The sequence below is a fragment of the Bactrocera neohumeralis genome, chromosome 3 (genome assembly GCF_024586455.1).
Source record: "Bactrocera neohumeralis isolate Rockhampton chromosome 3, APGP_CSIRO_Bneo_wtdbg2-racon-allhic-juicebox.fasta_v2, whole genome shotgun sequence".
In the NCBI taxonomy this organism is placed as follows: domain Eukaryota; kingdom Metazoa; phylum Arthropoda; class Insecta; order Diptera; family Tephritidae; genus Bactrocera; species Bactrocera neohumeralis.
In genome coordinates, this window is record NC_065920.1 from 74636883 (window position 1) to 75213598 (window position 576716).

Consider the following 576716-nt stretch of genomic DNA (forward strand, 5'->3'; position numbering starts at 1 on the left):
TTGTTGAATTTCGAGACTTGGAAGTTCTTCGTATAAGTGTTGTTAAAAAGTATTTCTTTTGTTGTGTTGATTTTATATCCAGGCCTATTTTCGCTTGAGTTTCTTGTCCGATACATATATATTTTTTTTGCTATTAAATATATATCATCTGCATAGTCTTGGTCTTTGAACCATCTATTTAGACCCCAGCTTATTCCTATCGTTTCACGCGGAGCTCTTTCCGTTACTATATCCAATACGATGTGACAGAAGGCAGCCCTGACGGATGCCCACGTCTACTTTTACTCGAATACTGAGCTCCTTCTTTGTACAAAACAACCTGCATCAAAGTGAAGTTCTGTTAATATTCCATTAGTTTTCATGGGACCCTTCTACAAACAAAATCGTTCCAGATTGCATGATGATGAAGTGTATCGAATGCCTTCTAGAAGTTAGTAATATATATAGTAACTTCATAACAAGAACAATCAATACCCGATTTAATGAGTTGACGGAGATACTCAAAAAGGAAAGTAATTAAGGGAGAGGTCCATGAACATGTGTGAATTAAGTTCTTAATATAAACTGAAAGAAATAAAGCAACATTCATAAACTTTAATTTTGAAAAAACCAAACTAAGCCCCACGGTGCCCGACTGAGTCGGTTAAGGTCTGACCAAAGGCAGAGTATCAGCCGATTTGGTCAAAACGTAGTGTCATGAAATCCTACTGAGGAGCATAATTCTCCCACCTTAACTGTTTCTGAGAACTTTGACCTTAAAACTCTGCAGACTACTTTGGATAATACGCTGCTTCATTAATAAGTTTCCGATAGCAGCGCCCATCAAATTCCAGATCTTTGGACGCTAGCCTGACTTCGAACTAGTCATCACAAGTTCCAACAACTCTATTCCACGTTTATAGTCAAGCCATTGTTCATAGTTACCCTTATATATTTTTTAACTCGACACACATTTCCGCGTACAAAGCGCTTTAATTGTCAAAGCATTCAGGCTGTCAAATGCAGCAAGCGAAACTACGAAAGCTCAATTCTTTTGCTCCTCTACTCAGTATTTTTTATTCATACTCATATTTTTTCGTCGACCTCATTTGTTAGCGTCGATTTTTGTGTGTAATAATTGCAATTACTAACCCAATTAACAAATTATATTTATACAGCATACTTTTAGGGGCAAGTGCTCAGCTCATGCAGATGGCATAAATGCAATAATTCTATACAGCGCGCAAGAGCAAACAAAACAAAGCACAATAGAAGTATGAGAAATGGCAGCAAAAAAGTATTAATAAATAAAATGCTGAATTCAAAGTTAAAAAACAAAAAAAAAATGCAACAAAAATATGCGTCATTAATGCAAACAAACAGCTCAATACGGTGTGGAAAAAAATAAATTTTAAATACCGTTGCTGCATGGAAAAAATATTTATTTTAATGCGCTTATGAATAAGGTAAAAATTAAGCAGCAGTTTGAAGTGTGTAGCTTCTATTATATATGAGATCAAGCAAAAACATGAGTGGGCATTGAGGGCAGGCGTAGAGCGCACATATATACACATTAAACGGTTATATGCACATGTTAGTGTGCGGCGCGCTAAAGCGCATATGTACCGCGCCGCGCTCGATCACACAAGCAAACACTCGAGCCCATTGACAAAACACACTTATTGCCATGTAAGCGCACAGGATCCGGCAGCGCCTAGCGGCCATTGTTGGCACATTGCTGGACGTCGAACGGAGCGTCACAAGAACCGTGCCCGCTTCCAATTTGTCGAGCAAAAATGGACAAGCAAAAAATGAACGGTGCCCAATGCATTTAAGCGCGCACAGCAGCCAACAAGCGGTCACCGTATACAAATACCGTGCACTCGGCGCACACTTGTCAGCTGGCGCGGGGGCGCGGTCACTACGTCTGCCTGCCGGCCAGCGCCGCATATGCGTGGCTACCGCGCGCGCTATTGCCACACTACTTTTACCACGCGCTTTTACAATTCGGGCATCTCTTTTTCCTTTTGCTCACTTTTTACCGCGCGCACCCACCGCCCGCGCCACGCCTCACCAAAATTATATATAGGCGCTTGCACGCAGCGTGCTGCATTTTCACATTTTCCATTTTTCGCATCGTATTGGACGAATGTGATTTTTCGTTTCATTTTATTTTTTCACTCACTCACGCATGCAATAAAAATTACACGAAAAAACTGCAACAAAAAATACAGCAAAAAAACGCAAAATAAAATGAACACAACAAAAATTGCGCAATTACAATAAAAAGAAGCAGCGCAGTGCATAAAAAAACCAAAAGCACATAAGCCGAACGGTCGGCGCAGTGTGTGTGTGCGTGTGTGCGGTAATAAGATAAAAAAGAGAAGGGCAGGACACAAAAATACACATGTGCGAAACGCACGAAAATACGCGTGCAACGCCGCGGTCATTGCAGCGAAAAGGTATTGAACAGCCAGCGGAACGCGTGCACTTGGGTAACTATGTGTGCCGGTTTCGGAGCATTGGCAACAGCAGCGCGCGCCACTATACGGAGCCTAGTAAATAATATAAAAAGAATGAGATATACTTTTAGGCGCGCAACGTTGAGGCTGAGTAAATGAGCTGCTGATTTTCATTTGGATACAAGCGCAGGCAAATAAATAAATAAATAAATAGGCGCGCTGGTGTACATTGCCGCGCGCGGCTGATGTGTGGCAGATGCGCGGCGTCGTCACAGGCGGCATGGCTATGTGGAGCGCGCGAAGCAAATTAAGTGCGAGAAGATGAGAAATGAAAAAATACAATGTGATCTATAGGCAGCAGACATTAAGAGCACCGCTACGTAGACACCAATCCAGCGTGTTGTTGCTTGTGTTCACTGGCAAGGCGTTCGCGTGGAGGCGCTTCACGGTTGTATATATTTACTGTATTTTTTGTGTTGCACGTTTCAGCAAGTAAGGAGTGCTAGTTACAATAATAACAAAGCGTTGGGTATATACAAAATAAAATAAAATTTATAGCGGATTGGCTGACGCGGTCGCGAAATGCGTGCGCTTATGCCCGCATATGCGCGAGAGCAACAGACGTGAGTTAAGCGGCGGCAAGCAGTGAGGGATCCCAGCGTTCCCTATTGCCGCGAAGCATTAGCATTGTAAGAATACACACGCACAAATACGCGCACTGTAAAGCTCCAAATACAATCTATGTGTGCGCGCGTGTGGCTGCTTGGACCTCGTGTGCGTCGTGCGGTGTAATCACATGTGCGCGGTGTGAGCGCTTGTACATGTCCATGATGGATGATGATAATGTGACGCGTAACGGCCAAAACACACATAGAAACACTCGGGCACACTTGCTTACCCCGATCGGTGTTCGATAGTTAGGTAGCGCACACATTGCCGCAGCGGCAGCATGTATAAGACAGCAATCGGCACACGCACACACACACTCAAACCCTACACATTTTCATGCAACATTAACAATTATGTTCGTCTCACATTGTTTTAAATGTACACGCCTCAGCACTCTCGAGCTGCCACTCGAGCGTTACTTTGCCCCTTGCGCGCGCCTTCAGTGCCCCACCTGCCCCATCTACGCGCCGACTCAGCTCATTGCGAGCTCATTAAAATGTGCCCAGTAATGCATTTGTATTCCGTCGCCTTGTCCATCTCTTTGTTCGTTTGCCCGAGCATTTGTGCGCGTGTGTGTGAGTGTGTGCGCGTGCTTGTTGGTGTGTGGGTATGTCCGTTCAGCGGCGCTGGCACCCGCATCCGCTTGTCGCTTACGCTCCGCATTCGGCTTACACAACTTTTATACATCGGAAATCGGAACTGATTAAAGTTGAAATTTAATGGATATTATAAAATCTGGGGGAAAATTCGGAAGAAACAAAACAGATATACCATATACTGATATATTATAGGCATATATCCGTATGTGTGTACGTAATTGTAGTCAACAATTTTATTAATTAACAGAAAACTGGTAAAGTGGAAAGTTTAAGAATCCAAAACTTTTAATTACTTCAGGTTCAAAGAGAGGTTGATTTCACTTAACATAAAAAAAATGAAATTCCATTATTTATAGTTATAGGACCATTGATCTACCATAAGATCTTCCAGATGTACCCTAAGTTGTCAACCTTATAGATTTCCTCGACGCATAGTCTAAAGTCACCACACTCTAACGATGTCTTGTTAAAAACAAATAAATACTCTGAGTTCATGTCAATTTACGAGTCTGACTGCTTGCAGATTTTATAAGAACGATCTATTATCTTCCTAAATGTTACACATAGGTCCAGGCTTCCATCAGTATAGTCAGCTAAGCTCCACATCTACTCCGTTTCAACGCTCTTCTAAAAACTTATTCTGAAAAGCCGTTTGCATATGGTGAAGTGACCCTAATCTGACCTGTGTTAAGAGAAAAGCAAAAAGACAAAAAGCAATCTTTACATGTTCGAAGAATTTATGATCCTGGATTTACTACCGAAGTTCAAGAAAACGTTATTTCCACTGAAGGTGAAAAAATACTCAAAATAATGGCAGAGTTTGCTTATTAGAAGCTTTCGAGATATTTTTATTTTCGGCATAGTAGCAGCTGGTGGAGATGGTGGAGATATATCCGATCTTTTAACGACTTAGGCGACTTACCAATTTTTACTTCTGACCTGTTAGGTTAGGTTAAGAGGTCGATTTTAACAGGCATTTTCACGGTACAGCCTAGAACGCCGATACGTTATGATACCTAAAACTCCTATATAAAAGAACCTTATAAATCGATATGGCGCTTTGAGCCTGCCACAAAATTGTTGAGATATCTCATGACAGTTTCAGCTATGCCTTCTGATTCGACGAAAGTTTCATCACCAGATGTTTCATTCTCAGTCTTGCAAAGGCTTTAATTCTTCTCTCTTTCTACCCATTTCTATCGAAAAGACTTGCACCGGTTTTATGACATAGAAAAAGAAGATAAAAAAGAGATTTCGAGTATCCGAACCATAATACGTGCAAAGCGCACTTATTGTCCGGGTGATATCGGTTTACTCATTAGAGTCCTAACAACTTCGAAGCGGTTAAACGTCATCCTCTTTCAGTGTTCAGAACTTTTTTTGGGCACTCAGTTAACGCTTCACAAGGAAGGGACCTATTGAATAGATAAACCGAGATTCCATTTAAAACAGATTCTTTTCCAAAAAGAATATTGAATGTAACAAGGCTACGGAAATATGATAATATATTATCATAGATATACATGAACTCTAAAACTACTGAGCCAGCGTTGCTAGGCTTTCAATCTAAAAACTGAAGGAGTACTGCCAAACCAAACATTTTTCTTAAAGAACTTGATTTTGATCGTTGAGTTAGTATGGCAGCTATAGTTGTAGTGGTCCGCTATCGGCGGTTCCGGTTCTTAGCAAAAAAGAACATGTACAAAGTTTCAAATCGATATCTCAATAACTGACTGACTGGTTCGCGTATATTCCGATAGAAAGACGGTTAGACAGACAGACTAGTTTAACTAATTTACCGTTATATATTTGCACAGCGTACATAGTAAGGATTGTTTGTGAAACATTTTCTTACATTTTTTGAAATAGTTTTGGTTTGATGCAGTCCCTCAATATTCACGTCCTGCTATATGGAGCAGAGGCATGGGTGATGATAACATCTGATAAATCGGCATTACGCGTTTTCGAGAGAAAGAAATTTATGGTTCTTTGCGCATTGGAAACGACGAATACTGCACTCGATGGAAGGACGAGATATACAACGATATTGACAGGGTTCATCGAATTAAGAGACAGCGGCTACGTAGCTAGGTCATGTCAATAAAAAAGAAGAAAAATTTCGATCTTAAGAAGATACCATGGCCGGGGAGGACTCTTAAAGTCGTTGCTCGACACAAATCGCCAAATAACAACTCGAGAGACTACGAAAAGATTAAATTTGCCTAACTCGACCGTTTACAAGCACATGAAATGTCGAAGCTTGATATATGGGTTCTTCATGTTTTTACAGAATGAAATTCGCTTCGTTGGATTAACGACCGTGATTTGTTTATTAAATGTCAAAGAAGTGATCTACTTTCGAAGAGCTTTGGCGACGAAAAGTCCAAAGAGAATGAAACAGCTTATTTATTTTATTTTGAGCTTTTCCTTGACAATGCCTTGATTAATTCTGAAGCGTATTGTGATCAGTAGAAAAGGTGTAGTGTTCCTCCGAGATATTGCGAGTTTGATGATTCGATTGAAGCTCTTGCAGCTTGAAAAGGAAGTGCTATCACACGCTCCATATTCTGCAGACTTAGAACTTTTGGTCTTTTACTTGTTCTGGTCTCTCAAAAGTTTTTGAATGGGAGAAACTTTACCTCAAATCCGGATGTCAAAAAGTATCAAAAATTGTATGAGCGTGAAATCAATATCCTGCTCGAAGGATGGTAAAAGGTATTGAATTAAAATGGAGAATTAATAAAATATTTAACACAATAAATAGTGTTCAAGTTGCACTAAAAACCGAAATTACTTAGTATACGACCCAATACGTCATAGAGTATGCGACTTTCTGTCTAAAAAATTGCTGATTAAGATATAAAAACATTTTAGTTAAATAACTGTAACATGCACCTCATAGATTCCTAACGTAGACTGCCCTTAATCTCTCACTTACTTCCTACTGAAGAGACAGTCAGTCATTCCGCGTTCCCACCAATACCAATAGCACTCCAAACAGGTGGCAATCACTCAAATATCTTACCCATGCAATGCCATTGAGTAGCTTGAGGTTAGAATCAAAAAAAATCTGGCTTTCAAATAATACACTTTCTTATAAATGTATGTATATAAAAAATAAGATAATAAGAGAATTTAAATATTCCATATACAAAACTATTTTCTCATGCTCGCAGAATTTTTCCAGATAAACTACTAAATAAATAAAAATTAGCTTTCAAATCATTTTCCATCTCCAAACATGTGAAAAACAAGGTCACAGCTATTTTACTACCATTTATGTTATTATAATTCTCACCACAATAAAATAAATTTATTCAATAATAAAAATTCAACGGTGATCAAACTTTTCATTTAGATAATTCAATACAAAACTTTCGGTCATTTAATTTACTCAAACACATACTATATGCATACATATTTTGTTATTTGATTTGTTTTGAAACTTTTGCCTCGGTTTATCTGCCTTTCCTATTGCCTCGCCGTTTACCTAATTGCCAATCGATTGGCATAGAACTAAGTCCATCAAAATGTTGCTTTCCACCACGAGTTCGGTAACTGTTCCGTTTAAATTTTTAATTCATTGCTAATTTCCAGTTTGACCCTTTCGAAAGCTTGCGGAGAAGAGAGCAAGAAGAAAAGTTGACGTTTTGCAAAACCAAAATGTCTTTGCATGTCTGATGTGTGCGGCTGAGTAGTTAATAATGAAGTTGGACTTTAATTTGGACGGTTAGCTAAGCGAGTTTAAAATTGCTATTAAATAACTGTAATAATAGTAAGAGAATTTTGAAGAAATTTTAAAAGGTAAACATGTTGGTTTTGGAAGTAGATTTTGAAACAAAATATAAAATGGAAATTGTACAGATATAACTACATATATAGCTAGAACTGCGTTCGAGAGTTCTGTAAGTTCCAGGGTTTGTGGGGTAAATGTACTACTTTAAGAAAGCTAGAGAAAAACACTGTATTAACTCATAACGCAAAGTGCCCCTTTTAGAAAACAGCCACTGGGAAGTTCCACCCGGCATACAACCCAGACCTTGCCTCTTGTGACTACCATTTGTTCCAGAACGCCCTCACTGGCATAGGGTTTACATCAGCCCACGATATCATAAATTGGTTTGATACGTTCTGTGCCTAAGCTGAGGCCGGGTTGGAATTCACAAATGGTTAGAAGAATAAAAAAATGTTATAGCTTCTCAGATGCTTCTCTTCTTCTTCTTCTTCTTTATTGGTCCAGACACCGTTTACGCAGTTAAAGCTGAGTTTGCAACAGCGCGCCAGTCGTTCTACTGCGTCGAATATTCCTAGAGTTGGAGTGTTTTCATCCAATCGGCCGACATGACCTAGCCAACGTGGCCGCTCTCTCTTAATTCGCTGAACTATGTCAATGTCGTCGTATATCTCGTACAGCTCTTCGTTCCATCGACAGTGGTATTTGCCTTTGTCTATGCCCAAAGGACCATAAATCATCAGCAGAATCTCAGGAATTTCTCAGGAAAACTCGCAACGTCGACTCATCAGTTGTTGTCATCGCCCATGCCTCTGCACCATATAACAGGCCGGGAATAATTAGTGACTTATAGAGTTTGGTTTTTGTTCGCCGAGAGAAGACTTTACTTCTCAATTGCCTACTCAGTCCAAAGGAGCACCTGTTGACAAGAGTTATACTGCTTTGAATTTCGAAGCTGACATTGTTGTTGCTGTTAGTGCTGGTTCCAAGTTAAACGAAATTATCTACGATTTCGAAGTTATGACTGCCATCGCGGCATAAAGACAGCTCCTTTTCGTGCTAACAAAAGCATCTTTGAAATCGACGAAAAGGTGGTGTGTGTCGATCTTCTATTCAATGGTCCAATTAGTTTGTTGACGGTAGGCTTTAATCTTTCTTTTCAGTTCTTCGCCCCGTATTTGAATAGCTCGGCCGGCAATCCATCGGCCTCTGCCGCTTTGTTGTTCTTCAGACGAGTAATTGCTAATCGAACTTCTTCATGGTCGGGGATCGAAGCATTCATCTAACATATTAGAGATAATAGATGGACCTCGAGAACTGCTTTAAGAACATTTTTACTCCACATCATTTTCCAGAAAAATGTTAAAATTACCAAAAAAGTGGTCGCAGGGATCTTATTCGCGGAACTGTGTCCGAGGCAACTTTCAAGCTGTCGGAATGCTGCAGTATCTTCCAACCAGAAGTCTTTGTGGTCCAGAAAGCTGCTGAGATGGCTAACAAAAAGAAACAATATCGATTAACATGTCGATAGTGAAGCGACAATAAAGGCAATAATTCCACGTCGCTCACTAACGTGAGTATTCTTAGAAGCAAGTAGGCTATATGGGGAGGCTTGCATATCGGTTGTATATATCCTGAGTCAAATGCCATTAATAGCTAATGAGATTACCAAAGTACACAAGGTGCTGAAAACAACACACAATAAAATTTCCGAAAATGTTGACAGACAGATCAAGGTGAGATGGATTGCCTTGCCTTGCCTTGTCCCAACCCGGCGAAGCATCTGGTTTTCTGGACACACCGTTAGATGATTTCGATTGCAATCAACCTAAGGCTTCCCACCTAAGTGAAGAATAGATGACCGCTGTAAGAACTACAGCAGTAACGCATGCTTTTTGCTCACAATGTGTGGCAAAGCCTAATGATAAGTCTTCTTGTGAGCGCATACAAACCGGATGAGGATTAGTAACGATGACACTTGCAGAAGCAGTGCTGAATATGTGGAAGGGACTATGGAACCAACTACCCTGTTTCTATCCAGTGGTCCAGAACTCCTCTTAGATATCTAGGAAATCTGCAGTTCATGGGACTAAATGATGTATTACAATTAGATATCTAGTTTCTTTTAAACTTCACAAATACAAATGAACCTCCTTCTGACATTACCGAAGGCCAATAGTTCTATGTATGGCGTAACAGCTGGCCACTATAACCTAAGCTAACCTATGATGTACAAATACAAACTCAAGAAACCAAAACCGGCACTTAAATGGTAAACTAGGCATATAACAGGTCAATTGATAAGTCCACGGTTTGACACATAGATGGCGCCTTTGTTGCTTCTTGGAATATAATTGAAGCAAAAACTTGGCATCGAAAATTGGTATGCTAAGTTCAGACGTGGCGAAATGAGCATCGAAGATGGAGAAAAGTTTGTTTTCGACGACAACATCAAAAAGCCCACAAAATATGTTTGGATGACCGAAAGTGAAGTTGTTCGCAGGCCAGCAGGCACTCTATAAAAAAGCTCTGTGCAAAATGGGTGCCCGAGCTCTTTTTTGACCAAGCTACCATGGGTAAGCCTTTTAGATATTTCAAGTGATAAACCCGAGAACTAACAGAAGGTTTCAAGACGGAAGCATACTTTTGTAGAACCCTCAGAGGTGATCTATTAACCGATGCCCAGAGCATACTAGAATTATGGGAGGAACACTTCTCCACACAACAAGGTGGCGGGGGCCAATGGATTGCCAGCGGCGAATACGGCGGCAAAAAAAATAAAAAGGAGCACCATCAGCTTCTCTTTAGAATACGTTCAGACGAAAGCACACCCGACGATTAGAATTTAAGTGTGCCCAATCCACAAAAAGGGAGACCCCACAATTTGCGCCAACTACCGTGGGATAAGCCTTCGCAATATCGCATATAAGGTTCTATCGAGCTTATTGTGTGAAAGATTAAAGCCCACCGTCAACAAACTGACTGGATCTTATCAGTGTGGCATTAGGCCTGGAAAATCAACAACTGACCAGATATTCACCATGCGCCAAATTCTGGAAAAGACCCGTGAAAAGAGAATCGACATGCACCACATCTTCGTCGATTTTAGAATCCCCGCAAAACTAATATGGCTATGCTTACTCAGATTTTAAAGGAATGTTCGCTGGAAAGAAATTTTCGTTGAATATAGAGATGATCGTCGAAACTGAAGCCTATTTTGAACTTCGTACTACAAAAACGGTATTGAAATATTGGAGGGTCACTAAAATCAGTGTATGATCCTTGGAGAAAACCATGTTAAATAAAAAAAAAACGAATTTTGTGAAAAAATATGTTTTACTATGGTAAGCCAGAGACTTTTCAATTGACCCCTTAAGTTAATGAATATGGTTACATGGTTCATTGGGAAGGCCTTAACTTGTAGATGAAAATGGTTCTTACATTAATTTTTATGATCTGCAATCAGTGTATCGAAAGTAGAATATATGTTTACCAAGAAGTATTGCTGAACAATTGTGTTCTCCGTTCGTCTCTAAAGCGGATATGCGTGGCTAAACTGTGTGGGATGAAACAAATGTTGAAAAATCGAAAAAATTTTAAATTTAGTAAAATCAACACGGTTTTAATTATCGATGAGCAAACAAATAGCCAGCGCGCATAAAAGTATGTTAAACATTCCAAAAAAAAAATATGTAAAAGTTGAAAATGTCAACAATAAAATCTAATCTTCTGCCAAAGCGCGTCATTAAAATGGGTGCACAATGCACTACAATAACAAAAACAATGCACGTTAATGGCGCAAAATCAGAAAAATCTCATTTGAAAAATTAGTCAGTCCAAAAAGTTTAATGAATGAGCCAAACAACAACAAAAACCAACAGAAAAAAAATCGAAGCGAACAGATAACAACACCGGCTTTAAGGGCAAAAAGCAAATGCAGCACAACAACATATGCAACAATAAGCACAAAGCGGCAATTTTATGTTGCTGTCAGGGCATAAAATGAGGCAACAACAAATTTAACAACAACAACAGTTGTGCTGGAAGTAAACAAGTAGCATTAAATGCTTTAGTAACTGACAGCTCTCGCGTTATAAGAAGTGAAAAAATAAGCGCACAACAGCAACAATAACACAAACAGCGGCAAATGTCGCACACGCACCAGCAGCAGCAGCAACAACAAGCGAAATAATGAGCAACAACAACAGCAACCAGCTGGCGTGCAACGCAATGCCCAAAAAAAGCAAACAAAAATGGCCGCTGCAGCTAACGACCATCGATTGCCCCAGCAGCGGCCATAATAAAAGCATAAAAAAGCCGCAGTAAATGCAGCGGAGGGGCAGGGGGCGCGGCGAACAAAGCGAAAAAAGGCGTAGAAAAACAGCGTTGCATACTTACAGGCGTACAAGGGAGTTGCATGCGCGGCGGGGAAAAGTGCGTGCAATGCGAGCAATAAATAAAATTGCAGCGACAGCAGCAGCGCGAACAACAAAAAATGATAACAACAAGAAAAACAGCAACAACAATACAAGCGATAAGGCCACCAGTATATGGCGGCAGGAAAATAAATGAAATGAATTGAAATAAAATGAAATAAAGCAAAAAAATGCAAAAATGCAACCATGCGTGTGTGTGTGTGAGTGCGCATGTAAATGAGCAAAAAAACAAACTGCAGCCGCGTTGCGGCACCATGACAACAAAAAATATGGTGCACAAAATCAACGCAGCTCCTCTTACCGCACACTTCGCACCCTTTTCGCCCAGCCCACGCGCCATACAGGCTGCAGCGGCCCAAAGCGCCTGAAGATAGGCACCAACATTCACAACCATCACCCCCAACACCACCGACAACCGTCTGTAGAGGATGTGCGTGGCACGCATAATGCAACGCACTGCAACGCAAAGCGAGCTGTGAAAAGCGGTGTAGAGAGCAGAAGGGAGGCGCGCAGTGGCGGTCGGTGCTGGTGTGTGCCAGCTGTTTGACAACCGCAAAAATTTTTAATTTAAAAAAATCGACAACAAACCGGAAAATGTGCTGTGACAACAACAACAATAGCTATAGTAGAACGAAAAGCACATTTTTGTTGTAGTTGTTGGGGAGGGGAGTGCGGCGCAGGAGAAAACAAAAACTTAATGAGTAAAAAGAGTTGGACAGCAGCAAGCATAGGTGGCAACGTTTGTTTTTTGTATTTATTTTTGCAAGCCCCTTCTCGATGAACGTTTTGTTGTTTTATTTTTACTGTTTTTGTTTTTATGCCAGGTCGCTAGGATGCGGCAGAAAGGCAATAAGAGAAAAACGGTATGATTTTTTTGTTGTTTTATTTTTATTTAATTTTCAGTTCAATGAAGATTTTTGTTAAAAAAAAAACAATTTTCTTGCTGCTCTGTTGACTTCATTTAATTTATTTGTTATTTTTCGTTTTTTTTTTTTATACAAAAAGTCGATTAAAATGAATGTCACCTAAAAAAGGTAAAAAAGGTACGTTATAGTTAGATCTTAAGAAAAAACAACATTTGTAAACCATTCAGTTTCTATAAAAAACACTAAAACTTACGCAGAACCGATCCTTCTTTCTTTTTGTTGCAATATAAATAACCCTCTAGGAATTTCTTCATAAAAAATTCTTAAATATATTATATAATTTAAATATTTTTGTTGTAAGCTTCATCGAAAATTATGTTATTTCGGAATTGAAAAAATATTTTTTCGGAATCCCGAAACAAAAAAATCGGGATCCCGAAATTGAAATTTTGAATTAATTAAATAATTTAAAATTTTAGGCATAGTTTCGAATTTTAGGGTGTAGTTCATTCGAAGGTTTTCGCTTCATTATTGAAAGCATCCTCTAAGAGAATGTGGATAAATCAGATAACTTGGAATCAAAAAAGATTTATTTCCGAATCCCTTTCTCTTTGTTGCAATATATGTATAGTAAATACCGCGATTTTTTGTTTTAGTGAATATTCGCGAAAATAATGGTATTTCGAATTTAAAAATTTCAATTTCGGGATATCGAAACATTCCTTTTTGGATTCCGAATTTAAAATTTTTTTTCCAACGGAAAACGGTTCATTTTTGTGTCAACGTATGTAAAAGCCCGTTTAGGAACTTGTTCATCATATAATATTAATTATTTATTATTATTGTAAACATCTTAAAAAAAAATGGATAACTTAAATAATACGAGACTAAAAAATTGTAATTTTGGGATCCCGATTTTTTTAATTTTTAATAGTTTTTTTTTTTTTTGAAGAGAAAATGATAGATCTGAAATTTCTTTCTAAAAATTAATAGTATTGTTGTTTTAAACATCTTCGATAATGATATTTTCCAATTAAAAAATTTTAATTTCGCGATCCCGAATTTTTTGTGTCGTGATCGCGAATTTTAAATTATGCGGATGATTTTTTTCAACAAAAAATTTTACATAAACATTCTAAAAATAATTTTATACAAACAAAAAAAAAATGAAATCGAATTTCCAGTATCAGGCGTTTCCACAGGGGTGACGCTACTGCTTGAGTTCTTTTTCGTAGTTGTACTTGTTGTTGCTTTTAAAATTACAAAGCTACCAGGCTTTTATTGTTGTTGTACGCGTAAAAACAACTACTCATGTTTATGTTGTTGTTGCTTAATTTTGTAATATGCAACCCATACGTGTTGTTGCAGTAATTTTCGCAATTGTTGTTATTGCCATAGTGTTTGTTATTGTTATTGTTTTTGTTAGTGTTTTTGTTATTGTTTTTGTTACAGCGAGCTTTATTAGTGTAGGCGCGCTTTCGCACCTACCGTGAACCAACACGCGCACGCACACACGCGTAATTACACAAAAGCATTGCCTACTTTTGGGGGTTGCACTTTGCCGAAGTATATAATTATCGCTTATATACCAACGAAAATTATATACCTGACACAAACACACGCGCTGCACATAACCCGAAATATATTTACGTAATGAAATGCCAGCGTACAAATATTTGTGTATATGTATGTGGGAGTGTGTGTGTAAATAAGCGCGTTTAAAGCGTATATACTTATATACATATGTACAAACATGTATTACATAATTTGTCATGACAGTTGACACGCGAAACGCGGCCCGGCAGTGCTGCGCGCGGGGGGTTTAGCAAATTTCCATTTAAATATATATTTGCTTTGCGTGTATGTGTATGGGTGTGTATGAGTGCGCGATTGTCGTAAAGACGGACAGTTCGCGAGGTTTCTGTCAATTTCGCGTATTGTCCGGTGCGTAGTTGAGTAAATATGAGGCTATCGATGCTTAAAACCAACACTCACACATACACACATACATATGTATATGCATTTATTATAATGTACGTACAAAGCACATGGTTTGGGTAATGGTATGTTGCTTATGTTGCATAGTCGTACAGAGTATGAGTGCAATTGTTTGTACATGCGTGTGTATGTGTGTGTGCGCTGATCGCCGCGTTGAGTGTGTTGGTCTCCAATTTTATATGCAGAACTCTCCACTCCCACTGGCTAGCAGCGCCTGCTGACTGCTGACTGATAAATATCCACACATAACTACATATTTGCGTGAGTGTGTGTATGTGTGCGTGTTAAGGGTTTGGCAATTGAGGTAGGCTCCACCGTACCCACACAAATACAACATTTTCTTTACTGCCGCTCATGTGGCAATTTGCAGCCCTTCCCCGTTGAACTTCTAGACGGTATTTATATAATTATATACACATTTCGTTGTCTATCGCAGAGGCGCATCTGCAAAAGTATTCTTAATACTTAAGCAGAAAGTGGACAAGCCAACAATGTATGTATGTGTGTGTGAGTGTGTGTATGTATGTATTGGCGTTTTCTTTGCCACAAAGTGCGTAGGTTTCCCACACGCAAATACAACGCCAACAAACGGCCACTATATACGCAAATGTATACATACATATATACACAAGTTTATACGGCATATATGTGTATACGTGTGTGTCAGTTAAGTATATATGCTATGTATTTTCATAATTATATACCAAATGCTCACAATCAATAGATATATAGCGCAATACATGCAATAAGCTACCTACCGACACACAAGCACACAAACACACACATATTCATTAAGTTAATGCATACTACTAGTGTCTCTATATATCTATATATATGTATATGGAAAATTGCATCTGCACATTAAAATTGTGTTGCACATTTCTTCCACATTTTCTATTCCCTCAATACCACAACTTTTTTCAGGCAACAATCATATGCGCAAACATACTATATATATATGTATACATCTCAGTAAACGCACACACATGCATTTGCATGCGTATATGTATAGTATGTGTGTTTATAACGGTAAATTTCTAACCCTAGCTTCTTGCCTTAATCTTCGATTTTCTTAGCTTTTGAATGGCAAATGCTGTAGTTTGCTAATTTTGTCATATTTTCCAAGCACTTTTTGCCGCCACCTCCTCAATAAATATCTAAATGTACTTTCTCAGACGCACTTTATTGCATTTTCTTACTATTAAACACATAATTTTCATGTTTCCTAAGATTTCCCTTGATTGTTGTTTCGTTTTTGTAGCTACGCATCTCTTTTGGACTACTTTTGGACTAGTTCTTATATGATTAAAAAAATAGAAAAAATTGTTTTATTTGAATCTGTAAGGAATCTAGTTTTTGGTTTTGAAAAATATTATTCAAGAGTCAGTTCACGATATTTTGGATTACTTTCGGACTACATAGTTGCTTTATGTTCCAAAAATGGAAACATTTAGATATTTGAGTCTGTAATGAATTTATGTTTTTGTTTTTGTAATTTTTTGTTCAAGGGTCAGTTCATAATCAGTCTACAGTTGAAAAAATATATACATCTTTCTCAAAAAGTCATTTTCTTGCAATTTTTTTGGGCCAAAAATTTTAAGTTTCTTCATGAGTACGCCATTATACAAAAAAACTAAAACGGATATGTTCTACTAGAAAAAAATTGCAGATTAAGACACCGTTTATACAAGCAGCTTTCCAAAGTAAACAGGAAACAAGTTTATGGCAATAATTGCCTATCCCGTAGCAGAGTGCACGAGTGGTTTCAACGTTTTTAAAGTGGTCGTGAGGACATAAATGGCGATCAACATGTGATCCAATCAAAATCCGTGATCCCCGGAAATTCCATCGAAACTGTGCGTCAATTCATAAAAAATCAGCCGAAATCATCATTGAAATTCATGGAAATGGAATTGAACATCTCCAAACGCACCTTGTATTTGGTCCAAATCAAAATGAGCTGCATGAATCACTGCTGTTCGAAGAGGCCTTCTTAGATAAAGAAGATTTCGAGGATTGCCCAGTAACAGCCAAATGTACCAATCTGTTATTATTATTATAGTTTTCTCAAATAAGTAATGAAGCTAAAATAAATGAGTTAGATTCCTGTTTCCTAACCTCCAAAATAATTTATCAAATTCAGGGCTGTGTGCTGGCGTTACCACTTACGATAACAGATTTTATATTAAAAAATTCTTACTGGATGTGGCTACTTTTTAAAGTTAGGCTGGAATAAAGCTCTTTGTCTATCAGCAACCCAAGAAGTTTAGTATGAGTTAGGTTAGGTTAGATGGCTGAACTATTAGCATGGCCGGGTGATCACCCTTAAACTTTATATATACAGTCCTGGATCCAAACGAAAAACTCTTTTTGTTACATATCAGATAGTTGCAACTTACCTTGAACTCATCACAAATCTGCTTAAGTGTTATTATTAATATTTTTACCTTTTCACCTAGAAGTCTAAAAGTATGAGATCCGAGTTGTTTTTGCTTTGATCTAGCACTCATCAATACATTCGAGGAGAAAGTGTTAAAACGATACTATCTCACCTTCTACCAAACGCTGTTATAACTGGCATCCGGTATGATTTTCACTCTTAATCCCAGTGGGACAATGTTCAGTAAGAACTCATACAGTCATTGAATGACGAACCTTTCCGACAGCAAAGAGCTCTCTAGATCTTTTCCGCTTCACCTTGCTAGAATGATATTGCAACTGCACAGCCGCTGGTAGACGGCCAGTCCTTGTTAAGTAGGTCGAAAGATCCGTACCGTCAGTGGTAGCAAACCACAAGAAGTCATCGGAGCTCCAACCGTTCCTATTCTTTGGTTATTGAGACCTAGCGTGCTCATCAGTCTTACAGTTTCCTGCAATACCGCTGTGGATAGCCAGCCAAAACCAGTCGAATCATAAAGTAAAGGGGAATACTCTAGGCATCTCTTCACTAATCTTGAGCGCATAGTCAGCGAACTCAATGCCAATATCGATTCTCCGCTATCGAGGTGGTAGTCACCACTCTGATGGTGGCTGCGCTCTGGAGCAGTAGATCTAGTGCTACCTTGTGGTAGTTACCCCCGCTTGGAAGACGCTGCAGGCAGCATAAAACTAAAATCAAATCCAGGAAAGTTGCCAACAGTATGCTCCTCAACGAATGATTTTATCTTTTTCTGAAGCAATGTCAAAGAAAGGTAGATAATGTTAGAAATAATACTCGTACAATGATCTGTGTGGGAAATTCCGAGGCAATCAAGGCATTGTTTTATATAAATGAGATAGCCGATTTCAAGTATTAACAAGTAATGAGCTAATTATTCTCAAAAGAAAATTATTTAAAATTTTCGTATTTTAAAAGTGAAATACTCGCCGGAAAGATCAAAATGTGCCTTATACCTTTTTGTATTGCATTAATTTGGACCCTCTATAAATATTTCAGTGATCGGATTTAAAACGATCCATAATTTTATTATTTCACATTCGGGATTCCAAAACTTTTCGGTACTGTGTCCTTGGATTATATAACTACATAAAAAATATTTCAGAAATGAGTTTAATGATATATTTTGTATGTAAACATGTCTTCAAGCCGAAACAATATGCATCAATATTTTTGGCCTCGCTGAGAGCAGTGCGCTTTAAAGTTGTTTAGCTGAGAATCCCGTTAATTGCCGGTTATGATTAAAGTATTAATTGAAATAATTTTCAGTAATAATTAGATTAGTTACCAGAAATAATTACAGTTATTATCAGTAATGCTTAAAATAATTACCAGTAAGGATTACATTAATTATCAAAAATTATTGCAATAATTAACAGTAATTACTAATGATTACAAAAATTATCGGTAAAAATGAGCTTAATTATCTGCCTTGATTAAAATGATTGTCACTAATGGTTACATTAATTACCAGTAATGATTACACTAATTATCAGCAATGCTTAAAATAATTAGCATTAAAGATTAAATTAACTATCACATGTTATTACAATAATTAAAAGTAATGATTGCAGTAATTATTAGTAATGATTACATTAATTATCAGCAATGATTACAATAATTAACTTAAAGGTTAGATTAATTACCCGCCTTGATTATAATGAATGTCAGTAATAGTTATTACAGTTATTATCAGAAACGATAACAGTAAATATTAGTAATGATTACAGTAATTACCATTAATGACTACATTAATTACTAGCAACTATTGCAACTATATTCAGTAATAATTACATTAGTTATTAGTAATGATTACACTAATCAACAGTAAGTATAAGTAATGATTACAGTAATTATCAGTAATGATTATACTAATTACCAATATTTTTTACATAAATTACTAGTAATGATTAAACTAATTACCAGCAATGATTACAATACCTGCCAGTAATAATTACATAAATCACTTTTAACGACTTTATTTTTAAAATCAAAAAAGATCTGCTGGGAATTGTAGCTAAGTAACACATAACATATCTTACTCAAAATATACATACCTATGTATGACGGCATATATTTAATATATAATATATTAAAATATGTTTCATATGCATGTATATACATAAGCACTAGACATACTTTGAAATTTAATTATTTAAAATTTTAATACAAAACACAAATTTAAATTTATATTTTCAACTTATTTCTGTGGCAGGCGAGTTATTGCATAAGCATTACATACAATATACATACATACATGGCAAACATATACGCTTTACTGCTTTATTACGAACATTTGTTTTTGTTGCTGGCACATCTTGAGTGCAATCTTATAAGAAGCCTACGCACAAAAATCTATAGGCCGATCACCTCAAAAGCGCCTTTGCCTGGACATTTCTGCAATTTTCTAATGCCGGACTCGAACGATTTTGTTTGTATTTAATAACTGCGTTTAAATGTGTGCGTACGTATTTATGCACATGAGTGTGTGTGTGTAAGTGCTGTGCAACTACTTCAAAATTTTCTCAACATTTTCATTTAATTGCATTGGCCACAGACACAAACGCTCTTGCAAAGAGTCTCACATATATATTTATATATAATAGAAGCCATTGCGAACACACACACACATACATTCAAATGTATAATATATTATTTCATATGCATTATATGCTTATAAGATTTCCTCTGTAATTTTCAATCATTTCTAAGTTTCTAATAACCGACCATAAAAAGTATTTGTGCATATGTGAGTGTGCACCGTTATTTATGTATTAATGTTGCTTCATTATATGCGTGCGCATATGTATATATATGCTTATTTGTGTGTATATTTATGCATTGCCAAGCAAATGCCTCAAGTAGTTGCAACTGAAATTCTTTCCCTACTGCAATAACAACATACACATACAAATAAATATACATATACATATGCTACAATTTCTTTGAGTTGTTGTTATTGTAGTAATATCATTTCGGCAAGATTTTGTAATAATATTATTGAAGAAATATCGAAATTGTCATCGACTTCAACGAAACTCATTTAAAATTAAGACTACACAGATTTTTCAGTTTGATTTCTGTGTGTTGGTATTTGTGTATGTGGGTGTGTGTATTCAAGCAAACATAAACATGCTGTTAGGCGTATGCAGATACTTAGCTGTTGCATTATGTATAGACAATGCACTTCAACAAAGAGATTTTAAATGGGAATAATTTTTTTGTGCAAATTTACATAATTTATGTCAATAAGCAGAGCCTTTTCTTAACCGATCTTAAATGCGGATTACGAAGCTCAACATTTTCGAAGAAAGGTGTATGAAATCACAGTCTCAGTGAAGATTTTACTATCAGAGAAGTTTTTTCAAATGCTCGTAGCTTGCTTTTATCTACCTAAACTTGAAATTATTTTTACTTATTAGGCATATTAGCACTACATATGCCTTTAGAGGAGCCATTGTGTAATCACCGGTACTAAAATCTCTTCACTCCACTATGTCCCTTCTCAAATTTCCTGTGCTCCTGATGAAGTTTATCAATAATGATTACAGTAATTACGAGTAATGATTATGTCAATTAAAAGTTATTATTATCGCAATTATCAGTAATGATTACTATTACTAATAGTGATTAAATTAATTACCACCAATCGTAATTAAAAGTAATTATCACTGTAATTACCAGTAATGATTACCGTAATTACTAGTAATGACTTCCATAACTACTAGTAATGATTATTCATTCATTATCAATAATGAATGCAATAATTATCAGTGTAATTACAGCATTTACCAGTAATGATTACAAAAATTATCAGTAATAAATACAGATATTAGCACTGACAGTTTTATCTATGCATCTTTCAAGACACTGCTAAGAAACCCTCAACCGATAGTTGTAATTATTTTTATATACAAAACTTTACATTCGCGTAGAAGATGTTCTATAGTCTCTTCTGCTTCTCTTCATAGCATCTACATGTCATTGTCATATGTCATTCCTTTCGAAATCCTTCATTACTCGGAATTTGCGGTCCATGTTCCATTCATGCCGCGTGTGCCTCTTTTTAAGCAAGTTAGGGGTTAACTCCATTGAGACCCAGCTACATATATTTTTAATTTGTTTGACGATTAAATGTACAATAAGACAGAGGCATATACAAGTATGTATACTATATAGTATTTCCTCTTAACCGGAGTCTAATCGTAGGGTGGTGCCTCCTCTGGTTAATTGGTATGCTTGACAGTTACCAGGTCTATCACTATGTCCTGCAACCCATTGTGGGTTTATCGTGAAATAGGTTGCTAGGTCCACTAAGAGATCAAGGCATTGTTTCACTATATGTGATAAAACCTAGGGGAGACTTTAAAGATTTTAAACTTGCTGGACTAACAATATATATATGTATATCCTCTGGTAGACGGAAGGCAGTACTGATATCTATTTTCGCTAATTATCTCGTTTGATCCCATTAGTACAGATGTTTATCCCTGTGTCTCTATTCACCTCATCCCTTTTCCACTTTTCTATGGAAGGGAAGAATTTGAGTTGAATTCTATAAGAGTTCGAAAATTCGTGGTATTAGGTAGAAACGGGAACTTCCTAAGTATTTTATTATGTTTAAGAGCTGACTGCGCCTGCCGGAGAAGGCCGAAATCGCTGCAGCAATGGAGGACCATTGTTTAGCGACGTTATGAAAACTTTTAGTGTGAAAATCCATATGTTCTGTAAGCAGAGCGTCTTCACCTCATAATTAGTGAAACTTCGACCAGATGTGTGTTAGTTATAAGAAAAGTGAAGATTCCAGCATTTTCTTTAACAAGATGTATGAAGCTCATTTGGTTGCTTCACTTCTTACGATATGATTTCCCATAAATAATAACAACAAGATACTTGAAACTGATTCCTATAGCGGAAATTTGTAAGCAGCCTCTAGTCACTATTTGAGACAATTTGAGGCAAAGTCTCAATTTGTGACTAATTACTATTCACTAAACAGTCTCTAGTGTTAGTCTCAAAATATTGTCTCAAATTTGAGACCTGATAGTTAGCAGGTCACAAAACTACAAAGAACTCGTGTTTGCCATTTTGAATATACTGAGTAGAGATCATCATAGATATTAATCAATTGTCGTTTTTTTATATTTTGTAAGCAACTCAAACACGAAAAGGTTAAAAGTAAATCAATTTTACGTAAATTTCGTAAATATTATGAAACAAAGTCAACATATTTTTTTATTTTTATTGGTAATTATGTTTTTTGACTATGTAATAGAAAATTTAACATTTGTTATCGACGTATTTATTTTCATTGAAGTGTAAAAACATCTCTGAATAATGAAATGTAATAGATTTTGTGACCGTCACTTACAGTATAGCAAAATCGTCTCAAGTCACAAAAATTGTCTTTAACTTAAAATCTCATACTATTTAGAGACTGTATCAGAGTATAGAATGGGACGGTTAATATACTTATGTACTTAGTTGTTGTTTTCTGCCGTTAAATTCGAATTTGAGGAATTATACCAATAATAACAGTGTTGCCATGCACTAGCTGAACAACTGACATTTTCAGTGTTGTCATACTCTTACGAATTCCGATTATTCCTTTCGAAACTCCTAGCGACTTCTGCGTGAAATTTCTTATACTTCCTCCATGGGTGCGAAAACCTGCTGGTGGTAGTGACTGTAGATGTCGCCCAATCGGAAGTGTGCTGTGAAGGTATAGCAAGAGCTTTTAAGTTCGCGCGACATCTAGCGGTGTATAGCAAAAGAAGTATGGAATAGGTACATACAAGCTTTTATTGTAATTTTTTTGTTTTTGGGTTAATCGGGAAGACTTTCGTTACTTTTGGAAAAGTTGTATATGTACTGCTCAGACCTCTATTAGCGTAGAGCACCATTATATTTCCAAAAAGGAAGCCATTTTAGACTTATAGCTAATAATTAATAGGTAAATAAACATGTTTTAAACACATACCTACTCCGATGAAAGTAGAAATACATATCTCCATATCTCTTAAACTCTTCCAAATATGCTTATAGATAGAAAAAAATAATCAAGTTCCCAATAAGATAATTATTATTATTAGCCCTTACTAGTAACGAGTGCTACAATTTCGTCAACTTGCAATTTCCACTTTCATTTAAATACTCGTCCCGAATTCATTATCTGGCCCGGCTGCGTGGTATAGCCGTGATGTCCTTTTTGGCCACCGCTACCAGTTTAGCTCTGGCATATACATACCTCTTATACTTATACCTTGGCTACAACGGCTTTGTATAATATGGCCAATCTCCTGTTCTTGCAGGCAATCATTTTGATTTGGCACTGGTACCAGCCGGCATCTTTGCATGACGTTTTGCATAGTAGCATCTTAAGCGCTCCATTTTCATTGGGCTCTGGGAATTCTTCCTTTGGGATCTCCTCCATCCAGCACACCAATGATAATGCTGTTCCGGATCACATCAGCAAACGATTTTGCGGGCGTTACTCCCTTCGCCTTCGATCTTTTGACTGACGGCTTAGCCTCTTCCGCTCTGTCTCGTGGATTCCACAGTTGGCGGTTCGAGCTTAAAATTAGATAGGACTGCTTTCGCAAAATCAATAGATTCTTGGAATTGTGTTAAAAGCTTCTCATTGGTTGCCGGTTGCAGTTGCACTCTTCTCAAAAGGGAGGCAGCACGTCACTTCTCTACCTATCTTGCCTTTTTCGGGTCATCGACCTTAAAAACAGGCCACTCCCTGGCAGACGCACTACTAGCAGCGAGACCAATCTTTGATCAAACGAGGTTAGATCTCCGAAAAAATACTACTTGGCTCGATAAAATACTGGTCAATTCCGGTAATTGGGAATTGGCTATTTCGTTGCTGCCCTCTTTTGGAGTTACTTCTATCAAGGTTTTTTACGGAAAATCTGAACTCCTTCAATTCTCCTTTTTTATTATTAATTTGGTTTATGTTTTCGACCCACGAGCGTCTGTCTTATTACTGAGGGCGCCAAGTATCCGTAAGCTCCGTTCGAGACTGGGCTATTTAAGGGTTGCCAGCCAGGTTGATCCTCGACACGGGTCGCATGACTTCTTCTTTCAGCTATTTCTTGTAAAGAAAACCTTTTTATTTGAAAATGTATCTTCACGAAATTGAGTAAAGATTATTTTCTAAGACAGCGTTACAATCACCGACTAAATTTTTCATATCGGACCGCTATAGGATATAGCTGGCATAGAGACGGATCGATCAATATCAATATACAGATCCTTGTATGTCATTTTAAGCTATAAGTAATGTACCTATAAAAGTCTTATAGCTTCGGTAATGCCGGAAGCAACGCTTTTTCTTGTTTTAGTCACTATTTGTTTTGATGGCATGTCATGAATTCAATGCCTCGGCTTTCAAAGGATTACAAACAGAGTATTATAATAATACAGCCGAAATTTTCCCAATGAATGAGTGTTAATAAATGAATGCTAATTAATATTCATGCTGTTGAAAATTAGGCGCAGTATACATATTGGAAATCTGTGTCTAAAATCTCAAAACAACAAAAACAAATATCGAATAAAAACAATAAGCATTTGAATTCATTTGAAAATATGCACATAAATGAAATTATTTTAGCACAGGCATTCAAAAATACTTACACAAACACACGCACACGGGTAAACGCATGCAAAGTCACGAGTCCAAACCGCAGACCGCACACAAACACACGCGGCCATACGCATTAATCATTTGCCCAGCCACCCCCCATCAAGCTGAATCGCACATAGCAACCCCACAATGCATTCGTTAGATACACAAAAATATATTCGCAACCCAACACATACAAACGCCACCGCGCACATATGTATACACACAACCGGATTTCGAAAACCATTTTCACTTTCATTCCAGTTTCCCATAAAACTTACAACGAACTTTGCGGCCACCCACTACCGGTGCCCGCTTAAAGCCGGTCTCCAGCGCGTTGTTGAACCTCACTCAACCCAACTGCGGTTACCCCGTACACCGGCAGCGAAATCACGTGCTCGTCAAACCCCACTGCGTTCGCCGGCAATGTGCTCTGAGAGCCACCCCAATGTCTAACCCGGTGTCGTTTGCTTAATTTCCGCTCCACCACCTCCAACTGCACATGCCCCGCTACCGCTAATCGCTTACACCGGCTATAAGGGCATTTTACACAACAGCTGTTTCTGCCGACGAGGCGCTTGGCAACAATTTTCCAATGTCGTCAATGTCGTTTGCCGTCGGTGACTTCCAGCTGAAAATACCACCGTGCAACCGGTTGGGAGCGCAAGGTGTTTTGTAAAGTTACACAAATATGCCTGCGTTTAACTGTTGTTGTGAGCAACACCTGCTGGGGGATGCCCAAAATTTGTTACTCTCACCCTTCGCTTTCTTACTGCTATGATACTACTAATTCAAAGATTAACACTACGCTCTTTTACACACACACTCTCTCTCTCTCTCGTTTTTTATCATCAGAATGCTTCCAGGGTGGTAGTTTTTTCTCATCCGTTTAATTGCTGGTTCAAAAATAGCTTTTTCACAAACTGCCTATATTTAGCCACCCATCCTTGTGCTGGTCGCTCACACTCTGCTCTCAGTAACGCGCTCTTTCTCTATCTGTTTCGCTGGCTAACCAAACATTTGTGGTCCTATGTGACCCTAAATACAGTTAATAATCATATACAGTTTTAGCACCCACGTGACAGATGCATACAGTGTCTCGAAGGCGGAGAAAATTAATCTTTTGTATTAGTTTGGTTAGGTTAGGTGACGCTGGCTGGCTGTCAGACCACTTATAGACCTACAGGTCCTTAGTGATGCCAGAAGAAAGTTCATTATTAAAACAAGCTGAAGCTTACTTCATGCAGGACGTCCTTTGAACTGCGAGGCTCCTAAATATCGAAGCCGCGTTCTAGGCAAATCCGTACAGAAGCAGAGGATGTGTTCCAATTTTTTTCTCATGCCCACTTTTCTTATAATAGTTGATCTTCATTAGAATTCTCTCCACGTGTCATTGAAATATATTTCAATCTCTCAAATTAAGTATGAAATCTGTCAATCTTGAGCTTTTCTTGTCTGTCCTAGTTTTATGTAAGTGTGTTATACAGAATCAGACCTAACATTTCTAACGGTAATACCAGAATATATCCATATATTTTTAGCGAAAGTGTTGACAGTAAATATTTTTCTTCAAAAATTGTTTCGAACTTATCATACAATCCCACGTTTTCCCTCTCTTCCACACAAAAACCAACGAAAGGGTTCTTCTCCAAATTTGCAACCCTTAGCAAGTGACTACATCTAATTTTGTTGTTGAAGCAGATATGTAATTCAAACAAACAAACTTTGCTCTCATTAACACTTCAAAACTCTCCCACCAGCAACCACACTCACAAAAAGCTACAGTGCTCCATCACTACTACCCTACACTAGGCCACCTTCTAGGGGTCGATGTTCGTTGCCAAGCATAATAAAATAAAACAGTATCTTTCAATAGATAGCAGAAAATGTTTTGTCTTCTCGCCCTTTCCAAGCCCAGGTAGTTAGGCATAACGTGCTTTTTACGTCGACAGCACGAGTAGCACCAGGCAGCGCGGCGACTTACCAGCTGTTCCGACAAACTCACGTGCTTAACATGTGCCGTTTTGTGAGAGCGAGCTTTGCAGCTTCTGCAAAAATATCTCTCGCAAATATTTCATTTTGCTTTGGTTGTACTCACGAGTATTTGCTGCGTAACATGTTGGCATGTCGGGCCTCATTGGTTGAATCAAACGAGTTTAGAGGCTATAGAGTTTGATTGTCTGATCAATTTCTCATTAATTTAAACTTAAAAGTTGAAAGTTTGTGTAATAGATAAGGGAGCTCTTAGATATTTAAAAAAAAGTGAGTGAATGACCTTAAACTATGGATCCTCGATTAAGAAAGCTCTGTACAAACTTTTTTCGTGTTAGAGAAAATCTAGTTCTAAACTAGGATATTCTCTGTTTACGCTACTTTAACTGGATACCAGACCGTACTGAATTGATTTACATTCACGGTCCGTATACTACTGCCAAGATTTCTTCTCTAGTACAGATCTCAGAAAATGTTGGTACTATACTTTTCTTGTTTCAAGAGTATGCTATGCGGCAATTCCATCAGAAGGTTAGGCTGATTCAAACAGGAGTCTCGATTCCACATTGACCAAGAACCCGAACGAGTATGACGATGCAGTAGCCTGGTGCTATTCCTAGATACTGCTTGACTAGCGAGTTATGACCACAAAATATATAAAATATATAGGTATAGTAGACATTTTTGTTAAGATTGAGCTGGCTAAGCTTTTTGACCTTATCTACCAATGTTTAATCATCTGTTTAATTAATCTATCCACAAATCAAAAATCTATCTAATATCAATTTATCGTAAACTTACATAGAGATTGAAGAGCTGATTTCATCCGCGACTTCCACAAATATAAGGTGTGCATCAAAACAGTAGAGTCAACTTAAAAAGCTCATCTGACATTTTCTAAAGTAAATTTTATCAAAACTTCTATAAAATCTATATAAAAGTCTTAAAGAGAGCTTAAAAAGCTTACAGTTTTCGCCCGCAATTGATCGATTTTTCGATTAAATCACTACTAGCAAAACTTGCTACAAATCTAAAATTTTAATCAGAAGTTTAAAGTGAGCTTAAAAAGCTCATTCGTTGATATATAAACTTGCAGTCTTACCCGCTTCTAATCGATTTGTTTATTAGATCAATATTTGCGCACCTTTCCACAAACCTTAAATGATTATCGGAACCTTAAAGTGAGCTTCAAAAGCTCATCTGATGTTTTCTAAAGTAACCTTTATCAAAACTTTCAGTCTTATCCGCTTCTGACAAATATTTTTATTAGATCAATATTTGCGCAACTTTCTACAAACCTAAATTATCGTAACCTTAGAGTGAGCTTAAAAAGCTAATTTTTTGGAGCTTTTTAAAGCATACTTTAAGAGAAAGACAACTTCCAAGCTTTTTTTCATGTTATTAGTATTTTTTATTTTATTTTTTTTTTTTTGTAAAAAACAAGTACATTTTACGAATGTGGAAAACCGGTTTCCGTTATCTTTTTTAGAAATTTATAAATGTGCATAAATATACTGCAAAATGCAGTGAAAAAGTGAAAATTATTATTAGTACATAGCAATGTATAAATATATTTGATATTTTTAAGAAAATACTACAAATTTCTACTGAAGCTTCAGTGAAGTATGCTTAGAATACAAAAAAATATATATGCATAACGGTATTTTAACCAAATTTGGCAAAAACAAAACTTAAATGGGAATGCGCGCTTTCCCCAAACTATAATAAATTAAAGCTATTAAAAAGCACTACCATACTAGTATATGTATGTGTGGTAAGCTTTAAAGCTCACCAAGAATTGGAAAAAAAGAGAAAACAATAACTTTCACACGAGCGGAAAGTTGAAGCGTGAATAAATTACTAAGGTAATAAAGTTAAAATATATTTGTTACTTTAAGCATAATTATTTACAATAACTAAGTATGTGTGCGTGAAAGAAAGTGTTGAAAAAGCGCTACAAAACTACTGCGTTGCATTTAAAAAGCACTAAGCATAATATATACAAATAAATTAAGTACTTTCTTTCGAGAGAAAAATGTTGAATTTGAAATTTGTCTGCAAATAACTTTGCACTAGTCCATAAAGCTTGCGTAAGTAACTGTCTGGTCGACGACTGGATACGAATTCAACAGAATAAGCTCACCAGCGTCGTCATCAGGCAAAAGCTCGATACGTTCTTTCATGTTGTGAGGCGGCGGGATGGGACGCTTGAAAACGATCGCTGCGCCAACCATTATATATATGACAGAGAGCGCCACCAGCATGGGGAAGGAGAAGACGATGCGCGCCATAAGTATTTTCTGCTTCTTGCCAGCGCCTGCAATGGAGGGTATGAAGGAACCTGCAAGGAGAAATAAAAAATTGTGAAAACTCATCAATTTTGCTGAGGAGATTTCGGGAACTTCGTCTCTATGACATAAAATGTGCAACATTTGAGGGACTATCGATCATAAACTCTCATATTGAGCTTTTGTAATGAGCTCTTTTTGTACCATCAGTAAACCCTTAATTTTTCCGGTTAACTGAGTCCAAAACAGCGCTAACATAAGCTTTCGAAAAGCTCCGCTACTCACCGTTCATACTCTTCGATTCGCAACGTTCACCGATGTAGCCATCAGCGCAAATACACGAATGTATCGTATCATTGCCGATGGGATAACGAAAGCAGCGTCCACGGTTCAAGCAGAACTCGGTATTGAACTGACCGCTGCAGGGAAGTGACAAAAGATCGCGCACGGTCTTCAAGTCGTTCATAACATTCTCCATACCATCACCAACGCTACTGGCGATTGTCGTGGATGCAGGGATCGGTATTGTTGTGGAGCTCACCTCTACATTCTGTTGCTCATCCACGACGGCAGAAGTTCGCGCTCTTTGAGTTGTACTGATCGCACTCTCAGCGCGTGTGCTTTGCTGGGCGATCGTAGTCGCCGCCGTTGTAGTTGAGTGTGGGATGGCACTGCTTAAGCTTGTTGTACTCATTTCTGTTGTAGTTGTTGTTGTTGTGTCGAAAGCTGCTGCATCAAATATCCCAAGCAAACTTTCAAATGAATCACTATCGAAGTTCCCCAACTGCATTGCAGCACCGAATATATCCGCTCCGGTGCTATTCTCCTCATGTCCATCCTTGTTCTTCGAGCGCGTGTGCTCATCTGTGTAGTTTTTTATATAGTCAATATCGCTTTTGGCTAATTCCACATAGTGTGGTAACTTTTGTTGTTGCTGCTGTTGTTGATCATGTTGTTGCTGTTGCAACTGCTCGTAATCTTCGTGTTCGTAATCGTAATCATCGCTTTGCGAATGATGCAAACGCTGTTGTTGTACGATCTGCAGTGTGTGTTCCTTGAGCAGTAATAATCGGCTCGAACAACAATCTGTATGGAAGCGGACCAGGTGACAAAATTTCATTAGTCGAGGTTAGATTTTGATATTTATAGAGATTATTTGAAACGAATGATAGTATTAGAAGATATTTGAATGAAAGTGGTACGAAAAACTTAAGGTAGCTCTACAAGCAGACTGCTTTCAAGTCATGGTTAAAGTGATAGTTTGTATATAATGAAAGTAGTGAACCCTAAATCACTTCTATGTGTGTCTTCAAAGGACAATCAACTTTAGCATAGAAAAGTTATACTTTACTATAGCTTAAAGTTTTCTTGGTATAAATCTAATCCAATTACGAAAAGTTTAAACTTGTGGAACACTGTGGGAACCAAATTTTAACAGTAGTCATTTGATAATCGTATCATAGTTCTTGATTTGGCGAACATAATGATCTTGTTAGAGGTTCCTACTATTACTTTAAAGAACGCGGTTAGGTTCGCAGTTATGATGAACACCTAAGAGGTGTATTTCAATTCGCAGTCACCAATCGGTATATGTATATAAACTTTCGAGAGTATTCTGGCATGAAAAAGTTTTTCCAAAAATGGCGTCAGATCTTTCAAGGCTCTACATATATATCTTGTGTAAAGTCTAGACACACGACAATGCAATAACTACATAGCGAAAGGTAGTAAGAATATTGTTTTTCCATTAAAGTGGTGAACAGACAAAATATGCGATCACCATTAATTTATGAATAGAGTTCTTGGAGCATATTGAGTTAAAAGTAAATCCATAATTGAAATTTCAATAGACTACCAGCTCCCTTGTATAAGGTTGTTAACTTCGATCAGATGCTGCACCGAACTACAATAGTTATTATTAGTTAGTCATCTTGATTTTAATCGATCCGTTTGTATGGCAGCTATATGCTTTAGTAGTCCGATCTGAATAATTTATTCGGAAATTCTAACGATATTTTGGATAATAATCTGTGCCAAATTTCATGAATATATCTCATCAACTAAAAGTTTTCCAAACAAGGACTTGAGTGTGATCGGTCAGCTTGTATGGCAGTTATACAAGTATGCTATAGTTAACCAATATGGGCGATTCCTACAAAAAAGAAGCTTCTTGATAACAAAAGGACATCTGCAAAATTTGAGAGCAATAGCTCAAAAAGTGAGATACTGGTTCGCGTAAGAGCCTTCGCACGATGATACACATATGTATATACTCTATGGTGCCTCCGACGTTTGCTTTTGTGCATTACAAAGATCCTGGCAAACTTAATATACCATGTTCAGCATATAAAAAGTGAGCCTCCAGAAAATTTTAGCACGAAAATTTTTAGTGAAGATGCCGAAGGCAGCATAATTCTTTAAAATACGGAGACCATTCCTAAATATACAATATCAGCGCGATGGATAGTTATCGATATTAATGAAATCGATAATTGACTCTTCATATAAAGACAATGGGTCTTTGTAATCCCGTGGATGTTTTCAGGTTAAACAAATTGACAAAGTATGAGATACATACTACAAGTTCAAAACTGTACAGAGGTCTTAACTCTACATGATTATTGCTTGCTTCCACGTATGATATACGGACTTGGTGAAAAAAGTGTGAGGTTGCCGAAGTGAAAGAAGAAATTCTGTAGTCATTTTTAAGAAATTAGTGCATTTTTATTTCAACACCCAAATATGACCTCATAAAACTCTAATGAGTCAAATCTAACGGAAGACGTGCCCATCTATAATTTCAACAATTAGAATTTGCTATATTTCTGTGTATATCTTTTTCATAAGTAAACAGTTTTCATAAAAATTTCCGTTAAAATTTCATTCTATGAGTAATAACTCTGCAGTTGAAATTTATTCGCTGGCGTCTAGATCGCACACTTCCTTGGACAACAAAGAAAACGCTGCTTTCGTAGACATAAGCTATGAGCAGATGTGTTTTTGTTGTATATGTGTTTGCGTGTACGTACCCGTCACTGCGACGATTGTTGACAGCATGAAAATTACTCTCAGCAAATTTTCCGAAATTTGCATTATACAAATATTAAGCGGTCATAAACGATATTCACCACACTGAGAACGTGTGTGGCGAATAAGCGTGTTGTGCGAGAAGAAAAGAACGCGAAAAAGTCAAATAAAGTGGATTCTTCAATATCTAATTGAAAAACAAAAACAGAAATCCAAACAGTAATTCAGACAGCAGCAGGCGGCGACGACGAGCAGTGAAGCGCCAAAAATCCAACTGAAAATCGAGAGGTTAATTGAAGGTGATGCTACTGCAGCAACACGATCGCGCGCTACACGTGTAACCACGAAAATTCGTTGCAAATATTAACAAGAAAAATGCGTAAAACTTGCATGCTCATAGCGCGTACACTGTGAGAAATTCTTTGTAGAAATTTTTAGACAAAAAGTTCGATGTCAATGTTGGAACGCGATTACTGGAACGACACACTGCGCGGTTAAAGAGCGAGAGAGACACGCGTTGGCATTCAATATGAGTCACATAACCGCAAATATGTGGTGCTTTCCTTAATTACTCTTTTTCTTTTTTAAAACATATCTTAATTCACCACTTTAATGTACAAAACCACTTTATTTGAATTAGGTTTTTGGAAAATTATTTTGAAGATTTAAAGAACGCTGTATTAACACGAAGCGCAAAACTACTCGCTACGTAGTAATTGCTTGGACGCGTACGCGTACGTCGAATCCCGTTGCTCGTCAATGGGCGCACAAAATGAGACTGTGGTGAATGGGCGGCGCGAGCGTGGTGACAGGCCGCCGTGGATCTACAATTCGTTCATAGCAGATCGTCGCGCGCAGCGTCCACAGCGTCGAATGTCATTGCAGTACATTTCTTTTTCGTTACAATTTTAGAGAGACACCGCGTTGACGCGCCCACATTGTGGATGCTTGCGGGGCTGGGGGACGCCCGTTGATTTAAGGCGTGCGCGTGGGAGAATCGCGCTGGCTGCAAGGAATGCCAAAATAGCTTTTATTAGCGTAGACGCTTTTATTTCAGAACAATTTGTGCGTTTTTGTTGTGGGTGCGGGGGAGGTGTTTAAGTGTTTGCGGTGTGGTGGAGGCACGAAAGTGAATGAAAATTATTGCATTTTTCGTTTATTTGTTTTCTATGCGATTAAAGCATTACAAATGGGCAATCAGTAGGTGAGTGATAGACAAAATGTTTGAGGTGTTGTTGGTGGGTCGACGGTGTTGCTCTTCGTGTACGGCGCCAGGAATGTCACGTCAAAAGATTACAAAATAAACGCAATTAAAGTGAAACAATAAATTTGACAGTAAAGGAATGTATTTATATACATATATGCCTGCGCGTTTTTTGATAAGTATATACATATGCATGTATTTATTTATACATCAAAATCGAAGAAATTATAAAAAAATTAAAATTTCTCTAATGAAATTAGACGAGGGTAGATCTCTTCTGTGGTCGTGAAGAGGATTGGGAAGGTCGGGGTTGAAGTTTTAAGGCTCAAAAACGGGCCTGATAGAAAAAAGTTATATGGAAATGTTGTAGGAAAGGAAAAGAACTAAAACTTCTGTTATCACTCTTTTCCATACAACCTCAAAATTTATGTGAAAATATATAGCGGATGCCTCCCATAATAATTCCAACCAAATTTCGTTATGAGATAAAATAAAGTTCGTACAAGTACTCCATTTCGATCGTTCAGTTTGTACGGCAGCTATATGCTATAGTAATCCGATCTGAACAATTTTTTTGGATATTGTACCGATGCCTTAGAATATAATTTTGTTAAAATTTCGTGAGGATATCTCGTCAAATAAAAATGTTTTTTGTACGACGACTTGGTTTTGATCGTTCAATTTGTATGACAGCTATGTAAAGGGTGATCGGTTTTGAGGTTCCCTACTTTTTTAAAGAAAAAACATAGAAACTTCAAATTTAATAGGTAATGTTTGTTATCATACTAAAGAACATTTATTTTTTGAAAATTATCTCTTTCAAATGTTGGCCGCGGCTCCGTCTCGGATGGTCCACCGGTTGAGTCCAATTTTCAATGACTCGTTGGAGCATTTTGACTGGTAATTGGCGACTGACATGCGTGATTTTTTGATTCCAGGCCTGAATTGAAGAGGAATTGTCTACATAAACTTTAGATTTTACATATCCCCACAGAAAAAGTCTATCTTGGTCTCTAATGGACCGACCCAAAACGTGAAAGTATCTACTCACCGAAGTATTCTCTCAATAAATTCATTGTGGAAAGTGGCGCCGTCTTGTTGAAACCAAATGTCGCTGAGATCACGAGCTTCAATTTCAGGCATCAAATAGTCGGTTATCATGGTGCGATAACGGTCGCAATTGATGGTTACGTTCTCACATTTGAAGAAATATGGACCGATGATTCCACCGGCCCACAAACCGTTTTTTTTTTGGCTGAAATGGAAGCTCTTGAATTTCTTCAAGTAGCTCTTCGTGCCAAATGTGACAATTTTGCTTGTTTACATATCTATTGAGCCAGAAATGGGTCTTATCGCTGATTTTCTTGGAACTTTTCCGGAGCCCATAGAAGCGGTGTGGCTTGGGAAGGTCGACCGAGTTCTTGCACAAGCTGTATTTTGTATACTTTCAATTTAAGATCTCGACGTAAAATGCACCAGGTCGTTCCAAACGTCAATCCGAGTTGATGCGAACGTCGCCGAATCGACTCTTCACGGTACACTCTCAGCTACGCCTGCTTTATGTTCTTCACTGCGTGCTGGACGTACATAGTCTATTCGGTTGAATATTATCCAATAATGAATGTTGGGTCTCAAGTGTGTTCAAACAAGAAAAGCTCAAACTGGTAAGAAACCATTAAGTTTTAAGTTTTAAATTCTAACCAACCTGAAGCGTAACGGGCTCCAGTTTGTTGTTCTTCACTGTACATTAATATAAAGCTTTCCATCAGCAATATACATAAATAAAGAGTGCAATGTCTCTCGCTCTCTTTCCTTCTCTAATGAATCAACTCAACGCATTTTGGTTAATATTTTGGATGTGAAGTATGACATTGCTAGACTCATACTAAAATATCTGAATCTTTTGCAAAAAGGACGTCAAAGTCGCGAAGGAGATGCTTGTCAAAGTAAATGTGAGCCCACTTTAATCAAACTCATCATCGCTGGAGGCGATCGTAGATTCGTGAATATCCAAAACGAAAAAATCAAAATTAGCTGAAGGCACTGAAGCTCAGCCAAAGCAAAGCATATAAAAGTATCGAAAATTGGATTAAGCGTTGACATGTTTGTATTGGCTCAGAAGCTTATTTTGAAGGTCGCAATAAAGATTTGTGTCAAAATACCTGAAAATGTGTTTTTTCAAAAACAAATGCCTATTTATATTGTACTTTAATACTACTTGAAGGGTATACAATATGTCCATGCCGAACCTGTTCGAACTGTTGGTATGAATGCCAATTGGTTTGGTGGCAACAAATTCATTTTATTTTGCTTTCAAAGCCAGAGAGCACATCACTTGATACTCATACTCGTATGCATGTTTATGATATTTGGCGCTCACTGCACATTTTTCTGCAAATGTTTGAGAGAGAAACAAGTCCCCAAAGAAAAGTAGAAAATGTTAGACTTACAAAGTCCACTCCAATATATGTATGTAAATATGTATATGTTAGTTATTAGAAATGAGAGAAAGGTACATTTAAATTATTTAAGGAAGTTTATATATTATCTTCCTTCGTTCTCCTTGCACATTCATGCATTTGCCCTTATCATATACATATACCAAATGAAAACCTTTTTGACAGCCGGTTTGCGCTTTCATGTACTTTTATGTGTTTATATGTTTCTTCAGCGCGATGCTTGCGAATGTTTGTGCAGCGAAGCGGCAGCCGTAAATGTCAATTGGTTTTGCTGTTGTTGTTAGTTTGCTTAACTTAACGGTTGAAGAGAGCGCCAAATGTGCGGGATTTTGAATTGTCAAGGGTTAGGTGTGTGTATGTGGAACTGCCAACAAATGCATTGAGTGGATAGGTTGCTTCGCTGCGGACCATTGAGGAGAGCAAGCTAAAGAGAGAGTGAGTGCCTAAAATGTAAGGTAGTGTAATGAGGTGACCAGTTTAAACTTTTCAAGCATGTCCGCCAGTCAGCAGAAAAGCTTATGAGCGCTTATTTGATAAGTTATAAGTTTTTGGGATATCTAATGAAAAATATATAGAATATAACATAGCAATGCTTTTCTTTCATAGTGGTTTACCTTGAAGTCCTATCAATAAGTATTTTTCGTGATAGTCTATCTTATCATACCAATGGGAGCCTCGTCGGAACATTTAGGGCTGAGGTATTTGCGGTTAATTGCTCTTTATGACCACTTCGAAGTTGTGGTCGGATAACAGATAACAGGTCAGTCCCCGGCCTACCATAGTAAACCACATTTTTATAGAAAAGGTAAATTTCATTTTTGTATTACAATTTGTCATTTGCTTCAAAATAGGCTTCAGTTTCGGCGATCACTTCTTCATTCGACGAAAATGTCTTTCCATTCTTTCCACCGATTATTCTTTTGAGAATTGGATAAGAGGAAATAGTCACTGGGGGCCACATCTGGAGAATACGGTGGAGACAAAAGCAATTCGACCCAATTCATGACTTTTTGACTTCAGATACGGTGCATTTTCTTGGCGAAATCGCAGTTTCTTTTTCTTCAAATGCGACCGTTTTTCTGTGATTTCGTCCTCAAACGATCCAATAACGTTATGTTATAGTCGCAGTTGGTGGTCCTTAATTTTTCAATGTAGCCAATAAAAATAATTAAAGCACATCCCAAACTACAGGCGCCATAACCTTGGTACCGATTGTTGCGTTTTTCCATTCTTTCGAACGGGTTCTTAGTATCCAGTCCATTTGGATGACTGTCGATTAGACTTCAACATTTCTACACATTTCTCTAGTGTTTGGACTAATCTTTCATTTCCTAATTTACCTCACATCTTAGTTCTACAAGCTCAAAACATTTTATTGTTTTTTATTTCGCTTACTATGTCGGCAATCTTTTTCGTTGGGTGTGCGCTCTCAGCAACTACATTGAGAGCAAGCCATGACGCCTACAGTCACAAACAAAATGTGTGACGTCGACACAACAATTGCGGTGCGCTGCCGTGTCAGCAATGGAAGCAAGACTATGAGCAGCGAAGTTAGACCGCAAACGGAAGAAGCGTGGCACGGCGTGATGCATAGGGCAGACGTAAGCCAGTAGGCCAAAGCGACTGACAAACAGCGACAACGACTGACAGAGCACGAAGCTGAGCCCACATGCTGGTGTGTGTTTGTTGAGTATGCGACTGACTGCCTGCAAAAACTGATTGTGGCACAGAGAAACATAGTAAACTTTAACAAGTGTTTGTTGTAGTGCATAAAACGCGTGCCTCCACCAAGACAACGGCCGACAACACAACAGACCGAACAACCGAGTGAACGACAGAATGCCAAAGTTACTGTGTACTATTTGGCTGACGTTTGGGTTTGCTGACGCTTATGCGAAAGCTTGCAGCGCTGCGGCGCGCTCCTACGTGTGTGTGGCACATGAGTGTGCGCTGGCTTTAGTTGCGACAGCAAATAGTGTTTTTCTTAGTTGTTTGTAGCAAGCTGGTTTTGGACTGCTATTTCCACTTTTGCCGCTGTGCTGGCGCTCACCTGCCAGCAGCCAAGAGCCGAGGGCCAACATGCCCCAACCCCAGTAGACGCATCATTCGCCAGTTGTACGTGAACGGGTGAGGTGGCACGCCAATCGGTTCGGTCGCTTAGCAGACGCAAAAAGTGTTTGTTTGTTTGTTTGTTGCCTTGTTGTTGTTTTATTTGCCGCCACTGGGTTTGTGCGGCCATGCGTGCGAGTGTGCGCCGAAGTGTTTGCTGGTGTTAATCTTTAGTGATTTTTTAGATTCTTTTTCGACGTGAGAGCGCCGATTGTATGGCTATAGAGCACGAATAAACAAGCAAGATGTAAACAAAAGCAACAACAATGCGTTTTAGTAGCGTTTGTTTAGTGCAAAGGTGGTATGGCAAAATTATTGCGGCTACTAATTCGATCGTTGCACAAATATATTCACACACACACACAAACCCAAAAAAGCTGAGCAGTGCGAAATTCTTTGCGCTCGCGAAACTCTCTCAAGCGCTCTATTCGGTGTACTCTCTGTCGCTAGCGGTCAAGCGCTACATTGCATTCGTCTTGTTGCCAGCGTCACTTTTGCACTCTGCGCTGACGTTGACGCGCGCGTCCCCCTCCTTTGATGTGGCATTGTGGAAACTGAGTCGCTGGGTCGATATGTCGATCGGCGCTGGAAATGTGCAGTGAAGTCTGACAAAAGCATCTGCTCAATTAAATGCGATAAAAAAATAAAATACATAATATACGAGAGTGAGCCGGTAAGCGCAAACTAAAACAATAACAACAACCACCAAATCGAAATAGAAAAGCTTAACGCTCGAGCGTTGCAAAAGCACGAAAGCCTAAGCAGCTGCAGCGTTGTCGATACGAAACGAAATTTGTAAATACAACAACGACAACAATAACAGCAATAACAAACGCGACGCATGTAAAGCGCATCATTTGAATGCGCTGCCTCAGCTGCTCGCTGTTTAGCGAATTTTGCACAACGCTTTTGCTGGTGTTTGTGTGCGTGTGACTGCTGGAAGCTGCGCCGCTCAAGTGCCGTGTTCGCCGCGGCCGTCAGTGGGCCAGCGCTGAGTTGCGAGTTGCTTTAGTAACGCTAACATTCGTTGTAGTCTGGCGTTGTGCGCGAAATTGTGAGGTCGTCGTCGTAGTCGTTATCGTCATCGTCTTCGTTGATATTTTTGGTGTGCGTGCGAAATTATTTTGTAGTGAATTTTCGAAAAAACAACAAAAAAGCGATTAGAGTGAAATTAAATCGTGGCTTAGACCAAAAATAGTGTGTTGTTTGGAAAAGCGTATAAAATTTAGCGCTTACATTTAAGGCATTGGTTTTGGACAAGTTAACAGTGAAAAATTTGAAATACTAGAAAAAAATCCTTGAAAGTGAATTTTTCGAAAATCTCATACAACGCTTAAAAGTGTAGATTTTTAATGCAGTTTATCAATATTTTTTTTGTCTAAATTAACATCTCGATTCTTTAACGATTTTTATGTTAATGATTACCGCTGCTGTGTAAGCCTTAGTGATGATAATTATCTCATTTGTATGTAAAGAGTAGTGTCTCAATTAATTACGGTGAAATTTCAAAGTGAATTCTGATAAGCTTCCTTGCAACCACACATTGCAAACTGTAAAATGATTTCTATGTGAAGTGATCCAGTGAAGAGACAGTAAGTTGTAAATACATACCTACATTAAATATTTGTTTATTTTAATTTTAAAGTTATAGGTATATAGGTATAGAAATACATATATTAAGGTGGATCAAAAATTTGAAATTTGCATTTTGCTTGGTATTCTGAAAACTAGATTCTAAAACATCTCTAAGAAAAAATCATTATAAATCGGACCTATTTCTTAGAATACGAATCGAAAAAAATATTCGTTTTTCTGACACACCCTAATATAAACATCTATATTTTTAATCTTAGACCAAGTATTATATCTACCCTTTCTATATTACTGGAATTTCTGTCCATTTGGTTTAAGTTTGATAGGATAAAAATCAATATTTTAAAGCCAAGCTTACATTTTTATATTGATAAACCATTCCTCAAAAAATTAATATTCTGAATCATTTCGCGAGTCAGCTCATACATATGATACTAAAAATTATTGAGATAAACCTTTTAACTCTGATAAAATATACTAACATCCATTCTTTCTTATAGCATGCTTTTTCATAACTCAGTCTATTCACACAAAATTTCACAAAAAATTTTACTCTAAACATTATTTGAGTCGTTGTGAAATTACTGAGAACTTTGTCTGTACTGAAATCGATCGATTCATGAAAAGTGGTCATATATCATATATTCTATGGGACTCAATCTCCTCCTTCATTTTTATGAGTTCGATCAGAAACTGAAAGGTTATGGGAACTCAAAGGGGCATGTAGGAATTTTTTTTTATTTAATGTAGACATGTTTTTTTTTTTTTTTTTGTATTTAACTTTCTTTATTTGCAATCTATCTACATTAAGATATTCAGTAAATTAGATCTAGTAGGTAATGGCAGAGGTAGATTTGTCCTTGAGCAAATCTACATAAAGGATTACTTAATTTTTTACATATACATAAGTAAAATATAATTAACTTAGGTTATTAAATACATCCATCAAAAATTCATTTTTTTTTTTTTTTTTTTTTTTTTGCCAGACTTAAATCTAAGAAAGTTTTAGAGAAATGGTAAATCTAAGATATGAGAACGTTTTAGCCGTATAGTTTCATTTGATCTAACAGACAAACAGCAATTGGGTTTATATGGTTTGAGAGAATATCTAGCAATATTTGGGATCTCATTTTTTATAAAGGGAATACCTAGGTCGTTATGGATAGCTGCATTGGTAACAAACCATGGGGCGTTAATAAGTGACCGCAATGTTTTTGATTGATAACGTTGCAAAATCTCCACATTGGACTTACTGAAAAAGCTGAATGCCGTATGTCCATATATAGCTTTGTAGAGCCGTATATTTATTTTCTATGTAAGTTGAGACTTTCGACCGAGCAACCAGTACATGCGTTTAGTTTTGATTTTTAATTGCTGCTGTTTAGCCTGAATATGACTTTTCCATGTAAGACGTCGATCTAGATGCATCCCTAAATATTTAACTTTATCCCTAGTAGGAATCTGCTTATTATTTAAAAATACAGCAGGACACTGGGATGCAAATGTGACATGTGTAGACTTTTCAGAGTTAACCTTTATTTTCCATTTGTTGAGCCAAACTTCCAGCATATTCAGTTGGTTTTGAAGTAGAGACGAAGCTTCTATAGGGGTACCACTAGAAGCGATAAACGCTGTGTCATCAGCAAAAGTTAATGTGGGCATATCTGATGTAAATATTGTGTATAGGACTGGACCCAAAACACTGGTACACCAGCATTAATGCTGTAGATTTCTGATGAGGCATCTCGGTGCCTTACATAAAAGTGTCTGTCACTTAAATAAGATTTAAGCACTAAATAGTAATGTGCTGGCATTAGCCTTTTTATTTTGAAGAGGAGTCCTGGATGCCATACCCTGTCAAAAGCTTGTTGAACGTCTAAGAAGGCTGCAGAACAGTATTTTTTTTCTTCCAGCGCATTTGTAATTACATTTGCCACCCTATGGCATTGCTCTGGCGTACCGTGTCCTATTCTGAACCCAAACTGATGTTCAGGTATGATATTTTGATCCTCAATTACTGGTAACATTCTTTGCAAAAATATTCTTTCGAATATTTTCGAAAATGTTACCAGTAAGCTAATAGGACGATATGACGTAAGACAGCTTTCAGGCTTATTTGGTTTTGGGACCATGACCACAGTGGCACATTTATATTGTGTGGGGTAATGATTTATATTTAAAATAGCATTATATATTAATGTGAGAAACTCGATAGCTTTTTCCGGAAGAATTTTAACAACTTTGCTATCAATATAGTCGTAGCCGGGTGTTTTACTATTATTTAATCTACGTACTTCCATAGCAACTTCGCTATTTGATATCTTGCTAATGGGGAGGTCCATTTGACACGGAGATTCTAAAAAATTTAGAATCTCTGTTTCATCACTACTAGTACCTAAGGAATTAGGTTGAAAAATTTGGTAGAGGTGTTTAGCAAAGGCCTCTGTTTTGGCTTCATCACTCCTGCAAAATACCCCATTTGAGTCCCTAACTGTTGCGTTTCGTTTGGTTGGTCGTTTAAGATACTTGGTAGCTTTCCAGAGTCTGTGCTCATCGTTTTTAGTGGGTTCAAGGCTTTTAATAAACAAACTGAAGGATTCATTCTTCAGTTCAGATAGCTTTAATTTTAGTAGCTTGGTTGCTTTATTAAGTGCTCTCTTTTCAGCTGGGTATCTATTTAGCTGCCAGGCTTTTCTTAATCTTCTTTTTTCTTTAATTAGACCCAACACTTCAGCAGGAACCTGTAAATGATCAGTAAAAGTCGGCTGCTTTCTTATCGGGCTAGATAGATATGCGGCCTCATGAACCAGGTTTGTAAACGATTCTACCGCCGAATCCAATTCACCACCATTTTCTAAGGGCACGTTAAGGTCAATATGTTTATCGATCCAATATTGGAAGGATTTGAGATCGGTTTTCGGGGTAAGGATCTTATATTTTTTGGAAGTCTGGTAAACATTTTCATTATATGAAACAATTAAAGGCGAGTGATCTGAACTTAGTTCATTACTGTCCTGAATGTTTAATTTATATCTGGGTAAACCAGAGTATATCACAAAATCGAGAAGATCTGGATTTTTTCTTGGGTCGCTTGGCCAATATGTTGGAGTGCCTGTTGATGTAGACATGTACGATAATATTATTCAAAGTATTACCTATGAGAAACTATGACTTTTCGCTTCTTTCTGGCAATTTGTGAACTCCATCCCAAAAAACTGGGCCTGCTTGACGATCAAGAATGAATCAAATTAATTTTTGATACCCTCGTCTAGTGTAAACCGCATTGCAGTGACCGCGTTAAGCAACGACCAGAAAAAATGGCAATTAGATAGCGCAAGGTCTGATCTGAGCTATAAGGTGGGTGAGATAAAACTTCTCAGCCGCTAGTTTCTGACTAGCTTTTAATAGGTATTGCAAGATGAGTCTGAGAGTTGTCATGATGAACGATTATTGAGTCGTATCGAGTCGCAAATTTCGAGTGGTTTTCGGCAATTGCTCGCTTCGATTTGAGGGGTCGTTGCCGGTAGCATACCTATTAATGATTTTACCGAGATATAAGAGCTCATAACTCAGCATGCCCTTCTGATTCCACCAAATTCGTTTGCTTTATCGTTGATTTGGCTGTTTAGCCAGGTTTCACATATGATCTTGTGCATTTAGCATTGTGGTAATGAATCTATTTCTCATTATCGAAATAATAAAACTATGGACTTCACACTATATTTTGGTAAACTCACAGAGATAGTGGTAGACCCAGAAAAAAATATAAAAATTTTGGCAGTAGGTTTCGTAAATCAACGAATGGGTTAGGGCAAATCAAAACTTTTTTGGTCCAATCCAAAGATAAAACGCGCCATGCTGAATTTTTTATTGAGCGACAATTATCTAATTCGAAAAAACGCTGTTCAAAGTTTTAAAAAAGAAAAATAAAAGTCTTGAGAAAAGAAGAATACAAAAATATTTTCTTAGATGTGGTTTTGGGTGTGCAGTTTGACTAAGTAACATTAACATTCGAAAGCATTTTACACTTTAGAATCTCCATGAACTGCTAACACCTTAAAATTACTCCAAGCTATCATAATATTTTACTAGATTGAAGGCAAAGACGCGTCAAAGAGCAGCGCATACGATAGTAGATTCTACGTAATCGAAATGGGTTTATATTTTTTCTTGACCTAAGACTGCAAATTCGGCAGTATTCCTCGATATTATTTTGGGGAATACTTTCTGACGTTACAACAACAAAAAATGGCAAAAATGTATGACCCAAAGAATGTTTTGCCATCTACAGGAAACTCGAATAATAACTTTGCCAAACCGTGATTTACGAAATGGAACTTTGAGCTTAATACTGAGAAATCCATAAAAGTAAAGAGTACTTTCAGGTACAAAATATGTCCACAAATGGCCTTATATGGTGAGTTACGTGAAAATCAGGAGTTCAGGTTAATATTTGCACAGCTTTACTGGCTCCACAGATCAAGCTTTCTCCTCAGTCTAAAAAACAAGCTCCTCATGTGCAAGGCAATACTTAGAGCGATCTGGTCGTATAGAATTCAAATTACCCCAAATTCAGCTAATTCCAAAAATTTAAAGTTATTGAAGCCTTTCAAAATGCAGTTCTTCTCATTATAGTGGCTGTACCATAATATGTTAAAAATTACGCCCTTCACAGAGTTGTTTGTAAAGTTTTAAGTCAGATATGGAATATGATGACTATATTTTCATTATGTCACCACATTGTTTATATGCTTGAGATCAATCTTTAGAGAGATAATTAAAATTAAATTTATTAAAATATTGATTTTGATGCTGAAATTTGGCGGAACTTTGTGGAGAGTTATTGAAGATTTCCATTTGGTAATCTCTAGAAATGGTCTACTAATTGAAAATTTTGCGAGAATTGTACGATAGAAATGGCATGGACATACAGTTAATGTTAAAATTCCATACACCATTTACTGTCAAATCATACCTAAATCACGTGCAACTGCCTAACTAAGCTTTCAAGCCTTGTGAACTGAGACTTCATATCAAATAACTGATATTTCAGTTAATTAAGTGAAATTGTCATATAATATTTATAGCGCTCGATGGCAGTAAATATAAATTAGTGCAAGCACACACGCACACCCATACTTGCACACATACACACATTCATCGGTGTCACTGCAATGTGACAATTCAACTAATCTAAATTGGAAAAAAGCGCACATTTCAAATTTCAATTACTTTGCATAAATAATTCAATTTAAAATACGACTGACACTTGGCGCGCGCGCACACATTATTGATTTTTCTTCCCAATTTTGTTGTAATTGCCTTTTTCGCACATTTTGCACAGCTACAACGAGTGCAACCGCACACACACACACCCATACATGAAGCAATTCAATATTCGAATCTTAAATTAACTAAAGTCATGCAAAAGAACAAATAACCGTGTTATACTCTATACTTGTGTGTGTGTGTGTGTGTGTACGAAGGCGCTTTGGTGAACCTTTGGCTTCGGTGTGCGCAAACATTTATGGAACCAAATGAAATCATTTCAGGAAATGTCCTTCAATCAGCGCGTAACAAATAAACGCTTAGATCTGCTTACACCAAATATATGACTGGGTGCAAATTTAAATACACACACACACACATACCTAGCAAACACTTAAATGCTTTCTCTACGCGGTGTGTTTGTGTGTGTGTGGGACGTTAGATATTTTTGTATGCATTGGCATAGAGGTAAATGTACTCGATGCTAAATTACCTCGCACGTTCCAGTCGGTGGTACCGATAGTTGTCCCCCCCACCTGCGGGCCCGTTGACGAACATGGCGTTGGCAAGCCAAGAAAACGAGCATTAAAGCCACTTGCGAGTCGGCATAAAGTTCGTGTGCCAATCAAGAAAAACAATTGCTGCCACCGCCACTCCCATTACAAAGCATTCAACCAGCCGTGCCGGCAAAAGTTGAGGGTGTTTGTGTACTTATGGGCGCTGCGGAACAGTGGTGTTGTCCTGGCTAAAATGTGGATAGAGTTGTTATAATCGTTTATGCTACTATTTACATGCAGAACAGTTTTTGAGATATCGTTCCGAAATTTCGCATATGCCCTCTTCTCCCCAAGAAGCCGCTTATTTATCGAAATCATTGATATCGGTCTACTATTGCTTATAGCTACCATACAAACTGATCTATAAAAATGAAGTTGCTGTGTGGAAAACTTTTTTATTTTGTAAATTATTTTCGCGAAATGTGACAGAGATTACTGTCGAAGGCAACGCTTAATTCCCCAACGTATTGTTAAGATCGGGCCACGGTAGCATATAGCTGTCATACAAACTGACCCATATATTAGACAGTTGATAAAGTTATGCATTTTTTTGACAGCTGTCATACATTTACCAATTTTGATTTTGACATTTGATATTTTTCTTTATGAACTCAACATTTCGTGACTGAGAAGTGACAACCACATTTCCCTTAAACTTTAGCATAAACAATATTTCACATTTCTTTCGTTGATAAATATTCGAGCCAGCAATAAAATTATGGCACTTTGACATGACACTTTCGTTACTAATAGCCCACTGTACCACTTCAAATCAATTCTATGTATGAATGTTTGTGCGAATGGGCAGGGCATTGGCACCAAGAGAAATCACTTTGTCATAAATTAAGAAATCTTGCAAATTTGCGTTTATCGTTTATTATTTTTTCCCCTCTTTTTTTGCCTTCTGCTGTTCCATCAAATTTATGCTTGACATAAGCTTAGAAAATTACAATAAAAAGGCACAAAAAGGCAGCGAAAGCATTTTAATTTAGCAAAGCTGATATTGCAATTCCAAGTCTAACAGGCAGCGGCAGTTCTAGTAGAAAAGTAATAAAAAAGTTACTGTGCCGATTTGAATAGAACGTTGAAAGGCACAAAAAGTAGTACCAACACAAATCGAGTTCTCGCTTTAATGAGGAGCAATTGTTGTCTACCATACATATATACCGCACTACGCCTACTAACAAACACTTTTACACTTGGCTTTGGTAGCTGTGTTGTTGTACCCTTTAATAATTCTGCCGCTTCTCCACGTTTGCTGGCGGCTATAAGGATCCATCAAATGCCTGCAGTTGACAGCTGCCAACACCAACACCAATATATCTTAAGCCAATTTTCACACGCTTCTCTTTGATTCGCGCCAAGTTTTTTCCCCGGCTTCCATCCCTCGCACTCTTTTATATTCTTTGCATAGTGTTTTCTTAATTATCTTCTTCGTGTTGCTTTGGCGATTTCTGTAATGTTTTTTATTTGACCTTTCATGCCTATGGAGGTAAATAGTCGGTAATGTGAGATAAAGAGGTGCCAGGAATATGTTAAGCTGTGAACTTTATAAAAAGATTGACTGACTGAGACTGGCTGAGGTGTTTCGTAATCTAGGATCTCATATAATAATTTTGCAACATAGAGTTTTTTGTTTTATTTATTAAGCAAATAAATTATAGCTTATCGAAAGCTGTGTGTGTGTGTGTTATTATACAACAAAATTAATTGGAGGCACTTTTTCTCCAAATTACCTTTAGACCTTTCGTCGACCAAAATGTAAATTTGTCTGCCTTGAACCTGGAGTTTCTTATAAAAGGTTCCAAAACCCGAAAAAAAGACTTCTCCACGACGAAAAAGCCTTAACTTGTCTTGTATGAATATGAAGGATTTTAGAAAAGGCTTCCAAAATCCAAAAATAGTAGACCTCGACTAAAAAACCCAAGTTTGTCTTCCCTGAATATGAGGGATCTTAGAAAAATGTTTCCTATGCCTCTATCCAGCTCTATCTAAAAGCTTCGCATTTCAGGGGACTAGAAGAAGTATCAAATTAAGATATCAAGTCGCTCTTAGAGTTCGCAAGTAGGGTTGACGTCTTGTATGACGAATAGTTCAGCTCAAATTAAACTGAACCTCCAACCGGTTTTACTATGGGTGAGTTGGTCTATGTATGGCGTGTCAGTCGGCTAGTACAACCTAACCAAAACTGATAACCGAAAATAAATTCGACTTTGCCGTATTGTGTAGATGTTTTGAAATTCAGTAGGCAAAAATATTACCAATGCCATTGAAAAGTAATCTTGTGGAAAGTGTCGAGGTCCTCACAGGGTCACACTAAATTTTTCTGACCGATAGAAAACGAAAATTGAGTAATTTCTTATAAAAGTCTAAGGTTTTTGAAAGGTATTGCTCCTTACTTTCTGACTTGACCTTAGCTAACCTTGAAAAAGACAAAAAGGCACAACAAAGGATGCTATGGTAAATATAACGATCTCAAAAAGCAACACTGCCTTTTTGTGACTCTCGTAATATAATCGAATTTCAGCTTCATCTCCAGCACTGCGGTGCATAACTAGCCTATTTGTAATACTAGGCACAATTATATATATATGTATTCACCTTAGTGCAACTATATATCTTCATACATAGCACTGTATGTATATGTATATACAGTATCTATGTGACAATAGCATCAAGCAGGTTTTCAACTTGAACATAAAATGCCGTAACTACAAATTCTTACTTAATGCCGGAAAAAGTGTATGTATGTATGTATGCGTGTTCAAAACGATAAAAAGCAGTTGCTCATATTGGCAGAAAAACGTTTAAGAATAAAGCTAAAACAAACTCGCTTTAAATATTATATTATCAGAGTAAATATATATTACATGCACAAACACACAGACGCACTGGGCAAATGGAGAAGTTCGCCGTGAAGATTCTAGAGTCGCACAAAGTAGCAAAACAGCTGTCAAACTTGTTATTACGACGAGCACCAACATTCTGGTGGATACACATCGCTTTGCCAATATGCAGTTACAGCAGGCAACGCAAGAAAAGCTTAGGACACATGAATACTGCTCTCCCGGCACACTGCAAGCGCTTAGTATAGACATATATAAATGTGTACATATGTACAGCGGTGAGAGCGTGCAGAGTTTGTGTTTGGCCATAAAATGTTTATTAGCCACATAACTATGCTTGTAACTGTAAGTCAAGAAGCCGCAAGAGAGCTGAAATTGTAGAGCAGTTAGGTTTCCATGAAGAAACGGTGTGTTGTGAAGAAACGAGAGAGCGAGCAGGGTACTTAGTTGATTTTTTTTTATTACAGAATCATGTTTTATTACTAAAAATTCTATTTTTTTATTTAAAAGTTTCCGTCTCGCAATTTTGCTATCGATTTATTTACCCTTATGGCATGTTAATTTGCTAAATGTCTACAAACATGAGAGAGAGAGCAGTTTCTACGATTACATAGTGCATTACAAAACAGCTGAACCAAAGAGAGTTGGCAGCTAACACGCTGCTAGCTGAGATTACATATGTAGATGAGAGAGCGCATTTACATTGTAACAGTGAGAGTTGATTACATGAGAATTGGAAGCAAATGCATACAGCTTTCACTCTGTAATTGTATGTATGTATATATACTTACTAAATTTGCGTGGGTGGTTTACTAAATAAAAATTGTATTAGGGTTGTCGACTTTTGCACACGTTTTTTTTTTCTAAAGTAGCCAATCAGTTGTCAGAGTCGCCGATATCGGGCCACTGTACCATATAGCTGTCAAACAAACTGACCGATCAAAATCGAGTTCTTGTATGGACAATTTTTTTATTTGACAATATATCCTTATGACATTTTGCACGGACTATTGCCCAAGGTAAGGTCACAATCTCCGAATATATAGTGGAGATGGAACCAATGTAGTATAATGCAAACTAAACGATTAAAATATTAAAATGGAGTTCTTGGAGGGAAAACTTTTTTATTCAACGAGATATCTTCACGATACTTGCCATATATTATAGCTTAAGGCAACGCTACAATCTTGGAACAAATTGTTCAGTTCGGACCACTATAGCATAAAAGTGCATAGTCAATTAATGATCAAACTGAACTTGTGAAACATACGTAAACGATCGACAGAAGATAATGTAGTTCCACTAAGGGTCTAACCTTTCCATAAACAGATTAAATATCAACAAAACACACAAATTTAGTGAGCTTACCGACGACTAACATTAAAAAAAAAAAAACAAATTTTGAATTCAGGGTGGTGCTAAGAGCTGATTTTGAGCCTTAAGAGTATTCTTTGACTGGACATAAAACAGGAAACCGATATAACGGCTTTTGAACGTCTATGATAACTGGATATCATTAAAATCTTAAATTTCTTGAAATATTGTTTTCGAGAATTTTATCTCCTTTCCTTAAGTTTATACAAATTTCAAGCAGATCTTTCAAATACTATTTTTCAAAAGACTTCTAGCATTTTGTATGCACATAAAAATGGTATACTTATTTTCCCATACTTTCTATTGTATGCAACTCGCTCAGCTGTTTCGGCACAAACTCTATGCTCTGCTACTTGATTATCTCATCAAAAGTCCTCACGCGACTGTTACGCTATGTACATACCGACCGCCATATGTGATATTGAACAGCGCAACGCTCTCAGCTGATAGCACTTTCGCTTCCTTCGCTAACTGGCTGACTGCCATAAGCTAACAGCTGGCCGATTGCAGCTGTTGCAGTCCGCACGAACCCGTTGGCTGTTACTGCACGCTGTCACACTGTCACGCCGCTCTCCTAACATCCTGTTGCTGTTACTTTGCAGCCTTGCCATACCAAAGCTATCGCACTGTATTGTCCGTATGCGCGCTAGCACCAGCTCCAATATGAACTTCATCCATTTTGTCTGCACGCAACTTCGTCTACCACCGAACGTCACATGGCGCTGCGATTTCTGCAAAGTATATGAATGTATATCGTCCTGTCGTCTCAGCCTTTGCCGCGTTGCCTCTTTCGTGCGTCAGTTTGTTTGTTCGTTTGCTTATGCGCTTAATTTGCACCGCTGTGTTGTTTGTTTTTGTTTGTTCGCCGGCTGCGACCGAGCTTTCTTCATAACGCACGCGCTGCAACGGCTGTCATTGGTTTTGTAGATAGCAAGGCGTTTGGTCGAATTCGAACAACTTCAGACAGGACAGTGCCAGCGAGCCAGCGACCCAAGCCAGTCAGCCAGCCGAACAAAGGCAGAACGCGGCCTCAGACCGGTAAATAGTAGTTGAATTGTAGTCTGTAATAGTGGCGTATTTTTTGGTACCGTAATATACGCTGAGTGTGAATAGTTCGATTTTTATTGTGTTTTGCTTTTACAAATGATGAATTTAGAATTTTTATCGGCTGTTTGTTTAAATATCGGCATAAAATGTGAAATGGTAGGCGGATAATATATTTTGAGGTATATAAATTCTTAAGTGTGGAGGTCTAAAATGTGTTTTTGAGCTCGAAGCGAAGTTTTTGTGGATATGAATTTTTCTTCACTTAACAACTCTCTTCGTGGGTTTTTGATGAAAATATTGTGCTCAAATCTTCGTAAGATATTATCATCATTTTAAACTAATTGTTTGATCAAATTGATTTCCATTTCTTCGGAGAAACAAGTTTTTCTTGCATATTAAGAAAGTTTTAAATTTCCTTAGAGAAATTCCTACCTTTGAATATTTTAGTCGTACCCAGCTGCTTTGCTTTTCTGCAGATATTTATTGAAATACATGTACATGCTTGATTTGCTAAACACTTAACCCAGAAATTAAGTATATTCTTAAGGCAAGAATCAATCAATTGATGCCTCAGACAAAAATATAATGAAATATCTGCCGGAAAAAACAAAATAAAATTTTCGAAAATTTATCATCTCATATTTTGTAGTTTTGTGTTGACTTGATTTAGCTTTGCATATCTTACGGCTTATAGAACATTTACAAATTATAAAGGATCGTGTTTTATGTATTGAAAGTTTTTATCTAGAAGTAACCAAATAAAACTTTCAGACCAAATATCATGGTGTATTTATAGGATATGGTTACTTATACCTCATGGTTTTTATAAAATAATGAGTTGACTTAGCGTTGCACACATTAAGGCGTATAAGCGATGTATAATTTAGCTAAGGTCCTAAAATGATATTCTGCATTATTTGAGGTGAATAAAGTTCTTAAAACAAGAAAACAGTATAAAAATGAAATTTTTGGATTTAAAGTGATTTTTGGGAAATTTGGTGTGATTATTTATGAACATTTTTTCTCATAAATAGTTTGTTGCCTAATTTTTTTTAGAAATAAAATATATTTTGTTTAAAAAATGTCATATATTTTAAAATTTGTCATAAAATTTATTTTAAATAATTCTGAAGATAAGTGCGTCCTTTGAAAATTATTTAAAGATTACGTTTTTTGAAATTTTTTAATTATCCAAAATTTTACTTTTAAACTAATTTATTCTATTTTTAAACTAATTTTATTCCAGTATTAAGGTTTTTTTAAATAAGACAGTTTTTAAAAAATATTTGATTTTCAATAAGACAGCTTTTAAAAATTTATTTGAAGCATGATGAGTCTAAAATTTTATTCGACAAATAATAATGGTTACTAACCCTGAGTCTAACTAAAATTTTTGAAGACAAATATTAAAAACTACTAAATGTAGTAAATGTGTTAAGTAACTAAACTTTAAATATCTAGTCTAGTAGCTGCAATTTAACACTTCCATATATTTCTCTCCTAAAAAAGGAAAAAGTAAGTAAATCAACAAAATTTTTCAAAGGTTTTTCGAAAATAAAACCAGCTTTCGACTAAGAACAAAAAAATATTTTTTAAAGTTGGAAACCGCTTGCCAGATTTTAATTTGATGTTCCTGTCTTCATTGAGTTCTTATCTGGTATCACAGATTCTCTTATGGGGAAATTTAAAACTCTAAGACGGTCCACAAGCTGGTCTCCAATTTTACGGTGTTATATTCACTTTCAAGTCAGAAAAAAAGCGTATTTTCCTTTGTCTTGAAGAATATTTTCATAATTTAATATTATTCGATAATCAGCGATTTTTTGAAAAATTGGATTCGTTTTGTAGCTGATTTCCAGGGTAATCTGGGAAAGATGTTATCTGTTGGCGAGGAAGACCTTTCTGCTTAAAACGATCACAAATCCAAAAATCAAAAAACTTTATTATTACTATAAAGGAATACTAGTAATGATCTAAGGACTAGATAGAATTTAGATTTTTGACACAATGGTAGTTTTTTAAAAATAAGATTTCAAATTGGCTTAAAAAGTGTTTATCAAAATCGTACCCGTTCCTTTGAATATAAGTTGACTCATAAAACAGAGTTCGGAAAACACAGGTTTCGGAGCTTCTATCCCCTAAGTTTCTTCTTACAATATTTGTAATCTCATATCTCCGGAACTATTGAAAATATTAAAATAGTTTTCTTTTTTTAAATAAGATTTCAAAGTAGCTTCAAAAATCGAAGTTATTATCAAAAATCGTATCCTTCCCATCAAATATATCTATGAAGGTCGTGTGAAAACTTCAAGTTGAATCTTAAAATAGGGTTAGGATAAAAAACATTAAAGCTTTGCGAGCCATTTACCCCCTTTCTTAAAAAAAATAATACAATATTGATAACCTCATATCCCCTAGACTATTTGCCGGATCAATTTCGAATTTTTCGAATAATTATTTAAAAATAATTACTATCGATATACACAAGAAAAATCGACTCTTTGAAATGATTAAAATTCCTTAATTATTGATTTTACTAAGAACATTAGTGCTTCTTATAATCTCTCTACAGTTTTATTATACGCATATTTAAATCCGTTTAGAAGTGATCGTCTGGTGTCGTATTAAAAATACAAAATTGCGTGTGAAATCAACAACGGTTTTCCTTATGCGGAAACCTCATAACCTCGTATAACCTCTTTCTACCTATCAAGTCTGTTTATTACATTTATAACAGTTGCTTGTTTGATTTGCCACTTAGTATGGCATGTCGAAGGAAAATCATCTCTTGTAAATATATTTTTTTCTTCGCTCAAGAACAAAAAAGATCTGCTTTTATTGTTGTTGTAGCGGCCGTGAAGTAGTTGGGAAGAACGTTGCTTTACGTTACCTTGTTTAGGCTTTAGCCAGATAATAATCGCGGTACGTTTCGATTACCCGACTGTCGTAGGAACGGTAAAATAATTTATGCAAGTGTTTTATTTCTTTCTAAGTTTACTTTGTTGAATAACGTTAGCCATATAATCCAAAAGACTCTAGCCAAATTAGTCTTTACTACAAATCTCCAAAATTTAGTTATGATGGTTCTTGTGAATTTATTGATCGTGAAAGAATGTTCGAGCATGTCATATGCTATATAATTTAAAAGTAAGGTGAATTTGTTTGTATACTCAAACTCATATCGGTTCTTTATTTACACGTCCAAATCAGTTTCAGCTCCTTCATAGTAATCCCTGTTCGATAAAATTTTTTTTTTCAGTTAGTCTTCAGAACCTGCTTCGATTCGGTTCTTATCTTTGCAATCGTATTGAATGGCGAATTAGTTTTTCCAGTGTGCTAAATAGCCAGAAGTCGCGTTAAGCCAAATCAGGTGAATACGGTGGTTTTGGATCTAAGTATATCAGTTGAGTTTTTGGCAAATAAGTTGCACAGAACTAATGCAGTATAATATTGTGCATTTGAGTGATTTGGAAAGCAGTGGAGATTTCTTTCTCTATATCTGAGACACAGAACGTGCTTCAAAATGATTCGAAGCCAAATGATATTTTTCTATCAGCAGGGGCTCTACTTGTCAAACGACGATTTTCAAGACCGAAATCTTTGATTTTTTGGACATGACCCTCGTCGGTAAAAACTGATGGTCGTCCAGAGCGCGATTAGTCTGTAATGTTTTCTTGGCACCCTTTGAAACAAAAACGTTTTTTGTGACATAATTTAATCACCAAAGGCCTTCCGCAACATTTTCAACATGTCCACAAAATATTTGTTCCGAAAACAAAATTTGAAGAAAGTTCTTTGTGTAGCAAAATCAACTTATTTAAAAATCGTAAAAATCACTATTGGTTGTTTACAAAAATGCGTCTAAATCGAATAGACGCATGTCAAATGTAGTAGAGAGTTCTGCCACCCTAGACGAAAAAAAAAAATTACCTGCCTTACTGATGCTCTGGAGTTAATTTCATTTAATTTTTGTTATCACAGCAGTAGTGTAAGCTTCAGTATTAACTGTCCATAATTACTATAGTCTCCTCAATGCCAAAATATCCAAGCCCAGCCAATATTGATTTCTGCATTTGAAAATAATTACCTATTATACTACCTACATGGGCGCTGGGAGCAGATTTCAAAGGTTTTAGAACCAGATAAGATTTGAGTTGTCATATGCTTCAGGTATTATTTGTGCTAAGTTTTGTTTCGTTAGCTTTGTTGGTACTTCAACCTATTGGAAATGTAGAGAAGCTGACGTGAACCTTTCAAAACAAATTTCAGTTTAAACAGACCACTTAGTTTTTGAGATATGCAATATTTTCTAACTGAATCACTTTTCAGTAATCTTTGCGGTGAAATTCAACGTTTCTGTCTGTATGTTTCACATATTGGCTGTTGCTGATTTTAAATGTTTTCTCCGAGTTTGCTTAGCTTGCTCCAGATTCATCCACTTTATTTCCTCCATTCAACCCACAAAAGTTTAGCGTAAAGTTTTTGAAAAATTTAAATATACAAATCGCAAGTACCGTAACCCAGTTTCAGCTAATTGAAAACAATTTTATAAGAGCACACCTTCAGTGTCCTAACACTGTTTATTTACTTGCAGTGTTGTTGTTTTTCCGCAGTCGAACTATTACCAAATTCGTAGCACAACTTTTCACGGCTTCGAAAATTACTGGTAAATTTAAACGTAACTGGTTCGAACACGAATGATTTGTTTATTTATTTTACGCTTAAATTTTTGTAAACTTGCAGACACATTTATTTGATTTTGTTTTTATTTTTGTAATTCAACGTTTTTTTTGTAGTGATTTTCAACGAAAACCGGCTTTTTGCCGCAAACACGCTGAAAGAGTTAAGCCACAACTCTATGGGTGCCGCCAGCGCTCCAAGCTCCAGCAGTTGGCTGGCTGTCTGCGCGGCAGCGCGGCTTGGTTGTGCCGCTGGCCAGCATTTTGGCAGTTTTAGCAGTTTTCAAAACAGCCAGCTGCCGCTTTTGCATAATACCTATAAGTACATTTGCGGTTGCTTACCACACATACCAAGGCACACTCTATTAGATCTCGAGATATACTCCGTACACATGCAGGCGCATACCGCCGAGCAGACATGTTTAAGTATTTTTTAATGCGCCTGCCCCGCACCAGCATTACAAGGCATGGCTTACAAGCGCGCAATGAGTTCAGTGTCTGGTTGACGATTAGTTGCCACACCAGCCAACAGCCACCAGAAGCTGCACTTTTTGTTTATTTTTAACCGCTTTAGACACTTTAAAGTGTTTCTGTCTACCCGTCTGGTCATTTCATTTCAAACCGTCGGAGTCGGAGTCGTCGTCGTCGTCGTCGTCATCAACGTCATTATTTAAGTTTAACTCTTAGGCTCAAACGTTGATTGACATCTATGTTTTGACTTCAATTCGCTTTGGTCGTGAAATTCGTTAGCGCTTTAATGCAAGAAGTTAATATATAACTCAAGCGTATAAAGTCACTCTAGCAGATTGAAAAGAGTATAATACAAGTATTGTTAGTGAGGATCGTTCAAGCAGTGAATTTTGTATCGTTGGAGAACGCAGAACAAGCTCCGTAGTAAAAGTCGAAAAAAAATTTTGCATTCTAGGGACAACATAAGAAGAACTTAGGACTTAACAACACAGTAATTAGTACACAGCAACTGCAAGTGGATTATCTTACATTTGCTCTTTTATGGAATCAATATACGTATAATACATGGATATTTTAACCGAACTCTGAAGTGTATAAAATAAAACTCAAAGCTACTGTTCCGTGACTATGCATTATATAAATATTAAAGTCAATTTCACCGAAACCAAAAAAATCTCCGCAAGTAGAGTAACATAGAGTTGAAGACTACGACTATTTAAACAAGTAAGTAAGGACTAAGTTCGGGTTGGATTACTTATTGACCGGCTTGAAGTCTGATAAAATAAATCACTTGATGAAGCATATGTGATTTGGGGTAATTCCAGCATCAATTTCACACATTTTCAGAATTAAGTTGAGTTTTGAGTCCACTTTCCTGGAGAATTATATCTTGTCGCGATGAAGGGGCTCACTCAGTAAGTGTAATGATCCCGAATGCGTCGCCTGCGGTAGTTTAGCTACTAACAGGTCGACCCAATCCGACAAGGTTGAAGGTGCATACCATCGCTAAAACAATTAACATACCAAAATGCTTCTGCGAGAGAGGTCGTTTGGAATTGGTCTAGTATCTCCTGAGATTTAAAATTTCGCTTTAAGGTGAACGGTGCAACGAACATAGGTATTTCAATTTGGTACCTGCTCTGACTCTGAGGTATCTACCTCTCACAATCTCTTTCTTTTGTTACAAGGAGCATGAGAGTCGCCCACACTTTCAGAGATTTTAGTATCTGGTTTTTAAAATGTATATACTTATATACAGAGTTTAAATGCTCTTTATTTTCTATAATCCAACACTAGAGGGTATACAGATCTACAAATTCTCCCAATGCTTAGATACGCGGTTTACTTGCTGTCTGTGAACTTACTGTTTAAAACTTGAAGTGTACTGTTCCAATCAGAAGTCATCCATATGTATATACATACTCCCTTGCGATTTGCTTTGGGAGACAAAGCCGATCTGAGCAATGCCGTTTATAACAATCTCTCAAAAGCCCCATCGATCAACGATCTGTTTACATCAAAGCATAGTTTTTGGACCGCAGAAACGACGGTTCCTTTATAAATACCCTTAAATAGCGGGACCAATAAGTAGACTGAGTGACATGTTCCCAAATTCTGGTTAATTTTTTACACAGATGGCTCGGTATTAATTCACTAGTATAAAATAAGAAAAAAAGGTTTTATATACAAAGGCTTCATTGTTTAGTTTGTATGACAGCTATGTAGATGCTATAGTAGTCCAATTCGAACTATATACCATATTCGGAGATTATAACGCTATCTTAGGTAGTAATATATGCCGAATTTTAAGAAGATATCTTCTAAAATGAAAAATTTTCTAACAAGATCTTGATTTTTATCGACCAGTTTATATGACAGCTATATTTCATAGTGGTCCGATCTCAATAATTTCTACACAGATTACATTGTTGTCTTCAGCAAATATTCTAGCCAAATTTCATGATGATACCTCATCAAATAAAAGAGTTTTTTAAACAAGGACATGATTTTCATCATTCCGTCTGTATGACAGCTATATGTTATAGTAATCCGATTTGAACAATATGTTCGGAGATTGTACCTATGGCTTACAAAATAATTCTGTTATAATTTCGTGAGGATATTTTGTGAAAGAAAAAGTTTTCTGTACGAAAACATCATTCAATTACAGCAGTAGTCCGATAAATGAACGTGAACAGACGGCCGTGAGACTCTTAATATACACTGTTAAGGGTATAAAAATCCTATCGGAAATAGTCACTTTAAGATATACATAATCGCTAAGGGCGCTATCTATTCATTTGCAGAGTTCTCTTGACTTTATGCTTATCTATCACTTGGTCTCTAGACGATTTCTCCTTGATATACACAACAAAATTGAGCTTCACTTGCTTTCTGCTTGATCTACGCCATAAAATAAAGCTTTGTGCTAATTATTTTGAAATTTTAGAAATCGAGAGAATTTTTATAACCAAATGTTTTGCCGATTGATCTTTAAAAAGTTTAAAAAATGTTGTTTAAGCTTCTCTTTTATTTCACTTCAATCTTGCATTTCTTGCAACTTTTTGGCGAATTTCTCTTAGCCTTTGCATAACAAACTGCTTTAAATACGCTATTTAGTTGCGCCAATAAATGAACCAAGGGCAGCAAAACAGCAGAAAAAAGGAGCAATATGTAAGTGCAACAACAACAACAGGCAACAAAGAATAGAGCAAAGTCGCCAAACTTCTTTTTTCGTCAAATCGCGATTTTTTGTTATTTTTTTGCTTGCAGATTTCTTTCACCGCTTGCAGCAGTCCAACCGACAACCAGATATATTTATGTATGCATATATAGTTATGTGTATATCTATATACATAGTTTTTTGTCTGCGGCGAATAAAGTGAAAAATAAAGCAAGAATTATGTTTTGCTTTAAGCTCAAAAACTCAAAAACTTTGCTGCTTTGTTCGATTACAGCAAAGATTTTCTGCTGAGTGTTGCTCAAGCTGGCAGCTTCTATTCCTCGTTTTGCTGCTGTTGTTGTTGGCAAACTTTAGTTGATTTCTTTATGCTGAATTTCAGTATTTTCCGTTGCTTTTTTTATTTATGTACTTATTTAATTTTTTAATTAATTTTTTTCTCGTGCATTGTGCCTAAGTTTAGAAATATATGTATGTATGTCGTGTTGTTGTTGTTATTGCTGCGCCTCCACATTGGCCTCGGCCATTTGGACGGTTCGAACCCTCTGCGACTCGCCATCTATCAAATGGTACGGATACTTTGCTACTAGTAGCCAAACATATATAAGTATATATATATGTATATAATGTATATATAGTGATAAAGATATGTATAGACCTTAAGTATATGCTCACATGCTTCTATCACAGCTTGGCACGCTAACTTGTTTTTCATTGCGGCAGCAGCTTAAGTTGTTTCAACGTCCAATTCTACACAAACTCACACAAACATATATATTTGTACTTTTGTTCGTGTTGTTGTTGCTGTTATTTCATCTTTCAATTGTTGGCTTTGTTGGCTGCTTTTGCCACTTGTGCCTGTGTACCAAGCTCGGACTTGTTTCGAAGCCAACAACTCTCTTGTTCACTACTCTTGTTCTGTGTCTATTATGCTGCGTCGCTTATACCATTGTTGTTGTTGTTGTTGTTGTGGTTGTTGTTGCTATTATTATTAAAATACAAACGAACGCAGTTAAAGCACTTGAAACTAAAGAGTTATATAATTCATTTTAACAGTAATTGCGCCAGCATTAATACGCGTGGAGCGCGAAAAATAATTTAAAATTCTTGTTGAGAGTTGAAAAAAAAACAACAACAAAAAACATCAAAAATTATACTTAAAAGAATTCATATTAATGATGGTTGAAACCACTTGTGAGACACTTGAAAACTTATGCTGCTGTAAAACTATGCGAACAGGGTGCCACGCCGCGAATTGCTAAATAAATTGCAAATAAATAAAATTTTTCTGAATATTGTTATTTGGAAAAAATATTCTTAAAACAAGAAAACAGATTATGTTCGGTTGCACCGTAGCTTCAAGATGCTTCACAGGTGTCTTTCTTTCAGCCTAAAAGTGTACAAAATGATCTTTTTCTCGGTTTTGATCGGCCAGTTTGTATGACAGCTATAGGGTAATGTCATTCGATCGGACCAATTTCTTGGGAGATTGCACCACTACTTTAGATAGCAATCTATGCCAAATTTGATGAAGATATCTTGTCAAATGAAAAAGTTTTCTTAACAAGCACTTTACGCCGATCATTCAGTTTGTATGGCAGCTACAGGCTATTGTGGTCCCATGTCAGCGATTCCAACAAGTGAGCAGATTCTTGGAAAGAAAAGGACGTAGGTAGAACTACAGATCGATCTCTCGAAAACTTAGGGACTAGTTCGCATATATACAGACGGATGGACAAGCAAACGGACAGGCAAGCGGACATAGCTAAATCGAGTCAGTTCCATATGTAGATCATTTATGAAGATATTTTATAGGGACTCTGATATTTCCTTCGTGGTGTTACAAACTTTATAAAAACAAAATTATTCCAAAGTGAATCAAAATATATACTTAGTTCCAACCACGGGACCTAGATAGCTCATTAAATCCATGTTAAAAACTATTTCCTCAATATGTTAAGTTTGGTACGATTACATAATAGAAGAGTTTAGGTTTCATATCAGTACTATTATACCAGATCGTTTCTATTAAAAATGGAAGTATTTTCCAGACTGATTTTGAGCACTGCTTCTTATACTTGGTTACTCCACCAGAGACATGTTCTATATATTCGTCTTTTTTCATCGACTCTCTCCGCGAAATACTTTCTCCCTATATCGAGAGAGGATTTTACATCCTAATTGCCAAGTGAGACCGTAATAGCAGTGAATCTATCCTTCGCTGGACCTTCAGACTGACATCATCGTTGCTATCAATGTCTTTGCCAGAACATACATTTTTTGTCTTACTTTCATTAACTATCAGACGTATTTTGGTAGATTCCCTCTCGATTGCCGCAAAAGCTTCGGAGTCCTCCGGTTTACTAATGTCCTTAGAGTCCTTAGTGTCTTAGAGCTTCTTTGACTATTTTTCTCTTTGAAGGTGAGTCTTAATTGTCTTATAAATATTCTAACACTCTTTCAACTACTTTCTGTGAGTGTTTAAAACTTAATCAAACATTCATACTTGAGTTGGCAATACTAAACTTTTTACATGGTGGTTCAGATACTTCTGACTATCCTGGTTAGTTACTTTGACAATCGGAATTAGTTACTTTGACAAATTTGTCAGAGTCCCAAGGCGCTTTCGAGAGAGTATTGAGCGTGTTTTTTTAGGAAATTTTGGGTTCACACGGAATATATATATAACAGAAAGTCCTTGATTATTATTGGCTAGTTATATGATCCTGCAACCTCGCATATTCTGAATACCCTCAAATCTATCAAAACTGGCTAGAATGAAGTAGGTTAGGCTAGGTTAAACAGGTAGACTAATGAATCAAGCATAGACCACTTTTAGTTCTTAGCGATACCTAACAGGGTGCCACTACGTAATCAACAAGAAAAAGTCATCCTATTCAATTGTCTCATATCTTTCTCATTGTTCCATACCGTGGAACCCCAAAATGTTTGAAGCGTTGCTTTGCCAATCCGAGACCAATCGAGATGTCTCGATGTAAGCATCCTTAAATGTCGTATCGTGTCAATATGTCCACTTCAAAACCATTCGGAAATGGTATTAGCTTATTTTTGACCAATGTGCTTATCAGTAACGCGATTTAAATTTTCTTTGTGTGATATGTGCAAAATGGCATTTTTCGAAGTTTTTAGACTTTTCAGTAGCCGTTAGTTGAAATCTTGAGTCATCTAAAGGCAGAAAGAAACCTAATATGACTACCCTGGTGCAAAATCACTACTTGAAGCTCTCAGAAAACTAAAGAACATTACAAATTAACTGCTCAAAAGCTTTATTAAACTTAAAGCTTCAAGAATCGAAACAAAACAAGTCACAATAATATTAATCTTTTTTTCAGTTAACACATATCTTTTATGAGTTAACATATTTTTTTTTAATATTGAATTTTTCGTGAGCTAACACATGTCTCTATTTGAAACTCTCCGACAACTGAAAAGCTTTTTAAAACTCTAAAAGCTTTATTTTACTTAATCTTTCACATATCGGGGCAAGTATATAGCCAGAAAAATAAATTTTTTTTTCCAAATTTATTATTGATAGATAATGTTGATATAACATAAAGGTTGTTCTTTATTGGAGGTAGGTGGTAACTCTATTAAATGTATTTTATTTTACATTTTTAGGTATACTGAAGAGGAAAATGGAAAAGCAATTATTTTCACAAAGTATTTTTAAAATTTGAAGTAATTGCATGTACAAAATTTTTAGTGGATATGGCAACTCTTTTCTCAAAAAGTTCATTCAAAAAAATATTTTAAAAATATATTAGTGATAATATGAATTTTTAAAAGTGTTTCGGAATTATTGTAGTAAATGGAGTTAGGTGGCAACCCTATTGAATGTATTTTACATAGATAGCTAAACTAAAGTGAAGAATTGCTTTAAAGTAGTAGTAAGCTAATGAAGTAAGATTTCGCATTATTATATGGCATGCATTTTATCGCAGCCAGTTGGCAACCTTATGCGAAAATATTGGTGAATATTTTATTATAAACACTAAAAATGCATATTCAGTAGCAGTGAGTTACAAAAATAAATATTTAATGCTCGAAGTCATTACCGTTTTCTACAGCCAAAAAGGTAAAAAACAATTCTGTCAAGTTGCCACTCAAAAGCATTTTCATGTGCTAGAAGTTTTATTTTTTAGTTTTCGTTTTATTTTTATTAATTTTTTTTTTTCATTTACTCAGTAGTGTAGTTATTTGGTTATTTCTGCAAATTTTTCTACTCTATTATTTCATCACTTATTTTAGTTATTTTTTCTTTTTGTATTTTTGTTGTATTTTATGACCATGTGCAAGTATTTGCATTGTTGTAGTATTTCCTCTTTTGAGCAAACACTTCCATTTGGCGCATTCATTTGGGGTTTCGCTAATCGCTCTGCACATTTGTCAAACGTCGAACAAAATGTTGAAAATATTTTTTTTTCCTGCAAATTGCTGGCTGCGCACCGTTTTACCCCCCGCGACAAAGTATTTACCTATAAGTATGCTATAAATGCATGTGTGTAATTTTTTATGAGTGTGTGTCTAGCGTTATAAGTATGTATGTGCGTGTATGTGTGCAGCCGTGCTGGCGTTGAAGCTGAAATGACTTGTTGGCCAGTTGGCAATTTGAAAAGGTCAAATATGGTTTAATTGCTTAAATGCAACAATGCATGACCAATTCACAGTGTGAATGCAAAAAAACACATGAAATGAAAAATGTTTAAAAAATTATCGCATGTAATAAAAAAGTATAAAAAAACGCCAACAACTAATGACCAAGCGTCTGAAAAGCGTTGAACCACGACTCTAGTGAGCTATTTGCTAACAAATTATGCGTTATTACAAAATGCACATATTTGTGTGTGTGCCTACTTGTTTGCGTTTGTGTGTAACTCCCGTAAACACGGAAATCAAAAAGTTCGCAGCGAACGCAAAAGCTTTGCAACTTATGTTGTGGTCTTAAAAACTCATAAAAAATAATTAAATGAGTTTATTAAATTTTGCCGTTATTTATTTTCAATATTTTTCATATTTCTCAGCACACGCTTTGTTTATGTTACCACAAGTCGCCGCCTACAACTAGTTAAATAAACAAATGCGCCGAAATTAAATGAGCGAGCGCGTACTTTTCGCCGCGTACGTGCTTTAATATGAAATACTAACGGTGTTTTTTGTTTCTCGGTAATTTTTTGCTTGAAATCTATGCTTGACGGCGGCCAATACCTGCCTTTCGCACACCTCAAATAAAGCGTTTGTAAACAAGGAATGCGTGTTTAAGGTAAAAACTGAAGAGCGAAAAAAAAATTTAAGAAATATTTATTGAATTAATTGTGTATTTTCACTAAATTTCTGTGCGTATGGCGCTCACCTCGAAGGCCTCTTAGTTTTTGCTGATTTCTGTCGCAGCTGTAGCTTTTTTGGTCGCCTACTTGCGGTTATGGGTCATTAGTGCAACGGTTTTTTGGTCGTGTAGTCGCGCTCCATTTATTAAATTTTAAATTTTTCAATTAAAAAGCAATGAATAATTTTGCAAAAAGTGTCAAAATCTGATTCGTACGTAATTAGTGTTTTTCTATTAAAGTAAAAATTGTGTATTAAAAGTTGTAAGCTTTCAACCTTAATTACTTATAATTAAAAAAAAGTAATCAATGCCTTTGAAAAAAATTAAATATTAAAACTCAAAATAACAATTTACTGCTCTTCGACTTTTTATTTCATAATGATTTTAAATAAAAAGCAAGGGCTTTAAAGGATTATATCCCCTTGCAAAGCAGAAAAACCAAACGATTTTTCCTAGGAATTTTTTTTGAAGCGGCATTTAGTATAATAAATAATTAAAAATTATGCACTTTCGAGGAATTTAACGTAATTTAATAATCGTTGAATCATTTTGCAAAATTTTGAATTTATTCGAACTCGTAGTCGATCTCCAGGAGTACCTCCGAAAGAACGTAGCTCGCGGTGAGAAAGATTTTTCTGCTTAAAATCAACTGAAATCCAAAAATCAGAAAAAAAATTAATAATAGAAACTCAACGGAAACCAAAAATAAACTGATAAACATTAAAGCAAAAAAAATTTACGGGCATACTGAGATAGGGGAAAGGAAGGGGATGTGCGTGGTTGAATTTTTAAGGAGTAATTTCACTTTTCGCCAAAACTATGAGTCCTATAGAAAAGAGTTGTATTGCAATGTTGTTGGTTATGAAAAGAACTATAACTTTTATGTATACTTATACGCTTTTTTACACATAACCTCGAAATTTATGTGAAAATTTTAAAGAATTTTTTATTTTTATTGTACAAAGCTGTTTTTTTCTTTTACCAAATTTGGTGCGGACTTACATTCTTATGTACCAAACAATATTCATTCTTTACTCTTATATTGACATAATATCGAAAGAAACCCCCCTAAGAACCAAAAAATATATATAGGTCAGGTTAGGTTAAACTGTAGGCAATAAGCCACGCATAGATCAGTTTTGGTCCTTTGCGATACCAGATGGGGTTCAGTTCCTAGGTTCAAGAGAAGTAGTCATCCTTTAGGATGCCCGCGCTTGACGTGAATTTAAACAGACTATGCGCCCTCACTATCGATACCTCCTCCAGTGTATCATTCCTTAGTGACTCCAGACTTTACAGCGTAGTCTTGCCAATGCGGCAAAAATGCACAAAGATGCTCCACTATTTCCTGGTGCCATGCTCTTAACATTTTCTGCAGTCTTCCCGACCTGTCAGCCCTATACTGCGGGCGTGTGCCGACACCAGACAGTGACGCGTTGGTATTTAGATAATTTTCCTACAGTCACTTCTATCGAGTGCGAATAGGAATTTGTGGACTTCCAAACTACCGTTTTGCACATGACTTTTGCAGTATCGCACCCAGGTAGATCGTTTCATTTTGTTTTGATTTTCTTTACCATGCTTCTGTCGAGGTCGTCATATAGACAATGCATGGGTTTCCCAATGTGTTTCTCGTTTTCGGTTGTTGGAGGCACACCATTCTTGGCAATCTCGTCCACTATTTTGTTGTCCTCGATGTCTTTGTGACCCGGCACTCAGTAGAAGTGAAGTTGCTTACTTCTGGCAACACTTACCACTGCTGCCCTGCTTTCCAAGACACTTCTGGCCGATATGCGGAATGAAGTTATTGCTTTGATTGCTGCTTCTACGTAGATGTTGACTCTGGATTTAGTCAAAGTTTCTGCCAATTAAAGCCATTTGGCAAAGATATATTCAACCTCCGATGATTATTTAAATGCAAAATTTCATTGTTCTACCAAATTTATTATAAGTCTCAACTTCTCAAAATATTTTTAATAATATTATATTAAAATTTAATAATATCATATTTTAGTTGCCTTATATTATTTTCATAATAATAAAAATATCTTCACAGTTCGTTCTCTACTCTACTAACTATTTGCTGCTTTTCGAAAGGTTGCTGGAGCTTTTGGGTCATGACGAATATCTCAGCCGGCACGCGTTACCAAAAATATACATAAATATGGTATATTTAACCATTCCAATTCCAATAATGACATATAATTAAATGAAAAAGAAAGTTAACGCCTTCAAGGTGAAAGTAAAACATCCTCAGTCTACTCACCTTCCACATATTTGGCTGAATATTTACATAAATCTATATATAGTATATAAATCAAGCACACACCCTTTTCGTAAGCCAAAAAGACAAAAAGAGAAGAAAATTTATAACAAAGCAACTTGCGTTCATTTGCTTTTCGTTCAATGCGCATGTTTTGTGGGCCTACCTCAACTTTTCGGCTTTCAAAGATCGCCAAATCGACTATTTTCGGTTGAACTCATTTACTTAGCGCTGGAAATAAATATGTACATAAGTATGTAAGATGGTTGAGTAAAAATCTGTAACTAAAGCAATAAATCATGTGATGAGTTTGGGGAAATTTCAGTCAAGCCATTTGTGTAGCTAATCCCCATTTACGTTATGTGTTTATGTATGTATTTGTATACTTGTATTCAATATGTATATATTAACATATATTTAATGATTTTATAGTCATTTAGTTAGTATGTTGTATGTTTATTCTCAGTAGTATTAAAGAAATATAGATTGTATTTTAGGAGATATTGAAATCTTTTTTCTAAACTAAACTAAAAAGGAACGAAATGTTTTGTACATACTATTACATAGGTATATTGGACTTAGTATTCCGTATTTCGCATTTTCAAATAGTCAATCGTAGTTCGTAGTCGTAGCATAGACCACTGCCCTGACATAGATAAAAAAGAAGTTTAAGCAACACAAATCTATTATTCTAGTTCTAAGTTGCCACTCAAAGGCATTTTCATATTCTGAAAGTGTTTTTATGCTCTAATTGACAATTTGACCACACAATTTCATGATATAATTTGAACATCGAGTCGGTTTTCACATGCTGTTTTTTTTTTTTTGACTTAGGTGACCATTTGCCAAAACCATTTGGCATTTCGACGATTGACAACGATCAAAAATTGGAAAAATTTACTCATCCCGCACACTATTCATTGTGACATTAGTTCTATCCATAGTTTTAGAAAACAGTTAACAGTTTTGCTTCTATGCATGTCACATTGCAAAGTCTTCAAGCCTTTGCCCATCCCTGTACGACTCGCACATTTGAGACCCTAGGATGTGATCCGTTTTAGTATTCTTTGTTGTTTTTTTTGTTTGCAATCTTTCAGCTTGTGATCGGGTTTCCAAAATTATAAGGGCACATAGACCTAAGGTCGCGGTGCAATACTCGTATATTTACTTTATCCCACATCGTATGCATAGTCCTTCCCTTTCCTGTTAAGCCCTTTGCATTCCCATTGCGAATGGTCGAAGTTCAAACATCTGTAGCATTTTTTAACCTTCTTTAATGAGCCTCATTCTGCATCTCATCCTTCCTACTTTTATGTGGCCTGCCTTTAGTACTCTGTTTGCGCTTCGGGCTGTTAACGTCGCATATGCGAGTATGATCTTCAATGTTGTTTCCTTGCCTGTTTCGTTTAGCAACAGTCTTTCGGAGGTTGTTACTTCTGCTGTGGTAATTAAGGTGTCGAAATCTTGGATCTCTATAGCTTTCTGCTTTAGCTTTCTTATAGAAGCTTTATAACATAAATTGTTCCTAAGCACATTATGGTGCTATGGTTTTTGTTTTTCACCTTTCTTCAGTTCGAGTAGCTGGACGCCTGATTTTGGTGCCCGGGTTTCTGTTTTTCTCCTTTCTTTAGTTCGAGTAGCTGGGCACCTAATTTTGTTTTATGTATTGTACTGACTTTCATCTTTTCTTAGTCCGTCATGACGAATGTTTCAAATCACCTCGGCATACCTTGTCAGGATTTAAATCAACTGAACCTGTACCGCCAACCTAATAACGACGTGGCATCAAACGTAATTGAAGACCTGCCATAGTTATAACGGTACGGAGGGAACTGAGATATTACCCTGAAAACCATTTCTGCGAAATATACACTTGCATTCAAAGTTTCAAAATCGTTTGTTAAAATCGTGGTCCTATTTTGTTGCTGGATTCCAGAATTTGTGCTGTGCTCTTGGTCAGTTGGCTGCTCATTGGGATTTCGGTAACCCACGAACTTAGGTCCGCAACAGTTCGTAAAACTTTAGCATTTGGTAGCTTGCATTCATCTATGTATTTCAGTAATAATAGTATTTTTTGGTTTTTAGATTTGAGTTAATTTTAAGCTGAAAAGTTTTCCTCATAGGCTATACGGAGATACTCTTGGACATCGGGTCGATGGGAATTTAACCCCTATTAGTAATTTTAAACTTTATTGAGGTGTAAGTCCACATATGGTAATTCGTCAGAGTATATTGAACAGAAATGTCAAAAGCATGTGTTTATTTTGACAGCTAGTTTTTTGGTGAATTCTATACTCCCAAGATCACACCCTATATTAAAGGTATTAACTAAGCTATTATAAATTAATGAATAATAGGAATAATAATTGGTGAATTTAATTACAATTTTCATGGAAATTTTGGTAATAATTTAATTTAATTCCCGTTATTTTTATTAATTTTTTTTTTCAATTGAAAAACTACGCAAATATTGCTCAACAGTGCAATAACTTTATTTGACAACTATTGCGATCGACGGCCATCGACCGCCATCGATTTCTTTAATCTCCATTTCTGTCTAATAATTACAATGGCGCGGCACGTTTATCTACACGCTTCCATTTGCCATTTGATGTTCATGCTCATGTTTGCACATGTTTTTAAACATTTTTTGCTAACATGCAATTAATTTTGTTTGCTGTCAGCAGAAATAAGGCAACACAAAAAGCAACAACAATATAAAAATGTCCACAAAAAAAAATAAAAATATCCATCAAATACAAATATCAAATATCTAGGCAGTGTATTTATAACTACAGTCAATATACAACAACAGAAGCAATGTGTACTTTTGTTGCCAGCTACAAGCAAACGGCACTTTGTTGGCATGGAGGAGTAAAAGAGGCCTGTCCGCGTGCAGAATTAATATGTTCATGTCACGAAAAAAATTAGTGAACACATGACTACTTGACACTCGCATGGGTGGACAAGCACGCACATAAGCAGCCATACATACAGAAAGCTGCAAGAACACTGAAATATTTTGTTTTCTAAAGCAACCATAGTAAGCAATTGATGATTTTCCAAAGGTTTTTCTGATATTTGGCATAAATTATTTTTGGTGCAAATTTTTTTTTCAAAAATTGTTTAAATATGTATTAAAAAATGGGTTAAAATTTTTTAAAAATACATTTTGAAAGCAAAAATAAAAAATTGTAGAAAATAACTGGGAAAAATTAATTTTGACAGTGAAAAATTTTTAAATGCGAAATTAATGAGCTTGACAAAACAAAAAATTAGAAATATTTGAACATACTATAAATACTTAAAAACTTGAGTTCGAAAAATTTTAAACATTTGAAAACAAAAAAAATTCGGAAAAATTGAAATATTTTAAACTATTTAAATAAAAATATTTCATAAATTGTTAAAATATTTAAAAAAAAAATTATGCTTGATGCTGATGCTTTAAAGTTTTGGCTTATTATGGAAATGAGAAATTTCAAAAATTAATTTCCATAAAAAAATCTAAAAGTATTGTATTTCAAATGTTTAGTTTTTAGTTGAAAATGAATCAGGAATCAGCAATGCTTTTTTATTTAGTAAAACATTTAAAAACAAGTAAGAAAGAGCAAAGTTCGGGTATAATCCACCATTTAATAATCTGGCGACTTGTAACTAAAGCCAGGAAAGTACCTTCAGGTACATAAAACCGGTTAGTTATATTTAGCCTAAGGCGAGTCTTCACTCGATGTACACTGTTATAAATAAAATACGGTATAAAGTCACCCGGAAGTTCGAAAAAACAGTTCTTGATATTAAGTACATGGAGGCTAAGGGAAAGGTTTAACCCTTTGCGACCGTATTAACTTTATATATGAGTGTCATGCTGGTCGGAATTAATTTTGTTTCCAAGATTGTGAAGGAAAAATAAAATTGATTAATTCTTCTATTCAAACCATTTGTAGTACACAAATATATTAAATATTAAATGTTTAGGAAATAAAAAAAGTAGTAATTTTTTCAAACTTTTTTAAAATGTTTTATTTTAGTATTGAAACTAATATTTTTTCAAGTTTTCAACAACTTTTTAATTATTTTTTTGTAATATTGAAATTATAAAGTTTAATATTTCGATAACCAAATCTGCCCAGCTTTTTCTTGTCTCACCAAAAAGTTTCTCTCTGTGAAAATAAAATTTTTCAAAATTAACAAGAAAAGTTTTGGCAAAAGGGAAATAATAATTATGAAAAATATTTTAATTAAACAGTTTCTAAATGGTATGCAGCAATTTTTTTTTTTGAAATATTTTCTAATGTTTTTTAATAAAATTTTGAATTAGAGAATTACCGATATTTTATTTTGCAAAAGTTAAATGAAGTTTTAGCCAAAATTGTTAAATGTATAGGAAATTAAAATAAAAATAATTATTAAATTATTCAAACTTGTACAAAATATTTTTTAGTATTGAAATAAATTTTTTTGTTAAGTTTTGACTAAAACTTTTAAATTTTTGTAGTGTTGAAGTTAAAATTTTTGGCAAAATTTAACCATTTTTAGTATTAAAAATTATATAATCCTTCGTATTGAAATTAAATATTGTTCAAGTTTCAACCAAAGTTTTACTATTTTTGTAGTAATGAATTTCAAAAATTTTTTAATATTAAAGTTTTGTTTTTTTTACTGTTATACCAAAATATTTTAAGAAATTAAAAATTTGTCCATTTCGTAAATTTTTCAGATAATCGCTTTTGTCTGCAAAACAAGTTTCAAAAAAAGTTGGTTCCAAACTTAAATTCGTAAAATTTCTGCCCTAGAAATTCTAATTTCCTTTGCGAGAAAAAAAATTTCGGAAATAAAAATTGCTTTCCAAAAAATAGGGTCTTCGAAAACGCTGTTTAAAGTATCGACAGTCTTCTACAAGGAAAAATCCATCTTGCAAAGCAAATTCTTAACAAAAAGTAACTCTAAAGTCGAAGTTGAAAAATCCAGGCATATCATGCGTACATATTATATATTAGAATATAAATATACATAACTCCCTTCCAAATTAGAAATAACGGTTTTAATGGTCACCAACATTGGGTTCGGGACTTCCTTTAGAGTTATACTTGGAATTCTAAGCAGTAAATACTATATCTATAGTTGTTAGTGTCAAACAGAGGTAACGTTTCGTAGTCTCCTCCGGTATTTTAAATTAATGTTTTCTATAATAGAACCCACCAAGGTTCACCAAATTTATTACTAATATTAAAAGATGGTTTTAAGAAGTAGTACATAACCTCAAAAGTGGCGTTCTACCTGCTAGATCTCTCTTTATGCAGAATTTCCTTAGTTTTTTGTATTTAATTTCGATCGAGTTTCGAACTCAAGCTTACCGGAATAATACTCACTCACACGACACACACTATTTCACCAAAAGTGCTTTTGCTCTAATTTGACGTTAATGTCTCCTCAATTAGAAATAATAGGAGAAAATACTTTTATGCATACATTCATACATATATATCATGTACATGGTCGGTGTCAGTCAGTCTCGCATTGAGCACCATAAAAATGACAGACAGCCTTCGTTGAAAGTTGACCAGCGTAAAAATCGAGCCAACGCGCGTTTTCAGTAATTACTTTTGCGCTGGGTGTATATGCGGGTGTGTGCATATCCCTGAATGTGTGTGTAGATAGTATATACGTACAGTTATGTGCAGTACATTTGGTGCCTCTAATTTATTTATGTTCTGAATGTGCCAATTGTTTTGCGTATTTTTTTGCCTTTTTTGTAGTTTTTGTAATTTCAGTTTTTAGTTTGTAGTTTTTGTTTTTATTTTTGTAATATTTGCTTTTATTTTTGTAATTTTGTTTTATTTTTTTTTTGTTTTTTTTTTTTTGTAAATTTCGCTTTGTACTCGGCGAGTTGAAACAGTTCAGTGAACAGCTGTACGGCACTACGTGTACTTTGTGGTCAAATAACCGACCGACTGGCTGACTGACCGCTCGCGCGCTAGTCTACTTGTTGCTAAGGGGCAAAGCAGCGCAATGTTTCTCGTTCCACCAACACAACAAAATCGCGTGCAGTTATCCCCTTTTGTGTTTGAGTTTTTATTTTTACGCTTTTTTATTGTTATTGTTGCCTTACTTGCGATTGCTTTGTTCTCATTTTTATGGTTAACTAATTTCGTGTTGGCAATTTGGCTGTCCATTATTAATAGGTTTATAATTAATTTTAAAAATTTATGCAAAACTCAACGCAAAATTTCTAAATGTTTGTTGTTTTTATTCTCTTTGCAGAAAAAATGTGTGAACATCGTCTCTCTCTTGTGATAATTTGCAAGTCTGCTGTTGATATTCTGTGAGATCCCCACTAACTGTCGCTTTTCGGATGTGTGTGTGTATGCATTTTCCAACAGTTTAAAGTGGAAAAAACAACAAATTTTCAATAAAAATATTTGAATAATTGATATGAGCAATATTAGTAAAGAAAATTGAAACTAATTAATTGAGAAAACAATGAAATGAGCAGTTTGCACGCGGAAAAAAATCGAAAAAGTGTTTGTAAAAATGAAAATAAATGTTAGAGATTGTTCAAATGTATGAATATTACTAAAATTGTATCTGTAAATGCAACGGCTGAAACCTACTTTGAAAAAATAAAAAATAAAAATTGTGTACAGAACTTTACTGTGCCAAAAAAGGCATATAAAACATATAAAAAATAATTAGTGAAAAAAACTAAAACTAATTATTTTGAGTGGTGTTTTCAAAAAAAAAATTCTGCGACAAAAATAATAATGTTTAGAAGGCGTATTCGTGTATCAGCTGCATTTCTATTGCAGGAAAATTTATAAGGTGAGTACAATTTATTAAATTCTTTCTTTAAATATAAAAGGAGCCTCATTGGTCGGTGTCCGAGAGGACACTCTTGAAACTTACTGAGGGCGAGTAGTTCTCGTCCTCGTAATATTTACTCTGGGCTTCTTCTTCTTCCTGGTATCTAACCAGGGTTTGCCGATTAGGTATTTCAGCCTTAATTTGGCTACTGCCGAACAATTCAGAGGGAACTGTTGAGATTGTGCTATCTCGCACTTTTCCAGGCAGCCCGCTTGGCAGTGTTCAATTATAACTCCCATAACCATCGAAAGGTGAACCTTACTGAAGGCTTAGAGCTCTCTAGACCGCTTACGATTTACTTTCGGACAGAAGGACTTTCCTGGTATCTAACTAGGGTTTACCGAGCTTACTTGAGGTCCAGCCATTAAGTGTGAACCACAAAAGCCAGTGTAGATTTTATCCGTTCTCATTATGCAGCTAATGAATCTCAAGTAATTGCTCTAGCAAGCTCATCCATCTTGAAATTCCGGTGTTGCCAAGCACCTAAATCAATCTAATCATGAAAGAACTCAAAGCCAGAGATAAGGAGCAGATGAGTTTTTTCAATGCTCTCGAGAATACGGTCCTCGAGCAATTGAAGTTAGAAAGTTTTCTCCGAAGTCGAATTTAGAAAAAAGCTTAGTTTTCGTCAAAATTAAAGTAGCCAGGATTCTAAAAAATCTTTAGAAGAGTTATAAATTTATTTAAATAACAGTGATTACTCGCCGGATTTCTTGAGATGTGCTTTAGATGAGCAAGAAAGATTGTTTAGCATATAATAGTTGCACGAGCGAAAACTATTGTAGTTAAATTAGCTGTTTTCAATGAGTATAATGTTATTTTAATATGCCGGGATGTATAGTTGGGTAGTAGTATAGATAATTTGGTTAACCTAGACTCAAGATAAGAGTTTTTAGTTAGTTTTTGGTACATCAAATAACGAATCGATAATTTTATATCCAGAAATTTGATTAAACCCTATAATATAACCGAAAATAATCTATTTTTAATATACAAATTCACTGTTTTGTATCGAAACTCCCCACTTTATGTCGAAATTCACCATTTGTTATCGAATTTCACCACTTTAAAAAATAAAATAATACTTCAAAGAATCTCTTTCATATCAATCCTTCATTTCATATCGAAATTCACATCGATATGTACTACATTTTAAAAAATAAAATAATACCTCATATAATTTCTTTTATATTAAAATCCACCATTTCATCATGAAATTCACCACTTCATATCAAAATTCACCACTTTTAAAAAATACTACCTCAAATAATCTGTTTTATATCAAAATCCATCATTTCGTTTCGAAATTCACCACCTAATACCGAAATTGACCACTTCATAACGAAATTCACCACTTCACATCGAAGTTGATTACTTCATATTGAATTTCAACTCTTTGAAAAATAAAATAATTCCTCAAAAGCTGTTTTCCAAAATTGAAATCCACCAGTACGTATCGAGATTTACCACTTTATAGTGAAATTTATTACTTCCTATTGTATTTCACCACGTTATATTAAAATTCACCTCTAATAGGATTTCTCACTTTGATATATTACCCAACGCACATTCACACAGAAATGCAAACACATACTTTTCTCCTCGGTTAAGCGCTCCCTGGCGCCCTTTTGCCACGCGTTCGGCGTAAAATTTCTGAACTGTTCGTAATCTGCCAATTTTATGGTATTAGAAAATCAATTAAATTCTAATTTTCAAGCATACCACAATTTCAACTCGCTAATAATAACAAATAACAACAAAAACAAAAGCCAAGTCGAAACAACAATAAATGCAGCGAATACAATTCATTATAAATTAAGAGCTATCAAGTATATTAAAAACAAATAAATGCTCGCCATATTAGTATGTTTATGTCGACAAACGATGCTAATGCGAAAAATTTTAAGCAGCTGAAATTAGCGAGAATACATTGGCGATAACAATTTCAAAAACACAAAATTTATTATTAATCATTTGCATATTTCCGTTTATGGCCGCTTCTGTTGTACAAATACATACTTATATGTATACGTGTATACGCTGTGTTTGCTTGTAATATTGTTTGTCACTGCATTTTATACTTTTTCGTTCGCCAAAATATCTAGTAGTCTATTTAATGAAATTGGTAAAATAAATAAATAAATCGTTAAACTGATTTTAGTTGCATAATTGAATACCGTAAACAATATAGTAAGTAGCGATTTGAAATGAAATCAGCAAAGACAATAAACGATAAATAATATTTAATTTATTTATTCATAAGTTTAGTGAGATTTCCGCATAATATTCAATTTAATGATACAGTGAATGAGGAAAGTGATGGAATAGAAAATTGGAAAATATGTATATAATGTATATTATATACATTTATACTATGCTTATATAGAGTTTTCTTATGGAGCTATAGATGTGCCGAGAGCACATCAGTAAGATGCCTCTAAAGTTGAATCCATGTTTTTTTATGGCTAGACCTGACCCTCACAAGACACTTTTCACTGCTGTGAGACAACTTATTCATGAGATATAATTTTCTTTCGGTAAGTTTGTATGGCAGCTGTACGTTATAGTGTTTCGATCTGAACAATTTTTACAGGGATTAGGCCGTTGCCTTTAGCAGCTAACGGCGCTAAATATCAGGAAAATATCTTGTCAAGAAAAAAAGATTTCTTTATAATAACTAGATTTTGGCCATTCGGTTTGTATGGTAGGTCGATGGTATAGTGATCCGATCTAGCTGATCTGACGCTATATGCCATAGAGGGCCGACAAATGAGAAGTTTCTTAGGCAGAAAAGGATATAGGCAAAATTTCAAATCGATATCTCAAAACCTGAGGAACTAGTACGTGTATATAGAGACAGATCAGTTACGATCATGATCTTTTGTATGGTATCTACTTCATATATTCTTCGAAGAGTCTGACATTTCCTTCTGGGTATTATAAAATTCGTGGCTTACTCAATATTCACTCTTCAGAGTATAAAAAGGGATAAATTAAATAATAAAAAATAGTAAAAATCTCCTTATAAAAAAGTTACCTATAAAAAGGTTACCAAAAATCACTACTATTTTGATCGAAAATATATAGATAAAGTTATAATATTCTAAATTTAATAATCATACTTAACCCTATAAACTCGAACACCCACTGTATTTTATGGCTTTTTTAGGCGCCACTTTCCAGATTACAGTTCCTAAATTCTAATAAATTACTAAAATGCTGTTTATCAGTCTAAATGTTTTAACTTGCGTACAACGCGCCTGTCTTTAATTCTCGACCGGTTTATAAATATATATTTATACATAAGTATATACTGACGAACAGATTCATATACACTTGATATTATTGTTTTGTTTTAGTTGCCAAGGTGCAATTTAATTATACGAAAGATTGAATCGTTGTTGTAAAACAACAAAGAGATTCACTTATGTCAGCACTTCCGTAATTTGCGTTGGTGGCTGATATCTCATAAATGACTAACTATGTGAAAATCGCATGTAAAAGTAGCGATTAATTAATAAACTCAGTGAAATAAATACACACACTCATACTTCACTATACTTATGTATATTATGTATAACTGTAGCGCTCTTCTGTGAATTCATCACTTTGATATATTTCACCTTCTTGAAATGAAGAGGGTCTCAACGTAATTTATTACTGCATTGTTTGGCGGTTTTCCTAAAGCAGCAGGTGATAATCACTCGGTGAAATACATTTCATCTAATTTTAGCAAGTTGAATGTTAAGTGAGAGATACAAATGCATTATATAAACATCAAGTACAGTGATGGCAGAAAAAGGAGGTTAAAGCACCGATGAATGAATATTTTAAAGAAAATAATGCGCTTTTGGAACACTTCATTTCACTTGCAATTGAACCACTCCTTTCGAAGTTTTTTTCGCTGACATTTAGTTTAAGTGAATTTATATTGTGCCTAGTATATTTTCTGCACTGCAAGCCAACTATCGGTTAAATTAAAGGTTAGTTACCCGTTAGTGCCAATATTATTGGTTAAATTACCCGTTACCCGTTAGCGCTATCAGAAATTGCTGCTCAGGTTTCTATGCGTTCCTTACGGTCGAATTGACAAAACTAAGCGAAACTCTTGTGTACATGTTTTGCCTTTTATTCCTTTCTTAAGCATAAAGCTAATATGTTGCAGCGTGTATTTGAATTATTTTCCATTCTAATTCTTACAATGTAATCGAGTTTCAGGTAGCTGTGACTTGCAGGGTCACCTTTCTGAACTTTTCAGCTCTAAATAATCAGCAAGTAAATTTTGGAGGTTTTTATTAATGCTTACCGCAATTTGACATATATTTGTTTCCTTTCTAAATTTAATTCACTTTCAAAAGTTTTTTTGAATTCGGGTTTCCTTTCACTTAAACATTTTCTATTTTTATATATTATATACTCGTAAACTTTTTATTATTTTTGGTTACATTTTGCAAAATAAATACCAGAAATATTAATAGTTAGTAATATATGTTCATATACTATATATGTATATATATACAAGCCTATATGCACAGCTGTATAAACTATTAATATTCAGTCACCAAGATCATCAATCACGCCAATTTTAAACATCTCGTGGTCTGATTTTTTTCAAGTCTAAAATAGAAATTTAAAAAAATAATGCAAACGCTTAAGTAGTTGGAAGGCTTATTTTACTTTTACTAATACTTTTTAAATCTTTTAAACAGGAAGTGAAAGTTGTGATGTAATGAAAGTAATGTTAAATAAAATTTGTGAAAAAATTCACTATAGTGAGAAAAGTAATATTTTTTATTGCCTGTTTTTCAAAAGAGAGGGATCTCATCCGAGGCTGTTTCCTCTTTTCATTGGGGGTACATTTTATGTAGCGGATCCCAAACCCAGCACACAACCCTGGGGAGGAATGTTTCGCCTTTTCACTATACGATGAAACAAGATAAACTATAGCTTGCATTCAAACGCATGCTTTTTTGGCTAGCCAGAGTATACTTGATCTAAGACCGGAAGTCGTGGGCTGCTTGAGCCATATGTAAAATCGTCATTTTTGGTTCGTTGTATAGTTATACTTATTCTCATTCGGATTTAAAGAAAAATTGTTTATGAGCAAAGGGAAAACTACAATTATACTTATACTTATACTTATATATATATATGTATATACTAATACTAATACTAATACTAATACTTATACTTATACTTATACTTATACTTATACTTATACTTATACTTATACTTATACTTATACTTATACTTATACTTATACTTATACTTATACTTATACTTATACTTATACTTATACTTATACTTATACTTATACTTATACTTATACTTATACTTATACTTATACTTATACTTATACTTATACTTATTACTTATACTTATACTTATACTTATACTTATACTTATACTTATACTTATACTTATACTTATACTTATACTTATACTTATACTTATACTTATACTTATACTTATACTTATACTTATACTTATACTTATACTTATACTTATACTTATACTTATACTTATACTTATACTTATACTTATACTTATACTTATACTTATACTTATACTTATACTTATACTTATACTTATACTTATACTTATACTTATACTTATACTTATATACTTATACTTATACTTATACTTATACTTATACTTATACTTATACTTATACTTATACTTATACTTATACTTATACTTATACTTATACTTATACTTATACTTATACTTATACTTATACTTATACTTATACTTATACTTATACTTATACTTATACTTATACTTATACTTATACTTATACTTATACTTATACTTATACTTATACTTATACTTATACTTATACTTATACTTATACTTATAGTTAAACTTAAACTTAAAGAAATTCATTTTCGAAATTTTAAATCACTAGAGATAGTCGAACTCGCGGAAATGCGAAGAAATTAGAATTACATTTTTAAGTTTTCGAAGAATGTATGCCAATTTTGTGACACGCACAGTCGCTTATGCGTGTACTTATTATTGCCCTTTAGCTAATGTCGCCTTCGTTATTTTTTAAACTATATTTATATGTCCATATGTAGATATACTATTTACTATTTTATATATATGTACATACATACATATGTATAATTGCTTTCTGACTTCATGCTTCGCGCACTTGGCTCGGTTTTGCCTTCAACTTCGGCTGCGCTGTTTGCTATGCTGTCAACTGTCAACTGCCAAATGTCAGCTGTCAGTTATGCAAAAATTACGATGAAACAAGATACAAAGGCGGAAAAAACAAAACAAAAATCAAATAAAAAAGTTGAAAAAACAAATACACAAACAGAATAAAAATTGGGAAAATGCTTTCCAAAAAACATAGTGCCGTTACAGCACCAATATATGCAATAACAAGAACTAATAGTCAGCTTTACAAGCCCGAGTGCGGGTATGCGCTGATAGTTTTACCGCTAGTGTGGGGGAGTGTGCGCAGAAAACAATGTGTTACCAGACGTGTGTGTTGTTGTTGTTGTAAAAAGCTTGTACGTGTTAAGAAAGATGGCATTCTAGCATCGTAGAATCACCGAAAAGTATCACCTGTCGGCATAAATTATGTGCAACAACGGCAGACTGTAAAGCAAGAGGCGCAGCAACACTTCAAATAAACAACAATGTGTATATAGTGTGAGTGTTGAAACACAAAAAACAAACAACAACAGAAACTTAAAGCAGAATAGTATAAAAACAGCGAACCGACAAGCAGCACAACCTATTTAAACGCTCATCCATCTAGCAAACAATAGGTAGCAACACAAGTTATTTATTCCAGACAACGAACAGTGACTTGGAGAAAATGAACGCCGTCGTTGTGTCTTGCGAAAAAAGGCGGAAAAAAGTAGAAAACCCAAAATCGCTGACAAAGAAATTTTTTCTCTTTTCTCATTACGTCTATTTATGATTGCTTGTAGCATTATTCGGCTACAACTCGTCGAAACTACGTAATGTGAAGCACCAAAGCGGCTTGAGATTATATAATTTTTAACTTTTTGTATTGAAGAACGAAATTATATATTACTTTGCTTATGGAAAAGCGCACCAGTAGCACACACTAGGAGATCCGGGTTCAAGCTATTATCTGCTGTGTATATGAAGTGAGCGCAGAATTTTTGCGGATAATTAATTAATATTGGGTGGGCGTGAAGCCTACCAAGTCACTGAATCTGCTTGTAGTTGCTTGAAATTAGACCCAATCATAATTGATGGACCATAAACTGTCTAAAAGAAGCAGAATTAATGGATTTTATTAATTACCGTTTTGGTTTTAGACAGCAAAGCCAAAGAATTGTGATTTATAGGTTAGAAGTCAAATGACATCTGTAGGTTTTCGAACTGTCATATTTTACGTATAATACGTATACCGCGTAGATCACAATGTCGCAGAGATGGAGAAAACTAACTTTTTCGATTTTGGCCGTGTCCGTCTGTTTTTCGTTACATGCTAACTAACACTAAGTTTCTGAGAGATCGAACTGAAATTATGTACTCACCGTCCTCAAGAAACTGCTCATTTGTCCAAGCCACCAGTATCGGACCATTATAGCTTTAGCCATACAAACTGATTGTTAACACCAAGTTCTTTTATGGAAGAATTTTTTCATGCTACAGTGTTCTAACTTCAGTGAAAGTTAACGTTTTCTCTTGTTTAGTTAAAGGTTTGGCTGTAATATTTCCAAGTACCAACCATAAGGGAATGTGATATCTTGCAAAAAGTTTACCTGAAACTTTTTCTAGGATTATGTCTGATTCTGCCAACTATGAACTTATGACACACATGATATAAAAGGTGCATACACCTGAGAAACAGTACTTTGATCATTGTTTCAGCCAAAGAACTAAGAAGTATGTTTCTGAAGCCTTAAAAAGTGGAATCAAAACGTGATTGTAAAGAAGCTAAAACTGTTTATAGGTATAGTTATGATTCTGTCAACTATGAACTTATGAAATACTTGGCAAATAGTACATAAGCTAGAGAAAGGGTACTATGATCTTTGCTATAGTCAAGAAGACTATAAAATATGTTTCTGAAGCCTTTAAAAGTGAAATCAAAACGAATTTGGAGAAAAGCCAATGCTAGTTTCAATAATTAGTTCCAGTTCTACGAACTATGAACTTAGGAAACACTTGACTGAATTAGTACATAAAATCAAGATATGGTACTGTGAACTTTGTTATAGCCAATAGAACTACGCAGTATGTTTCTGAAGTCTTATAAAGTGGAATCAGAACGGAATTGAAAAGAACATTTCGGATTTTGCCAACTTTGAACGTATGAAACACTTGACAGAAATGCTACATAGGTGCGGGAAACATAAATGCAGTGCGCCGAATTTTGCTATAGCCAGAGGACTATGAAGTATGTTCCTGAAGCCTTGAAAAGTAGATTCAAAACAGCTTATGAAACACTTGATCAAAATAGTACATAAACCTGCAAAACGCTATCGACAAAACTATTATCAAGTATGTTTCTAAAGACTGTTTGAATTTTCATACCTTTAAATAATCGTACGGTCTGCGTCTTGATGTAATATTTATAATATTTATGAAGCAGAAGTCAGAAGCTTTTTGCCTAAGAAATATGGAAGAAGAATATGGAATCATCTGGGCACATTCTTATCTATTGGCCAGCTTTTACCAGATTGAGATGAAAATACTCGGTGAACTTCGTGATATGGCTGGTATTGATATTAATGGCCTTAATAAAAATTTGGTTAGCTCAAAACTCTTCATCGATTTATGAAAATCTGCTGATTTATTTCTAAGAATTTTTGGTTCCTTTGGGTACCATAAAGTAGTCATTTCAGAGCTGTGCAAATCAAATCCATCGCTTCCTAAGACGATAAGAACAACCCTTTGATCTAACTTATCCTATGTAAGAAGCCTTTGAGACCATGTAATTGAAAATATAACGATTGACCTCAAAACATTTCTTTTTGTAAATCTCAATTCCTTCCAGAAGAGACAAAGATATCAATTAAGCTGAGATTATATGAGTCACACCACCAAACTTAAGTACAATGTAAGTTTTGCTTGCCTTTCAGTCACAAACTTTCAACTCAAATAAAAGTTCAAATACACAAAAAAGAAGTCACATATTATATGAGATAAGCCTTTAGATATGTGAGTGCGTAAATAGGTGGATAGATAGCTTGATGGAGATAGGTTACAGTGTTCTATACAGACTAAAGAATATGTTGCTTTTACTTTACTTTACAAACACCCACACAAACACACTCGTACACACATATTTACCTACACATGTCTGCTGTTGCCGGCAAAGCCTGGTCCATAAGCCACTGGCACGTTGCAAGATTGCCAAGCAAACAGCGCACCACTGCGGCAGCAACTCCAAAGTGGCGTAGTTAAACTAAAGTGAAGTAGTCGCTGTAGTTGTTGTTGCCACTATATATTTTTTTCATAGCGCCATTGCAGCATCACGCCGGTGTTGCCACTTTAGCAGCAGTCTGCAGCAATTCCAACTGCAACACATTGTCAACTATGATAATAGCAGAATAGCTGCGCCATCACAGCGACGCCAACGCTGGGCTTTGTCTGTCCGCTTGTCTTTATATTCGCCATAAAGCTTATGAGTGGGGTAGAAGGCATGCAGATTTTTTATGATTTTCATTGGCTGTGCTCCTTAAGTGCGCGATACTTATGCAAACGCACGACGAGCGCTGCTTTTGTGTAGGTGAGTGTGTGCGTGTGCGTGTGTCTTTAGTGGCACTCACCCGCTCCAGCTTTGCTCGGCTAACAGACATTCTCTGGAGTTGCGTCCAGCTGCAGCAGCACTTGTTTGCCGTGCCACATAAACTTTAACACTTTTCTGTTTATATTTTTCATTAAGCATTTTTCAATTCTCCAGCCACGCTATGCTACTTTGGTAGCTTTATGCTCCTCATGCTTCCCGGTAATACTACTCAGGTGCACCCAAGGAAGAGAAATAATAATTGTAAGGCTAGGGAGTATGCTGGGACTGTGGCGGAAGTGGAAGCGGATGGTTGAATAAATGTGCGCACATTTAAGGGAAGATTTAAAACTAGGTATAACGGTAAAAAAATTAGATTGATTTAGATAATACATGAAGTCGGCTCGACTATTTTTAATATTTCACTTAAATCAGAGAGTTTTTTTGACGTTTCGTTGCTTTATTTATAATATATTTCTAGCTCTTAGAAATGAGGAAAAATTTTATTATTTAACAGATAGTTAAAATTTTCTTGGATACAGCTCTTAAAACTGACCATACATGTAAGTGTTCAATATTAATCAATGCTGAAAGCTTTCTCAATATCGTATAAAAATCGTAAATGTTCGTTCTTCTTCGTTCGTTGGAAACATTTCGGAAATCGTTTGTGTTCGGTGTGTCCAAAAAATCACTTAAATGTTTTGAAAAAAGAATTATTAAATTGTCTTCATTAATATTGCCGTCTTCGAAATAGTCCCCGTTTGACCAAAAAGCTCTTCTTCCAATCGTCGATGCACTTTTCAAACTAGATTTTTAGGGTAGCCTTTAGCTATTTATTTTCGATTTTCACCCACGGCCCTTTAAGGTTCTCGATATATAAATAGAAAAAGAAAAAGTCACCCGAATCATGTTGTTTTTGGCCAAGAAATCACTAGCAAGCAAAGAAATGTGAGCTTTTAAAGAACGAAAATTCCCAAGTTCACAGAAATACGTCTAACCTTAGCGGCTGCTACAGACAAAAGAAGCAGTGAATACAAGCTGCACAGCTTTTTGAACACACCTCATATACCGATATATATTGTGACCACAAGTGATCAGCAAAATATTTTTTTTTGGTTCCTAAACTACAACCCTTATATCAGAAATTCAATATAATAAAGCAGAAAATTGAAATGAGGTGTAGCAAGTTAGCTTAGGTTAGGTCATGGGGTTGAAGGTATAGATGAATTTCATATGAACAGCTGTGCTTACCACAAATTTGTTTAGATAGTCAATATCATTCCCAGCCAGTTCGCTATGTTGGTCAAAGGTGAGCATATCAAGTTATTTCAACCTCATCCTGCCAATAGCCGGTAATAGAAGGAAAAGTGACAAGATGATTTCAACTATTTTTCTTCATACAACTTTGGCAGGAAAACATTTCAACAAAATATTAAGCCGTACCGAGTTTGAACATGTTGGACAGTGCCCACTCAAAATACTTACAATCGCGGCGATGTTGACTTTGTTTCACTAGTTCAGCAGACCTCTTATGATTCATTCTAGTCCAAAAGGATCTCGCAGCCGCACAAGTTCCGCGCTTGGCGAGCTCACGGGAGGTCTATCGATCCAGCGGTATACCAAGGTCAACGGAATATTAAATCGGTTTTAAACCGATGAAATTGGGGTAAGGGTGCCCTCGCTGGCAAGCTTTCCATCTTTGTAGTTTCCGGTGATACAACTTTGAGCGGACATTCAAACAAGTTTAATACCGCAAAAACTTATTTACTCTGCCTCATTAAGTTATGAACTTTTTGACTAGTTTCGTGCACACAGTCAGCGACAGTCACTCTGTAGTTAACTTGAAAATTTTTTAGTGAAATTTACCAGGATTTTAGAACTAAAGCGTAAATTCAACAGCTGATGGACGGAAGCTTTTAAAATGAAACTTTCATCGAAATTGTGAGTGCTTTTCATTTTCGCATTATTTCAGAGTTCCCTAGAGTGTTAATGCATCAGCTATTGATTTTTCCAATATACTTATAAAGGGGTAAAAATATCTCGGAATATGAACATTATCATCAAACATAATTTAAAATAAAATACCGACTATGCCGATACTAGTTTCAAATTATAGTAAGCTTCATGAGAGGACTATAAGTTACGGTTAATACTAAGGTTGATCCTAATACAGTCTATATATTCTGCATATGATCAGAGATAATGAAAGTACTCATACATATACATACTTGAAAGCTCAAGCGCTTGCTTGTTACTTCTTCCACATTTTTATAGAAATAACTGGCTTACTTATTAGCTGACCAGTTTCTATCTTCTGCAGAGATACACATCCAGGAAAGTTTATACAAAAAATATGTCTGTGTGTGGCGAGGCATTTATATTCCGAGATCTGCTTGCACTTCTAGCATAGTTTCTTCGGAATATGCAGAGAGTGGAGAAAAGTGTTATGTCTACTATCAGCGATTGATTTCTTGTTACCTAGCAGTAACAGCAACAACAATAACAACAGCTATAATAACAATAAAAGCACCAAAGCGTCACACCTCATTTTGTTTGCTGTGCTGTTGCATAACTGTATATTGAAGGCCTTCATTTGCCATTTGCCGTTCTTCGTTGGTTGCACTCAAATCAAAGCCAAGCTGCATAACTGTTCCGTTTTTCTTTCTTTCGCTACTTTTCTTATCCATTTTGCGCTTCTATTTTCTTTTGTTGCGCCTTTGGTTTTGCTTAACTTCGACTTGAATGCATTATAACTTGACTAACGACAGCTTGCATTGCATAACCGACTGACAACACCGTTACTAAACACTATATTTTTTGCACCTAAAAAAAAACAGCAACAACAACGAGGTATGGATAAAATTGCGTTGACGCTGCTTACCGAACGATTTGATCAGCGCAAATAATGCAGTTTACTATTCATAAATAAATACTTATGTATGTATGTATTTGTAAGTGTTTAAAAAAAATATATATATAGTACATTGTATGTATATATGTAAAAATAATAATATAAAATAAATATAGAAGCAAATTTGTACAAAAAGCTGTGACATAAATAAATATACCTACACATATACATCCATTTATATACATATGTATATATTTTTTTTGTGAAATTATTTGATTGCGTATACATATATTACATATTTATTGATGCCAACACATTTCTACATATTTGCTTATCTATTTATTTGGTTTTTTGTTTTCCGAGTTTTCCGTAAATATTGTTTAGAGTTATTGCTAATAGTGCTAAATAAGCAACACATTTGCATGAAAGCTATGCTAAGCAGCTGCTAATCAATCATTTAAAGCAAATCATCATTCCTGCTGATAAAATGTTTGCAAAAATTAACTTAAATAAATATTTATTATTTCCTTGACGGCAAGTTTTATATTAATTATTATACCTATTAAGCTATTAAGCTTATTATAGTAATTTCCATATCTATTAGGGTAAGCCAAAAATAACCTATTGAATTTATGGGTTAAACTGAACCTATCGGCAGAGAAAAAGCAAATTCCCAGAAATAAAAAGTTTACACTTGGTTTTAAAAAGTGTCGACAAGCACAAAAAATTTTCCAATAAAAGCACGTAATTTTTTTTAAATTAAAAAATTGACAACTTTAGAATAAAAGTTTTTACATCGCGGATAAAAACTAACTTACCAAAACATCCACCCCGAGGATATATTCTTCGATTCAAAAATTTTGATATTTAATTATTGCAGGACATAAATTTCCTGAAGTAATTTTTTAAAGGGAAATTTTTTAAAATAAAAAAAATTTTATACTTATTTTTTGTTAGGCATAAAGTTTCTTAAAAAATCTACCTCAAGTATTTTTTTTTTTTTGCAATTTAAAAATTTATGTTTTTACAAAATTATTGTTCCTTTAAATTTTCAGGGTTATCCAATTCTTGTAGGGCATGAAATTTCCTATAAATTTAACCCATAAAAATTTTTTTATTAAATTTTTTGTTTTCCATTCAAAAATTTCTGTGTTTAATTATTGTAGAGTACAAAATTTCCTAAACATTGTTCTTTAGGGAATTTTTTTCAATAATATTTCTTAAGTATTCCTCCTCAGATAAATTTTTTCGAATCAAAAATTTCGATACTTATTTCTTGTAGAGCATAAAATTCCCTATAAAATCTGTTCAAGAGGATTTTTTCTATTCTTCTCTTGTATAGCATAAAATTTCCTAAGCAAGAGTACCTCAGTGATATTCAATACTTGTAGAGCATAAAATTTTCTCAACATTCATTCTCAGGGAAATTTTTCCAATTAAAAAATTTCTGTACTTAATTCTTGTAGGGCGTAAAATCTCACGCAAAGGAATATTTGAATTCTTCTTTTTTTTTCCTAAACAAGTTTACCTGAGGGCTATTCAGTACTTATAGACCTATCTCCATCAGGGATATTCTATGCTTGCACATCATAAATTTTTCCAAAAATTCTACCTCGGGGAAATTCCAAAATTTCTTTATTAAAGCTCATTATTGCAAAGTATAAAATTTCCTAAAAGGTCTAGCTCAGGGATATTTTGTTTAAACAAATAATTTATATTGAGTTTTTATTATTAGGTAGCTTTTAAAGAGATATTTTTTGTCTCGGGGATATTTAATTGTTATAGAAAGTGAAAAAATATTGGACTTTGGCTCACCTTAATATCCATGCAACAATGAATAAAAAAATAACATACGTTTGCACATTCGAACAAAGTTGTGTTTAATAATATCTGAGCGATGAAAGAATCTTGAATTTCTGGACATTGGCTTATACTTGTAGTACGGATATACTTGAAAAACAAATTTCAACTTAAAAGATTAATATTGCAGCCGGGACTCTTTAACATAATCTCGGCTAATCGCAACCCATTCAATGAAAGAAGACCAAGATCCATTGCTTTGAGAAAAATTAAAACTAAGATACCTCATTCCTGAATTTTTGCTAAAAAAAAAAGCTATGAGGCTTTTATAGCTTTTTTATAAGTAATTTTTGAGGGTTGATAGATTTTGCTCGCACACAAATTCAATAAATTTTGGTTATGTGTTTCCGAAAGTCATGGAAAGGGTCTTTTTCCTTAATAATAGTTTGTCAAAAAGTCTTGCGGTATTTTCGCTAGTTGGCGCTGAAAGCGCGTAGTTCTAGTTTTATTCGTCGCATCGGGTCATGCTATACCTTTTTGGAAAGCTCATTTCACGCGCTAACACGTATTTGATTGATTGTCGTTTCTTTTAAGTCGTTCGTGAGTTATAGCGTCGCAAACATGGAGCAAAATAAAGAGAAAATACGGCATATTTTACAGTACTACTACGATAAAGGCAAAAATGCATCTCAAGTCGCCAATAAAATTTGTGCAGTTTATGGACCCGATGCAGTTTCCATTTCCACCGCACAATGATCGTTTCAACGTTTTCGAAGATGCGCCACGCTCCGGAAGGCCTGTCGTCGAAAATTGCGATAAAATCGCTGAATTGGTCGAAAGAGACCGGCATAGTAGCAGCCGTAGCATCGGTCAAGAGCTGGGCATGAGTCATCAAAAATTCATTTCCATTTCAATAAAAAAAAAATAAATAAAAATACCGCAATACTTGTTTGACAACCCATTATAAATGGACATTGGACATATGGAGAGTTCTATAAGGTCGAAACCTCATTTCATGGCTGCATAAACGTATAAATTCTCATCAGTTTGGTTTCTTAAGATCTTTATTGTTTCGGAAATGGTAGCTTTCGTAGTATTATTCGAAAAATTTAAAGTTCTACTAGTTGAAAACCCTTACTAGACGGCTCACAAGCACGCAGTGAACACAAGTATCACATTACTGAATAAAAGTTATGTTTAAAACGCCGTGCAACTGACAATATAGTCTTGAATCATTATGCTTCGAAAAAATAGCTTTTCCAGGACTTGCAGGCTTCTACGAATGAAAAATGCAGAAGCTTCAAGAAAAGCTGTGATTTTGCATTCTTTTGCCTTTGAGTGTATTGTATGAAGCTTATGATTTAATATTGATTGGAAATAATGGTGTTTATCAACAAAAAAATATGTCTTAGCGATAAATTGGTAATCCACTCGAAGATAGTTTTCAGATAAGAAGCTTGCTTCATTTAATATGTTGATCTCATCAAATGCGGCAATGTTCGAAAGCTACTTCTTCATAACTGCAATTAACTTTCTGTTCCAGTTTAATACGATTAAGATCTAGATATTTATTACCTGGGAGACTCAATCAATCAGAGTACAAACAATTAGCTATCTATTAGCTCTAACATTGTATCCAAAGAATCAGGTATATATTTTATTTCCATAAACAACAAAGATAAGATAGATTAAACTAAAAATTCCATATTTCTCTTTCTCTGTTATTTTATGACTTTTGTGCTTTGTAGACCACTGATTGACTTTCAATAAAGCACTGATTTCGTTAATTTCGTCTGTTTCCCAAATAGAAAATGCATTTTGTCTCTACAAATTCCAGTGCGTTATTAAATCACAGAAAATAAATGAACAAGCAAACAAATATTTGCTGGCCTACCATAAAATGCCTTACAAAAAATACTCCAAAAGCATGCGGCCATTGCGTATACGCAATGTCGACTTCCGGTCATTTTCAAAACGAAATAAATTTCATTTGAAAGCATTTAAATTTCATAAATCTCTATGGTGCAATAAGTATTAAGTATTTGTTGTTGTTTTTTCGAAAAGTTCGTAAACAGTTGGGGACAGCAGAGTGGCTTGCAAAGCAACGCAATGGGTCATAAGCGCCGGATGTGTGTGTGCGTGTATATAGAAATATGAGAGGAAATAGTGAAATGCATTTTAGAAAAACAGGATCTATGCAATTTTCTGGCAAAAATAAATTAAGCAAAAGCGTAGTGAGGTAAAACGAATGTGTTATTGCATAAGAGTATAGAGAGCTTGCTGTATGTATATGTGATTGTGGATATAAAGCAAGAAATATATACAATAGGTAAGTCTGTATATGTATGTCTTGAAACTCAGCGGAAGCACGTATTGTAGTGCTGGCAAGATTAAAAGTGCATTTGTGCAAACGTTTTTAGAAATATGAAGATCACATACACATATATCTTCTCTATGAAAGGGGGTAAGTTGAAGTTAGTAAACGTTACGTAATTTTATAAAATATTTATAAGAATGAATTTTAAGCTTCTTCAACTCAGGAAAACAAGAAAAAAAGATTTTTTATCATCATCAAAATCTCTGTTGAAAAAATTGGTATGTTTAGTAAAAGCTTTGGTAAGCTTAAAAGCTTTAGGGAATTCTCATTGAGCTTCTATAAATTAAAAAAGTTACTTAAGCTGCTATTATTCTAGATAGCAAAGTCTTTCAAGTCAGGAAAATAAGAAAAAATCTTTTTTTTCATCATCATAATCTCTGTTGAGAAAACTGGTAGTTTAGTAAAAGCTTTCGTAAGCATAAAAACTTTGGGGAACTCTCATTGTGCTTCTTTAAATCAAAAAAGGGACACAACATGCTATTTTTCTAGAAAGGCGAGAAAAGGCATTTTTTTATTCCAAATATGGAGCTAAAAGCTTTTTTAATTTAATTACACTGAAGCTTAAAAGTTTAGTCAGCTTTTATTGAGCTTCTAAATATCAGAAAAGAGAGTCAAAAAAATATTCTGGTTAGCACAATCACCGAAGGCATCCTTTTCTCAAATTATTTCGCCAAAAGCTTCGTTTCGAGCTTTTGGGTCTAGAGATGTAAACGTAAAGCTCCAAAGCTTGCTGTGTCTACATATACAGAATAAAGTTATTTTCAGTCATTGAAAACATGGTTCATGTTCTTTGAAATTTGGAAACATAACCCTCATAAAAAATAACGGTGCCAAAAATAGTAGCGAAGAAATGTTATTACGAAAGCCATCAGGAATCATAACTCTTAACTTCTTAAAAATTTTAAAAATATAACTTCAAATTAGGCTAGGTCTGCTTTCAAACTTCTCGAAAGCTTCTGAAAGGCTTTAGAAACCGCAAAAGCCTCAGCTGACTTTCATAAAAATTCAGCTTTTATAAATTGATTAATAGCTATGATTTATTATGCCAACATATCGCACTGCCAGATTTTTTCTTATTCTCCATATCTAGTATATGGAAAATCTCTAAAAATTTTTATTTGTACAAGCCCGTTGACATTTTTATTCCATTTAAATGGCCTACAGCCTCACTCTGTCATTAAATATTTTATTGTGCGGCGACAATTTCCATTATTTCAAGCTCCATTTAGCGTAAGTATGTCCTACTTGCTAGACTTATCCTGAAAAATGGTAAAATAATAGCAGTAAATGTCTTAAAGAAGGCGACTAAAGCTAAAAAGGACAACTGGCCAACTGATTGGCCGTTTTTCTTGCGCGACTTCTGCAAAACAACAGTTTCCTTTTATGTTTATTTAAGTGAAAAAATGATAAAAGCAAATAAAAGGTTGATAATAAAAGTAAAATACTTCTAGTAATATCACTCATACTTATACGTATTATATGCCCGACGCTTTTTATAAATTTATTAATGCTATTGTGCTGTATATAAATCCAGCTTCAAAGGCACTCCCACACACGCTCGCATCACCGTCTGCCTTGTAAGCACTCACTCAGCCAGTCAGTTGCACTTGAAGGTGTTGTAGCTACACGCTCTTAGCAGCGCCAGGACTCGCCAACCTGAAACAGACTCTGTGTTTGTAGAGCTTCTTCATTCTTTTGTAGCGTTCTTGTTGCTGCTCAGCAGTCAGTTTTGCGAAATATTCATTTTATGATTGTCCAGCGCAAGCAAACATAAAATTGATTGCATCAAATGGTGCAAATGTGGGCTGTCGCTGGCATGATGATCTGTCTGGTCAGCAGAACTCTGTGAAGGAACATAGAGTCATATCTTGCCAGGCGAGCGTCTGCAAATGCTTGAGAAATGTACTGCATAAAATGGCTGCTTAAAAGTTATAGCTTTACAACTCATTACATGCTTCAGGAGAATTTTATTGTTCACATACAACAACTTGCTTTGTTGGTAGTATGTATAGCTAAGTATGCGTTATATATAAATATGTAAGTGCAAGTGAAGATATATTTTTGTATTTTTTACATAGGCTAGAGTTTCGTCGACTGCCTATTTATCCAGGTCTGTACATTAGGGAGAAACTTTTAGAGAAAACAAAATGTATCATATTTACTGGAGAATTATTCCACGTTTGTAGACAATTGGGTTAGAAACTTTAACTCTTTAACTCTCTGTACATCAACTATATATACTGGGAAGATACCTTAATACTCTAAAGAGCTACTGCTAACCATCACCGAATCCAGACCCAGTTTGTTACAATTACAATAAAAAAGTTAACGTTGGCTGCGGTAAAGCCAGAAAAGCCTTCATAGTGGCCCTATTTGAAGATTATGTTTAAAGACTTCAGCTTTTCCTTGGCCAATAATCTATACCAATTTTTGTGAAGCGGGAGTAGTTGCCTTCAACCTTTGAACCCGCTAAAAGTTCGCCTCGCCTTTAACGACTCAACACGATGTCAAGCTCGGTAAACCTATAGTTGTCGAGATGACGAGTTCAAGAAGAGCTCGTTGTTGATAAGGCCCAAGCTATGTATGAGTATAGAGAGTTATTTTGTTTTAAAGATCGTAGAGTTCCTGACCAAATCAAAATGAACGAACTTTAAGATCACGATACAGTGTTAAATATCATAGAGCTCATTTCGGAATGAGCAAAGCTCAGACTAAACAAAGGAAATCCATTCACACCAGATCAGAATAGAGTTTGAAAGACCGTAGAGCTCTTGCTCAGTTCAAAATGAGAGAAGTTCATATCAAACAAAGAGAATCCGTGCCAGCCTTAGAGGTTAAGAGATCGTAGAGCTCCTTTTCATTTCGGAATAAGCGAACGTTAGAGAAAACAAAGGAAATGTGTTGCAAACAGTAAAAGTTCGAAAGACTGTGGAGTTATTGCTCATTTCGGAATGAGCGAAGTTTATACCAAACCAAGGGAATCCAATTAGGATCTTCCAGATCACGCAAGAGTTTCCTGATCAGTTCGGAGTTAGCGAAGTTCTTACCAAACAAAAATAACCGATATTAGACATCCAGGAAATGAAGTTCGTAAAGTTTATTTAAAGGAGAAGTGAATGGTTCACAAGATTCTCTTAACTTTCTCAGCAAATCTGGTCAACAGTTATCAGCAAAAGGACTCTTTCTTCATGGAATAATCATGGATCATGATTTTCCATAAGAGTTGTCATGGTTTTGTCCTGAGACGTAGTCGTGGTTTTGCAGTAAGCAGATAATAATAATTTTTCAGCAATTCGGCGAAAAATTAAGGTTTCCCAAAAGGGCAGTCATCGTCTTAAAGAAATGTTTATACGAGTCAATACCTTTTCGAGAAAAGATTTTTACCGACAAATTTTCTCCATTTAGAGGAAGCCAGTTCATTTAACGTTGCTTTTTGACTGTATTCTTAACTTTAGGGACTATGTTGCAGTGGGTCTGTTTGTAATGTAATTACTTCTGCTGTTGCTATGAGTAGCCCAGAACTGAAACATCTGTTGTCTGGTATATGATCTGGTTTCTTGGTTTCCATCTTATATTTCTTAGCCTGCGGCTTCAAAACTTGGTAAATATTCAACAGAATAATAAGTTTATAACTTTCTATGCATCTCTCGTATACCACTGGGTTCTTAGTAGAGTGTAACCTTCACTTCCAAACATTCCGCATATCTACCGCTATGGCTCCCACTGCCATGTGAATGTTGTCTAGGTACCACCCGTCACTCAGCCTCATAGTCCGCCCGTCACTCAGTCAAGGGCTAGTGGACAATGCAGACTGCTGCGCCCTTCTATGCGCCATACCTCCACCACCACCAACACCGTCGCCAGAAACCGGTTGCAATGCAGATCGGCTGCCAGCGGCCAGCATTTGAATAACAACTGATGCATTCAATGCCAGGAAATGAAGGCTGAAGCGATTTTCATAGCAATTGGACACTGAGGCAGATGAAGAAAAAATTTGCAAAACCAACAACAACAACAACAAAAGCGAAATAGCAACAAAATATGAATACACCAAATGAAGCAAAACTGTAAACAAATAGGAGAAAACGAAAATTTTAACAACGCAAACTAGAAATTTACCAGCGAAAATTATACGAAGCGCTGAGCGTTGCGAAAAAGATTGAAGAATGCACGTAGCCACCTACTCGCTGCCCGACTCACCAGCCAGCCATACAAATGGACAAAATGTATGCATTCGAAATAAATACTCGGACAGACTCGAGTCGGGCTAATACCATGTCCGTTCGCTACCACTCCTTCTGCCTTCCTGCCTTACTGCCTTCTTAGAATAGAATGATAAACGTGTCTTTATTTCGTTCGTTTTTTGTGTTGCAAATTTACGCTGCGCAGTGTGCGGTGTGCGCGCTGGTGCCTAGTGCCTGGTGCCTGGTGGCTGCCATGTTTTGGCGTACGCTCGGCACATGTTGTTATTATGTTAATGTGATTTGTTATTGATATAGTTGCAGCTGTTCGCTATGCGCTATTTTTTCGATATTCCTGACTTTTCCATTTTCTATTTTTCAACGAAACGTGAGTGCATTCGAGCAATGCATTTATTTGTCTAATTTCGAGGAGAAGGGTGCTTGTGTACTCAGTTGATGTGAAAGCTTTGTCATTGTGTGTAGTTCTATTTCTGTTGTTGTTGTTGTTTTGTAGCTTTTGCAAAATTTGAAGTAGTCTCGCCAGAAATTCTGGGAAATATTTATTCCTATGCTAATAGTCTCCCCAATAATCGCAGCTGAAATAATTATTTATCAGCATGCGCGCATTTACAATAACATATATTTCTTTACATATTACAATAATAATATTTCTAACAACAATCAAACCTATTTTCGATGAACCCATCAAATAGTTGTTAGATACTCTAACACATTACCCGTAAGTTGGTGTTTGAGACCAAAAAATAATTTACCATTTTAAAAGCCCCTACAGTTCTCCTCTTCAGATTCATAAATGTACCGCAGAGATACTTGTGACTCTTTCATATTTGTAACCTTTTCTGATATCTAACGTACACTCGATCTATGTGTGAGTTCAGAGAGTTATCGCGGTTTAGAAACCGTGGAGTATCTGCTTAGTTTGAAATGAGTGAAGTTCAAGCCCAACAAACTGAAAATGCTCGACTGACAGCAGGTTATGCTTGAAGTATGTAATATTATTTTAACAAGAAGTTAATCTTGTGACACTTTTCCAAACTTCTGAAGCAGGTCTGGTAATATTCCCTAGAAAAAACAGCTTTTTCTTAAGCCAAAGATCATGATTTACTGTAGTCCATTTCTGGTTCATAGATGTATCACAGAATACTTATTTGAATATGCTAAGAGTCGTCTCTAAATCTATGTTCGTCGTCAATATTTCTTATAAAAATATTTAGAATGTGAAAGAAATAGAGAAAATTCAAATTTAATGGAGACTGTTTATTATCATTGAAGAAAAAACTTTGGTCTTTTTTTTTTGAAGATTATTTCTGTAAAATATTGATCCCGGCTACGTTTTAGATGGTCCATCCGTTGCGTCCGATTTTCGATGATTGGTCCGAGCATTTCGACTGGTAACTGGCAAATGACTCGTGTGATGTTTTGTTTCAAGACCTGAAATGAAACGATATTGCTCGCATAGACCTCAGACTTTATATATCCCCAAAGGTAAAAGTCTAACGGTGTAATATTACATGATCTTGGTGGCGAATCGACCTACCCAAAACGTGAAATTATCTGTTTACCGAAGTGTTCTCTCTATAAATCCATTGATTGATGCGATATGTGGGAAGTGCGACGTCTTGTTGAAACCATATGTCGCCGAGGCCACGAACTTCAGTTTCAGGCATCACATAGTCGGTAAAAGTCTAACGGTGTAATATTACATGATCTTGGTGGCGAATCGACCTACCCAAAACGTGAAATTATCTGTTCACCGAAGTGTTCTCTCTATAAATCCATTGATTGATGCGATATGTGGGAAGTGCGACGTCTTGTTGAAACCACATGTCGCCGAGGCCACGAACTTCAGTTTCAGGCATCACATAGTCGGTTAACATGGCGCGATAACGATTGCCATTGACGGTTGAGAACGTTCTCACCGGCATCATTTTTGAAGAAATATGGACCGATGATTCCACCGGCTAACAGACCCCACCAAACCGTTATCTTTTCTAAATGAAATGGCAGCTCTCTGATCGTTGAATAAAATTTGGCTCGAAAACATAATTAAATTATTCCCACAACCGGGATCAAGTCTGCAAGCAAGTCATAAGCGCACAAAGGCATCTCTTGGAGAGAAAATGGAGTGTTTTATTCCATTCGGATAAAATGTCCAAGTTAGCTCAGTCGCTTTAATTTTATGCACCGCACTATGTCCATATCTCTGTAGAGCTGATACATTAAACCTAATGTAGTGCTCTCCTTCATACACGCGTACTTTTCTCTTCAATAGTCCTTAAGAATGTTCACCGCTGTTCGCCATCGTACATGCTTCTACACAATAATGAAATATGAGCTGAGGAAAGGTTCATTTTTCTCCAGTTTAGCAGATTTTATTCCCAATTGTTAAGCTACGTCTAGTGCCGGGTGCTAGTTACCGAAGTTGTTTGGAAGGATGATTATCATAATTTCCTTCTGGACTGTTCAGCCTTTGTGAGATTACATTTTATTTTAGTTCGAGCTCCCAAGCTTTTAAGCCTTCAACTCGCAAAGACAGGAGAATAAAGAAGGAATTGTCAAGATGTTTCCACCTTATTTTCTTCCTTACATCTTCTGCAGTTGTTATCCGATTAAATTCGCAACCTTATAAAGTTAACGTCGATAGAATACTGTCATATTAATATCCTAAAAACTAGGGTGAGCCAATCTTACTGAGGGCGCTCACTGGATCTTTTACGACGGATCTTCGGCCAAACGAATCTTGCGAAAGTGTTCCTATCCAGAAGCATAAAACACAAGAGTGAAACACCGACCCTTCCTCAGTTTATTGATATATGGGCTTGGGAGTCTTTTCTTAGCAACTTAGCTACCTGCGTTGTCGATGTGGTTTCCCCCATACTAATCTTATCAAAAAGTACCCCGATACCATTGACAACGAGGTTGGTCATTCCCAAAGCAGCTTAAAACGCGCGGTTAGTGATCAGAGTGGATATTCACTTCTCTTAAGAAGCCCGCGTTCCGGGGCAGTAAATCTCAAATAAGTCTTATGTGCTCTACCCGGGCTGCGCGTAGGTAGTCTGTAGCTTGTTTCTCCGCCGCTGATAAAGTTTTACAAGACACCGAAATACGAAAATATTGAGGATGAAATGAAAAATGTTCGCAATGTTCGATTGGAGTTTTATGGCTTTTGCTGAAAATTAAAAGAAATAGCGCAGATATTTGCTGCAGGCAATATTTCTGTGCACTCGGCTCGTAAAAATATTTAAAGCTTTTAACGCGAAAAACGTAATTAAAATTTCTGTGCCGCTCTTTTTAATACCGCACGTAGTACTTATAACCCCACTCGACGTTTAGAAGCTGTTTTCGGTGCTATATTGTTCTTTGTTGTTATTGCTTTTGTTGGATTTTTTGTTTAAAATACTTTTATAACTTAGCGACGAACAACACACAGCTTAACGGAGTCCAACTGAAAGTCGCGAGGTCGTAAAATGCACCAAAACATATGCGATGACCAGAAATGAAAATAAATTTTACGAAGATACCCGAAGCAGACAGCAGAACAACAGAAAAAGGTGACTGCAATTGTTATTGTTGTTGTTAGTAAATTAAGCACTGAATAACAGGATAGCGATTCAAAGGAAATAATAGCACATAGAGTTCAGCGAAGCAGATAAGATGCAGCTCCAGAGCTAAAACACAAAACTAAAAACAACAACAGAACGCAGCCGACAGCTCAAAAATAGTTGGCATGGCAATAAACTTGTTGAAGACATCAGACAACGCTGGCGAAGCGCTGAAGAACTAACTGGCAATCAACTGGATGTAGAGCTCAACTCAACTGCAATGGACAACTGGACTCAGCTCAGATTGAGTGACTGGCTGGTCAACAGCAGCAGCAGCACCACCAACAACAGAATGTGCATTTGTAAGATAGGAAACAGGTAGTCGTCGGCCAGCCAGGTTGAATGAACAGATCTGCTCGTACGTTTGCGTTTAGAAGGCAAATTGATGGCTGTGCCGAGCAGAAGCAGAGCTGCCTGGTGGGACGAGGCGAGCGCTGATGACGAGGAACGGCGACGTCCGCTGTGGAATGGGCGGATATCAGCGTTTACGAGCGGACATATAAACCAAACAAGTTATGGTGCGTCGAAAAGTGAATAAAATAAATACTTTAGTTGTGGAAAGTGAGGTTAGAGTGAGTGAGTGGCGATGTGTCTCGAATGGGTATTTGCAGAAATTAGAACAAAAGGACTAAGCGTCTGCGAAGCGGTTGGCGACATGGCACGAAAAAGGCTCAGCTAAAAGAACCGGTTCCAAATGTTGGTAATAACAATAAAAGTGTCAATGTCGTAGGTAAAGGCCGTCAAGTTGAACGAATGTGGCAAGCAAGGGAACAGAACGTGCAAACAGCGAGGTAATAAAGAGACACGAGTGGCAGTTACTTGAAGAATGGGGGAAACTCCATTAAAATATTAGTAGAATGTTAAGGATTCTTAATTGTGTTTTGAGATATAGAATGCGAGATCAGAGCAAAGTTCTCAGTATAGAGGTCAACAATGATGGAAGAAAGCATTGATGGACAAATTTTTAGTTTAATCTTATGAAATATTTGAAATGTTTGGTCTTGCGGTAAACAAGGACAAGACGGAGTAATTGTAGGCCACATGTAAAGAATCGATATGAGAACTTTCGATAGAACTTTTCTCTACAAGGTTTTTGATCCCGTCCGCGTGAGCGATGGATATTGAAGAAGACGGAACTATTACTAACGAAGCGGATCCGTTCCCTCGACAGTCGGGTCTACTTGTATTATTCGGCCAAGGACTGTCAACTCAGCAAAACTCTGCCGCTACAACTTCACTACAAAAATTACGCTCTATAAGTCTTTTATTACTTCCGTTCTATTATACGGGGCAGAAGTATTGATGATGACGAACCGAGCTGAGAAAGCACTTGGAGCATTCGATAAAACAGTTTTCCGACAGGTTTTTGGAACCGTCCGCGTGCTCGATGAGTACCGAAGAAGATCTACGATCCACGAGCTCTATCAGATCTACGGTGACCTTGTTCATGTCAACTGCATTAATATTCTAATCTGGTCTGATCTCATGACAATGCTCCAGCAAAAATCTCTTTCAAATTAAGACTTTTGGGTTGGCAATGGAAGCAGGGGTACCTACACATCCATGAACTGAATCCGATACACGGAATAAGGCGTAACCTCATAGGCATTTGACGAAGTTTCGGGGTTTGGACCCAGACCGACCTACAGTTGTAGTTGTAAAGAAGTACAAGAAAAATTTAAAATAAAATGTTTCTATAAAGGAGTACGCTTATCTAAAGTGGCGACTAGTCAGTGCTGCCTCGAAAACAAGTCAGCACGGAAAAAAAATCTTAGAAACTTTCTTATTTGAATTGGGGAGATCAAACTTCATTTCTAAATATTTGTAATGCTATCTCCGTCAGAAGGGTTGTCAATTCTTTCTTTTAGCTACTCTATACAGGACTTATAAACCTTTCCCAACACACCCTTGGCCCCCGCGACTTAATCTTACCGTACATATATGCCTCCATATTTTGTGCTTATCTATAGTCTCCGTCTGGATCTGTAATTCAAGCAGAAGGTGACTGTATTTAAAGTAACATCGTATGTATTGACTGTGAGTCTCGCTATCCATGGCTCCTTGCTGAATCGGAATTACGGTGTCTTTTTAAGCTTATGAGCCTGAAATGAAAGGTGCTTTCTTCTCAATATTAGTGGAAGGAGAAAAAGTCGGAGATTTGACAAGGTTTACCTTTTTCCATTGCCAAATGAAGTCTAGTGCTGAATGGCTGAGATTCTGAGAACTTTCTTTTTGACTTTTCCGTCTTTGCAAGATAAGATTAAGGCTAAAATACCTTGGACTCCATACCGTATAAACGAATTTATGATGAGTCTCAAGAAAGTTTTTAATACGTGATGTCCAACATGAGGAGTCCAACTGAGAACCCAGTTTTGAATATACGAAAAAGAAATTAACCTAAATATAACGCGATCCAGAGCTATACACGAGTTAGATAGCTTTAACACAACTGAGGTTCGAAGGGATCTAGTGTTTTCAAGAAAAAAATTAGCAAATTTTATAAATCATTAAAAAAAAATTTGCTCTTCTGTTGAAGTTTATAGAAAACTTTAAAGCATATTAATCCCCGGTTAAATGAATTTTTTCCAATTGACCACTCTCATTAAATTGAATACATTTGAAATGTGTTGAAACTTAATCGTATTAACGGTTACTGAAACAATAGCGCAAATAGCTAAATTTGCTTTTCCACTAAAGTTACACAAAAAATTATATTTTTGCCGTAAGCAAATCGGTCAAAGTGCAGCTGGCAGCTGATTTTCTGTTTTTGTAAGCGAAAAACAGAATTTTAAAATTTTTTCGATGAAAATTAGCTCTGCTTTTGATGCTTGTGGGTTTAATGAAAAGTTTGGATGTAGCAAAAACCCAATAAAAAATGATGTAAACAAAATAGAAATAAATAGAAGAGAAGAACATTTTTATAATATTTTTAAGCAATTTTTTCACGTCACTCTATTCTGCTGACAAATTTTTCGCGACTGTGATTAATGACAGCCTTCCCGTCATTGCTGCATGGCGCTTTATAAAAATCTTGGTGTGTGTGTGTGTGTATATGCTATGTGTGTCATGTAACTGACATGCCATGCAACATGATAAATAATCGTTTTGTGCCCGAGCAGCAGGCAAAAAATAAATAAATATCCAGCAAAATAGTTGTTACGGAGTGAATTATAGAATTGTCCTTGAAATAATTCGCTAAAGATACAATAAATTATGCTGTTTATGAAGCTTCATTGGTTAAATACAAGATTAATTTATGGTTATGTGGTTGTGGTAGAATTTCTATTGTAGTTATTAGCAACAATTTTAACAAGAATTAAGTTTCTTTCCCAGAAACATTTTATTACATTTATTAGTAAAATTTCCTGTCAAAGTGACTCAGTTCCAGTTTTTAAACAGCCAAAATGTAGGCTACACATAACTACCTACCTTTGGGTTGACCCATATTTTTATCGTTTTCGTGAGATTTCGATTTTAAATTTTGAACGGTTTATTTTGTCCCTAAGAAACACTATATATGTAGCTACCATACAAACTGACCGTTCATCCTCAAGTCCTTGGGTGGAGAACTTTTTTTTTTTGACAATCAGAAACAAGACTTTTCCATTTGACAAGACCTCTTTAAAAAATTAGACACTGTTTATTCGCCAACCCAAGTTGTTGAGATCCGACTACGAGAGCATATAACTGCCATACAAACGGGCTGCTGAAAAAGAAGTTCTTGTATCCAAATATGTTTTATTGGTTAAGATATCTCTCCAAAATTTGGCATAGGTTATTGTCGAAGGCAGCCATAGCAAGTAGCTGTCATACAAACTGATCAGATACAAGACTTTGTATGGAAAACTTTTTATGTGACAAGACATCTTCCTGAAACCTTGCACAAAAATACAATCTCCAAATAAATTATTCGGATCGAACCATTAGAGCATATAGTTGCTATACAAACTGACAGATCAAAATCAAATTCTAGTATGGAAACTTTTTTATTTGTTAGCTGTGTTCTAGCTTCAGTGCAATTTAAGTTAACTTGTTTTCTTGTTAACAATTAGTAACACTAAAAATTTTAAAATACGAATTTGAAAACAGCCAAAATGTAGGCTGAACTTATGTTCAACATTAAAAAACGCTGCCTACATTTAGGCTTAGTATACATTTTAAGTAGCTCTTTACAAAACTCATATTATTTTAGTTAGCTAAACCAGTTATTGCTAATTCTGCGAACTATTTTCTATATTTCTTAATAAAAAAAATCTAAAATTAATTCATCTTCCCTCAAAAATCGCTTAAAATGTACCCTCACTTTGAACGTTATACAATTTAAGCCACATTGTAATCACAATTTATCGAAAAGAAATCACTTTTGCGAATTTCAAGCATCACTCAACAGCTTTTAAGGATACCGTGGCGGCTTGTTAGCCGTGCCAGCCACACAGCAGCTCCATCCGTATCAGTCACTTCACTCACTTGGCTGGCTCACTTCAATACGCCTGTGAGTTGCGCATGAATTGGCAAAAGCGCCTTAATTACTGCCGCTGCCGCTGCCACTGTTTTTGTTATTGTTTTTATGTTTTATTGTGGTATGTACTTTTTTCGGCATTCCTGGCAACTTCGCTGCCTTTGGCTATGTGGATTCGCCTGCATTTCGAGCTTAATTAAAAATTATTTTCTACATAAAAAACATACACTGGGCTTTATTGCCGGCAAAAGCGCGCAAAAACGTTAACGCAAAAAAAAATATATATATGTATATTTATACATAAAAAATATTATAAATATGCCTGCAGTGCAAAAAAGAACGCTCAAAAACTGAAAAGCATACACAATTACAGATACCAAATAGCTCAGGCCACTTCATGGCACGCTGAAATATTAATTAACAAATACGCCGAAGTAAGCAAGAAAAAACAATAAATAATAAACAAAAATTTAATGAGTGAAAAAGATTGTCAGAAATTGCTGCTTAAATGGATTTTGAAGCAAATTCGCTTAAATTCTGCAATTTCATTATATAATATACTTATGTATACATATATGCACGTCGCCTGTGCCAATATGCTTTTAGTGCAAATAAATGCACGTCGCGTTTAATGCGAGATTTATTTATTTAGACAGTTCAGCGCTTTGAAATGCAAATAATTCCTTTATTAATTTTTTGAACGTTAAAATGAACAGCAAAAGGTCTGAAGTGGCTTTGCTTACACAAGAATTTTTTTTATATTTTAAGGCTACAGGGTGCAACAACTTTTATTTCGTTATGTATAGGCAGGTAGAGCGGATGTCTTATGGCTTGTGGGAGACGTATTGTGAAACCACTGAAACTAAAATCCCTAACTCTATTATGTCCACTCTAAACCACCTTGGGCTCCTGATGAAGCTCATGAGGACCAAAAGTTTTGTTTGTGAAACTGTGAAAGTCTCGCTAAAAAAACTCTCGACCGAGAGTTGCGATTTTTTCTTATACAAAGCTTCGCATTGAAGATGTTCTACATTCCTTTCATCTTCTGTATCTTGTTAGCTTCTATAATATTCTATAATAATGATTTTATGCTATTTTCAGTCTGCTGAAATGTCACTAAGGCACTGACCTGTCAGGACTATTACTAGAGGTATTATGACATTAGGTCTTAGTTTTTATAGTCGGCATATGCGACACGTTTTCCATTCTTGGCACGTTTCTCTACTTGCTGAGCATGTTATGGATTGACTCCACCGAGATTCATGTTTATAATATGTTCTTCTATTATATATTTACTTTTTCGGAGTCTAATTAATTTTAAGTGGCTGGTGCCTGTTCTGACTAGTTCTTCTACTTCATAGTTACCAGGAATACCAATATGTTCTTGTACACAGTGAAGGCTTATAATGAAATGGGATGTAAGATCCACCAAGAGGTCAATGCATTATTTCACTATCTTCGATGGAACCCGAAGGAACTTTAGTGATTGCTAACTAACTAAGCTGATGTGGGTATATTCTTTGTCAGAGCAAGAATGTTTTCAATAATTGAGGTGACATGCGCTTGCAGCAACGTATTTCGTAAGTTTACATAGTATCCACCCAAAAGAAGTAATAATAAAAAACTCAGTAGACCTTCGATTGCTTTCTGGATACTTAGAAAATATAGTTGATACATCTTTGTTCAAAACGGTCTGCAATTCGTCAAAAAGATGACACCGATTCTAGGTAGTATCCGAAAAATAGAAATAATTAACCGAGTTTTGGGTTAAAGAACCTAAGAAAACAAATTTAGTTGGGCTTAATAAGACATAACTCTCGTTAGATATTTCCATGGTATGTAGATATAAACACGAAACGAGTTTTTGCTGTTTTTGTAGCGAGTATCTAAGTCCTATTTAAGGAAGTGCAAAATCAATTGTCGTCAAAATAACTTAGGGGTATTCCTAGAAAACGAGCTTTTAAAACGAGATCGGTCCAAGGGGAGAGTGGTGTATGGTGAGTGGATTTAGCGGGGCATGCAAGCAGGTGGTTAATGTCAAGCGGTAACTATTTCATTGCTGGACAGATGTTTAGCATGTCAGGGTCTATTCTGGATTGGTAGGTCCGACTACAGTATCCAGCTCGAACTTGTACTAGTATAACTCTCGTTTCACACTGCAACATGTGGTCACGGTCTGAGATGGGCGGTGTTTTCACTCCAAGGATACCATCAGTGAAAGTCTTAATAACATAGTAAGGGCTCCGCTGTGTATGACGTTCCATACACGTCTGAAGTTGGTAGCGTCCGACATAGCGTCGGTATATTGTTGAAGTACTTCGACGTATTGTAAGAATTGTTATCTTGATATTCTTAAGAGGTGGCTCCAGTTCAAGCAGATTTATGCAAAAACAGCCTAGTAAAAACTATTTTTAGAGGTGTTCGACTGGGGACTTGGGGACACATACTTTGATAGTCTGGAGTGCGGTGTTCGGATTTGTCTGTGTCTTCGGCAGCTGTGTCTTGCTGCATACAGGCAACGACTTTTGGGCTGCGTAGTTAACGACCGGTCGAACCATAGCCTTGTAAGGAGGCATTAGCGTTTATTTGCCCTATCCCCCGACGCTACTAGCTAACAACTTAAGAATCTTGTTGCAGATCTGTACTTTATTAAAAGTCACAGTCGTAAAGTGGAGTCAAGGAGTACAGACTATAAGACGTAACACCCAAAATTTTTAAGCGCATAGTGGCACAGAGAGCTGGCGTTGTTCAGTGCTGGCACCATATGATCAAACGAGACCAGGACTCATCCATTGGAACTGCATCGCTACAATTTTTTGCTGGGAAGTCATAGAAAATTTGCGCCATTCACCACAGTTAGTGATGATAACTTTGAAAAAGTTAAAAAAACAGTGCTTGAAAAATCATTGTGTTGGCAGCACAGTAATAACACGGGATCTCAACATCTCTTATCGATCGATTCAACCTTATTGGTTATTATTTTGGGTATAAAGGTGCCAAGACTCGCCTCGTTCGCCTGAATCGTTTTTAAAAACGACTTCAGTAGCGGTTGCAAAAGAGATGCTTGACAACGTGTCTGAGGGCCCAAACGCATGTCTACTGGTAGCGAAGCGTGGATTCATGCATTTAACTTCGAAACTCTCCAATAATCTAGCGATTGATATTCTAAAAATAAACCCGAAAAGAGGCAGGCCGTTCCAGCTTAGACTGAATTGAGTTGGATTAAACAATTCCAGGCTTGCATTTGCAAAATCCTATTCTGTATACGATCATAATGATTTGTATTAAAGTGCCTAAAAATATAGATTTTTTTTCCCAGTCCGGTTCAAATTGATCACTCGCTATTTACAGAATTTTCGTGAGCTCATGAAACCTAGCAAGCCAAGAAAACACTCCATTCCTGTCCAAAGCTCAAAAATATCATAATAAGGGGAAGCAGTTGGAGTACTTCATTTCACTGCGTACATAGCCTTAGGTTAAATTTGAGGTACACAGAATATGCGAAATTATTAATTTGCTAGGGAATTGAAAATTTTTGTGTCTATCTTTATGAGTATTCGTTTATTCGTTAGTGTATATATGCATTTGTTGTTTATTTATCTAGTTGGAGTGTGTGTGTGTGTGTGGGTACACTGCTGAGTGACTAAACGGAAAACATTCTAGGGTGAAACAATTTTTCCGCTAAAATTCACAGCGCAGCAAAATCCATATGCCAATCACACAACAATAACAACAAATAAGCACACATTACCCGCACATTACATGAAGGCTTTTTTGGGTCATTGGGGACTCTAGTCGTTTGATGTGAAATATTTTTGCACTGCTTGTTGTTGCATTTGTTGTCTTCGTGCTATACTTCGCCGACAACAATCTTTGCTTCATGTCGATTGGAAGAAGCGTTAAAAAGCAAATATATCGTAAACATGCATGTCAATATACTCTAAATGCACACACATACACACATACGTATATACTTAAGCGCTGGTAGAACTACAAGAACAAAAGACAACACGCTTGTTTGCGCGCTTGAAATGAAATTGATGTGTTTATTTTTTGCGCTTTGCAATTTTATCTAGCCAAACATTGATGAGGAACACACAACAACAGCAACAAAGGCGTCGCCAGCGCCGGTCTGCACCGCACACCGCGAGCTCGCTGCCGCTGCGCCAGCGACTGTCACCGTCGTCACTATCAAAATCATCATCACTGTCGCCATTAACATCGCTCATCGTGGAATATATTCCTCATTGGCGTTTTATCAGCACAATGCAGTGGTAGATAGCTGGCGAGTGGTTTGGGGGCTGCAGGGTATGCATTGCAAATTTTCGCCAGTCGTCGGTTTGGAAGCGACTCTACTTACCGTACTTGTTTATTTTTTTCGACTTCTTTCACCAGCAGCTAGACAAACAAACAAATAAAAATGTTGCATGTGTGTGTGTGTGTGTGTGCTGACGCTTCGATAGACAGTTAGGCGAGCGTTTTATTTGCGACAAATAAATATGTGCATGAATTTTTGCAAATATTCAGCTCTGTGTGTGCGAAACTATGCTTTCAAGCGAATCGATAGCTTTTTAATATTGACACATGTGCCCCTGTGTATGACTGTGTGTGCGCGCGCTTGCATGTGTGCTTAATATTTAAAAATATTAGATAACACGCAACAGCAAGGAAAATAAACAATTTCCACTCAACGTGTGTTAGTTTTATTGCACTTCCATTAAAATGCTCGCTGCAGTTGTTCTAAAGCCGCAGGGAAGGGGCGGGTGGCATGCAACTTATTGATAAACACATTTGCACTTAAGAAAGTCACAGTCTTAGTCTCATGACTCATGTGAGAGTTGAGTGAAAGGCGATCCGTGTTGGCGTCTCAAATGTTATTGATATGCGACTTGTTTCTATAGTGGCTACGTGGCTGCTCCCCTTTGAACTGCTGGCCCCCACTTGCTTTTGGCGTGCGGAATAAATGAATATATCAGTGGTTGGTGGATGGTTTTTAGGAAATTTATTTTTTAAGTACAGGACCCAATTCGTTCTTTTTGTTGCAATGAGTTAAATTTTATAACTAAAAACATCTACTATTTCGTGCCCGCTTTTGGTATCATATGAATAAGTACATAAAAAAGCTTCTTAATTTCATTTAATAGTTTTTTACAGCTTTTTGTCAAAGGATTTTCTTTTCCTTGTGCCATTTGTTACACCCTAAGAATTTTTCATGTCAGTTGGTAAGTTATATGAGAAAGTTTTCTTATTGTTATACACTGAATAGGATATATTAAGTTTGTCAAGAAACTTGTAACACCCAAACTCAAACGTCAGAGACCCGATAAAGTATATCTATAAATGATCAGCGTGACCGTGTCCGTCTCTCTGTACGTCAGACCGTCCTCTGTATGTATATACGCCAACTGGTTCCTCAGTTTTTGTGGTATCAATCTGAAATTTCCTTTTTTTCTCATGGAGCTACTCATTTGTTGGGTCCGCTGATATCGGAGAGCATATACATAGCTGACATACAAACTGCACGAACGAAACTAAGTTCTTGTACGGAATCTTTCGTATTTATCAAGGGTAACAGGTTCATATAGATTTTGCTACTAGTTAGTCCTTTTCTTCAATGGGCGTATGTATAAATTTGACAGCTGTCTGAGCAACAGTTTGTGAATTATATCATTTTGAATGAAGAAACTTTTGTTTTTAAAGAAAAAATTGATAAACAATATTTCGTGTGTTGATAAAATATTACTTCTTGAGGAGAAAAAAATGGTTAAAGCAAAAACTTAAGTTGCTGACGAGTTTCCGGACACTGCCGCAAGAAATCGACCATTAAGGATTGGTATGCTAAGTTTAGACGTGATGAAATGAACACCAAAAACGCTGAACGCTGTGATCGCCCAAAAAATGTTATTACCGACAAAAACATATGAGTTGAAGTCGAAAGACGATTTTGGATGTTAGAAATTCTGCTTCAACGCTACAGAAAGAAGCCCTTTTCTGATTGTGGCTGGAGAGGAAAAATTGATTAAAATGACAACCCAAAATGCAAAAAACGATATGTGAAACCTAGCCTGTTGTTTACAGCAAATGAACTGCAAAGCAAAGCAATATCCATGACGCCAAGGTTTTCCTCTGCATTTAAAGAGACCAGATGGGCGTGTGGTGCTATGAGCCAAATCCGACTAAAAGCAGTAATGTGGAACGCTACCGACAACAACATAAAAAATGGAAGCCAAAACCATTTACGACTAGACACGAGGCAATAATTTGTCATCACAACAACACTCGGCTTCATGTTGAAAGACCGGTGAAAAACTATTTTGTAATCAGCCTAGACCTTGCCCCCTTTGACTACCATTTGTTCCGATTGTTGCAAAATATCTCACTGGATTACCGTTAATGTTAAAGCAGGGTATCAAAAATTGAATCGATTACCAAGCCCTGGATGTTCTTTTGATATGGGATTCCACAATTTGACAGAAAGAAATAAAAGTGTTACAGCTTCAGATACTTTGATTTGTATTATTGAACATTACATAAAGTGTTACAAAAACAAATGCACAAACATAGCTATAGACCCAAATTGGAGACGAAGTATACAAATTTTAAGCAGTTTCTTAGCTGAGAGCTTAGTAAATCCTTTGATCAAGTAAGATCTCTCACTGTCACGCTGCCAACTATCCAAACCGTCTTTTATATTAAAATACTTAATTAGACTACGGGAGAATACATATCATTCGATTATTTCTTAGAACTCTATGTACCATTGCTTTACCTGTAGTCCCTACTCCGAGTTCCTGATATTTGATCATTAATGATTGTACTGAAGAGTCTTGAACTAACAAAATTCTGACGAATTCCCAGATATACCCACAATATTTCCATAGTTTAAAATGTTTTTTAGGTTACGGTAAACGAAGTTTAGTAAGTGACTGTTAGTTTTCTTTTTTTAGTGATATACTTTTTTTTTTTACTTCATGCAATTTGTACAGCTTAAAGTTAGAGGACTGTTCTTGAGTAATTTTCTAGCCTCATATGTTGCGCTTCGGTAACTCATAAAGCCGTTGAAGGTGCTCTTGGCTTACATTAGTTTCTTTACTCGATATTGGGTTTTAAGTTGTTAAGATAAATTCAAGGAAAATAAATTTTGACATTCAATGCTCTTTGGTCACTTAAGGGGTTACGTGGGTTTTGACAGCCGCAAAAATGCCTATTTTCACCAACTTTTGTTCATACAATATATTAAGGGAGCGTGCTCTAGAAGCTACAAAAAATCGATTTTTTTTTGGCTTACATCTCTTTAAAAATTATCTGAAAATATGTCCCTAATGTTATAGATTGGAATTCGAAATATTGTCGAAGTTAGAAGGCAAATAGTGACCGAGCGTCGACCAAGCGAAAACTTTGAAGCTCGATTTCTCGGTTTTTAATTTTTACGATTTTGCTTAATTGGCGGGCAGGATAGAAAAAAAAAACGTCGTATGGAATTGGGGCAAAGTTTATTATCTTTGGCATCAAATTATCTTCTTTTTAAACTAAATAAAACTAAGAAAAGTCAAGTTTGAACACATTTTTAAACAAGATAAAGTAAAATTTTTTTGGTCAAAAACCAATTTCTTTCAATTTTTAAAAAAATTTTAAAATTTTACACTTTCTTTTTGGAATTTTCTTAGTTTAACTAAAAGATTAATTATTAAAAAATATAATTTTTTTTTCCGAAAGAAATTGCGACCTGCATCCTGCCCGCCGTCCGAAAAATGCACATGTGAGATGCATCAGCAATTGCTTCCCGAAGGCAGAATATCAAAGATTTCGTATCCAAAAAATTTGTGAAGGATGTATAAATATATAACTTTAAAGTCCAGAAATTTTGCTTGAATCAATTTTTTGTTTCCCTCCCAAAAAAAATCCTCAATATTCGATTTTTTGCACTTGGCTAGAGAAATGCCAAATAAATTGAGTTAAATTAGCAGCGCTTACGAAATATTTTTTCGCAGAAATTTCACTCGCTCACCAAAAATTATTATGAAATCCAAATATATTTAAAAGATATGGGTCACCATTAAGCAATCCATCGTCACTACATACCTTTTAGAACGCCAGGACGTATGAGTAACATTTTAGTGAAATGCGTCAGCAACAAAATTACAACAGCAAAATGCGCACAAAATTAGTGCCAAAGTAATTTCCCTTGATGTCTCGGTGTAACCAAAGAGTGGCAAAGGATTTTAACAGTCAGTGAGCGCTTAAGCAGCAAGTGATTACTCATGAGATTTATATGGCCGCTCGAGGCGGGTGCGCGGCGGCAATTGGACATGCTCGCATGCCTGTGTGTCTGACGGGCACGTGACGCGTTGTTAAGGTTTTAGCAAACGCACACATATACAGCGGCTGAGAATTCACGGTACACATGTATACATTCACACACACTTGTAGCCGCTTGTAAGACCTGTCATCGCTTAGACATTTTTGCCCACTAATCCATATTTATTAGAAACATTTGTGGCTTTGTTCGGGCGTTTAGCATTCTTTGTGCGCGTATTTTGTTCAACAGTAATTTCATTTATTTGCTGCTTTATTCCACTGTGTTTTATTGCTATTTCTTTATTATTGTTTTTCGTTTTCTCGTTTTGGGGTTTTTTTTGCTCAGCGCTCCGATTATATCTACTCCAATTAATGCCACCCATATTTCGGTCGATTATACTAATTTTCTGTCAGCGATTAGCATCGCGCGTACACGTCGCTCGCACACACCTACTTTCATTCGCCTGCCACTCATGCACCTTCACACATAAGCACACACACGCGCGCAAATTTGAATGTGCCGCGCAGTTGTGTTGGTGTTGAGCGAAAGGTGTGGCCGCTTGATGGAAATTGGAGTGGCACAAAAAGCGAGAGAGAAATGTGTGCTGCCAAGCTTTGCGGTTCGTTTGTACTTTGCGAAGGACACGTCTCGCGGTCAAGGTCGTCGGTGCGCTGTGTAATTGGAAATTCCCATTTATTTATATTTATGTGCGTGTACTTATATGTGTGTGTATATGCGTGCTGTGTCACTGCATTAGTAACACAATATGTTGTGCATTAGAAATGGCCTCAATTAATTGTCGAGTAAATACTTTGCATATCAAAGTGGGGGTAGTGGGCGTGGAAAAACCAGATTTCTTACAACTCATATTTTTTAGAGGACATACTATTTTCATTTTAATTAATTAGAGCTGCAGCGAAAAATCAATTGTACTTTTTTCTGAAGTGTTTTATACGGAGTAGATAGTAGATCTACTAAGTAAATTAGGTTAAGTTACTGCATGAAACCCAAATGGGAGAGGGAGAGAGGGAATAGAATCAGAGAAAAACTGAGAAAGAGACTGAGAGAAATTCACGGATTTATAGAGAGATGGGCAGATAGAGAATCAACTATAAAAATAAAGAGAGACGCGTGGCGCATCTTCGACCACCTCTACTTCAGAACGAAAGCGTTGAAACCATCGTGCGTTGTGCGGTGGAAATGGAAACTGTATCGGGTCCATAAACTGCAAAAATTTTATTGGCGGCTTGAGATGCATTTTTGCCTTTATCGTAGTACTGTAAAATATGCCGTATTTTCTCTTTATTTTGCCCCATGTTTGCGACGCTATAACTCACGAATGACTTAAAAGAAACGACAATCAATCAAACACGTGTTAGCGTGAGCTTTCCAAAAAGGTATAGCATGACCCGATGCGACGAATAAAACTAGAACTACGCGCTTGCAGCGCCAACTAGCGAAAATACCGCAAGACTTTTTTGACAACCTATGATATTGAAAGGTGGTGAAGTGGATCAAACGGATAGAGAGAACAGAGACAGAGAGAAACAGAATAGAGATATAAACAGACAGAGAGACAAAGAATGGGAGAGATGGAGTCAGGAAGAGACTGAGATAAGACTGATACATAAAATAGAAAGAGAAAAAGATGAAAAATGAGGAAATAAAAAGACAAAGAGGTAGAGAAAGGCGACAGAGGCAGGGATACGAACATATTGGACCTATGAGTAACAGCTATTTAATTTCTTTGAAGATTTGATCTTTTTCAGGAGTTGAAACCAAGTGTGTTCTCGTTATTCTATAAATAGGTTTTCTCATCTTTATATCAATGAACTACTGAAAGTATAAATTGAATCTTCTTGAATATAATTGACCCTTTTTTGCTTATAATACAACCAAGGAAATTTGGTTTCTGTGGATTTCTGATTCCATTAAAGTTTCGAGTACACATTCTATAATACATTGAGCAGTAGCTGAAATTACCAATCAAGTATAGGCCTTAGTTTACCTTGAACTAGAAGTCAATTTAGGCAGCGTGTTCAACAGCCCCATTATTGAGATATTTGCATGTCTGCATGAGAGCCAAAATATTTGCATTAACCCAGAGGTACAGCTACACTTATTAACACACTTAGTCACAACTTATATTTCACTGTTATTACTGTTTTGTAATACCGTTAGCTTGTTTGTTTGGTGCGCGTATATTGCGGCTGTCGCATGACTAGCCCCAGTCGTCGGGGTAATGTTTTTGGTGTGGATAATGGAAATTCCAGCACACCCGCCATTAAATTAAATAACAAACAATAAAAGCTTTTACCAAAACCAGACACTAAGGCGTCACATAACGGTATGCGGTATATTTCACAAATAAAGCACCATTTATGCCGCGTTCGTTTGCTTGCACACACATGGCTTTGTATGTGTGTGTGCCCGCATGTTTTTATGCCACACATGGCCCGTAGCAAATTGCTATGCGCAGACAGAAGTACTTACTTATTGTAATTATTTATTTGTTGAATGCAATATGCATTCACAATGTCCTTGGAGGTTACTACGAAAGGTGTGCGCATATACTATAGAGAAAGGTGCATAGTTGGGTTAAATGATTATTTGGGATTAAGTAATATATAAAGATATGAAGAGAGTGAACTAAAACAAAAAAAGTTAACTTCGGGTGGACTGAAGGTATAATACTCTTCACATGTTCATTTTTTCAAGCATATAGTGGAAGAAAAAATCTGTATTTTGATTTGAATTTGTCAGTTTGTATGACTGCCATATTCCATAATAGTCCGATCTGAACAATGTCTTCGGAGACTATACCGTCGTCTTGGCTAATAATCCATGTCAAATATTGTGAAGATATCTTGTCTCATAAAAAGTTTTCCTCCCGAAGACTTGAGTTCGATCGGTCAGTTTATATGGCACCTTTATGACATAGTTGTCTGATCTCAATATCGTATTTGTAGATTGAATTGATGCCTTGGAAAATAATATAGACCAAATTTCGTGAAGATATCTTCTTAAATGAAAAGGTTTTCTATACAAACTTGATTTTGATCGGCTAGCTTGTATGGCTAATATGTGTTATAGTAGTCTGATACAAAAAATTTACCTCGGAAAATGTGGCATTATTTTGAGTAATAATCCGTGCCAAACTTTGAGAATGTACCTTGTCAAATATGACAGTTTTTCAAACAAGAACTTGACTATGACATATTAATATGTTTGTCAGCTACAATCTAAAGTAGTCTGAAATCGGAGGTTTCCAAAAATTTATTTGTTATTTGGAAACTATGGACGTGCGCAAATTTTCAGTTCAATATACATATCTTAAATTTGGGAGATTAAGTCGCGAATATAAAATCCGTTATACATTATTTCAAGTACCTTGTTGTTAATATATATTCGAGATGATATCGTAAGGAAGATTTTAAGTCATAATACAGCATTCCAAAGTAAACAGGACTTGAAAAGAAATGTTTTTTTTTTTTTGGCAAATCAATTTATTTCATTCAAAATAGTCTCCTTCGGCTTCAACACAGCTTTTTGCACGGTCCAAAAGCTTGTCGAACGAATGTTTTAGCTCGTTGGCCGGTATCTATGAATTTCAATGATGATTTCGGCTGAATTTTGATGAATTCAAGCACAGTTTCGATGGAATTTCTGTTGATGACGGATTTTGACTCACTTCCAATCAATGAAATGTCATGAAAATCTCACTGGACAATCGATAAGGATAGCAGATTCTAACGCACCAGTCGACATACATATAGATGGCGCTACCAGGGGGCGCTAGATTCAAAAAGTCGTGTTTACCTTAGAACGATCCTTGTAATGTAATATTGTAAATGATCTAAAGACCACGAGTCCAAAAAATTCGAATCAGTGACTTTTAATGGTAATGATAATGGGAAAATGATAGTATATAAAAACAGAGCTTATTTATACGGCAAAAAGGTACAGAGAGGGCACTGGGGTTTTTCGCACTGAGCTAGATATCAGGCAACAATTCTAGCTGTCGGAATACTGTAGTATTTTCCAGGCAGAAATCTGTGTCGTCAGTTAAGCAAGCTTTCTACTAACATTGTCTTGATAAGACTGTAAGATGGTTATTGGCCTAGCCACAGATCACAACTTACTGCCTTCACATGAGGAGTCAAATGGGTACTAGGTTGAGAGAGACGCTGGAACACCTCCTCTACTTTTATTCGGCCTTACCTAGAACTCCGCTTAGATATCTGGAAACTTCGAAGTTCAAGTGACTGTATGAAGCATCAAAATTATATGTCAAGTCTCTCCTAAACTTTGCATAAAGCGTTGACATTCCATGCGTTGAATATTTGTGACATTCTGCCAGTATAATCTAACCTAACCTAAGGGAGATACAGTTAAGATGAGGTAATCCCAAACATTTTCATTTTGGTTCTTTGTGTTTTCCCTCTTGGCCTGCGAGTTGACAAAACGCGAATAAATATAAATCCGGTTTGCCCCTGTTCAGGTTTACATATTTGTTGAGGCTTACATATTTCTGATTAACTGTAATAATATGTATATTTCTTACATAAGAACTTTGATATATCAGATTCATCACGCTATCCCAAAATGATGCTTTCTAAACACTTCTCGTTTAATTTATTATTGACGATATTGTGAGTTAATTATAATCTGAACAGGGTATAGTAAGTTCTCCATAATGTTTGAAGATGACACAAACCCTGTAAAATATATTTATAAATGATCAGCGTAACGAGCTAAGTCCATTTTGCCGCGACCGTCCTTCCATTTATCTGTTCGTATCTACTTATATATGCAAACTAGTCTCTGAGTTCTTAAGAAATCGGTCTGGTCGATCTTTACTTACGTCCTTTTCCTATCAAAAAGCTTCACATTTGTCGAAACCACCGATATCGCACAAGTATAGCATATAGCTGACATACAAATTGATCAGTCAAAGTCAAACTGTTGTTTGAAAAACTCTTTTCTTTCAGAAGATACCACGAAATTTGACAATCTCCAAATAAATTTTTGAGATCGAACAACTATAGCATATACATATGTAGCTGCTATATAAACAGAGCGTTCAAATTCAAGTCCTTGTAGGGAGAACTTTTTTATTTGACAATTTATCTTCACGAAATTTGACGTGGATTTCTTTCCAAGGCATTACTATAACCTGCGGATATTGCGTTTAGTTCGGATAATTAAAATTTATAGCTGTCATACAAACTGACCGACCAAAAACAGGAATGATATATTTGCATACCCTTTTGCGCTTTAAAAAATGCAACTCTTAAGGGTATTAAAGTTTTAGTGGATGTTTTATTTTCTTTTAATCAATAATTATAAATATATTTTTTCATTTATTTCTTATGCCATTTTATTTTATGTTACTTTATTTTATTTCATTTTATTTTATTTTATTTTATTTTATTTTATTTTATTTTATTTTATTTTATTTTATTTTATTTTATTTTATTTTATTTTATTTTATTTTATTTTATTTTATTTTATTTTATTTTATTTTATTTTATTTTATTTTATTTTATTTTATTTTATTTTATTTTATTTTATTTTATTTTATTTTATTTTATTTTTTTTACTTTTTTATTCTGCATTTTTTATACTTTTTTACTTTAACAAAAATTGTCTAATTACTTGTTATATATTTTTTATTTTGCATGTTATCCTAAATCTTTCTCCATGTGTGCCTTACAAACAGTTCGTTCCCACCTCTTCTGCAACCATATAAGTCTACACCAGTCTCCACACAACAATTTATTAGCGGTAAAATTTTCTTTCGACTTTCAGGCTTAAAATTTCTCGTAAGTTAATCCTTTTTATCGCGGTCGTCTGCTACTGTACAGAAGAAAATTACCACATGCCTTCATTACTTACATGATTACATATGATTACACTTTTCTTATTACCAGAGTGCCACACAAAACTCGTGTAATTTTCGTAAATCAACAGATAAACAAAAACATTGCAACAAGACACCGCAAAATTACATTTTCCCGCTTAATCGCACACCACCAACCCCTCCGCCAACATTACATTACCTAAGTACTTAATTTTAACTTGAAACACATTTAATGTGATTTTTTCTTATTCTTCTTCTTCTTCTTGTTTCTACTTGCAGGTAAGCACTGTGAAGCGTTAATGTGGTTTGGTAGGTGGCAACCAGACAGCTAGACAGCAAATAAAACCTCGAAATGAAGGAAAAAACGAGAGGAGTATGAGTGACATGAACACCGTAACGAAACACAATAACAATAACAACAACGCTGGTGCAACCATGGAAATTATAACTAACACGCCGCGCACAACATCACGTGATAATTGCGAGTACGAGTGGGTACCAGCAAATACACTAAAATGAAATACAGAAAAAAGCTCAGCTCATGTTTGAATATGTGTGTGTGTGTGTTTGTGAAAATTGGAGTAGCAAAGGTGCGAGCGTAGCTGACACACGGAAACGACGGTGATAGGGTAATCAGGATGGCAGGCCGGTAGGCAGGCGAGCAGGCAGTCAGACAGGCTTTTGTGTAGCAGCGGCTGAGGCATGTGGTTAAGCAGGAAGTGCAAACCCAGAAGGCATCTCCAGTACACAGCCTTTGCGCCACGACACAAAAACAGAAAAAAACAAGCAGAAAAAGTGAGGTTATAAACCGAAAATGCGGTGAGACATGAAAATGTCAGAAAATGCAAGCGGTAAAAATACTAATTCAGTGGGAAATGCAGACGACATAAAATTTATTTATTTTTTCGTTGCGTTTTTTTGTTGTTTGCCTCACTTAATTCGCTTTTTTTTTTAATAAAATGTTGGTCGAAAAGTGAAAAATTCACCGAAAAAGATAGCAACAACAACCAAATTGAAATGAAAATGCATGAAAGAAGAGAAGGGCGCCTCTCGTGGGCAAACACTTGGTTGCAGGAAATTTTATTTGTCGAGCGGAAATGTTGTCTCACAGCATTGGCTGCGATGGTGGTTTGGTGGTGGTGGCGGTGAATGGCGGTGTCGCCGGCAAAGTGAGCGTGTATTTAATCTGGATTAGATTGCACAAAGTGCAGTTGACTTTGTCACTGGAGCATTTGTGGGTTTGCCTTTAATTCACGTTTTGCCAGTTGCGGTTAGCTTCCAAAGATTTAAGTGCCGTCGAAAATTAAGAAACAATGAAAGCTTGTTAATGAAATTTCGGGTGTTAAGTGGTGAGAGCTATGTGGAGTTGGAGCAATGCAGAAAATGAATAATTGGCGGTTTGAGACTTTAAACATTTTCTTTTAAAAATTCGGTTTAGTGTTGGAGTGTAATTTTAGTGGTAATGATTGACTTCGTGAGAGCTTGTTGCTGTTTACAATGGGTATGAATGGGATCACTATTGGCTATTGTAAGGACTAGCAAAGATTACATAATTTAGAAGCATGAATTTCATCTAGCTTCTTAGAGTGCTTTTTAAAAAAGAAATCAACGAGCCTTCATTAGATGTTTGAAATCGTCCATAGTTATTTGAAATCACTGATATTGCTTAATTGGAGATAGGAATAGAGAGAGAGAAAAGAGAAAAGATCTCATTACTATGATTGTATTATTCTAGTAATCAGCTTGTAAGAAAGAAAAAGATAATATTTCCTGTTAAACCGTTATCAAAGATGGTATTACTCCAGCCGTCAGCTTTTATGTTTACTCTGCTTAAAAGTAATTGAAAAATTTATTGTAAAAGACCTTAACTGACCTCCTTTAGAATCAATTAACATATATTATTGACGAGAATATATATTCTGACGAGAACAGTAAAATTCGCACTCATGCCCTTCCTCCTTCCTTTTATAAGTTATTTTAAGAATCTATGCAAATCTTAAAATATTATATACTAAATAATTAAGATAGAGACCCTTTTATGCTATAAGAAATGCCCATATGAACTGTATATAGTTCCAGTACAGTCATAGTTAACATTTTGTCTGACTTGGTAAAAGTTTGTTTTCAGTAAGTATTGAACATATATTCCGAGAGCGTCGAAATTTGAAACCTCTCATACAAAAATCAAAAAAAGTTTATGACTCTTTGCGAGAAATTAATGACAATTTTGTGGCCGTCAGATAGTTTTGTACAAATACAGAATCAAATATAGCACCAGTAATGTTTGAAAGCAGCTTTTTCTTGGAATATATTTAACGGATAAGGATCTCTTCCTTTGGCATGTTACGACAAGGTGGTCTTTTACCACGAAATATCTCAAATATTGTCTCAATTTTATGAAGTTAACACAGCCACTGACCCACATATTGTGCGTAAAGTCTGCTAGTCTAACAAAATCCATTATATGTAGTATATATATATGAACTGGGGTAACTTTTGGACTGATTTCGGTGGTAAACTATATTATACCCAGTACAGTATATCAAGTATTGAAAATATTACGACTCGCTTTTGCTATGATATGTTATATATTGATCGCTACATACTGTATACGGATATATACGGAAGGAAACCAATAATATTTGCATTTGGTATTGACCTGATTTAACGGAATTTCACACAAGCTGTTATCTTAAGAATATTATCTCCGAATTTCAGTACTGGACCTCATAGATTGACTAATATTGTCGGTATAATGTCAGCTATAGGCAATGGGGTCTCCTTATTAAGTAATTGGGCCCTAAAAGAGTTAAAGTCAGATTTCGGAAATGTTTAGATGTGAGATCGGATACTTAAAAGACGATAATTGTGTATACAATAACGTCATTGAGTCTTACTGTGAAATGAAGGGTTGAGATTATTATTATTAAATATGGGAAGTAGGCGTGGTTGCAGTGTGATTTTGACGATTTTCAAATGTCCTTATAAAGAAGAAAGATTGCGATTGAAATTAAAATTATCATATATTGGAAGTAGGCATAGTTGTGGTCTGACTTTGCCGATTTTCATACTGTAATATACAAAAGTCCTTATAATGAAAGCCACACACCAAATCTGGTTGGTGGATCCAGGTCATGAGCATAGATTCAAGACTCATCGCTAATAATGATACGTTTTAAGTCATCCCGGTAGTCGGAAAGCATTGCTTAACAGATGTTCACGCCACGCTGTTTTTGAAAATATTGAGTGATTTTGGATGCAATCGTGATTTCAATTTTCTTAGGCCCAAATGATTTGTCAAAATGGATTTTACTGATCCCTTCGATATTCCAGCAATGCCAGTAAGATCTCCGACTGCGAATTGTCGATTCTCAAGCACCAATTCCTTTATTTTGTTGCCGGGTTGATCATCAAATGATGTTGAGACCGCCCTAAACGTGGTTCGTCGTCAACGCGTTCTCGACCCTCTTTGAATAATTTTTACTAATCAAAAATACTTGCTCGCGGCAAAAAATCAACACCGAAGGTCTTCTCAAACATTTTGAACTTTTCGGCACCAGAAATCTGATTCCGCATACAAAATTTAATGAAACTTATTTGTTGAATAATTTCACTTTTCGTAAAAAACGTCGAATACAATTTATGTACTTCAGAAAGACAAGCGTATACTATTCACTAATAATTATTTTGATGTGACATTGGGCACATATGACACTGATAGTCTTACCAACCCAGAAAAAAGACAAATTAAAAAGTCTTGCTGTTTTTTGTTCACGGTAGTATATCAAATTTATTAGTGGGAGCGTCCACTGATTCCTTTAATAAATTTTCAAAACATAGATGATACTGCTTACTGCGGTTCACTGTACCAAATTACAGTTTCGTCTTAGTTATGGCATTTTAAAAGTTTTTGATTAACGGTATTTTGTGGGCGCTGCAGTAGTCCGATTGCGCCTTTAATGCGGAACTTCTCAGGGAGCGGATGAACACAAATCGAGCACTCTGAAAAATAAGTTTATAGAAAGATATGAATTTTTCTATTTGAAAAATAAGAATATCAAAATGAATAGGAAATTGTAATATGTAATTGATAGCTCATGCTAGGAGAGATTTTCTTAGAGGTGTCTAAGGATCTCTGTTTAAGAGTACCAAGAGAAAAAAAATACTTATTTTCAGCCCACCCCAATATACACATAATTCTTTATCTATTTCGATTAGTTTTAAGTGTTATAATCAACCGTTCGTTGAACAAAACTGTAATAATCTGTGGAATCATGTAGCGAGCGAGGTCAAGTATAAGTAATTGTCTCAAAGTACCACCCTAAGGATTATATTTATTACACACAAATGCATTTAAACTTCACATAAAAAGCTCAAACACATGACTATTAACTGTTAATATATACATAAATATAATATTCTCAAGATATTGCCAGACTTTGAGATTTATTGTCGCAAATAAGCAGATATTTAAGGCAATTAAACACACAAATATGAAGCTCATATCAATGTCCTGTGATTTCTTGCAACACCAAGCAGCCATTATATAATTCCATATGAGAATTCAATAGCACAATTACACACATAAACAAATGTATTTTGGCGTTTATATCTGTAGCCAGCTGGTCGGCCAGTTGCTTCGGTGGCGGCTGCGCTGCTCGCTTGGCCGGTCAGACAGGACAAAATTAATGATCTGCCAAATCAACATGATTGCCGTCATTGCATTTGCAATTGGTATTTGGCTAACATTTCGCTTGTAACTTTTCCACATACCTACCTACTCACGAGTGATATGCCTGCTGCATAACACCAACAACAACACAAGTGCTGCACGCACACTTAGCACATTGCTAATGTGAGCTAAGAGCTCTGCGTATTTACTTGAAGCGTTCAAAGACACAAAAAAGCTTTGTATAGACCAGTTGGGTGACTGCAGTGAGTGAAGGGGGTGTGACAAGCAACCTCAGCTATACGAATTTCCTCAATATACGAACCGGCTAGCCAATGTGTGGCAGCTCTGGAGGTCAAAGTGGAGTTTCGTTGCCGCAAAATAAAAGGACACTCTGGCATTTGTGTGCATTCCAACGGTTTAAATGAGAGTTTGCATGTGTGTGTGTGTAAGTTTTATACTTTGCACTTGCATCGTTGGCTGTGTTCATGTAACTAAGCCTGGGATGATTTTGTAAATTTTGGCTATTCTCGTGCGTTATCGACTGTGACATGACCAACTTATGGCCCATTCACACCAACAAGAGAGAGAGCGAGTCAATTGTAAAATATTGTTTAGTAGAAATCTTACGGTGATATATGAGCAATCGTGTGCCGAAAAGTTACACCAGATGCGGTAGAGAGTGTGTGTGTGCGTTGAGTGACCCAATAGGAAATGTGATCGTTGAGTTGAATTTTCATGAAATCATATTTTTTTTGAATTTTTTGCATCAAAAATTAAGCGAAGTTGTGAGATATTCATGGCTTGATGAAATTTACTTTCTCTCAAAATCAATTTGGCCAACTCTTCTTCTTCCTATTTTTGGCATAAATATATAAATCTTAGATTTTGAAAATATTTTTCTTTCATTCTCTGCAATTATGGTATACTCCTGTAGATTGATGAGTTTTACTATCGCTCTAAATCCAAAGTACCAACTCTTCTTCGTAACTTTGACAAAATTTAAAAATATTATTTTTTGGAATTCTCGTAAGTTACGGTATTTATTTTATTTGAGACCTTGCCTTTATTAGCACAAAAATGTATTTTTCCTTCGTTTTCTAGTAAAGAATACTATGATTTTAGCTTAATATTGACAAAATACAACAAGACTCTTTTGACTACCAAATATTAAGGGAAATACAATGTATTCCTCTAAAATTAAAAAAAAGTACGAGTTCCAATCTTGAACTTCACATTTTGCCGCTTAGTTCTTTTTTATTAGAAGTTCCATGATATTTTAAGTGCTTAAATCGGGTTCACTATTCGTAAGATATTTTCAAAAACGATGAGTATCAGTAAATAGCACAAAAGAGTATGTGTTGCAAATCAGCCCTTTTCCAAAAAATAAAAGGTTCACTAATAAAAAAATCACCACTAATCTGTTGTCTTTATCTTTATCTCTCTCTCTTTCTCTTCCTACCGCTCATCTACACAGCTTATTAGAACTGTTCTCTTACTTTTTCCGCTCATATCTTGAATATGGGTTTGAACTTAACTAATTCAACAACCATCAAGTTTCATTACAGAAACCTTACGGCTGTTAATCGTTATTTGTATACCCAGAACAAAAAATGTGAAGTTGGCTACGAATAACAGGGTATTAACTCTCACTCGTTTTCTCTTATGCCTTTGATATGGGTCTGAACTTAGCCACTACCATTAATTTCCAATACAGATATAATTTAATCAAATTTTTACTCTGAAAAGATAATTTTAAGTTTGCCACGAAGTTTGTAAAACCCAGAAGGAAACGTTGGAAGCTCAATAAAGTATATATAATAGTATAATTGATCAGCATGGCAAGCTGATTCTATTTATCTATGTTCTTCAGCCTGTCTGCATATATGTTTACTAGTCCATAAATTTTTGAGATATCATACTGAGATTTTGCATACGTTCTTTTCTTCTAAGGAAGCTGCTCGCTTATCGAAACTGTCTATATTAGGCCATTATAACATATAGCTGTCGTACAAACTGAACAATGCCAATAAAGTTGTTGTATCGGAAATTTTTTTATTTCACAAGATATCTTCCCAAAATTTAGTATAAGTAATTGTCCAAAGCAACGCTATAATCAACGAAAAATTGTTTAGATCGGATCACTATAGCATACAGCTGTCATACAAACTGACTGATTCAAATGAAGTTCTGGTTTGAAAAACTTTTCGAGTTGACCAGATATCTTCACGAAATTTGAAACAAATTAATATCCCAAGAAACTGTGCAATTTGAAAAAAAAAACTTTGGGATCGGGCGACTATAGTATATAGCTGCCATACAAACTGATCGATCGAATTCAAACGCATGTATAGAAAGATTTTCATTTGATAAAATATTACCCCGAAATTTGGCTCAAGTTATTTTCAAAATCAAGAGTATAATCTACGAAGAAATTGTCCAAATCGGACCAGTGCAACATATACATAGCTGCCATACAAACTGACCTATAAAATTCAAGATTAAAATTTTGTTATACCACCTTATGCTAAGAAAATGCAACTGCGAAGGGTATAGTATTGTGCCAACGCTTTTTCTTCTTTCTCTTCGATATACGATTTCAGTTTAATTTAATTTTTTAAGAGCCGGGCTCCTTTGCTTCTGAAATGTCAAAGCTCATCTCCAATTCTCGCAATCATTAAAAACATGTCAGCTTGAAGGTAAACAAAACTAGTAGGAGCAAAAAAAATATATTTTCTTCATTTTTCTTTTTGCCCTTAACCATTTGGACAACTGTAAAATTAATTGAAAAGCACACATTTTACGCCGGCGATCAAATTTCACATTGGGCTAAATGCTTGTCATGTATAGCAAAGACACGCACTCAATTGTGCTCACTGCACCCCCGGCCGCTTGCAGCAACATAACAATTTTGCAATAACAACATTGTTAGCGGCAGTTAAATTCGTCTGCGACGCTGGACGGTACGGTAATAACAACGGCAACAACAATAGTAATAACAACAAGCGAAGTACTACATGGCACACTGTGGACTAGTAGGTATAGATCTGTAGGTCTGTCGTACAATAAAGCGAATTGGAATTTTCGCACAATTTGCAATTGCAATTTCGCACTTTACACAATTTACAATTTCGGCCATAAATCAATGAGCAATAAATTTGCTCAAACGTCACAATGTCCTGTGCGCATCGCCGTCGTCGGCGTCGGCGTCGCCGTCGTTCACGTTCTTAACTCGGTTCCGCAGCCGTTTGCTCTCCTCTTCGGAAGATTCGAATTTTTGCTAACGTACGTGCAGCACACACGGATACACACTCTTGCATAGACACTATGTGGATAAACGCTTTGCTTTTTATTTCCTTCGTTTTTGCTCTCCGCCAATGTGCACAGCCTCGTTGTTGTTACTATTGTTTTTGCTGTTACTTGCATTTACTTACTTGAATACGCCGTCCGGCTGCGGTAGTGTGGCAGCAACTGGCAGAAGTTATAGCATCGGTAAATGAAAAATTCAGCTGCCATCAGCAACAGTAGCCAAAAGTGTAGACAAACAGCATAACAACAAAATATGTAGCAGGGCGCTTGGAGAATGGCTGTGTTGGCGATGCTTAATAGTGTGGCTTGTTTTGACTGGTGGACAAACTCATTCAGTGGCTATATTTGGTTGATTCGAGTATATCTTCAATTAGTTTCATATCGGTTGCTTTCATTCGATGCAAAATTCTTCTGACTGGACTCCATTTAATTAATTGTATTTATTAATATCATTGAAGTATACTAACAACAAGAAAAAAAATTAACTTCGGCTTTAGCAAATCTATAATATCCTTCACAAGTACATTTCTTACAGTATAAAAGGGTATGTATGAAAATATCTTGATTTTGATTAGCCAGTTTGAATGGCAGTTATAGGCTGTCGTAGTCTGATCAGCACAATTTTTTCGGATATTGTATTGTTGGCTCAGGAAATAATAAGTGTTTAATTTCGTGGCGATATCTCAGCAAATGAAAAAGTTTTCCATAAAAGCATTTAATTTTGAGGTATCAGTTTGTATGACAGCTATATTCCATAGTGATATGATCAGGAAATCAGGCTGGTTCACATAAGCGGTGTCTACGCCAATAAAGAAGACGTTTGTGTATATATAGATGACAGACAGTCAGAGAGAGAGACATGGCTAATTCGATAAAAACTTATTATGCCTTTTCCAGGGTATAATTTTGAAAATTAGTCGGTTTTAAAATATATTACTTATAAAATGCCCTATTCTTTCAACAATTATAACGTAACTTAAATCTGCTTACCATACAATCCTGATGACAGTTTTATTAAGTGTGGAACTTCACTAAATAAAAAAGCACCCAAATATAGGCAACGTTTTTATTCCAACCACAATTGTGGTTTATGTATCAGGACTCAAAAGTACATTGCAGTACTTTTCAAGAAATTATTGTTATGTTGTACTGCTAATGCTGGATTAAGCACCTAAAGGATTATGTTTACTTCTAAGTCAGAAAAAAATAATTTATTCGCGAATATTTTTTGAATGAGCGTTTTATTAAATAAACAAATAATGTAGTTTAGTAATCGGTGACTAATGACTTTATATGTTTTATATACTCTTGACACCGTAGCCGATCTCCAGGATATCTTCAAAAAAAGTGTCTGGGAGTGAAGAAGAGTTTTTTGCTTAAAATTGTCTCAAATCCAATGATTCAAAAAAGAAACCATAACAATAGTCAAATGCACGTAATGATCGAAGGTCTAGTCAAAATTTATTTTTTGGCAAAAGGATGGCTTCCAAACAACAAAAATTTTATTATTATTTTATATTATTTAATTATTTTGTCTGAAAAAACTTACATTTCAGACTGGCTAAAAAATCAAAATTATTATAAAAAAACATATTCCTTCATCATTACTTGAAAAATGTGTCTGAGAAGGCAAATTTCAATTCGAATGGTACAGCTTGTTTTGAAGAAACAGTTTTTACCATCTCGAAAAGCAGAGTTTCAAAACATATGCTTAAAGTAGTGAGAGCCGATAACACTAAGTCAGAACACTCTTTCAAATAATTGCACTAATCGCCGAAGCTTTTTGCTGGATGAACGTCAAATTTTCAAAGAATATTTTCAAAATGTATATGCATTATATATACTCGTATGAGAAAAATATCGAATTACGTAAATCCAGAAGTAAATACTAGTTATAATCCTTAAAAAAACATAAGCTTTATAATACCAAAATTGCTTCCACAGTTTACTGTTGAGACTTTTGTAGACAATTATCCGAGCTTATTTTTTATATAGTGCGCTGTTCTGCGCCAAGTAGTGGATCCTATAAGTTATCAGCCATACTCGAACGACAAAAGAAGCTGATTAACAATCCAGGAAATATCAATTTCAATATATTTTTAAATTAATTGATCGATTACTAGGATTTAAGCTTCTTGTTAGAAAAACATATGTTAAGTCGGCGTTTTGGATCATGGTAGATAATGTTTCGTACGCTCTAGTGAACTACTTGTTCTCTTAAAGGCCAAAAAAATTTTTTCTATACTTAGTAAAGATGATAATAGTGATTCTCTTTACTCAAACACAAAAGAGCGGTCATTGCTTAGCTGCCGTAAGTTTTTCTCGCTTTCGAAACCGAAATGTCAAGTTCGGGGAGCTCGCCATGAGTCCACTGAAAATCGCTAGATCGACTGTATGTCGCAAATAAAGAGATGCCAAACGCACACTTTACACGAATATAAAAAAAGCTTGTACCAATCTAAAAAAATATTTTTTATCAATTTGATTTGCGCGAGTAGTTTCGATGGGCTAATCTGGACAAAATTTGATTAGATGGTATACTGGCGGTTGTTTACAGAATCTAATTTTCGAAGAGCGAAGTTTATTTCGAAGTACAATTGCAGATCTTCAGTATACCCATTCTTTTTAATATCGTAAGTTCATTACTGAAATTAAAGCTCACCAATTTATCAACTACTTTGAAAAATTACATCAAAAATAAAAGAGGAGAATTTCATGGAATAATTTGGGTATGTGACACTACTAAAATGTAACTGACATGCAAACATAAACAATATTTTTATCAGTTCATTAACTACTCTCATAAAATACAAACAGAAATCAGTAAAGCGTATTTTTTGGCATAATTAGGTTACGTAACTTTGCTAAAATGTATGTAACGTCTAAACGTAAGCAAATTTGTTATACATTTTTTAACTGTTTAAAAAAAATGATTCAGAAACGGGAATTTCATAGAAAAATTTGGGTATGTGACTCTGCTAAAATGTAACTGACCCCCAAATGTAGGCAACATTTCTATCAAATCCTCAAATACTTTGGTAAAATATATCGGAAACCAGAAACGAGACTTTCATGGAACAATTTAAATGTCTTCTTCGAAACTTCGGAAAATTATAACTTACACACAAATGTAGGCAACATTAGTTTTTTTTATTTTTGTACAATATTACGCACATACAAAATTTTTGGTTTGAATTTTGAATATTTCTGTTTACCTTTTAAGCCGATTTCAATTCATTTGCACTACAAAAGCGTTACTCATAGTAAACTTAAAACCGGCTTAAATATGCGCCTTAACTATGAACCATTCACATGTGCACAGAGCAAAAAAAAAATAAATAAAGAGCTAGCGCCGAAAGGGAGTCCCTTCCAAAAAATGCAAACATGCGCATTGATTTTTTTTTTCCACTATAAGCTACCAAACCGTACTCATAAAATGCATACATATCTCCACAAGCAGTGAGCTACGCGATGTCTGCTCTGCTGTGTATTGGCAACCAATGGACCTCCTGTGGTTTTCTGTGCAATAGTATAAGTGCAACGGTTGACCGGCTGTGTTGCAACGAAGGCGTGGGAGAAACATTAGTGTGCTGCATGTATTCCTATGTACATTTGTATCCCTACTGTATGTGTGTGTGTCTGCGAGGGTCTCTAAGTATATGTGCGGGCTTAAAAGCTTTGCTGCCATAATACTCGTACTCGAACACCTACAAGGCTCAATGAGCAGTACATTTCGGTATGGGTTCGAACGCCACTGTCCAGCTGAGAACATAATCTTGATTGATTTTCAGTTGATGTGAAAGCCGTCATACACACAGAATACTCGAAGCGTAAGCCAGTTAAGCTGCTCGCTCATGGCGGGCGCCGCAGCGAAGCGAAGGAAAAGGATTGTGTCGTTGAAAGTAGCGGACGGCTTAAGGGCAGGTGTGTTCGGAGTAAATCGCAGGATATGCACATGGTTCGATTTTAAGTGCTGAATCGGCTGCGGAGATGCAAGCGGTTTAATATTTTAGTGTTCTGTATTATGACGTGAACGATGTGTTGCAGAGTTCAGTTTTTTCAGACAGTTTGTTTTTTGTCATGAACATAACATATGTCAGTCTAAGAGAGTTAAATGCAAAAAATATCTTTTTATTGATTTATTTAATAAAATTGCAAATCTTTTGTATTCACCCTTAAGAGATTTAATATTCTGCACATAATTCCTGTATAATTAAATGATACATTTCCCTTGCTGAGTTGGCGTATTTCTTGCTATCCCTTTGTGTTCTACTTAACCTTATTTAAAATGCAAAACCACATCAACAAAGTAGAAACAAAATTAGTAGATTTTTAGGGTCCTTTTGATTAAGATGCCAGCGACAGTGCGTGCATGTGTGTTAGTGTGTTTGTGTGGCACTTAAAAATTGTGCTTTTTCACTTGAAAAGGTCTGTGAAATTTACAATCTTTTTTAAGAGCTAATAAATGATTTTTATGGCAGTGAGCAAGGAGCAAACGACCTTCTTGCAGGGTCCAAATTGAGCCAGGCAGATTTGAGGACACAATAAACTTTATTTGTGTATATTTAAAATTAAATGAACAAATAATATTTGTGGAATTTAAAGTGTCTGTTGCATAGCAGGTGGCTGCTGGGCTCTTTAATGGTCGAAATTTAATACTCTCAATAAATTTAGAGTTGTTTAAGAGTGCAGAAATATTAGACTTTTTGTGAGTTCGTTTTTGCATGAAGGATTGAATTGACTCAATGAGAGTCGCAAAAAAAATATTTAGGAATTTTCTTGATTGATGATCATATTATTGACATTACTTACTGTCTTATTTAAAATATATGTAGTTTTTTATTGTTGAATAAGCCTAAAATTTGATTGCTCACTTTGTAGGACAGCCATACGATCTGAAAATTTTTCACCGTTTCCGACTGTCATCATGTCTTAGAAACCGGAATGGAATGATTATTAACCGATCAAGGACTGTCAACTTGGCATCATTATTCAAAGTACATTCATTAATTTTTTTTGCCGCGACAACAATAACAACAACAATTTTTAAGGAAGCTTTTACCGTTGCCTCTAATAACATTCTTAGCCAATTTGAAAGAAGATAACTCGGCACCATATCTCTAAATAATTTCTGGACATTTTTTAAGGAAAATTTTCCCGTTACCTAGACTAGTATTCTTAGCCAATCTTAAAGTTTTCCATAAATGTATATTCTCCATAAATATAACCGAACTACATTTATTAAGTTCCTCTTGGACTGACCTATGACTTCAACTGGATTCGCCATACCATCGGCAAACACTGGAGGTTGAAAGAGCTTCATTACTAAATATTTAATTAAGTTCATCGATGCAGTGCTGCTGAGTTAATCAACATTGAAAGTTGTAAAAAATAATCGCGTGAGAATGTTCGCGACTTAATTTTAGATTTTTGAAGAGGTGAATATTTTCAGTTACTGTAAACAACAGAAATAGCGCTCCCATTTCATATTCATTTATTAAAGAATAATCGCTCAATAATGTTAACGTCTTAGTTTAATTTTGTTGGCCGAGATGAATATTCTAAGTTACTGTAAACAACAAAAAGAACGCTCGCATGTCAGTTCTATTCTGAGTAAGGATAACATCAGAAATTTAGTGTTCTAAGAAAAGTTGTTAGTAGTCACATTGCAATACTAGAGTTGGCAAATCTCTTATTATAAATGGTAACCGGCGTATAGAGAATAGATGGCGGCGACTCCGACATATAAGCAACTTTTCAAAGAGGAACTATTGTGTGCAAGGTTTCAGATCCATATCTCAAAACTTTTTCGACTTTGAATAAATATTTTGTGACAATTATTTGGCAACACTTTCCCAAAATAAGTTTATATTTAAAGAGAAGACAGTATATAAAGGCAGACTGAGATAGCGAATGATAGACAGATATAAAAAGTGAGGGAGTTAGGTATGCAGCCAAAAAGAGGAATAGCATTAATGATGGGGAGAGAGAAAATGAAGCAGAAGAGATTCGATAGCATGTGTGGAGGGATGGTGTGCGATGATAATAAGATAAAAAAGAAGAGAGAAAAGAGAAGGTACTGATGATCATGTGCAATGCTAGAGATTATATCTTATCATATGAGAGAAAATGAGGAAGTGAGGTAATAAACAAGATAAAAAGTGTTGAGTGATGGGATACGGTATAGAATTAAAGAAGATAAGGTGTCCAGAGAGCATTTATGTATATCTCATTGAGAATAATTAAAATTGAATTAAAACAGATTATTTATATAACATTTTTTCGGTTTCTTTGTTGTGAAAGGCTGAAAGGCTCTGGATAAGGTGCTCTTATATGACTGAAGATTAAATCACTTCACTAAAGCAGTTCATATAAAATAAATGTTTCACAGTATTAGGTAAGGAGTAAACAAAGGCAAATCAGTTGAGATATTCACTTGATAACGCTGTTGGTTTTGAAATTTTGTTGTGCAAGTTTTAAATGTTCTCTTTATATCAGCGATTGTTTTTCCTATTGAAAATATTCCAATAATTCTCGTTTTATCTGAATAATACATGTTTACACAAACTTTAAAAAGTTGACATTTTTGTATGACCTCAAAGTCGGTTATTTAGTTACTTATACGCCAAGTCCTCCCTATCGCCGAACACTTCAAGTATTCGCACTCATATTTGCTATAATATTATCTAGAACTGCAAAACACTTCAATATATCAACTATTTAATTGCTGAAGAGAAAACAAAATCAGTTGAAATGCTCCGTTATACAAACATGCTACCAGCGGTGCTACTCTCAGCCAAACTGACTATGCATTCGCATGCAGCAAAGATCTGCAGGAAATATGCTTAAGGAAATGCGAGGATATTTAGATGGCTAAAAGCCACTGCTTGTTTTATTTAGTTAATTTTTGCTCATTCCTTTTTGCTGTTTCGTCAGAAGCTTAACTTTGTTAGCGGGATTTAAGGCTACTTCAAAGACATAAAAAAAGTTGTATTCTTAGACAGCTAATATTGTATATTCTATTATATTTTCCAAAGTTACAAACTGTAGTTGATTTCTTAAAGAAGATACCACAAAGACAAAGACAAGGACAAAAATAAAGAAAAATATAAAAATGAAGATAAAGCTAAGGATAAAGATAAAGACAAAGACAAAGACAAAGACAAAGACAAAGACAAAGACAAAGACAAAGACAAAGACAAAGACAAAGACAAAGACAAAGACAAAGACAAAGACAAAGACAAAGACAAAGACAAAGACAAAGACAAAGACAAAGACAAAGACAAAGACAAAGACAAAGACAAAGACAAAGACAAAGACAAAGACAAAGACAAAGACAAAGACAAAGACAAAGACAAAGACAAAGACAAAAGCAAAGACAAAGAAAAGACAAAGACAAAGACAAAGACAAAGACAAAGACAAAGACAAAGACAAAGACAAAGACAAAGACAAAGACAAAGACAAAGACAAAGACAAAGACAAAGACAAAGACAAAGACAAAGACAAAGACAAAGACAAAGACAAAGACAAAGACAAAGAAAAAGACAAAGACAAAGACAAAGACAAAGACAAAGACAAAGACAAAGACAAAGACAAAGACAAAGACAAAGACAAAGACAAAGACAAAGACAAAGACAAAGACAAAGACAAAGACAAAGACAAAGACAAAGACAAAGACAAAGACAAAGACAAAGACAAAGACAAAAGCAAAAGCAAAAGCAAAATCAAAGATCAAAAGCAAAGACAAAAGCAAAAGCAAAAGCAAAAGCAAAAGCAAAAGCAAAAGCAAAGCAAAAGCAAAGCAAAAAAAGCAAAAGCAAAGACAAAGACAAAGACAATAAAAAAGAAAGATAAAGATAAAGATAAAAATAAAGATAAAATTCAGTTAATGAAAAATGTAAAGACAAAGATATAGCAAAAGAAAAGAAGAAAGATAAAGATAAAGAAAGAAAGAAGATAAATATACTAGGATATGGTACTAAGAAATTTCCATGCAAATAATCCTTACAAGGATATTCACATTCGATATATTAAACCCGTTATTTTAAAAATTAACAAAAAATTATATAAATATACACATATGTACAACAAAAAGCCATCTTTAGTTACCGCTTTGATCTACCGAAACTACCGCCTTCAACGAGGGTCTGTGGCTGCGCTCAATTTAAAATCCAACAACCATTAATTCGAGCTACATTCTTCCTCTTTTGCAACATTCATTTCCTCTTCCGCAATAAACGCTTTCCAAATTTTTATCTTTTACTTTTTATTTTCGTTTGAGTTTCGCATGTCCTTCTTCTTTATTGCAGTTTACATTGTTTTAGCGACAACCAACGCTTTTGTATGCTGCGATTAATAGCGGCGTCTTATGTATTTTGTTGCAAGTGCAACACTTTTTCGCAGACAAATATTTGCTCATTTAGCACAAGTGTTGTAATTGTTGCCAAACGTAAATGTTTATTTTGAATTTCTGCATTTGTTTATTTTATTTTGCTTTATTAACAAATATTGTATTTAAGAGCTCTTCGTAATCCAGCCTGTTAAAAGGAAGCTGACGAAATGTGTATGTATATGAACTCAGAAAAGGCGTAAAGCTAAGAGTTATACATAGAAATTTAACGCTATAACCAGAAAATTTCGTTAGATATTGGGCCAACACAGCACCTAACCAAAGCTGTGGGTTCTTAATTATATTAGGTTGGGTTAGGTTCTTCTTCTTCTTAATTGGCGTAGACACCGCTTTCGCGATTATAGCCGAGTTAACAACAACATAATCATTCGTCAGACTACGAAAATCCCTCTTGGTCAGCTATATCGAGTGTCCATTGCGATGCCCAGAACTTTTGGTACGGATTGAAAACGAACGTCGCATATCAACAAAGCACTTAGAGCCTACCACACTGAACATCACCCGATTGGATGTAGACTTAAAAGCAGTTAATAACTTGCTTGAACTGGTGAAAAGATTGCAAGACTTCTGGTGCTCCACTCCGTTCGCTTATACTGGTTTACTAGTTTCTGAATCACTAAATTGAGATCCCTTATACGGGGATCACCGAGTTTGACCTTACTAAGGCGGATAATATCAATTCCGGCCAATTCGCATGGTTTGTAGAAAAAGTGGCAATCCAAATGCTTGAGCCTCAGTTTTGCGAAAGCAGGCCAGTGGAATAGCTACCGCGTTATAGCCAAATGATAGTGCCCAGTTAGAATAGAGCAAGTAGATCAAGAGACCCCTTACGTTCTATTCTGAGCCAGAAAGATTTCGCAACCACAGATGAACTACTAGCTGACCAAGACTTACTTAGTTCGCATGAGACCCATGTATCTAATGCTAGAACCCATGAAGATAAGGAAACACCGGCAACTATTCTGATGGGATTTGGATGAGACTGTCCTTTCTTGCAGGTTCATCGACTTTACAATTTCCAGCGATTCTTCTGTGACTAGACACCCAGACAAGTTGAAAATGGAAACCTCTCGTTGTTTCATGCACTCCTTTATGGTAAAGGTATGTTTCATTATTCACCTATTCAATATTTCTTCACCTTTTCTCTCTGTTTACTTATACAAATACTTTTTTCATTGATGGGATCAAAGTGGATTGTTAAGGCGTGGCCTTTAGGAACAACTTAATGTTTATGATATGTTTGTTAGGAAAAGCTATACTTCTGTCGCTTTAATAATGCGTTTTGACATAGAAGAAACATCAGATACTATCTATATATTCGGTAGTCAAAAAAGTCTTTTCGTATTTCTAATGGAACTTCCACTTCATTGTAAAACTTTTCTGGTTTCTCGGCGAAAACCTACGGCAAGTAATTTTTACAGGCTTCTCTTGAAGCCAACTTTTCACCATTAAGGGAGTTCTGCATTGATCGAAACAAATGGTAGTCCAATGGTGCAAGATCAGGTTTATATTGTGGATTCATCAAAGCTCTCCCAGTTTTTGCCGAGTCATCAAGGATTTGTGTGGTCTAGCGTTTTCCTAATGGAAGACGAAGCCCTTTCTGTTGATCAGTTCTGGCCGTTTTCTTTCGATTGCTTGCTTCAATCTCATCATTTCTTGACAGTAAAATGTAGAATCAATCGTTTGATCAAGCTGGAGCAGCTCATAGTGGATGATTTCTTTCCAATCCCACCAAACACTCAGCATAACCTTTCGAGGCGTCAATCCTGGCTTTGCGACTATTTGCTGAGACAAAGGTATTTTTTGTACATTATTGTCTCCTGTCTCCTGTTACCATTCGCTTCAGAAATGGTTCGGTTTCATTTCGTTTCAGCAAAGAATCGCAGATGTTAGTTTGTCCATATATGACGACGATTAGCCACGTCTGAATATAAGCAAACTAGTTCTCTTAATTTAAAAATATCGATCTGAAATTTGCGCCGAAACCAAAATTAAGGTTCTTTTATACTTCTGGTTCCGGTCTGTTTAAAGGAAGCTAGAATAAGTATAAATATTATATCTTAAAGGCATGAAGCTTAACTGTGTTACTACTCTCACAAAAATGTGTAATGCCAAAGTGGGTAAAATCATTACAGATCGAATTAGTGAAGTTGATGGGATAGAAAGTTGATCAGGATAATTGACAAGCTGCCGATGTCGTTGTTCTAGTACCTACTCCTAGCTCCATTGGCGAGTTTTACGGATATGGATTTTTCATTAAACGTCCCGAAATATATTTCATCAAATAACAAAATATATAATATTTGGGTAATGAAAAAAAAAATTGAAAATAAAAACAGAATTCCTGGAAGTGCAAATATTTACTTCCTTTAGGAAAAATACCACCAGCCATTTACTTTCTCTACCTTGAGTTGGTTAAAGGTGATAAAATGGCAGACATCTGTGTGGATTTGTGCGCGTTGATGACATACTAAGTAATTGATGACATTAATTGACACAGCCAAGTGAACTTCCATACAGCATTGGATACAAGTATGTGGGCAAAAAAACTCCGCGCGGGGATGGTTGCACGAGAAAGGTCGCAGATTGTCAAGCTGCGAAGTAGACGAGCGTAAATCTGCTAAAGGACAAAACGCAAAATGAACGAAAGCAGTGAAAAGAGATTAAAAAAGTAGAACAAAAAATAAATAGAAATAAAATCAGCCGAATAAAAGATGGCGAGCGAGACAGAGCGGCAGAGTGTTGGCGCGGTTGCTTTGCCTTTGGTTGCGAGTAAAAACGCAAGCAAGCGCAAACATTAATTAGCTGCTGAATGACTGTCATTCAAATAGACATGCGAGCGAGCAGAGTTATGCGACAAAACGACCACGCACACGCACACACACTTATAATTGCATGCGCTAGTGTGTGTGAGTGTGGGTGGCGCTGGCACTTCCTGCATGTGTTTGCGTGTGTATGTGTGTTTGTCTATGACTTATCAGAGGGTTAAGTGTCAGCGTGTGAGTGTGCACTGCTTTGAATTGCTACACAGCAAACATTTATGTGCAATCAGCTAGCTGCAATGTGTGTGTGTATATATGTATGTATACCTTCAAGTACTTGACTGAAGCAAGTAGCGCATCCTTTTTGCATGTATACACATGTATGTGTGTTGTTTCTTGCAACACGGCGTGATTAGTTGTTGATTAATTGCAAGACCATTATAAACATGCACGCACACACACACACACACAGATTCACTCTTACATGCTAGTGCAAACATACGCTTCAATAAGCCAGAATAACAAGCTATTCGAGCGTTTAATCAAATATACATTTAGCAGAAAAAGAAATGCGAAGAAAGCGCAAAAATATATATTTGCAACATATATATAAGCTAACAAAAACAAATGAAGAACAATATTAGCTTCTGTGCTTAATTATAAGCACACACACACCTTTAGTAAACGTGTAGTATCCGTAGGTAAATAGAGGAATTCTTTGGTTCTATTGAATGTGCAACTGTCTGGCTAATTAAATGCGTTGACAAATGAAAATATTTATCGTGCACGTGGCACGATTGGCAGCGTTCGCTGTAGGCACCGTTGCATTTGTCAGCTGGTTATTTATTAAGGATTCATAATTATGAAAAATAGCAATTTTTGTTTATACAAAGGATTGGATGCCAAGGGGCTTACAACGTGAAATATTTTTTTTCTTATTAATGATATTTGTACTAAAAATAAATGAAACATACTATTAAGGCAGAAAGTAAGCAAAGTAAGTAATTAGGAGTAAAGTTCGGGCGCCGCTAAGAGCTATATAGACTGTACTCACGATAATTCTATAAATAAAAAGCTTTCGCAGTTTTTAAGTGGTATAACTACTGCGACAGCTTTAAAAAAAGAGATTTTTAGAATTAAATATGAGAAAAAACGCTACAAAGTGGGATTGTCCGCATAGACTTTAGGCCCCACAAGAAAAAGTCAAATGGTGGGATATCACATATTCTTGGTGACTAATCGAACAAAGCAAAACGTTAAATTATCTGCTCACCAAAGTGTTCTCGTAATAATAAATCCATTGATTGATGAGATTTGAGAGAAATGGCGTGGTCTTGTTGAAACCAAATGTCGCCAATTTAAACTTCAAATAAACGGTTATAATGTCGCCATTTACGATTACGTTCTCACAGGCACCATTTTCGAAGAAATATGGACCGATGATTCCACCAGCTATACCAAACTGTTGCTTATATGGATAAAATGGCAACTTTTGAATCTTTTCAGCTTTGCTGTTCGTTTAAATGCTGCAATTTGAGCCAGAAATGGACCTCACCGCTGAACAAAATTTTACTTGAAAACGTCGTTATAAAAAGCCCATACAGTGAAGCGATGTTGCTTGGGAAGTTCGAGCGGCTTCAAAAAAGTGAAATAAAATTTACTGACGAAACCCACTTGGTTTAACTTGACAGGTTCGGAGAAATGTATAAAAAATATTTAATTTTGTCACGCATATTTATCAAAAATTATCCAACCACTTATGTCGTTTAGCCCTTTGGATATTTGTCATAAAATTCTTACTCGCATATAAAAATCATTTTGAATTCGTAGTAATGGTTACGTTTCATTTTCGAAAATAGCTAAACAATTCACGACCTCCAACTGTGTGCCAAGTTTCACGTAATTATTTCATTCCTGAACGAAATTTTAATCTTTCTAATGTTTTTCTCAACTGCAATGAGGCAAACTAATGATGCAGAAAAATTGGTTTTGGACAGTTATTAGAAGACCTTTGCTAAACATTCAAATAACAAGGAAAAGCAATTTTATTCAAAAGTAAACATTTTTCGCAGCAGGTTATTTGTTTTTTAAGTTGTGATGAATAGTAAGCTCCTGTTGGTCAATTGTGGTGAAGAGATTACATAAAACTGATGGAATTTTTTAGAATGCGCTTCTATCGAAGTCGCCAAAATCAGTTAAAATAAAGGGATTGGCATGTCTGAAAAAAATTTAGAAGAGTCGCAACATTGCTCTGGTACCTCGTTCAATCTTATACAATAGTATATTAGGATAAGGAAGTAGCAAAACGAGAAACGCTTTTATTGCTACCTAAGTATATCTGATCATATTTACTCATGTTTTGTAACCAAAAAAAAAGATTTTGAGGAATATTATATCGTGGAATACTTTAAGCGCAACTACAGTAACTGAACAATTTATCACATTTCCAATAGTTCCCAAAACATCATCCATCGAAGTTAGCTTCAACAAGAGATTGAGTTAGAAGAGTTCACCTTAATTCAAGACCGGTGACATTGAATTCAAAGAGAGTTTTTTTTTCGCAAATTTACAGCAATTAAAATCTTCTAAGAAAAAAGTTATAAAAGAAGTATAAAGGAAGTCGAATAAACTACTGTGCTGCCCAGGAGGGAGATGATATTGGACAAGGGTTTCAACAACACTAGCTTAGATAATATCGATGGAAATAATATCACAAAACTTTCAGATAACTTCGCTGTCGATTTTAGAAGCATTTTTTTCACAAAACCGTATTAACATATAAAAACTAAAAAGGCTTATACTACTTTCTATATTCAAAAATATTTAACACAGAAAAAATGCAATATTTCAAAACTGTCAAAATTCATTAAAGCCCCTTGCAATTGCAGTTCAACATCAAAAGCGTGCAAACAGTCGTACATTTCAAGCGAATATAAACATATTACATGCAACTATGCAATCGAACGTTGACACGTTGCTGTAAACCGCCGCACGTTGCACATTTGAAATTTTTGCATAGCATATTTTAGACATTTCTATTCCTGCGCTATTTCTGCCTCGCACGCGGCAAATTTACGCCCGCCGCCACCAACTGGTCGCTTGTGCGCTGTCATTGCGCCACAAAATTAATGCAAACGATTGTGGCGGCCACAGCGGCATGCAGATGTGGCGGCACAACGCGCCGACAGCGCAGTCAACGGCGCTGCTCATTTGTAATTCTAATTAAACTGCCTCTTATGTAGTTTTTGCAGGTTTGTTTTATACTTTTATATTTTTCTCTTATTTTTTTCTTTTGGTTTTCGGTTTTTCCGCGCTGACAAGGAAGGCGCTGGCATACGCTCCCTGCCCACAACCGCTGCTGCCGACTTTTGCCGCGGTTTATTGAAAAGAAATTGAATATACTACAGCTATGCAAAAGTTTCAAGAATCAAATGTAAGAAAAAAACAACAAAAACACTGCAAAAAAAAAATTCAGAAAATTAGAGTTAAAGCAAAGCGTTGGAAAAAATTCACAAATCCGCATGGGTAAGAAGTCTTAAGAAAGTCAGGCAAACAGTGTTGGAAGAAAAAAAGCGATTCCTCCAGCTGTGTTTGCCTGCTGCATAAACAAACAAGTTAACAAGCAAACAACGCGCGCGCGTAAACCGCGTCACGACACCAATTTTACAGCCAACGTTACAACGCTTGCACTACTTGAAAGGCTTGTCGCGTCGCGCGCTGCTCGACGCTGCCCAGCTCTGGTTGCATTCTAATGGAATGCAGCGCTGGTAGCCACAACAAAATGTGCCTGCGGAATAATAAAATTTTTAGCGACCAGCTGTGCTGATTATGGGCGCTGCCTATTTTACATGCCTGCGCGAAAAAAAAAACCCTAACTGCTTATGGATATTTCTACCAATACTACAACAAATTACTATTAGCATTTATACTATTATACAATCAATGAACCAAGAAGTAAAATCGGGCACTAAATTTGGAGGTCTTATAGAATTTAAGTCGATTAAGTAAGGTTAACGAACGGTTAATTTTAATGTTAAATGATTTTTTTTAACATATTTTTTTCGAAAGTGAGAACTATAGATTAGTTAAATAACCACCGGTAAACAGACATTTTATTTCAAATTTTATTTTGGATTCCGGAATTTTCCAAGCAAAAACATTTTTTTAGTAATTTAAAAGTTTTAGAAAATTTGTTGCGTTAGAGTAAGGTTAATCATTGGTAGTAAATATTTTTTTTAATTGAGAATTCTAGAGCTCTGAAGAAAAATTTGATTAACTCTGCAATATAATTTTAGTGGTTTTATAAAATTTGAAAGTAAGTTAACCATCGGTTAGCAGACATTGTATTCAAAAATGAGAATTCTAAAATCTTGTAGAAGAAATTAATTATTTTTCGAAACGAAGTTTAGAGGCTTTATAAATTTTAAAACGCTAAAGTAAGGTAAACTAGCGGTTAGCAAATATTTGTTTTGAAATTGGGAATTTCAAAATTACGCAGAAATAGTTAATTACTTTCTGAAACTACTTTTAGTAGTTTTGTATAATTTAAACAGTAAAAGTAGGGTGAACCATCGGCTAGCAAATATTTCATTCAAAATTGCGAGTTCTAGAGTACTGAGGAAAAAATTACCACTTTATTACTTTTTAGAACTAATTTTAGAGGCTTTATAAAATTTTGAGTGTTTCGGTTAACCACCGGTTAGCAGACATTTTAATCGATACTGAGAATTCCAGAATTTCAAAAAAAAAAATGTGTTGCATTCTCAAATTTTAGAGGTTTTATAAAATATATATCGTTGAAGTAAGGTTAACGAGTGGTGAGTTTTTATAAATTTTAAAGGCTTAAATAAAGTTATCCCCAGGTTTAACAACAAATTGATTTGTAGTTGAGAATTCCAGAATTTTTAAGAAGAAATAAATTACTTTTTGTAACTCTTAAACTATTAATATATGTTTCTTTAATATAAAACATTATCTCAAGTTAACTTCAGGTTAGTAAACCATTGATTTTAAGGTAGGAGTTGTAAGAATTTGAAAAATAATGTTTACGATTTCGAATCAGCTTATGAAAATCGGTTCGGTTAAAACTAATAATATGAATATTCTCAATAATCGCTTCTCAGGGTCTGGTTGGCAGTCATTTGTCAGTTATGCTCTGGGTAAGAAAGGGGTTTCATCGAAAGAAGGTATAGATTATAGTTTTGTATTGATTAAGTTAACCAGAACTTAACTGACAGATGGTTACTAACCATACATTGTGAAAACAGCCTTTAGAGGGTCAAAATCGATTGAAACACATACACATATATATTTTTTAACCAGTTGTTGAACACTAACCGCCGGTTAAGAGCTAATACTTTACACAGCAGACATTAAATGCAACTACTCTCACACTTATGCCGCATGTAATCATCTCATAATATTACAAAACCAAAAACGAACTCTTTGCTTACTCGGAATTTAAGCTACTTTCATTATTTACAGTATGCTTCACAGGTGGTCCTAAACACTAGGTACAGTACAAATTATTATAAGCAGATAGGCTTTTTCTTACATAACCTCGGTTCATCGTCCCTCCGTAGTGTTAAAGAGTCAAACACAATTATTATTGTTATTGCAGGTTATTTTACAGTATTAACGCATTGCAATGTGCTGCATTTCGTTGCTGCAACAAGTTTGTGGAAATATGAGGCATTGAACTCAAAATTCGTAACGTGCGTCGCGCTTTTCTTACGCAACTGCCGGGCAAATCAACAGTTGTTGCCATAATAGTGGCAACGGCGTGCGAAATTTTCCGGTTTGTTACAGTTTTGTTTTTTACTGTTGTGGTTTTCTATTTTAGCTTTCTTTGTTTTGTTTTTTGATGGCAAGTCAGAAGAGAAATTATTGAATTGCGGAATTTTACCAGTGTGAAATTGAAGTTTTAAGTATTTACTTTTTTATGTACTTAAATACTTATGTAATCAGATAGTTTGGAAGTGCTTGTGGGATAAGTGACGAATAAACTGCAGACTTTGCGGCGAAATGATAATTTTGAAATGAAATAAAGATCTAGTGGAATGCCATTGAAACCAGCGGGAATCCAAATTATTGTATAGCAATGTTTAAAATTCCAGCTTCGACTCACCAAGCGTTGGTGAGTAGTAAATCAATCAGAAAAGAATCGATTCGAAAATCTTAAGCAACAACATGAGACAGTTAAGTGATTTTTTAAGATTCGCCGTATAGGTCATTTGTCCTACTTCAATATCTAATGAAACAAACATAGAGCTGTGAAGTCGCGAGGTCCAGCTGAGCTCGGATAGATCATTAGATGTCGAGGGAACTCTTCGCTCTAATCAAGGTCCAAATTAAATGGTTGTAGGAGTTCTACGATTGAGCATTTTACCGGATGTCAGCTCTCAACTCTTCCATGTCGAACATGTCGCATTTTCTAAATCAAAGAAAAGACACTCGGATCTCATATTTTTGGACATCCAGAGGAAATAACGGATGTAGAAATAAAACACCTAAACAGATTTTTGATAGGTTTAGGGGGTTTTTGACGAAAGTTGATATCCGCCCAACTTAGGTTTGACGAAAGGAATATAGAATTCTGTTTGCGGATATTAGGGTTACTGGGCTAAAATCTGACAGACTTCAGAGAGCATTCTTGAGGTAAAAACAACGTTTTTATAATTCATCAATCAGGTTTCCGAATCCAGGTATTTTGAAATGATATTTTTGAACTTAATTCTTACGGGAGGAGTTACATTCGACTGTTTTGAAATCAACGTCTCCTCAGTGAATCCCGTTTTTTTCTTTGAAAAGTTGGAAACATTCTTTCTGCCATCAATAGGTATCATATATTTTATGCTTCTACCATGGAACCGCAAAATGTATGTGAGCAAGTAAAGAAAGGCTAAGTTCAGGTATAATCGAACAATTCATACTCTTGCAACTTGCAAGGTGTAAAGCCGGGATAATACACAGGGCTTGTTAGTTGTATGGGGCTTAGGATGAGTTTTCACACGACTTTTTTTTATTCTAAGCACAAAAATGCCCAGATATTAGAAAGATACGCTCCCTCCATTTTATTAAGATAACTCACATATTGACCGATATACAAGTACATTGCGGTATAAAGTCACCCGGAAGTTTGAAAATCTTTATATTAGGTATATGGATGCTAAGGAAAATACTTTAACTCATTTGAAACCGATATTTTTGGTAAAATGTTAAGTATATACTCTGGGATCAACATAATCGGTACCCAGGGACTTGAACAGTTTTGTTTCCATTTGCACAATTTTTTGTCATAAGGTGGCAAACTTCAAAAGAATTATTCGTGCAAAGTTTTACTCAAGGTAGGCATGGTTGTAGTTCGATTTCACTCATTTTCACACAGTAAAATAGAAGACATATATCGAATTTGGTTGAATTCGGATTTTTACCTTCTTTGACCAATTTGTTTTTCTTTTAGGGTAAATTAATTCCCTAAGTTCCAAACACACCGCACTTTTTTAATTTGAAATATTTATTTTCACTTTTTTCACCTAATATCAAAAAAGGATCTTAGTCTTTAATCAAAAAATCTCAAGTCAAAATATTAGCTTCTTTAAAAAGTCCGCTAAGCCTGTCATCAATGAAATCTCTGATGGGTTAAAAAAATATTCATTACTGTTGTACATTTTCTCAGAATGTGCAAAAAAAGACTTCATTCAATTATGATTTTTTCCCTTTTACCTTTTTCAAAGCCTAGTTCTGACCAACCAATTCGTTTAATTTCATCATAGATATAATTCAAGGTCTTCAACATGTGATATTTTTCAAAAATAGAGTAGATTCCAAAGTACAACTTATTTACCAGACAAATGATCCATCTATCAACCGAAACTCTTTAATGCGATATGAAAAACATATTTACTCTCTGTTCGACATGCGATACCTCTGGTGTACCCAAAGTCAATAATATTTTTAGATTTTTCTCTGAATACCTCTCATAAGCTTCCATAAATGTTTGCACAATTTACTTTAACGAAACTTTTATCAATATTTCTTGCACTGGCAAGCACGCCATTACTTCCAAAATACTTCCAATAGCTCCACCAAATACCCTACAAATATTTTCTAAGCAACGAGGCGACTGAACGCATAAAAATTTAGCAGACATTGACTCCATTCCTAATATATGCACCCTTTGACGCAATCTCGCTTACTATCTGCCGCACTTTTATTCTTACGCAACAGTAAATGAGTAGTTTTCCACGCGGCAACAATGAGATTTCGCATACTTGAATATTTTCACGCGTTTTTTCGACGAATTGCAACGCTTCATAGAAAATCAACAGCAATTGTGGGGTGTTTTGTATAAATCAACATTTTCCCATCATTCAAACACAAATACGTATATATACGCTTATGAATGTTAGTGCCTGTGTGTGTGTGTGTGTGTAACAAGTTAAATAACAAAGATCAGCGCTAATATTTTAGAGAGATTTGTCCGAAATGAAGCCAGTGGCACAATTGTGTTTCTGGAGTTGCGAAAAAAGAATGCGGTCGGACGGTTGGTTGCTTGCTGGCACACTGTGTTGTTGTTATGTTGTAATGTTGTGATTTCATTTTACTTTTCCCGTTGCGCTGCAAGATTTTCGCTTTTCTCATTTTCTCCCTTTTTTGTGGCTTTTGTTGATTACCCTGCGCTGTTGTCATTGTTGTGGTTCCGTTTATTGCTTGCCTGCGCGCTTGTTGTTGTTGCTGTTGCTGCTGTTATTTGCCAGCATTATGCATTGTAAGATTGCTGCATGCATCACCGCGGCGAGTGCAAATGATTTGTTGACATATCTCCCCTTTTTATCACTCATACGCCCTGCTGGTCGTCACAGTTGCGCCGTTGTTGCTGATATCACGCTAGCTGCTGTTGCTGACGCTGTGACGCGTCATTATCACTTCTACTGTGGGCTGCTCCTGCATCCGCGACCGCACCGCAGCAGCTGCTGATTAAATTTTGCACAATGTCGTGTTCTTCTTATGGCACTTGCAGTTTGCTTTTTCCATTTTTATTTTCAATAATTTATTTTTACTCGCTTGCCGGCGCTTATCAAGCGTTATTACACACACAATTTATTATTCTAGCAACACTTCAGTTGCATTTGGTAAAAAGTATCATGCAAAATATTGATAAACGCAATGCTTGGCGGGCTTATACTAGCGCTCACAGCGGCGCAGAGTGCAACGCCACACACACACACTTACATAAACATGCAGTCGCATAGTTCGACCAGCTTGCAATCACAGATTTGCGCGCAGTTCCCCTGAGCTGACACTTTGCATAATTTAAATTTATGACAACCAACTAAGTTGCAACACACATATATATATGTATATACATATATTCACAAATATGCTATACATGTGTTCTGCTTCGCGCCTGCATACTCAACACCCTCTTAGTTGTACTTGCACTTCTGTCAGCGCTACTTGAGCGCCACTTGTTCATCACCGTCGTCGCTGGGTTGACGTTCTGTTTATCGCTTGAAATATGCTGTTGCATGCACCCATTGCTTTCTTCGCATTCGGCTGGTGCTTGTGTGTGTGCATGCAGACTTTATTTGTTTGGGAAGTAGAAGTCTGGCAGTTAAGGAAACCCGCCGTCAGATTCTGAGGTCAAAGCATGATTTATCCTTTTGAAATGTTTAATTGAATTTGTGGCAAGCGAAGTCATATGTTGTTATTTGCTGTTTGCTTGGTTGTGTAGAGAAGGGCTGAATGCTGGACGCTACGAAGAGATGGAAAAAATCTGGCTTATGAAGGATCTAATCAATGCTTCCGATAAACAGTCCTTCTTGGTTTTGAAATGGAATTTTCATCTAGTTAGGCTTCAGAGTCTTCGGTGCTCATACTTCTCCCTGAAATATAGAAAAAGAGACATGCCAATTTAATATTCTGCAACTTCCAAAAAATCTGTGGAGATTATTTTTATTACAATACTCAAAACGAAACCGCTGAAAGTTAATCGATAAGGACAGGCTTTTTTAATGAGGTCTCTAAATATCATCTTACAACGAGTTTTGCTGTCGAATTTCCGTAGCGAATATTATTGAATAATAATTTATTAGTTGGAAAAATAGTTAGGTTGGGTAAGGTCAATTGAAAAGTCTAAGGCCTACCACAGTAAACACATGCTTTTGGTAAGATTCGCCTTTTTTATTTCTGATATTGATTATAGTGATCCTCAAACTTTTTGTTACCATTTTCGTAGCACGACTTGCCTTTTGCTTCGAAATAGACCCCATTTTCGGCGATTACCTCTTTATTCAATAGAAATTTCTTCATATATGTAGTCATGGCCATATCTGGAGAATATACTGGATGAGGAAGTAATTCAAAGCCAATACCTTGACGTCGCTTTCCTTGGCTTCTGACACGCTGTAATGCCTTTGTGAAAGATCACTTTCTTTTTCTTTAAATGCGACCGTTGTGCGGCGATTTCGTTCTTCAAATGGTCCAATAACGCTATGTAATAGTCCCTGTTGATGGTCCTTTCCTTTATCACGGTGGCCAGTGAAGATTATTCTAAGCTAATCCCAAAATACAGACGCCATAACTTTGGCATGTCACTGTTGCATTTTTCTACGTTTTGATGCGGGTTCATCGTGTGCACTCCACTCGGATGACTGTCGATTGGACACCGGTATGAAATTATGGAGCTGTTGCATCATTGTCACATGTCGTCAGAAAAAACTCTGGGTTATTATGTTTGAATGGCTGCAAACACTGCTTCGAATCATAAACTCATTGTTGTTGCTGGTCAAGAGTGAACACTCGAGGCACCCAATTTTTCACAGAGCTTTATCATACCCAAATATTCGTGAATGTGAGGATGTATACGTTCCATTGATATCCTAAGAGTGCCTGTTATCTCGCACAATTTCACTTTATGCTCACACAAGATTATTTTGTTAACTTTTTTGATGTTTTCGTCGCTTCTTTGGGCGTCCACTGCGTTCATCGTCTTCTATGCTCATTTCACCACGTCTAAACTTAGCATAACAATCCGTTATGGTTGTTTTTCCAAGGATAGTGTCCGGAAGCTCGTCATTATTTTTGCCTTTACTGTAGTTTCTCCTTTCTAAGAGTAATATTTTCTCAACACGCGAAAATCCATTTTACCCATTTTTTCACAATAACAAAAATTGCTTCACTTAAAATGGCATAATTCACAAACTAATGGTCCGACAGTTGTCTAATTAGTACACGCGTCTCCTAAAGGATAGGGCCAACTAAAAATCAAATGGATTCAGTTCTAGTAGCGCCATCTATATCTCCATTGACATATTAAGAGGCCGCTTTTAACAGGCATCTCACTTAAAGCCGGTTCATTATGGTAACTAGAACTCCCACAAAATTGATAATAAAGACGGTCATAAACCGACAAAGCGCTTTGAGTCGATCCCAAATTTCTTGAGATTGATAATATTAGTTTCAACTATGTCTCCTGGCTCGCCGAAGATAAGAATGCAAAGATCTTTCAACCACAGTCTTGCAAAAGCTGGAGAATGGAGTATTCTTCTTCTGGATGTTTGCACCTCAATTTCTTCCATAAAACTTGTGTCCGCCTGGATGTTTAGCTTTACAGCATGAATGCCTATTGGACAACTTCCAGTAAAAGCTCCTACGATTGCGGCAAGATGAACTTTGTTGAGGACAAATAGTTCAATGTATTACCTACCTTCTAATCTAGGTCAGAAAGGTTTCGTAGTAGCAAAGAGACTGGTAGTCAAGGAACATCCGCTAAGGGCAAGATGACAAAGGCGATACAACTTGCTCTCATTCCTATGTGAGAGAGGTAGACTTTAGCGTGGTAAGGCTATGCAGTTTCCGGCGATATCGCTATGACCTGGCAACCAAACGAGTCTGATAATGAAGTAACTTGATGCTACATCTAGTGTGAATGTCAGAAAGCATATTTGTGTCCAGACCGTGCAGTTTTATACAGATTTGACCTAAAAGGGCAGGGAAATTTTTTTGCTAGACAACAATTAACTAAGTCGGCCAACATTTATATTCAATATAATTCTGAAGAAAATCTTGGCTTTTGTACATTTTTTGAGGCTTTCAATATCCAATAAAAAGCTTGAAGTCACAATTTTTTTTTTTAATTAACCTCAAAAGTAAATATTATTTTATTTATAATTTTTTTTTTATATGTTACATATAAAAGGTTAAATTAATATTTCTTGTTAAAGTAGTATTTCAACCGCTAAATATCACGAAACTATTTTATAATCAGCTTTTAGGCGCACAAACGGCTCCTCCAATTCTTTCACAATTTACTCGCGTTAAAGCAATTTTTCTTTCGTCACGTTGTTTATGGCAGCACTCCAATAGTCCATCACAATACAAATCGTTTTCCATAGACTCTTAATTGTGCACTAGCGACAGACCAACTGTGCGATTAACTTAGCTGTATTATATGCGCTGGCATGCACTGAGGCGCACAGGGGGCATTGAAGAGCTAACCGTAACTGCACAGGAAACGCGAATAACGGACACAGCTTGACACAGAGCGCACATCAAATGCTGACCGCGATTGCCGCAATTGTTCGGCAGTGAAGTAGCGGAAGTAGGGGAAGTCAAGGGCTTGTGTGAGGGCTTTGAGTGAATTAAAGAAGGCAGCAAAGAGCATTGGGAGAAAAAAAATACACGAAAATTGTTTGACATTCAAAGACAGCCGTTGTTTTCGATTTGGCCTGGCGCATTGCCAAAACAGCTGTAATTTCTGGTGGATTGTGAACTGTGTGGGATTTTGTGCGTGAAAGGACGAAGGCGCCTTTGTGCTCTAGAATATTGTAAACAAGTGTATGGTGGATTGAGTGTGGATGCGCTTTAAGAGATCAAAACAAGTCAAGTGTTTTTGCAGAAGGAAAAAAGGTTACAAAAAAGTAAACAAAGAGTTATAGAAGTGTTTGACTGTTATTTAATTTTTATGCAGGGTTTTTTTAATTTTGAAAAATTTTGGAACCTTAGCTGGTTTTTGACAAAAACTGACTTAAAGTTGCATAGAAATTACGTTTAAAATGCTTTTTTTTATAGTAATTTCGCAATATATTTTAAATTCTTTGTTAGTCCCGTAATTTTTTACAGTTGCCATTTTTCATGTCGGAGATTCATTCTCATTAATGTTTCCTGTTCGACGTCAAACATTTTTTATGTCAGACATAACTCATGTGCTTTTTAATATCACATATATTCCATGCCATATTTTGTAACAAGTTGAAGTTTTTATGGTATGCCATTTTTATTGTTACGCTGTATTTTTTGGCATATGCACTATTTGTGTTTTTTTTTTTTTTTCATAAAATTTTTCAAATATATTTTTTGACATTTTTTATGGTAAGTCATATTTAATGGGACACCATTTTTTATTTTTATGTTAATATTTTAATGATGGATAGTGCAAAAATACTTGTTGACATATTTTCTGGTATGCCGTTTTTGTTATATGCCATAATTTTGGTATGTACTTATGTATGTTGATTTTATGTTGTTATTTTTGTGATAGATTTTGTAAAAACATTTTTTGAAATTTTTTATGGTGTGACATTTTTAACAGAACGCTATATTTTTTGGAATATGTAGTTTTTGTGATTTAATATTTTTGCACATATATTTTGTGACAGTTTTTATGGTTTGCCATAGATAATGGTACGCCATATTTCATGACATATGTAATATTTGAGTGTTTTATATTTGTTTGCGTTTATATTTCGTTGTGACAGATATTGGATATTTATTTTTTGACATTTTTTATGTTATACCATTTTTTATGGTAAGCTACATATACATACATATATTTTATATTCTTAAGTTGTTTTTTATAGTTTGCTAAATGTCAAAATACGCTAAAACTTCTTCGATTTGCTTGAAATGATTGTCTTATGTTGTAACATTTTTTATGTCACCACTTTTTTTATCGCTCATTTTGTTGTCGAACGTACATATGCACAGTGACATATAATACGGTGTACTAAATTAGTCATATAATATATATGTTTCTTAGTGCAATCGGTCTCTCATGGTCACACCGGCCGTTATGAAAAATGAGTAATTACAAAAAGAAAATAAACTCAATACTAATGCCATAAAATCCTAATTGATTTTCACAATTACTTTGCCATCCATCACTTCCGCATCTTAAGTGTGTTTGCTTGAATGGTCACAGTGCAAAAATAATCGAAGCATCGAGCGTAAATGCTGCTTCTTTAATTGCAACAATATTATTTTCAATGTGTTCCGCACAATTGGTGGCATGCAAAAATTCTAATTAAATTTGCGCAGCCAAGCCAAATGGAAACAAATCAATTACGTAGCAGGCGCTGCCAAGCGAGAGATGCAAAATAAAATGAAATTAATAAAAATATATTCAGAAAAGAAAAAATACAAAAAAAAAAAACAAAGTAAAAATTATAATACTTCGCAAAAGTAAAATGAGTCAAAGCGTTGCAACGAATCGCCGCCTTGCTTCCTGCCACTTCAGCGACTAATTCAATCAAGCAAACCATTTAGAGCGCTTTGCGTCGTGGCTGTGAACAGAAATTGCATTTTATTCAAACTTAAATGGGGGGACTAATGGCGCATTTTACAACACACATACATATTTACACAAATACATATATTCATACAAACACATATATAATATACTGCTCTATTTATGTTTGTGTGTGTCGTCAAGTCTTATTCTATCGCATAAGGCTGTGGAATACGTGTGTGTGTGTGTGAATTCATGTAATTGAATATGCAATCTTGTTTGAGTCATGTGTTTCTCATCCATACATACATAGACACATATTGAAGGCCAATTAAGTCATTAAAAACTGCGAAGCGCGCATTTATTTTCATGCATACGCCGCTACTTAGCACAAACACACCCCTTGATGTTTGTGCATGCTTCACTTGTGAGTATTCAGCGGTAGCAGCTGAGTCTAGACTAGACCAGTCAAAAACGAACTGCATACGCACAGTGGGTTGAATTTACGAAATTTGGAGCATTTTTTAATAATATATATAAAACAGAAAAAAAATACTTTTTTTTACTGATAAAAGTATAAAAGCTCAGTTTGAAAGCTCTACAAAACAAAAAAAGCCAAAACTACATTTTGCTCTCAAAGCCAAAAACTCGCGATAAAATTTATTAAAAATAAAATAGAATAAAAGTTACTACATTTTTGAAAATTTTCTGTAAATTTTGTATAAGTATGTATCTCTTGATAACTTTTTTTTTTAAAAAAAAACGCATAAAATTTGCAAAATTCATCGCTTTATTTGAAACGTTTCAGGTATTATTTAAATGTTGACCGGACTTAAGTGAGCTGAAATTTCTACAAAACTCGCGATAAAATTTATTAAAAATAAAATAGAATAAATTTCTGTAGTTACTGTTCTAGTCCCAAAATGAGGTGTGGTTTGTACGCTGGTGGAATCATTGGACTATTTTTCAAAGATGCTGTTGGACAAACGGTGAATGGCGATCGCTATCGAGAAGTTGCCAAAAATGGAAGAACTGAACTTGGTTGACATGTGGTTTCAACAAGATGGCGCTACATGCCACACAGCTCGCGATTCTATGGCCATTTTGAGGGAAAACTTCGGAGAACAATTCATCTCAAGAAATGGACCCGTAAGTTGGCGTAAGACTATTTTTTGTGGGGCTACGTCAAGTCTAAAGTCTACAGAAATAAGCCAGCAACTATTCCAGCTTTGGAAATTTTTCTGTAAATTTTGTATAAATAAAGATCCGATATTTGTCATCAAATACGTTTTTTTTTAAAAAAAAGTTATCAAGCTAAAAAATCAGAGCTTTCAATTGGATCTTTCAGGTATTATTCGAATTTGTGTAAACTGAAATTTCTACAAAAGAAATATTTATCAAAAACGGAACAAATTACTGTTTTACGCAAAAAAATCTACATAAAATAATTTCGAAAGCTCAATCTGAAAGCTCGACAAAATAGAAAAGCTTTCGAAGTTAAAACTGATTATTGTAAAAATGTATAAATACTTTAGTGGTTTTCGAAAGTGTTCTAGAAATATGTGCTTTAAAGCTTTCGGTTGAGTTGTAGTTAGTTAGTTGAAATTTCTTGGAAAAATATTATTAAAATATATAGTATAAAGAAAAGGATAAACTTATTATTTTTGTTTCAAAATTATGAAAGCATCGTGTAAAAACTCAGCAAAAGAAAAAGTTTAAGTGCCAAAACAAAATTTACAGTAGAAATGAGCAAATACTTTGTTGTTATTTGTATCATTTTGTAAAATTCTGCAACCGAAAACTTCGAAATTCTGGCTTGAGCTTTCATCTACATACGGATTTGTGTAAGGTAGTTTGGAATATGAAAATATGTACGGAGAAATAAGAATTTGCTATATTATACAAAAAATATGAAAGCTCGGTCACAAAGCTCGACAAAACAGAAAAATTTTCGAAACCAAAACGGAGTGTGCTTTAGAAACTAAAATGCTTTGCTACTTTCACAGGAATCTTCCAAATACTTTTCTAATTTCTTTAAGTTTTTGATTGTTTATACTTTTTCGAAGATCAAAATTTCTTTTTTTCCATTTTTTATAAATTTTCAAACGAGCTAATGTACTCTTAACCTTTTTTGAATCCCATAAGCGTCGATAATTCTGCTGTACTACAAACACCATTTTCGGTATTGCAGTCAACCCACGGTGCCGCGAAATTACCGTTTCGTCGGCAAGCCCACACCGGAAGTCACCACTATATGCATTTATCAGACGAGCTTTAACATTAAAACGAGTAGCGCTCGCGGCGAAACCGACAACATTTAAGCCGCATGCTTAGAAAGCTACACAAGCACACATATGTATATGCGAGACCGACTAACTAGACTCGGCGAGAGTAGCGCTGACGAGAGCAAGCCAGTACCGAGCCGAGACGTTCTTTGCTGTGCGAAGTAATTGTTGTTATTATGTTATTATTAGCCAATTGCCTATTCAAGTGGCTTTTAAAAAGTGGCAATTTAGCTTTAACGCTTTTTAACTACCGGTTGCATCCTAACTTTTACAACAACATTAACGCATAGACATACAAGTTTGTCAAATAAAATACAAAGTCATGTATGCGGGTACTTATGAGTGAGCATTTCACTTTAAATGACTCACAAGCGCTTGTGTTTAGGCATGACTGCATTGCCAGGATGCAGTTGGCAGTTTCCGCTCGTTTGTTGTGAACAACTTTTTCACTGTCCTTAAATTGCGGTCTACGTCTTTTAATGGCTTCGTTTTGGAAAGAAGTGAGTTCACTCACTTGGGCAACAGGATTTGGTTTTTTCTGGATTTTTTTTTTTGTTGAGAGAGTCTGAAGTGCTCGTTTTCGGTATACGGAAATCACCTTCCTTTGACCGAGTGATGTGCTTGTAAGAGCTAGATTTGGCAGTACAATAAACTTAGAAATTTTGTGAAGAGGTAGGCTTAGAAAATTATGGTAAGTTTTGTTTTTGCATAATAGTAGAAAAAAAAACTTTTTAGCTAAGGTACTAAAATTTACATCTATTTGTATTTGCTTGAAAAGTTGAAACATTAGATCGACCAAATGACATCACGTCACGTTATAACTTCACCACTTAACACCAATTCCTTCTTTTACATTATATGTATTAAACGATTCCATGTTTTAAGTCAATTGGCTGATATGATATTTTTTTAAAACTCAGCTGACATCTCAACAAATACGATCAAATCACATGATCACATGAATTTTTAAAATTTTATTATGTTATATTTTTAATATTAACAAATAGCTATTTATACCATTATTACTACAATTAAAAAAAATTTCATACAATACCGCATCACGTTGATTCACGTGACATCACATCTTAGTAAATTACATTATTTCCTGCCATATTATGTCCTATCTAGTAGAATATCATTCAAAAAAGTCGTTCGATAACTCACTTTAGTACATTATATTATTAGAAACTCAGTTTATATCACATCAAATACGGTCATATCAATTGTCGTAACAATTAAATTTGTTAAATTCCAGCAAATTAAGCCTCAAAGTTTAAGCTAAAAAAAAAATTATTTCTAACAGCTTCACATTACGTCAACACTCAGTTGACGTCACCTCAAACCCCTCCTCAACCAAATCACATGATCATAATTATAATATTAAACTGACAACAGCAGTCAGTCCATATCCTATTAGATACTCAGTTGACATCACCTTAAACATCTTAAAAGTTACATCACATGATCATAATTAAACATTACAAATTATAAATTAGAAAAAAAAAACTCAAAACAAAATATCATTACGTCAATGAATTTGACATCACATCATATCAATAATGATGACATGATTATAATTTATTAAAATTATTTTTCTAAATTGTAACATATTAGGCCTCAAAGTTTAAGTTTATATTAAAAATATATAAACATCACATCTTTCCAATTCACATCGTTTCCCCCTACATTACGTCTAATAAAAAACAATGTTAATTGTACCTTATACCAAGTGATATCGGCATGTACATACCATATACGAAGCAGTTTGATATAATTGAGCTTAATTGCTTTAATGAAGCACCATCAACTCACTCTATACGAAATATATCGACCTTTAGACAAATTAAACTATACATCATATCGTATCATCACATCGCTAAAAATTATTACAACTTGCTCTAATAAACTCTTTTACATCGCTTTACTTAAAGACATAACATATCACTAAAAATATTTGATACATTCTCATATTGATTATTTTCATCACAACTTGCTTATTATACCTACCAAATGACATCACATCACTTGATTCAATTTCTTGCAGTAAATAGTCAGTTAAACAAACATTAGTTATCAAATTTCAAAAAAAAATACATCATCGATATGTTTTGATATATGTATATTATATTATATCATATCATACCTATACATACATATATACATATCACATCATACCAACTAATAGCATATCACCCCTATCTCATCACACTTTTACATCTTACCATAGCAAACGATTTCAAATTTTTAATTTTTTTTTTATTTTTCATAAACAAAAAGCATCAAGTCACCCAAATATCAAAATAACTGCCAGTCAATACTCAATAATCCCTCTTTATTTATGCAAAACAAATCAAAGTAATTTCGCATTATAGCAAGTCAACTCGCATTACATTAACGAATATCACGCCGGTCATATCACAGCATATCAAATCAGTAAAAATCTTTGCATAAGTCAATAAATATTTTGCTTGCGCACAAATTGAGTAGTTCAATTTGCAGTGGCCTACACCCGCACGCCGAAACTGTTTTGCACAAATCGATTTTCTCATTGACTTCAAGTTCATATTGGCTGACACTCATGCACCGCAAGACACTGTTCAGGCTCACGCTCACGCTCGTGTGGGCATACACTAATGGAACTTTAATCAAATGCCAATTTTGTGCGGTGCCATATTTGCAAAAAATAAAATGCCCGTAAATTGCTTTTCGACGATTAACTCAAACTTCTGGCAAATTTACAAAGTCATGCAATGAAAGTGAAAATGGCAAAAAGCGGTAAAAAATAAGCGCAAAATGTAATTATAAAAAAAAAAAAACTGTAAATGGAAATTGCCAAATAAAGGCGATTTTATGGCATATCAATTATGAAGCGGCAAAACCGTGTGTCTTCGTTTTATTTTATTTTCTTTTTAATAAATGCGCTTTGCCTTCCCTGAGCGCGCAATGTAATAGCGTTACGGCATTTAGGTAATGCAGCAGTGAGTGAGAAATATTATTTGTTGGAAGAAGTAATAAAGATTATAGAAATTACGTAAATACGTGTGCTCTTTACTCACATTCCTATTTATATCCGTTAATTCTCCATTTTCTCTAAATTTTCACTTTTCTTCCCTGCAGCCATCAATTTCCATTTGACCTTTCTTGCATAATTAATTGTAAGTGGATGCGACATGCTTGTCTCTAAAGAAAAAAAGAACAAGTATCTAGAGCTCGCAGTAAATGAGAAAAATCCATTTTAGTTAAGTTCTGAAGCACATTTCGTATTTGGTAAAGTGAGTAAGTAATTTTTTCGCAGCAATTATTGTGCCTTTCATTTATTATTTATCTTTCATTAATTTTTTTCGCTTTTTTCTCGTTTCCCCCTTAAGTAGGGACAAATTTATGCAAAGCTTTATGCTTTTTCTTGCCTGAAGCTTTTATGATTCTTTTCATTTTCCGATCCTATTTCATCATTTCCATGCTTGACTTTGTGTTCAGTTTTTCTGTAGGCACAGGGTGTTGGAAATTAATGCGCCTGCAGTCACTTCTATATATATTTATGCTAAAGAAATAATTTTTATACCAAATTATTACATTTAAACATTTGGCTTTTGCAATGTTTTTTTCTACTAAACGAAATTATTTTTCGTATACACATACATACATAACACATACTTCAGAGTAATACTATCTTAATTATAAGAATTAATTTTATAAGAGTTTATAAAATTTTTATAAAATTAAATAAAAAAATTGACAGAGTTGCCATCTATGACAAATTAGATTTATTAAAATTAATAATTTTTTTTTATGATATGACAAATTAAACTTTATAAAAATAATTATTTCCTTAAAACTAAATATAAAGAATTGACAGAGTTGCCATCTGTGAGATGTAAGATTATTATTATAAAAATAATAATTGCATTTTTTTTGAAATTTAATAAGCTTTTCGAAACATTTCTAGAAAATCTAAATTAAAAAAAGTTATCAGAAGTGGCAACTCAGTTCACTTTTTGTCAAGATTTATAAAAAATTAATAAACTTCAAAAAACATTTGTATGAAATTAAAATTTGTATTAAACTTAATTTGTCGTAAGTGGCAGCACTATTATTTTTTTCTTTTTAAATAAAGACATTCTCATCTAATTTAAGATTATGAATTAAACAGTTTTTAATTTTTCTTGAATAATCATTTATTAACTAAAGAAGAAGATACATATGTCTTCTTTTCAAAATTTAAATAAAAATAATAATAATTTATAATGGGTGGCAACTCAGTTCATCTTTTTATTTAATTATTTTTGTATTAAATAATATTTATTTTTGCAGAACAATCTATAAAAAGATTTAATTGAAACTAGTTGGCAACACTACAAAACATTTTTAAAATATTATTTATATTTTATTTTTTTACTTTTTTCCTAGCTTTAACCAATTATAAATATTTTTTATAATTATTTATATATTTACTACAATAATTTCAAAAATTATTTTATTCATTTTGGCAAAACTATTTTTTTTGCTTTAATTTAAATTTTTAATAATTTGTAGAATTGAGAATTATAAAAATAATTAGGTGGCAACTTTATGTGAAAATAAATGGAATATTTTAAATAATATGTCGTCCAAGCAAAAGGAAAATTAAGCTTATTTAGAACATAAATTATTGGTACATTGTTAAATATAAAATAAATGGCAACCCTTAGAGAGATTTTTTCTTCATTAAAAATATGTTTCTAAATAATAAATATAAGATGATTTTATATCAATTTTTGCTGCTAATTATACAAACATACATTATTTACAAATATTTAAAAAATGTGGCAATCATTTCAGACATATTTTCAAGCTTTTGTCACTTAAAAAAAAAAAAATTTTAGAGATTGTAAATACGACTTCATGTTAGAGTATTTTTTGTTAATATGGACATTTAGTTACTTGAGGGCTGATTTCAAACTTCTTCCGAATTGGCAACACTGGTTCAAAAAATATCAAGGAATGAACTTTTACTTAACTTTAATTGAAGAATGTCACTGCAAAAACAAAAAAAAATATCATTCCCATACATATATGCATTTAATAAGCGACAGTAGTATATTCGTGTAATCAAATGTTACGCCTCCCCCTTCTAGGTCCAATCGATTGCTATGAGTTAAGTATTCCACAAATATGTATTTAAAACAAACGAGTAATGTTCAAATGCTTTTATCGATACGTGTACGCATACGGGCTGATAATTTGCGTTGTTCAGTATAGTTAATAGCTGCCCTGTAGGAAAAGTTTTGACAAAAATTTAAAAATCCTAAAATTCTTTTCAACTGTTACTACTACACTTGATGTAGAGATAATAAGCTTTTATACACAAAAATAATTTTATTTTATTTTTTCACTACTTTGCTTCCCTAGCGGACATTTAAGCGCGATACATGCAAACAAGAGTACTCACAGCCGCTTGTGTGTTCAATATTTACATAAAACGTTGTAATTTTCCACTACTGCATTTGTAGTTGTATATAATGATTTAATTTTTAGCGTAATTCCTGCTTGTTATTAATGATATGGCCATTAAGCACACATACAAACACATAAATGACCACATCTGTGCACATACAGTAGCATTCGCTTCAGTTTCTTTTATTTTACTTTAATTAAAATAGGGCCACATATCATTTTTACGTTTCATATTCGCATTATATACTATTTGTGGCTTTATTTTTATTGTTCTGTGTTGTTTAATTCGCCTTTTTTTGAGGTTTTTTTCAACTGCACACACTTGACATTGTTTGCCACCGCAGTTTCAATTTTTTATACTCACCGCAAACTTACATATTTCCACCGCAATTTATTTACACGTTTTCAATTGCGATTTACACTCACACACATATTTAAGTTTATTGGTTTTACGAATGCATTCATTGTACAAATGAAAGTGCATAAGTGCATAATTTTGGTTTTGGTTATAGTGTGAGTACACGCGTCACATTTGAGTGCATTAAAAGAAATGAGTCATTGAGGTAGAACTTTTTTCATTGGTTTTAAAAATACGACGAAAAGTGGCATGTTTGGTCAATAAAGTACATATATAGCAGGCGAGGTTATAGGTATGCGGTGTTCGGTATTCAAAAGAAAAACATGATGTTTTTTAGTGAAAATTAATCCTTTGTATACTATGTAGTAAATTTTTTGGCAAGCTTTCTACTAAGAACAGTTTTTGCACTTTAAGATTGTGTGACTCTTTTCCTTTTCGCTTAATAACTAGAAAAATAATTAATCTTGGTTTATAAGCAGTATCTTTTTTAATATTCTGAAATTTCCCTTTTTGGTCTTTCACTTTAGATCTGCCTTTAAAAATGTTTCAGTCGTGTGAAAATCCGAAAAATTGGTTTTCGTCGAATCTGCCCAATCTTCAAGTGCTACTATTTCTTAGAAATGAATCGAAGTCTTTTATGCAAAACTTAAAAAAAATTTCACAAACAACAGTGTTTCCGTTGAGGAATCCTAAACCCATTTTATGAGGTGATTAGCATTATGGAAAAATTCAAATAGAATCTTCCGAATTTCCTATATTTTTTTTTTGTGGCATTGTTTTGAAATGGTTATTAGTGAAAATGGCTTACCTAGAAGAGAAATTCTTTTAAAAACCTTTCGTATATACATATGCGTCTGACTTGGTCTTGCTTCTCGAATAACTTCATTATATTTCCTCGATCCCCTATTTTTCCCATGCTGTCCAACAATATGACACTTCCTTAATATACTCAAACTGCTTAGCTTGTACTTAGTTAATTTTTGGCGATCTAAACGTTAAAGATTTGACGTTTTTAGTACGCTTCGGTTGGTTAGTTGATTGAAGACTGAGGCGCAGAATGCTATTGCAGACCAAAGGCGGCAATCTTAGGACCATTGTAGATGCAAGTGGTAACCAATTAAGTGGTATCGAGCAACTCTGGGGACTTGATTTGATTTTCGCCTCCAAAGCTCCCCGATGCCTTTTAAGTAGGAACATTGGGAGCCGTGGAAGATATCCTGCTTCAACTGACTAAATGGTGGTCATTCGCATAAGTAATGTTCCAGCGCCAACTTCACGCCTCGTACATGCATTCTACCGATTGCACGTACATATTTTCTAAAGGTGGGACCTTAGAGGTCTGTGATAACACTAGAAGTGGTAGAGTAAAAGCTATGCTTTGAGGATGAAAAATTAGTTCCTATTATTTTAATATTTTGTGAGACTAGTCATTTTAAAGCAAAACATACTATATCTAATTATCTTCTAAACTCCCATATAAAGATCATAATGTTCCTCTTAATTCGAAAAAGCGTATGAGCCTACCACAAATTTCATGAGGCGGCTAATATCAATTTCTTTTACGTTTCCTGGTTCGACGAATGTGTGAGTGTCGAGATGTTTCAGCCTAAGTCTAGCAAAAGCTGGACAATGTACAAAAAAGTGCTTAGATTCTGTCACCTCACACAATTCCATTCTACTTCGAAAAGAATGATCAATACAATGAAGAAACTGTAAATGAAATATCATGACGCAAACAATTTATCCCAATACTGCAAAACTTACGGTAGTAAATTTACTTTGATAGCTTTTAGAGATAACTTTGTTATAGTTTGAAGAGATATACTAAAGGCTCTTGCTGCTGATCACATCAGGAATAATCTACTATTTCTGTAATGGTCTTTTAGTGGCAGTTTTTGTCAACATTGCTGACAAAGCCACGAAGAATTTAGTTTTTCGAAATAATGTTGATGACTCTTAAATAATTTAGAACTATGCTAATAACAGCACATCAGATTATAAAAGCTCCTTCAAAGCAATGAAAACCCAAAATTAGAGAAGAGCCAACGTAGTACAACTTTCAAATTGCTTGTATAATGCTATAGCTAAATTTTGCTTTTGTAAATCCTGGTCACATATGTCACAGCCGAAACAGGTAACGGTAGAAAATTTCCATAATCTCTGACTCTATCATTCTTCAAAAAAAAACTTCATTTGTATAACTCGTATATATATAAAGATATTTCAATTAACCGGTAGAGAATTATAAGTCGCAACAGTCAGTCAACGAAATGCAGTCATTTTTTGTTCTAATTTACTAATTTTGTAAACTCGGCACGGGAGCTTGCAACATGCGTGATCATCTGCCAACTCAATTTTCGCTCGTTACAAAAAGTATCGATTATTTTTAAAGAGCACAACGCTTTCACGTTATGTAATGATTTAAATTTTAAAACACACATGTGAAACTTTAAGTAGGCACACACAGAGCAGCGGCTGCGTATGGATTCATTTGGGAGATGGGTAAGGGCAGAGCGTGTATGCGCGCGACACAGCGCCATAAATTATACGCACCCGAACAAATGCCCCTCGAGGCTTTTATAAATATAAATAAGTGTTGGGAAACATTTCGCTTTTTTTAACTAGGCCTTCTTCTTCCATAGTCGCGCATTAATTTATGAGGCAATATAAAATATTGCGGTTTTATTTATACTTACACGCACACATACACATGCGTAGCGTACGTTTTAAATAAATTACCAGCACGCAACAACAATGTTATCGATAGCGCTGCGTTTGCATGCGTGGCGCGATTATAAATACTCGAAACTGCTGCGAAGTGAACTTTGACCTCTTAAAGTGTAGTGAGAAAGGCAATGGATTTCATCTCCTGTGATGCTTTAAGCGCGCATGCAAGTGCATTTCTAGCGAAATTTCCAGCTGATTTATTCTATTGCACTCTTAGTGGCACACAAACATGTAGAAATTTACACATACAGGCACACATTAGCGCATAAATGCATACATAATCTCACACCCACGGCATTTAAGCGATTTTATGTCCACTTGTTTTGACCCACGTGGGCTTACTGCTCACATTTTAATTGCAACTACTTTCTGATTTGCTTGCAATTTTCTTATTTGGTTATTTTTATACCCTAAATAAGGCCGAGGGAAATGTTGGAGGCCTTATAATATATCAGTGATCAGTTTAATGAGCCATATTCGTCTTTCTCTCCATCTGTCTGTATAAACACGAACCAGTTCCACACTTTTTGAGATATTTGCTTCAAATTTTGCACACCTGTTTTTCTTTCCAAAAGGCAGCTCATTTATAAGAATCGCCGATATCGGATTACTATAACGTATAGCTGCCATACAAACTGACCGATGAAAATTAAGTCCTTACATGAAAAACTTTTTTAATTGAGGAGATATCATTACGCAATTTCGTTTAGATTATTTCTTAAAGCATTGCTACAATGTCCAAAGAAATTTTTCCCCTTGGCCTACTCTGGCATATAGCTGACATACGAACTGACCGTTCAAGCTCAGGACCTTGTGCGGAATACTTTTTATACTCTCGCAACAAAGTTGCTAACGAGAGTATTATAGTTTTGTTCACATAACGGTTGTTTGTAAGTCCTAAAACTAAAAGAGTCAGATATAGGGTTATATATACCAAAGTGATCAGGGCGACGAGTAGAGTCGAAATCCGGATGTCTGTCTGTCCGTCCGTCCGTCTGTCCGTCCGTCCGTGCAAGCTGTAACTTGAGTAAAAATTGAGATATCATGATGAAACTTGCTACACGTATTCCTTGGCTCCATAAGAAGGTTAAGTTCGAAGATGGGCAAAATCGGCCCACTGCCACGCCCACAAAATGGCGGAAACCGAAAACCTATAAAGTGTCATAACTAAGCCATAAATAAAGATATTAAAGTGAAATTTGGCGCAAAGGATCGCATTAGGGAGGGACATATTTGGAAGTAATTTTTTTGGAAAAGTGGGCGTGGCCCCGCCCCCTACTAAGTTTTTTGTGCATATCTCGGAAACTATTATAGCTATGTCAACCAAACTCTACAGAGTCGTTTTCTTCAGGTATTTCCATATACAGTTCAAAAATGGAAGAAATCGGATAATAACCACGCCCACCTCCCATACAAAGGTTATGTTCAAAATCACTAAAAGTGCGTTAACCGACTAACAAAAAACGTCAGAAACACTAAATTTTACGGAAGAAATGGCAGAAGGAAGCTGCACCCAGGCTTTTTTTAAAAATTGAAAATGGGCGTGGCGCCGCCCACTTATGGACCAAGAACCATATCTCAGGAGCTACTAGACCGATTTCAATGAAATTCGGTATATAATGTTTTCTTAACACCCTGATGACATGTACGAAATATGGCTGAAATCGGTTCACAACCACGCCTTCTTCCAATAAAAAGCTATTTTGAATTCCATCTGATGCCTTCTTTGTATAATACGAGTATAAACATTAGGAACCAATGATGATAGTGGAATAAAACTTTACAAAAATACGGTATTTGAAAAATATGTAAATGACGTATTATGAAATCTCGATTATCACTTTACCATGCGAGAGTATAAAATATTCGGTGACACCCGAACTTAGCCCTTCCTTACTTGTTTGCTTTGGGTTTTAGTCTATATAATGTTAAATTCATTTAGGTTATGCCATTCTATGTAAGTCTACGTTAAGTTATGTTAAGTTTTGTCATATAATATTATTTAGTATCATACTGGGTTGTACTTGTTTATTTTACAATGAATCTTCCCAAAATTTGGCACAGATTACTACCTAAGCCATTGCTATAATATCCGAATAAAATTTGCAGATCGGACCACTATAGCATATAGCTGCCATACAAACAGGACGTTTAAAATTAATTCCTTATATGAAAAACGTTTTTAATTGAGAAGATATCTTAACGCAATTTTGCTTAGATTATTACCTAAGGCATTGCTACAATCTCCGAAAAAATTGTTCAGATTAGACCACTATAGCATGTAGCTGCCGTACAACGTGACCGATCAAAATCAATATAAATACCTTTTTATTCACTTTGATACTATAAAAAATGCACTTGAGAAGGGTATAAAGCCAAAGTTATAATTTTTTCTTTGTTTCATATTTATTTCATAAAAAACAGACAGAAAAAGTAAGCACTGCAATGCCAATCACAGCTATCAATTACGCTTTAATTGTGGTCATTTCTAACACAACATGATAAATAAATAAATAACATGTTAGTAAAACACTAATGACTGGTATTGATATGTAAATTGAGTGCTCGATTTTTTCAATTTTTTCTTTAATGGAGAACAGCAATAACTTCACGCATACACAACCGCGTTGGCACAAGCGCAGTGCAGTCAGTCGCTACGGCAACCGCTTAACCACTGAAGCGTGCGGCGGTTTGCATTAACACACACATACACACATTCACTCAATTGGTTGAAGAAAAACCACAATCTGTTAGTCATTAGTAAAACTGATTGCTTTAAAACTGCATTTGACGGCGTCGATTTTTTTACTGCAGTTTTATTTGACGGTGAAACGCTAATTTACGGCTACTCAATATAATTTGAGAGGCGTGTACCACAACAAATATTATAATAATAAAGTCTGGCCATTCTTTGAGTTTTCAGGGTCGCATATATTTAGGAAACTAATTAAGAACGATTTGAAAGAAAACGAGCACTATTGAGTACAGTCGTATCAGACGCCTCTCGGTAGAGGGCTGCAAGTACTTAATATCTGTTAAGGGAAGTTTCCCAAAAGAGATTGCTCTATAAGCTAGGTTTTGGTAATATTTTCAAGTGGTTATGAAAATTGTATCGAAATTGTTCTGAAATTACTTTTATGTCCTGGAATAACGCTTTAGTAGTTATATTGACTTGTAATAGTATCTAGTTATATTAGGTTAGTAGTTAAGTTTACTGTTAATGTTTTATGATCTCAACAAAACCAGCCGAAGTAGGCAAACAAAATAGGATGTCAATGAAAGTCTGTGGAAAAGAATCTTTCAAAAAGTCGTTGAGTTCACTCTATGCCACTACTAAGAAAGCTTAACATTCTCATTTAACCATTATTGGAGTTTTTCACATTAATACATGTATAGTAGAAAATATGCAATAAATTATCTGAGAAGCTAAAGAGAGTTCCTAAATGTGCACTTAGCGAAAAGTTTCACGTTTTTCAATCTGCTAATGAAATGTACCTACAACTTTTTTTAAGTAAGACCCTGGATAATTTTTAAAGAATGGATTTTTCGGAGGAGACAGAATAGCCCCAATCTGCAACTGGATTTCATCTCCCATCAATTATATAAAGCTATGTCAGGATGAAATACCCTCTGATAAAATTTTGCCGGATCGTTCCAAAAAAAAAAAAATTAATAAATAGTACTTGAAATCACCCTGTTGGCTTTAAAGAGATAGCCGAGGTTTTCAACATCTCCTATGAATCGACTCAACACATTTTGGCTAATATTTTGTGTACAAAGCGTGTCAATGCTAGATACTTGAAGCTTTAGCAAAAAAGACTTTGAATAGAGTCGTGGGTTTATGAATAAAAAGTGGAAACTCTTCAACAACCAAGTTAATAGCGCTACAAAAATGACCCGAAATCGAAAGAACCAAAATTCGCCGAATGCGCCGAAGGCTATCCCAGTCAACGGCTGTAAGGACTGTATGGAAATTTGAATTAAGTATTAGCGTTATTGTGTTATTGTGTAGCAGAAGCCTATTTTGAAAGCCAAAATAAAGCTTTGTGTCAAAATCATATTAGAAGGTATACTAACAGTACTCTTTTAAACTCTAATTGGTATTCTCTCTTTTCTGAGTACCTAAGTATAGCGCTGTCACTTTAAAGTTAGTTTCCTACGTTATATTAATACTTTTCTAACTAGTCACAGTATGGGGGTGAAACACGCCCACAGGATGAGGCTGAAAAATTGAGAAGACTGCAGGAAATGTCTAGAGCAGGGCACCAGAAAAACAATAGAGCATACTATTTTGTGCACCTTTCCCGCATTGGCAAGACTACGCTGTAAGCATATGGGCTACTCACGGTATGACTGGAGGAGTCATCGGTAGTGAGGTCGCAGAGTCTGTTAAAATTCACACCAAGCGCAGGCATCTTAAAAGATGACTACTTCTTTTGCAACTGAATTCCACCAAATAGGTCTATGCGTGGCTTATTGTCATCCCAGATTAACCTTACCTAACCTAACCTAACCTATATGAATACTTTAGCGAGTGTCGTCAGTTTCAACATCGCTTGCCACTAATCTTACCATAATCTAGAAAAGTACGATTACTAACCGAACTGAACTTCCTTTCCCACCAAGTGACAAAAGGTATTTTTAATTTGTCGAAAAATATAGGAAATCCGGAATACCGAAAAAATCATTCTGTCATTGGACTCTACAATGAATGTTCTTTCAACACACAATCTTTAAAAAATTTGCATGCTGAAACAGACTTTGATAACTAAAAGTCCTTTTCCTGATCTTTCGCTGTGCAACGTATACGCTCCTTCCAACTCAAAACTGTTATAGAATCTTTTCATAAACTTTCTTATAACAATAATACCTACTAAATATTTTTTTAAATATAATCTCTCAGTTTTGTTAATATTACGGCCTTAATTCTATACACCATCATCACTCGTTTGAGAAAAATGTATAATAAATTTTTAAAGCTTGAACTTACCCTTAGCAACACAAGCTTATAATTTAGTATGTTTCCAGTTTGGCCCCAAACGGTGGTTTTTATTGCTGTGCTTATGATTTATATCGCAATAATATCATTCGTAAATGAACAAAACAGAAGTGAGAACATACAACAACCACCAAATAAAGAAGTAGCCGACAAAACGAGCAAAAACAGTAAAAACTGCTAAAAGAGGGGCGAAGTACATCAGCGAGCGTTTGGAGCGTGGCATGCCACTGTGTGGAACAACTTTTGGCCCTTTATCAAATTTATCGATTAGTGGGCAATTGTAACCGCAATATTTTCTTTTTGGCTAACTTTATGATAAATATTTGTGTGGCAGTAAGGGAAAAGATGATTATTTTATGGTAAAAAACTTAACTTTAAAGCTTTTGTATGGAAAATTAAGAATATTTGTAGATGTGAAGTAGTATTTCCTTATCTCACGCAAGAAAGATCTAGCTGGACATTAAAGCGTTAATAATTTTAAAGGTTAGTTTATTTAGACATCTGCTTTTCCAGAAGAAATAAAACTCAACTGAACTTAATATTATGGTCAACAATTTAAGTTTATTAAAAAAATAAGGCTTTGCCATTATATTTTAAAATAATTTCGGTTTAGCGACTGCCATAGCTTGTACAAATAAATCCCAGCTGAGAGGACTTTTTGAAGCAATTAGGACCGTATATCAGCAATAATGCTTCGAGTGCTCTTAACCTAGACGTCAATCGTCTCGGGCTTATCAGCGAAGACAAGCGACTTCACATAACCACTCCACATACCTGCGATACGAGACAATGCGCTTTACAAAAGTTTCCTTTAATAAAATGATTGCTTCGTCGCCGTCTTGTTGAAACCAAAGATCGTCTACAACTATATACTCCAATTCAGGCAAAAAAAGTCGTTAATCATGGCTCTGTCATGAACCAATAATTCCAATGATAAAACAATGACTAAGGATGTGTACTTGCATTAGAATGATGTAGTAAGCCTGCAAACGCAGATCCTTCCGAAAAATCTTCTAAAATCAAATGACTACAGCTCCAATTATTGCGCGCGATGTTATGAACTCATTCGGGCCTTCTTCGATACGCTGCTCCGCAGCTGAAATAGTGTCTTGAATACGCACTGTGCGAAGTCTCTGAGGATGCGCATGATCCACTAGACTAGAAATGGTTTGAAACCGATCCACCGTTGCTGGTATTGTCGACTTATGTTGAAAACCACACAACTAAAAAACCACCCGTTAATTATAATTGGAAAACGTCTAAGCCGATTTCATCAGATTTTAGCGCCAGCAGAATCCATGCTCTCAAAATTCATTAAACAGTTCTGAAAGCCATAATATTATATATTGTATATGGGGTGGGCAGAGTTATCCATTGATAGAACAACGTCACAATATTACATTATCAGGCGAAATCCGCATATAGGTTTATTAATATATATTTTACATTCACAATATTATCAGTATGAAGTTCGTTATTGGCACGGGAGTCGTCATATTCGATATCTGTAAAGATATAGCCATGCGGGCCATACACAGAAAGTAAGCGTGACTGTAAACCGATTTCGTTCATTTACAAAGTGTTAATTAAGGAAGAGATGAAAATCTTAGGAAATAATTATAAGTCAAACGGGTGGTGAGGCAGAAAATATCTTCTAAAAGTGGGCGTTGCACACCCATCATGCAATATTTTGAACCAAATGGTTAGACGAGTGTGGTAGATGAGATTTATATTCGAAAATCAATTCCTCTATTCATTGTGAGCAGTATGATATATTCTAAAACTACATACCTCGATTATATTTAGGTGCATGGCCACAAAAAATAAACCACAAATACGAATTCCAACGCCCAAATGAGTTTGAAATGCGTTTGCCGTTATCTTTTTCGTACACACATTACACACGTTTTAATGTTGTCTTTTCATATATTTATTATGAAGTCAATTCGAAAAATTCTACCTTGGCATCAAAGCGCAAATTAGACGCCTTCGCGAGGCGCTAAAATTGAAGTCTAGCAAAAAAAAAAGCTTTTAACCGAATTTTCGAAGAAAAAAATCGAGAATAAATTTGTAATTTTCGACGCGAAATTTGGCTCATGGGCACTGTGGTAGCGCCTTGAGCAAGTTAAATCAATTTGAGAACTTTTTTTCGCATAAAATCATAGAGAAACAAATACAAATTGCACACAAAGTAGCAGCGGCAACAATGGCTGGTGTTGCAACAGCAGTGCCGGCGTTGCCAACACGATTGTGTAGGAGACGTAGAGTCGCGCGAACGCGCTTTGAGGCGCGGAAACATTTTACAATGGAAACTTTTTGCATCACAACAACAAGAACAAGAACGGTAAAAATGTTAAGTCGTAAAACTATAAAAATTACAACATTTTTACTTTTAATTGCGAATGCTATTTCGTCATTGCATATGCATTTATTGTCTTAGCGTTTACTGTAATGCGCTCTTAAGCGCAAATATATACGGGTTTGTGTGTGTGTGTGTTTGTATGCCGCCGCTTAGTTTGGCGGCGCCGCTTGAGCGAAACTCGATATTGTACTTGAGCCGCGTGCGTTGGCGGGCTCAATGACTACCAAGCTTGAGCCGCCACACCAGCAACAACAACAATAGGTAAGCTGAGCGCAACAATAGCAAAAACAGCTAATATCTAAGCAAATAACTACAGTTTTTATATGCGGCCGCTAACAAATTGACAAGAAATTTAACTTCATTTACTAATCGTCGGTTGTTGGCTGTCGTTGTTGTTGTTGCATTTATTATTGTCCCATAACGTCGTACCCTTGCTAATTTATTCGCTTCAAAAGCGTGTTTATTTATTATTTCATTTAAAATATTTAGCATGTTTTGTTGCTATTGTATTTTTATTTGCTTGCTGTCTATTGATCGGTTGGCAATAAAATGATTATGCAAAAGGCGTGGGAAGCGGCTGCCGCGCTGTGACCGCCAACGCCTAACCGCATGCGAATGTGTATATGTGGTTGGGCGCATGCGCGCGCGACAAATTTGCATATGCTTTGCATATGTGATGCTGTTGATTCAATTGAAAAAAAAGAAATAAGTTATAAAAAATATTTAAAAAAAAGTTTTAAAAATAATAAAATTAATATAAATAAATAATAAGGTAACAAAATCCGTATCGTATTATTTTCAGCTTGAAGACTAGCTTTCCACTATGTTATATCATTTTCTGGTGATAATTTTAGCAAAGTCTCCAGAAATTGCAGTGATCTACTGCGAAGCACTTTCATTTACGAAAGGCAACGAGTTCCTGTATATTAGTTCGTAACTAGGCGGCAACTAGTTCCAATTTAGTCCAAAAAAGACTGCAAATAATTTATAACTAGGCCACAAATAGTTTGTAATTAGTCTGTAATGTAACAAGTCTCCAACGCGTCCCTAACCACTCTCTAACTAAGCCCTAACCAGTTCATAACTAGTTTGTAGTATGTAACTGGCCTACAACTAGCCCGTAGTTAGCCATCGACTTCTTTAAATCTTGTCCAAAAATCTAGCTCATAACAGTAATTCGTAGATTAGTTCGTAACTAGTTTGTAACTCGCGACAGCTAGTCTGTAGCTAGCCGGCAACTATTTCCAATCTTACCGGAAACTAGTCTATAACTAAGCCTCAAGTAGTATGCAAAGTAACTAGACTCCTAACCAGTTCATAACGAGGGCGTAAGTCATCCTCAAATAATTCGTTTGTAACTCGTCTATAACTAATTGGCAACTACTCTTACTCTAAAATTGGGCTTCAATCGGTTTATAACTAGTCTGTAATGTAGCAAGCCTCCAACTAGTCAGTTATAACTTGGACGCAAAGTGTCCCCGACTAACTAGACCAAACTAGTAACCAACTTATTTGTTACTAGTATGGAACTAGTCCCAAAATTATATATAACTAGTCTGGAATACGTCTCAAAACATTATGCAACTAGTCTCAAATTAATTTGTAACTACTAGGACTCGTAACAAGGCATATATAGGCGGAAACTAAACTTAAGTAAAGTCTAGACCCAAATTAGTATCCAACTTATTTGTAACTAATCCGAAACTAGTCACAAAACTATATATTACTAGTTCGGAACTAGGCTTAAAATAATATGCGGCTAGTTGCAAACTAGTCCGGAAGTAACTAGTTAACAACTAGTTCGTAGCAAGGCTAATACAGGCGGAAACTCTTCAACAGGTATCCAAGTAATTTATATTTTTTCAAACACTATTTCACAGTTACTGCTGAACTGGTACTTACACATGAATTATCAAACTACTTTGTAACCAGTTACTTAAAAAAGTATTATTTTTATGTAACTTTTGAAAGAGGTAATCTTCAAAAAATATTGGCCAAGGAATGTTCTTTCGAATGATAATAAACATTCCCCATTAGTTTTGAAGTTTCTGTGTTTTTTCTTTAAAAAAGTAGAGAACCTCGAAATGGGCCACCCTTTAATAAAATAAATTAGATACTGTGATGAGTTTCCATTTTGAAATATACTCGGTCTCACTTATTATTTATATTAATAAATTACTGCTGAATACAAACCATACTAAGGAACTAAAACGGAAACGGTTTTATGAAACCAACAGTTATTGTTTATAACATGCAATTTTTCATATATTCTCAACAAATTTTAACGGTAATTTTTTTTCTTTTGCAGATAAAAGCAGCAATGAACTAAATGTGGTGAGTGTCTAAAAAATAATTTTCCTCTAAATATATATAAGTAAATAGAAAGCTCAAACTGAAATGCAACTCTGTATCCATATCCATTGATATACCCTATATGCTTGAGAGCTCACACTTGTGTGCAATAAACTGAAGGATATCAACGATATTCCACTGAAATTTATATCAGTTTGTATTGTTTTTTTAACAAACACTTCTCGTAAATACATAGGTGAGTTTCTAAGGCCCGTCAGCAGGTGACAAGAGTAACTACTCAGTGCGATAAGTAAGTGCGAGCAAATATTATTCCTTAGAGTAGGACACACTTGAGTTCATGTGCCATAATTGAAGCGCAACACTGTAGTAAAAAGATCTATTTGAGAACTCAAGCAAATTTAAGTTGCTTAGCGGGAGTGCTGGTTGTTAGAAACGATACGTTATGACTGTGACTCTTTTAAAGATGAAACTTTGACTAAAATCACTGCGATTCGCCAATAACTGTTCCAGTATCCAACTATGCTGTGTTTCTAACTACTTTTCAATATTATTTTATAATAAAACATTTAAAAATTAACTAATTTTCTTAGTGATCGCTCATTGTCATGCAACTGCTCTAAAAGTCATCTCTTTCGGACCACTTTGCTTGTTTAATTATCAACGTCACGAAACTAACTTTACCTTTACACTTTACAAATAAAATGTTTATGCATTGATAGGAGTACCAGTATGGGGCTTAGCATACCATTTCCTATTTACACACTATATATGTATGTACATATAAATATTATTATACATACTTACATATGTATGTGTAGTATATGAGTTTATGTATTTGCAAAAGCTCTTAGGCATGCGGCCGCTGGACATTGAATGACACTTACGTTAAGAGCGGCAACATCAGCATTAACACTGTCAAACCATAAAAGCGCTCACACAGGCATGCAAATACAAATTACAAAAACACACATACACACATACACACATGTACCCACAAACATATCAGATGTATGTTTGTACATTGGTATGTCTCTAAATGTATGTATGTACATGTTGCTTTGCTATTCACATTAGTAGCAGCAATATTATTAATGTCTTCATTTTCACTTTTGCCTAAACCAACATGCCAGACACTCGATGCGCAGTGTGGGTGTAGTGGTGTGCGCATCATCATGTGACACTCGTCATTACCACTAACGGATAGGTCTATGAGTTACATAAGCAACCATATACCATATATATCTATACATATATAAAAGGTATGTAATTAATATATACATATGTACACATATAGGGTATAATATATATATTAAGTATTAGTGTGAGCCATAATTATAATCTTTTTTTACTTTTAAAGCTTTTATATATAAATTTCGAGTTTGAAAAAAGTCTTCTAAAGGTGGATTCTTTACGGAAATTTTATGTTCCTAAAGAACTTGCGATTTTTCTATGTTGGAATACCCCCTTAAATCCAGTCTTGAATGAATATTTTTTTACTAATGGTTATTTTTTTCTATAATTTCGATTGGTTAGTTTTCTTGGTTCACCCTAGTATGCTATATATAATATAAGTTACACTTATGTATATACTATGCGCATGTAATGCCTCGCACTGATACATAAACACATGCGTGTATGTGTATGCGTGCGCCCTTTCAGTTTCCATTAATTTGGTAATTTCCTCTGCTCCATTTGCCCCTTTGATTTCATGGTATTTCGACCGCAACTTGTGCGCTTAACCATCTGCTGGTCATTGCCATTTGCAAATTGGGATTTTGGTTGCACGCAACCATTGTTGCCATATATTTGTTGAATTTTTTTTTTAAATAAACCAAATTTGTTTTAATAGCCCTAAACTGAGAAAACCTCACAACTGATTTGTGAGGTTTGCGTTAAAACAGCAAATTTTATTGTTTATCAATTTTTCTATTGAATTGGAAATTTAGAGTCTGTAGAATGCATTTTCTATAAGTTCATATTTTTTGTAACCACTACACTCTTTTTTTAATTCCATAATTTTTTTACAATAAATATTTCACATAATTTTGATAGATAACCTCTTTCGCGATACTTTGCGATTCTGGTCAATTAGTCTTAACGACGAAATTTTTCATGGTTTTTCTAATGAATTCCTAAATTCCAAAAAAAAAAACCAAAAGGCCTGACCCACAAAACCGACTATAGAAAGAAGTAAAGTCAATAACCTCTTATATACCATTCTTTGCTCTGTCGTGTACATTTTCTGGGAAATGATATGAACGGGATGAGAATTTTAAATATCTTCTTTTGGTCTCCTTTACAATTCATGTTAAAATAACTCTAGACTAATTTAAGCTACAATGATGATGATCAGTTATATTCGTTGTCTACCTATCTACATTTATAAAATTCAGTAAAATTTATTTACTTCTAACTCGTGTTTTATTTCCTGATAAGATCATCGCCGAATAGTGTAAAAGACGAAAATAAATTACAGTGCGGTATTCTATTCTATAAAAGTTCCCACAATTATTTGAAGTATGTTTTATGCACTTCAGGTATTTTTTGCGCAACAGTCGGAAAATTCAGCCTCCACGAGGAAACATCCCCAAATGGGTTGAGGCTGATCGACTTCCCCGGGGCCCGAAATATGGTTATCTGTAGTACTAGACTCCAGCATAAAATTGAACGAGCGCAAGACGAGAGATATCCTGTCATCAAACAAACAGTCATCGCACTCGCGACTTGGCTCCCACGTCACTGTTGAGTCATAACTTTGAAGTTGTAGATACTTTCGTCTATCTTGGAACCAGTGTTAACACCACCAACAATGTCAGCCTGGAAATCCAACGCAGGATAACCCTTGCCAACAAGTGCTACTTCGGACTGAGTAGGCAATTGAGAAGCAAAGTCCTCTCTCGACGAACAAAAACCAAACTCTATAAGTCGCTCACAATTCCCGTCCTGCTATATGGTGCAGAGGCTTGGACGATGACAGCAACCGATGAGTCGACGTTACGAATTTTCGAGAGAAAGGTTCTGCGAAAGATTTATGGTCCTTTGCGTTAAAAAAATTAATAGCCCAATTAGTCTGGAAGTTAGTGAATAACAACTTTATTATAATATGCTTTAAGACTTTCACTTTCAAATTTTCATCATGCAACAATGATGCGTTTGATAAATGTAAGGTTCTCAGCTAGATCTTTTGGCACAAGTCTAGCATTGGCGCACTTCATATTAAAACATTAACCAAAATGTGTTGACTCGATCCATAAGAGCTGTACAGATTCTCTGCTAAGTCGCTGACGTTAACTCAACGATTTTCAAGTACTGGTTCTTAAAATTTTTCGATGTTATTATCATAAGTTATCCTTAGAGGTGGATGAACTACAAAAATGAGTAAAGTTTCGATGACTTTACGAGCTTCAGTTAATGCTTAATTCCACTCAAATACTTTTATTTGTGATGAAGTAGATTTCCTTGAACACTGCTTTGACGTTTTAAACGATTTCGTAGCCTTGTTTGTACAAAAAAATTAAATGCTGTCTTCTAAAGTACGCTCACCAGTGTATGTTCTATTCCATTGTACTTCTTTTCATTGAGCTTCTTTCAATTTCATCCTGACTCCTAATATATAATATTTCCTAACATTTTTTGCCATTCCGTTTCATTTGTTAATTTGGAATTTACTTATTTTATACCATGAATATATCCAGTTTTCAACGAAGTTTTATAAGGTATACCCGAAATTGTTCTTCAGTTTTTAGATATCGATCTGAAATTTTTCGCACATCCTTTACGCCACAAGAAAATGCTCAATTGTCGGAATCTCATTGGTATAATACTACCAAACAAACTGATCGATCAAAATTATGTTTAAAAAAATCTTCATTTGCGGAGGGCATTATAGCTTCAGGGCTACCTAAGTTAACAGTTTATTGTTTTACAATAAAGTTTCATTCCCTTGCTCCAAAGTACCTAATTTCACCTTCGCTCTTATGTTTCATACCATTTCATTCCAGTCCAACCTAATGGACCAAATTTCATCCCACACTTTTGTGAAGCAATCACAGTTAATCCTCGAAACTTTAACCACAAAACATTTAAAGTGACTAAATTGAGCCTTCGAGGTGGATGAATCCATAAAGCAACGGTATTGAAGTGTCAAATACTCTTACGCTCAAGTGTTTCTCAACTATGCATTGAGCTATGCAAATTCGTGCGAGCAAAGTTATTGACGAGTGTCGGTGGAAGGCGCGTTCGAGCGATTAAATTAATTACAAAAACAACATTTTCACAGCCAATGCCTCGCTGAATAATTAAAAGAAAATATAAAAGAACCACACTTACACACACATACATACACTCAAGCACAACGCCGAAGTGTAATGAACAGCGAACCAAAGCAACAAAAAACGCTCGCTTTGAGTGGCGCTGATAGCCAATGAAGTTCACGAAAATTAGGGGTATGGTAAACGAATATCACAGAGACTGAGTGAGAGAACTCGTTAATGGAGATAGCGCCAAATAATAGCAGCAGAGTGTGGAAATGAGTGAGGAGGCGGAAGTCGAGGGGTAATTGCAGAAACATGGCTATTCAAGAGCACCGTATATAATAGCCATTTGAACTTTTGTGCTTTTGCTGTTCCTGTCGAACACAAAAGTCCGATGAACAACGAATATGAATGCCACACGACAGATAGATATATAGAAAGGAAGATAGATGGATGGATGAATGGAAAAGATGGAGAGGTGGATGCATGATTGTGCTGGTGAGTCTAACAAATTGCTGATGAGCTCATACAAAGGTGAATTGTTGACTGACTCGAGACTCGCTAAAGTGAGCATTATGTGTGCACTCGCTCGATCGGGGGCGAGCGAAGCCCAAAAAGAACTAAGGACACGGACTTTGGACGTTTTCATAATTGAAAGTGTTGTTGTTGTTGTGGGTGTAGCCATCACCATTGTGTGCTGTACACCAAAGTTGGTAGGTGTTGTTGCGCTTCACTGATTAAAGCGCGCAGCCATAGAAAGACGCCCCACACTACTTCGTTCATAACTTCTCCTTCGTGTAGCGTTCATGGAACTTAATTGAAGCGAAGTCACTCCGCTTTGGCGGAGTTAAATACAAGCGGCGGAAATATGCTTACCCGTTATGTGGCTCTGTGTGTTTTTGATTTTTGTGCTCTTTTTGGCTCGTGGAAATGAGTGCTGGCTGCTTTGATTGAGTTTCTAATTAAAACGAAAATATTTGTTTAGCTAACTTTATTTATTTTTTCGAAGATGGCACCCTCAGGCTGTTTGTGTGTGCAAATTGTTGAAGTTGCTGCTGGTTGTAGTTGGAAAAGGATTGTGTGTAGTGGTGGGGATGATAGAATACGTGTGTCCAAGTTGTTGCAAGCTAAGGATTCCAGCAGTTATGTTAAACTTCTGTTTTGAAAGCTAAATTTTTATAATTTGGCACTTTTGCGTTTTCAAATACTAGGTGGATACATTAGTCGTAGGGACTCAAACTATTTTGAGGTAAATTAAAAGTGCTAAACATTAAATGAGAAGCTTCTTTATGTACACTTTTAGACTCTCGCAAGGATCACAATCAGGAGACAAGTTGAATTCTAAGTGACTGTCAGTCTTTCAGACTGTTCGTCTTCAGTAAAACTTAAAATTTCGTGAAAAAAAACGGTTTGACGACTTGAGTAATCAGATCATTCCCTGCAGTCAACATATATAAGGATATAGTATAAAATGTTCAGTGACACCAGAACATAGCATATCCCTACTTGTTTTCAAGTTCGTTCGAAAGTTCTAGAATAATTTTTTTTAACATTATTAAACTTTTTGATTGAATGTGCTATTATTTGGTTAGCATTTGTCTCTTTATTATTATTATTATTAATTATAAGGTAATCACTTATTAGTATAATATCGATACTTTATGGTGTCTTGTTTGACTTTGCTCTATTGAAAACTTTGATTGTCCAAATAATTGTTAATCCACTTAAGACTGAAGATAACATTTTTTTCCAGTGCTCTGAAATCATCATATATAGTACATCATCATATATATGTATAAGTTATGGGGTACTCATTGATTGTCTGGTGATCTCTTCTGGTTTATTAGTCAGCCGATGAGACATTTTTTGTTTGTTTACCATATCTACCATAGAAGTGATTTTCCTTGCGTTGCTCAATACTAAATCGTTTCTTATTTTAAGATAATATTCGATGGCCACTTTGTAATAAGAACTAGAGCTAAAGAGAGAGCTATAAATAAAAAATATATGACTAGAAATCACTATAGGAACCTTTTTAAAGAAAAGGGTTCCACAAAGACAATCTCAATGCTCTTTAAGAAGAACTAGTTCTTGGGATTAATATATTCCCTAGATCAAATTTTGAACCAAAAACCAACAGGGTGTCTTTAGAGTATTATTTAGTAAGTAACCAACCGGTAGTCCTAACACTAAAAAACATCAACACCAAAAATATAAACACTTTTGTACCAAATTTACAAATGTCTATTCAAACTCGTTGAAAGACAACTTCATTATCCTATTTTCCATTAAAACGCGGGGAGAAAACATTGCACAATTCGAAGCGATATAAATTCTCATTTAAGTAAGGCAATATTTCCAAAATTTAAACAACCTCTACTAACTATAAAAATTTTAATTCAAATACCAGCAATTAGCGAGAAACAACACTTTCCATTCGTTGCCCTATTTGGAGCCGAACATTGCTGCTTTTGTTGTGCTGTATACAACCCAATCAGTGTGGCGCTATTATGGAGCTCGCCACACTTCAGAGCCACTGCTGCACTCATAAACTCATTTCAAATAATGTTGTAGCCGCGCTCGAATTAACCGTATTTGGCAAAAACAACGCTGGGGCCGCACCGAAAATGGCGTGCATTTTCGGCCAACGGCAAATTAGTCGCACTATTTAATTTGTCAATCGCGGACTTGCAATTAATGGGGGGTTTTCGTGACACGTGACTGAATGTGCACGCGTTTGAGTGACGGTATGTCGCTGTGTTGGTGATGAAAATTAAAATTGCACAAATATTTGTGTGTTGTTAAAATCGATATGAGATTTTTAAAGCAGTGCGCACATGGCTTACTACATATATTTGTATAGTATGTTGCTTGGTAGCGCGTGAGCTGCATTACATGACAAATTGAATGCCACCAGTGTGGGAATATGAATTATTAGTGAAAACAAAAACAAAAAGTGATTTTTTTTGATATTACTGCGAAAAAATGTGTGCTTAAATTGATAGTTCATGGAAATTTTTTAATATTTGGAAGTATATAAAATAGCCAACCAAAAAACTGAAATTTATCAGGCTTAGAGTGTTTAAAATGTTAGTAAAAAATGTGGCAACCCCTTTTTAGTTATATATGAACTTCAATAATGAAATAATTTTTCTCACAATGACAATGATATGTAGGTATGTATGAAGAACCATATGTACACTATACATACATATGCTTGTAAGAATTCAGCTTTGCATAGTCCTGCCATAAGTTCTGTTACAAAATTCGGTCTTTATATAAATGATACATCGTTTTATAAAGTAAAATTTATTTCATAATGCCTATAAGAATAGAACGATTTACGAATGTTTAACAAATTGATCACCTTTTGCTTTCACACAAGCCTTCAAGAGGTTCGTCAATTGATCAATAGCAGCACTCTCAGTTTTTATTGGTATTATCGACGCTGCTCGAACCAAAGCTTTTTGAAACTCTCGAAATTTCACTAGCTGTAATCCAATAGATTCAAATCTTGGTGGCCAATCATCTGCAACTGTGAAACCAGAAATATTTATTTTATTTTGTTAGTTTTTGCTTTGTGCACTGTAGCAGAATCTTGCTGTAAGTTCTAAAGCTGTCCTTTGAAAAGAGTATTGCTTAATGCTTTACCCCGAATTCTGAAACTTCCCGCTGGTACACTATTTCTCCAGTTGTAACTCAGATCGCAGAAGATCAGAAGTGTTTTTCACAGGAGGGCCCCACTAAACCATTAAGCAGCTGTTTGTGAACCGCGTCGAACTCTTGAAATAACAACTTTTGCGCTTTTAGACGTTTTTCGTGTAAATTGTGTCGTTTTGCTTATTAATAACTGCTTCACAATTTTTTAGTACTTTCATAGCCGTTGGTTGCGTGCTTCTACTTTATCAGAAGACAATAAATCGATATATCTATTTCCCTTGACAAAAATTTCTGTTTTCCAAGGGGGATTTCTGCATGCCTGATAATAATATTTGCCGCAACTGCAAGCTGGAATGAAATACGGAAATGGGTTTCCACTTTCTCTACGAATGCCCAGCACGACATAAAATATTTGGAACCCATTAGGCATCCAACCTTAAATAGCTGTCCACAAAGCATCACTGATATACATAAGTACAATGAAACAGGATAACAGGAATATAAGGTCCTATGATAGTGCATCAAAATGCGTATTCGGCGCTAACTGAGCCCATGTTAGCAGCACTCTCCCCTACCTATGTGTAGTGTCCCTAATAGGTCAGTTGAAAAGGCTAGCCTGGCACATACTACTACTACTATAAAAGTTAGATCCATATGAGTTTAAGTTAGCCCTAGAGCCGGTTCATTAGTTTGGGAATTCTATCATTTTTAGTGAAGCAACTTTTGTTATTATAAAAAAATGGATAAAAATGTATTTCAGGTGTTGATAAAATATTGCTTTTTGAAGGAAAAATACAGTTGAAGGCTCGATGAGTAGTTTCCAGACACTGCCTCAGGAAAAACCACCAGCGAGAATTTTTATGATAAGTTTAGACATGGTCAAATGAACACCGCAAACAATGAACGCAGTGGGCACACGAATGAGGTTGTTACCGGCGAAGATATTGAAAAGATCCATAAAATAATGTTTGATGACTTTAAAGTGTTCGAGAGAACATCGCCGAAAAACGGTCGCATTTGACGAAAAAAGAAAGTGATGTTTTGCAAGGCCAATGCTCGGTGTTACAATTCAGTGAAAACGATGGCAAAAATCATGAATTGGGCTTCGAATTGCTTCCGCATTCACCGTAATCTCCAGACCAGTGACTATTTTCTGTTCTCAGATCTCAGAAGAATGCTGGCTGGGAAAAAAATTTCGTTGAAAAAATAGGTAATCGCCGAAACTGAGACCTAATTTGAAGAAACTATCGAAAATTTGGAGGGCCGCTTTAATCAAAGTATCGCTCTAGAAGGGAACTATGTAGAAGAAAAAAATGTGTTTTACTATGGTAGGCCAGGACTTTCCATTGACATATTCATTATAATAAACGCTTAAAGTTTCGAAGAAGTACGTTGCCCTTAAAACTGAAGTGGAACTGTGTGACAGATGACGCTGTTGCCGTAATCTTCAAAAATCAGTTCCAAATATAGTTTAATTAAAATGTAAGCGAACATTGTTCCACACTCGTTGAGATGAAGTTTTCTACTAATAAATTAACAGTGTTTTGACTAAAATTTTAATTACATTTTTCGTTAAGATTTTCAGATTTTCGAAATAAATTCTAGCATGCGCTCAGATGTCGTCGCTTATGTATCTGTGTAAATATTTAAATATATATGTATAATTAGCACTTTTAATTAGTATGCGAGTATGTGCCCCAAAACTATTAGTTCGCATGCACTAAATTCCTCAACTCTGTGGCAACACTTCGCACCACAGACACACATACACAGAAACACACGCGTAATATTTTTTTCGGTTACATAAATGCGCGAGCACCGCAAGTGGCAGATTTGCACGAGAAAAATCACACGAATGTGTAATAAGCAAATGCTAAAACAATCAACTTATATTCACAGGTAGCAAAAGTGCAGCAACACACATACGCACACATACTAATCAGCATTTACAGCGCGTTTGTGTGTGTGAGTTTGCACTTTTCATCGGCGCTTTGCAAATTCTATTTTTATGCATGCTCGCTTATAGTCACATATTTTCGCGCAATGTGCCAGCGCTACTGTTGTACACAGGCAGGCGATGTTGCATGCAACATATTGCCGCAACACCGAATGCCAGCGCTGTGAATGATTTGCGGCATCGCATGTCACGTTGATTGTGTTACTGTGTTACATGCTTAGCATGCGAGCGAGTATGAATTTGGCATAGTTTTTTAAACTCGATTTAACAAAAATGCACACACACATACACTGAGGATGGAAGCATGGAAGATTGTATGTTAGCATAGCGCCTCGAGGCTGAAGTGTGAAGAATTAGCAACTTAGTGCAGCACTCATGGCTAAACATTAATTACAATTGCACAACAATTGACTGTGCAATCAGTGATGGCAAAACACACACACACACAAGCATGCATACAAACATACATGTGGCTGGACCGACATCTCTGTCTGGCTGTAGCGCATTAATGCAGAGTATCTAAATGTGCTAATGGCTCGATTGTGGCGCTTAAAAATTATATAAAATGACATATCATGGAGCTGCGCTTAAATTTTCGCTTTTGTGCAATCACTAAATTGCTTAGCATCTTATTAGCGTTACGTGTATGAGCATATACTTTTGTCCTAAGCATTTCCTCTACTTGAGATAGTCCAAAACACGGTTTTTTCTGGTTATACTGGCTTAAAATTGCTTTTCATTTGATTAAAGAAGTTCGAAAAGAAAAAAATATGTGAAAACTTTTTCTAGTTATAAAAGCTTATATCACCGAAGCTTTCACATTTCACACTTTCAGCAATTATAACATCAATTTAGTTAAAAATAATGAAACGAAAAGGTTAAACGTACATCTTGAGTATATAATTTTTATTTCCTATGCCACTGATATAAAAATGATTTTTTAATTGACCAAAGTTAATGATTATGACACAGCTTCTCACAGAACCTACTAAGCACTCGTGCAGGCTACATGAGTTGCGAAAGCTTTGCTGGTATGAAAGCTAGTCTATTCAAAGCTTTCATTTTTCATGAACCAAAGATTTTTGAGATCTCTGTTCGTTCTATTTTTTGTCTAACAAAAAAGTTTTTCTAGTTGACATAAGTCAAGCCTGTGAGGATATATCTGTCATGAAACGGCTTCTCCTAGAATCTACTAGCCCTTTTTGGAATGTATAACACACGAAAGCGCTTGCTTGTATGAAAGCTGGTATAAATAAAGCTCTCATTTTCCACTGTAAGTTTGGGGAAGTGATCGTTTTGTTATAGAATTTAAACTGATACAAAATCTGTTTGTCTAAACACTTGTCAAATTTAGTGGTAAAATTTGTTCGCTAAATTTTGGTAATTGGTGTCTCTATCTTCGCTTTCGCATTAACTTAACTTCGAACAATGAAGCATTAAGGCTTTCACAACTTAAAGTTCATAGATCAAAGTGGGGTGAATCGGTAAATCCATCTGAAGCATCTATAAGGTAAGTTTGATAAGGTTGTATGGCTAATCTTAAGAGACGATCGCGCTTAAATTAATTATCTTTTATAATATATAGAACTATAGTTATTTGATTTTTAGAGTCGATAAAGTACCTTGGACCAGATTTGTAATCTTCTTAAGGTGTTAATTGCAATTCTCGCCAATTCAGCTGGTATACGTTATGAGTCTTAACTTTACCGCGTAGGAACCAATAGAGAACAATTAGCACGCGGTTCTATTGCAATTTACTTTGGGTTACAAGAATCTTACGATCGCACTGTACCGATAGTTGCTCAGTACTGATCAAACTCCATTCAGACTCAGCTGTCTAATAATAACCCGCAATAAGACAGTTGTAAGATGCGGTAGCTAACCCGTGTAGAACCTAGGGTCACGGCTAAAAGAGGGTAAGCTTCAGCGGAGCCTCTACGACATAGTTGGTTTAAAGAATCGCTGAAGTCTAATTGGAGCGTCTGTTCACCAGAGGTTCAAAAGCGACAGCCGTCGATTTAGAAGCAAGCGACTCGCTATATAAATGTGTACCAAACTTTATACCACTAGCGAGGTTGTACGTTAGATTTGGGACAGGCCACTTAGAAACCACTACCAATGAAAAAGAGACAACAGCCTCGGATGAAAAATCTCACTATTGATGATAATTATTGCAAATCTATTAAGGAATATCATTTAAGGGCATGAAGCAGGAATGTCCGGCCCCTAAATTGGGAGAAGCAGTTGCCCAGCTGGTTGATGTCCTCATAAGAGTAAACGCTGACATCACCGCCATCCAAGAAAGATGGGACAAGGACGGAGACAAGTAGGTACTTATGATATTTACATAAAGTGGCGTAAAATCAGTGTGGAATTCGTGGTGGGAGAAAGGCTCAGTCATCGAGTCCTCACATTCACTCCAGTCGAAGAGCGTCTAGCCACAATCGGCATTAGAGCAAAAGTTTTCACGCAAAACACTGATATACCTGCATGCTCCGACCGAAGAAATTAACGATAAAACCAAAAATTCCTTTTATGAGCGCCAGGAGCGCGCTTATGATAACTGTCCTCGCCACGATGTCAAACATCTGCGATTTTAACGCCAGTGTGGACAAAGAACTTCTTTGGTACATTAAATCAAAATATGTCTGTAATTCTAGCTTCCGGATGTCTCTGCATTGAATGAAGAACACCACATAAGAATACTTTCGATATTTGGATTATATGATCCGAACTTTTATCCGAAGTTGAAGATCACAAAGTCTACATAAAGTAGGCGCTCTCATTAACTCAACATCAGTACTCACTTCAGCGACTTCACTGACTTTTCAAAATTGACAGAGAAAAATGTGTAAGAAAAATATTGGTAAACAATTTGAAGTGACACAAAACATCAAAATAATAATAAAACAAATAAATAAAATTGGATTCATATAAAGAAAATTTGGAGTCTTTCGAAATTATTTTTGATTATTATAAAGAATGGATTTTAAAAGAGATAATAAGCAGACTACAGAGTCAGAAGATGAAACAAAAGATGATGACGAGGACGCCGAATCAAATAGTTCACGGCAAGCTGAGAACACAACAGCAGCCGAACGCATCAAAGAAGCTGAAAAACTAGATGACACTGAAGATGACGAGGATTACGGCTTACATGTGGTCTCCAGCGTTAAGGAATTTAAGCCACCAACCCCTGTAGTGACACTCGAAGGTACACATACGACAGCCACAACCACCGAGTCGTTAGCGAGTGTAGGGAACACCGATAGAACACAAAAGCAGGTTAATTTCGAACAGGTCATGGAAGAGCTGGGCATGCCGACGCCGTCTACCAGCAAGGTGGTGGATAATGTGCGAGAATACGTGAAACAGATTGAAAGTCGCTTAGAAGACTATGGAACTGGTGTTTGTTCTTCACCACGATATGCGACAACTCCACAAGCCAGCGCCGCACAAATTATAGACGTGCCAAGGGAAACGTTGAAATTGGAGACCATCAAGGGAGCATCAGAGTTGAGTTTTACCAGCAAGCTTAGTGAAGAGTTTGCGGCTTTCACAGAAGTTGAACGTATGGCACACGACGAAGTGGAACGTATTGTGGCGGAGAACATTTCGCCAGCGTCGAAACGTTTGACCGAAAGACCCGACTTTCAACAGGTGGAGCGCGAAAACCAAGAAATTGCTGAACGCTTTCGACAAATAATGGAGATGTTCGACAGTTTTACCAAAAATTTGGAGAGTCTCGAAATGCCTGGGCTACAGACAGCTGAGGAAACTGCTGAAAATGCAACATTGCCATTGCGTAGGCGTTTAAGCTTTAAGGGTGTACGCAGCACGGAGCAAGCTAGCGAAGCGGCGGTTAGCGCAGCATCAGCGGGTAGTGTTTCCAATGAATTTTATTTGGAGGTGCACGGTGAAAGCAAAGACGATGTTAGAAAAGGTAAGATACATAAAAAAGTTGCGCCAAATGAAAGAAAATTTATATGTCCGTACTTGTAGAAGCGCCAGCAGAGCAAAGCAATGCGCACAAATCCTGCAACGCACCCAGCAACAACGCCTATCGGCAAAAATCCGAAGCTGGCTTGGATCCAATGTACCGTGATATGGCCACTACAATCAGTGGTTTGGAGCTACTTGATGAGCGTAAGCCGACCGCTGCAGATCCATCGCTTTATGCAGCACGCATATTACCCGTGCAAAGTCTCACCACTATTGGCTGTCAGACTTCTAGCGACTACTTCGCAGTGCAAATGTCACCGATGGAAACTAGCTCCTACAGCCGGTTACACTCCACCATAGCAAGAGATCTCTCACAGACAGAAGATGATATTATCAATGCGCTCATAATTGATTCCAGAACCGAACCACCGACTAGTTCTGCTGCCGCAGTCACCACCACCTACAACGACATTACCGAGACCAGCGAGATCAACATCGTACAGTCAAAGAGTAAATTTCCTAGCTCGGCCGGTCAGTCAGCGTTGGTGAAGATACGTGAACCGCCGACTATAGTCGACTTAACACAGGATCCAAATGCGCCACGTGTCACCTCCATACTCACCGACGACGCCGGTCAAGTTGGTAGCACTACCGATGCGCCTTGTGAACGCACCTACCACACCATACACATCGAGGCCAACTCTTCGCCCTCCTCGAGTGTTCTGCGACGTCCACCGCTATGCACACGTCTCTGGAATGTCATCACTGATTTTTGTGCCGCAGTCTGCCTATGTCTACAGGTTAATAAGGATTGTCTTTTCTGTTTGGGTTTCTTTATTGCATTCGTTGTGAGCGCTTCATTCTTAACGGCTTTTTTCTATCGTACTTTGAGTATTAATCCACACCTAGTACAAGTGCCAGCAGGTTCACAAAGCTTTGCAAGTCATGCTAACGCTTTGCACATAATACAAAATGACAACACTTTGTATGGGCTGTGAGAGAGGGAGAAGGAGAAAGAGCGGAAGTTAAGCCACAGCCCAAAGTTTACCGTTGGAAAAGTAAAATAAGTAAAGTAAAGCATGCTTTAAAGCTTCGGCATAATCGAAAGCTTATTTCACTTAAGCTTTCACTTATCGTAATTATGTGTATCTGCTGTGCTCGTGTAAGCTTTGGTGTGGATTACAGGTGTCTGTTTGATATTCGAGTTTAATCTGTGTGTGCTTTGTAAATGTATGTGTATGTATTGTATGTATAATTTTGGTATAAGCGTTTGTGTACTTGTAGCATTTACATTTATATGCATGTAACCATTGTAATCTTCTGTATACGCGAATATAAAATTATTCCCATTGTTGAAGTTAAGTTGGTTTGTTCTAATTTGAGTTTTTCTTTAAGCTTCAAAGCTTTAGTTTTTACACATTACACAAATTTTCCTTAAAGTTCAAATCAAAAATGCAAAAAAAATTCGAAGGCTTTAGAAAGCTTTTATGGGGTAGGTACGTTGAGCGTTTATGCAACACTTGCTTGAAAATAGCTTTCAATTAGGATTATTTTTGGGGATTGTATAGCTTGGGTAAAAAACAAAAATCACACTCAAAGGAAGAGCTGGGTTCTTCTAAAATGGCGCATTTTATTTTTTGAATCCTAAACATAACGAAGTGTTTTATTCACCAGTTTTATTTATTGCCTCGGGAACTTTAAGAAGTGTTTCGTTAGCGAGTTTTGAATTGGATTCGGCAACTTTAGGAAGTTTTTTTTCACTCTCTAACCAAATACACTCACTTGTCTGCTAGTTTTATTTTTTTTATTAAATCCGAACTAAATGAGTGTTTTATTCGCGAATTTGCTTCTTTTCTTTCGCGAACTTAATTAGATGTTTTATTCACGAGTTTCATTTTTTTCACACGCAAAATACGAAATTTTGATTTGCTAATTTTCGTGACTTTAAAAAAATGTTTTGTTCGCGAGTTTTTTTTTGAGTTCTCGCGAACTTAAACGAGAGTTTTTAATCAAAAATTTTATTTTTTTACTAGACACCTTAGAGGAGATTTTATTATTCGCCAGTTTTATTGTTTGACTAAGGGAGTGGAAAAACAATTCTATTCCCAGTTCTTATTTTTTTACTCGCCAGTATAATTTTCTAAACAGTACCGTAATTGAATCTGTTCTTTCACAAAGAGAAATATTATTTCAAATAAATAATACATTGTAGTTTATCTGCACCACTCATTAATATATTCCCTTATAGGTATATTCAAGCCACTAGCAGTTAGCAGCCTATAGCATCGCCAGTGAAGTGCTTTTCAGTTGCTTATAGTTCCCAACGAGAGACAACCAATTCACAGCTGTAACTTTAAGTACCTTTCCAGCGCCTAACAATGCATGCGTGTTGTTGATTGTGTGCGAAAGTGTTTTTGTCTCCACAACAGCACTTCAGTTGTGCTGCAAAGTGAACGTGCCACAGCTAAAAATGAAAAGTTCTCTGAATGGCACGCTTGCTGCCTTTGTGTGTTGTGTTTGAGCTCAAGTGCTCGAGTTGCTGAAAAATCTGAAATCATTCGCACTTGCAACTCTGTTGCCAGCCAGTCAGCTTGCTAGCTAGCTTATTATCAAAAACTTTTCATGCACGTAACACTTCTCTTTCACATTTTTTGGGGAAGCCAAGCAACTCTTTACTTTCATGCGCAGTTTAATGATGCAACAGGATATAGCTCTTCAGTATAATTGGTTGTGTTCATTGTCACTCGGCGTATGCTGTCCAGAGAGATTGTGTCTGAAGTGCTTTCAAGTAGACAAAAATGTATTGTATGATTGAAAGACAAGAACTGAGTTTTGGTTTTGTTTTTGAATAAAGAAAAAATTATATGTAGCACCACAGGAACTTTGTTGTGATTAAATGTTGGTGAAGGGGATGAGGCCTCAGTTTTCTGGAAATTTGTTTTATTTTATTTCTATTTTCCTCAAGTTGAGGTTTATTGCAGCAAATTTCGACCGAAGTTGCGAGAAGAAGATTTAGTGTGAAGGAAATATTTTTCCAGCAATCTTCCCGTATATAGGATTTTGCAAATTGATAAAAGAATTATTAATTCAAGTAGTCCGATGGATATTATATGAGCTATATAACTTCTTCAATTATTTTTCATGCTTAGATTATTAATTTAAGAATTATTTATAATATATTATATTTCTCAAGACTCTACTAGAAGCTGTTATAGACCAAAAAACTTCGCTCTCCAAAAGTGTATTATACTCCAAACAAGGTGTATTAAAATCGCCACAAAGTTAGTAATACCTCGAAGAAAACGTCGGCGACCCTGCAACATATGTATCCTATCAAAATCAAGTCTTTGTATGAAAAACTTTTTTATTTAACAAGATATCTTCAAGAATTACCATTCGCGACAACCGATAGATTATCTAAAGAAATTGTTTAGATCGAACTACTATATCACGTAGCTGCCATATAAACTGGTCGATAGAAAGCAAGTTCGTTCTTGTATGGCAAACTTTTTTGTTTGACAATATATCTCTACGAAATTTGACCTGATGTATTACCCGAAGCAACCCTACATTCTCCAAAGAAATTTCTCAGATCGGTCTACTATAGCATATAGCTGTCATATAAACTGACCAATTGAAAGCAAGTTCTTGTATGGAAAACTTTGTTATTTTACAAGATATGTTTACGAAATCTGGCATGCATTATTTTCTAAGTCAATGGTACAATCTCCAAGTAAATATTTCAATTCCAATTACCACAGCATCTAGCTCTCATATAAACTGACCTTTAAAAATCAAGATAAAAAGTATTACATAGTTAATATGCCCGACTTTGTTTGTCTGTGAAAGTATAGGTTCACTTCGTTCGTCAATCTCGTATCCTGTATTTTTTTAACACACTGAGATACCGCTCATAACTTCCTAATATCTTCATACATACACACTGTATTTATATTAGAAATAGCGTCACTTGCTTGAAGTCGCCTTGAAAATGCTGCCCGATGATTCTCATTTATTCCTATTACCTGCTTCCGTGCGGCTAAAATATCTATTTCAGTTTTGTATAGTTTTGTACTATTCCGTTACATTACGCATTTTAGCTGTATTTCCGACAATCGAAAAAGCATTTGCATTCATTTTTGTTCATCATACGCCCCAACGCACAGCGCCAATCAGCTTTCTTATGCAATTGCAGTAGGGTTTAGCTATAGTCGGAGCACACGCGCATACATTTATATGCATTATTCGTGTTTGCATATGTGCGTGTGTGTGTGACAATTGCATTTCAAATTTCAATTCATTTGCTTTTCCCATTTCCTTTGCTCATAGTTTTGCTTAGCCAATGCATTTACTATAGCAATTTTGTGCTGTTTTGTTATTGTTGTTGCTATTGTTGTTGTATTGTAATTTTAAAATCATGTTTGCATTGCAAATAACTGCACAAACCGTTTGCATTAGTTAGCAATTTTCTAATTCACTTCTAAATGCATGCTAAATTTTTATTTTCTGCAAAATTTTACTCAGACTTGCATTATCTAAACATTTTCGAATGCATATGTGTGGGAACAGTAGCTATATAGGTTGCTTAGTATCAAAATGTGCGCACTTTGCTTTGCTAAAATGATTGCTTGTCAACGCTTTTCTTACTATTAGCATACATACACCTACTTTTTACACAGAAAATGTTTACCGATATTTCCAAGTAGCATTATTTCTGTAAAAAAAGTACTTCGTATGTATTGTTGCATAGTTTTAGTATTATTAAAGTAAGACATTACCATTTCTCTAGGAAATTTCGCATTTACTGTTCTTTAACTGCTTCACGAGGTCTTTAATTTGCACTCATCCTCAATCACAAGCCACAATCTGCCCAGCACACGCCCACATATTTAGTTGAGCAAGCAAAAACAGCATCCATGCTCTCACTCACATCCATAGACTATAAATTGTTGCGCTAATCACAGCCAAAGGTGCCATTAGCAATAACTTCTCACCTATGCGCAAAGTTCTAAGTAATGCAAAAAGTAGAAATCCACTAAAATATTGCATACTTATAGGCGTATATGCTGCAGCATTAAGCGCTGATAAATGACCACGTCGAAGTGAATAAATATAGAGCTTATACTGCTGGTGTTAGGCGAAAAAATACTGAAGTGTGCCGCTTAGCTACTGTTTATGCTGCGATAGCTCGAAATTTATGTGAAATGCTAAAGCGCCAAAAAGTATGTGTTGAAGAAGTAAGAAAGGGCTAAGTTTGGGTGCAGTCGAACATTTCATGCCCTTGCAACTTGCGAGTATTAATGCCAGAGAAGTATCTTCACATATTGCCCGATATATGCGATCTGAGGTCACCCGGGAGTCTGAAAATCTTTATATTAGGTATAGTATATAGAGCCTGCAGGAAGTACTGACCCTATTTGTTGCACACAGCCATATTACTATCAGGAAAGGATTCTCTCTGAATTTCAACTCGTAGTACTGATGATTTATATATGTATATATAGCCCTATATCTATCTCGCTTAGTCTTATGCGATACGTACAATCTATAGGTGAACAAAACTATTATACTACATATGCAACAATATGTTGCAAGAGTATAAAAAGAATGGAGTACTAAATTTCCAATACACGACTCAACGATAATGCTTTCTAAGTTAAATTTCACAAGTTCGCGGTTCTTATAGCAGGAAATATTGGTAATATCACCCATTTTGGTGCATATTGTTCTCGCCTTTCAAACTCTGTCTTAAGTTTTTAAACTGTGAATTTTTCATTTTTCCATTTTCCGTTGCAAAAGTCTCCCTTTTAAAGCTGTCTAACAGCGGGTAGTGTTTGCGAAAAAACACAGCAGTGTATCTTTTGTGAAATATGTAGATAATATAAATTTTATTTTCTATTCCATTCACTTTGAATTCAATTGAATAGAATTGAATTACATTTTACTTTGATTGCCGTTTGGTAAAGTACACATGCATGTATATGTGTGTAAGCTGCAAAGAAAGGGTGGCAGAATGTCTCAGCTGTGGCTGCAAAAAAGCTTCAATTTATTTTAATTTTCTAAGTGAAATAAGAAATGCTTTGCACATACTATGGCGTGAAAAGATGGAAATGATATTGAAGTGATGCTGTGTTGAACATTCTTCTTGTCGTTGAAAGCATTTCTTTATAACAGTAAAAATATATTGATTTAGAATTTTAATTAAAAATAGAGAACACTAGTCTAGATGCATTAAATTTTTCTAAATTTCTTTACGTTAAGTCGGGTGAAGTTAAGTTAAGTTGACTTAAATTAAGTTTAGGTAAGTTATGTTAAGTTAAGTTTTGGTACAGTTAAGAATTTTTGCTAAGCTTCTATACATTAGTCGAACAAAGTGAAGTTAAGTCAGGTTATGGTCGGTTAAGGCACATTACGTTAGGTTAAGTTTCGATACAATTAGGCAATTTTATTAAATTTCTATACGTTTTAAGTTAAGTTTGGGTAGGTTTAGTTAAGTCAAAGTCAGTTTCATGTTACGTTAAGTTAAGTTAAAGTAAGCACTGTATAGTTCAGTAAAGCATTTTGACTAAGTCCCACCTTTCTAAGTCGAGTAAGATAAAGTTAAGTTACGCTTTTTTGAGGTAAGTTAAGTTCAGATATAATATGTTACGTTAAGGTAAAGTAACTTAAGTGTGATACAGTAGAACTAAGCAATTATATTTCATTAAGTCGGGAAAAGTTAAGTTAAGCTAAGTTATGTCAAGGCGTGTTACTTTTGATACAACCCAGTCAAGAGGTTTAAGCAATATTTTTTACAATAATCGAATAAAGTGAAGTTATGTCAGGTAAAGTTAAGTCGTGCTAAGTTAAGTTAAGTGCAATTGAATTACCTTATGTTATTTTTGACTAAGTGCTTTTTTTAGGTAAGTCGAGTAGGGTTAATTAAATCATGTCAAGTTAAGTTAAGGTGAGTTATATTATTTTTAGTTAAGTCGTAGTAAGTTAAGTTAAGTCATGGTATGTTAAGTCGTATTAAGTTAAGTTATGTGGAATTGAATTATTCAGTATTATTTTTTTTTGTTTGTACATATGTACGTAAACGCCTTCAAATATATATATGTATATGCCTTAAATTCAGTAGTTTTAATCAATTGCATTATTCTGTGTCTTTGTAATTCCTATTATCTTTGTTGTGTAATTTTTTATTTTCACACCACGTTTGGCATTACGAATCTCTACTATACATATGTATTTCTTAATTTTTGTTTTTTATTCCAGAATTTTACTGTTTTCTTTCTCTTTCTGTTCTTCGTAGTCATAACAAATGTGTATGCTATTGAGGTAATGCTTTAAGTAGGTATTTATTTGGATTACAATAAAATATGATTCCAAGTAACTAACAGTTCACAAAATAAATTGTGTTTATTTTACTCCATACAGTTTAACTGTGAATTACATTGAAAATTCAAACTGCACGCATTTGCCAGCAAATTTAGCAGAAGGCAATTATTTTATGAAAATTGGCTACTTTAAAATAGAAAATCAGTTCACAAAAGACTCATAAATTAACACCTTATAATAAAATGTAATATATAAATTGTATAAAAATATTTGTTTATAAATTGTAATTGTAAAACTGCTTGCTGTATGAGATTGCTTTTTTTTTTGAAAATCCAATAAAAGTTGAAATTTTAAATCAAAATTGAAAATTGTAGTTTTTGGAATTAGTCTTAGCAACTTCTGCTTCTTTAGGCTAGTACATAATTATACTTAATAGCAAAAATTTCCAACGAAAGTTTGAGAATCTTGAACAGCTAAAAAACACTTCCAAATATTCGTAAATTTCGACATGAAAAATACTTAACGCGGACGCCTCTAAGTTCCATAATATTAGCTTATACCGAACAGCTTGCTTAGCGCCGTTTATACATGCACAAAGTATTTAAATATCTAATGTTGACACACATTCGTCTGGATTTATAAGAAAATGATATTGTATAACACAGTAGTTTTTCGAAATAAAGAAAAATAGCTAAGTTATTATGTAATGAGCTTCAAATGCTGTAACTTTTCTTCTTTTATAATTTTTTTTTTTATATTTCATTAATAACTATTTTATATAGTCTTATTGCAAATTAAATTTTCATCTGCACTTTTGGCTGACTAATTCAAATAGTTTAGCTATTATTTGTTTTATATTTTGCAGCTACGATATCTGAGGGGCGAAAACCTAAGGCCGTTTTATAAATTAATTAATATATTTCCAAGAAAAAAATCGTTGATCCGGAGAATCAAAAACAAAAAAATGTTTGTAAATTATTGAACAAAAAAATAAAATAAATAAATTAGAAGATATTATTGCAGCAAAAGGAATTGAGGTGTGCACAAAAAACTGGTATAAATTGGAAGCAACTAGTATTAAAGCAATATTATGGTTCAATAAATTAAAGATTAGTTACTTACACCAAGTATAATTCGTGGACACTAACGGTTTTCATTTTAAAAATGTGTCTAACTGTAAGAAACCCGTATAAAATATAGGATACTGGTATAAATATAAGATACTGTCGTGGATATTAAAACTGGAATAAATACATATAATAAACTGGTATAAATATAAGGAACTGGTATAGCTTTTAGAAACTGGTATAACAGATTTTACTTACTAATTCGTGCGTATAACGAACTTGACACACACAACAAAAATGTGTGTACTGGTATAAATATGACAAACCTAAATGAATATATGAAACTGGTATAAATATGAGAAACTGGTATAAGTCTAAGAGACTGGCATAAATAAAAACTGGTATAAAAAATTATAAAACTGGTCTATATTAAAACACAAATAGCCAACAACAAATAACAACATTTTCTTCCAAAACTGATTTGAAACGGCTATTAATTACGTCTTCGTAATCAATCAATATGTATGTACATATGTATGTACGTACATACTTGTATGTCAGTTTGGGAAGAAAATGTTGTTATTTATCTCAAATTATGGTTACTGTTACGACCGTTACTTATGCCAAACTATATTATTTTTTCTCTTAGAACAAACAATAATATTTTGAATAATATTTTCCATAATCAACAATACTGCCATTCCTTGATTTTATTGCAATTAGTAGCCTTTTCTACCCCTCGCCCTTTAAGCACTTAATATAATGTATATAAAATTAAAGAAATATAAAAGAAAATTCATGTCTAAGTAAATATTGCAAAACGGAATACTTGAAGAATGGCCAGTTGAAAAAACAACTGGTATAAATCTCAAAGAACTGGTAGAAAACCAAAACAAACTTGAAACCCAAATTTTCTTCATAAATGGCTGTCTTCTTGGTTGAAACATATGTATGTATGTATGACCGTTACTTACACCCAAATTCATAATTTTTGCTTTAAACAAAAACTATAATATTTTTTATGACAATTTTCATCATAAACCACACTACTGCCTCGCGATTTTATTGCAATTAATCACGTTTTTTATCTCCGTCTACCTTCTCCCCTACTACTATAGCACAGTAAACAGTATCTAAAATCACAACGCAAATGCAACCGAGCATTACAATTACTCACTAACCGAATTGTAATGATGATGATGATGACACAATTACCGGCTCTAAAAATTATTACTTAATGCATTTTCATGCTCTTCGTTGCATCTTACAATTAACAACGATACCGCATTCCACCTTCAGTACAAGTGGCACACACACATATACACATACAAATACATGACTATTGGTTGTAAGCAGTGCAACAAATTTGGAATGTAAGCGATGAGCGAATATTGGGGCTTGCAAGTAATGCATCAGCAATAAACATAAGTCCCCACATAAACACACACCTACAAAACAGGTGCCCATAAAACATGAAAAAGCGTGCAGTGGCCCCTTCCAGCTGTCAGCAGCTAATATATATTTTTTTTTGTTGCTTGCTTGATGTCATAACAGATTTTCGTGCAACATTATTTAATTGTTTGTTGTTGTTGCTTTTTTCTTTGCTCATTTTTAGTTGCTTTAAAGATGCGATTTTCACTGTTGACAACTTCGGCAGATAGGCATCGTCTATGTATGTGTTGTTATTGTTATTGTTGGTTGTTGTATGCCATGAATTCGTGAATGCATTGCATTGCATGTCTGATACGCAGCGCCAATGACAACATCGGTCCAAATAATTGTGCTTAATTTCAAATTAGTCTCAGTAGAGACATTATGTGTTTACCTTAATACATAAATTATGTCATAAAATTAGGTCGATAATGACGGTAATGTATTTTGAAATCTTTTTTTTTAATATAACTAAAAATGTTGCAAAATTCGCTGTTAGAAAAAAAATGGTTTCACTTTTAAGACTCGTCCAATTGTTATATTAGCAGATCTATCATAAAAAACGTATATCTTCTTTCAAAAGTACACTAGATTACCATATGATGCTATATGAAATACAAATTTTTATTATCACCAACAAAATAGACTCCTGATTCTATACAAGCATGTCATTGGTTAATCCAAATTCCATTACGCTTAATATGAGTCTCGTCTGGAACGGCCTTCAGTGACTTCGGCAAATTTTATTTTTTCGGTTTAATTTTTGAACCGCCATTCGCTAGAATGTTGAACAATTTCGACGTCATATTCATAAGCCCACGGCTCCTCACCTGTAATAATGCGTCTGATAAATGTAGGCTCTTATCTCTATAATGTCAACTATTCCCTCTGCGACCTCTACGACGTCGTTTTGAAAGAAGATTCAGTCTTTTTTATATGGATTAGTACTGCTACGTTTCATATCCAAAACATTAACCAAAATGCGTTCGAGTCTTCGAGCCTTTTCAATGATTCCACAACAGTGTTTCTATTGGAAATATAAAACTTAACAAATTCGTTGTTCAGCTTTGTTGGCCTTGGCTTAAATCGCCAGATATATTAAGATCAAATTTCACGTGAACATAAAAAAAGCTGTTTTAATCTAAGAAAACATGTTTTAGATATTGCGCGCGAAGTTTAAGTAGATTAGTTCGAATCACAGAGTAAACGGGTTCAGTTCAGAAAATCTCTATGTTATCAACGAAGAAACTCTTAGTAATTTCAATTAGACTCTTCGTCTACAACTATCTTTATAGCGTGGATTTGAGACTGCCCCTAAGTCTCCTTTCTCATTTAATTACCAATTTGAAAGAATTTTCATATTTTTTTACCATATGCACCTATGATCATAATGGGTCTTCTAAAGGCCAAGTTACGTCATCAGACAGCCACTCTACTCTATCTATACCCCTATTCGTAGATTTAAGGAACTTTATTTTTCTCCTTCTATTTAATCAACCTTCTGGCTTCAAGCTTCGAGTCCAATGGAATATTCTTGTTCAAATCTTCGCTGAATTTTTATTCTCGGAGTATGATAACCAATTGAGAGAACTGATCTCTACGAATAAACTTAGGTACACGAAGAAGCCCAGTTGTAGCACCAGTACTGCCTTTTATAGTATACCCATTTAAATCACTCTGTCACCTTCATTTCTTAAAGTAATAAGAATTTTATGGAAAATTTTCAAACTGCACTTTCATACTTTGACTCCGGTGTATCTACTTGCCTGATAGGTTGACTTTATAAAGAAAAAACATGTTAACGCAATTTGTCACGCTTGAGATATATGTAGACTGAGGCGTACCCCGCTTTCTTCAACGATTTTCTTCAAAACTTTCGCTTTGCAATTTGGAGAATTTTGTCGACCTTCATAGTTTTTCTCAATTTCTCTCACACCAAATATGTTAATAAGATTTATACACATGTGCAGGAATATTTATGCGAGTATCAGCTCACCTACTTTCATATACGAGTATATTAAGCGTGAATAGTTAGTTATCTGACAGTTGCGTTGACATGCGTCAAATACAGTTACGCAAAAATTGCCAACTAAAATATATTAACATAAACTTTGGCAACACGCATGCTTGCATGTGTGACCGGGCTAATGGTAGGGTATCGTTACATAAGCATATCTTGTATTATATATGTATACATATTAGGGGTATAACTGTTTTTTGTATAAAAAAAAATGTTTTTAATAGAACAATAGAAATATTTAAAAAATTATAATTAAGTGACTTATACCGAAAAATGTAAATTTATGTATGAAGAATATATTCCGGAAATTTTAAATTGATTCGGCCATTAATTTCGGAGATATGAACTTATTCGTAACAACAACGTAAAACTACTTTCAAAGTCGGTGAGGAAAATTGCCCTGAACGCCAAGAGTGATTGCTTGAACATTTCTGGCCAACTTCGCAGATAAACTTGAGAGGTAATGGTCGAAGCGACTTTTAAAAATAATTTTGATTTTCTAGCCACTATGTTGTTCCAATTATTCACAAAAAATACAATTTTATACAAAAATTCAAATTTGACTAGCCTTTCGGTTGTTACCTGTATTTACCTGAAGTAAAAACAAGAAAAAACGTTAACTTCGGCTGCACCGAAGCTTATATACCCTTCACAAGTGCATTTCTTTCAGTAACTATATGTAAGAACTTAATTTTGATTCTTCAGTTTGTATGGCAAGTTTTGTTATCCGACCTGCGAAATTTCTTCAACTATTGTAGCGTTGCCTTAGAGAATAAACCACGACGAATTTGCAGGATATATCTCGTTAACTGAAAAAGTCTTCAATGCAAGCATTTGACTCCAATCGTTCAGTTTGTATGGAAGCTATATGCTATAGTTAACCGATCTGAACAATTTCTTCGGAGATTACATCATTATCTTAGAAAATAACCTCTGCCAACTTTCGTGAAGATACCACGTCAAATGTGAAAGTTTTCCATACAAGAACTTGATTCCGATCGTTCAGTTTGTATGCCAGTTATAGTGTTATATATGTTATAGTGGTCCGAGTTCCGACAAATGAGCAACTTTTTGAAGAGAAAATGAAGTTTGCAAAATTTCAAAACGATATCTTAACAAGTAAGGAAGGGCTAAGTTCGGGTGTCACCGAACATTTTATACTCTCGCATGGTAAAGTGATAATCGAGATTTCATTATCCGTCATTTACATATTTTTCAAATACCGTATTTGTGTAAAGTTTTATTCCGCTATCATCATTGGTTCCTAATGTTTATACTCGTATTATACAAAGAAGGCATCAGATGGAATTCAAAATAGCTTTATATTGGAAGAAGGCGTGGTTGTGAACCGATTTCAGCCATATTTCGTACATGTCATCAGGGTGTTAAGAAAACATTATATACCGAATTTCATTGAAATCGGTCTAGTAGCTCCTGAGATATGCTTCTTGGTCCATAAGTGGGCGGCGCCACGCCCATTTTCAATTTTTAAAAAAAGCCTGGGGGCAGCTTCCTTCTGCCACTTCTTCCGTAAAATTTAGTGTTTCTGACGTTTTTTGTTAGTCGGTTAACGCACTTTTAGTGATTTTGAACATAACCATTGTATGGGAGGTGGGCGTGGTTATTATCCGATTTCTTCCATTTTTGAACTGTATATGGAAATACCTGAAGAAAACGACTCTGTAGAGTTTGGTTGACATAGCTATAATAGTTTCCGAGATATGTACAAAAAACTTAGTAGGGGGCGGGGCCACGCCCACTTTTCCAAAAAAATTACTTCCAAATATGTCCCTCTCTAATGCGATCCTTTGTGCCAAATTTCACTTTAATATCTTTATTTATGGCTTAGTTATGACACTTTATAGGTTTTCGGTTTCCGCCATTTTGTGGGCGTAGCAGTGGGCCGATTTTGCCCATCTTCGAACTTAACCTTCTTATGGAGCCAAGGAATACGTGTACCAAGTTTCATCATGATATCTCAATTTTTACTCAAGTTACAGCTTGCACGGACGGACGGACAGACGGACGGACGGACGGACAGACGGACGACATCCGGATTTCGACTCTACTCGTCGCCCTGATCACTTTGGTATATATAACCCTATATCTGACTCTTTTAGTTTTAGGACTTACAAACAACCGTTATGTGAACAAAACTATAATACTCTCGTTAGCAACATTGTTGCGAGAGTATAAAAACTGAGGGACTAGTTCGTATATATACAGGCAGACGGACTGATCACTGATCATTTGAATATGTATGGTGTAAGGTCACCGACGCTTACTTCTGAGTGTTACAAACTTCGAGGCAAACTTAATAAACACTTTTCAGAGTATAATAATACTGTTAGAATTTTGAACTTGAGAAGATTTAAAGTTCATACTCAGGCATCTTTTTTCAATGGTCCTTTTGGAAATCGGCGCCGACGATTAAAATACATTAAATTTCCATTAAAAAACACAGAAAATTGTTTTTTTCCTCTTTATAAAACATTGCTTTGAACTAATATATATCCATATATATTTACCTGAGAAATTTAAAATATGTAGTAGATATTTAAAAAAAATTCTAAATTTCAAATACCTCAAACTATTTTTTCTTTTAATATGAAATTTGTAAATCACCAACAATTTTCTTTTTCGGAATTAGTCATACCCCTAATATGCGTACTATAAGCAAAAGAAAATTTACTCAAATTACAAATAATTAGTACTCAAGAGGTTGATTATTCCAGTCGAATTGTGACAGCGCGCAATTTCACGCTTCGCATGCGCTGTGCCTGTCTGTTTTCACTAAATACTAGTATGGGTGAAATTAGTCGCACTTTAAGATAGTGTGAAAATATACATATTTTTTCTAGTGAGATTCAGGTATATGGCAAAATTTACAAAAAAATACACAACAAATATTCTTAAGTGATAATCGTGAGTTAGCACATTATTCATATTTAAATTCGAAAATCTGTAACTAAACATACATTATTTTTTACAATTTTAAATTTTTTTTTTTCAATTTTAATTTTAAAATTTTGTGTACAAAAATTTAAAAACTTAACATGAAGTCACTCTACACACACTTTTACTATTCTTATTATATTTACGGTGATATGTAATCAACATAGAATATTATATATCTATATCAATCAGCTGCAATTTTATGTCTGCGAAGCATCTTCTTTCATTTCTTGTCAATAATAAAATTACAAGCTGCTTTTTTGAAATATAATTTTTTCCTCTTAAGGGAAGTGTTTTGCTTGGTTGATTTTGTTGTCAAAAATACGCTATATGTACTCGTAAATATTTTTATAATATATACTTATACGTTACATATGTTTGCGTTATGGCATATAATGAAATTGTGACAAGCACAATGCTCGCTGTTGACAGTTGGCTGGCTTGCACTCAAAGTTGAAATTTAAAACAAAAAATATTTTCTTTGTTCATATCATACATATAAGTACACATACCATATACATATTTAGATACAAATACAAGCGCACAAATAGTAAAAAATACATAATATTCGCATAAAAAGCTGAGACACCCATTAGGCGAATAAACCGAAAATATGTTCAATAAAATTGTCAGTTGCTGAATTATCACATATGTGACATGTTTTTACGATATATTGGGTATGGATGGGTCTATGGACATATGTACTATATATAGATATTTCTACGTTTAGGTACCCAATACATACATTTTTTATTTCGACTAAATCACGAGACATATTTATATTTTAGTCTGTTGCATGTGTGAAAAATTCGTCTAAAGGAATATAGAAATTATCTGTGATGATGAAAGCGGATTCATAAAAAAGGAAGTTCTATGCAGTTAGGAATGCCCCTTTTTTAGAATGTTTCAAAAAAAATCTTTTGCACGCATGCTCTTGGTGAAATTATTATTATTTTTGTAGTAGTTGCAGAGCAGTGTTAAGCTTTTCAAAATATATATGCATATACTAATGTCTACTTTGTCAATCCCTTGCATTGAAGGCATATTTTTATGAGGCTTGATTTTAGACCCCAAAATGTCGAAAAAGCTTACAAAAGGTTGCCACCTGTTTCTGTGTAAATAAGAACTTCTAAAACCAAGATGCTGTGAACCATAGCTACATACACATATATGAATTATATTTATCACATAAGTATAGTTTGATGGAGTTGCCACATGACTTAAAACGAAATATATTTATGATTGAAGATAGGAACTTTGCAATTTAGTGTAGGAACCAGCCCTTAAATATTTTCAAAGACTAATTGAGAATGTGAGGTGTCTACCCGAATTAAATTTGTATACAAATATTTAATATTAATTAGTTAAATCTAAAAATAAAAAGAGATATGAACTAAATTATCTTTATTTGCTAAAAAATTTTGCCATAAACCATGTTGCCACATTTTTTGAATCATAAAAAGAAAATAAGTATTTATGAGAAATGTTATGATTAAAAAGGAATTTAAGTTATTTTTCTTTGTCAAAATTAATGATAGGTTTGAGTAATTTCAATTAAATATTTCAAAAGTTTAATTGGACAGGGTTGCCACTCGGGTGCAATTTTATTATAAACATTTTCAAAAATAAAAACAGATTTTAAACTAAATAACTTTTATTTATATTAAAATATAATTTTATGGTGTTGCCACATTTTTTGAATTGCATGAATTAAATACTTAAGTGAAGTGTAATGATTGAAAAGGAATTTAATTATGTTTTTTTTGTCAAAAGCTTTGAGTAAATTCAATTAAATAGTGTAAACTCAAAAGTTGAATGGCACAGGGTTGCCACCCGAATGATATTTTAATATAAATATTAACAGAAATAAAAAGCGGTTTCAAACTAAATACCTTTTATTTATTAAAATATGATTTTACGATGTTGCCAGATTTTTTGATTTGTACAAATTACATATTTAAGTAAAGTGTAAGCATTAGAATTTTTTTATTATTTTTTTATAAAATTATTTATAGGGTTGAATATTTTCAATTGAATATTATAAAATATAGAGTTTAATAGAACAGGGTTGCCAGCCGTTTTAAATTTTTACATATCTTACATTTACATTCACAAACTATTTTCAAAAACAAAAAGTGGTTATTAACTAAGTGCTCTTTATTTACTAAAACATGACTTTACAATGTTGCCTTATTATTAAAAGTACAAAAGTGATGTACTTCTGGGAAGTCTATTGATTGAAATGGAACTTTTTGTTTGGTTAAAATTATTGAAAGAGTGGAATATTTTCTATTAAATGTTTTAATATCAAAAGTTGAGTTTTAGTTATAAACAAAATACGTGTTATTTACTAAAATAAGATTTTGCGATGTTGCCATATTTTTTGTAGCTTAAGAATTAAATATTGATGTGAAGTCTAATGACTGAAAAGCAGTTTTAACGTATTTGCCAAAATTATTGAAAATTTTCAATCTAATATTGTAAATTCAAAGGCTGAGCGGGACAGGGTTGCCAGCTGAATACAATTTTTATTTAATTATTTTAAAAAATTAAGAGTGGTTATAAAATAAAATGCTAAAATATAATTTTTGACGTTGCCAAATGTTTTGAAGTATAAAACTAAAAAATTTGGGAACAAAAATATTCTATTTTCAGAAGCTACAATTATCAAGTTAATGATGGAAAAGAATTTTCAAAGTTTTTTGTCACAATTATTGATGATTATTAATTGAATATTCTCCTCCACTGTCGAGTGCTATTTTCTAATCTTGAGTTATGTATATCTATAATTTTCAAACAAAATTTCAAATAATAAAAACTTTGAATTACGTAATCCCTAACAATCTTTTATATGCATCTACACATAAACATATTAATTTTTTGCATTATTCTCCAAATTGAAAAGAATAAAACGAAATGAAATGAAAATTGTGAGTGCCATAGCCCAGCGCTTGTAATCTGATCGCGCGTGTTCAGTGTCGGGTCTGATGTGAAAAATGTTGCTGTGACCCGCATTTAACCCAACAATGCGCCAATTCATATGAAACACACATAACAGCAACAGAACCAACAACAACAAACAAGTAGCAGAATAATAAGACAATGCTCCGGTAGTCATATGAACGCTCTTACGACTACATAAGAGCATGTCTGTAGCGATGCTTGTATAATTTAAGTCGCCTGGCCAGTAATATGGGCACGTGTAATTCAATGCGACTGCAATTTTTTTCTCATGCCAACGTTTGCATACCTACATGCTTATATAGCGCACCAAATACGGGTAAGTGTGGCCTGTAGGAAATTTTGGACTCATATGGTTATAATATTTTTCGAAATTTGGTAGGGGAGTTCAAATCCCCGAATGCGATTATTCGAACTCCTGATTTGTTTTTCCTACTTGAGACATGGAAGTACTGGTCTCCAAACCGTTCGAAAACAACTTAGTAAACATTGAAAGAACCTCTGCTGCAAATATATTTTTGCATATATGTATGTAATCATTATGACCGTTTTTATTTGATTATAGTCTCATCAGAATCAAAGCGATATGTCTACTCGATAGAATGCCGACTGTATCTTGAAGAAAGCGATTAATATCGTAATTAATTGGTTTTAAATCTTTCTCATTTTTTTAGATTATAGTAAATTTTTGCGAATTCTGTAAAATTCTTTTTTTGAAGAATCTTACCAGTAACAGCATTGGGTTTCAGAGATAAGCTTTCCATCATATAACTGAAAATTAATTAGAAAAAGTAGCCCTCTTCTTTTGATCAGTCACTTTGTATGGCAGCTATACATATGTTATAGTTGTTCGATCTGAACGATTTGTTTGAAGATTGTAACGATGAAGTGCATCGGTCAGTTTGTATGGTAGCTGTATGTTATAGCGGTCCGATCTCAAAGATTTGTTCAGATATTATAGTTATGCCTGAGATAATAAACCTTGCTCAATACCTTGTCAAATAAAAAAGTTTTCCATACAAGAACTTGAATTGGATCGTTCAGTTTGTGTAGTACATTAATGCTAAAGTGATCCGATATTGACGATTTGAAGAAATAAGCAACATGTTTGCGTGTAAAATACGCGTGGAAAATTCCAGATCGCTATCATAAAAACTAAGGGACCAGCTCGCTTATATCCTGAGGGACAGACGGACAACGGCACTAAGTAACACAAACGGACCCGCATTTTTATCCGGCCAAGGATGTCAACTTTGCAACAGAAAAACATCTTCTGGGATTTTTCAAGATACCTAAGTCACTCAATTTTTTTTCTAGATCTACAGAATTTGTTGTTCAGTAGCTTACGACCTAGGTCCGCACGAGTGCTCGGAGAGTGATGTCAAATAAATGGTTGATGGATAGTTGCCAATGCATAACCGTTAATGTTACGTTAGCAAAACAGCTGACAAAAGTCGAATTCAGTCGATGCTGAATAGTCGTGAAGCTATGCTCTTCTGGAAACTAAAATTAAGCTAGGTAAAAATCTTCGGAAGAATATTTTGAGACAAGTCTAATTTTTCCTACAGGGCCCACCTCAGTTACTTATATAAATTTGCATGCGAAAGTGAACGCAAGCAGAAAATGTTACGTATGTAGATTCCAGAGAATTTCGCACAGAAAGCATACCACACTGCCACTGGCACCGCTAGCCAGCGAAGCGTTCTGGAGCTGACTGCAGAAATATGGTGGTCTCATGGCAATATACAACCGTGTGTGTGCGTGTGTGCCTGCGAGTGACTTACCTACGGTGCATGCCGGTAGCCGCAAAGTTACGTTGCAGACAGCAAGACGGCAAATAATGACGTCGGCTCCATATGCGTACATGCACAGCAGTGCTTACTTAAAATAATTACATACATGTATGTATACGTAGAAGAAGAGAGGACATTTTTATTTCTTTTTTTTCACTGTTATGCAAACGTAAGCATTTTTAAGACGTGGCAGTGGCAGTTACTACAAGCGCACGCACACAGCTGCGTTGTAATAAGCGCATTCAATTATTTATTGGAACCAGCTCCACTGAAAAATATCAATTATTATGTAATTTTTCATTCTCTTTGAGCGCCGCCCACCCCCGACCACACTTGCTGTGGCTTTTGCACTGCTTTTGTGAAAATAATTGCATGCAAGCAATATAAATGACATTTATTTATTTTTGTGCGCCTACAATGGCTTTCAGAATCGCCACTGTCACAACTCATATCTTTGGCTGTGGCTGCAGAAAAACTACAACAACAACAACGCATTAATAAGAAATGCTGGCAATAAAGTATGTGTCTGCAAAGTTTCCGAGCAAACAACGAGCGACTCTGACGGCATTTAGTATATGTGTATGTGTGTGCGTGTGTGTGGGGCCACAGCCACCGCCGTCGCATTTCGCTCGTTTGGGCAAGCTGCCAAAGCCAGAAGATGCCACTGCACTTTCTTTACAAAATTTCAAAGTCACCATTTAACAATTGCCTCCAGGCGCTGGGAAAATTTACTACAATTTCGGCACAAACGTAGAGAAAACCCGTCGCACAAATAAAATGAAATAATGATTTACCCACTGACTAACTTACTGCTGCCACAGACACTCGCCTGGGTCGATTGCGCAATTTACTTTTGTCCCTTGTTGTTGTAGTTATTGTTGTATTTGCATTTTATTTGGGAAAAGAGGCAGCGCTACTTCTTATTACAATAGAAATAATGACATTCGATGGGCCAAAGTGTCAGTCGGTTGCATGCACCTGAACGCGGTCGCACAATGTGTGTGAAGAGCGACGCGGCCACTTTATTGTGGCTGACGCGAGTGCTGAGTGGCGCACTTTGTGATGCTTTGCGGCTAAAGGCAATTACGTATTTCTTGGGTTCACCTGTTATGTCAGCGCAAGGGTGAGCTGTGAGATAATGAAAATGTGGGTAAACAAAATAAAAATTAAAATCTTGGTCTTAATTAATAATTTGCTACACATTTTGTTGGTGTCTCAAGTTCTCAGCTGGTTTACAAATTATATGTTATGGCTTCTGTCTGAATGGAAGTGCTCTCAAAGAGTCAATTTTGTTGGAGTAATGGTGTTAAGTGTTTTCAAACACAGAAATGATTGTTCTGGATAAAAATTCTATTATATATAAATATAAGGTCATGATTATCCTGAAAGGTTAATTCGGTTAGGTCGTAGGGTTCCAAAATTGAAGAATCTGACTTGAACATATATTCGTCCTTTGAGTTATTCAGAAAAAATCATTAAAGCTCATTACCTTATTGATCGACGAAGCATTTTGAACTTATTACAAATTTATTAAGGCGGTTAATATAAGTCCTAGCCACTTCGCTAGACATATCTACAGAGATATTTCAATGCAATTTGGCAAAAGCTGGACAATAGAAGAGAAAGATAGAACATGATTTCATCTCGCCTTTTTCCATACAGACTTGGCAAGGAACGTCTGAAAAAATATTTAGTCGCACAGGCAGTATCCAGTCGAAACACCTACAATTCAGGTGAGATTGACTATGTTAGGTGCAAATAGTCCGAGAACTTCTTACTGTGTACTTTGGCCAAAAAGACGTCGCAGTCCCACAAGCTCTGGTTATTGACTAGCGCAGTTTTGCAACTCAAGAGAGTATTTGAAAACCTACCCACTTCCAATCGGATGAAATTGGGATAAGAGTGTCCTCTCTAGCAAGCTTAACGGCTTTGAAGTTTACGGCTACTTCGCTCTGACCGAGCGCTCATACAAGTCTAATATTATAAAAACTTCAAGCTTAAATTAATGAGGTCATGCTCTCTTTGAGTAGTTTTGAGCGCAAAGTCAACAAACACAAGGCCAGTATAGCGTTCGGCTATAGGAGTGAAAGAAGAAGGCTGCAGTATGACTACTGTAACTACTACGGAAAATATTGCTTATTATTTTAGGTTATTATCCTAAGTCGAAATTTGTTGTTGTGTGAAGAAAGTTGTGTATTACTGCAATGACAATTACATCCCTTGGTGGCACTCGTCGGTCGAAATGACTCAATCAATATTTTCAATATAGAAAGAATTCGTTATTCACCAATTTTCGGTTAAGTCTCTCAATAAAGGTCAGAGAGTGAAGTCAACTTGGTGATTAATGGGTATCTGCCGATGCATAACCGTCAGCAAAACAGTTGACAGCTATTGATTTCAGCGAACATTTATTATTACTGAATCCATAGGTGGCGCTGCGTACAATGTATACAAAAAGTATGATTTCCAGATTGATTTAAATAAAGTCAATCTAAATTTATTTTTTCGAATAGAAAACCCAATTTGAAGTATCACTGAGCATTTATTTTATATCAATATTGAAGCAACTCTGAGCTTTTATTTTACTTCGACTAGCTCTGCAGCTTCAAATGTGTGAACTTCATGCGCAAGCGTTTCAATTTGTGAGTTGTACTTTTTCACTTCATGACCTATTTCATCTTCATAGAGGACACATACGCTTTTCTAGTCCTATAATCATTCCGAAATTGATGGGTGTCATAACCTCAAACAAAAAAGCTGCTGCATTCACACATCATTTTATATTTACGAGTTATCAAATTATATGCTATGAACGCTTTAGCTGCCCTTATGCGCTTGGCAACTGCACACGAAGTTAGCTGACAGCTACCGGCTAAGCTTTGCCGAGAGGCAAAAAAATCCCTTTCGACGTAATTGAACGCCTAAGTGTTAAAAATAATAATAAAAGTAACAGAATAAGGGCATAAAGCAGGCGACTAATCAAGCTGACAATATCGCAACCCACCCAACAACACACAACAACCAACCAGCAAGGCATAAGCAACAACCCCTAGAGTCAATCACATTACAACACACACACACACACATACACATGCATACATACACATATGAGTGGAAACAAACAAACAATGTGTGCGAGTTGGCCGCATGTGGTTTAAAAAGTTTGACTTCAACGCTGATGACGCAGCTGCTGCAGCAGTGGCAGCACACTTTTCTTTCATCTTGCACAATAGCAAAGCTGTTGACCCCCATTTCAGCGGCAGCAGCTACAAAAAGCGAGCTGGCAACAAAACCAAACAAAAAACAAAAAAAAAGTAGCAACAACAATAACATGCAAACATATAAACAGAAATAGCGGTGGGAAATCAACGCACGTTGCACGCAATCGCGATAAGCCGGATATTCATTTGCGTTTAGTGTGCCGGTGTGTGTGTGTCCGACAACTTTGAGTGATGTAAACAGCGCGCGGCCAAAGGGAGATGAAATAGAGACTGCGTGCAAAAGGCAGCAAAAAAGTATACACGGAAAAAAGCTATAGGGGGAGAAGAAAAGATTGGCAAACAACAACAACAAAAACAGCAACAAGAAGAGCGTTGTAGAAGCTTGCCTGGCAACAGCGTGCTCGCAATGCGTCAGCGCATAAAGCTTTTCTACTTTAAATTATGTGTGTTCATGTGAATGCACACCATTTAGTATATTATATAATGCATATACATATATGTACATACCATATAGTTTTGTATGTGTGTATATACATATATGGGAGTAAGCAAGTAAGTGCGTCCCCTTTTAAAATTCTTTTGCTACCTTTGTGGCACTCACGTTTGGGGTCACACAGCAGTCGATGGTATGCGCAAATTTATGACTGAGTAGATGCTCTGCAAACATGTGCGTCGCAGTTCACGTTTTATTCATTTAATACGGGGAAAACTCTTAGGTTTCTCATAGCACATAAATAATATATATTCCAGGTTCACTTTTCTTATTAAGATTATGGTGCTGTAAGAAAAAGTTAGGTTGATAACATGCAGCAGATTATTGTTGCAGGTCCCATATTAAGTCAAAGCTTAAGATACCAGCCGGTGACTTTAATGTATAAATAAATATATTCTTCTTACTGGTTCTTTGTTTATAAAAAAATATTTAAAAAAATGTATATGAAATCAGTTTGCATAAAAACAAGAAAAAACATAAACTTCGGCTGCACTGCAGCTAATATATCCTTCACAGCTGCATTTCTTTTAGTAACTATGCGTTCAGTTTGTATGGAAGCTATACGCTATACTTATCCGATTTGAACAATTTTTTTTTAGATTATGTTATCACCTTAAGCAGTAATCCATGTCAAATTTCGTGAGGATACTACGTCAAATGTGAAAGTTTTCCATACAAGAACTTGATTCCGATAGTTCAGTTTATATGGCAGCTATATGTTATAGTGGTCCGATATCGGCAGTTCCGACAAATGAGCAGCTTCTTGAAGAGAAAATGACGTTTGCAAAATTTCAAAACGATATCTTAAAAACTGAGGGACTAGTTCGTATATATACAGACGGACAGACAAACAGAGAAACGGACAGACAGATGGACAGACAGATGGACGGACATGGACATCGACTCAGCTCTCCGACGTTTCCTTCTGGGACTTACAAACATCGTGACAAACTTAATATACCCTGTTCAGGGTATAAATATATTTTTAGAAGCTTTAAGTGAAAGCAGATTTAGTTCCGTTCATTGCTTCTGTGGCACAGTATATTTATTATCGTCCATTAAGTAAATCAAATGCGCATTATTTTAATTTCTGTGGTCTTTGTCCGATTTTTTCTTGAGTAGATATTTTTACTAATAAATAAATAACAATAAGACATATTTGCCAAATTTAAGGTTTTTTAAGGATCAGGGTCTTATTTTAAAAAATTTTGTTTTTGATCCTGTAGAAAATTTGCAAGGAAGAATTCCAAAAACGGTGTCTGACGGTGGAGAAGTTCCTTCTCCATAGAATTATTACAAATCCAAACCTCAAAAAGTACTTACTAAAAAGATAAATGAAAACTGGTAATGATCGAAAGACTAGCCAAAAGTTTATTCTAAATAAAATGATGGCTTCCTAAAAAAAGTAATTTTAGGAGAAGTTTTACATTACAGAGTGGTTATTATCAAATCTTTTATTTTTCAAACATTATCTGACAAATATATCTAAAAAGTCATTGAAAGGTTTCAAGTCGACCGGTTACGCTAAGTTAGAAAAACGCTTAAACTTCAAATTTACAGAGTCTATGGAGTATTCGATACATCAAGAATTGATGTTTTGAAATCTTCACAGATCTTGACAGAATGAAGGTATCTAGTTATCAGCAAAGAAAGTTTATACCAGAAGGGACTTTTGTTTTGTTTCTTCCTAAGGTTAGGTTAAGTTACGTTTAGAGGTTAATATTATTAGGGATTTTAATTAGACTGCTTAGAACGCTAGTTCGTTGTAATGCCTAAAACACCTATATAATAGATCAAAAAATTCTTACAAATCGACAAAAAGTTTTGAGTCTATAACAAATATATGGAGACAGCTAACGCCAGTTTCGGAAATGTCTCTTGGTACGCCTGGCTGCCTGAATGTTGCCTCTTCACACTGCTAAACACAGGTTAAAAACCGTATGAATGTTTAGTGGACAATGTTCCATACCCTACGACATCGGCAAGATGAATTTTGCTAAAGGCAAGTAGTGCAGTAGATCTCTTGCGTTCTGCTCTAGGCCAGAAGAATTTTTCAGTCATACAGATGTGGTCCGTCGACCAGCGTCTTCTAAGCACACCAGAGGTTATTCCAATGAGAGCAGGGCACCAATATCCCCTCAGACAGCTTGTTCGCTTTGCAGTTGTCTGCAGTGATCAGGCACCCAACCGTGTTTCATGACGATATATGTATGTTAATGTTATCTCTGGTGAGACACACCTTTACTTGCGTCTACCTACGTTTATCATCTACTACCACCTTAATAGCGTCCTGAAACACACTATACCAGTTCAGTAGCCTAAGGCTAAGATGACGGAGATTTTCTTGAAGAAAACTTTCTCTCCAACCTTCTATCCCAACTTCGACCCCTCCGTGAGCTCAATGGGCTTCTTCTCCAGCGACTCCTCCCTAAGAGTTATAGTATTTTGAATTTTGGGTTTTTGTTTTAAATTTTAATTTTTTGATGAGCTAACTACCAGGAAAACTGTCTCCATCCAGCGTTGATTATAAGAATAAGTTATGAGCAGAGCTGTTTTTGTTTTAATTAGGACATATTGGGAAAGCTAATTCCAGAAGTACGTATGGTTGAATCTCAATAATTCTTTTTAAGACCCTTGCCATTGAAGACGATTTTCCGTGTAATCTTTCGAAGGCTTGTCGGTATTTCCTTAAATATTATTAACCATTAAACAACGTTAATTTTCTGAGAAATAAGTGATTGACGTCATACCTTCATACCTTCACCGCTGCATGGACTGATGACAAAATTGTCATACTTGTGATTCAAACGATTGATTGTGCCGCTGGTTGAGTGGCATTTCGTTATATGTCTCTAAAACTAAATACCGCTCAATTCATTGCTTTGAATTGTATGCTTTAAGATTTCATGTGTGATATTTAAAATTTTTAATGAAAGGTCTGGCAATGCTCTCGCTACACCATCTCACCAAAAGTAGCACCGTTTAGTTCTTGAACTGAAGGATCTGCAACTTCCTTGGCTTCTAAATTCATAAATATCAGTTACTCAGTAATAAATGTATTTGAAGTTTATGATAAAAGCACATAATAAACCAGTCATATCTCGGTTGGTCTAAGATTAGGTAAGTTAATATCGATCGAATCGATACCAGATGGAGTTCAGTTCCCAGGGCCAAAAGGAGAAGTCATTCTTTAGAATGCCTGCGCTAGACTCGAATTTTAACAGAATCTGCGGCATCATTATCGACACTTCCTCCAGTGCATCATACCGTGGGGAACCCAGATGCTTACAGCATAGTCTTGCCAATGCGGGACAAGTGCACAAGAGATGTTCCATTGTTTCCCTGGTGCCCTGCTCTAGATATTTCTTGCAGTCTGCTCGATCAGTTTGCCCCATGGTTGGTCTAAGAAAATTTGCAGGTTTTTAGGCTTGGAAATCACCTTTTAAAGCTTTCGACAATATTCAAACACAATATTTGCAATTGGGAATAAAAATATTTTCTCGGTGCATTTGATATTCGTACAAGTTATTGGACCCAAGCTTCGGCATCAAAGTGCACTGGTTAGTTTTCTAAAAGCAATACGAAAAGCTTTCCAAAACTGCGTTTGTTTGCTATTTCCTAACGCCTTTAACGTTTATACATAAAACCAGTTGTAAAAGTACTATATTTTGAAGCTCGCTTTTATGTACACATACATACACGTATATCAACCAAACCTACTCGTTCACAATTTTATTAACAGTTACCCCATTTTATTTCATCTTTATTTGCAGTCACGTGCATGCAATTGTGTAATGTTCTAAACAATTTGGAAGCAAAACATTTGAGCAAAAAAACAAAAAACAATAGCAATTGCAACAACATCAACAAAAAGGGGATCCAAAAACTAACACACACTCAAACAAGAAAAGAGATGGAATAGGAACAAGACAATGGTGAGTTGCGAGAAACTAAATGTAGTTTAATACTTATCTGTATATATAAAAATTACGTGTAAGGTTTTCTCTGGAGTTAACTCCCAAATTACTAAACCGATTTTAGCACATTATTTTCAGTTTGAGCCAACTTAAAAGACATTCATTGACAAAAAAACGAAGTAATAAAACAACTAACAAAAAATTAAAAAAAAATAAATAAATAATAAATTTCAAACGATTTTTTTTCAATTTGTTATAAAATTCGTATCGAAAAAAAAATTTCCTTAAAATAAGCACACTTTAACCTTTAATATGTTTTAAACGGTCAGGTTTACGAAAAAACCGTTATAGACCATTTTCAATATTTATATTTTTTGGAGAGATTTTCGTAGATGTGTCTAAATACGCATTTCTCAGAGTATCATATTTTTTGACCCACCCTAGTGTATATACATATATATTATATAAGAAAATAAGGCGTTGAATGGATTATCTGCCTCTGTGAAACTGCTAAGGGAACTAGGAGTGATTTTCGTAAAAGTGCCTAAGAACCAATTTTTCAGAGATCCAACCTAATAAATATTCGTTATTTTTTTACCCACCCTAATCTGTATACATCTATACAGTATAAGTCAACAAGTTAGTGAATAAATTGTCTGCCTTTATGAAACTATTAAGGGAACAGTAGCATATTTTTCGATGCCGAAGAAAAGTAAGTGTACTGCCCTGTCTCTAACTTTCTCACACATATGCTAAAGTATATAAAGTTGTACAGAAATAAATAAAATTATGTGAACTTTGCTCTATCTTTGAGTTCCTAGCATAATATGCACTGCTCTAAACTCCGAACATACGCCTGAAAGCATGCTTATTGCCATGACAATCTTAGATCAGCAGCAAAATAAAAATGGTTTCATATTTTAATTCTCGGAAGTGGCTTTATTAAAGAGTTGCGAAACCAAATATAAAAACTGTAAAAAATTTATTTTCTATTTCTCATTAAATTTTGTTATTCAGCCGCTATAACTTATGTGGAATTTAATATAGAGCGAATGATATATTTCATTTCCACCGTAATCAAATTTCACAACTTTTCACCTAAAAATATAGTTTGTTTTTATTTGTTTACCCTTACCGTAATAAATTTCTAAGTGACTTTTATTTGGTTGTGCGAGTAGTGTATCCCACGAAGCCTTTGTTGCAGTCATTCAGTTATTTTCATACAAAAACGTGCACAACCATCAAAAAGGCTATTAGACAGAAAGAAAGAGCCACATAATTGTGTGGCGTATGCCATTTGATTTGCAAATATGTAGTAAATAAATTTTCTAAACAATAAGCTTGCACTAAAAGTGAGGAATGGCAGAAAGCACGAGTTGTCGCAATTTGCGCAATGAAATATGAATTTGTGATGCGGCAGCCATAGCAGCAAGCAGGAAATCAAATTAATTAATTTTCGTTTTGTCGACAAAGAGAAGTGAAAAACACAAAAATAAATTAAGAAAAAGAAAATGCAAATGAAATGTTTGTTAAACAGGCTACTACATATGTATGTAGTTTCACTGCAGTTTATTGGGGAGTGGAGGGGAAATACGTAAGAGTAGGAGAATAAAATGGATATAATATAACCTGAGTATGGTTTATAAGGTATGTGCAATGAATACTCTCATATTTATGAAATTTTCTACCAGTTCCAACTAGCTTCCCGATTTTTATTGCATGCATTTAGGCGCACAGTCTTAGCAAACTCTTTGGAAATATATTTCAAACTAATTTTTCAGTGCTATAAGTAGCTTGTATTATCCAATAAAATATCTATTCAGTTTTCAACTAACTTTCCGTTTTTATGGCATACATTCAGCAGCAAAGCCCTAAACAGCAAATATAATAAGGCATGGGTGTGGCCTGTGTGAAATAATAATAAATACTATTAAATTTACAAAATCTAGTACCACTTTTGAACTCCTTCTAGTAGTTTTGTAGTCTGCATTTAGGCGCACAAAATTAATAAATGCATTGTAAGCACAATTTAAACAAAATTTGTTTAGACAAATGCGAACATTTTATTGTTATATAAAAAATATTTATTGAGTTCTTAACCACCTTCACAATTTTGTAGTATAAATTTAAGGGGAGAACCTTAATAAATTACAAATAAATACATTATTATACAGTTTTATTATTCCAATAACAAAATTATAACATATCGAAAAATGTTTATCGGGTTTCCAAAATCGTAGCAAGCATTTAGGCGCATATACTCGATTAACAATAACCCCACTCCAACCGTACTATAATCTGTTTCTTGCCTTAAAAGCACGCGTAATGACAGTTAAGCAAGTATGTGTGCAATTGCAGTTATTATTTTCAGAATTCCGTAATCTACTTTTAGGCGTCATATGCATACGGACCATACGCCAGCTCAACACATACATGCACTTTTACTGCATAACGCATACACACGCTCACACATATGAACACCATGCGCTTTGCATACAAATTTTTGCATTGCATATTTGCAGGCGTGCAACTGTAAAATTATTTCGAAGTTGTATGAAGTTTCGCAACAATTTGTTTCTATTCATTTTTTACTTTTTTCTGCCTTGCAACTTATCGCCCCCAATAGAGCGAGTTGTTGTGCTCGCTACTTGCTCGGTTCATATGTTGTGCGCTGTTCTTGTTGTTGTCGTTGTCGTCGTTTTATTGGCTTTTGTTGCATGCACAACTAATTTAAACCATTATCTTTGCCACATGCCACAAACGCATAATAAACACATAGCATACACGCATGCATGCGGGCGCAGAAATGTAGCAGCGTTATTTTGCTTCCGCCACATGCCACATTCTGCATGCCACACTCATCAGAAACTTCTGATTTGGTGGCACAAAGTTTTGCAGTTCTTTTAGAAAGAATAAAATTGCTTTAAACGGCAAGATATTCTCATGAGATGAATGCAAAAGTGATGTGTGGAGGGATAAGAATTTAAATGTAGACACAAAGGACGAAAAATAGATCATCGGCGGTGAATAGTATAAGAATTTAAAGGTATAATAATCTATAACATTCAAACCCAGTATAGCTGCCTGAAGATTTTTAAGTATAATAACTTAATTTAGTAAGGAAAAATTAAATTCAGTCTCTTCTTTCCGTATCCTTTGCTCTTTTAATGTTTCTGTATCAATCTTCCTATCTTTCTCTTCCTCCATTTCTATTGTTATATCCATTTCTTTTTAATTCCAATACTTATAGAATTTCAGTATAGATTATATATATATATCCTATTTATATCTATATCTATATCTATATCTATATCTATATCTATATCTATATATGTCTATATCTATATCTATATCTATATCTATATCTATATTTATATCTATATCTATATCTATTTTTACTTCTATAAGATAACCCTCCCAAAATCCTTCTTCCGTTCACATTGATGCTTAATACTCCCAGAACTACTATCTCACAACAAATTGTCCAACCGTGATTCACAATATCCATATGACTCTTTCGCCCAGTTATAATTTTCTTTGCTCTGTGCCAATAATATGACAGCGAATATGTTTCTTTTTATGAAGACAGATGTTCTCTCTTCATTGCAATTGCCATTTTACACCGAAATCACACGGTGAACTATTTCTTATTCAGTTTTAGAAGCACTCCATCTATAATTATATAAATGCCATTTTACCAAAACGCAACCCATTCAAATTCAAGTAACTGTAGTAAACTCAAATAAATTTTTGCCGACAACTTTTCCTTTCTCTCTCTCTCAGTTGATCAGTTGGTAGTATGCTTAAACCATTGAGATGACATCTGAGTGCCGTAAAGTATGCTAAACACTCAAGTCTGCTCTAGCTAATGGTAGGCAAATACTTTTAAAAATGAAATTTTGTACTACTCAACCGAACAACTTGCTGTTTTCATGTTTAACTATTTGCAAATTTTGCACTTTTGTTTACAAATAATAATGACGCACACACAAGCGAGCAGCCAAAGAATATATAAATATTGCATGGTTTTGTTAACATGACAACACGTTGGGTTATTTAGAGACTCTACGAGTTCACAGCGCATTACCGCAAGGACGTAGCAAAAATATTAGAACAAACAAAATACCGAAATGCAAACCCAAACAGAGCTCAACTCAACTCAACTCAAACATGGCAAATATTAAAAGTTTCCAATTTTCTGCTCGTTTATGTGTTTTTGAGGTCGACAGACAGCTTCATGAAAAAATAATCGCTCCCAGTGCACGCGCAGCTCCGTGGGTTGGAAGTGGTAGAACAAAGCAGTCCCGAAATGTCAATATTTCTAAGTGTGTGTGTGCCTGGTCAAACATGGTGGGCGGCTGAGGTCAGTGTTAAGATAAATGGAGATTTTAAGTTGAGAAAAGTTTGTTCACTAAATAAACAAGGGAAAGTAAGATTGGCGCACAGGGTTTATGAAAACATTAACTTGAAATTATTGTTTCAAGTGAGAAAAAAATTTAGTTCAATATATTTTTATACCCTATGCGAGGTTTATTGAATTTGCAACGAAATTTGAAACGCTCAGAAGGAAACGACGAAGACAGTATAAAATACGTAAATTAGTCACCCAGCTTTTGAGGTATTCCTTTGAAATTGCACATATGCTTTCCTCCATTAATGACTCCTTATTTAGCGAATCTATCGATATTGGACCACTATAGCTTACAATTGTCAGAGAAACTGAACGTTCTGAATTAAGTCCTTGTACGAAAAATATTTTATTTATCAAGGTATCTTCACGAAATTTGACATAAACTATTTTCCAAAGCAACGCTGTAATCTCCGAAGAAATTGTTTGGATCAGATCACTATAAGCTATAGCTGCCATACAAACTGATCGATAAAGCTCAAGTACTTATATCGAAAGCTTTTCATTTGACGAGATATGTGTCTCTACGAAACTTGGCATGGATTATTGCCCAAAGCAACGCTGTAAACCTAATGTATATTGTTCAGATCGGACCCTTATAGTATATTGCTGCCATATAAGCTGATTGATCATTCTCAAGTCCTTGTGAGGAAAATATTTTTATATAAAATTGTATGTTCACGGAATTCGGACTGGACATTGTAATAAGAAACGCAAAATTTGCAAGTAAATTATTCAGAAAATGTAGCTGGTATTCAAACTAACCGATCAAAGCCAAGATAAAGATATCTATAAGATTTTTTTTTTCCTTTTTAAGTAAGCTCAATTCGACTTGAAGGTTTTTTATATCAAACAAAGTATGCACATAGGTTTTAACATTTGGTTATATAAAGAATGTGAAGGGTATTATAGCTTCAGTGCAGCCGGTGATAGCGTTCTTTTTTGTCTAAATTGATTTTACAAATCTCCATTTTTGAAATATAGCACTTGGTTAAGATCGCTATATATGTATATATCGACTAAAATAAAAATATTTTGAATACGTAAAAATAAAGTCGCTTCATTTAGGAAATGAAGGTATACATTTAGGCGCACTGTATTAAATCACCTTGATACAACTAAATGTTAATGTATACTCCTGCATTTGTTTCTAAATTCTTTATTTTAATACAATCTAATGACAGTTGGACAAGTACGTGCTGATGTCGGTTTATCATTTGCACAATTTTGTAATCTGCTTTTAGGCGGTTTGTACGAAAATGTGCTTTGAATTTTGTTTATTATATTTTATGTGTGTATGTGTAAAAGAAGAGTATTGTGGAAGATGGAAGAGGTAGATTAAGTTTGATGTAGGTCAGAAATTGTGTGCTCATTTAAAAGTTTTCTACTTTTCTTATTGAAAATTTTCGGAATGAGAGGAGGAACAAAGTTTTTGATATTTTCTTCTATATTTTAGTACTAGTTTCCGGCAATAAGACATTTCTAGTAATAATAACTGTTACATAGACTTGTCAACAAATTTTTGTTAGTAAGAAAACGTCTCCAGTATATACAAATAACAGTATTGCTGCTCAAAGTTTCAGCAGAATTGTTTATAATCAGAGATATCATGTCCTGTCGTGGTGCTTTTGACACACAGAAATGTATCTAAGCCACAAAAATTAATATTATTCACTATTAATTGTGAATTTTATGCATAAGAACTCACGATGTCCTATGCTTCGAACAACAACATAAAGATTTGAATATATGTATAAGCATATAAATATTTTTCTGAAATGCAAACACCATTAATATTAATTAGTTAATATTTGTATTTTTAACCTTAAGTATTAGAGTTTGGTATGCAATAAAAGCAAATAAATCAACTTTCCATTCGAGATTATGTATTCGAATATGAAAGTATATTTACTCTACTCCTGATGTTTTCGGAACAATTAGCATAACCCATATGCCTGCTATAAGCAGTATATATGAGTAAATAGCCTGCGGGAAAAATTGAAATTAAATTAAATTTAATTATCAAAATTCATTTAGTCACTACCTACCATCCCATACACTTTATACAATTTGCATCGCATAGAGACATCAAGAAAGATACAGAAATTGAGAGAATTTTGAGTTAAAAAAAGTAAACGCAGTCATCCAACCCTTCAATTTCATTCTACATGATACTTTTCATACTTGCAACACCAATAATATTTTTTTTATAAAAATCTCTGGCACCAACACAACCAACGTAGTTACGGCTATAAATTTTAGCTGTTCTGCTAACTCTCGAATCATAAAAGTGAAGTAGCCGCTGGGCAATAGGAGCGCAAAATTATGAAAAAAAGTAAAAACCTGAAAATATGAATAACTAGCACACGCATCAGCTGCAAAGTAGACTAAGTCAACTTGTGCGAGAGAATTATATTTTTCTTTTTTACTCATATTCAACTGACCACTGCACACATACGTGCACGAACAGTGAATTATGCTTGTTGCACTCATCACTGGGTTGATGATTAAGCTCTGGCTGAGCGCACTTAATGCAGCGTTTCATAAGCATACATATTTACTTGGACTTCCCTACAAATGCAATGCAAACACCTGAATGGAATAGTTTTCAATTACCTTGAATTAAAAACTTGAGTTGTGAAATAATATGAGAAGAGTTTGAAATCAGATTATTAAACATATTTCATCTCGCTTCTTCATATTTTTTAGTGATGTAGACTTTTACTTTTGTTATAGTAATATTAATATTTTAGTAATATATTTGGACGCCTAAGTGAACACTAAAAATTATTTGCTATAGCTGATACTGATAATTATTTTAAGAGTGGTTTTTGTTTAATAAATCATACAGATATTTAATATAAATTTATTTCAAATATAAGAAATAATAAGAAAACGATGTCATCGCCTTTTCGGAAACCTTTTTTTTTGTTTAAAAACATAGATGCACTCCTCTCCTCAATGATTTCGAATCGTAAGTGAAGAAAGTCCTTTTTTGTGTAATTTTTTTGTTAAGGTTTCTGTGTTTCCTAGTCTACTAAATTTTAAGTATTTTTGTAGGTTTCTTAAATGAAAATGGCGGTCGTCGATGAGTTGTATATTCTTGAAATATATGAATATAGTTCTTTTCCATATTTTCTACTTTTAAGGCCAGATTGAACCAATAAGGACATTTTGGACAGTTTGGATCTATGCATATGAGCCCAAATTTGATAATGGAGTGACATGCGTTGTCTTTTCTGCAAAATTAGATAATATAACTATCAGATCAATGCAATGTGTTCTAAACGGATCTCACAGCTATTATTGAAAACTTTCCTTTTCTGACAAAGATTGTGCTCACAACAAGAAAAATCTACTATATACAGATAATCAAGTTACCTTGCAATCACTAAAGTCTGATAGGGTTTTATCAACTATAGTTCAAAGATTGCCTTGATTTCTTAGTGAATATAATATCCTATTTAACGATAAGCCTGCAATGGGCTCCAAAACATAGTAATATTCCTTGTAACTCTGAGCAAAATGAACTAGCCAGAGTTGGCACAATCTTAGAATTAAGTAGACTCCGATACAGAGAGAATATATGTGCTCCAGGCTACTTGCAGATATTTAATCCACAAAGGTAGCTTACATATAGCTGACTCTTGGTGACATCAAACCTTAACGTGCTCAAGGAACAGTCAAATGCGGCATGAATTGAATATGGGCACTAGGGTGATTAAAAAAAAATTTTTTTTTTTTTCGTTTGGTACTCGTAAAAATAGGTTCCTAGACACCTCTAAGAAAGCCTCTCTAAACATGAGTTTTTAATTGTAACGGGAAGGTCCTCCTACAAACAGTTTTCTATTTTTTGTTGTTATCAGATAAAAAAATTTATATCTCGCTTTCAACTACTTGAAAAAATGTCTTGTTCCTTAGATTATAGCTAAAAGCTTAATTAATATACAGTCAAAATTTGTATTTATCATTTCACTAAAAAAATTCTGAAAAAACTTAAAAAAAGGACGCCACATACCATAGCCCCTTTAAGGATATAAAGTTGATTTCCTTGCTCTTTCCTTTTCGATTTTGTTTTCCAAATGCGTAGCTCCCTCATTCGTCCCTCTAAATATGTATATGAGTTCCTTAATTCACTCTAAATTCACTCTATAACAAATTTGTTTGCAGATAATCAATTTGAGTTTGCCTTTAATTTTTCTTACTCAAAAAACATTCATCACTTAGCGAATCCCTTCCAAAAGACACCCATATACATACATACGCATACATAAATATTTAAGTAATGTCACAGCTCCATTTAGCTGTCTTGTTTGCCGGCAAATCACGATTTTAATTAAATTGCTACAAAATGAATTGATTTGCATTGTAATTTATGTATTTCACTAACGAAATTTGTGCCACACTTTGTTTGCTATTGTCTGCTGCGTCGCTGCTGCGCTCCTTCGTCCATGCCTTCCGTGCCACTCTGCTCTATGTTTCTTAGCGAGTTTTCCTGCTATCAGCATTTTGTGGCCATAAATTTTGCAAAAGTTCATTGTTAGCATATTTAAAAGGGACTAAAAGCCAGTTAGTTGCTATTTTTATTATTTGCAACTTGTGTCTTTGCACATTTTCCAACCAACAAAACCCAAAAAGACACAAGTTACACAGTAGACGCAGATAAAAGCAGACAAGATTAAAGTGTGTGTGCAAAAAAGATAAAATTGTCACGTTGCCACTTAATTCTTGGCTTTCAGTGGCTGACGGCTTGACCTTTTTTCCGCCGACACGACGTTAGAAGCGGCGCGTTTTTCGGGGGTTAGTGCGAGATTGCTTTAGATTTAGTTTGTTTAAGTTTTTGTAAAAGCTAATTTGCTTGGTTTTTTTAATAATTTTTTTAACAAAAATATTATATAAATTTCTATCAGTCCCTATTTATAATAATTTATTCTATCTTAACTTATTTCATTTCAGTAATACCACAATAGTAACCTCCACTTTATACACTCCACAATAAATTATCTCACTGTAGTCAGAGGACATTAAGCTTCGAGTTGTTGCTAACTTAGGCCTCCTTCTAGCATTACCCCAGACATGTCACCAAGTTGCGTGTCTTGTAATTTTAATAATTGTATTCGCTTTCATTATTCGTAGCCTGGTCTCCAACCCAAAAATATATGGCTCACCATTATCCTTGGCTGCTTTTGTCAGCTCTCGAGTCTCTGCCAGCGCCTTAGTATTGGTTTTAACTGGCTTTTTATTAGCCAAACAAAACACTATTATTACAATTTTATTACAAGGTGTTGACTTGGTGCTTGATAATCATGTTTTCCAACGGCTTTTAATTGCAGTTTCGGTAGATAGTAAAGAGAAGTGGTAAAAACAGCAAAATTTACGGCAACTTAATGTGCGCGTAAAACCGTTAAGTCCGTTTTGATTGAGAAACAATTTTATGTCGCCGTCAAATAGCGGTGTCTTTGGCGTATTCGAAATATAATTTAGGTAAATTGGCTTTTTCGAAGTTTGAGCAATTAAATTTGGATTATTTAGATGGATTTAGTGTACTTATGTTAGTGGATATAGTGAAGCGTAACTGTTGTTGAGGTTATGTCAGCATAAATTTGTATATAATCTAGTTTAGTGTCTCAAATTTCAAATTGTACTATTATATAACCATAAATAAGATAATACGATAATGGTGGTAAAAGCTCCTAAAAATCGACGCTCGAAGTTGTTAAAGCCAAAGTATCGAAGATTTTTTATACTACAAGTTAAGTTTGAGCTGTTAAAATCATTCCTGATTGCTAAAATATATGAGAAGAAATTGTTGGTTATCATAAACTCCAATATGATGCTTTGTAAGCTTGATAAGTTGGCAAAGGTCATAATATTATTATAAAGCTTGTCTATCAATGAACTACTCTACTAGTCTAAGTCTACTCTAGTGGGAATATTCGAACTGTTTGAAAATGTCTGAAAATAATAATAAAATAATTTAAAATCTTCATTGGTGGGTAATAATTTAGCCTGGTACCGAACCTTTGATAAATTGTAGTTGACGTTCCATTCGTTCCACATTCCATTATTGAGACTTAAAATTTGATTTAATTCGACAAGATCTCTTGACGATCAACGATTTTACTTTTTTAGCGTAACTTCCTCCTCATTATAGGTTCTGATTTTGACTTACTAGCTAGGACAGCCAGTCCAGTATGTAGCTGATGTAAGACCAAAAATCGCTAACTCCCACCAGATCTAATTTAATTTAGTATCGACTGAGGGAAAAAATCTTGGCCTCAACGATAAGCTCCCACCGGATCCATTTTAATTTAAGGCAAAAATCTTGATTTGAATAATAATCAATAAACTATGAAGTATGCAGCATTAGTAATATACCAAATATTTCAAAAATTATCAAAATTTAGAGTCTAAGGCTGTCATTGCAGTTTAGTATGGTTCCCAACCCCTGATAAGTTGAAGATGATATCTAAGGGCTTCATTGACACTTTGTCTGGTTCCCAACCTATGATGAATTGATAATATGATTCACATATGTGCATTGAGCTATACAATTTTCTCTCATTCAGCTAGATTTCTTAGCTTAACTTCAATCCCATATTAAGTTCCGATTTTTATAATATTAGCTGGGACAACATCCTTTAAAAATCGAAAAGGTTCACGTGCTCTCTTATAAGACATCAACTCACTCATCAAAGACAAGATATCGATCAAAGGAATGGTAAATTCCTGGTCACAACAGTAAATATTGAAGAAACTTAATGAACCTGGAGCTTATTAACGCGATAAGTTATAATAAGATGTACGACTCTTTGAACTGATAGAGTTCGAACTCCAGAACTGCTCAGAAATATTCAAAAAATTACTATCGTGAATTGAAGAAAAAACTTAGCGGACAGTAAAATTGTCTCAAACTTAAGCTTTGAGTCCCTTCTTTTTTGGCACCCGTAAAGTGGCACTCCAATATGTTCTGTTTGATTTGCTATTTTATGCTGAAAATGTTGCACCAGCTAATGAATGTAAATTCTCGTCAAACTCTGAAATTACAAGCGACATTTGCGTGACCTCGTATTTACACCGTGTTAAATGTTGCCAACGCTCGGGGCAAGCAAAAGCGTTACACGCGAATGTTTTGCGAAAAATTAAAATGACTGCACTAATTACAAAGCGCTTGTTACTGTATTAAACTGGTTAGGGCATTAAATATTCAGAATCCTTTGAAAGGCAACTTGAGCGGACTTGCGTGTTTTGCCTGCAGTGACTTGTTTATAAATGCATATCGTCTGCAATACGAGCTCGTGTATAGTCGTTAAGTGGTGTTACAGGACATTGACTTGGTCTAAGAAATTATCGAAGCAGTGGCACTTAAACAAGTCTAGTTTATGGGCATGTGTTTTTTTATATATGAAAAAAATTTGCTATTTTTAAAGCCTTAAGCATACGCTTTCATGTTTCTTATCAAGAAAAAGCAGCAATAAGTAAATTAGTGGTAACTAACTTCCACTAATTAACAAAAAGCATATAGAAATTAGAAGTCTTTCGACGTATGTAACACTTTAAAAAACCTATTGGATATGAAAAAAAACCTCTTCATAAATTTTTTATGAAAATTTGCTCTTTAAAATTTTTAAAAATCTACTTTTCCAATACTTTTCCTTTTACCCCTTAAGCTATGCAATAGTCTGCCCTGCTATGCATGCCATAATCTCATACATTCAATAGGAAATTTAAACAGATTTGTGGCGAAAGCCTAACATAAAGTCAAATGCAAATTTCCGCTATAGTCTGACCGCAACAGGATGAAGGCATACTGCATAGAGATAGGAGCACACGAGACACCTTTATTTGCGTTTGCATGCACCTGTGCTTGGAAAATATGCGGAAAATTGCTATTTTCAATAATTTATGAATGCAATTGCAGTAGTTTCCGAAGAGTTTTGCGCATACAGACACACATATCGTTGTGTTTTTTTCTATAGTCGAAACCCTCTACGAAATAATGAACATGTGAAACACATTCTACGCATTTATGTGAGAAATTATGAACTATTGAAACACATTCCGTAATTTTCTATACATCTAAGTAATTGATTTGATTAAGCGGCTGAAAATAATGTCAGGCCAGGTTTGGGTAGGTTGAAGATTGATTATTTTGCTAACATTGACAAAAGTCCCATTTGAATAGCCTAGACCACCAGCTCGTTTTCTTAAAAATACTCATTCGTAAACAAGCGCTTTGAGCTTATCGAACATTTTTGGAGGCAGCTAAGATTAGCAATGTCTTCTGATTCTCCCAAAATAAGTAGATTCATATAATTTGTTTAAAATGTCTGCTAATTTTTGAACGCTTGCATACGAAGTTCTAAGGTATGCTTCTATTATGATGAACTTTGTTATGAAATATTGAAAAATTTCAATTGTAACTTCTGTAACCCGAATATATCCTGCGTTGTGTTAATATATGATAAAAAAAATTTTATTATTTGGTTTAAAAAAATCAACCTCAGAAGTAACATTTTTTCTACTGAGTCTTTGAAGTGTATTATATATTTGGATTACAATATTATTGATGTATAATCTACACACGTTTATTTAGAAGTAGCCGGCATACTTTATGTCTTTGTTGGTGTTAGATGTTACCGTAGTGGCTAAGGATATATTATAGTTTACGGAATAATTGCTAGCGCAACAGTCCAACTTTGTCTTTAATATGACCCGTCACGGAGTAGGGCGGAGATCGATAGGCAAATTAACCTTAATTGCTTTAGCATTTCATTAAGTATGACATTATGTAACACGCTTGACAGCTGGTATAAGTAAAATAAGGTTTCAAGATTTGCTGAAAAAATAAAAGCATTCGGACCACTGCCGCCGAAGTAATGCCTGCGTCAGTCAAAACAAATGTCAAAAATCTTGCAACCGATTTTGGAAATTTCAGCATATTAGAAGAAAAAGTAATTTAGATATATTGTAATTATTGAAGTCTGATATCACAAACGATTTTGTGTGCTTGTCTTATTTTTTTTTTTAATTTTTTAAAATAGAGGCTTAACTAATATAACCTCATTCTTTAATAAACAATATGGTACAGCTTTCTGGAAATCATTTGTTTCTCTGTGTATGCTTTATATGCTCTCCTATTTAATATAATCTAATAATATTTATTATAATCTTTTGAGTAAATAAAATAAAAAAACACTGCCCACTTTTAGGGGCTTTTGTAAATAAAGTATCTAAGCCTTTAAATTATTATTTTTAAACAAATTGGTAAGAGTGTGCTATTCATCTAACCTTAGAAGAAGACAACACTGTCTGCCGACTTTTTTGTTATTAAGCCTCGCAGCTCATTTACTTGTATTAAAAATATTATTTTGATTTTACGATCATATTATTAGTGTGTCTATTACTAGGACTTCTATTTATATAATGTGTTTAACGACACTTAAGCACCAATAATGGTGTGGCATGCAACACACAGATTTTAAATGTACTACTAGCGCTTACGACAATGTAAGCCCGTTACTAACAACCTTTATTATATAATATAATACAGCGACAATAACGCTGTCTACTCCTTTTTAAAGCAGTCCGTGTGTCTTTCGTCTTTCGATGGAAAAGTGTATTGCAGTTTGAGTAAATTGAAATATTCCATAAGCATCGAAGAAGGAAGCAATAAATAAGTAAATTCAATTGCAAAAAAAGTGAAAAAAACTGAGAACAGGGTGATGTCATGAAAACAATGCGTATGTAATGAAGCATTACAATAGGGTATGGATCTGTTAGATCGATAGTTAAGAATTTAATAAATTTAACATTTTGAAACTCATTTCAACTGATAAGATATGTTCAGCAACACTATTCTTTACCAATGAAAGTGTCAACCGCTTAACACTGAAAGAGGAATTGGAAATAGTGGAAATGTATACGAGATAAATAAAACGACATTAATAATATTATTTTTTACTGGGATAGACGCGACATTATTCATGGGGAAATCGATGTGCTAAACTGAATTTCCCAAAAATAATTTTTTTAACAAATAATTTTTCAAGGCGCGTATCTCATTTTAGTCGGTCTGATAGATACTATATTGTAGCTATATGATATAGTAATCTGTCAATCATATACATATACAGAGATTTGGATTGGATTTTGGACAATATTATGTACCGAATTTTGTGAAGATTATAGGCCACTTGCAAAGTCACCGGCCTGACTGTTATTCATTTAATGACAGAAAAAAATATATATAATAGCCTGCAAAAATATTGGGAAGCGCTAACTTCATAAACTATAGTGATGCATTTTCTATGATCGTGGCTGACCCTTAATATCAATCTTCAAAAGAGGTGTGTCTAAATTTGACAGATATCTGATCATTAGTATATGAATTATATCACTTTGAGTGAGGCAAGTTTTGTTATGGTCAAAGAAAAATGGATAAAAAGAAATTTAAGGTATTGATAAAATTTTGGTTTTTGGAGGAGAAAATACTGTAGAAGCTGACAGACCAGGGTTTCGACTGATTAATATTACTTGGAGTCTGCAACAGGGAAATCAACTGTTGAAAAGTAGCAGACATTCTAAAGATATTAACTGAATATATAGTTTCGGTCATCAAGCGTAACAAGACCGAAATTTTTCATCAATATATGACAATGAATGAAACGTAGCCACCATTTCACTTCGAAGTCCAATAGACAGTAATACGAGAGGAATGGACTCGATGAACCCGCTCCAAAGCGTGTAAAATCGCAACAGTCGTCAGGCAAGATAACGTATTTTGAGATGCAAAATTTGCACTGGCTACTTTGAAAAAATAAAGACCATCAACAGCGACTATTAGGGTTATTGGACCGTTGGAAGTACGAATTCCTGAAAAACGACCGCATTTAAAGAAACAGAAAGTGGTGCTTCCCCAAGACAATGCACGGTGTCACAATTTAGTGAAAACGATCACAGAAGTCTATGAATTTGGTTTTGAATCAATTCCGTATCCAGCGTATTCTCAAGATCTGGTCACCAGTGATTACTTCCTGCTCTGAGATCTCAAAATAATGCTAGTTGGAAAGAAATTTTCGTGTAATGAGGAGGTGATCGCCGAAGCTGAGGTCTGTTTTGAAGCAAAGGACAAGTCGTACCACAAAAAAGGGTATCGAAAAGTTGGAGACGCGCTGTAATCATTGTAACCTCTTGGAAAGGAAATACATTTAATTAAGAAAAAGTAGTTTTGCCAAATATCCAATTGGCGCCACGTAGCAAAAAGAAGAAACGACTGGCGCGCTGTTGTTAACTCGGCTAAAATCGCGTAAGCGGTGTCTACGCCAATTAAGAAGAAGAAGAAGTTTTGCCAAAAAATGTGTTTTACTATGGTATGACGGGGACTTTTCAATGCGCCTGTTATGCTTTAGTGTTTCAATATCAACGGTTCCTATAAACAAGCAGTTAGGGAGAAGAGTGCATGTGAAAAATTCATATAATAATATCTCAAGTTTTAAACATGATTTTTAAGCTTAATCTTTTTAACTTCTACATACCAATATTAAGTATAGTGCACCCTGTACTATACTTACCTGGTTCTACGAACGAAGCCACTCAACTTCAATTCTCAGTTCAAAATTACGTACAGCAAGCACATACAAACAAACACATATACTTTACAGGGTATATGTATGATTATGCGTTGGAAATTGTTACTACCGTTATGGCAAGAAGAAGCAGGCGAATGACGAACTACTCAGAAAAGGACGCACCACTGTACATACTACTAGTATCATCATGCGCTCACACACACATACACACACATGCACACAAACACAGTTAGCTCGAAGCTGTTCCCACCTATTGACGTAATGCAAACTTTCCACCCACCGAGATGGAGTTATTGTCTTCTGCGCAAGAAAGCAACAAGATGCAAACAAATGTTGCTGCGGATATCAGCTCTCCGTTTGCGGAGTCTTCAGACTGCTTTGGCACGGCGGAGCGAGGATTCTTGATTTGATTTGGTTTGTAGCTCGTCGCTGACTGGGTACAAGTTCGATTGTAAGCTGCTTGCATAAGCAACTAACGCAAGTTGCAAACATGCTAACAAAAGCAACAACAACTACACCGAACAATGCAGAGAAAACAATAAGCAGCGGCAACAACAGCAACAACTTTAAGGAGAGTTAGAACAACAAGGAGCTGCATTTGCGAAAGGAATGCTTCGAGCTTCTCGGCGCTCGAGTTGTTTGCGTTGTTAACAACAAAGAACTATGTGAGCTGTGCGCTATGAGAGCGTAGAATAACATTGGCACCCCGGCATCGATACATACCTAAATAGTTGGAGTACGAGTAGCGACTGTTGTTATTGTTGGTGTAAAGCTCATTATACAAGCAATTACACGTTTTATTGGCATTTGTAGCAGGTGAATTATGTGAGTGTGTTAGTTTGTTGTTTTTTCCTCCGTAGAATCCCCTAAACTGTGTAACCCCTCCACAGCCCCTCCTTCGGACATCACTTTTTTGTTATCGTTGTTTATTGTTATACTTTTTGCGGGTAGACATAACGACGCCTGGTACCCGTGAATACCCGTGAATTTAGCAAAGAAATAATTGATTTCGCGTAATATGAGGAAATCGAGTATTATTTGTTAGTTGCCGGTTCGAACTTCTGCCAAGAATTGCAAATCAATTCTTTGTTTGCATTATCGTTGGTAAAACTCATTTATTATTAATGTGAATTCAAGTAATTTTCCTGCGAATGAATGGATAAAGAATTGTATATATGTATATTTAAGAGCAGAGAAAGCTTAGTAATAAAAATTTACAGAAATTCTACATTTACCAAGGCGAGGCTGTAAAATGTCTAACGAATTTATTCAAGACAAGATAATTGGTGAGCTAATCAATTCCCGAAATGAAAGGTATATTTTATCTTCCAAATTGAAACAAAATTGAAGATAATTTTAAAATACCATTATGAAACTTAGCAACCCTTCTTCTTATTGACAAGAAAACTGCACAATCAATTTTCAAAAGATTCTCTTAAGTTGAATTTTTCACAAGTAAAATCATAAAACATAGAGAGATAGATGTGGTAATCACTTGGCACTGGTTTGAAACTGTTATTAAGTTGGATTCGTATGAACCTCCCAACTCGACTCGAAATTACTTTTTTTGCCATTTTAAAGATACAAAGCCGAGTCCTTACCGGCAAAAAATCTATACATTCGAACTCCTAATCAAAACCTCGAAGCTGCGGTCGAATCTTCATCGAAGTGTTTGGCCAAGAGCTTTTCTGATGAGCCATTCCACTTCTTCGTACCAAAGTTAACCACTTCTGAATGACTACTTCCATCAGAAGGTCCAATTATTTACAGTACAGAAACCATTTAAGAACTTGGCCGCTGGGGAGCAGATCTTAGTAGATAAGTCCCTGTCAATCACACCAAACACACAGAAATCCGAAAGTGCGTCGGCTCACTACGTTTTCATCATGATCTTTTTCGCATGACGTTGTCGTAAGGAGTGTTTTTCAATCCAAAGTCACTGCCGTTAGGGTAGTAGTAGATTTACTGCTCCGAAGCCTCCATCAAAGCTGGCAAGAAAATGCAACATATTCCTACTATATAGCCGGGTTTGCTGGGAGCTGGGCCAGTGCTAGGCCACTAACGGTTCATGCGCAAAGTTCTTTTGATCCAAGATTGATCGTACCCAGATTCAGATAGCTGTTTGCTCTTACTGAAGCTAGCATCTCTTTAGTTGTGAGAGTTCCAACAGGCCTTTGAACTACCTGCGTTCATTGTGTAAGTTTGTGAATCATAGCGGGCGCGAGCTGTAGAAGCAATATGGATGAAGATGAAATGGAAACATTCTCAATATTTTCTTCTTGATTGTCCAGTTTTTGCGAGGTCAAGGCTTAAACACTTGGGAGCTCATACGATCGGGTATTCCACCGAGTTGGTAATAGATAAGCCTAAGCAACTTCTGTATTGGCCACAAGGCACTTTGCTGACTTATAAGATTGAATATGGGAGTTCTGGTTTTATGGCTTCACAAAGAAACGCATTTTGGAGTCCAAATGTGATCACTGGATCATCCATCGCACCTAACGTAACTCACACTCACTTTTCGTCTCCAGTAACTATCCGCTTTAAAAATTTATCGATTTTGTTGCGATTCTACGGCAATCCGCGGATGGAAATGTGTTACATGTAGTTTGGGTACCACAGCGAGCTTTGTTGAAATGGTTCCAAACGGTTTTTGTGTAATTTTTAGTTTTGTGACAATCATACGTCATAATATTTTCGACAATCCAGAGCGTGCTTCAACTTTCACATCAAACTTATCGGAACGAAATTAACAAAATCAAAGTTGTGGTCCGCTTGGTAAATGTTTCGCTTTTGTGGGAGTAAACTGTAAGGCACTTCGTTTTTTAGTACCAAATCTTTCTAGTTTAGCGTACTCGATCTCTATAACCTCTATATGTCTCTAAAAAAGCGTGAAATACAGTCCATTAAAACCATCCATATGGAGAACGGATTTTTTTACTTCACTTGAATTTTAATTTTTATTAAATTTAGAATACTAATGCAGAAGAATGTACATATTCGCAATAATTCTTGCCTCTTAAGCCCACCCAAACATAACTATATATCTTTAAAGGATCCTAGCACAAACCTTACTAAACTCTCTTAATCATATTACGTTTGAGGCTTTGAAAACATTTCGGCATCCGCACTTTTACTGCCGAAGTGTGTGAAATAAATCTTAAAAGAAATTACCATTTAAATATTTCTCACAGCAAATGCGAAATAAATTTCCACCCAAGTAGGTACAGTTAATGGCGCTATGTTCTCTATGTGTCAATTACACGCCAAATTATTACCAAAGCAATAGAATTGTCGCGACACGCACAATTAAATGGGAATATTTAACGCAAATTTAACTTTTACGACACCAAAAAGCAAAGTAATAGCAATTTGCATAGCTCATTGCATACTTTTGTGCGTGTAGAAGAATTCCAGAGAGAAGTGTTGACCGGAAAAATTAAATAGCAGCGAGAAACGTGTGGGCCATGAAGATATAAAAATCAACACAAATGTTTATAACAACAATTATATACTACCCTAGACAGTAACTAGAATTATGGCATAATTTTAGGTTAGCATGCAAAATATCAGTCTCATTTGTAGAAGTTGAAAATATGTTGATGGGTGAAATGTGCTCTACTGCATTAACACGCTGTGAGTATTTCTTTCATTTTCATATATAATTTAAAGTAAAACACCTGAAAGTATGCACAAAAATGGCAGTTTTGAAAGTAATAACACCGCCAAAGTAAAGCTTCTTTTAATTTAGGAATATTTTACCACAGAATGTTAACTTTACATAGCTACAAATATTATTTTCAAGTATATTTATCTACTGCTCCTAATAGTATGCAACATCAGCTCTTCAATTTAAAAGGCAAATATAAATTTATTTACATCTTATCTTTTACGACTTTTGTGAGTTTTATTTATCAATTTTCGAACTTTTCAACTAAAGTAAAACTTCCAAATCAAGTAGCTTTCCGCTGTTGCGCCCGAATGTATGCAATAAAAATTTCGAATGACTAAATTTAAGTCTTTAATAACACTAAGACGATATAAGTATTATCTGTCGCACTTTTAAGCTTTCTTACAACGCATAATTTTTTACTACTGCGCCTGCATGTATGCAATACGAAACTTTAAATCAGCGTATGCACATATGTACTTGCGACGTCTGCTCATGTATTTCTGCCAATAATCACATTATTGACGCGAGTTCCATTAAATTCGCACCGAATCAATCAATTTATAAGTGGCTTAACGCCTAAAAGCAGGCTACAATGCAATTTTTTAAGCTGCCATTCATATATAAAAATAAAATGCCATATCATTTAAAGCCAAACGATGTCAGCGATCACGCTGTTGTGATTGCCTATGCGCTAACAGTAAACCCAAATGAAAAAACAAATCCAACAACAACTGCACGCCCACGCTGCACCACAAACTGGCGGCCGTCATCCACCCGAAACGCCAGCACAGTTTGCTAAAAAATAAATTTATTGCGGCAAGTCAGTTTATGAGCTGCACTCACACAAACGAACACACACACACACATGGGTACATACATAACTCTTCTGCTGCTGCTGCACTCACTCAACTTTGTATTGTTGTTCTTTGGTGCTGTCATATGCGCATTTTCATTATAAATTTATCACCTGCATAACAGCACCCATGACAGACGTTGCATGCAACCAATCAGGCAACCAAACACAAAACACCAAAAAATAGACGAAAAACGCAAAAGCGAACTTCTTTTCCAACAAAAAAAAAACACTAAATGAATTTCAGCGCAACAACAAAAAGTTCCGCTACAAAAGTTGTAAATGAAATTTGAAAAAGAAAAATAAACGAAAGTAAAGCGAAACAATTCTAATAAAAATTCGCTGCATGGGTGCAAAATTTGAAGTAGAAAAATGGCTGCGCACACACACTCACACACGTACATCCTCGCGCATACATAGTTGATGAACAGCGAGACGACAATCCAAAATTTCCCAATTTTTTCGCTGTCGGCACACGACATGCAAGCGCTAAAAATATGCGAGTGGCGGAAATGACAAAGTAATATAAGTAAAATCAAATATGTATGCATGTGCGCGTGTGTGTGTATTTACTGAAATAAAATATAGTGAAATTCCAGGACAGAAATTTAAAAATGAAATATTTCGGTTTAACAATCAACTTTTTTGTTGGCTGTCGGATTAGAGCAATGAATATTTTGGACATGAGGGTAATAAAGTTAGCTAACTACAACAAAAATAAAAAAATAGTCACTGAAACAAATTTCATTGCGTGCACTTTGGAGGGTCTACGAAAGGTACAGAGTATTTATATACAGTTTTAGGGTAAAACTATTTAAAATGTTGCAGGATCGGGGAATTTAATATTTTTTAGGATCGCAATTTACAGGTAAAAGTTCACATGCAAATACAAAGCACTTCAGAACAAAAAGTCCTTCATCGCTCTTTTTAAAAACGCAGTAATTATTTTTAGAAATACACACAATAAACTAATTAGAACACGCCCTTGTAGCCTTCCTTGATATTGGGTGGTCGAAAAACTCTTTTCCTATTTCCAATCAAGCTTTAACTTATTTTTTCTTTATATTTATAATGAACTTTAATGAACTAAATAATTTTTTGCCATTTTTCCGATAGAGACATTATTGCATGTGTAAAACTTTTCTGGTTTCTCGGCGCAAAAATGCAACAATTAATTTTCAGAGTCTTCTCTTGAAGCCAACTTTACTTCTTTACTATTTTAAGGGAGTTCTATATTGAAAAATGGTAGTCTGATGGGAAAGGTCAGGGCTGTATGGTGGATGCATCAGAACTTTCCAGCCAAGCTCTCCCAGTTTTTGCCGTGTCATCAAAGATGTGTGTAGTCTAGCGTTGTCCTGATGGAACACGAAGTCCTTTCTGTTGATCAGTTCTGGTCGTTTTTTTTGGTAGTAAAATGTGGAATAAATCGTTCGACCAGGTTGGAGCAGCTCATAGTGGATGATTCCTTTCCAATCTTACCAAACACTGAGTATAGCCTTTCGAGGCGTTAATCCTGGCTTTCGACAACATACAGCCTAAAGCTATACTGAGCGCACTTAAAGATCTGAGCAACACTAAACCTCTAGTGAAATTCCTTGAACATTTGTTTCTGGGCAGTTCCATAATTTCACCGTTGGTAGTTGCAAATATGTCCAAAGTGGTACTTCTTAAGGAGGCGTGTCTTCTTCACTTCACTGGCTCTTAACAATGCGTAAAATGTTATTAGATATAGAAAAGAGAGAAGTATAAGTTTTGGCCTATGCTGATGCTGGCGCTAACATTATGCCGTCTACCGGACCACTTTAGTTTTTTTCAAGCGGAGATCACAGCTATTAAAAAAAAACATTCTCGTTCTGACAAGAAGTGTGCCGACAATAAGAAATATTATCGTATATACGGATAATCAAGTAGCTTTATAATCATAGTCTAAGGACGCTGCAAAAGTAGACGGCAGACGAAGCCATATATTTCCCGCTCTTTTGACATTTCTATTCAGTAAGATTTGCCATTTCATCATGGAAAAATATACAATCCAACAACGAGTCAAAATTATTACAATTCACTACGGAAGTTCAAAGTTAGAGTCAACTTTAAGAGCGCTACTTCCAATTTATGGTCGTCATAATCATCCTGGCAGATTAACAATTAAGTGTCTAGTGGAAAAATTTAAATCCACGGGCACACAACAAAATGTTCCCGTGCCAGTGAGATAAGGAAGTGTCCGTGGTGTTGAGAGTATTACTGCCGCTAGCTCATCGATTGAGGAAGACCCAAATCAGTTCCAATCTTAATCGTTGACATCGTCGGGGCGAATTTTGGGAAAAGATCTTAGTCTACATCTTTTCAAAATCAAATTGACGCAAGAACTGAAGCCACTTGACCACCAAAATAGTCGTACGTTCGTGAATTGGGCTGAGCAACAACTTGAAAATGATTTTCAACGAAAATTCATCTTCAGCATCTTCTGGCTGGATGACTTCGTCAATAAGCGAAATACGCGTTAGTGGTCAGACAGCAATCAGCACGTACTCGATGAGTCAGCACTGCATCCCGAAAAAATTACGGTTTTGTGCGGTTTATGGGCCGGCGACGTTATTGGGAAGTATTTCTTCCATGATAATCAAGACTGGCACTTTACGGTGAATGGGAATCGCTGCCGCTCAATGAAAAATGATTATTTTTGTCCCGAATTGGATGATATGAACTTGAACAAAATGTGGTTCCATAATGGCGCCACAAACTACACAGTGAAAGCTATGTCCAGTGTATGGTCTATTCCAACAAGTTAGCGACGGTTGATGAAATCCGTACGAATATCGAACATGAAATTGCAGCGGTATCGTTGCGAATTGCGTTCAACGTCTGGACTTCTGCAAGCGTGCCCGTGGTGGCCATGTAAAAGAAATTGAGTTCCATACATAATGACATGAAATGTATTTTCACAGTAATAAAAAATTTTATTGATATCCCGAACCGTTTTTATTTTATTTAAACAAAATTTTGTAGTGCTCTTGTTGAAAAATCCGTTATAAGCATATAATTTTATGGAAAGATAACAACATTCGTACAAAGCCTTCAAACGAAAATGAATATTTTAATTTTACAATGAGTTTATCTGGCATTCATACACGCATCTTAAGGGAATGGATTAAAGATTTACTTGATACCGGCGATTTCGGTATGAAAAAAGTATAGTTTTAAACCCACATCAACAGTCTCGATTCTAGTTTATCACCACAGGCAATAAAGACAATAAAAAATCGAAAATGAGTATGAAAAGTGATATGATGATACTCAGGGAAAGTACTCGCGAATCGAAATCTGTTCGCTTGTTGTATTCGAGAGCAGTCTATATGGAAGTAACAATGTACTCTTCATACCAATGCATCTTTTTCCTAGAAATCGTTTGTAGTATGTGTCTTTGTTGGCTTTCGAATGGAAAATCAGCGGAACATATTTCGAATGGTGTTGGCGTGAAGGAGTTAAACCCAAAAACCGTGAGCAAATATTATTCAATAACAACGTCAAGTAAATTCCGTGTTTATGTGTACATATATATACCCTTACAGATATATACATATATATATATACATAGCTCTATATAAATCAAGATATGTTTGTATAAGTGTTCGTATTTGCTCGCTGCCGTTGGTGAGTTTAACACCGCCTATGTGACTGGAAAATTCTTACAGAACGTGCGCGTTCGCTGCGGGTCCTTTCGGTATTTTTCGATTTCCGATTTTCTGATATTTATGCAACTACAACAAGAACTCTGTTTTATATGTGCGAATTTTCGTTCTGCGGTTTTCAATTTATTTTGTGTGCACACGCCAGTGAGGTATTTAAAAAAAAACCGCGCCAAAATGAAAAAAAATGTTACCAAAAACAGAAAATTGTGCAAAAAAATCTGGTGGTGCCTACTTTTGGCTGGTACAACTGGAAATACACGGCGAAAAATTTTAAAATATGGCAAATCATGATGAGGGTGCTCGGGGCTATCGGCAGGTATGAAATGAACGTATGAAGAGATAAAAGTTTATGGAAATTTATAATGCCTGCAAAAAAGTTTAAGAAAGTTGCAATTTCCGACTTCAGCTCATAAGATTTAAACCCAGTTAATGTGATCCTATAAGTATGCTAACTTGTTTCACTTGTTCAGTTTTTCGCAACTAAAGTCATTAAAAAGCTATGCCTCCAAATCTTCTTCCGTATATTGTTATTTCAAAATGGAGTTTAAAACTTGCGTTTCTCATATTTTTAACCCTTTTATGGCCTTCGAGCGCATTATTTACTTTCGAATCACATATTTTATTTCAATACCTCTAATGAGCTTTTGCAGCCGAAGCATTTATCACAGTGTATACTCGCACCACTATACCGTCATGGCATTCGTACCCCCCTTACTCGTGCCACACGAAACTGGACGCTGTATGATGAACAACTTCCGCCTGTATATGACCTGCGACGCCGGCGGCGCGCCAAAAATCGAACGAACAACAATAAAATAAATCTGCTGAATGCATGCAAGGCTTACTTTGAATACTCATATGTGTATCCTGATATTTATTCATTTATTTTCCGTGTGCCGCTTTTATGTTACCTGTCGGAAATATAGCATTTAATTTATACGAGTACAACAAATGCGGGCAGCAGGCAGCAGGCACGGAGGAGCCGCGCCAGGAAACAGAAAATGTGAAAAATGAAAGATTGAGAAATATAAATAAAAATGGCGGCGAATCCATATAAACACCAGAAATTTTATTGTGTATTTTAAAAATACAAATATTTGCGCCGCAACACTAGTGCAAACACCAATGCATGCCATTATACGCGGCATATGCTCGGCGCAAAAAATATGTGCAAATATCTGAACGGTAAACAGATTTCAATAATAAACCAATAGTGTTTTTAACATTTATTTTAAAATAAGTACGCATTCAACGCCTTTTAATTTATTTTAATTACGGAAAGTTGAACAAGTGGAACAGGTTAGCATACTTTTAGGATTGCGTTAATTGATTAAAATTTTAAAAACTCTAGGTCTATGAGAGCGATTTATCAAAGGTACTACTTTTCAGATTATATGAAGTGATTACTAAGAACTCGGCGGTCACTTACATATTGGGAACGGTATGTTGTCTTCTAAGTACACCCGTATGAGCTATCGGCGATTATACAAAAAACTTTGCGCTCGAGGTTAAGAGGTACATGCATAAACTTCTAAAGCGAAGCTTCTGCTTCCGCAGTTCGTTCCTCATGCAAGATACTTTTGTAAGATTCTATTATAATCGAAATCAGTATAAATCTGTGAGGCTCTTTAAACAAGGACATCCAAAAGGGAAAGTGTGTTAAAGAACTCATCATTGACTTTAAAAAATCTTCAGAGCATTTGTCTTTTCTAGTCTCCTAACAACTCGTTCGATTTATTGAGGATATTACTACTGTATTCTTAACATAGGTTCTTAGACAAATCTTGTGAAACCAGCTAAGAAACTCCCCTAATTGGTTATCAGTTATAGTTAGAGCGCCTTAAACCTAACACAAAAATGTTTTGTTTCTTTTTTATATTTAAAAAGCCAACGGAGCTTCTACCCATTTCTATTCCACAGGTATTGATATTGAAGTAGCTATCTCAGCAACCTCATCAGCCTTGCAATTTCCTGCAATACTGTTGTGGCCAGGTACCCAAAGCTGTCTAATCGTCCAATAACTCGATGCTAGAAGGAAAGAGTTTAGGCATCCCTTCGCTAGCCTTAAGCATACAGTCATCAAACTCAAGGCTAATATGGCTGCTTTACTACCGGATTGGATTGTCACCATTCCGAAGGAGGCTGTACTCGGGAGCAGTAGATGTAATGCAAACTTTATTTGAGTCACCACCGTTTGGAAGATGCTGCAGTGGTCAGGAAGCCTAAAATCGGGGCTGATGGATATTTCCCGACAGACAACTCTTCCAGAAACATTCCCCACGAGTCTATATCGTAAAAATCCATTAAAGAGCTACCTGCCCGTCTGCTTCAGCGAGTCCTTCCCTGCCTTCTTAGAAGAGAAACGGCAGCCCAGTCTAGACTCGGCGATCTGGTTATCCTAGTTCCAGCATTCCAAAGTGCCTAAGCTCGCAGTCGTCTAAGTACCCAGATAATTTAATTCTTGCTTTATATAAATATATGTATAAATGTTTTTTTACGCTTAAATTTGATGAAATTTATGTCACCTAGGAACTTCTTTCGCCAAACGAAATTGTTTGCAATTCTCAAGGAATTTATAAAAATAGCACACTAAAGAACCCTAACTTAAGATTTATTATTTTGTTATTATTTTATCTTCTCACAAGTTATCTTTAGCTCTTAAAATCGTGCTTGACTCGCTTGAATTTCCCTACGAATTATCCCTTCACTTACTTAGTTAGAAATGTAAATTGTCAGCAATTTTATTTGTCCACTCAACTATTGAGCTTAGTTGCTTACATTCGCAATTCTGGTCTCTCGTCGCTGCACTTTATGCAAACTAATGGTTATGCAAAAGGAAATTACATTTAACAACAGCGGCTAGCATACATTTAGGCGCAGCACACAAGTAAGTCTCCGTTTGTGCATATGCGAAGCACTTATATCGTAATTGTGTGAGTAATAGCCGGCGTAGATATGTGTCATTTGTTACGAACCATATCGTGCGCCATGTTGTTGTTGTTGAGTTGAGCTGCTATTCGCTCGCCACACATTTGAAATTCTACAGATGGCTTGAGCAATTTAGCACACAGACCGTATCAAAAATTTATGACATAATTTTGATGGCGTTTCTGTGACATTTTGCACACTTATATTGACTGCAATAAAGTGCTGCCAACACAAACATGGCGTTATTGCAAAATTTTGCTCTTTAATATAGTGCATATATAATACATTCATTATTTTTAGTGAGGAATAGGAAACTCTTTCTGGTTTCCTCTTTCATTTATAAACTATATATGTTCTTGCATTCAAGATTTTAATTTTTTTAGCATTCTTATACTTTTTAGAATAATAAAGCTTTACCATTTTTTTTTTATTTCCAGTAATTAAATGTGAGACTCAACTGAAGCTCTAAGGCATTCAAAAAATGTGAGTACCAAATCCAAAATTTTTTTGTTTTAAATGTAAATGAACTTGGTCTTGAAAATGTGTGCTTTGTGTAATGTGATATACATCAATACTTTTTCCAAAAAGAATTAGACTTAAACAATTTGAATCTCATACCTACAGTCATACATGTGAAGTAACTGAGACAGACATAAATCTCTAAATATCCTCCACGGTGTGATACCGCCCAAGAAGTGAAATTATCTACCCACCGATCTATTATATTAATAAAACGATTGATTGATGCAATGTGTGGGAAGTGGCGCCGTCTTGTTGTAACCATTAATTTCTACTGACTTGTAAAAATGCGCTAAGTCGTTCCATACGTCAGTCCGAGTTGCTGTGAACGGCGCCGAATTGACTCTCCACGGATTTTGTATACACTCCCAGCTACAGCTACTATTTTCTTCACTGCGTGCTAGACGTGGTCTATGCGGTCGAATATTATCCAATAACGAATATTGGGTTTCAAGATGGGTGATAATGTTGCGAATAGTACGCTCAGTAACCCGATTATATTGACCATAAGTTGAGCGAATCGCTCAAAACATTTTTTTCACAGAACGTGAATTTTCGTAATAAAAATGAACGATTTTTAAACGTTGTACAGGCGTACAATTGGTACCAATGTTCAAGTATGATCAGACTTATGTATATGGATAAGCTCTCTAAAACATGACACCCTAGAAAAAAATTACTAACAATAAAACTACTAAGATAACTCGTAAGAGAACCAGATGGACTTAACATAAAGTTTGTTTTTTGTAATTTTCACGAAGAAATAAAAGGGTTTTATTTTAAAGTTATGGCAAAGAATTTAGCTTTATGATAAAAATAGAATGACTCTCTCTGCTCATAGAGCACATCAAATAGCGACTTTTTGAGAATGCGAGGGCTTATGGATTTTTAATACTTCGACTGCGACAATATTGTTCATTAATCGGTAGCATGGGTTCGCAAATGACCTTCATCGCCGAACAAAATGTGTAAAAGCGAGATCATTCTGACTCAGAGTGAACCAAAAGGGTGTTCTGAACTATTTGCTCTTAGATTGGACGTACTGCCAACGCAGTATGTACGAAGGCAAGATCGAATCATGGGACTTTTTTCTTTCACTGGCCAGATTTTAACAAACTGAGATTAAAATATCTTATCGACCCACCTCTGGCAAACCCAGAAAAGTGGCTGGGATTGATATAAACCGCCTTAGAAAATTTGCACTATGTTCGAAAATGTTCATTTCTTTATGAGTTTCTGGTGATCCATTTTTGGAAGTTTTTGTTTAAGTTTTTAAGTAAGATCCAGCGATAGCTGTGACTCAAGGATCAACCTACGAACTAGCCTTGTTTTGGTTTACCTTTCGATGTGATCAGACAATAGATTTACAAGTGTACAGCCTCTAACTGAAGGATAATGAATTTTTTTATAAAAAAAAAAGATGGGATAAAATTAATGGGTTTTTGGTTTCTACTGACGTTGGTTTCCATTGATTTCCAGTCTCTTATTACGACCTCACTTGATTCTTGACTTATTCTCCAAATCATAATACTGTCTTTCATTTAAGTATAAAAAATCATTTAGAGCCATCTCTGGCAATTAATATATATAGCTAAGCGTTGATTATATTTTGCTCGAGATCTTTTTCTATTTGGCACTCTTCTGCAAAACAATCAAGTATTTTTACTACAAGTGTATGGACTAAAAAGCATGTTTTTGAGATCTTGAATAGTTTCTTTAACACTGAAAAAAATATTACACTGCTTGATTCGGCTTGATAACTTGCTTGACGCAACTTCACATAGTTATCCTTTCAAATACCTGCTTCTTTGAGCACTTATAGTGTACTCTTAGAAAAGGCAGTCTGTCACAAAAATGGCTCTTAAATAAAACCCAGTTGTCATATCACAAACTTAAAAATGATCGACGCAAATATTTGTTAGGACAAAACAATAAATTTCCGATTTTTTTTATTTTTAATTTAGAAAATATGCCTGTCTCGAAATATGGTAAATGTCTTTATTTTTGATTTTATTTCTTTTTAACATAATTGAGGCATCAACTACCATACATATCTTTTAAATATAATCAAGCTGGATGCAGTGTGATTTATGTTAATGAAATCGGTTCAGTAGTGTACTAGTTTACCCCGGACAAAACGTGAAACCTGCTATGTTCTCAGAAAAACCGCAATATACTCAAGTATAACTGTGCAACATAACCGCACCATTAAATTTATTTTAATTTTCCTCCACTTGCTAAGAAAATCTCTGCCAATTGCGTTGCACATACAATTTTAAGCCTTCCTTATTTTCCAACTACAACAACAACATGGGGTATATCCAAGTGATTACTACAAGTTGTGGTGAATTTTAACTTTTGCCACAACTGCTCACCAGCTACACATCACATAAAATCCGAGCTTTATCTGCATTCCGCACGCATACACACACACACACGAGCAAATAGAGCTGCTCCAACAGATTTCGTGCGAAGAAAAGGATATCTCTGTTTCTAGTTGCAAGTACGATTTTATTTCAACCGTCAACCAGGGAGCCATGCACAACACAAAAGACACAGCAGATTTTGCACAGGAAGCGCAAAAGCACGAGCGACGAGTGCGGAAGCTGCGAGTATGGCAGCAGTATGAAAGACAAATCCTTTACCGCCCACCCGCACTTTTTGCACTTCCAACTATCTGCGCTATTCGCTCGCTGCGTTGCTGGGGTTTCTTTCGCTATTCCCTATTCCCCATGCTGTTGCAATGTGGCTGCTTAGAAATGAAATGGAGAACATATGTACTGAGGTAACAGTAAAATTCAACTGAATGCCACAATATTACAGCGCAGTCGCTGCTGTCGTGCCGCTGTTGTTGCAACAATAATATAAATTACTTAAGTTTTTTTATTTCAGCGACTTTTATGAAAATATGTAAGTGTAAAATGTGGAAAAAATGCACGGCATGCCATGGCAGCTGCTGCAGGCGGCGTAAAAGCCCTAGCATACATCTAGGCGTCATAAATTGAAGTGCGCTGGTGTATGGCGTGGTTTCGCATTTTTTTTTTTATTTAAGTCGAAGCGCATGTTATATGAATCAGTCGGTGCTGCATTAACTTTTCTCATTTAAATTAAAAACCAAAAAAAATCGTTGGCGACTTGCTGCTTCGCAAATCTTTTTATGTGTCTTACGTTTACTCTAAATATGTTAAAAATTCTAAAATGTATAATGTATATATATATATACATATATCATATATCAGCTGCCGTTCCACGCTAGTCTCAGCGCCATTAATACTAAAAAATATATACATACTTATATTTAATTTAAAAACAGCTGTAGACTTTCGTCTCTGCAATTATTTCACTATTTATTTTCTGAACTCTTATTTCATATTTCCCAACAACAACTATAACAGGGAGTCGCTGCTCACACCCAATTTGGCAGTTAGACATGGTTCATTTATCAAAATTCATTACCCGCATTATTTAATAATTTTTGCTGGAAATGCGCCATAAAGTAGGCAACAAGAGGCGTGTTAAAGCGGCAAAGAGCGTTTTTTATAACTTGCCGAAACCAGTTGGCAAAATTTTTTATTTCAAAACCAAATAAATGAAGTACAACATGATTTTTATACACAAAGATCTACACCTACATATGTCTGGAGGAACACTTTTTTGAAACAAAAATTTATTTCTTTGATGGGTTCGACTTAGTTTTAAAGTAAATAATAGGATCATTTTGAGTTACATCGAATTAGAATTAGTCAATCTGTTTATGAAGAAAAAGCTTTTTTGCAATAGAAATGTATTTTCATACATTACTGCTGATTTCGGCGTATTTTTCCAGCTCTTTCTTAATGGAAAGGGTAGCTTAGAGTGAAACTAGGTACTTAAAATATAATATTTGGTACTTGGAAAAGTCTTTTCGTATTTCTTATGAACTTTAACCATTTTTTTTTTTAATAATAAGTATTTTGGTCGATTTCTTTTTCCCATTTTTCCGCTAGAGACATTATTACATCAGTGTAAATCGAAATTTCCAGAACGGAAGCGAGCGAACCATTGTTGTGCTACATGAACTGATACAGCATCGTCTTTGTAAACTTCACAAATTTCGGTGGTGGTTTGCGTGGCATTCTTCCCTATTTTATACAAAAAGTTCAAAATATAGCGAATTTCTTCATGTTTTCACTCATTTTTCAACAGCTGTAACTTTATTTCAATTTCCCCGAATTTAATTTTTTTGAATGAATGAAGCTTGAAATATCACCTTTCACCACTATATGACACAATGTGATTGGTAGCACGGAGATGTACGACTTCAACGACATCTATTGACAAAATACGAAAAGTCTTTTTCGACTACCCAATATGCTGACATACCAATGCATAACAACTGAGTTTTCTGTAAATGATCTGCAGACTTTATTGTTGTTGACTAACTGCGGGAAATGTTTAGACCAGGACCCCAGGGAAATAGTGAGGCATCTCTTCTGCATTTGTACTGCATTGGTAAGACTATTCCGTAAGCATCTGGGGTCCCCACAATATAATACACTGGAGAAGGTATGATAGTGAGGCCGCTGAGCCTGTTAAAATCCGCGTCAAGCGCAGGCATTCTAAAGAATAACTACTTCTCTTGGACCTCTGCTATCGCAAAGTACCAAAACTGGTCTATACAAGGCTTATTGCCTACCAGTTTAACCTAACCTAACAAATTGTTGTTGAGTTCAATTCTTTTTCTGATGTAATTGTTCCAGAGCAAAGCGATTTTAAACAGAAGGACTAAGTCGACAAGATCATCGATAAAAGAATTTGTCAATAAAATAGGTCCCATGTTTTTCAAATGTTCTCAGGATTTGCTGTATTCTATAGCCCATCAAATATAGTTAAGATCTTGCAAGAATCGATTAAAAAAAATTTATTGAACCACATCTGGGCTGTATGGTGGCTGCGGAAGCGTTGGGATGCGGGCCTTGGTTAGGTAGCTGTTCATAAGAAAGGCAGTGTTTCAATGGACTGCGACGTCTTGTCGGAACCGATTGACCCTTCGTTTAAGTATATGGACTTCCACGTAAAACTTGAGGTTGACAGTTTGTCCAGGAGGAACAAATTCATTGTGAACGATGCCTTTCCGGACAAAACCTGTACTGTTAATTGGCAGCTGTTAAATATTGGCTAAACTTTGCCTATTTTAATATGCGTCTCAAACTGCTGTCAGAGGACTTCCATATGACTGAAACTGTCAGATAACTGTCAAATAGCTTTCATTTACTGTCAAGTGGCTGTCAGATAGCTCTCAATTGCTTTCAAAAGGCTGTCAGTATAACATCTGTGATTGATCGACTTTACATTATGTTTTGGGTATAAACCGTCTGGACTTGTGCCAAAAAACCTCCGTCTTAAGCAGAAACGAATAGAGATCGCAAACGAGATGCTTGATAACAAAGCAGAAGACTCAGGATTAATCGAATTCATTATTACTGGTGAAGAGATGTGGGTTTATGGATATGATGTCGAAACTGTCCAACAGTGAATGGTGCCCCTAAAATGAGCCGAAACCAGAAAGCCAAAATAAACTGAAGACCATTCGACAAAATTTCTAATATCCTACACCGCAAGCCAGCCGTTCAACAAAGTTAAGCACTCAATAGCAATTAATTATCTTATTATTTGCTCTCTATATATTCACTATACCACAAGCATTATTGTTGCTTTATCATTTGTCACTATCTGGCTGGCGTTGAGTATTTGGCGCATAGACGCTTCATTACGAAATGCAATTCCCGCCCAAAACTGTGCTACATAATCGCATTAATCAGCGCTAATTATGCATATACGCCCAGCATGAAAGCGAAAATGTGCGTATAACCGCATGCAACAACAACTGCAACAACGCATTTAATAAAATGAGCAGCAGTCACAGCAACAAAAAGCAAAGCCAGCGCTTCAAAGCAACGAGGCGTGGCATGTAGGAAAATTATGCGCTTTTCAACATAGAGTCGCAATAGCAGGCAGAGCAACGCACGGCTGAAGAAAATGAACAGCATTTAATGATGCACTGCCTGCTGCGGCTAAGTTGTACGCGGCGCAAGAACCAAGGCACTTGTATGCATGTGTGTTTGGTTGTGAAGTGACTAGAATAGCTTTCGCAGCAGCTGCCGCAAATGTTGTGGATCACAGCTCTAGCGGTAAATTGAAAATTATTGCATTCAATGCCATCTGTCATGGCTGCTTTGACAGCTGCAATGGCGGTACCAGCGCCTGCTGTCTTTGTTGCTCATGCAACATACCTACACATGTACACACATGTGTGTGTGTTTGTGAAATAGTGTGTGCAAAATTGGCTGTGCCAAGTGCCCAACTGCCGTTTAATCGAAAGACTGTGGTGACAAAAATAAAAACAACACAGGCGAAAAGGCTGCGCAGATCATGGCAACACTGCAGCATTGGCAATAAACCTCAAAATGTTGTCGTTTATACGCGCCGCGCGCTGGTTGTTTTAACGATGTGGCCACAGTGCAGAAAAAGATGAATGCAAAAGTGAACAAAATATCGCAGACCTACAGCATAGACTTTTCACTGTGGGAGTGCCGATGTTCCAAGGGAGACAAGGGCGATGGCGGTTGGCTGTAAGAAGATTTATTAAGCGACTTGACTAATGTTGCAGCTAATGCTGCAACGAAAACAACGCACAAGCGCACACTTGCCAAATCAATTACCGCACAAACTGAGCGAAAAGCATCAGCAATTCGATTATGGTGCCAAATAAAAACGAAATTTATTATTGCAAAGTAGTAAAGAAGTGATTTTGTGTTACAAATAAACTGATTTTTCATATATTATTTGGAAAAAGAAGACAATTAGCTGATCTGATGGATCAATATAAATATAAATATAAAATTTTAATATAAACTAAATAAAATGTACCAGCAATAATTAGAAAAGTTCTACCGAACATATAATATCCTCCACAGGGATTGATTTTTATCAGTCAGCTTGTATTGCAGTTTTTGAACTTGAATTTTGATCGGTCAGCTTGTATGGCAGCTATATGCTATAGTGATCCGATCTCAACCATTTCTTCACAGATTATATCGTAGTCTTAAGCTATAGTTCGAGCGAAATTTCGTTGAGATATCTCGTCAAATAAAAAGTTTTTAAATAAGGAATGTATTTTAATCGATGAGTTTTTATGGCAGCTATATGCTATAGTCATCCGACCTTAACAATTTCTTCAGGAATTACATCGTTGTCATTAAAAATAATTCCAGCCAAATTTCGATGTGATATCTCGTCAACTAAAAAACTTTTCTATACAAGTACTTGATTTCGATCGATCAGTTTGTATGGCACCTATATGCTATAGTGATCCGATTTAAACAATTCTTTCACAGATTATATCGTTGCATAAAGCAATAATTCTAGCAAAATTTCGTTATGATACCTCGTGAACTGAAAAAGTTTTCTATACAAGCATTTCATTCCGATTGTTCAGTTTGTGTGGCAGCAGTGAGCTATCGTGATCCGATTTAAATACTTTCTTCAGAGAATAAATCGCTGACTTAAACGTAAACTCGAGCCAAATTTCGTGAATATACATATCTCTCCAAACGATAAAGTTTTCATACAAGGATTGAATGATCCAACAATTTGTATGACAGCTTCTTGGATCAAAAAAGTTATTTCGGATATTAAAGCGCTAACTAAGGTAATTATCTAAGGATCAAATTGATGAAGGCATTTCATCAAATAAAACAGTATGCAATTTTTCAGACCTATCTGTCCACTACTGAGGAACTCTTTCGCATATAGACAGACTTCACGTTGCCTTAGGCATTACCATTTTTAACAAAACCCAGTTTTGGACTTCTATGTGGGTAGAAGAGTGCGTGTGGACTTAATGGACTAAACTCACCTAAATGCACCTAAAAGCATGCAGTACTTGATTGCGCCGTGAACGAAAGAGCACCTCAATAACAGCCACTGCACCTAAATGTATGCTACCTTCCTGCATTGCAGCATACAAGCCGTTTTATAAGTTCATAGGTACACAGAGGTGCTGGTGCGAGTGTGCAAACACTTTGCTAGTAGCGAGTAAGCATTTGAGCAGGAAGCGCATTTTGCAAAATCTATGGACGCATGTGTGTGTGTGAGTGTGTGCAAATATTTCTTTACAACTTCCCAGCGCAGGTGGTGTTCTTTGCACTTACCGGCTTGCCGGGTTTTATACCATAATACATATGTGAATGTTATTATATGTTTTCATATGTGTGTTTGCCGTTTTTGCATCAGCTCAAATCTGCAAAAGTGCTTTCCACATTTTTCTTTGCCTAAAAAATACACATGCAGACTCCTATGTGTGTGTTGGTGTACACATACAAATGTACAGTAATTTGTAGCGGCAGGTTATTAACATTGCTCCATCGGAAGTTGGTGTGTACCTAAGTATGTGAGAAGTGCGATATGTGAAAATTTTAAAATGTATATTGTACAATATTTATGGTATACTCACATACTCATGCTCTGCTTATGCACACATACTCATATGTCCACATAAAGCTTACAATAAAATGCCGTCAACCTTCCTCAGCCCTACACAAAAAATGTAAAGGCAAAATGTAGCGCCATCCGCATTTTAATTTTAATATTTAATAAAAATTCATCGATTTTTTGTAGTAACACCATATTCCCAATAGCAAAATATTAACTTCTCATGAATAATTTTAATATATTAGCGCAGGCATATGTAAAAGCCCTCTGAAATAGATATATACCATATGTATGTATGTCTGTGGAATTCATAGCTGCATATGCATATGTTCTTATAAATATGTATGTGTGTGACCAAAAATATTTACCGATTTCTGTTTGTGTTTATTTTGCTATTCCCAAAAGCAGTGGGAAAAATTGCAAAGTCAGTTTGTGGCATATTTTTTGGCGCATAATATAAAAATGTATATTTTTTGTCTGATACTTGTTCATGTATTTATATATTTTGAAATTATGTTTCGATCGGTATAAGAGCACATTTTCAGCGAACTATCTTGATATTAATAATATTTCCCTTAAAAACTTTTGATTCCAGAAAATTTCTTTAATTTTCTTTGAGATAATTTTTAATTAGTAACAATTTATGCCATTACAGCTCAGTAATGAAGAAGATTGTAAAAGCTTAGATCCGTAGGTTTTTAAAGGCCGTGTAGGTCGCAGGTAAATTAGCGTCATTCCGAATGCACCGAAAAGAGGCAAACCTTATTTAAATACCAAAAAATTTCAGAGTTTCTAACTACCATAACGGACCAGCTCTAAGCTGTCCAAGTGAGAAGCCTGTTAGCATCGCGCTTTTAACTCAATATAGCCTTAGTTAACCTAAAAGCTTAGACCTTTAAAGCTACTTGTGGGCAAAAAACATATGAGATTCTGATATATTTTCTCTTCACTTCTATTTTCTGTGAATTCATTTTTATGTGAAACTAACTAAGAACTTTGCGAACTTCAAACTACAATTTCACAAATTGCTTAGCTCAGATCTAAAAAATTGAGCTGGTGACATACATACAAGTATGTCACATCTTTTCTTCTTCTTTAATGGCGCTGAACCGCTTACACGTTTAGCCGAGTTAACAACAGCGCGCTAATCGTTTCTTTCGCAGAACCTTTCTCTCGAAATCCTCTCCCTCTCGACTCATCATATGTTGTCATCGTCCATGCCTCTGCACCATATAGCAGGACGGGAACAATAAGTGTTATAGAGTTGGGTTTTAGTTCGTCGAGAGAGGACTTTACTTTTTAATTACCTACTCAATCTGAAGTAGCACCTGTTAGCAAGACTTATTCTACGTTGGATTTCCAGGCTGACATTGTTGTTGGTGTTAATACTGGTTCCGAAGGACGAAATTATGTACAACTTCGAAAATTATGACTGTCAACAGTGACGTGGGAGCCAAATCGTGAGTGCGACGACTGTTGATAGCAGGAGATATTTCGTCTTGTTTACCACCAGACCCATTTGCATTGCTTCCTTATCCATTGTTATCAATATCATCAGCATACGCCAGCAGCTGTACACTCTTATAGAAGATTGTACCTGATTGATTAAGTTCTGCAGCTCGAATTATTTTCTCCAGCAACAGATCGAAGAAGTCGCACGATAGCAGCTTTCAAAACCAGCTTTAAATTTGATGAAGAGGTGATGAGTTGATCCTCTTTTCACGACCCCTATCGGCCAGCTTGTCAAGCTCTTCATACTCAAGTATTTCGGGCTTTCTCTATTTCTGTCTGCAAATTCGTTTCGTTTCCCTCTTCAACTCTCGGTATCTATCTCATCCCGCACGCGTTGTGGTCGATCGTAACGTTGCGAAGTAGGCAGCCTGTTTTCTCTCCGCTGCGACTCGGCACTACTCGTCCTACGAGCTATTCTTTTGATCAAATTTCATATATACCGCGTTGTTGACGAGTGCTCTCAGAGAGCAGAAGTGCAAGTCGAGTAGAAAATCTTTCGGCTATCTGTTGTGATTGCAGCTTCCCGACGGCGAACCTTCCTTGTGTTTGTTGACGTGCGGTTTTTGCTGCACAAAGGCGAGTGCGTATCTTGGGTGCTACAAGATAGTGGTCCGAGTCGACATCTGAACCTCGGAGCTTACGCACGCCTAAAATACTAGAGACGTGTCTTCTGTCTATCACAATATGATCGATTTGGTTGGAGGCTTTTCGATCTGGAGACAGCCAGGTACTCTTCAGAGGTATTTTGTTCCTTTTTATTGGGGGCATTTTTTACGTAGCGGATCCCAAACCCAGCGCATAACCCCGTAGAGGAGAAGTTTCGCCTTCTCACTTTAGCTCGCCTTCAAACGGATGTTCTTAGGCTACCCAAAAGATACTTGGTCTAGGACCGGAAGTCGTTAGCGTTTTGAGTCATATGTAAAGAAATCGTTTCAGGCCACTTCCAAGGGAATGTCAGTCAGAGAACTTTCGTCACTTGAGTAAACTTCCACACATGACTCCATCCTCCCGAACTTAGTAACCATTAAAAAGCTCCAAAAGCTCGAAGATCTGTAAACTTTCCTTAAAAGTGGTGATATGAGTAAATAACTCTCTAATACTAGATTTCCTTCCAAATTAACTGAATCTGAAGTTTAATAACACTGATGTAGAATAACTTAAGCAATTATTCAGTCTTCTTCCTCTTTCGCAACTTACGAAAAATATAATATGTCGCTCTTATGTGCTCTTTGGTTGAGTTTTTCTCTTTTCTTCTTTTTTTCTTTGCTCTGCTTGAGTCTTTGTTTATTTACATTATTAAGGGCTGTTCCAGATCCATGATTTTTATGTATGTATATGTTTGCTTGATAAGCGTCTCTGACGTAGAAGTAGCACCAGCTCACCGTTGCAGCAATTACTTAGGTTATTACTAATATCAGAGCGGAATCAAACCTTGAATAAGGTCTCAATTTTTAATTATTTTATAATTATTCAAAACACTATATAAAAGCTTGATTGATAATGGATGATTTGTAAAGATTTTCGTTACTGTATTGAAAGCTTTCAAAAAGCTTTCAAAAAGCTCTCCCTATAGCTCTAAGAGTTAATCCAAAATATTTTTTTGTTATAGTTCATAAATACATGCATTTGTATATATATACAACTACAAATATACATCAATTTAGCTTACTACTTATGCCGCCGATCTCACAGCTGCTCGGTACGTACGTTTCATTGAGAACGAGAGCACCGTTGATTTCGGCTTGTAATTATGAACTTCACTTAGCATATGCTTAGTCTCAATTATGTGTCTAAGGATGACGAACGTGCTGACGGGTCTACTCAGTTTTTTCTTAATCACGGCTGTCATCCAGGTCTCAGCCGAGGATGCATTCACTATTTTCCTCGATGGTGGCAAAGAGTTCAGCGCCATAAAAGCAGACGTGGACGCAATTCGTATTTCCGGAAATAAATTCAATACAGAGTAATAAAACAAGTGCATGCAAATTAAGTAGAGTAATTATGATTTGAATTACAAGTCTAATATATTTTCTATTTCATTTGTGATTTGCTTGAAAAACCGCCAACTCGTGAACTCCTCAACGCTCGGTTTGCAGCTTGTCAAATAGGTGATTGTGCTAGCAATAGTAAAAGGCTTCAAATATTTATGAGATTTTTCTTTCAAAGATTAAACGAAATCGAAAGCTCAATTGAAAAGTTGACTGGGATGATACAGAATTTGGCCAAGAAGTAAGCACTTCTACATTTTCTTTGGCCAAACATAATTTGTCAGTGTCATTTCAGCATGGAATCTTTGAAGGGTGCTCGTAACTGTAAGATCTCAATTAGCGATAAAAACCGAACACATAAACTTTAACTGGAAGGAAAGTAAATTTTTTCTGGGCGATAACCGTTCCGCGCCTCAATTTCTAAGCTTTAGTATAATAATTTAAATAGCTTGGAAAATCTTATTATCGATAATAAATTCTTCACAGTAACTTTTTAATAAATTGGAATATTTTAGTTAAAAATACCATTATGTTTACCGATAATTTCGCATGCCTTTTCAATGAATACAATATATGGAAATTGTAGCGATAATAATAAATAAGTTGAATGGAGGCGTGTTATCACTTTATACAGACGTAATTCTTATGAAGTTGTTATGAGAACTCGAGGAATTTGCAACAGTAAAAAAAATATCAGAAATAAATTAACACTAGCGATGAAAACTGTGCCTATTTTTTCATTTCTTCATTTTATTTTTGAATATTTACAAAAATAAATTAAGCAAACTTTATATTGAAAACAAAAGTGTAAAAAAATAATGTACCTTAAGGGGTCAGTAGGATAATCTTTTTCCAAATTTCTTTTTGTCAAAAAAATAGGCCAGATTACCCTACGGACCCTTTAAGAAAATATTAAAAATTGCAAAAATTTTAACCGTATTGGAAATTATCGAAACATTTTATTATTAAAAACATATAGCTTAAGTTAGGATAGCAATTATCTTACTTTTGAGCGGTAAATTTTTTTGGTTTCCAATATAGCAGCTAGGTTGAGAAAGTAAAACAAAGGTTTACAAATAATTACAATAATTAGAAAATAAGAAATACAAATTTTTTCTTATTAAAATTTTTCTTTAAACTTTTTTCGATAGTCAATACTTTTCTAAAATACAGAAAGAAAATATTTTAAAACTTTTTCGCAATAAAAAACCTAAAATCAACAGATTATTTTAGCTCAAAAAATAATTAATTTTGTTTAAATTGTGTATAGAGCTAAAATCCTTTCGAGTTATAAAAGAGAAGTTATTAAACAGTATTCGAAAGAAATCCAAAATACACAAAATTCCTATTGACACTCGATTGAAGAAACAATAAGGGCATGATCAGAATACTAACTGATCACTGTCTGGTGGAGACACACGCCCGCAGAATGTGGCTGAGAGATCGAGAAGACTGCAGAAAATGTCTAGAGCAAAACATCAGGGAAACAACGGAATATCTCTTATGCACTTTTCCTGCATTGGCAAGACTATGCAGTAAGCAGTTAGGGTCCCCACGTTAAGATACAATACTCTGGACGAGGTATCGATATTGAGGCCGCAGACTCTGTTAAAATTCGAGTAGGAACTGAACTCGATCTGGTATCACAAAGCACTGGTCTATGGGTGGCTCTTTCGCATACCAGATTAGCCTAACTTAATCCAGTGTTCGAAAAAAAGTAAAATTAAACCAAAAGCATTTTTTAGTTAGTTTTAAAGTATTAATTTTTTAATATTTCTTAATGCTGTCTTTAAATCGCATTTAGCGAATTTATATATGCTTTTGAGCAATAATAAATCAAATTCTTTAAATAAACAAACTTAATATTTATTTTTAATTTATAAATTAAAAAAAAAAAACAAATATTTTTAATGTTATTATTTTCTAAAAGAAATAAGTACAAAATTAGTTTTGTTTAAAAAAGGTTTTAAGTTAAAATATTTCAATATTGTCTTAATGTCTAAACTGTGCAACAGAATTAAATATTTACATTTTTGGAAAAAAAAAATTAATATTTACATTTTTTTTATGCAAATGGATATACATTTTTTTTCTTTTTAATATTAAAATTTGACGTTAACTTAGGCTGCACCGAGACTAATATACCCTTCACAGGTGCATTTCTTTTAGTAAATATGCGTATTACCTTAAGCGATATTCCATGCCAAAGATATTTTATATGGTTTGGAAAATCAAACGTTAAATAACAAAAATTAACAAAATCATTTTTCGACCTGTTTAAAAACGAAAGCATGTTTCGTAAAATTCTGATGGAAAGAATTATGAAAAAAACTAAAAACGATTTTGTTCGGTATATTCCAACAACTCCAAACATTTAAAATTTTAATTAAAAATTAGTTTTTTTGCATGAAGCGAATAAAATTAAAATTGATTTGCCTACCTAGTCATTGAACCAGTTACTGAAAGTGAGTTTTGACGAAAGCTACAAACTTACAAATTGAATTTCAATAAAATATCTTTAATAGAAAACAATGTATTACACAATTTCGAAAAAGAAGTTACTATTTTCTTACATCGTTCTTGTAGATTTTTTAAAACAAATTCTTTAATTTTACGAATTAAACAGAATATTAAAAAATGTTTGAATTTTATAAATATGTTCAAATATTATTTTCTTTTTTCGATTAAATAATAGTTTTAAAACTGTTTTTTATTTCAATTATTCGAAAACTTCAGTAAGTTCTTTGCAAAAATTGTGATAATTTAATATACAGTAAAGGTATAAATACTTTACAATCAGTAACTAAACTAACTAGGACAAAATAGAAAATTTCCCAATAATTGATACAACTCTGTCATTAGTAAAAGTCAAAGGCGCTCTCAAGTAAATTTCTGATTTTATTAAATGCAGTTTATGTTGTGCTTTTCTTCGTATCAGCTGCAAGTGATAAGCAAGACCTGCCTAGAGCAATCTTTGTTACAAAAACAAAAAGAAATCCGAGATAAGAGCGCGGATAAGCAAAATTGCATTATCATTAATAAAAATTATTGCATACTTTCCGGCACTTAATTTGCATACTGTGATTATCACTTTGTTTACTTACCGAGCACAATGAATTTCACACATTTTTCGCTAAAATTTCGCCGCACAAGTCTTATCTACAGCTTTAAATATACATTCATATTCATAAACAAACACATATTTGTTAGCACCCTGTAGCAATTAATTAGCTTCGCGTTACAAAATGAATTATCGCTTGTCTGTGTGCGCATACACATCACTCTCCAGCATTAATGCTCCAATTACTACTGAATAGTTTGGTTATACATCTCGAATTCTGCTTTCAATCTCACCAATTTACCAGCCACAAACACCAAATAGCAAATAGATATCGTCTTCGCATTGCCATTGTATTTGCAATTTCGATTTTGATATGCTTTTCCAATTACTAGCGTGAGCTAAGTTTCCTAACTGACGTTACATAGCATTAAATCAATTATTTATTATATGTAATTAGCGGGTAATTGATTACAATTGATATAACAAAAGCATATGACGCGCCAAACTTGTTCAAGCAAATAATTACTAGATACAGCAGAATTATTTGTATTATTTGGCCTTAGCAGAGCATATATACTAGTACGCATTCCATTATAACTGCGCTCAATACCAATTAGAATAGCAATTGTTTATTATTTGACTGGATTTGTTTATATTGATTTATCTAGTAATTTATTTGTGCCACATAACAGTGGTGGAATCAAACGGGGGAAATGGGGGAATATGAGATACGCTGCTTGAAATCGAAGACAAAAAGCTGATCAACATTTTCGATCCATTTATTCCGACACGAAAAAAATGGCGGCAGAACTGAAAGTTGACGAAGAAAACCCAAGAATCTGCGTCTGACAACCAAAACGCGAAAATTTCTGTGTAAGAACATGCAAAGAATACTACAGGGTCTCAGTGTACATTCATCTGTTGGATACAAGACGCGCTTTAGTAGTATTGGATGGATTTCAAATGATGCTTCCAAAAAAAGTATGGGCTTATTGACTGCTTGAAAGATAGATTCAAAGGCCTTTTAGATAATGACAACGTCGTGCGACGTTTGATCGCAGTTTGGATAAGATGTGCTACTATACTCAATATATTCGCCAGACTTGACACCTTTGGACTGTTACTTGTTTCAGTCTCTGCAAAGTTTTCTGGATAGAAGAACCTTCACCTCAAATCAGGACGTGAAAACCCACTTGCATCATGTTTTTAACTGCAAGGGCCAAACCTCATATTTTTCGATACTGGAATCAATCTCTTGTCTGAAAGATGGCAATATCCAATACTTTTAGATCAAAATGCAAGATATATAATTTCATAAAATGTTTTACGCAGTACAAAGTCGTGTTTAAATTACACTAAAAACAAACGAAATTACTTGGTGATTGGGTCACTAATTCTATATATAAAACGTATAAATTGCAATAAAAGAATTCAAACTTCCAGAATTACGAAGGTAGAGTGTGTTTAGTAAATTGGAAACATGATGGAAAATTCTAAGTAAAAATTAGACAGAAGTTTTCATGTATTTACTTTCAAGTAAAATCTTGCTGATATAAATTAAATACAATCCCGGCACTTCATTTTCATTTTTCCCTAAACTTTAAATTTGAAGTGATCACTTTTCCCTCCACCGTGACCTTTCCAATTGTACGTCCCTGATGACGAAAATATAAGCCAGCGATGAAACTTCTGCTAGCTACATAAACAGGCAATACAGCTTCACTCAAATCCAAGTCCGTGCAAGTATAGTTATAATTCTAATAAAAGAGTAAAAGAACTTCAACAATTAGTAGTGTACTGACCGCCATTTGAGATTTTCCACTCACCGCCTTCAAAGGACACTTTGGTATCACATTAAACTTGCTGAAGAGAATTTGTGTAAGACTCTCGAATAATTTGATACTATGTCGACCACTTGCTAAAAGCGTACAGCAATCAAAGGTTATATTGAACATATTCTTGAGTTGTCCACTCGAACGGTAAAAAACATTCGCTTCCAGGCGAGCAATGGGTTGCCGGAGCGTCATCACGCCCGAGATGTATGAACGATTATTACGACGGTATAATTGACAATCGAACAATTCGACTACATTCGTGTGTGGTACTAGGTGCGTGCATTTGATACTTTTGAGCACAATGCGTTTAGAGCCATCTGAAGTTTTCTTTAATTTCACTGACACTGCATGTGGGTGTTCCAAGGCAGTTGTGGTGTTAGAATAGTGAATGCTCAATTGCAAAATGAGATGTATGTAGGCGAAACTCTTCGTGCGATCGTTTTTGAAAAGTCGCATTTTGATTTTAGATTTTATTATTTATTGTGGAAATAAACAAGCTCGCAATTAGACGCTCAGTTAGCAACTGAAGTTTTCTCAATTTGAAGTACCAAATATTTGAATTGTTGATTTTGGGCATTTCGTGACTAAGCCAATTAGTATGTACTATATGATAAATTTATTTCGCAGCTTTGTTGATATCAAACTAGTAGTATATAGTCACCTAAAATATTCATAATAATAAAAAACATAATAATTATAGAAATTATAATGTTTTTAATATTTATTTATTTTGGTATAAATATTTTGGTAGTGCGAAACAACATATCATCAAAAAAATCTGAAATGAGTTTTGCATAAAATTTTCGGCTACCGCTAATAGATATAACCAATATATTTATAACCAACATATAACTATTTTATAACCAAAACTCAAATTTCTTTATTTCTATTATATCGTTTTTCCTACGTCTGTAAACTTGTAAGCCGACGAAAATGTTGGCCAAGCCCGCATTCATGGTATGGACGGTTTTAATATGACACAGGAATGGCGGAAAATCTTCTAGGAGCTGCTTTCATAGTGCCAAATTCTTAATACGATCTGTGAACTGGGTATAAAATATTAAGATTGATGTTTGTAACACCCAACAGGAAACGTCAGAGATCATATAAGGTATATAGTGGATCCGACCACGCGTTGCTGTGTCATACATTTTATACTATTATTCATATAATTAACTACGATGAAAATTTCATTTACGAATAAAAGCAAAAACGTTTTTGTTGGTATCAGAATATAAGGGTTTGTTCTAGAGTTTTAATTTTGTTCATACTAATAAATGCCAATGGAAAAAATACAGAATTTAAGGCTGTTTTCTCAGTTAGGTTAAGCATCTGACAGTTCTAGTTAATTAAGATTCTTTACCGAAAAAAGGAATCTTGGTTAAGTTTACCAGAACTTAATTGACAAATGCCTGCTAAACAGATATTGTGAAAATTACCCTTAAGATTTGGCATTTTACTGAAAATTACAGTTGAACTTTCAGTTGAACTTTCTTTTCTCCAATCTCCATAATCTCCCAAAAAATCTTCTACTTATGACCGGAAATTTGTATGGAATTTGACTTTTAATGCTTATTCAAGAGTTCAATTTATGAAGAACTTCGACATCTAGAAGTTTGAGTTATGGAAGTTCTACTATATTATATATTTTTGGGGATTGTGAGTACATGTGTATGTTTAGAAATATATACAGTGAAATCTCCCATAAACATAAACTGACGAACAAACCTTTCTGTCCAGTTATTACAGTTAACCGCTTAATAGATTCTACTTAATAAATATCAACAAATTGTGGGACCGGTCAATATGTTAATAGAGATGTCCACTTAATAGAACTTCCATTTAATGGAGCGTTTATTTAATACAGCTTTCACTGTATTTCTTATTTATGAATTGCTTCGACTAGCATATCTTCAAAGTCGAATCAATCTAAAATCGGTTCAGTAGTTTAAAGGTCCATCGCGGGCAAACAACGTGACACGTAAATTTTATATATAAAGATATATAAATGCTCTCCGTAACAAGTTAAGATCATTTAGCAATGTCCGTCGATTTTTCTGGCCTTCTGTGTATATATATATGCAAACTTGTCCCTCAGTTTTTGAGATATCGTTCTAAACTTTTGCATCGCTCATTCCTCATCAATGAGCTATTTACCTATTTCTCGGAGTGGTCGATATCGGATCAAGTGTTTGTATGGACAGCTTTTTTGTTTGATGAGCTGTCTTAACAATATTCAATATGATCAGGAATGCAATATCCAAGGAAATTGTTCATATCGGATTACTGTAACCTATATCAGTCACACAAACTAAATGGTCGGAATAATGTGATTGTATGGAAAACTGTTTCATTTGACAAGATATTTTCAAGAAATTTGGCGTGCGTTATTGGCTAAGGCAATAATGCAATCTGCGTAGAAAAGTGAGGTTACGGTTAAGGGTAAGGTTAAGTTGTGGTAAAGTGTAAGTTAAGGTTAATATTCAGTTGAAGATCCTACAAGAGACAAGATAGTATCAATAAACATAAGCTAGCACTAATATTTGAGCATTTAATTCGAGTATTGAGAATAACTAACGTTAAGCTAAAGAGGGTGTATTCACAAAACAGAAACAAAGAATTTTTTGGAATTTTTTTTGAAGATGTGTTTGTTTTAATGTGTAAATAAAATACGTGTATTTTAAAGTACTCTAATAATGGATGCTTCATTTTGGAAAAAGTTTGGATTCATTTAACGCCGTATCCTCGACATCCAAGAGCACCTCCGAAACAAAGTATCTAATGGTGCAGAATATACTTGAAATTATAAAACCAAAAATAAATGGTTATAACGGAAGATGAATACGGGTAATATTCGAAACGCTAGTCAAAATTTTGATTTTTGAAAAAAAATCTTGTTTTGCGAAAAAGGATTGAAGGAAGTGGCTGGAAAATCGAAAATATTATTAAAAGTCTTATTAATTTTTCAGCTGAGAAATATATTTAAGGCTGTAAGTGATCTAGCCGTTTTGAAGAAATTTGCCTCACCGAGTCTAGAAACAGTGATTCGACAAAACGTGTTTGTATTTTTGGGGGCGCGGTAATTAATGTTAAATTAATTTTATTTTAATATTTAGACAATATTTCTTTTAACATAAAAAATGTATAGCATACATAAAAATTATTTTAAAAATTAATAGTCTATATATTGTGAAATACTTAAAAATATTATAAACTTTAGTTATGTTATTTTTGAAGGTATGAACTATAGAAATTCGAAAAAAGAACAAAAACACCTATCTTTTATTTTATAAATTTTACACTAGGTGTGCCCCTTTGTTAGAAAATAAAATATTTTAAACCTTCTATATGTTTATATATTTATATACATATATATACATACATATATATATAAATTAGAGTGATTCAAAAAAAAAAAATTTTTTTTTCGTTTGGTACTCGGAAAAATAGGTTCCTAGACACCTCTAAGAAAGCATCTCCAAACATGAGTTTTTAATTGTAACGGGAAGGTCCTCCTACATACAGTTTTCTATTTTTTCTTATTATCAGATAGAAAAATTTATATCTCGCTTCCAACTATTTAAAAAAAATATATTGTTCCTTAGATTTTATAGGAAATTTAATGCTCTACAAAAAAGGTCTACCATGATTTTTTCGTAAACCCAAACGTTTAAAAGATATTAACAGTTAAAGTTTGATTATTTTTGGGAAAATTTTTTATTTCTTATGAATTATATAACTCAATGAAAAAAAATTATTATGAACGATGAAACTCACAGTTTTGTAGGAAATTTACTGCTCTATAAAAATGGTCTTATATGATTTTTCGATTAAGTTAAGCGTTTACGAGATATTCATCGTCAAACATCAATGCATATTAGGGTGGATCAAAAAAAAAAATTTTTTTTTTCGTTTGGTACTCTGAAAAATAGGTTCCTAGACACCTCTAAGAAAGCCTCTCCAAAAATCTATTCATAATAATTTTTTTTCATTGAGTTATAAAATTCATAAGAAATAAAAAATTTTCCAAAAAATAATCAAACTTTAACTGTTAATATCTTTTAAACGTTTGGGTTTACGAAAAAATCTTCATTGACGTTTTTTGGAGAGCATTCAATTTCCAACAAAATCTGAGGAACAAGAAATTTTTTCAAGTAATTGGAAGCGAGATATAAATTTTTCTATCTGATAATAAGAAAAAATAGAAAACTGTATGTAGGAGGACCTTCCCGTTACAATTAAAAACTCATATTTGGAGAGGCTTTCTTAGAGGTGTCTAGGAACCTATTTTTCCGAGTACCAAACGAAAAAAAAATTTTTTTTTTTTTGAATCACTCTAATATGCATACAAAAAACACACACATATATATATATATATGTATGTGTGTGTTTTTTCAATATATAAAGTGCATTCAATATCGTATTTGTATTCAAAAGAGTTTCATTCTTTTCATATTGTCCTTCTTTTATTCATTAAATGAGGTTAGACTAATTATTTCAATGCAACTTAACTCAACATTTATACACAAACACAAATAAGAAGCGCAAATACCTTTATCAGCCGAAATTAACTGTGGTACGCATCAACTCCTCATGCAATTTAGTGCAGTAATATAGTAACGACTTCATTTATGCCATAAAAGTGTAGAAAAATGCGAGCAAAGAGGAAATTAAAATGCACTCTGGTCACTCATACGCCCCGTCATACACACATTATTGCCAAACTGCACGGAAATGCATAGTCATGCAGTAATTGCTGTGTGTGAGAGTGTGTGTGTGTGTAGTTGTATGCGTGCAGCTGTGCATTGCATGCGTTAAGCAAATGTCAGCTCATATTTGCATTTTAATTAAAAAATATCTGCGCCCATGCAAATAAACGCACAAACGTGCTTACAACATCACACATATTCACATGCAAATATACGGACCTGGTAACGGTAACGTTCAATGGAATCAGGCACATAAGGAGCGTTGCCTTGTTGTGTACCTCGTTACATACCCACACACATGCACACACATGTACAGGCAACACCGTCCAGGCGACGGACAATCGCATGAAGCCTAAATTGCGTGTGTGCAATCAATAAATTCCATATGTGTTGCACAAACTCTGTTGCATGCAAAAATAGATTGAGCAGACGTGGCAGGTATATATTGCTCTGGTTGTCCAACACATACACATGCGTACATACATATGACGATTTGTACATATGTGTTCAGTTAATATTTGCAGAGCGAAGCCAACTCCTGATTGTAGGCGATGTGATGCATGCACGTACATGTATATACTTGCATACTAATAAACGTATGTTCTTGTGTATATATATGTATATGTATGTATATTCGTATGCATATAATATGTGGGTATCGTCGCAGCCGAATGGACTTTAGTTAACTTTATGGCTTGCACTGGAGATTGGAGGTGTAGTAGGCAACGAAATACGTTCACACACATACATATGCACTGTAAGCACCAGATCACATATATATGTACATATGTACATATATGTAATTCACTTTGGAAACACAGTGAGCCTAAGTGGTTCTTTTCGCAGAACTTTTGTGATTTCCTTACGTTTTTAATGAGAAAAGTGGCCACTTCACGATTAAAACTTTCAAGATTTTACTGCTTGGTTTTTAAGCTTTGGAAATCACAATTTTCAATTTAAGCTTTTTTGAAATTTTAGGAAGATAAGCTTTTGAAAATCACAGCTTTCACGTAAAGTGTTTTAAAAAGTTTTTTCTGTTAACTTGGTAATTGCTTAGCTGAGATAAGGAAGAAAAGCTTTCGAAGATCACTGCTTTCAACTTAAGCTTTTTAGAAAGCTTTTTGAAAATGGCTAATTCTTTGATTGTGTTAAGGAAGAGAAGCTTTTGAAGATCACAAAAAAAGCTTTCAAGTACAGTTTTTTATAAAGATTTTTGTAAATAGTTGACTACTTAGTTATGCAGCTTTTTAATTTAATCGATTGGTTTTAATAAGGAAGAAAATCTTCAGAAGAAAGCTTTTTGAACATAGTTATTTGATTGGTTGTGATAAAGAAAATGAGCTCTTAAAGATAACAGTTTTTTAACAGAGCTTTTTAAGAATGTTTTTGAATATCAAAGCTTTCGAATAAAGCTTTGTATAAAGCTTTGTGAGATTAGTTGTTACAAGGAAAATAATTATCTTAAGATCCCAGTATAGCGTTGCTTATAATAAAAACCTTTAATTTCGGTATTGTAATGAGAGGAAGAAGGACAAACTTTTTAGATCCCAACTTTTAAGTAAAGCTTTCTAAGCAGTTTTCCTTGTATTCACTTAGCAACTGCCGTTTGGCTGATAATTATAATTAAACATTTTCCTGACAATGCAAATCGGATATTAGTTTTTTCTCTCTGCCATTTGCAAGAGATCAAAGGAACTCTGCGGAGCTTATATTCATCTCCCATTACTAAGATTGCAGCTTATAAGTGGAGATATTAATAAAATTTATAAGAAAAACTAAGGTGAGTAAATCCAGTTTGGCATTGTAAAAGAGGGATCGGAAAGCTTCTGAAAATCATATATTTCAAACAGAGCTTTTCTAAATCTACTTAGCAACTGCAGATTGGCTATCAGTTACGGCTAAAATTTTACTGATAATTCTGATCGGACACTACACCTTTTTCACTCTGCTGTTTGAAAAAGGTTAACAGAAATTTGAACAGCTATTGTATATTCATCCCTCATTCCTTTGTAGGTGTAGAAACTAAAATTGGGAAAATTGATATTCCTTTTTTCAAACATTGCATATTGTTTTCCACTGAAATCCATGGTCGAAATCTATTAAAACTTTTCGTTCCCATATTCCGTTTTTCGCTGACTGGGCGCTACGTTTTGAGTACTGGCACATACAAGTACACATAAGTATGTATTTTGCGGCGCACTCGCTTATCGTGCTAAAGGCTATTGTAATGCAGATTTTCAAATTACGCACAAAGGCTTTTATCCTAAATTAGTATTCGCCACGCATCAGGCCAATGAAGTAATTCTTTCGATTTGTTTTTTTTTTTTGCTAAAAAAATGAATGAATTTTTTATACCAAGTAATGAAATTGAACTCTTAATTAAGTGCAGACATGCATATACTGATGTAAATGTATCTTCTTACATATCTAACTATAGGTATGCCTTCATATTTTGAGGCAGGTACTGGTAAAAAATTAAAAAAATGCATAAACTTTCGTACTTGGAGAGATTAACACAAAATTTGCATTTATTTTTAGAACGGAAAGAGTGTAATTATAATCTGACACCTCCAGATTAAAGAATAAAATCCTGGAGATAATTTTCTGTTAAGAAGCTCTACATTAACTTTAGCTTCAGACTACTGTAGTATTTTTCAAACAGAATTGGTAACAATTAAGGTAGCAGAAGATGTATTGCGCCGAAAGCTGTATTTCGGTGAGGTGAGCATTCACTCTACCAGTAGAGCAGCAATCCTGGCTTTGAGCTCGCTGACTACGCTACACTATCAATAGCATCACACTTACTTTATACATATTTATTATCAGACATATCTGTGTACCCTTTCATATTGCAAAGCCAATGAATTCATACCCCAATCCTTACCCCAATCGAATCAAACTGGATCGGTGCTCCGCATACCTGTTAAGGGCTCTGTGGACCTCAGAAAGCGTTAGTTAGCAACTAGCACTTATGCAAAAGTTAATTTTACCAATCTTCATATCACCGCAATTATAGGAGTTCCCACTGGATATTGTATTATAAGATCTAACGCGGTACATACCACACTGTCCATTTTTTGTTAGATTAAAGTTGAAGCTTTTTGATAGCCATCTTCTCCGAGCCAGAATCAGTGGCTGGAATCAACATTTTCCGCCTCAAAAAATTGATGGCAGTTTCGAGGCGCTTTATCAACAAAACACACTTTTGATCACAATTAACCGCCGTTTCTTGCTGCGCAAGTGGAATCACTCCTGTCTTTATTAATATCACTCCAATTATCTAACCAAACGTGTGATTGGTAATAACTCTTCTTAAATTCGAAAAAATATGTTTGCATAATTTAGAAAGAATATTTTGATGTAAGATTTTGAAAAGAGTCAAAATATAAATACACTACATACACTTACACCGCAATACTCTGCTGACCTGGCATTGTTTACAATAAAATGTCCGCTCTATTCGACTACTATGTACCTGCCATTCGTATCCCTCTCAATAGTCATTTGGAAACATCCTTTTGCTCCCTGTTGCAGGCAATGTGACAAAGTGCTATAAAGTTAAAAGTAAGTTGAGTAAAGTAAAGAAAAATATTTAATGCTAAATAGTCAATAAAATTACTTCAACAGTACATCAGCAGCTTCGAACGGATTTCAAAAGCAATGTTCTAATCTTCTGCAACGCGAAGTCATTATTTCGCAAAACACTCTCTTGCATTGCATTCGTATTCTCCATGTTCTTCAGATCTGGTCCCCAGCGACTATTTCCTGCCATCAGATCTGAAAAGAATGCTCACTGTGAAGAAATTTTCGAGGCATGTAAAGATGATCTCCGAAACTGAAGCAAAGGCCAAATCGGACTAAAAATGATATCGAAAAGTAATAATCAGTGTATCACTCATGAAGGAAACTAAGTTGAATGTAAAAAACAAAAACCTAATTTTGCCAAACAATGTGTTTTGTTATGGTAAGCCGGGGAACTCGTTTTCCAATAATTGATATATCAATTTGAAAGTCTGCAGCCGTTCCTCCTCATAAAGGAACGGTAATTCCGGTAGCTGACTACTAAAGCATATACAAGGTGCGTTCTAAAGTAAACAGGACTAAAAAACAAAAACAAAAAAAATTGTTTTTCGGCAAAATTAATTTACTTTATTCAAAATAGCCTCCTATTTGTTGTGCGTATGGCCAAAATTTAACACAAATACGTTGATTTAAATTTTAAAATTCGACAAACACTAATGAGGTCGACTGACATAAACAGCTACTGTAAACACACTGACTAATTTTTGGCATCATGATTAAGGACTGTTTTGCCAACCTAGGAAAATTGAACTGTCTTCCATAAAAGCGGGAGATGTGAGGGAGAAATGAAATTCTCGATACTTTCTTCACGGGTCTTACCTTCCTTTTCCAGTAGAGTTTATCCTACTATTGCTTTTTTTGGGTTTAAAAATTATCAACCCTGGTTTATACAAAAAAAATATTAACAATTGAAGCGCAACAGAAACAAATAAATAAAACTACATAAAGAGAGATTTCCTTTATGTGTATCCTACAACAGATATCTGATTTATTACATTTTTAAGCCCAAAAATTTATTGTCATCTTCTTTTTTTAGAGGGTGCTTTTTTAGAGGTATACAATTTCTTTTAGAGACTGCAATTAAATGTCAAACTGGCTGGCAAATATATTTTTTAATTTAATATTCCAAACAATTCTAAAGAAATTTTCCATTCTCCTTTGAACTCTAGTAAAGGAGAGTACACACAGAGAGTTTTTTTATTGGTTCATATTTTTTAGATTTTTTACTATCATTAGTAAACTCTAGAGACAAATAATTCGTTATCCCGATCTTTAAAAAAAACACGTTATACATATTTTCTAGTTCCATCTTTGCTTTATTTCACCGAATTTTTGGTGGTCGTAAAATTATGATTTCATTTGGGGTGAGTTTCTCTGTTTTTGCAAGAAAAAAATAAATTACATGCTCCTAAAAATACCCTCAATATTATACACACAACTACACATATCGAATGTAATAAATGAATATGACTTAGAAAATGCCTAAATATTAATATGGACTTCCCGGTGTGAATATTATTTGGGTTATAATCGCTAGCCAAGCGGCATTTGTGTACATCCTTTCACATATGCACACCAATACAGATGTCCAAGTACAAAACATGTCGTTGCCATGTGCTCACAGCAAGCACATATACAAAAACTACACTGCAGAAAGGCCGGAGCCAGCATGTGACCATTTCAGTCACCAACTGAGATTTAAAATCCAATTATTCATCCATGATTACATGGAAATGTCCTTATCGCTAACGAACAGCGCACATGTTCCAGCCGACCAACCGACTGCCGCTTGCCTGGCTGCTTGAGCGCTGACCGATGAGCCAATACAACCGGTTACAAAACCAGCACGACAGGCAGCGTTCAATGCAAAACTAGCCAAGAATATCGGTTAGAATGTGCTTGTATGTATGTGTGGATTGCACGTGTTTGCATGCGTGTGCCACTTAGGTATCTATATCCGAATACCTCGTTATTAGTCCTCTTTGAAGCACACCTGCTGTTGGCAGCTACAAAGGACCTGCACTGCTGCCGAGCCTTGCCGTCTTAGTCGAACACACGAATTCAAAGGTACAAATAAATGTAAGTATATAATGTGTGTTTTTATAGACAGTTTAAGTGATTTTTGGGTAATTTGCGCAAAATTTTTGATGTCAATGAGCTGAAGCGAAGATAGAAGTTACAAGGAATTTAAAAGTGAAAAAGAAATTAAAGGGGTTCAAAGGAATAATAAGAAGAGAAGATTTAAGTGAGAAAGAAAGCATAGATTTTACGCTTAAAAATCGCTCACGCTTCGCTAACATAACCAAAGTTCAATATATCATTTATATGCCTAAATGTATGCTTTAATACCACACATCGCGGCATTTTGTGCGCCTTTCAGTTGTTGGGCTGCATTAGTTAGTCAGTTAATGAGTAATTAAGTGCCTTTATTTTCCAGCATTTAATATTTCTGCTTAACAAACATGATAGTAATAATAATTACCATTATTTACATAATACGAGCATAATTCTTGCTGTGCGCTTCTTTTTTGAAACGAATATGTGTAGCTCCGCATGTCGTGTACGCTGGCATGTCGTCATAAATTCAACCCTGTGGATATTTAAAGCATTTCGTTGACCACCTACGTGCATGTTTCGATTTTAATTGAATTCTGTGGCTGTCAATTTCGAAATTTGGGAAAAGCAATAAAACCCTTTTCGGCAAATAAGAGTGGCGAGTTGTAAATAATGAAAATAGTTTAGAAGCGAAGAGTTAAAAAGTGAAAAAATTATGCTCTACTAACTTTATAAAAACGTATTTAATTTTTTTATAATCAATGTTTGATTTCTTTTTTCAGATTTTAACGGCACTAAAGGCATAATTGAATGTAAGTATCATTCGTTTAAACATCTGCAGAAACTCTATGAAAATGCTTGAAATTAAATGATAGACACGCCCACTCTTTGTATAACCGTTATATGGAAAACTAGCAAAATGGCATTAAGTCACTAAATAAAAACCTTAGACGCGTTGAATTTCGAACCAGCGAGACCGGTATAAGACTCAGTCTAAAAATTAGAGATGGGGCGGGACACTGGCCATTCTTAGGCGAAATTTAATATTGGGTAGTCGAAAAGTCGATTTTTCGAATTTAATTTCGATTTTAAGCTCCATTTAACCAAAAAAAAAAAAAATTTAATTCGGTAAACTCGCTATATTTTGAAATTTTTGTATAAAAAAGAGAAGAATGCCACGCAAGCCACCAATGAAATTTATGAAGTTAACGGAGCCGATATTGTAACAGTTCGTGTAGTACAACAATGGTTCGCTCACTTCCATGGAAGTTTTGATGTGAACGATGTACCTCGCTCTGGTCGATCTATTAACCAGGAGCGTCACATAGGCAGCCATGACATCGCTAAGGAGCTTGAAATTCATCATCATACGGTTTTGAACCATTTAAAAAAGGTTGGCTACAAAAAGAACATGAATTATCTGTGAAACATTTAATGGACCGAAATTACGTATGTAATACTTTGCTAAAACGAAAAGCAACCGAGCCATTCCTGAAGCGAATGATAATAGGAGACGAAAAGTGGATCAAATAAGAAGTGGTCCAAGCGTGGTGAAGCCCAGAAAATGGTCACAAAGCCAGGATCGACGCCTCGAATGGTTATGCTGAGTGTTTGGTGGGATTGGAAAGGAATCATTCACTATGAACTGCTCCAGCCTGGTCGAACGATTGGTTCTATGTACTTCTTACTGTTAACAACTGATGAAATTGAAGCAATCAATCGAAAATAACGGCCCGAAATGATCAGCAGAAATGGTTTTGTCTTCCATTTGGACAACGCTTTGATGATTCGGTAAAAATGGGAGACCTTGGCTGGGAAGTTTTGATGCATCCACCATATAGCCCTGACCTTGCACCGTCGAACTACTATTTGCTTCGGTCAATGCAAAACCATCTTAATGAGTAAAGTTGGCTTCAAGAGAAGCCTGTAAAAATTACTTGTCGCAGTTGTCCGCCGAGAAACCGTAAAAGTTTTAAACTAATGGAATCAGAAATCAAATCAAATAGTACCCTCACGGTATGTGTTCTTCAACAAAATGATATTAAATGGGTTCTAAATAAATTTAAAACCCCAAAATTTCGAATATGTAAACCTCTGTAGAATTGGAATACCTGAATATACGCCTTCGACTTTGATCTTTGAAAATTTTGAAAGTATAAAATTTTCTGTTAAACCGAAACTTAGACCTTCTTTAATTGTTGTCATTAAATTTGAAAAATTTTGGGGTTTTGTACGAAAATCCAAACTTGCGATTATTTTTTTCGACCGCTGTTTTAAATCTCAGATAATGTTATATACCGAACAGGGTAGTCCCTCAGTTTTTGTGATATCGATCTGAAATTTTGCGCCGGTCCTTTTCTTATCAAGAAGCAGTTTAGTTATCGGAACGGCCGAAATCGAAACACTATAACAAATCGCTGACATACAAACTGAACAATCGGAATCAAGTCCTTGCCTGAAAATCCTTTTTCGTTTGACTAGATATTTGAAATTGATCATTATCTAAGGCAATAATGCGATCTCTGAAGAAATTGTTAAGATCGGATCACTATAGAACCGATATGTGACGAACCTCTTTATTAGTAAAGCGTTCAGAGCAACCGAAGTTACCATAGTATTATCATCTATTATTATTGTATTACTTTATAACATTTATTTTTATTTTTCTAGTTTCTCTAAATACTTTTTTGTATATTACCCTCGCTGCCTCAGCATTTGAATTTCTTTCCAATTTTTAACTCACTCAAATCTAACATATAAAAGCAATACATATTTCCCCAAAAATTCAGATCAGCCACACAAATTGGGTTACCTCCTCTTTAGCAGCGAAGCTAAACCCGAAAAAAAGATCACGTTATCACATACGAATATGTATGCGAGTACCATTCGCTATCTCGTCACCCCGCGGGCGATCAACTGTTGTTGACAGCTTTATTCTTGCGCTCGCTCCAATCACATTATTTTCACCACACCTGCTGCACATTGCGCGACTGGTCACTGCTGGTCGGTCACTATAGCCTTCGGGCGGCAGCGCGTAAGTACGGACATTAATTTTCAATCAAATTTCGTGTTTAATGAAATTGAGGAAGTTTCACGTTATTGCATACAATATTCAATTTTCAAACTTAACATCTGCACAGCCACACACACACATACGCGCACATGGCAAGCTTAACTCGAGTGTCACCAACACGAAATGGCTTACTTCCTTCGTGACCCATCCCCTTTGTTGCGCATAAATTGTGTCCTCTACCATCGCCACATATATTCATACATACTATATATATGAGTCCACATGTCTGCTTATCCCTCAGATATATTATGTTTGTGCATATTTTGCATCGATAAATGCAAATGTGGTTAAATTTCAATTAAATGGCATATTAATTTAATTTTGTCTCAATTTGTTGTGGCCAGACGAGCTGGGTGTCAGGCTTTACGGCGCCTCTGCCAGACTCTCAATCGTGCATGGTCAGGGTCTCGGCCGAAGGGGTGTTGCCATTAAGCAGCGCTTGTCTTCTGATTCATAGACTAGTTTTGTTCCGTTAGTTTTCTATGCTCCATGCTTCAATTGATGGTAAATTGCATGTTTTAGTGATAAATTGAATTGGTTTGTCAATTTGGTTGATTTTAATTACATTGATTAGGAGCTTGATATTGGTTTCGTGAACTCATTGCGCTTTTCTGGGAAAATTTGTTTCGCTTTGGTGGTACGGAACGGTGTTGATAATCTGCCACGAATATATTTTGGATGGTTGAAGGTAGTTATCCATTACTGTTTCTTAATTTTTTCGGAGCCTTTTGCTTTCACCTCCAAAATAGCAACCTTCGATTCGTCGTGTAAATCATGGTTCCGATGCGATATTAATCGAAGTCACCAGAGACATTTTTTTGTGAAGTCTGAACAAATGAAGTCAGAAAAACTAAAAATTTCATACACCTGACCGAACTTTTTCTATTTGACCTGTGATACATTATATTTCAAGACACGATTGAGGTAATCAGAATGAATTCAGAGTCTTTGAAGATACTTCTTAAAATACACACTTACTGCGTCATAATGGAAAAACGCGGTTTTTAATAAGAACGCTACAAAAGTAAACCGAAAAGGACAGCAAAGGACGCTATATTTTCCACACTCTTTTGACATTTTCAGTATGGTTTGCCATTTCATCACGGAAAGATATACGATCCAATAACGAATCGAACTTTTTAAAATTTACTGCCGGAATTTAGAGTCAACTATGAGAGCGCCACGTCCAATTTGTGGTCGTCATAATAGCCCTGTCGGGTCAATAATTGAGCGTCTAGTGTGAAAATTTGAATTCATAGGCATAATATAAAATGTTTCCGTGTCAGTGAGGTAAAGAAGTGTTCCCAAGCTTTGGACATCTCTGTGAACTCGTTGTGGCAAATTTTGTGAAAAGATATTGATCCTTACTAGATTAAATTAACGCCAGAACTGAAGCCGCTCGACCACCAGAACCGACGTATGTGTCGTGAATTGGGCTGAGCAGCAGCTTGATAATGATCCGGATTTTCATCGAAAAATCATCTTAAGCCATGACACGTTACTGTGAATGGGAATCGCTTATAAATGAATATTTGGCCTGAATTGGATGATATGGACTTGGACAATATGTGGTTCCAACAGGACGGCACCACAAGCCACACAGCGAATGTCACAATCGATTTATTGAAAACTGAGTTTGGTGAACGTGTTATCTGACGAAATGGTCCAGTCAATTGGTCGCCTTGTTCGTGCGATTTGACGCGGTTAGACTATTTCCTGTAGGGTTAGGTCAAATCTATGGTCTATGTCAACAGCGATGATTGCTAAACTTCGTACTGGACAGTCATATAGGTTTCTGGAAGATCTAAAAAAATTCAGAAAAAATTAAAGAAAATTTAATAGAATGTAATCAAATTTCCAAATTTCTAGAAGATCTACAAATTTCAAGGCATTAATCGAAGGCATCAAGAAGCCAGACCATTATTACAAGTATAACTGAAGAAATAATTGCAGGAAATTGGACCGAAACCAGAAAATGTTAAAATACTTTTTTATATACACCAAGTGAGGCATAATGGAAATGAAATGCAGTCACATAAGTTTCTGCATAATCTACACATTTCAATAAATTAATCGAAGAAAGTGAGCTTCACTCAATTGACTAATAATTTCATGTCTGTGCATGATGATTTGAAGTAACATAATTATTTGAAGTAATATAATGAATAAGGTGAAGTAACAATTTTTACGGATTATATCGAGAATTTCACTTGGATTTTTTTCTGCCAAGAGCTGTTCGGTTCGGCTGTTTTGGATCCATAAGTCTGTAGCTAGCTTAGCTAAAGAAAAAACAATCCTTTCTCATATTGGTAATTGTGTTTTACTAAAGACTATTCCACGAGGCTGAATAATGTGAGGAAGAAATTTTCTTAAGATTAGTGGATACTGGAAATAATATTAATATACACCATTACTTAAGGCGTTCTCAAAACTTATATGTGTATATAGTATCTCACGTGTACAGCCTCTAACACACTCAGCACCAAAAGCACTTACATCAACCCTCGTAACTTCGACAGAAAATTAAATATGCTTCCAAACATCATTACAAAAAATAGGCACAAAATATAAAACTCGCTTAATTGAATTAACTTTACTACCGCTGTCGCCCAGTCGGTTTTAGTACTCCTTAGTTCAACTAATTTAACTTTATGCAGCGCGCAAAAGAATTCTTCAATTGTCAACGGCATCTGCGCCAGCCAAGCGTAAGTAATCACAAGTGAAGCCGCGTATTATTCATAAAAAATTTAGCACAAGCACATCATAGCCTCATAGCCACCAGTTCGCGTGTATATCTCCTATATAGTGAGCTTGAGAGCAACAGTATTTATATTAGCCACTCGTGCATTGGTGTCATGCGTGTATTTGACTTTTATGATGCGCTGTAAAATACAAAAATCCATTTTTAGTATTATAAAATTTTAGCAAAATTTATGAGTCATTGCATCAATTGCTGCACATCACAGCAACAACGCAGCAGCGCATGAGAGCGGCGTGTTGGCTGGGCTGCCGCGTTTGTGATGGCGGCGGCAGCTTCGCTGGTGGCATACGTTGCACCAATGCCATACTTTTATGAGTTCAACAACCCAAGTGGTGGCGCACGTTGCAGTACATTGGGCGCGGAGATGTCATTTCCATAGATAGGATTCGTGTATCGGTTGCTTTGATTTCATTTTTCGCTTAACGGCGCCTCTGCCTGGCCTCGTGTGGTTGTGCGATAAAAAGCGTGTAAACTTTTTAATCGTTCTTTTTCGTAGATTTTTTCGAACTTTTACGGCTGCAAAATACTGTAAATGCAAACAATAATGAGTGCAAAACACACTTACTTATTTTTTAGCATTAATTAAGCTTGTTGGGGAGAGCTAAAAATATTTAATTTCTGTTTTTCTCTTTCTACTACTGAAATGTCCAACGTTTTATTTGTCCTTTGCTAACACGAAAAATTATAAACCCATATTTTATCAGCTAAAAATTTATATACTCCTGTCTGCTAACATAAGCAGTAGTACAACTAACATACTCAAACATTTGTAGTCACAATTACATACATACACGTGTATGCTTCTGTACTTATGTGCACATATGTTGCCATACTTTTCATGTTCCTGCGAAACGATGTCACTCATAAATCATGGACGAGCTCGTAAAATGCTGTTCGTTTAGTTTATTGTGATGCTTTGAGTCGTTGTGTATGTATGCGCGCACACATACACACTTCTAGCCTGTTAGCCTCAAACTTAGTTTCCTTTACGTTAGTTTGTTCTCCTCTTACGGCTTCCTTTTTGAAAATTTTGCAATTAAAATTTATTTCCATTTCACCCAACAGCGAAAACTGGCGGAGTTCTTGCTTGCGATTTTCTTATCTGCGCTGCAGGGCTTTCAAAGTGTTTCTCAAGATATATAATTGACAGCTTATAAGAGTTGACAAAAGCTTAGAGTTAGTCTTTCGATATATAGATATGATATCATGCGTAGTCAGATAGTTCCAAGAGATGCTGTATAAAATCAGTACCTTCATATGTAGTAAACCGTTCTTCTCTTCCAAAAGTAGAATTTGTCCACTTTTTAGCAAAATTTTTTAAGAAAAGCTTTCTTTAAGCTTCACATAAAACTATAAAGAATTGGTTGCATTTATATATGTAATATTACGCTAAAAAGTATGCAATATAGTTCACTAAAGCAAAACCAAATATTGCGTATTCCAAAAAGTTTGTACGTATTTTGACAATAGATGTCATTGCAGTCGTATATCTCCAATGCTACTCGTACTAATAACATTGTCTCATGCTATACAGCGTTGGAAAGGTGAGGTTTAAAGCTTCATTTAACACAAAAAAAAAATAAATTCAATGAAGCTAGTACAGCTGTTCAAAAATGAGTGAAAATAATGAAGAATTTCGGTGTATTTTGAAATTTTTGTATAAAAAAGGAAAGAATTCCACTCAAGCCCCCGATGAAATTTGTGAAGTTTACGAAGATCAAGCTTAGCCCAAGAATGATTCGCTCGCTTCCGTTCTGTAAATTTCGAAATTTCGATTTACACTGATGAAATAATGACTCCAGCGGAAAAATACCAAAATTTTACCCACAAAATGGCACATATTTGTTTATTTATTTATTATTATTTGTATAAAAATTAGTTAAAATTTGTTTATATATACGAAAAGACTTTTTCGACTCCCTTATATTATGCAAACGAAATTTTTTTAAATGTTGCCTACATTTCTGCGTTGAGTCGATTAAAAACATCTACAAAGACATATTATAAAGACAGATTGACGAACGATTTAGTATGGTAAAATGATGAATATGAGTGCTATACAAATGCTGCTACCAGCTTTTCCAAAAATTTATAAAATATACGAAAACCAAAATATTAATTCGAATACATGATTTTTTATCTTTTTTACGTTTCTCTCCCTTTTTCATTTTATGATTTTTCGTTGCAAATCAAATTTTGAATATTTATTATACTCCTCACCTTATCTAATATTCTGCTATTGCGAAGCTTCATGTAGTTTTAGTTACTTTTGTTGTTTTTGTAGTACATGATTTTATGCATTTATGGCGGAGTCCCATTGCACATACATGTGTCCCATACAGACTTGTGTACGTATTATATGTTATGTGTGTGTAGCCGGACTACGTATGTGTGTGCATATAGACTCTATTACTGTAACCACAAAGAGAATTTATAATATTAATAACCTTGAAGAATTCTTTGTTCGACGTTTGTGAATATTAAGTGAACTAAATGAATTAATTTTTGTTTTTGTAATTTTGTTTTATTATTTAAAACTTTATTTTTTCGAATTCATAATATGAATAGATAATGGTTTTGATGAACCTTTTAAGAGGCCAGACATTAAGATAATGTTTGTTACAAAGGAGAGTTTTAGTTTGGAGCTGGGAAAGCAGAATAATTTCGAATCTATAAAATGTTGAAAATTTAATATTTTATATAATTTGATATTCTTATAATATGGCACGGAGCACTGCAAGCAACAAGCCCCTACTTTACTAAATTCTCAGAAGAGCGTGTCGTCACATTTTTATATTGTTTATAGTAAGTTTTTTATATTTGTTCGAAATCGAATTTCGACCCGTATTCGAACCGTTATTCTTAGATATATAGTATGTGGCTGAGTGATAAAAGGCTTTTCTTTCTTGATGTTTTTCTCTGCTCATTCGTCGCCTCTACATTGCTTGGATAGTAATCACTTGGTGCAGTTCCGGATTATAAGGTGGATGTATAGTAACCTCTCAAACGTGCTCTGAGAGCTTTTTTCGTGTAAGTATAGATTTTATGAGGTCTGGAATACAATTTATTTTTTAATGGCTCACCACTTCTAGACGTGTGCTTTGCTCAGATGGTCGAGTTACTGACAGTACAGGTCCGAAAGAAAAATTTTATCGTTAGGGTTTGGTAAACTCCTGTTTAGTGGTTGCAAAAGGTTTTTATACAACATCTGTTTCTTGGGTAATCGAAAAAGTGCCTAAATGACCCACTGACGCCTTTGAATTTATGCGGACGAAAATTATTCGAAAAATAAAAGATTTAGTTTTAGCAAAATATGTTTGAGAGAATCCAAGGTTTAAGGTGGTAAGCCTTCTTAATATTGAATATCAAGCAGAAGTCCTTCTCAACAAACTGATTAGAGCTTATCATTGTCGCCTTAGACCTCTATTACACCATGCAAATCTTGGAAAAAACCCATGAAAATAAGATCGACATACATCATCTCTTCGTCTGCTTGAAAACCGCCTTCGACTGCACCTCCAGCTGCCTCTATGCCGCTATTTATGAACTTGGTATTCCCTCAAAACTGTAGTGCGTAACCGGATACTGAGTAACATCTAGAGCTTCGTTAGAATCGGGAGGGACCTCTCAGAGCCATCCGATATCAGGCTAGGTGGTATCAGACAAGGAGACTCATATCGCGTGACTTTTGTTATCTGTTGCTGTAGCTAATAATATTATAAATAGAGTTGATGTAATCTCCTCTAAAAGAGAGTAAATCGCTGGTGCATGCCGATGATATTAATATCATTCCACATTATTTAAGAAAGGGAAGCGTAAAGGTATAGTAGTGAACGAGGGCAAGACGAAACATCTCCTGTCATCAAACAAGCAGTCATCGCATTCATGACAATATCACTCGTGCTACTTTGGACTGAGTAGGAAATTGATAAATAAAGTCTTTACCCGACGAACAAAGACCAAACTGTACAAGTCCCTCATAATTAACCTGCTATATGGTGCAGAGGCATGGACGATATCATAATGATAATCAGGAGGTCACGATTTCGAGATGGAAGAGAACCCTACAGCTTTGAAAATATTCGACTCAGGTATAGAGATCAGTTGGATAATGTCATGGCTGCACTTAGCGACTGGCGCGCTGTTGTTAACTCGGGTATAACTACGTAAGCGTTACCTCCACATAAAAAAGAGGCAAGACAGAACAGAAGTTTGTCACGTGTTTGTAGTAACCAGAAGAAAACGTTAGAGACCTTATAAAAATATAGGCAAATGATCAGCGTGATGAGCTGAGTTGATTTTGCCATGTCCGCCTGACTGTCAGTATATACATGAATTAGCCTACAGTTCTTTTCTCCACAAGAAGCTGCTCATTTGTTGGAACCGCCGATATCGGGCCACTATAACACAAAGCTACCATACAAACTGAACAATCGGAATCAAGTGCTTGTATGAAAAAATTTTTCATTTGACCAGTTACCTTCACGAAATTTGGTTTGGATCATTTTCCAAGTAAAGAATGCAATCTCTGAAGAAATTGTTCAGATCGAATCACTATAGTTTATAGTTGTCATACAAAATGAAAGATCAAAATCAAGTCCTTGCAGGAAAAACTTCTTTAGTTGATGAGATTTCTTCACGAAATTTGGTTTAAGATATTACCGCGGGCAAAATCAGACAACTATAGCATATAGCTGTGATGCAAACTGAACGGTCGAAAACAAGTTCTAATACCTTTTCTATTTTTGAAGGAATTATAACTTCTGTGCAATCAAAGTTAACGTTTCTACTTGTATATCAATAACTGCTACCGGAATAAAATTACTTAACTTAGGAATATTAAACAAGTTTATTTTTAATTTTGAACTAATTTTTAAAATGTTACTTAATTTGCAATATTCAATAATCAGTTACTTAAATATTCTTTGATAATTATCCTAATCGCACTGTAAAAAAAAGCCTTTCTGTGCTGTATTAGAACTGCGAGGCTCCAAGCAAAGTAACATAAAACGAAACCAAAAACAGAAAACGTGGATATTGATTAAAAATTGCGTCATTTAAGCGTCAACCTGAAGTAAAGTGATTTGGCAGCTGTCACGTGCAATCCATCGGTGATTAGCTGACGGCATATTTGTCAGATTTCCGCCAGCGGTAGCGCTGCTGAGCTTTTAAATATTTGTTCACCTAATGGCAAGCCCGCAGTTTGGGTATTTGCGGGCTTCATTAATTTTAATCTTTTTTTACATAACCACTTAAGCGATTAACGTGCGGCTTGTATTTCATGCGAGTGCTTAACATCAAAGCGTTTGCTTGAGGGAAGTCCAAAATACTGAAATTTCAAGCACAACGCACTCAAGTGGTCACAGCGAAAATTGACACTTTTAATTACATATGACAAAACTTGTTTCCATGTAGTTGAGTGCTGAAAAAAACGGATTAAAGTAAATAGAAGTCAACTACTAGTATATTTTCATCGAAAAAAAGTTAAGTAAATAAAAAAGTTGAATTCAAGCACGGTTTTACACTTGGCTTTGCAGTAGCTACTTGGCTATCATGCAGGCTTGTTGAAAAGCGACCCCAAGATGTTTGTAAGCGAATCTAGCTGTGTGGTTCCGGTACTGTGGGTAGAGTGGTGGAGCGTCGGCGCGGTGGCCAACGTTTTAAATGTCATTAAGCTACATTGTTGGGCGGCAGCGTGAAAATTAACACCTCTAGATTAACACTGTGCAGCGAAAACTGGTTTGTTTCTATGCTAATGCGAGCTTGCAGAATTATTACGTGAAAAAATGTGTTCGAAAAATTGAAACCGTTAAGATAATTGGCCGCTTTGATGGCAAGTCAAGGTCGGCAATTATATTTATATAATATAATTTTTTTGCATAGAAATTTTGGAAATATTTAAGCAGAGAGGTGTATGAAATTAGTTTTTTATCATTTTGCTGCAAATTTAGATCAAATATTTAATCGAAAAATGTTCAAAACTGAATAAAAATAATAATGAAGTCTTGAAATAAGCAATTATTGTGAAAAAATTTGTAAATATATTATAGAAAACAAATATCAAATAATGAAAATCCATAGTTCTGCGGAATTTGTGGACAAATATATACTAAGTATAATAATGTTCAAAAACCAAAGCAAAAATACTGAAAAAAAAATATTGCATAAAAATAAATTAAGTATTAAATATATATTTTTCTTAATTATTATTACACATTTTTTATAAAAAATATAATTAATTTTCGTATTTTTCCACCAAAAAATATACAAATTTGCGTATCAAAGCAAAAATAATAAAAAAAAATAGTTTAATGCATAAAAATATTGAAAATAATTTTTTCGTTTTTTTTAATTATTATCATACGTTTTTGAAAAAAATTTTCGTTAATTTTCATTTTTCCCAAAAAATACAAATTTACGATTTTTTTGTATATACATACATATTGAATTTTCAAAAATCATGTTAGCTTTTATATGGCGGGATTTAACAATCCTGGTGTGAAATCTAGTAACTCACAACTGCAAACTAAATTTTGATTTTTTTGATGTTATACATGGTCAGATAAGTTTGACATACGAGCGTTATTTTTGTTGTTTACAGTAACTTAAAATATTCATACTGGCCAGAAAATAGAATTAAATCGCAACTAATTTTTACAACTTTCGAAGAAGATTATCTCAGCAACAGTGCATCGCAAAACTTAATCCAGTTTTAGAAAATCAGGACCAGCATTAATCGATGGTATGTTGAATTCAATCGAGATGGTAGATCACTCAAAAAAGAATTTCGCGAAGGTCGTTCAAAGTCAGTTTTTCTCGAAACTGTTGATGATGTGCGCGTACAGATACAAATACTTTTGACTGGAAAGATAAAGGTGCTCACGTTGGATTCCATACAATTTGTTCACCACTCAAAAAAAGGCTAGTGCCGATTGGTCAAGCGCTGCTTTGAAACTCATCTGTCACATCGTGTCATTACATTAATCACGTCAAAATACGTGCTCTAGTCTATACTAACCTAAATGCGCATGCGAAATGCAATGAGAATCAAAGCACATATACTACACTCATTACAACTTGCATATAAATTTTCGCTTTAATAATTTTGTAACCAACAAAATCTTGCATTTTCGTTAAAAATGTAATATTCTTTTGTAATAATTTCGACTGCTCGCTCCCCTTGTAAAGACTGCAACGAAAATTTGATAAATTTATGATGATGGAATTTTAAGTGATTTTTAACGAGTATCTTCCCAGCCAAACACCCGCTGCAAAAATACAAGCGAAGCGACAGCGCGAAGAGTGAGAGCGAGTGATAGATATTTGGCAGTACTGAGATTTATGTATGCAAGCAATATAATATTGCACAACTTATGCTGTATCCCATAATATAAACGATGCAAGCATATAGACATATGTATATATCAGAATATACATGTATATATATATATATTTGTCTGTAAATGTGCATGAAACTTAAATTGTGCAAAATACAACGGTATGCGTACCAAAGAGCTCTGAGGGGCTGTGGCAATAGCTGCTTTCTAGTGCTCGAAAAACCTGATGTCTTTTGCTCTAGTATAGCAAAATAAGTGCTTATTTTATTCAAAGAAGCAGCTCTTTAGTTTCCTTCTGCGCGCACATATTGGTTGCTAATACGCACTGTTGTACTTTCCATACCAAATGCATATCTTAGCTTTGACAAATATGCTAACTAATGTTAGATAGTAATTTAATTTTAGAAAAAGAACAAAAAACGCTAAGCTGCGCTGCACGAAGCTGTAAAACACCTCCCAAGTGCATTTCTACTACCATAAAAGGGTATAAATGATCTTCATTGTGATTTTTATCTATCTGTTTATATGGCAGATATATGCTGTAGATGTCTGATCTGTACCATATGTGCTGGAATTATAGGGCTATGTTAGCTAATATACTTTGCGAAATTTAAAAAAAGATATCTTGGCCAATAAAAAAGTTTTCACTGGAAGAACTTGCTTTTGAATGACCAGCTTGCATGACAGCTTTATGCTATAGTTGTGTGTTTTCAAAATTTTTTATCAGAGGTATTAGAGTTATTTGAGATAGCATCTTAAGCCAAATTTTGTGAAGAAATCTCATAAAATAAAAAAGGTTTTGCTACAAGGACCTTATTTTTATTGTTCATTTTGTATGGCAACTATGGGATATGGTAGTCCGATATGAAGTTTTTTTTTCAGGCATTGGTTGTGGAAATATTCTATGTCGAATTGGGTGAAGATGTCTTCTCAAACAAAAGAGTTTTTCATTTTCATACAAGGCGAGATGTTGGCCGTTCATTTTGTATGACGGCTATATGCTATAGTGATCTGATGTCGTCAATTTCGACAAATGTGGAGCTTTTTGCTGAGAAAATGACATGTACAAAAACTCAGATCGATATCTCATAAAAGTGGCAACTAATTGACTTAAATTTTTTATATAAAAAACACGATTAATACAATTTTTCTTAAAAAAATCATACCTTCATCCTCTCATATCGTCATATTTAGACCCTTCTCCTTATATTTTCAAAATAAACACCATTTTCGTAAACTTATTATACAGTTAACCGTTTGAAAAAGTGTTTTTATAACTCACGCTTTAATATTAATGTTTTTAAGTTGTTTTTTCGGCATAACTGCACTTCATCCTCATTATCGGCAGCATTTATGTTAATCACTTGCTTCGCCGAAAAAACGCTTCGATAAAAGTTTTGATATACGCGCGCACATATATATATACATACACACTTCTATATATACCTATAATATATATATTAATACACATAAATACACATTTCAACACAAAATGGAAGCCAAAAGCTGCACTTCGCGTGAATAAGCGCAAAGAAAACTTTTCGCTGTTATGGAATTAAGGCAGATAATATGCTTGATTATGATAAATGTGTTTATTCAAAAATTTTTCATTCGAACCCTGCAGTAAAAGCAGAAATAACACGCTGCAATAAATTGCCGAAACAATGAAATTTAAAATATAAGAATAAAAGCTTGCGGCGTTAAGGTATTTCGAGCGCAATCTCTGCATTTATTAGTCTAAACATTTTAATTAAAGTCCTTAACATAAAAATATACAGTTTTGCCAAAACATATGTATTTTGTAGCAACAGCATTTAAGAATACGCCCTACGGGAGATTTCACAACTCTCTTGTACGCTTTTCTCCCTACCCTCCAACTCCATATGCAACTTTAAGCGAAAAGTGTTTTCAAAGTTACGCATACGCACCGGCATACACCGCCGTTGGTTTATTCAAGTGTTTGTGTGTGTTAGTGAGCCTGTGTTGTTTTCGTATTATTTTCTTAGGCACTTCGTTGCTACTAACTTTTACTGCCAGTTTTGTTTATTTTAATTTGCTCTTGCGTTTTTGCCCATTTGCTCTGACTTGCCGTTGTTGTTGTTGTGCACTTTTATTTCATTTTTTGTTAGTTGTAAGTAATGGCCAATATTTCTTTACTCTCTCGAAGTGCTTAATTGAATTTCACTTTTCGACACAAGTCTGCATGTAGCTCGAGGTCTATGCGTTCCATTGGCTGTGCACTAACCAATTTATAGATATGTAAATATTAAAATTTTGTGCAGTTCGAGAGTTGTCTAGTGGTGCTGCAAAGTAATTTCGAGTAACATAAAAGTATTTATAGTCTTCGGTTGTGGTGAATGCTGTGTGGGTAAGGCGCTTAGTATTTTGCATGACAGTTATTTTATTTTATTTTTAGTGTTTTGGTTTCTCTTTTGGGCTTTATTTTTTAGTTTGAGTGCATTCGAACGGTTTTAAATTTTAGTTCAAGTAAACAAATATTAAAGAAAATAATTGAGAGGTTTTCAACATAAATACGGTACGGTATTATTTTCTTTCACAGCTCTTCTAAAAAAAAATATTTTCGATTTATGATCGAGAAAAGTAAGCTAAGATCCTAGCCGTTTTGCTTCTCTAAATATATATTTAACTCATATTTAACAATCTGAGAAACTTCAAACTTTCATATTTATAGTGACTTCCGTACATCAAAATTTAGTCAAGACACACACCATATTTTGAAAGGATAAGAGGAGAGGACGAGAGAAAAGAGGGAGAAGGAAGTCGGTAAACATTAATTTGTATATGCCTTAGTATGTTTCAAATTTGATAAGACAAAAATCGTCTCTCGGCAGATATTGGCACCCTTTCTAACGTATTTATTCCATAAAGATACCTCCTAAAAATCCGTTCGCTCCTAGAGGGGCCTCAAAATTTGGTATGTCTTCCGTTTGTCTTATTGCATAAAGTTTTTGACAACAAATAGGGCAGAAAGCTTTTCAACAGTATCCCGGAATAATGACAGCACCTAGTTTTTATAGACCTTCTTTGGACTTCGTCTAACTATATTGATATTTAAAGTGAGATTGCATTTATTTATTTATATTTAGCCTATGAAATCTACTTTAGATGGATAATGCCCAGAGCTTTTATATTTCAGCTCAATTGAACCCTCTCTTTGTTCTTATTTGTTATTATCTATTTTTTCTCTCTGTCGCTCTCTTTTATCTCTACCTTCTCTCTTATTTTACATGTTTGTCTCTTTCTATTTCTTTCGCGCTTTTTCCACCTCTTTCTTTATCTTTATAACTTTCTCTCTCCATCTATCTGTATCTCTCTCCCTACCTGTCTTTTTCTCTCCATATCTGTTTATCTTTTACTCTTTACCCACCTTACTGTCTATAGGTTCTCTGTGCATCTTTTTCTCTGACCCTCTCTTTTCAGTCTGTTTTTTCTCTTACCCAATGTGTTTACCTCTCTCTTCCTATAACACTTTCTCACACTCCATCTATATTCCACTCTTTGCTTCTCTTACCCTCTCTCTACCTATCTCTGTATCTCTCCATTTCTCTATCGCTCAACCTCTTTTCCTATGTTTTTTTATCTTTCCTCTCCATGTACTTATGGCCTACTCTCCCTTTCCATCTCTTTCCCTCTCTATATCCCACACTTTGCCTTTCTTCCTATCTAGCTAATTACCTTTCTATCTTTTCTCTTTTTCTGTTCCTGTACCCCTTTTTCTCTCCCTCTGCTTCCTTACCTCTACCTATTTTTTTACTCTCCCTCTCTCTCTTTCACCCATCGTGTCATTTACTCCTTTCACACTGTCTGTATCTTTTTTACTCTCCATCCATCACCCTCTAATCTCCTCTTCTCTTTATCTTTTTTTCTCCCCTATATAGACAGAGTTCAATGGGAGGCTACATGATCCTTTCTCAGTCATTGTGCGAATAATAATATGTAAATACATCAATCAATATATAACTCGTCACTTTCAATCAACTATCAATACTACCATAATAATTTAATCAATATTTCAACAGGTCTGTACTGGTAAGGGTACCGTTGAATAGCTGTCATGCCAACTGCAAAACAAATGTTATCAAAGAAATACTTTTTTTTATTTTCTTCTTTTGAAAAAAATCCATTACGAATTGGAAATGAAGTAGTGAGAAGAAATTAAACTTTTATTTACTTTTCGTTAACTTTTTTGGCAAGTGGCAGAAGTTTTTCGCACTTTCCGCGAACTAACTTTAACGAACAACAACTACAGTAAACAGTTAATGCGAAAAAACACAGGCATCGCAATAGTAATAAAAGCGAAAAGTAAAAGAAAACTATAAAAACAACAAAAAAGTAACAGAGAGCGGCGCAGAAAGGGGAGAAAATAAAGAATAATAAACTAGAGAACAAGCAATCGATCTAACGAGTCATTCCAAACAACCCATACACACGCCAACACACACAGACATACTTACATACACATGCGCACACTCAAACGCAATTTTTTGCTTGGCATACTGCTACCTCCGTGACTGCACAACAACCCATTACTGCCGTTACTTCCTAAAATAGTGACTATCGCAATTTTTCGCACTTCCAAGCCACTCTAAAATCATAAAAAGAGAGAGAGACAAACAAAATTGAAAAAGAACATGCGACACAGACTTTTAAAAATGGCAAAGTTTCCAACCGACAGGCGGCAAAAGCATGACAAAGTGTGCGCACATAAAAAAGGTGGCAAAAGAAATACTAGAATTAGTGGGAAATCCTAGTCATATAAAGCGCGAGCACATGGCAAACAAGCACCAAATGGCGAGCGCAGTTTTCGTTTTCCTAATAAACAAATCCAACTAGATAAAGCGTTGGCTGCAGTGGGAAAAAAGTTAAATTGCTGCTAAATTACAGCGAATATTCACTGTGCTATCTCCAGCTGACTGCCCGAGTGCCCACTTGCCGGCACGCACACCCCTCCGCTCGCTCCGCGCTTCGGCCAACGGCAGGACATTTTGGCTATGCTCGCTCAAAGGCCAAGCTTTGTTGCTGTTGTACGCCTAATAGCCGCGAAATTCATATATTTATGTGTATGTGCTTATGTGTTGGTGTGAATGGCAGAGTATGCATCGCATCTGTTTTGCTATAGATCATGTTACTACAGGCAATAAATTTTCATTGAGCCCTGCGATACTGGAAAAATGTACACTTTCGCATCGAACATATTCGAGTGAACATAAAAAATAGATAAAAGTATTAAGGAAGCTAGTGGGTGCAAATTCAGTAGAATGGGTAAAAGAAATGAGTTATTTTTTCGCTTGGTACTCTGAAAACGGCGTGTTCAAACCTTGGAGCATAGCAAAGACACACACCATATTAACTAAAGATCCTTACTGATAGCTTAGTGTCTCATTATGCTATATTTCTACATCAATTCGGTGAAAGAGTTAGTTTATTACTTATGTATATGCAAAGAAAATCATTTTAGCTAAAAGCTTTACAAAAAGCTAAGCTAAAACCATCTTGCAATATATCTAGTAGTGGGTTCTATTATGCTTCTTTTGTGCCCTTACAGCTATTAAACATTGAAAATGGCAATATTCTTTTGAACTAGCCTAAATTCTACAACGCCTCTAAAATATTGTCCTCAATTTTCATGTTGATCGGAGTAATAGTTTCGGAGATACAGCCTTGAATTGTTGAAAAAAAGCTATTTTTACCCGAGGAGACCGATGTAAATCCTTACGATTTCTCAATTTTTAACTGATATGTACCATGCAGTCTAAGATAGATATCAAATGATTGCATCTGTTTATGGCTAATGGAGTTTTCGTTTAACGAAACTTAGTTTTAGTGCAGTAACTTTAATGATCCTTGAGTTATTTTATCGAACCTGAGACGAATTAATAGCGTTAGAAGCGTTAGTCTATGAGATAAGCGTCGTTGTGTTCACGTCTCATTATTTGCGTGGCAATAAAAGGTCATCAACTGCTGCTTTGAACCAAATTCGAATCAAATCGGCTGAACAGCTTGGAAGATACAAAATGACGGCATACAAGGACGATATAAACCTATTGTAAAATTTTTAAACTCATTTATGCATAAGTCCTCCATTTCACTTGTGATTTATACAAGATTTATTTTTTATTTGTCATATACAAACATATATACATAGGCTGCATATATAAGTAAGAATATTGTTCGGAAATTTAGAGTTGATCCGGCAAATAGTATCGTAGATATGAGCGTATTTATAAGAATATCGAAACGCTTGTGCTTCAGCGTCAATGAGGAAAAATTCCACTAATCTTGGACCGATGGACTCGAACTTTTCATACGGCCTTCTTAGACATATATTTGTCAAGTAATGATTAAAAAAAAAAGATTTTGGATAATAATTTCGATTTTTAAGCAATTTGTCTTTGTCAAAAAAAAATTTTTCTACCGCCATTTTGTTAAAAGTTGAAGTATAGACTCGTAATTCGTTCATTACCTGTCTTCATACTTAGAAATAATAAATTTGTATTTTTTTTTTTGGATTTGAGAAAATTTTACGCATAAGTACATTTCTCGCCGTTGGACACCTTTCTGCCTGCAGAAGGCTCCCTTACTTTAACATCAAGTCTCTTAACAGTAGAATTCGCATTTTAAAACTCAATCCTCAATTTAAAGGTTAAATTCTCTCAGTAAAAGTGAATAATGCTTTTGGCAGCAAAAAAGGTTTGCTAAAAAAAATATGCATTTACATTTTTGATTATTCTGCATTATAATTCATTTCCTATTTTCTGTTTGTAATTAAAGTCCATAAAATTACATTGCAAAATCGTAAATAAACAAAGAGCGAAATGACTTTGATTGCATGCATTCGTTTCATAAATATTTACATTCACTTGACTTTTTATTTACACTAACACCAACACATTTACATGACTATATATTTACTGGCTCATATATTTACTTTGTGCGGATTTCGATTTCGATTTCAGTGTTCCAGTCAATTTTGGTTCATTTCATTTAATTACCGACAATTAAAAATCTTTATAAATTCACTCATCAAAAGCGTGTATTTAGCGCAACGAATTTGACGGCAATTTTATTAGCGAAACAAACACGTCAGTTCCGGTTATAGCCGCCCATCCACAACTCAGCTGTCAGCGTTGCAATGACGGATTTTTGTGCGGTATGCACATATATAGTATGTGTATAGGTGTATATATGAATGCATGTATGCATGCAAGTATGTATATATGTATGCGTGTGTTTGTGTGTTTGCTGCGGAAATCGCGGGGTAACGGTGCCGCATATAATATTTAATTACCCATAAACATGGTGTTCGCTCGCGCCTTCCAGACTCAGACTCAACATTGTCGCCGTCGACATCGCAGCGGTGTGCGCATTGCAAAGTGATCGACTAGAAAAGTGCAAATGAGCATTTGCATTTTAATGGCGAACTGGCGCGCGTCATCGGTGCAACTTGTACGACTTGTAGGTGCAACAAAATTTCGTTTATGTCCGTAATATGAATTTTATTTCGAATTGTGCCTTAATTTTTTTACAGCTTCTTAATGCGCAATATTTTTGAGGTTAGGCTAGTAAATTACTGAACATTGTATGGAATGAGTGGAATTTTTCTTCCAAATTAAGGCGAAATTCTTGTAGTTTTTCTACCGTTTTCTCTATTAATTTTTGTACTTTTCATTTTAAGTGCAGATGTTTTCATACTTTAGGAATATAGAGCAAAATTTTTGAAGAAAATTCCGCTGCTGCGCAGCTGCAGCTACTCTATCTTCTTTCGAAAAAACCCAGCCATCGGATTATTTGTCCCCAGCTAATCACTTAAGCAAATGATAAAAATGTTTTCAGAAAAAACAATTTAAAGATAAACTGATGTAGCTGGAGGATGGGGCCATACGTAAAAGTTCACGCAAGTGAGGAAAGTTCTCTAAGCGCTTTTCACTTGAGAGTGGCCAGAAACGACTCTTTTACATAAGCCTCACGACTTCTTGTCTTAGAACAAGTTCTTTCTAGGTAGCCAAAAACATGCATTTGAACTCGAACTCGAACTTGGTCCTTCCAACGGAGTGGAGGTCTTCCTATTCCTCTGCTTCCCCCGGCGAGTACAGCGTCGAATACTTTCAGAGCTGGAGTGTTTTCGTCCATTCGGACAACATGACCTAGCCAGCGTAGCCGCTGTCTTTTAATTCGCTGAACTATGTCAATGTCGTCGTATATCTCGTACAGCTCATCGTTCCATCGAATGCGATATTCGCCGTGTCCAACGCGCAAAGGACCATAAATCTTTCGCAGAACTTTTCTCTCGAAAACTCGCAACGTCGACTCATCAGTTGTTGACATCGTCCAAGCCTCTGCACCATATAGCAGGACGGGAATTATGAGCGATTTATAGAGTTTGGCTTTTGTTCGTCGAGAGAGGACTTTACTTCTCAATTGCCTACTCAGTCCGAAGTAGCACCTGTTGGCAAGAGCAATCCTGCGTTGGATTTCCAGGCTGACATTGTTGGTGGTGTTAATACTGGTTCCTAAATAGACGAAATTATCTACAACTTCAAAGTTATGTACGTAAAAAACCTTACCAATAAAAATAAGAAAACAACCTCGGATCGACCTGGCTGCACTTGATATCTCGAATTGGCGACAAATTGAGCTGTTGTTAACTCCGCTATAGCAGCGTAGGCAGTGTCTATGCCATTAAAGAAGAGAAAGTGAAGCTGGTTGAACTGAGCGGGTACATTTTAGAAGACCCTTAACTTTAATCTTCCTCACAAACTGAGTGTTCAACAAAGTTTATATATTTATAAGAGTTGCCACCCTCTTATATTTATAAAAGAAATATATGGAGGTAAATTGTTCTGCTCTAGACGAAGGAATTGAAATGCCAGTTATTCCAAATGTAATTCAAAATTATTAGATGCTTCAAAATCAAAATAGCTAGAGCTACCACCAATTTTTATACATCACAGAATTTATGATAAGTTCACATGTTCACATACTACTTATACATATGTTATACAATTAATTAAAAAATTAATTTGCTATCAATGTTAAATATTTCAAATTTCCACTTGGACCTGAAAAAAAAACTTCCGAAGGTTGCCAACTATTTTATAAAAGTGTCTTTTTTTCCTCTTTGGCACTACAACCGTGGGTCGGTCTGGGTCGGGAAGACAAAACTTTGTTAGTGGCTTCTATATTTTGCCTGGTCATGCAAGTTGTACATACCAAGTGCAAACAGGTCCCCACGTTCTTGGTCTTTCCGTTAGTTGCGTGGGCGCCCTGGCTTCCGTTATCCGTCCATTGACCTCGAATCGTATAAGCCTTTCGTCTTCCATATGTATACGTGACGTAGAGCTTATATAGGTCGAGTGTCCATAATCATCAAAGCTTATGCAGACGACTCCAAAGACCTTGCGGCAACAGTTCTCTCTAATGATTCGAGTGATTTCTCATCTCGATTCGTCATCGTTTGTCATGTTTGTGCGCCTTGTAATTGGATGTGTAAGATAGCAGACTCATATAACGTAATCATCAAGAGAGGGATCTGCTTCTCAATGGCCTACCAATTGTAAAGTCTCCAGGTGGTCCTTTTTTCCAAAGTATACTTATATTAGTTAAAAATTGGCAACTCTCCTACTATTTGGTTATTTATTAATGACCTTTTTCTCAATGTCTAGTCAACAGCCATTTGTCATTTAAGTTCTGGTTAACTTAACCTGGTTTTAAAGGTATAAAATCAGACGATTGTTTTGGCACCGCCTACTTTCCATATAACATAATTTTAATTCCATCTGATTCTTTCTTTTCGAGTGTATAAATCAAGAATCAATTTGTATAACGGGATAAGACTTTGCACCAATAATGTCTTTAGAGTATGGAATTCTATTCTACAAATCCAACCAAACTGTTCACATGATCACATTAAAATTTAAACCTCAAGTACTATTCCTTGGATTCTTATACCGACAAACAATAAAATTGGGCGAAAATTTGAGGGAACCGCCATATAACTAATGTCAGGATTTTCGAACAACCGGCTGACTTTACTCCATATGATTGGTGATTGTATGAGAGGCATCTTAATGGAATCTAGAGAACATTTTTTTGCATGTAGCATGATAATATTTAACAGATCAAATCGGGTCGATACTACGCTAAGAGTATAAAATGATCGGTTACACCCAAATTTAGCTCTTCCTTACTTTTATTTTGTTTCAATTTCGTTTCGAACAGCGCTGCATATGCCGCACGTCAAAGGCGTCCGTCACCGAAATTACTTTGCTTTCATTACAAAATTTTTACAATTCAAATGTGGCACCTGCCAAATGAAGCCGCTCGCCCGGCAATCGCTGCTGCGCCTACAAGTATGTGTCTATGTATGTGTGTACAAAAGTTTTATGACCGCCCACCTTCAGGCATACACCACACTTCTTTTAGGCATTTTGTTCGCATTAAAATACGAAAATACTAAAGCACGTTCAATCACATTTCGCTATTTATTACGCGCCGTTGGGCTCATTAACATGCAGCGAGCGTAAGCAGTCTCGTACGACAAAATAGAGTCAAGTCAGTCAGTCAATCAATTATTTGCCTGCTGTTGCTATTCTTGTTGTTACTTTGGTTATTGCATTGCCCGTTCTGATTACCATATGTATCGAAGTGCATACTTATACACGCGCACGCACACACACACGCGCACACGACTGACTGCTCGCTACCTGCACTTTGTTGTAGCTTATTCTGCGGCAATTTATATTGACGTCACGTTGTCAGCTGTTTTCAGTTGTCAGGTGGCAAAACATATGAACGGGCGAATTTCATTGATTTAAATTGTTGTTGTTGCTGTTGCTGCTGTTTGTGTGCCTTTGATTTTGTTCTCTAATTCTTAGTCTTTTTCCTTTTCCTTTTCTGTTTTTGTTTTTTATTTGTTAATTATTAAATTTCTTTCAGTCGCAGCTGGTTTTGTGCACGTTCTCAATTTCGAAAGAGTCTCAATAAAATCAATAGGCGCCCACTTCGCTTGTTGTTAGGCGCTTATGTTTTTTTTTTTTTTTTTCTTGAAATTTATTCAGTTGGTTGCATAGTGTTTATTGGTGATTCCATTTTTATTAGGAAGTATAAAATTTGAATTTTTCTCTGTAATCATTGAAGATTACGAAAAATTTGCCTTAGTCACACATATTTTTTGCGTACTTTTCTGATTTTTTATAATCACATTAGCATATTGAATAAGGCATTTTAGGCGCTTGGCCTAATAATGATGTCCCTTTTAGTAAAAGTAAAAGGTAACTGACTGAACTTCTCGAACCATTTGTGATTAATACTGTCCACATACAAAAATTTCAATTTACAATTTGCAGAATAAAATAATTGAAATTGTCGTAGCTCGTAAAATTCTAATAAAGATAGTCTCATTTATTATTATTATTTTTTTTTTTTTTTGATTTATTGTTCCAATGTAAAAAAAAAGAATATATTTATTAAAAAAAACCGGCAACTCCTTTTAAGAAATAACTTATTGAAATTGAAAAAAAAACACAAAAAACCTTCGGTTGCACCGAACGCAAACACAAAAGATTCCTTACAAAAACTTGATTTCTATCGTTCAGTTTGTATGGCAGTTATATGCTGTAATCGTTCGATCTGACCAATTTCTACGTAGGTTGCACCACTGCTTTGAATAATAATTCAAGTAAAATTTCATGAAGATATCTCATCAATTAAGAAATTTCGCCATATAAAGACTTAATTCCGATCGTTCAATTTATAAGGCAGTTTTTCGATATAGTGGTCCGGTATAGAAGGTTCCGACAAACGAGCAGCTTCTTTGGGAAAAAATGCTTGTACAAAAAATCAGATATTTCAAAAACTGAGGAACTAGGTATATTCAGACCGACGAACAAACGGCCATGACTAAATCGACTAATGTATTTCGTCGCGCTATTTATTTATATATACACTTTACAGGGTCTTCGACATTTCCTTCTGGTTGGTACAATCTTCGTGGCATCCTTAATATACTCTATTCAGGATATAAAAGTAGATATCTTCTGATCTCTCAATTCAGCTAACATTTTAAACAATTACAATTAGAGAAGTATATGTAATTTAACACCTATGCGAACTCTTTTTAAGAGAAATCTTTTTTGAAGGTGGTAACTCGTTAACTGATAAAGTCTGCGGCAACTCTGTTTAAGGAAAATTCGCCAAAAATTAAATGTTTAGAAATTTTCTGCGAAACAGTTGGACCGTTCGCCACGAAATTTTATACGACCTTTTTAAATATAATTTTCAGATATTGAAGAATTAAGATTTTTGATAATAATTTCGAAAGTTTTATCTACTTTTTAGAGAAGCAGACATTTTTTCAGAAATTCAAACTTTGACGAGTCTGTCGATCATTATATGTACTCATCTATAGTAATAATTTTTTTTTTAATTCTGAATTTGAAATAATGTTAAGCAGAAAAGTCTTCCTTACCTTCAGAAACACTTTTTCTGAGGTTCTTTTAGAAACCTAATACGGAATTAAGGGAATCCAATATTTTTTTTAATGAACCGGTGATCAAGTATTCTGCCTCTTTTTTTTAGAAAATTTGGCATAGTAATGTATAAGTTTATTAAATTATCAGAAAGTAAAGGATTCAGCAAATAAAACATTTGCAGACTTTCTTAAAGAATCGAATATTTGAAATCAGAATTTTCTATTAAAAATTAGCATTCTGTTGCAATATTTAGTCTAGAGGTGAAAAGTATTAATGTTTTAAATAAGAAAAAAAAATGTGAGTGTTTGGAACTTATTTAAGAAAGCTACTTAAGACAAAGATAGAAAAAAATTCGAAAAAACTGTAAAAGTTTAAGAAATATAGTATATTAAATTAAAGCGGGTTCATGTTTTATAAATACCCCAATTGTAATTTACCACTGTGAGCAAAAAATAGTAAGACTTCTTAATTTAAATTTCGCGCGAGAACCCATTTGTCGAAATAATTTTTTTTGGTTGATATGAACGTCAGGGACATCTGTGCCAAATTTCTGAACAAAATAATCCTTAGTCTTTATTATACCCTTATCTTTCTGAAGTACAGTTCGGCGATTCTTCCGAGGAAGGAAATTATTCAGCAAAGAAGTATTAAATTTTGTGTGTGAAATCGATTTTCTGATGCTCAAACGTTCAGAATGTTAGACTAGTCGAGTTAGTCTTTTTGAATTGAAGGATACTCTGGAAATTAACGTTTGCAACTGTTTTGAGGATTGCAAAGAACGTTGAAAAAAAGTGTAAAGGGGGGTCAAGGGGGATTACTTTAAAGGGGATGATATAGCTTTTGAAGAATAAATTAAGAATTTTAAAATTATGAACAAAGTCTTACTAGTTTTTGCTCACAGTAGTTGAACTGATTAAGGAAACAATCTTCATAGTGACTACAAATAAATTTTATGCAATCACTCCAAGCTTTTCCGATTTTACAACAAAAACATTGAATACCAAAAAATAAAATAAATTGACGTTTAATGCACCAATGCAATTACGTAATTGCAAAGATTCGCCTATACAAAGTCATAAAGAAGACTACACCTCATTGTTACATGTGCACAAACACTTGTTTTAACACACACCATATATGTATGTATATTTGCATATATATTATATATGTACATATGTACATAGCGAGGAGGAGCAGCACGTCCGTCATATTCAGCGCATGATGCATTGTAATGCAAATATTATATATTTATATTTGAATGTGGATAAATATTGTACCGTAAATTTGCACAAACCCTTGTAAAGGCTAATAAAACGCACGTATAATATATTGTGACGAAAAAGCGCCCGGAAACTGTAATTAAATTTGCTATGTTGGTGGTGTCCTTAATTACTACGCCAAATTTGGGCGCGATCTGTCAACCAGTTTGGTTACAGCAGCTGCTTAAGTCAGTACACCTCAGTAGTGCGTTGCGTGCGTTATCAAACAAAAAATTTCTGTAACTTTACTATATTTCCAACCAAATTTCATATGCGAATCATTTCGAATATTGGAAAAGACTTAAAAAGGCTCAGTTTTATCAATAACACAAGCCTAAGTGGTACAAAGCTTTTAAAGACGGTCGAGAGGTCGTTGAAGATATGCGTTGTTCTGGACGACCTTCGACCACTTCAACAGATGGAAGTATTATTAAAGTGAATGATATGGTGCTTGAAAATTGTCAGGCAAGTGTTAGGGAGATGGTAAATGAGCTCGACATCTCTCGCAAGTCCGTTCGAATTTTTTTGATTGATATTTTGGGTATGATATCTATTCTTGCTCTCGACTCGTCATAAAGAAGAATTTTTCTAAAAATAGTACCATAAACATGTCTCTTTGAATATGCTTGCTCGTGCGAGTTACATTCATGAAGAGCATTATAACTTCTCATGAAACATGGGTTTATAAGTTTGACATGAAAACAAGTCAAAAAACATCGGAATGGAATCGTTTTCAGTCGATCGAAGAGATAAAACAAAATTCGCTGAGAAGAATCAAAAAATGCTTATGAAAAGTGTTTCGAGGACTGGAAAAATCGTTGGCATTACATCTGTTGATTATTACTTTGAAGGCGACAAAATAAATATTCATGAATAATTTAATATTTTTTTACAATTTCCGGGTACTATTTTGTCACAATTCATATACATATGTGTGCTTGTATATGCGTCCAACTCCCACTTTGCATTGTTTATATTTGTATTTAACTACCTACATTTGTATGGATGTATGCATGTGTGCTATAAGTAAGTACTTTTGAATAACGTGTTCATAAGTAGGAATATTTAAAGTTTATGTGCTTCGTGCATCACTTAAAATGGCAATGACATGTTTGCCGTCACCGTGCGCTCCCATCACACACAGCTGTAGTTGGCGCGTTTGATGCACAGTGCAACTAGCTGGTCAAGCAGGTGGAATTTATTGGTTACAGATCACGCCTTTCTGAAATGGGTTTTGAAAAAAAAATATAATTTTAGTAAGAAAACAAATACAAATATTTTAACGATTATTTTTATTGTTGTTGGAAAAGATCCTCCATAGAAATTGTTATGGGAAATTAAAAATTTAATTTCAGAAAATTGTTCAATAAGAAAAAAATTTATGGAAAATTACAAATCAAAGTTTCTAAAATCTAATTTAAAAAATGTTTTATTAGAATAATTGTTCAAAAATATGATTTTCAATTATGCAAAAACACATCTTAATTAAAAAAATTAATCATAAATTTTATTTTCAATTTTTTAATTTCAATTTTGGGGAGCAAATTTGAAAATTTTATTTTTATTACAAAATTAGAATTATAAACTAAAAATTTAATTTTGAAAATTTAACTTTTAATCCTGATATTTTAATTAAAAATGTGTACAAAGTTAATATCGGGTGATTTTTTAAGAGCTTGATAACTTTTTTAAAAAAAAAACGCATAAAATTTGCAAAATCTCATCGGTTCTTTATTTGAAACGTTAGATTGGTTCATGACATTTACTTTTTGAAGATAATTTCATTTAAATGTTGACCGCGGCTGCGTCTTAGGTGGTCCATTCGGAAAGTCCAATTTTGGGCAACTTTTTCGAGCATTTCGGCCGGAATAGCCCGAATTTCTTCGGAAATGTTGTCTTCCAAAGCTGGAATAGTTGCTGGCTTATTTCTGTAGACTTTAGACTTGACGTAGCCCCACAAAAAATAGTCTAAAGGCGTTAAATCGCATGATCTTGGTGGCCAACTTACGGGTCCATTTCTTGAGATGAATTGTTCTCCGAAGTTTTGCCTCAAAATGGCCATAGAATCGCGAGCTGTGTGGCATGTAGCGCCATCTTGTTGAAACCACATGTCAACCAAGTTCAGTTCTTCCATTTTTGGCAACAAAAAGTTTGTTAGCATCGAACGATAGCGATCGCCATTCACCGTAACGTTGCGTCCAACAGCATCTTTGAAAAAATACGGTCCAATGATTCCACCAGCGTACAAACCACACCAAACAGTGCATTTTTCGGGATGCATGGGCAGTTCTTGAACGGCTTCTGGTTGCTCTTCACCCCAAATGCGGCAATTTTGCTTATTTACGTAGCCATTCAACCAGAAATGAGCCTCATCGCTGAACAAAATTTGTCGATAAAAAAGCGGATTTTCTGCCAACTTTTCTAGGGCCCTTTCACTGAAAATTCGACGTTGTGGCAGATCGTTCGGCTTCAGTTCTTGCACGAGCTGTATTTTATACGGTTTTACACCAAGATCTTTGCGTAAAATCTTCCATGTGGTCGAATAACACAAACCCAATTGCTGCGAACGGCGACGAATCGACATTTCACGGTCTTCAGCCACACTCTCAGAAACAGACGCAATATTCTCTTCTGTACGCACTGTACGCATTCGTGTGGTTGGTTTAATGTCCAATAAAGTAAACTGAGTGCGAAACTTGGTCACAATCGCATTAATTGTTTGCTCACTTGGTCGATTATGTAGACCATAAATCGGACGTAAAGCGCGAAACACATTTCGAACCGAACACTGATTTTGGTAATAAAATTCAATGATTTGCAAGCGTTGCTCGTTAGTAAGTCTATTCATGATGAAATGTCAAAGCATACTGAGCATCTTTCTCTTTGACACCATGTCTGAAATCCCACGTGATCTGTCAAATACTAATGCATGAAAATCCTAACCTCAAAAAAATCACCCGATATCATGGCTTATATCTCAAATTTTCCGACCACTGTTCTAAAGTATTGAATATGATGGCTCCGTGCCAGATTTAGTTTGAAATGGAAGAACCGGAAGTAAATAGTAGATTTAAAAATATATTTTTTATTTGAAGTTGTAGCCATGGTATACGCGTTGCTTTTTTATTTTTAATCCGTTTTTTCATTTCTCTATCCGCTATTTGGGATCAAAAAATAAATTTTAATTTTTATATCCGGTGTTTGTGATTGAAAATTTGGTTTTTAATATCTCAATGCGCTGATTGGGGTTAAAACTTTGTTTTTAATATTTCAATAAAGGGGAAATTTGAGATTAGAACTTCCAAAAATTGTTTTAATAAATATTTAGTTTTTAGATTTTCGGGATTCATAACACAAATTTGAATTCAATTTAAAAAGTATTTCAATTGTTTGTTTTTAATGCATTATTTTCAACACTAATCACTAAGAAAGTTAGATTTCTCTGTTCGAAATTGCATACTAGTGTGTGATGTCCCACTGTGCTTCTTACTTTTTTCATAGGTGTATATGAGTAAGAAAGTAATTATATATAGTATTTGCGCTTTGAAAAGGTGTAGCTATGTATATCGAAATAATATTGTATCTCCGTACTTTTAATGTTGCGAATTATAATGATACTTACATGCGCCTATATCTATTTATAATGGTATTGTCTACGTGGTTACACCCCAAAGAAAAACTTATAAATCATCAAAGCTCTTACGCAATCAACTATATTTTGATTTTACTGTTGAGTGTTGATAGTTTTAAATCTCATATCAGATGGCATACACTCTATCAGTGCTATCCTCTATAGTAAGATTGGAGCTCTTAAGTATTTTGTCGAATGTTCCGAGTACTTAGAACCAACTTTATTTCAATAAATCCAAGACATAATACTATATATAGTATTTAAAATAGTCCATAATATTTAAAATATTCTTTTTGTAGATATTAATTTTTTTCTTCTTCTTTTTTATGGCATTTACCCAATTTCGATAACATTCTACCGGGTATAGTTGACTTTTGACAACAATTTGTGTTTTCTGTTTGTTTTTAGATTCTAGAGCTCAAACCTTACACCCTGTGACAATCCTTGTTTGAATTAATCGTGTTCAGAGTTTTTTTCAACATTTTTTCTTCAGACTGTTTTTTTATTTTCACTATTTAGTTTAGCTTGGACGGTATCTAGTTCAGACACCCTTCGTTCATACATACATATGTATGTATATGAACTGCGTCAACCTATTGAGAGTTCCTTTTTCTGCACGTCTGTATTTTTAACCAAATTCGTGGAGGATTTTTATAGTAAGAAATTCGGCTTTTGGAATTGGGGACAACTTAATTTAAAATAATTTTGAAACCATAAACGGCGTATAGAGCAATCTAATACGTTCAAGGTGGTCATTTACGAAATAGAGAGAACACGAGATGTTGTGCTTGAAAGCGAAACAGAGCATATTACGTCTTAATATTTTACGTAAATTTATAAAGAAAAGGTTAAAAATTACGGCAAAGGATCTTTACGACCATGGTGGTATCCAAGCCAAGATAAGATTCTCGAAATAACCGCCTTTTGCCTTTGTTGTTATGTTATGTTATCGTAAAGTGTGATATATTGTTATCTAATTTTATTTAATATTAATTTTATTTTATTTAAAGTATATTTTTAGTTTTAATATCAATTATATTTCCATTTTTAATTTATATTGAATCGTAGTTTTAATTTTAGTTTAATTTTAATTAAAATTTATTATAATTTTAATTATTAAGTTTATTACAAATTTAATTTATTTTAGTTTAAATCTAAATTCTAAATTTTAATTTAACTTTAATTTTCACTTCAATTTGAATTTAACTCTCAATTTAATTTTTCAATTTTGGTTTCATTTAAATTCTGGTTAATATTTTATTTTCAATTTTAAATTTTTCTTTATCTTAATTATAGTTTTAATCATAATGTAAATTAAAATTCAGTTTTAATTTTTAAATTACTTTCCAGTTCAATTTATTTTTGTTTCAATTTTAAATCTAACTTTAATTTTCAATTCAATTTGAATAATAAAATTATTTTTTTTTAATTTCAACAAATTTAATTTGAATTCTAGTTTAAATTTTATTTTAAATTTTACTTTTTCTTTTATTTTAATTATAATTTTAATCCTAATTTTAATTTTAAAGAAATTTTAATATAAATTAAATTTAAATTCTTACATTAATTTTATTTTAAATTTTGATTATATTTTAATTATTATTTAATTTTTATTCAAGTTTCAAATTTAATTTATTTTAGCTTTAATTTGAATTTAATATTAATTAAATATTACTTTTTAATTTTAATTTTAACTTTGATTTAGATTTTAATTTTTAGAATAATTTTATTTTTATTATAATTTTAATCCTAGTTTAAATTTTAATTATTATTTTACTTTAATCTTAATGTTAATTATAATTTGTTTTTAACTTCAATTTTAATTTTTATCTTTATTTCATTACAATTTATTAGATTTATTTTAATTTAATTTGTTTACTTTTACTTATTTTATTTTTTTTTCTACCTTTTATTTTATTACAGATTAGTGTTGTAGTTCCTCATTTCTGTATTTATGCATATTCTCTTTATCTGCTTTGTCTCTATTTTGTATTGATTTATTGCGCACCATAAAATCTGACAGTTTGTTCGATATTAATTTCACCACTTGAGATCAATAGCCATTAACAAACAGCTGGCTAGGACATGTTTACACAATTACGTCTATATGTTTGTAGCATTAAGTGATAACACTCCCATATATTAGACTATATGTATTTGACTTTATTGGCGCACACTTCCGCATATTCGTTGAATTAATCTCCGAATAAATATTCAACGAAATTAAATATTAGTCAATCCACTTGTAGGCTTCCACTGATAAGATTACGCACCCAATGCGATGCCCACAAACAATAACACTAATGATAACAACAACAAGCACAACATATATATCACCGGACTTCACCCAATGCACTCGATACGCAATTGAATTTACGTTCATTTCGGAGAAGACACACAGCAGTAGTTCAAAGTCAATTTCAAGGTCTTCTCCGTTGGCAACTACTCACACATTTAAGTCAAAAGTGAGCCGAGCAACTAAGCGGTAAAAATAAACAAGAAATGAAAAAGAAACGTCATTCCACGAAATGCAGCCACAAAGTCGACAAAACAAAAACGACGAATTTCAAATCATTTCATTTGAATTCATTCTTTATTTCAGTTTTTTTCGCTGCTTCATTTCATTCAAGCGACTTTCATGCGGAGCGATTCATGGGGTTGGAATGTTGTGGGTTTTCTGACACCGTTTGCTCTTACTGTTGTTGTCATTGTTGTTGGTGGTGCATAATTTAAGAGTGTTTTGAAATTTCTTGATTTGAGTTTGTGTATTTGTCAAGCTTTCAGCGGACTTATAGCATATGTACATATGTGTTGCTTTTTGACAAGTGTGTCCCCCTCCGTTGCGTCGACATATTTTCGTGCGCCCCCAACGAAGCTTTCTTCATTTAGGCTACATACTTTTACCTACACAATTGTTACCAAATAAAAAACTTAACTAATTTGATTGCGCATTCTCGGCTGCGCATTCGTATTTATTCTTAAATGTATTTTTTTTTTTCTCTTCTTTATCTCCTCTTTTTGTATAATACCAATGAACCGTTAAATCACAGCTATATTGTTTACTTTCGGCGTACTTTCCTATCTACCTGCCGTGTCTACTCGCATATATGAGCATTGCTTGCGTTGTGCTTTTCCACTTTTTTCGTTGCCTTCTTCACTTGCTCGCCGCGCGGTTCAGTTATTTTATGGCCTGACACTCAGCGCATTATACTTATATGTAAATGTGTGCGCGCAAACATTTTTTTAGCGTCTAGCACTTCACCGCCTTGGCCCCCTGCCACCGCTGTGGGCAACTGGTTCTAAATGCGCGCACGTTATTGACCTTCCTCTGCGCTTACACGCCGTATACATACTATATACATATGTACACATAATCTCATGCTCCTGCATTGCTATGTGTTAACACATGCTTACATATGTTACATTATACATACATACTCTTGTATATTTGTTTGTCAACTTTATATATGCCGAACCGTGATTCATAGTGACGACGACGACAGAAGTTAATGGCAGCGAAAAGTCTATGCAATAAAATTTTAATTGTGAAATTAAGTAAAACAAAAATCATGTCACCATGTTCTTTAACAAAAACGTTCGTAATGGAATTTGGCTTTCTTTATTAAGAATAGAAAATTTTTAAGAATCTGTAAGGAATCTGTTTTTTTACTCACCACTTATTTTCATCCGTACTATGAGATCATAGAAATAAGTAATCAAAGCTATTTGAGTCTACCGATCCCTTAGATGTAAATGAGAGCTATCAACCGAAAATGTAACTGAAAGTGAGAGCTGGGAGATATAACTAAAGAATTTTGATTTGGTTAACACTTTGACCTTTTTGGAAGGTTTGTTAGATTAGATTAGTTCGTAGGACTGATCTTCGCAACAAGAATAACACATAATCTCACTTGGACAGCTGTGAACGCTGGTACTTTGTAATTCCTAAAACTTCTAGATATGAATTTTTTTCTGAACTAGATCGACGAATCTATCACAAATTTCTTAAGGCGGCTAATACCATATTAATCCCAGTTACTTCGCCAGCTTCGCCGAAAGTGTGTCCATCGAAATGTTTCAACCTCAGTGCGGCAGAAGTTGAAATGCTGGCAAGAAAGTGATAAATCCAAGTTGCATTCTTTCATATAGCTCATGTAATTTGTATTCAACATATGTAACTTCACCGCACGTAAACATATTGGTTATTTACCAGTCAAAACACCCGTCATGGTGACGAAATGAAGCTTGCTAAGAACAAGTTGTTCAACAGACCTCTTGCGTTCCACTTTGAGCCGGAAGGGTCTCACAGCCACATTAGTTTTGGTGGTTTACCAGCGCTTGTCAAACTCACGACAGATCCATAGGTCCAACGCTAGAGCAATAGGAGAGCGGATTATCGATTCCTTTTTGGAATAAAACATCTCTTAAGATTTTATTAATTTTAGAGCTCACTCAAATGATATTTTACAAGCTGTTGGTAGCGGTTTAAATGCTCTGACATGGTGATTCCGTAAGCAACAAGAAAACTTGAAGAAGACAGATAAAAAGGTATCATTAAAACCTAAAAAGAACAGTATTTGATATAGTTATTGATAAAGCTCTCAACATAAATTAGTACATCAGCTCATTTTCTGAAACATAACTTTAGCTTATAGACTAGATCTGACTTTTCCTCATTGTTCCTGGTCTGAGACCCCAGTACAAAGCAGATCGCGCAGGAAAACTCTGAGTGGTTTCGGTAAATTACCCGTTTTTCTTTCCCACATACTGTGGATCGATCATTTTGACCCTGGTCGAAATTAATAAGCTGATATGCTAAGGCTGACGTTTCCTCATCACTAAGAGTGATTTCGGTTAAATAACCTTATTCTTTCCCATATCCTCTCCTCGTTTGAAATTGGGACAAAATTGCCGAAATGATTTTTAGTAGCTACCAATCCTTAAACTAAATAGCTCGTTCACAAAATCTATCAAAATCAATTCGACATTACAGAAAAGACCATAGACTCTCAGAGACTTTGACTATGAGAATTGTTAGATTGTTATTTGAAACTTTAAGGTAAATAGCCAACAAACATATATTTCAAACACAAACTCGATCAGTTATAATAAAATTCTTGAGCACAAGCTCAAAGTGATAATATTAGCAGAAGCCATGCTGGTAGGAAAGCTGCTGATATCCAAAACCGCCTTTAAGAGCAGATGTTGTCAATAAAAATTAAGCAGAGATGGGCTTGAAAACTTGTAATTTCCGATAAACTAAATTATTTCTAATAAACCCCAAAGCTGGTGGAAGAAGAAAAGTAATACGAGTATCGACCGAAATTAAACAAAGAGTGTTTGGCTCAATATAGAGATTTTCAAAAATGAAGAGAAGGAATAATGCCAACAGAGTTTTTGTTAGGTTAGGCAGACGATCACAATAGAGATCTCACTTCGGCCACTCAGAATGCCGGTCCGTTTTGAGAGAGCTGATTCGAGCTGAATTTCACTCATGGTCACATAACTGCCACATACTCTTATTAACACCTACAAAATCTAACCTTAAACGATTATGTGCTTACGAGTACTTAGATGACTTGGCTTTAAGGGCTAATGAAAACACGGAGCAATCAAAAAATAAAAGCAGTTCAAAAGTAAATAACTACTTCAAGCTTAAGTACATACATACATATATGAAGTACCTCAAATCTAATTTATTTATTTAGTTTTTTTTCACACCACACTTTCTGAAGGTCACACTCATTAATTAAGTAGAATCGCCCAGAGAGAAAACTCTCAAACAAACTATAAAAATCACATATTTAGTATATATGTATGTATGTATGTAAGCGAGTATGTGCACACTTGAAAGCCAGCGCACGTCATAATTCATAAATACTCGTTTTAGAAAAAGAGTAACAACAACAACAAACAAAATATAGCACAGAGTCTGCTGCGGTCTAAATAAATTGGAAGCAAGAACAATAAATACGAAAAAAATACAAAAAAAACCACAAGAACAACAATAATTATTATTGAGTTAGAAACCAAAACTAAATGTTTGTAGGTGTGTATGTATGTATGTAGGTGGGTATGCCACTTTGTTTGTATGTGCAAACATTTGTGGCCCAAGTACAAGTACACACGTTTTTGCTCCAACGTACTCGACATGCTTTACCCTACACATACTATGTATTCGAAAGTACATAAATAGATATCGTACGTTGCAAAAGACCGCCCTCCCCAACAACGCTCCCCCTCCCCCACACGACGCCAGCAATTGCTTGTTGCTTGCGCGAGTAATTTAGAAATAGGGCACCCAACACGCCACCGCTAAGCTAAACCCCCATCAACAGCAACAACAAAACTAGGAACAGCAACGCGCCAGCCCGAGTGACGGCCCGTGCGACAGTGACGTCGGCCGCTTTTGATTATCACACTTTAACAGCTGCCGCGAGACAGCGCAATGCCAGCCAGCGCGAAAGCTTATCGCCAGTCATCGGTGAGCATGTCAGTGCACGTAAGTGTATATACGTACATACATGTGTATATAATGTATGTTTGGATATACATAATTTGATGTATAGTAGGTGGAGGTGCGGATTAAACGTGCTCATTTTTTTGCGATTTTTTTATTATTATTATTATTTCGTGTGTTTTGCTTATCTCCCTCAAAGTGGCATTAATTTTATTTCCTGCTTTAATGTGTCAGAATGCCAAATATTGCAAAACATTTGAATAAAACTATATAAAATAATTATTTTTTTTTAATTTTAAAACACAAAGGCTTGATCTTTAAGAGATCGCAGCTAAGCTAATACCAGGAATAACCATAAATTATTTCGATTTTTGCTTTTAGCTGAAAAGACACAATACATACACAAATACTGGTTGCCTCAAAAAGTGGCTTAAGTCAAAAAATTTAAATTTCAAAATCTATATTCAATAGTTACTCCTCTTGCAGGTTCACTCCCCACAAATAAACTCCATAGGCATTTAAAAACTCGCGTTCTTTTATCCTTGCTTGATCCCTTCATTAGCTTTCCACGCCAAAAGCTTGAAAGCTTTAAATGTGTTTTTCTCCTTTTTTGCACCCTTTTGTTTTATATCATTCTTGCTGTTATCAACCGATATACAATGTATCAAAGCACACCCTACTATATACCTATAAATTACGGTGAACTAAATTATCTAGAAATAATTTTAAGCTCTTAAGCATTTAGGTAAACATAAAATGTGATAGGAAACTATTATTGTCAGAATGGTTAGGAAGCAATTGAAGCACGTTTGAAATTTAATGAAGTGGGAGCTCGATATAGCGAACTTGGAAGTTATGGAAAACTCAAAAGTTAATTAAGGATTTATTGGATTCTATCAAAATCAAATAAATATGTTTAAAGAGCTATAAAGAGTGCAAGTAAACTATCCGACTAAACCTACTGGAAGTATTGAAGTTTCGAGGCTTCTTGGATCAATACTTTTATGCAAAGTCCACTTTCCTCCCTTTTGTTTATAAACATAATTTATCTTGGGGAATGGGTCACTAAACTCACTAATAATATAATTCGAGGTAATCAAATATAACTACTGAGAGCTGTCACTTTAAATATATAAATTGCTATTATTTCATTCAAGTTGTAATAAAATCTAAGTTCCGAAGGAAACTGACCTATTAGACAGCCTACCACTCAGCTTACGAACAACTTTTCTCTATTTACCTTGAGAATAGCTTAAAGTATTACTTACCGCATGCTGACTTCTACCAGAAAAGTGAAAATCGAACGTGTTGTAACAGAACATTGAACTATCATAAATAATAGTAAGAATGTGAGTTCACTCTGGTTAAGGATCGATAGACTTATATATTATAATTTTAGAAATTAACGCGCCTGAACCGAAAATATTCGACTGACCCATTTGGGCACCTATAACACAGCTTCTCATATATGTATATAATTAATTTATGAACCAACTGTTTGAAGAATGGCCTTGTAGAACCATTATAGTATCTACGCTGTCATTTCCGTTTCGGAAATTGTTGAACCTAATTTCGTTTTTAGTTATTTAAATTAAAATACCTACATATGTGTATAAAAAAGTTTTCAAAGCAAATAAGTTTACATTTGGAACAAGAAATTTCACAAAGACCGAGTTGCCACCTACTTACGATCTTAGTGCTTGAAATTAAAATATACTAAAAGGTTTTCAAAGCAAATCAGTTTACTATTGAAGCAAGGAATTTTATAAAACCGAGTTGCCACCCAATTTTAATTTTAGTGATTTAAATCAAAATTTAAAAAAAAATTCGAAGCAAATCAATTTCTTTCTTCAACAAGAATTTTCACAAAAACCGAGTTGCCACTAAATTTTGATTATATTTTTTTTATTTATTAATTTCCATAAAAAATATTTTTTTATTGTATTAAGAAGCTAATTTTTACAATACTTAAATAAAAACTCTTATGTATGTACATATGTATATTACCTTTATATATTTGTTTAGTGGCAACCCTTTCCCATAAACAAAAGCTAAAAAATATTAAATTTTTTTTGATATTACACTACTACTTAGTTTTTCTGGAAAATTAAAAATCAGAATAATTTGTTGAATTGGTGATATTGGAGATATACAACAGACATGGTATGTTATAGTATTCAGACAAAGTGTAATATAAAATTAGTATAATATCGAAATACACCTGTGTATTTCATGCGAATATCTCAAATTCCGACGAAAAAATTTTTAGAATCCCTAAAGGCTAAACTTCGCCTTAAAACTCGCTAGCTCGAAATCGATTTGAGATCCATAGTTTATAGTATAAGAAAAGCTGTTCTGAATGATCAATGGATTATTTTCCACATATGTAACTTTATAGAAAAATTGTTCAATATTTCGGATACTGAGGGTATAAGTGTTCTGTGCTAAAAGTTCAAAATACCTGTTCTATGTATATGACCTGTATATGTATACTCTCACGATTATAGGAAATATTTATGTACGTATGTTTACATGTATGTATTATACACTATGGCATGTGAGTATACGCCACAAACACTGCCAACACATTGTACATATCTCCAACAACAAAAAGAAGACGCGCTGCTCAGCAAGCGGCAGGCATTCATTAGGAGTAAACTCACCCATTACAACTGGCAAACTATTGTTATATTAGAGTTATTATAAGAATAATTATTTTTATTATTATTACGAGTATTTAAACACACATTACAACTGTATGCACATAACTAATGTTGTTTTTGTTTTTTTTTTTCGCTTTTCTTTGTCATATCCACAGGTAATCAACCCCTCCGCACCAGTTAGCCAAGCAACAAGAGTCATATACACAACGGTTTGCCGGCCTGGCTCTCTGCTTTTTACATTGTGTGGCTACTCAGCACATTGTTGTGTAGTGCTCAGCACTCATAAAGCCACTCGCTCACCAATCAAACCAGCCAAGCCAGCGAGAAAGCAAGCAAAATCATTCAGTTAACCAGCTAACTGACTGGCTCTTGGCATTTGTTGCTTTGGTTTCATTTTATTTGAACGTCGCCGTTGCCGTCGCAGTCAACGATTTTACAACAAACGCACCTAACTACATGCATACATACATATACACAAATGTCGTTGGTTGATTGTGTCGATGACGATGACGCCCGAACGTTGGGATTGACTGACTGAGTCACAGCGGCAGTTCATGCCTTCACTGTTTATAGCGGAGTGTTGCTTACAAGCGTGCAATTGTTGTTGCTGTGAGTTTTGTTTGGAGCAGACACACACACACGCGCACACAAGCAAAGTCATACAACGAACTGTGTGGAGCTTTGCATGAGGCTAGCGTTGACGTTGGCCGGCAGTTGCATTCGACGCGCCAACGGAACGGGTCGCGTCTACAGTCTACGTGAGTCTGGCACGGCGAGTGTTAGCGAGCACGCGTGTCGTTAAGGTCGTCAACGCGAATTTTTCCGCTTAGCGATTCACCTATAGTCACGTATATATAAATACATATGTATATATACAATATAGGTGTTTTTGTAGCTACGTCGGTTGCCGTTTGTCGTCAGCAGCAGTGTTGTCTACGCCGTCATTAGCGGTTTGTGTGTGTATGTTCGCGCAGTGCTTTTGGGCTGTAGATCATGCCAAATACGGGCCGGCAGTTGACAGGCTAGCACAGTGTCAATTAGAATAGAACCAAGTGACAACGAGTGCTGCTTGGTTTGGCCAAAAACGGGCGTGTAAATAATCCAAAAAGCGCAGGCAAAGCAAACGCAAGCAAAAGCTGCAAAAAATGCAAAAAATGCATAGAAGTGTGAAAACTACAAAAAATGTGATTTTCCTAAGGATTTCGAAGTGCCCACGAGAAAATATAAAAAAAAATAATTTCTAAGTGAAACGCGTATAAAGCAAATTCAGGCAAGCAAGTGCAGTGAAGTTGGCAGCAACAACAATAATAAAGTGTAGTGCGTACAACATTCCAGTAGCTAAGCAGAAGCAGAGCTGAAAAAGTATTGAAAAAAGTAAAAAAAAATTCAAAAATTAAAAAAAGTTAAATAAAACCGCATTCACTGTGTGCGTGTGTCAGTGTGCGATCATTTCATTGTGCTGTGCGCAGGCGTGCACGCCCTACCCTTACGGCAGCTGCTCCCAGTAAGCAACAACAACAACTTCTACTACAACAAAACAATAAAAGCAAATTAAAAGTGTTGTTGTTGTTTGTTTCCTCGTAGTTAACGAATTCATTTCAATTTTTTTTGTGTTTGCTGTTATTGTGATTTTTTTGCGCGCGCGCTCAAATCGCTTTGTTGCCTAGCGAAATGACTGATTCCATGAAATTATCCGAAATGCAACGCAGTAGTATCGAATTCGAACGTCAACGACACTTGGCCAACTGGTTTATCAAGAGTAGCCCGCACATGGCAACACCAACGACTGTCGGCAGCGTTGCAACCACAGCAACAACAACGGCAACAGCAGCTGGTGCCACAACAGATACGACAACTACGAGCGCCGTAGCAGCAGCAGCAGCAACAACAATAAAAAATACAGCGTCATCAACAACAAATCTAGTAGGTGAGTAGGGTACACCGCCGGCAGCGTCGGAAATTCTTTAGAAATTCAAAAATAATAATCGAAATGAAGCGAAAAAATGCAGCGAAATTGTAGCGTAGTTAAATATTGTAAGTATATACGCGACAGTAACTATGCACACACACAAACGCACGCGCGTTGATTTATTTATAGGCATTGCGGCGTAGCGCCGCTCTGCGCTTAGCCGGCGCTGCGCTGCGCTCATCGCAACAATGTTGCGCATTCGGCAAAAAGCAAAAAGGCGAAACAACAAAAGCAATAAGAAGCCTTCCAAAGATGATGAAATGCTCATTGCAATCAATTAATCATTTTAATCGTTCTGGCAATGAAATTGTTGAACTTTTCACATGTCACGCGCTCGTTGACAATGCGCTGGGAACGCTCTAAGTGGATAATATCGCGTTTAATAGCGCTTAAATGATGCTGCGAATAATTGCTTACATGTGCAAAAAGCAGAAATTAATTGTGTGACCGCGTAGCAGTGAAATCAAATGCTATTTTGAGTACGCAATTTTAAGTCGAAATGTGTTTGGAAATCTGCCGCTGACAAAATCGAATATTTAAACGATTAATAAAAATCAAAAAGTGGTGTACGTAAAATTAATTTAATAGTAATGGAAAATTATCAAAAGATAATTGAGAAGATATAAATAATAGTATTCAATGGGGTCGTCTACCTTCGCGGTTTGATTTTTTTTTATTTGTTTGTTTTGCTTCTAATGTAGACATAACTAAAAGGATTTGATCGAAATCATGTGGTTTTTTGAGATATTGTGCACCAAAGCCGGATCACCGCTTCCCAAATGTGGTGCGTTTGTTTAGTTTTAGCACGATTCTAACTAAACTATAAAAGATATATGAAATCTGTGATTTGTTATTGATTCACAAAACAGCTCGCCATGTTTATAAATGCCTTCTAAATTCTTTTTTAAATTTTTGCAGTTTTTTTTTTTGCTTGAAAACAAAAATGCACCTTTTTAATTCGCTACCATTTCGTCAGATTGTCAAATATTGCAAAAACTTTTATCTACACATAACAGAGTTATAAATAATTAAGTAAATGTCCTGAAACTGAAATTTCTACCAAGAAATCGACTAGGGCTTAACGGTGGAGTTAAAAAAAGATGTTTTGCTTTTTTCCATCTGCAAGACTATTAATATATTAAGAAAATAAAATTAATTTTGTGCGAAAACTAATACCGAAAGTGTATTGTGTTAATGGTTTACATGGGTTTTCTCGGGTAAAAAACAGTCTTTTCTCAATATTTTTTCCTCATATAAAAAAATAAATATTTTAAACTCGGCCATTACGACGCCATTTCCGGTGACCCCTCGAAAAAAAAAAGATGCGCCCGCGTTGGCAGGATAACTTCTTACAGGATCATCTAAAGTGAAAAAATATGTGTTTTAGTTAAAACCTTTACTTAAAATTTGGACTAGGGAAAAAAACTGAAAATTGGAATTTTAGGAGACATTTTGCAAAAAAATTAAAATTTCCGTGAGCTTAGCATAGCTAGCCTCGAGCGCACAAATTCTCAAGGCTGTATCTCCAAAACTATTGCTAGGATCAACAATATTCTAGAGGTATTGTAGAATTTAATAGGACAATAAAAAATCGATTTTTTGAAACCCGTAAACCCATGTAACCTCTTGGGACAGATATTGGTGCCAGGCCACATGGGAATCACAGATATCTGGGAATCAGGGGTTTCCTAGCCCCTTTATCAATAGAATAGGAGCCGGTCGGTGCTCCCCTCTATCCTCGTGTGTCACTAATAGATTTGGCGGGAGCTTGGCTAAGGCTCGGTTAACATCGTTGCGCTGTCGATAGATCCTTTTGACCCAAAATCGTTCGCAAGAGATTCAGTGAGCTCTGTGCTTTTAGTAAGGCTAGCCTTTTCCTACTTGTGGGGGTTCTAACAGGCCATTGCCCTATCAGCGTCCATGCTGTATCTCCAGCTGCAGAAGCTGTAAGAAAGAAGAAAAGGTAGAGACATCTCAACACTTCTTTCTTCATTGTTCCGTGTTTGTACGATCAATGCTTAAACACTTCGGAGCTCACACTCTTAGACATCCCACCGAACTGGCAAGAAATTGATCGCCTGACCAAATTTTTATTGACCGCAAGACGCAAGACTTTGCTGACTTATAAGTTCGAATACAGGATATAACAAACCAAATTTTTTTTATACAGAAATTACAAAACTAATAATTTTAAATTTTAAACAATAAATACAAAAAAATAAATATGTGATAATAATTTTTATTTTTAAATAATATTTCTTATTGAACATTTAAATGATAACAAATATTTGTTAAAAACACTGAAAATTTTGTAATTTTTGACAAGGCTTTTCTTGGCCCAACATATCTATAAAAAATTTTATGTTTTTTCAAAATTTCTATTATATAAAAAAATATACATAAAAATATAAAGCCTTGTCTTAAAGTAAATATTATAAAAAAAAGAATAGTAGGTGTATGTATGGCATGCAAGCCGTCCAGTATACATAACTTAATTATTATAAAAATAATAATTTGCCAAAGTCATAAGCATTTTAGAAATTTTTATTGCTCATTGCATGATTAATTAATAATTAAAATTAATTGGAATGCCGAAAAGGCGAAATCTTAACTTTTAGTGTTATCGCACTGCTCATGAAATCGGAATTTTGAAAGAAAAAGATTACGTATAAAAAATACAAACGAGGTCATATAACAAAGAGGAGAGCTTGATATGTCATTTGTTCTTAACAATGTACACTTTTCGGGTGAAAACTGTTCTGCTTAAAATATATTCCTTAGGAGGGTATTTTAGTCTATAAAAAATATATATATGTAGCTATATATTTTTATATTTTAAAAGCTTAACTATTTAATAATATAGGTTTTTTTAACTCAAATTATTTTCAGAGATATAGGTATTTTGCTGAACCGGAATCCAAACAGGTTCGGCAGGAAATGAAATTTTATGTGGATTTTATTTCGAAACTGTATTTTTCAAAACGATTCCCACGATTTCTCAGGTTCTATTAGATCGATTTACTTGAAATGTTTAGAAAGTCTTCTGTATAGACTTGCCTACATACAGATGTCTGGACATAGCCATATACCCAAATTTAAATTTTGGCTATTTTTAAAATATTCTAAACAGTCAAAAAAGTGTAAATATTTTTTCCGGCTTTCGCCATTTCTTGAATTTTTTTCCTAATTTTCCGTAAACTCAGACATTATACTATGCTAAAAAATCGCACATTTATATTTTTTGGTTTCAGATTGTTAGGAGGGTTCAAATCGTGGGTATAGTCACGGGCCAATTATTTTAGACCACCCGAGCTGTTCATTTTTTTATTTTATCTGCGTTCTTTTAATGTTATTAAATAAGTACTGAAAAAATGGATGGTAAAGGGAAAATTTGAATTACCGTTTTATTACATCACTTCAAAAATTACCTGAAATTCATGCATCTAGACAAGAATACCGCTTAACTCAAAATAGCAATAGTAATTATATTTTCGACAGGCTCTAATCAATTCGGTTTTCGAAATACGCATACATCAATAAGTCCACTCAACTGTTGATTCGGTATCAAAACGATTATTTCGTCAAAATTTAGATTAGGGTCTTGAAAATATGCTAAAAGATTTCAGTTTTTATTTAAAAAATATTTATAAAGTAATAAAATACACGAGATTTGTATTGCCCGTCCGGAAGCTTAAAATAAAATACTCTATGACTCTTCTTTGAATCCAAAGTCATGATGTTCTTCTTGTACAATCATACATACATTGTGACAAAAAAGTACCCGGTAGTTGTAGATAAAACGCAAATTATTTAATTATTCAGCAATATTTATTTTATCGCCTTCATAGTAATCCCCACCAGATGTACTTATACTCTTACATTTGTTAACGACTTTTTCAGTCCTCTAAACACTTTTGATAAGCACTCTTTGGAATGGACTTCAGCTCCTTCAGCAAATTTTGTTTTATCTCTTCGATCGACTGAAAACAGCTTCCACGGAGGGGCAATTTCAGTTTCGAGAACAAAAAAAAAAATCACGCGGGGTAAAATCTGGCGAACAGAGTGGTTAATCAATGGTATTCAAAGCGTTTTTGGCTTTAAATTCGGTCACAATTGTGGTTCGATGCGATGGTGCATTATCATCATGTAAAATCCTTACTGACTGTCTGTCCCTCCGGAACAAATTTGTGATGTACCAAACCTGAATATCGAAAATAACATAGAGCGCCTTTGTCGTGATTTTTTTGGTTTCGGCTCATTTTTTTTCTTCATTCCGATGTCTGTTGACTTGTTTGCATGTCGAACTCACAAATCCATGTCTCATCAGCAGTTATCATGCTCTCCATGAATGTGGAATCGGAATTCGCACAATCGAGCATGGCCAAAGAACCCTGTTTACGGTACTCTTTTTGAAAAAAATTCAGTTTTATTGGGTCGAGTCGAGCAAGAACGCTTTTCAAACCCAAAATGTCCATCAAAACCCATTCGAACGGACAAAAGATGTTCAACTGTCTTACCATCTCACTAGTACTTGACGATTTTCAAGCTCCATATCTTTTGCTTTTTAATATTTTCGTCAGTTTAAAAGGTCGAAGGTCATCCAGAACGGGTCATGTCTTCAACGATGTTTCGGCTTGTGATTCATAGGCTTGTACTTTTAACAAAACTAAATTACCGTAAGCCTTGTGCAACATTCGCAACGAGTCCGCACACGAAATTTGGTTAGAAATACAAAATTTGAGACAAATTCTTTGTTTGATAACACACTACTGAGATGAATTGACCTAAGAAAGCGCTGTTAACAAACTGGTTGACAGATTGCTCTCACATTTGGCATAGTCATTAAGGACAGTCCTACCAACTTAGCAAAATACATTTTTTTGAAATATCATTCACTCGGGGAATTTAATTACAATTTCCGGGTGCTTCGTGGTCACAATATGTACTTATCTAGCTTAAAAAATACAAAATTTCATTATAAAGCTTAAGGCTTTAAAAGTTTAGTACAATTTTAGCATGGGTCTACCAAAACTCCACAAATAAGCCCAAATGTCGAATCTGTTGATTTTTTATCAAAATTACTGGCATGAAGTAAATTTTATATCTTCATATTAGTGAAAAATTGTGTAGCAATTGCTAATACTATATTTCTATTAGACTACCAGCGAAATTCTGTAAAATGAATTTCTATAATAAACTATTTCGTGGATTCATTAATATCATACCTACTTTGCAATGGTTGAAATAACTTTAATTCCTTATTAACTTATGCCTTTTTGATGGACTTACTTACTAAAAAGCTCTTTGCACGGAAATCTTTACAACAGAAATGTGTCCATGGCAAATTTTTTGCTTGCACAGCATATTTATAAAATCACCTTAAAAGCAATTTGAGTAACTAGAAGGCATGACTTTACGCCCACCAGTTAAAGTAGATTTCTTTGCAAATTTTCTTGTCTAGCCAGCGCTTAGTTGAATAAAAATTCTAAACCGAATTAAAAAAATTCCAGCATTTTTCTGTTTTCCATTCTTTACTTTTGCCTAATCGAATCTTAAGTACATTACTCATTCTCCAGTCTTTTATTAACGCAATTCCGCTGCCTCCCTGTTTCTTCACTTTCAGGTGGCAACCATACAAATGGCATGTCGTCGTCGTCAGCCGCCGCACATCATCAACAACAGCAACTGAATGCTAAGCATCACAGCAGTTGTGGTGGCGGCGGCACCAGCGCTAATCCACCGCCTCCTGTCTTTTTCTTAGTCTCCAACAATGGCAACACAAACGGCAATCTTGTCAATGGCAGCAAGCACAGCAGCAATGCGTCACCGGCTGCTACAGGTGTTGCTACGCCGCCCAATGCGATAAGTGGTAAGTAATTAGCAAGCAGATTTGCTAAGGTTTTATTTTTCGCATTTTGCGCCGTTTACTACTATTCATTTGTATTCGCGACATGCAAATGACTAATTACAACACTTGGCACATTACAGCTGTCTCCGGCGGTCCGTTAGGCCATTTCGGGGCGGTCGAGGGACGCAAACCGAAATTGCGACGCTTCAACTCGCACGACACCAGCGCTAACATGTTTTCCGTGGCGGACTTTGAGAATGCACGTCTGGCGCGACGCAATGAAATCGAAATGAAGCAGCGTTTGGCACGACGCATGCGCATGAGTGCCGGCGGTGGCGGTTATGGCTCTGCGGCCGTTGGCGGTATGGGCGCGAACTTGGCCGGTGGCAATGGTTGCGGACTGGGTGCTAATGGCAATGGCAGCGGTGCGGGCAATTGTGGCAATGGCAGCATGTGTGGTGGTGGCGATTACTCCACCGGCGACAGTAAAGCATCCAAGTACAGCAATGAGGTGAGTCTCGAACTCAAAAACACTCCAGTTGAATTCAGGAAATTTTATAAAATATTTCTTTTGTCTACTTCTAGTCGCAGCACGAGCCTCTACCCGCGGACATCTTTCTCGATCGGTATTCGTTGCCGCGCGTAGTGCGTATCTCGTACAAGACGAAGTTCTCCGACGAAACGCTGCAGTCCTCTTCTTCGAATGGCTCGTCCACGGCCACAACACACACCACCGGCACCAGCGCCTCGAACTCGTCGGTCAGCGCTTGCGGCATGACGGTGGCCATTAACACCGGTACCTCCTCATCGACGGCCTCCTCAAGCGGCAATGTGAATGCGCACAGCTCGGGTGCTACGAATACGAGCAGCAGTGGTGAAAGAGTGACCGCTAAGCACTCCACCTCGCATAACACAACAGTTTCGACATCGACTGCAGCAGCAGCAGCAGCGGCGTCGGCTACTCAGTCAAATACAGTAATTAACGGTAATGGCAACGCAGATGCGGATCATCGCGATCACGCCGATCATGGCGAGCTGTTCTTGCTTTATCGGCTAATACGCCAGCGTCACATTTTTCACGGGCATAATGCCAAAACGGCGGCAGCGAGCCGCAAGAAAGGTGTGCTGATTCCGCAAGAGTTTCCAGGTGAGTCAAGTGAAGAAGTGTAAAACGAGCTGACGCAATGACAAGTAGTTAAAAGCAATTTCACGCCCTTCACAATTTTTAATTGAATCCGTATTGGTTATTGTACTTATATATATGTACTTGGTATGTATGCATAGAAATGTGAGTCAGCGTCAAAAGGTTCTTTTACAGCTGATAATTTAGTTACGTAAGTACATACAAGTACGTGCCGTTATGAAAATATGCGCAGCAAGAATTCGTTGACTAATAAATATGAATATTTTTTGTTATTGTATATGTATGTATGTATATAATAGTAAAAAAACCGTTCGCATTGCAATGTTGTGAAATTAAGTGCAGAACGGAAAAAAACTAAGCCTTAGTAAATATGAGATGGTCAATGCTAAAGTCCATATTGATCTTTAGTGATTAGGGCTTAACAGAATTTTAGCTTTGAAAAATTTTCGATATTTGTATATCCAACCCTTAGCCTGATATGTGAAATGAGCATACTATGTATAATGAAAAGTCATCTTTTTGATAATTTACGATATACTTTATGTAATACCTTTTGGAGAAGCAATTAAGGACGAAATTCCCAATTTTTTTAGTATTTAGTATTTCTCTAGTCTTCGAACTTTCGCATCGAAGAAGTTATATATTTATACTTTTTATTGAAAAGCGAAACTAGTAAAAATATCTTAACCTCATCCTCAGCTACCTTTAAGACATATGTACTTTCATAAGAAACAGATAATTTAATTGTTCGATGAAGACTTTACTAAATTATATGACAACTTCGTGCAGTAAATCACCGTCTACATGCAATAGTCTTGGTCTCTTGATAGGTTCGTTTGTTTTTTTCTGTAAAATTTTAACTAATGGTTTCACAAGAATTTAGAAGCTCATTATACAGTATGACTTTGTGAGACCACCGAATGCAGAGTATTGCCTATGCTTCATGGATATTCTGGTTTCCTTTGATTATTTCGTGACATTTAGGATGCTTCCAGTTCCTCATCTTTAAACTTGTTTTTCGTTTTCGAAGCCAAAAACACCACTTTTAAATTGTCAAAAGCACTTTAGACATATTCGCTTAGCTAGAGAATGTTCATAAGCTTCCACCTTGATAGATATGTAGGTCAGAGTGCAGCCCTTTCAGACTCACTTCCAGTAGAGTTAGGTATCGATATCGACCCCTAAATATTTTTCTGTGATATACAGAAAGACCTAGTGGGGGAAACTGAAATTAAGGGGGTTTGGTTTTATCGTAAAAAGCACCAGTTCTGTCTTATAAAGAAACGAACTCCTGTCCGTCATTCGCGGCCCATAGACCTAGCCTTCGTAAGGCTCCTTCCATAAACAGAAAGACCTAGTGGAGGAAACTGAAATTAGGGGGTTTGGTTTTATCGTAAAAAGCACCAGTTCTGTCATATAAAGAAACGGATCCCTGTCCGTCATTCGCGGCCCGTAGACCTAGCCTTCGTAAGGCTCTTTCCATAAACTGATTTTCGAAAGAAAGAACTCTTATACCATTAACATTATAGCGTCTGAATATGATACTACCTTTAAGGTCATAAACTGAAATCGACTTTAGCAGAGTTCGTCTTGAGTTCTGGAATAAAAGGGGTTCTTATTAGACATCGTATAGGTATATACAAGGTGTGTTCCACGGTAAACAGGACTTCAATAACTTCACTTCCAATCAATGAAATGTTATAAAATTCTTACTCGACGCATAAATTGCGGCACCAGGGGGTGCTAGATTAAAAAAGTCCTGTTTACTTTGGAACGCACCTTGTACGTAGGTATTCATGCGATAAAGTTAAAAATTTTTACGGACGTAAGCTGTCGAAAGGTGTATGGAAGGAATTGTATGATGAGGCACTTAAGCCTCGGCTGGATCATTTTACTTTACTGGTTTCGATATGTTGGAGTGCTCTGAATTGCTTCTTTTATAAATCAAAAATTTCACAAAGATATTGAGGAGTTTTGACTGATGCATATAGGGCTTGGTTTCGACTATCAAAAAATTGTGGCCTAATAATAGGCTAATTTTGTGTGCCCATAACAGTAGTTGGACTAAAAGCTAGAATAATTTAAGCAAATTTTTTCATTAATTAGTTGATTACCGCAAGATTTACTTTAAAATCATAACTCATTTACAATTTTTGTAATTGTTAACTTCATGAAAAAGTCCTTAAAACATATTTTCATTTCTTTTAATAATAATTCCATAAAAATAAATTCCATACCTCAAAATATATCTAAAATTGAAAGCCGACAGCAAAGTGCGCTCAGTTGTCACAGGGGATACAACAATACTATAAAGCGGCGAAGAAGGCTTTTAAACAGGTTTATAAATACCACTCAAACGTAATTTACATAACAATTGATTTTGAATTTGAATACAGACTGCAATATTTCATTGGAAAGTAATAAAATTAGCACATTTCGTAGCAAAACATACAGACACACACACACAAACACATAGTTAGCTGTGAACTGAAAGGGAATATTAATAGACTAGGAGTATATGTATTTATTTGATTTGTTTTTTTCGCAGCCACGATACCCATCTCAGAAATGCTCATAGTTTATGATGAGTGGATATCGCATTAGCTTTTGAATACAATTGGCTGTCATTAATATTAACTACTTTTGGCCAGCAACAGTAGCGCCAAACAATGACATAACGGTCATTACATTAACAACAACAAATAATCGAGGCATACTTCTACATACATATATATGGATTAGTGTCAATGTGCACAGACAGACATATATGTGAATGCATGTGTGTCACATGTCTGTATGTGCTAGCTGCCCGGTCACGATCACATGAAAAATGCAAATGTGGTGTAAAAATGGCTCATAAAATTGTATAAGCAAAAATAATAATAACAACAAAAACAACAATAGTAAAATTTCTATACCGAAGGCAAAGTAAGGCATCACAGCGGCTGAGCGCTGAAAGGAAGCACACAACTACACACACATATTTGCATATGTTTGTATGTATGTGTTCACACACATATGCCTGTCTGCATTAGTAGTTGTGTAATGAAAGGAAAACAATAAATGAAATGATTATGGCGGTCGCTGGGCAATGCCAAATGTCCTTCTCACAACAGTTGTCATCATTTGCTGTCAACGACTTCGATGGCAAACGGCGACGATGGCAAATGTAGCATTTTTTATGTAGACAAACATACCACCAAACATGTACACATACTTATATATATTTACATACACACACACTTATTTACATACATTTATTCTCTGCCAAAGTCACAGCTATTCTCAAATACGTCTCGCTGTTGCTATTGCTGTATATTTTTACTATACTCATTAGTGTATTTGTATTTGCTTAAGCAAGTATGAGTGTCTGTGTGTGTGTATGTGTGTGAAAAATATACAGTTTTATAGTTATGGCTCGTTGTTAGCCATGATAATGCCATAATGCCAGCGTTTTGGTTAAATGCTGTTGAGCCATGTTGCCACTGCCTTCGGCTTTATTGTGTACATTTTGTTTTTGTTGTTGCCGCTGGCAGCTTCTGCTGTTATATTATTACATTAGTGTTTACACAATCGCACTTTGACATTATGGAAGTTGTTTCGCGTGTGCGCTTATCAACATATGTACACGCCTATGCAATGCTTTGTATATATTTGTAAAGAGTTGCTTGTGTACATACATACATATAATCTACAAATCCTAATTTAAGTGCCTTGTAAGAATGTTGGTGCGATAGGATTTTTTTTTTATAAAATTCTTGAAAATTTCCGGCATTAATAATTGCATAATTTTTTATAATTTTAAAATTTTTTCTAATTCGTTCTTATCACAAACAATTTTTATGATTTCTGGTTTCTCGGCAAAACACTGGGACAAGTAATTTCACAGGCTTCTCTTGAAGCAAACTTTACTCCATTAAGATGGTCCTGCATTGACCGAAACAAATAGTAATTCGATGGTGCAATGTCAGGGCTATATGGTGGATGCATCAAAACTTCCCAGCCAAGGTCTCCCATTTTTACAGAATCATAAAAAATGTGTGTGGTCTAGCCTTGTCCTGATGGAAGACGAAACACTTTCTGTTGATCAGTTCTGGCCGTTTTTTTTCGATTGCTTGCTTGAGATTGATCAGTTGTTAACATTAAGATGTTGAATCAATCGTTCGACCCGGCTGGAGCAGCTTATAATGAATGATTCCTTTCCAATCCCACCAAACACTCAGCATAATCTTTCGAGGCATCAATGTCTTTGCGACCATTTGTTGAGCTTCACCACGCTTGGATCATGATTTTCTTCGCACACTATGGTCGTATTTGATCCACCTTTCGTCTCTTGTTACCATTCGCTTCAGAAATGGTTCGATTTCAATTCGTTTCAGCAAAGAACCGCAGATGTTAATTCGGTCCATTAAATTTTACACAGACATTCATGGTTACATTTGGCGACTACTGTATCGTCTGATTTCTGTGTTCGCTACAGTACTGTGTTTATTTCAGTAAATATTTCTTCAAAGTGTTTGAAGATCAAATAAACGTTTTTGTCTGTTTTTTCCACATTTCTTTAAAATCCTTTCAAGCCTGTTATGCTAATCTCATTGCTTCAGCACTGATTAAAAATTAGAATCACTGAATGCTGCGGAGCTGTAGTTGTAGTCTTAGGATCCTTCCAAGTTTTTGCTTCTTTTATTTTCAGATCTAACTACAAATAGATGCAATTCTATATACGTGGAAACGTCTTCATTGCATTCAACCCATCTTTTTGAGCATAAAGGTTTAAATTTCTACTATAACCTTTCCTGAAAGAAATTTTTGGTACACTGGCTCGAGACCTTTTTTTGATTTAATGTGCTTTGCAAATCTTCTTATTATTAGAAGATTACCGAAATGTTATTATAAATAATGAAACTGTCTGAAAACTGTCTGAAAAAAACAAAAAAACCGCTGTAGATTTCAACTTCTCTATTTAGTTCTGCAGCACGAATTATTTTCTTCAGCAGTAGATTGAAGAAGTTGCACGATAAGGAGTGCAAGTCGAGAAAATCGTTCAGCTGTCTGTTGTGTTTGCAACTTCTCGTTTTCTAATACCACAGTCGCAAAATTACTGTTAACTAGCGTAATTAAAGGCAGTTTACTTATTCTGTTTATATTCTTTTAGATTTAAGTAAACAAAATTTGGCTTTAATCTTGTTTCTGTCTTATTAAAACTGACATTAATTTCCTATAGGGCATCTGTAGAAATAAAAAAATTTTATTATTTTTCTGGAGTGAGACAAAATTCCTACTGGGTCACATAAGCTCAAGCAATTGATTGTTTGCGCTTCAGTTGTTTACGCTTTTTTGTTATTGTTGTTGAATGGTACTTTAGTAATCGTGATGTAGCAATAATATGCGAGATAAGTGCAATGAAAGACTCGGCTTGTCTACTAATTTGAAAATTTATAACCGTAAAAAGGCATTGCATTGATAATGTTTTTTTTTTAAATAAGTGTGTTAGAAAAATTATAAAATAAATTTAAAAAAATTGTAATTAAAAAAAATTAGTTAAAAATAAAATTTAAAAAAAGTTTAATTAATTTTAATAAAAAAAAAATTACTATAAATAATTAAATTTTTTTTTAAATAAATTTTTGTGTTAATTAAGAAAAAATGTTTAAAGATATTTCTGCAGAAATTCAGAAATGGCACAGAATTTTAAAATGAAATATATATTGAATTGAAAAATTATATCTTGACCGATCTGGTAATATCCCACAAAAATATTTTTTATGCTATCGAAACTTAACTTTTTTTTCTTGTTTGGATTATATATTTTATTTATAACTAAGACCGCATATTTTAAACTTTTATCAATACATACATATATTATGGTCATATAAGCGACGATGCTGACCACTGATATGACAATATCTCCTATAAATACCAAAGAATTGAATACAATATTTATCATACGATTTCATCGTGTCTGCATTTATTAAAATAGGCACGTAAGAACACGTAAAGGAATGTGTACTACGTACAAATGCATGCAACACGCGTATTAAACTGCTTATACACAAACATACATACATATATGTAAAAAACATGTATGTATACACATACACACACACATAAACCTACATACAAGCATGCATATGAACACCTGACTGCCAGCAAGCTTCTATTCAGAACTTTTAACAACTTTGTACACACACACACCTACATATATACACATTTACACGTAAATATGTCGGCCAACATCTGTTACATGGGTGATAAATCAAATTAGCAGTTGCTGCAACTAACCACAAACTGTAGTTAATGTCATGCATTGTTGCAGCTCCTATGTACCAACATGTTGTACTTCGCCGTCGCTCGTACACACGCACACACCAAGCAGCGACCTTCCGATCTTTATAGCATTCTAATTAAGAAGCTTCAAATTGCTAGCATTGTTTGCTTGGTTGCCACAAAAATCAACTCTGAAATGACATTTTTATCAAAGAGAAAATAATTCTACATAATTTATGCGCATAACTAACATCTGCTGTATGGACTATTAATTTTGTGAAGCTAATTCGAATTTATATGACAACAAGTGTGATCGTTACAAACAAGTGTAGTAGTTAGAAGAGCGGAAAATGCTGGTTGCTTTTTGTAATGACAGAAAGAATTTTCTTACTTAGTATCACACTAATACCACTCAAAAATAACTGTATTTACTTTCTCTACAACTAGAAACGAAATAGTCTGATCATTTTGCTGACTTGGGCACCAAAATAATAACTAGCAAGCTTAGTTTTCGAGTTATGTTTTCGAATGGGCGCCATCAGCAAAACAAAGATTTGGATAAGAGTCTTGAAACTTGAGTTCGTTCAAAAATTTTCAAAAGTCTACAGAAATCGTGACTTTTCAGACTAACTCCTTGAATTCTTTTGTCTGTTCCCTTTACTTTATTGTAGTAAAATGAGCTACTGGCCAGCACTCTTCAACGATGAAAAGGCTGATCGAACTTCAATACAGATTTGGTAAATTTTTATTTTAGTTTTAGACTCTTCAGTTCTGTTCTCAACCTTAATAACTTAAAGACTAACCTCCATAGCCCTATATAGAAAACAATATCTACCAAGTTTAGTTTCCGAGTTAGATTCTCCTTCGTAAACAAAGCCATTACCAGCAAAATGGAGCCTTAATAGAAGTCCAGAGGCGAAAGCTCTTTCATAAATTCAGAAAGAAATTAAGATATCATCCTCTTCAGATTACTCCGTAAATGCTCTAATGCTCTTCTTAGTTCACTTACCTTTAGTACATAAACGAGTTACTGTTTAGATCGCTTTTACGACAAAAGAGCTCATCGAACTTTAATACTGATTCGGTGAGACTTTTTGAGGCGTGGATTTAGTAGTGTATCTATCCTTAATGACTAAAAAGTAAACTATCCCTATATGCTAGGGTGGGCCAACAATGAATAACCTTTCAAAGCTTCGAACTGAAAAACTAGCATTTTTGAGCAAATTTAATGCTTTAAAAGTAAAGGAGTTCAAAGCTAATGGTTTTTAATAGAAACATAGTTTTTAAAAGTTATTTATATGGAAAACTTTGAGTACTGATCAACACCTTTTCAAATTAAGCTAAGAATGTTTCCTTGAAGGGATATTTTAAGACCATGAAAAATACAATGGTTGTCAAAAAGTCTTGCGGTATTTTCGCTAGTTAGCGCTGAAAGCGCGTAGTTCTAGTTTTATTCGTCGCATCGGGTCATGCTATACCTTTTTGGAAAGCTCATTTCACGCGCTAACACGTGTTTGATTGATTGTCGTTTCTTTTAAGTCGTTCGTGAGTTATGGCGTCGCAAACATGGAGCAAAATAAAGAGAAAATACGGTATATTTTACAGTACTACTACGATAAAGGCAAAAATGCATCTCAAGCCGCCAATAAAATTTGTGCAGTTTATGGACCCGATACAGTTTTCATTTCCACCGCACAACGATGGTTTCAACGTTTTTGTTCTGGTGTAGAGGTGGTCGAAGATGCGCCACGCTCCGGAAGGCCTGTCGTCGAAAATTGCGATAAAATCGCTGAATTGGTCGAAAGAGACCGGCATAGTAGCAGCCGTAGCATCGGTCAAGAGCTGGGCATGAGTCATCAAAATTTATTTCAATTTCAATAAAAAAAAATGCAATAAAAATACCGCAAGACTTTTTTGACAAACCATTATATTAAGTTTGTAACGAAATTTGCAATACCCAAATGAAATGTCGAAGAACCTTCAAAGTATATAAATAAATGATTAGCATGACGAGCTGAGTTGATTTAGCCATGCCCATCTATATATACGGGAACTAGTTTCTCAGTTTTTGAGATATCGATAAAAATTTTGTACACGGCCTTTTCTCCCCAAAAAAGCACTCACTTATCGGAACCGTCGGTATCGGACCACTATAATTTATAACTGCCGAAGTGAAGTGCTTGAACGGAAAACTTTTTCATTTAACGAGATATATTCACGAAAGTTGGCGTGGGTTATTGCCAATGACCACGACGCAATCTCCAAGAAAATTCTTCAGATCGGACCATGCTATATTGGTACCTGTCATACAAACTAAACGATCGGAATCCTTCCATATGTTTTTGGCGTACAAGATCGTTCGAAGATCGTTCGAAATCAAGTCCTTGTATGGAAAACTTTTTTATTTAACAAACTATCTCCTCCCAATTTGGCATACATTATTGCCAAAAGCAAGGCTGTAATCTTTAAGCATACTGCTCAGATCGAAACACTATAGCATATAGCTGAAAATTTTTTTGTTTGACGGAATATCTTCTCGATTATTTTGATCTGAAGAAAACGCAACGCAAATAACTCTCAAGAAATTTTCTGGAAGGGATCGTTATATAGCTATCATACAAACTGAATGATCAAACTCAAACTTTTTTATTTATCAATATACTTACACTAAATTTAGTATGGATTACTATCTTATGCAATGATACAAACTTCATGCATATTATTCAGATCGGATTACTATAGATTACTAAATTATATGACTCATCAGAAAGAAGTTATCCCTAAATATTTTAATACCCTCTTGTGATATATGAAAGAAAAGGGATATTACAGTTTTCGTTTATTTCAACCAATGAATTCCAGTGGTTACTTTCTGGCTCACCCTACTGTATACTATGTACTGTTTTAAGTCCAGACGACATCGCACACCCCCTTCAAGACAAAATCATTAAGAAAAGTCAAAAGAAAAGATTAAACTCCTCAAAAATTGTTTTGAGTTTAAAAATCGTACAACATTTGTACTCTGAATGGCTTTCCACACTCCAAGCACCACTTTCATATGAGCACCAAAATAAAAAAGCAACAAACAACAAACCGCAAGTGTTTGCGCTCTCATAAAGACGAATAATTAAAACGTATACTAATATTGCATGCCATAACCACCATTTATGGCTGTTGTTGACATTTTGGCTAAAAGCATTTGCCAAATATATTTAGTACCCCGTCAAGTTGTGTTGCACGCTGCCAAATTGCAGCAATTGTGGCAACGCGCTACTAAGCGTTACGTGTGCGCGCCACAAGTTATGCTCGAGCGCAAGTCTAAGTACTACTCATACTACGCCCATATGCGGTGGCGGCAGGGAAGTGTGCCTGTGCAACACTGGTTGCTTAATTTGTGCAACTTGCTGCAAGTTGGCAAGTGCAGCTGGCCATTTAACACAGGCCGCAGCGTCTAATAAACGTTTATTGTGTTTGCGCGTCTCACTGGCTTAGAGGATTTTATTTATGCGCTCGGCTATGTATGTGCTTGAAAGTGCAACTCTCCTTGGATGTGTGTGTGTGTGTGTGGTTGTGCCTTATAATCGCCTTTGTAGTTGTTTGCAAATTGCAATATTAATTTGGCGCCAAGTGCTGGCAGGAAAAACCAGCAAACCCGCACTTCTTGCAACAGCAGAGTTATGCGCACCCACACTCTTACAAAAGGCACTCATACACATGTAGCTAAAGCGAAGGCCCATCCACACCCACAATTTGCCCCTTCGCCCTTTCACCAACGCTGACCACATGCCGTGTTTTTGCACATCTACTCAAACGCACACACATACATATAAATGTATATATATAATTACATATCATATATACACTGGCAAATGCACAGAGTTGCACAGAAATTATTACGACAAATTACACTCATGTTTATGATGCTTTTAAGGCTCCGTCATCGCGACAATGGCTTTTGTAGTTGTTCTCACCTCTTGTTGCCGGCAATTTGAAGTAGTCTGGCGCCCACACACGCACACAGAGCCACGAAGGCGTAAACACCCCCACATGCAGCAAGTTTTAATGGCGGTTTATAAAATCAAACGAGCCTTCCATCTAAGCACCCAAGTACAATTGCGCCATTATTTACTGTGATTCGCATGCATGCGCTCACACTTGCGCCTATTTTTGTTTCTGTTTGTGTACTTTCAAGTAGAGCGCGAGTTGGAAATTGTTTACTTGGAGCTTTTTTGGAGACAAATAAGACATGTGACTATGCGCCGGGAATAGGTTACAGGTTTAGGTCAGTTGATAGTATCTAGTATTAGCTTCTAGTTTGGTTTTAAGGAGATGAAAAATAAAGATTTGGTAAAGTCCTTAAATCAGAGGGGAAAAGACCGCGCCCTCGTCGTCAGGATTTCTACCCTTGTGGTTATCTGAAAATAAGACAAAAACGGATTCTTGTTAACATACTGAAAACAGAAAAAAATCATAAATTGGCGGCTACTCAAGAAAGTTCGATTTTAAATTGAAAGCATACAAAATACAGATGTGCAAGATCTGAAGTCGTTCTACCTTCCCATGTGTCATCGCTTCGCTCTAATGGCTCTTGAAAATTTCCAGGAAGATTCCACGTTTTCGATCCAAATTTTCTTCAACCATGAGGTCCATTCCTGGCTCAATGTGTTACAGCAAGCAAAATTGCCGCATTTGGTACAAAAATCAACATAAAGAAATTCAAGAGCTGTCATTTCATCCAGAAAAAACAACTGTTTAAATTGGTTTGTGGACCGGTGGAATCATCGGTCTATCTGTCTTCAAAAATGATGCCGGTGAGAACGTAACCGTCAACGGCGACCATTATCGCGCTATGATAACCGGCTATCGGATGTCTGCAATAGTAAAACGGGATCTCGGCGACAATTGGTGTCAACAAGACGGCGACTCTTCCCACACATTGCACAAGAGAATGGATTTATGGAGAGAACACTTCGGTGAACAGAAAATTTCAAGTTTTGGGTCTGTCGATTGGCCAAAATCCTGTAATATCACATCTTTCGACTTTTTCCTGTGGGGATATGTGAAATCCAAAGTCTATGAAGGCAATCCCGCTTCGACTCAGGCCTTGGAGCAAAACATTACACGTGTCATTTGTCAATCGAAATGCTCGAAAGAGTCATCGAAATTTGGACCCAACGGATAGACCATTTGAGACGTAGCGACGGCCAACAGAACATTCTTTCGAATGATAATAAATATTCTCCATTAAACTTTAAGTTTCTGTGTTTTTTTTAAGTAGGGAACCCTGGAATGGATCACTCGTTAGTAGGTCAGTGACAGTGCCACCGAAGCTGACTATGACGGAATCGCAGACAACTGCAAAATTGATGAGTTGACATGGAAAGGCACATTAGCTTCGCTGTCGTTGGAGTGGAAACAGGCCAGAAGTCCGCTGTCCTCTTGGTGAGCGATTGCCAACTATCGATACCTGCGCAGTCGTAATATTATTCTGACCTAGAGTAAACCACAAGAGAACCAGCGATTTCGCGTTCAGCAAGGTTAAGATTTCTCTAATTGTTGGTATCCACTTGGTAAGGTAAAAAATCATACCGTATGCCAGTTACAGAGGCTGCTTAGAAGAAGACGGGGTAGAAATATCTACAGACATTATCATTGACTTCAATGCTTTTGAGAGATCAAAGCAAAAATAACTTCGATTCCAAACCAGTCGAGCTCGCGGAAAAAGATATTAAATGCTTAGAAGATTTGTAAGCAGATATGTAATGAGTACACGGCACTTTATCGAAACTTCAAAACTAATTAACGGTGATCTTTCTCTATCTTCACAAAGGTCTGAGCATAATGTTCGATCTTCTCTTAGCATCAGCCATATAACCGTACCTAACCTAACCTAACCTTCGTCAGTATTCCAAAAATACATATGTAGTTTATTCAAACCAAAATATAAGGTTGGTATTCGATTCTGGAAACCAGAAGTAATTTAACTTTTTTATTGCCAGAAAATGGGCTTGAGAATTGCACATTTCATCTGAGACTGAATTCATATCCATTTATATTAACTATGAATCAATTTTCGACAGATTTTTCACTGAGCTAGACTTTTTATAAAAATAAATCTCCAAATGCATCTTCTCTTCACTGTTGAATTAAAGACATGTGTTGCTAAAATTTAACGATTTTACTACAAATGCAAATGTTTATTAAAGTATTTTATTAACGTTATATATAAGATTTTAAATTGCTATCTGATCAAATACTGGGTTTTTCATTAAGGAGGGTGATTGTAGGGCAATGTAATAATTGCCTAAAAGCATGCTTCCATTTAGAAGAAATTTTGATGAGTTTAGCTGATATTAAAAAAATTGACATTAGTGGCATTTATGATTTTTGAAAAAGCATTTATTTAGAAATATTTCAATTAAGATTATTTCTTTTAATGGCAACTTTTCCAAAACCTTATGATATTTTCTTGTTTTTCATTTTTCTTGTTCAGAACGCGCTCTAAACCGCTATCACCACCACTTCAGCGCAAAAGCTAACGAATTTAGTCTGCTTTGCACTCACCATGTGACGCCAAAACTCATAATAACTCCAAAAACGTCAGCTTATTTTAAAATATCAAAAATATAATAGCACAAATACGTCAAAGCTCCTTTTAAATTAAATACTGTATATCCTTTTTGCGTCAACGCTACTGCTTGCTGACAAGCGAAAATTTCACACAAAAAATACAATTTTAAAAAATACTCGCTACAAAATAAGTGTGAACGCAAAATGGAACAGAAAATCAGAGTCTCTTTGCAATGTCCACAGCACTAGTCGTGGCATATCCTTGCGCGTTTCTTTATTTTTTTTTTTGTTTTTGTGCTTGCTTTGCTATCTACAGATTTCCAGTGCTCTTAATTTTTTATGCGTTTCTCTGTGTAGCACGCATTTTTCGCTCGAAATTTTATTTTCTGTCATTTAATGCCGTTACGACGCTAAAGCTTTATGAGCTTTTCAGCGCTTCATATTTTCGTTGCATATTTTTTGGTGCATGGAAAATTAAAAAAAAAAAATAAATACAAAATGGTGGAAATGCCACTTCATAAACTTAATTTGCACGCAAAAGTGAATGACAACACAAACAAATACATATGACGACAACACATAAGAAAGATGTCTGTCTGTCTATCTGTCGCCGTTTGTGGTTTCGCATTTGCTTTTTAGCGCAACCAAATGCAATTAAGAAGTTATTATTTATGCGCGCTATTTTAAGTTTCTTATATGAATGTAAAATTCGTTTGAAATAAAGTATAAAATAGTAAAAAAAAAGAGAAATGAAAAGTGTGCTGATTAAAGCACGCCTAAAAGATGCCAAGGATTTCTCAAAAGGCTAATTTTAAAGCTCAAAAGTGTAATTGACGAAAGTAAATTAAAGTTTATTAGGTTTAAGCAAATAATAAGCATACATTTCAGAAAACAGTTATTTTCCTAAAAAATATTTCCAGCTTTCCCTCTGCCCCTAGAAGGGCCCACACAAATTTCAAAGCTTTTAATGTCACAAATAACTTTATTATTTTACTTTTGCAGCCAAAATAGGTCATTTTATTAGATAACGTCTCAATTAGTGTTAAATAATAACTTAAAATAAAATATAGCGCCTGAAAATATGCAAAACTTAATCTAAAATTTAATATTCTGAAATATTTTTTCTTCTCTTCTTATTATTTGTTTCGCTCAAATTTTATTTCCGCATATTTTCAATAAAACTGCTACTTTTTAACGCCAAAAGGTATACTTTACATTGCTTTAAGCGCCTCGCATTTCGCTACAAATTCGTTTCTTTAGCTGCACTTTTCTTGCTGATGTGCAATTTTTAAGCTGTCATCTTCAGTAATGCGCAATCACTTTATTTAATTAAGCGATTTTTGCTAATATCTTAAAAAAATTTTACTTCTTAAAATTATTTTCTTGCATTTGCATGTTGACTTTTACAACTTCCTTACTTGTTGCTGTTGCTATGCATTTTCTAATAGTTTTCGCGTCACTCAACATTTGTACTGGCGATTTCCTATTCAGTGAAGCATTTCATTCAATGCCACGTCTGTCGCTTACTGCTTGAGCGAAAGCGCAGTGGTAGAACTTACTTTTTTCGATGGTTTTTCATTCCATTCTTGTTGTTGTTCGTAATTACATAATGTGCACTTTTTTCTTTTCTTGTGTATTTGGTAGCTATCATCCTCCGCTGCTCACCTCTCATCTTCCCCTTATTTGCCTCTTAATTAAATTTACTCCCTCAGTTAGTCCTTGTCATTGCTTTTTGTTACTGCTGTTTGTATATAAGTGCAAGGGGCAGTTCATTCACTCGTAATACTCATTAAATTTTTTTTCTCAGAATATTTTTTGACCCTAAACAGGATAGTCTAAGTCTCGCTACAAAATTTGTTACAAGAAAAAAATCGTATACCCTTTTATGTTGCGGTACATAGTTTTAACTCCTTTTACTTTCATTATATGAGCCTGATAAAGAATTTCATTATAATTTCTTAGTTCTTTCTTTTGTTTTGTGAAAAAATTGATTTAAGTTTTGAATTAAATAAAAAAAAAATATAATAAAAATAATAATAAAAATATTCATTATTTATATTAAAAAAAAAATTATTTAAAAAAATATTTGATAAAATCAGCAGTCTCTCTGGGCACTAAAAGCAAAGTGTCAAAAGGCTCCGATGAGTTATTAATATAAAGAGCTCACTATACTTGAAAAACATATCAGAAGCACGTTTCGTATCTCTCTTGGGCCACTGTTCTACTGTTCTTAAGTAAATCGTTATAGGCAACAATATACACAATATTAAGATGCAACTATGTAGTATATTTGTTCATTGCTAACTTGGCATGACCCTCAGACATTAACTGAAAGAACCAACATTGACTCTCTCTTACATGGCTTTACACACATGACATTTGCAATTGTGGTAGTTCTTGCCGCTCTGGTCTTACCAATATCCTGCTTCGGGCGTCCTTTCATATTTATGCGCCATTTAACATTTCCATTTCACGTGCTAATTGCAAGTTATTTAATGTTGCAGCAACATTCGAGCATATTTACTTAAGGTTAAGTTGATCTAATGTACCCGGTAGGGAGAAACAAAAATGTGGTTACCCTAAAAACTCAAAATTGCAGAACTTACTTGATATTCCGACTATTATATAAACTGTTGAAGAATTCTACGTTGATAATGGTGGGCGAATGAAATAGAAATAACATTCTCAAATCAAGATGTTTTTAGCACAGTCTTACACCACTAACTTCCTCAGGTTACACAAAAACAAACTATACTTGTATCTCTAGCTTAGACACACACTATCGACAAATTTTGAACTTTAAAATCCATTATGCCTTTCTGTAACTGTTTTCGGTTTCAAATCTATCCGTTTACAGGATATTTAAAATTTAGGGAAGTTTTAGCACAGTCTCATACCACCAACTTATTCAGGTTACACCGAAAGTTTTGGTTAACTGTTACTTTGAAAAATCACAAACAAATCATCTCCCAAGCTTAGACACACACCATCCATACATCTTTATAGCTATCTACTGATTTATTAATGCAATTCGGTGGCAAATATTACTAAGAAATGCAAAGTTATAAATTAAATCATACTTACTTTCCGCTCTTCTCATTTCAGGCTACTTTTCGCTGCTCAATGACAAGGGTATACCCACAGCGACGCTCTACACCTCACTGATACAGTTGGTGCGCGAACGTGTTTACAAATTCGTCTCAGTCGACAATATGCCCGCCTTCACGGAATCCCAACCCAACGTAAATAACCCACCCACAGAGGGTTGCATACCAATATATACCCAACCACCGCCACCACCGACCAACAATCGCCCACAGTATGTGAAGACGACAGCGCGAGGTGGTCAAGTCTTTCGACTGCTAGCCGTTTTCGAAGATGGCAAGCAGGATCACACGACAATCGGTTGTACCGGTGGTGTTACAACAAAAGCGAATAACAATCATGGTCGTGAGAAGGAGAAGGGACGTTATGCTCAATTGCTGAATGAGAACCGACAGGTGTTGTATGTGTCGCTCTCTACAAAGGGCAAATTTTACGAGATCGAACCGGGTATACCACAAATACTGCAGAAACTCGGTGGCATCGGCAATGAGGCGAATAAGAAAGTCAATCCGGATTGTGTGCATCGCATTACGACGCTGATAACGCCACAACGGGAGTTACCGTTAACGCTACGTTACATCTCCGGACCGCATGGCTGTAGTAGCGCGATACCCGAGAATGTTTGCATTACGCACATAACCACTGAGAATGTGGTGATCGCCTGTCCCATCGAGGATGTGGAAGTGCAAAGTCCACTGCATTTACGTAAGCTGCATCTATCCAAAGAGATGAATTTGTTGAAGAGTTCACTGGGTTTCGAGAGTGAACAACGCATGCTGGCAAATCCCAATGTGCAAAATATATTGAAGTTTTGTCAATTCAATTGTGATCAGTTTTTGAAGATGGTTGAGGTGGAGATACTGCACCGTCCGGAGCGTTCTGGTTCGAAGAGTCGTGGTGAAGGTTTGAAAATTTTGAAACCACTACATCTACCAAAGCTGCTGCGACGTGAGAAGACCACAATACCGGCGCATGAGAAGGAAGACTCCATAATCTTCCTCAGCAAATCGGATCTCGCTAATCTGGAAGCAAAAGAAGCAGCCGCACAAGCTGCCTTTGAAAGCGCAGCAAGCAGCACCAACCGCATTAGTGATAAGATGAAAGTTTTTCAGTCGACAAAGAAGAAATGGTTCCGCAAACAGGACAAACATGCAGCGCACACAATGACCTCCTACGAACTGGATGTGCAGGCGAAACGCATGAGCATGGAACGCTATTCAGATATGTCGAAGTTGTTGCAGGAACGTTTCGGCGATAAACCAAATACGCAGCCACAAGACGCGCATGAATCAATTTCGGAACCGAGTGGCGGCGCATCGGATATCGGCTGTTCTGATACGGAGACCACAACTTTGGCGACTATCGATGAAAAATTCAAGAAAGTCGAAACGAGCGGCAATAAAATGATAACCAAATCCATGTCACTGCAGGATATTGAGCTTATTAGCGGCGGTGCCGCTGCACGCAAACCTGATTTGCTACCAAACACCGATACCATCTCAGAGGCGGGCACCGATCTTGAAGATCTCGAGAATCAGGACCTCATGCCACAGTCTTTTATAACCGAAAAGCTTTATAATGAGTTCCACGTCAAAACGCGGCAGTACAGCAAATCCTCATCGAGCCTGCATCAACTCTTGAATTTTTCATTGCCACAAAAAATGCAGTTACACGACAACAAGCGTTCGCTGGCGCAACTGAAGCACAATGGCAACAATGGCATCTTAGCAGCAAAACCAACGCTAGGGGACAAACGACTTGATTTTAATATCGGCGAACCCGTAACTGGCAGACGTGCCGCTGGCGGGCTCTCACTGCTTGCCGGCAACGGTGGTCTGGGCCATTCAAGCAATCACACTGCGCTCGCCTCACCGCTAACACCCACCAGCCTAATTGACGACCTGCCCTACTCGAGCGTACGCGATTCGCTGGTGCTCTCAAGCGACGAATCGGCATCGGAGAATCCAGCGGGCAACATTTGTCAGGCACTCAACATGATCGACTACAACAAAGAGAATATCTATGCGGAGATATGTCATGATAATGTTAGCCACAATGCAACAGCCACAGCTGGCACCACGGTCTCGGCTATGGGCGGGATTTGCACATCAGCCACGCGTGACACTTTTTCGGCTGAAACACACTCCACGCAGATCTCGGACGATTACGGCGATTATGCATCGTTGACATACACCACAATCGCACCGCCGTTCAACGGTAGTGCACGCAGCGCGAGCATTGCCAGCGTGCTCAGCAAGTCGACAAGCGGTCAAACTGTGGTCAGCGCAATAGCGCCACCAGCAGGCCTGGCGATCAGTCGCGTACAAATCAATTGCAACTCCGTCAGTCCGGTGAGCTATCACACGGTATATTTGGGCGACGAGCCGTTGCACAACGACAAACAACGCGAACGCGCGGCAAGGCGTGGCAAAGTGGGCAGCAAGAGTCGCGCGCATGTCACTACAGTGGCGCTGGAGGGCAACTCGGCAACGGCCAATGACATGCACAACAACAGTAGCAGCAATGGCGGTAGTATTGGCGCTACAGCGGCGAGCATTGCAAACGAACTGGAGGAGGTGGCTGACAATATTTACAATACACTGAAATGATGACTAATGTGATTTAGTTGGAAATTGGGTGCATCGGTGTTGAGCATGATAAGCAACGGCAAGGGGTTCTATTGAGCCATCGCGGCGTTGCCAACACACTTGCTCAGCAGCAATTCGAACTGAGTGCGTGAGAACTAGTGATTAAATCTAATTTAATATTAAACTACGATTCGAACTGCTCGAAAGAGGAAACAGATATGTGATGTTTAGGGTTTTCTAAGCGATAATGATAAAGGTGCGTTTAGAAGGTATTTTTTTTAATATTGAAGATACATATTGATATGGCTTTAGCTTAGTGTGGATGGCGTGGGATTTTGTATTTAATTGAGTGTAATATATATAGAATATATATCAGTAAAATATAGTTTTAACCGAGAGGAACTCAAAGACATGTAAAAGTTCGAAATTTAAATACATTAAGTTACATTTGTCAGCAAAATATATTCAGAAAGCTTGTGAGAGTGACTTCGTGTAATCCAAAAAGACGCAAATTATTATGTTGAGAATGAAACGAATAGATAAATGTGCTATCGTCTAGATCAACTTTCAGTTAGGAAAGTGAGAGATTGACAAATTTTAATTGCTTTTCAACAAAAATATGTTTTTCATGTTTTTAAAGTCCTACTCTCTCCGGCTCTATTTGTTACAATAATACACTATTTAGGAAAACACTCTTGATTTGTAGTTATTTCGTAAAAATTTCTCTCTCTAACATAACTTGAACAGTATGAAACCACATATTTCTTAATTTCAAAAAGCTCAAGTGGAAATTTACTGGTAGTTTTAATCCTCTACACCTTTCACAAAGCGAGAGAGACACATTTAAGACACTCACGAATGTCGCTCTCGAAGTTTTCTGGTTTGTTTTAACTCTCATTTATAAATGAAGAATTACGTACTTTTAAACAGTATTGCATATGGGAAAATAAAATAAACAAAAGCTTCATTATTTACAATAACAACAAAACAATAACAGTAAATACACAAACAATCTATGGGTAATTTAAACGAAAATCAAAATGAGTCGCGCAAATTAGTATTAACAAAAATTCAATACAAATTTAGTATTAAGCTTGCTGCAGTATAAGCACCAAAACGCATTTAAATAAAACACCTAAATTGAAAGCATTAATAAATATTAGTAACTGTGAAATTAGAAGTACATAGGCAATCATATAAATAGCAAATCGGTAAATTAAATTGTATACGACGAAAAATTTGGTTGATTAATCTCGATTTATTATCAGATCAAACGTCTTATATAAGATTAATTTCATATTAATCGAGTATTCTAAAATTAATCTCAGATTGAAAGCTAAACGAATATTAATTTCAAATTAAACGATTAATGTAAGATTAATTTTAGTTTAGTCGAGTAATCTAAGATTAATTTCTTGTTAATCATTTAACCTAATCTAAGATTAAATTTAGTTAAATCGACTAGTCCAGGATTAATTTCAGATTAAACGAATAATCTAAGAATATTTTGAAATTAATCGTCTTTGGATTAATCGACTAATCTGAGATTAATTTCTTGTTAATTGTTTAATCTAAGATTAATTCCAGATTAACCGACTAGTCTAAAATGAGTTTTAGATTAAGCGACTAACTCAAATTTAATTTTATATATCTTATATAGTCGATTAATCGAAAAAATACACCGATCGGTTAATTAGCTCCATTTGTCGCGTTAGTCAAAAATTTTGCGTAGAACAATTTTCAACACTTTATTAAAATAAATAAATTAGACAATTAAAATCGTTAAACCGAAAGTCGCATAATTAATCACTATCACAATTTATAGATTACTCACCACACGGAAAAACACTCGTCTTCACTAAATCACTAACATATGAACTTCATTTGTAATAAATTACAGGCATATATTTACTTCAAGAACAAATAATTCGAAACCACAATCAACTTCACCTTATGTACATTGTAAATACAAAAACATACTAATTTGTAGCAGAGCAAATATACCTAGATATTCATACAAATATTATTACCGACATAAATCACAAATCATCAAGCAATTAATCAAGCCATCAATATATGTAAATGTGTCACAATTAAAGCATACAATATTTCAACCAGCAGGCTTAATCATACGAAATATATGCATAAATATCTCACAATCAAATTAAATAAAATATCAGCTGTCCTGCAATGAATTCAAATTTCACTCAAGACTCAAGAAATCTAAAAAAGCTCAAGTTTGTTTTTTGAGGTAAGTAATTTTTTTGTTTTTTTTTTCAAAGAAAATTATTTATGAAAAAGCTTTGGGGCTAATATTGTTTGAGAATCGAAGAATAATTTAGAGTAATGTAATAATCTCTCAAAAGTATGGTTCGAGCTTGTGAAACTTTCATTTGAGCAGCGCTGAATTTGTAACCTTTTTAAAATATAAGCTAAGTAATATCTTCTGATGTATGGAATATAATGAAAGCTTGCAGTCTCAATAGGGAGAAACAAAATAGCGAACTTCTAGAGCTTGGATCATTTGTGAAAGCGCTTAAAAAGAACATATACCATGTATCCAATACATATACGTAAATATATGTGTATGAAGTTTAACTTTTGGTGAAAGCTTGCAAGCTCACCACAGCTAGTAATAAGCCAGCAAGCTTTGCTCAGCTTAAAGCTTACATGAAAGCTCTGAATACGAAAAGGGTAGACCATATACGAGTATCTCTAGTTGTAATGTACTTGATTTGTAAAGCTTTTCGTCAAATAATATTTTTTTTAAGCTTGCTAATATTTCATTATATTTGGTATCTGATTTTGTTTAAAGAAAGTGGAAACTTTGTTAGGCGCGAGCATTTAGTTTAGAATTAAGCGTTATGCTTTATTAACTTTCTTAAAGCTTTTTTTCGCATGAAGCTCTGAGGCTTGATGAAAGCTCTAAAGCTTTTTTGCGTAAAGTCCAAGAGACAAATGAAAGCTATAAAGCTTTAAGGCTCAAAGCTTTGAAGATTGATGAAAGCTGTAACGCTTTGTGCTTAGAGCTTTAAAGTTTTTAAGCACAAAACTTACTGGAATATTTATTTCAGCGCGTAAACGGCTTAAAATGAGAACATTTTTGGTTTTAAGTGAAGTGAATGAGTTTTCAAGTTGTAAAATAATACAACTGAAGTTCTACAACAAACGAAATTTTACACCTAAATCATGCACAGGATAAGTACACTTGCAGGACAGTGAATATTATTAATAATATTTGTAAAATATACTTATACAAATAACCCATCATATCTCACCACTCACATAAGCATCATTATCGTTCGTGGCAATCAGTAATTCCACAGCTTTGCAAATACTGTTTGAATACTGTAATCACCAAATAAATATCAATAGCCATCTCAGAGCACACATATGTATAACTGTACATGCCATTTCACAAACACACAAGCACAGTTTAACAGAAGTTAGATGTTATTGATAGCCCTACAACCCGACTCATCAATCAACACACAAGTCAAAGTCATTGAAATATCACAAACAAATAAAAAATGAAAACAAAAATAAAATTAATTGAGCAGAATTCAATATGATTTTTATATATGCGATTGCAAATTATAAATATGTAAATATTCAATTTCGAACCAAAAGCGATAAGCAATGAATTTAAAATATTTTCAATCAGATATTCGAACTCCAATATCTACAAAAGTAAAGTAAATGAAATGAAAATTATTGAAATATAAATATTGCTTATAGTACTCGTATTGCAAGGCAATTTAAATACACGCTACAACAACAAAACGGCTCTACGACGTCTGTAGCTTGCGTAAAGTATTAAATTACCGTAAAATTATTCATTTGTAATTTTAGCTGTAAATAAATAATAATTAAGCTTAAAAATTATATTTAAATTGAAAACAAATATGTACAGCGGCGCTGCAACAGCAAATATGTAGTATATAAAAATATATTATAATGAAAAAATATTTAAAACTTAAATTACATTTAAAATAAAGTATTTGACCAAGCATGCACTTTTAAGATTTTTTAAAGTGAATTTTACTTTGCTAATGTATGATTTTGTAAATTACGTCAAAGGCCGACGAAGAATAGTAGAAATGACAACTCAAATGTAATATTAAAAAAAAAACATATTATATAACTGCAATACACGAGAAAAAAAAAACATTTATAAAAATTATAAACAATTTCAAATTTTTTGTAATAAAAAAAAAATAATATTTCTTGTTGTAAATAAAAATTGCAAAATTTCTCAAAAACAAAAATATACATTTTTTTTGCATAAATCAACAAAAGAATTTTTTTTCTGCAAAAAACATCAAACATTTTTTTTTGCAATTTGCACTTACAAATTTTTTGTAATTGCAACTTTTTTTGTAATTTGTACATTTTTTTTTAATTTGTAAATTTTTTTTTTGAAATTTGTAAAAAAAAATTGTTATTTGCAAAAAGGAATATCTTTTGTAATTTAGCAACATATAAATTAAATGTAATTATGGGTTATTACTATTAAATTTTTTTATCTTACAAAAATAAGAAAAAAAATTATCTTTAAGCGAACACACGAAAAAGTCATTTTAGTTTGTAATGAACAAAAAATTATTTATAACTCGAAAACCTTTTGTAAATTTCTTAATTATTAAAAATAAGATTTTTTAAGAAAACTCAACTTTATTTAAAAAAAAAACAAATCAGCACTCAAAACTAAAATTTTAAGACAACTTATAAAAAGAACAGTTGGTATACGATTCTTGGTCTCATTGAAAATTATTTTTCATAATACAAAAATTAAAAAAAAATAAAATACCGTTTTAAATATAAATAGAAAACCACAGCAAGCAAACAAGCAAATATATATTAAAATAATTACAAAAACAATATCAAATTCTTAAACTTATACATATATATATGTATGTACCATATATAAATGTAGCAAAACCGCTTTTAATTTTTTGCCACTACACAAAATACAGTTATTTGTGCATTAAGTCATTAAGATTTTTTTTTTTTTTTGCCTAAATGCAGACGGATTTGGTTCTATTTACTTTTACATGTATTATTAATTATATATTATTTTTCCACTTAAGCCTAGCAATTATCAATACAAATACATTTTACTTTAATTTATAACACAAAAAAAGCAAAAAGTAAAACTTATAAATACAAAATATATATACATACATATATCAAAAAATTCAAATATTTTTGTTTTATTAAAGAATTTTTAATTTTACCAAACAATTTAGAAAAAAAAAATTAAATACTATTTTATAAATTAAAAAAAATTAATATAAAACAAAAACAATTTTTTCGAGAAAAAAAATATAGAATAATAATTTTAATTTAATATATTAAATAATAATTTTCTTTTATCCAAAACATTATTATTAAAATTATTATTTTCTTTTATCGAAAAAATTATTATTATTATTTTTTTTTCAATCAAGTATCCACTTAAAGTCACATCCAACTATTTTAAGTTAACAGTCCTCTTAACTTGAGTTAACTTGTCCTTCTCAGAATGTCATTTTTATTATTTGCATACCGAATTCTCATAAAAAATGGAAAAGTGAATGATTTTTACACCAAATTAATATGAGTGTAAAGAAATCTCGGAAACGCGCATTAATGATAAAATATTATTATTAATACAAAATATTATGCAAAAAATATATATAAATGTCTATGCGATACCAGAATCATACATACCCACACATCTAAGCATAAATTATACACTGGAAAGCGACGAAATGGAGAAAATAAGCTAGAAATAGTATTGCAGAAAGTTTAGAAACAAGAAACTTCAAGGCCCGCCATGCAGCTAAATTCTAGACTACAGTTGGTCTAGGTAAGTCACTTACTATACAAAAAAAGTTTCAATATTTAATGTAGTAATCTAGTGAAATCTCCACGTTTATTTTGTTAGTACAGTTTAAATGAAGAGGCTATATACACATGTGGTTTTCCAAAATTCAATTATTTTCTAACATACCGAATGCAAACGTACGTGCTTGAGAACTATCCCCGAAAATTTGAAGCTGATCCGACAATAGCTTCATAGATATGAGCGCATTTTTTAGTTTAGAATTTTTTAACTTAGTGTAATTGACTTTTTGGACCCAAATCCAAATAATATTAAGCGGTAAAATCCTATTTCCCGTCAGACACCTCTTTTCGCTGTTACTCCTGGAGATCGACTGCCAGATCACCGGAATTCCAAAATTTTTTTAAAAGAATCACCAGTTATTATGATAACGCACCTAGTTTTTTAGGTGGCCTATTATGAAACTACTAAAATCCCTTCGCTCTATTATGTCCTTGGTGTGCAAAAAATAGTAAGACTTTTCAATTTAAATTTCGAGCGAAACCCCATACGATTTTTACTTTGAGTGAAATTATTCAACAAAGAAGGGTGTCGAGAACGCGTTGACGACGAACCACGTCCAGGACGTCCATCAACATCAACTGATGATCAACACGTCAATAAAATAAAGGGACTGGCGCTTGAGAATCGACGATTAACAGTTACAGATATTATTGGCATGGTTGGAAAGTCGGAAGGATCAGTAAAAACCATTTTGAAAGATCATTTGGACCTAAGTAAAGTGAAAACACGATTGGTCCCAAAATCACTAAATTTTTTCGGAAAACAACGTGGCATTAGCGTCTGTGAAACAATGCTTTCCGACTACCAGGATGTCATGAATTGTATTATTACACGTCAAAGGTCAAAAATAAATGATATGTTGATAGTTTTCTTCGATTATCGAGGTGTGTTCTTCCTAAAAAGAGGCCGGAATTATAGGCCGAAAACTCTTAGTTTTTGTACCATTATAATGCACTGTCGCTAACTGCATTGATTCTTCGTGAGTTTTTCGCCAACTACTATATATATAGCCGTAACTTGCCGTATTCTCCCGAGTTACCTCTCCAGGGAAACCGTTTTGAATCAATTGAAGGCATTAAACGTGAATCGCTACTCGAATTGAAAGCTATTCCGGAAATTGACTTTAACAACTGTTTCGGGGATTGGAAAAACGTTGACACAAGTTTATTAGGGTTAAGGGGATTACCTTGAGGAGACGACATAGGTTTTGAAGAACACATAAAGGGATTAAGAACAAAGTCTTACTATTTTTTTTCCTAATAATAGTATGTGCAACTTCCGATTCATTGTCGAAAAATCCTTGAACCATAATAGCAATTATTTTCCATATAAAGTCTTGCATTCGCCTAGAAGATTGTCAATAGTATTTTCATATTCCACCTCTTGGCACTTCTGCAATAGTCGTTGTTTGGTATCTCCAGCTCCAACTTGTCGGTCCTTATGTCATTTCTTTCGAGTAATAATAGTCGGCATGTGGGGCCCATATTCCATTCATATCACGTTTGTCTGCTTGGTGAGAAAATTGGGATTTGACACCACCGCTACTCTACTATATCTAAAACGTATTTGTCGATTAAATATCTAAAAATATTAAGGGGCATATACATATGTATGTACATATACGCCCTCGGAGTCTAAATGTAGTGTGGTGCCTACTCTGGGTAGTTAAACTGTTTCACAGTTACCAACAATATCACTATACCAAAATTCAAAAAAAAAAAACAAAAAACTCTCAACTGTACATCTTTATTTCTGTCTCTTTCTTATCTCATAATACTTGTAGATATTGTAATTTGAGTAAGCTGGTAGTATATGTATAAAGGAATTCCAATTTCTCTTAGACACTATTGTTGAAAAAGTACATAACCACACCACCAACATAATTACATGGAGATTTCATACCTAATTAAAATTAAAAAAATTCCGTTACCTCCATATATCAAATAAACAAATCTTTTTTCAGACGCAAGACAGTAAAATTTTGGAGAAGAACGCTGACGCATTCACATGATACACATTCGTGTATTTTTGTAAGAGAAAACATGGAAAATCATATCAAAAGCACCAAGGATAACAAAAAATTAAAGGACATACAACAATAAAAGCATTCATATTAATCATATAAATAAGGCGTAGCAAGTTTTAAGTGAAACAGTAGGGTTCATACAAAAATTAAACATAAAATTCCACAAGACATCACTAAAAATATAAACGAGTATATATTAAATACAAAAAACGAGTATAAAAATACAAAATTAATGCAATAAGTAAATTAACAAAAATACAAACATTTAATGGCAGCTATTTTACATTTTTTCATACAATAATGCACACATACAACTTACAAAAATACATTGCGATATAAAAAGTTGAAAAATGTGTAAGAGAAAATGTCAATAGTTGACATAGAGAAGGCGAGCAAGCAATGGTATTTAAATTATACATTATGTGTATGTATGTATATATAATACGCAAATAATTAGAAGTTTGTAGTACATAAATATTAGGAAGAAATGCAAATATTCAGCATTAACCATTGTAAATATTTACTGTAAAATAATCCTTCCTCTCTGCAAGAGAAATAACTGCTAAAAGGCGAGTAATTGGGTAATATTCTAGTTAGGTGTGCAGTTCGAGCAATTAGTTGCTTGGAAAATGTAAATAAATTAGTTCCTTTTTTTATTTGCTAATTACTCATAAGTTGATACCAAAATTATGATAATGAGAAAAAGCGTCTGTCAGTCGTTTACGGGGCATTTGAAATTCTCTCTCAGATCTTTTAGTTATGCAGACGTTTTTTCTCATGCTAAATTTCATTGGTAACTGCTGAATATAATTTATAAGTTGCCATTACTAAAAACTTCAGTTAAATTGTTACTTTTCTTCATTTAAATTATTGATTTTCAAAGGGGTGTTACTACTTAACGATCCAAACAGGGTTCCATTGCCGAAATAATAACTTTTGACCGGTTAAAGCTGTATCAATTCAAATTTCAAACCAGCTATTGAGGGAATTGATAAAGAGATGCTTTATTTCACAGTATTTATTATATATATTTATAAATATGAGTGTTAGGTCTGTATGCAAGAAATTATCAAAACGGCGACATTTATCAAAAAATGTGACATACGAAAAAACATTCAACCTAACATGGTGTTAAACGAAGTCTAACCGCTACATATAAGCAAATTGATTGGAAAAGTTTAAAAAAAAATGTTTCTGAATATGGTACTAGCTTAATAGTCTTGTAGTGAAAAAAGTGACAAAATAAACTCTCATATATTCGGATTCGTTGTCGGAAGGTTTGAAACGAAAGCATTTTATAGAGAAAAATTTTAGAATTTTTAATTATATTGTATGCATTAATTTTAAATAGCTGAAGCTGAATAGCTTAAATCACCTTTTGTAGGTTTAATTAAAAATGTTGGAACGTGAGAAGTTTGAGCTGGCTTTCTAAAATGCCAAGAAAAAATCATAAAAATTAATATTTTATATCCTCAATTTCTTAAGACAAAAAAAATTAAATTATTAAATATTTAGTTTTTCCAATTATTTTAATAATCACAATTTTACCGAACCACGAGAATTGAAAAAAAAACTTTAATATTAATAATTATTAGTTAATTAATTTAATTAACGTACTAAAAAGATTAGGAATTAAATAATTAAGAATAATTAAAAATTAAAATTTATTTAATGAAAATAATTGTTTTATTTAATTAATATTATGTAAAAAGAAGTAAATAAAAAGTATTTTTAATTAACTAAATAAAAGTTTTTAAATTTTATTAATATTAATTGATTAATTAAATATGAAAAAATTAAATACAAAATTATTTTTAATTAAATAGTTTTAATTTTAAATTATTTTTAATTAATTAATTCAATAACTTTTTCAGTAAGTTAATTTAATTAATTAACTAAAAATTATTATTTTTTAATTAACTAGTAATTATTCTAATTAATTAGTTAATTAAAAATAATTCAAAATTTATTTTTTTTTAATTTTTTTAACTTTTTTCCTCCTCCTCACAATTTATTTCACGACTTATTTATGAGAATTAATTTGCCAACCATTTTCCTTAAATATTTAAAATACATTAAAAAATACTTGTCTGTAAATATTGTATGTAAAATTAGCAAATAGACAGCGTTTGCGCTGAAAATGAAATAATCCTTGTAAAAATACAAACGATACTCACAAAATAGCTATGATATTAGTATTAAAATGATGGAATACAATTACAAATAATATATTTGCATAATGTATAGTTAATAAAATAAACAAAGAAGTAAATGATAAATATACATATGAGTCAAGTGTGTTATGTAAAGTAAGAGACAAATATTAAAAGTAATGAAAACCAAACATTATATCTATTATCTATACACACATACAAACATACATATGTATGAAAGTAGGTAATAAAGAAACTTTTTCGAAATGACTCGCTTTCAATGTCAGCATTTGCCGTCTAACCTCTTCTAATACTCAATGTGATAGTAGTGAAGTCTATTTTTGCAAAAAGAAAACAACAAAAAAAACCACAGTAAATAACCAACAACACAACAACAACAATAATAATTAATAAGAGTATATCAAATAAAATGCAAATAGAATTTCTTACACAAATTCTAAGAAAAATTAAAAGCGTGAATATGCAATTTTTAAAAATAGTGATACAATAAAAAAATTAATATGAATTATTAAAAAAAAAAATAAAAAAGACTCAAATGAGCATAAGTTTTTGTTTAATATGAAAGCTGTTTTCGAATGTCTAATAGAAAGCGTCGTGCTGCTCACGAGTAAAAATTCCTCACGAAATATTCGAAAATCTGAGATATAAAATTGAATTGCAGATAATATTTAACCAATAGTAGAATTCAATGTTAAATACATGCTTTAAATTTATCAGTGTCTAAAAATATGCATAAATACAAATATAGAAATTATCAAAAATCAGTAGCTATATATACATATAGGATAAAATAAATTTTGAAGTTGAAAATTAGGCGGAACTGGAAATGAAGTGAGCAACTCAATTATATAATAATTAACTAGGCAGACCTAAGATTAAAATTACGAGTTATTTGAGTATTTTTTTTTTTTTTTGGTCTTTCGAGATATATTTTTTTTTGCATATTGTAGTGCCGAGTTTTAGTACGTTATAATAAGTGGGTTTTGTAGTTATAGATTTCGCTTATACTCACGACTTTTATGATTTCCGCAACTGGATTATTTCTTGACTTAAAGAACTATATCCACTTTCAAGTTAAAAACTACTATTTTGTGAATTTTTTTAAGATGCATTTTATTTAATTAATAAACTTTATTTAAATAATAAAATGTTATCTAAAATCGGTAAATAATCTCAGACTCCCCTGATCTTGTAGCCGATATCCTCCGAAATGAGATTTCTGACGGTGAGTTTATCTGCTTCAAATTTTCTCAAATCCAAAAACCAAAAAAATTATTGTAACTGTAAATGAATACAGGCAGGAAGAAAAGGGCTAGTCAAAATTTTTATTTTTGATGAAATGATCGCTTTCGAAAAAATATTTATTTTTGTTAAACAATTTCACTTCAGAGTGGCTTAAGGAATCGATATTATAAATATTTTATTATCGAAAATCTTATTTTTTCAATCTATCTATGGCAAATACGTGGTCAAACTACGTCAAGTGATCCAGGGAAATTTCGAAAAATCACCGATTTTGAAAATTAGCAGTTCATTAGGAGGGGGACAAGACGCATACTCCTGATATAAATAGATTGGATTTTAGAGGAGTTGAATTCTGTACAAGGTGCGGATACCAAGGGGGGGATCCACGGGGGGGAACTGTGGGAGAGTTCCAAAAAAAATAAAAGTTATACGTTATTTCCAGTGAGTCACAAAAATCATTACGGAACTAGAAGAAGTAATTACATAGACAACCCCACCCCCCAAAAATTCTACTCTGAATCCGCCACTGCGGATACCTCATTAAAGTGGTATAGCTTTTCTTCAAACTAAAAATTTAACGCTTGTCGAATCGAAGACTGCTATATTTGACCAGCGCTCTTCAGGAATTTCATTTGATTTTGTAAAATATACCAATGTTTGTTCGACTCGTGAGATTTATTATTTTTTCTTGTACTTGACTTCTTTCCATATTAATATTAATGTTGTTCAATTGGCGCATTTTGCAATTGTGAACTTGTAATCGGTGCTCAGAGTTGAATAATTCGCGAGTTAATTTTCCTTATGGAAAGAGATTATATATAAGTAGTTTCCGAAATTGTTAGCCAAGCAACTATTTTAATTAAGCTAGAAATTAGACACTGTACTTGCACTGTAACGAGTGCATCCTTATCATACCAAGTATAACCACTTCAAGTCTTAGTAGTCTACCTAATTGGCATACAATGTTGCTTATAAGCACTTAAGCATTTGTGATATGTAAACAATCAGTATATTTATTTGTATGTATGTAGTAAATAAACACTTTCTTCATTATTATGACACTTGAAAAGTAACAATTTGAGAGCGGCACATATATATATACTCCATTTTAATTAATTAATTTAAAATTTTTTCGAACTGATTCATAAGAAGACTTCACTAAATTGTAAAGAACATAAATTTAGTTCTTCAATTAAGTTAAAAATGTATTTGAATAGGAAAGTAATAAAGCAGCAAATGCTGCTGATGCGTAATTTAAGGGAGAAAAGCACAACTCAATGTTAAGTGATAGGTTAGGAAGCGTTTCATAATCAAATGAAGACGTTGAGGGTGCAAAAATATTGGAGGAGTGTAATGAAAACAAATTTAATAGAATAAAAACAAATATGATAGAATAAAAAAATGGTAAAGATAGTGAGATAATATTAAAAATAATAAGGAAAAGTAATAATGATAAAAATAGTCAGAAGTTATTAACATACGAGAAGTTGTTAAAATAAATTCAAACACTCGAGTTGAAGTGATGCAGTGTAGAAAACGTCCGAAAATAATTATAATGAGAGAAATAACGTGATAACACTTTGCACTTTGACAGGAGCGCATAAGCATTGTACTCAAAAAGTATGAAAATCAAAGCCGAAATAAAATTTTTGATATTAGTATGACATAATAAGGCGAAATAAATGAAAATTGTAGTGGAAATACAAAGAAAAAATATAAGAGAGCGAAAAGAAGAGAAACAAAATAAAAAGAATATCGTAGAAGTACGAAAAATTTAAAGAGAGCGAAGAGAAGAGTACGTTATAAATGGCTCAATTGAAGAAATGTGCATTGAAGATCCTAGCAAAGGAGAGATAAAAGGTATGAAAACTTAAAAAAGAAATAATTCTTGAAGTGTGTGTAAAAATTTGCGCCTAAAATGCAAGCGAATTTTTTTTTAAATGCAGTGGGTCATAATAAAAATTTTGTTTTCCAAAAAGAATTTCTTACAGCTAAATATGTCAAATTAAAACACTGTGAACAAATTCATAATTTTTCAAAAAATAATTTTTTTACAAATATTTTTTTATTTTTTTTTCAAAAATACGCCAAGTGAAGTTATGCCGTTTGGCTTATTTCAACTGGCACGAAAAAAAAATTAAATTTGTTTTTTTTTTAAATACACAAACTGAAGTTATGCCGTTTGACTGGTTAAACCTGGCACAAAAAATTATGCGTAACCTCAAAAGTTTTAAATTTCATTTCTTGCTCACCGAAATCATGAGCATTTTAAAACTTGATTAGTAAAATAAATAAAAAATATTTAAAATAAGACGAAAACACTAATAATAAAAACACAAACAAACAAAGCAAACCTCCCCGCCAGCATATATTCAAATGGTGTGATAAAACTCTATAACATTAAAAATAAGCATAAACTAGCATAAAAACTAAGAGGCCGGAAAATATTAAATACTTAAATATAAATTGCTAACAAAATGTTTAGCAGTAAAAATAGAACACTTTAAAACAAAAACAAAAAAAAATTAGCAATAAAAAGAAATGCAAGAATTTTAATAAATTATTATATAAATAACCTTAATTTGTGAAAAAAAAGAAAAATAGTATAAGAAAAGTGATAAAAAATCTAGAAGAAAAAATTTTAAAAAGTACCGCAAATTTGTGGCCACGAGGAAAAACGAATTAACTCGATTTGAGGATTTTTTGAACTTGACCAAGCTTAAAATATTTTAGAAATTGAACACTAAACTTTTACAGAAAAAAATATGCTTTAAAGATCTAGAATCAAAAAAACAATATACACTTTAAAGATCTGGAAACAATAGATTTGGAAATAGATCTTTAAAGTATATAGTTTTTCTTCAACGTCCCACATTACATTCCAATTTCATGAATATTTCTTGAAAGCTTAAAAAAAATGTATTAAAGCAGAGATCCGCCACTCAGTTGTGTGCAAATTCGTGTTAAGTGGTTATTCCTAGCGGCTTTAGATGTCACGAGAGTATTCCTTTGTGACTCTATGAACTCCAACAAAAATCAATTTTTTTATTATTTGTATAATACAATAAAGCATAACAGTTAAAAGGCAATTTCTCACTAAAACTTATAGTAAAACTGAGAAAAATTAAATCCCAACACAAAAAATATGTTTTTTTCCATGAAAGCGCATAAGTAGATACCATTTCCTTATTTAAAACAGCAGAATGTCCTACAGTGACTCAAAGTGTACATTAAGCGAGCAGTAAAGATACTTAGCACTTAAAAAAATGTTTAAAAATATAGCGAAAATACAACAATAATTATTTAATAAACAATTTCCAATTTTTCGATGTCTACGTTAAACAAATATATCATATATGATAATTATTATATATAGTAATATACCAAATGTAGCTATGTGGTGAAGCAAAAGTGAATCCTTTAAGGAAAATCTAAGCACAAATTATTAAATAAATTTCAAATAATGCAATAGTTATTCAAATATTGTAGGAATTTAATAAAATTAAAAACAACAAAATGGTGTGGTGTATACAAATATTAAAAAGTGGTTGGTTTTGCAATTAAAAAAAAAATTAAAAAATATGAAAATTATATATAATATATATATTCAATACAATTTATTATGATTAAAAGTATTGTGAAACAATGAACAAAAATTACAAATAATTAGAACTCCTGAGTGCAGTAAGGAATATTAAATAACTTAAATTAATTATTATTTGTTTTAAGTTATGATATTTTTTAATTTTTTTTTTTTACTTTAACTTTTTCAAATTTAATTTTTCTTATTTCGATTTTTTTATTTTAATTCATTTTTGTTTAAAATTTTTTTATATAATATTTTTACCCTAATAAAATTGTATGCTAAAATTTTTCAAAAGTTTTTGAATTTAAGGTTTTTTAATTTAAATTTTGTTTAACTCCTTGTTTATTTTAATTTTTTTAAATTTTAATTAGGGAAAATTTATACAAAAAAATTTAAATTTGAGAATTATTTTTTAACATAATATTAATTAATATATTTTCTTTTATTTTAATTAAGACAATTTTAATCTCATATTTTTTTAAATTTTACTTTTTTTTTGAATTTAATTTTTTATTTAATTTTTTGTTTATTTTTTTTAATTTTGATTTTTTTATTACGGCAAATGTATGTGAAAATTTATAAATTTGATTATTGCTTATTAACCTAATTTTTTTAAATTTAATATTTTTAATATTAATTGTTCTTAATTTGAATTTCATATATTTTAGTTAAGACAACATTATGAAAACTTGTTTTACAATTAATTTTTTAATTAATTTTAACTTATTTTTGTTTAAAATTTTTTTACTCTTCTTTTTTTAAATTTAAATTTCTTTATTTAATTTTTTATTTCAAGTAATGTAATTTTATGCAAAAATTTGATAAAGTTTTTTAATTTTACTTTGTTTTTTTTTTATTTTGCTTAAATTTTCGTTTATTTCATTTTTTATTTTAATTAAATTTATACAAAACATTGTAAATTTTAACACTGTATTTTAAATTAATTTTTATTAATATAATTTTTCTCAATATTTATTATTATTTTTATTTTATTTTATTTATTTCAATTAAGGCAAATTTAATCTCAAATTTATTAATTTTATTTACTTTAAATTAAAATTAAATTAAATATTTTCTTTATTTTGTTTTTGTTTTAGTTTTAGTTTTTTTTAATTCAGTAAAATTAAAAAAAAAAATTATAAATTTGAATACAGCTTTTAACTAATGTTTTTTATGTGTAATTTTTTTATTTATTTTAGTTAAGGCAACTGTAAGCAACGTTTTTTTGTAATTTAAATTTTGTTTTTTAATTTATTGTTTATTTTACTTATTTTTATTTTAATTAAGGCAAATTTATACATTTTTTAAATTCAAATTTTATTTATTTAAGAAAAATGTATTCGAATCCAAAAATTTTAATATTTTTGTTAAGTTTTTTCTAAATGTCATTTATTTTAATTACGGGGAAATTTATGCATACCTTTTTTTAAATTTTTCAATTACAATTTTTTGTAATATTAATTTTTTTAATTTGATAGAGAAAAGTATATGCAAAAATTGAAATATTTCAATACTTACTCAAATTTTTTAAATCTCTTTTTTTAAATTTTAATTAAGGACCATTTATGAAAATTTTTAATTTTATTAAATTCTTTTATATTTTTTTATTACTAACATTTTGTATTTTTTTTTTAATTACTCACTTTTTTTCTTTAAATTTTTGTTTAATTTTAGGAAAGGAAAATTAATGCAAAATTTAAAATTATATATATATTTTTTTAAATATTTTAAGTCCAATCTGTTTTAGCTGTGATTTGTTTTAATGTCAATTTTTGTAATTTTAAATGTCTTAAATTTTTGTTCTTTTTTATTTGATTTTATTTAATGTAAAATTTAAACATTTTTATATATTTTTTTATTGTAATATTTTTTATTTAATTCTAATTAAGGAACTCACTGACTGATTCAATGCAGTTTATGACTCAATTTCGTGAGCTTTTTCATATTATTTTTTCTTCTTATTAAACATTCTCATCATATCACAATAAACAAAAAATAAAAATGTTTTGCTAAGCATATGCTGATATGCCTACAACCACTAACCAAAACATACACATAACCACATTTCAAAAGCCTAACTACATATGCACATACATACATACATGTGTACATATGTCAGTACAGTATATGAAAAAAGTCACACGACAAACAAAATAATACTACTCGGTACACAAAAACGAGAACGAAAAAAATTTCACGCATAAATTTGATAAATATGTAATGTCTGTTGTTTGCACTGAAATGCAAGAACAAAAAGTTATCAAACAAAAACATTTTGTTGGCGATTGAAAGTTGTCAAATGCTGTGAGGTTATGTTTGACGGATAGGAAAACGAAGGTTGAAAATTAATTTAATATAATTTTAGGGTAAATTTTGAGTTTGAAAAGCATTGCCTTCAGGTACTTTAGAGAAGAGGGCGAGGGGGTCAGCATAAAACTGCAAACTTTCAATTGCCAACAGGGTGTCCCAACTACGTTTAATCACCAGCTCACCAAATCAAAATATGCAACCGAATACAATAACCCAACAACATACATACATACACACATATTTACATATATAAATACATAAAAATATACTTGCAATAAAAAATATAATAACGAATGTCACAAAAATACTCAAATAAGTAAACAAAAATCATTTAAGAAAAAAACCATAAAAATAATGCAACTTCAAAGTAAATGTGATTTGTGCTGAACCACAAAACCCTAAAAATAACCGTAATAAATAATTATTATAACAAGCATTAAACATAGATCACAGCAAAAAAACCCTCACACTAAAGTTAAAACTTTATTAAAATGAAAATGAAATGAAAGCATTTACTTCATTTACCAAAATTTTAGGCACACAAAAACAAATTTCTAAAGAAAGCTATATATAGAAGAAAATATTACAATTAATAAGTATTTGAAAACTAAAACTCGTATCTGTGCTAATATTTCGATAACAGTGTTGCGGTGGCGAACAATTTTGGCTAAACATTTTGGAAAGACTGAAACGAAATTGAAAAACTGAAATTTGAGATTAGAAATTGTTGAAAATTTTGTTAAAGCATAATAATGATAATGCAGCTAGGAAAGAAACCAAAAAAACTATGAAAAAAGTTTATAAAAAATAGAGAAAACCCAAAATAGCGATAAATTAATAAAATATTACGAAATAACAAACTGAGAGTGCAAAACTGTGTGTTTGACAAAAGAAAAATTCAAAATTGGAACAAAAATTTTATGCTTGAAAAATTAATATTTTAAAGGAATATTATTTATTTTTGTACTATTTTTTCGAGTTTAGTATAAGTAAAGTGATTGAAATTTATTTTTTTAAATCAAAATTTTTTTGTTAATTTTTAGTAACATAATGAAGAAATCACACTGCAATTTGAAAACTTTATCATATTGTCGTGAAAATGCATTGTCAAAATAATGACAAAGTGTAAACCTGGCATAATATTGTAATTTATGCTTGGATTTTTGATTAATTTAACATTTTTATTGTAAATATATTTTTTGTCACCATAAAATAGTTTTGAAAAAAAAAGAACTATGAAATTTTAAGGAAAATTATATTATAATTTTCATCCTACTTGTTTGCATAAATTTAATGTAAAATATTTTAATTAATTTTTCAAAAATAAAAAATTTCTAAATTTTTCAAATATATAAAATTTCTAAATTTTTCAAAAAATATACTATAAATATATAATTTTTTGATTAAATTTAAAGAAAAATATTTTAAAATAATTTGTCAAAAATCAAAAAATTTAAATTTTTCAAAATAAAAAACTCCTCAATTTTTCAAAATAATAAATTTGTAAATTTTTCAAAAATAAAAAAATCTAAATTTTTCAAAATAAAAAATTTCTAAATTTTTCAAAAAAAAGTTCTATATTTAAAAAAAAATTTAATTTCTGGTTACGAAATGAAGAAAACTGGCGTGTGCAAACTCTGTAAAGTTAACACTCTGTCAATGCTAGATGCAAATATTTTGATTAATTTTAATTTTTTTATTTTAAATTGTTATTATTTATTTCATTAAAAAGTAGTTTTAGCACAAATAAAAATTAAATTTCTAAGGAATATGCATTATAAATATTTTCTCTTTATAAATATAAGTTTTTTCTGTTGAAACTTAATGCAAAATACTTTAAATTAATTTTTCAAAAATAATAAATTTCTAAATTTCTAGTGACTAAAGGAGAAAATTGGCGTATGTTGACATGGTAATGTTAAGACTTTGACAAAATAATGGCTTAGTCTTAACCAAGCACAATTTTGAAGTTTTTATCAATAATTATTTTTTCTTTTTTTATAAAATAAACAAAACAAACCCATGGAGTATATACTATAATTCTTATCCTTTCAAAGCATATACAAATATTCCTATTGTACATTACATTCATTTTCAAAACAACTCTCTCTCAAAGGTTTCCTCTCATTTGCATTTCACAAAAAATCTGAATAATGAATATACAAAAATAAAAATTACAAAAATTAAAAATTACAATGGATGAAAGCATAGAGTGAGTAAATGCAGCTGAAATGTCAATGTATGTGAGCTAGTATAATTAAATTTAATTCTTTATAAAAGAAAATAAAACGCATGAGTACTGCTCAGCAAGAGCGGCAAAGACAATGAAAAATAATAAATAATAATTAAAAAAATATTAGAAATGAGCAAATAAATAAATATTATATATATACCATATATAAATAAATAAAAAATTGTAGGGTAACAAATGCAAAGTGAAAGCAAACACAAAACACATACATACGAGTATAACTAACAAATTAATAGAATAAAAAATTAACAAAACACAAAAGTCACCAAGGAAAAACTAAAACAAATCAAAAATTAAAAAAAAGAACAAAAAAAATAAAAATACAAAAACTTAGATACCAAAACAAAATAAATAAATATTAGATACAAAAAATATAAAAAGAAATAAAATAAAATTTTTTCTCTCTTTTATGTGTGCGTGTGTAGTTTATAGTTTATAACCAATGAGCAAATTATTAAAATCATTATTAGCTACGAATGTGGCGAAGAACGAAAAAGAGAAAAACTCAATGAAATGTGAAAAAAACTCTAAACAAATATAGAGATCACGAAAAGAATGAAAGAAAAGGCTAAATTTGGTTGGTTTCAGGCAAGATTGAATTAGAAAAAAGGCTTGAAGGCGCTGGGAATGTGAGAGTACAGAGTTTAAGAGGGGAAAGTAAATAATGTTCGAGAATAAAGCCCAGCTTGAGCTTGAAGTTACCAGAAATTGTGCGGTGGAACCATAATCTGGTCTAATCTTGGTAATAAATTCAAAAATTTTCAAGTGATAATGAATTATTTTTCTTCGCACGGCAGTTCCAATCAAAGAACATTGAAGAGAATGAGAACTAAATGTTGTTTATAGCCTTTTTTTATTTTTTGAAGTTATTCGGTAAGAATTTCAAAGGAGTTTTGAAACTGTTTTCCAACTCTGGACTTTCATTTTGACTTTGAAGGACATCGCAGCTCTTTTCTATCTGGGTTTTGAATTTTTACCACAGAGCTCCTACGCTTCACTCTCTTATATTCATTCGTAATAAATCCTTTACCAAAATTTTTCACAAGAAATCGTATATAGAACTGTTGAAAATAGCCTGGGAGACCTTTAATAGTTCACTTCATTCATTAAAACTCAAAATTTACCACTTTTTTAACTTAAAAAATCCTTACAATTTGTTAGCTAATATTTCCAAAACCCTTAAACGCAAGGAAATTCTAAGAAATGAGTATTGAGATACATATGTGAAAACCCTGAAAACCAACCAAAGAGCATTGTGCTGAAGTTAAAAAGAACAACAAAAAGCTATTAACTAACACAGAATACACGAATTATTATATTATATTATATTAAATAAACAATATATAGAAAAACAAAAAAATACCACAAATACTGTGAATAAAGCATAAAATGATTAAAAATAAATTATGCAGAATTTTTATTTCAAATTTCAGAGGAAATGGCTTGCAATAGTGGGCTTTAAGTAAGTAGGGCACGCTAATGGTAAAAAACTCTCGCCAGTATTAAAATTTCTTCAATATAAAAAATGCAATGAAAATGCAACTTTACATATATCGAGAGCTTAACAAGCGCTTTGAATGCCAGCAATCTTTCTTCTTAACGAATACCATGAATACCAACAGTCAAAACGTCCGCAAACCTTGGCATGGAATTGCACTTTAATCATCTCTAAATGTTTTAAGTTCAAACTTAAAGCATACGTGGAAAATCCCTAGGCTTTTTCTTTAAGCGCTATCTCTCATATGCTGAATAAACATTGAAAAACAGAAATCGTTGTAGTAAGGGATCTTTGAAAACAAAATGCAAGCACTCAAATAATTAGTAAACCAGAATCAAACTTTAGAAGAGCATAAAAATCAACTGTACATCGGGTTCTCTATAGAAACAGGTTTTGCACCAAGTTGGTCAATAAATTGCCTAATAACTTTTAATTTATCAAAAATTATAAGGTAAACCTTTGTGCGACGGCTCTGGGGTTTCTAACAATCGACTAGCTCTGTCGTGTGAAGATCTCGAGAACACGAAGCACATCATTGTATGTGTCTTGAGACTTTATGTTCCATTATTTTAAATTCAACTCCAACACAGGCTTGTTATTAGATGCTTTGATGAAAGGCCTAAAAGACCGTAACCTGGCATCAACACTCAAAAATCAGGTACGGTTTCTCTTTATTACATAAAAACTTTGTTATTTATCGACTGATTTTTTAAGCATTTTCGATGGTTGTGTAAAAATACACAAATTCTATATAAAATAAAATGTAAGTAATACAATTCCTATTGGTTACTAATTTGGGTAGTGATATTGGGTATTGGTTACCAATTGGTTACTATTTTTTTTTTCAATTTCAATTTTTGTTCAATTTAAGTGTCCCTGTATTAAATTATTTCATCTATCTAGCAAAGACACTGCAACTTCTTGGTGTGTGTCATTACTAAGAAACAAAGATTCGGTATATTTCGGAGTATCTGAAAAGCTTCTAACGTAAATTTCGTAAAAAGCTTGAGCTTTATTGTTTATATTTCCCTATATTACAGCTAGCAGACACAAGAACCATTGAAACGGTTAATCCGAAAACGATTAACGGGTGAAAATATTGGCTAACATTTTGAGCTTTTATACCCAGTGCTTGTTGAAATTGGCAAAGATAAAATCTTTTTTGGAGCAGGCATAAATAATGGCACTCAAGTTCGACAAGAATACGAGAATATAAATCAAAGATTTGAATTAGTATTGCTAAATTTATTTACAGTAACATTGCTCTTACACTGAATGACTGAGGAAAGAAGATATTTTCGGTTAAAATAATACGATTTCTGCGAACTTCGAGATATATCAGTAATTTTGTTAGAGGGTGTCAGCTACATAACTGTAGTACTTAGCAAAAAATATGATCTATATTACTTGGGCTAATGAAAGTAGGGAAAAGAAAGATGTGTCTTTACTTCCATAAAATCATTTGCTTTTATCCAATTCAGCACTTATGTAGGTTTTGTTAGGTATAGAAGATTCCGTTAGTAGTTAAGGTCATTCGTCTAAACTTATTAATTAAAGAGTTGGCTTTTTATTACTGGATGAACTGCGTGCGACCTCAAAGCGATTAAAATTTTTACTAGATTGACATAACCTTTTTATACTCTCGCAACAATGTTGCTAAGGAGAGTATTATAGTTTTGTTCACATAACGGTTGTTTGTAAGTCCTAAAACTAAAAGAGTCAGATATAGGGTTATATATACCAAAGTGAACAGGGTGACGAGTAGAGTCGAAATCCGGATGTCTGTCTGTCCGTCCGTGCAAAGCTGTAACTTGAGTAAAAATTGAGATATCATGATGCAACTTGGTACACGTATTTCTTGGCTCCATAAGAAGGTTAAGTTCGAAGATGGGAAAAATCGGCCCACTGCCACGCCCACAAAATGGCGAAAACCGAAAACTTATAAAGTGTCATAACTTAGCCATAAATAAAGATATTAAAGTGAAATTTGGCACAAGGGATCGCATTAGGAAGGGGCATATTTGGACGTAATTTTTTTGGAAAAGTGGGCGTGGCCCCGCCCCCTACTAAGTTCTTTGTACATATCTCGGAAACTACTATGGCTATGTCAACCAAACTCTACAGAGTCGTTTTCTTCAGGCATTTCCATATACAGTTCAAAAATGGAAGAAATCGGATAATAACCACGCCCACCTCCCATACAAAGGTTATGTTGAAAATCACTAAAAGTGCGTTAACGGACTAACAAAAAACGTCAGAAACACTAAATTTTACGGAAGAAATTGCAGAAGGAAGCTGCACCCAGGCTTTTTTTAAATTGAAAATGGGCGTGGCGTCGCCCACTTATGGACCAAAAACCATATCTCAGGAACTACTCTACCGATTTCAATGAAATTCGGTATATAATATTTTCTTAACACCCTGATGACATGTACGAAATATAGGTGAAATCGGTTCACAACCACGCCTTCTTCCAATATAACGCTATTTTGAATTCCATCTGTTGCCTTCTCTGTATAATATATAGTACATTAGGAACCAATGATGACAGCGGAATAAAACTTTACAAAAATACGGTATTTGAAAAATATGTAAATGACGTATAATGAAATCTCGATTATCACTTTATCATGCGAGAGTATAAAATGTTCGGTGACACCCGAACTTAGCCCTTCCTTACTTGTTTAAATTCGGGTTGACCTGGATCTCCCTATGTCCATTAGTGTGTGCTTGGCAGCTGTTTGTTTACGACGCAAAAAGTTTCTCTGACCAATTTGAACATGAAAAGGCCGTGAGTTTGCTTACACTTATAAGACTGTTGAAAATGCGGCAAAAAAAAAACACCTCTGTTAATGACGATAACCACGAAACTAGATACTTGATGACATGCTGTTGACATCAGAGAGACAATAAATGATCTAATCATCTCTTATAGATCGACTCAACAACACATTTTGGTTAATTTTTTGGGTATAAAGTGGGTAAAATGGGACTCTCGCCAAAATATCTGGATCATTTGAGGTCGCATAAGGTCGCATAAATGACGCTTGACATAACGTAACTGAGGACACTTAAATGCACCATTGCTAGTGACTGAACGTAGGTTTATGAATATCCATTAAAATGAGCCTAAACCGAAGAAAATCAAAACTCGCTAAGGACACTGAAGGCCATACCAGTACAAGCTTAAACAAGCATATAGAAAATCGAATTATAGAGCATAGTTCAAGGCGATAATAAAGATTTGTATTAAAATATGTGAAAAAATATATTCTTTTTCATAGTGCATATCAAATTTGTTCAGATGATAATATTAATGACATATTAATGGTATTAGTGTAATCAAAGTTACTAACTGACTCCGATGAATAGTTAAACAGGGTCACTGGTACTCACTCTTTCTCATTCCCTCTCTCTATCTCGCTTTTGATCAGCAAACTTTTCTTCATGAAAAAATAAGCTTTCTAATTCCCTCCAACCTTCAACTACGATAGTTGAAAATTAGATTTATTCATACAGCTTTCGAGTGCACACATGAATTTTGAAATTACTTATGAAATAATTTGATTTCACTGCAAATTTATACAAATCCAAACGAAATTTTATTTTGGGCGATGACGAAATGAAACCAGGAAGCTGTTATTATATTAAGCCAATCCTTTTTTTGGGAAGGTGAAAGGATGTGGTTATACAAACATACATATGTACATACATACATATATATGCGTATTTGTACTTGTGTGAGCATGAGGGTGTGTATACATGTACATATGTATATCAGTCCGTATGTATGGATGTACATATATATATCAGTATGTGTAGGTGTCTGTCTGTGTGTTTGTGCGTCTGCTGGCATGTTAACCGCATTTTATCAAACCACAATTTATGCGTTTTGCGTACCAATGCCGACTACAACAATAACAACAACAGTAAACAGCACTTGGGTTCAAATAAAAACCAACAACAACGGCAATTCGATTTGTTACACAGGCTTTTGGTCACGTTACCAACGCTCCAACATTCGATTATGTGTGAGCACACTCATGCACACACACACGTACAGTTATAACGATAAACCAAAATGTACGTTATATCAACATTCAAATATCCTTTCACCCATTATATAGGATTCCCCACTCCTCCTCACACACATAACTGCACTGGCTCTGCTCACTCTCTACGCGCTGCGATGATTTACTCGCTTGGTTTACGGCTGTCCGTTGCGGTCGTCGGCGCGCTGTTTTGTATCCATTGCAGCTCACCGTTCATCCTGAGACCGCCTTTCTGCTCCCATTTACATTGAGCACTTCAATCGTCTGCTCGGTGTTTGCCTCCGCTTTGGTTGTTATGCCAGTGTTACTGTTGTTGTTGTGTATTTTGAAACTGTGTTGATTTTAATCGTCCGTTATGCCACATAATGGCAAGCATGTGTACGTATGTATGTGGTAGGTATTTTTGTGGCGGGAAAGCAATTGACTCTTGAATGATAATTTTTTGCTGCATTTCATCAATTCATTTTTCATCTTTTTATTTTTTTATTATTAATATATCCATTTTAAGTGCCTCTTGCGTGAAAATATGAAATAAAAATCATTTTAATTGATTTACGTTATTATGACTTGCGAATATCAACGATGAAATTAATTATTATCCTTAAATTGCAAATTGACTGCGGAGCTCTGGTGTGTGAACTGCATCGTTATGGTCGCGAAAATATTTTCAAATATTTAAAGTATTGCCGCTGAGTGCATATTAAAGGTTATTTATTAATTATTTATGCATACAAGGATAATATACACTGAGTGAGTGCCATTAAAAATGGCGTTATGCCAGAGGATGGACAAAAGATTAAAGCTATGAGCTTTTGTGAATAAATTCATGAAATTTTGATGCTTCACTACGCGCGAAACATAGCATAGGATCAAATTCTTGATGATTTGTTCGGCGAACATACTTTCGAACATCAAGATCTATGCGATTAATTTTGGTTACATCGCTCCAAACAACATACTGCCATTGACTTGTTGTCCAAGATCAAAAGGAGTTGGGAAAGTTTATGGGTTGTTTACTTTGAATTTTAGTCAGAAGTGGTTTCCTGCGTGCTGCCCTACCGTTAAGTCCAAAATCGATCAAACGCTGGGAAATTGTGTGCTTTGATATTTGGACATTATATTCGTCTTGAGTTTTATGTAGAATGTCAGTGGAACTCTTTCATGGATCTCTTCGGGCGATGGTGGTAATTCAGCGGTCTATTTCTGTTGAAGTTTTTCGGGTTTTTTCTATGCGTGTAACACTGGTAATAGTTTTGAAATTCTGTATATGCTTAAGGGCATTGAAAACAATTTTTTTGACCTGGTTCAAAATTTCTATGTATGTCTTTCCAGAATGTCAAAGGTCAAAAATGTAACTAAGTAGGGCAGGTGTACAGCTGCAGCTTTTCCTCATTAAAAAGCTTTAATAATACATATTAATATATGTTAAACCACAACATTGAAACACATCCTTACCAGAAATCAGTAATATTATTAATAAAAATAAGCACCAGAAGGAATGTTAATTCTATAAATAACTGTTTCTAATTAGCTGTCGCACTTAATGCACCTTCTATATCGTAACCATTTACTATTTGGGAAAAAATTAACAGAACTTCAACTGCACAACTACAAAACTGAGAGAATTTAGTAGTAAAGAGAGTAACGCGAACAATGCAAGACTTTTAGGAATATAAATAACGGTATATTAATCATTATACTCATCAGCCACCTACAAAAAAGGAAGCGTTTCTAATTACCTGTCAACAGCTGTATATATAAGAGCATGCAAAGTTTTACTTCAAAAAAGCTTTTAAAAAGCTCTTAGGATGTGATAATTGTTTTTGTACATTCATAAAACTTCTTGACCACTACATATGTTAAATAACGTCAAAAAAAAAAACTAAAAAGTAAGAAAAAAACATTTCTAACGTTCGAAAAAGGTTTTCTTTAAAAAAATGACCAGCTAAGTTGCAGGCAGTTTGAAATATAAAGAACTTGTTAGTTAATGTCTCAGCTATGTTCTGAAAAGTAGAACCGAGATATCTTTAGAAGGTTCAGTAGTTCCAGAAAAAGCTCTTTCTTCATTAAACGTCTAAAAAAGCTGTTCAGCTGACATGTATAGACATATCATTTGATGGATAACTACGAGCAACGCTCAGAAAAATAAGACTGATAAGTTTCAAAAAGCTTTACATAAAAAAATGTTCAACAAAGCTTTTCGTAAAGTAAGCTTTTATAAAAAAAAAAATATGATCAAATGACAGTTTAGGAAAAACAATTTCTAAATTGAGCTTTTATACTCACAATACCATATTTTCTGTCATTGCCATATGTAGTAAAAAGAGCCGAATATTAAATATTGTCAACCATATATGAAGCTTGGAGAAATTACAATATCAATTATTTTATTTTATGACAAAAAGCTGCTGCATAAAACGGCTGTTATTAGGAGTTCATAAATAATATTTCATTAATGATTTTCATCCAGCTTTTAGTAGTAGGTCTTGAAGTCATGAAAGTGCGCGGGTCATATCTTCAAGCTAAATGTCAACTTTCAGTTATTATACACACACAAACATCTGCTGCATCACTAAGTATTACCGCTCCATTTATGTTCATCACATTTTAGTATTTACCCTTAAGTATTCCTATTTCGGTCGATCACACCCACCGCCGACACGTGCTTGCCACGCGACCCTAATCCGGACATCATAGTTTGCTGACATTTGTCATTTTATTGTTGCCCTCATAACTTAATTTACATTTTAATTATTGTTTTAAAGTGTTGATTTACAAGAATCCTACCAGAGTAGTGTCCATAAAATGAAATGCACCAACGTCACAAGCAGGGGGGTTGTTAAGGATGTAAAGCGGGAATCAACCACCTTGTCATGTAATGTAAGTACCGTTGTTTTTGTCAAGATTTAGCTATTGAATGGGAGCGTCAGTAAATGCACGACATTAAACCACCTTATAACATCGAGAAAGTTATAAGTAGGTGTTTGTTTCTGACATCATTTTGATGGAGAGGAACATTACAACATTTATTCTCAATACTATGCGTTCGATAAGAAGACGTTAACGAATTAATATTTTCTGAAAACAAGTTTGAATTTTTTTATTACAAATACGAAGGGTCCTGTCAATGCGAAGACTTGTTTTTTTTATTTAGGGATCTCACTTTCTTTGATTTCGTATTTTTTGTAGAATTGATCCTTCGGATATTAAAAAAATTATATGGTAAATGGTTCACAAAGCAAAAATTGAAGAAAATCCGAAAATGGAAACAACTCAAGCTAATTCATTACATCTAAATAAATTTGTATATTAGTAAAACATCATTATTTAAATTGATTAAATGTTAGACTCGATAAATTAAATTGGATCAACGAAAAAAGTCGTACAATTTTTTGAAAATAATTATTTATTAACTTTTGACATCAATTCTATTTGTTTATTTATGACACAATTATTCTAACAGAACTACAAATATACAAAACACATTAAACAATTATGCAAACACGGAGTCATTTCCCTAAAATATCGCGCCTCAGCAAATGTCCTGCAACATTGAATGGCGAAAACAGAGTAAAATTTAACAAACAAAAAAACAACGTTAACAATGCTGCTTGCAACCAAACAGTGCTGCCACTTCAGCTTTACTGTCAAGTGTGGATTTTCATTATTGAAATTCAAACGCATTTCCGCAAAATTCGCAAAAAGAGAGTTGGTTTGGGCAGTGAAATGCGGCTGCAATTCCCAATTCTGATGACTGGTTCCGAACTAGTTTGTTTTGGAGAAGTGCTAAATTTTACAAAAAACTATAAGGAAATGTTAAATGATTGAATTTTATGAATGAATGGGATAGATTATGAATTTTAATGGCTAGTTCCGAATTAGCTTGTATTGGAGAAGTAATAAATTTTACTAAAAAAGTAATTTAACTAGGAAATGTTTAATTATTGAATTTTAATTAATGAGTTTGTGGTATTTTCAAATAATCATTTATAATGCTTATATGTTTATAAAATGGGTGTTAGCAAAGTTGTTTGTCGATGCTAACATAATATATACATTTTATAGTTTTACTAATTTTTTAATATCTGATATACATTTTAAACATTTTTCGTAGGTTTTCTGTCAAAGATAATTTTTTCTTATAAAATATTTATGACTTTTCACATGTTTCCCGGAATTCGTCGGATACTTGACACACTCAAGAATATTTATTTAATTATTTATTACCACTTTGGTCAACACGGCTAATTTCATTATTGACTGGTTCCCTTTTCATACGTTTTAGATTAGTTCAAAGCCCGTCACTAACCAACAGTGGTTGCCTAACACTCTAGTAGCTCAACTTTTCCATTCATTCAGCAATGTTTTTTTTCGCCCTGGTTGCTATGTGCACTTTGTTGTTGGCGGATGACATTAGGGATATGACTAAATAAATTAATAACACTTCAATGCCTGCAAAAAGCAAGCAACGAGTGGATATTCGAGTGTAGACAAGCTAAGAGTGAATGTTGGTGTTGCTGAAGTGGTTCGTGGAGTTGTGCAAATGAGATGGTGGAAAAAATCAACAGGTATATGTAATTGTAGTGAGATTTCAAATTAAATAGATAAAATAAAGTATTATTTAATTTTTGAATAAAAATGTTATTCAATGAATTTTCATATTTTTACTTTCAGTGTATATTAACTTTGCCATGAAGTTTGCAACACGCAAGAAGAGAGGTCAGCGAACTATATCCTCAGGTTTTGAGACATAGAACTGCTTATTTGTCAGAACTGCTTATATTGGACCACTACAAGGAGCCTTCCGAAGTAAACAGGACTATTTGAATCTAGCGCGACTGGTGCGTTCGTATATGCTATCTTTATCGATTGTCCAGTGAGAGTTTCATGACATTTCATCTATTGGAAGTGAAGTTATTGCGTTTTAAGTGACAGTATGTTTGTGTTATCGGTGCGAAAATGAGCTTCGAACAAAGAGACAACATTTAATTTTGTTTTAAAATTGGTACAACTTTTACCGAAAGGTTTCAATTGATGAAACAAGTTTATGGCGATGATTGCTTATCCCGTAGCAGAGTGCACGAGTGGTTTCAACGTTTTCAAAGGGGTCGTGAGGACATAAATGACGATCAACCTGTTGGCCAATCAAAATCCATAATCACCGGAAATTCCATAGAAATTGTGCGTGAATTCATCAAAAATCAGCCAAAATCATCATTGAAATTCATGGAAATGGAATTGAATATCTCCAAAACATCGATTTATAGAATTTTGGCCGAACATTTGATCTTACGAATAGTGGGTGCACGGTTTGTTCCGCACAAATTGACAACCGACCAAAAATTACTCAGAATCCAACATTCGAAGGACGATAATTTAACCAAAAATCACATTTTAACCATTAACCACTCTCCGTATTCACCTGATATGGCACCGTGCGACTTCTTGCTTAAATGCATTTGCCAATGAAAGGAAATCGTGATGCAGACGTAGAGGCCATTCAAAAGGCTTCCACCGGCATACTGGCGGCCATACCGGCCAACGAACTAAAACACTCGTTCGACATGCTTTTGGATCGTGTAAAAAGCTGTATTGAAGTAGAAGAAGAATATTTAATAAATTGATTTTTTTCAGTCCTGTTTACTTTGGAACGCAGCTTGTATAACATATAGCTGCCATACAAATTTATCTTTCAATATCAAACTCTTGTATGGGAAACTTTTTTATTTGTCAAGATAATGATTGAAATTTAGCACAGACTATTATCCAAAGCAAAACTATAATATCGAAAGATATTGTGCAGATCTGACAACTGTAGCTTATAGCTGTCATACAAACTGATCGCTCCAATAAAAATTCGTGTATGGAAAAGTTTTTTAATTCTTGTGATATAGCTGTTATACAAACGTGAAGAATCGAAATCAAGAAATAGAGTTTTTATACACTTTTCTTCGTCTTTACTGCCGTAGACACCGCTTACGCGGTTATAGCCGAGTTAACAACAGCGCGCCAGTCGTTTCTCCTTTTTGCCATGTGGCGCCAATTGGAGATTCCAAGGGAAGCCAGGTCCTCTTCATCTGGTCTTTCCAAAGGAGTAGACGCCTACTTTCCTTCCTCTGCTTCCCCCGGCAGGTACTGCGTCTTTCAGAGCTGCAGTATTTCATCCATTCGGACGATGTCCATGTCCATGTCCATGGCGTCGTATATCTCATACAGCTCATAGTTCTATGGAACCCGGTATTCGCCGTGGCCAACGTGCAAAGGACCTTACATCTTCCGCAGATCCTTTCTCTCGAAATCTCGTAACGTCGACTTATCAGATGTTGTCATTGTACATGCCTCTGCATCATATAGCTGGACGGGAATAATGAGTGACTTATAGAGTTTGGTTTCTGTTCGTCGAAAGAGGACTTTACTTCTCAATTGCCTACTCAGTCCGAAGTGGCACCTGTTGGCAAGAGTTATCCTGCGTTGGATTTCGAGGCTGACGTTGTTATTGGTGTTGTTCCAACTACTGCAGACTACTATAAAATATAGCTGTTATACATACTTGACAGATCGAAATCAAGATGCCACAATAAATGCACCTGTGAGTAATCGAAAATTGTTCAATGATTTTCCTGCTTTTTGCTTTCGTAATTAAAATAACTCAAAGTTAAAGCTAATTAGAATAATAGTATGTAAAATAAAAGTAAATACAAAGTCTCCATATCCAAATTAACTTTATCAAATATAAACATTTCTAACAAAATATTGTATTGTTACAATAACAGCCCTCATTTGATTAACTTTTCCGCTTTCCATTTTCATAACTCACTCAAATAATATTAAACTTAAATGCCCATTAGTTTCCAACAACCTCTGAAAATATTTATGTGCATAGGTATTTAAGCCGAAATTGCTTTGCTTAAATTAGGGTCACATAGTTTTCCGTTAGCTGATACATGTACCTCTTACAAATGCCACTCACTATTGCCACTTGCCACCAACAGTCGCAACAAAAACATTGTAAATTTAAATGTGGCTACACGAAATTTACCTAAAAGGGATATCAAGATAAGCCCACACACACTCTGCTACTAACACACGCACACACATATGTAAATATGTGGTTATGGCGAGCGCTTTAATAACACTTAAATATATGCGCAGCTACTTAGGTTGGATTTTTTCAAAACACACCATATCATACATATTTAAGTACACCCACACATCTGAATTTGTATATCCTTTCATATTTATGCCACACGCCCCCTTGTCAGCCTTTATTGCCTTCCAATCAGTGGCGACAGCAAACACATGCGTGCAAGTCCATAAATGTGTGTACACATACACATTGACATATAAAGATGGAAAATTACATTTTCTCTTTAACCCCCAAATGGTTAAATTTCAAAGCCTGCAATTGTTGTTGCGTATTGCCTCCGAACAATTGTTACTTTGTAGATTTGAAAACAACAATGGATATTGTATATATTGGCGGATTTCGAATTTTATATAATACATAAATACATAATATAAAAAATTTTTATCTACATGTCATTTATTAAAGGAAAATTCAAACTAAATACTTTTGGAAATTGCTTTGAAAAATTTATTCACTCGCATCATATTAAACCAAAAACAAGAAAAAACGTTAACTTTGGCTACACCTTTCACAGGTGCATTTCTTTTTGGAACTATGTGTTCAGTTTGTATGGAAGCTGTAAGCTATAGCCGATCTGAACAATTTTTTCGGAGATTGTATTATTACCTTAAGCAGTAATCCATGTCAAATTTCGTGAAGATATCACGTCAAATGCGAAAGTTTTCCATATAAGCCCTTGATTCCGATCGTTCGGTTTGCATGGCAGCTATATGCTATAGTGAGCCCATCTGTACAATTTCTTCCGATATTACATTATTTCTATGAAAAATAACTCATACCAAATTTCGTGAAGATATATCGTCAAATGAGGAAGTTTCCTATGCAAGCATTTGATTCCGATCATTCAGTTTGTATGGAAGCTATATGCTATAGTTAACCGATCTGAACAATTTCTTCGGAGATTACATTGTTGCCTTAGAAAATAACCTGTGCCAACATTTGTGAAGATATGTACATTGTCAAATGGGAAAGTTTTCCATAGAAGAACTTGATTCCGATCGTTTAGTTTGTATGGCAGCCATATTTTATAGTGGTTCGATATCGGCAGTTCCGACAAATGAGCAGCCTCTTGAAGAGAAAATGACGTTTGCAAATTTTCAAAACGATATCTTAAAAACTGATGGACTAGTTCGTATATATACAGACAGATGGACATGGCTAAATCGACTCAGCTCAACATACTGATCATGTATGTATATACTTTATAGGATCTTCGACGCTGCCTTCTGGGTATTACATACTTCGTGGCAAACTTAATATACCCTGTTCAGGGTATAACAAGTAACGAAGAGTGTAACCGAACATTTGATGCTCTCGCAATTTACAAAGAGCAAAGCCGGTGAAAATCTTTCCGAAATTCTATAATATATCTTTCATTAAAAAGTTCGTAATACCTACAAGATCGATATATTCGGTATCAAAGAGCTTGAACTGATGTAATTCGATTCTGGTAATTTTTGGTCAGAGAGCTGGCACACCTCAAAGAAACTATTCGTTCAAAGTTTCATCCCGATACATTAATTGGTATATAGTACATTATCTTTTTCAAACGTTGGCAGCGGCACGTCTCAGTTTGTCCATCCGAAGAGTCTAATTTTCGATGACTCGTTCGAGCATATTAATTGGCATATTGACATCCGTGTTGTTTAGCTCCAAGGCCTGAATCGAAGCGGGATTGTCCACATAGACTTTAGACTTTACTTATCTCCACAGGAAAGTGTCTAGCGGTGCGATATCACACGATCTTCATGGCCAATTGATTGGTGCGATGTGTGGTAAGTGACGCCGTATTGCTGAAATCTAATCAAATAGTCGGTTATAATAGCGCGATAATGGTCGCCATTGATGGTTATGTTTTCACCGGCATCATTTTTGAAGAAATATGGACCGATTATTCCACCGGTCCACAAACCTATCCAACTGTTGTTTTTTCTGGATGAAATCACAGGTTTTGAATCGCTTCAGGTTGCTTTTTGTCCTCAAATGCAAGCAAAATTGACCTTGTTTACATACCCATTGAGCCAGATATAGGCTTCAGCGCAGAACAAAATTTGGCTCGAAAACTTCAGTTCTGCTTAGAACTTTTTAAAAGCTAATAGAGTGAAGCAATGTCACTTGGGAAGGTAAAGCGGCTTCAGTTCTTGCACCAGCTGTATATTGTACGCTTTCAATTTATGAACTCATTACTCAGCTACTATAAGCAATTTTATTGAAGATAAATATCTAAGTTTTCCAAAAAAATCCTGCGTTCCCACAGTAAACCTGCAGTTTAAATTGAAGTGTTGCCCATCGAAGCCGAAATTATCCATCCTAAGGACTTCTAGAGAGGCTCTCTCTTTAATAACCGCACTGTTTCTGTGACCATATCACTTTTTGTTTTCTACTTCATTTCTTCAAACTAAATTTGATTCCGAAAACCTCGTTTTATGAACTCTCACAATTTCTCAAACCCTGAAAATCATTTACATCTATAACTTTATTCCTTGTTCCAGACAATATATAAATTTTTGTTTCTTAACTAAGCCCAATTTTCATTTCACACCCCTATCAATATGTATCTAATATTACAACGAAAACTGCACAACCAAATTTTTGCGCATTATTTGTTTTTTATACAACAAATAATTCCATTGTCGCTTCAAAGCTTTCAGACCTCCAAAAAACGCCACAAAGAAAAATATAAACACAATATTATTTACCAGAAAACAATAACAAATACATTTTCAAGCGTCAATGTCAAGGATTCTCCAAAATTCACAACAAACACAAAGCAAGGCAAGTGAGCACACGCAAGAGCAACTGAGCGCCAATACAATTCGAGTTCCATTCACAACTGTGTTCTTGTGTGTTGTTGTTGTCGCTCTCCCACAAATAACGCAAACGCCTGCAAAGTATTTGGAGAGCAAATTAACGGAAATGGGCATTTTGCTCACCTAAAGCCCAGCCACCCAACAATGCTATGTGCGTGTAACGTGCCATCAGTGAGCGAGGCCATGCGCTCCAGTTTCGTTTCGGCATTCGCGTTGAAAGGTTGTGCGGAAAAATCGCGAGGGTGAATTGGTAAGTCAAGGCTAAGCAAACGGCAAGTGACACTCGTGCGTGCGGCAGAGAGGCAGGCGCGCTGACAAGGCGTAGGCGGCGGTCGGTAAAAGTAAATGCAAAGCCTTGGCGGATTACATTTGTGCAGTCAGCGAAAGGGATGGGAAAGCCGTTAGAATGTGTAGTGCGAATTTCATAACATTGAAATCGAGTGAAGAAAAAAATGAAATACCGAATGAACAACGAACGATAGAAATGCTGCATGAGAAATGAATGCATGCTGCAGGAAAGTGAAAGTGTGATATAATCAAAATGGATAAAGGAGTAACGCGTTGAATGGTGATAAAGTGGCCATATTGTGCGGTACAAGGCAAACATTTAGAGGCAGCTTGATGCTAATGAAAAAGGAGGCTGTCTTCGAATTTGAAGGGAAAATTATTTAAGCAAATAATGTTGCCAATAATAAATGTGGGAGAGTTATATAAATAGGAGGAAGGAGTTATTTTAATATTGGCTTAAATTTTTTTCGATGCAAAGGTGTGCAATATGGTGAAATTGTGTCAATAATTCTATAAGCGGTGCAATTAATTAAATTTTGAAACAGGAATATTCGTCAAATTAGTACCATTTCCAAAAAAGAGTTACCAAATTTAATGAAATCTATAAAATTGGTAATATTAAAAATGAAAAAAAATGTGCAATAAACATATATGTATGTATGTACAAATGTAGATAAAAAATCATTTAGTAAATTACGTGCAGTGAAATTCTTCAATTAAATATTGAGCAAAAATTAGATAAAGTGAAATTAATATAAAAATTGTAAAGAAAATTCAGAAAACTTAATTTTAGTGAAGTAATAAATAATAAATAATTTATTAATAATCGGAAGGTGATGGTAAAAAAAATTTACAAATTTTATGTGGAAATGTTCATAAAAATATTTGTTAGTATAAATTTTTGCTAGATATTTTATAAAATACCGTTTATCTGTTTAACGAGTGTGGAAAGCAGTGATTATGCATCTTTAAAAGCTATACATAAAAGCTCTCCCTCAATAATTTACCGGTTTTCGCACATTACACCAAAACGCCCACGCATACCTGCAAGCAAACACACATACCTATATAAATGTTTGTATGCATATAACATTTGAGCCCATTGCACGCCAACCAAGCCCCCCAATTTTGCATATCTTAATTGAATCAAGTACGGGCATAACACGTCTGATTATCTACAAATTTACAATGTGCCACAAAGGCAGGAACCTGCGTGCATACGCTTCAACGCATATCGCACCATCTACGAGCGCAAACACATACACATACACATCCGCACATAAGCGCACACACACCCACATATGAATAAAGGCCGCCTACTACGCGTTCGCGTTTATCTTAAATCGGTTTAAGCGTTTTATGTTCGCGTTAATCGCTCCATCGGTGCACGCAATGCGGCAACAACAACAACAGTTAATGTGAAAAGCAACAATAGCGTTAATAAAAAGTGCAATAAGCAAGTGTTGTGTGCTCATGCTCACCGGTAGTACTACCCAGTTCAGCCCCGCGAATATTTTGTAGTGCAAATCAATAGAGTTTTTGTGTGTGTTTATATGTGTGCGTAACGGTAACCACCACTTTTAAAGATTCCTCCGTTTGCCGCTGCTTTTAAATGCATAGCGCGAGGATATAAATTGTCACTCTTGCAGCGACACAGGGATTACATTGTGGATTTCCGCGTGCGGATGGGTTGGTTTCCGATGGGTAAGTCGATTTTATTGCTAAATATTGCGTAAGTGCGTAATTTATTACCCTAATAAGATACGTGTCAAAGCAAGAGTGCATCCAATTTTATAATTGACCTATTTTCAAGTTTCTTTTATGGGGTAAAAATTTAAATATTGATACAATATTCTTAATAGAAAGGGAATAATTGTTTGAAAATTTAATTTTAGTGCTTCAAAATCAATAGAATCCATATCCACATTGTCAACATTGTTGAAAAGTTTTTGTTACAAGAGCGAGCGTAATTTTGTTAATTCAATTTGCAGCTACATATATTTGTATGCTATAGTATAGGAATTTTCGCACATATCATAGCGTCATGGTGAACAATAATTCGTATAAAATTTTATGAAGATACTTTGTCAACTGAAAAAGTTTTCCATACAAGAACTTGATTCCGATCGTTCAGATGGTATGGCAACTATATGCTATTGTTGGCCGATGTCGGCGGTTCCGTCAAATATCAGATTTTTGGTGAGAAATGAACCTGTGCAAAATTGCCGATATCTTAAAAGCCTATAGACTGGTTCGCGAATATACCGAGGAACACACGGTCTTTTCTTAATCGACTCAGCTTGTCACGCTTATCATTTACTTGTATATATGTATGCATATGTTTATAATCTTATATGATCTCTGACGTTTATTTTTGGTTGCTGCGATCAATAAAGAGCCTTCACGTCCCGTTTTTGATCGGTTCCATAGTCAATCCAAATAGTTTGGTTATTTCTAATGCCAGTTAATGGAAGTATTCGTCTTATAAAACACAAACTCTAAGAGAGACTGAATACTTAATTTTGATACTTCATCTAGTCCCTTGAACTGTGAAGCTTCTAGATATCTAAGACGAGTTCTAGATAATGCTGGACAGAAGTGAGCGTCTATATCTAGCTACTACATTTAATGTCTCCTCGCTTCTAAGGGCATTGTCTGACGTAATGCGATATATTCCGTAATATTTATTTTTTTCTATGTTCTTAGCTATCTCAGTCCTGCTGCACCCACTCCAACCATTATTTTTGATCCGTCTGTGTAGATGTTGTAAGTTCTTTTTCTAAGCAAAAATTAGTGCGATGTATATTATGTCATTTCGAACTCATAATTCACAACGCCCTCAAAAATCATGGAAACCACCTTAATTTAGAGCAGCAAATCTTCCTCACCCAAACGCATTCGTGCACACCTAACCTCAACTCGGGTTAAAATTAAATATTTTACACCTTTTTTGTGAAGAGTGATAAAAAAGAAATGAAAACGCGAAAGCAGCTCAAACGCGAGAGCAAATGCCGACGCAAACTTTAGCGAAAAAAGGCAAAATTGAATTTTGCTTCCGTTGCACAAAACGTGTGTGAAAAGCAAAATGAAGTAATCTGGCAAAAAAGGTGGCAATAACGCATACTTTACCGGTGATGCTGACACCAACCAGCAAGCATACTTCCAGGCGCAAACATGGAAAACACACGAAGCAGGCTTGCGTCAGTGTGTGCGTGAAAAGTCTATAAAAATATTTACGAGTAAATATTACAACTACCCAGGGAGTGCTCCCAGGTGGCATAATATTGCGTTATATGGAGCAGACTTAAGTAAAATTGGAACGTGAGTTGAGTGCATAAATACTCGTATATTTGTTTGTAAGAACATGGGAGGGCTATATACAATTTAAGCAGCTAAAGTAAGATGTTTCGCGCAAAAGACGAGGCGGCAGTTTAAAGTGTACAGCATTTAAGGGCGCAAATGAAATGGAAATGGAAAAAGAAATTGCTAGAGCAAGATAAATAGCACTACAATAGCATTTAGTGTAGCATATGCACAGGCGCTTATGAAGAACAAAGCCGCCTGCACGTGCGGCGCCAAAGTTTGCTACATTATCGGCATTGCATCTCATAACGCTTTTCCTGAAAGCTCGCCAAATGATTCATACATGAGTTTATTTATGATTTTTTGTTCGCATACATAGTTGAGACGGCGTATGAAACCGTTATGAATCATGCGAGTGTGGGCCGGTAATTTGATCGCTATTGGAGTACACTATGGGAGTGGGGGATATTCCGCTAGAAAGGCGCATGAAGATGCTATTCCAATCACAAAATTTCCTATATAAAACAATTACACACACACGGATGCATAGACGCATCAAAATCTTCACATTTGCTTGTAGATGTGTGTCTTTCCGGCAATGCTGTCATTTCATCTGCACTTTTATTACTTTCCTGCGCCATTTTTATTACCCTGGTATTATTACCAGTTGTGTTTGTTTTGTTTTCCAATTTCCTCATTTTCCGTTGGCTGCGCGCTTGTTAGCAATGCAATTGCACTGTTTGCCTAAGTATTGATTATACGTGTGAAGTTGCTCTTAGGGGATGCAATAAATTAATGTGTTCATAAAAAATTCTGGCTAACATAATTATGACGAAAGAAAGTTCAAAATGCACCGGAGCAAAATAAAAGTAGAAATTAGGGCGCCTCACTTGCTTCGTCATACCTTCGCCAAGTTTCTATGTTGCTCTCAACACTACTGGTGGAACTTATGGGAGGGGTCATTGTAGATTATTATAGTAAGATAACTGTAGTTTATAGAAATTTTGCTTATTTGATTTACTAAAGAGTGCTTAAGAGCTTTGTGCATCTTAAGAAGTAAACAATTCAAGGGAAAAATGTATTACATATATTAATTGTAGGTGATATTGTGCTTTGAAAATCATCTTGAGATATTATTCTTACAATGGGTGATTCAAGTAGACTTACTTTCTTAATTTAGCCTTTTTGACAGATTACGCGTTAGTCGTGGCAAGTTAGTTTTGTTCAGTGTTGTTTGGCATTTCATCATGGAAATACTTACGCCTGAGCAATGTTTACAAATCATTCTCTTAAGATTGTGTTTTGCTCGCTTCGCACAACTTTTGATCAACAGAATCGGCCTGCTGAGCATACTATTCGCAACACCATCACCTATCTTGAGACCAGCATTCATTATTGAATAATATTCGATCGAATAGACCACGTTCAATATAGCAGTCATTCAGGTGGATTCAGCGCCGTTTGCAGCAACTCGGACTGACATATGGAACAACTTGGCACATCTGACGCCGAGATCTTAAATTGAAAGCGTACAAAATAAATCTTGTGCAAGATTGAAGCCGCTCGACCTTCCCAAGCGACATCGCTTCGCTCTTAAAAAGTTCAAAGAAGATCCGACGTTTTCGAGCGAAATTTTGTACAGCAATGAGGTCCATTTCTGACTCAATGGGTATGTAAACAAGCAAACGGCGGCATTTTCCCACACATCACATCAATCAATAGATTTATTAAAATGACACCTTAGTGATAATTTCACGTGTGATATCACATCGTTAGCCTTTTTTTCTGTGGGGATATGTAAAGTCTAAAGTCTATGCGGACAATCGCACTTCGATTCAGGCGTTGGAGCAAAACATCACGCTTGTCGCTCGGCAGTTAACATCGAAATGCTCGAACGAGTCATAGGAACATTTGTAAGAGATGATCTTCAAAATATAATGCCAAAGAATGTTTTTTCGAATAATAATAAACATTTTCCATTAAATTTGAATCTTCTGTGATTTTTCTTAAAAAAAGTGGGAAACCTCGAAATGTATTCGACTCTATGTTTGTCTATTATATTTGGGAGTAAAAATATCTGTTTGCCATATGGCTTCTTGTGTGATCCTTTAAGTCGAAAGTGTCGAAATGGCTTTACTTAAGCTCTCAATGGTTGCTGCCACAATGATCTCAAGTAGAGCTGGATGCTTCATTTTGATGCACTGTCGTAGGACTTTATAGTCTTGCTATTCCGTTTCATCGTTGCGCTCAAACTATTTGGTGCTCTCAGTGAAACTACTTATATCCGTTATGCTTTTCTGAACAACCATTCAGGGTCTGGTCTGCCGGATAGGTTTCAAGTATTTTGTGTCGGATTTATCATTGAGCTTTCAGAGAGAAAGTGAAAAACTCTTTATTTTTTAAGGCATGCTCTTCAGTACTCCGTTATTGTAGTTGTAAATCTATATACAAGTATGACACTTTTGGACCTAGATAGCCGGACCTTAGTTCTCTTCTTGTCACATTTCGATCATATTTTCTTGGTTATCTTGGAGATTGTTGTTGTGCCCCATTTACTCTTCACGATTTGTTCAAAATGCATATAAAACTTTACTTCACTTTTTATAAATCGTTCCTAGTAGTATTTAGATATTGTATTGACGCCGCCTTGGATTGACCTAAAGAGGCTCCTAGCTTTGCCAACTTTTCTACCTTTTGACCGTTGCCGAAAATGTTCCTTTGACCGGGAACCCAAATTAGGGACAAATGGATTTGGTCTGCCTGGTAAGCTTAAAGCTCTCCTTCAGTTGTTGACTACTTCGGAATTGATCTGTGGTGTCGAAAAGGCAAGCAACTCCGCCTGGTTGTCCATGTATATGGCTGGTTTCAGTATCCTCCCGTAGTCATTAGATAGATCACCTTTCTATGTATCTAATATCTTCATTCGGAAAATGCGTTGGTCGCCGGATAGAGAGAGATAGAGTGATGTCAAGGCAACTTGTGCGGCTGTTACATCCTTTTGACACAGAGTGAAGTGGAAGGTCCTGTGCACTACTTGCTCTTAGCAAAGTCAGTCTCGATGCAATTGTGTGTGTGCAGACTCGATACTGTCCAATGCGTACATATGCTGTGCGAATAAATATTTCGTCGGACGCTTTTGGCCAAACCTGCATGAGGGAAGACGAAATGGAATGATCTAGGCGCTTTCTCTTTTGCTATCCACCTTTTGAAATCCTGAATATTTGAGAATCTGATGATCCATATAAAAAACTTTTCGTGTATCGCAACATACCAAATTTGAATTCAAGTGAGATCCAGCCCCACCTTTGGTGCGAGGTACAATCGTATGATATTTCAGTAGCTTCCTTTAATTCAAGAGGGGACTTGATTACTGAGAGTAATCATATTTAACCTTGTAAAAAAAAACAACAAAATAAAATAAGGAAAAATAAAAAAAAATATGCAAAGATTCAAAACAGAAATACTTCACAGTTGACTGAAGTGTGAGAACCATAACACAAATCAGTAAATAAATCAGCTGCGAAATCATCTAAGTGTGTAGTTAAAAAGTTATCAACGAACACATCATTAAGCCACTTAAAGTTTCCACCGAATAAACTTGTTGTAACGGCTAATCTTTAATTACAAAATTAAAACGCTTTTATACTAATTTCTCCACTTGCATTCCCTGCAAGCAATATCAAAGTCATTTCGTTATTCACCCTGAGTTGCTTCATCCTCTACTGCTGAAATCTCCCTCACTCCAATATCCACGTAATGTTCTCCCTTTAAGGCCTCACACTCCATTTTGGGGCGCTTTGACAGTCGCACAAGCTTTCTTGTGGGCCTGATAGCCTCTCGGCCCTTTATTTGTCAATCATTATCATTTTATTTGTGTAAAGTGTCCGTAAACAACCACCCAGTTTGTTGTTAGTCCACAAAACACCCCACACTCGTATATTAATTCAAACTATACGCCTGTAAGCCATCCCGCCACCCAGCAGACCTTAAGTGCCTAACACCACGATAACAAAGAAAGTTTTTCCTTGCAACTCACACTTACTTGCTTGTAATGTGGTGTGTCTTACGACATTCTTCTTCCTTTTTCGTGCCTTATTCATCTTGCTGCGAGCTGCTCGGTTGGTGTCAATGCTATCAGCGTTATCATCAAGTCACTTGTCATTCGTGTTCATGTTTACAGCGAAATTCCTCTCGACTGAAGTATTGTTTAGATTACCATCTCACATGCTGTGTCGCGTTACTATGATGTCTGTTCGCGACTTTGTATGCTCTGGTTATGATTTTCTCAGGAAGTTCCATAGTTCTTCAAGCGTAGTGTTTTCGCCGGTTGTCATTCGGCAAGATGTCTGTTGTTGTCGCTTGTAAAAATTTTCCAACTTGCTGCCTTGCTTAATCTGTTGGAAAAAATCAACAACCATATTTATGCTAATCTGCGGCTGTATTCATAAAAATATATGATGTTATTTGTACTCGTTCGGTGTGGGGTTTGGTCTGAAGTTTTGTTGTTTGGCAGTACAGCACGTTTCAAGTTAGTTAAGAGGATAAATGTAAATTAGCTACATGTAATAAAGTTGGCCAGCTGGCTTTCGTTGGTTATTAGAAAATGTACATAACTACTTTTTAGAGACACTGTTGGTTTTAGTTTGAAGTTATGTATTGCAAGGTGATGAAACTGATGGAATCTTCCGTATGGTTGCTACATATATGCATATGCAGTTCCTTGCGGTAGAATATTTCGTCACAAAATGAAATATTTGAAGAAAGTTGTAGCTTAGCTGAAAGCTGTTTTGAATCCTGACTAATGTCATAGAATTTTCCATTAGTCCAAGAGTTGATTTTTAATATTTTATTTTAGGCGGAAGAAACTTTTTCGACAACTTAAAGAAGTTTTTTGAGGCGATTCCAATAAACATAAACCATTTTATGTTCGGATATTCAAATCTGTCACATCACCATTTTCGTCTAAGAATGAGCATTTCCTAGGTCGTTAAGATAATTTACCTCAAAGTAATATAGCTTCCAGGCCATTTTTCAAATTATGACCTCTCAGTTAAGTTGTGATTATCACCAATTTCAACGGCTTTCAAGCATAAATATGCCAAAATTACTGCAATAGTACGTTCGATATTCGTACAAAGTTCATCAATCGAGGCTGCCTTTTTGGCATAGACCATAGATTTGACGTAGCCCCATAGGAAAATATCTAACGGGCTGGGCTATTTCGTGAGATAACACCTTCAGCAAATTTAGTTTTCAATAAACAGATTGCAATATTCGCTGTGTGGCTTGTGACACCATCCTTTTGGAACCACATATTGTCAAAGTCCATATCATCCAATTCGGACAAAAAATATTTAGTTATCATTGAGGAGTAGCGATTCCAATTCACAGTAATGTGCCGGTCTTTATCATCACGGAAGAAGTACGACCCAATAACGCCGCCGGCCTATAAACCGCACCAAACCGAAATTTTTCAAGATGACTTTGGTGACTCATGAAGTATGTTGCGTCAATTTGATGTTGTAAGGATGCAAGCCAAGATTTTTTCTCAAAATTCGCCACAACGACGTCATAGAGATGCCCAACGCTTGAGAGGCTGATTTGGGTCTTCCTCAATTGATGCGATAGCGGTAGCAATATTCTGGACACCACGGGCACTTTTTTGTCTCACTTGAAGGGAAACATTTTATGCTGTGCTTGTGGATTCAAATTTTTCCACTAGACGCTCAATTTTTGATCTGACAGGATGATTATGATGACCACAAATTGGACGTAGCGCTCTTAAAGTTGAGACCACTGACCCGAATTTTGGTAGTGAATTTTAGAAACTTCAACTCGTTGCTTGATCGCATATTTTTCCATGGACATGCCAAACCTAACTGAAGAAAAATGTCAAAAGAGCGGGAAAAAATATGGCGTCCTTTGCTGGCCCTATGAAAAAACCCTTTACCTATATTACGTGTACGTAAAATATCAGCATGGCGGGCTGAATTTAGCCACGTCCGTCTATCTGTACATATACTAGTTCCTGAGTTTTTTTAAGATATCGATCTGAAATTTTGCACACGTTCTTCTATCAGCAAGATCTGTCGGATATCGGCCCACTTTAACATATAACTGCCATATAAGCTGAACAATCTAAATGAAGTGCTTCTATGAAAAGCCTTTTTACTTTCTTGCGTAATTTGAAGTGGAATATTATTCAAGACAATAGTTCAATATTCATATAGGTATAGACATATATCTGCCATATAAATTTACCGAATAAAATTATGGGATATTTGTTATTTATGAATTTTCTTGCTTCAAATTTCCCTAATTCAGCATTTGTATGGAAAGGGTTGTATCAAAATATAAACTTAATTTATCTAATATTGTCACATTAGCAATAATATCACTCATCCCGAAAGCATGTTCTACTAACCACATTAATCATTTGCCAAATAACAATGCAATTACTGCCACATACTTAGTATTAACCCTAATATGTATACATTATCACGCCCAATAATTTATAAAGATTACGATTAAATGAAAGTTTCAGCGTTCACATAACGGTATGCGTAACTTTAAGCATGAACCGTAGAAAACCACAAAACAGCCGCACAATGACAAAATTCTTAGAATTTTAGGTTGGATATTATGGCAATCCAAAGTACACGCAGACACACTAATGACCCATGGCACTTATACATATATATTTATATATGTGAATAGAAAGACGAATACATGCATATATGCATATGTGTAAAGCAAAGGACATCGCTGAAGTGAAAGCAAGATTTTCCTACCCCATTAAATAAACATTTGCCATGAAGACAAAATGTCAAAGGCATACACTCAGGCGCATAGGCCGTAAGCCAAGATTATGCATACACATAAAACTGATAATGTATGCAGTAGCGTAAGAAACTAACAAGCTGTGTCCCGCTCGTCTGTTTAGTTACTCAAACAAGACGGTCGCTCACTTATACGCCACTCACTCACTTTCTTGCTAAGCACTTCAGTCACTTTTATGAGCCTCAGCATTTCCTTTGTATGCACATATGCTTGTATGCTTGTGGAAACATTTCTAAGGAAACAAAAATACTTAAATTATATTTATTTGACTTGTGGTCCAGTTTATTCATTTTCATTGTTTACTTGAGAAACTCACACTGAGGATTATGTCCATTTTATTATTTATAACTAAAAGCCAACTTCTATGACATTTTTATACTTATAATATTTGCAGAGTTGTTGCTGTTGCTTTAAACTTTTTGTTGTCTCTCATTCTTTTAAGCCTAATGAATTGTCAAGAGCCTGAGCTCACACCTTTTTGAACACAGGATGTATATATTATTCATATGTATATATAATATTGTCTCATATCTATCATATATGTATATTTCCTTTTATATTTGTTTATATTTTGTTGTTGAACTACTTTAAGTGTGCCACAAGCCACTTGTCACTTGCCTCTTTACTTCCAAGTACTTGACACTTAACGTTGTCAACTCATCACCACCCAACTTTTCTAGGATACGCAAGGAAAGTTTACCCATTGGAATTACTTTTTTATGCGGTGTATATGTGTGTGTATTTGCCTTTAAAACTACGACTGCTGAAACCACCGAATTAAAAAATATTATTATTTGAGTAAATGCTTGTTAAAACATCTGCTTTCTTTCTTTGTCAACGAAAAACTGTTTGTTTTTTCTTATGGTCAAACGAAGTATCAGTTAATATTGGGATTTTGAAATAAAGAAACACTATTAATACTATGTTCTCATATGAGGGATTTCACCCACTTTACCACCAGGACTCACTAGGAAAGGCGTGTTATAAATTTCATTGTTTATCTTAGAGATTGAACGTTATCATCGACAAATAGTCAGCCCTAGGCCATCTGATCACATACTCGACATTTGTGGACTTGATAAGTATCGGTCCTAACTTATCAAGTCCACAAATGCCGAGTATGTGATTTAAGCTATTAGATATCACATATTAAGGCTAATATTTGGAAAAAGTTTTCTTCCAATAACTTCATTGGTGCTTGATTTCTTTACTGCAAGTCATTACAACTTTATGGACCAATTTCGGTGGAATACTTCCTGAGCTATAGTGTTTTATCTAAAGGTGGGTTGTGCCAAGCCCATTATTCAAGATTTATACCCCCTCTAATGAAATCCTTCCCTATAATCTTTTTTGAGAAATTTAATGCTTCTGACTAACAAGTGCGTTATCTCGCTATTATTAGTTTTCAATATAACCGTAATATGGAAAGTGGGTGTGGTGATAATCCGATTTCACCCATTTAATCTCTGTCAAATGATTTGCCTAAAAGAATTGTTCTGAGAAAATTTGATTGAATTTCATATAAGCATTGGGCCTATTTGGGGAGAGGCTATGCCTACTTTTTAAAAAATTTTAGACCAAAGGTTCTGGTGTATCAAATTACAGCTTTATAATATATTACGCTCAACTGCAATACCAACCCCCGGGAAGTTTATTGACAGTAAACTCACCAACATTATGAATATATGCTTCCCGAGTGCAGGATAAAATGTTTTCATATTCTGATTTTTAAAATCCAAAGATAAATAGTTTAACAACATGAAACGCTCTTACGAAGTGGCACGGAGACGCCTTAAAATGCTTCCTAAACCCTAAGTTACTATTTATTAGCAGATTTAAATTTATTTCGATAGGTATATATGTATACATGAGAGCGAGTCAATTATTAGTGATTTTTTCGTTTTTGAGTTCTTTGAGTTCTTTATAAACCCACCAGTTCTAATAAACATATATTGGTTAATCAAATAACTATCCACAAATTTATAAAAAACGGCCACTTCAAAAATATTTAATCACCAAAACTATTCTCATATTCTCATAAAAATCTCTTCCTAAGCCTCTGAGTGGCTATGATAGTCCACAATAGGCGCTATCAACCGATGAAATTGATCGAGCTTTCATGACAAAGACAAAGAAGTATAGAAACATATCATTAACTTGAGTAGTGTATTTTTCTTGATGATATAAGGCCGTATACTAATACCAATTGCTTGCTAGTATTGACAATGAATATTATCAATATCAAATTATAAATTTTGTTGGAGATTATGTAATAGTAAGCTTTAAGGATTTAATATCGACAAGAAATATACAACTGCAGAAGTAGAAAAGCATATTTATCAAAAATAAAATTGTAGCTAACTTTTTTCTGATCAACATAAACTCAAAAAGTAATTTGCGATGCAACGAAATTCAATAGAAAATTAGACATATTAGCTGCCTCGCTTCGGGCTTACATGGGTTCCTTCGGGTAAAAAACAGCCTTTTTTTCAAAAATTTTATACTCAAATAAAAAATCAAAATTTTATCATAATTTTTTATTGTTACAAACATACTCTATTAACAAAGAAATTCTGAACTTTTTAAAAAAAAATTGTTTAAACTGAATATAATTTTTTTACAAGAAAGAAAGTTCAAACTTAGCGAGCAGAAAGAGCGGCCAATGGAAGTCGGCTATAATTTTCCTCAGTAAAATGAGAATCGTGGAGGGTTTTTTGCATGGTAAATGGATAATTTCATAAATATTTCGGAAAAACTTAATTATTTTAGGCTTCTTCTCATAGGGATTTAGCATTATAATTCGCTAAACAACGGTTGAATTTCATAATAAACTGGGACTTCCTTTTGAAGTAGAAAATGTCGTCAATTCTGTTCACAATCTATTTTTTCTGAAAACTTTTTAATAAGGCTCAAAAATTTTCATTAAAAAGCAAAACTAGAAGCTGTAAGGTATCGAATCGTTAGCCAAAAACACACATGCTTTTTGAACTTGTATGTATTTCACGTTCTCACTTGGTATTTCTTATAACTTAGCCACATCAATTACTTACAAACTAATAAATTCTATTCCATTTAAAACGTCAAAAAGTTGTCTGACCAACGATTTAATAAAACTTCACAAACGCCATTGTGTTAAACGTTTGCAATGCCGGCAAAGTTCAATAAAGTCATAGTAAGCGCGTGCATTTCCACAAAGCAATACCGATTCGCAGCAAATATTGCCATATGAGGCGATAATTTATTTAAGGATAACGAATTGCAAGCTGCACATGCGACCGACAGACAGCTAAACTAACTCTTAGTGGTAGTTGTTGTCATTACTGTTGTTGCCGTGGAAATAAAAAGGGATAGCACAAATTGCTCGCCTCGCAATTCTCGCCCCACACCCACATTACTCCGATAGATATAGTCTAACAATCATTATTTGTATAGTGCAAATTACAGAATGATATGTGGGTGTACCTAAGCAAATACTTGCACCAGTACGTAGCATCAGTTCTGGATAGCGGCAATAGTCCGCCGAAAGTCGAATATAAATTGGGGTGCTTTTGTTTTGTGACTTTCGCATAGCTGTTACATGCGCAGCTGCTGCAGCCAACGATTTGTGGATAGAAGTGAAAACGGTAGGTGAAAGCAGACATGTTCAACGAGTTAATTCAATGAAGCGTACGCGTTGCCCCGCCAGAATGCGCTAACCATGCGACGTGGCAATTTATGAGCGCGCTAAAGACAAATCATATTCCTATTATTATGCCCGTGAGTGTACATGACATGCTTAATTAAATAAATAAAAATTATTTACAAACCGTGTTATTAATATATATGCATGCCGGAGTCTCAGAAAGCTGAACTGAACAAGTGGAACACCGCACGCATAAGAATATGAGCGTAATTAGGTTTGTGCGCCCGGAAGTATGCTACTGTGTACATTAATAGTGTAGCATTAATTAAGCGTACACTCAGCTGTGATTACTCATGCAAACATACACAAGTGTAGCACAACAACAAAAAGCTACTGTGCTCGCCACGCATCAAGAAATGAACCACAAAATGTTTATGGCCATACTAAAAGCATACTCTTATACATATGTAGGTATGTATGCATGTGTAAGTGTAAGAGCATAAACCATACAACGTTGCTTCTTCATTGTTTCAAATGTGATTGTTGTTGTTGCGCACAAGGAAAGCGGAATTTATTAGCTGCTTTCGCTGTGACCACACATTTCACCTTTTAGTGTTGGCAAGTTTATGAACCAAAAAGGACATGTTAATCTGCCAACGCCAGCTGCTTGCCCCAACATGTGTATTTATGTGTATGTATGTGGTAGTGGTAGTGTGTTGAACTCTACTTGCGCTCATGTATTCCTTGCTCTTGATCCCGTTTGGTCACCTTCGGTCAGCGGGCAATGAATATTATTGGCTGTGTTTACGAGCATTGCTCAGACCCTAGAAATATTTTCCGTTTAATTTCTCTGCGCTCGCCACACTTGTTTGCGCACTTTGAAAGCTTTGCATTGGCATCACAAATGTTAACTGTGAAAATAAATTAAATTGTCCTTTAATGAAGTTATGTACCATAAAGTAATGGTTAAGCACATGCTTAATAGCAAGCAGTGAAGTAGTGAGATAGAACAATGCCAGAGCTTGAAAAAAGGTAGAGACCCTCTTTCAACTGTATGATATTAAGTTCTTATTTTTTTAAAAGCAAATCATGCATATTACCTAATTATTTCAAATATACATACATATATATTTAAAATTATAACTCCTACCTACAGAAGCCACTGCTTACGACTTTCTGAGAACTCTATTTTTCATGGATTTATTAAAATATTATTATCCCGCTTTCTTATATTCTTCATCTGGCATTACTTATAACATTTTAGTTTATTAAAAGTCCAAAAGTATATAGGAAATTTTTTTATAAACATCTCTATAGTAATCCTAACTACGCCTCTGACTCATTTGTATTTATTCCATATCACATGCTTAATTCATTTTTGCTTTTCCCTTTGAAAGCTTTGCCCTGCGGGTGTTAATTATTGCTACTTTAATTCGTACCCCAATTTGGCTTAATCTAAATGCTTTTTGAAAGTGAATTAACTTGGAATTGGGAACGGTTCGTGTAGGCTGCTACTGGCTAGCTGGGCTTGGGTAGGCTCGGACAGCATTGGGCTACTATAGGTTCATAGGTTGTGGCAGTTCTAGCAGGTCATTGCTCCATCGGCGCCCATGACTTAAGATTGGTAATCTCACCGAAAGCCAGCTTGAGAAGCTATATGGATGAAGACGAGCTGGAAACATCTCAACACTTCCTTCTTGATTGTCCCCCGTTTGCGAAATCAAGGCTTAAACACTTGAGAGCTCATACTTTGGAATATCCCACCAAAATTCGTGAACAAATTACTTATTGTACCTTTAAATGAATAAAATCAGAAAATTGTGCTGAATCAAGGGATTTCTATCACATATTTCTACCATTTTCTTATCTAAGCAGAGCCTTAGTGCTTAAAAAAATTTTGGCTAAGCAAAATTTTTGGAAAAAGCTACAAGCTCTAATAAATAGTAGAGCCCAGAAACTAAAATTTAATAATGAATATTTCAACAGAACAGTTATATAGGAGTCCTATTGGCTTTTAATTGTCAGTTTCCTAAATTCTTCCATTGTTTGAACAATTAATCACTTATCAAGACTTTTCTTCAGAAGTAATATAGAGAATAATATTTTAATATTAAATAGACTGAAGTTTAACCTCAACATTAATCCCCTATCTTATTGGAAGACGAAAATAAGTAGGGAACCTCTTTCGTATATATGTTTATTATTGTCTTCAAAATAAGCTTTTGAGCCTATACAATTTTCATACATTTATTACATTTAATCCTCGGGAGTGATGGCCGTCAGTACTTTCAGTGAAATCTATTCTTTGGTTTTCAATTCCGGAGCGCCATTCGCTAGATTGTATGAAAGTTTCTAGTCATCTAGTCAGCTACCTCGTCAAACATTTCTTTTGCGACCTCTACTCGACGTTGTTTTTGGAAAAGGTTCAGATCTTTTGGTACGTGCCCAGCATTAACACGCTTCATACGCAAAATATTAGCCTAACTGAGTCGATACATAAGAGATTTTGAGATTTTCTGCTATTTCTATGGCTTTCAAATATGGTTTCTTTAATTTTTTGGAGGTCATCTTTATAAACCGAGGTGGATGGGCGACTCCTCTCAAATACTTGGGTTTGAGGTAATATAATATATTCTCCCCAAAACACTTCTAAAACACTGTCAATAAATCCATAGCCATGAATAAATTGTAAACATAAAATACCAAGTAAGGTCATTGTAATTTTTGTTTTATAAATCAAACAATTTTTCGGTCGCAAACAAGCCGCTCGTTCAAAAGTAAGAAGGTATTTAAATAGGAGGTGGTGTCTTCTGTCGGGAGCTGTCCATCATGCCTAGTTTTAGACTACCAGACCACTGTAGCGTCTTTCAAGAGGAGATGGCTATCATGTCATGCTGCTTCCTTCAGTGAGGTGAAGTGAGCTCAGCAAGCGCTGGTAAACAACCAGAACTTGTTTGACTGCAAGATACTTTTGGCCCGTAATGAACCGTACGAGGTCCTTCAAGGTCCAGTAGGTGTTTTGACTGGACACTGTCCAACAGGCTCTCTTCCTAGCGGTTAAATATTGTATCTCTTTCTTTCTATGAGAACTGTGAGTAATAAAAAATAGTCAAAAGTGGGTTTGCGATTTGGTGATTTTGTTCTGAATTCTGAAATCAAAAGTTAACTAAGTTGACTTAAGAAGTAATTTTCATTTCTTTGAAACCAGAGGTTGCACTTATTACAACGGTTACTTCAGATACCTACGTGAGCTGAGTTGTCTATAATTTATCCAGTCCCCAGTCACTTAGTTTTCCTGCAGGATGCACATGTCAAAGTAGACAATCAATACTCCAGGGATGACTGGCAGACTGACATGCATTTTTTCCACCCAAGACAAACAGCAGTTAAATGCTTTCAAAGAGCTCCACCGCAGGGAACTGTGGTGGTGGAAGTTTTCAAGTGGAGCCCTTCTCTGGCACCCTTCTTTTCTGAAAAACAGGGTGAAAACACTCCAACTATAGGCAAACCATTCATTTAACGCTGATTGGTGGCGGGGATCGATGGATTCACATAGGTATTGCTGGTACACACGTACACACGCACAATGAATATATGTGTGTATATATGCATATCTAAACTGATGTCCAGGCTATTGGTGTGCGTTCGTTGGTTATTCATCAATGATGATCAGGTTATAAATTTTTTATTTGCCATGACCCACCGTTCGCAAGCACACAACTCAACTGTCAAACAATAACGGTACACAGCACGTGACCGTTACAATTACAAATTGCAGTTTACTTGCATGGCTGCGACCTGAAAGGCGTGTGTGTGTGGGTTGGCATGTCAGTTTGCTAACATTAAACCGTACATACACATACAAACTCACGTATACACTGACATATAGTCATACATAAAAACATATTTATTCGTGAAAATACAAAAATGATTCGGCTGTTATCTGCAGCGTGAAATACAAGCAGTCTAAACACTTGTTGTAAGCGCAGAGCTCAAAAAGTCAAAAATCCGCTGTTTTTTCTCTACTCACGAGTTCGCCGAGTGCATGCCATTGCGGTTGTTTTACCGTCTGTTCGCTGTCGTTTAGTTAATTTTCGATTATAAATCACATGTTAGAAGCACCGCAACACAGCTTGATTTATTGTTTCATTCGGATCAATCTTTAAGGACTCAAGCACTTCTAAGCTGCCTCTGCAACGCTCCCATTTCTCGCACCACTTCCACCAGCAGCCCATTGCTGGTGTCTGCTTCCTTTGCAGTCAGCGCCAGTTGTTTGCTAATTGACTTAAAATTCAATTTGACAGCGCAGACGGCTTTTACGCCGGCGGCAGCATCAGCTTGGTCACGTGTCACAACAATACTAACGGTCCGGTCATTGCCCGTTACACAGCGGAGCTGTTTTTGTTGATTTGCCTTTATTACACGCCAAACTTTGATGCGTTAAATTTTACTTAACCTCAAAACACTGACCTTAAATTGTCGCAATTAATTGCTTTGTGGCGCTAATTTCAGCCGCTTTATGATAAAATAGTAATTTTCACGCTGCTTTTATTGACCATTCCGGTTCTTAAGTTTTACAACTTAATTTGCGCTCACACCAGTTCACTGCCGCAATGTTTATGCTTTTCGGTGTAAGTGCGTACTCTTTGTGATATTTTTCTCGCAGAGTGGCAGCTGCGCGCTTTCAATAGCTTCTGTGCTGTGTTGAAGCTTATTTGTATCATTGAGAAGGGTGTATGGTGGCCATATGCCTTTTGAAGTTTACTTTCTTGAGATGTTACTAAGCTGACTAAAGCGATTTTGTGTTGGTCCTACAAAGAACTTTGTCTTGAAATAAAACCCTACCCATGAGCAGAAAAATGTGAACGAAGAATGCAGTAAAATATTTATGGAGTCATTAATACACTATGTGGCTCAGGAAAATTAACTTTAAAGTCCATTGAGATATTTTAAGGTCTTCTGCAAAAAAACCTTTTATATAAACTGGAGCTTGAAATGATTTCGGTTCTCCACAACTGTATTCAGCTGAGTTCAGATTCGGTCAATATCCACAAAGATGCAGACAAAAATTGCAAGGAAAGCAATTCGTTTTATTGAAAAATAGTATTTATATGGATATGATGTAGATTTCAATGTCTCAAATCGCACATGCTGAAAGCTGTATTACTCATTATCAGTTGTTTAGTCACAAATATTTCCAACTAAGCTCCCGCTTTGTTCTTATAACTATCATGGGGAATCTACAACCTTCAGAAAGAGTTAACTACAACATATGTATGTTGATCAACATATGTTGTAGTTAACTCTTAATATTGGGAAGTCTCTAAGAGAAACCCGTGCCAGGTCAAAAAAAAAGTTTATTTAATAAGAACGAACTTTGGTCAAAATAAAATAAGAAAAAATTTTAACTATGGTTGTATCGAAACTATAATACCCTTCACAAACCCATACCCACTCAAGAACTTGATTTTGATGAATCAGCGTTTAACGTTTTCTTCTGGGTGTTACAAACTTCACCGCAAACTTAATATACTCCATTATGAGTACAAAAACGGTCATCAGAAATAGTCAAACGAAAATTAGAAAGACTAACCGAAAAATGAAGCTTATAGTGAAGCAATGCGCAGAAGTTCAGTGGGGGGCAAAAAACTCTAGATTAATAACCCATGATTCCAGCAATCGAAATATTGTCTATGTATGGTACTGAGATTTTTTAAAATTTAACTAATTTTGCATAGATCTCTCTATACTTCAAATTCAAATTTAGTCCGGAATATTTAATATCATTCGAAGGAAGATTTCTTTGACATGTATTTTTTGAAGATTATCTTTTTCAAATGTTGGCCAGATGCTCCATTCGTTGAGTCCAATTTTTAATGATTCGTTCGAGCATTTCGACTGGTAACTGGCGAATGATACACGTGATGTTTTGTTCCAAGGCCTGTATTGAAGCGGGATTGTCCGCATAGACTTTAGACTTTACATATCCCCACGGAATCTAACGGTTGATATCACATGATTTTGGTAGCAAACCGAAGAAGTTCTCTATAGGCTATTGAAAGAGTATCTCTACTTGGATCACCCATTAGAATGGACGACGGAGTTATCCGACAAATTGAAAATAATAAAAACATGTGCGATATCTAAGGGTATTAAAACTGACATCAATCTATATTTCGAAGAACATATGGATTTATCAACTGATCGATCGTATTTAAAAAAGATCATTGCAATAAGAAGGTATATGGGACTATTCGAGCTATTTGAAAAAAATTTATAGTTTTCTTAAAACTTCGTGGGAATTTTTACAGGGTGACCTAAGATGTTTTGCGATGAATTTAAAGTAGTGGAGCCATGTATGATATTTAAGCCTACTAAAACCTGGCATCGTTCAATATTTCGAAGAACCTGTCGATTTATCAACGGGTCGATCATATTAAATAAATATTATTATAAATAAAATTATTAGAATACAGTATTTCACGAAGGTCTGTTCAAACTGTTTTAAATAAAGTGTAAATGGATCTCACAAAACTTTGTGAGAGTTTTTGTTTGTGGTTTCAATGGCAGCGAAGTTATCGGATAAATTGAAGATCTTAAATAAACAAGTCAATACTATTTGATCTAACACAAGATGGATTTCAAACAAGCTCATAGTGTATACCATTTCCAATTTTTTGCTGAGCTTTTTAATGTTATCGGACAAAATTGTGCTCCCTAAACTTTAAGAAATAGTCGTACGAATTGTACTAACAGATTTCGCGATTCGGGAATGCATTTGAAGATTCGACATCATAAATATATAACCCTCTCTTTGGTCAGCTCTTTTGACTCTAATAAGTATCAACATTTTTTAGCGTAATATTAGATTTGTGGCAACACTGTTATACATGTGTATGGTATCTTTTCTTTGAGCGTCTACTTTTAATAAGTTCCTAATGGCGTTGACATAATTTTTCCGCCGCATAAATTTTAGCGCCCGTTATTATCATAAAAGTTCTAATATCCACTTTATTAGAGCCAACTAACGACAATTGAAGTACCATATAGACGGCGCAGAATGTTAAACGAAGTGGCGCACCAATGTAGCACAGTCAATGTGGAAAGAGGAATCGGCAGCTGTTGCGCCACATTAGCGCCGCATTTCATATTGATTTTTCATTTGTAGCATGTGGAGTGATATTATATGAATATTTTCACATTTACTGATATTCATAAAAACATATGGCATAAATACCGCAAATAAAAAATTACAAGAAAAAAGAGAAACAATTCAAGCTTCCATATTCACTAAAGCATAACAATTTAAATACACACATGACTGCCACGCCTTCCTTAAATTCAACACAAATTAGCACAAGCATCAATCACCACAAAAACGACAAGAAAGAAAACCAACGTTCAAACAAACAACCCGAAATTAAGGTCAAAACTCATAAGGCCACCGAAACCAAATTGGGGAAAAATTCGAAAAATGCGTAAAAAACTATGCTGATTGCAACACCATCTTGCTTACCGCTCACTTTTTTCTTCGCAGTCAACGGCAAAGCACGTGCCATTCGCCATTTGCCATTTCTTCATTCTTCCTTTCTTGAAGCGAAGAAAGTGAGTAGGGAAAAGATATTTTGGTTTCTTTGTGTGCGTATCTGAAGCGTAAATTAGCTCATTTTCCGGTTCAACAAACTCACATGTTTAACTCTCCGCCGCTGTCGTCATGACAGGCTGCCGACTGCCGGCTGCCGACGTGCCAGTCAATGCTTGCCTCGGAAATGCCAGATAAAAGTTGTGGCAGCAAAGAAAGTTAGCGAACAGTAAGATGAGCCTGACTTGCCTGGGTGATGTGCTGTTATTAACTGTATTCAGTGGTATCAGCTGTTTGCCAAAAGCTTAGCATTTCGGTGTTTATTTTTTCTGGAAGGTTGGATGATATTTAAAAGGTCTGACATTAAAGTGAAGGTTGGAAGTATCGGATTAGTATTTTGAAAGAGCTTGTCACTAGATTTCTGTTTTTAATATATAAAAAATACTCCAGCTTTGTAGAAAGCTATTTCTACCCGTAATCATACTTTATTTCGTTATTATGTCTGAAATGTGAGTAGAATAGTTCTCACTCATTCTTGAGGTCTCGTTATGTACTTTCACTTCTCAAATAAAATAGGAATTTAGTTAGAAATTATCGAGAGCAAACAGTTTAGTTGTAAAAATTTTGTTATAAACTCATCAACCCTGTCCTATTCTCAACTTTTTGTCTTTCCTTTTTAATATTTGAGATAAAAAAAATCTGGTTCTTTCTTAAGCCTATTCCTTTAGTCTTTTACTTTTTTGTAAAAGATATCGAGCGATCAATTTTTTTATGTTAGGAATCGGAACAACCGCATATGATTACTGCGTTCTCAGAAATGGTGTCTCTCAACCGAGATTGTTTTCTTCTTTTCATTGATAATGTTTTTTACGTGGCTAGTCCCAAACCCTGCGCACAACCCTGTGGAGGGGATGTTTCGCCTTCTCGCTTTAGCTCGGCTTCAAACGGATGTTATTTGCCACCCAGAGGATACTTAGTCTAAGACTGAAAGTCGTAAGCTGTTGTTAAAGAATCGTTTCTGGCCACTCTCAAGTGAATGGTGCATAGAGAACTTTACCCACTTACGTGAACTTCTACGCATTTGATGGAACGATGAGCAGAGACAGCGGTTCGTCAGTATGAATGAAAACACTCCAGTTCTAAAAAAAGCACCAAAAGACCAAGTTGAGAAAGACCTGGTATATTGGAAACTTCTATTGGCGCCAAATAGCGAAAAGGAAGAACAACTGGCGCGTTGGTTGTGAACTCGGCTATAACCGCGTAAGAGGTGTCTACGCCAATAAAGAAGAAGAATGAGTTCTCAGAATGTGGCTATCGAACGTTCCCGAAATGAACCCGAAATTATATTCGGTCAAAAACAATTAAGCCGAACAGCATTCCTCAAAGTTATTTGAGGAATATTTTCTAACGTTTTGAGTGCATTATCGTGTCTCTTATTCGAAACATTAGCATTGTTTTTTTCCTTGAGATGAACGTTGTGCATTATCATCCATCAGTTGGAGTCATGAACTTACATATTTCAATGAATATGTATGTTTTTAAACAAAAACAAGCTTCTATTTGCACTGGAATCCCTGTTTAAACAGAACATCGCAAGAGGAATAGCATGACAGATCTTTTTGATGTAGTACCTGGCCGATAAGTGTCATCTATTTGGTAATTGACAGATTATCTTATCAATAAATTATTGATAATGTCTTGATATTGATAAAATATTGAGACCCAGAATGTCTGTGAATTGGAGAGGCTAAGAGAGTAATCATTGACTTAAGTGGTTTAGGTTAAAAGGTCGTTACTAACAGGGATCTTACTTGTACAGCTTATAGCCGGTCCGTTATGACACCTTGTAGTCCTATAAAATTGATCAGAAAGATCCTCATAAATCGACGAAGCGCTTTGAGCCGATCTTAAATTTGTTGATATGACCAAAGTCAGTTTCGGATATATCCCCTGGTTCACCAGAGGTAAGATTTTCGAAACGTTTCGAACTCTCACTTGTCGATGTGACTAATGTCAGTTTCGGATATGCCTCCTATTTCGCCAGAGGCAAGCTCGCCGAGACGTTTCAACTTCTGTCTTGCAAAAGCTGGAAAATGAACGAGAACTGACGTGAATATTTCCACCTCACTTTCTTTCATACAACTTTGACAATTTGCGTCCGCCTGGATTTTTATTCATGTAGCAAAATGGTTACTGGACAATGGCTTGTGAGAACTCCATTAAATGTGGCAAAGGGAACTCGCGTCAGTTGATCTCCTACGCTGTAATCTAGTCCAGAAGACAGTCGCGTAGAGATTGGTTGTCAAGCAACGCCTGCTAAGCGCACGCGAGGTAACCATTGACTTTGTAGGCAATATATTCTAAGTAATAGAGTAATGGGAAAAGTCAATTTGTAATAAATTAGCAAAACGTGGATAGCGAGACTTACAAAGCTAAACTCACTTTTAAAACACCCACAACTATACTTCTCTTTTTATCATTTTATGACTTTATATTTTTTACTCCTCATATTATAACTTTAAGAAACAAAATGTATATAATCTTTACCGAATATCCTTTTCCACATATCTTTTTAACTTTCGTTTCTTCGCAATTAGTTCAAAACTTTAATTTCCTTCAAATTCCTTCTTAACGCAAATAGTAAACTTTATGAAAACTAAGCGCAGCAGAAATTTAAGAAATGTATAAAAAAGAAACTTTGTAGCTCATGACAATGAACCTTTGGGGATCGCAATAAGTAATAAATTTAGTCCAAGCACGTATTTTCACAACAAAATAGCAAAATTCCGTTGCCATTTCATCTTGGCAATCACATGGCTGGGGAGATGGTAGGGTGAGTGAAATGAGACGCACAGCCTGTCTTGACAAAAATCTGCCAAATGAAGTTAAAAGAAATGAAAAGACACTATGATACATACGGAGATAAATGTTTAAGAAGATGTACATAGGCATATATAGATACAAACTAAAGCTTCAGCTAAGTTAGGCCGCACTTATTCCGAATAGCCTTAATTTTTATGTAAATATATATTTTCCTTGGTAAATTTTATATACATTTTTGTATCACATTAATTAGTCTTAAGTAGAGCCTAATTTGTTTGAAAAGATTTATGGTGGTGGTAAAAGAGTAACCAGACAAATTAGAGATCTTAAAAAAAATAAATTCTTCTTCAAAATAACGATTCAATTTAAATTGAAGTAAAAAGATTAATAAATTGATAGCTTTGCGCTCAGTTTTAAACCGCAGAATCTGCGAAACACTACTAAACATACTTGTATCATATCAACCTCTACAAATTGACATTCAAATCCTGGAGGTAATCCAAAGCTGGTAACCCCATGTTGACAGCTTGCTTTGGGGAATTATCAACGCGAATTGCTAGCGAGTGCAAAGTAAGCAAACCGCTGAGTGTTCGCTACTCGCAAAGGACAATACAGGACGTTGGTAATAATTCATGCGGGTCGCCTTACACACGCACATACACCAACACACTAGCACGGATACTTACAAATTCCGCTTTGAGCGCGCAAAGTGTCAGCGTTGCACATTTTAGCGTTATAATGGTGGAGATATACAAGCCAACATACTTTTGTTGATTTTTGTATACGAGGGGCTTTAGGTTGAATAAGGCGAAGACAGACGAAGGCGCCCGTATTGTATGCCGAAGCGTTTTCAAATTGCTTGTCGCGCATCAAATGATATGAGACGATAAGCTGGCGGATTGTAGTATGGATTTAGGTTAAGAGAGGGTTGGCGGTTTGCTTATAATTTAATATTGTCTGTAAATTAATTAAATTTCTGATTTACATTTTTTTTTTAAATTTTTGTTCTTATATTTATTAACATTTGTTTTTTTTTCATTAACTTTAATATGAATAACCAATCTTTGGTCCCGATTGATACCGACTACTCTCCTAAAACTAACCTTGATGTGATAAAACAAAGCAATCTGATTAAATTCCCTTCATCACTGACAAAATAGACGATTAAAACTGCCTTTAACGAATACTATCTTGAAAAGTTCTATGTATATATATGTTTTTGTGCTAATTGAGCCCTGATTTGGAAAGCTCTGTCTATGAAGTTCATTAAAAAATGAAGATCAAAATCAGTGCAGTTTTGCTGTCACATCAAAGGTTTATTCTACAGTCTCTGCTTTGGTATGGAAAAATTTGGTGTCATATCATTTGGATCTCAGCAGGCGATATTGAAAGAGAAAATGGGCTTGAGAAGAGTCAAATCTCGAATGGTTCCAAAAACACTCAATTTTTTCGAAAAAGACCGGCGTGTTAACATCTGTGGAACAATGCTTTCTGACTATCAAAACGTAATGAAACGCATCATAACTGGAGATGAGACTTGGATCTGCGCTTACGATCCCGAAACAACCGGTCAATGCACGTCAAAGTCGCTTTAAAATTAAGGTCATGTTGACAGTTTTATTCGATTACCGTGGTGTGGTGCATTATAAATGCCTTCCGCCGGGCCAAACAGTCAACAAGGAATACTATTTGAGCGATTTGTGCCGTCTACGTGAAGCTGTTCGCCTCAAGAGGCCAGACTTGTGGTTTTTGCACTACGATAATGCACCATCTCATACTGCATTGGTTATTCATGATCATTTCGCCAAAAATTCAACAAATATTATTCCGCAACCTCCGTATTTGCATGTTTTGGCCCCGTGTGACTTATGGCTGTTCAGCAAATTCAAAAGACCACTACGAGGACACCGTTTGGACTCAATATAGGATATAAAACTTGAATCGAAGAAGTCTCTGATGGGCATCACGACGGAGTATTTTTCCAAGTGCTATAGTGACTGAAAAATTCGTTGCCATAAGTATATTGCAGCCGAAGAGAATTACTTTGAAGCAGATGAAATGGATTTGCAAGAATAAATAAAGATTTAAAAAATTTAACAAAATTCACCTTTCAATTTGATCACAGTAGTATTTCTACTAGTTCACTCTCCTAGCGCTAATTTTATACATAGTCAAAGACTTATCGAGCTACTTCATAATAAAACTTGCACAAATATAAAATTTTAAAGGAACCTACAATAAAACGTTTTCCCTAATAAATTTCGCCAGACTAGGAATGGGTAAGCTCTCCGCTATTTTCACGCGATACTTTCTTGCTAGAACATCGTCACTGTCTTTATATGCCGTGCGAAATAGAATCACCTCAGTACTTTCTTCCAGACTATTCATCTTTCACAGGACTAAGATCGAAGGACGTCATTTTAGCAACTGTCAATTATTTGCTACTTGGATTCATTTTAAGACCTTCCAAAGATTTGTGATGAACTCTAGCAGTTTTTCCGATAAATAGGTTAGATTAAAGCTTTGAAGCTGTTGGTTTTACAAAGGACCGATATCAGTTGAAGTATAGTCTACGTCGCAAAGATCAGCCTTCGTACCTAGCCTAATCATTCTGGAAGAGAACGTTTCTTTAATATCTACTTATTCTATCAAGACTAAATTATATACATATATGCAATCCTATAATATACAAATAAAGTATTCTTTTATGAAAGATGCTGTTCTGAGAAACGTTGTAATACATATTGGGCAAAAAGTTCCAACTTGTATACGAAACAATACATTGAATGTACAGCGGTAGGTTGGGTAAGATGGCTCATTCCTCAGTGCGGCATGGTTGTTCAATCTAAATGTGTGAATCTCGATCGAACAGTGTTCAGTTAGAACTCTTACAAGCATTGAAAGGTGGACCTTGCTGAGAGTGAAGAGTTCCCTAGACCTTTTACGATTTACTCTTGGCCAGAAATACTTTGTGATTGCACAGCTTTTGGTAGTTAACATACTTTTGCTGAGCTGGTCTGGTCAGTCCAGTAGTGAACCACAAGAAGCCAACGTAGCCCCTACCCGTTTCTATTCTTCATTGTTTGAGACTGGATTATCTGTCCTAACGTGCTCATCAGCCTTACAGTTTCCTCTATTTCGGGCAGGCACTAATCTTTTTATTCTAATCTTTAAATACCTCAATAGTAGAGAAGAAGAGTTTAGACATATTTTCACTAGACTCGGCAGCGAATTGTAGACAAATATCACTGTCCTACTATCGGATTTGTTAGTCATCACTTTGAAGTAGAGTGTGCTCCGGAGCAGTAGATTTACTGCTACCTTTATGGCAGCTACTTCCACCTGAACCACGCTGTAGTGATCAGAAAGTCTAAAGTCTCTTAAAGGTGATTGGAAGTTCTAGACATTGTACTCCTGCGCCAATACTCCGCGAAAGCTACGCTGCACATGTCAAAAAACTCACCGACCCTCTCTTTCAGCAAGTCCTTCTCTCACATGCCTCCTTCGATGGTATGTGAGCAGATAAGCGATAGCCAGAGCCCCCGATTGGTGCTATTTGCCGCTAGACACCAGCTGCATGTTTGGTGTGGATCGGAGAGTACCAGATATACATATACTATATATGTAGGGAGTATAAGGCAATATATTCTTAGGTTTTGCTCTTCTGAAAGAAAAATGATTTTTGTATGATTATAGTAGCGTAAGTTCACATTTTTCTTATAAACATAAGTTCTAAACAAGATTTTTCACAACTTACCTTTCTTTTCAACTTTCAGTACTCTACCACCAATAGAGCACTTTGCATACACCTCTCATGTGATAAATTAACCCGTCAATTACCGCTTAAGTGAAACTGGCAACAATATAAGATTGCAATCAACGCAAAGCTCTTTATTAGCTGCGCGTAAAAGTTAACGGTATATATTTGTTAGCAAAATGTACGAGCCAACAACAATAAGAGCATTAGCCAGCAATCAATCAGGCTAAGCGAAAGCAAAGTGAAGGAGTAAACACATACATATTTACACCTGTACATATGTATAGGTGTACGCTATGCATGTAGCGCAGAAATTGCCGTAAAGCAGCAAGCAATTTTCCCACCGTCATCTAGCGGCGCGTTAAAAAGCGCAAAGTGTTCGAGCGAAAATGCCGCACCATCATCATGTCGACTACAACCGGAAGTACTCCGCCCAGGAAACGATACAGGTAAGTGTTTGTTTTCATATAAAAACCGACTCGTTTCATATTAAGCCATTTGTTTAGATATAAACGGTTGTTGTGGGTATGTGTGTGTGTGTGTGTGTGTGATTTAATGCAGAAGCTCATACGTATATATATGTGACTGTGCGTGTGTGCAACCACTTGTCCTTGCAAGTTGAAGTGTAAACGCGCGCTTAGCGTGATTGTGTATAATATTTTATTTCCTACTTCCGCGTAGAGCGAAACTAAAACAACAATATCAAGTGGAAATGGTAATGAAAATGTGAAGAGACTTTAGTAAAACAGCAGAAATAGTTGTAGCTATTATACTTAAGTCTTTTAAAATTATTGTACGCAGCTCACTAAAGGGAAAAAACAAACAAGAAAAAAAGAAATAATAACAGCAAAAACTACACTATGTTCTTAAGTCTCAGCGGGCCTCTCGTAATTAACACAAATTGACAACTCTTATTCTAATTTGTTTTTGTTGCGTTTTTTTTTGCGTAAAATAAATTGCTCTTCTTAATGCCAATGACAAGACCCTTTCTTCGTTGAGCTGGTGGCACGCGACCAAATGCCATCTGATTAAACTGGTGGAATGGATAAGTCGACTTGCCAAGACAGGGTTTTAAATTTATAAGGATATAAAGGAGTAAAAGGATGGTTATATTTCGTGAAACAAATATTTTGTGGAATGAAAAACACGTTCTAACAAAGCTTTCCATTTTCTAAAAAAATTGCATATACATACATATGTATTAGATATACACCAAAATTTTACGGGACCAACAGAGCCTTAAGATACGAAAATTAAGCTGACTGTGTGATTTGCTGATTTTTATATAACATTGGTTAGTCGAAAAAGTCTTTTCGTATTTTTAATCAATTTTCAACTTATTTTTTTTTATTTATACTATTTATATTATAATAAACAAGCAATTATGTACCATCTTGGTCCACCACTTTTTGCCATTTTTCCGCTAGAGACATTATTCCATCAGTGTAAATCGAAAATTCTAAATTACCAGAACGAAAGCCCCGAATTTAATTAAAAATTAAGTAAAATGTGTAAAGTCGATATGGAGATCATCTGCTATCTTTCTTATGCCAATGCGACGGTTTTCGAGCACTGTTCAAATTTTCCTTCAGAAAGTGGCCAGTTTCAGTTTACTTCACGACCTTCACTGAATACTTGTACCAATCTAAGAAAAAAATATATCGATTCAGTTTGCGCGGCAGGTATATATGGACCAGTCCAAGTCAAATTTGATTAGCTGGTAAAATATAATTATTATAGGTGTTCAGATTATTGCTTATTGATATATATGTATATACCAGTTGCAATATAAAAATTGGGTTGACGTTTCTAATCGTTGCTGAGTGATGTATGGGTTCTGTAACATTTCAACATTATTTACATTAATTAAAAAACGAGTGTGTGATTCCTTTATGGCTTAAAAAAGATTCTAGGCAATGCAGGTCAGAGGATGAAGTTCAAGGACAATTCCTGCCTTGACTACTCAAAGTACTTCTAAGTAAAGTAGTGTATATAAAACATAAATGAGTCCAGTAGGTTCCGTTGGAAAGACCATGTGGAAAAGGACCACATTGCGAAAGGGAGAAACGACTGGCGCCCTGTTGTTAACTCGGCTAAATAGAAGAAGGATAGTTTCAACATTCAATATTCTCTTCAAGCTCCAATTCTTCCTCTACGCTCTGATTTGCGATATCAAATGCAATTCCTTCACGATTGAATAAGACTACATGCGTACCATATCAAGATATTTTAGGAATTTACTCGATGCCGATATTTCTTTATGTTTCGAGATTAATTACATTTTTGTTGGAACATATATTTTTTTATAATTTTTTGAACTAAAAGTTGCTATATATAAGCTGTGCTATACTATAGTACATATAATATATGTTATTGCACGAACTGTTTCATTAAGTGAATAAGAAAAACATAACTAACGGTATAACAAAAACACGCTGTTTCTTGCTACCATTCCCAATATGCTCGAACGGTTGCTTTTGCTGAACATAGCCTCTAACTTCTATGAATAAATTTCGCACTTACGCATCGCCATGCTGCAACATGAAAAACATAAGTGGAAAGCATGCAAAACAAAAACACATTTCCATCCGCAACGCGCGAATGGAAAACAGCCCGTTCTTAAAAGCCACTCTTTCGCGCCAAACGCTCGCTTTCAATTCCCCATTGGCGCAATTTGACAGGCTAATGAAACGTTGTTGAGGAATTTTAAATGCTTGTTGTTTGTCGCGCTTGCCATTTGCCTTGCCACCATCACCCAAACTCTGCGCTATTATCTAGTAATCTTAACCGTCTCTTCCTCTGTTTTCGCCTATCTAATTCGCCCCAGCACCTACGCAGTGTGACGCTGCTTGACATTTATTGTGCGGGATATGAAATTTTTATTGCCTTTGATACTGCGAAACTTTCATGCTTAAATTAGATTAGATGAAACTTTGCTGTTTTCGAAAGAGTGGAGTAAGCGGTGTGGAAGATTTGTTATTTCTTAATATTCGGTAAAGTTTTAATGTCTTTAATTTGTGCGCAATAAGCAAAAATTTATGTTTACAAGTGCTTTAATTAGTTCGCTTGCGTAATTAACTCATCATTTATGGAATGACAATGAACATTTTAGAATGACATTAAATAATTCGAAAGTCTGGCAATATTGGTGAGTTAATTTGTTATTCAAAGTGTGTGAGAAATAAACTTTTTTTATTTATGGGTTTGAATTGTATAATATCAAAAGTTTCAGATTGGCCTTAATTGAGTCTATTAGCAAATGCACTCTACTCGTATTATGGTTGATAGTCTAATAATTGACTACATCAACTGGCATTGCCTTGAACAATAAGACATTCCAATTTTGGTAAAAAGAAATTGTTTCAAGTATAAAATTTCTTCCAAGAAGGATTTGATTTGGAGCGATCAGTTTGTGGGGCAGCTATAGGCTAAAGTGGTAAGATATTGTTCGTTCTGAGAAATGAGCAGTTTATTAGGAAAAACAGGTAGTTTGCAATTTAGGTCTATATCTCAAAAATTCCTAGTTCGCGTATATACAGACGGACAGACGGAGGGCATGCTTTAATCGACTCAGCTCATCAAGCATATGATTTATTTATATACTTTATAGGGTCTCCAACGTTACCTTCTAGATGCAAAATTACCTGTTCGGTATACCAGTCACTAGGAAAGTCACCGAGTTACTAAAGTAAAATACATTTTTTGGCAAAATTTGTTTTCTTTTCAAAATACTTCCCTTAAAGGCTGATAGACTGATTATAGCGACCTCCCTCCAACTTTTCGATACTAATTTTGTTGTACAATTTGTCCTTTGCTTCAAAATAAGCCTCAGTTTCGGCGATCATCTCTTCATTCGACGAAGATTTCTTCGCAGCGAGCATTCTTTTCAGATCTCAGAACAGGAAATAGTTAGTTTCTGGGGGTCTATTCTGGAGAATACGGTGGATGAGGGAGCAATTAGAAGCCCAATTCATAGATTTTTGGTAAAGCAGCACTTTCTATTTCTTCAAATGCTAGCCATTTTTTGGCAATTTTGTTCTTCGAACGGTGTAATAACGCTGTGTTTATTCCATTTTCAAGTTAGACAATAACAATTGTTCCTTGCGCATCTCAACATACAGAAGCCATAACCTTGAGAGATGACTGTTACGTTTTTCCACGCTTTAGATTGGATTCGTCGTGTGTGGTATACTCGGAGGAATATTGATTGGACAGAAAAACTCGAGTTTATTACGATTTAACACCTCCAAACACTGCTCCGAATCATCAACTCGTAGCTGTTTTTGGTAAAAAGAGAGACTACGCTAATCCCAGCTTACACTGAGCTTTCTCATACCCAAGCATTCTTGAATGATATGATATGCACGTTCACTTGATAACTGATAAGTTTAGAGTACCTGCTATTCCGATCAACTTCACTTTACGGTCATCCAAAATTATTTGGTGGACTTTTTTGATGTTTTCGTAAGTAGAGCCTCATTTGAACGCAGTGTCAACGTCTTTGTGTGGAATGCTTAGGCTAACTGATGATATGAATATAATTCTGGTAGCGTAATCGATTTGTCCGGCCGACCTTTCCTTTTGCGGGTTACAAATTTCGAGGAAAACTTAGTATACTCCGTTCGTTGTACAAATATATACGAGTAAAATAACCTAAATTATTTTTTGGTTAGAAAGATTTACAAATTTATTAATATACCAAATGTACTATAACCCCTTTTGTCTTTTTGGACCATATCTAAAGCGTGATAATACATGAATAAAGTAGAACAGAACGCTAAAAGTTTTACCCTGAAAGTCCTGAAATGTCCATAGCTCGTAATGAAATTCTTCATGAATTTAAGATTACAGCAAGTCCTCTTCTTTTAAACCCAGAAAAAGTTATTCGAGGTCCTGAGCCCGAATATTCTAAGAATGGCACAATTTATTATGAGTATAGTATTTACTAAGTTCTCAGTGCACCATATTATTTTCGCTGAAGATTTTTAAGAAAAAAATATTTTTAAATAATATTTTTGAACCAAAAGAAAGTCGGCAAATCACCCAAAATCAAAATCTAAATCCTTCACACAAGGAATCTTGCAATACCACTTGCTCTCATTTCCATATTTAACCAACTCACACTTACAGAAAAACACGCTCTCTGTAAAATGTTGACATGCGAGTATGGCCTGCACAGCCTTATGTTTGCTTCTTTTTTACCGTTAAGCAAGCAAAGCACGTGACTTAAATGCTGGAATTCGAAACAAATACTTGAACTCATTGTTGTTGCTTTTGTATGCGACTTCCTATAACAAATTCCTGGGCGGCATTGACATTTTTTGGAGACCTTGAGCTCACCTCCCTCAAAACTTACTCATTTTACCCAGTGAGAGCGCTCTCCAATAGTAACAACTCATCGGAGAGTGCGAGAGCATATGAATGAATTTGTTTTTCACCTTGAAGGCTTGCACGGATGCCGGTTTGCTTTTGTATTCACTCTTTTTGAGCGCGCACACACACTGCGTTGCACTTGAAAACTGACAGTGTTGTTGTTGTTGTACAAAGTTTTCGTTTCGTTTCACTCCATAAAGCGCCAGACACATTTGCACAACAACAAAGAGTGAAATTTTGAAAAAATCTAACAATGAAATTTCGTCAGCTGGCAGCTGCGCGTCATTTGTGGCAAATCAGGCAAATTTTTCGAAATTGTATGTGTGTATGTGTGTGAAATTGGAGATGCTGCTGATCTCAAAGTGGCAGGGAGTGCAGGTGGTTCGACTTGTTGGTTGTAGTAGTGGTTTTTGATGCTGTTCACTGTTTGCTGTCGTTGAAATTAAATTTCGTTGCATACTTCTGGGGGTGCTGTCGGCCAACTCTACCCGCGTACGCACTCGTAGTTATAGCTGTAGCTGGAATGTGTAGTGGGTTATGAATGACTGTAATATGAGTGTCAAAATGCTATTACAACAACTGGCTATTGTTGGCGTAGAGTGGCAATGTTGCACGACGGTGGTGGGGGATGAAATTCAAGATGAGTAACTGAGTTGGGCTGGCGTGTGTTTTCCGATTAGGCATAAGCGTACACATTCATGTGCTCTTGTTGTTGGTTTGTTGCATCTGTAGTCGTAGTGTGGCTGAAAATCTACCACCTCGAGGCGGGTGTGCATCCCCTCAGCGTTTGGCCTGCATTTGAACCTGACATTGATGTTGGCGGTGATTTTTTTTGTGCTTGTCTAATATACACTGTGAGAAATTATTGAGAGCAGCTGAAATATAACTTTTAAGCAGATGTTACATGCTAATAAAGGGTTTTCAAAGATTGTTATTGTTCAAAATGGATGCCAATTAAAAAATACTTTATTTTCTTTTGGATAGAAAAAATTAAAGTGATACAAATGAAAGCCAAGTTTAACTAAATGCATTGGTATTGGATTGAGCGATGATATAACTTTGTCTAGTGCATAGAATAATGAATTGATTTTAAAACTTTTGACGTTTTCATAGAAAATGATTAAGAGTTATTTAGTCCAGTGATCCTTGTCGTATTTGTACTCCACAAAAGAAATTGTCAGAATAAGTTAAGCAACGTACTAACCATAATAAAACAAAAAACACGAAAGGACCTGAAACTCTTAGCCTTCATTTTTTTTGAAGAGGAATGTTCGAAATATATATTTAGTGTGAGCAATTTTTTAGTGTTTATAAGTCTACAGTTTATGATTCAAAAGGATCGCTGAAAAAATAGATTTTGTGTTAGAAAGGGAGATTCTTAGCTTCTTGGGATAAGGAAAGACCTTCAATTTTCTTCGATATAGTAATTGTTCGAAGCATATATTTTGTTTCAGAATGCTACTGGAAATACAATTTTTTCCAAAAATAAGTACCATGAAGCATTTTTAGTCACCTTGCCGTTGTCATCGAAGACATGAATTTGGAAAACTTTTCATAAAAAATTTTCATTAATCAAAAAAACGATCAAATGTTTTGTCTATTTTTGATTTTGTTTTTCTCTTACTACTGGGCAAATCGTTCATAATCCAGAGAGAAAAAACTTTGTCGAGTTCTTAAGAAAAGTGCGGGTTCCTGCGAATCCAGCAAAGAATGAACTCACCTGCTCTACCAATAATATTATCCCCTTCTATTCAACGAAGATTACGGATAACTCAAATAACGTCAATTTCAAATCTTACAACCCCATGTACCATCTGATCAGACAGATGAATACCCCGAATAACAAAAAAAAACACCATACAACTTAATCAATGCCTTCAAAATAGACCTTCGCCTTCGAACGACCTTCGAATCACCGCAATCATGCGAATGATTAAGCCAATTTTCGCTGTTTCGACAGGAATTACCTTTAGTGCTTTCAACGAATTTTGGTGTTTTACGTTTTGGCTCTTTTTTGTAGTGCCATTAGCTATGTACATTGTTAGACAGTTTCAATGTAAAGTCCTACGTTGTCAAGAATCTCATTTTCGACTTCTACTCGTCGTCGTTTTTGCAAAATATACTGATATTTCGGCAAGAGTCTGTCATTGACACCGTAAATACCCAAAACATTTACCAAAAACATCCACAAAAGATGTTGAGGTCATATGATATTTCTCAGATGTCAATAAGACGATTTTCAGGCACTATTTCTTTAGAAATAATCGTCATTAACTAATAAGGAAGTTTTCGATGACTTTGATGATTGCGCAGGCGTGATTCCATTCGAGACGCAAAGTTCTAAGCAAACTTATTGTTTAGTTTTTTTCTTGCCAAAAGTCGGTAGGCAAACTTCTCGCATCGTAAACAAATAGCTGCTAAACACAATTGACATAAGGAGCTCAAACTTCACACGTGTATCAATTTTGAATTTCGCGGAGTCGGAGTCAAATTTGATTAGACGATATAAACTCATGTGGTCTACCTTGAGTTTGCCGGTGACAAAAAATATATCCAATAGCATAGCTTTCTCAAAAGTGGGTATTTTTCTGACGTAATTCTTTTTAATAATGATTATACATATTTACCCTATTTAAATCAAAATTTTTTCCACAGTGTACCTCAACCCCCGCTCTTACTCTGGCACTATCTAATCAAACTTTCGCTGTTGAGATTGAAAGACTCGCTAGCCATGAGTGTTGTATAGCTAGCCTAAATAAAACCAAACAAAGCTGAGCTACATACTATACATATATATAAACTCATTGGCAAATAAGTGCAGAAAGAAACCAAAAGTCTTACCTTGCTTTCAGCTAAAAACACACGTTGATTTCTGCTTCCATTTTTCGAGTCTTTGCATTTTAAATTTTTTTCCTTGGAAATTGTTTAGCAGCAACGTCAGCAAAGCAATTTGGGGCGGTCGTTGGCCGCAAGCGAAATGAGAGTAGCTAGAGAAAAAAAAAGACCAACGTTAAATTAATAGAAACAAAAAGTAAACAAATGGTTGAAAACAAAAGCAAAAAGCCGGAGTGTAAAATGAAAAATGTTAACAAAGACGTAAAGTGTAAAAACTTCACTTTGCTTGAGCTCTCCCCCGCTGAGCTCACCTCAACTTACGTTCCCTCGCTTTGGCACATTCTACTACAAACAGCGTCATGCCGCAGGAGCTATTACCGTGTGCGTTCTTGTGGTGCGAGCACCGAACACAAAGTGGCTATTTAGCATTTCTGAACATCCTGCCCATCCTGCGCGCCACTTGAAACTGCAGCTGTGGTTATATGTGCTTACATTATTGTTGCTTTTTACCTTCTGCAAGCGGTCTGTTTTTGCTTGCCACACATTACCTGCCACTTGTACGTTGTTGTGTGTTTGTTGTTGCTATCTGATAGTCGCTTCTTGCAGCCCTTGTGGTCTGATGGCCTGCAACTTTTACTATTTACCTTCGGATTGACCCGCAGGTGAAATTGTGGGCAGCCGGGTGGCCTTAATTTTTTATGCAATACTTACCAACTTGTTTACCGTTGATTTACTTGTTATTCCTTGCGTTTTTTCTTTTGCGGTTTTCTTATTTTTCTTAGTATTATGGGCACAGCGCTTGCGTTTAACTTTCGCGCGGGTAAACCGTGAATAAAGTATGCAAATTTCAAGGGTCAATTATAGTTTTCGCTAGAGACCAAGAATATGGATGGAATAAAATAATTATAAATGCGTGAATATATTACTGGCGTTTTATATAAAAAACTGTGGCATACGTTTAGGTGCGCAAGCAATTTAGACATTTTTTTCATAATATATATTTTATGCAGACATATATTTCATAGCAATTGCTATAATTACCTCTATAATATGTAATATATAATATGTCTGTAAAGCCATTTAGTTAACATTTCTTAACATAATTTTAGGACCCAAGCGCTCTCAGCTTGCATACAATACCTTAGAGGCATGCATGCCTCTACCTGCCAACCATTACAACCGAAAGGAAACCCAACAACCGCAACCGACTTGTGCTAAGCTTCAAAATCACTGTTCTAATGCACAAATTCAGGCGTAACCGATACAGCTGTTCAAGTGCAAGCGAGTTCAATTGAAACGCTATCAAACACACAACCGCGGACTTGCTATTTGGCTTGGTATTTGTGCGCAAGCATATGTTTCCATATCACTTACCTGCATTGTCTACCGTTTTCCGTGTTGCATACTTTTAAGGTTAGAAGCCAATCGTAGACCAACCTGCACTTGAACTTCAGTCATTTTATGCTTTCCTTTCGCTCGCTTTGCTTCAACAATAAATTCGATTTTGCCTTATATCAGCGTTTTATACGACTTCACTCCCGCCTCACTCTACTTTCAAATAACGGTAAACCATATTTCCATGTTCACGTCTGCTTTTTTAGCACACAATAGTGCACAAATACCTTGTGTACATATAAACTGCAGCAAACGGAAATGTCTAGTTTGTCTCCCCGTCGGAGGTAGAATTGTTGTTGCGTCTGTGTAAATTCACAAGGCTTATTCTCATGTTTGTATGTGTGTATGCACGAGTATTTATGCGCCTGAATTAAATTATACGTCGACGGTAAACGTCGCATGATATCGACAAACGGTTTGTCAATGGCAAGGACAATTATGTGTAGCTTCGTAGGGAGCGAGCAGGCTTGCTGAGGGAGCTTCGCGCGTAACGCCTACTTCAGTAAGGCAAAAAATAATAGCAATATGCCATTTAAATATAATTTTGCGGTTGAAATAGTGGAGTGAAAAACAATCGCTTTGTTCGTTTTCTTGTTTTATTTTCAGGGTTTTACTGAAAGTGCTGTTTCTGCAAGGCGCCTAAAAGCTGCCACGAAAATGTGTTTTCTGAAATAATTGCTAAAATAAGCAAAAAAAAAATATATATACATATGTTATATAAGCTTCAGTGACTTAATGAAGTATTATAAAAATTTGTTTTAAAAGCATAACATATATATTATATACACATTTCTATACATACTTATGTGTATATAAAAAGTTTTGACATTTTTTTTAATTAAAAATTTTTTTTTTTTAATTTTGTCGAAAAAGTTACTTTTTTAATTATAAAATTTGGAAAAAAATTAAGTTAAAAATTTATTAAAAATATTTCAAAGTTTTTAGTATTCGAGTTCGAGACGTTCTTCGTCTCACTAAGTCATTTTCAGGAACCAATAAGTCATTAACTTGTAGTACCTATGCTATCCTCTTACAAATTTGCCCTCTACCTCAAGCTATATACATATGTATGTACGTACTGTTATTCGTGCAGCAACCAAAATACCAACATTCTCCGATAATGTCTAACTAAATCCGCCACAAAACACATTTGCATACATTTGGCTGCATGTGCGCCTAAAATTATGCTAATCATGTAAATCAATATTCATTGCTGTGCCAAAGCTTTATTTTTCAACAATTCGTTACAGATGCTGCCAGCTTCCAAATTCTTGAATATAAATCAATAGTATCTACCAGCTGGCAAAAGGAAAATATTAAATTTCCTTTTATGTTTACATATTTGCATATATTTTATATTTTACGCGCCCAAATTCGCTTAGTGTGTCAGCGCATGTTTTGAATATTAAATCAGTTACAAAATATTACCGAAAATAATATATAAATATGATTTTGCAACTGAGGCGGAGGAAGATGCTGTGTGGATTATGCAAGCGTGCAAGAAAAAAACTCAGCGAAGGGCAACGTCTCGAGCGTGGTGGTCTCCTGTCAGTCAACCGTCAGTGATACGCCTTCTAACAAAGATAAATATTGCGTGTTCCGTATAGTAGTCAATTATTATGTGCTTGTATGTGTGCGTTCCCTTGTGTCTGTTTGTGACTTTCCCTTTCTCATGCAATTTCTACTCATCAGTATGACATACTTATAGGCGTTTGACATGCAAATGAAAGATTAATGATGGTTTGGCAAACAGATGGGAGACTTTCGTGGCACTGGGACGACAGAAAAAGCTGATGTGGCAAGATGACAAGTTTTTTTTGTCAACTTGAGAGTTCAATATTTTTTTTCGTAAATGGTACTGCAAAAATTGTCGGTCAAGTACTGACAGAAATTTATTTTGTATTTTAGTTCCTACATAAAAGGATTAATTATTATTATTTTTTTTTTTCTTTCGTTTCTTTATTACAACTTAGAATTTTGTTTGCTTATTACAATATTTACTAATTCTGCCCAAAAGTATGCTTGTACTTATCCTTTTTTATATTGTATGTGTTTTTTTGTTTTTCACATATTATTATATTAGCTCTTTTCTACCAAACTTAGCTTACATTTCGCTCACTTCGCCTATAGGTATGCTTCGTTTTGCATAACTTTTAGTTTTCCCTCAAATTCCCGTGGTCTTCCTTTTAAAAACCAAACTCAATCAGCGAAAAATTACACTGAACTCAAAATGTTACCAATTTAACTACCCTCGACCTTCGGTCCGTTATTAGTTTACCCCCTCACACCCATTACTATGCCCTGCTAAGCCGTCTGAACTTCTTCAAGTGCATGTAAAGTAGTAAATTAACATAAAAAAACTTCCTAAAGGTCGTAACTTTTAACCTTCTTCTTGTTATACTTCGATAGCTGCTAGCATAGGCGAAATTTGCTGGGCTGTAACAGAGATAAAAATGCTAAAGCAGCAGGGAGTAGTACTCCAAAGAGTCAGTCAATGCCGCGGCTAGTCAAAGTTTTTCCTTCAAACAACAAACAAACAAATAAACGAGGAAGGTTGCAAGAAAAAGGCAAGCAAATAAAAGCGGCAAGTAACTAGGAAACTCACATAAACATAAATCGGAAAAGGCATTTTTGGTTTTCCAGCATAGACGCGCCAGTGTGTGTGTGTGCCGCCTGAGCTTTTACTACTCGTAAATCCGTAAAGGCGGGCAGACATCATTAGAAATTCCCATACAAAATGCAGTAAACGTGAAATTGGAAGGGTGCTCATGTGAGACGCGTATATATTGTGACGGCGGCATTTTAAAATGTTACAAAAGCACATCCTCTCACCATCACTCTCTTCTCTTCTCACCCTCACTCTCGCCTTTCAGCTCTCCCGTATCGGTTCATTTAAATTTAGCGCCAAACTTTAGCAAAACGCCACCACAGTTGTCGTTCCTTTTCAAATTAACATAAAGCTTAACAAATGGTAAATGATATGCTGCCTAAATGTATGCAATACATTATGCCACGCTTGTAAATTTGTAATAAAACCTTGTAAATGACTTTGCATATTACAAAATATTACGGAGGGTTAATTACAAATCTAGCCAACGACGCACAAAAATATTCATTTGAGCCAACGGCTATAGACACAATGTCTGCTTTGATTTACACGCTTTTAGGCGTTATGTTAAACTTTCAAAAATATTGTGTGTTGTTGCAGATGTGTTGAATACTTTTGTGGGCACATACATACATAAGTGTGTTTTTACAACTCATTTGGTAGGCTAATAAATTTTAGGATACTTTTGGACTACAACAGAGACCTTTATTTACAACAGCAAAGCGTGTTAAGCAGTAAATTAAAAACTCATATTGGTGCTTATGAATTTGTGCCGTTATGAGCATAATGTGTGGTATGAAGCTGACGTGTTAACGTGTTTTTACTTTGGTGCATGATGTGTGATTTTGGGTTCAAACTAATTTTAATTATATTATGACAAGTTCTTTTTTTGATATATAGATAACAACTTATTTTTGCTGGGTGAATTTAGTATTGTATCCTCCACGTCAATTAAGCAATCTATGGATAACAATTATTAGCGTTTAGAGTATCGATAAAATAAAATCGGTTTATAATTCTCGATACTTTATCATTAAAGTATCGAATTTTTCCATTAATTTTTTTTTTATATCGATGAATACTATTTATGCTTCATAAATTTATTTCTGTTGCCCCCAGGTTGTTCACTAAAGTTTGGAGAATTAATGGTATATATACATATATACATTGCAGTATATTAAAAATATCGATAACATAAAATCGATTTACAACATTCTGTAGTTTATCGATAGTGTATCGAAATTTTATATATTTTTAAATTCTGTTTCTTTATAAATCGATAGTAACTTTTCCTTTCGATAAGGTAAATCTGTTACACCCACGTTGTCAACTATAGCTTTTGGGAATTGATATTACAGCGAAACATCTGCTAAATGGACACTCCCCCCACCTGTTTTCATGTTTATTAAATACAATCTATTACTCAAACTGAAAGGTTGGACCCGTCAGTTACAGGTTAAGCGAGATTTCACTGTATATGTATGTTTATTTTAAATTTTCTAATGAATAATGATTGAAATATCGATAACAGGAAACAGATTTAAAAATTTCGATTATTTATCGTCATATCTTTCCAAGATTTTCATATTTTTAAATATCTTCAAATATAAAAGTAGATTTGAAATATCAATAACTTAAACTTGGTTTTAAATTTTCGATTATTTACAGATAATTCTTACTGAATCCTTTAAAACTTTTATTTTCCTGAAATAAGGAAACCTTTGAAATTTCGATTACTTACTTATAATCGATTATTTATCGATATTGGTTTCGAAGTTTTTCATATTTAAATATCTTCAAATAAAAAAAGAATACTTACCAGTAAATTTCCTCAAAACAATACAGTTGAAATATCGATAAATTAAAATTGGTGTCAAATGTTCCATTATACAGATATGTAAACAATTAAAATTTCGAAATTTAATTGAAATGATCGATTATTTATCGATTTTTTCTTTCGAAGTTTCTTATATTTAGAATTTTTTTTTTTAATAAATGCAATGACGATAGGTAACTTATGCACAAGTAAATTTTGAAAATGTTATCGATCTATTTCACAAAGTCTCGTTCTTTTTTTGAAAAATTTACTGAATTATAAAAGTTGTTATTTGTAGAAATCGATATCTGATTATTATTTCTGTCCTTTTTATAATTAAGACTTTGAATACTTTAAATTTTCTTTTTACTTATCTAAAAACAACCAACATTCAAGCCTTTTAAATCAGTATTACATCACAACTCTCTACTCGAACAAACGCAATGCATCACAACACACTTTAAAGCGCACCAACTACTACACGCATCAACACAACTCGGCAGCAAATATTTCGGCTTAAAGCGCACGGATAATTTAGCACTTCTTCTTCTTCTTAATTGGCGTAGACACCGCTTACGCGATTATAGCCGAGTTAACAACAGCGCGCCAGTCGTTTCTCCTTTTCGCTACGTGGCGCCAATTGGATATTCCAAGCGTAGCCAGGTCCTTCTCCACTTGGTCCTTCCAACGGAGTGGAGGTCTTCCTCTTCCTCTGCTTCCCCCGGCGGGTACAGCGTCGAATACTTGCAGAGCTGGAGTGTTTTCGTCCATTCGGACAACATGACCTAGCCAGCGTAGCCGCTGTCTTTTAATTCGCTGAACTATGTCAATGTCGTCGTATATCTCGTACAGCTCATCGTTCCATCGAATGCGATATTCGCCGTGGCCAACGCGCAAAGGACCATAAATCTTTCGCAGAACTTTTCTCTCGAAAACTCGCAACGTCGACTCATCAGTTGTTGACATCGTCCAAGCCTCTGCACCATATAGCAGGACGGGAATTATGAGCGACTTATAGAGTTTGGCTTTTGTTCGTCGAGAGAGGACTTTACTTTTCAATTGCCTACTCAGTCCGAAGTAGCACCTGTTGGCAAGAGCAATCCTGCGTTGGATTTCCAGGCTGACATTGTTGGTGGTGTTAATACTGGTTCCTAAATAGACGAAATTATCTACAACTTCAAAGTTATGACTGTCAACAGTGACGTGAGTGCCAAGTCGCGAGTGCGACGACTGTTTGTTTGATGACAGGAGATATTTCGTCTTGCCCTCGTTCACTGCCAGACCCATTTGTTTTGCTTCCTTGTCTAGTCTGGAGAAAGCAGAACTAACGGCGCGGGTGTTAAGGCCGATGATATCAATATCATCAGCATACGCCAAAAGCTGTACACTCTTATAAAAGATGGTACCTTCTCTACTAAGTTCTGCAGCTCGAACTATTTTCTCCAGAAGCAGGTTGAAAAAGTCACACGATAGGGAATCGCCTTGTCTGAAGCCTCGTTTGGTATCGAACGGCTCGGAGAGGTCCTTCCCGATTCTGATGGAGCTCTTCGTGTTGCTCAGCGTCAGTTTACACAGCCGTATTAGTTTTGCGGGGATACCAAATTCAGACATCGCGGCATAGAGGCAGCTCCTTTTCGTGCTGTCGAAAGCAGCTTTGAAATCGACGAAGAGGTGGTGTGTGTCGATTCTCCTTTCACGGGTCTTTTCCAAGATTTGGCGCATGGTGAATATCTGGTCGGTTGTTGATTTTTCAGGTCTAAAGCCACACTGATTAGGTCCAATCAGTTTGTTGACGGTGGGCTTTAATCTTTCACTCAATACGCTCGATAGAACCTTATATGCGATGTTGAGGAGGCTAATCCCACGGTAGTTGGCGCAGATTGTGGGGTCTCCTTTTTTATGGATTGGGCATAGCACACTTAAATTCCAATCGTTGGGCATGCTTTCGTCCGACCATATTTTACAAAGAAGCTGATGCATGCTCCTTATCAGTTCTTCGCCGCCGTGTTTGAATAGCTCGGCCGGTAATCCATCGGCCCCCGCCGCTTTGTTGTTCTTCAGGCGGGTAATTGCTATTCGAACTTCTTCATGGTCGGGCAATGGGACGTCTGCTCCATCGTCATCGATTGGGGAATCGGGTTCGCCTTCTCCTGGCGTTGTGCATTCACTGCCATTCAACAGGCTGGAGAAGTGTTCCCTCCATAATTTAAGTATGCTCTGGGCATCGGTCACTAGATCACCTTTGGGGGTTCTACAAGAGTATGCTCCGGTCTTGAAACCTTCTGTAAGCCGCCGCATTTTTTCGTAGAATTTTCGAGCATTACCCCTGTCGGCCAGCTTATCAAGCTCTTCATACTCACGCATTTCGGCCTCTTTCTTTTTCTGTCTGCAGATGCGTCTCGCTTCCCTCTTCAATTCTCGGTATCTATCCCATCCCGCACGTGTTGTGGTCGATCGTAACGTTGCGAGGTAGGCAGCCTGTTTTCTCTCCGCTGTGGCGCGGCACTGCTCGTCGTACCAGTTGTTCTTTTGCACTTTCCGAAAACCAAGGGTTTCGGATGCAGCTGTACGTAAGGAGTTTGAAATGCCGTCCCACAGTTCCCTTATACCGAGTTGTTGATGAGTGCTCTCAGAGAGCAGGAGTGCAAGCCGAGTAGAAAATCGTTCGGCAGTCTGTTGTGATTGCAGCTTTTCGACGTGGAACCTTCCTTGTGTTTGTTGGCGTGCGAGGCGGGTGCGAATCTTGGCTGCAACAAGATAGTGGTCCGAGTCGATGTTAGGACCTCGAAGCGCACGCACATCTAAAACACTGGAGACGTGTCTTCCGTCTATCACAACATGATCGATCTGGTTGGTAGTTTTTCGATCCGGAGACAGCCAGGTAGCTTGATGAATTTTTTTGTGCTGGAATCTAGTACTACAAATAACCATATTTCGGGCCCCGGCGAAGTCGATCAGCCTCAACCCATTTGGGGATGTTACCTCGTGGAGGCTGAATTTACCGACCATAGTGCCAAAGATACCTTCTTTGCCCACCCTGGCGTTAAAGTCGCCAAGCACGATTTTGACATCGTGGCGGGGGCATCTCTCATAAGTGCGTTCCAAGCACTCATAAAAGGCATCTTTGGTCACATCGTCCTTCTCATCCGTCGGAGCGTGGGCGCAGATCAGCGATATGTTGAAGAACCTCGCTTTGATGCGGATTGTGGCTAGACGTTCATTCACCAGAGTGAATGATAGTACTCGGCGACGGAGTCTCTCTCCCAACACGAATCCCACACCAAACTTGCGCTCCTTTATATGGCCACTGTAGTAAATGTCACAAGGACCTACTCGTCTTTGTCCTTGTCCCGTCCATCGCATTTCTTGGACGGCGGTGATGTCAGCCTTTATTTTCACGAGGACATCAACCAGCTGGGCAGCGGCACCTTCCCAATTAAGGGACCGGACATTCCAGGTGCATGCCCTTAAATCGTAGTCCTTATTTCGTTTGCCGTGGTCGTCATCAAAAGGGGGGTCTCTCATCCGAGGCTGGTTGTTACTGTTCATTGGTGTAGGCTTTTTACGTGGCGGGTCCCAAACCCAGCGCACAACCCTATGCAGGGGATGTTTCGCCTTCTCACTTTAGCTCACCTTCGAACGGATGTTCTTAGGCTAACCAGAGGATACTTAGTCAAAGACCGGAAGTCGTGAGCTGCTTGAGTCATATGTAAAAGAATCGTTTCTGGCCACTCCCAAGTGAATGGCGATCAGAGAACTTTCCTCACTTGCGTGAACTTCTACACACATGACCCCATCCTCCTTTCTTACTTTCGCTTAACTAAACCGCAATATGAGCACGCTTTGCACAGCTCACCGCGCTCGCCTTTCGACTCCTATCATTTGTTACATGCGCTTTTGGCTGGCAGCCGACAGTTTGTTTAAGCTATTGCGTAAATAAGCACAGCCTACTTTTAGGCTTAAGCACACATTCGGCGGCTACACAACTGCCTATGGAATAGCAGTTGATTTCGTACGTATGTGTTAAGCCGTCAACGATTGCTTTGCGATATTTTTATTTTCTAAATGCTTTTGCCACTTTCACTTTAAGCGCCTAAAGCTAGACATCCGCACAGGCACACAAACACGCCTGTAAACATTTGCTTTATTTCCTTTCATTCATGCTCATTTTTCGCTTTCACTTGGCTTACTGTTTTCAGCCGCTTAGCGCGTTGAATGGCTTGCGCGTCACTACGCCTCAAAGTATGCTTTGTCAAATTGCTTTACACTGCTGGCGGCTTTTGATTACATTTGCGGTTGTGCAAAAGTCTTCGCGTATGTGTGTGTATCTCCTCACACTTATTTCCACTTGTTATCACCACAATATCGCTTGTTTGTTGAATGCTGGCGCTTTGCTCATTTACGCCAAACCAACTCAATTCTCGAAGTTGTCTTTACTTTTGCTTTATGCCTGCGGTTGCTTGCTGCTCACACCATGTTTATGTTTTTCCAGAATTTTATTCCATTTTATTGTTGATTGTTTTGCCGTTATTTTTTGCTTTGTTCGCTCTGTGGTTTTTGCTTTTCACCTGTGTTTGTTGTAATTTCATGCCATTTGTGTTGCAGTGAAATAAATATAAAATTGTATTTACTTTTGTATTATGGCGGCATGTGATTACCGAGGCGTATTAATAGGCGTTGAGCCGCCTAAATTGGTGTTGTGGGACTAATACATAGGAGTATCTAGGTGTTCCTATAGATATACATACGTACGTAGATATGCATTATATCCTACTTACATAACTGCATATGGCTTATTTGTGTGTACATATGGTTTCCAACTCGAAATATTTCCAAAAAGCAAACATGTTCGCAAAAAAATTGTATCGGTCAGTTAACCTTTAAACCTTAAAGAAAAAAATTATATAAAAAAACGAATCACTTTAATTGACTTATTTCTGCTGAGATCTTTAGAGTGGTTCGTTTGAGTACATAAGAACTTTTAAAGTACCATAATTCAAAATCATTTTTCTCCTCTTCTTATTTGAATTGTTGACATTTTTTTCACATCTCTTATTTTATTATATAATGTTATATATATTATGTGTTATAACTTTATTTTTACGGCTGAAAGTCGGCCAAGGAATCGGCATTAAACTCAAGGTTTGAAAAAAATCTGTAAAGGCAGAGCATAACTGGTTTCCAAGCATCTCAGAACTGATTTCCATGGCGCTGTTTTTTCTATATATGAATTCTTCGATTGTGTCTGGTAGAAACATATAGAATAATACATATATACAAACACTGGAGAAAGTTTAAATCATAAAGTTTCACTTTTTAGCCAAATATAATTTTAAGATTTTAATAACTATTTTAATTTTGTTAGTTTTAAAAATTAGTGAGATGAGAATTTTTCACTTTTTATATGTATATTATTCAAAATTTAAAATTTACAATTCTTCAAAGCTACATAATTATAAAATATTTACTATGAAAGTTCGAAATCTACTCTAATCATTGTTGCTGTTACTATAAATCGTCAGTGTTTTATATATTATATTATCATAGTTTCACACTTTTACCAAAGTTATAGCGGTTACGCTCTCCTAATACACCCACCTTCGAATTTGTATGAAACTATTATGGAACAGTAGACGCTAGAAAATTATAAATTAGAGGAAATATTAAAAATTAGAAGAAAAATTCACAATAGCGAGATTTCGAATTCGATGTCAATATTTTAGGAGAGATATAAATTCGCAGAAACTTATAGCACTTTTCAATCCGGTTTGTGTCTTCACTTTCGAACACAGCGTTCATTTTGCTAAAAGCCTTTTCGGCGGACAGTCTTTTAAATGACTGTAAACGAAAAATGTTATGTTGGTAAATTATAACATTCTCTGCACATGCTGTATATGAATTTTGTTAACATTTTCTGCTTGCATAAATGTAAATTAACAGCTATGACGAAGAATAATCAAATATTTTGATTCTTATCCCCAGAGATTTGTTAGCGTTTTACTTAATAAATACTACTTGTCATAATTGTTATTCGTTAACTTCAGCGGTACTGAAGCTACATATAATGCCTTTAATACCCTGCACAAATGAAACATATTTTGTTAGAAGCATTTGAGTTTTAACGATCAGTTTGTATGGCAGTCATTAGACATAAGTCTAATTTGTAAAATTTCTTCGAAATTATATCATTGCTCTTCACAATAATCTACGAATGTGCTATACGATTATAACCAATGATTTGGGTATTAGCCGCTCGCCGCGAAGTTCTTGCTAAAATTGCGCACTTTCGACGAAACAGCGTCGTGTTGACATTGTTGTGATGTTGGATTCAGTCCGCGACGACCCTGATGTGATCCAGAAGGTAATAACTGGTGTGGAATCAAAGGTTTATAATTACGACAGGGAAGCTAAAGCTCGACGGTCCCAATGGGAGCTGCCGCATGAGTCAGGACCGAAAAAAAGAGGGACAAAATAGATATTCATGCATAAAAAACCGTTTCTGAAGAAATACAAAATTCGCGATGCTTTTTGAAGAAACCAGGTATGTTTTCAAATAAAAGAGTTTTTCATACAAGAACTTAATTTTAATATTTCATTTATCATATCAGCTATAAGCTATGTATATGGGGCCGTAAGCGTGGTTCCAACAAATGATTCGATTTTTGGGAAGTTAAGCATGTGTCCAAAACTGGGGACGAGCTCGCGTATATATAAAGACAGATAGATGGATATAGCTAAATCGACAAGAGTGCTAAACATTCTTTCAAAAATGTGTTGGAGTGTCTTTTCTGGTGATAACATGAGTGTATAAATGTCAATGAAGGTCATAACAGCGTACAGGGTTATCGTTCGAGAAATACGATAGTCTTTCAGCAATTTTCGTATTTACCATATATGGTAATTCTGGAATGTAGATATAATATACATAGTGTATCTTTAGGTTTGTTCCTTTTGCTATCTAACCTTTTTAGGGCTCGCAAAGCTCTAAATCTCTTCCGCAAAATAAGCCCGATTAGGGTAATCATAATCAGAGTTTTAAAATAAAATATTTTGAATGTGTAAGTTTGCCGGCAACTGTTGTAGAGTGTTGAAGATGTAGGCTTCGGCGAGCTCTAGTTCAAAATGAAAGAACCTGAAGTGTGCAAATGCTATAAAAAATACGGTATTTGGGATCAAATCTTCTTCTCAGTTTTCAATAAGGCATTTGGGGTTAGAAATTTTTAATTGATTGTAAATTTTTTTTTTAATTTGGTTCTTGATAATTCGTAAATTACTTTTAATTGAGTTTTTCTAAATAACAAAATTAGAAAAAATTTAAGTTAAATGTTAATTAAAATATTTTTTAAATTTAATTTAATTAAATTACTTCCAATTAAAATGAAAAATTATTCCTTGAAAATGTTTATAATTCCTATAAAATCTGGCGGAGCTTCTAGTTCAAACTATTTGGTAGATTTTTTTATATTATTTAAACAAATGTGCAGACTTCAAATGAATTTTCAGTACTTTTTATTTTGAACCGTATGAAAGTGAAATTGAAAAGTAAATAAAAAAACTCACCAAAAAAAAACATTGTTCAATTTTTTAGTTTTTTTTTATTAATTTCTGTGTTCTAAATGAAAATAGCCAGTCATTGATTTCTGAATAGTGGCCAGCGGTATTGCCTCAGTGCACCAAAACTACAGAAGCACACTCACACACATATATGCATTTCATACAATTGTATATGCTCCGCATAAACGCGTCTTTTTGGCTTTTCCAACTGGTCTAATATTGAATGGAACTCGCTGTCCACTGTTTTGTCGCCGCGCCACACAATTCCCGGCAGAATTTACATAGAATTTTTGTATGATTTGCATTTGTTTTGCACTTTTGCACTGATGCGTCAGTGGGAACCTCTAGGTACTTGTATGCGTGTATGGGTGTGTGTAAATGTTAGTTTGAGCTACTGTGCTGTACTATACCCTTGGGTTCATGGCTGTGTTTGCGTTGTTGTTTTTCAATTCACTTCTGCATTTTCACTATTTTGTTAGCTGATGACTTTTGGATTTTCGCCTATTGTTTTTCATGGCATGAAAGGCACTAAATACGCATTGTTAGCGCGTTGACTGCGCTTAATTAAAGTTTGCAGAGATAAGCGGGAGGGCGAATAATGCAAATAATTTTAGATGAAAACTCAAATATTTGTGTGTATTTCCTGTATAAATAGTACATAATGAAGTAGTGTATGAAATAAAATAAAAACCAAAATATTTAGCTTTGATTTGAAGCTGAATAAAGTGCAAAAAAATACTTAATTAAAACAAATTCATTATGTTGATTTACCAAATTATTGCTGCTTAGATATTTTTTGCAAACAACTTATTCAGAGATACAAAAGATCGTTTTAAATGGATTCGTCAGAGTTTCTTAAACCCTTTTAAATTCACATAACCTCACTTTTTAAATTTACTTATTAATTCCTAATAATCCTAAATCTAATAGAATGGTATTAGGTTGCTAATTGATGCCAAAATACCACTTTCCTTATTTTAGAAACCTACCATTTTGTAATAATTTAACTATATTTTGAAATATAATTGACAAAAACTCTTTTTTGTTGTTTAGTATTATTACTGCCGTTTTATTTGCTTTATTCAACTTAGAGCTTTAATTACACAAACAATCTTAATTTCGAAGAAAAATATATAAAAAGGCTCATTTTTATTAAATTACATTTAATTTAGTTTAATTTAATTTAATTCTATTTAATTTAGATTAATTTAATTTAATTTAATTCTATTTAATTTAATTTAATTTAATTTAATTTAATTTAATTTAATTTAATTTAATTTAATTTAATTTAATTTAATTTAATTTAATTTAATTTAATTTAATTTAATTTAATTTAATTTAATTTAATTTAATTTAATTTAGTTGAATTTATTTAAATTTAAATTCATTTTATATTATTTTTCTAATTTTCAATCCTCTACCATTTATTAAAAAATCCCTCCTACTGCACCTCCGCTACATTTAAATAATACCCAACTCTCCGCTTACTCACTAAAAAATCCCAAAATAAACTTCCAGCGGGGCAATGTCAAAATATTTCCCCTGTTAACACTCATCGATGACGTCACAAATCAACCTGTTAAGCGCATAAACACGCGACTACAGCAACAACACTGAAGTTATGTAGACAACATGTGGTTCAGTGACAACACAAGCGCCAAACGTAAACGAACAGGAAGTCAAGCCGACAAGCACATGCCTAACCTAAAACAAAAATAGCAACAAAAACTGAAATTTCCCTTGCGCAAGCGGCGCAAAGGACAACAACCCTTGACCGAGCCGGCAAATGCACAGCTATGAAGGCTAAGGACACAAGCGCTAACGGTGGCAGTGTTTACAGTATGTGTGTGTGTGCGCTGTAACTGAAAATTTCCAGTGACTCGCCATAAGAGCGCGAGACACTCACAAGCTCTCTCGACACAGCATATTTCCCAATTGTGGTTATTTCGGTGGAAAATGTTTGGCGTTTGACTCACGCAAATTTCCCTGCAAAAGACTTGCAGTCACAAACCATGGCTTTGCAACAGGATATTTCAGTTGCGGAGCGTCGTTGCCGGTAGAAGGACACATCAGGCGAAGACAAGTGCTCTTGCTGAAAGTTGTCGAAAGACTTTCGTGCGCCTGAATTAGACGTGTTACGAGAGCACAGTGCGCGTTTTGTTGTTTAAGGCGTAAGGACGCGAGTGCAAATAATTTAAAGCAAATATACTTTGTGAAAGCATTGATGAAGTGAAGTTGTGGATGATTTATTAAACAAAAGTGAAAATAAATAAATAAGTAATAAAAGTAAAACAGTGTTACAAAAAAGGTGTGTTTCGATTCTTTTTTTTTAAGTGCTCTATGATATATCACAATTACCGCTTATTCCGTGAATTAAATAGTGACAAATATTATACCTTAATTTACTTTAATTCAATAAAATATTGACTGTGAAGTGAGTGACCACTATTTCAAGAAAGGGCAAACAATACTTTGTAGGCGCTTGGACTTCTTAAAAACGTTGTTTTGATAAGGTTCGAAAACTGGTTCATCGAGAGTCAAAATTTTATATAATTGTCCAGATAGTGTTATAAGTTCAGTAGATATTTTTTGTAAAACCAGATTTATTTCCAAGCTTCCAATTTCACTCCTCTGACTGTATATTAGAGATAATAACTATTTTTTGACTACTCCAGTGTACACTAATTGATATATAACCTTAGTTTTTGTTTTTTCCAAAGTAATGTACCTCAAATTGTTCAAAAACAGCAAACAAGTTTTAATTAGACGAAGGAGATTTTAAAACCAGTGTGATATTCCGAGAACTTAGACAGCTTTCCGTTTCATTTGTGTACTGAGTTTAGATGACTTTTTAAGGAATAGGAAGGTAGGTAGTTAGAATGGCTGTCTGTTGACGCACCTAGGTCTTTAGTTGGTCCATAGTAAAACCACCGAGACAAAAATCTACTCAGTCTATAATCTCTTTTCTGAATCACCTTGTGCTTCTGTAACGTTCCTCAGTACAAAAAGTTTTAAATGTGCATCTTTCAAGCCACTTTTCCTTTACAAAGCTTTAAATTCGCATAGAATATGTCTTATTATAGAGGAGACTCTTAATGAATATATGTTACTGTGTTCAATTAAAAACTCCCGAAATTTACTTTAGAATCATTGGAGTTTGATTAAAGAGGCTTCGAACTTTTCACAAAAAGGGTATCTGTTAGTAATTTCTCACATTTTTAATGCTAATTTCCTAGTTCATGTATATTTCGTATCTCAGTTAATTTTACCCTCAAAGTGTCATTATTTGTTTGATCATATTTGTGTAATAGAATAATATGGCCATATCGTTTTAAACTAATTCCAAAAAGAATAAAGATGATCATTAAGAAACTGGTCAACTGCCCAATACGCTATGCTATCCTTGTTTACAGTCAGTTTAGAAAACAAGATTTTTGCAAAAAAGTAGACAAATTAATTCTATTTTATATAATCTTCAACTTTTAATCGTACTAAGGTTAGAGTCGCCAAGTGCTTATCAACTGGTTGCTGGAGAAAATTTCGCTTTAATAGCAGCTTGCGAAAATTGACCGCCTTTTTACCAATAGAGACAAGGGTTTCTGTGAGTGTGGCGTTATGAAATTGCCTTCAAATTGGTAACAAGTTATCAAACCGGTGCATATTTGTGAAATAAAAAGTTAAAGCATATTGGAGCATTCTAACTGTGTTGTGCTAACTGTGCTTTTTGAGTGCAAAAAAATACAGAAAAAATTTTAATAAACCTTTTAGTGTATACAAATTTCAATATTAAGCACAATTTGGTTCGCCTGAAGGAATGCTACATTTTTATAGATCTTAAGGGGCTATACCAGTGTGACGCATGAAAAATTAGGCGATTTGTGGTGAATTTTTTTAAGAGAAAGTACGCAATTGAATATTTCGAACTTCTTTGAACGTAATACGGTATATTTAAAATTTTTTTTTTTACCAAAATATTGCAAAATAACGGAGTTATGAGCTGTCCTCCAAGGTGCCAAAAAAAAGTGCCAACTGCTGGCATTATTCCGGCCGAATGAGTAGCTGAAACAAAAAAATATGAAAAGTTTTTTAAACTTAAAGATATTTCCTATACAATGACCTACGATCTTTGAAAAATATCAAAAATTTACAAAATGGCCTAATTTTGATTAAAAAAATCGTTTTTCGTTGGTAAAAAATGGTAGTTTTTTTAATACCAAATTGACAATTTTCAACCAATCGAAAACCAATCAAAGCGTAGATAATTGTATAGTAAATGCATTCGAAAGTACTCAGTTTTAATTTGATCGGTTAATTTCTCGTTGAGTTGTGACGCCAGCAAATTCTGAAAAATGTTATTTAGAGAAAAATCCTTTTAAAGTTTCACTTATATACATGTGTTTGACCTACGAGCGGTCGCTCTTTAGAACGCTGCCATCCAAAAACTATTCAAGATACGACCGATTGCACTGGATCTTTATGGAAATATAAGCTATCGAAAAAGCAAATAAATTTTTTTTTTTTTTTTTTTTTTAAGTGTCACACTGGTATAGCCTCTTAAAGGAAATGTTGGACTAGAGATTTCCCAGTAGTCAAATTTGGTTATGACATATCGTATCGATCAGTAAATTTTCATAAAGAAACATGAAACAAATATTAGACCTTTAATACCTGGAAAATATAAATCAGTTAATAAGTCTCACTTTAAAAAAGAATCTCATTACAACAAGGATTTGTAGAACTGTTGGTATCCAGGAAAGAAGTATCACACCTTTAAAAAATATTTCTTGCACTGAATAGTTCAGAAAAAGAATTTCTACATATCCAACATCTTACCAAGAAAAAGAGAAATTAAAAATGGCCTGAAAAAAAATTAACAAATAACACCGAAAGCTCAAAAAATATGCATACCTTGAAAATAAATTAAATTAGAAACATATTTGTTGCTCTCCAAACTTTTTATGCACATGCTTACTGAGCAAATTTGCACCGAAAAATAACCGTTTTATACAACGCCCGTAAACATGTAACGCGCTAAGACACTGCAGTGAAGTGATAATCAAGTGTTAATGGTAAATACCTACTTACCAAGTGTTATACCCACAAAAACAAAAAATGAAAAAAGTGAAGAAGACACAACACACAGCGTCGCGTAGTTTAACGATATTTTAAAGCGGTTTAATGTAGCAGACTGTATGCAGCACAACGCGATATAGCCGAAAAAGCGAAGTACACGTGTGTGCACCTCGAATTATGCTACAAAAGTGGCAAAGGAGCAGCTTATAGCCAACTCTGTAGTGTCATTTTGTGTTGTCTGTGATTTTTTCGCTTTATTTTTGGCTGCTCTATAAGAAAACTGAAACCGTGCGATAAGCATGCAGAATACTAGTGTTCTCACACATACACTTACATGCTTACATATATGAAAAACACAGGTCTTCCGCGGCATTTGAGACTTGCAACACCTGCGCCGCCATAAAGTAGGCAAGTAAGAACTCAAATGTCTTCACCACCTCGACCGCAAACTCGCCCAAACGACGTAGTCGTGGCTTAAGCAGCCGAAAGCCATAATCATAAGCTTTTAAGAAATATACTATATAAATCTGTGTGTGTGTGCGCTTTTATAAACATAAAATTTTCGTATGTCATACTTAAGTATATATATGCGACCGCTGCCATTTCCGTTTCCGCATTGTAGTCCATAGCTGCGCGTGTGTTTGTGCGCGTTACACTTCATAGGTGTTTGTTGTTGTCGTCGCCGTTGCCGAGTCTCATATGCCGGAATGCAGGCATAAAACACAATACAGTGAAACAATTGCCAGCGCAAAAAGTGCGCTCAAGTGTTTTCTACTTTCGAAAGTCATTCGTCTTTATGTGCTTTTACTGCCCGCCAATGTCAAGCCGCGTGTCTTCCCACCCAGGCACAGCCAGAAAGTGCAAGCAAAAGTGTTGTTTTTGTGCTATTTTTTTTCTGTGAAAAAGCGAAAGCTGCATTTGCAAACGAAATGGCGAAATAAATGTGTTGCTGCTTTGTGGTTTTGTTTATTTTATCTTACTACCTTTTAGTCCTTGCAGTGCCGTTATGTTTCGCTGTCAGCGCTAATGTGCGCTTAGTAGAAGCTACGTGCGTTTTGGGTCTCGTAAGGCAGTTTGTAAGCCATGCGCCGTTTTTTACTGCTTGCTCTTATCCGTTTTCTTTGTCTTTCCTTTCCTTCTTTGCATTTTATGACGGTCGCTTTCGGCGCCTAGTGGTATGCAATGAATTTTATTTGCGGTTGGCTTATTACATATTACAAGGCGGTGTTACCAAGGGTATTGTTTTTGAAAAAATATTTTGTTTGAAAGCTTAAATGGTATATAAAATGTAACAATATTTCAAATAATTGCAGAAAAAGTACTAGAAATGAATTTGGAGAAGCATACCTTTAGGTGCATATCAAAAAAATAAAAATTATTGGAAATTGTAACCTTATTTAAGAATGTTGCTAAGTTTTTTTTTCGCATATTATTAAGTTTCATAGCAAAGGAATAAAAAATGCGAGGCTAAGGCGCGACAGTTAAGTTCTTCATTTAGAAGGGGGAGATAATCTGTTTTGGCAAAAAAAAAATGTGTAGTTTGCCATACGTAAATTATTTCTCCATGCTTGCTTTTAAGAACTGTGAAAATTTCACATATTTCTAAAGCTTTTTCAAAAATTCTATAAGAGAAGGTTAATTTAACAAAAACAAAACTTTTTAGAGCGATCTGCTTTAATCAACTAGGGCCATCCCGGGCCGACTCTAAAGAATTGTGATAATTTTAGCTTTTTTCCAAAGCTTTTATTTTTCCAAAGCCTTTATTTTTTTTTTTTGATATAAAAAAGGGTTATTTTTAAATGTGATTTGCTTTAACCTTCCAGGTATATAATTATCCCAACCCGACTGCAAGAAATTGTAATAATTTTAGCTTTTTCAAAAGTTTTTTTTTTCAAAAAATTCGGTTTTTGGTTGTGGATACTTTCGTGGGTTTATTGTGACTAAAGTGACCACTGATTGGTAAAATAGGATTTTAATAATCCTTTTCTTAAATATTAAGTTTGGAAATAAAATATTCAGTCCAGTTACTGAATAGCTTTCCAGTTTATATGTAGAGTCCCCAATCATTGTATCCACTTAGTTCCTACTTAATATGCAATCACCACAGAATTTTTAAATTCTGCGACTGTAAGCTCTATTAAATTTCAAATCGTCCATTTCTCTAAATATTGAGCTACTAAAAATACGCCTTTCAAAAATATTATCACAAATAAAAGACAATGCCACCAAAATCACAAAAACCAATAAACTTGAGCAGCAAAGAGTGCCAAAAAAAATACCAGCACAGACAAAGACGACAAAAAGCAAAAGCCTCGAGAGGCAAACAGTCTGAGACAAAGTAAGAGCAAAATTTCATAATAAAAAATAATGTCTCGACCGGATTAGTGTAGACGAACGGGCGGCGTTGTCAACTACTTTGTAATTCCTGTAGGCCTCAATGCGCTACAGTTAGTCGAGCTGCCTATGCATGCATACGTATTAGTATACATGTAGGCGCTGATGCTAAACACATGTGGCAGCTCAATTATCCCTTCTTGCTTCATGCCCACTGATACACAGACAGCCTGCACACTCCTTTACATTTGCGCAACATTCATGCTTCAACACAACGCGCTCGCTTTGTCGTTTACGTGATCTTTGCTACTTATTACGTTTTAGTGGCACAAGCACCAAAGTGGCATTGTAATCGCGCCGCCACTCGGCATTGCTGTGTTTTTGTTTGTTTACGCTCGAAAAATGCGAAATGTGCGCACACAAAATTGCGCCTCAAAACACTGAAACACCGGCGACAGCCGAAAGTATACAATGTATTTTATATTTAGGGCGTGCGAAATGTGTAGGCGCCCGCAAATGTAACTGCCTTGGCTGCTTAACATTAAGAGTTGTAATAATAATAAAAATAATAAAGAGATTTCTTATTTGTGTACGCCACATTTATTTTCTATTTGCTCTTCGCTGCTTGCTGCTTGTGGTTTACTCGCTCGCAATTGCCACGTACCTACTTTTAGGCGCACAAGTGTTGATTATTTGTTGTGTTGTGTTGTGCACGCGAAACTCGGGCGCAAAATAAGCAATGAAATGTGTGACTAGAATGTCTTGAAAATTTCGCAACCGCACGTCGTTGAAATTGCCTACATTTAGGCGTACACATAAACACCTACTTTAGTTTTGCATTAGTGTTGTTTCTAGCCTTTGCGTGGTTTCCTTTACAAACAATGTAAGTAGTTATTTACGTACGCCACAAAACGTGTCTGGCAACTTTTAATTGTTTCACATCGAAATGTTTGCTGCCATTGTGGAAATCAAAGTGCGCTATTAGGCGTTGTAACTGCTGTTTCGTGTTTGAGGTGTTCTCGTGCAGGCTGTGTATGTTTTGTATACAACTTTTATACAAATATTAAGAAGTATTTGCGTTTGTGAAGACAGCGAGTATTTTATGGCATACCTTTTGGCACGCACGTATGTCAAATTTATTTCAAATCTCATTATTTTTGGCTAATTAAATTTCTGGCATGCCATTAATCTTTTTAATGTATAAACAAAAAAATGGTGTGACAAATTATTTATTTTGGTGAATTTCGTAATACTTTTGGTAGAAAAATATGACTAAAATACTTTTTTTTTTTAACTGTGGAGATTTAATAATTGTCGCTGACACCGAAAGAAAAAATGTGGTCCAATTTTAGTTGTTGCAGATTTTTAGCTCACTTTTATATAAAAAATAAGGTTGAAATAAATCTAAATTAATTTATATAATACTATTTTTAACTTACTAAATAACAGTAAATTTAGAATTAAGCAATATTTATTTTGGCGCCTAAAAGTATTTTACATAGAATGTAAATTTTTGTGATCATAAACCACTTTTAGAACAAATATCTATTTTTTTAGTAACCAAGTTTTATCCACGCATCGAACCAAATTTTTCATTAAATGTTTTTAAAAGCGCCTAATAGCATATATGTTGAAAAACTTATGAAACCTATTTAAAGGTGTGCAACTTCGATAAATGTATGAGTTCATTATTTAAGTAAAATTTGAGGATTTTTGGTCAATATAGAAAATTATTTAAAGCGTCCAATTACAGTAGTGGCCCGCTAATCCGGATCAATTAAAACCGGCCCCTATCCGGAATATAGGAAATCCGGATTACCAAAGACATATCAGAACTATGAATTATGAAAAAATATTTATAAATTTCTGTTTATTTATTATAACAAATAAATCACATGTTCCAAAAAAACAAAAAAAACTTAAACCAATAAAGCATAAAAGCGAATGTAGTGAATAATAAACATGTGATCCGGATTAGAGAATACGGATAGAGAATGTCGGTTCGGATTACTAGGGACATAATATAAATTTTCAGTTTTTTAACCCTGTCCGGATTACAGTGGAATCCGGATTAGGCCATGTCCGGATTAGCGGGCCTCTACTGTATTAACATTAATATATTATTATTATACTCTTATCATGGCATGATATATCGATCTGAAATTTTTCCCCCCCCCAAAAAGCAGCCTTTTGTTTGACAAAATGCTATCGACCGCCAATATCGGACCATTATCAAATATAGCTGCCATATGAACAGAACAACAAAAATCAAATCCCTGTAAGGAAATTTTTTTTATTTCGCGAGCTATCTTCACGTTTGTAAAATATCCAAGAAAAATTGCTCAGATCAGATTGCTATAGCATATACAGCTGCCATACCAACTGATCGATGAGAATGATTTCATTGTATGGAAAACTTTTTTTGTTTGCGAGGTGTCTTCACGAAATTTGTTACAGATTATTGTCTCAGGCAACTCTACAAGATCCGTAGAAATTGCTCTTATCGGATCACTATAGCTTATAGTTACCATATAAACTGAACCATGAGGTAGTATAGTATATGTTATTATCCAAGACAATACTACAATCTCTGTCTTTACTGTTCAGATCGGATCACTGTTGCTTATGGCTCCTATACAAGCTGTCTAACTAAAATTAAGATAGAGACCTTTTTTCAATGTTATTGTTTTAAAAAATGAAGCTGTGAAGAGTTTTGTAAATCCAGTTTCTAACCTCACCTTCACTTAAATGCATCTTTAAATTAATTCATTTATAACGCCTTTAAATTAAACTTATTTTCTAATCGCATTACTTCAAGTTGCCTTTCAAATATATGTATATAAGCCTAAAGGCTGTATTTAAAGAACCATAAACCCACAAAGCTATAAATTTCCAATACATTTTTATATCACTTCTAAAATGTAGCATACCATTTCATCAGCTTAGCATTTCAAACGTAACTCAAAATAAATCCAATGACTTTATAGCAGCTACAAACACAAATCCATTACTAAGTAAAAGCGCATAAAAGTCTGCATTGAAATTCAATTTATTTAGTTACAATATACAACCCAACCATAAAGCAAGATGTAGCCGAGTGCAGAGGCTGTTGTTGAAAACACGAAAAAAATGTGGAGTAACGCAAACACAACTAACAATTAAATCGCAGCTATATATAGTAGCATACAAGCAGGCGCTGACCCACACACATTCAACCACGCACGCATATCCACATATGCGCCAACACACTCAAAGGGCATGTTTGTGCTTACAGTGCTCGCCTAACCTACACAAAACACTTCCGCATCGGAAGTATACACCCGCCCACGAAAAAGTGCCGCATTGAGGCGGCAGATACTGTGTAGCGGAAGCCCGCCTGTGTACGTAGAATCCAAAACAAACAAATAAACGCACAAATACAAACAAGTGGCGATGATGTAGGGAGCGTTTGAAGAGGACGTCAACGACTGACTGTTTGTCGCCCCACATATGTTTGTTTTATGTGTGCGTGTGTGTGTGTATTTGTGCCCAGAGCATATGTGCGCTTATTTGTGGCGCAAAAAAAGTGCTGGGCCAAGCGGAAATTAAGCGCCACTCCTTGCCCTCTGCCTTTCAAACTCGGTTTGCGCAACAAAAGCGCAAAAAGAATTGCTAAACAAACACTTGAACATGAGTACATGAAATGGGCGTAAACGCTCGCATTCCAGACATTCGCATATTCTCATATCCGTCGCCATAAACGCATGTATGCGCTCACATCTCTGCATTGGCATGCGAAAACAAAGAAGACTACACACATAGCCGTACAAATATGCTTTCTCTTCCTGCTTTAAGCCCCTATCATCTCTGCGTGCTTTGCGATTGAAGAATGAGGCTGCTTTCAATGTACCGTTAAATCGCTCGAAAATGAAGTGAACACACAAAGAAGAAAGTGGATAATTTCGTTACACATTGTCATTTGACCCCATTCTCAGGCAGCAGCGCTCAAAGGATCGGGAGGCGGCTGTAAGAAAATCTTATTGCGTTGCTTTCTTTCAGGGCGTTCTCAAGATATGTACAAAATTTTCTTTTCTGAATGTAATAAAACGGGTTAAACTGTTATCTAGATTAGTAGTTGATTGCTTGGAAAAAGGAGCGCGCCAACAACAAAAGCAAAGTTTAGTTGGTCAAGTAAATAGAGCGCTGAAAATAAGGACTGGCAATAAGGAGAAATATGTAATATATGTATTTTTTTGCAATTATGTAATTTTAAGACTTAGTTGTCTTGTAATTTTCTCAAAAATTTGGTTGCTCTATTTAAATTAGCTATTCAAGAGAACCCTTAATGTAATGCAATGGTTAGTTTTTCAAGACTATTAACTAATAACTGAAAAAAAATTATTTTAATAATTTTGTTACCTGGCTACCCATATTTGGATACTTTGAACTATGACTATCAACAAAATCCTTAAACAATACTCTCGTGTAAACAGTTAGGAAATATCATGACTAAATGTAGCATATCCCAAGGTGCATTTTCATATTCCAGCAAAGTCTTAAACCAAAACCCCACAAATAGGAGAAAAATGTGTGATTCATATATCCAGTAAAAGGAATAGAGGATAATAGTTAAAGAAATAGGTAGAATGCTATGATGTTAACTGCATAACAAACTACAAAGAAAAAATAATAAGATGAACGAACTTTGATAAATTATAGATCGCTCTGATCATAAATCAAAATAAATACTATTTATATAAGTATGAACAAATATATGTTTTTATAGTTTTTGTAATTATAGCTTTTAAGTTAAATACAATCGCTACCCTTCTTTAGTTACTTTAAATCAGTGCTATCCACAAAATCTATAAATATATGCAATGCTCTCGTGTTAACAATTAGGAAATACCATAATTAAATGTAGCATACCTTTGGACAAAGTTTTACACTTAAGCACAGTGTATTATAACATTCAAAATACTCTGCTTTTTTTTAAGTTACTTTATCCACTACTGACCATATAATTCTTAAATATTTGCAATACTCTCATACTAAGAGTTTGAAGATGTCATAATTAAATGTAGCATACCTTTTGGCAGAAACTTTAGTAATGTCTCAAACCAAGGGCAGAAGAATAAGGGTGAGAGAAAAGTTAGTGATTAATATATCCACTAGAAATAAGAAAAAACAATAACAGTTTTTAAATTTTTGAGTTAATAAATAGTATACTACTGTGAGCATAATTAAGTGCTGGTAATAATAAAAATTGACTTATATATTTATAATTACCATTTTTAAGTTACTTGTCTTCGCATATTTAATTACCTTGATCCACTACTATCGACAAGCTTCCTAGATATATCCATTTGAATAGTTAGAAAAGATGATAAGTAAATGTAGTATACCTTCAGGCATATTGTGCGACTTAAGCAAAGTCCCATACCAGCTCCCGCAAAATCAAGTGTTTGGAGGTTTCTTAGTGAACTGCATATTTTAGTAAAAACAATTATATTAATCAATATTAAAGACTTCATGTCTTTGATCAAAAGAATTTCAAACAAATATATATTTATGAAAAAAAAAGTACGTCATAACTCTTTGCTAAAATTCATACATATTGTCTGCTGTAAATCAGAGCCATAAATGAGAAAAGAAAAATTTTGTACATTTCTCCTTCCATTTTGTGTAATTTGTTTGACATTTCTCCCCTACTATAATTTATCATTTAAATTCGTTTAATTAAATAACACGACTTCAGTGCACCAAAATAATTTAAAGGTGACAAAGGCAACTAAATTATAGATATTCATATAATTTCTCTTCTATACACACACCAAAATGCAGCACGCCTGCAGCTATGCAACGAAATTGCGGCACTCTTTCTGCATCCTTCGCAAAAAATACAAAAAGAGACGAAAAATGTACACGTTGTCAACCTACACTGTGGAGGCCATTATAAATGCTACGCTAAGCTCATAACTCGCACCCAAATACACTTTTAGCACTACTGCTAAGCAATAAAGCCCAAAAGTATGCTAGAGTAATCGTAAAAAGTGCTTTCGAATATATTCGCAGAGTCACTTTGCAGGCATTGAAATACATTTTCGCTTGCAAATCTAACAAAATACCATAATGCTTGCGCAGAGCGGGTGAAGCGTGGGACCGGAGTTTTGTAAGCAAAATGGTCCGGCTAAAATTATGAGCTCAACGCGTGCCCATATTCAGGCGTCATCCATTACCAGTTTTGTGCGTTCCTCCATTTGTGTGCGCTTCCGTTTTAGTTTTTTGTGTTTTCTTTTCTGAAATCCTTCTTCTTTGCCGGCTTCCGCTCAGGCAGTGGGCAGTAAATTATGACTGAAAATATTTACTTTGCAATTTTTGTTTTCTTGCTTTTTGCATTTCACTCAATTCTGGCAGGCAAGGACACTGACACTGCGTTAAACTGGCATGCGCTGGGGAAATTTTTGCTTGAGGGCTTGCACAAATTTGTCGACTTAGTTAATGGGTTTTGACAGGTCCGCTGCTCTGCAGTTCTAAGTTATGGACACAATTATTTGCGAAGGCATTTCGATAGAGTAAATTAAATACGCAGAAAGTATGATGCAGCCTAAATTTCTCCTTAAAGTTTGGCTTTGTATTGTAGTTGTCTTTAGAGCCGAAAATGTTGTCGGAAATTTTCATTTCATAGCATTTTTTGAACTTTTTTTGTGGCTTAAAGACATTGTTGCTCGTTAGAGCGCTTTCAATTAGCACTAATAAACCAATAAGTACAATCATTGCTTATGCGCCCTAAAGTATGCTTTTTACAACATTTTATTTCAACACACAAAGCACAAAGGAGCAGCGCACAAGTATCCTCAAGCAATTTCTCTACTGTTTCTTTCTTTTTGGTGCTTTATTTTATTTCAACTCTCCTTTACGAGCTGCTCTCAAATATTTACCTTCCTTTGCACACTCTCATACATTCAAAATCTAGGTCGCCTTTATAGCGCCGCTTGCTCGAGTGTATATGCATGCGTTTACATACATATATACATATATTTGTGCGTGTGCTCCAATCTTTAAATAGAGTTGTAAAATCTTTAATATAATGTTGGCCCATATGTATCTGCAGCTTTAGCTTGCAGCTTCAGCTCATTTAATGCGTTTCTGGTCCAATTGCATATTTTATGCGAATCACTGCCAAAATCCTTTATTCTAATATCATTTGGTTAGAGCTAAGTTGAGCTTCAGATCTCAGTGGTGTATGCATAATTTAGCAGCAGCGGGCATTTATTTACATTTTTATGAGTGGCTTGGAGAGCAGTTAGGATTATGTGCAAGATTTCGGTTAAGTGGTTATATAAATATGCGTGTATACTTATATATGCTTTTAAGCACACACATGATCAAAGAATAACCTATAGTATGCAAGTAAAAGTACATAATAAACTAGTTTTACTATGTTATATGAATATAGAGAGTGTTTGTTGCTTATTTGAAGCATACATAAAGGCGTTAATTCAGAATACGAAATTTCTTTCCTAATTAATAGAAAAATAGAAATATGTCGGATAGCAATTTTTACAGGCTTTTCTTGAAGCCAACTGTACTCCGTTAAGGGAGTTTTGCATTGACCGAAACAAGTGTTAGTTCGATCAAGGAGGAAGCAAGGTCAGGACTACATGTGGCTGCATCAAAGGACTATATGGTGGGCACTTCTGAGCCAAGCGCTACCGGTTTTTGGCGAGTCATCACAGATACCAAACACATCTAGCGTTGCCCTGATGGAATACCTAGCCCTTTCTGTTGATCATTTCGGCCCGTAATTTTCGAATGCTTGCCTCCATCTCATCAGTTGTTGACAGCAAAATGTGGAACCAATCGTTCGACCAGGGTGAAATACCTCATAGTGGATGATTCTTTTCCAATCCCACCAAACACTCAACATAACCTTTCGAGATGTCAGTCTTGGCTTTGCAACCATTTGTTCAGCTTCACCACGTTTGGACCATGATTTTTTTCGCACATTATTGTCGTATTTGATCCACTTTTTTCACGTTTACTCAGCTAGAGCATATACACCATAAACGTTCAGCACAATACGATAGCTTTCGGCTAAGACCTTCTTCTACCAAAGTAATGGAGAACACCTCACTACAAAAACACTTTTTCATATTGAAAGTTAGAGATGTCTAAGTGACAAAAAAAATATAAGCATTTACAAGACTTCTAGCTTTCCAGCGCATGTTCGAAATTTTTGAACAATGAAATAAAAATATGTGATGCAGACTGGACGAATGTAGTTATATACAAATACCTCACAGAAGTTAAGGCGCCAAGAGTAGTCGAATGGAAAGATAGGCAATTTCCTGGATCTCTAAACATAATTTGATTTTGCTATTGCTCAGCATATAATCCTTAACTACATATATAAACACTTACCATTTTCAAAGATCTTTTGTCTTCATATTGACAACAGTTTCTGCAAAATTTAAATTTCTGCATACTTTAAGGCGCGAAACAATTTGCAAAAGCATTATAGTGCATATTTCTCAAAAATCAGACTATCATACTCACATATTTACGCATAATTATACACACAAATACATACTAACAACAAAAAAGAAACTATAGCATAGTGGCACAGTTGTTGTTCGCCGCTACTGGAGCACTTTCAGCGCTTTCATGTCACACTTAAAAGCAGTTCGAAGTTTCTGCTGCATTTCCTTTTTGCGCGCGTTGAATGGAGTTGAGCTGCTATCAGTTTTCGGTTGATGTGCAGCTGCGGTGGCAGCAAAAACAAATGAAAAGTGAGTAAATTTGCTGTGCTCCTCGCCACAAAAGTTCGGTAAGATTTTGACACAAAACCGCACAATGCATTTGTAGCAAGGCAAATAAAAGCGGCAAAAAGTAAAGCAAAAGTGTTAGACAACAGAAGTGGAAAGAGTTGAATGAGCGCCGAAAAGCATTTATACATGCTATTGACAGTAGCTGCGCTGAATAGTTGAGACCTTGCTACGAAGTGTTTGTGTGAGTGTGTGTTTGTAGATGCTGATGTTTTTGATGCGCATTGTTGGAAATGTGTCTACAATCTAGTAGTGTGCGCTTGTTTTCTGACTAAAACTTTAGCAACTCTAAGTGCAAGTTTTAGAATCTTCATTAAGTGACGAGCTTTTTAATCTCTTTCACTTTTATGTGCTGCCACACTTATGCTCCGCTTTAAATTTGTTTACTTTGAGAAATGCGTTTTTCAACTATTTTACGGTTCTTTTTCACCATTTTTGTGGTGGTTTTATTTCGTGCTTCACTCTGCTCTCTAACTGTTTACACAGCTTTTCACATGGCTGACCAATTGTATTTGTATTTGATGATTACAACTACTGCTACTCTAATGTATGTTGACCGTTGCTGGTGAGCTTTCAATGTTGCACAGTGTAAATACCAAGGATTGTGACATTTGATGAGTGCTGCTCGTTGACTCTAAGCACTTGTCCCCCCAACTTGCCCCCGCTTACTTGCTGGCTGGCGATGAAAGTTGACACAAAGTATTGCATTGAAGCGAAGTAGTGTATTGCATTAGATCTAGTGTACTTACTACTTCATGGTTGCAGTTGTCATTGTTTTTGTGTTGCAAGTAGCATTTGTTCAGTTAACGGCGTAGTTGTGATGAGAAATGCGGAAAGATATGTGTTTAAGTTGGAAATAAAAGGAAATCTTATATTTTATTGCATACTTCAAGGTTTATTAGTTATTTTTGGAGCGAGTTTCTTCTGAGAGGACAGTTAAATCTTAAATTCTTTAGTTATAAAACTAATTCAAGTTTTTATAAATTTTGGAGAAAAATAAATCGTTTTGAAGATAATTAATTTTCTAAATGAATCAGGAATTCGTAACTTTTTTCATAGAGCTATAATGTAATATAACATAGTTTGAGAATTCCTTTATATAATTATTATACTCGAAATTGCTCACATTTTTCATTGTTAAAAAAAAATTATGGGCCTGACCCTAAAACTGTACCATGTATATGGCAAAATATTTTTCGAGAATATCATTATAAAATACTAACTATACTCGCTATTGATCATATTTTTAATAGTAAATAGAAAAGTTATAATCCTGCGCCTAAAACTATATTACATTTTATGAAAAAAATTAATATTATAAAACATATGTTGCAAATTTGAGTACAAAATACCCATTTTACTCGAAATAGTTTTAATTTCTATTAGGAACAAAACATAGCGTCGTGCGCCTGAACTTATACTATATAATATGAAACAGACAAAAGATAATAAAATATATTTTTAAAATTTCGATACACCCTTTTCACTCGAAATCGTTCATAATTTCCGCTGGTAACAAAAAATATGTCATGCGCCTAAAACTATAATTTGTTTTACGGAACCATATTTGACTTTTAATATCTATGTATTCCTACATACATATAACAGTACTTGCTACTTGTATGAATTCTCGTTTGAAACAAATTCCAGCTTATGTTTCTTAGACAACTTTTTTTCTAGCAATTAAAGCGCCTGAAGGTATGCCTATCACCATTTCAGTTGTTATCTACACATAATTTTTTTCTCATACCAAATTAAAAACTATCTTAACCTGAACTTGTAATACACACTAACCTAATTTCCTAAGTAGTTAACTCATATAATTATAATAACTCATTGCTGCGCCTAATTGTATGCCATTCTTCATATAAACTTCACCGCCCCAAAAACCGGCAATCTTGCTGCTCGCAATTCAATTAAAAATTTACATTTTAATTACAAAAGTAACGCGAAATTACAACGGCCTCGAAGGTAATGACAAAAGTTCTGCTTTCACCGCTCAGCGACCAGTTCGCTGTACGAATTGCTCTCTCTTTCATTGCATATTACTTTGCCCATTTCGTTTTTCGGCTTGCAGCTCATTTCATTGCCATTTAAATTCATCATGCGCCAACAATTATGCAACTTGTTGGAGTTTATTAGCGTGAAAAAAGAAGAAAAAAACGAAACAGCGTGAATCAATTTGCTCGGTTGTCTTGCCAATTTAACTTTCTCGGGGAGGGCTGGTGCGCAATGTGGTTGACGAGTGGCTGGGAAATAGCAAATTAACAACTTAATGCTAGACTACATACTTCTAGGAGCTACCACATACAAATACAATGCGAGCGGCTGGTTCGGCGGGCAGCTAGCAGCGGGTAGTGGACGCGCGCCTCTGCGACCGCCATTTCAGTTTACTAATTAGACAATTAATGCTATCAGCTCTGCTGAGTTAGTAGCACATTAAAGTTGGCTGTGAAATAGTGCATGAGTTTTAGGCTTTACCCGCTGGTAGTAGCATTGGTGTTTCTTTAATGTGGCTATAAAGACTTAATGTCGGCAGGAAAACAAAGAAATGTCCGAGTGAAATATGTAATAATGGACATCTCTGCTTTTTGGTCGCAAAAGCGTCTTAGATCCGAGGAAACGTACCCTAACCCGCAGTTTGCATTTACCTGTATATAATGCCACGAGCTGTCTTAGTTCGTCTCTAGCTAAAGCTATTAGATTCTTAGAGCGTTTTGTGTAGTATTCTCGCAGAAAAACCCTTACTTGTCGAAGACCTGGCGCTTGCTTCCAATCACGTATTGTACTGGTATTTTCCTGTTTGCGTAGTTCCTCGTGTCTTTTGCGATCAGATCAGCACATTTCTACTGATTCCTATAAGACCAGGAATCCATTGTATTGTTGTATTACGAAGGTACTTCTCGAGGGTGGACTCCTCCCATGTTTTTCCTGCCCAGCGAGACTGAAGCTTGAAAAATGTTTGGAAACCTACCCACAGGCCCTGATAGTTTGATACTTGGTCCCAATACCAGCCCCAATTTCATCTGTCTTGTTCGAACCGTGTGTATATCACAGTAATATGCTACTATGGAGGTAATCCTCAAGGCTGGACTCCTCCCATTTACCTTTGCTACCTAGTGAGACTTTGGCTCCCATTGTTATGTAAATCTTCTTGGTAACGTCGTTTCTAGGAAGGAGTGCCAACGGTAGATTCTCTCCAATGGCGCTCAGTTTCTGAGCGCTTATTAACCTGTTCTCTTATGATAGCTGGGCTGCAATGAACTTTTTTGCTCTCATTTCCTCAATGATATGGAGTGGAGTGAGGTCCTGATTCAAATGGAATTCACGTGCCCTTGAACACAGTTTGGTGTTTGTGGAAATGTTTCGCAACCAAACCTCTTCAGCTTCCACTGTTTTCTTCAGAATTATCTCATACCTACTAAATACAGTGTTGTAAGGAAAGTTCTAATAAGCTTTTCTAGGAGCCCCAAAATCGAAGAGAATTTGAAGTTATATTTAACTATTTTTGGTTATACTAAAGATCTTGACTGTGAATTCTTTCTTCTTAGTGAGGACTAGTTGAATTTGCGAAAACATTACTTTATTTACACTCGTGGCCACGCAAATCTTACCACAAAAAATTTTCAAGTATTGTGCATATTTGACGACATTTTATAGCGCTACCTTTTGTAGTACAGAAATTTTTATTTAGAGAGAAGTTAATGATATATTATTAATAAAAAATATTAAAAATTAAAAACAAAACACATTCAACAATATATAAATCAATTGAAATATAGTGAGCCTTACAAAATGAGCTCGAAATGTAAGAAATTGATATGCGATGAAAAATGTATATGAAATTTTTCATTTTTAAATTTAATTTCATTTACACTATATTTCAAATTAATATTTTTTTTTTTAATTGAAACACAAAGTTTAGTAGGTGTATCACTTTAAAACAATAAAATCACCCGCTCTTGTATAAGTACAGAAAAGCTAATTTGTGTTTTACTCATTAAACGTAATAAATTGAAAACTATAATCATAATTAGATAATATAGTTTAGTTTACTTATGCTTACTAAAAGCAATAAAAAAACAAAATTGAAGAAAATCCCGAATGAGCAAAAAAGTCTGAAAAAAATAAGAAAGTATAGAGGTAAAGTTTGCGTGGCCACGAGTGTAGATTAGTTATACGCTTAAATTTTCTCAAGTTTAAGTCTCAGCTCTTTTCATTACATTTTTTCCACAAATATGTTTTTCGCTTATAAGAATGTTTCAATGTTTTCTGCATCAACAAATAATTTAAAGTGAAAAAGGCAACTTCACAAAAAAATAGGCAATAATTAACCAAGTGAAGACAAAAGCGCATGAAAGCCAGCAAAAGCTTCGACGAAAGCACAATAGTACTTTACAGTTACTTCAGCTGCCTAAAGGGTGAAAGCCTGTCAGCGATTGCCGAAAAAGCCGTTAGCACTTCCATAATCCATACAATTTCACGGTCTACTACTGTTTTTTTACTTTTTCGCTGTTTCAAAGCAAATACAATAAAAATCCATTAACTCTTACATTTTCTGCAACCGTTTGAGGGCAAAGGAAAAATAAATGCACGGCAAACGTAAGGGTGGAGGCACATAAAGATGAAGATTTATGAAACCATTAATTTCATTTTATTTAACGACACAGTTAGGCCAACAAAAAATACGCAGATAAATTAAAAACCAAAAGGCCAGAAAATAGTGAACAAAGTGAAAAGTGATAACGAAGGGAAATGATAACGAAAGAAAGCACTGTAACTTAGCGCACAGCACAAAAGCACTGACCGATTGTTTGCTTGGTCAGTAGAGCGTGAAAATGTGAAGAATTTGCATTGGTCAAAATGAAAAATTTCTTAAAAAAGTTTGCAGTGAGTGAAACCTGAAAGAATGTGAAACGGAATTGCGCTTGTGAAATCATATTAAAATTGCACGAATACACAAGCAACATAAAACAAAAAAAATTACAAAAAGTAGTGAAATAACAGCAATAATAACAGAAACGAGTTATGAAAACTCAAGCGGTGCGGTCCACATAGGCGCATACAACTGCAATAAGCAACGCTACAACACACAACTACAACATAATGCTACTCAAAAGCATGGAAATACAGTTAACCCCCTCCAAAAAACACCTACCCACCCCACACCTCAAGAAAAATTCCACAAACAACTATTTTACACTAAATGGGATGCTCAGTGAGCTGCAGCGGACTCAATCTGCTTGTAATTACTGGCAACGAAAATGTCTAGCCAACACCGACGACCTCCATCAGCAACAACGCCACATGTAAACGATACGCAAAGCAACGGCACAGCGAGTGAGCATCAAGTGAAAAGTGTTGATGATGATGAAACAGTATTAGTGGAAGTCACAGCGTCCGTCAGCAAGCATAGTATCCAGAGCACGGCTAGAGCCAATAAAACACGAAGAGTTGGAGATAAAGTTTGTGACACGCCGCAGACGAGTGACCAACACGAAGTAAAGGATAACAATAACTGCCAAACAGGGCGGCGAAATACTGTAGGGAAGTCGGATAGCACAGCCGCCAACGAAAATGCCAGTACGCTAGGTGTGAGTTTAAAAACATCAATCTACGACTGGGACTCGCCCAGCTCGTGTACCGGCACAGTGAAAAGGCGGAACCGACGTCCACACACAGTTGCAAGCGCATCCATCCAGCTGCCACGCGGCTTGGGTCATGCGAACGTACAACAGAATGCAGCTTCCGAAAACACCGCACTCTCAGTGAAAGCTTTGACGTCTAAAAGAGCTGTGGCGAACACTGACCAGAAAACCACCGAAGACAACCAAGTAAATATTTGTGATAATAAACGAAACAATAATACAATTAATAAAAGCCAACAGTCTGTGGCGGAGGTGAGTAGAAAGTTGCGACGTCGAACGATACACAACGGAGTAGCGGTAACACCGCCGCCACTACGTATACATAAATCTGCTACGAAACTACAAAGCAATATGCCGAAGTCACAACGTCAGGGAAAAGAAAAGTCAAATAAGCTGCGGCACAGCAAGTCCTTAGCAGGCGCAGATCGCAACGCAAATAATGCTACGAGTACGTCTTCGCCCACTGGTGACTTCAGCGGCGATCATAATCCCTTAACAGCGTCACTACACTCGCATAACAGCGCGCCCGGCACAATACCGAAGTCTGCTGGCGCGTCCACATTGCATTCTTCGCAACCGCATATCAATCGTAATCTCTGCAACGACTCATTTACGAATACGCACGAGTTTCGCGATGATCCGAACGCCATACGTGACGCTAACTACATGGAATTAAACTTCTACAATGGTCGCTATACAGGCGCTGACTCGACGCAATTTACTGAGCTCTTTTGTGACTTTCCCGTGAGCTATGAGTCGACGACGGTCATTACGAACTCACAATTCGCGAAATGCGGTCTATCGGCGCAGCACTCACCACAACCACCGTCTTATCGTGAGCCACCGCCACCAACGCCGCCACCGATCTCGCAAATGCCAACGCGCGATTCGCGCTACCTCGCAATGCAAACCTCTGGCGAGGGTGGTGTCTCCCTGTCGGCACCAGCGACACCGTCGCGCGGTAAGGTTGTGCTCAGCAAGAAGGAGCGCAAGGAGTTGAGCAAGTTGAATGCGCGTTTGGGTGTGTATGATGGCAGCGAGCATGCGGGCGGGAGTGCGAGTGCGCAGTCTAGTCCCTATAAAGGTCGCGTGTCTGAGCTGAAGAATTGCTTGGCGCGTGGTTTATTCGCATCGCTCAGTCGCGGTTCGCAAAAGTCACTTGCAGCGAGTAGCGTGACGCAGGATGATGTCACATCCTCGTCGAATGAGGTCTCCCCACCGCCACCGGCGCCACCTGATGCCAGCCCACCGAACTCGAATGCTTCGAATAATAATGATGCGGACTACAGTGAGAAATTAAAGAACTTGCCGGTGCGTCAGCGTAAGACACACGTGTCCCATATGGACAACTATTGTTTATTCGATCCCGTCGACTTTATCAATGAGAAATCTATGCGTCAACGGACACATGAGCAGTTAGGTGGCATGTTTGAGCCATCAGCAGTACATGGTCTACGTGATCCGTTATTTAGTTCGCGTCAAAACCTGAATTTTAGTGAAGAAGAAATTGTGCCCGAAGTGATTTACAATGAGGAACTGCCGGCGGAGGAAGACACACTCGTTGTAGAGGTGACTTTCGGGGAGGCGTGCGGCGGTACAGCGAATACAGCGAATTTCGATCACCACAACTACTTTGTCATCGATCCGGATGATTTTGAAGAGGAACCCATAGCCGATATTGGCATACCGAATCCATATACTAATGAACAATTAGTACATGCTAACTTAGAGGCATTGGCGGTGCAGACCGTTCCAAACACCGTCGAACCCATGTTACGTGAGTCCGCCAGTTTTGAGCAGTTACTTGAAGTTCTCGATGCAGCGCCAAGCATGTCGAATAGCCAGGAATCAAAGGACACAAATACCACCGCTTCCACCACCACAACTACATCAACTGCCCTCGTAGAATCTTCCACCTCAACCAACTCAACGAGTTCGTCCACCTCAGCGACATCTTCGCAAACGACGCTCCAACGCACAAAAAAGCGTTTAACGTTCCTGAATCTTTCACCATTTCGCTCGTCGAAACATTCGTCTGCTAACGGCAGCACAGACAACGCGAATGATAAGCGCGGCAAGCGTTCCGCGGGTAATGACAATAAAATGAACAGCTCCTCTATTTCCGATGGTGCCGGTATATTAAGCATCGAACAGCGTGCCGTCTCGGAGCTCGTCAGTTCGGAACATATGCTTCATTTGCAGCATATGTTGCTGGATGGTAAGGAACATTTACGCGCGCGTACCGTGCCAATCGAATCGAATTATGTGTTGTTCAATCCGGGTCCAGTGCCAAGTCGTAATGTGCCGTACAAAATTCGTAAACCGCGACCACTGTCCTCGCACAGTGATGCGGATAGTGGCTTCTTGAGTCCCTGCTCGCCCGATGAGCTGTCGGCGTTAAAATTTAACTCGGCGATTTTGGTGCTCCAACAATGCGATAGCGTACAGGGATACATTGAGGTAAGTAGTTGTGTTTATACCGTAAGCAGACGTAAGTTGATTAGTTAAGCTATATGTAAGTGCTCGACATATGATATATTAGGTTGTCAAAAAAGTCTTGCGATATTTTCGCTAGTTGGCGCTGAAAGCGCGTAGTTCCAGTTTTATTCGTCGCATCGGGTCAAGCTATACCTTTTTGGAAAGCTCATTTAACGCGCTAACACGTGTTTGATTGATTGCCGTTTCTTTTAAGTCGTTCGTGAGTTATAGCGTCGCAAACATGGAGCAAAATAAAGAGAAAATACGGCATATTTTACAGTACTACTACGATAAAGGCAAAAATGCATCTCAAGCCGCCAATAAAATTTGTGCAGTTTATGGACTCGATACAGTTTCCATTTCTACCGCACAACGATGGTTTCAACGTTTTCGTTCTGGTGTAGAGGTGGTCGAAGATGCGCCACGCTCCGGAAGGCCTGTCGTCGAAAATTGCGATAAAATCGCTGAATTGGTCGAAAGAGACCGGCATAGTAGCAGCCGAAGCATCGGTCAAGAGCTGGGCATAAGACATCAAAAATTCATTTCAATTTCAATAAAAAAAACACAAATTCAATAAAAATACCGCAAGACTTTTTTGACAAACCATTATATGACGCAGAGAAGTATTCTTTTGTAATAAGAGTAGACTTTGAGGGTGTAAGCACTTCATAGATATTATTACTCTTTATGTAAGGTTTCAAGAAAAAATAATGTGTGAGCTTAAGTCTAACAGTCTATTTAGGGGATAGTTCCCTTTCTGCGATGCATATGTTTTCGGAATAATTATTTTACGAGGCACACACATCTGGCACTTTTAAAATGATGAAAAAACTGATGATTTCTTTATTTTTTAATGAAATCATTGAACCCAACTACTTTCGAAATGTCCGACAATTAACTATAAACAGGTTATAGTTAGAGCACAAACGTGGCTTGACGCTCGTGGTCTTAAACTTTACACTGAAAAAACTGAGCTAGTATTGGAAAATAACTTTCTGTTAAAGAATACGCAAACGCAGCAAGAGAAGAGTTGGTAAATATTTAAGATATACTAAGTTCCATGTAGAAGGCAATAATACCTATCTAGTTTTCCTTCCTTTTATCAGCCGAAATAATCAGTTGATGACTCCAGTGAGTTCAGAGAATATAAAAGCAAGAGGTAGAAAAATGGCCTTGGAGTGTGAAAACCATTAAAAAGAACCAATTTTTACTCAACTCTTGCCTGCACTGCTGTTTAGATTAAATTAGGGGAACTTGCAAACAACACTGTTAAGGCCAAGATATAAGTAATACGGGTATTGTTGGTACGGACTATGAGTACTTACTATACTAACAGGAATTATGTGTATTCCAATACTTCTTTCGATCCTGAAAATTAGGCTAGTATGAATGCTCAACTCAAAACTCTTTTGGCACCGTTCCCGAAAGCTTTAAGTGGCTTTGTTTGGCTCCCAACAACATAAATTACAATAAATAATTTTTTATAGAACGATTCGCAAAATGATCACAGCAAGCGAGTTGATTTGCGCTTGCGCCGTCTTGTTCACGATGAGTCACTCAAAACTGAAGGGTTAATATTCACCGTTGGTTGCTAACTAGCTGTAACAATATTTGCTTTGTTGTTACTTCGGCAGATATATTGTGACAAAAAAGTACCCAGAAATTGCAAATAAACACAAAATTTTTAATTATTCCTCAAAATTAACTTTTTCGCCTTCAAAGTAATCTCCACCAGATGTAATATACCCATCGGAAGGATTATTCCAGTCCTCGAAACAGTTTTCATAAGCACTTTTTGGGATGGCATTCAGCTAAACCCGTGTCATATAATACTCTCCATGAATATGGGATCGGAATTCACAGTATAAAACATGTCCAATAAGACCTATTACTGGTACTCTTTTTAAAAAAAATGTCACCTCTACCGCCACGAGTCAAACAAAAACGCCTTACATACCCCAAAACCATCCCAACGGACTCGCGAGAAACCTGCCTGATGATTTTCAAGCCCTACATCATTTCACGTTTTTTTTAGTATTTTCATCAGTTGAAGAGCTCGAAGGTCGCCAGAGCGAGGCATGTCTTCAACGTTATTTCGACTTCTTTAAAGGCTTTTTACTGCTTACGCGATTATGGCTGAGTTTACAGCAGCGCGACAGTCGTTTCTTCTTCTCGCAATTTTGCGCCAATCCGAGATACCTAGTGCAGTCAGGTCCTTCTCCGCCCGATCTACCCACCGATATTCAGAGCTGAAGTGTTTTCATCCATACGGACGAGATGACATAGCCAGCGCAGTCGCTGTCTTTTAATTCACTGAACTATGTCAATGTCGTCGTATAACTCATTCAGCTCATCGTTCCATTGAATGCGGCATTCGCGGTAGCCAAAGCGCAAAGGACCGTAAACTTACCGTAGAACCTTTCTCTCGAAAACTCGTAACGTCGAAGTTGTTGTTGTTGTCACGTTGGTAGTTGGTAGTTGGTAGACGGAATTATCTACAGCTTCGAAGCTATAACTGTCAAGAGTGACGTGGGAGCCTAGTCGCTAGTGCGTCGACTGACTGGTTGATGACAGGAGATATTTTGCCTTTTCCTCATTCACTGCCAGACCCATTTGCTTTGCTTCCTCATCCAGTATGGAGAAAGCAGAATTAAATCGAATATGTTCCTTTGGGGTCTTATACCACATACACAAATACAAGGGTACAATGAAAAAGGTTTACAATTTATTGTAATTTCCAAATATAAATCTTATCTGAAGAAGAGAGGCTAAAAGCATTACAATATTCCTAACTCTATTCAGTCTTTAAAGAAGTTTAGGTTTGCTTAAACATAAAAATATACTCGAATACATATATTTCCTTTTCCAAAGCAGTTAATTAACCCACAACAATTCGCATTTATTTTAATGGCTTCGCCAACTGGCACACTCCTTTGTCATTTTTGTTGATGACAAAACGCAAATCCCAATGCGGTTCTAAATTCGAAAATACAACAAATATTATGTGGAATCATATTTTTGCTTTAGCTGCTAATCTGATGGTAAGTAACGACTTACCACATTTATGAGTGGCACCACAACGCGTCGCACGCACCGCACCGGCCACTAAGCGGCTTAGCTGAACTTATGATTAGACATAATACGCTAACGCGCCCGGGATGTGCGTTTCTTAGCTTTCTCAGCAGCGGTGCGATAACTTGTAATAATCTTAACACATTTAAATCGCTGCTTGCAACAATGATTACACGCACACTCAAGACGGTGGCCTGGCTGCAACTCCCACGCTGCTTGCTGCTGGCGCTTGAGGGCTCATTTCCGCGATTTATCAGCGACACCCATGGAAAATGCATTTCCCATGTTGCCGGTCGAGCTATATATACCGTTACTCCAAGATGTAGTTAAGGAAATTGTACATGATGCAGAGCGGAAGTCATTTGCTTATCTGCGCCACCAAAACCCACCACCGCACTCGCCGAAGAAGAAAATTGGTCGAATTGGTTGCGAAATTGCAATAATTTCTTGTTTGATTACCGCGCTGTGCGAGCAGTGTTGGGAAGCGGGTTAAATGCGCGCAATTATCAAGGGAGCCTTATGGCACACACACACAAATACATAATAACAACTACAAATAGCATCCGTGTCCTGCGTAAGCACTTCCTTTTGCTGGCACTTCCTCCACTTCTTCTGCGATTGCTTCACGTTGTGTGAAGTGCAACACTTGATTTCTTGCCATTTGCCACTTGCAACGCCGGCACATATACAAAAGGGTGTTGTTGCTTGCAGCGTTCAAGCATCAACGCACCCTCTACCCATTTACCTTCTCACATGCACACATACCTACGTATGTATTGGGTTTTTGTGTGTATGCGTTTGCATCGTAAAAACTCTAATCGCTGCGTTGCTGCAAGTGACACCACCATTAACGCGTCGCACAGCGCGCTAACTGCAGTTTTTAGCTTTCCCTTTCTGCCAAGCTGTACGCGCCTGCTGCTGCTGTCGACCCTTGGGAGCAATCAATCGTTGCCTCGTCGACGTCGTCGCTATTTCCTTGATTCATTTCGGTGTGTGGACAAATTTTCGTTGCCTCACCCAAATCGCTTTAGTGCTTTCTTGCGCACTATTCGTGCAACTCTAAGTGAAGTTGGGGCAGCAAGTAGCATGTGAGCGATTGGAAAATATATTTTCATATTTTTTTTTACGAATTTTCAGGACTGACGCAAGTGCAGCGAGTGGCAGCTGTTCAGGAAATTTCAAGCACTTTAATTTGATTGCTAATATCACATATGACGGACACATACATCTGTACACTCCTAGTGCATGTAGTGCTGAGCATGCTAAATGTATATTTTTTATTGTCGCTGTAGAATTTAATTTAGCTTAAACACGTTATTTACAAGGTTTGTTCCAAAGTAAACAGGACTTTTTGAATCTAGCGCCCCCAGGTGGCGCCATCTATATGTCGACTGGTGCGTTAGAATTTGCTATCTTTATCGATTGTACAGTGAGAATGTCAATTCATTGATTGGAAGTGAAGCTATTGCGTTTTAAGTGTCAGTATGTCTGTGCTATCGGTGCGAAAATGAGCTTCGAACAAAGAGCCAACATTAAATTTTGTTTTAAAATTGGCAAAACTTTTATCGAAACGTTTCAGTTGATGAAACAAGTTTATGGCGAGTGGTTTCAATGTTTTCAAAGTGGTCGTGAGGAAATAAATGACGATCAACATGTGGACCAATCAAAATCAGTGATCCGGAAATTCCATCGAAACTGTGCGTGAATTCATCAAGCTTGCACTGGCATTTCGGCGGCCATACCGGCCAATGAGCTAAAACACTCTTTCGACATACTTTTGGACCGTACAAAAAGCTGTATTGAAGCAGGAACAAAATACATATTTGAACAAAATAAATTGAAAAAAAAATTTGTTCTGTTTTTTTTTAAGTCCTGTTTACTTATAGTTATATACTTATAGAAACGTGTCACATGAATTTGTGTCAGACAATTTTATATTAATTTTGGTTGCTATCACATTAGGGGCTGAGTAATACTCCCTTTGCAGACATGAACTTTTTAATTCTAAAAAATATGGATTTATAAAGAGCCTTTACCTGCATATAGATCTTCTCTCTTCCTTGCAATTTTTGAATTTTTTACTAGCGATGACAAATAGTTGTAAAAGACCGGCTTTCATAATCAAACCCACGGCAAAACTTATCTGCAGGAACCTACTATCCCTTCTCTACATCAAATTTCATACGAACGTAAAAAAGATTCTTCCAAAAAAATCAAAAGGAAAACATTTATGAAATAGTTTTAATTAGATGATAATTTTTTCTGTTCTCAGATTTCAAAAGAATACTCGCTGGGAAGAAATTCTAATGAAAAGGTGATCGATGAAGCTGAGACTTATTTTGAGGCAAAGAACAAGTGGTACTACTAAAATGGTATCGAAAAGTTGGAGTGTCGCTATAATCAGTGCATCGCATTTTAAGGGAACTGTGTTGTATAAATTTTTTTACAAGGTGAAGCCGTTGACTTTTCAATTGGCCTCCTCTACCTTTCTTTCTGGAAAGGATGCTTTGTTTTTAAACTGAGTGGTATTACCCTGTGTTTTTGGTTGAGTCTGAAAAAGCAGTTTAGTTGTAAGTTACTTTAAAACCGTTTTTCAGTATGATGTGAAAACATGTTCAAAAATTTTCTTTTATTATCATTTAATACTATTTTTCGTTCGTTCTTAGTAATTTAAAACCATGAGAACAAAGTTATAAAAAAGTAATTTCCGAAGGTTGTAGCTACCTTCTGCCTAGAAAAATTGTTGTACGTTTAGTAACATTATCGACTTACTTTAACTTGATATTTAGTTTAATACAAATAATTAGTATTTGAATCACTCACTGCTAAAACTCCAACTCTGTGTAACTCAAACTTTTCTTTGTCAAAATTAATTGAGAATCTAATACCATCACATATAAGGCCAACTGAAACCTAGTTGTTGTAGCATTAACTAAGCTCAAGCAGATATAAACAAAAACATCTCTTAAGACCGCAAACGCTCGGTAGTTATAGCCTATTTGCCGCCTGAAATACAAAAATATGATACGCATTATAGTCGACATGCCATACCGACACGCTACACTGCACCACGTCACGCATACGCATAGTTTTAGGCGCGCGTGCCGGCTATACCACAAAACATCAGCCAGTTGATATGCGAAACGTTGATTGCATACGAAATTTTAGCGAGCAAAAATTATAAATAAAAATTTGCAAGGGAGTTGGAGTAAGACAATCATTCATTCATTGCAGTGCTTAGCAAGAGAGGCAAACATGTGAGTTACTGTTTTGTACATAAAAAAGGGGGTCAAATGACAAATGCACGAATCTCTAGTCCGAAATTGAAGTCTTTAGTAATGGAACATGTAATGCAACACTGCTCAAGCGTGCAATTACAGTGGGAAAATTGTAGTGTGCTTGTGGGAGGGCAGCAGGAAATTGTAGCTAATCGTGGATGGTAGTTTGAGTTGGTGAAAGATGAGGAGGAAGAAAGAAAATTTGGTGTTGCTGTAATAAAAATAATTTTGTTTTATAATGTTGGAAAGGAAATAAGGTAAAATTTGTATTATTTCAGACCCTGAGATATTGGCCATAATAAAAGTCGATGATCCTAAATGTAGGGAACGAAAGTTTTGTTAGCCTTTACCTTATAGATATTAGTAATTCTGCTTGAGATATAATATATTATGAGATAAATGTTTATTCGGAATAATATTCTGACATTGTGGTATATTTAAGACCCCGACATATTGGCAATATAAAAAATAATTCTAAATGTAGGCAACAAAGTTTTTGCTATTTAAAGTATTATAAATTATTGAAAATAATTATTCGACATATTGTGATATTTTGATATATTTGAAACGCCGTGATACTGGCAATGATAAAAAATGATGCTCCTTAATGTAGGCAACAAAGTTTTTGCTAGTTTTTACAAGTATTATAAGTTATTGCAAAATAATTATTCGGAATAGTATTGTGATATTTTGAAATATTTGAAACGCCGTGATACTGACAATGATAAAAAATGATGCTCCTTAATGTAGGCAAAACATTTTTTTGTTAGTTTATATCTTACAGATTGTAGTATTTCTGCTCGAGGTATTTTATGAGATATAGAAAAATATTTATTTGGAATAATATTATACCAGATATTTTATACCGGATATGTTATCTCAAAACTTTATGCATTTTGGTTAATGAATAATTATTTAGGGGGCAAAAAAATTTTAATTAATAATTCGGAAGTTATTAATAAGAGAACAAAAGTAGCATTTATTACCAAATAAAAGTATATCTATACAAATTTACATATCAGCACAATTAAAAAGTGATCAAGGCATATAAAGAAGTCCTCGCAGTGCGACATATTCCAGGCACAGACGTCATATGGCGCACTGACAGCCCGAAAATCGCATTAAACGGAAAGAATTATGTCTTTCAAAGATCATGAAACAAAACAAAAGCACAATTAAATGTCATAAAAAATAACAACAAACATGCGTAAACACGCCTTTGTTTCGACACGCGTGAGCTACTTAGTGAGCGCACGCTTGCAACAGAAATTATTTGACATCGGTGCGGCCGTGCGGCATATGTGGCGAGTAGACACACGCTTCAAGGTGCGCACTTACTTGCTAGCTGTTGTTGTTGTTGTTGGAGTTCCTGCAGCAGTTATTGGCTCAATAAGCTGTAAAAATTGTCTCGCCAAAAGTTTCCTGCCAGCAGTGGTTGCACAGCACAATTACTTTCAGCGCCACAGCGGTGTGACAGGCGACCTAGCCTATCCCTGCCGCTTGCAGTGAAATAATCATGAGCAGTACGTTATTTTGTCATACGCTGACCGCTCGGAGAATATGCTAAGCTAGACGAGGGTTGCAACGCCGCTTGCTTGCGTATTTTATATATATATATATAAATGTGTGTATGTGTTTTTTGGCCTGCACACGCCGCATATCCACTTGCCGAGTTGACAAATCCTCGCTTCGAGACGCGTGCATGCACCCCCGCCCGAACTTTTTTGTGTGATTTATGACTGCAATAAAACTGCCGGCGGCTGTAATGCATAAAAGCATTGAGTGCACGCGTGTGCTTGTGTATCCCTTTTTAAAGCGCTCACGCTCAGCTCGATTCCTTCAATTGCAACACTGCATTTATTTCTATGTATATATGTATGTGTGTGCGTTCGTGCATTAGCCACACATTTGCATTGATGTATTTCACGCTCCGTTGCATGCTGTTAGGCGCAGAGCAAGCCACTTGCCCACCCACTTACACACTTACTCACTTGCATGTGAATTCATTCATTCACTCATCCATTCATTCAAGTAATCCATTTGGCACTTCTACTCCGTTGTGCCCCGCTTTGCAGTCAAGTGGGTCAGTCGGTTCGTTCAGCTGCGCCATTTATGCAAATTTTTCTAGGCAATTGAGCCAATTGAATGGTGAATCATTGCAGAAAGCCTGCTTTCAAAATGCCCCAACGCAACGCTGTGGCATTTCTATTTACTTTGGCATTGCGCTTTGTTGTCTAAGTGCATATTTAGGGCAGTTAGTGCTTAAATTGACCGGATGTAGGTAATTTTTGCCAGAGAAAGCGAAGAACTTATTCAAAAAGACTTACAAATTTAAGCATAAATTGAGTAAAAATAATAAAAAGAATTAGTTTTGACCACACTGAAGCCATAATACCCTTGACAAGTGTATTTCTTATAACAAAACGGGGAAAAATAAATTTTTAATTTGATTTTGATTGTACAATTTTTATGACAGCTACATGCTATACTAGTCCAATCTAAACAACTTGTTCGAAGATTATAGCGATGCCTTGTATAATACTCTCTGCCAGATATCGTGAAGATATCTCTTTAAATGAATAAGTTTTCCCTGCAAGAACTTGATATTGATGCTTCAGTTTGTATGACAGTTATATGATATAGTGGTTCGATAACAGCGATTCCGCGAAGTTTACTGCTTCTTGTGCAGAAAAAAAGGTGCACAAAGTTTTAGATTAATACCTCAAAATCTGAGGGACTAGTGCGCATATGTACAAGCAGAAGACGGATAGTCCGATATGTCTAAACCGACTCAACTCGTAACGCTGATTATTTTGTTTATACATACATTTCATAGGGTCTCCGAAGTTTCCTTTTTGGGGGTTACAAATTTCGTTCGTATTAAAATACTCTGTTCAGCATATAAATATTGAGTAGTTTCATGCCAAAACCTTCAGTATTCTTTTCGATACATTCCCTCTGCTTGTTTGCATTTCCGCATTGCACGCCAGCACTCTCATAATTGCTTGATTCTCTTCGTTTACCTTCTGGCGCTGCGGAAGACCGTTTATGTGCGTACAGTTTAATTAATTCGCGAGCTTGTGCGCTTCGCTTCGGGTATGCAAATTGCTTTTTAATTTCATACTTTATTTAAGTCACATTAAATGCGTTATTAACTTCCGCCAATCGGAAATTACCATTTATATGCATGTGTGTGTGAGCATGTGCCGGTCTTTGCACAGAAATGTTGTTGCATGAAAGCAACCGTAGAGCAGGATATGTATGGTGACTACCGTTTAATATTGAAAGTTGAAAGTAATTATAGATAATGGAGTTGATTACAGATAGTAAAAAAATTGAACTCGCTGCTCTGAAAAAAATTTAAAAAATGCAATTTCAATTTAGCAAGACTTTAAGTAACGTTTATAAGAAATAATATACATGTTACGGATTTATTACGGAAATTTGAGAATAAGAAAGTAGTAACTAGTGAAAAAAATATGATTGCCTACAATTCGGCGCTTCAACTAAGCATTCTAAAAATTTGTACAATTCACATCATTAGAACTCGAATTATTTTTCAGTTTGGTAAAAGGAACTAATCTGCGTCTTTTGAATATTTCAGAAAGTTATATTCCTCACCTTTTTTAACAGTCTTAAAATAATGTAATTATCATAATTATTAGGTATCTCTAGCTCAAACAAAGGCGATTTTTACTATATAAAATAGCAACTATTGTAACAATTGTTTTGAAAAATTAAGGGTACATTAGATATTACATTTTAATGAGCAAAAAAGACTTTGTTCATAATTTTAAATTTTTAATTTATTCTTCAAAATCTATCTCATTTCTCCCAATCGGAAGGAATACGACGTACGCCATACCTCAATAATCGAAGAAAACTGTCAACATAACCTTGACTTTTGGCCTGCCTTGACGTGTTTTTTCGGTTCGGCTCACGATATTCGGCCGATTGATCGACCGTTTCCAGGCCGTAACCATACCATGATCCAAGACTCTTCGCCAATAATAATACTTTTCATAACATCCTGGTAGTCCGAAAGAATTGTTTCGCAGATGTTAATGCGACACTGTCGCTTTCACTTTTCTTATGCTCAAACGATCTTTCAAAATGATTTTCACTGAACCTTCTGATATTTCAACGATCCCAGTAAAATCTCTCACTTACTTATCAAGCTTAAACTTATCGTCCATTCTCAAGCACCAATTTCTTTATTTTATTGAAGTGTTGATTACTCTCTTGAATAATTTGTACCAATCAAAAGCTCTTGCTCGCGACAACAAAATATCACCGAAGGCCTTTTCCAACATTTTGAACGTTTCGGCACCAGTAATTTGATTCCGCACACAAAATTTAAGGCTTCTTTGTTGAATAATTTCACTCATCGCGCGAAACTTAAGTTAAGGAGTCTTACTTTTTTTTGCCAACAGTAGCACTTTTCATGTTACAGCCGATCTTCGACAGAGTTAAGACAAAGATCCCACTTTTCTGCACTTATTCGGCTTATATTAGTTTTTCCGTACATCAATTCACTGTCGAAAATATTCATAAATTTACGATATGGCAACGATAACAAAATAGACTTTAACCCAAAAAAAAAGTTCTAATGTATTAAAATTCGGTTTTTACTATAAACAAAACTGATAGGTAGTTGTATGGAGAACTATAGGGTACATAGAACCCAATAAAATTTTTCTCGGAGTAAAATTACTGAAGCCAATTCGGAAAAATCTGTGTACATCAAAATGAATTTAAAATAAGTGGATGGATTAAACTGAGCTCCTACGAATGAGGGAATCCTATCCAATACCACAGGCTTTCGAAATCCTATAGAAATGAACTTTAATTCAGTGCCTGATATTTTCTTCCTTTCTTGAGATGAGTGCGACAGGGGAAAAGCGGGCAGAGATAAGCGTCCATATGAATGGGTCTAAACAAGATAATCGAGTGGGATGTGGTGTCTTTTTATCAAATATAGATACTAGAATCGCCTTCCGTCTACTACACCACTGCAGTGTCTTCCAAGCGGAGACTTGCTGTGATCTCCGAAAGAGAAATGAAGCATTCTTTTTCAAAAAAAGAGAAATCTATTTATATATACATATCAGTCAATCAGCTTTGAAATTACTAAAATCTCTCCGGCTTTCATGAAATTCTTAGACATCTTTTACATGCTATAAATATAGCTGAAGCTCAGGTAGAGTCAATCCTTAACATGGTCAACAAGAAAACGTGACATGAATGAATAAGCACTACACTATTAAAATTCAAAGGAAATGAACCAAAAACTCTAAACGAAATGCTCACAGGTCACCTACTTGGCGAATTACAACTGTAAGAGCTGTCAGTAGTTGACAGAAGACGATGCTATTTTATGAAAGTTCCATGTGAATTCAAATTTTGTATTGGTCGAGGGTTTCTAGACGATGTTTCGTAGGCTTCGGAGTAAAACTATTTAATAAAAACAAAATATATAAATAATATTTTGGAGTACCTGTAATGAATTAAAAAAATATTAGTATAAATTTTAAAATTCATTCAGCTGAAAATTTGTAAGCCAGTACTTTACATTTCTGCAGCTGTATTTCATAAATCAATTCAACACAAAACACATACTCTTGTGCCACAAGCCATAAAGCAATACTTGCAGACTGAACAATTTATTTATTTACTGCTGTATGTCATAGCAGGCGTAATGTAAAATTATCCGACAACATCTGTTTGCAACATATTTAACACTTAACGGTGATTTTAATCAGCAACATTTATATGAAGTGCATTTTTCCAATTTTTTTAATAGCAATTTGTAATCAGCCGCAGACACATGGCCACGCGCATAAATACAACAACAATTACGGGCGCATTCTGAGCATTTTCGCCAAATTAAAATTGTAAATAATGATGACTGCCACACTAACACACACACACACAAGCAGATATACTCGAAGTGATAATTATAGCACCGCTGTTGCAATGCTTTAGTGCCGCGCGCAAAACCGACGCCAATTATAATAAATGCGCGTATGGGCGCCTAGAATTATGCTAGCGTATTTTTAATAACTCTTTTTCAGCGCATGAGCACACATATAATATAAGCTCCTGCATATTCAGATATGTTTAAATAAATTGAGTGAATGCCTACATTATGCCAAGCATTAAGTTGAGAATTTATTAATGTGCCGGCACACACACATGCACACTCGCACGCACACACACGACGGCACCGAGTTATAATCGCATTCGCAGACATTGATGCATGAGAGCCGATATGAATTATGGTCTTGCCGTTTGTGCTGTTGTTGTTGGTATTTATTATTTTTACAGTTGTTGTTGTGCCATGTGGTCGCCTGATTCAGTTTGTTGGCGGTTAAAAATTCATTTTATTTCATTTCCGCTGCCGCTTTATTTTATTTCCACTAGCCGGTGTTAATTTCATTGCAAACGTGCATAATTTTTTGGCTCACAACAACCCACCCGCCAGCAGCGCGCATGTGTGAGTGTTCGTATGTGCATTGCACTTGCATGCCTGAGTAGGTTGACAAAATGAAATGCATTTCGCATTGCCGTATACAATATTTTTCAATTTTTTATTTCGCATTTTTCGCTCAGCTTTCCATCAGGCAATTGCTTTCAATAAAATGCACACGCACACACATAGCTGCGCTAAAGCATTGAGCACATTTTATGCACACATACACTTCAATATAAGCCATTACCGTTATGCGCGTATTTTTATACTTTATTTCCTCGCATTTCCTCTACTACATTCGCTATTAAAAGCAACTGTTGTGTAAGGCAATAAAAATATGAATATTTCTCTGTTACTGCAATATGGCAACACTGCATCGCTATTTGCCACCAATGTTTTGGCAAATGCGTTTTTAATTTCTTTTTCTTCTTCTTCTTCCTTACACATATTGCATTAATGCCGTCGCTGCACTGTTGTTATGTAAGACTTTCTTGTATGCAGACATGCAGTTTAATTTCGTGGAAAATTGTGGAAATTGCCTGCAACAAGGCGCTCTTAGTATGAGTGCACCCACATGGAAGACTGACAACCGGCCCTTTGTTGCTGTCATTAAACATGGGCGCGCAGGCATTATGCTTCATATGAACACTTTTGGCAATTATAAAATAATTTTGCATGCGAGAGCTTTGGAAATAAAGATAGGGATTCAATGTTGATACGGTAGATAAACGTATACTTAAATCTTATAGTTAAATAGTTGCTGATCACTAAATATGATTGAGAATCCGTTGAAGATCACTATATAGAACCATTCGCAGGAGCATTTATGATACTTATGATAAAAATTCATAAAAAGGTTTTTATCATGACTTGCATCGGTCAGCTTGTATGGCAGTTATATGCTGTAGTGGTCCGATGTCGGCAGTTCCGACAAATGAACAAGCCCATGGGGAGTAAAAAGCGTGTACAAGAACTTGGTAACAAACTTAAAATACTCTGTTCAAGAAATAGAAAACACATCGGCATAAAAGTAATGGATGTACCATATACTTAGAAAATTTCCCAGAGCTGTCTGCGATCTAACCCAAAGGAAGCTAAATGTGGTATCCAACTGGGCAAATAGAAGGTAACTAGCAGTCAGCCTAAGTAAAACTTATATGGTTTTATTTACAAAGAGCTATAAAATCTCAGATGTGCTTCTCTTTTTGTCACTTATTCGGTAGCTCGCAACTTCCAACTGTTGATGAGGCAAATAACTGGGGCTTATCCTTTGTAGAAAGCTACCATTGAGGCCAAATATTGACGAGAGAGTAAAGAAGTGGGGAAAAAGGTCAGAACTCTCACCAAAGGTTGCGTTTTGGCTCTAAACCGTTGTCAAGCCCATAATGTTCTATCCTGTATTTGTCGGTAAAGGGCCCTCGAAAAAGTTACACGCGGTAAGAAGCTTGAATGCTGATAAGAAAGCCAAGCAGAGCAACACTCTTCTCCTCAATTGCATCTTTAAGAACTTGAACCGCTGCGTAATAAGGGTTTCTCCTGGCGGCTGTTTCTCCACTCACACACCCACAAGGGATATTTGAACTGCAAGCTTTTTCACGGCTGAGTCGAGGTTAAGAGGGAAATTAGGATTGGGAATCTTCTGTATGGAGTTCTCCCTCACGCTTAGCATATGGGTACCGGACTATGGTACTGTTTTTCAGACAGAAGTGGCAACTATTAAGGTAACAGTAGATTTGCTGCTCCGGAATGCAACTTCATTCAGTGAGATGAGCTATACTTCGACAGCAATGTGGTGATATTAGCATTACGTTCGCAAATTGTACGATCAGTGTTAGTGAAGGCATGTCTGTCCTCACTAGAACAAGCATCGCGCTACTTCATCACCAAACTCGTGTGAGTGTCTGGTCATATCGGAATTACTGGAAACTGCAAACCTTATGAGCTAGCGAGACCGGGCACCTGCACCCCACTCACATCGGAATGGCAACTAATTGGATATCTGTTGTCATCTTGCAAGCTAGCACGGAACCTATGGACATCGTGTGCGTTTAGTAGGCGTCGGACGACTACCAGCTTCTGTGTGCCTACGAGGTCCTTATGCTTTAGAATGCAATATAGGACATCTCCTAAACTGCTTGCCTTGCCAACTTCAAGCAGCAATCGCTGAAATTCTTACTGGGCATTATCCAATAGGCATTTGTGCTGTAAAGTTAAAATCCAGCCTTTGCTAGATTGAGGCTGAGCTATCTCGGCAGTCACACCTTCGGCGACCAGCAGACATATCCGAAACTGACGTTGGCCTCAAGTTGTGATCGTCTTATTTATAATAGTCTTTATGATAAATTTGTATAGGAGTTTTTAGTACCACAACGAACGAGCATTATAAGCTGTCTAAGTGTGATCCTCCTTTTCAAGAACGACCATTTTCTTAACCTAACCTAAATAGTTATATTGCGGTTGGTCTTCATCACATAAGTGAGCTGCTACGCAATAAGGAAGGACTAGGCTGGGAGAAGTATTGGCAACAACTGCAAGGTATGTACCAGCTCAAGTTTCTAATGGGTGGGTTGCAACCACAACTGGTTTAAAAATGTAATCAGTTCACTAAGTAACAAATTCCGGCTATTTGGCGCATTCTATGCTGGCATTGTAACATGATCTAGTCTCCTGTGCCAACTTCCAGTACTGCGACATGGAGCAATGCATTCACCAATCTGCTGAGACTATATGAGTCGATGTGACTTAGGGGAGGGCACAATAGTCCTTAAATCGTATTATAACAAAGTTAGTATTAACTTAAGAAAATTAGATATTTTAATATATCCACACCTAATTGTAGGCAACAGTTGACGATATTCATAGATATATAGCAGAGAATCAAATACCTGTCAGTTGATCCGCTTTGTTACTTCACTGTATCTTCCTTCTGCTGCACAATTGCGATTGCCACACTCTGTTTTTGCAGCAGCTTAATCGCCGTCATTGTAACTTAAGTGCTTTTAAGTTGCGCTCACTTAACGCCCAACACTTTAAATTGTCATGCTCTGCCTTTTAGAATTCACTTCGCCGCACATTTTTCCGACGATTTTTCGCTTGTTACATTACAAGCCAGTGCTGGCACTTGTATCGCCTCTCATTATCTTGCATTTCGCTGTTTCAGTTTCTTGCAATTTCCGTTTAGTTTCAGTTGCTGCCAGCTCCACCTATATGAATGTCAGTCGTTGATTCCGCTGACGTTATGTAAACGCTCGCTACTTTTCCCTTCCTATGTAATTTTTGCGATTTTTCACTATTTTCTTAAATAGCACTTTGCATTTCTTCCCTTTTTATCGTTTGTTTTTATTGCCACTTCGCTTCGTTGGCAGCGAGATGACTGATAACGCTTCAAGACCGAAAGCGGTCATCCTTCATGTTTCTTGTTTCATGTAAAATTACAGTTTGCTTTTTGCTTTATAAGAATGCATAAAGAAAATACCCCAAATATTAAACTACTATTTTTTAACAACAATTTATTTTATATAATATAATTTTTTTTATGAATTATCCTTATTGCTATAATTAATCAATTTACAACACAATCACATCATCTTCTCTTAGAATCACTCAGCTGTTTAGCGTTAAAACAACGCTTACCAATTATTGACTGCCTACTTTGAGGCGCAACGCTTTTCTTAAGCGTAAATAATGCTTGATTCTTTTGCTTTGTTGCTGCCATTAATTTTACAAGATTCCTGTCCCCAGGTGCTAGTATTAACAACTAAAATGCAATCGCTTTAGTTGGAGGCATGTATTTGCCTCACTCCCAAAAGTATGCTATGAAAAAATAATTGCTCAGCGTTGCATAGGCAACCAAGCCCTAAGGACTTGAGAAATAACTGCAATTACCTGTAAGTCCTCGCAACAAACATGTTTTTGTACATACAACAACAACCACTTAGAGTTTTACATTACTTGTATCCTTGCTGCCTACGCAGCTATGCTTCTTTTGCGCAACTGATGAGTCATAAAAAATGTTTACAAGTTATCCCCAGGCTGCAGCTGCTACTAGTCTTGCTGTTTTTTCTATCTCTGCTGAACACATTTGTATTTTTGCTTTTATTTCTTTTGAGATGTAATCAACAAATAAATCAACAAGGGACGGTGGTTGGAATAAAAAACGCAGCTTCGCAAGAAAATGCCGCGGCAAGTGAAGCTTAAATGCTGAGATGCAATATTTTAGGGCATTATGAAAAATATTAAAACATATTTTCAAGTATAAAGGAGCAACGGTCAAGAGATGGACGCTTACAAAAACTGAAGATCAAAGAATATTGATAAAGTATGAATAGGATTACTTGAAACTTAATTAAGTATTGAGTCAAAATAAATATAAGGGATGAAGTAAACCATATTCGGACATACATATGTTTTTACATTACATACTATATATATCGTGTGCATACCTTACGAAAGTATGCACTCAATTTGTAGTTCCTAAGCCCTAAGTACTGCATATGCACTGAATTTTTGACTCTGCTGCTTATAATATTATGTTATATGGATGGTAGACAGATTGTCGGCTAGCAAATTAAGACAAAGTACTTGTTTTTACATTTAGTCTTAAGTGCTCCTTGTACTAAAAATCTAAGCACGAGATAAACGATAGAGAAGCTTAAGAAACGCGCGTATATTACCCAGATTCCTTACTTAGCGACTCCGTTTCGTTACATATTCATTTTCGCCTGGAATGTTTACAATTCTTTCTTCGAACAACACGTACTTGAGGAAGACTTCATGAAATATTTAGCTCCACAGTAGGCTCTACTTCCATTTAATATTTGTATAAAAATACATACGAACTATCTTGGTCTGATATTCTCCTCAGTGCCACCTAATTATCCTTTGCTCTACCTTAAGCTTTGTCAAGTTTTGGTATTGAAATATACGCTGTACTTACTCACTTAAAGTATAAGAACGAACTAAGAGTTTCTCATATTATATGATTGCTGCAAATCTTACAAAAGACATTGCAAAACTTCCTGACTGTCAATTCTGGCTTGGACATCATTTGGACATTCTCCGACTACATCCATTTTCGCTTGATGTTGTCGTAGGTGATTCACTTTTCATGGTAAACAAATATCTGCTTCAAAATTATTCGGTTTTTTTTGGGAATTTATCAGCAATTGACGAATCGAAACTCGATCCGTGAGGATAATTTTCAATACTCTACTCGTGTGACACCCATATTTCGAGCTTCGTTTTGCATTTCGTCTTATTTAAACGGGTTTTTGTGTAATGTTTGGTCCTGCTAAATGGAAAAAGTGCTTACATGATGGTCAGACTCAATGATTTCCATTTTTCATCGATGTTTTCTTCAATTGGCCTTCAAAAGAGTGAATGATTTTTGACATTTAGCGTAAGGGTTTGACGAGTAAGCAATCACTTTTTGTAAACTTTTTTCTAATCTTTTATTTTTATTATTTTTATTTTTTTATATTTATAGCGTAATCCGATGGAACTGAGACAATAAGAGGTACAGAATACTAAAAAATTAGAAAATAACTGCCCTTAGACCTTATATAACAAGACTTTACTCTTAGGTACTTCAAATATTGGAAAAATTTTACACTAGTTACACATAAAAGTCCGATAAATACTTCCCAAAATTCTTTATTCCTCTCTTTCGCGACCATCAATTCATAAATAAGAAAAGACATATCATTCTTCGAAAAATTAGTCGCTGGAAAACTTTGTGCATTAATGCATTTAATATTTTTTAACAACTAATACTTACCTTCCTTCAGAATATTTGCGAAAAACTAGGAACTATGCCTGCTCAGCAAAAGTAAGACGAAAATGTATTAGGTTACATAAGCCCAAAGCATTAATAGTACAACTGTCTCACGAAACTTGATCCCAGAGAATTTATGGCCAAACGCAAATCTATAGCCACACGCACACACACATACATATGCATTTGCTTTTAAGTAACTGCTGATCCGTTACAGCCGTTAGCGAATGTTACGTTTCGTAGTTACAAGCGAGCGAACATTGTTGTTGCTGTGAAATGGCCAACCTGACGCTCATCAATAATGTCAACAGCGGCGAAAAACAAAGGAAATAACAATAAAGTACAACAGCAAACACAACAAACAGCAGGGGAAGCATGGGAAGCAGCCAATAAGCAGGAGTAGTTATTGCCGTCGAAATCAAACGCAGACGGACAGTAAGCAAAGGAAACGACACTAAACTAACACAAATAAACAAGAAAAGGAAAATTTGTGACTGTGTGTGCATGTGTGCGTGAGAAAAGCATAACAGGAAATGGCATAACGGAAAACAAGCGGAAGTAGAGCAAAAGCTATATGACACAGAGAATTTCTATAGAATATTTTGGATCTGAATATATTGGTGACGGTGTGTGTGTATATATGAGAGTATGGTTTAGTATAGCTAACCGTGTGCCCTTCTTAATGTGTGGGTGAGTCGAAAAAGTGAAAATAAACAAGCGAAAGAAAGGCAAAATCAAACAGAATAAAATTAATAACCTGGATTTCGTTGCAACACAAAATAGCAACAGCAAGAACAACAACAGCGAGTGCAAATACAAAATGGGAGTTTCAACGGCCATAATGTCAATGAGTGGAATTGAATACTCGTGTGTTGAAAAAACAGACGGGATTTATTTATCAGACATAAATATTAGCAGATCCAAAAAAGGACACACGCGCAAGGACACAAAAACAAATACGCACGCCTTGACAAAAAAATAAATTATTACAAACATATATTGAAGGGAAGTGAGCAAAAAAACATCCTGCAAGGAAAAAGCGTAAGCGGAAAAGCAGCCACCACGCGTCCCACGTGCTCAGCAGTTTTTCTTCGTCCCCAAACCGAATTTTATTGCTTAAAGGCTTTACGCTCTCATGCTGTTGCGCGCCTTCTTCTCCCCTTCCTTTCTGCATTTAGCTTTTTCCCGAGGGTAGAGCAATGCAATGCATTGTTGCTGATGGGAATGAATGAGTTCACCTATGTAACTTGGATGTTGACTTTCTACGTGTGTATGTGCAATTGCTATTGGGTAGGTATTATGTGTACCCCAGTCGTTGAGCGTCTTAAGCAGACATACGTGCAAATTCCCATAATTGATATTGTATTGGCGAAATGGTGCCCCTTCAACCCACTAATGGCGCAAGTAATGATTACTATTTATGATAACGATGATGGGGACGGTGATGGTTATAATGATTTGTTTTTTTAATATGTTGGTACTATTGACGAACGCGAAAGTAAAATTTATTTTTAAGAGAGGTGTGAAATGGTATTGGGAATAAAGTAAAATATATTTTTTCTCAAGAACTATGAAGACTTAACATGGATCGAAATTGATTTAAATTTTCATCATCTGATAAGTTTTGCTAATACAGAGTAAAGTTAATCTCATTGGATGTCCTCCAGTTGGTATTATTTGGCTTCCGCCTCTTATTATTTTTTTACTAACAGCATTATGGGCTCTATTTTACACGTTAGGGACCAAAGAAAGGTTTTCAGTGTTCAAAACTATATGCATTCTGCAGTTTTGTGTTCACAAACTTTGTATAAAGACGTTAATTTTATAATAATGCTTAAAACCCACTCTTTTTAGTGTTAGTGAACTAACATGACTGTTTTCATGGACTCTCTTCATTTTACTCTTCCGTTTTGCAGTTCTCTAAAGTTAACCATAAATTCCAATTAGTGCTGTTTCGAAATTAACGTTGACTAGTTTTAAAATTCACAACAATATTATAACCACTTATGGTCTACATTAGGTCTAGTAAGATTAGGTCAGGTTAGGTATGTCTGGTAGGCCAATGAGCCACGCATAGACCAGTTGTGGTCCATGAGGAGTAGCCACCCTTCACGATATTCTATTATTGGTCGTATGGCCCTAGTAATCTGTATCTCGTCTGTATAAGTATGATTGGTTTACGCAATATGACATTAGAATGATAAGATCTTTTATTAAAGAAACCTCCCAAACAATTTTATAATTTCTTACTTAATATTGTTTGAACACATCAGGGATGGGCGTCAAGAGAAAATGCGGCACTTTTTACATTTTTCTTCTATAAAAGCGAAAACGCAAGACAATCGACTGGAAATGTGAATAGTGTTTAAGATCCTGATACTGTAACAGCAATTTTGGTTTCATCGATTCCATTCCAGTGAATTTGATGTCGAAGGTGTCAACGCTCTGGAAGCACGATTGTAGAAACTATTGATAAAATGATGGAAATTTTTGAGTCCGATCAATATGTAACCTCTGTTTTTATACTCTCGCAACAATGTTGCTAAGGAGAGTATTATAGTTTTGTTCACATAACGGTTGTTTGTAAGTCCTAAAACTAAAAGAGTCAGATATAGGGTTATATATACCAAAGTGATCAGGGTGACGAGTAGAGTCGAAATCCGGATGTCTGTCTGTCCGTCCGTCCGTCTGTCCGTCCGTCTGTCCGTCCGTCCGTGCAAGCTGTAACTTGAGTAAAAATTGAGATATCATGATGAAACTTGGTCCACGTATTCCCTGGCTCCATAAGAAGGATAAGTTCGAAGATGGGCAAAATCGGCCAACTGCCACGCCCACAAAATGGCGGAAACCGAAAACCTATAAAGTGTCATAACTAAGCCATAAATAAAGATATTAAAGTGAAATTTGGCACAAAGGATCGCATTAGGGAGGGGCATATTTGAACGCAATTGTTTTGGAAAAGTGGGAGTGACCCCGCCCCCTACTAAGTTCTTTGTACATATCTCGGAAACTACCATAGCTATGTCAACCAAGCTCTACAGAGTCGTTTTCTTCAGGCATTTCCATATACAGTTCAAAAATGGAAGAAATCGGATAATAACCACGCCCACCTCCCATACAAAGGTTATGTTGAAAATCACTAAAAGTGCGTTAACCGACTAACAAAAAACGTCCGAAACACAAAATTTTACGGAAGAAATTGCAGAAGGAAGCTGCACCCAGGCTTTTTTTAAAAATTGAAAATGGGCGTGGCCTCGCCCACTTATGGACCAAAAACCATATCTCAGGAACTGCTAGACCGATTTCAATGAAATTCGGTATATGATATTTTTTTAACACCCTGTTGACATGTACGAAATATGGGTGAAATCGGTTCATAACCACGCCTTCTTCCAATATAACGCTATTTTGAATTCCATCTGATGCCTTCTCTGTATAATACGAGTATATACATTAGGAACCAATGATGATAGCGGAATAAAACTTTACAAAAATACGGTATTTGAAAAATATGTAAATGACGGATAATGAAATCTCGATTTTCACTTTATCATGCGAGAGTATAAAATGTTCGGTGACACCCGAACTTAGTCCTTCCTTACTTGTTTTACTATTCTGTTTTGCAGTTCTCTAAAGTTAACCATAAATTCCAATTAGTGCTGTTTCGAAATTAATGTCGACTAGTTTTAAAATTCACAACAATAATATAACCACTTAGGGTCTACATTAGGTCTAGTAAGATTAAGTTAGGTTAGGTATGTCTGGTAGGCGCATAGACCAGTTGTGGTCCATGAGGAGCAGCCACCCTTAACGATGCCTGCGCTTGACTCACATTTCAACAGACTCTTCGGACTCACTATCGATATCTCTTCCAGTGTATCATACCGTGGGGACCCCAGATGCTTACAGCGTAGTCTTGCCTATGCGGGACAAGTGCACAAGAGATGCCCCATTGTTCCTCTACTGCCTTGCTCTAGACATTTCCTGCAGTCTTCTCGATCTGTCAGCCCCATTATGCGGGCGTGTGTCGCCACCAGACAGGTCTAGTAAGGAGAAATCTATTATTTGTCCTATGGCCCTAGTAATCTGTATCTCGTCTGTATAAGTTTGATTGATTTACGCAATATGACATTAGAATGATAAGATCTTTTACTAAAGAAACCTCCCAAACAATTTTATAATTTCTTACTTAATATTGTTTGAATACACATCAAAGATGGGCGTCAAGAGAAAATGTTCCACCTTTTACATTTTTCTTCTATAAAAGCGAAAATGCAAGACAGTCGACTGGAAATGTGAATAGTGTTTGAGATCCTGATACTGTAACAGCAATTTTGGTTTCATGGATTCCATTCCGGTAAATTTGATGTCTAAGATGTTAACGCTCTGGAAGCACAATTAAAGAAACTGTCCATAAAATGATGGAAATTGTTGAGTCCGATCAATATGTAAGCTCTGTTTTTATTGATTGGGAGCTAACCATTGCACAAAAAAAACTTTGGAATCATTTAAATAAGATTGGATATAAACATAAGTTCGAAGTATGGGTGTCACATGAGCTAACGAATCGCTGCAGAGTTGCAAAAAAATTAATCAATTGAAGTGGGTAGTGTTGAAAAGTGACTCATTTACGACAAAGTCAAGCGAAATCGTAGTGGTTAAATCGAAGTGAAGATTCAGGATTGATGATCAGGAAAATTTTGCTATGTACAGGTATTTAGTGGAGATTGGTAGGGTATCGTCTACTATGAGCTTCTTCCGTGCGGCCAAACATTTAATTCGGACCTGTATTGTGATCCATTGAACTGCCTGAGGGAAACACTTGTCCAAAAGCGATCAATAAGAGAGGAATAGTGTTTCAACAGGACAACACAAGTAACTCCACAAAAAAACGAAAACGCTGTCAGCTCCACGTTAACAAATAATAGAATTGATTATAATATACATACATAGGTAACTAGATAGAGTGGCCTTTAGGTGGTCCATTGTGAAAGCACGGGGACAGTATCTTCTCATTTTATTATGTCCTCCTGAAGAAGTTTATCAATAAAAAATTTAAGCAACCTCAAAGACATCTTGAAGATGTTTTCGATCGATATAAGATGTTCTGTACTATTGGGTATTAGCAGTCTGCTTCCAAGTCTGCCTATTGGTCGGTAACATATTAGCACTCCTACTTGAATTTTTATGTCATTATTTTCAAATTTTAAAAGTCGACATGTGTGGCATATTGCAATCAAACAAAATGACTTCACGGAGTCTTAGTTATATCTATAACATATTTGTCGATTAAATATCTACGGATACATGTAGTCAGAGGCATTTAAATTTCTTCTTTTATGAAGGGACTGCTCTGGCTAACAACCATGTCCTGAAACCCATTGCAGGTTTATCGTGAAATAGAATGTAAGATCCACTAAAAGATCAAGACATTATTTCACCAACTTTGAAGAAACCCTGAGATACTTTTGTGATTTAAAACCGCTTTGCTATATGTGTTTAGTATAAATATTTTTCTTGTAGCGAGCACACTCTTTCTCCACTTGGAAGACATTGCAGTGGTCTGGTAGTCGGATGGCTGCTATGGTATTCAATTTTGCTGAAAAATTCCAATGGATTATCTGGATTTGAATCTACCCTTATAGAAATTTATTCCAGTGTTTCGGTCCACCTCACTACCTTTCCAACTCTTTTTTGTAAGGGAAGGCAATATTGGAGACCGAATTTAGGTGATTAGAATATAGTAAACACTTCAGATTACAACTTATTAAGCGGCTACTTGTGAGATTTTAATCAATTTCATGTGCTTTCACACATTTACGGCCTCAAACTGTAACAAAGCCTTAGCAACCAACTGATACCACCACCCACTCAAGCGCACCCCGTAATTTCCCGACACTTAGCGATCGAATACAAACAAAACTGAGCAAATTACAGCAGCTGAACGCAAATTACGCACTCAATAAAACCCCTAAATGAATTTACCACTAGCAATAAATGGAAATAATTTTTTCTCCTCCTTAAAAATGCTTCACACCCCGCGCCCATAGAAGCGTAACCAGCACAACGCAGGTACATACATGGATATTTATACGCAAATAACGGTATAGTGCTTCCGCTTACATACTCACACATTCACAGTTGTCTAACTGTCAAATGCACGAGCCGGAAAAACGAGAAACTGCAAATAGAGACGAAAAACATAAATGAAAGCCAAATGTATTGCAAAAAGCGGAGTGAAAAAACAACAACAAACACGTTTTTTATTACCAAGTACTCCAGGGAAACATTTCATTTCGTGCATACTCAACCCCGAAAATTTTGAAATCAAATTAAAAATGCGCAAAATATACAAAAATCCATCTCGTAAACAAACAAGCTGAACTCAGCATGACACCGGGGTGTCGACTCGTTGGCTGGCGCGCAGCAAAATTCAATGACTGATCTGAGTGCGGGGCTGGTTGTGTGTAGTTAAGGCCGGTTGCGGAGTGGGGGGCGTATTCATAGTAACCAGCAAACATGCGTAACCGTCTTGTTGTTTGGTTTTCTCTGGTCGGATTTTGTCTACCAAAAATATCAGCAACGCAATATGACAACAACAACAAGAATTACAACAAGAGCGAAAACAGAAATATGCCTATCTGAGCTTAGAATAAAAGCAAAAATCATCCACGTCAACACCATCGCCAATATTCGTGCTGGCTGAGGCTCACATACACTTACCTTTTTCCAATTTTTTTTTTTATTTTTTGAGAAAATGAATTTTCGTAAGCATTTTGTTGAACTGCTGTGTGCGGCACGCAACAAACCACCCACAAAAAACTATTGCACAAGCGAACAACCCCCCTTTTTTGACACTTTGCTGAACATGTCGTCGTCAGTCGCCAGTTGCATGTGGCAAGTTGCTTGTTTAATAGCTATACATATCCTTCCCAAGAATATAACCCCAAAAAGTAAACAAATAAGCAAACAAAGTGAAATAATCCAACAACCTTTGTCTACGAACATAAATACATTTGTATGTATACATGTATTTACATGTATATGTCTTGTATGTGCTTGTCAAATACAGTTATGGATGTATTTAGAAATTTAAAATGTACCCATAATTATTTGCTAAGGCAAAACTAATTTCGAAAATTGCATGTCTCTGGATATGCCTATTATGCCGCATATCCTTGCTGTCTGCAAATATATTCATACATATGTACATACAAACACCACTTTGGTTGCAAGATTTGTCTGCTGTATGTAAATGTATTCGAATTTGCTGCGTTGCTGTGCTTTGTTCCTCACCTTCGTTGGGCGGGCATTATTATTACCCAAATAATTGCTAGCAACACTTGCGCCCTTTCCCTTGCTTATGTACACATTTGGATATAGCTACAGATCTATTTACAGCCCGTTGCGAATTTTGACTCTTTTTTGCACTTTTCGTGCTTCCTGGCTGCTTTTAATAAGCGTGTAAATGCTTTCGGTTGCCATTTCGTTTCTATAATACATATGGTGGTTTCGAATTTGCGATTTGCGGCGCCGTAATAATTCGAAAAATTGTGGAATACTTTGTGTAAAGTACAGAACCAGATTCGAATGCAAGTTTCTATATACCTTTTATGATCGTTATCATTGAAAATTTAATTATCCTTCAGTTTCAGGAACCTAAACCTATTAAAAACTATTTTTGCATTTATCAAATAAAATAAGATAACCAACCACTTTTCTCTTTGCGGTTAGACCATGTATTAGACTTATAATTTTTTTTAATTGGTGAAGAATTACATGCTTCAATATTTAAGCGAACGAAATAATGCACACTTCTCTAAGTTATAGAGAAATAGAAAAATAACTATTAGAAATTAAAAAAAATTATGAGGGTTGATGAAATACCTTTATCTAAATGTTTATCGATGGACTTGCAAGACAGCTAAATATAAGCCATAGTGGTCAGATCGGAACAATTTGTTCGGGCATTGTTCCTTTGCCTTAGACTATGACTACTATAAACTGTCAACTATAAAAAATCTCCGGGCTTAGATTATTAGTGGAATTAGTTGAATAATTTAAGCCCGGAGATCAAACGCACAATATCTCTCGCCAACAGGTGCGGCTTTGAGATCGGAGGACAATTGAAAAACAGAAACATCTCTCGAGGAACAAAAATTATTAATTAAGTCTCTCATTATTCCCGTCCTATTATACGGAACAGAAACATGGACAATAACGAGATGGAAACGCACATAGAGTATTCGACGGAACTGTTCTTCTTTGGAGACGCCCAGGTGAGCAATGAATTTCGAAGACCAATGTGGTAGATGATGCTCCAGCGAAAAACTCCTTCAATTCGAGACCCATGGTTGGACAATGGAAACAAGTAAGCCCATGTATCCAATAGAAGGACCAAAAGCAAAGCAACCTGTCTGCACTTGTGATTTGCAATTGAAGAAGAAGAAGTTTGTCAAGTTTGATTGACCACTTTTTATTGCAGCTATGAGCTATAATGGTTCAAAAACGGCTGTTCAGACAAGTGAGCTACTTATTGGAGTTAGAAGGACGTGTGCAAAATTTCAATTTGATAACTCAAAAATATGGCGTGGGTAATCGATTCAAGTTGTCATGTATATTTTTTCTACTTGGTATAACAAACTTCGTTTCAAAGTTAATAACCCTTTTTGAGGGTATGGTGAGGAGTTTGCAGACTTCAGGCACCTATTAAAGCTACCCAACAATTTATTCGCAATTTTTAAACTTGAACGTGAACGTATTTAAATTTCTTCTGAATATTCATAATTTTTGCAAAATTTTGTTAGTAGACGCAACAATTTGAAACGGAGTGCATTTGAGTCTTCGACTTCCAGCGACTATTTATAAGCGAAAAAAGGACACATTACGTATATAAAGCCTTTCGGTCATATGTAGAATAGGCATATAGAAACAAAATAGCCGTAGTGCTTGCTTTTGTTGTTGTATGGAAAAAAAAGAATGTCTAAGAAGGCGCAGTTGGCGTCTTCGTAGGTTTTCTTTTCCAAAAAGTTTAGGTAGATTGTGAAAATGCCTAAAACGCTAGCCAAGAAGTCGAAGAATCAATCCGTAGCCAAAAACATTTATACTATGACATCGAAGTTCCCCTTATTTTTGAAGGCATAAACCAAAATCTTGCAAAAATGGCGAATCGAACAAACCACTATTAGAAATCATACAGACTTGATGATTCGAAGACTGCTTTAAAAAGCAGCCACTCTGGTGTGGAAATCAACAGCATAACTTTCTTATTGCTTTTACTCAAACTCGCATCTATTAAAATTTTGTGACTAGAAAACACAAACCTAACGGCAAATATGCCTTTACTCGCTTCAGCAATCATTACCAGTCAAAATATCTGCTGACTGCCAAACCCATTAGTGTTGAAAAACAAATATTTGCCTTTCACTGAAAATATTATAAACAACTCTTCAACTCGGAAATGCAACCCCTGAAATGAGCATTCAAGCAGCCGCTCACACACACACTCACACAAACAACTAGAATTACATTAAAACATGTGTACACCGGCGCAGCCGAATCAGTTATTCACACACTCGCTTTGGCTCATCTCGGATTTCAGACGATCATCATTTTCTAATAATGTAATTTTAAAATCAGCGTTTACTGCAGGGCCGACAACCCCCCGACTGAGGCTGTGTAAATACACTCGTAAACGTGTACTTCGTTTGCATTTACTCTTTTTTCCGTGTAGCATTTTGTTGTTGTTACCTAGCTTTGCACTTTCTCTCCCCCATATATATTTACCTTGCACATTGCAGAGCATTACACTTGGCTTTCGAGTCTACCTTGCACCCACCCCCGCCCACGTGTGGCTTGTACAAACATTTAGGCTGCCGGGGGTAAGTGTTGACATTGACACCCTCATTTTGCTCGGACGATTGTTGCATTTACGCGCATTATGTTTGCTCTTAGTGTTATTGTTTTTGTTGTTGCTATGCCTATTGTTTGTACGAAATTGGTTGAAATTGGTGGGTGTTTGCAACAAAATGCTGCCACTGCATGCTTTCACTAACCACGTGACTGTCTGGAATTTGCATTACAACAAAGTGGTATGCTTTAGGTGTTCCGCTTGCAGGGCGGAACTGACAACAACAACCCCTTCTGTTGGCTGCTCATGTTACTTTTGTTAATATGCTATTTTTTTTGTCGTTTTTTGTTTGCTTGTTTATGCGCAGCAAGATAATTAAAGTGGAAATTAATGATGAAGATGAAATGGTTGTGAAAGCTGGGCGCCTGTTTGTTTGGTGAAAGTGATTGAATGTTTCTTTTTTGCTGATATTAGCATTTAATTAATCTAATACTTGCTTATCTTTTAGCGCAATTTACTTCAATATGTCGTATTATTGAAAGCTTCTGATCAGATCTTAGATTAGAGACTTATTTGAGTAAATTTTCATAGGAAAGTGATTTAGAGAGCATATCAATGTTTAAGACCAATTGGGAACTTGTGTCACCCTATTTACTTTCCAATTACCAACTAGTTGTAAATTGGTTGCGGCCTAGTTACGAACTAGTTGTGATCCATTTAGGAACTAGTTTTGATAGTTTTGATGTAGTTATTTACTAGTTAAGGACTCGAAGGGAACTAGTTACGTACTAGTTACGAACTAGTTTGGAGCTAGTTGTCTATTATTTAGGTTTGGTTAGGAAGCTGATCAGAAACTAGTCTAGTTATAAACTAGTTTTGGTGTAGTTGGGTACTAGTTGCGGACTAGTTGGGAAACACGAGCTAATTGGGAACTCGTATTAGTTTAGGCTTAGTTAGAAACTAGTAGTGTAGCCTACGCTAGAAGTAGAAGAAGTTGTGGTGTAGTTGGCTACTACGAACTAGTTGGGAATGCTTTGCAAACTAGTTAAAAACCATTTATGTACGTACAAATTGGGAAATAGTTGCATATTAGTTTGGAAGCTGATCAGAAACTGGTGGGAAAGTAATTTGTACTTGCCATAAAACTTGCTCCTAACCACTCCCAATCTAGTCTCTTGCTAATTGATATTGATTTGTAACTAGTTCGAAAACTATGTTTTTTTATTATAATAATTAGATACTGTGAGTTATTTATATGTGTTTATATTACCTGTCTGCAATTCGAGAGTATCGAACAAACTACTTATATAAAATACGGTCAGAGTATTTTGATGAAAATGTCAATTTTTTTCCAAGAGAACTGCGTTCGAAAATAGCGCATAGAGAAATGGTGAATCGAGGATAGCTGGTTTTAAACAAATATTTTCTATTTCCTTTTTTGTACAGAAAATCTAATTAAGTTCCTTAATTGAGCGGTAACTTGTTAATGTAACTAAAACTTCCAACAGCTCAGACTATCTTCAAAATTTCGAAACAGTCATAAAAAACGAAAATTAATTCTTATTGTTTTCCCTTCTGTGATGTTAACTTAAATATTTATAATCTTGATTTATATCGCCAATTAACCTTAATACAACTACGAGTATAATATATTGCTCATCTTTAATTTGCTTACTTCTTCCTTATCACCAAACGAAAATGTATCTCCGCACCCACTCTCTCGTCCATGCACAGCACTAATAACCCGAAAAATCTGCAATTTATAACGTAACTCCCCAGTGAATGCAAGCAATTCAAAATGCAAATGAATTCCCTACACACTTTGCTGTCAACACAGGCCGCACCCACACATTGCCATAAATACTGGCGCATAGACAGATAGGCTTCATATAAGACTAAGCCCCAATGCCACCAATACCACCATCATCATTCACTCTTTAACGGTCGCGTTTCGCTGCCGAGCGTGTCATCAAGTCAAATTGACGCGTCAAGCTACTCTCTTCCAGCCAGCTACTACTCCTCGCGCTCGCGTCGTCTCTTCGGTGTGCGGCAACTGTCAAACGCCCCAGTCAAATGCCAAATGACTCCACGTCAAATGTTAAGATAAACGTTTAGTGCACAAAAATGCGACAGTTTATTTGAAAAATGGCGACTATTGAGGGTCGTTTATTATTTGACAGTTGCAGTCTTCATTTATCACAGCGGCCAGCAGGGAAGGCGAAGTGAAAATTCACGGCTTGCTTGCATGTGTGTTTGAATATTTGCTAAGCTGTCTGACAGTCTTTGCTTGAACTTGGCTGCGGTGAGAGGAGTTCTTGTCGGCTTACGGCGGACACGTGTGACTGTTGGCTTGTAAAAGAAGCGAGGTACGTTGAGGGTATTTTTAAAAGGATTAGTACAGGTTTGAGAATTAATACAATATATTTATATGTATAGTGGATGTAAATGAATTTATTTGATTTGAAGGGGTGGAACTCATTTGAGGGAAAATTTGGGAATATATTGGAAACTGGTATCTTCACGAAATTTGGGATAGATTTTTTATTTTAAAACTAAAAATAAAAAAAAATATTTCGATCAGATCGCATTACTAAAACTATAGCTGCTATACAACTGAGTCAAGTCAAAAATGGCTTTATACTCTTGAAACATGCAAGAATCAAAGTCCGAGAAATTCCTTCAGGTACATATTTTTTTTCATTGGGGCCATTTTTTTACGTGGCTGGTCCCAAACCCAGCACACTACCTTATTTAGGGAATGTTTCGCCATCTCACTTTAACTCGCCTTCAAACGAATGTTTGTTTGCTACCCAGAGGATACTTGATCAAAGATCGGAACTCGTGAGCTGCTTGAGCCATATGTAAAAGAATCGTTTCTGGCCACTCCCTAGTGAATGGCGATCAGAGAACTTTCCTCACTTGCGTGAACTTCTACACATGACACTATCCTCCAAGCAAGAGTATAAAACGTTTTTCTTGTATGAAATAGATTTTTTATTGTCTTAAAAGAATATCAGACTTCTCAATAATAACTGATTCTTAAATGGCTATTTTTGTTGATTGATGAAAAAGGTCTTAAATAAGTACACGCTCAGCAAAGAGGGCAATCAACTTTTAGTCTGAAAATCTTGATTAAAAATTCTTGCACTCAAGCGCCCTGCTCCTTCTCATCTACCATAACGCACATGCATTGAAAATTAAAATCTTAAAAAATCTTTAAAAAATTTGCTCCATTTTATGTGACCAAACTGAGTTGCAAGTATGCCACAACCCACATTCTAATGAGCGCACAAAGTATGACGCTAACTAAAAGGAAAACGAATAAACAACAGAACAAGTAAGGAAGGGCAAGTTCGGGTGTCACCGAACATTTTTACTCTCGCATGATAAAGTGATAATCGAGATTTCATTATACGTCATTTATATATTTTTCAAATACCGTATTTTTGTAAAGTTTTATTCCGCTATCATCATTGGTTCCTAATGTAAACATATATTATACAGAGAAGGCATCAGATGGAATTCGAAATAGCGTTATATTGGAAGAAGGCGTGGCTGTGAACCGATTTCACCCATATTTCGTACATGTCATCAGAGTGTTAAGAAAATATTATGTACCGAATTTCATTGAAATCGGTCTAGTAGTTCCTGAGATATGGTTTTTGGTCCATAAGTTTTTAACAAAAACCTGGGTGCAGCTTCCTTCTGTCATTTCTTTCGTAAAATTTAGTGTTTCTGACATTTTTGGTTAGTCGGTTAACTTTTAGTGATTTTCAACATCCTTCTCATTTTTGAACTATATGGAAATGCCATAAAACGACACATGCATTGAAAAAAAAACTTAGTAGAAAATCTTAAAAAAATTTGCTTTATTTATGGCATTTTATTTTCGTGACCAAACTTCGAGTTGCAAGTATGCCACAACCCACATTCTAATGAGCGCACAAAGTATGACGCCAACTAAAAGGAAAACGAATACAACAACAGAAAAACGTTGGTACACAAAAGTACTCGTTCGATGCAAAATAGAGCTTACTTATAAAAGCTCGTTTAGAACTTTGCATATTTCTGCAACACAAACTACTTTTGTAAGCATGCAAATCGGAGCAAAAGCAATAAAAAAACTTGAAAATCTTTGCATATCAAAGCGGCACAATGCATATGTGGCAGCTAATACTCATTCATGCTTCATCATGCGTGTGTACGTGTTTGGGCAAGCAAATAGCAAAACCAAAAAATGTTGACTCGGAAATATGGAGCAGGTACTTTCAACACCTATTTGCATGCAAATTCAATGCATTTTTGCCAATAGTTAAAAGCGGGAGCTGCAGAGCACTATTGCACAGGAAGCTACTTAAAAATGCAAGAGCAACAAAATATACGCAAAAGCAGCAAATATGTTCATATAGAGTGTTTTTAAAAAAAGTGGCATGTTCGTTTGCTTTCTTTTTTTTGCGAATCGGCTACTCAGTAACATTTTTGAAGTGCAGCGAAAAAAACTTTTACCACAAAAAGCCTGTTTACAAAAAGCTTTAAAAGTACTTTTGCTTGTACTACTTTTCAAACATTTTCAACAACGCTGCACTGCTTTTTATACTTTTTTTGTGTTTATTTTTGTTGTGGTAGCAGTTTTTTGTTTGCTTTGCAACTGCCAGTTTGCTGACTTGAGTTGCAACGCCCTTTTATGACAGCAACTTTGACAGGAGTAAATGTGGCATGCAATGTCAGTGCGTGTGTGGTGTGATGTGGCAGACTAGGGTTTTCAAAAATGTAAACAGTTAGCTTTAATGGAGTAAAAGATGTTTTTGAGAAATTTCGCATGTCTGAGGACTCTTTAATATATTATCTAAATTTTTTCAATAAACTAACCTTGGCTAGAAATTAAAACAGGCATATTATAGTACTATGAAAGCTTTTCGGAATATTTTTGTTTATAAAGATGTCATTTAAATGTCAGTGAATGCTTTTAAGAAATAGCTAAAGGTTTGTGAAGAAATTTTGTATGTAATGTTCAAACTAAAAACATTACATGCATATGTATCTCACCATGAAAGCTTCTTGGCATATTTTTGGTAACAAACATTTTATTGCAATGAGTTAAATAAAGTTTCTTCAATCCTTAAGTTAAAAGTTTATAGTTGTATGATTATATCGGTGAAAGGTTTGAGAAAGCTGTAAAAGCTTTCATGCCAAACAAAAGAGAAAAAACTAAATTGAAACCTTTGTGGGCGGCATGAAAGTTCTGTAGAAAAAAATACATTTTTTGGAGAATTTTTTAAATTCTTAGCATTCTCAAAGTAGAGTTAAAATAATTTTATAAACATTATTTGATTCAAAAGAACAACATCTTTTAATAAAAGATTTCCAAAAAGTTGTAAAAAACAAATTTTCTACAATCAAGAAGTTAAATCAAAAGTTTATACTTTTATTCAAGTTGTTTAGTACCGGTGAAATCTTTATACAATTTGTGAAAGTTTTATAGGCGACATGAAAGTTCTGTAGAAAGACTTACAAGGGTTTGCTAATTCGTATATATGATTTGATTCACGTATTCCATCCTTATATACGTACACTAAATTACGGAAGCTTTTCGAAATATTTTTTTTATATAAGATTCACCTAATTCGTTTATATTTCAATGAAAGGTCTTAATGAGAAAGATTTATAGAAGGTGTGAAAGCTGAGCGGGCGAAATAGAAAAAAGTAAATGGAGATGTACTGTTTTATGAAAATTCTCCGCCACTGATGAAAGCTCTATAGAACTAATGAAAGCTTTGTTGACGAAATGGAAGTTCTGTAGTCGACCTTAGGTCACGGTGCAATCCTCATCTATTTATCTCAAAACTTCTAAAGTTTGTCTATATTTGTTCGCTTCTAAGCATATTTTTTGAATATACCAGAAATTATGCATTTTTGTCAAATTATAAATAAATTATAGAAAGATAAATAAAGAAAAGGTGTTCTTACGCAGACGCGGCTTTATTTTACTAAATTAATTTCATCTTAAATTTTAGAAATTTAAAAAGTTTGAGGCTTTATCAACAAAATCAGCATATCGACAATTAACGCTTTAGTGCGCTCCTTACAATCTCCAAGCACTAAAAATAAAAAGCATGTATTTTTAGCAACACAAAAGCAGCCCTTCAAACAAGTATTTAGAAGCACCCACAACAAATAAAAAACCAAACACTTCTCCATCCAACACTTGTAGAGGTCAGCAGGACCTGCTGCTACCTTTGGGCACCCACGAGGGTAAACACACTGAATGGCCAAGCGCAAAAATACAATTCTCCCACACCCGAAACGTACATGACGCAGTCTATGTAAGCTTTTGTGTACACAACACTCATTTTCGCGAGAGCTGGAGACACGACCCGAAAAAATATTAATATTAATGCCGCAAAATGTAAAATTAATACCCAAATAATGAACTCGATCCCTTTCGGAGCAGGAGCAGCTGGCTCTACTCTGTACATTTCAATTGCCGGAGATACTTATGGTATTCAATTTTGCTTTGTGTGCACACTTTGAGGCGTTGAGTGTTGTTTGATACACTGAAGTACTGAAGCACCGAAGCTGCTTGTATGCCGTTAACCAACACTGGTCATGCATATTAATTTGCTCACACTCTCGCTAAAGAGCGCCTACACTTGGTGTGTGTTAATGGCGCCTCCTAGTGCGCGTTGTGCTTGCTCAGCGCCTTTGTGTATGCTTTACATTGTGTCAACAAACAAATTATGAACGCCCATGTGGCTGACTTTGGCCAAAGCACAGCAACTCAAAGTTGTTACATGTTAGGCTGGGGTAATTTTCTCGGTACGGGGGGAGTTGACACATCTCTACCACGACTACTTTGACAACAGTTGCTGGAGTTCGAGGTCGTAGAGAGGAGAGAAGAGCATGCTAGAAACAACACAGAAACAAAGTTAGTAACTTTTCACAAATTTCTTATTATTTTAATAGCATTCGGTCTGCTTGTTCGCAAAGTGTGCGTTATAATTGCTAGTGACTTGGGGTGTGGCATAAACACGCAGCAGCAATTATTATTTTGGCTCCACTTTTGTTTTTGTTTCGCAGGCCTAATTAAATAAACACAAACGTCCTGTTAAATAAATGAAATAAAAAACTTTCACTTTCCTTACAGATAAGCCGAAACCAAACAAAATAACAAAGAAATTTCCAACAATCACAGCAAACACACAAAAGTTGCACGAATAGAAAGTTTGTGCGTAAACTTTTGCCAAATTCTCGGAACAAAAACTCACATAAAGGAATGTGCGTTCAGCCCAGTATCTGAACATGAGCGTCTCAAATACTATGTAGGCTTGTGTGTTCTGTAGTAGCGTAGGGTCAATCATAAGCATACCGCTGCAATTATCCTGGGAAATTATTTTTTAACACGCACACAATAATATTACAGCGAAAATTACTTAGGTTGGTTGGGCTGGCATGCGTAAAGTTTGCGTTTCTTTTTCTTCTTCCATTTATTTGTTTGCACTGATTTATGTACATATGTATGTACATATTCGATTTCTCTTGTATTTTTTGGTGACAAAACGTGCCAAATACGGCAAATGGCCAAATATTTATATTTTTGTTTTTGTTCATGCGCATATTTTGTGCTTTCACTTTCATGGAATGCTTGTAGAGCTTTTTGAGGTTTTGGTAATATGTGTCACAGTTTAGCACTCAATAAAAAGGCCGTTATGGGTTGAATGAAATAGCTTAAGGCGGCATCTAGATGGTCAATATTCGATGCAAGATAAGCTGGTTGAGAAGTAAGTTGTCCTTGGTCGCCTTCATTGAAAATGTCAGCTGCTACTGCGAAGTAACAAATAGATGAAATAAAAATGTTTTGAATTGCTTGGTTGAGTCTTTCTTTCGTTTTCTGACAAAACTCAACATATTAATACCATCAGAACCTGATCTCTTTGCCCTCAATAAGGTTAGCCTTTTCCTGATTTCAGGGCTTTTAATGCAGTAAGGCTGGAAAGCCTACTAAACACGAGTTGCAGATGCTGAAGTTAGGAAGAAGATGAGGTGGAAACAACTCAACACTTTTTTCTTGACTGTCCCGCGTTCAGGAAACCAAGCCTTAAACACTTGGGAGTGCACACATTCACACATCCCACTGGGAATGGAAATTAAACGCCTTTGCAAATTTATATTGGCTACTAAGCAATGAGCACCTGATCCCTATGGGTATAGCTCCTTGTACAAACTGCCAGTTATGCGACAATCAGCTGAAATCTACATTGCACCTGATTTTGGACTAAGCAGTAATCTTTTTACGCAAGATCAAGTTCCTTGTTCTCAGCAGAATCTTATCATTCGTAGGAGTGCTGGGCCTTTCTGAGTCCGTCTGAAAGACAAATGAACGCATTATATCTTAGTTCGCAGTTCTGGTATCAGTTCGCTTCTAATCCATATATATACAGTTTCTTTATGTGGAAAAACAGACATCCCTCATTTTGCCTTTTTATCTTTTTAGCATTCGTGTATTCTAAAAATCGAGAGAGACTTGAATGTAACTGTATACTGACTACCATTAGTTCCGGTATTTATACCATAACCTTTAAAGAACAAAAACCCTCAAACAAAGTGTATCTGTTAAATTCCACTTCCGACTTTTATGTTGCATTATGGTTTGGGTGCAAAATAGCAAAACATCATTAATTGAGGTTAGGTTTAATTATGATGTAGGTATCTTCTTTATTGGCGTAGACAAGGCTTCTGCGGTTATAGCCGAGTTTACAACAGCGCGCCAGCCATTCTTCCTTTTTGCTGCTTAGCGCCAATTTCAGATTCCAAGCGAAGTCAGGTCCTTCTCCACTGGACACTCTACAGAGTGTGAATACTTTCAGAACTGGAATGTAGCGTAGCTGCTGTGTTTTAATTCGATGATAAAGTTCCTGGTTATATAGATTGTTTCCCGTAGTATGTTCCAATGGGTTTAGTTCTGGATTAGAGCTGAAATCATTTTTCAATTTTCGAAGGTTAGCCTTAGAGATCTTAAGGCCTTTTTAAGAAAAGCTGATATTTGAAGGCTCGAAAGGTTTCATTAAAAACGTTAATATTAGTTGCACCGAAGTATAATTTCAGTTTGTATGGCAAATATATGGATTTGAGATCTCATATCGGCGGTTTCGACAAATAGGCATCTCCCTGACGAGAATTAGATTTGTGCAAAATGACACAAAACCTGAGAGACTATCTCTATATACAAAAGCAAAATTTTAAACATATCGCTCCTAAATTTATATTTTCCACTTACTTTTAAAAACCTTTTTCTACAAACTACCATTCTTTTCTAAATTTCCTCCACCGTAAATATAAATTCACTAACGCCATTTCAAACACTTCCCACACAATCCCCACACCACCACTCTTCGAAAAACAAAAGCAGACCAACTAGACCTTAACACCTTACAACACTTCATTAATCTTCGCATTGCCTGCGATAATGTCATCGCCTCCAAGAACCAAGAGGAGTTCACTTTAAATTGCATTAAAATTCAACGCTCAAAGTTAGCGATTATTAATCAAACAGTAAAAAAGCAGTTGAAATACGGCAGGAAGCCAACAAAGACAAATGAAGCGCAATGCAGCAAGCAGCGGCAAGCAATCCTTCAGCGAAATGTAAGCAAATAACTGAAATGAAATGCGAGAATGTCCAATGGCTATAGATCAACGGCTGCTGAAGGTGCAAAGCGCTGGTGGCTAGCGATGGCTGTGCCAAATTTTCGCTTTGCAATGCGTATGTCAGCGCGCGCCTGCGAGGGTGACTCTCATTGCTGACATGCTTTCATTAAGCAGCGCATGAAATTGATATTTGATTCATGACTGGAACAATTGTGTCATTCATCTTGCTGCTTGCTTGCTTAATTCCGGCATGGATGGATGACCCAAGAGCCGCAGCTGCCAACGCTGAGCGCACACCGCCTTAAGCTGGTGCTGTGGTAGAGCCAATGTGAGCTGGTTGTTAGCACACCCCCAATTCATGATTTCTTGCAGTCACATGAAATATGGCCGCAGTTTGTTTTATGCGCCAAAAACACAGTTATTTCACTGAGCTATTATTATGCCAACTATTATTATTTTTGGCTTGCGAATGCAGTGATTTGCCGCTGCAATCTGCGAAACTTTCTTCCTGCCCACACTCTCAAGCGCTAGTCCCAACATTAAGCGAATTATATGCCTCAGTGGATTTGGTAACATTCCATCATCACATGACCATAAGTCACGTGATGCGATTACGAGTACATTGTATTTATAAGTTCCTCGTCCTTGCGTTGTGCCTTTGACGAATGTAAGTTTCGTTTTACACAGTCGTCACTCGCAGACCCTTAAGTCAGCGTTCGAAGAAAGTCTCATATGCGCGCTAGTCGCAGTGATTTCCAACTAACTGTCGCTTCAGCCATTTATATGTGTGCCATTCTGCACGATTTGTCAACGCTGCTCACGAAATCACGAACATTTTCGGCAAGGATATGCAAGGCACACATATACCACCTTACTTACATAGATATGTGTGTAAATATGCATGTGGCAAGTTGTTTGTGCGTGTGTGTTGCTTGCGAAAGTTAACAACATTGTACTGATTTCAGCTGCACAAGCAAGAAATTGAAAAATTAGCTTGCATGCCACACAAACATCATCATCAGCTTCATTGGCAACGCACGCACACATGCACATACTTAAGGAACCTGCTATTACAAGCCACTTGCGCCGCTGCTTGAGGCAGCCACATCATCTGCTTCATAATCAACTCACATACAAATACATATGTGCAGCTCATAACTGTACACTCATATGTAATCGTAAAAATATTTATATTCGCACGTCCTCGTTAAGCTTCTCCGCCTTCCGCTTGCATTGCAAACACAAAAAATTTATTTTCTTCATATGCTCGTCGCCATATTTCCTTGGCGCTGCTTATCACCCAACAGCCACCATTAAGCTAATCATTCATCATGTTGGTACCTACTACTTACTACTTACTCGTATCACAATTTGCTTTCAACTTCTCGAACTGGGCCAAAATGATTTACTTGCACGCACCCGGAACCGCAGGTGCACGGAAACTTTCTGATATTCTCTATTATAAATAGCATGCAAGTTTTGACTTCTTTTTCTGGTAATAATTTATCGAAAACTTACTAATAAATCAAAGCGAAAATTCGTGTCTGCATTTTATTTATTGGTTGTCAAAGAAGTATGCGAATAAGTGACGTTTATTCAAACTATTCATGGAGCAGAAAAAACTTTTGTTTTCTTACTATTTATAATAGAGTTTTTGCAGGAAGGGGGCTTATTCACACAGATATCGATATATGTATTTATAAATGGTACTTATTAACGAATTTAATGATGCATGTGCCTCAGTTTGATGTCAACCTTTCAGTACTCAAATTATCGTCCCATCTATCATTAGTAATCGAAATCATTAACTTTCTAAATGCTTGTTAGTTATATCGAAAGAAATAGTCACTCATTAATCAAAAATTCAATAACAGCTATCCCGTGTAACTTAAAAAAAACAAAGGTTTGAAAAGCTTTAAATTAATCCCGCTAGATGGCGTTAATTCAAACTATTTCTAAAAATTTTATTCGAGTTATTGGATGGATTTGGCTCATGTCCGCAATGTATAGACTATGACAGAAAAGTCCCCGGATATTGTAAATAAAACGCACAATGTTTAATTATTCATCAAAATTTATTTAATCGCCTTTGAAGTAATCCCCGACACATATAATACACTTATGCCAACGAATTTTACAGCCCTGGAAACACTTTTCATAAGTACTTTTGGGGATGCCTTTTAACTCCTTCAGCGAATTTTAGTTTATCTCTTCGATTGACTGAAAATGGGTTTCATTCCGACGATTGTTAACTTGTTTGCATTTTAAACTCTAAAACCCACGTCTCATCGGCAGTATAGTACTCTCCATCACTGTAGTATCTTGATTCGCACGATCAAGCATATCTAAAGATACCTGTTGACGGTATTCTTTCCGAAAAATATTCAGCTTTATCGGGACGAGTTGAGCAAAGAAAGCGTTTCATACCCAAACTGTCCACCAAAATCATTCGAACAGACTCGGGAGAGATGTCGAGCTTTTTTGTCGTCGCCATGAAACTTGCTTGACGATTTTCAAGCACCATTTCCGTCACTTTTTTAATATTTTTGTCAGTCGAAGGTCGTCCAGACCGAGGCATGTCTTCACCGATTTCTCGCCGAAAGTCTTCTAATAATTGCTAAAAACCTTATCCCGTAACCTTACCGTATTTATCCCGGCTTCAATTTGGTATACGATATATGTATTTGACTCTATATGATAATTTTAGACCATGGAAGCATTATGTCGCATCGTATATATGGTATGTGTTTATATAAACACATCAAATGAGGCACGACAAGCTTTCAGGGTTCTGTTTAAAATATACCTATTTTCAGAAGTTCTATAAAATTATCCTGGGGATGGAACCATGTACCGGTTTACTCTAGTGGATAATTTACATCCTCAGGGACGCCGCACATTGGGATTTCCGTGGCTGAAATTCAAAAATGGCATGTTGTCTGATTTGAATGAAAATTTTACAGTTTGTTACCAACTATCTATACATTATTTTCCCAAAGTATTAGGATTCTATCTGCATTAGTTTTTTGTCCAGAACTGCCCAAAGTTGGTGAATGTGGAAACATCAAAATTAGCAAAAAATTTACTCAAAAGTCAAATCATTGATACAATAAAACAACTATTGAAATTCAACTTTATTATTATTTTTCATTTATAATATGTATCAAAGAAAAAATTTGCATCAAAATCCATTAAAAAAAATAATGCATAAAAAAATATTGTGGAACAACATAATTTGGACGTCAAAATTTCAATGTTCTTCAAATTCAAAGTGGTGCATCTTTTTAGCGCTGTCTACCGCTGTCGACATACATACACCAAATTAAAGCCTGAAGTCTCAGCTAAACGTTAAAAAAAAATCAGCTGCCCCAAATTGCCCCCCTTGAAAAAAACAATGAGTTACTCTAAAATGGCAAGTTACCGCCCAAAAGTGTGCAATATATATGTATATAACAAGGATTACAGGAACTATAGGATGTATCATTCCAGAAGAATTGGACGCAGATCCACTAACGAAGATGTGTTGCATCACTTATTAATGTCTTCGGGTCCGTACATAAACATTTTTCGTACTAAAATAAAATTAAAAAAATTAGAATGTCACGAAGATGTAAAAAAGTTGCTAAAAGAGACGTGATAAAAGAGAATTTAGTTTGTATGGGAGGTGGGCGTAAAAGTGGGCGGATATTATTGAAATTTAACACCAACATATATAATGTCATAAAAATGCTATGTACTAAAAATCAGTGCTGTAGGTCAAAAATTAAGTTTCACCTTATATGGGAGGTGGGCGTAAAAAAGGGGCGTGATTTTGATTTTTTCATTTTTTTCTTGATTGGAATCCAAAACAATGATGTACCAAATGTCATTGTCCTGCGACAACTCCTTATATTTTTAGCCGCAGTATGCACTAGCAGAAACCTATGTGCGCCGTACAGTGTGCATCGAAGACTCTATTGCTGCTTTAGAACTGAAAATCGGAGAAGATCCGCATGAGCCCATCCCCCAACGCGCTTAATAACAGACAATGGAAAATTTTGTAAAAAGATCTCACCTCTGCGGTTTCATAAAATCCTAAAAGGCCTACATTCGGTGAAAGGGTTCAAAGCGAGGTGTGCACCGGTCCCATATTTCACAAGAAAATTTTGTTAAGCGATGAGACTCACTTTCCAGTGTGAAAATCAACAAGCCATGGTCACTGTTTGGTGTACTCTATGATAAGTTGGAATTAGTGGTCCATATTTCTTCTAAAAAATGTCAATCTGCACTAAAGAACCCCTAAAGTTAAAGCTAACAAAACTACTCATTTAACTTTCTACCATTTACACTAAACCGTGAAAAGAAATCGTGCTTGTGACATGAAGAAAAAATTCCGTGAACAATGCTTTCTCAGGCTTAAGCCTTAGCAACTCGCTGTATTAAAATATTAATTTATAATTTGTGCGCTTAACTACTATACGAGTATATGGGTGCTTCGGCGCACAACTCCCCTCGTCAAGCCTACGGCCAGAAAATGTTGAAACCATTTTTCAAATTACATTTAAAAGAGTTTATAATGAAACGGAAAACGGAGGGAAAAGAACAATTGCCCTCGGGCAGCAGAAAAAAACTGTTTTTCTGGGTCTGCTGCGCCCACGAGTGGTAATTACTCATTTTATGAGCGAGTTTATTTGGGCTGGAAAATATTGCTGCTTAACTCCGTGCGATTATATAAGTGTACCTGAGTGTAAGTGTGTGTGCGGTGCATGGAATATGTGAGCTATGAAAATTAAAAATTAGCTCCAGCGAGTCGTAGTGAAGTTCAAATATATGCAAAGGACTTGATGCTCCAACTCGGCTTGGCCGCCGAAGGGATTAACTACAGACAATAGCAGTACAACCTTCAAGAACTGCATCCCCAACCATTCCTAAGCACATATTCTCATTTAAGTCGAGCAAAATTAAAATTTATGACGGTGACAAGGGCGGCGTTGATTAAACAGGAACAAATATGACCAAACTGTGAACACGAAACACACCCACACACAAATGCAAGAGAACATATCGTAAAGCTTTCATAACACTCAAATTTACGATTGTTTTGAAAAGACGCCTCTTCGCCGCTCCCGCAGGGGGCGTAAGCCAAGGCTGGCGCTCAAATTGGCTGCCGGCAAGCCCAGCAAATAGGCAAGTGTGAACGGAACAGCGATGGGCAGACACCCGAATCAAGTTGTGTGCTCAAGCAGAAAAACTGCCGCATAAACCGTTATACGAAGGACACTTCAACGCACTGCAACAACGCAGGCGAGTTAACCAACCTTTGGCGCGTAACCCTTCTCAAGTGTTGTCAGCCAACGGGGAGTTAACGGTGACGGATAACTGTTTACCACTGGCACTAACGGTAGCTACGGATTTGAGGGAAACGGTTTTAGTGAAACTTCCACTTAAAATTGGCACTTGAACGGACAGGCGAGTTGTTGGTGTAAATATGTATGTGCTAAGCTTTATATATGTTTATATGTGTGTATAGCGGTGGTTGTGTCAGCAAATGAGAGGTGAAAGCTTAAGTGAAAACTAAAATCATTTGTACCCATTTCAAAAGTGCCTAACATAGCTAAAGCAGCCCGATTATCGGGGCGTTGGTGTGCGAGCGGTGACACTTAAAAGCATCCTGAAGGATTTACCTTGATTAGCTCCATTTTATATAGTCAATACAGACACATATATAAATTTGGGTTGCTTAATGCAATAACAAAAGCAGCAGCTTTGTTTTGAAAGGTCGGAAAGCACTGTACAAACCATCCATGTAAGGCAGAAGTGTTGTTATAGATTTTGAGCAAAGTACGCTTAAATTTGCAAATGTATTGGTGCGCATAAATGATGGTATGATGGTTGAAATGGTCTTAAAAGTTTGTTTGCTATTATGTTTGTCTCTTAACTGTATTAAATTTATAATTGGAGAGGTTTCCCGCAAGGCACACTCTTTGATACTATTTGTATGTAGGATTTTAGACCAGTCTCGTTATATGTTTCTTTCAGAGTCATTAAGAATTCCCAAATATATCAAAAGCTTTGGTGAGGTGCAGATGATGCTATGATTTTTTGTTATTTAATAGCCACTATAAGCTTTCGGAATCAGTAGTGTTTTTGGAATAAAAGATTTTAAATATATACTTCTTCAATAGTTCCGCTACCTATTAGGGCACAAATTAACTCTTACCATTGCTGGCCTTGTCATCGATTATGTTTTCATACATTCTCGTAAAGACTAATTCCAGCGTTGTCAACAAATCTGGGTTCCCTGTACAGGAACATTTTCGACTACCAAAAAACAGATGAGTTGGCCAAGTCAGGAGCCTTTTCAGACGAAGCCGAGACACAGATAAAACTATACCCGCTAGGAACGATCAAGTGGGAGTTTAGTTCACAATTTATACCAACAGTTCAGAACAGATGATAATCTATGACCAAATGCAAGATACCGAAGTAGATATAGCCAAAATATGGCAAGACAAGAATTCAGGACGTATTAAATAGGTCCAGGAAAAGTATATACAGACTTAAAGCTATCTTAACGGGGCTTTGACTGTTATTATTTAAGATGAGAATATCCTGTAATAGTATTTACCCCATCTGCAAACACATATCGAATAAAAGAACGTTCACAATTTCTCTATGAATACCCAGCTTTATCACAAACCCGACATAGAACACTTGGAATACATCATGTATAAAGGAAGTAAATAATCTCATTGAGGGCACCAAATGGATTGAAGGCAACCATAAATTTAAGGTTAGATTAGGCTAATCTGGGAGGTCAACAAGCATAGACCAGTTTTGGTCCTTTGCGATACCAGATGGAGTTCAGTTGCTAGGTCCATGAGGAGTAGCCATCCTTTAGGATGCCTGCGCTTGGCCAGAATTTCAACAGACTATTCGGTCTCACTTCGATGCCTCCTCTAGTATATCATACCTTGGCGTACAACGTAGTCTAGCCATTGCGGGACAAGTACACAAGAAATGCTCCGTTGTTTCCCTAGTGCCTTGCTCTAGACATTTTCTCCAGTCTTCTCGATCTGTCTGCTTCATTCTGCGGGTATGTGCCGCCACCAGAAAACAAAAGTCATATGATAGTATATCAAAATGATTAATCTAGTGCTAATGGAATTCGAAGGGACTGCACTTCTATCCACATACTTACCAACCAATATTTGAGTGCTTCATTTAGACTTTTCATAGCTATTGTTAAGCTATACATAACAATACTTTATTGGTTTCTGGGTGATTTTAGCTTCTCCACGGTTCAGTGCACCAACTTTTTCGAAGAGTTAGCATGATTTACAGCTTTTTATTTACTTGTTGTTTAGATTTTGTGTCTCCCATAGAGACATTTGTTTATAAAAACTTCGTTTTAGTTTGTTGGGGAATTAGGTCGATCAGAATGATATATGGTAAAGTTAAGTTATGTTATAAAGATGGGAATGTCCTCTAATAGAATGAGCCCCATTTGCAAACTCATGACGAATAACACAGAGTTTTACAATTTATTTTCTCTAAAGTCTTACGAGAGATCATCGAACTGATTCATTTAGTACTAATTGAACTCGAAGAGGCTGCACTTCTACCAACTTACCTACCTACCAGTATTTGAGAGCTTCATTTGGGCATTTACTAGGTCTTCCTGTACTATCCATAATAGATTTAAATTGGTTTCTGAGTAATTTTAGCTTCCACATGGTGCACTGAAACATCTTCTTTGAAGAGTTGTTGTTGTTTAGACCTTGTATAAGACAATAGCTTTCTTCTCAAAAAAAAAATTTGTCTATAATAACTTCGATTTACCTTCTTGAGAAATGTGCCAGAATAAGGCTGTCCTTAGACTGAATTTACATTTATTTTTCGACCATTGTGGAAAATATGTGCTCCGTGCCTAGACCATATGTTAAAAGAGCGATCATTTGTTCATATTTTAGAACTTCGCTTATTACGACTAAACTAGCCTAAGCTAACCTAAAATAGTTCTAATAATAGGCCCAGCATACATTATTGAAATCATACCATAACCAAGAAGCGAAGTTTTGCAATGCTCACCCCGCTTTTAAAAACCAACAATATGCGAAATATAACGTATTATAAGTTTTTAGTACAAACTAGCAAAATCCTCACCATAATCTCTTGTCTGGCTGACTAGCTGCCTGTTTCCCAGCAATACCACAAGCCACGAATTGTTGGCAAATCACGCGTGCACAACGTTAGCAGCATTTTGGGCGCATATTCAAGCAAATGGAGCATAAATTTAAACATTTATATATTGCTTATATTTTCATATACCCTTACTAGTTTATTGTTGCCAACAGATTTAAACATTTGATTAATAAAATTTCCTTGCCGCACAATAAAGCAACCGTAAGTTTTCAAACTGCTTATAAGTTTTCTATTAAATTTACCCAAACCCTATGCCTTTTGGTTGCTTGGTTATTGCTAAAACATTGCCATCTACATATGCCTGGCATATTTTATGGCTGCGTGTAATCTCTGCTGTATGCAAGCTGGTAATGATGGATTAAGCATGAGAAAGATAGAGGGAGCGAAAGGTTGTGGGAACTTTAAAAAGTCAAGGAGATTTACGCATTGTCTTCTGCGTATCTGTGTGTATGTGGGACGACTTGTGGGGCTTTTGTGTAGACTTTATATTTTAATTAGCGAAAATGTGATACGCCATTGTGAGTTGAAAGCGCCTAAAAGCTAGCAACGTGTGTGGGATGTTCTCAGGAAATTAATTGTGCGCTTAGGTGAACACGGAGTGTGAGAAAATTTAAACAAAATTTGGCTTAAATTTAAGAAGAGCAACCAGCTTAAAAAGATCAAATAATTGGAAAAAATTTTTCTGTTGAAACCAGCATTTGTTAGCGTGAAAATTCTTTAAAAAGAAAGGAAATATATTTAATAAAATTTTCTTTGGAATCTCAAAAGTTGTTAGCTTCAATGGAAATCAGAATTTTTTGAAATAGTTTTACTAAATTTACTAAAAAAGGCAGCTGTCAAAATTGTATAAAAATTTAAACATGTACATAGTCAACTTACGTGATTTGGGTAAGACAACTTCAACAAGTGTCAGTTAAAAAAGCAAAGAATATTTTAATATGCCGTATCATTATTTGAAAAGTAAAACATTGGGAGATATTGATACAAATATTTGTAGCTCAGAAATTTCAATTGCTGCATATTTTAATGGAAATTAACATTTATTTCTACAATTTGTCCTTTATCCATTTCCCTTGCCACAATTTTACCCTTTTTTATTTATTCGTGCATTTACAAAGTTTCAAATCCCTTTGGTCAGCTATTAACGCAAGTAAACCCTCAAGTATTTTAATAAAGTTTGCAAGAATGTTATGTGACCTTCTGTTTGAATATTTGAAGTGAATTAAAGTATGAAGTGTAACTTTTATTGCATATTATGAAGAAAACCTTTTGTGTGTGTAAACGGATACCCAATAGGAAATTGAAGAACGAGCGAGTTGAATGCGAATCTGAAAGCGTGGAATAGAATTGTGTTTAAGTCATATACATGACGACTTGCAGCTTTTTAAATGAACGATATTTTTCTATAGTCAAAAAGGGATGGTCATAGCAGCAGTATTGAGCCAGAAAATTATAGAATTCAATGTAATTAAGGCCTAATATGCTTGGGGTGCATATTAAGCCTTAATTACATTCTATTAGTTCTATTAGTTACCATTCATTGGAATATATACTTTTTTTGATCGAATTTTATTTAAAAATTGTCGATAAAATATCATTTCAATTTTTATCGATATGTTGAAATACTCTTATCGAAAAAATTGAAATGCAATAGAGATTTTTTTTAATATTTTTAATTGAATCTTATTTAAAAATTATAATTCTTTGATTGATTCTTATTTAAAAATTATCGATAAAATTCCGATTATTTTTATCGATAGGCTGAAAAATTCTTATCGAAAAAATTTAAATGTAATAGAGTTTTCATCTTTCTCTTAATTTTGAATTCAAAAAATTTTTTTGACAGTGTCTAATTTTGTGGGTATCGATAATAATCCATTTAGCTTTTATCGATATATAAAAAGATGGTTATCGGAAAAATTTAAATGTGTTATAGAATTCAACATTCGCTTGGTGGGAGAATTCTATACATTTTTTTGATTGTTTTGTTAACAATTTACTTAAAAGTATCGATAAAAATACATTTAAATTTTTATTTTTCAATTCGTCATTCACTTAATATTTGAATTCCACAACATTTTTTAATTTTTTTTTAATTATCGATAAAATTCCATTTCGGATTTAATCGATATATTGAAATATTGCTATCGAAAAAATTGGTATATAATATAGAATTCATCATTCCTTTGGTTGCTGTATACTAAAATTTTTTTTTATTTTTGTAACAATTAATTTAAACATTATCGATAAAATAAAAAATAAAAACTGGAATGGAATATAAAATTGATTACGTTTGAACTGATTAAAATTCACTAAACTTTTATCAATATATTTAAATATTGTTATCGAAAAAATAGAAAAAATTATTTTATTGACTCATATGGTAAGAAGTAATTTAAGCTATTTCGATAAAAATCCGTTTTCCTTTTTATCGATATATCCAAATGTTGTTATCGAAAACAAGTTAATAATAATTGAAGAGGTTTATTTTAAATCTTCTATAACTATCTCTTTTGCTTTTTGTATTAAATCTTTTCAAATTTTTCTCGATATATTGGAATATTCTTATCGATCGAACTTTTTTTTTATTTTTTATATTTTAAAAGTAAAAAATAGGAAATAGAAAACTTTTAGAATAGTTTTATAATTTTTAGTCAACTATGTTTTAAAAAGGAGACGAGAAATTCATTTAAAATTTTTAAGCTATAAAAATACTAAGAATTATTTGAAAATGTAGTGCCTTCATTTTGCTGTGATGACTTGGGGTCAAGCAGGCTTGCCACAACATAAATTCATATGTATATATGTATACATATATCTATTTCTACAAGACAAGACTTCTCTCTTTTCTTCAAGACAAGACTTCAAGGCTAATGTAAACATCTCTATACATACATATGTAAATAATCATACTTGATCTTTTCTTTTTGAAACAGCAAACTGCAAAAGAAAGAAGAAGTAAACTCAAATGTCCAGCACACACATCTCAGGCGTTCGGAGTCACTCAAGCAAGAATCGAAAAGCAAAAGGATTAAAAGAAATGCTACGAAAATGCTGAGCTCCTTAGGGTGCTCCCTATATGTATGTGTACGAATGTGTGAGTGAAAATATGTGTTCATGGTTCAAACATGTGTGAGTCTGTGTGTGCCTGCATGTGCATATGATATTTTTGTTTTTGCTGTGAAAGCTCTAAGAAAATGTTTAGAAAGGATTTCTTATGTAATGCAAAAACGTTTGCTGCCAACCAAAGCAATCACTACGATTTACCTAAATGGCCGTGAGGAGCTTACGTAAGGATCAACAGTGTTTAAAGCTTTCATGCACAGCAAATGCAGTTGCCCACATCTTTGTAAATGCAGATCTATTTGCAATTTGCATGTTCAAGTTTTCTTTTTCACTAAGCTCTTGCATAAGAAATTCAACACAGTCAGCAAGTATTAAGAATTGCTTTTCTAATTGCTACAAATTTGTCGGTTTAAGTGAAAAAGCTGGCGATTTTATGCTTGCATAAGCGCTTGTGGCTAGCTATGCTTGCCATAAATTAAGTTGATTTTCTTGTTAAAATTTATTCAATCTTTGCTTCACTTGCTAATAAACATTTTTTATTCTCTCTTTTACTTGCAGGTAAAAATTCTTTGATTTTAATCACTCGAGTGCAACTAATAGTCAATGATTGCTTTTGGAATTTATTCGAAGCTTGTGTGCAAAATAATTTAAGGTTAGAAAAAATATATACTTTACTTTTGGAATAATAACTAAAGATAAATGTTCGTAAATTTTCATTTCTGATATGTATTATATATTTTGGGACATTTAGGTAAAAAAAAAAAAATTTTAATAAATTTTTTCTGATCCACGTGCCTCACTGTACATATAAGAGTATTTTTATACATACATGTGCATATAATAGCATATATTTTAAGAATATGCAGTAATTTTTATTAGGAAGAAAATTAAGTGCTTTAAGAGTTACGCGTGATTTAATATGACACTAAAAATAACTGTCCCATTGTTGTTACTGTAGTGACAAAAAACAATCCCGAAATAATTTTGAAATATTCCGTCGAGCTTAGAGTTCTTGGACGGCGAAAAATCCGTGTGCATTCCGGTTATGTTAATCCGACTATGCTGAGAACGGAAAACTATTCTCCACTGTTGCATTGGTTTCGGCTGTTTCTGTGGATGCTATTAAAAAAGAAAACTCCCTACCTAAATTTGTTATCCACCCTATAGCCGTAGAATTTCGACCAAAATTTTAGTCGCAAAACTGATAGATTATTGTATTGAGAATATATATAACAGAGTTTTCAATAGGGACACTAGACTGACAAGGGCAACAAACGACACCATATTTTTTCCGCTATTTTGACATTTCGTTCTTCTAAGGTTTGCCTTTTCATCATGGAAATATATATGCAAAATACAACAAAGAGTCGAAAATACTAAAATTTACTACCGAAATTCGGAGTCAGTGACCTCAACTTCAAGAGCGTTACTTCCAATTTATGATCGTCATAATCGCCCTGTCGGATCAACAATTGAGCATCTAGTGGACAAATGATCCAGTTCTAGTGAGACAAAGAAGTGGCCGTAGGGTCGAGAATATTATTGCCGCTAGCCCATCAATTAAGGAAGGCCCAAATCAATCTATCACACGTCGTTCTCAAGCGTTGGCCATCTTGGCTTACATCCTTACAAGATCAAATTGACGTAAGAACTGAAGCCGCTTGGACACCAGAATAGATATATGTTCATGAATTGAGCTGAGCAATAACTTGAAAATAATTCGGATTTTCTTCTATAAATTATCTTCAGCGAAGAGGCTCATTTCTGGCTGAATGGCTTCGTCAATAAACAAAATATGCGTCATGAAAAAATTACGTTTTGGTGCGGTTTATGTGCCAGAGGCGTCATTGAGCCGTACTTCTTCCGTGATGATTAAGACCGGCACGTTATTGCGAGTGGGAATCGCTACCGCTCAATGATAACCAAATATTTTTGGCCCGAATTGGATGATATGGACTTGGACAATATGTGGTTCCAACAGGAGGGCGCCACAAGCCACACAGCGAATGTCACAATCGATTTATTGAAAACCAAGTTTGGTGAACGTATTATCTCCCGAAATTACCCAGTCAATTGACCGCCTCGGTCGTGCGATTTAACGCCGTTAGACTATTTCCTGTGGGGCTACGTCAAGCCTGTGGTCTATGTTAACAAGTCAGCGATGATTGATGAACTTCGTAGATATCGAACGTGAAATTGCAGCAATATCGGCCGGTTTATGCTTTAAAACCGTCAAATATTGGGTTCTGCGCCTGAGCTTCTGCAAGCGTGTCCGTGGAGGCAATGCAAGAGAAATTGAGTTTCATACATAATGTCATCAAATGTACTTTCACAGGAATAAGGAATTTCATTGATATCCTAAACCATTTTTGTTCTATTTAAAAAATTTTGTAGCGCCCTTATTGAAAAAAACGTTATATGTATATATTTCATAGAGTTTTTGACGTTTTCCTCTGGGTGTTACAAATATTTTTGCAAACTAAATATACCCTTTCCAAGGTATAAATATCAATACATTTCAGCTGTTACTCTGACATTCATACATATATATAAATAAATATATATATAAATATCCAAAACGAAGATTTCTTCAATTTCTTTCATCTATTGATTAGAAAGTATCAAAAAAATCATTAAGTTCGTACCTGATTTCATTCCCCTGATATCAACCAGACTCCTTGTACCCTTTGAAAGTCGATACTTTTCCTTCTTTCAACACCAGCGCTTCCTCTCAATCGACAATCAATCGGCTTGAGGGCGCATAAAGGCCTTCAAAAGACGCTGTTAAGCTGCTTAAAATCTCTAATTGCAAGCAATTATCACACAATCATTGTAAGATGAAAGGAGAATGGACACTTCTCACAAAAACTTAAGTACAAAGGGCGTACAGAGGCGCCTACAAATGAAATCAAGCGCAGTAGTCCCAAAGAAAATGTGCCGCTAATTCAAGCGTTAAGGTGTCAATAGACGACGGAAAAGTAAAAACGAATGAAGTCGGCGAACTCGGCCAGACAGACAAACAAACAAACAACAGAGGCGAAGACGAAGTAGACGAGCTACTTAAAAATAGATAAAAGTGGTGCTACAGTAGGCAGCGGAGGTTGAAGGGGTGAAAGCGCTTGCAGTTGGAGCAAAATCAAAGTGAACTCACAAAAAACATGTCAAGGCAAAGGGGAAAGTGTAAACAGTTGAAATCTGTGCGCTAGAAAAATAACTAGCTCCACACACACACACACACACGAATTTTGCACCCCTGCGCCCTTGCGCACGTTATCTCATGCCTTATAAGGCGCGTCGCGTTTGTCAATGGGATGGGATGCAACTGTCACAGTCGTGCAGTCGACAAAAGTAGTAAAATTTATGTGCGCCGCTAAAAATATGCTACACATGGCGGGGAATTCCCCCAAAGGGACAGCAACTAGGACTATTTTTAAACTCAAGTACACACATTTAAGTAACCATGCATGTGAGTATGCATATGTGTGTGTCGGAATCATAAAAAATTTGATACAACAACAATAAAACAACAACCAGCTATCATGTGAACTTGCTGATGCCTGCTGGCATATGTGCGCTTTTTGCTGCGACAATAATAAATTGCGACAGGTTCAAATCCCCACAACTTTTTTCCGCCACTCAAATTCATACAACTTTGCTTCATAAATGTAGAAGTTTGTATATTAAAGTTTATGAACACGAAAGTTTTTTTCGTTGTTTTATGTGCCTGCATATTGGGCGCAATTGGGTGGAGCCTGCGGCCTCAGCTCCTATGCCAAGCTCCTTGCTCACATAATTAATTGCATTTACGAGTCTTAATGAGCAACGAGGGAGACAAAGCGACCAGTGTGATACAACAACAGCAATGTGGCTTCTCATGCATTTCATGTTTATGTCTGTATCTAGTGTATTTGTTGTTGTTGTTGCCTCGGCGTAGGAAACAGTGGAAAATTGTGACTGATTGCCTGCGACAAAGTAGCACATAATTTACACTTACGGTAATTTCTTTGGCTCCAGCGACGGCTGCATTGAGCGCTTGCTGCCACAAAATTTTTAGTGTAAGTAAGTGATATATGCATTGATACCTTGCCAGGGTCAGGAGCGCAGCGCATACTCGCATACTATATATTGTAATCATTTATGAATGGCTTTCACGTTGTTATTTAAAAACAAAAGCGCGAGAGATGTTCGGGATATTTAACAGACGTGTCCGGATGACAATGTCGTCATCACGCGCCGCGTGTTGACATTAATTTTTATTTACATGCGCCGTATTCTAGCTGTCGCTTATTGTTGTTGCTTTTGTCATTTAATACACAAATACATCTTCCATAATCCAGTTGTGTCATTTAATTATAGCAAATGGGTGACGCTTGCGCACATGTGCTCGCAGCTGTTGCTGTTGTTGTTGTGCATATTAATATGCTTATAATTATATTTTCTCTTTTAATTTTTGTTAATGATATTTCTTTTTTGTGATACGTACTAGCGACTTGTTATGACATATTGATTGCATTTAAAATTACGGCAGCTTGGTATGAGAGCAAGTAGATACTAATACAGGGAGTTAGGTTAGGTCGGAAATATTTAGCGATGGAAACTTGCATAATTTTGCAAACTGCAAATTTGTTTCGATTTTTTTCTTAAAAAGTATATTCTCCACTTATTAATGTCCACAATTTAATAAATTTGTATTCTCTCATACAAAGAGATCCCCCAAAAGTTGCAACATTGTCTTAAGCAATAACCCATGCAAAATATCATAAAAATATCTCCTCAAATTTAAAAATTTTCCAAAGAAGCATTTCATTCCAATCGTTCAGTTTGTGTGACTGTTATATGGAATAGTAACCCGATTTCAGCAGTAGAGCCGACAATTAAGCAGCTTCTTGGAGAGAAAAGAGTGTGTGAAAAATGTCATATCGATATCTCGAAAACTGAAGGACTAGAACGCTAATATAGAAACCGACAGAGAGAGACGAACATGGTTAAATCGATCCATCTCGTCCTGCTAATCACTTAGCTATAGAGTTTATAGGGGATCCGACGTTACTTTCTGAGTGCTACAAACAGCGTTGCAAATTAAATATACCCTGTTCTAGGTAGAATGAACGAAAGAATGTAAGCAAAGTTAGTCAGTAAGTTTCCATTAAATCTCCCAAATTAGATGGCTGATCTCTCAGTTTTCGGTGGATCCCATTTTGGCTGCTAGCTACAGTCGTTTGTGACCCCAGATAAAAACATCGTATTTGGGTATCAACTATCGACAAAGAGGTTTGAGCCTTTAAAAATCTGGTTAAATGCTTTACATCAATTTCCTTTATGTCACCGAGATGTCTAAAAATATGAAATCTAATAGTCTTTATCTGTAATGATGGGACATTCGAGAAGTTAGTGTTGAGATGATTCTGTGTTGAAATGATTTTGTATTATCTTCTTTCCAACAGTTTATGCAACTGACATCCTTTTAAATATTCAATTTAACTCATAAGTTTTGATCGGACAATGTTCATTTAGAACTTCTACAACCATTGCATGGTAGAATTTGTCGAAGAGATCACCAGATCACTAGACCTCTTACGATATCTTAGATCTTATCCTGAAGGACCTCACTACTACACAGTTGCATAGGTGCTAGTAATAGATCAATACTTGTTGAGCTGGCCTCATTTTTATACTCTCGCAACAATGTTGCTAAGGAGAGTATTATAGTTTTGTTCCCATAACGGTTGTTTGTAAGTCCTAAAACTAAAATAGTCAGATATAGGGTTATATATACCAGTGATCAGGGTGACGAGTAGAGTCGAAATCCGGATGTCTGTCTGTCCGTCCATCCGTCTGTCCGTCCGTCCGTCTGTCCGTCCGTCCGTCCGTCCGTCCGTGCAAGCTGTAACTTGAGTAAAAATTGAGATATCTTGATGAAACTTGGTACACGTATTCCTTGGCTCCATAAGAAGGTTAAGTTCGAAGATGGGCAAAATCGGCCCACTGCCACGCCCACAAAATGGCGGAAACCGAAAACCTATAAAGTGTCATAACTAAGCCATAAACAAAGATATTAAAGCGAAATTTGAAACAAAGGATCGCATTAGGGAGGGGCATGTTTGGACGCAATTTTTTTGGAAAAGTGGGCGTGGCCCCGCCCCCTACTAAGTTTTTTGTACATATCTCGGAAACTACTATAGCTATGTCAACCAAACTCTACACAGTCATTTTCTTCAGGCATTTCCATATGCAGTTCAAAAATGGAAGAAATCGGATAATAACCACGCCCACCTCCCAACAAAGGTTATGTTGAAAATCACTAAAAGTGCGTTAGCCGACTAACAAAAAACGTCAGAAACACTAAATTTTACGGAAGAAATTGCAGCAGGAAGCTGCATCCAGGCTTTTTTTAAAAATTGAAAACGGGCGTGGCCTCGCCCACTTATGGACCAAAAACCATATCTCAGGAACTACTAGACCGATTTCAATGAAATTGAAATATAACACCCTGATGACATACGAAATATAGGTGAAATCGGTTCACAACCACGCCTTCTTCCAATATAACGTTTTTTTGAATTCCATCTGATGCCTTCTCTGTATAGTATATATGTACATACATTAGGAACCAATGATGATAGCGGAATAAAACTTTACAAAAATACGGTATTTGAAAAACATGTAAATGACGTATAATGAAATCTCGATTATCACTTTATCATGCGAGAGTATAAAATGTTTGGTGACACCCGAACTTAGCCCTTCCTTACTTGTTAACTATGAACTTTTACCCGTTCCCATTCTATAGTTAGGGTGACTGAAGTAACTGACGTAGCCAACCCCTCAGCCCTGTAGTTTACTTAGTAACTCGATGCCAGATATAAGGATAAGCAGTCTAAGCATCCCCTCACTAGTCGTGAGCGTACAGTTAGCGAACTCAAGGCTAATATCGCTGCACTACCCCCGGAGTGGATTGTCACCACCCTTACGGAGTCTTGGTTTTTAATTATTATTTATTTCTTAAACGAATTTTTTAATTCCTTTTAAATTTTCATAAAATAAAAATTAAATAAATTTAAACCATCAATTTTGCCGAAAGATTCATTGCTTTCAGTAAGTCGGGAAATATGGGATGAATTAATAAATATGGCTATGAAAAAATTTTACTTTAGAATTATTTCCTCCATGTGTTCATTTGAAAAGAGTCTTAAGCTAACTTGTACCACTTTTAATTTCGAAATACTATTATAAGAAGTAATAAAATTACGAAATGTTACAAAATTGTAATAATTTTATTTTCAAAATTTATAAAAAAAATTTCAGTCTGGAAAGAATAAAATTTTGCTGTAAGTATAAATATCTTTGCAAGTACTACTTGCTACTTAATTTTTTTTTTTTTTTTTTTTGTTAAAAATTGCGAATTTCATGATTTCCTATTTATTTAATTGGCCACATCTGATCAAATTTAACCCGGGCTAAACTACATTTTCATTTATTTTAGTGCAAACCTTTTTTATCGTCTCAAAATAGGCTGCTAAGCCAATACAAGCCAACGCTTAATCCAATTTTCTATATACTTGTTATTAGCCTCAGCTAGGACGGCCTACAGTGCTTCCAGCCAACTTTATTTTTACTTCCTTTTCGGTTCAATTTTAAAGTGACATACTCCTCAGAATCAGTTACATTTGTATGGTCTATCATTGACAAGCATCATACCCAAAATGTGTTCTCTGCTATTTATCTGATGCCAACACGACAATTTTCAAACACTTTCACGATATTATTACCATTAAGAGAGGTAGATGGACGATTTGCAAGAGGCAAGTTTGATCTGTTGGTTGTTTACTTTTATCGATTTCCTACCAGGTCTTTTGTGTTCAATGTTGATACGCAAAAATCACGTCAACGAGACAGCTTTTCTATTATATCTGTTGAAAAAGGTTTAAATTAAATCAATTTAATGATAATTAATAAATTCGCGTAAAAATTGGCAAGCAGGGGAAATATATGGATAGGCTTAATGAGCTGGGAAGCATTAAGTGTTGGTCAGGGGTGTAAAAAATCAAAGAAAAAAGTTATTACATTTAAAAAATTATCATTAAATACGCAAAATTTGGAAAGAGGCAGATGATATTACAAAAATAGCATTAAAATATGGTTTTAATTACTGCTTTAGTTTTCAAGAGTACCGTTCTTATGTATGTTTCAAATAAATACGAGCAAACATTAAACTTAAATCAAGAATTAAAAAAATGGTTAGAGAGATTTGCTGTTAGAAGTGCTTTCAATATAAATATTTTATGTTTGTCATTTAGAGTGGTTTTCTAGTGACACATTTTCCCTCTGAAATATTTGTTTTACGCTTAGTGCTACCGTTGTCGCACTCATTTACCGCAAGTTGGCTACATCTTCTGTCACAATTCTGCCACATGCAAATGTCAACGTATAAATGAGCACATAATGTGTCTAACAATAGCAGGAGCCACCTGATACATATATATACTAGATATTTATATATACTACTACACAAAAATAAAATAAAAAAGTATTTAGAGCAGACACTGCATTTTTTTTCGGTGACTCATCGAAAGGCAACTTGTAATGAAATTCATGTGGAGCATTTCCATTAAAATAAAATGTATTTGAAGAAATTTAGAAGAATGTCAAATTAATTAAATTTCGAATACTCCGTTACAACATTTATGCAATGTAAACATATCCCTCCAGCAATATAACTGCGGTTTAATCATTTTTGAGTTTATTTATTTACTTTTGCGGTTAATGAATATTAATTTTTGGGTCCACTATACCCAAGCAACAATTTTGCTTTACCCACAAAGTAATTTATGCCACAAACGCAAACAATTTGTTTGTTTAGTTCTGTCTACAGATTTGAAAAAAATTTAATTTCGAGCAAAAATCATGAAATATTCTGTCCCTTTTCTATAAAAAAACCTTTTTGAATTACCACACGCCACACCAATGACCCAGCAATGTTGCCAACTAAAATCGAAAACATCAAAAAAGTGAAAATGAAACATTAGCCAACAGCCAGTCAATCAGTCGGTGAGGCGGTACGTCATTTAACACCCGTTGCTGCCGATCCTTTTTAATTGTTGCCGAGAAATTCGAAACTTTTGGCTTTCGGCTTTTCCATTTAGCATTACATAAACAATCACAAACGCACACAGTTACGAAATAATTTTTTACCTTGCCATTATTGCTACACTCTATTTTACTTGTTAATATTACATTCATTTTGTTCTCGTAAACTTTTTGGTTTCTCTTTTTGTTTCTGTTGTTTTCACTACTCGTATTTTGTTAATTTTACTCTTGTTGCTCTTTAGCGCTTTTTGTCTGTTTGGAATTTTCCGTTTGCTGCCTCAAAACTCTGCTGAAATATGCTTTTTTCCATTCTCTAAGCTGCAACTTTCTTGTTTTTGTTTGGTGTTGTTTTACGAAATTTGTAATTGTTTATTTAAAACATTTGAGTACTTGTGTGTACTCGAGGCTTGTGGAAATTGTTTACCGCAATGCTTGCTTGCCACAATATATACAATTTCGTTAACAATACCGTTGCAATTGGTATGAGTAATTGAAAACTCAATGCCGACAAGCTTTACGGGCATTCGAAGTTTTTGTTTCTCATTTTTTTTTATTTTTGAAAAGTGTTCCTGGTTTAATGTTTAGGAAGGTTTTTTCTAATAAAAGTTAGTATGATTTTTCTTAAATGCTTCATATTTGTATGAAGTAATTTGTGGAAGAGCGAAGCTTTTAATGAGCTTTTATGGTATTTTCAATAAAACTCACAAAAAGCATGATACGTGAACAGGAATATGGTTGAAAATAAATTATTGCCAATTTTCATACTAGAGTAGAAGGGAAAATTTCATTAAAGGAGTAGTTTTGAAGCCCATTTAACATTCACATAACATTTTTCGTAATCATACCAGGCCAATAAGGTAATTTTGTCTCTAAAAATTTCTTCAACCTTGGTGAAAAATTTTGGCTGGTACTCAACTGAACTTAAAAAACTATGTATACTCATATACTAAGGTCTGCCATAAGTTCTATTACTAGTATAGACCCTTATAAAATGAAACTGTAACAAATTATGTATTAAATAAGTTAAGTTATAAAGTGTTTAAAATTAATATACTAAATGAACGATGCATTTAATTTTATTCAAAATGATCACCTTTTGCTTCCACACAATCTCTCAAACGATTCGGACTTTGCTCAATAGTAGCACGCACAGTTTCTATTGGTATTGACGACACTGTTCGAATTAGAGACCTTTTGACTCTTCAACCCTTCACTCTGAGGTTATTCAACAGTCCATATCTTCAAATTCTAACCACAAACTGGATGACCAGTGAATTCAAATCTGGACTTCCAGACGGCCAATAATCTGTAGGTATAAAGTAGGATAATTGATTTTAAGCCTCTGCTGGCTGCTTTTTTCCTTGTGTGCTCGAGCAGAATCTTGCCGGAAGAACCAAATATCTTCATCCCAGGGAGTTTTAATTAACCTTTCGAGGAAACTCCCTATCAGTCTTAATTAACCTTTAGAGGAGACTCCCTACCAGAAAGTTCACTAAGAAGTACAAATACCGAATCCCCATCTACTATTAATGGAGGAAACTTGATGATTTGCTGCATACAGCACCGGAGGACATAGTCTGTGCTCAGAATCAGAAAATCTGGGTACTGAAATCGCTGTGAGCCTGGACACTCTGGAATCTTCGCATACATTGATTTCATTGCAAAATACTTAACCACCTTGACATGCGGGTCTCTGCTCGCATACCTTCATGGGAGGAGTGGGAGGGAAATACTTAACGTAACCTGACATAAGTTAATTGCACCACACATTAAAGAAGCTAGATGGGAACCAAACCGATCTCTGAGAATAATTTTGTCTCTTCTTTCAAAGTTTTTATGTGGATTTCATCATCGTGCTTATTAACAGCGTCTTCAGCAATAAACATTTCGCCATCTTTAGAAAGTATGCTTTCATGGCTAAAGAAGACAGTGCATAGAAGTTGACCAGTTAACCGAAGGCAGGCCTTCTTATGGAGATGATCTTGAATAAGTCTTGGCTTTGATCTGGTGAATATATGTAGGGTAAAGGCCCTTGACATGATTTTCTGTTTACTAAGGGTATTTCGGTGAATATTCGGACCATGTCAAGACAATCACTTTTCATTTTGTCATCAACTTATGTGTGTAAAGAAATCACCTTTCTATCCTCGAAAACTTTATAACAGAATGTATACAGAAGTGCAATATATATATATTCTTTAAATTAACATCATTTTCAAAGTCACAATGGCCACAAATGGTACCCATTTCATCGATGAATTACTGTTGGGAATCAGTGGGAGTCTCCCTTAACCTTCACATTATGATCTTTCTACCATAAAAATTCATAAATTTCAAATTTAAACTGTGAAAACGAAATCGAAGACTTGTCTGCCGAACTCAAGTAAAGAAATTACCATAATTGATCTCACTGCTGCCAGTACACTGAAGTTGTCTGGCATCCAATGAAAGTAAGTCTCCTGAATCACTCGAATTATTTCAAAATAAACTTTCAGTCGAAGAGATCCCAAAAATTATCATTAGGAGAGCCAACACATCCGTTTGAAGCAAAATTTACGTGTCATTTTCGAAAATAATTAATAAGATATCAGCACCAAGCTCGAATAGTACACAACCTCCGCCCGTGCTATACATAAATTTACGTAATGATGTGGGGACAGATGTACACATGTCACTTGTTTCCAAGGCAAAGCGCCAGCAGGGAGGGATGGTGGCACACCAAACAAAGTATTTCAAGAATTTTGGAAGAACTCAAAAAAATCAAAGTGCTCAGTCGTCGGAGTATGCGCTCAAATCTCAAAGAGTGGAACTGTCGTGCGTTTATTTCTTTGGAAATCGCGTTACGCACCGTTGCACGCCGTGAATTTCCAAAACAAGCAAACAAACACAAACGGAATTGTATAAGAAATTTGTTACAAAAATAAATATAACTCGGCAGCGCGACGGCACGTGTGCGATTGTCAGTCGGCGGCTGCCTGATGCCTGCTGCCTGCTGCCTGCGGATACGCAGACACATGCCACCAACAGGCGAAGGGAAGGTAATGACTGCTGCACTTGCCGCATGTAGATTTTCCCCAATTTTCGTCACATGTTGTTGGCTACGGTCCACAGCGCCAATTAAAAGAAAATAAATAAGAAAAACAAACCTTAATTGAATATAAATAAAAGCACTCGTGTGGCGCAGGCGAAGCGCTCAATTTTTGAGTGAGAGTTGGGGCAGAAAACTCCACGAAGATCGCTTGCGCCTGCAAACGCGCCAACCGCGCGCTCAGTTGCAACGTGAACGCGATCGCATGCGAAGCTAAATTGAATATAAAAATTTTATCAGTCGATGCAGTGCTCCTTCGCGCTGGTGAAACATCCGCGACATGAGTCTATTTTTACGCCATCAGTGACGCCGCGCGCATTGCTGTGAAATCAAGCGCGCAGCAGCGAAGAGGGTTTGGAAAATTGAAAAGCGTTGCGTGTTTTGTAAACAAGCGGTCCAACGGCCGAGTCAGCGTGCAATCAACTGGCAACACGCGAGTAAACAGTAGCACTATTTTTCGTTTTGTTGTTGCTTGATGTGTGTTTAGCTCCGGTGAACGCGTGAAATGCAGTTGCGTGACCGCTGACCGTCTCTAATGGTGAATCCATGTAAACAAAAAAATAATAAAAAATAAGTATTTTATAAGAAGTCTTGCGCTCATCTGCGTCTAATAATTAGTGCTTGTAACGAGCGTCTATAATTGTATTGGTTCTCGATTGCCGCTCTGTGTGTTGGCGTGCGCGCGCGTGTGTGGGTGGCGGCTGCTCCAATCGTGCTATAAATTTTTCAATTAAAAATGGGTTAATTAAACGCAATTTACGATTTGAAACGCTTGTATCTTCGAGTATGTAAAAGTGTATATGTGCGCGTGTTCTAGAGTATATCTCTGTTGTGGGTGATTTCACCTAGCAATTGACTTACAAGTGGATCAGTACATGAAATTGGAAGAAATAAGCTTTAATTGCTTTGTGAATATAACGGTATTAGACGTATTTGCAAAGAAAATCAGATGGTAGCGAGTTATGTAAGAGAAAACTTACAACAGGATGGCAGAGGAGTGTAGAGAGTTTTGCTTGTGTATACAAAAATTTTTTTAATAATATGATTTGTTGGGATTAATATGGGGATTTAATTTTGAATACATTCAAAAATTAAAATCTGTAAATTGGAAGAGCAGAGAATATTATACAACAGATAAGGACCTTCAGACAATTTTTGTATTTTTTAACGGCTTTTTTCGTAGGGTTAAAAATAACCTCACATAGACAAATAAAAGAACAGCCTAGGTCTGAAACATGCTTCATACTATATGATTATTGTGTGTGATTTGCCTTATAGCACTCTTAATTGTCCAAAAATGCATTTATGTGGCGTAATTGAAGTTTAAGTACGAGATCTTACTGGCGAGAGAGAGGGAGAGATCTGGGACAATTCTTCCGAGGCCCTGATTTCTCGCCCTTATGCTTCTCAATAATTTTTTGCATTTTTTTCTCATACAATTTATGGTTCAGGCGGCCGGTACCCTACCAAGTTGTTCAATAAGTTCTGTCGTTTGATAAAAAAAACACAATTTTATGATTCAAAGTATACTTTCATTATAATCTCCCTGAACACACTTGCTCCAACGATCTTCCAATCTGTGGATCCCACCCCTGAAGTGAGAACCCGGAAGATCTGCAAATTACGCTCAACTGCCGTTATGACCTCTTCATTTGGTAAAAAACGTTTGCCACGCTTTTTGAGTTCTGGAAACAAATGAAACTCGCAGAGGGCTAAATTTGGTGAATACGATGAATGCTTCAATAATTCGAACTTGAACTCATGGATTTTAGCTATTGTCAATATGCTCTTGTGACACGGTGAATTGTCCTGAAGAAAAAGGATTTTTGCTTCTGAAAACCGGACCTTTTTTCACGAATGTTTTCTTTCAACTGGTCCAAAAGGTTGCAATAAGATTCAGAATTAATTGTTTTACAAGTTTGCAAGTAATCTACAAACAAAATTCCTTTCGCATCCCAAAAAATTAATACCATAATCTTCGATACCGGACACGAACTCGTTTCGAAGCTGAACAACCACCATTCACACGATTCTTTAGCCTCTTGTTTTTATTCAGGATCATGGTGATAAACCCAAGTCTCATCCACAGTAATGAATCAACGCACAAAATCTACTTGATCCTTTTTAAAACGCTCCAAATGTTGCTGAGAAAGTCACATTCGATTGTGTTTTTGTTCCATTGTTAGCGAATGCGGCACCCATTGTGTGCACAGCTTTCTTAAACCCAAAATTTCACTCACACTACCTAATGAGATGTGTAGAGTCTCTTCTAAATCTCACTCAGTCAATCGACGATCTTCCAAAAGCATATCCAGTATTTTGGCTATGATTTCAGCACCAGAATGATGCGCGTTTTGGACGTCCTTCACGTAGATCGTCTTCAAGGCTTGTACGACCACGTTTAAACTCAGCAACCCATCTCTCTACTATTCTATTTGTAGTTGATGGCACGTCGACACCAAATAGCTTGTAAAGAAAGAATGAATTGACGGATTGAAATTAATTGAGTAACATGGTATATTCGCCCCGTGTACTCGATAACACAATAACTTTAACTTAGTGTTCAAAGTTTTCACATTTTCATTACGTGTTTTCATGGGAAATATTTAATAATATTTGATCCCTGCAGTTATCCAAACTCTTTCTTCTCCTTTCATAGCTTTCTAATATAAATTTTCCACATCACCTGCAGGCATACGGAATTTGTCACCTCTTGCAATTAAGTCTTATTTAATACTTCACTTCCTGTGCAAACAAGCGTAACTGTCCCTACTTGATTTCTGACAGCCTTTCCATCATCTCATCTACAATTTACTGCTTTCACCTTCAAGGCAAATACATACAAGCTTCAAACAATCACATCCTTATTTCTGCTCACATCTTCGTAGGTGTAGTCCTTAATTTCAACTGACTGACTGATTGCCAGCAGCTGATTGCTGATTTTATGTATTTTCCTCCACTAACACAACCATGTTTCTGAATTTCTTACCGCTTATCAGTTTGTTCGATTTTTTTCGCTTTTCAAGCTGCTTTCATAATTACGAAAATAGAAGAGTTGGCGAGTCGACAATTGCTTGGCTGGTTATATTTGCCTTGTCCGCTTTGTTTACCTTTCTCTAAGTTCTACCTTCCTGTTAACCTTTTTTTAACTTTTTAGATCTTTGCTCATTCAAAGCATGCAAGGGCTTAAATATGAAGCTCAAAACACAGAGCCTTTCATAAAAATGCGCTACCCGGTTTTAGTCAAGCTTGGCATATATGAGTGCTAAATACACAAACTACTTCCTTAAGGTTCGTTAACAAACCCGTCGTACTCGCTTCGCATACTTTGTGCCGCTCCCGGCAACTTAACAGCGCCAAGCAAATCTCCTCGCTTTTTTTTTCGTTTTTATTTGGTAGCTCCGTAATTTTTTCATTTCCGCCGTCACTTCCTTGTATTGTTATGCACATGCTGATGCCAATAAAGCCTCACGTATCTTGGATTTCCAGACTCAATCGCCCACTACAACCGGATAAATGTACGGTACATATACATATACTTGTCTGTTTGTTTCGTATGTGTAAGGCGCAAGTTTGATTCGGCTGCTGTTGTTTCAGGAAATCACCTTCGAGCATACTTAGTGTGGGGTATAAATTAAGTGGCAAAAAAATTATGTATAAACAGCTGTTTCCCATAACCCCAACCAAATCAGCCGCCCCCTCCAATCGTGTCGTTTTGAACACATTCTGCCAACTACGCCTTTGGCATAATAATTTTGCTATTTGTTTTGCTTTCTCTCAGTTTTTCTTGTTTAAGAAAGTTGTGAGCGTTTAAGCTAACGCCAAGCCCTGAGCAAAGGCTTATTTTTTCCAGTAACTAATTAAATTAACGAATATTTCACCAGCGGCTGGCGCTTAACAAACGTCGACAACAAACTTATTAATCGTTTAGCGTATAAATTATGTATAGCGGTAACAGCAGGTAAAGGATTGTGAGTGTGGTAGCATATGCCAAGGCGCTAAGGCGGTAATATTTGAGAATAGTCATTACCAATATGTTGGGCTTTACTTATTAAGAATATTAATTGTTTTTATGATGACTAATTTTGAATAAATGAAAGTGGAAGGTGTCTGAAAAGAGTTATAATGTATAATTAGATGAAAAGTTAAAAATCAATTACGAGATACTTTTCTAATTTTGTTCGTTTAGTTACTACGGCAGCTAATTGCTATAGTGATCCGATCTAAACAATTTCTTCAGAGAATAAAACGATGCCTTCGATATTAATCGGTGCTGAGTTTCTTGAAGATATCTCGTCAAATGAAAAAGTTTTCCGTAGAAGCATTTAATTCCGGTCGTTCTATTTGTACGGCAGCTAAACGCTATAGTAGTCGACGATTACAATAAGTGAGCGGCTTTTTGATGAGAGAAAGGCGTCTGCAAAATTTTACACGAAAATCAGCTCTTTACACTGGCCTTTTATTTATATACTTTATAAGGCTTTTCGATGTATGGTTTAGGGTTTTATAAACGTCGTGGCAAACTTCATATAGCTTAGTCAGAGTATAATAAATTACAAAATAAAAAATCATCCTAAATGTAGGCAATGTATATGTGGATGTTGAATTACTATTTGAGAACGGAGAGAATGTCAATATTTTCTTTGTCTACAATGTCCATTCCACTGAGAAAACATTTAAATATATGTTAAGTTTTGAAACTAGACCTTATTCGAGAAAATTTTCAGTAAAAAAATAATACAACAATAAAATGTATCATACTTTTCGGAGTATTTTCTAACTATACAAGCAGCACTACAGCAGCAGTACTACAAATTTTTAAGCGCCGAAATAGTGGCATTACATACTTAAAAATATTAATATTCCAAAACACTTTATAGTCGCAAAATTTGTATGTGTCTCCCTCCTCTTACGTATACATCACCGAACCTTATCGCTGCATATTGCTCGCTTAGAATTAATTTCTTACACTTGTAAGATTCAACATCATCACATACCATCGAAAGAAATTGCTTATAAATGAATTTACTAATTTGCACATTTACGATGACAAATCGCCACCAGTTAATCGGAGGGTTGTTATCCTCCCTAAACTCTCACCAGCACGTTTTCTGCCAGTTTGAGGTTAGAAAAATAGAAAAACAGCACATTTGGCTAGCAAATTTTCATAAATCACATAAATAAAACCCACACAAGCACGTACAATTACATATATATATAAATATATGTAAGTCTGTGTGTAGTATATGTGCCAGAAATTCGTATATTTGAGGCCCCCATCCTGCTGACGGAAGTCACAAAAGTCAATAAAACACAATCAGTCCAGGCAACAAATGGTCATTGATGACCGAGTGGAAGTGAATAAAATTGACCATACCGTGTGCCTACATAATACTTATACATATGCATATATGTACATACATATGTAATCTCAACTCCTGCTTAGCAGACATAATTTTCGGTCAAACTTTATATTGATTTTCTCTACACATTTATCAGCTCATCGATATTCACTAACGCATCCAATCACATATTTTGTGCGCATAATTTTTGACCCTTAAAATCTTATCTTTTTCCGCTTACATCATTTGCCCAGCGAAGAGGCATTGCTTTATTCCTCCCTTCCGCTCGCTTGAGTTTGTTTACATCCCTAATATTGGTCGCAGCATTATGCTCGAACTTGTGTTCTTCCATATTAAGGTCCTGTCGAACACATGTTTCGTCTGGATTTTGTCCTTTATTCGATAATTGCGCATGAAAATGCGTCATCCTGAATTTGATTTGGTTATATTATTAGTCGAAGGTGAACAGCTGTGCTCAATGGAGATTCAATGAGTGGATTTACAAGTGCTTGCTTTCGTGCCTAAATGAGAGGAAAATTTTATTAGTTTGATTGAAGGGGGAGGGTAATGCGAGCTATAAATTGTAGGGCATACTTAAATATTAACTATAATGCTGAGTTATTTCAGCTTTAGTTTCCACAGGATTCAATAGAGTTACTGAACGGTGAACTATTTATATTCTTTGAAGAATTGGTCAGGAGTTGAAAATTATCTTCAAAAAGTTAAGAAATAATTTTAGTTTGCTAAAAATAGAAATTACCAAACACAGAAGATAGTTTCCGGCTACAATTCAGTATTCTAGGCCAAAATTGTGGCAAAACCGAAGGTGGCAAGTGAGCAAGTCCGTAAACCTTCCAATGGACATCCAAGCGGCAGTAAAGGCTATTCGTAACGCCCAAACTTAATTTCACTTCGGTCATATAGAAATAGAGGCAAATAAAGTGGCAGACGAGAGGGCCCGCTCGGGACAGCCAGAAACACAATTCCACTAAGCTGTCTCAGGCCATTCGACTCCTTTAAGAGTTGTTTGTAGTCCTCAGGCCTTGGAAGAAAAGCAACAGAGAGATACCGCAAAGTTGTTGCATATTTCTGATTAATAACAGATCAAAAAGCTCCTACTTCTCCGAAAAAGTGAGCTTAGTAACATCTAGGGGCCATCAAAAGACACCTACCGTTAAGATTCCACCTACAGAAAATTAGAAAAGTGGATTCAACGAAAGCAAAACACGCGCGGAGGAAGATGGCACGCTGAAAGGTTATCTTTGCGAATACCTTCAGATTCATGAGACGAAAATTCGCCGGCCTCCAAATTTCCAACAGTGTGGGCAGCTAGGGTGAAACAAATCAGCTAACTTGCTGAATATGGATTCATTTGGTTACCATCTAAATGCTCCTAATGATGGGAAAAGTGTGACCGCCTGCAGCCTGGCGATAATGCGCTTCTCTTTTGAACCAACTAAATAAAAAAAACCTCTCACAGTAACCTCAATACAGATTTTAACGCTTTCAAAACTCCAATTCGTTGGTCAATATTTTCTCCAGTTTATTCAGAGTTCTTTGAACCTGTCGAATCTCAGTGCTTTTTGTCCAACACATGTGGAATGCTTTAAACAATTAGTAAAATTCTTAGGCTATTTCAGTGATAATTATTGCATTATCTTTACCCTGGAAGAACACAGTTTAAAAGTAAATCTATCAATGATACATAAAATTTTATTAATTGTTGTCAAAGTTATGGCTAAAAGACAATAATACAACATCAGCTCCAAATATTATAGTAAAAGTTGTATACCTTTTACTTTTTAGCCTTCTTTCTCCACATTCCCCTATAAGCTACATTCTAGAGACAAACACACAGCTTTCTCAGCAACTTACTGTGATGCTCTACACAACCAGAATCCTTGTGATCTAAGCGATTAAGCTTTTTCTCATCCAGCAAAACCTTCTGCGCTCCCTTGTTGTACCAAAACGCGGCTTCGAATTCGACATTCTTCAACGAAGTTTTGAATTTCACATAATAGTAGTCGCTCTCCTCTTGACTGTTATAGACGCTATAGAGCGTGTGCGTGCTTAGAACTCCACAAGTGCCGTTGAGCAAGCCGGCCTGCTGTAATAAGCCATTCATATGCATCAGCAAAGACTTCAACAGCAAGCTGGACGCATAAGAGTTGCACCACTTGGCAACGAAAGGCTCACAACTGCACCAAAACCAATCGATACCAGCATCGCTACAGCTGCGATTCGCCTTTATTGGTCTGAGTACCGTTTGGCAGCTCTCGCAGTCAGTATAGTGTAGATCCGTGGTGCCTGCACCAAGCGCTAGAGCATGTTGGATGGTTTCGTGTAAGTCCAAGGGGCTCACCAAACGGTTACGATTCAGTTCCAAGGCTTGAAATAAAGCCGTATGTTTTCTCTTCCAAGCTTTAGGTAGTGAAATGTAAAGTAACGGTAAACGTTCTTCATAAAATCCGCTATCAAGGTTCTTAAGGCGACCGCGTAGCATGCCATTGGCGCTAAGTAATATTACCACATAATTTTCGAGTACCTTAGTGCTTTTCAATAACCTCAAATATTTGGCGAATGCGTAATCAATCATTTGCGGTATCACATGATGTTCGCTAAAACTATTCACCCAAAATATACCTAAACCACCAACGCCGGCAAAAGTCTGCGCGAAATCGACTGCATAATCCAAGACATAACTGCCTGCGAGCCGCGGTCCCAAGCAATACTGTGGTGTTATGAAGTGTGTATCCGTTCGCTGACGACGCTCCACGGCCCGCATAAACGGCTGGAGGTAATAATCTGTAGGCGAATGTTCGAATCGCAAGGTCTCAGTGATGTCGTCCCTACCGTCCTCAGCGTAGGCTGTTGGCATGCCCATATTACTGACTTGTTGCCACAGAAAGGGACAGTCGTCGAGCATACCACCGCGCTTACAGGCAAACACAGTTTCCTGCTGTTGAAGCTGGCGACCCGTAAGCAGCGCCATTAAGTTAGGAAAGGCATCGTAACCGAGCTGAGTTAAGATGAAAGGGAAAGGTATATATCTTTATTTATATAGTTGAGGTAGCCAACTAAACCGACCTTATTAAACCCCAACAACTCGTGCCAACGATGATTGTTGTCTTTTAAGTATTTGTATGTTTTTGGCATTCGACGGCGCAAATTAATCTGCGACAAACTATCCAGACCAAAGACCAGTACCCCGATTTTAGTGTCGTTCGTCGACCTTTCGCTGAAATTCCGCTTATGTATGAACGAAAATGCATCCATGAAAATAATTTTCTTGTCGCCACGCTGCATACAGTTAACAATAGCGCCAATCACATCGAGTGATACGAAAAAGTCTTGCTTGAAGATGAAGCAAGGCGTGCCACTGAAATTATAACTATTTAATTAAAGGATATGGATCCTTAACGCGTTTAGTACATCAACTTATCATCACTGGCCTCATTTTTTATCTCTCTAAAGCAGCAAGTAAGCACAGCGCTCTCCTCCCGCAAGTACAGATCTTTCCATTCGTCATTTATATGCAAATAGTAACGATCGGATATGTTATCGAACCGCTTAGAGACTAATGGTTTTGTGCATTGAAGTTTAGTTCCACAAATCACATCCGGTGCTTGTAGAGCGGCTAGCTGTAAATATTAGATGTTGAAATGTCATACTTTTGCTGAGAGAATATCTTCTAGTGAAAGGAGATTAACCACTACAGACTTGACATGCTTATACTCATTCGATCGTACTTACATCCGGTGAATAGGGACTTATGCGTGGTATTTTGCAAACACTGTCATGCACCACGAAATTCTCATCGGTTGCGCCTTCATCCATCATCAGATTTAGATCCAACAATTCTCTCGTATCAGTAAACTCTAAATCGCTTTTATATCCAGTGTGTATGCGATAACCACAGTAGTATATTATCACAAATAATAGTATGAGTACTAATACTGATGGCGTCAAATCGCTTCGGGCTTTAGTTGATCGTATGGTCGGTGTCATTTTGTAAAGTATCGTACGAAACACACTACAAACGAATTTCTTCAAAAGTAAAAACATTTTTTATTACTTTTACAATTACAGTTTTGTTGTGTAATCATTTTTGGCGTTAAAGAAAAGGCAAAGGTTGAAGTTTCCAAAGCACTTGAGTCTGGAGTTATTCTTTTTGGCTGTAATTGAGTATTTTACATGTGTGTGTAAAAGTCAACTGTTTTCGGGTTCGGATTCGGGTTTTCAGGAGCTCAACAAAGCTTTTTTAAGCGTAGATCCTACAATTTTTTGCCAATATTTCTAATTGATACAGCAATAGCTTCCTCGGTAATTGTGAGGTCGTGCTTCTCTGTTCAAGTATATCAAATATGTGAAACAATTAGATATTAACCGAGTTGTAAAACTTTTTCAATGACTTGTTGTCATTTTGAAGGTAATTTCATAATACCACTTTCATAGAAACCCTCTAGAAGTGGATCGATTTTGTTGTTATTCAGCAACGATCTGTGGAAAGATATTTGATGACGTGGTTTTGACATCTTCTAACGGCCACGTTTGTCTATAGATTTGTGTCAAATTTTGTAAGTGTGTTCTGTACGGTTTGCCATTTCATCGTTTGGTACAGCGCTTAGAAATTATGCATATGTATTATTACGCTACTTCAAGTTCTCTGTGGCTACTCTAAGAATTCATCACGCAAAACACAATTTTCTTAGGTGAGGTATGTTACTGGCTTTATGGTTTATCAAAAAAAAATTTTCACTATTGGGGTGAGTCGAATCCTCGTATGATTCAGGAATCCAAACTGCGTTAAAAATAAACCGTTTGGTGCAGATTGATGGACCTTATTTCTCCCGAAATGGGCAGTAAATGCCGTTACGTGGAAGGTCTCTATTTCCATCAAGATGGTACGGCGCCTAGTGTTTGATATCTAAACATGAACACATTTGAGAGAGTTCTCACATCAAAATTTCTTCCGATTGGAGTTGAGTCCTTACTGAAGTGATAGATTTGGGGACCTCCCGTGAGAACAGAAAATGCTGATTAACAACCGGAACTGCGGCTGCGTGATCCTTCTGACGCAGAATGAACTGTAAGAGGTCCTCTAAACTTTTCGCTCTTAAGAAAATCAATCCCACCGCAATTGTATATGTAGATTGTATAATGTCCTATAGGCTCTCAAAATGGTGTAGCCATTGTGGCTAAACAGTTTGCCGGAAGATTTTTGCCAAAGTCAAATTAATAAAAGCGAAGTGTAATCATTTATACACTTTTCTGTCACTTCACTGTCCAGCGGTCTTCATATTGAAGTTGATATTTCTCGATAGAAAAACCTTCTGTGAACCTAGCAACGTGGCTGAGATTTATTTTAATCGTTTTAACAGATTTGTGGTAACCGCAAAACACTTCCTTTACCTATTAGGATCTGGTGAACCAGTTTTAGTAGTTTCTGTGCATCACAAAGGACCACAGTTCGTAGGTGTCCAAGTGTGATCCAGCGCAACCCGTGGAGCGATGATAATCATATGATCTAACCTAGTTCAATCTATATCCTGAAGCATAACCCTGTCAAGAAAGTATCGGGAATTCTTCATTTAAATCTCCCGCTTATACATATTATGGAAGATAGGAAGTTTTTTTTAGGTTGGTACAACTGTCCTTAATTATGATGGCAAAAATTAGCACGATCTGTCAACCAGTGTGCTTACAGCAGCTGTTTATGTCAGTCGACCTCAGCTCTCGCATCGAATTTGTATTGAAAAACTTACTTGTCTTCCATATAAGCCGGAGATTTAAATGAATAATTTCCAATACTTTCTTGACAGTGTATATCTACATACAAGTATAAGTGAGTGGTTGTAACAGTGTATTTACAACCTCAATGCACGGAGTTTTGAGAGTACTGAAGATATCCACGCAATTCTCGACATAGTATACATATATGTACAAATATAAAGAAAGTGGCATACTTCATTAACGTACTTATGTATTTTCTAAGAGCTACGCAAGAATAAATTCGCATACTCTAAAATGAGCCCTCAACACATTTTTCTAACTTCAAATAAGCTGCTCATACCTATTCATCACTTTTCTTTTATCACTTCGATGTTCACCTTTCGCCAAGCTACACTAAAAATAAAAAACAATTTTATTTGCGCTCATAAATTTCTATTACATTTCTTATCATATCTTTATGAGACTCCCTTGATACACAATTCAAGGGAAGAAATAGCAACAATTGCTAACAAAAAGAAAAAATGAGAATCATATAAGAGAAATGATACACCCGAGTATTCGCAGCAACAAACATACACACTCTTTTATGAGGCAAAAGTTAAGCGTTGATAAGCAACATGAATGGATCTAGCTATATATATAAGTATATATATGTGTGGGGAATATAGATATATTATTTACGGGTTTATTGAAAAATTCTGACAATTCCGCTAAGAGCGCAGCATTTGCCAAAATCAATTTGCTTAAAAGGTGACACAGTGGGGACATAAAGTCAAGTGCTTTGATCATAAATGCAGATGAAGAATACACGCAGGTACAGGTAGAGTGTGTACGCACAGATAGTCTATGAATTTATATATCTAGAAATAAATATGTATTCTTGCAGCTGAGAGCGCACGACACCATGACAATTTACTTAAAATTACACATTCATATTTATGCTGTCAATGCTGCAATATTTGTCACTGTGTGTCAACGCGCGTAACCGTCAGTCTGTTTTCCCTTCTTACATCTTCTTACATTTTCTTTGGCAGCTTGTCAGTTTTGGTGACCCATAAGTAGGTCACATTAAAATTTGATGAGTTGCCATTACTAAATGTTGGCTGGTGGCTCTCTTTCGTTGTTGTTGGCGTTTTTACTTTTTTCTTTTTTTTCTTCTATTCCTACGCCTTTTTTCTTTGCTTCCTTAGGTCGCTTTACTGTCTTTATAATTGTGGCCATGAATCACTTTCAAGTGGTTTTCGAATATTTTGCTCTTCAAATAAGAAATTGCAAATATTAGCACTTTGGATGGGCTTTTATGACATTTTTTTGGCGCCATTTGATTACCGTTATTTATTTTGTTTATTTAAAAAAAAAAAAATATTTCGCAATAATTTCTTGATGAGGAAAAGGAAGTCTTTGAGGAAGGATTTTATTTTTGCGAGTTTTCAGATCACATACCCTTCACTGTATTGGCCTCATACACATATGTTTGGACATTATTAATATCACAAACTCTTGTTATGTAGTTCTCAATTTCTACGCGATATTGCCTGTCTATTTATTGGGTAGTCGAAAAAGTCTTTTCGTATTTCTAATCAAACTTCAACTTATTTTTTTTAATTGCTAGTGAACCTTAATGCACCAAATATGTACCATTTTGGTCGACCACTTTTGGCCATTTTTCCGCTAGAGACATTATTACATTAGCTTCCATCAGTGTAAAACTTTTCTGCTTTCACGGCGAAAAACTGTAAGAAGTAATTTTCACAGGCTTCTCTTGAAGCCAACTTTACTCCATTAAGAGAGTTCTGCATTGACCGAAACAAATGGTAGTCCGATAGTATAAGGTCAGAGATGGTGGACGCTTCAAAGCTTCCCAGCCAAGTTTTTGCCGACTCATCAAAAATGTGTGTGGTCTTGCGTTGTCCTGATGGAAGATGAAGCCCTTTCTGTTGATCAGTTCTATCCATTTTTTTCGATTGCTTCCTCATCATCTCATCAGCTGTTGACAGTAAAATGTAGAATCAATCGTTCGACCAGGCTGGAGCAGGTCATAGTGGATGATTCCTTTCCAATTCCACCAAGCACTCAGCATAACCTTTCGAGGCGTCAATCCTGGCGTTGCGCCCATGTGTTGAGCTTCACCACGCTTGGAGCACGATCTTTTCGCACATTATTGTCGTATTTGAACAACTTTTCGTCGCCTGTTACCATTCGCTTCAGAAATGGTTTGATTTCATTTCGTTTCGGCAAAGAATCGCAGATGTTAATTCGGTCCATTAATTTTTTCACAGGCAATTCATGTGGCACCCAAACATCGAGCTTCTTTTTGCAGCCAGCCTTTTTTTAAATGATTCATAACCGTTTGTTGATGAATGCTAAGTTCCTTAGCGACGTCATGGCTACTTATGTGACGGTCCTGGTCAATCGAGCGAGCAACCAACGACATCTATTGGCAAAATACGAAAGACTTTTTCGACTACCCAATATTAAATCTCAATATTTAAATTGTTCCCAGAAAATTATCCGCTTCATAATCATTTCTTTGTCATCGAGAGATTTTACCACAATAAACCGGCGGCTAATTATTTCGGCAGAATTCCTGCACCTCAAATTTTTTCTCCACACCACAATATTGCCACAAAATGCCAAAACAAAACTATGAAAACCAACAAAAACATATTCTATGTCGAACTCTCACTTTCCGGTCATTTCACAACGAGTCAATTAAAAGCGAAAATTAATGACACATTCTGCGGTGGCTGACGAAATGACATGAAACATCGAAAACAAATTTAGGCCAAAACGTCATCAACGCATCCACAGCATTGAGTTGGCAAGTTGACCAACGCAAAAGTGTGTCTAACCAGAAATAAGAACTATGAGCGCATCACCCACGCGAGTGGCGCCAATTCAGAAGCTTGCCAAAAGCGAAGTGTGACAAACAAGCAAATAAAATATAAAAATATAAATAAACTTAGGCAGAAAACCGGCAACAAAACAAAGTAAATGAAAGTCAGAATGAAATAACATTATTCTCCAGTGAATTATGAGTTGAGCGCAAATACTCCCACTATGCTTCTCAATTCACACATAGCGGTATTTTTTTTCTTATTTTCTTTATTGCCTGCTCAGTTGCCGCACTCAATTTTCATTGATGTTTTGTTGAGTTGCGTGGCGCGGGAGATTGAGTGGGACCTTTGGCGCTTAAACAGATAGAAAAACTTTTTTTTATGGAAAAATTGGAAAAGTTAGTTTGGTGCCACAAATAGAATGACTGCAGTGACATTTCTACGGCTACAATCAAATTATATTGACAAAGTGTCTTTCAAAGCCTATTTTTATCTGGTATTTGTTGTTGGATATGCTAAACAGAAATTGGATTTGTTATTTTCGCTAAGTTTGTTAGTTATAGATAGTAAACAAGTACATATATTAGTAGATCAAACAAATTGTTTTGAACATTATTCGGAAAATTTCCAAAATTCAAAAGTTATTCAAAAAAGTTTAGATACAAGTGTATTTTGAAAAAAAAAAAATTTTAGTATTATTCTTTCTTATTCAAAGGTCTCTAGGAATAACACAAATAAATATTGTTTCTAGACATGATATAAGATCAGTATTTGCCATTATGTTTTAAAAATGATTTTAGGCAAGTAATCATCGCGGTTGTCGATAACAAATTCCAGCCGAGAAGCCCAAATTTCGAGCACCTTTTGCAGCAATTGGTGTCATATGTGAGTAATAATAGAATGTTCTATTCCATGGGTCTATCGTCTCGCGCTTATCTGCGTGAACAAGCGACTTCACGTAACTAGAAAAAATAATCCAGCGGTGATTAATCGCACGATCTTGAAGGCCACGTCGCAAGCCCACGACGTGAGATAATGCGCTCATTAAAGCTTTCCTTCAATAATTTGTTTGTTTCGTTGCCTCTATGGCATATAGCGCCGTCTTGTTGGAACCACCGCATCAACATCCTCCAAATCAGGCACGAAAAGTGTAGAATTTCTCATTTCATGTTTGAAGAAATATGCATTAATTATTCCATCTTACCATAAAGCGCCCAAAACAGCGACTTTTTGAGGATGTCATGGCGTTTCAACAATGGTTTGTGCTCATCAATCCAAATATTTAAGACAATTTTGTTTATTAACGTACCCATTCAACTAAAAGTGAGTTTCAGGGGAGAACGAAACTTTCTGTGATATGGGTATTCCTCCACACTCTGCTCCACAGCAGTAATAGCGTCTTCGCTGCGTCTCATACGTCATCTCTGAGGATTTACGATATTTACTATTTGTGGTGCGAAACCCATCTTAACCCATAGTTACTTGTATTACCGATTTTGCTGGGCGCTTATGTCGAGCGAATATTGGACTCTGATCCTAAGTAGTATATTTATATTTTCTGTGATGAGTTTATAGAGTAGCTTACTAAATTTTTCCCCTTAAGTAAAGGGATCAATCATTATAGTGGAGTTCTTCAAAGGCACTTTATGCCGACTAATATTAAATTTGAGCTTTTCTAACTTCCAGGTTCAAAGATATTTGGGTCAGTGCAAAGGCCTGCGTTAGTCAGCAAACTATTTTAAACAAAATTTCGTTAAAAAGTAACTCTGTACCGTCTAACAAAAGACTGTCTGAGACCTATCGATTTTCTAAGGTTTGTTTGAAAGAATCGGATGTATCCATAATTGGTCGAATTGTTTTCGATTTATAACTGATGTAAGCCGAAATTGTGTTATTTATATATATATATCGGATTTAATAAAAAAAAATTAAAGCTATATTATTCGAAAACTCTACTTTTACAACAAAAGGACACATTCAAATTGGGCACTATCTTTATATAAAATATGTTATTTTCTTGAAAGAAAAGTGTATATATAGATGCATCTATTTCTGGAATATGACAAGTTTTTATTTCCATTTTGCATATATTTTCTTCACTTGAAAACGTATTGACAACCTTCAGTTCTCTACCAAATTTAATACTTTTTTACATTATTTGCTTTCTCACTTCTCTATATACCAAATTGACAGGCAAATCTGCCAACAATACACCCTTAAATATATTGAAATAAGAAACTGCGTTGTAGACAAGAGAAGTTGTGAAGAAACAGTGGTATACGTCACAAAAATGTAAATGCGCCTGAATGTAGACTGCGCAGATAGAAGTAGTCTATTTTGGTTATTCTTTCAGTTTTACTTATTACATTTGCATAAAGAGAAACTATCGGAAATCTTGCTTTATTTCTTGACATCCTCTGTTATGGAAAATATGCAGGATGACGGGATAATTTTTATGTATATCCTTTAAATATTGCTTTACCAGAGGAAGTATTACAAAAATGCGATTAGTATAGTATTATAAAAATATATTTTTCAAGATGTACGCGAATTATATTTATCAAAAATTAGAGAAATTCCTGCATTTTACAGCTTTAAAATGCCTGAATGTATGCTTTAGTATAACCAAAACTTTAGCCCTTCTAGTAAAATAATTGTCTCCCAATATTTCCTTCTTCTGCTTTATATTTGTATGTATACATATATGTATATATCACCCCCACAAGTACTCGCAAATATTTATTGATTGCGTAGTAATTTTTTACAGCTTCACTCATATCGTAAATGTCATTGCCTGCGTATCTGTCTCTAAAATCTTTAAAATACTTCGATGGCGTCAGCAATTTGTTTCACTTCAACACTTGTGCCAAGCAACCCCCAATCACTTATCCCCTCCCACATGCACATATATTTGTGCTGCAAATTCGACAAGTATCACTTCCGACATGCCACCCATTTCGTGTATTTTGCAAATCATCTCGGCATTTTGCATAAATTTCACTACATATCACCGGCTTTTTGTTTTTATCCCCCCATTTGCCATTGCGTATAATTCTGCCACTGCGGTTGCCCATTATTATCACAGCTGCATACCTTTAGGCGCACATGCAGATGAAGCAAGAAATGTCGAAAATTGATTTTACGTTTCTGTTTTTTTAGTTGATTTGACACAGCGTGTGTGCAACGAGTTGCTCTTATCGGCAGTGGAACACCACCACCGATTGCCGGTATTCAAGACTTCAACGAACTCTACTAACTTAAGAGATGTATACGAACTACACAGCGTCAAGCCTACTTTTGGGCTTAAAATTTTAGCTGTCAAAAGCTGTTGACAAGGGTGTAATCGCGGCGTGCTCTCCTAGTCCGAATAGGTAGTGTGGAAGTGTCAGCGACATGCAGCAAAATGACTTCGGCTAATAACCTGTTGTCGACTGGTCTTGCATAATTTTTGGGCGCAGCGTGTCACCCCCGAAAAATGACCGGCAACACGTGCTCCATGGAAAGTAGCAGTGACTTAGTAGCTACTTTCTTTTATGCTGCTTTGCACTTTCATTTGCAATTATGTAGCACAGTTGAGGGCGGTTGCCACTCAAAACGCCCGGAAGTATGCAATATATGGTAATGCGAATGGCAAGCGCAGCAAGTGGCCATATAACCATTTAGGGTTAGGTGAATTAGTTCACGTTTCTACAAAAACACTTTTCGAAAGGGTTGGGCTGACTTCTGTCCGTTAGGCGTGGCTGCTTTGCCTCGATAAGGCTGCCCATACGCACTTTGCGTCTCACCACCCACGCACGCACAATTTGCTTAATGTTTTTTTGCATAAAACTTTAATATTTATGCTCGAGTACTTAACTCAAATACCTCGTACACATCATGGCATGCTCTCAATATAATATTTATTGTTATAGCATACTTTTAAGCGCGTAGCCTGTTATTACGTTTTTCATTGAAATAATATTTCGCTATAAATGTGTAAGGACTCAAATGCTCGACGGCCTTTTGCACTCATTGTGATAACGGGAAATGCTAATTTTGGTCGTTTACATTTATTGTTATGTCGCTAGTTACAGCCTACCTTAGGCTTTGCAAAACAATTAGGCATGAAAATCTGTAACATAATTCTGTATGCAAATTAGTTTTGGGTGTGAATTGTGCTTGCACTAAGCACGTTTATGGAAAATTAAATTGTTGCATACTTTTTGGCGCAAAAGGCTAATGGTTGGTTGTTGGTTTGAGTTTTTGTTTTAGAGCTCAAAAAATGGTATTTAGCTTTTATTTGAGCAAAGAAGCATAGCTCTGTTTTTCCTAAAAATATTTACTACTATTTACGGAAAGGTCAGGTTCTTTGCATACTCTTAGGAGATATTTTTAATAGTGAGAAATTATGTATTTACATGACATGAATTTTTTAATAAAAATGTTGTAAAAAGTGTTGAACAATCAAACATCATATCGTCGTAAAAACACATGCGATTTATTTGCATACTTTTAGGATAAGTTTTTCAGATTAAAAAGTTTGTTTTCCAGGCAATCGCTATAGAATATAAGAAATTTTATTTTCTAAAATAGAAAAGAAAAATATGACCGATTTTTTTTTTGCATACTTAGGATGAATGTTTGATAGTGAAAAGTTTGGTTTTCTTTGCAACGGCTATCTAAGATAAAAAAATTTATGAAGAAAAATTTCCAAAATGTTGTAAAAAGTGTTAAAATAATATAAATAACTTAAATTTGTCACGAAAAATAAAAATGTTGGGCCGTTGTGTAAGTGTACAAGGCTCCAGCGACGACGTAGCAGCACTGTTGGGCGCTGATTACTTGAAGGTTTGTAGTAAATTGAACTAAATTAAGTAACATTAATAACAGCTATACCTATTTCAATATCCTAAACTGTATTTAAAAAAGTTTTTATTTTCTTTAGATATTTTATTTTGTAAATGTGTACCATATACCAAGCTTTATTTATTGAATAAAAGTATATTAACTCAATATTTTCTCGAACTGAAATTCTTAAAAAAAATATTTTACCTTTCAAATAGCAATATTTTAAGCCACACCTTATTCATAAACTCTGCTAAAATACATTTTATATTCTAACTTACCAGATTTATGCACATTTTTTCACACAAAAAAAATGTCTAACAAATAAATATTCGTTTGCATTCTTTTACTTAGATTTTCCATAAAATTTTCCACACAACATGAATTTTTCAACATTTGTTGCCATTGGCATGAATGAGAGCGCACATTGCAACTAATGCCTCTGTTATGCTATGCTACGTTATGCAATGCTATGCTACGATAGGCTATGCTATACTAAACAATACAGGCACAATGAAAGAATTTATACTGCAAAAAAATGCACTCACACAATCACACACTCACACAACTTACTTGTTGTGTAAGCCGCTTTGCTCCGCCACCTCGCCTGCATATTTCCAGTTGGATTTAAATTGAAAGGCCTGTCACTTCACATGCTCTTTATCCTTTTGAAAGTCAAGTTTATCAGGCCCGCCTGCGAAATAGGCAGCATACAGTGGAATTCTTAGGCATTTGTTGCAGCCTTCACACACCGTTCGCCTAACACCAGTCGAACTATTTCTTGCTAACAGCGTTCTTCTCTTTCGCTTTATGGATACTTCGACTTACATTACTTTCGTGTCAGCAACAGTTACTGGCGGCAATGGAGTTAGCATCATCACCGCCATCATCATAGATTCTCCATTTTATTGTAGTCAACTTCAGGCCGTTTGCCATATTCTTTGCTAGTTAGCTTGTGTTGGCTTGTTGAGGATTTGAGTTTTGTGTTCTTTGTTTTGGTTATTGTGAGACACGAATGTGGTACAGTGGATCGCTTGAGGAAGTCCATTTAAAAATCAGAGAACATTTTTCAAGCTTTTTCTGTTTTGATGGAGTTTTTTCATACAAGGTCATGGATTGTATAAATTTGAAGCAGAAATTAGCCTACTAACCATTTAGAAAGCTTTAAAAAACCTTATTTACTTCTTCTTTGGGGTATACTTTTATGAATTTTCAAAAACGAAAGAACCATGTAGACTGATTTGTTTATGAAAGTATAATTAAATTTTGTTATACATATTTATTCTTCGATTTCCGGAAATATTTTTAAAGGCTTTTGCGAATTACACATCGTCGCTTAAAACGCAAAACAACATATCATCAAAAAATACGAAATTGATTTTTCTATTGCTTGCGAATCACTACATCATATTACATGACTGTATATGATACTTTTAAGCTTCGACTGTCTAATATAACCGATACATAACCGATATATAACCATTTTATAACCAAAACACAAATTTTGTTTCAATATCAACAAAAAATTAGAAATTGAATTTTTTATTGGCAAAAACTGTTATGCTTCCACTGTCCAATATAACCAATATATAACCTATATATAAGTAATATATAACCGATATATAACCATTTTATAACCAAAACTCACATTTTTTTCAGTATGAGTGGTTTCTATTATATCGTTTTTCCTTGACGTGTAAACTTATGAAAAGTGATGTTATGTTATTTTGCTTTTTATGTGGCGATATATGTATGTACATATGTACATATACATATACTGCTTATAATATATATAAAAAAAATTTTAAAGTACGATTACGATTTTATACCACTGTTGATTGAACTGAATACTATTGTTATTTAGAATAATAAAATTTTAACTACATACATTTCTTTAATATTTTTTTTTGCCACTATCTTAGTCCTGGTATATGTTCACCTTTCCTATAACTCCACTTCCTTCCAACCTCTTTCTTTTTGCCATATCATAATCCAAGAAGAACAGCAGCACGCAGGTGCTCTAAGTTAGTTTTCTTGCATAGTTGATGCAGAAATTTGCATTTTCATGTTTATTCATGTCTTAATTTTCTAGTTTTAAAGGAAATGTGAAACGAATTTTCCTGTCAGCGCCACAAAGGAGACACAAAGCGTAATTTGTGCACATTGCAGTTGCTAATTGTTTTGCTGCAACAATGCACAATTGTAATGGAGCAGAGCTAATACAGATTTTGTTCAAATTTATGAATAAATACAACTGCATTTTTCTGAAAATATTTGTGACTTTTAAAATTCCTAGGTATAAACTATGCTGCTTGATGCAAAAATTTCATTATGCCTAAGCAAGGAATTTTATTTTTGCACAAGTTTTCTACATTTCAGTAGAATTTTATTTCGAATGCTTGTTTTATTGCACTCGCAAGTTCAATTACATAATATTTTATGGTCAACAGCTGTGTCAAAGATGTTTGTGCCTTGCTCCAGAACTAACCACAAGAAACATTTGCATTTGGCTTTCTTATTTCATTTGTTCAAGTTTTTGGTTATGCCTGTTCTCTACAAATGTAATAAGTTTCGTATATTTTCATACAAGTTTCAGTCAAACACAGCTACGAAGTCACTTTGAATACTTACATTTATATATACTTATACTATACTAAAATATGTAAATCCCCATGTAATTGCAAGCAAGCATCATCAGTTCTGCGTTGCCTCTTAACAAAAATGGCTTGGCATAGCTTGATACGTTGGTGTGCGGAAATTACAAAAGTCCTTTGCCAATAATTATGATAACATCACTAGAATGGCGTAGATTATATTGCGACTTTGCCAATTTTGCATAAGATTGTGTTTGCTTGCTTGCTGGCTTGCTTCAGGTCACCAGGGCGTATACGTAATCGGTTGGCACTCAACACATTTGCTCATTACACTCGTATGACCATAATGGTACTATGCCTAATGGCTTACTTCCGACTACAAGTTTTGGTGTTATCGTATCTTGTGAGTAAAACTATAAACTCTGCATACAAATATACATGCATACATATGAGTATATACTATATTGCGACACAACTAAATAATCTTTGGTATATAGTTATATATGAAGGATATTTTAATAGACATACACACATAATATTGTAGTTATATGATTTTTACAAATATTTATATGTCTTGAAAATTGAGACATCTAGCTCCAAATGCTAAATTTTTTAGTATACTTATTTAATATTTTCAAGTTCTGAACTAAACTAATACTAACTGCGATATTTGAAGCAGATTCCTGCAAACTTTGCGGTGCTAAACCTGATTTTTGTGTTGTCAAGGTGTGTAGGCGTCAAATCACCACCATTTGCTGTCATTTTAGTAAAAAATAGTTGTACGTGAAGGAAAATTTTTCAACTCAAATTCGTAATCTCAGGATACAAATGTCTTAGCGTATCAGTCGCACATTTTTCCTTCAGATTTTTTGAGTATTGTATTTATTGAACCTTCATGTATTTTTCTTAATAAGAACTCTTGAAAAGCTTCATGCATTTGGATATGTGCTTTACTTAGGATTATAAATAACCTTTTTTTAAAGATTTATTAATAAGATTTAAAAAAAAAATAATTTTCGGTATTTATTGTTCTTTACTATATTTTTTATATTACCACAAAATTTTAAGATTCATAACCCAGTTAAAAAAATTAATTAATTAATTATAATTAGTGTTGGTTTAAACTTTATTTACATTACTTCTTGATTTCTTTGAGTTGTTTTTGTTTGTATTAGAATTTAAATGGTTTCCAGAACGTGCCCAATTTCGAAGAAGCTAACAATTTCTTGCCTACAGCACTTGTGAAGATCAGAAAAGTAAGATTTTTGATAAGCCACTCAGTTGTGTATAATTTTTTTCACAAAAAACCGCAATTTCGCCAAAAATATGCACTTTGACTTGTCCTTCGATCTATTCTCCTTTCATATTTTTTTTTTTTATTGTTTCACATACAGCGCATCCCCAAAGTTGAATTCCGTATATCCAAATGGGAGTGTAGGCTATGATTTTATTAGATATTGTTAAAGCTGATTTCTTCCCGATTAACAATTTTTTTGTTGTATTTTTGTTTTAGTTCTCCAACTTTTTTTGTATATGCTCCTTTCTCTTCAATTTTGCGTCCAGCGTCATACCAAGATATTTCGCCAGGACTATGGGATTACATCATTCCCAATATGTATGTAAGAGGATATGCAGTCTTTTGTTAGTGAAGTTTGTGTGGATAGGCTTCAAGTCTTTTAAAGTAATGTAACATTTCGGTGTCCATTCAAAAATCTGAACGATTGAAGATTGCATTCTCTTCGACGACTCGGGGCCTCATGTGCGCTTTTGCCAAGTTTTGTACCATAATTATTTCAGATATCTACCATGACAATGGGACGAATCTGAGATTTAAGCTAGCGTTAATTACACAGGTCAACACGATTTTTGGGTCTGACATCTACATGTTAAATTTTAGTTTCTCCTATGACAAAAATAAGGAAAAACATTTTTTTTCCGGTTAAAGTTTGCTTTCGTAGAAATTAGAGCAATTTTTCGATTTTTTAGCAGAAATGACTGATTTTTATATTTTTTCTACAATTTCACTATAGATTATAATTAGAAAACTTTTTTTTAGATACAAGAGTCGTTTTTATTCAAGATGTGTGATAAATAATATATATAAATGTAAAATAACAAGAAATTACTGTCTAAAAGTGCATATTTTTTGTATTTCTTTTATGCTCATATGAGCCCTCTCGTATTAAACCCCAAATATACTTATCGATGTAGATCAGCCAAAAGCAAACTTAAAGAACTAAAGATTAATATTTAAGTGTTTTTCAATGTCTAGAATCAGAATCAAAACATGAGAACAGAAACCCAAAAAAAAAAATTTTTTTTTTGTTGACCGGTGTTATCGTCGTAAGTTTTGCTAATGCTTTTGGCGTTAGATTTTTTAGTACATCTGCAGTCACCAAGTCGGAGCCAAGAGACTTTTTTGGCTTACGTCTAGTTTTAATGATATTTTTCATACAAAATTATTTAAATTTTTTTTGGGTTTTGGATTTGTTATGCACAGAAACTTCTTCCTCACCTCCAATCAAATTTTTTCGGAGGTCTTCTTCAAGGGTATCAAAAATTTATCAAAATGAAGCACTAATTATTAAAGAGCATTAAATTCCGTAAATTTATAGTATTTATGTATATTTACTTTCCTTTTTGCAGATTTACACCGACTGGGCCAACTATTATCTCGAGCGTGCCAAATCCAAAAAGAAAGTCACCGATTTGTCAGCAGACTGTCGCGATGGTTTGCTACTCGCGGAAGTCATTGAAGCGGTGACGTCGTTTAAAGTGCCCGATTTGGTGAAAAAGCCGAAAAATCAGCAACAAATGGTGAGTTTAAATTGAAATATGTAATTTATTTTTCATAAAAATATGTATAGTTTATGGCTATCACTTATTTTTAAAGCTAAAATTGTTTCAGAAAATAAAATCCTTTTTCTTCAAAGCAAATTTATACCTATGTATATGAAAAAGGTATTGCTTCCAAGAGAGCCTATAAAAATATATTTTGTTCTTAAAAATATTTCTTGCCATCACTTATACAAAACTATCAATTCTGAACTCAATTGAAAATTTAAGATTTCAAATATCAATATCAATTTCTCAACTAACCAGTCACGTCATACAAAATCACTCAATTACCTCCTAAAGTTATAAAAATCATAATTTATTAATTAATTGCATACATGAAAAGCTGCTATTCCGCTAACTTACTAATTATGCAGCAATATTTTCAATGTAATCTGAGTGCAATAACATTTAAAAAATACACACAAATAAAGCTCGCATAAGCGCACAACACACCTTAAGGCTTTAAGCGCAAATGTCTAAAACTTTAGCAGCCACGACCGCAAAATGCGCAGGTAAACTCGTGTGTGGAAGTGCACTTTTCCCTCAAGAGTGCTTGTCACACCTCCAACAACAAACACATTACACTCGTCTGACTCATCCATGGCAAAGGCTGATATCACCGCGCACACATGCATACACATAAATGTTTCCTTCTATATCTCTTTGTATGTCTCTATGTATGTGTGGAGTGTGTTTAAAATAGAAGCAACTGCCGCGTAATAGAAAACTCGTTAATTGTTTTTCGCACATACAAAAGTCGCGGCACAAAACGTGAAAATATTTCATTTTCCCCATATTTTTCAACCACCGTTAGATAGCGTTTTGTTGCCAGAAGCACTAGTTTGCGGTACAGTGAACAAAAATCATTGACTGCTGTCGTATACCCAAGAAAGGTTCGGTTTGCACGAAAAATATCGTTATATTGTATTTTTGAAATGCTATTTTTTATAAGAAATGTACATAAATTTATTAAAACTTCTGTTTTCTTTAAAAATTTAGAAAATTTTGGTTTAGCGCCTAAAAGTATACCTGTAGCAAAAAGTACCGTGATATGTTATCTTTTATAGGAAATTGATATAAACTTACTAGAAATTATGTTTTTCTCAAAAAATGTAAATAAATTTGGTTTAGCACCTGAAAGTATATCTAAAGCAAAAAACTATCGTGAAATATAATATTTTAAAGGAAGTTGAGTTAAATTTACTGAAAACTCTTTTTTCCTCAAAAATATAAAAAAAAAATTGGTTTAGCGCCCAAAGGTATACCCAAAGCAATGATACAGTGATATATTACTTTTAATAGAAAATTGACATACATTTACTAAAAAATCAGTTTTCTTCAATAATTATAAAAAATTTTTTTTTAGCGCCTAAAAGTATACATAAAGCATATGTATGTACATAATAAAAATATCTATTTCAATATACTCCTGAAAATCCACTCTATATCCGTGTAGGGTATATCTCCTTTCCAATTTTCGGCGGCAGACACATTCAGCACTTGACTTTATTCTTCACGCACACATCCATATTCACGCAAACACTAACTGCATTTACTGCCATCATTCACGTTGAAACACACACATGTCTCCGTATGTGGATTTGCTTTTTCCACGTCTAGCTTCGCGCAGTAACGCAATGCGACGTGTTGAAAAGCCACGACAACCAGCTTGACGGGTGATGCCACATATCCTTCGGTGACGCGGTTGGAAGAGTGTCAGCAGCGCAGTTGAGGGAAATCGTATTAATGACAAACTGTTTTCCAGCAAATGAATGAATGAAGGTAGAAACTTAAAAACGAAAAAATTAAATTAAAGTAGAAACTAAAATAAATAAATGACGTAAATAAGAGGAAAGAATAAATGCAACGTCCGAATTAAATAATTATAAGCTTAAAGAGCTGTCTGTTTGACAGTTAAAATTAAGGTAAATTTTATGAGAAATATTGAATATGATATGAGAATTGTTGAATAGTGGATAACATGTCTTGATAATGAAACTCATATGATTTAGAAAATATCATTACATAGTATGACTTGAAGTGATGTGATGATATGATTCAATTGCTATGGCTTGAACTAGCATGATACAGTACGAAATAAAAAAAATAAGGTCATGTGATATCAAAAAGTTCAAGTCATGTGACTGTGACTTTGCATATAAAACTGAGAACACTCATGCCCTACGAAAAAATGAGTTTATGTGATGAAACATCATATGTCATCTGAATGTAACCTGCTTATTATCAACCTTAGATAACTTGCTATGACTAATATATATTGAACTAGTTGAGGGAGGTGTGTGATCATGTGATTTAAAGTCTAGTGACTAGTTCAAATTTAAATAAGGGGTTGAGTTAGACGATAGATCGTTGATAAGATAATTTTAAGTCATGTGATATTATATGACATGATGAAAAGTCATATGACTTTCTGAAAAAGTTATTACGAATTTACCAGCATCATTTGATTTCGTTTGATTTTGTGACAAAGTTATTATGAATACATATGTATGTATATTGAAGTGATGTGATCAGTTAGCTTGTTCCGTAAAATCATATGAATTAATGGAACATCATGTGATGTATAATTATATGATGTTAAAGGGGCATCATGTGATGTATTATTATATGATGTTAAAGGGACGTCATGTGATGTGTAATCATACAACACCATTTGATATATAATCATATGATCTTAAGGAAACATCATGGGATATATAACCATTGACTTCCCATCGTTCGTAGTTATTTAAGATACGCAATGTGCAGTATTGTTATATGTATGACCTTATGGTGTGTCGTGAAATTGGACTGGTTCTTTAGCTTTTTAGTGTATCATATATGAGTTTGAAACTAGGGATTCAAGCCATGTCGGCATCATATCTTGTGTTGTGATACGACATTAAATCAAAGGTATTTTAAGAAGAATATATAATTCTCTTCCAAAACTAAAAGCTCTAGCTTTGAACACACATCTTACCTACCAACCAACTGTCCATAACACACTTGGTCTAATATATAACTCAGCACACACCTTTCAGCACACAGCACAAACCTGTCACGTAGTGGTTCCCTAGGCAGCGTATCTGTCGCCCATTTGCCTATTGAAGTTCAAAGACACGTAAAATGAATCAAAATCCTCTTACAACTTTTCTAGCTTTGCTTAGTTACCACTTCGCTGTAGCGCAAAATGCAAATATAAATAAAATAAAACGCGCACACATGCACATAACGCATCCCTAACGTACGGCGTATACGGCACAAACTTTTGCTTAAATCAACATTTGAATAGCGCAAGGAAAAATGCTAGCGCGTAACAGGCCAGTAGCGGCACAGCGATTGAAAAAAGCGCTTGAAAACTGGAAAAATTTACACGAACGGCTGGCTGGCTGGCAGACTTGACTTTGAGCACTTTTACATTTCGCTGATTTTTCACTACATGCGCGCGCGTTGCAAGCGACGGTGCGCGGGGAGGTACGCTTTTTTGCGCTTCACTCCACTCAACTCAGTTCAACTTCGCTTTGCTTTGTTCCACTTGGCGTGCATTTGCTGAAACCACTCATTAGAAAAAGTGTTGGCTGCGGCGCATACAAAATTTGTTTTATTTCCTATTTTCCCGCTTTCCGCCGCGCGCATACTTTGCGCTGACTGTTTCTTTTTGTTTTTCCTTTTTCTTTTGCGCTTTTTGTCAACTTCTGTGCAAGTTTTGTTTCAAAACTTTATTAAAAACTTGCCATGTTTGCATTAGCTGTGCTGAGCACTCAAGAGGAAAAGGTGGCTAGAGAGAAAAAAAAAACTAACGATAGAGCAATTCGAAAGAGTTAGAGTAAGCAGCTAGTGTAGTCCTACTTGGTGAGGTGGCTCAAGGTGTAAGTATTCGCCCGTATTTGATTTAAAAGTTTTATTATTATTGTATTGAATTTATTTAAATGTGTTAGCTGTTAGTTTGAGTGACGTTGGCTGTCAAGTGAGTAAAGGAGATAGTGCGAGAGCTAAGTGCGCAGTGAGTGGAAAAGTTTGCCAACATTGACCATGAAGTAATGAGCTTTAAATTGGTTGGGTTGTAAGAAATTTAAGTGAAAGAAAGTTTCCATTTTTTTCATAAATGTACTACTGATAATTTTGAGCAATTATTTTTCAATATTTCAACTCTATGAGACTCACACCAGTAGAAATATCAGTTTTAAGAGGGGAGAAAATTAAGAAAAAAGAATATAGCGAAAAACAAAAGATGAAAAGATAATAAAAAATTCAAAAAATGTAGTATATTTTAGATATTTTTTTTAGGTTTTTTTTAGAAACATCTTAGTTAATAAGGAAATAAAAAGAATGTATACTTATAGAATATAATGCGGACGGGTAGGTGCTACACCATTGGCTTGCTTGGACAGCAAGATGCTTTTGGACTAAGATCGATCGTGAAAGATCCTGTTAACTTTTTGCCCTCAATAAGGCTAGCCTTTGCCTATTTGTTGGAGTTCTAACAGGTTATTGCTCTATCGGTTATCTAACAGGTTATCGTTCACTTCCCAAAATTGATAATCTTACCGTTTGCCAGCAGCAGAATCTATATGGAAGAAATGGAGGGGGAAGCATCAAAACATTTTTCTTTTTGATTGTCCCGCGCTTGCGAGATCAACAAAAAAAAATATCTCTTTATATAAAACTTGATTTGTACAACAAAAAAATATATAAAAAATATGTAACCTACCCCTATTTTTTTTATGGGGGTGTCACCTACAGGTGACACTGGGAATTGAAGAGTTAAAAACTTGGAAGCTCAATTTTTCAGATATTCCAACGAGTTGGCGAGAATAGAAATTAAACGCCTGAGCAAAGTAATGGTCAAAATGCGATTTTCCAATATACCATATAAGATCCGATATAGGAGTTCTGTTTTTGGTTTCACAAAGAATTGCTGTTTTAGGTCAATTGCGATCTCTATATCAGCGCTCTAGCCTAACTTTACCTAGGTAAGCTATGCAATGTTGACTAACCTATAGAATATAATATAATTCTTTAATAATCGGCGATTCTATGGATTATTGGGTTCTCTTGATTATGTAGCCAGTTTACTGAAGGACTTCTCATAAAAGGTGTTTGGCAAGATTTTTCTGCATAAAATTGTCTGAAATTCGGGTAATGATAGAAGCATTAGTCAAAATATTGATACAAAATAAAAGTTTCCCTAAAAAAATTGTTTTTTTGTGAAAAAAATACATTTGAGAGCTAAAAAATCTGAGTTAAATATTATAGAAAATTTTATTTCTTCAATAATTACAAATACACCGTGAAATTTTCAATCGTTCGGTTAAGCCCTCTCTGAAATAAGCATCTCGAGAAAAACGCATTTAAGATTTTGGGTGCCGAAGCGAATGCTTGTAAACGTTCTTACAAATACTCTACTATCTCTGATACCATTTGCCAAAAAACTTCAAATTTGAGAGAATGCTCTCAAATATACTTAAATTCGATGTACAAATAGGTCCAAAAATAAAATTTTGAAATTCATAAGTGAATATAACCCTTTCATCTGAAAATTTCAAATTCTTCAGCCAACGCAAAAAGCGCAACCACATTTGCACTCAAATTGAGCTCAAGTTCATTGTCGAAATGCAAAATCGCATTATGAGTAACACATACAAATGGAAACTAAAACAAAAAATAAACTAAAAGCAATCACCTCATACCCACCCCGCGCCGGAGCAGTACGCCACACTGCACTGCGTCTGCAGCAAGTCTATGAAATAAAAATTTACTTCAACTTTTGTCGAGTTGACGCTTTGCATAAGCAATGAGAAACGCCGCATGCCAACTCGCAACACTTGCAAACTGCTGGCGAGCAACCAGCGGGAGCTTTGCGGCGCCTAAAAGCGCGCTGTGTGTGCGAACACAATGCAACGCCCAGAAAGTGCGGCATGTCGTATAATAAACGTGAAGAGAAAATTTGAAAAACGAACGTGACATGAGTGGAAAGCAAAAAATGCTTACTAGAAATATGTACATATGTGTGTGCGCGCTGAAAAATCATGCATTCGCAAAAAATGAAAAAGGAAATAGAAAGAAATGTAAAAGTAAAAAATAAAAAAAAATAAAAGTGGCAGCTTGAAATTTGGCAAATTAGTTAAGCAGCAACTACACGGCGCTCAATTTAAGTATTCTTCTTCGCTGCCGCAGCTTCTTGCAGCTCAAAGCACAACATTTATTCTGCACGTAGGCCACTCAATTGTAAATGTGTCTCGGTCTGCGTTGAGTGGGCGTGACAGTGTACGTGTGTGACATGTTGCTGAAATTGAGTTAGGCGAGTTAATTTTTACTGAGCGACAGCTAATTTTATGCTGCGCATGCGTTGTTGGCACAAAAGACTTTCAACTCGATTGGCGGTAATTTCGAGTTTTTTTTTTAATAATTTTATTTTTCTTGACGAAATAATTACTGCAAATTTCGTAACAATATTTGAAGATATTTGCTGGAGTTACTATGAATATCGCTATCATTCAAATTGCCATCTTCTACTTGCTTTTTTAACAATAACAAGTAATTTCAAGATAGATAATCGAATCATATATACAATGTGAGACCACGGAAACTTGAGTGATGACTCTTAATTTAGGTTAAAAGATCGATCCTAAGACAAAAACCCAAAGGTTGAATAACTGAGAACGCCAGTCTATTGTGATACTTTAATAGTCCTAAGTGTTGATCTAAAGACTTTCAAAAATCGACAAAGCGCATTGGGCCTGCCATTGTATTGTTGAGGAGGCTAAAATGTAATGACGGAGCTCGATTCCAAGTGATTGAGAACGAGCTACATTGTCCTCGAGTCTAGAACAGCCGAGATCTCGCACAAGTTGATGACTAACGTATGCCAAACTTACAAGAAGTATATAGGTTCAGCACTACAACGCAGGAAGACAATGAAGCTTGTTCCCAGTCCCTTGAAATCGAGCTCGTCGACTTTACAGTTTGAAGTGATTCCGCTGTGGGGAGGCTCTCATAAGAATTTGATAATGAAGAAGTTTGATTCTATCGATAATGAGGACTCTTCGCTAACTTGAGTGAATGTTCACCTCCTTGAAAGTGGCGGCACTTCGCAGCAATACATCTACTGTTTTCTTAATGGCAGACAATTCGGATCATAAAATGCTGAAAACTTGTTTGACGGAGTGTTCCTTACAGAAAACTCCCTTTTTAATATCCCCTCTAAGCTTCGAATTATCCGTCCAGCATTGTAGCTATGCAAGCAGAGAGAAAACCACCAGGAGTATACTTCGCGACGCAATGGTCTAAGTAGTCGAGGGTTGTAGTCAAAGAAGTAAAAAGTTTCAGAATTTTCCTGTTCGGACTCTTTCATAAACCAAGCGACCTTCGTAGCAATACACCTGCTAGTTACCCCTAATATCATCAGAATTAAGAGCAAATTGTTATAGATCCGTACTTAAACAATATTTTGTTATAATTTGCTTCTAGCCTCTAAAATCTTGTTTGTATGGAATTTAATAGACGTATGACCTTCTAGTCATATGATTTTCCGTAAATTGACTTGTCATCATATGATTAGGATCAACAAAAAATATGACTACCATTTACATATTTATGTGCATAATCTTAAAATATCAACGATTAAGAGTATAAAACATCATTTCTTCAGGAGCCATCACGTGACTTAACATCATATGATTTCATAAATGAAAGCGAAATAAATTAATAATTTTTGTATTCATAATTTTCGAAATCTTGTGGTGACATAATTTTATATCATATGGATAAAACATCTGTGATAAGTCTTATTATACAAATGAATATATTAACATCATCAACATGATTTCAAATATCAAATTGATATGCATCATTTATCAATAATCATATGATTTCATATTGATTTATATTAATCACTGTTATATATATTCATAAAATTACTAAATCTTATGGTGACATATTTTCATATCATATGATGCCACATCATGTGACTTATTATATAAAAAAAATATATATAAAACATCATCACCTAAGACTATAGAATAACATCTGATGAGACATCATGTGATTTAATATACAATTATTTCATATCTGACAACATTTTATATCATATTATCAGATATTATGTGATTTATGGTCACTTATAAATAAATATAAAATACGGCCCAAATTTTCAAAAAACGTTGCACTTCCATCTGAACTGTGAAAAAAAATATTAAGAGTGAAATGATTTTCAGTCATGTGATGTGATATATGTAGTATCGATTTAAATGCACAGCACAAAAATTTCGCAAAGAAAACTGTTCACCCCATAATTTACCTGCAGCCATGAGCTACGACAATTTCTGCAATTGCTACTTTGCTGCAAAGTGCATTCGAAATAATGGTCAGCTTAGTAGCAAATGTACGCCCAATATGACTTCCTACCAGCTTCAAAGCATTTTTGCATTTCCCTCAACAATTTTCCAGCCTTCAATGAAAATATATAAATTCTACTACAATTTTGCCCTCATTCATGTGCTTTGAAAATATTTTTCTACAAGTCACATAAACCATATCACTCCTGCTGTATCCCTGTGCCATGGACGTGCCAACTTTAAATCCTCTAATCGGCTTGGCACGATGCCTACAATTAATTTTCACACCTATAAATTCTGCCGTAAACTTTTCTCATAAACGGCACAATCCCTTGACTCACGCGCTCGCTTACACACGCCCAGCCGAGCACACCAGCTGTGCGGCGTACGATTTTAGCACCAATAAATTCTAAATTAACCTGCGCGCAAGTGAAACTTCAACTTGACTTTGGTCATTAAAAACTCAACGAGACATACATATATACGTATTCACTTTGTGGTCCCCATTTATACAAGCCTTGCCTGATGAGGCTCCCTCATTCACCCACTTAGGGACGCTATGCTCGCTGCCATTTTGCGTAGCCAAGCAATTGTAAATCGTAGCTCATTTGTAGACATTTTCTGCATAACGGCAACTGCTGTGCAACGACCCAGACTGCAATGTCGCCAAAACGGTCGAGGTCGCGGTAGTCGCGGAGTCGAACTCTTGCAACTTTTGCGCCAATCAATTGCGCCAACTCGCCGTAATGCGAGCGCAACACTACAACTGCTTATGCACACATACAAAAGTAGCATGAAAATGTTGTATTTAAGTGATGCATTTTCCCTTTTTATCACACCACCCTAATATCTATCACTAAATCAAGTCCAACGTCTTCAGACGTCGTGCCCCATAATTTAGCGTTGAACTGTCGCCGAATGCAATTCAAATAAGCAGTCCTGTGGTTCACACAGCGCCTCCTGGGGGAGTCGCTCGATTTGCATAAATTACGCGACATTACAAAGGTGATTACTCTTCAGTGCGCCGCGCTGGAAATTATGCTCAATGCGCACGAAGAATGAGTTCACTCAATTCAATTGAGTTAAGTTGGCTGGGTGGCTTGTTGCTTGCCTTTTCGTTGGTGCGCTGGAGCAGTGTTGCATTCTGCAGTGAACTGCAGCTAATGTAAGCAATTTAGAAACTGATTTGTGTTAATTGAAGAAATATAGCTCTTGGTGTTGAAAATAGAAACTTTTAAATATGAATTTTTAAACAAATAATTTAAAAATTTAGCTTATCGCATAAATATCCAGTATTTTAATACCAAAGCTAAAATATGATTCAGAGAATATTAAAGTTTCTGCGAAAATCAGTGATTATGAAAATATACTCTACACTCCCAAAAACATTTCACGGATGTTCCGCGCCTATAGGTTGATGTACCACCCTGAGAAACAACTCCAACTACAGATTTTGGATTTTGCCACGTTTGATATTTGACGACAAAAGAATCCGAAGAAGAACCATAGTCAACACTCTATACTATTCATGCGCATTTCCAAAAAATATATCTTATTTCCATTTTATTAAGGTTTTTGGAGGAGCTTTCCCTTAGTCAGTGATTTAAGCCTACACGTGTTTCTAGAAAAACGTATTTGAGAATTTGTAGCAAACATTCACCCTGCTTAAAAGTTTATTCGTCTACTGAGAAAGCTTTCCCAAGAGCTTTCACATAGTTAATAGCTCAATCTTTCGAGTTCATTTAATAAAAATATATCAAATTTGTAGTAAACATCATTTCATATACCCAACTTTAAATATTATAGTTAAAGATTTTGTGGGAGCTTGCACTTATTCAATAACTTAAAAAAATAAGTGTTTCTTGTAAAAATGTATCTTCAAAACTTTTAGTAAATATCATTTCGTAAGTAGTACTATTCGCATATTATTAAAGCTTTTGCGCAAGCTTTCACATATTACACAACTGAAGCTTTCATGTGCTTTTAGTAAAAATGTTTTTTGAAAATTTGTAGCACACATCATTTTATTTACACTATTTTAAATAATGTATTGTTAAAGCTTTTAGGGTGGCTTTCACTTATTTAGCAACTTAAACTTTCAAGTGTTTCTAATGAAAATATATTTTGGAAATATGTTACCACTATAAGTGTATTTACATTTACTTTAATTAATATACGGATATTGTTGAAGCTTTTGCGCAAGCTTTCACATGTTTAATAACTTAAACTTTTGCGTGCTGCTGGTAAAAATTTGTTTTGAAAATGAACCCACATCATTTTATATGCTATATTTTCAAGAATATTCCCAATTTTTAAAAACTTGTGTGAGAACTTTCACTTATAGTATTAAATCATATAAATTTTAATGTTCTTTTAGATAAATTTATTTTGAAAATTGTTAGCAAATATAATTGCATATTCCCAATATAAAATACTGTTCTGATCTTATAAAAGCTTTTGAAGGCGCTTTCACTTTTTAAAGATAGTTGAAGCTTTCATGTGCTTTCACTAAAAATTTGTTTCGGAAGTCTGTACCAAATTTCATTTAAGCATTTTCATTTATATTTTAAATAGTCCATCAAAGCCTAAATTGTTCTTATTCAAATATTGAGCAATTTTCTCTACAAAAAATCTTGCACTCCAGCAACTCGCTGCCTTTGACATAAGTACTCCATGAATTGGTATTAAATTGCATTTAGCTACATCTGCGCCTTGTCAAAGAGGTTTCCCGAAATTCCATGAATATTGAAATTCGTTGCTCTTAATTTGATTTGTGCTGCGCTGTTACAGAAGTGTAACTATGACATGTTGCATATGCAAAGTGTCAATGTGAATAGAAATATTGGTATATACGAGTATATGCCAACAAATATCCATATGTACATGGGAACACATACATTGGTATATAAAAGATATAAACGGAACATAACAAATTTTTGGTAATTCCTTGCATGAGTGTGCATAAAAGTTAGTTAGCGTTTGCTTTGGAATCAAAGAAAGGCAGGAATATGAAGCACAAGCACCAATTAATAGCGTGTTTAAAAGTTTGTATGTATATTGCTTTTACCAAACATTTGTTGTTGATTTCCTCACAAATAAATTTCAGTTATGAGAATATCGAAGATTTACATTAAAAGGAAGCTCTGACAATACAGTTGTATCATATAAAATAACTTCAATAAAATTTTCGGCTCAAAATTGAATCTTATTTAATTTTTGCTAAAATGAATGTGCAACCATGTTGGAAGCGAAATCAATTTCACTCAAATACTCGTATGAATATCAAATTCTAAATATAATATCACAAAAAATACATATTTCTAGAACATTTTGTAAGTCATATTCTCTACTACCACACATACATACAAGCAAAAGCTCATAAACAAATTTTATTTACTAAAAATCCCTTTAACGATTTCAGTTATTACAAAATTTGGAAAAAATACTTCTGTAAAATATCATCTAATCTAGAGAACTTGTATTGCGACTTATGATTCTGTATGTTCTCTGCTGTTCTCCTTGGCACTAATACATGGTTGTTCATATTTTTAATCGCTTTTTTAGTTTATTTCTTTTTTCGGTTCTCATATAAACAAAACAGAACTTCATCTTTGAACTCAAAACTGCTATAAAAATAATTATTCCTTGCCGTCTTTCGGTTCTCATTTCTGGCTGGTGGGTGGGTTAGATGCAGCCCATAAACATTTACGTTTCGATTTCTAAGTTTACGTGTGCAGCGCTTTACACATGTTCGTGCTATTAATTACTATACCGAGGCGGTGCGCTCTAAATTAGATTGCGTTTACGCTTGTAATGAAATAAACAAACTCTTTCAGACACTAGTTGCTCGTAACATAATATAATTTTGGAAGAAATGTGGAAAAAATAACATAAAACGTCCATAACTGTAAATATATGTATGTCCATATATAACACATTTGTACTTCTCTCAATCATTCTTACCTCAAGAATATAAATTTTTAATACAAAAGTTATGACGACCTCAGAAACTGACCTAAATAATTCTAATGTAAGTCTTGGCAACCTGCAACCATTTAGCCTACAGTGAATAGAGTTAATAAATTTAATCTAAAAAAAAAGTTTACCGATTTTGTTCAAATAATACAAAATTTTCTTTTCCTCAATCCAAAGCCTGTTTGATGACTGTAGAATATATAACAGTCCTGAAAAACTAGGGAAATAATAGAAATGGACTCTGTTGGTTATTATTGGAATTTTTTAATGAAAACATTTTTGTTTAAGAATTTTTTAAAATTGCAAAAGTCATTACCAGGTTTTACTTGGACTTATGATACTTAAAACTCTTACAACATTGACCATAAAGACCAACATAAATCGATACTTAATCCTACCACATATTTGTTGAGGCGCCTAATAGCAGCTTCAGTTTGTCCCTTTATTTGCGCAGATATGACTGCCGAAATTTTTCAACCTCAGAATCACAAATGCTGGATAATGACGGGAACCGTGGCTGAATGTTATCACCCCAACTTCTTTCATAGAATGTTCACTCTTTTTGTCCAACAAATTTTAGCCACACCGCATGAATGCCTATTGAAAAATTTCCAGTCAGAACTTCTTCGATTGCGGCAAGATGAACTTGGCTTTGGGTAAGTCTTTCAGTAGATCTCCTGCGATTTACTCTAGGACAATAAGATTTCGTAGTCGCACAGAATCTTGTCGTCGATTAACGCCTGTTAGGCACAGACGAGGTCCATAGGTACACTGCTATATAAAACGTGATCCATTTCAAAGTTCACTACTTTTTTAAAGACAAAAAAAAAAAAAGAAATTGCAAATTGAACGGGGAATGCTTATTATCATTCGAAGGGACATTATTTGGCATTTATTTTTTGAAGATTACCTCTTTTAAATGTTGGCCGTTCAGTTTAAATTTCGACGACTCGTTCGAGCAATTCGGCTGGTAACTGGCGCATGACATGCGTAATGTTATGTTCCAATACCTGAGTCAAAGTGGGATTGCCCGCTTAGACTTTAGACTTTACATATCCCCGCAAGAAAAAGTCTAACGTTCTCAATCGACCGGCCCAAAACGTGAAACTATCAGCCCACCGAAGTGCTCTCTCAATAAATCCATTGATTGATATGATGTATGGGAAATGTCGCCATCTTGGTGAAACCAAGTATCATCGAGATCACGAGCTTCTATTTCAGGCATCAAATAGTCGATTATCATATCGCGATATGTTCCCACCGGCATCATTTTTGAAGAAATATAGACCGATAATTCCACCGGCCCACAAACCACACTAAACCGTTGTTTTTCTAAATGAAATGGCAGCTCTTGAATATCTTTAGGTTACTCTTCGTCCCAAATGCTCCAATTTTGCTTGATTACATGCCGATTACCTAGAAATAACCCTCATCGTTGAACAAAATGTGGCTTGGAAACGTCAGATCTTCTTGGAACTTTTCAAGAGTCCATAGATGCTCTTGAGAAAGTCGAGCGGCATAAGTCCTAGCACCATCTGTATTTTGTACGCTTACAATTTTAAATCTCGACGTAAAATACGTCAAGTCGTTCCATACGTCAGTCCAGCGAACGGCGCCGAATGAACTCTCCACGGTCTTCGTGTACACTCTCAGCTGCGGCTGCTATATATTCTTCACTGCGTGCTAAAGGGGTCCATTCGGTCGAATATTATCCAATAATGAATGCTGAGCCTAATTATGGGGTATGCTGTTGGGAATAGTACTACTAAGCGTACTAAGCGCAAGGCCGATTATGTTGACCATAAGTTGAACGAACCAAACTTCTTCTTCTTCTTAATTGGCGTAGACACCGCTTACGCGATTATAGCCGAGTTAACAACAGCGCGCCAAACAATACTAAAAAAAAATAACATAACAGCTTCACACGACTCACGCGTTATCTGTCAAAAACATGGCTGTTGAAATATTTACCTCCACTTGGATCACGCGTTAATATTTAATAAGATGGCTTAGTGTAAGTTCAAGTTAAAAATGGGAGAACACGAAATATTTTAAATAGTTTCCTTTTTTTTACAAATTTAGGATTAATATTATTTTCAATAAACAAAAAAATATTCAAATTGTTAATTATCGATCGTATCTGAATGGGTTCACTTAGCAGTACCATAGAAATGTACCTGAAGCCAGATAAGCCCCCTGTATCCTAAACAGGTTTATTAAACTAGTAATTTTCTGACAAAGCAAACCTTTTCGAAGTAAGATATAAAGATGCGATTTAGAGACTAGACCAAATGGTATTAGAAAAGCTCTTCCATATTTCCACTAAATGGAACACACTAAAGGAAAAAACTACTGCTTCATAGTTTTCTGCAACAAAAGAAAATGAATACAATGTTTTTATAGGAGCCTGTAATTACACAGTTCAACTTGGGTTTAATGGGAAGTTTTCGAACTCATCAACAGATGAAATAAAAATAAAACAATTTGGAAATAAACTACTACTTACTTCAAAAAATCTAAAAACAAGGTGTCAAACCCAAAACTCAAGGAGTGACAGTTTTTCCCACTTCAATGCCTACACAATTTTCTGCAACCTTTTCCACCTCAGCTTATTTTCAACTCACATTTGCACGTTTGCTTTAGCTTAATGCTGATTTCGCGATAAATACCTAGTTAAAAAAGTGTTTAGTCTGATCAATGAGAAAAAATACGCGCATACAAACATCACGACTCGCCATAAGCCAAATGAATGCAAATTAGATAAAAATAATACAGAAAACTATAACAAACATAAAGAGCAAAAGAAAAGCAACTGCAACATTCAATGGAAATGGAAAATGCAAGCCACGACATTTTACCATACATAGTCCAGCTTAGCCTTCTACAATTGCATTGTTGCTTTATGTGACCACAATTGGCAATTGCAACCGAAATAAATTCGTAGAAACATACATATCTGGGTTACAAGCCGCTAGTGATCCTCGTTCGGCGCGATCGTAATCTTATCTTAACGCTCCATCTCTGTACGATTGGCGAATTTTCATGGCGCGCGACGGCGCTGAGCTTCCTTGAGCTTTGTGCGGCTAATTTTTGATGTCGCTTTAGCCATTTCGATCACTCGCCGTAGATGACAAATGGTTGCTTTTGCTGCGGCTATGCGTAATGGGTATTAACCCTGGAGTGATAAGTGCGGAAATGGTGCAGATTTATGTTTATGGCAAAATGAAATGACTGTTTACTTTATCGTATTGTCACGAAAATAATCTTTATTGTAATTACCAATCATTATCGTAATATGTAGGTAAGCATTACTTTTGTATTACCAATTCCGATGAATAGAGCCAACATCTGTGATCATTACCATTAGCATTCCAATTGTTCAACTATCAATTCATTTTTATTGTTAGAAAAGTCGTTCCGCTAAGAAAAGGTTTATTTTATAACAATATAATAAGTAGTAATTATAATGATTACTTCCATTACTTTAGAAGATTATATAGTTATATGGCTATCATTTAACTTCCAATTAGTTCAGTAGTGATATGGAGTCAAGTAATCGTGTTAATAATATCATTACCCAGAAACACAACCAATTTCAGTAATCATTTCTTTCGCATTAGCATTACTTTTTAATTTTTTATTAAGTATCAATTCTTTTGTGTTGTAAGAAAAAGTATTTCCATTTTCATTTCGTGGTCAGTAATCATTACTTGTGCATTGGCATTACCTTTTCATTTTTCTTAATTATCAGTTTTATTGTATTGAAATAAAAAGTATTTCCATTTCAAATTCATGGTAATATCAGGATGAATAGTAATGATTACTTTCGTTTTTCTAGAAGATTACTACAATCATTATCATTAGCATTATCATGTTTTATTTTAAGTGTTGGTGGCACAATATTTAATTAATTTATGTTTTTATTGTATCACTTCTTACAATAATTAAACCATTACTATAATTACTTTTAGCAGTATTTCTCTCCTACTTCGAATATTATATAATATTTTTGTAATTGTCTGTTCATAACTAGCATAACTGAAACATTTTTTTGCTAATGATTATAATTATAATCACAATAATCATTCAAGTATCTCATTACCATTACATTTTTTAAATATGAAAATATTAAGTAAAACGAATAAATTAAGTATAGTTAAATCAATTCTTGGGGAAATTAGTTAATCATTACTTATAATCAATTGCTAAGCACATACCTGAAGTATATAAATAATGATTAGTGTAATTAACTTTATAAACTTGTATCTTCGTCATTCTTGCTCATCAAATTATATTTACATTTTCCATTATCATCATCACTACCGAAAGCAGTACCAATTTATAAAATATCATAACCAATTATTATTAGACAATGTAATTACTAGTTACTATTGTCATTACAACAACATTTATAATGTATTTATTTAAAAAATATCGTAATTGTTAACCTTATCTCTGTTAATTCCATTTTTGATTTGTATTTATTCCTGTAATCAACATTACTTTACCAATATCTCAACCAATCTCAAATATTTTTTCCACAAATTATGAAATAACGAAATATCAACCGCCTGCAATAAGGATTACTGTGCATTCACTCCAGAAATATAACCGCGCTCTCCAAACAATGATCATCTTAACAAGTCGAAAATGTCAAAGAACTCGCCAACGTCTTCCATCAACTCAACTGACAGCTTCGATCAGCGATCAGTTCAACAAGCGCGGAGGCACCTCACTCGCCTATTGTTGTGATGTTCAATGTAAATTCTTAATTTTGAACTATTTTTTATTTTTTTCCATTTTTTCCATACAGTATTTGTTTTCGTTGCGCGAGTGTGATGACTTATTGAGAATTCCATTTAAATTTTGTTTACTCATTGAACTGCGTGTAGGCCGTACACGTCTCTATATAGTATATATGAGTTTCTGGTTCAGTTGGATTCAGTGTGTTGCTGATCAGCGACAAACATCTGGCGCACGCCCAAGTAAATATATACAAAACAGACATTCCCAGCTAAAGACTCATATGCTTATGACTCTAGATTTCCCATATTTATGTTTGTGTGCGTGTGATCGCACTGTCTGGTAGACGCAATTCACTGTCTGGCGTACAAATTAATCCTTTGTTGACTTATTTAAGAAAATTGTTTCAATTTTCTAATGACTGAAAGGTTAAATGAGTGCTGACAGATTGTGTTGCACATGTTCGCGGTGAAAGTTATGTGGGAAAAATATTAGAAGGAATCACAAAAATGTCTAATTATATATTAAATTACGTAATTATCAATCATGCGCATTGAAGCTGCCAACAATTTGCAGTAAAGTCTTGTTTTAAAACCGTTTTGGACCAGTCTAAGCACCTTCAACTCTTTTCGCAACATGCTGCTGAAACCTGCTGACTATCAACATGTTGCTAGCAACACATACGTTTATCCACAACTTCTTTTCATTCACAAACAATTGTGGAATCTATTCAACGGCTGTTCTCCCACATGTATCGACACACAATAAATATTCTTGTTGTTGCTTTCCCATTTCTTTCAGGTTATTGTGCCACCATTATGGCCTTTAGCGCCTTTGCTGCGCGCCACAGTTCAGCACATGTGGCCCGTGGTGTTTGTTTACATTCCGCCATTCGTAAAAGAAAAACAAAATAATCGATCAGCGCGGATCCCCTGCTGAAGTCATTAACGGCACATTTGCGCAGCAGTCCGGCAGTCGATGGTGTTGACATAAGCGTAGAAAGAGGAAATAATCCTCATTCTTACCAACCACAAAACCACAAATTTCCCAAAGACAGCACTTTTGCATAGTTGAAGTGTGGTACTGACACAATAATTCCAAAACACTTTGCCGGTTAATCGTTTTGAAGAGTTAATTGAAGAAGTCGCTATAGTCGGTGTTTCTGAGTTTGCTGGAGGGCAGCTTTTTTGATAGATATCAGACCAAATATCATCATAGTTATGTGTGAGGATTTCACATAAGAAAATTCTTCTGTTTATGAAACTTGCCCTATCAGAAACCTAAAGGAAAGTTCCCTATGCTTGATGAAGACTTTCATGATCACTGCCATATTAAAGAATTATACATTATATTTGGAGTAAGAGATCACCCAAGAAACTTTTTCTGTTTATGAAACCTGCCCTATCATAAACCTATTGTTGAACAAGACTTCCAGAACGTTACTAGGAATGAAAATTCTGACGCTGAGAAAACTCATGGTCGCTGCCAGATCACAATTGAAAAAGTTTTTAATCATTCTGTACTGATATACCCAGTTTTGGTATGACAGCTGCATAGGATTCCTAAGAATTCGGTGTTAAGGTGATTTAGAAGTAAGAAGAGAATACCATCGGAACTCAAGCTGACGATTAATTTCCGATGGTATTCTCATCTTAGAAGTAAGGATGAAAATCAGATCAGCCTAAAATAATTTGACTTTGGAGAAAATATTTGCAACTGACTTTTCAAATGGATCCAGATAAGAAGTTGTTTTCTCTTTCGGAATTGATTTTTCTTCCAAGAGTTTACTTCTCCTTAACTGAACACTTTTAGTGGATTTCACCACAAAGAAATCGACTTTTTAGATTTAAAGTTTCAGAATACATATATATTTTTATTTTCTCTTTTCTTTCGATTTGTTAAAAACGTTGTTTCATTCAGGAGTGTTAAGTTCAATTTTTTGGTTTAGGATCATGTTCGAATTACTTGATTTTAACTTCTCCAACTCTACTACCAATTTCAAATATTTAAGAGTTCAATAATATGCCAGCTTAAATTACATAATTTCATTGAGAGCTCAAGTACCCAGGCACTCACATGAGATACGAATCTTTTCCACCTTAATTTTAACTACTCATTTCTGTTCATGATTTTGTCAGTCGATTCCCATTGTAGGGTGTACCCAAAACTGTTTGCTTAGGCAAAAAAGTATCCAACGAACCAAATATTGCAAAGAAAGTATTGAATTGCGATGAAATCGAAAAGACAAACAAAAACAATTACTCAAGATCATAAGCAAACAATGGACACACATACTCACACATACATTGGGGAACGAACAGCCGGCACGAAGTGCAAAGAGCACAAAGAACAACAAACAAATAAGATACCAGACGAACACAGACCGTGCACAAAACGATCGCAACGAGTGGATCAAAAGCAAAAAGTCAGGCATAAACGGCACAACCAGCAAGCGCTACGTAACGAGATCAACGTAAATACGCGCGTACATACGAACCTACCGATATTCGGGTACGTAAGAATTCTAAATTGTGGGCACTACGAAAGCCGGTGACTCCGCAGTGGCGAAGGCGATGCAGGCAGTCGCTATATTGTATTCAAATACCGTCAACTCCAGTGACTGTGGCTGCGTCAGCTATGGACGCCAGACGCGCTTCAGTAGGCAACCAACTGTTGAGTGTGGCGCACGTGTTGCTAAGACAGTGTGTGTTGTTAGCGGAGCAATGAATTGACGAAATAGTAATACGAAAGTAGCGAATCGTTATAAGAGGCGGCGCGAATCGCGCGTGAGTTGCGTGTAGGACATTTTCGCGAGTTTTTTCTTTTGAGAATAATTAAAAGAATTTGATAAAAATAAAAACAAATAAATGAAAATTAAACGTTCGTAGATCAAGGTTAGAAGTTACGACCTTTGCGGTATTTGAAAAGCGCGTCCAGAGTGTGCTCTCTATTTGCCACATATGAATGCCGCGTCTAAAAATAATTTATTACTCAAGCAAATATTTGTTTAATTAATTATTGTGTTTAAAAATAGCAAAGCAGAAATCATTCTCAATTGAAGTAATTGGTATGAGAATGCAGCCAACAACAACAAGTGCCAACGGCAAATTGTGCAGTCAAGTGTAGAAATGCTGAAATTGATGGGCACATAAATAAATACATGTAAACAAACACACATACACACATAGATGCATATATAGAAATGTGGAAATGCAAATACAAAAATTGAAATTAGCAACATTCGCAAACAAATCAACTTAAGTGCCTGCGGTTGTACATTTTCCGCAATAAATAATAATTATCATTAAATTATCTCAATCTCGAGTGTCGCAAAAAAGTGAATAAATAATTTGTTTTGGTTTTGAAGTGCTCAGTGTACATAAATAAATTCAAATTGAAATACAATTGGCCATAAGCGTCTCCTACTGTAAGCTACGCGTTTCTTTTTTCTCGATTTCTTTAAATATTTCAGCAACCTCACAAGTGTAAGCGGCTCTAATTGTGCTACTTGACCATACAAATTTGAGTTTTGAAGTGCGCAATTATAATTGTTTTCAAACACTGCTTTCCGTGTTCGCCGAGGAAGTAGGTCAATTGCTGGAAATTTTTGTACTGCACCATAAAAAGTACGCAATGGCTTTCGCAAGGTAAGAACGTCTGCCCAATTTGGGGGTTGCTTTGTTTGTTTATGCGTTTCGAAAGAAATTTTGAAATGTTTTTGGTTGTGGAATTTTGAAGACTACTATATTTGAATTTATGGTTTATAATATGGCATCAATAAGTTAATTTTTTGAATGTGAGAAAAGAACGGAGGGGAACATAATGATTGATTGATCTAATTCAACCCGCTATTCTTGGGAAAGAAAACTAAGACCTCTATATATCACATAAATAGTCAATGATTATGGTTCATAGCTCCGATCAAAGCATGAGTAAAAAGATATTTAGCACTTTAGCTTCCATCCTTGCTTTAGTGAACCTCGATTTTTGTGCAAAATAAAAGGTTCAAACTCTCTTCGAAGCAAGTAGGGTTGTAAAACAGTTTCTTATTAAATGTATACATTTAAGGATTATACTAAGCAATGACACTCTTCTAGTTCAGACTCGCCAGGAATTTAACTTCGTTTTAGAAATGTAGTACATTTTTAATACGTTCTAATGATTCTATGCTGAAAAACGTGAAAAGACTTTCCATTCATTCCCCAAAGATCTGCCAGAAGACAAACATCTGCTTTTTACCTAAAAAGAAAAAAATGACAAACATAATTATACTTAAGGTCTACTTTTTAAACCAAAAACAATAAAATATGACAATTACGCTGAAGCTATAATTCAAAAGATTTCTTTGGATTCCATTTGAATGGCAGCTAGCTATAGTGCCTTTCCCTCGGAGATTTCCAATGGTTCAGTCCAATTATATGGCCCTTCATTCCTATGGTTCAGCTTTATATGGCTATATTGGTCTGATATCAGCGGTATCGACAAATACACAACTACTTGGGGGTAAAAGGATGTATACAAAATTTCGCATCGTTATCTCGAAAACCCAAGGTATTATTCGGGTATCGTATGAAGGTGGAGTAGGGAACGGACGGACGGTCGCACGAACAGTAAGCCGGACATAGCTAAATCGACTAAGCTCGTTATACTGATCACCTATATATTTTAGTGGGTCTGGAACGCTTCCAAAAAACTTCGCTGCAATTTTATAAACCCTGTTTCGGTTATTAAGATACCCCATTCCACAAGGATCTGGCAAAAGATAATAATGTACTATATGAGGGATTTTTCGTAAAACAGAGTCCTAGTTTGGGAATAAACATAGTTAGAATGAAGATCTAGCAATTTTAATCATATTTAAACTCGTATTTTCGAATGTTGAGTTATAACTTGGTAACAGCCATCGGAATCTAAAGATATAAGCAACCCATTATCTGTTGAATATATTTTCATGAAAATTGGAAAAAGATATAACCAAAAAAGTTTGCTAAAGTGACGTCAGCAACAAGGTCCGTCTCCTTCACAGAGCTAATTAGAACTAGAAGCCTATTCAGAATCAAAAATTAAAGTACTTCATATAACAGCATTTATGTTCAGTATTTTTTTTTTTTGCAGAACATTTGATTTCAAAATTCATTAATTCGCGATGCCAAAGCTTTGTTCGCAAATTTGATGGAACTTTAACAGTTTTATCATGTTGCTTCTCAGTATTTTTTATTTTTTGACATAACCTCCTCTTATCTGCATCATTATTGCTAAGAATGCCCAATTGGCTACCCTCTTTCTTGTAGCCAAGGAACTTACAAAGTCCTTCTAAGAAATTATATCTTCTGTAAAAAATCGAATTATTCCCGAACGTAGCCTCTAACATTATTTGTTTTATATATAAAAAACACAAATTAGATTGCCTAATTTCTTTAATGTAACCATTAATTTTCACTTCCTTTCCGCACCGAAAAGTGTCACAAATGCATTTTATTCAATGTTTTCCATCAACGAATTCCACCTTTTCATATAAAAGTATGTACTTTTCCATATTCTTTGTATTAGTTCCAACACCACATGGAAATTTATTGCTCACCCGCGCTCATTATCCTTTTCAACAACTGTCTCCTATACAATATTTTTCCTCTAAAGGTCTCCTACCCTTAAAGCGCTTGCCTCAGTAATAACTCCTACGTTTTATGCTATTTTTTGCCTTTTTTTCCTTTTCCTTTTGCCATAATTTTTATTACCTTGCCTGCTGTCGTACTGGTTGATGGCTCACCACCACTTAACGCTGTGTTTGCTTTTTATCTCTGCGCGCTTCATTACTTTCCGTCGACAATTTTGCTTTCCATTAATTGTGGACCATATGAAAATGGCGATTGTTGCAGCAATAATAGCACAATCATACCAAAAAACATGACATTACCAATTTACCACACGCTTTTCCAGCTAACATACGCAGCGAGCACCTTTCAGTTTTCTCCTTGCCATTTGCTCGCTTTACTGCTGTGCCACATTGTTTACATGTCCCTGCCACATATTTTTTTGTACCTCTCGCGCCTTATACTCCGCACAGCGGTCAATTATGACGCCTTTGTCATTCAGTTTAACTGTGCGTTTGTCATGCCTTTTAGCCATTGTCTCCCTATATCCTTTATTTCGTTGAATATTTACGCTCGCTCTGTGTGTGGCATGCGTGTTTTGTCACATTTATCATAAATTTCATAACAAATTATTGCCACCAGCGCACAAACACACTCATTTATAGTTGCTCGCTGCTCGTTCGTTATGGATTATGCTTTTCGATAAGCGTTTAATTACATAATTTGCCCACTCACTTTATGCTGCTGACGTTTCATTCATGTTTTCCTTCGCGCCACTTTCACCTTTCACCAGCATGTTTACCTATTGGCTTTAATCACTTTTCTCTCTTTATGTTTTTTGTAAGCTCCTTTGAATATTCTTTGTCATTCCATTGTTTGCTCGTTTGTTATTTGGGCTGACTTTGTATTGCTTATTATTCTACTCTGCTCTCAGAGTAATATTCCTTTTGTTAGTAGTTGTAGTGTCATGAAATGCCATTTTATTTGACAGCTGTCAATTATGTCATTTAATAATATTCTCTCTATTATTTGGCGCCTTGTTTGTTGTTTCTTAAGCAACTATTTACCTTGTGTGTCATTATGGGTGGCCAGAGGTCTGCTGATGACCTATTGTGATGATTAAACGTCTCAATTGATTTGTGTCACTTGGATAATGTACGAGTTGTTGAGTTACATGTAACAATAAAGTAAATATGTCAAAATAAATTGGCTTATCCCACCATATTTTAATTTGGAGATGTATCAACTGATCAAATTTAACCCGGACTCGAAAAAAACACATTTTCTCGCAACTCATATCTTTATTATCGCTATGTCGCAATTTTTATGGATTTGTTGGCGTCATATTTGTTCGGATGGTATATAAATAGAATACCAGTTATATAATAATATTCAGTTATTGCCAACTGAAGTAGCCCTAACATCAGCACATAAAATATTATTGCCACGAAATCTGGTATAAGAAGATAATCTACGTAATAAGCTAGATATAGCCATGTCCGTCTGTATATACACCAATTAGACCTCCAAATTCCGGAATATCAGACTAAAATTTTAAACACATTTTTTCGCCTGCTTGTGTGCTTCTGGAGCAATGCGCACTTGCCCAGCCGCAGCACTTGAAGTCATATCATGCTGCTCATGGCAGCAGAGGGTTTTGGCAAAAGAGAGATCATGCCATCTCAACAAGGGGAAGACACACCACTGAACCTTCTTCCAAGGGACGGCGTTGCGAAGAGGATAAAATTTACAAAGAAGTTTCGAGTTACTCTCGACAAAAAGGCGGAGTGGAGTAACTTGAGTGGTGGCACTATCCAGCGGTATACTGACAGCTCGAAAATATCGGAAGGCATTGGAGCAGACATTGCGGGACCGCATAACAAACTATCCATGTCAATAGGACACTTTCCGGCATATATCACGTCTTTTCTATAAGTCAGTGTGCAAAAGTCAATCGCAACCAGTATATCGCTTATTGGAAGGCCGAACCGCCTATCAGTTTGCAACCGTGTACATCTGATCTAGGTGCCGGGGCATAAAGGAGTAGCTGGTAATGAGCTGGCCGCCGAACTAGACCGCTGTGCGCCAGCTTAGAGATTTTATCAAACTTCCCCGAGACAAATTCCGTCACCCTATCCATGTTCTTGTCTCTGTACAGGACATTGCAGGCTCAGGAAGCACTTGTGTAACATTGTTTTGCGACATGGAACAGGAAACTTCAGAACACCCGATTCTAGATTGTCCAGCAATTTGTAGAAGCAGGCTCAAGGCCATAGGTTTCATCTACGTGGACAGAGATCATATCACCTTAGTCATGCCCTGCAAGCTCCTGGAATTATTCAGACTGCTGGACCTTTGTGATCATATGTGTTATAGGAAAGGGCACAATAAACCATAGGTTGCAGTGCGAAACCTCAATTATTTTCTATCATCTATCTTCGCCAAGAAGCTAAATTGCTAATAGTGGACCACCATACAAACTGACCGAACTATTTTTTTTATTTTACGAGATATCTTCTCGTTATTTGATAAAGGTTATTGTCTAAGGCAATATTAAAATCACTGAATATATTGTTTCGATCGCATCACTAAAGCATATCGATGCCATTAAAATTGGAATATCAAATTAAAGATGATTATCTTTCTATACCTTTTTATCTATGAAAATTACTAAAGTTTCAGTGTTTCCTAGTTTTATAAATAACTTTTATCGCTCTTTCGAAATTCTTCAATTTTTTTTTTAAATTTTTCGTGTATAAGGCAAGCATCTTTCTACAATATTTTAAATTATATGGCCTTTGTACTGGTACAACAAATAAGGCAATGCACAAACACTTCTATAATTTGGTGCTGTGGCACCGCAATCTGTTCGATATTGTAGCAAATGTTGCAACAGCGTTAAAATTGTGCGCATGTGCCATAGTGGCGGCAACAAAATGTGCGCATGCGCGCATTGTAACACACACAAATCACACTAAGCGCCGCTACAACGTGCTGTTTTGTGCGTTTTCTGCGACTTTGACAGGCTAAAGTTATTTTAATTTTTATTGAATTGAATGGAAAAGCATAAAAAGGCACAACTATTAAGCAGGGAGTGTATGGCGGAGTTTCGCTGCTTCATTGGGTGCTAAGTGTGCGACGCAGGCCGGGTTAATGCTAGACGCGCGAACGCAATTGTGTCACTTGTTGCCTTTAATGATAGTGTAAATGATTTCTTTTTTTGTATTTTATTACATTTTAAACAGCGTATGATGTCTGGCGTATGCTAGTGATGGCTTTTTATATGTTTTTTTTTTTTTGTGTTCAACACATTTGTTTATATGTTTTTAAATGGAGTTGTGCGCGCTTCAGCATGTTTGTTGCGTGCTTTACATGCGTATTTCACATACTCAGCGTTTGCTGCGCCTTATGCTGCCATGGCGCCAGTGCTGAAGCGATGGCTTCAACTTGAGCCAAATCCAATCATTAAACACACACACACACTGATGCATATATCAGAACGTGCCACACTCTGCTTCGTTGCGCTGGCAGCATGTAAAATAACAGCGAATAAATGACATTTAAATAATTTATTAAGAAAAGGCGTTACTTGGCTTGCAGCCACAAGCACATACACATGCAAACAAAACGTTCTAACTGCGCGAACACACTCACACATGCATAAATTATGCGTAAACGCTTTTCCCACGCGTGCAGCTATGCCAAGGCGCAGCCACGCAGCCTTACATCACTCTACGCTCCACAGCTGATTGCATTGCTACATACACACGCACACATGCGCACTCGTAAAAGTGAAAAATGCGCATCATTTGCGTTCTAACACAATGCCATTTAGTGAATTCAAATTGGAAATGGGTGTTTGTGCGCCTACACATGTGCCACAGCACAGTCGTAGGTGACTGACTGACACACACACACCCATGCAGGCAGGCTTATGCTGAATTTTATTCGCTTGTTGCTCGTAAGCTTTAATGGGCGCATTGTTGCAAACACCTAATTCCGGCGCAAACGGAAATTGCGTGCATTAGCATTGATTTCATTATAAATTACAAATCACAAAGAGGCAGCAGGCGACAGCGCATGCTAAGCGCTCGCTGTAATTGAGCAGTTAGAAGTGCGCGGCGCCCACGCAGTTGCCACATGCACAAATTACATGTAAGTAGGTGCTATTGAAAATCTTTCCTGCACAAGATTACTTGTTAGGCGCGGAGATTTTTCACTTAAGCGCGCGCATAAAAACATGTATGTATGTATAGTCATATACTATATTAGGGTGGGTCAGAAAAATCGAATGTTTTTTTTTGCTTGGTATGCTGAAAAATTGGTTGATAGACACCTCTAAGCAAGGGTCGCGAAGTATGAGCTCTTAATTGTAAAGAGAGATCCTCAGCCTAACGGTTTTCTATTTTTTCTGATCAGATGGCAATGACTTGAAGAGCCTTTTTTTAGCGTTTTCTTTCAACTACTTTTTGAAAGTATGAAACGAAAAAATGCATTTGTTTTTTTAACCACCCTCATCTACTTTAATACATACATACCCGTATTCTACATACCTATTGCACATAAAGATATAAATACATATCCAAATGTAGACTTGTAAATATTTACATCTGTCCTGTGGTGTTAACTTGTTGTCATACTTTTTGTTAGTTTTTTCATCATTACCATATATCGCGTTCATCATTTGATCATGCCTCATTAGCTCTCCACAGTTATTGACGTTAGCTTATGCATTAGCGGCGGCGCCATAGCCTCAAAGATTTGCCTTTTTTGTTGTTTTTAATTTAAAGATTGAGGTGTGTTTATTCTGTGATTGCGCTAATTACACATGTTTTCTTCTATCTATGGTTATCTTATACTTTTCATGTCATCTTTTTATTACCACAACCAAATAATTTCAGCAAATATTTTTTCAAAGATTTTTTATATCACTAATAGAATAAAATCCGCTTACTTTTATCGTTCGTCACATTCTCTATAACGGTGATTTACGTTTCACTAAGCAAAAATTATAATATTCGCAAGATTTTGAACCAATAATGACGTTAATGTTGTCATATTGGCGAGCGATGTTCATTAGGGTATACAATTTATTAAGCATGGATTCTCTTCGAACCTCAAATTTGCTTCAAGTTGCCGCGTTTTAGAGAACTTTACGTTGACTTTTCGTTTAAAACCCAAGCACTCAAGCATATTGCCATTAGTATCTATAGATCCAGTGAGATATGGCAGATGAACTAGATTCAGAGCAGTGCAAGAAACCAAATTATGATAATAAATGATGTCCATTTCTGACTCTATGCCGAAAATATACGGTTTTTAGAAATTAAAAAAACTACCGCATCAAGTTATTAAAAAAAAAACGAAGTACAAATTCTTGCTCTTCACTGCTATACGAGTAGTTGTCTATTTGGCAATGAAATATGTATATGAAACCTAACAAAAAATCTCTACCAGAAAAAAAATTAGTACTATAACCTACAGTCGAAAAAATTGCAAAATGGCGACGTTATAGAAAACGATCTTAATTTTACCAAAAACATGGATGGTTTGTGACCTTCCCATTGATATATTTGATCTGATAAAAAACCTGGTTTGTCATTGTGTGGATAATAATATAGAGAGCATGCAGAGAGTGATCGGATCATTTGTCTCCGAGTAGTCGTTGTAGCATGTTCGAAAAATTCTGAAAAAAATCCGTTTAAATATAAACTAATGGAGCTTTTTGAACTAATCGACTGCACTTTAGAATGTTCTAACTCAAAAACTATTTGAGACAAGGATTTAAAATTTTTGTATGTTTGTTTTTTTTTTTTGAAGATATAAGATACAGAAATATGAGTCGTTACCACAATTTGATGAGATTGATTTTTTTTAACTTCACACTAGAAATACCCTATTAGTTATGCCAATTTGAAAGCTTAAAATCCACAAGAGATCCATGAAGATCCCGAAACTGCACCAAAATGTCAACGTTTGAACTAAAACTTATGCAAAAGCTCATAATAATATCGGTCGCGATATTGACTCATTACATTATCATCCCATCACCTTTTCGTAAAAACCGTAAAACCAAATCAATACAAGATAGTATATGTATGTGAAAAGCAGAAGCAAAACTAAAATTATCAACGGTTTTATTCCATGGCGGCTGATATATGTATGTATGTAGTGTAAAATTTAACCAATCTCTAGCCAATTCAGTCAGTTTGGACTAGCTTCCTTTAGATATTCATCCGGTGTATTCGACATTAACTGGATATCCAAATCTCAAAATTTCTCAAAATAAGCCACTTTCAAACGTTCTTTCTTGGAGTTGGAGTATAAGATCATATATGAAGAATTATTTTTCAAAACTCAATCTCGAATCACTTTCTTATTTAAGTATGTTGCTCGACGAGAATTCATTACCAGAGTGAATGGATTTCGTATTAGAATATATTTTCAACCATTTTTCCATATAATGAATTACGTTTTTTAGTATAGCCGTTCTAATCCCTTCCAATAATCACATTTAGATCATCATTTATTATCATTACGTTTATTTAAAAATTTTTATCTCTACCTGATTCCTTAGAGTACAATTCTATCATCAGCAAATCACAGCTTTGAGACAACCAAATGGTAAGGTCTAGGTGACTCATACATCTATACTTGACTTTGACTGCCTTGGCGGTGGCTATAATGTATACAGAAATCGAAGACTTACTACGAGTGATCAGTTTTCGGCAACGAAAAATCACTTTTGAGGCCTTTCTAGTGAGATTCATTGCTCAAAATTGTGGTGTCAGGGAATCACTGCGTCAAACTGTCTTGTTTTTTTTTTTTTTGGCGGCATACGCTCGCAAAATGGGCTGACAGATCGAGAAGACTGCAGGAAATATTTAGAGCAGCAATGGAGCATCTTTGCGCACTTGTCCCGTTACTTTTAAGCATGTGGGGTCCCCACGATTCTGAAACACTTAAGGAGGTATCGATAGAGGTAGCAGAATCTGTTAAAGGTTCGCGTTAAGCGAAAACATCCTAAAAGATGACTACTTCCTTGGACCTAGAAATTGAACTCCATCTGGAATCGCGGCTTAAAGGCCTACCAGTTTCACCAAACTTAATTTAACTTTCATCCCTCCATATAAACTAGAGTATTTTCTTACTTTCACCGAACTTTAATGACCCCTAGTAACTTCCAAATTATTTCATTTCGTTCGCAAAAATAATTTTAATTCATCATAAAATAATTTTCTTTTCACTTGATATACTATCGTATTTATTTACTTGGCATGCTTTCTTCTACACTTCCATACTGCGCAAATATGCAAACAAATAAATTATGAAGTTCAGCATACTTTCGGTTATTCCGGAAGTCTGCCACAAGTGAGTCAGTTAAGCAGTCAGATTTATTTTTATTTTGATCCAATCCGTAGCCATATGCGCGCAGTAAATACTCAGCACGTTGCAAATCAGTCAGTGGTTGCAACAGTAAAACTGTCAGTAAGTCAGTGAGTCAATCAGCGGTTCACTTGCAAAAGCTGCAACACCAACAACTACTGTGTGGTGCACTGTGCCACTTCACAGCGAGTGCAGCGTTTTGCCACAGTGTCATTGCGGCCAACAGCAGCGGTGTCCAGTCTGTCGGCTCATTATCCATATTATGTCTCGCTGACAAAAGTTTATCGTTTTTTCTTATTTTTGCTTCACTTTTATTTATTTCGTATTTTAACTTCATCCTTTTGTCTGCATTCGGCCACTTAATTTTATTTATGTTGTTATTATTACGAGCGCTGAGTTCTTTTTTTCGCCCAGCGTGAACTGTGCTGCTTTTCATCTTACTGCTTTGACACTTGTAAATCTTTCCAGTGTTGCAATTTGGGTGTGTCGTCCGTTGTCCGTCGGCAATCGTCGCATGTACATATGCTTATTTGTTGATCTTGGCATATCTTCCAAACAAAAAAAATATACATGTGTATATATATACATTTTTATACCCTCAACGGGTATATTAAGTTTGTCACACCCCGAAAAAAGCGTCGGAGACTCTATACAGTATATATATTAATGATCAGTATGTTGAGCTGAGTCGATTAGTCATGTCCGTCTGTCTGTCTGTCCGTCCGTCCGTCAGTCTGTATATATACGAACTAGTCCCTCAGTTTTTAAAATATCGTTTTGAAATTTTGTACACGTCATTTTCTCTTCAAGAAGCTGCTCATTTGTCGGAACTGCCGATATCGGACCACTGCAGTGGTGCTGTAGCATATACATACATAGCTGCCATACAAACTGAACGATGGGAATCAAGCTCTTGTATGGAAAACTTTCACATTTGACGTGGTATCTTCACGAAATTTTAAATGGATTACTGCTTAAGGTAATGACATAATTACTAAAAGAAATGCACCTGTGAAGGGTATATTAGCTTCGGTGCAGCCGAAGTTAACGTTTTTTCTTGTTTTTTTTGCTTTTGTAAATTAAATGCCGCCAATTGTGTATGGATGAATTATGGTTTCTCTTTTGAAATGTCTAGAGTGTTGAAATTTGGCTGGCGAGGGAGTGTTTTCAAGGTAGACCGTATTTGTATGTTGCTGTAAAATATTATTTAAAGGAGAGAAGCACGTAAGGTCACAGCCTGGAAGCTGAAAAATTCTGAATTTGTAATTAAAAGTAAATCCAATTAGAAATTGATTTCAAAGATATGAATGGCGTATATTTCTCAGACGCTCTACTATAAACAAATTGACCTATTCTGATTAAGTAGAAGTTAATGAGTGGAGTTTTGGTTAGAAAATTTAATATTTCTGAAATTGGTACTAAAAAAAAATAGTTATAATTTTCAACTCGTAAGCTAATCGACCGAAAAGGTGTTGGAAATTGACATTCTGAAACACCTTATTCAAAGTGATGCAAATACACTTAATATCAAATTTGACCCGGATTGGTCTTTACTAACACACGCAGCAGCAAACTGAATCGATAAATAATTTTTTTCTGGTTTAGTACAATCTGTTTTTATATTTGAGACGTGGCGATTTTTACCATGGAAAGTAGTTCGCTTGAAATTTTTTGTTTGAAATGAAATTTAAAGAAACAGGAGTTGAAAATCGTCATGTTGTTATCAGAGAGATGGCAGAGGATCTAAACTTCCCTTATGTATCGACACATCTCTTATAGATGAACACATTTTGGTTAAAGTTTTGGGTATAAAGCGTATCAATGCTAGACTGGTAAAAAATACTTGAATGCGTCGTCATATTCTAGTATGATTGGGACTGACTTTTTGGCCAAACACGAAACGAAAGTTGTCATTAAGCCACCGTATTTGCCATACTGGGCTACCTGTGACTAAGTTTCTTGATTAAAAACTGAAAAGTTCGCTTCAAGGAACGCACTTGAGTCTATTGACCCTATTAAATAGTCTATTATCTATTTGGTCTATAAGGTGCATTCCAAAGTAAGCAGAACAAATGGGTTTTTCGGAAAAATCAATTTATTTTGTTCAAAATAGTCTCCTTCTGCTTCAATACAGCTCTTTGCACGATCCAAAAGCATGTCGAACGAGTGTTTAGCTCGTTGACCGGTATTGCCGCCAGTATGACGGTACAAGCCTTTTGAATGGCCTCTACGTCTGCATAACGCCTTCCTTTCATGGCCAAATGCATTTTTCCGAAAAGGAAGAAGTTATACGGTGCCATAAAAGGTTAATACGGGGAGTGGTTAATGGTTAAAATGTAATTTTTTGTCAAATAATCGTTCTTCGAATGTTGGATTCTGAGCAATTTTTGGTCGTCAGTCAATTTGTGCTGAACAAACAAATGTTCTTTCATGATGCCATAAATCGATGTTTTGGAGATGTTGATAAAAAGGTTGTACCATTTTAGAGAACAAGTTTAATACATATGTATGTATATGCACCAGTCCGGGTCAAATTTGATCTTGAGGGGATATTGTTAACAAATATTTTTACATGATACTTCAGTACTCTAAGCTCAAACTACTCTTAAAAGTTTTATACAAATAGCAAATTTATTTCCTTTAACCCACTTGCAATTTCTTTTATCATTTTAAAAATATGCAGCAAAGCCTCACAGGTTCTTTCTAAACTGCATAAGTTCTCTCAGCCTTAATAAACAGCATTATTTTATTTTATTTTTACTTTTTTTTCTGAACAGTTTTTTCACTTCATCACCACAGAAAGTTAAATAGTAGTAAAGTTAATTACAACACAAACAACTAATCGTCACTAATGAATTGTAAACAATTTTGAGTCGGCCGTGAAGGAGAAAATGTGTTGTCAAACAAAATATAGAAACAAAAAAAAAAAAAAAATTAAACTGAAATAAAAAATAAAGTGAAATATTCATGTAGGGTAAGAATTATATTCATTTTTATTTTTAAAATAAATGGAAAACATTTAAAATTTAGTTATAAAGATCCAAAATAATAATAATCCATAAAATAGTTTTTTTTTTTTTAACTTTTCATCATAAAATTATAAACCACTTTTCTCCTAGATTCAAAAAGTTTAATTGAAGTGGCTTTAAACTGCACCACTTTGCCCCAACAATTGTCGAAGATAACACTTTAAACCAATTAAATTCAATACTCTCGCCACATTTCCATAGTCCTTGTCGTAGTGACGTCAGTCGAGGCATGGTGATTGGGAAAGGACTATGGAAATGTGGCGAGTGCCGGTTTTCGACGCCTCTTTAACCCACTTTTCAGCGGGCAGCAGCCACTGGCCGCCTTTGAAGCAGCGATTACCGCTCAGCAGCCAGCTGTTGTTGTTTACATATGCTTAACCTTCGCTTAACTGATGTGCCACATAAGTCAACGTCGTCGTTGCATGCTCGCTGTCAGCCGTAGTAATCTCCATATGTCTGTATAAATGTGTATATTTTGCATGCAAAAATAGCAAGGTTACAACGGCAACTGAACTGGTGAATATATGCGAGTAGTTGCAGCCGATTGACGCACTGGACTGTGCCACTTACTGCCAGCTGTACACCATATAGTATTTATAGATGTGTATGTAACAGAATGCAATATCTTTATCTAATTCTTCTTTTTTGCAAATATATATCTCTGCTGACTTCACTCTGTTTCGCCTTGCTCTGCAACTCTAATTCACTGTCAACTGTCATTCCAACTCTGCGCCGGATTTTTTGCCGCTCCGTTGCAGCCGTGACGTGTCTGGCGGCTTCGACAAACTGCCGTATTTGTCAGTCTGTTTGTCTGTCTGTTTACAGCTATACATGCAGTATTTGTCTCTGCATCGATCGATCTGTATTGACATGTGTAGCGAGACACTTGTCTCTCGTCTGCTGACTATGCACCGTAAAGAGTTGACTTGACTAACTGACTGTTACTTTATTGTCTGTCAATTTTTTGTTATTTTAAGTGCTCCATTTTATTTTTTCTTGCTTGCCTTCTACGTCAAAAGGTTTTCAACTGAATTTTTGTTGATTGTTTTGTTCTTTCACTTTTATTTAATTCTGCTTGTTGTTGTAGTTAAACTTGGCTTGCCGCAAATGACAAAGTGGTCACCAGTGATGGTGTCGCCTTTAATTAAGAACTTAAAGGGTTATATGTGGATATATGTATATACTCATATAGTATATTTTTTCTTGTGCGTTATTTCTAAAGGTTTATATTCATTACAGTATTTATGGTGTAATGTGTAATCCTTCAACTCTCTTAAAATGGAATTTGAGTCTTTAGAAAAAAAAAGTATTTATAAAATATTTCTTAGTTCTTAAAACAACCTTGCCCTACCAAGGATGTTTTGAGACTGCCGTAACAGAACGACTATTTCAAATCTTCCCAAAGGTGGAAAGGTGGAATTTGGGATTATAGCGATAGGCCTGATGATTATCGTACGAAAATTCGCACAATGAAAGATTATCTACTCCTCAATAAATCCGACTTCTTACACGTCAAGTTCTGTAAGCATATCTCCATTCGACATTTCCGAGCTTCCAACAATTTCTTAAATACATCAAGCAGCTATAGATTCTTGATAATATGTATTTTATAATTCCCTAATCTTTGGATGTGTCATTACCTGTCAGAAAAATAACTCATGTTATTGAGTTTGGATTAAGTAAAGTTTAAGTTAAATAAGTTAATACTGTCTGGCTGTCTCGCCATATCTACTATGGACCTACTGGTTCTTTATAATGCCAGATGATGAAATATTCATCACACAGGACATCAACGCTTTTTGTGAAGTTCAAGATTCACTTGATATCTAATTTTGATGCCTCATCCAGAGTCTTAAACTGCGAACCTCTTAAATATCTAAGGCGAGTTCGAGATTAGGATGGACAGAGGCAGAAGAAGTGTTCCAGCGTCTTTCTCATGCATATTTTCCAGAACTTTCAGTAAGTGTCATCGTTACCAATACCCATCCGACTGGCGAGAGAGAATAAGTGATGACTTGTGACTAGGCCAACAAGCGTCCTACAGTCTTTTCAAGACCGTGTAAGTAAAAAACTTTCGTATTTTTCTACGGCGCCCTTGCACGTTATACCGGCCGTACTGCATGTTCTACAGGCATTCCATCTAACGTTGAACCGTCTGTCGGACATATCATATATATATATATATATATATTATCGATTTTAACGGATTTCTGTGCTGGATCGGTAGCCAAATGAATGGTGATTTTGGCAGTCTCCTCAGTTATTTCGTGTCCATGAATGTTCTTGAAGCTTTGATGAAGTTTAAAGGTTTTCAGAAAAACATTTGAAGTACTGAGAGAAAAAGCTGTTTTAGGTTTTATTCTCTTGATGTGAGAGTTATTCTCCTGACTTATAAAACGATCATAATTTTCGGAGTATTTTTGAGAAAAAAAATTAAGTTGCTCAAATAGGCAACCAGAGAGTTTGTGTGGCTTCTGATAAGGCCTTAAATACTTTAATATTCGTGAATAAGCTTTAATAGAGCTTTAAAAGCCCAACATGGCTTGAGATTGCGATAATTGATTATTTCCTTTCCCACTTTATTTTATTTTCTCATAAAGTCTCACAGGCTAATCAAGCACCAAATGCCTGCAACACCTTCACATTCCACAAATATGACTCATCTGCCCACTTTTCTCATGCAACCAATCTAAGCAGGCGCTAATGCGTAACGCGTGCATGCAGCATGCCACATTTAAGTGCAACATAGACACATTCTAAGCGCTCTTGCTTGAAGGCTCAATTTAATGGTCCGTAATGACTCATCTAATGGATCAGCATGTGGGGTCCGCCTGTTCTTATGGATGTTGCTACTGCCGTGAAGCATGAATGAGTTGCAACATTGTTTGGGCTTTTAGAGTTTAATCAGCTTATAAAACATTTATTAGTTAGCGGTTAGCGGAGAAAGATAGCAATGAAGAATGCGGGAACCATATGAAAGCACCAATTTAAGGAATGTCGTTCAAATTTTTTAGTTACTAAAATTTCTATGTTTGTATGTGTATAAGTAGCTTCAGAATACTACAAAGCTTTTATGTTTAAGGCGCGATTTTTATGGAGTAGGTCTAACAAACGCATATTCTTCAAACATTTGGGTCAATTGCTGTTCGTAATTGACATATTTCATACCAACAACAATAACAACTAAAACGAAGTAGATAAAAAGGGGCTAATTGCAACACTTTGTGGCAAGCAAGCATGTCTAGTCATTAATTCGCATACATGCACATGCTTTATATAGACACAAATCATCGAAACCGCTAATAACCAACTAACATCACAATTACTCACACATACATATATATACCTGTATATATCTGAATACATACACGTATATGCATTTACAGTGTTTTCATGCGGCGTGCGCTGCTATCTAAACCTCAATTTAATAGGCAAAAAATATGCATGCTTTCAACGCTTTTATGACTGAAGAAAATTGCAATTCCTCTTTCTGCACACACAAAACCAAAAAACCGAAGAAAAGAAGCTATCAGCATAAAAATTCAAAGTAACTGGAAAATTGGGGCAAATTCGCGCGCAAATATGCTGCCACATATCTACATACATATGTTTGTACAAGTGTGTGTATAAGTGTGTGTGAATGGGTGTTTTTGCCGAAGTGGCGACATAAAAATGACCACAGGAAGCCATTAAACGCCGCCAAATAAAGCAAAATCCATAAGTGTGAGCGTGAAGAATTGGAAGTGGCAATTATAATTGCAGTGCAGCACAAAGCAAAGGCGTAAGAATGAAGTAAAAAGATTTTCAGAACATGAGTGTGTAAATATTTTTAATCGCACATCAAATGAGTGCGAACTACTTTGAAACAGATCAACGCTGAGTTGTGAAAAATGAGAAATTTGCAGCATGACGTCTAACTAATTGAAGGTTTAGTTTCACTTGATTGGATTTAATGGTTGGAGGGAGGGAATAAAGGAAAATATAAAATAATATAGAAATCCATTAAAATTAACTGTGTTGGATATATTTTTTAGGTTTACCTAGCATTTTACTTTACAATGAAATATTCTGCTTGGGTCTTACATAAGTTTGAAATCTGTAGGTCTAACGGGAACGAACTGGCTGGTAAGCTCGCCCGCTCCGCAGCACTAACATGGTAGGACCTGAACCCTTCACTGGGGTGGGTCCCCATACCATAAAAAAGCTGCTCCGGAAGGAAGAAGAAGTTGGCGGAGAGAGGTATTGGCAACACCTACATGGCATGCGCCACGCCAAGTTGCTAATGAGGGGGTATAACCTTAGCAAGTTTAAATATGCAATCAACCTTCCTAAGGGTAAACTCAGACTATTAGTCGCATTTTACACTGCCCACTGCAACCTGAAGAAGCGTTGGACTTTATCAGTATGCATAGGCTCGGTGAGTCTTTGTGATTTAGGAGAGGGCACAATAGACCTAAGGTCGTGGTGCATTCCTCTTCAATCAATCATAGTCTAACAAACATTTTTGCAGTTAATGATCATATATAGACTTATCTGTGCAAGGATTTTTATGATATGATCCAAATTTTCTAGATTATTTTTAGGAATAAGATTGAACTACTTATAAATTCCCTTCTGAAATGAAAGTAATATTCATAAATCAAAGCCTGCACATTTACATGACTGGGTGAATATAGTTCGAAGATGAGAAATTCAAAAATTATTCAGTTGTATTCTTAAAGCAGTCTTATGGACTTCATGTCATTATGTGCCCAGCCTTAGCTTCATTTAAGAAGACTAGTGACACTTCTGATGTCTCCTGAATTATATAGATTCAAAAGTTAAGATTTGTTACTGCTGTATTGATTATATGTTTTTGAGAAAAATTTTACAGTTTAGCAGTCTGAACTATGCCCTATGAGACATGCAATTAGCAAACAGGTTTTCATGGAAATAAAGAAAACCAAAAATGCTTCACAAGTAAACCAGCAAATGGCAAACCGCTGAAATAGCTGGTGTCAGCTGACATATAGTATGGTTCTTCTGCAACAAACGAACTAAAATTTAATGCTCGTGTGTACTACTTGATCAAATATGACCCGGACTGGCAAAATAAAATTTGACCTATTTTAATTATCGCCTTCAAATAGCCTCCTGAGCATGTGCAAGCGATGTCAGTTCAGTTTTCCTTACACTTCTTATGATGAGAATTTCAGCGAGTTTCGCTGTTTTCGGTTTCGTCTCATTTTTGAACCATCACTCCATAGATTGTTGAACCGCTGAAATAACTGGTGTCAGCTGACATATTGTATGGTTCTACTGCTGCGAACGAATAAAAATTGAATGCTCGTATGTACCATCTGATCAAATATGACCCGGACAGACCTACATAAATTTCACCTATTTTATTTATCACCTTCACAATAGGCTCCTAAGCATGTACAAATACTGCCCAACCAGTTTTCCTTATACTTTTTTGATGAAATCTTCAGCGAGTTTAGGTTTTTTTTTCGCTTAAGACTCATTTTTGAGCACCATTACTTAGATTATTGGACAATTTCAGCGTCATATTCATAAACCGATGTTTCGTTATCACAAACGATGAATTTGATGAATACGGGGTTCTCAATCATATTGTCAAGCATCCCTTTTGTGACCTTTAATTTAAGACAAATCTTTCTTTCTTTGACACGCTGCCTACCCAAAACGTTAATCAAAGTGTGTTGAAATGATCTCTAAAAGATGTTGATATCCTCTGTTGTCTTTTTGATGCCAACACGGTGATTTTTAAGAAGCATTTTTTATTAACTTTCTCGATGTTATCATCATTAACAGAGTTGGAGACAAGTTTTCAATGACTTCACGAACTTCACTGAATTCAATTTGAGCCTCAACTCAAGAACTTGTGTTCGTCGCAGTATAGCAGACTCACAACATACTTCTGAATAATTTTCAAAGAGCGGTGATTTCATTGTTTGATTTTTTCCATATATACATACATATATTTAATAAAAAACGTCAGACAGACTTTTCAGGACGTAAACTAACAGCAGAAAACATAAAATATTGACATGTGGCGACCAAAGTTCCCACGAACATATAAAAGGTTGTACCAGATTTTTTAATGATTCGATTTGCGAGCTTAGATTGAATAGACCAGTCTCAGTCAAATCGTATTTTAAGAATATATTTCCTTTTTATTATCTTCTCCTGTTCTTTAAATTCGTATTCTTCAGAAATTTGTTAGCAATAGTTATATTAATTATTATTTTTTATTTAGCAATTTTCCGTTTCAAATAAAAATACGAATAAAATCATGCTCACAATTATAGTTACGCCGACTATTAGTCGCCTAACCACTTAGCAACCAATGATGGCAAAGCAGTTAGAGCATTTTGCGCGTGACTGCAAAAGCAAGCGTTAATAACTTTATAATTATTATTGAACTAAAGCATTCACAAACATACAAACATAGCCATACAGTATAATATTATAGAATAAATATTAAAGCAAGTAATTACAAACTAATGGCAAGTTCATTTGCAATCAGAGTTTTGCTGCACTTTGATTTTGTGAACTTTATCTTGGGATTAAGCATATAGCCATAAAGATTAATATGGAATAAGATAAATATATAATGAATATAAATACATATATGCAGTTCGAATTATTTCTAAACAATTATACTTAGAACTTCCATTGAGTTTAATAGCTGAAAGTCGTGCAGCTGTCTGTATATCTGTGGGAAATTCGAAGTATTCTAGCAGGGTGTGTTCTTCTAGTTTATATATAAGCGATTATTAGAGCAATGATCACTTATTGAAGAAAATTATTGGAAACAATTATTTTTTTAAATTAAATACACATTAAATCTCTATATAAAGTACAAAGGTACTAACTGCCCATGTGTGATTTCAAATATTCAAACATGCATTATGCGACCATTTCTGTATATTAGAAATGTAGCAACAGAGTTACCTATAAATTGTGAGAGAAAATGTGATAGCGATTGAATCATTTGTCTGCGAGTAATCACGCACGCTAATTTGTAAAATGACGTTTGGAGAAAAACGCTTTTAAGGATAAACTGATCAAGCTCATTGAGAAGTCACATTATAGAAGGCCGTAACTCAAAAAAAAATATTGCGTTATTTTTAAAAGTATTATAGCCTATTGAAATATGAATAAAAAAAAATAGTTTTTCAAAAATTTCACACCTTAAAACAACATCACTATACACGACGCTCCTTAGGAATAGAGATTTTGACACCAACCCAAACATTCGTGCTTGACAATTATACAACAGTCTATCTCATAGTTTACTTTCAGTGCTCATTTAAATGTTTTTAAGCAGATAGCCAACTTATGTACACACAATCTTGTGTGAATGTATTAATATTTCAGGCGACCGTTAGCCGCACGCACCCAAAGTCATACGAACCGAACTCCAAAACCAAATTTGCATAAGAGCATAATTATACGACTACCATACAGCCATTCTATAGACAAATATATACAAAAGATATGTGTATGTTTTGTATGTCAAAGATTTCGTGTGGCAGCTGTTGGCAGTTGGTCATCAAACCTTTGATTAACTGATAATAATGCTACAAGCCGAAAATGTGTAAATAAGCGACGCATATTTTAAACAATTAAAAAGTTAACGATTCGCTGATTGATGATAAAAGCGAACCTTTAGGGAACATTGAGGGAATAAATAAGCGAGAACATGAAGCGCAAAAAATTGATGTGTTGATGATACTCATACACTTAATTGTGGTAGAAATAGTGATGGAAAAAAGGTGATTACAAATGGGTATACGGAAATGAATTAGGAGTAAAAATAGTAGTAGAAAACACGACTTTGAAGTATGTCGGTCGCGAGAGGCCAGTAACACTGAAAATATTATTAAAGTTTCTAAAACTTACTAATATACATATTTTTAAATTGGTGCCCCTTCGTAATACCAATAAGCAAACAAAAAAATTAGAGTTGCATTTGCACTTCTCAGCCAAGCTATTAGTGTAAATATAAATTACCAACATTTATATATATTTATTATATATTATGCTAAAATCCATCAATAATAAAGCTTTGCTCAAAATTTTGATATTTTTTGTCATAAAAAAAAACTTTTTAATGAAATTCCAACCTCAAAATGCAAACAATAGAATTTAGCTCCAATTAATTCCATATTTGAAGCTATTTGCACGTGCAAAATATTTACCACGCTGTTTTGCCTTCTCATTGTGGTCGCCAATATTTGGTACTCATGTTTGTACACTACCTGAGGGTGGTCAAATTTACGCTATTTTGCATCCACTATGTTTGCATTTGCCACTTGGAAACATTTCACTAATTTTAAACGCAATATTTCGAATATTTTCGTTATGAATTTTGAAATGGAAATGGTAGGTATGAGAAATATGAAAATTTGCAATTTATTTAGAAAAGCTCAATGCGTTCAGGAGAAAATCACGTTTAGTTAACATAGGCACAGTGGGTCAAAAGTGACAAAATATGATGAATTAAATAAAAGTTAATATTGAGATTCAAAAGAAAAAAAAAATTTGGCAAAAAGCTAATATTTTACAAAAATTTAAAATAAATTTAGGTTTTTAATAAATTATAGAAAATAAAAAAAATAATACATACTTTATACGAAATATATTAATATTGTAAAACTGAAGTTACTGATATATATAAATGGTACATTAGGGTGTGTCAAAAAAAAACAGATTATTATTATTTTCTTTGGATATATATAAAATCTCTCCGAGTATGAACTCTTAATAGTAACGAAAATGTTCTCCGCCTTACAGTTTTCTATTTTTGTCTTATATCAGATAGAAAAACTCATACCTCGCTTCCAACCTCTTGAAAAAATATCTCGTTTAATATATTATGTAGAAAATTAAATGCTCTACAAAATGGTCGTTTCGTGAAGCTTATCTTTTAGAAAATATTTGCAGATGAAGTTTTATTATTTTCAGATAATAATTTTTTTCTTATGAAATGATTATAAAAAATCTTATTTTTCGAATTTTCCCTGACCAATATTAGGTAGTCGAAAAAGTCTTTTCGTATTTTATCAATAGATGTCGTTGCAGTCGTATATCTCTAGTGCTACCAATCACATCGCTAAGGAACTTAACATTCATCATCAAATGGTTTTGAACCATTTAAAAAAGGCTGGCTACAAAAAGAAGCTCGATGTTTAGGTACCACATGAATTGGCTGTGAAAAATTTCATGGACCGAATTAACATCTGTGATTCTTTGCCATAATGAAATGAAATCTGACCATTTCTGCGAATGGAAACTGGAGAAGAAAAGTGGATCAAATACGACAATAATGTGCGGAAAAAGATCATGATCCAAGCGTGATCCTTGGTGGCAAGACCAGGATTGCCGCCTCGAAAGGTTATGCTGAGTGTTTTGGTGGGATTGGAAACAAATAATCCACTATGGGCTGCTACAGCCTGGTCGAACGATTGATTCTACATTTTAGTGCCAACAACTTATGAGATTGAAGCAAGCTATCGAAAAAAAACGGCCAGAACTGATCAACAGAAAGTGCTTCGTCTTCCATCAGGACAACGCTAGACCACACACATCTTTGATGACTCGACCAAAACTGGGAGAGCTTGGCAGGGAAGCTTTGATGCATCCACCATATAGCCCTGACCTTGCACCATCGGACTACCATTTGGTTCGGTCAATGCAAAACTCCCTTAATGGAGTAAAGTTGGCTTCAAGACAAGCCTGTGAAAATTACTTGTCGCAGCTTTTCGCCGAGAAACCAGAAAAGTTTTACACTGATGGAATAATATCTTTAGCGGAAAAATGGCAAAAAGTGGGGACAAAATGGTACATATTTGATTCATTAAAGTTCATTATAAATATAAAAAAATAAGTTGAAGTTTAATAAGAAATACGATAAGACTTTTTCGACTACCCGATTTGTCGTATAATAGCAATACGAAGACTGGAAAAAGTTGTTTGGTAAGTATAATAACCAAAATTTAGACTATTATAGGCAAATATATAACTTATTCGCATTTATAATGTTTTTGAGCAGCATCGTTTCAATAAATGAGCGATCATTTATCAAAAAGGTCACTACATTGACACTATGAACTACCTTAAAGCCTATACTGCAACATCATAGACATTTATTAAAGTAAAAGACTAAAAAATGGCAGTCCCAAAGGTCGGTGGCTCACACCTTGTGAATCCGTCAAATATTCATTTCATTATTAAATTATAAATAAATAAATTTTTAATACTAATTTACATAAAATTCAATATAGAAATATCGATCTCATAAGCCCAAACTAATAAACTCACCAAACTGTCCATCAGTGCTGTCAATTATTTCCATATGCAAATGTGTATTTACTTTGTGCAGTGCAAATAGATACATCACATTATTTGGATTTGGCAAATAAATTGTTCACACGGCTTTCCAACGGTACACACACACGTACATACATCCACCTTATGCGGTGTGCACAGTGACAAGCGAATTGTGACTAACAAATGCCAATGATTAGAGAGCCACCAACGCACACACACACGCAAACAAGTGTAAATGTATGGGTGATGAAGTGTTGATTGCAGGCATTGTTGTTGCCTGTGTCATTATGGCCGATGACCGAAAATTAACTGTACATTAGTTGTTACGCAGCAACGAAGCGGCAAGTCGTTGAAGTTGTCGCCCGTTGACCACTCACGCAGCGCACAGCAAATAGTTTCGGGAGCAGCAAATGGAGTCGGTGGCGATAATTTTGTTTATGTCACTTCATATTTACACGCACACTCAAACAGCAGCAGAAGCAGCATTATGCAACTGTCTGTGGATTTTGTGTTGCCACCGCTGCGAAACTGTTTGCCAACGGTCATAATAGGCCAATCTGCTGTTGCATTGCTGTTGCTGTTGCTGCCACACGGAGCCTTCGCAAGTGGGTTTATGACATTTGAAGGAGTTGCGCCGCTGTGTGGGTGCATTGATGATTGTGTCTGAACCCGTGTGTGTGTATGTGTGGTTGCCTGTGGGGGTGGACGTGCGCTTTACAACTGTTGGCGCTGACAATTGTTAATTGAATTTTGCATGTTTTAGTAGGCGCTCGTTGCCAAATGTTGCGTACAACATTTGCTATTGCTGTTTGTGTTGTTGTTGTTTAGTAACTTTGTCACTGCCAGTGTTTCCGCTGCCATGCTTGCGCTTGTTAATGCATATGCCGCGTATGTTTGCGTTGTGCCGTGTGTTTCGATGCTTGTGGCAACATTCAATTTTTTTCGTCGTCGATTTCCTGCACGAATTGTTGCTTGCAGCTGCAATTGTTCGTTGTCGTATGTAACCAACTGACAGGCAGGACTATTTTGATGACGGTTGTACTATTAAGTGGTTTACTTTGAGAAGCTTGGAAGTTAATTATTCTGTGGTTTCAATGTGCTTGAAAACTCCTACTCAAGTCAATCATAACTTTGAGGTTCAAGTTCAATTTTTCAAAAAGGTTTTTAAAATTCATTAGATGTAAAGGAAGAAATCAAGTCAATCTCCTGAAACTTCTGAAAATATCTCTCAAGTTAATTAAGGTCAATATCCGATACAAGGTTACTTCTTCAAAAAGCTTTCTAAAAATTTAAAAAAAAAAATAAAGTAAATCTCGTGAAAATTTTCAAAATATATATCCAGTAGATTAAGGTCCATTTAAATGTCCACTTCTGTAATGAAACTCTTCCTAAGTCGGGGGTTTAATGTAAAAAAAACTGTCATCAAGTTCACAAAACCACTTACATACTTAATTCGTTTTTCCGAAAAAATTACATCAAAAACATTCTGATTGTGAAGGATGTATACCGTAGACTCTACCTAAAGCGGGATCTTTTTTATATGCCTGGATGGCCAAGTATGCCCTCAAAACTTGAACGTTTATTTAAGATAACCAAATATTTATTGGTTAAAGTATTGCCTCTCTGAAACTAAAACATTTTCCAATCTTTCGGAATCTTGTGGATTCTTTCCCAAAAGAGTGGCGGCCAAGAATAAATCTACCCAATTTTCGATACCATGTTCTGATTTCAACCAGAGTTCAGTTAGGGCATTCTGCATCGAGCGGATCAAATGGTAGTCAGAAGAGACAAGGCAAGGCGATAGCGGCAAAACTTTCCTGCCACCGTTTTCCACATAAGTTTTCAACCGATCTTGCAATATGAGGTGCATTTTCGCTATGAGGTTAAATTATTACCTAGCATTTGGTAGCAAATTCTGGGCGTTTTCGGCAATCGTTCGTTTCACTTTTATTAGTTGTTGTAATCAGCGTTCGTTCCTTATTTATGATTTTACCCGGTTTTAGAAGCTCATAATAGAGCACGCTCCTCAGATCTCACCGAATACAGAGCATTACCTTGATCTTATGAATATCCGACTTTGCGTAGTGAATAAATTTTCTATCAAGTCGCAACCTTGTGAAAAACTTCGAGGCATTCAAGCAGGCTTTCTGACTTGGTAAATAGTTCGTCTTTTATCTTTAATTAATATGATATCCGATTTTCTTGCTTTTATATATCCTACTTCTTTTAAATGATTTGAAATGATTAACTTGAGTGACTCCCTAGAATTCTACGATTTTTTTTGTGTTAGGCGACAATTTTCATATAGTAATGCTTCCAGTTTCTTATCATCAAACTTTTTTGAGCGACCAGGATATTCTTCGTCTTCCAAGCCAAAATCACCATTTTTAGATCCATTTGAGGCATATTCGCTCAGCTAGATCACGTTCACCACAGACTTCTACCAAAATATGGTGACTCTCGACTTAGCTATTCCTCATATTACAGGGTTTGTCCGAAAAGTAATAGGACTGAGTCGATTTAAAAAAATGTATTGAACCGATCGTTACAGTTTCTTTCAAATTAGGCACCTTCCTCGTCGATACAGCGACGCCAGCGCGATTTCCAAGCATTGAAGGTCTCATGGAAGACATTCTCTCGTTTTCACTTTGGATTTGCTCATTCTTCCCTTTTTTGGGCGAGAAGACGCCGGTGTGTGACACTCGGAAGATTACCTCTTTGTTTCGGGATCATAGCTTTCCAATGCATTTCCAAAATCTTGGAACAATATACTAATCAAGTGCAGTGTATTTAGTTATATACCCAATATATGAAATGTTGCTTTTCGCAGGCTGTAATATGATTTTTTGAAGTCTATAAGCAGTTATCTATTCAGCCAGCTAAGCTTTCACATCTCATTCCTTATCTATTTTGGTTTTCAGCTCATAAATTAATCCATTCATATGTTCAATAAGCCTCTTAAGCTCGATGATTATAGTTTATTCTTTAATTTTCCGACCTTTCTCAACTTCGATATCGGGAGGGTTTTTAAGAAACGCGAAGTGCTTCCAAAGCAGAGCAAATCATAATTAATTAAAATTTTGTTTATACATAACAAACCTAACAGACCTCTGCTGACGCTTTTCTTAATATTTTTTTGAAAAAAGAAAACAATAGCTGCAATACAAACCAATCCAGAGCGCAATTGCAAGCAGAAAACCCGTTTCTTCACCTAAAAGTGTAAAATAGTCGCATGAGTCATAGAAAACCAACCGGCGGCTATACGCGTTCTATGTTCATGCTTTATGGCGCTTATAATTGTTGTTGTTTTAAATATAACAACCGCTAGTGGTCAAGCAACAACAATAACACTTTATACGTAATTTATCAGCTTTTGGTAAGAAATCCAATTTTGGTTAAATCTTTGACAGCAGACATTTGTTGTTGTTTATAAAATTTTTAATAGTTTTTTTTCAAATATTGTTAACGCCTTGCGGCTGTCGGCAAGTAGGTAATACGAGTAAGCCAGCAGTGGACAAATGCATTTGTACAACATAAACACATACACAAATATATACGTGTGTACATACATATGGATGTACTATATATACATACATGTATGTATGTATATACATACATATGTTCTTAGTAATGATAACAAGGTCGTTTGTTTTTATTGCTGTAGCTGGAGTTTGAAAAAAAACGCAGAAATATGAGCAGCTTTGCAACAACAAATATTCAACAGCTGCTGCTAATACAAATTAATTGCATTATGATGCTCGGACACTTTTGTTTGTAGAGACATATAGTATATGTATATATGTATGTTTGTATAACCGGAGTTACATATATATATACATATGTATATATCTACCTATATATTTAATTAGACTACAAGCTGTGCTGTCTTTGAATACTCAAAACATTTTTGCGGCTTGCGGTTGCAACTACAACACATAGTTGCCACAACAATCAGTTAACTTTACTTTTTTGCTTTTATTTCTTCTTTTTTATTGCGAAAATTCGTTGACCACAAACAGAAACCAGAAAGTTACTAAATTAACGGTTTATTGAATTGAGCTTTCTTGTGCACACAGTGGCATTACACATGCACACTAACAACTATATTGACAATCGGTTTGTCTGTTCTGCTCCATCACTTCTTTGTTTTTGCTCGCGCTGGTGTCGCCGTTAATTGCCGCGTCGCGCTGTTGCTTGTCCAACAGTTTAACCTCGCAATCAACCGCAAAACTTTCAATGCAAAAAAAAAAGAAGTCGAGTAGGTGTCGCAGAAACAAAGGAGTAGGGCACGCAAGCGGTCCGCTATGGTCCAGCGCCAGCAACAATAACAATATCAACAACTTAAAAGTTAAACACCGTTGTGTGAACGGACCGCACAACGCGCTTTCAACCTTTTTTGCACCAACTGCGGAAATGGGCGCAACAAATTAGCTCCTCCGACCACTTTTATGGTGATATACGCTGCTGGTGCCGCCACTGCTAGCCCTTTTTGTGGTAGCCAATCGCTAAATTTGCGTGAATTATTTATTGTATACCGCTTTTTTCGTTGAAATCCAGAGATGCTTAAGTGTTTATGATAAATATAGTGGACGATAACACCTTGGTGGACCTAAATACAGTTAATCGTATCAGTATTATTGATTTTCGGGTGTTCACGGAAGAACTTAATAAGCGGTTTTTAAGCTGTGCAGAGCAATAAGGAAGTGAATTGATGGAGAACAAATCATTTTTGAGTTTTTGTGTGGAAGAGTAGAGGTGGTGGGTTGTGAAGTTGAATTAGGAATACCAGAAAACATAGTAAGTTGCACTCACAAATCTCAAAAAATATTGAACTAGGAATTTTAAAATGTTATTGTGCTACCTGCATATGAATGTGAAGGAAACAAATTATATTATAAAAATATTTGTCATGAAGTGTCTAAGGAATGCTTTAAAGACAACTGAATGAAAATTAAATTGTTGCTGTTTATATGTACAATTTTAAATGTATTAAGAAAAAAGGAAAAATGTAGGTGGATAACTTGTTGTTAATTTGAAGGTTATTTCACAATGTCTCTTTCGGTTATTGTGAACCCATTGACCAAAAGCCCTGTTGAATTTTGAAAAGCTTCTTTTGAGAGGACGTTTTGTCTATAAAAATCATTCACCATTCGCAGGACAGCTAGTAATCAATTGGTGTCTGGTCCGATCTTTAAGTGGATGAAGCCGGAGCCTCTGACGACGACTCACCATCGTATGGTGACATTGTCCGGATGAAGCATAATTCTTCTGCTGATGATCAAAGCTGA

The 576716-nt window shown here is 35.3% G+C and overlaps 6 protein-coding genes across 10 annotated transcripts in view; 4 read left to right on the top strand and 2 right to left on the bottom strand.

The window, feature by feature from the left end:
- Positions 1–28288: 28288 nt before the first annotated feature.
- On the bottom strand, positions 28289–32883 carry LOC126752964 (protein gurken). The gene is made up of 3 exons (XM_050464017.1): positions 32122–32883; positions 29378–30178; positions 28289–29145 (listed from the first exon to the last, which is right to left on the bottom strand). The coding sequence occupies exons 1-3, from the start codon at positions 32183–32185 to the stop codon at positions 28877–28879; spliced, it is 1134 nt and encodes a 377-aa protein (XP_050319974.1). The 5' UTR covers positions 32186–32883; the 3' UTR covers positions 28289–28876.
- A 4967-nt stretch (positions 32884–37850) lies between these two features.
- Positions 37851–335436, top strand: LOC126751974 (uncharacterized). Of its 3 annotated transcripts, none has more exons than XM_050462481.1 (11): positions 37851–39483; positions 72278–72835; positions 170190–170215; positions 211041–211202; positions 238764–238809; positions 266842–266871; positions 305890–307661; positions 313327–313572; positions 313692–314062; positions 314137–314698; positions 330638–335436. In XM_050462481.1, exons 7-11 carry the CDS (start codon positions 307406–307408, stop codon positions 333244–333246), a joined length of 4044 nt encoding a protein of 1347 aa, XP_050318438.1. In that variant the 5' UTR covers positions 37851–39483; positions 72278–72835; positions 170190–170215; positions 211041–211202; positions 238764–238809; positions 266842–266871; positions 305890–307405; the 3' UTR covers positions 333247–335436. The 3 variants fall into 3 exon arrangements, with proteins under 3 accessions (XP_050318438.1, XP_050318440.1, XP_050318439.1); XM_050462482.1 differs by lacking the exon at positions 37851–39483 and adding an exon at positions 50469–50567; XM_050462483.1 differs by lacking the exon at positions 238764–238809.
- LOC126751977 (uncharacterized) lies at positions 182996–185037 on the top strand. Its single transcript, XM_050462485.1, has 2 exons — positions 182996–184007; positions 184067–185037. The coding sequence occupies exons 1-2, from the start codon at positions 183047–183049 to the stop codon at positions 185002–185004; spliced, it is 1899 nt and encodes a 632-aa protein (XP_050318442.1). The 5' UTR covers positions 182996–183046; the 3' UTR covers positions 185005–185037.
- On the top strand, positions 250592–251540 carry LOC126752013 (uncharacterized). Its single transcript, XM_050462535.1, has 4 exons — positions 250592–250792; positions 250926–250937; positions 250996–251058; positions 251113–251540. The coding sequence occupies exons 1-4, from the start codon at positions 250614–250616 to the stop codon at positions 251183–251185; spliced, it is 327 nt and encodes a 108-aa protein (XP_050318492.1). The 5' UTR covers positions 250592–250613; the 3' UTR covers positions 251186–251540.
- A 33863-nt stretch (positions 335437–369299) lies between the features above and the next one.
- Positions 369300–576716, top strand: part of LOC126751973 (protein sickie) — a 474537-nt gene continuing 267120 nt past the window's right edge. For 2 of the 3 annotated variants that reach the window (XM_050462474.1, XM_050462475.1), the window contains exons 1-3: positions 369300–370206; positions 396449–396878; positions 527839–528009. In XM_050462474.1, the coding sequence (XP_050318431.1) occupies positions 396819–396878; positions 527839–528009 (231 nt within the window). In that variant the 5' untranslated portion in view covers positions 369300–370206; positions 396449–396818. Of the gene's footprint in view, positions 370207–396448; positions 396879–440470; positions 442333–527838; positions 528010–576716 lie in introns of those variants that run through there. The other variant, XM_050462479.1, reaches the window with a different exon arrangement.
- On the bottom strand, positions 511038–513269 carry LOC126751976 (uncharacterized). Its single transcript, XM_050462484.1, has 4 exons — positions 512958–513269; positions 512637–512845; positions 512292–512583; positions 511038–512223 (listed from the first exon to the last, which is right to left on the bottom strand). The coding sequence occupies exons 1-4, from the start codon at positions 513267–513269 to the stop codon at positions 511045–511047; spliced, it is 1992 nt and encodes a 663-aa protein (XP_050318441.1). The 3' UTR covers positions 511038–511044.

What these genes read in the sequence shown, in the direction of transcription:
- LOC126752964 (XM_050464017.1), bottom strand. Translation starts at nt 32,185, where the DNA reads ATGCAAATTTCGGAAAATTTGCTGAGAGTAATTTTCATGCTGTCAACA. An exon ending in AACAATCGTCGCAGTGACGG is followed by an intron (nt 30,179 to 32,121) that starts GTACGTACACGC and finishes GCTTCCATACAG; the next exon opens with ATTGTTGTTCGAGCCGATTA. An exon ending in CGAATCGAAGAGTATGAACG is followed by an intron (nt 29,146 to 29,377) that starts GTGAGTAGCGGA and finishes TTCTCCTTGCAG; the next exon opens with GTTCCTTCATACCCTCCATT.
- LOC126751977 (XM_050462485.1), top strand. Translation starts at nt 183,047, where the DNA reads ATGGATTTTAAAAGAGATAATAAGCAGACTACAGAGTCAGAAGATGAA. An exon ending in CAAAGACGATGTTAGAAAAG is followed by an intron (nt 184,008 to 184,066) that starts GTAAGATACATA and finishes CCGTACTTGTAG; the next exon opens with AAGCGCCAGCAGAGCAAAGC.
- LOC126752013 (XM_050462535.1), top strand. Translation starts at nt 250,614, where the DNA reads ATGTGTCTAAGGATGACGAACGTGCTGACGGGTCTACTCAGTTTTTTC. An exon ending in ATACAGAATTTGGCCAAGAA is followed by an intron (nt 251,059 to 251,112) that starts GTAAGCACTTCT and finishes GTGTCATTTCAG; the next exon opens with CATGGAATCTTTGAAGGGTG.
- LOC126751974 (XM_050462481.1), top strand. Translation starts at nt 307,406, where the DNA reads ATGACTGATTCCATGAAATTATCCGAAATGCAACGCAGTAGTATCGAA. An exon ending in ATCAACAACAAATCTAGTAG is followed by an intron (nt 307,662 to 313,326) that starts GTGAGTAGGGTA and finishes CTTCACTTTCAG; the next exon opens with GTGGCAACCATACAAATGGC. An exon ending in CATCCAAGTACAGCAATGAG is followed by an intron (nt 314,063 to 314,136) that starts GTGAGTCTCGAA and finishes GTCTACTTCTAG; the next exon opens with TCGCAGCACGAGCCTCTACC.
- LOC126751976 (XM_050462484.1), bottom strand. Translation starts at nt 513,269, where the DNA reads ATGTTTTTACTTTTGAAGAAATTCGTTTGTAGTGTGTTTCGTACGATA. An exon ending in TAAGTCCCTATTCACCGGAT is followed by an intron (nt 512,846 to 512,957) that starts GTAAGTACGATC and finishes TAATATTTACAG; the next exon opens with CTAGCCGCTCTACAAGCACC. An exon ending in GCCAGTGATGATAAGTTGAT is followed by an intron (nt 512,584 to 512,636) that starts GTACTAAACGCG and finishes TTATAATTTCAG; the next exon opens with TGGCACGCCTTGCTTCATCT.